This window comes from Muscardinus avellanarius (genome assembly GCF_963383645.1).
Source record: "Muscardinus avellanarius genome assembly, chromosome: 17".
NCBI lineage: Eukaryota > Metazoa > Chordata > Mammalia > Rodentia > Gliridae > Muscardinus > Muscardinus avellanarius.
In genome coordinates, this window is record NC_137803.1 from 28,859,051 (window position 1) to 29,435,766 (window position 576,716).

At 46.0% G+C, this 576,716-nt stretch overlaps 5 protein-coding genes and 2 pseudogenes across 12 annotated transcripts; 2 read left to right on the forward strand and 5 right to left on the reverse strand.

Moving 5' to 3' along the window:
* Positions 1 to 7,996: 7,996 nt before the first annotated feature.
* ST8SIA5 (ST8 alpha-N-acetyl-neuraminide alpha-2,8-sialyltransferase 5) lies at positions 7,997 to 86,386 on the forward strand (the record flags this gene model as incomplete). 3 transcript variants are annotated; one of them, XM_080714839.1, is made up of 8 exons in its annotated part: positions 7,997 to 8,127; positions 49,086 to 49,193; positions 59,927 to 60,019; positions 73,042 to 73,128; positions 74,115 to 74,259; positions 76,788 to 76,900; positions 83,520 to 83,612; positions 85,918 to 86,386. In XM_080714839.1, the coding sequence occupies 8 exons, from the start codon at positions 7,997 to 7,999 to the stop codon at positions 86,384 to 86,386; spliced, it is 1,239 nt and encodes a 412-aa protein (XP_080570965.1). The 3 variants fall into 3 exon arrangements, with proteins under 3 accessions (XP_080570965.1, XP_080570966.1, XP_080570967.1); XM_080714840.1 differs by lacking the exon at positions 49,086 to 49,193; XM_080714841.1 differs by lacking the exons at positions 49,086 to 49,193; positions 59,927 to 60,019.
* On the reverse strand, positions 19,519 to 20,296 carry LOC308275992 (consortin-like; the record flags this gene model as incomplete). Its single annotated transcript, XM_080714500.1, is given in 3 exon segments — positions 19,519 to 19,883; positions 19,886 to 19,960; positions 19,963 to 20,296. Coding segments are annotated over 3 exon segments (774 nt in total).
* Positions 86,387 to 111,454: 25,068 nt separating the features above from the next.
* Positions 111,455 to 280,439, forward strand: LOXHD1 (lipoxygenase homology PLAT domains 1; the record flags this gene model as incomplete). 3 transcript variants are annotated; one of them, XM_080714787.1, is made up of 41 exons in its annotated part: positions 111,455 to 111,584; positions 118,894 to 119,008; positions 126,423 to 126,503; positions 129,143 to 129,327; positions 156,055 to 156,153; positions 165,726 to 165,874; positions 167,671 to 167,794; positions 171,908 to 172,158; positions 184,402 to 184,537; positions 185,317 to 185,477; positions 186,497 to 186,583; positions 186,991 to 187,126; positions 197,320 to 197,474; positions 200,488 to 200,648; positions 203,870 to 203,946; positions 205,119 to 205,315; positions 207,667 to 207,859; positions 209,412 to 209,572; positions 211,712 to 212,189; positions 212,627 to 212,781; positions 214,786 to 214,919; positions 220,966 to 221,132; positions 221,928 to 222,032; positions 223,836 to 223,964; positions 225,080 to 225,244; positions 227,725 to 227,906; positions 232,108 to 232,224; positions 232,923 to 233,085; positions 237,138 to 237,292; positions 240,646 to 240,855; positions 240,983 to 241,118; positions 243,433 to 243,641; positions 244,874 to 245,059; positions 248,344 to 248,471; positions 251,999 to 252,116; positions 254,185 to 254,359; positions 256,263 to 256,448; positions 271,990 to 272,160; positions 273,186 to 273,318; positions 274,503 to 274,661; positions 279,959 to 280,439. In XM_080714787.1, the coding sequence occupies 41 exons, from the start codon at positions 111,455 to 111,457 to the stop codon at positions 280,437 to 280,439; spliced, it is 6,840 nt and encodes a 2,279-aa protein (XP_080570913.1). The 3 variants fall into 3 exon arrangements, with proteins under 3 accessions (XP_080570913.1, XP_080570914.1, XP_080570915.1); XM_080714788.1 differs by lacking the exon at positions 244,874 to 245,059; XM_080714789.1 differs by lacking the exons at positions 211,712 to 212,189; positions 212,627 to 212,781.
* On the reverse strand, positions 154,481 to 154,959 carry LOC308275993 (protein FAM107B-like; annotated as a pseudogene). The gene has a single exon. The product of its transcript is annotated as a protein FAM107B-like (transcript).
* Positions 280,440 to 298,566: 18,127 nt separating the features above from the next.
* ARK2C (arkadia (RNF111) C-terminal like ring finger ubiquitin ligase 2C) lies at positions 298,567 to 396,279 on the reverse strand (the record flags this gene model as incomplete). The annotated part of the gene is made up of 8 exons (XM_080714488.1): positions 396,014 to 396,279; positions 313,492 to 313,807; positions 311,629 to 311,739; positions 304,472 to 304,601; positions 302,868 to 302,972; positions 302,491 to 302,586; positions 299,126 to 299,232; positions 298,567 to 298,684 (listed from the first exon to the last, which is right to left on the reverse strand). Exons 1-8 carry the CDS (start codon positions 396,072 to 396,074, stop codon positions 298,567 to 298,569), a joined length of 1,044 nt encoding a protein of 347 aa, XP_080570614.1. The 5' UTR covers positions 396,075 to 396,279.
* Positions 396,280 to 416,684: 20,405 nt separating this feature from the next.
* Positions 416,685 to 416,900, reverse strand: LOC308276169 (phosphatidylinositol N-acetylglucosaminyltransferase subunit Y-like; annotated as a pseudogene). Its single transcript has one exon. The product of its transcript is annotated as a phosphatidylinositol N-acetylglucosaminyltransferase subunit Y-like (transcript).
* Positions 416,901 to 482,872: 65,972 nt separating this feature from the next.
* ARK2N (arkadia (RNF111) N-terminal like PKA signaling regulator 2N) lies at positions 482,873 to 531,039 on the reverse strand (the record flags this gene model as incomplete). 2 transcript variants are annotated; one of them, XM_080714314.1, is made up of 4 exons in its annotated part: positions 482,873 to 483,062; positions 492,244 to 492,370; positions 505,839 to 506,021; positions 530,328 to 531,039. In XM_080714314.1, 4 exons carry the CDS (start codon positions 531,037 to 531,039, stop codon positions 482,873 to 482,875), a joined length of 1,212 nt encoding a protein of 403 aa, XP_080570440.1. The 2 variants fall into 2 exon arrangements, with proteins under 2 accessions (XP_080570440.1, XP_080570441.1); XM_080714315.1 differs by lacking the exon at positions 505,839 to 506,021.
* Between the last annotated feature and the right edge of the window lie 45,677 nt (positions 531,040 to 576,716).

Below are 576,716 nucleotides of genomic sequence, written 5' to 3' on the forward strand. Positions count from 1 at the left end.
GGAACGAGACAAGGATGTCCGTTATCACCACTTCTCTTCAATATAGTACTAGAGACTCTAGCCAGAGCAATAAGGCAAGAAAAGGAAATCAAAGGAGTACAAATAGGAAAAGAAGAACTCAAACTTTCACTATTTGCAGATGACATGATACTATATTTTAAAAACCCAACAAATTCAACCAAAAGGCTTATAGAACTGATCAACAAATTCAGCAAAGTATCTGGATACAAAATCAATCTTAAAAAATCAGAAGCTTGCCGGGCATGGTGGCGCACACTTGTAATCCCCGCGCTTGGGAGGCAGAGACAGGAGTATCGCGCAGGTTCGAAGCCAGCCACATGCGCGCGCTGTCTTAGGAGACCCTGTTTCCAAATAAAAAGATGTAAAAATAGGTCTGGGAGTGTAGCCCGGAGGTAGAAGAGCTTCCAGGAACCCCAGTACCACCCCCCCCAAAAAAAATCAGAAGCTTTCCTGTACACCAACCATAAATCCACTGAAAAAGAAATTCAGAAAACGCTTCCACTCAGGATCTCCCACAAAAAAATAAAATACTTAGGAATAAATTTGACCAAGGAGGTAAGAGATCTCTACAAAGAAAATTATAAAACACTGAAAAAAGAAATCGAAGAAAATCTTAGAAGATGGAAGGATCTTTCATGTTCATGGATTGGCAGAATAAATATCATTAAAATGGCCATCCTCCCAAAAGTGATCTACAGATTTAACGCAATGCCCATTAAACTACCAAGATCATTTCTCACAGACATAGAAAATCAGTTCTTAAATTTATTTGGAATAACAAAAAGCCCAGAATAGCCAAGGTAGTTCTCGTTCTCAGTAACAAAAACCATGCTGGAGGAATCACAATACCTGACTTTAAACTATTCTACAAAGCCATTGTAATAAAAACAGCATGGTACTGGCAAAAAAACAGATACATAGACCAATGGAGTAGAATAGAAGACCCAGAAACAAGTCCACACACTTTCAGCCAATTGATTTTTGACAAAGGGGATAAAAATATACACTGGAATAAAGATAGCCTGTTCAACAAATGGTGTTGGCAAAACTGGTTAACCATATGCAGAAAATTGGAAATTAATCCCACTTTCTCACCCTGCACAAAAGTCAACTCAAGATGGATCAAAGACTTGGAAATCAAACCAGAGACTTTGAAGCTCCTTGAAGAGGGCATAGGTCCAACACTGCAACACATAGGCACAGATAAACACTTTCTCAACAAGACCCAAAAGGCACAACAAATTAAAAGGCGAATCAATATGTGGGATTGCATGAAATTAAGGAGCTTTTGTTCAGCAAAGGAAACTGTCAAGAACCTCAATCAAGAACCAACAGAATGGGAGAAGATTTTTGCCACCTACACCTCCGATAGAGAACTAATATCTAGAATATACATAGAACTCAAGAAACTCAACACTAACAAAACAAAGCATCCAATAACAAAGTGGGCAAAAGAACTAAATAGACACTTCATGAAAGAAGAAATTCAAATGGCCAATAAATGCATGAAGAAATGTCCAACATCATTGGCAATCAGAGAGATGCAAATGAAAACTACCCTGAGATTTCACCTAACTCCAACTAGAATGGCAGTCATTCAAAACACAAACAAGAGATGCTGGCAAGGATGTGGAGAAGTGAGAACTCTTAAAACGTTGGTGGGATTGCAAATTGGTGCAACCACTTTGGAAAACAGTACGGAGAATCCTCAGAAGAATGGGAACAAATCTACCATTTGATCCAGCAATACCACTTCTGGGTATCTACCCAAAAGAAAGGAAACCAAACTACCAAACTAATGCATGTGTATCTATGCTCATAGCTGCACAATTCACCATAGCCACAATATGGAACCAGCCAAGATGTCCATCAACAAATGAATAGATTACAAAACTGTGGGATATATACACAATGGAATTTTACTCAGCCATTAAAAAAATCTCAATGACATCATTTTCAGGGACATGGATGGAACTGGAGGACAGTATGCTAAGTGAGATTAGTCAGTCACAAAAAATAAAAAATCAGATGCTTTCCCTAATATGTGACAGCTAAGGAGAAATGGGTCATAGGAGGAACTCTAGATGAAAAAGGAAATCCTATAGAGGAGCAAACAAGACAACCTAAATGAGGGGATGGGAGGGGGAAGAAGGAAATTCTCTAAAACACACAATGTACTTAAACATATCGAAGTCAACCACTAAGCCGAGCAAGGGAAGGAGGGATGGGGAGGGAATGGGGTGGGAATTGGGTAGGGGTTAAATCAGTGATGTGTACATGTATATACTACAAGTTTTTTACCCCAATATGATGTATGAATATAATGCACCAATAAAAAAATAAAAAAGAAAGAATGAATGAATGAAAGAAAGGAAGAAAGAAACACTATAATATTAATGGCTGCAGCCACCCATATGTCCATCAACAGTAAAGGGAATAAAGAATATCATGCCAGCTGGGCGTGGTGGCGCACGCTTGTAATCCCCGCGCTTGGGAGGCGGAGACAGGAGGATCGTGCTGGTTCAAAGTCAGCCACGGTGGCTTAAGAGACCCTGTTTCCAAATAAAAAACCATAAAACAAAAATAGGTCTGGGAGTGTAGCCCGGAGGTAGAAGGGCTTCCAGGAACCCCAGTACCACCACCAAAAAAAAAAAAAAAAAAAAAGAATATCATGTCAAGTCACACAAGGGCATATTATACAGCAATAAGATCCAATGGATTCTAACTTTGTATGAGGTATTAATTTTATATTACTGTGAAACAAATGACCTCAGATTTAGTGGCCTAAATAACACACACTTATGAGCTCCCAGTTGTGTGGGCCTTAAATTTGGTAGCAGTGTAGCTGGGGTTGGCTCTGCTGAGGGATTCCAAAGGCTGAAGTCAAGGTATGGAAGGCCGGAGCTCAGGACCTTCATGGGAACTCATTTATGTTGTTGGTAGAAAGCAGAGTCTTGTTGTGACCGGGGGACTGGAGCCCCTATTTCCTTGCTGACTACCAGCCAGGAGCCAATTGAAGCTCTGAGAGGCTGTCTGTATCCTTTGCCAAGTGGTCTCCTCTATCTTTAAGGCCAATAAGAAGAAGTCCACTTTTCTGAGCCAATGAGTAGCCCAGAACGATCCTATTTTCTATCACCAATTGGGTTAGTGAGTCTAAAGATTTTGCTAGCAGGTTAAGTCCCATTTAGTTTCTATGTCCTCCATGGTCTCTGAAGTGTTTTGAGTGGACCCTGCTTTGTATTTCCTTTGTTATTCCTCCTGCAGTCCAATAAGTGATCCAATTTGGGTTATCACCCCAGTAATAATTAAAACTGGACCTCGCATCTTCCTGTGCCTGTGTAATGAGGAGGCGGTGCCTTGGGGTTCACTGGTCTCATCTGCAGGAGAGACAGCATATCCCACTCCACATGATCTGGTTATCATTTTCTAATCTACACATTAAATAGCATATCTCTAATATGAATGACCCTAGACGGCTTTGTATACGTTTCACAAAGAACATTGTCCTCGGTAAACATTCAAGTCTGAGTTCAAGACTAGCCTTTATCTTTAGGAGCCAGTGAAGAATGCCTCATCAATTTTCTTAATGAAGACTGTGTGTGTGTGTGTGTGTGTGTGTGTGTGTGTGTGTGTGTGTGTATGTGTGTACTAAGGATTGAACCCAGGAGCATTCTATTACACTCACAGTCCTATTTTAATTTTTTTTTTTTTTTAAGTTTGGAACTGGAGTATCACTAAGCTGCCGAGAGCCTCACTAAATTGCTGAAACTGACTTTGAACTTGCAATCTTCCTATCTCAGCCTCCCAAGTTCTGGGATTACAAGTGTGTACCACCATGCCCCAGCCCCAGAGTAATGTAATATATATATATATATATATATATATATATATATATATATATATATATATTAGGTACTGTGGATGGAACCCAGGAGCATTCTACCTCTGAGCTATACCCCCAGCCCTATTTTTTATTCTTTATTTTGGAACAGGGTCTCACTGAGTTACAAAGGACCTCACTAAGTAGCTGAGTCTGACCTTGAACCTTGATCCTCCTGTCTCAGCCTACCAAATGCTGGAATTACAAGTGTGCGCCACCATGCCCAGCTTTTCAGAGTAGTCTTTTTAGGGAAGTTAAAGAGGTCTCTAATGCTCATTGGTTGATGTAAACTGTTAGAGATGAGGGGTTAAAGCCCTCCGTCAGTGGGCCTCACGCTCAATAGGATACTGTTGTTAATGGGGGTATGTTTTCAGGCTTTTTTTTTTTTTCATTATAAAGACTGGCTAAACATTTACTGCCCTTGCTGGTATGCTGGTGTCCAAAACCTGAGGATCTACTTGAGATAAACTATCCTCAGGATACCCTGAGTCTCTCACTTAATGTCACTAATGCACCCAGGAAAGAGAATGAATCTCCTGGTGCTCAAGAAGGGCTGCACCCAGAGAGGCTGCAAAATCTTTCCCCATAAGAGGAGTGGGGCTTGCTAGGAGAACCAAGAAGTCTTGAGTAATAATTAGTTCCCCAAATCTGCATGCCAGAGGTACTGTAAATCTTTTGATGTCAGGGCTTCTGTCAACACCAATTCACAACACTAGTTTGATTAGAAAGAGATCCAGGAGCATTGAGTGAGGCAGAACATCAAGCCGAATAAGAAGCTGATATTCTTACCTGCCACACCAAGTGTCACCTGAGGCTCTTCACAAGTGATGTCCAAAGCCCAGAGTGGTGGTGCACGTTTGTAATCCCAGCACTTGGGTGGCTGAGACAGGAGGATTGCACAAATTTGAAGCCAGCCTCAGCTACTGACTTAGTGAGGCTCTCAGCAACTTAGTGAGACCCTGTTTCCAAATAAAATATCAATAGGTCTGGGAATGTAGCCTGGAGTTAGAAAGCCCATGGGTTCCATCCCCAGTACCACACACACACACACACACACACACACACACACACACACACACACATGTGATGTCCAATTGATAACAGGGCCTACGTAAAAACTCAGGCACCCTTGGCCTTTGAGAGCAGCCATTGTAGGAGGAAGACTCCCAGACTCCATTGTCCCAGCAGTTCCCTGTTATAGGGGACAGAGTCTGCATAGGGGACAGAGTCTAGGATGAGGCCTCGCTTGAGGCGGTCTTGTCTCCAGTCTCATATTCCCCACAGCTGAAACACTTGCCAGGCCTCTAGGTTCCCCCCTTTAGGTTATATGTGACCCTTGGGTGACCTGAGGATGCAGTGTTACCTACAGCAATAGCACTTAACTGAGCTTATTCTCCAGCCTCTTGTTCTCTCTGGACCTTCATGGTCTCTTGCATTCTGTCTCGGTTGATGAATACCCCAAAGCCAAGTTTAATAGCTGGTTAATGTGCATCTGAGGAACCACAGTGTGATTTGGGAGAATACTTGTCCCCAGCAAAATTAACACAGTGCTAGGATCACTATTAGTAAATTTTCTTTTTTTTTTTTTTTTTTTTGCGGGTCTGGGGATGGAACCCAGGGGCATTCGACCTCCGAGCTACACCCCCTGCCCTATTTTTTATTCTTTATTTTGAAACCGGGTCTCACTGAGTTAGAGAGGGCCTCAGTAAGTAGCTGAGGCTGTCCGCGAACCGTGATCCTCCGGTCTCAGCCTCCCAAATGCTGGGACTACAAGCGTGCGCCACCACGCCTGGCTTACTATTAGTAAATTTTCAGATGGCCTCAGCCATGTTTAGAATAGAGTGGGATTTCCATCCCTCTCGAGTTATTTCTCAGACTTTTTTCATAATTCAGTGATTTCATTTCTGGGAGGGTGGGAGCAGAAAATGTTTCTCTTTCTTGATCTGTGTACTGCTCACGTGGATGGCTTGGCTTGTAAAAGCAATGAGCTTTTACATTTATGGTTCATGTACTCTTTTACTGTAATTGAAAAGCTCTTAGTATAATTTAAGTTTATTACTTTAAAATAGGTCTGTTTTGTTTTTCCAAGGAAGCATGCATCCAAAGACAACTCTCCAAAGATAACTCTCTGAGCGGAGACCTGATGGGATGGGAGATAAACAAGAATAGAAAGGAAAGGAGGGTGCCTTGCCTAGGGTAAATAAGACAGAGCTTTACCAGCTCTACACCTATGCACCAAATAGGTGAAAGTTAGTGCCCTGTCCACTTGGTACCTGTGTGGTCCACAGCAAAGCGGCAGGAGGGGCCCCTTGTTGAACACTTTGAAGATAGCAAGAATAAGGGGAAGGGGCACAATTGAACTCTCATGAGAGTGAGTATACTCCCATCTGTGTGTATGGGAGAAAACGCCCCATCTGAGGATCCAAGGATGTCTTGCTTTGCCCAACCAGTGCCATGGTCCATACAGCTGTAAAATGGGTTAACTGGAGGCTAGAAGATGAAAATCCAGTAATATATGTGAGAACAAGCATCTTTTGGTGTGTAAGACATTAAACAAGTATAAGAATTGTTACAGTGATGGGCCATCCAAATGTCTGGGTTATTCCTTTAAGGACTTAGAAGTCCTCCCGATGACCTGGGTAAATATGCAGACTCTTCGTAAAGCACACCTTGTGAATTTACTCAAATTCCACATTGTTGGTGGAACCCTAATTATGAGAATTTATTTTATTATTTTCAAGGTAAAATAGAAAACGACTAAATGCCAAGGTCTAGGGTATCTGCATCTGGATACTTTTCACCAGAGTTCTTTTTTTCTTGGTGAGGTTCGAGTTTTAAGTTCTGAGTAGAATTCCTGGCTTGACTCAAGAACCTTTTAGGGTGCCTGCAGCGTCCTGGTGAACCGCACAGGCACAGGATGAGGCGAATAGGAGTGGGATTGCGGGCGGGGAGGAGGTTGTGTGTGTGTGTGTGTGTGTGTGTGTGTGTGTGTGTGTGTGTGTTATGGATTTCCGCAAAGGCAGGACATTCGAACTGCATTTCTGTGATTATGTCCCCTGGCATACGCTCTGAAGCTTGGGGACCTAGTGACTTACTACAGCGTTTGGTGACCGTGGTACCCGAAGGCGGCCGGCTGCCCGACCTAAGATTTACTAGCGGGTTCCTCGGATGAGACAAGGTCCCAGTGTCTAGTGACAACAGGGTCTTTGACCAACAGCCGCGAGCTGCAGTTGGGCAGGAGGTAGAGGCCCGAGGCGGGGGCTGGCGGCCTCTGAATTTGGGGGCGCGGATGGGCAGCCAGCCCTGCAGGCTATTAGCATGCTGGCGCCGCTCGCGCCGTCCTTGAAGGGCTGCCCGGCTGACCTTGCTCCGCTTTCTTGGGCGAAATCTCTAGGAATGCGCGGGGACGAGGCGGCGGCGGTGACTCAGTGCCCTGCGCGCCGCATGCAAACGCTCCTCTCCAGCGAGCCCAGCTCCCCACCCTACCCTCTCTGGAACCCCACGACTCAAACCCGGCGTTTTCCGCCGCACCCCTCCCCCTCTCCAGGGCCCGCCAGTCGGTCTTCAGACTCGGGGTGCCTGGTCCCCCGCCTCCCACCCGCATAACCCGAGGCCAGCCTTCGCGCTCCGGGGCTGCGCGCCGGGCGGCGGGCGCGGCGAGCCCCGGCCGAGCCCCGCGCTGCAAGACCGCGATCCGAGCCCGAGCCGGGCCGGAGGGGGCGGCGCGCACCGGGACCGAGCCCGCCGGCTCCCCATTGGCCACACCTCCGCGGGAGGGGCCGCCCCCGGCTCCCGCACCTGCCGTCGCCCCTCCTCGGGGAAATCGGCGGCTGCGGGGCACCGGCGCCCGAGGGGGAGGCAGCCTGGGGAGGCCCGGGGCCGCGGCCGGCCCTGTGCAGTCGCGCTGCGGCGCCCGAGACCTTCGGATGTCCCCTGCTCCCGCTGCGCCAGCCCCAAACTTTGCCCCGCGAAGTCCTCCGCCCTCCGGGGCGCGCGGAGAAGCCGGGGAGGTCGCGCTCCTCCCCAGGCTCCGGAACCCCGCGCGAGATTGCCCGGCCACCCCGCACCCCGCGCCCGCGGCGCCCGGCCGCCAGGATGCGCTACGCAGACCCCTCGGCCAACCGCGATTTGTTGGGGAACCGAACTTTACTGTTCATCTTTATCTGCGCCTTCGCGTTGGTGACCTTGCTGCAGCAGATCCTGTACGGCAGGAACTACATCAGGAGGTAAGGAGGTCCGGGGGACCGGGCGGGACGCGCGGAGCCAGGCGAGCCCCCGGCGGCGCGCTGCGTCCTCAGGGCCGGTGACCGTGGGGTCTGGGCTCGTCCCCAGCACCGCGGCGTTGGGTCATGGCGCTCCCAAGCGCATCTCTGCTGCCAGCGGGAGCAGAGCGCCTGCTCAGCGCCAGCTTGGGGGGTGGGGGCACAACTTTGCTCTGCCGTGGAAAATGGGGAGCAGTTTGGAATTCCAAGCAGCCAAACAGGCAATACATTTATTGGAGTGCCCGGCGTGGCTGCAGGAATCGTCAGGTCGTCAGTTCCCACACCTACAGGTTCACAGCCATTTGACTGGAGTCCTAAGGTGGAGGCTCAAAGCCTGCTAGATTTTTTTTTTTTTTTTTAACTTGGGTAGCCCTGATTTTTTGTACGGCTCTTAGAAAGGTGGGAACATTTTTCTCCCCAGGAGTACAGCGTAGATCAGGGTGGGAGTTGACCATGGGGATAGGGAATTCAACTCAGAGTCTTTCTAAAGTAGATGGTTCTTCCTTAAACTTAGCGGCGAAGGTTAGAGTGGCAGCAGTAAATAGGCTCTCCCTACCCGAACGGTCCACGAGTTAAAGTCCAGGGAGATAAAGGGTAGTAGGAGATATCTCACGAAACTCCTGCACACCCCAGCCTGTCTGCGAAGGAAGATACCATCGAAATACAAACCTTTTTCTGAGGCTAGCTCAGGGGAAAGGCTGTGGGTCACTGCCTGGTTGGGGGCTGGCAGGGGATCTGCTTTAGGGTTCTAGAGTGCTCATACCAGATCCTCTGGTGCCAGAACTCCCTTCCCAACCCCATTCTTTATTACTACCATTATCTCCCTATTTTCACGCCTGCCACCACATTGATAGAAAAGAAAATGTCTCTCCATTTTGAAATTTCCAAATAAATAATAATAATAATAATAATTTTCTTTCCACCTTTGGGGTCTACATCTGTCACTTGGGCTCCCAATCTGGGCTGTGCACCGAGCTGGGCAGTGAGGGTTCCAGCTGGTGTTCTGGCTCTCAGTAGGAAAGCTAAGCAGTCAGGTATCTCCTCTCCTTGTAACTCTTTGTAGGTGAGGAGTTTGAGATTCCCTGAAACAAACCTGTTTCCAGCACCTTTCCAGAAAGGCTCCTTCCCTGGTTGCCAGCAGCTCACGTGCCCTTCAGTGTGGCACTGGTGGCTTTAAAAGACAATTCTAGTGTCCCCTGGAGTGTGGGATCTGATTGGTGTTGCCTCTCTTTTGGTGATAGTTACACCCCCCACCCCGCATCCCCAGAGGGTCCTGTGCAAGGACCCGGGTGTCCCTGAGCCAGCCTACTGCAGCCCTGCAGGTCCTTCAGCTGCTGTCTTAGCACTTGCTCCTCAGCGGGGCGGCTCTGGGTTCCTGCTCCCTGCTGGCACCTCCATAGAGTTGTTGGAGCTTCTAGGATTCCTTCTGCCTGGACAACAGGGGAGAGCCTTGAGTACCAGGGCAGATGTCACCTGAGCTACTGCCTGCTTGTTTTGGCCAAGTGTTTGAGCTACTGCCTGGTTTTGGGTGGATGGGCTGGCTGCCTCGACTGGCCCAGCAAGTGTGCCAGTTGCTTCCCATTCTTTCTCCCTTGGAGACCCCTACAACCCTAAGTCACATAAATACTACCTTGCAGGCCCTTCCAGACACCCAGCTTAAGCCCACCAAGCAAGCAGCACTTGTACATGCCTGATCCAGGAAGGGCGCCCCAGGGACTGTAAAGGAGAGGATATGGTCCTGGTGCTCAGGGGGTTTGAAGTCTATTTGGAGAAACAAAATAGCCTCCAACAAGATAAGAAGTAAGAGTAAAGCTGTCAGAGAGGCACTACTGGGCTGGAAGAGTTGGAAGACTGCCTGGATGAGGCAGAACTTGAGTGGGCCTTGAGGGAAAGGTGAAATTTGGTTTTTGTTTGTTTGTTTTGAGTTTTTACTTTTTTGGTACTGGAGATGGAACACAAGGGCATTCTACCTCAGAGCTACACCCCTAACCCTATTTTTTATTCTTTATTTTCAAACAGGGTCTCACTGGGTTGCAAACGGCCTCACTAAGTAGCTGAGGCTGGCCGTGAACCGTGATCCTCCTGTCTTAGACCCCCAAATGGTGGGATTACAAGTGTGTGCCACCACACCTGGCTTGGAAAGGTAAAATTTGAATAGGGGGTAGGGATATGCACACCTAGACCTGGAGGGAGCAGGAAGAGAGGCACAGAGATGCAGGTGTGGCGCCATCCCCTCTCAGCTGACCTGTCTACAATGCTGCCCTTGGCTCAGTCACAGGCTGCCCCAATCCCCAACCGGCTCGCAGCTCCTGTGACAGCTGAAGGCTCAGCCCTTGCTCACCTGTCTTTGTTTGCTGGGTGCGTCATCACTGCAGTGAGCTGACTTGATGTGATTCCTGGGCTGTCTTCTATCTAGAAATGCACCACCAGTGTTCCTCAAGCAGAGGCCTGGAATCACCTGGAGGGTGATTGAGAATCACCCTGCAGGGACTCTCTGGGGTGTGATCTACCTCCTTAGCTGGTCTACCAGTTGACCCCTAACAAGCTCCCCTTGCTGCTCTAGACCAGTTCTTCTCAAGCAAGCCATTCTGCCCCTCAGCAATATGCAGACACTTTGGTAGTTACCTGGGGGATAGGAGAGTGCTGCTGGCATCCAGTGTGTGTGTGCATGCGCACATGTATGTGTGTGTGTGTGTGTGCAGGCATAACAGTTGGAAGACACACAAGGAGAGATGGATCCAATGGTGTAGGAGGAATATAAAGAAGAGGCAGCCATAACAGTGATCAGTAGCTTTATGAAGTCTTCTGAAGATTAGGAAAGTTAGTTTGGCCAGGCAGGGTGGCACATGTTTATAATCCTAGTACCTGAGAGGCTGAGACATGAGGAACCAGGTTCGAAGCCAGCCTCAGCAGCTTAGTGAGACTTTTGACAATTTAGTGAGATCCTGCTTCCAAATAAAATACAAAATAGGTCTGGGGCTGTAGCCCAGAGGTAGAAGGCCTCTGGGTTCCATCTCAGCACCACAAAAAATAAAAATAAAAATACAAGTAATGTTATTCAGTCTTTAAATAGAAATTCTGATAGTCTACAAGATGAATGAACCTTTAGGACATTATGCTAGATGCCATAAACCAGGCCCCAAATGACAAACACTGTATGATTCCACATATATGAAGTGCCTAAAGTTGCAGATTCTTGGAGATAGAAAATAAAAGGGCGTTTGCCAGGGGCTGGGAGGAAAACGGGACATTATCTTTTAATGGGTAGAGTGTTTTAGTTGGGGAAGATGAAAAAGTCCTGGAGATGGATGGTGGTGATGGTTGCCACCCAACTGTATGCTTAGAAATAATTGAAACGATAAGTTTTATGTCTCTTGCTACGATAAAAGTTAAATGAAGTATCTGGAAACAGTCTACCAAGTGTGATTTTATAACCCATTGGATGTAAATACTTGGAAAAATACTGTTCTGTGGGGCTGGGGTTGTGGCTCAGTGGTAGAGTGCTTGCCTAGCAAGAACCTGGGTGGAATTCCTAGGAAACACACACACACACACACACACACACACACACACACACACACACACAACCACTCACTCACTCCTGGTTGGTGTGATGGGGTTTGGTGGACTTACCCAAGGAAGAAGCAGAGTAGAAAATGACTGGTGTCAGGCGTAGAAGAGAGCTTTGTGGAAGGCCTGGTCAGAGAGCAGCTGCCCAGGTCTGACCGAGTGAGGTGGGTTTCGATTATGCAGTCTTCACCTCACAGACATAGGGTGCCTTCTGTTCTTTTCTATTAGGGATAACGCTGTTATGCACATTTGTGTGCAAGCCTTTGTGTGACATATGCTTTCATCTCTCTTGGGTTATAGCTGTGAGTGGAGTTGCTAGGTCCCCTGACAAGTCTATATTTACCATTCAGAGAATTGCTGGAGTGTTTTCCAAAGTGGCAACGCCAATTTACATTCTCCTCAGCAGCATATGAGGGTTCTGAACGCTGCACATCCTTGACAATACTCATTATGCTCTATCTTTTTGATCGTAACCATTCTAGTGGTTTGGAGGTAGCATCTCATTGTGGTTTTGATTTTGTACTTCCCTGATGACTAATGATACGGAGATTCTTTTTATGTGCTTGTTGGCTGCATGCATCTCTTCTTTGGAAAAAATGTCTGTTCAGATCCCATGCCTATTTTTAAACTGGATCATTTGTCTTTTTATTATTGAGTTGTATGAGTTCTTTATACATTCCAAATTTAAGTCCCTTCTCAGATAAATGATTTTAAAAAACATTTCTCTCATTCTGTGCTAGGGATAGAACCCAGGACATGCTAGGCAAGTGCTCAACCACTGAGCTACACTCCCAGCCTTATCTTCTCACCTTTGAAGGATAACAATTTATTTATTTATTTATTGGCATTGGGGCTTGAATCCAGGGGCATACTACCTTCAAGCTACACTCACAGCCCCCCCCCCTTTAAAATCACAGACTCGCTAAGTTGCAGAGGGTCTTGCTGAATTGCTGAGGCTGACCTCAAATATGCAATCTTCTTGTCTCAGCCTCTCAAGTACTAGGATTACAGACAAGTGCCACCATGACTTCAAACCTGCAATCCTCCTTTCTCAGCCTCCCAAGTCCTGAGATTAGAGCTGTGCATCACTGTGACTGGCTATGGTATTCCATTTTGAGTTAATTTTTGGTATGATGTGACTAATCTTGAATATAAAGAGAATACCAAATAGTCTCACTCTTTGGGATATGTGCTTAGTTTCCTTCCTTCCCTCCCTCCCTCCCTCCTTCGTTCCTTTGTTCCTTCCTTTTTTTGTAATACTAGAGATTGAACTCAGGGACATTCTACCTCCAAACTACATCTCCAGCCCTATTTTATTCTTTATTTTGAAACAGATTCTCACTAATTGCAAGGGCCTCACTAAGTAGCTGAGGCTGGCTGTGAACCTGCGATCCTCCTGTCTCAGTTTCCCAGGTACTGGGATTACAAGCGTGCGCTACCACGCCCGGCTAGTTTAGCTTCATTCCCCCACCCCCACCCCAGAACCGGGGATTGAACTCAGGGGCATTCTACCTCCAAGATACATCCCCAGCCCTATTTTTTTTTTTTTTTTTTTTTTTTTGCGGGTCTGGGGATGGAACCCAGGGGCATTCGACCTCTGAGCTACACCCCCTGCCCTATTTTTTATTCTTTATTTTGAAACAGGGTCTCACTGAGTTGCAGAGGGCCTCACTAAGTAGTAGGCCTCACTAAGTAGTAGCTGAGGCTGTCTGTGAACCGCGATCCTCCGGGTTTCAGCCTCCCAAGTGCTGGGATTACAAGCCTGCACCACCACGCCAGGCTCTATTTTTTATTCTTTATTTTGAAACAGGGTCTCACTAAGTTGCAGAGGGCCTCACTAAGTAGTAGCTGAGGCTGTCCGCGAACCGCGATCCTTCTGTCTCAGCCTCCCGAGTGCTGGGATTACAAGTGTGCGCCACCAGACCAACTTTGCTAGCTTTGTTTTGTTTCATTTCTTCTCCCTCCCTCTCCTCCCTCCCTCACTTCCCTCCCTCCTTGCTTCCTTTTTTCCTTCCATTTTTAGATATCCTCTAACAGGTAAGGAAATTTCTATATACTTGTTAAGAAATTTTGTTTGGATATTAATTTCATATTGCTTTTTCTACAGTTTGTCTCCTTTAATATTTTGATGTGGTAAATTACATTAATTGATGTTCAGTATATAATTTTAGGGATAAACCTAGCTTGGTCATAGTATAGTATTTGTTTTCCATGATGTGAGATTTTGTTGGCTATTAGTTTTAGTTAGGATGTTAAAACTCATGTTCTTGGATGCTGTTGACATGTAATCTCTTTTTTCCATGTTGTCTTTGGTTTTAAAACAAATTTTACAAAATGAGTTGGGGCTGTCCCCTTGTCACCTGTTTTCTGGAATGGTTTGTGCAAGTGTTTGTTTGTTTATGTATTGGAGGTGGAACGTGGGGGCCTTCTACCTCAGGGCTGTAACCTCAGTCCTATTTTATTTCTTATTTGGAAACAGGATTCACTAACTTGCTAAGAGCTTCACTGAATTACTGAGGCTGACTTTAAACCTGCAATCCTCCCTTCTCAGCCTCTCAAGTACTGGGATTACAGACATGCCATCACACCCAGCTTCAAGGTTTTGAATTAATTCATTCTTTAAAATTTTGGTAACATTCGAGCCGGGTGTGGTGGCGCATGTTTGTAATCCCAGTGCTTGAAAGGCTGAGACAGGAGGATTGCACAGGTTCGAAGCCAGCCTCAGCTACTGAGTGAGACCCTGTTTCTAAATAAAATATAAAATAGGTCTGGGAGTATAGCCTGGAGGTAGAAAAGCCCCTGGGTTCCACCCCCAGTACCACCAATAAATATAAATAAATAAATAAATAAATAAATAAATTCTGGTAATACCTGTATAGACAGCCATCTGCACCCTTTTTTTTTTCTTATGGAAAGATGTTAAATTAGTAATCCTTTTTTAGTGATTATACAATTATTTGGATTTTCTATTCATTCAATTTTGGTGTATTGTATTTTTCTAGAAATTAAAAAATATTCAAATTTACTGGACTAAAGTTCATAATAGTCTCTATTACATCTCTGTTATAGCTATGGTTTTTGCTCCCTTTAAAAACTTCCTCACAAGCTGGGCTCACACTTGTAATCCCAGTACTTGGGAGACTGAGAAAGGAGGATTGCAGGTTCATGGCCAGCCTCCGCTACTTAGTGAGGCATTCTGCAACTTACTGAGATGGGACCCTGTTTCAAAATAAAGAATAAAAAAATAGGGTTGGGGTATAGTTTGGAGGTAAATGCCCCTGGGTTCCATTCCTAGTACCACAGGTGGGGGGGGGGACCTTCCTCACATTGTTTAGTTCTTTCCTTTTTTACATGTTTAATTATCTTTGGTAAATGACCAGATTTGGGCTTTGTTGGTTTTCTCTTAGATATTTGTTTTTTATTTTATTAATTCTTATGCTTTGGTTTTATTCTGTCATGCTTTGTCTAACTCCAATGTTGGATGCTTATCTCTTTAATATTTAATCTTTCTTATTTTCCAATGTAAACTTTTAATATAATAAAATGTGTTCTTCAGTTATATTCCTTTAATTTTGGAATGATGATAATGACTCAGAATCATATTTCATTTTCTATGTCACTTGCTACTATAAGTGCTTTATATATACATATATATATATATATATTTTTTTTTTGGTGGTACTGGGGTTCCTGGAAACACTTCTTTCTCCAGGCTACACTCCCAGACCTATTTTTATATTTTTATTTGGAAACAGGGTCTCTTAGCCAACAAGGCTGGCTTGGAACCAGCGCGATCCTCCTGTCTCCACCTCCCAAGCTCGGGGATTACAAGAGTGGGCCACCATGCCCAGCCAAGTGCTCTATATATTAACATACTAAATTCTTATAACAAATAATAGATACTGTGATCATGCTCATTTTGTAGATAGGGAAACTGAAATACAGTGATGTTAAATAATTTTAGTTAGCATTTTATAAATAATTTAAGGTTATTTAGTTATTAATTATCAGAGATATATTCATTATCTATAATTCCAAGCTTATCATAATAATTTCTATCATTTTTTGTACTTCTGTGGATTAAATCTAGAGGCATTTTATGTCTGAACTACACCCCCATTTCTTTTTGTTTTTTTGTTTGGAAATAGGGTCTCACTAAGTTGCTGACAGTCTCACTATGTTCCCGAGGATGTCCTCAACAAGTGTTCTTCCTGTCTCAGCTCCCAAGTACTAGAATTATGGTATGCACCACCATATTCAGCTCATGATTTATTTTTTACCTATAAATTTAGAAATGTTTGAAGATTTCCAGGTATTTTCTTTTTTTTTAACTTCTCTTTTGGTTTTATTAACTCAAAAGTATTACAGTAAGAAAACATGGTATTTATGATTCTGATTCTCTCTTTTTAACATTTTGATGTCTTTTGTTTTATGCCTATGGAAACCAGCATATGATTAGAGTTTTTTTTAATCTAGTTTGACAATCTTGTCATTTACCTGGGAAGTTAGTATATTTATATTTATTGTGATTACTGGATTTATTTCTGCTACCATATTTTGTGTTTTTTGCATAGCCTGCTTTTTCTCCCTTCTTGCCTTCTGGATCATTTGTGTTTTCTTGGCTTCAGGAGGAAGTTTCTAGCGTGACCCTCCACCTTAGGTACATCCTGTGGCCCATCCGAAAGAAGCATCCATCTTTGGGAGTGTGTCACTGGGGCAGTTTCTGGCTTTAGAACTCATCTACTACTTCTCCCCTTGTTAGATTTTACATCCATTTAAGCAGACATTTTATACATGTTTTAATCATTATCTTAGGAGAATGCTGCAGACACAGGCCAAAGATTTGAGTGCAGAATATTTATTAATAAGTCCTCTTGGGATCAATACCTGAGAAAGGGAGAGGAAAGAATACCATTGGGCCCGGGGAAAAATTGAACTATACCCCATTTTAAGTAAGAAAAAACAAAGGCACAAAGAAAAGAACCTTAGGAACTTGTTAAGATGACAAAGTCAATAATGCTAGACCCCAAGATCTGGGACCAGGCTGTTAACCATGATGCTGCCCTGAACATCCTACAAGCTGTTTTCCTGTTGCTTTAGATTTGCTTTTACTTTTTTTTTTTGTACTGGAAATGGAGCCCAGGGGCATTCTACCTCTGAGCTACACCCCCAGCCATATTTTTTATTCTTTATTTTGAAACAGGGTCTCACTGAGTTGCAAAGGACCTCACTAAGTAGCTGAGGCTGGCGGTGAACTGTGATCCTCCTGTCTCAGCCTCCTGAATGCTGGGATTACAAGCGTGTGCCACCATGCCTGGTTTACCTCTGCTTTTTTTTTTTTTTAATTGTTGGTGTAGATTTTAAATGACAAGCTCAATTCAATACCCTCAAATACAGTTCTTAAGGAATATTAGTTACAACAGTAGTACTTTCCATTGAGAGCAGAAATGACATTTCGGCAAAACTGGATGAACTTTTTATGCATGAGGTAACAATCCACTGGTGGAATTACTTCAGATCATGCAATAAATGACTATGACATTTTTGAAAGTTGCCCTAATTTTTCTAGTCTTTCATGCCTGTTTTAAGTCAAGATACCACCAAGCTGAGCTCAGCTCACCGTTGGTGAGTACTGGTGAGGATACCATGGATTCTGAGACACAGCTAGGCCCCCAGTTAGCAAGTATCATCTCAATTCTTTTAACCTTGTGTGAAGGTTCCCAGGAATCTCGGGTTTCAGAAAAAGTGGCCTAGATGGCTTATAGGCAAATACAACACCAGAGACTATACAGGACTCTGATCAGGACCTAAAGAGGTGAATAGAAGAGACATTTTAAACTCCCTTGACATAAAATTGGCAAAAATAAGGATTACCAAATTCTGGCAATGGGAAATTACGAGGGTAAAACAGAAGAAGTTTGTAGGTGACGAGACTCCTTGCAGGAGACTCTGTGAATGGCTTCTATAGAACCAATAAAAATAGTTCTGTGGGCACGTTACACATTTTACATAGAATTTGATTACAAATGCTTCAAATTTATAACATTAAAATAATCTAATAAAATCAGCATTAATTATAAGGAATCTAAATTTCAGTATTTTGTATACTTCTAAATAAATATCTTTGATTTAAAACCACTGAAAACATTATAGTTTATGATGACATGATAGAGATAAGTTAAACAGTATTCTATGCGAAAACAAAACATCAGTTTAAAAACAAGCCCATAGTACTTGGGAGGCCAAGACAGAGGATCGCAGGTTTGAGACCAGCCTCAGCAACTTAGTGAGGCCCCCCGCCAAAAAAAATCAAGCCGCGAACACACTGAACTGAAATGATAGAAAATCACAACACCAAGTAAATAATTAAATATCTAGCATTGGAATAACCAAATGCATGCTTAGCAACAGACGTTCAACTTATAAAAAGCCCTTTAAAATCCATGTAATCTGAATAAATAAGCAGAAACACAAAGGGAGGTACTGTACCAGCCAGTAACAACTAGAAAGACATTTCTCCCTTTTTCTTTCGAATGATTCCAAGAGAAAAAAGGAAATAATAATCACTTTCTAAAAAACTATAATTCATGTGTTTTTTTAACGTTGCCTAGAATATAAAAGTCAAAGCAAAGCTTCCTAAATGTTAGACCACTGTACCTTAGATAAAGGCCACCTGACAGATTTAAATGAAAATCAGACATTTGCCTAGTCAGGGTATGATTGAGGTTTTACCTCATGATCTTGATTTGGGATCTGAATCAAGCTCATGATATGATTGCACATTCAAGACACCTGAACGCATGATCTGTTGATACTGAGTTATAGATGGAGACCTGACTTCACTGATAAAGCGCTGGTTTACTTTAGATGACCACAACTGAAACCTCTGTCCGTGCTCTGGTCTTAGATCCTCAGAACACAGCGGCGCAGTGCGTGTTTGCAGAACCGCGTGGGTCCCAGCGCTCACTGTTTCGGGAAGCACCGAGCTGAGGGACCAATGCCCGAGGCTCGTGCGGAGCTCAGGTTCTGTCTTCAGGGCTGTGACTAATTTTTGGCTAGTCAATCAAGTAAATCGCCACAGATCTGTCAGAGTTTCTCATTCCAGGGCCAAAATTTCTATAATTCATCTATTCTATAGCTAAGCCTTCTTCAAATATCTGTGCCTGCACATCATAGTCAAGTAAAAAGAATAAAGATAATCTTTGTTACTCTATGTTGGATATTTGCTTGTGAGAAATGCTTGAAACGTGTGTGCACAAATGGGCCCACAGCCCACACGCACAAAACCATTTAAAGTGAAAAAAAGAATCTGGAAACAATGTGAAAAGCCTACATTACCTAGCTGTCAAGGTTAACTAAAAAGTGACATTGAAGCCGTAAGGCAATTCTTTTTGATTATGCATTAACTTATTGTACGATGGCTGGAAGCAATGCGAGGGACCGACAGAAGTGAACCAGAAGTGTCCCTTAACCAATTCGCTTGACGAGCTAAAAACAGCATGTTCCAAGACTGCCCTGCACACTCCGCTAGTGAACCTGATCACACAGGACGCGCAAGGACATGCAGTCCTCCTCACAGACCGCTCCACAGCCGTGGCGCTCAGCTCAGTATCTGCTCGCGATGAGTTCAAAGACTGCTCCTCTGGGCCGCCACATAAAGCTGCTGTTTCTGAAGTGTGTAGGTCCTTGCTGGGGCTGGGGGATGTTTCAGAACTCCTGAAATGAAGCTGTTTGGAGTCTACATGGTGCACTCTCATTGCTAGCGCTTGTCCCCCTTGAGTGGTGCTAGGAGAGGTAGATCCAGTGCTTAAGCTCAGCCATTGCCTGCAGTAACTTGGTATAATAGAAGTCCACGTTGTCTGCAAAGTCTGTACACACAGGTGACTCCATGTCACCAAAAGTGCAGTATAACGCAGTTCCTCCAACACTAAGGAAAACCATTGCTATGCACAGCAAGAGCAGTAAAATACAGGAGCCACCGCCACCGTCATCTTGGTCCAAGCTATCCTCCATCTCTTGGAATCTCACTCTTCGCTTCGATGGTTTCTGCTGCATTCGGGCAGGATGAGGTCCTACAGAGTCGTTCCTCTTCTTTAATATGGAGACCAACCCTTCAGCAGGAACAACCTCTGCAATCTCTATCCTTTTGCAAGATCATCAAGAGAAAGACAGCTATCATCAGAAGGCAGACTCTCCTGTAGACTGTAGGATGCTTCTTCAGGAGAAGGTCCTGCAGGAGATCAGAGTCGTCGTCTTGGTTATCTTCATAGGAAAGACAATCTTCAGTCTCTTTCACACACCCTTCCAAAAGACTGTTTAGATAGTCTTCTGCCTCCTTACTGACCTGGTCTTCCTCGTCTCCCTTCTCCTCTGAGGCCATAGACACTTCTGGAAGCAGTGTTCCTACGTCAGATATTTTCTTTTCACCAAGTCCGCTCTCTGATTCAGTCTGTCCCTGTGATGCTTTCCCATCACTGTCTGTGAGATCAGGTTGCTGTGGCTGAGTTAGTTCACTGTTCTGCAGCTCTGAGGGCAGCGCCTTAGGAGCATCCTCAAGTGGCATACCTTTGCTTTTAATAATATCCAAAACACCAAGAAATGACTTCCTTGCTCATGCTTCAATAAAAGCATTTGCCATTTTGTTATTTATTTATTTATTTATTTATTTATTTATTTATTTATTTATTTTTGGTACTGGGGTTCCTGGAAGCCCTTCTACCTCTGGGCTACACTCCCAGACCAATCCTTACTTTTTTTTTTATTTGGAAACAGGGTCTCCTAAGCCAGCGTGCGCGGCTGGCTTCGAACCTGTGCGATCCTCCTGTCTCTGCCTCCCAAGCGCGGGGATTACAAGCGTGCGCCACCACGCCCGGCCATTTTGTTATTTAAAAAAAAAAAAGAGAGAGTGCAGAGTAGGTCAGCCACTATGGAGATCAGTATGGAGATTCCTTAGAAGACTGGGAATAGATCCACCATTTGATCCGGCTATACCACTCCTGGGTATCTTTCCAAAGGGGTTGAAATCAGAGAACTATGTTAACATATGCATACCCATGTTTATAGCAGCACAGTTTGTAACAGCCAAAATATGGAACCAACCTAGATCTCCATCAACAGATGAATGGATTGCAAAATTATGGCAAATACACACAATGGAATTCTACTCAGCTATAAAGAAGAATAAAATAATAGCGTTTGCAAGAAGATGGAAGGAACTAGAGAACATTCTGTTAAGAGAGAAACATTATGTCAAGCACAAAAAGAGAAGGGACATATGTTTTCTCTAATATGCCCAAGCTAGGGAGTATTAGGTATACCAGAGGGACTCCAGATGATGGAGGGGAAATCTCAGCAAAGCTTGAACAGAAGGATAGGAGAGGAAGAAAGCTGAGGTTGTTCAATGGAGGGGCTACATACAAATATGTGTAAGAGCATAAATACAACATGGTTAACCTGGACACTCTCTATTGGGAAGGAGAAGGGAAATGGAGGGGGGAGGGCATGAAGCACAATCTAAATGTACACCACTTTCAATATGTTCCACGTATAAAAAATAAAAATTAAATAAATAAATAAAAAAGAAAGAAATTGTAGTGTAGTCCTAGAGAAAGCCTCAGCACACCCCATACATAGGCAGCCCTTTAGACTTGCCCAAAGTTGGGTGAAAAGACCCCACGTTGGTCAGTTCCTGGATGAGAGCGGTCCCTGGAAGAGTGTGCGTGTAACCTTGGGAAAGGTGATTCTCTTCACCTGCGGCAACTCCAGGAGAGGGCTGAAGCTGAAGTCTGTCAGCTGGTGGGGAAGAGGTCCTCACTCCTGGAGGGGAGGGGGAGGCGCAGCGCAGCACCTGCCGCAGCAGGGGGTTCTCATTCCGCCATTCTGTCCGAAATTGGCAATCCTTGTTCCCACTCCCCACTCCAAACAAGAACCTCACCCCTAGTGGTCAGTCTGCCTGGAGCCAACCCTGAACTGGAGAGTCTCTTCTGTCAGCCCAGGGTCTTTCCCACACAGGACATCTGTCCTAACTGTGTTTTGCCCATGCCGTGTCTGTCTCTGCTGTTCCTTCCTGGCTGCCTTTCAGTCCCAATTCTGCCTCTCTCTCCAGTCCCAGGCCCCAGGGTTCTCTTTGCTGAATTCCTAGCCCTCGCCATGTCTATACTTAGCACCTTCTGACCAGGGCATTCTCTGTGGTTGCACAGTGGACAAGAGCGGAGCCTGGGCCGTTTCATCCCATCTTACCTCGAGAGGACTCTCCTGGAGTTTGTTTTCCCCCAGCCCTCTGCCTGCACCTTGAGGGCAAAGATCTGGGCTGCCTGCATGTAGCTGGTGCAGACCTGAGACTTGAGGATGTGAAACTGGGTCGAGGAAAAGGACAGTCTGACTTTTTGTGCTGCTTTCATGTGTGGATTTGGAGGCGCTCATCACTGAGCCGGTTCTCCCCACCTGGGGGACAGAGCCTGCCTGCCGTTCCACTGCCCTGAGAAACAGGTACAGCCCCAGGAGGTGGGGACATGGGGCTGGGGGTGGGGTGTAGAGGATCTATCCACCCAAATGTAGCTCTTGAGGGGGAGGGTGCCCTAGAAAGGATGCTGAGCTGCTGCAGCCCGGGTGTGAGCGATGCAGCCAGCAGAACATTACAGTTTCATTGGTCATGGCTAGTTGCTGCTGAGCACCTGCTGGAGGGCCTGGAAGAGAGTGAAGCTGAAAAGGGACTCAGGGAGCAAAATTTAAGGAAACTCCACTTGTAGGTGTCAAACAACAAGAGCCTTGTTGTTAAAAAGCCTCCTTAAATGTGGCTCCCTGAGTTCTCCTAGGCTCCATCTAGTCCTACCCTGCCCTGTTCTATCCCAGCCCTGCACCATGGGAGGGGTGACAGTTTCCTGTCCCTTCCTCAATGTCCTTGGGGACACAGTGATACCCTGTTGCTCCACAATCCATCTCTTCTTTACCCATCTCTCTCTAGTCATGTGTGTGTGTGTGTGTGTGTGTGTGTGTGTGTAACTGGGGCTTGAATCTAGGGGGATTCTGCCTCTGAGCTACATCTTCAGCCGTATTTTTATTTTATTTTTTTGTGAGGTACTGGGAATGGAATCCAGGGGCATTCTACCTCTGAGCTACACCCCCAGCCCTACTTTTTATTCTTTATTTTGAAACAGAGTCTCACTGAATTGCAAAAGGCCTCACTAAGTAGCTGAGGCTGTCTGCGAACTGCGATTCTCCTGTTGGGATTACAAGCGTGCACTACCACTCCTGGCATTTCTTTTTTTTTATGGTACTGAGGGTGAACCCAGAGGCTTTCTACCTCCGGGCTATACTCCCAGACCTATCTTATATTTTTATTTGGAAAACAGGGTCTCACTAAGTTGCTGAGAGCCTCACTAAGTAGCTGAGGCTGGCTTCGAACCTGTGCGATCCTCCTGTCTCAGCCTCCCAAGCGTGGGGATTACAAGTGTACACCACCATGCCCAGCTTTCCTGGCTTATTTTTTAACTTTGAAACAGGGTTTCACTAAGTTGTGGAGTGCCTTGCTTGGTTGCTGAGGCTGTCTTCAAACTTGTGACCCCCCTGTCTCTTCCTCCCCATTACTAGGATTACAGGTGTGTGCCACAATATATATACATATACTATATATATACTAGACTGCTGACTCTAGTCTTTTTGACACCTGTTCTTTCCAGGAAAATATTACCTCTTAGGGGACTTAGCTTCTTTTATCCGTGCCCCTTCACGTCTCATCTAATAACTTCCCAATTTATCTCTTACTTCTACCTGTTATTCTAGGACCCCCCATAGGTGAAGGGTTCATTAAGTAATAATATTAGGGTTCATGAGCCAGCTCTAACCTAAGCAGATAATCCTAAATGAGGATTATTTCATTTAATCTTTACTTTAGGCTTATTAAATATAGTCCTCCTCATTAAATACTCATGTGGAGAGGAAAAGTAAAGGTTATACAGTTGTAAGAGATATAAAAGATGTTGTATTCATCCTGAATTCTTGGGGCCTACTACGGTGCCTTGTGGTCGCTGTTGAATGAATAGATACAAACAGAAGGAATCGCAAAGCTTTTCCCCAACAGCTGACCAATGTTCATCACACACTAACTCGGCTTTAGAGTGAGAGACGGAGATCATTACTCGAGAGTGGTTAGAACTGGGGGCGGTGGTGCACACCTGTAATCCCAGTACTTGTGAGGCTGAGACAGGAGGACCACGGGTTCGAGGTCAGCTTCAGCAATCTAATGAGACCCTGCTTTCAAATAAAATAGGCCTGCAGATGGAGCTTGGAGGTAGAATGCCTCTGGGTTCAATATATAAAAAAAAAAATTAAGGAACTTATAGAACACTTAAAGAGAAAAAGTGAAAAACTGTCAGACAGTATAAACGAGCTCATATTCATGCAGCATGGACTATAAAGCACGTAGGTTTCAGCCGGGGGAGTTGATGGTGGAGACTGGTGGGTTTCAGAGACTGAATCGGAGGAGAATCTGGGGGACAGGTTGGGATGTTGAGGCTGGGAGAGCAGGTGATGGAAGCGATCGAAGGTTTTAGAGATTCTTTTTATACCTGGTACTTGGTGTGGCTCTTGGCCCTTCTGGCCTCAGCTTAGTCTCACAGTGTGAGTGGGTGGGCACGATGGCTGCTCTCTCTCAGCTCTGATGCTGTGTGCCACGGCTGGCCTTTGGGCTGCCTGCCCCTTGCCAGCTCTTTCTGGGAAGGACCCGCTGGTTCCTCAGAGCCCCAGGGCTGCAGAGAGATGGACGTGAGGCAGCCGAGCCAGGAGATGTGTGAGGGATGCCATTTATGAAGGCGGCTGGGGATTCATTGAGAGAAGAAGATGCATTCATGTCCACTGCAGCCTGAAATTGCACCCAATTTGTGCTGCCCATGCCTCTGGGCAAAGGAAGCCCAAGCATCCTCTCTCTTTCCCCTCCAGCTTATCCTTGTTCCCCAGGTCACCACTGCTGTTTCCTGGAAATAAATTACAACCCCTCAGAAGCAGGCTTAAAGAAGTCAAGAATTCCCAGTGCTGTCTCGAGCCCTCTTTGTCTCTCTCTCTCTGGACCCCTTCTTCTCCTTCCTGACACTGTAACCCACAGAGGGTCCTGCAGAACCACACAGCTTCAGAATCCAGGATGCCTGGCTCCACAGAACCCAGGCAGGAGCTCAAAGAGGCCACCGCCCTGTAGCCTTGTCACTGGCTCTGGTGTCAGCCCCTGCTCTGCCAGTCTCTTCTTTCCTCCTTGAGGCTGAGGGTCGGGGCTCCCACTCTGTAGCATCTTCTCTCTTGTCCTAGGTGAAAGGTGAACCTGAGAAATAAACCCCCAGCCCTACTCTTCTTGTGCGGGGCGGGAGGGGATTGCCTTCTGGAGAATCCTGGATGACTCACTGCTCAGCCATCAGAGAGGAGCCTGGTAGTTATGCCATTAGTCCCCTTGGCAACATTTCCACCCTGATGTTGCAAAGAGGATCTTATTCCGCTCCCCTGGAGTCCTGGGAGCAGGGCGACAGAGGCCCAGGCCTCAGGCCCGGCCCTCACAGGCTCTCAGGTTAGGAGGCACCAAATTCTTTGCTCCCCAGAAAATGAAATTGGCCCACCTACCCCAGAGAGGGCTTGGAGGGAGCACGGGAAGGTGGCATTGCTTCCATGAACTCGGGCTGCATCTCTACCACTTGCTTCCCAGCACAGTGCCAGCCCCATCCCCATGCCGCAGGCCTTTGCAGGCATCATTCCTCCCCAGCATCCTTCCTGAGTCCCTGACCACCTCCCTCTGACCTGTTCCCACGTTTCCTATTCAGAGAGGCTTCCCCGCTGCCCTGTGTGGACCAGCCTCCCCCACCCAAGCTCCTACCCCCCACCGTTCTCTTTCCCCACAGTCCATTTCCCCTTCTGGCACATTACATATTTTATCACCTAGGAGATTCTTATCACCGTATCTGTCTCCCTATAGTAGAAATTAAGTACCATTGGAGCAGAGCCTTTGTTGGTTTGCTCACTGATGTACCTTGGCACTCAGCCTGGCGAGGCTGCTGGATAATTATAGAACAATATAATACAATAAATATGATATGTACTATATAAAAATAGAATGAATGGATAAAAGACAGGTGCCCTCCATCAGCTGTGAGGTACGATGCCAGTGGTTTGCTGGTTGATAAAAGGGTGAGCCGAGCAGGGTGGCGCAGCTTGTGATCTCAGTACTTGGGATGTCGAGACAGGAGGATCTCAGGTTCACAGCCAGCCTTAGCTTCTTAGTGAGGCCCTTTGCAACTTAGTGAGACCCTGTTTCAAAATAAAAAATAAAATATAAATAGGGATGGGGTGTAACTTGGAAGTAGAATGCCCCTGGGTTCAATCTCCAGTACTACAAAAAAAAAATAATAATAATAAATAATAATAACAACAACAACAATAACAACAACAACAATAATAATAATAGGGTGGCCATGCATTTTATTTTACAAGCTTAGCTTAGTGTGAAAAAGTGACTCACTTAGAAATTTTCATTTAAACCAGACGTGGTGGCTCACACTTGTAATCCCAGTACTTGGGAAGCTGAGACAGGAGCATTGAGCAGGTTCGAAGCCAGCCTCAGCTACATAGGCTCTCAGCAACTTAGTGAGACCCTGTTTCCTAAAGAAACATAAAAATAGGCCTGGGAGTATAGCCCGGAGGTAGAAAGCCCCTGGCTTCCATCCTCAGTACCATACACACACACATACACACATACACACACATATATATATATATATATATATATATATATATATATATATATAAATGTATAATTTGCATTTAAGTAAAAAATATGAGCCAGGCGTGGTGGTGCATGTTTGCAATCCCAGCATTTGGGAGGCTAAGACAGGCATATTGGGATTTGTGGCCAGCCTTAGCTACTTAGTGAGGCCCTTTGCAACTCAGTGAGACCCTGTTTCAAAAATAAAGAATAAAATATAGGGCTGGGGGTGTAGCTTGGAGGTAGAATACCCCTGAGTTCCATCCCCAGTACAAAAATAAATAAAGAAAAGAAAAAAGCTTATCTGCCAGCTGGTGGGAGGTGCCTTTCCTCCACCAAGGTCAAGTGAAGACCCGGGAGGTTCTGGTGACTTCCTGGCCACTCTGCCTCCACTGATTGGCCCTCTGTTTTCTGGCAGCTCCTGAGGGGCCTGTGGAGAAAGGACCCCAAACCATGGGCTTCCTGGTCTCCCCTGGGCCGTGGGCCACTGCACCCCTCCCCAGACCCGGAAGCTCTGCCCCCTTCCCTCCAGACCTGTCTAGCACAATTTCTTCAGAGAGCTTCTAAGCCTTCCAGCCCCCACAACCCAGATGGCCCTAAAGTGAGGAGATAAAAAAAGGCAAACTGTCTTCCTGCCGTGGGGGAGGGAAAATATAGATGAATAATGTAATAGATTATCCTCCCACGAAGTACCGATGTTTGTGAATGCTTTTCCTCTTTTATTATTTTTTCAAATGGAGCCTACTCATGGTTGTCTTCGTGATAATAGCGGGCTCAGTCATTCGCATCCCATTACATGTTTTGAAAGGAGGAGGGAGGGCGGATGCAGGCAGGGCCTCCAGGGCCGGTACCTGTGGCAATGGTGAGCAGGTTTGTTGTGTATGAGGCCAAAACTCTGAGGGTTGAAGGACCTGGCACCCCAAGACAGGAAGACTCCAGGGCATGCTGTGTGCAGCTGACTCCTGGGACAGGGTCCAGAACTTGGGCGGCTGGAGGACTGAACACAGAGGACTCCTGGGCTCCACGCCTGCCTGGCCACCGGCTGGCTGGGAGCTGACTTTCCACTCTGCCTCCGTTCCTCAGCTCGGAGGGATGACATGCATTCCTTCACAGGACTGGAGTCGGGATCCAGCAAGATGATGTCAGTCGGGGTTGTCAACAGGCGGTCCCCAGGCTCTGGCATGATCTGTACAGTTTCACGTTAGAATTATTTGGCAGCTTTTTTGTGTGTGTGTTGGTCTGGGGATGGAACCCAGGGGCATTCGACCTCCAAGCTACACCACCTGTCCTATTTTTTATTCTTTATTTTGAAACAGGGTCTCACTAAGTTGCAGAGGGTCTCATTAAGTAGCTGAGGCTGTCTGCAAACTGCGATCCTCCTGTCTCAGCCTCCCGAATGCTGGGATTACAAGCATGTGCCACCACACCAGACTTGGCAGCACTTAAAAATCAGAAAAATTAAAAGTCTGGTTTTCCACCATCCCTTGGAAAAGTGGCAGCAATACCACCAGCCCATCCTCCCTCACCCCCCACTGTTGATTTGGATGCCAGTGGAAATGAAGGTCTGTGTATGAACATAAAATATGAATACACTGTTGTAGTTTTTATGGGATGTTTTAGCCAGGGTGTGTGAGCCTCTGAACGGTCCAAGGAGAGCCGGATGATGGCTTGTCCAGGGAAAGTCGAGACTTTAAGGGACTTTCTCTAACTTCAGAAAATGAGAGTGGCTCTCTAATGGCCAGGACAGCATCCTTCCAGATGGTAACACACCTGTTATGGGGTGGCCCATGGCTTGAGACTGAATGAACTTCAGGAAAAGAAGTGTTTGGCTTCGTTCTTGGTCGAGACTTGGGCTGGAAAAGGCTTTCAGAATGGTTGTGCATTAGTCAGATTTTCATGTCTGTGACCAAAATACCTGACAGGAGCAACTTAGAAGGGAAAGGTTTATTATTTATTTATTTATTTATTTATTTATTTATTTATTTGGTAGTACTGGGGGTGGAACCCAGAGGCTTTCTACCTCCAGGCTATATTCCCAGACCTATTTTATATTTTATTTGGAAACAGGGTCTCACTAAGTTGCTGATCGAACCTGTGTGATCCTCCTGTCTCCGCCTCCCAAGCGCGGGAATTACAAGCGTGCGCCACCACGCCCGGCGAAGGGAAAGGTTTATTTGGTTCACAGTTTCAGAGGTTCAGTCCAGGTGGGCTGGTCACAAGGTAGAAATGTCATGGTAGCAGGGCATGGAAAAGCAGCTGGAAGGCAGAGAGGGAGAGGAAGGGACCAGGGACGTAGGTTCCCAATGACCCACCTCCTCTAGTCACACCCGGCTCACCTACCCTAACCACCCAGTGAATCCATTCAAATGATCACTCCATCAACGGCTTTGTCCACTGATGAGATAGAGCTCTAATTCAAATATTTCACCTCTGAACAGTTAGTTCTCCATTGCCAGTGCAGGAGCTCTTCTGGGTGTCATCCCACATCTAAACCATAAGAGGTGCTCTAGCCACATCTGGCTGTGGGTCTTGGGACCCCTGCCCTTTACCTGGCCAGGGCTCTCCTGATGCAGCCAGGGAGCGAAGGGGTATCAGCGGGGTGCTGCTCACAACAGGAGCTAGGGTGGCAGCAGTTAGGAAAGGCTTGAAACTTCTGGAGCAGCTCGGCCTGTAACATCTCGGTATGAAAAACACTACCCTTGCTCCCCCCCCACTTTTTGTTTTTGTGCTAATGTTAGCTGTCATCATCATTCCCATCCTCCTATTTGGACAACACCAACAGAGTTACCAGAAGGTTTTTTTTCTTTTTTGTAAAGAAAGAAAATATTTTTTATTATCAAAGAAACATTAAGTCAGAATGTAATGTTCTTGACAGGCAATCTACTAAGAGATTTAAAAGCAAAGAAATATTACCCTTCTGCTGGGCGTGGTGGCACATGCTTGTAATCCCAGTATTTGGGAGGGTGAGACAGGAGGATCACAGGTTCAACAACAGTCTCAGCAAGTACTGAGACTCTCATCAACCTAGTGAGACCCTGTTTCAAAATAAAAATAGAAAATAGGGCTTGGAGTATAGCTCTGAGGTAAAATGCCCTTGGGTTCAACTCCCAAATACCACACACACACAAAAGAAAGGAATTTCACCCTTTTATGAAGCCACACAGATACAATCTATTATGTACATCTTCTCAAACAGCTAGTCCTCAGGTAGTTGACAGCATTGTGTGTCACGCGTAGTCCATCCTCACTTTACCTGGTGTTATAGTTTGGTTCTGGACTGTCTCCAAAGACCCATGTGTGGAAAAGTCCCCAGCCTGTGGTGCTATTAGGAGGTGATGACACCTGTAGGAGGTGGAGCCTAGTGGAAGGAAGTTAGGTACTTAGTGGCATGTCCTTGAAGCGTGCGCACGCACTCTCTCTCTCTCTCTCTCTCTCTCCCCTCCCTCCCTCCCTCCCCCTCCCTCCCTCCCTCTTCCCCCCCCTTTCTCTTTTTCTCTCTGTCTTTGTTTCCTGACCACCAGGAGGAGGTGAACCATTCTCCCCTGCTATGCATTTCTGCCATGGTAGACTGTGCCACCACAGGCCCAAAGAAACAAGGCCAAGTGATTATGAATCAGGAACCAAAATAAACCTTTTCCCTCACCAAATTTAACACCCCAGGTATATAATCCCAGTGAAGGAAAGCTAGCTAGCGCACCTGGTGATCGGGGTGACCATTGGGTTGGCTCGGTAGCTTTGTCTAGAGTAGGACAGACTTCCACATCTCTCAGGAGGTAATTTTGCAACTCGGAGCAGGGTGACCGCTAAAGTTAGGCTCCCTCCCTCCAGGAGACTGGGAGAGGGGTTGCTAGCTTCCTTGATTTTTACATTTCAAATAGATGGCTTCTAGGTCTTTGAGGAAGGGATCCTTCTATCATAAGCTGACAAAGGCCTATCTAGTTTTGAAGGGATTTGTATCCATTTCAAAGAGAAGAGAAAGTACTTACAAGTTACCTAAAGTAATGCTCCTAAGGAAAAAGGAGTAGACTTTCATATCTATTATTATGATTTGATAACCCCAATAATTTATTGAGGACTTGGGGTAGGCCTTCAAACAATTTATGAAGCTGGCTAGGGTTATACTATTTTATTATGATTACCATTATTGTATTGTTTTGAGTTTATTACCTTTTTACTTTTTATGTGATTATAAAAATAATACATGCCCATTGTAAACCTTTTAGAGCAGAAAAGCATTAAAGAAGTAGATGATATATTAACTTTTTGGCAGGTTTCCTTTCAGGCTTTCCTCTAAGCATTAAAAAAAATAGGCAAGATAATAGCGAATTTGCACATCGATTCTTTATTTTTTCCTCTTAAAATTCCCAGTTTCCCTATGTCATTTAAAACCCCTTCATACATATGATACCATGGCCACGTGACCACCCATTGATGAGAAGCGCCACGGTCAACAGCCTTTCCCCAGGGGAGGGTATTTGTGAAGTTCTCTCATTAATAAAGACTCCAAACAACACTGTAACTGGTTTAGACTTCTTTGTGACTTTGGTCATTTTCTGAGAATAAACTCCTAGAAGGGTTATCATCAGGACCAAAAGTAAAAGCACTGTTGCCAGGCGTGGTGGTGCACTGTTACCGGGGAGGTGGAGACAGGAGGATCGCTCAGGTTCGAAGCCAGCCTCGCTGGCTTAAGAGACCCTGTTTCCAAATAAAAATATAAAATAGGTCTAGTAGTGTAGCCCAGAGGTAGAAGGGTTTCCAGGAACCCCAGTACCACCAAAAAAAAAGTGATTATCAATAACCAGCCCTGGTATTCATATATATATATATATATATGCGCATATATATGTGTGTGTTTATATGTAAATGTATATGTAAAATATCTAAATATAAGTGTATATTCATATTTTATATATTTAATTTAATAAGTTTATAATATTTTATTGCTTTCATTTGCATTTTTTTGGTTACTAGCAAGCTTAAACTCACACCAAAATGTACTGGTCTTTATTTTTGCAAAAGGTGATGAGATTAAAAAAAATTAAAAAAGAGCCAGGCATTGTGGCACATGCTTGTAATCCCAGCATTTGGGAGGCTGAGACAGGAGGATCTGGGTTTGCAGACTGCCTCAGCTACTTAGTGAAGCCCTCTGCAACCCATTGAGACCCTGTTTCAAAATAAAGAATAAAAAATGGGGCTGGGGGTGTAGTTCAGAGGTGGAATGCCCATCACTAGTACTGCAAAAAAAAAAAAAGGGTATACAAATGAAAAGTAACACTCCTCACCTTGTCTACCAACCACCCCATCATCTTTTCTGGAAGTAAAAATTAAGGTAAACTGGTTTTAAATTCAATTATAATATAAATTATTAAATTTATATCACCAGATACAAGATTTTTTTTGTACTTATTTGGCTGCTATGGTGGTCAGCTTATATCTTAGGTCAAGGGTTATATTTGTCCTTTTGTGTTACTATAATGATATACCTGAGGCTGCTAACTTTATAAAAAAAAGAGGTATATCTAGCTCAGTTCTGAGGCTCAAGCATCTGCATTTACCTGATTTGGTGATTATCTTGCTGGCAGGTGCTAAGGCAGCTTAGGGCGCCACATGGTGAGACAGAGAACACACATATATTTCATCTGGTTCTCTCTCTCTCTCTCTCTCTCTCTCTCTCTCTCTCTCTCTCTCTCTCTTCTCTCTCTCTCTATCTCATACTGGGGATTTTATCTCTAATATATACCTTTATACCTTTAGCCCTTCTTATTCTTTGAAACAGGGTCTTGCTAAGTTGCTGAGGCTGGCCTCAAACCTGCAGTCCTCCTATCTTAGCCTTCCAAGCACTGGGATCATAAGCATTCACCACCATGCCTGGCTCTCTTTTCTTATAAAATTCCCAGGATTCAATTAGGGAGCTCTTTCCTGATGACTTTTACCTAATCCTAATCACCTCCCAAAGGCCCCACCTCTAAATACCATAGCTGGCTTTTCATCCTCTTAACCCATTAAACCCCAGATTTAAACTGAATGTGTCAATAAAGTTGACACTGGTGCATTGGCATAGGTTGGAAATAATAATCTAGAGCTTACATTTTATATATCATTAATATTATTATAGTATAATTATTGCATTATAATTATATTCTTATTGTTCTTGTTAAATAATTATAATGTAGCTGTATTATATACTATATTTGAGTTTTTATATATGATCCACATCTGGAACAATGGGACAAAAATGGGTTACTCTCTCGCAATGGAGATTAAATCAACATGTGAACCCTTGGGAGACACTCATACCATATCCGGATGTAGCAAAGATTATTCCTCACCTTTGACAGGCAAGAAAGCTGAGGCTTCATGGAGTTAGAAGCCAGGAGCCACTCTGGTCTGGGCTCCCTGTCCAGGCATCTCTTGGGGCGAGGCCCAGGCCAGGGTGGTCACCAGGGCTCTGAAGACATCCACCACCTGTGCAGCCAGCGATATATTTTGTCAATTTGATAGGTTAAAAAAAGATTACACTATCTTTTTTTTTTTCTCAGACTGGGAATTGAACCCAAGGGCATTCTACCTCTGAGTGACACCCCCAGCCCTATTTTTTTTTTTATTCTTTATTTTGAAACAGGGTCTCACTGAGTTGCAAAGGGCCTCACTAAGTAGATGAGGATGGCTTTGAACCTGCGTAATCCTCCTGTCTCGACCTCCCAAATGCTGGGATTATAAGTGTGCTCCACCACTCCCAGTTTAAGATTACATTATTTTTATTTGCATGTTTTTGGTTACTAGCAAGATTAAACATTGGAGGAATATGGCAGCCACAGGTGTGTGAGTAGACAAGAGGGTCTGGAAAGGCTTTCCTGTCCAGAAACTTCTCCCTCATCAAGCTGGTGCTGCTGCCTGACATCCCTCCTCCTAGGCTCCTCCCTTAGAGCCAGCATTGTCTGAGGTGAGCACTGTGGTACCCCGCAGAGTGCCCCCTGGCCTCCTCCAGCTCTCAGCCCTTCACACACCCTGCGCCCCAGGGACCACACCTTGCACAGGTAGTTGTTGTCAATTGACAGCCACAAACACACTGTCAGGGTTTTTTTTCCGTGTGTGTGTGTGGTACTGGGGATGGAACCCAGGGGCATTCTACCACTGAGCTGCACCCCCAGCCCTGTTTTGTATTCTTTATTTTGAAACAGGTTGTCCCTGAGTTGCAAAGGACCTCACCAAGTAACTGAGGCTGTCCTTAAAACACGATCCTCCTGTCTCAGCCTCCTGAATGCTGGGATTACAAGTGTGCACCACCACACCTGGCTCAAGAAGACCGTTTAGAATTGTTGGGGGGGAGGGTCAAGTGGAGACTGCCATTCTAATAAGTAATAATTCAGTTGGTCAGATAATTTAGGGACAGGAGATAGCTCATGTGGCCCTTCAGGTCATGTCCGTCCTTGCCTGGAGCTCCTCACTAACACTGCTGGGATCATCTAGTGTAAGCCTGTGTCCTGGGGAGGGAATGTGTCTGGGGAGGGTGCTGCGGCCATGGCCCTTCCCCCACCCCAGGAGGGTTGGCTTGAGAAGTGGTCTGCTGCACCTGCCCAGCTGGGCCTCCTCTTCCCTCATTCTCTTCCCCTTGCCTGGTACCAGGAGCAGTGCTCAGGCCAGCAAGGTAGGGAAAGCATAAGGACCAGCTGGGAAGCATCTGACCTGAGGGATGTAGTTATGACAGTGGCTTCCTTCTCACATGCTCTCCGGAGCCCCCAGGGACCTGAAGCAGGAAGCCCTTGGACATGGCTCCTGAGGTCAGGAATCAGTTTTATTTTTCTTAAGGCACCTGGCTAGCCTTTTGGTGACTTGGGTTGCACACTCAGCAGGGTGCACAGGAGGCTAAGCTCCATTGGCAAATGTGCTGTCTCCTCAGGGAACCCAAATGTCTACAGTGCTCCATACCTTGCGCCCCAAAGATTCTGCCTTTATTTGGCTCAGCCTCCTGGCAATGCCAGCATCTGAGTGGACGCTTGCTGACACTTGGCCAGGCCCACCATATGCTAAGCAGGTGCTCTGCCATTAATCTACGTTCCCAGCCTCTCTCCATATGCAAAGGCAGATTGTGCTGGTGCCCACATGCAGGGAATGGGGAGATGTGGGTGTCCCACGCCCCTCCCCCAGTTCTCCATAGAATTGTCCCCGCCAGCCTCCTCCAGAGCCATATTAAAAATCTGTGACTTTCCTTTGCAACCCAGTGAGACCTTGTTTCAAAATAAAGAATAAAATAGGGCTAGGGTTGTAGCTCGGAGGTAGAATGCCCCTGGGTTCCATCCCCAGTATCGAAAAAAAAAAGAAAAAAAGAAATCTGTGACTTTGCATTTTCATTCTGGTGGGAAAGGAGCTCAGAGATTATTTGGTCCCGCTTCATTTTACAATATTCTCTACATAATGGCAGCGGTAGCAGCTATAACAATATTAAAAAATATCGGATAATGGAAAAGCCCTTTTGTGGTACTCCGGATTGAGCCCCGGTCTCACACTTGCTAGGCAAGTGCTTCACCACTGAGCTACATCCTTGGCCCGTTTGTAAATTTCTATTTTGAGGCAGAGTTTCACTAAGTTGGCCAGGCTGGCCTCGAACTTGCGACCCTCTTACCGCAGCCTTCCAAAGAGCTGGAATGACAGGCAGTTGCCACAATTGGTCTTTTGATGCTGTTGTTTTGAAAGAGCGTGAGGTTCACTGATGGGGTTGAAGGAGTGAATGAAGAAGCACAGGCCTTGGGATTGGACTCTAGCTTGAACACCTGCCCTGCTTCCTCCAATAGCTGGGCAGGTTATGAGTCTAATCTCCCTGAGCCTTGGTGTCCTCATCTGTGAAATGGGGGCCCTAATAATTGCTCCAAGCTTTGGGGAAAATTGTAAATTACACATAAACCTGTCACAGTACCTAACCATAAATAAATAAATAAATATACCCATTCTAGATGTACATATATACATATGCATGCATATACATATATATATGTTTGTATATGTATATGAATATGTATATATATAGTGGTACCCAGGGGCCTTCTACCTTCCAGCTACAACCCAGACATATATATATTGTGGTACTGGGGATGGAACCCAGGGGTTTTCTACCCCCGGGCTATACTCCCAGAGACCTATTTTATATTTTATTTGGAAACAGGGTCTCACTAAATTGCTGAGAGCCTCACTAAGTAGCTGAGGCTGGCTTTGAACCTGTGGCATCCTCCTGTCTCAGCCTCCCAAGTGCTGGCATTACAAGCGTGCACCACTACGCCTGGCTCCTCACTGAGTTGTTGAGGCTGGCTTCAAACCTGCAATCCTCCTATCTCAGCCTCCCAAGAACTAGGATTACAAGCGTGAGCCACCACTCCTAACTACCATATATTTTTTTAAATCCAGTGTCGTAAATTGAAAAAAAAAAAAAAACTAAAGTTTCCTAATCTTTGGAGGACAATATTATTATTTTTATTTTTTATTTTTAATTTTTTGTGGTACTGGGGATTAAATCCAGGGGTATTCTACCTCTGAGCCACACACCCCCAGCCCTATTTTTTATTCTTTATTTTGAAAAAGAGTCTCATTGAGTTGCAAAGAGCCTCACTAAGTAGCTGAGGTTGTCTGCGAACCACAATCCTCCTGTCTCAGCCTCCTGAATGCTGAGATTACAAGAATGGGCCACCATGCCTGGCTCCTATTTTTTTTTTTCTTTATTTTGAAACAGAGTCTCACTACATTGTGCAGGGCCTCACTAAGTAGTTGAGGCTGGCCACGAACCACAACCCTCCTGTCTCAGCCTCCCAAATGCTGGGATTACAAGTGTATGCCACCACGCCCGGCTAGAGGACATAATTCCATCCTAACAGGCAATTCCTCCTGTTTTTAAATTATTTCTCCAAGATGAGGTTTTGCTTTTTGCCCCGAAATTCTCTGTAGTTGCCTCTGGAAAGCCTCAGCTGGCCAGAGGATTCGTTGCTTTGAGATCAGGGATTCCATATCTGAAGGTTATGCAAGGGGACCTGGTTGAGCCTGGTTGTCATCAACACCCACAACAGAGAAGAGCTGAGTCTCAATGAACCCATTCCAGATTTCATAATCAGGAAATCCAGACCAAAGCTATTTTAATTTCAACAGGCACATCACTTCTGAGAAAGTATGGGCGTTAGGTGGCATCATAATTTTTTCTGTGTTTGAGGCCTCGGAATATATGAAAACAGTCTTGAATAAATCAGTTTACATAATTCTTTACATGCTGTGTTTCCTGAGGCTGATGACAGTGTTAGGTGTTAGCTGAATCTGCAAGGTCCAAAGATGCTACACAGCTGACTGCGTCTAGAAAGCTGCCCTTGGCAACTCCAGAGCCTTCTTAGTGATGACTAGTTTAGCACAAATACCTCATTTTATTTTTATTTTTTTTATTTTTTTTATTGGTGCATTATATTCATACAACTTATTGGGGTAAAAAACTTGTGTGTATAAACATGTACTCATCGCTGATTTAACCCCTACCCAATACCACCCCATTCCCTCCCCGTCCCTCCCTTCCTTGCTTGGCTTAGTGATTGACTTCGATATGTTTAAGTACATTGTGTGCTTTAGAGATTTTTCTCTTCCCCCTCCTTTCTCTTCCTTTAGGTTATCTTGTTTGCTCCTCTTTTCTCCCTAACTCTCACATATTAGGGAAAGCATCTGATTTCTTATTTTTTGTGACTGACTAATCTCACTTAGCATAATGTCCTCCAGTTCCATCCATTTCCCTGGAAATGACGTAATTGAGTTTTTTTTTATGGCTGAGTAAAATTCCATTGTGTACATATCCCACAGTTTTGTAATCCATTCATTTGTTGATGGATATCTTGGCTGGTTCCATAGTTTGGCTATGGTGAATTGTACAGCTATGAACATAGATACACATGCATTAGTTGGTAGTTTGGTTTCTTTTCTTTTGGGTAGATACCCAACAGTGGTATTGCTGGATCAAATGGTAGGTGTGTTCCCATTCTTCTGAGGATTCTCCATACTGTTTTCCAAAGTGGTTGCACTAATTTGCAATCCCACCAACAATGTCTTAGAGTTCCCACTTCTCCACATCCTCGCCAGCATCTGTTGTTGTCTGTGTTTTGAATGATTGCCATTCTAGTTGGAGTTAGGTGAAATCTCAGGGTAGTTTTGATTTGCATCTCTCTGATTGCCAGTGATGGTGAGCATTTTTTCATGCATTTATTGGCCATTTGAATTTCTTCTTTTGTGAAGTGTCTATTTAGTTCATTTGCCCATTTTGTTATTGGATGTTTTGTTTTCTTAGTGTTGAGTTTCTTGAGTTCTCTGTATATTCTAGATATTAGTCCTCTATCAGAGGGGTAGGTGGCAAAAATCTTCTCCCATTCTGTTGGCTCCCGATTGAGGTTCTTGATAGTTTCCTTTGCTGAACAGAAGCTCTTCAGTTTCATGCAATCCCATGTATTGATTCTCCTTTTAATTTGTTGTGCCTTTGGGGTCTTATTGAGGAAATGTTTGTCTGTGCCTATGTGTTGTAGTGTTGGACCTATGCCCTCTTCAAGGAGCTTCAAAGTCTCTGGTTTAATTTCCAAGTCTTTGATCCATCGTGAGTTGACTTTTGTACAGGGTGAAAAAGTGGGATTAACATCCAATTTTCTGCATATGGTTAACCAGTTTTGCCAACACCATTTGTTGAAGAGGCTATCTTTTTTCCAGTGTATGTTTTTGGCCCCTTTGTCAAAAATCAATTGGCTAAAAGTGTGTGGGCTTGTTTCTGGGTCTTCTATTCTGCTCCATTGGTCTATATATCTGTTCTTTTGCCAGTACCATGCTGTTTTTATTACAATGGCTTTGTAGTATAGTTTAAAGTCAGGTATTGTGATTCCTCCTGCGTGGTTTTTGTTACTGAGAACTACCTTGGCTATTCTGGGCTTTTTGTTATTCCAGATAAATTTAAGGACTGATTTTTCTATGTCTGTGAGGAATGATCTTGGTAGTTTAATGGGCATTGCATTAAATCTATACATCACTTTTGGGAGGATGGCCATTTTAATGATATTTATTCTGCCAATCCATGAACATGGAAGATCTTTCCATCTTCTAAGATATTCTTCGATTTCTTTTTTCAGTGTTTTATAATTTTCTTTGTAGAGATCTTTTACCTCCTTGGTCAAATTTATTCCTAGGTATTTTATTTTTTTTGTGGGAGATCCTGAGTGGAAGTGTTTTCTGAATTTCTTTTTCAGTGGATTTATGGTTGGTGTACAGGAAAGCTTCTGATTTTTTAAGATTGATTTTGTATCCAGATACTTTGCTGAATTTGTTGATCAGTTCTATAAGCCTTTTGGTTGAGTTTGTTGGGTTTTCTAAATATAGTATCATGTCATCAGCAAATAGTGAAAGCTTAAGTTCTTCTTTTCCTATTTGTACTCCTTTGATTTCCTTTTCTTGCCTTATTGCTCTGGCTAGAGTCTCTAGTACTATATTGAAGAGAAGTGGTGATAGTGGACATCCTTGTCTCGTTCCAGTTTTTAGGGGGAATTCTTGAAGTTTTTCCCCATTTAATTTGATGCTGGCAGTGGGCTTGTTGTAGATTGCCTTAATAATGTTGAGATATGTTCCTTCTATTCCAATTCTCTGCAGTGTTTTTATCATAAATGGATGTTGAATTTTATCAAATGCTTTTTCAGCATCTATTGAGATGATCATGTGGTTTTTGTCTTTGATTCTGTTTATATGATGAATTACATGGATTGATTTTCGTATATTGAACCAGCCTTGCATCCCTGGGATGAACCCTACCTGGTCATGGTGTATGATTTTCTTGATGTGGTTTTGAATGCGTGTTGCTAGTATTTTGTTTAATAGTTTTGCATCCAGGTTCATCAGAGACATAGGCCTGTAGTTTTCCTTCCTTGAACTGTCTTTATTCGGTTTGGGTATTAGTGTGATGTTGGCTTCATTGAATGTATTTGGGAGAGTCCGTGTTTTTTCTATTTCATGAAATAGTTTGAGGAGTGTTGGGGTTAGCTCTTCTATAAAGGTTTTATAAAATTCACTTGGGAAACCATCTGGTCCTGGGCTTTTCTTTGATGGTAAGCTCTTTATTGCTATTTCAATCTCTTTGATTGTTATTGGTTGGTTTAAGTGTTCTATATCTTCTTGACTCATTTTAGGAAGGTTGTATTTATCTAGGAAGTTGTCGATTTCCTCCAGATTTTCCATTTTGTTGGAGTATAGTTTTTCAAAGTAGTTTCTGATTATCCTCTGGATTTCTACACTGTCAGTAGTAATGTCTCCTTTTTCATCCCTTATCCTCATAATTTGGGTTGATTCTCTCTTTTTTTTAGTTAGGTTGGCCAGTGGTTTATCAATCTTGTTAATCTTTTCAAGAATCCAGCTTTTGGTTTTGTTGATTTTCTGTATTGTTTTTTTATTCTCTATTTCATTAATTTCTGCTCTAATTTTAATAATTTCCCGCTTCTGCTGGCTTTGGGGTTCAATTGTTCCTGCTTTTCAAGGGCTTTGAGGTGTGTCATAAGGCTATTTATTTGAAGATTTTCTGTTTTTCTTATGTGAGCACTCAGTGCTATAAATTTTCCTCTTAATACTGCCTTCAAAGTGTCCCAGAGGTTTTGATATGTTGTTTCTTTATTTTCATTCACTTCTAGAAATTTCTTGATTTCACCTCTTACATCTTCTATGACCCATTCTTCATTCAGAAGTGTGGTGTTCAGCCTCCACATGTTTATGTTGTTTCTTTGGGTCTTCTTATAGTTGATTTCTAGTTTCATTCCATTATGGTCTGAAATGACACAGGGAAGTATGTAACATTTTTTAAATTTGCTAGTGCTCATTTTGTGTCCCAGGATGTGATCTATTTTGGAGAAGGTTCCGTGAGCAGCTGAGAAAAATGTGAACTCTGCTGTAGTTGGGTGAAATATTCTATATGTGTCCAACAGGTCCATTTGGTTAATGGTGTTCTTTAGTTCTGAGACATCTTTACTGACCCTTTGTCTGGAAGATCGGTCTAGTATTGTGAGAGGTGTGTTGAAGTCTCCCAGTATTATTGTGTTGGGATTTATGTGTGACTTCATGTCACAAAGAGTTTGATTTATGAAAGTAGCTGCCCCTATGTTTGGGGCATAGATGTTGATTATTGTTATTTCCTCTTGCTGGACTATTCCTTTTACCAGTAAAATGTGACCTTCTTTGTCTCTTCTAATAAGTTTGGGTTTGAAGTCTAACTTGTCTGATATCATAGTTGCTACTCCTGCTTGTCTTCGAGTACCATTAGCATGGATAACCTTGCTCCAGCCCTTTACCTTGAGTTTCTTCCTATCTTTACTTGTAAGGTGTGTTTCTTGTAAGCAGCAGATGGATGGATTCTGGCTTTTAATCCATTTTGCCACTTTATGTCTTTTTATTGAAGAGTTGAGGCCGTTTACATTCAGTATGATTATAGAGAGATAATTTTTAATTCCCAACATGTTAAGATCTTATTTCTGTTTGAGATACTGTTTATTCTTCTTTGCTTAGTTGTCTGCTGGATGGGAATTCTTGTTTCTTTGGTTCTGGCGTGTATTACCCATTTCCTCTTTGCAGTTAATCTCCTTGAGTACTTTCTCTAGCGCTGGTTTTGAAGACATAAATTCCTTCAGTTGCTGTTTGTCATGGAAGCTTCTTATTTCCCCATCTAATTTGATGGATAGTTTTGCTGGGTAGGAAATTTTTGGCTGGAAGTTGTTTTCTTTCAGAGTTTGAAATAAGTTACTCCATGCCCTTCTGGCTTTCATAACTTGGTTTGGGAAGTCTGGAGTGATTCTAATTGGTTTGCCTCTGTATGTCACGTGGCCTTTTGTTTTTGTTGCCTTTAAGATTCTCTCCTTGGCTTCCACATTAGTCATTTTGACAATTATGTGGCGTGGGGATCCTCTTCTTTGATCCTGTCTAAAGGGAGTTCTATAAGTTTCCTGGACCTGTGTATCAACCTCTTGCTCTATGTTTGGAAAATTTTCTGCTATTACTTCCTTGAAGAGATTGTTGATCCCTTTGGTTTCACCTTCTTTTCCCTCCTCTATTCCAATTATTCTTAGGTTAGCTCTCTTGAAATGGGCCCATATTTCTTCAATGTCAGATTCCTGCTGTCGGGTTTTTTTTTCTAAATTAGAAACTATGCGTTCATTTTTGGAATGGTCATCTTCAAGAAGCGAGATTCTATTCTCCATGTGGTCTAATCTGTTGTTTATACTTTGAATTGAAGCCTTCACTTCATTAATTGCATCCTTTATCTCTTTTTGACTCTCTCTAAATTCTTTTCGAAAGTCTTCTATTATTTCTAGAGTTATTTTCCTAATTTGATCTTCTAGAGATCTTTGGATTTCTGTGTTATCAGATTCTGATGTTGTGGGGTTGTGGGCATTCACTGCTCCATTGTTATTTCTCTTTCCCATGATTTTGGAAGTTTGTGCCTTCTCTGGGTTCTTCCCTGAGTCACTACGAGTTCACTTAAGATGTTCTGGATCTCGAGTCTGTGGTATCTCAGTCACCACTACTCCTTTACTGAGTTGTATCACAAAGTCTCAGACCCAGGGAGTCAATTGAGGCTGCTTAGACCGTGGGGGGTGCCAAGTTGGGTGTTCTCTAGCGGGCAGTTGTGACTATGGTATGATATCTCTGCCACTGCCACTCCCCCACTGGGCTGCACTGCTAAAATCTCCGACCCAGGGAGACTATCTGCGCAAGTCCCTGGGAGTGCAGTACTGGGATTTCTCCCCTTGGGGCCACAATTTGACTCACGTTTGTTGAGTGCGCTGATGTAGCTGTAGTGAACTCGGTGGATTCGCTGCTGCCGCCACTGGCAATATGGCACCACTGCCACGCCCTCGGCCGTGATGTGGCCTATTTCTTCTCTGGTTTTGAGCTCCGCTGAGTCCCTGCCAGGTGTGCTGTGCCCGGCCCTTGGGAGCTTTAGACGCTCCTTGCACCGGAGAAACTGCTGACTGCTGCCCGGCTGTTCAGCAGCGGCTTACCTTGGCTCGCTGTCCACCCCTCCTCTCAGGCGTCTGGTGGCTGGTTGTGTGGGTTGGTCTAGGGCCGTCTGGTGAATTCGCCGCTGCCGCCAGCAGTAAGATGCTGCTTCTGCATCCTAGGCCGGGAGGCCAGAGTACCTCCTCTCTGGATTTGAGCTCTGTTTTGAGTCTCCCTCCTCTCTGCAGCCTGGTGCTGCTAGGGGAGATGTAAGCCGCGCCGCTCCGGCCGCTCTGCGCTGTGGCTCAGGCTGCTCCGCACCACGGGTCTGGCCGCTCTGGCCTCTCTGGCTGCTCTGCACCGCGGATCCGGCTGCTCTGCACTGCGGGTCTGGCCACTCCGGCCGCTCCGGCGGTTCCGCGAATCGGTTCTGGCTGCTCCGGCTGCTCTGGCCGCTCCTCTCCAGCTGGTCTGGCCGCTCCTCTCTGGCTGGTCTGGCCGCTCCACTCGGCTGCTCCGGCTGCCCCGCTTCGCGCCGCGGCTCTGATTTCTCTGCGCTGCGGCTCTGGCCGCTGCGGCTCCTCCGGCCGCTCCGCGCCGCGGCGGGCGCGGCCCTTCGGGCTGGTTTTTTTCTGGTGTCTTGTTTTTCCAGCCCTTTTTCTCTGTCCCTTGTATTTACCGTTTTTATTTCTTTGCTGGTGGTGTTTTCTGGCTCTGAAAGGCGCTGGTTTTGTGGTAATAGAGTTCGATTGTTAGTGGGACTTGTAAGTGCCGCTTTCCTCGGTCGCCATCTTACCGGAAGTCCCAAATACCTCATTTTAAAAAAGGTATTTTAGTGCTGTGTTGGTGGTGCATGTTTGCAATCCCAGTACTTGGGAGGCTGAGATAGGAGGATCGCAAGTTCTCAGCCAGTCTCAGCAACTTAGTGAAGTGCTCTGCAACTTAGTAAGACCCTGTTTCAAAATAAAAAAAAATAAAATAGGGCTGAGGGTGTAGCTTGAATAATGCCCCTGGGTTCAATCCCCAGTACCACCAAAAAAAAAAAAAAAAAAGTCAACTTTTAGGTCATCACAGAAAAATAAAGTAGAATAGTATAACAAACATACATGTAGTCGTGACTGAAAATTAAATATCAGTGTTAATAATGCTAATATTCTGCCATATTTATTTCAAATATTTTCCTTCTAAAGCAAATTAGGCCGGGCATGGTGATGTACGCTTGTAATCCTAGTACCCGAGAGGCTGAGACAGGAGGATGGCAGGTTAGCGGCCAGCCTCAACTACTTAGTGAGGCCCTCTGCAACTTAGTGAGACCCTATTTCAAAAAAAGAATAAAAACTAGGGCTGGGGGTGTAGCTTGACGGTAGATTGCCCCGGGTTCCATCACCAGTACCGCAAAAAAAAAAAAAAAAAAAAAAAAAAAAAAAAAAGTAAATTAGACCAAAAAAATTGAAACAAAACAGAGCACCCCTTTAGCACTGGTTTTTGGCCTATGTTGTTTGCTAATGAGTGTGTCTGTGTGTGTATGCCTGTGTGTGTTTAGCTTTTTGCTAATACTTTCACATATGCTGATTGGTTCACATGTGTGTCAGTTATTTTCGTGTGCGTTAACATTTCCATGGGTGCTAGTGTAAGCACTCCAACTTTATGGTAAACATCTTGAAAACAAAAGTTTTCTCTCCTTTGCTATTTGTCCCATTAACTAGCAGACTTTCTGGTACATTGTAGATACTCGATAAATGCTTTTGAGTAAATGAGGAGTGGATAAGACTTCTCTTTTCTAGCCAGGTGATGCACAATTGTAATCCTTGATACTGCGGAGGCTGAGGTAGCAGGATCACAAGTTCGAGGCCAGCTTGGACAACTTAGTGAGGGCCTGTGTCAAAACAAAATTTTTTTAAGGGTTGAGGGTAGGACTTAGTGGTTGAGAACTTGCCTGCAAACAAACAAAACCCACACTTCTCTTTTTGTTGTTATCCTCATTTATACTTCCATACACCTTCCCTGTTGGGGTTTAATTGGCTAATAGTAGACAATTCTCACACTTAGCTCAAGAGTAGAATTTAAGTTAATATATTGATTTAACCTGGCGTGGTGGTGCACGCTTGTAATTCCAGTACCTGGGAGGCTGAGGCAGGAGGATTGTGGTTCACGGACAGCCTCAGCTACTTAGTGAGGCCTTTTGCAACTCAGTGAGATTCTGTTTCAAAACAAAGAATAAAAATAGGGCTGGGAGTGTAGCTCAAGGTAGAACGCTCCTGGGTTCCATCCTAGTACCACAAAAAATTAATTAATATATTTGTTTTATTATTATTAATTTTTTTTGCGGTACTCAATATGGAACCCAGGGACATTCTACCTCTGAGCTATACCTTCAGTCCTGTTTTTTAATCTTTGTTCTGAAACAGGGTCTCACTAAGTTGTGGAGGGCCTCACTAAGTAGCTGAAGCTGGCTGCTAACCCATTATCCTCCTGTCTCAGCCTCCCAAGTACTGGGATTACAAGTGTGCACTACCATACCCGGCATAACCAGATTATTTCTAAGGAGAGTGTTGAGATTCACAGCAGACTCTTGGACTAAGAACTGATTTGAAAAATGTTAGCTGGGCATGGTGATGCATGTCTATAATCCCAGTACTTTGGAGGTTAAGACAGGAGGATCACAGGTTTGGGAACAGCCTTAGCACAAGTAGTGAGACTCACATCAACCTAGAGAGATCCTGTTTCAAAATAGAAATAAAATGAGGCTGGAGGTGTAACTCGGAGGTAGAATGCCCTGGGTTCAATTCCTACTACCATAAACACACACAAAGAAAAATGCTAGTAAGTAATCTAGTTTGCAAAAATCTCAGGTGGAAATGTTATTATTTTCTTGGCCCATTGATAGCCTAGTAAAGGTTTTTAGAAGTAAAAGTGTTTTAAATCAGACAACTCTACTTTTAAGTCTTCGCCTGGCCACTTGGTAGCCTTGTGGTCTTGGGTAAGTTACTAAACCTCTTTGAGCTGCACATTTCATTATCTGTAGAAACAAGGAGGCTTCTTGTGCAGACTGTTGGAGGAGTTGATATTGTCACTTTTGTTTTGTTGATGATTATTAGTGGTAGTATGGGGGATTGAACCCAGAGCCTCATGTGTGCTAGGCAAGTGCGCTACCACTCAGCTACATCCCAATCTGTTGTAGGAATTGAGATCCGTTATATAAAGGCCCAGTTCATAGTAAGTGCTGAACAAATGACTCTCTTCCAAATAAGCCAAACCTAGATGCTCCCAAAGAAATGTCTTGCTGATCTCTTAAATAATAAATTGTAATCCCAGTACTTGGGAGGCTGAGACAGGAGTATCGAAGGTTCATGGCCAGCATCAGCTACTTAGTGAGGCCTTTATCAATTCAGTGAGACCCTGTTTCAAAAATTAAAAAAAAAAAATAAATGGGAAGGTGTGGTGGCGCACACTTGTAATCCCAGAGCTTTGGGAGGCTGAGACAGGAGGATCGCACAGGTTCGAAGCCAGCCCCGGCTACTTATATGAGGCTCTCAGCAATTTAGTTAGACCCTGTTTCCAAATAAAGTAAAAATAGGTCTGGGAATATAATCTGGAGGTAGAAATGCCCCTGGGTTCCACCCCCAGTACCACCAAAAAAATTAAATTAAAAAATAATGAAACTTATCCATTGATTTTTTTTTTTTTTTTTTTTTTTTTGCGCGTCGGGGGTGGAACCCAGGGGCATTCGACCTCCGAGCTACACCCCCTGCCCTATTTTTTATTCTTTATTTTGAAACCGGGTCTCACTGAGTTGCAGAGGGCCTCACTAAGTAGCTGAGGCTGTCCGCGAACCGCGATCCTCCAGGTCTCAGCCTCCCGAATGCTGGGATTACAAGCGTGCGCCACCACGCCCGGTGAAACTTATCCATTGAAACGAACGAATGGAGTATCACTGTTTTCCAGATGCACTGGGAAATGGGTGGGCATTCTATTTGGCTTTGGGCTCTAGCCTATGCATTGTGCTTATTTCTCTCCCAGGCTGATCTCCCTTCTGCCATGAAAAAGATGGAAAGGGAACCAGCAGCCAGTCAGCAGTGCATCAATTGAACTCCTCCTGTATGCAGTTCTCCACTAGCAGGGCCCCAAGGAGCCCCTCAGCTGCTGTCCGGCTGGGAAACTGAGGCAGCATGCAGTGGGGGGTGGTGAGCTAGAGTTCCAGGGGAGATGGCAGGCATCTGAGCGCTCAGCTCAGTTCTGTGACTTTTGGTCAAGAGCTTTGGAGACATCTGAGAGTTCCTTTGCTTGACAGATGAGAGCAGAGGCTGCGAGGGGCGCAGAGACTTGACTAAGGGCATCCACTCATTAGTGGAGATGGGATGGATCAGCCCAGCGACCGCCTGCCGCCCAGTCCTTAGCCAAGAGGCTAGCTATGGTTTCGGGTCTTATTAAAAGTTGTTTTCTGTTCTTTTCATCTGTCTCTTTCCCCCTGCGCTCCTTTGTTTTCTGTTTGTTCTGGTCTTTGACTTTCAAGGTCAGGCTTTCTTCACCTGCCAGTGGAGTCTAATAGCCCGTTCATGTTTAAGAGCCAGCCCGTCCCTAAAAAGTACTCCACACCTTTGTGCATTGTGCACAACACTAGTTTCCAACCAGGGTGATCTTGCCCACTGGGACATTTAGCAATGTCTGGAGACATTTTTTAATATAATTTTTATTGGTGCATTGTAATCATACATCGTGATGAAGCTCAGGGTGGTAGAGGCACGCATGCGCACACACTCACTCAGCCTCCTCCGGTCCCCACCCGACCCCACTCCCTCCTCACCTTCCCATGCAGGACACTGTGACTGGCGCTGATAAGGCTGCTATGCAAATCATGTCCATTGAGGCGTTTCCCCCTCCAGGTCTTCCTCCCTCTCCCGCCTCCCTCAGTTAGGTCCCCTCCTTCACTCCACTGAGGTTTCCTCCTTTGTCTGAGGTCCTTCTTGTGTCCCAATTTCTTCCTCGCTTCTCCATATGAAGGACAACATCTGACCTTTCACTTTTTTTTTTTTTTTTTTTTTTTGCAGTACTGGGGATGGAAGCCAGGGGCATTCTACCTCTGAGAGACACCTCCAGCCCTATTTTTTATTCTTTATTTTGAAACAGGGTCTCACTGAGTTGCAAAGAGCCTCACTAAGTAGCAGCTGGGGCTGTCCGCGAACCCAGATCCTCCTGTCTCAGCCTCCTGAATGCTAGGATTACAAGCGGGCGCCACCATGTCTGGTTTGACTTTTCACTTTTTGTGACTGGCTAATCTCACTTAGCATAACATTCTCTGGAAACATTTTTGATCCTTGCAGCGAGAAGGTTTCGGGGGGCAAGGTGGGGGTAGTGCTGCTGGCATCTGGTAGCAGAGACCAGGGATGTCCATAACATCCTGCGATACACAGGACAGGCCCGCAACAAAGAGCTCTCTAGCCCACAGTGTTCACAGTGCCCAGGGAGGCCTGTCCTGGGGCCCTCAGGGTGCGCCAACCCTTTTCCTCTTTGCTGTTTCCTTTGAGCCTCGGTTTCCCTTCTGAGAATGCATCTCTGGCCAAACCAGAGAGGCAGAATAGATGGTCTCAGCACTGTGTCCCAGTTAGTGGACTTTCAGGTCCTCCAGCTATTTTCAGTGCAGAGTCTCTCCGGGTCAACGCCCCTTGGGAGCAAAGGTGCTGTGTCTGTGGGGTGGGCAGGTGGAGCGTCCAGACTGCTCGGGCCTGAGACGGCATCTGCGGTGTGTGTTGCAGGGGAGGGTCGTCTAACGGCTCTTTGCATAGACTTTACCCAGCCCTCCCTCTTTAGCTCCATCCTGCCATGGCCCCTGGTCCCTCAGGTGTGGGTAGGTCTCCCCTTGGCAGAGAGTCAGGGTTCCACACTCTCCGCCCAAGTTGGTCACCCATCTGCCTGTCATCTTCCCAAATGTGGTTGCAAGCCATCTCTTCCCATCCATGTTCAGGGTGCTTGATTATGGCTTTGCTGTCATTTTTTCTGCGGTACTAGGGATGGAACCCAGAGGCATTCTACTTTCGAGCTACACCCCCAGCCTTATTTTTTATTCTTTGTTTTTGAAACAGGGTCTCACTGAGTGGCAAAGGGCCTCACTAAGTAGCTGAGGCTGTCTGTGAACCACGATCCTCCTGTCTCAGCCTCCCAAATGCTGGGATTACAAGTGTGCACCACCACACCTAGCTTAGCTGTCATTTTTTGCAGTTTGGAGGAGAGGTGCAAATAAACATGTGTTAAGTCCATCGTCTTAAGCTAGGAGTGATGTCCTGCTGCTCTGGAAAGCTGGCAATTTCATGAAAATCTCTGAAGTCTCTCTGGCCTCTGGGCTCTTCTGGTTTAAGTCTCTAGAGAGAGAGGAATTAAAGGACTGCACCGTGGAGAGGTAGATGAGCCCTCTGGACTTCATCTTGCTAAGCACCCGTTTCTTTGTGTGTAAAATGTGTGATCTCAGCATTGCCGGAAAGAAGATGCAGGGGACGGAGGTGGGAGCAGAAGCCGTGCAGGGCTGTGGCTGCCATCATTGTCCTCGTGTGGAGCCGTTACCGTCACCACCATCAAGGACAGAATGTGGCTCCCTGGTGGACAGGCTTAACCCAACAAATGAGCATGTGTACCAACTACCTCGTTTTCTTGCCAGAGGCCTCCAGTATGGTTGGCAGAGTGGTGACCAGCTGGCAAATTGGACGGGGCTCTTTAATGTCACCGACAACCTGACAGTGCAGAACAGCAGTAACTCCAGTTCCAGGTACAGACCATGGGGAATGGCCAGGGCGGGGGGAGCCCACCCTGTGGGGACTTGCCATCCCTGCCCCCTCGCCCACCCCGCAGCTGCCCTCAGGGGAGGAGCGGCAGGGTCCAGTGGCTCACAGCTCTCTGCACTTTGGGGTCCTGCCTGTCTCCTTTAACTTGAGGGGTGGGTGGATGTGGGATAGAATCCAACCCCCATAAAGCAGGGGTCACTGGCCCCTTCTGGGGTGGGAGGATGGGTGGGGCTCAAGCTTCCATTTGAGGATAAGAGCAAAAGCTGTGTGCCAGCAGGAGAGATTCCGGATGTCAGCTGGCAGGTATGTGGTAGCACTAGGGCGTGGGTGCTGGGCCAGGGCACCCTGCTCCTCTGGTGTCTCCTGTTCAGACACCAGTGAGGCACCTTGGTGGGCAGCGCCACTTCCATCCTGAGGCATTGAGTTGTGAGTTCACAACCTCGCACTCTGTTTTCTCTTGATCGGTTGTAGTGTTTGGAGCTCATATCAACAACTAAGAGCACTCTGCATACTCGGGTGGGGGTTCAGTAATCATTAACTGATGCAAATGGACCCTTCTCAGGTGGGCACTCCCCTTGTAGGGAGGGATTGTGGGGAGTTTTTGTGACAAAGCAGGGTGTCGTCTGCTTAGGAGCTGGGTGTAGCTGGAATCTGCTGGGCTAAGGGTTCGGGTGGGGGTTAAGCTGCTTGATTCTTTATTGTATTTTTGCAGTGGGTTGATCTCAGGGACGTTCCACCTCTGAGCTACACCCCCAGCCCTATTTTATTTTTTATTTTGAAACAGGGTCTCACTAAGTTGCGGAGGTCCTCACTAAAGTAGCTGGGCCTGGCTGCAAACCTGCTATCCTCCTGCCTCAGCCTCCCAAGTACTGGGATTGCAAGCATGCACTACCATTTCTGGCTTGCTTGGTTCTTAATTTTTATTTTTTTTTAATTTCTAAGTATGGGTAACTCTCAGATCTGTTTCCCTGGGGAAATGTCTTGAGTTTCCCTTACTGTTAATGTTGACGCCTAAAGATGAAATTGACCCTGCAGAGGAGGCACCCTGTGTTTTCAGGTGTGTTTTTGTCCAATGTTTTGAGAAAGCCAAGAGGTGGCTGCAGCAGCAGAATCCAGGAGGGACAGCTGCTCCCATAGTCAGGGCTCCAGTGGCTGGTGCTGGCTTCTTGGGGCCACAGCTCTTCCTGGCTATGGGCAGCGGGAGCCCTGGCCAGCTGCATGGCCCCTGGGTGTCATGGGAGTGTGAGTGGTCCATAGTGGACTTTCAGATCTTGAGCTGCACAGGTAGCAGGTGGTCTGTGTAGTGAGCAGGTGTCCTCCTGAAGAGACGGCTACTTCAGAGGCCTGAAATGAGCGGGAAGGACAGGCCGCTGGGAGGCTGTCTGGACAGATGTCCCCAGTCAGCAGCTGAACCATTGCATGCTGAATCTCCTCCTCAGTCCTTCCTTTCAGTCTTCCCTTCCCATTCCACTGGTTCCTCTCTCCATTCCCCCTTGTCCTTTCTCGGCTCATCTTTCCTTCTCCTCCCTTGATCTTTGTTTTCTCTTCCTGTCTTCCTGTCTGGGTGACTCAGTCCTGCCTCCCCTCTCCTGTATTCACTTGGCAGAGACACAGCTGGCCTCTGTCAATTTGGTTTTGAAATTCGGGTGCCCTTTAGCCAATGTCATGACCAGCTGAGCTGACTTCCTTTTGAAGAGCTGCCATTTGACCAAGAATTCCCTTAGTCACAGAATAAATGTCTTGAGGATCACACATCCCCAAATTCTCTAGATTAATTTCAGTTTCAAATCTGAGTCTCTAGTTGATCCGCAAAGTACTCACATATATATATATATATATATATATATATATATATATACCTGCTGTGTGTATAGTTCTCACGTGTGGGGAATAATGGTTAATGTCTCTAGAACGGAGCCTGATGTGGGAGACTTTTTAACTTGGTAACCGAGCAGCTTGTGCCTTCTTTAAAATGGGTCGGACAGCTCCTAGCAGCAGATTTGCAGGGCCCCGGGGGAGGAACTAATGAGGACGCCATGTACATCATCCTGATTAACATCTCTGCGTCTGGAGTGGGGAATGCTGCTCGCGGTATTATTCATCTGTTGAATAATTCAGCGCACGCCACATTTCGCTATCTGTAGTTGTGTAGTATGTCAAATGTGGCGCATCCTGTTATCATTTTTCATTAACAGGGTTGGAAGGGAAGTCAGGAGGTGCCAAATATACCCAGAGGCAGAGGATAGAGGGGGCAGGAAAGCAAACGATACGGTCAAGCAGGAGCCCCCGGGAGAAAGAGCCCGTGTAAATGGTAAGCCTGGAAACTCTACACAGGACCACCAAGAAAGGCAGGCTGGGTAGTGCTCATAAAGACGGTAGTCAGATCTCATTGGACACAAGCAAAGTGTGTGAATCATAAAGTATACATTGAAGTTCAAATGTAGTTCTCCAATAAGCATCCTCAGAGGAATTGCTTTAGTGAGCAGATTAGGAATATATGTGATATGTGTGTGTGTGTGTGTGTGTGTGTGTGTGTGTATTTTTATTTATTTATTTCCAGGAACCCCAGTACTACTATATATATATATTGATGGTAGTACTGGGGTTCCTGGAAACCCTTCTACCTCTGGGCTACACTTCTAGACCTATTTTTATATTTTTATTTGGAAACAGGGTCTCTCAAGCCAGCAAGGCTGGCTTCGAACCTGCACGATCCTCCTGTCTCAGCCTCCCAAGCGTGGGGATTACAAGTGTGCACCACCACGCCCGGCAGATTAGGAATAATTTTTTTTTTTTTTTTTTTTTTTTTTGCGGGTCTGAGGATGGAACCCAGGGGCATTTGACCTCTGAGCTACACCCCCTGCCCTATTTTTTATTCTTTATTTTGAAACTGGGTCTCACTGAGTTGCAAAGGGCCTCACTAAGTACCTGAAGCTGTCCGCGAACTGTGATCCTCTGGTCTCAGCCTCCCAAATACTGGGATTACAAGCGTGCGCCACCACGCCCGGCAGATTAGGAATACTTTTTAATCATCAAATGTTTCTATTTAAGTAGGTGCTTTGAATAAGCAAGTAGGTCTTTAAAGATAGTTCTTGTGTTCAAAGTATAAGTTTGTGTTTCTTTCTCCTCAGCTAGGCAGTGGTTACGCTTCATCATTGATTGCTAAGCACCTCGTATGGTATGGCACCTGCCCCATAGTTCAATCAGTGTTAATAAAGAGCCTGCCGTGGTGGCACACACTTGTTATCCCAGTACTTGGGAGGCTGAGACAGGAGGATTGCAGGTTCACGGACAATCTCAGCAATTTAGTGAGGCCCTCGGCAACTTAGCGAGACAATGTTTCAAAATCTAGAATAAAATAGAGTTGGGGGTGTACCTCAGAGATAGAATGCCTCTGGGTTCAATCCCTGCCCCACGCACACAAAGTTAACTGAACACAAGAATGAATTAGGCAGAAAAGTAGTAAAGGCTATTTATTGGTAAGAAAGCAGTCTTCAATTTCAGTGTACCCAAATCTTCCCTTAGAGATTTATTCCTTTGGATTCAGCCCTGTTGTCTCCTGGCACTGTCTGAAAAGTCATTCCCAGGAAGGGGAGGTGCTTTGGGCATAAAGTCCTGCCCACCTGTCCGCATGTACCTCTGCCCTGCCTCTCTCTCCAGCCCCAACCTGAGTGCTTGACCTCTAACTTCTGGAAGATATGCCTTCCCTAAGGGTGGTTTCTATCATTACACACAGACGATGCTCCAGCAAGCGTGATACATCCTCCGAGTACATCCCTAGGGGCTCTCATGTGAGGGGGCCAGGCCACGCCACCTGTGCACACCTTCAGGGTCCCCTGCCCTTGGGCCCAGGCACAAGCCACAGCCAGCCCCATATATATATATGGAGAGAGAGAGAGAGAGAGAGAGAGAGAGAGAGAGAGAGAGAGAGAGGTCCAGGTGAGATAGGAAGACTGACTCCCATCTCCATGCAGGGCTGGAGACGGGGGCTACGAAGGAAGTAAACACAGCAAGATTTGGCAGGAGATGGAGAGGAAGCTACTAGGAGGCAGATCCTGGCTTGGGTGCTGGCAGGGGGTGGGGTCAAAGCCCACCAGGTGCAGTAGAGACACTGACCCGTGCTAGTGTAGACATGCTGCTGAGCTGAATTTTACAGAGGGACCTGCCAGGGCTCCCTGGTCTGGCCCAGGCAGTAAGATCACCACGTAGGTGACCTTGCAGGGAATGAATGTGCTGATCCTGGAGCTGCTGCCCCGATGGAGAAGTGAGTCTCAGTGCCTGGCTTTGCCCTGCCCCACGTCCCCACCATGTGCAGAGAATGACAGTCTAGGCTCGGCGGGAGGTCCACACCAGAAGCAGAGTCACCACAGCATTTCCTGGGCTTGCACTTGGTATATTAGGCTCCTAGCTTTTAGACCTGACAGCTCTGGTGATTCCTGGGGACAGTGAGGAAGCTGGCCCAGAGAGAACAGCTGATACCTGAGGCTGCTGAGCAGAGTCCACACTAGATCCAACTAGGGTCTCAGCCATGGCTGTCCACTGCCCAGGCAGTGTCTCCTCCTGGCTGCTGTGGCCGAGGTGGTTAACCCAGGAGCCCTCTGGCCCCTCTCTAGCCTGTCTGGGAGGACACTGCAGTCATGGGATTGTCAGCCTGTAGTTTCCCCTCTGCATTCCCATGCCTTTGTGGATGGGTAGTATGCTAGCTCCAGACGGCAGCTGTTCCAGCTCTAGAAATAGCACGGAGCTCACTGAAGGGCTGTCACCCTTGGGAGGGGGAGGGGGCTGCGTACCAAGAATACCCCAAAAGAACTGTGGCTGTCAGGCAGGGAGAGTGGTATGCTTATGTGATTAAAACCCTGGTTCCAGCTTCTCTCAAGCCCGAAGTTTCTTCCCAGCACCACCATTCACTAACTGGTCAATCTCAGGCAAGCTGCCTTACCTCTTGCAGTCCAAATTGCAGGTATAAAATGCCTGTCTTATAGGGATGTTGGGAGGATTCAATGAGAGAATATTAAAGGGCTGGGATCAAGCTGCCTCGCACAGTTGTGCAGGATGGGCATTGACAAGACACTTGGCAAGGAGTCAAGTGGGGCTGGAATCTAGCTCATTTTCACTTGAACAACCATGTACCTGGCTTGTGGCTTAAATAGAGAAAAGGAAGTTTTTTCTTATCCCCACAAAGGTGTCATATGGGCTAGCGGCATTTCTACCAGAGTGGAATAAATCAATCTGAGGCTCCCCAAGACTCTGCCCCAGACTTGAAAGGAGCCAGGAATTTGGACTGCTGAGCCGGGCAGCTTTCCTGCTCTTCCCAGGAGTGGTACAAGGCCTACCCCATGTGCTCTTGCTTGACACAGACACCTCCCGGGCCCCTGTGAGCTTGACTACCATAGAGCTGGGGGGTGGGGCATTTGTAGCAAACTGGATGTGTGGGCCTCATCCTGTGCCACTGGCTCTGGAGGAAGAGGACATGGCCCTGGAGGAACTCTGGAGGGGGACCAGTCCAGCAGAGGAGCCTCCTAGGGCAGGCGGGTGGGGAAGGGCTGGCAGGAATGACAGCCAGACTCTGTAGGCCAGACCCTGAGCGTGCCGAGTGAGACCCCCTCCATCTGCAAAGCAGGACCACCAGGGACGCCTCTGTCGACCTTCTGCACTTGGCTTCTCACTTAATGGAGGCTGACAGCTGCCAACCAGCCATCCAGTGCTGCCCAGCTCTGCCCGCTAGTCCCTGAGGGTACAGAGACAGGGGCAGGACAGAAGCAGTCTGGTGCCAGTATTGTATTAGGCAGCTGGAAGGCAAATGGCTTGTGAGAGGAGCTGGGATCTTGATATGTCTGATGGGTTGGGACTGTTTATATCTACATGATACCCAAATGTGGTCCAGGCTTCACTCCTCTTTGAGCTGGGTAGAGATATCTGTCCAGAACTGAAAGAAGAAGGGGAAGGGAGGGGGATTGGGGAAGGGCTAAATGAGTGACATGCGCATGTATGCCTGCCTGCCTGCCTGCCTTCCTTCCTTCCTTCCTGCCTGCCTGCCTGCCTGCCTGCCTGCCTGCCTGCCTGCCTGCACTTGGGTTGGAACCTAGGGATATTCTACCTCTGAGCTACACCCCAAGCCCTATTTTTTATTCTATATTTTTGAAACAGGGTTTCACTGAGTTGCAAAGGGCCTCACTACAGAGCAGAGGCTGTCAGTGAACTGTGATCCTCCCCTGGGGTTACAAGTGTATACCAGCATGGCTCAGTGAGTAGTTTTGAAGACTTGGCTGAGGTACCACACACATGAGGTGTTTTTAGGAGATCTGGGGTTTGTGTTAACCAGGTAGGGTACGATGCAGGCAGATATGGAAAGAGATGGCCACAAGGGAAGGGGTTTTTATGCTCACAGATCCCTACAGGCAGGATGTGCAGGGTCGCATGGGGAGCCCCAGAGCTCACCTGAAAGTAGAGGAAGCCTGAGGTGCATGTGGGCAGGAACTGGTGAGGCAGAGTTGGCAGGCTTGGGATTGGCTCATTTGAATAATTTTGTGGGACTTGGGTGGAGCATCTGTCCCTAGTTGCCTAGTACCTGACCCTGGGGTGATTAGGACAGAGGAGGAGGAGGTGGTCTGGGGTCTCTGCATCTTTTGGTTTGCATATAAAAGGTGAGTTTAAAGCCTAGTGTATTACTGCATCTAGGAACTGGCAGCCCCTCCCAGGTGGGCTCCAGTAATCAAAACATCAGAAACGTACAGTTAATAACTGGAGTCTGCAGCAGAGACGGGTGACCAAGGACATCCCTAGGCCCAAGCAGAACTTGGCACGGGGCTTTATCTGCAGGGTGACAGGGGCGGGGGTGCTAATCTCAGCAGAAGAGGCGTCACCAGAGCAGATGCTTCCTGAGTTATTCATCCTTGACTCAGCTCTGCCGGCAATCAGCTCAGTGACTAGAAACCAGCCTCTGACTCCCTGGGCCTCCCTGTGCATCCACTGGCATCACCTGTCCTGTAGTGGCAGGAGAAGGCGACGGGAGCGAGCATTTCTTGGCACTTCCTGTACACTAGTGCTTTCCCGAAACGCTCACCAGTATCTTCTTTCTCTCTACTCCATCACTCCTGTACTGCCCTGGTTCTGCTGACTGTACAAATGAGGAAACTAGGGCTCAGAGAAGTCACAGGCCTAACGTGGCTGTCTTAGTTTGATTCCAGGCTGTCTTAGTTTGATTCCAGGCTGTGGCTGTCTTAATGGCCATCATTCGGTCTGCTATAACAAAATACTAGAGGCTGGGTACCTTATAAACAAGAAAAATTTATTTCTTATCGTTCCAGAGGTTGAAAGTCCAAGATTCAGGTGGGGGCCTCCTTCCTGGTTCATAGGACAATAACTTCTTTCTGGGTGCTCTCCTAGGGAAGGAGCAAAGGGTCTTTTTAAATATATATATAAGGGCACTAACTCCATTCATGAGAGCTCTGCCTCCATGATGCCCCAAAGGGCTCACCTCCTAATACCATCACCTTGGGGCACAAACATTCAAACCGGAGCAACAGCTAATAAGGGCTGGAAGCCTAGTTCTAAAAACCTTTCCACCCAACAGCCACCAAACACATGGCTCAAGACCATCTGGAGTCTTTCTGCCGCCCAGTTTGGTGTGTGAGTGGTGTTGGGGAATTCGAGAGAAAGGTGATGAGTGCAGACTGGATGAGGCAAGGCAGGGTGGCTTTGTAGGAAATTAGTTGGTCACAGGGAAGGCAGTGCCCTAGTTCAAACAGATTATGCTAAGGAGGAGAAAAAGGAGCCTTGGAGAGGGGATGTGATTTACCCAAAGTCACACAGCTGAGATGTGTCTGCAAGTCTCCCAGCTCCCTGGGGACTCTAGGATGCGTCTCCTAATTACCTCCGGCATCATTTGTACCTAGAGCTTTTCTTAGAGCAGCCTGGGATGGTGACTTGATTCAACCCCATGGATTCCGAAGGTTTAGTGACAGGAGCTCCAGTTGCACAGGAGGATGTTTGTGATAAGACACCAGACCTCACTTACCGCCGTGTGACTGGAAAACTCCATGAGACAGAGCCAAGGTCATGGACTTGATCTGTGGCCCCAGGTTGACCCCTTGTTCTTAGTTGCAGATAACAGATATCAGCTAGTTAAAGGAGAAAGGGATTTATTAAGGGTGGAGCTAGCTCAGAATCTTCAGGAAAACCGAAGAAATTGCTGAGCTCCCAGGAATGCCTCCCCAAACTGCCTTTTGAAATGGGGTCATCTGTGAAAGCTGCCCCTGATATAATCACAAGGTGCTGCCACTACTGCAGTTTCCAACAGCCATGCCACCTGGGCTGCATCCTGCACCAGCAAAACTGTGCCTCACACCTAGCCATCCTTCTCAAGTGACAGTTCTGAATGGGTCTCATGCAGAAGCTTCTGATTGGTTGAACCAAAATTACATACAAAGCCCTAACTGCAAAGGGGTCTGGGAAATGTAGTCTTTTACTTTAGTAACAAAGGTGGAGAGATAACAGGGACACAGTTACAAACTGTTAACAATTTTTAAGGGTCAGGAATATATAAACAGACTATTGTAATGCAATATCATTTGCTCTAGTCCCGTGTACAGAGGGAGCAGAGAAGCTTTCTCAAAAGTGTGGGGACTTGAGCTCCATACAAAAGAATTAATATGAGTTTGCCAGGTAAGAAAGACAGAGAAAGGAGTTCCAAAACACAAGGGAAATAGAGAGAGTCAGGCATGATGGTGCACATCTGTAATCCCAGGACTTGGGAAGCTGAGACATGAGGATTGCAAGTTTGAGGCCAGCCTCAGAAACTTAGCAAGACCCCGTTTTAAAATATAAATTAAAAAAATAAATATAAAAAAGGGCTGGGGGTATAGCTCAGAGGTAGAAGGTCTCTGGGTTCAATTTTTAGTACCAAAAAACAAAAGTGGGGAGTGTAATTGCCTAGGTTTCGGCACCAAATGAAACATTGAAAATGAGGCTAGGGAGTCGTGAAGGAGGTAAAATACCAGCCAGATTATCAATATCTGCTGCTTTATTCGGACCTGGCACCCTCAGGGAGTCAGCAGGCCATGGGGGAAGAGACCAACGAGCCACGCGTTTGGAGAATCACGCGTAGCCCCAATCGGCCGGCTGAGTCACTTGGCGGAGCAGAGGCACCGATGTTTTATGGGCATGCCAATTCTCTCAGACATCTGTAGTCTCGCGACCTCTAGAGTCTGTCTTGCGATGTCTGGAGTCTTGTGACACCTGGAGTCTCTTGATATCTCCACTTCTGGCTTCCAGGGTTCCGCCTCCTGTCCCCGCGGAGGGGTCATGTGGGAGGAAGGGAGGGGAGACCCAACCTATCAGCAATACAGAGGAAATGGTGAGTTTGATATTTGGGGACTCCTCAATTTCTAGATCTTATCTCTGCCAATTTTTTTTTTTTCCGGCACTAGAGATGGAACTCAGGGACGTTCTACCTTCGAGCTACAGCCCCAGCGCCATTTTTTGTTCTTTATTTTGAAACAGGGTCTCACTGAGTTGCAAAGGGCCTCACTAAGTAGCTGAGGCTGTCCACGAACTGCAGTCCTCCTGTCTCAGCCTCCCAAATGCTGGAATTACAAGCGTGCGCCACCGTGCCTGGCTTCTGCTAAATTTTTTTATGATAGTAGAATAAGGAACCAATTTAGTTAATAAATAAAACTCAATTTGTATAAAGTGTTCTGAGTTGGGGATGGTGTAATCCAGTACTTGGGAGGATGAGACAGGAGGATTGCACATTTAGGGACAGCCTCAGCAATATGGTGAGACTCACAGCAACCTAGCTAGATCCTCCCTGTTTTAAAATAAAATAAAAGGCCGGGCGTGGTGGCGCACGCGTGTAATCCCCGCGCTTGGGAGGCGGAGACAGGAGGATCGTGCAGGTTCGAAGCCAGCCTTGCTGGCGTAAGAGACCCTGTTTCAAAAATATAAAATAGGTCTGGGAGTGTAGCCCGGAGGAAGAAGGGCTTCCAGGAACCCCAGTACCACCAAAAAAAAAAAAAATAATAATAATAATAAATAAAAAAAATTAAAAAAAGAAAATAAAGAAAAATATTAAAAAATTGTCAAAAGGGGCTAGGAATGTAGCTCAGAGGTAGAATGCCCCTGGGTTCAATCCCCAGTAAACACACACACACACACACACACACACACACACACACACATACACACACACACACGTGTGCACACACACACACCACACACGTTTTCATAGTTTAAAATATTATTTAAATATGTAATCATATTACTTAAAATTAGCTATTAGATTATACTAAAATTATTAAGAATCCTTATCAATATAACTTTAAAGTATTGAATGTGAAATTTTATTTAAATTACAATTTTTTTCCAGTATCATTGGGGCTGAATCTAAAACAGCCAATATATGGGGTGAAATGTTTCAAGGATCTCCGGAGTTGTGTGCACACATTTATACGTGTTAGTTTGTTGTGTGAAGTGATTGCTGGCATATGTGGGGCCGTGCTGGGGTGTACACAAAGGGTGCCTGTATTTCTGGTCCTTGGTATCCTGGCATTCCCACTAAGTGATCACCTGCCTGGAGCCTCCCACCAGGCCTTTGCTGCCGTGGGGCTGGCTTGCTGTGTTCCACTGAGACAGACCCCCTACCCCTACAGGACCCTTGGTAGGCTCCGGAAAACCTGGCCTGCCTCTCAGTGTAATCTCTGTTCCTGTTGGTTCTCAGGTACTTTGAATTTTACGAGGGGCCTTTAGAATATAACTCCACGAGATGCTGGGAGCTGAGGCAGGAGATACTGGAAGTGAAGGTGCTGTCCATGTGAGTGGCGGGCCAGGTGGGGGTGGGGCGCATGTGGAGGTGGGGCAGGGCTGGGGCAGCTGGGGACAAGGACAAGGGAACAGGGTCAACTCATGCAACAAAAAGTAGGTCTTCTTCCTCGCGGCTATTGGCATTTGCAAAGTCCTGGGAGCTGCCTTCTGACAAAAGGCCAGATTGGCAAAGTCACCTCTGACGGCTGGGGTGTTGAGTCCCCGGCTCAGTTTCCAGTCTCCCTGATTATCATCGCTGGGCTCCTCTCGTGTAGACCTGGAAGAGGGCGCAGGAGTGACTCACCTGAAACTCAGCACTTGGCACCACAGGGGCCAAGCCTCGCCCTCTTGCATCACCTTTAACATTTTTAATTTCATTAAAGGTTTTAATATTTTAGTTATTTACATGATCCAACACTCAGAGGGTACAGAGAGTATTCAGTGAAATGTCCCCTTCTCAGCCATCAAGTTCTCCTCCCCAGGGGCCCAGTGTGTCCTTCCACAGCGCGCTGGGCGTGAACCAGCGGTTGCATACTTCGTTCTTTAATTAATTAATTAATTAATTGTGGTACTGGGGATGGAATCCAGAAGTATTCTACCTCCGAGCTACGCCCCCAGCCCTATTTTTTAAATTCTTTGTTTTGAAACAGGATCTCACTGAGTTGTGAAAGGCCTCAGTAAGTACCTGAGGCTGGCCGCGAACCGCGATCCTCCCGTCTCAGCCTCCCAAATGCTGGGATTATAAGTGTGTGCACCCATGCCTGTGCTTACTTGGTTCTTTAAATACAGTTTTTACACGAGTGATAAAAGAAGTGTGCTCCCCTGGCCCTCTCGGCAGTATCACCTCTGGTTCTCTTACATCCATGGTAAAAAAAAAAGAAAAAAAGAGAAAAAAAAAAGCACCTCTGATGGCGAGCATGCTAGTGTGCATGTGTCTGAGTTTCCAGCAGACCCGGTTAGAGTACTTTGTATTATATTATTCATGACATAATCTATATTTATTTAGAAAGTCACATCTGGATGTGGGGAGGGGAATATAGTTTAATCAGAAGCAGGCTATGTAGGGTTCTCATCTGGATGCAAGCCCCCATGACAGGACCCCAGGAACCTCTGCCCTTGGCCCACAGGCAGCAGCCCCATGTGCTGCGGGTCCAGCTGGCGTGGGTTGTACAGAGGGCCCGGGGCTTGGGGCCAGGCGTGGGTTCCTGAGCTGATCGTACACCTTACTAGCTCTGACCTGTTAGACCAATGGACGGTTGCTGTTGACAAGCTGAAATACTGAGTGTGGAAGTGGAGGGCCCAGCTGTCTGCACGCACTGTGACAGGAGCTTGCAAACACTGATGCCCGATTCTCTTTCCTTCCTGGAATCCAGCAGCAGCAGTGAGCTGGGCTGGCACACATAGTCTTGGCCAGCTGGATTTCTGTCACTATAACAAATACCTCAGAAAATCAACGTATAAAGAGAAAAGGGTTACTCTGGCTTATAGTTTTGGAGGCTTCAGTCTGTGGTCAGGTGGCCCTGTCACTTCTGGACCGGTGGGGGGCAGCACAGCAGGCGGGGAGCGTGAAGCAGAGTAAAGTTGCTCACCTCCTGGCTGAGATGCAAAATGAGAAAGAGGAGGAAATCAGGATCCCCTTCAAAGACCCCCAACGACCTGGAGACCTCCCGCTAAGCTCTGTCTCTAAAGGCTCCACAACCCACCAGGCATGGTGGCACATGTCTGTAACATAATCCCAGTAGTTGGGAGGCTGCGACAGGAGGCTCACAGGTTTGAGAACAGCCTCAGCAAGTAGTGAGACTCTCATCAACCTAGTGAGACCCTGTTTCAAAACAAAATAAATAAGATAAATTGGGCTGGGAGTGTAGTTTAGAGGAAGACTGCCCCTTGGTTTAACCCCAAGTACCTCCTCCCAAAAACACACACACAAATAAAGGTTCCAAAACCACCCAATAGTACCATTCAAAGGAACAAGCCTTCGAACATGGGCCCTTGGAGGGTATTTAAGATTCACACCACAGCAGACTCCATAAGTAGGAACCGCTAGAAAGTCCAGGAGAGCTGTGATGGTCGTGGCCCTGCACTAACCAGTGGGCTGTGTGCCCTCCCAGAGGTGAGCAGCCAAGGCAGCCCACCCCCAAGGCTGCACTCAGCTCTGGGCCAAGCACAGACCATGCGGTCCCAGCACTCATGGGGCTCACAGCCCAGCGGGGGAAACAGACAGAAGTAACAAGTAACTACCCTAAGCAGACAAGGGGTGGCGGGGAATCTGACCGGGTGGTGGGGAATCTGACGCTGAAGGGGGCTCCAGGCAAGGCTTCCTTGTGGCAGGCTGACGGGAGGATCCTGGATGGGACATTTGCACAAGGTCCGGAGCCAGGAGGAGCCTGCTGTGTCCTGGATCTGGAGGACCAGGGCAGCTTGAGTGCCAGGGCCAGAGGAGGGAGGGCCTTCTGCACCGACTGCCTGGGCTTGTCTTTATCTGAGGGCCATGGGAGCCCATGCCAGGGCTTCAGTAGGGCATAGGAGGGTGCTTTTGGGGGGCTTGAACCAGAGGTATTCTACCTGTAAGCTACACCCCATACCTATTTTATTTTGACACAGGGTCTTGCTAAGCTGCTGAGACTGGCCTCTAACCTGCAGTCCTCCTGTCTCAGCATCCCAAAGTACTGGGATTACAGGCCTGGACCACCACGCGCGGTGGGAGTGTGCTTTGATTGGCATTTTGGAACACTGAGGAGGATTAGTGACAGACACCCCCCAGGCCTTGGTCAGGAGCCAATTCAGAAGCTCAGGAGCAGAGAGCCTCTCTTTTCTCAGAATTAAAATATTCCAGGCCCTTGCATGTTTGAGGAAATCTAGAGCTTACTTTGGAGTTTACAAAGGGAAGAGTTAATTTTTAAAATGATAAAATGTACAGTTTCTTCATGGTTACTTTGAGGTCTGGACAGAAAGAGCTGAGAAACCCCATAAACAGGTCATCCCTTCCTGCACTCTCCCCACCTGCTCTGTTTTCTGTGTATTTGGGTTGGTGCTTGCATCAGGCTCCTACGGCCGTGTGAAGAGTCCCACACGAGGGGCTTAGACACAGACCCTGACTTCTCGCAGCGCTGGGAGCTGCAGTCAGAGAGGGCAAGTTGTGTGCGGGCTGGTTCCTTCCAGGGCCCTCTCCTTGGCTGGCTGATGGCCACCTCTCCCGGGTCCTCACGTGGCTGCCCTTGGACTGTGTCTTGTGTCCTGATCTTGTCTTAGAAGGACACCAATCCTATTGCATTAGGGCCCACCACAGTGACTTTATTCTACCTTAATGACCTCTTTCTAGACCCTTTCTCCAAATATAGTCCCACTGTGGGGTGCGGGTGGTTGTAACCACAACATATGAATTTAGACGGGATATAATGCAGCCCCTAACAGCCCCCATCACAGCTGACATCTGGGGACCAGATGAGAAACTATCCAGGCCTTTTGCTTTGAGCCTGAACACACCATTATGGGCTGGTGTCCGTCATGGTCATGGCTGTCCCTGGTCAAGGCTCCAGTTGAGGATGCTTGGGCCTCCTCAGATTTGGAATTAGTTCTCATCTCTGCCTTTGGGGCACCCCCTCTGCCTCCCCCGGGGCTGGGTTCCTGGCCTGTCTTCCAGGACAGCTGTCCTCTCTGTATTTCTAAGCTCCAAAGTCTGAGAGGAGGTGAGACCCAGGTCATTTATGGGCATCAGCGTGGGAGCCTGGGGGTGTCAGGGTACAGCACACCAGTATCTCCTTTCCTGAGTCCCCAAGCTGAGGGTCAGTGGTCCTCCAGCGATGAAATCAGAGCACCTCAGAGGCTGACCTCTGATCTGAGCGGTTCTGACATCATTTGGGACCCGGGGGCTTCACTGTGCTGCAGTTCAGCACTGTGACCGGACACGTGGGACCAGCCCTGAGTCATCAGGAGAAGGTCAGATCCCCATCTGTGGAGGCGGCCGGATGGATCCGCTCATGTCCCTTCGGGCGCACAGAATGTCAGCTGGCGTTCTGTCTGAAGAGACAGGGAGGTGTGTGATTCATCTGGGTATAATTTTGATCCAAAATTGCTCAAATCAAAGTTAAAAATCAGTCAGCCAGAAAATTCCCGCATGGAAAATGCTGCACTCCCTGACAACATCAGATACACGAGGAATTGTTCTATGATGGTTGCTTAGAAAAATGAATTGTTGCTAGTTCTTGTTAAAATTATTGATGTTGACTTTAGTAATTCTGGAACCTCTTTATTTTAAAATAAAAATCTTCAGTTGCTGCCCGTGCTTATACCCAGATAGGGATCATGCCTGAGAACTCCCATGTTGGCTTTTCCCATCTTTCTGGGTGTGGGGACTGTGGATCTGAGCCCAGGAATGAGACCAGGAGAAAAATCTGAAAGCCACAGCTACTGGGCAGTCACCCACCCTGGGCTGGGAGCCTCCTTTCTGCCCCTGGGTCTCCTCCAAGCTGAGATCCAGGGCAGCATTGATAAGTCCAAGTCCTCCGCCAGGCGGGGGCTCCTGGAGGGTGGGACTGGGCTTAGGAATCCCTGAGTCTGGCCCTGTGTGGACTCAGGACACACTTGTGAAATTAATGAGTGGATGTGGAAGTGAGTGAGACCTGGGTGCAAACATAGGTGGCCACGGAAGAAAAGTAGAACAAGGAAGGGCCATGTGATTATTGTCTCTTGCACATGAAAGTCACGTTTCTTATAATAATAATAAGCCATAGTCCCTGCCCCACTGAATGGACTTCTCAATTCTCAGCTGCCCCCTCTGGCGATTACCTCCACAGTTCTCTGTAAAGCACGCGTGCTGCTCTTCCCCGGCGATCACTGCTGTGCTGTGCTGGGTGAGGACTGTGCCCCCTCACTCCAGGCCCAGCCCCTCCCCGCATTTCCCAGGTTGGAGGCTGCTATGGTTTGTCACCCAATGGTTCTCTGGTCGGAGGCTTGGTTTTCAGTAGGGCTGTATTGAGGCAGTGAAACTTATAAACGCTAGGACTTAGTGGGGGTCATTGGGAGCTTCACCCTCAGAAGAGAATAATGCCGGTCTCTGGAGTGAGCTGATTCCCACGAGAACAGGCTGTTAAAAAGAGCCTGGAAAGCTCCCAAAATCAATATCAAAGACCTGGGTGGGGAAGGGAAGGGAGGGAGGGGGCAGGACCTTGGGGAGGGCACCAAAAACTAGGCACATACATCTGTCTGACACTCTATACTCTAACATGGTATAAAATCTACAATGCACTGGATAAAAGTAAGTAATAAAAGAGCCTCAACTCCAAATCTCTCCAGCTTCTGGTCTTGCCGTGTGATCTCTTCTGATGTGACCCATTTTCCTTTCTGAGTTTCTGCCATGTTAGGATTTAGGCAAAGGGGCTCTTGCTCAAGGCTGAACCAAGGGGGACATCTAATTTTGAACTTTCAGCCTCCCAAACTCTGAGCTAAATAAAGATTTTTTTTTTCTTTCTAAGAACCCAGTCTCTGGTATTTTGTTATAACAACAGAAAACAGACTACTACAAAGAGTATCGATAGTTTTTTTCTTAGTTCTTCTATATCTTATTAGAAGAACTAAATAAGAACTTCTACCTAAGTAATCTGTTTCTTCTCCTATGAAATACAGCCAGTGCCTCTAGATCCTGCACTGTGTAAGATGGGGCTTTTAAAACTACCCCCACTTTTAGTTCCCCTTTTAGCCTATGGCATCAGACATCCCTGAGCATATGTCTGAAATGTCAAGAATAATAGAATTTTATTTGTTCTTTTTTTTTTTTGGTACAAGGGATTAAACTCAAGCTACACCCCCAGCCCTTTTTATTTTATTTATTTATTATTTATTTATTTATTTATTTATTTATTTATTTTGTGGTACTGGGGGTGGAACCCAGGGGCTTCCTACCTCCGGGCTTTACTCCCAGACCTATTTTATATTTTATTTAGAAACAGGGTCTCACTAAGTTGCCAAGAGCCCCACTAAGTAGCTGAGGCTGGCTTTAAACCTGTGCGATCCTCCTGGGTCAGCCTCCCAAGCGTGGGGATTACAAGAGTGGCCACCATGCCCGGCTATTTTATATTTTGAAAAGGGATCTCACTAGGTTGCTGACAATCTCACTAAGTTGCTGAAGCTGTCCTTGAACCTGTGATCCTCCTTTCTCAGCCTCCCAAGTACTGGGGTTACAGGTGTGTGTCATCATATCTGGATAGCATTTTACTTGTAATCATAACAAACCTTAATTGGGCTTTCTTTAGAAGTTGACTTTTAGAAGTTGACAGTGCAGATAATATTCACTGAAGGTCTGGCAGGAATCTGATTCCATCTGATTCCATTTTTTTCCTTGTACTTTTTTTTTCATCTTTCTTTTATCCTCTTTACTTCTATTGTGCCCCCTTTTTTTTTTTTTGGTGCTGGGAATTGAACAAAGGGACACTTTACCACTGAACTACATCCTCACCTCTATTTATATATTTATTTTATTTGGAGACAGAGTCTTCCTTAAACTGCCCATTCTGGCCTGGATTGTGCCGGGCTCCTCCCAAACAGCTGTGATTACAGGTGTGGACCAGTTGATGCCCTATTTTCGCCCTGTCTCTTCATAAAATCAGGCATTGCTTCCCTCCATTAGGTCTCCCATCATCTTTGGTTTCAGTTTGGACAGGCTGCTTTCTTGGCGGGTCACACAGAAGTTGTCCACGCACTTCCCTCCGATGCCTTTTTAGGTTGGATTCAACTTTGCTTTTCTTATTTACTTCCACCCACTCTCAAGTAAATTCCCAAGGAGCAGTGGGTAGGAGGGAAAGTTCTGAATCCTCCTGTGTCTAATTGATAAATTCTGTCTTTGTTCTTGATTGTTGGTTTGGTGGATTGTTGGATTGCTGATTTAGCAGATGGGATTTTAGCTGAGAATCACTTTCCCTCAGAATGTTGAAGACCTTATCCACCATTTTCTTCCTCCTTTTTTATTTATATTTATTTATTTATTTATGGTAGTACAAAACCCCGGGGCAGTCTACATCCAAGCTACACTCCCAGCCCTATTTTTTATTCTTTATTTTGAAACAGGTTCTAAGTTATGGAAGGTCTTACTAAGTAGCTGAGGCTGGCCATAAACCTAAGATCCTCCTTTCTCAGCCTCCCAAGTACTGGGATTACAAGCGTGCACCACCATGCTGGCTTATTCATATTTTTTTTTTTTTTTTTTTTTGGTGATACTGGGGATGAAACCCAGGGGCCTTCTACCTCAGGGCTACACTTCCAGACCTATTTTATATTTTATTTGGAAACAGTCTCTTAAGCCAGCTGAGGCTGGCTTTTAACCTGCATGATCCTCCTGTCTCAGCCTCCCAAGCGCGGAGATTACAAGCATGCGCCACTGCGCCCGGCTCATTCATATCTTTTAATGTCAACATTTTTCTCTGTCCTTTGCTTTTACGTTCTGGTAAAAATTTTTTACTTCATCTTTCAACTCTGCTAAGAAACTCTTCCTACCCCCACTCTGCCGGAGCTTTTTCTCTTTTCTGAGAGCAATCTATTCTTATTTTTAAGGATAACATGTTTTGGAAATCTCTGAGGACACGTAGAATCTTGTTGAGTCCTCTTATTCCTTCACAAGTCTTCTCTGTGGTCCTCCTCTCTGACCTTGGTTTGTCTCCTTCAGGTTAACCAGGCGGCCCTAGGTTGTCTATTCATATTTAAATTTACAAACAGTAGGTGCTCTGAAGTTGTTCAAGATGCTGCTGAGCTTTTTGCTGCTAGGATGCCCAGTTCTTTTAACTGGGAATGACAGTGTTTTTAAGAGGAACGGACAGTCCAGTTTATCCCTCTTCCTCTTCTGCTGGACATTAAATATTTGGCTGCCATGGGGGGCCGAGCGGACTTAATGGTTCTTGCAGACTCACAGCTGATTCCCATTCTCAGAGACACACCCCTCCCATGCTCCACTTCTCTCTCTCTCTTCTCTTCTCTCTCTCTCTCTCTCTCTCTCTCTCTCTCTCTCTCTCTCTCTCTCTCTCTCTTTTTGTGGTGGTACTGAGGGCAGAACCCAGGGGCTTTCTACCTCCAGGCTATACTCCCAGACCTATTTTATACTTTATTTGGAAACAGAGTCTCACTATGTTTACTAAGAACCTCAGTAAGTAGCTGAGGCTGGCTTTGAACCTGTGCGATCCTCCTGTCTCAGCCTCCCAAGTGCAGGAATTACAAGCGTGCACCACCACACCCGACTGCCACCCCTCTTTTAAGATTTCCCCCTTGGCCATATCTGTTTTTGTGTTACTTCTCCTCTTTAACACTGGTGTCCATCTTTCTTCGAAGGAGGCATCCCTCCCTGTTTTTCTGTTCATCCTGTAGTTTTATCCCTTATAAGTCCTATCCTGTAGTTTTATCCCTTATAAGTCCTCTTCTGGAGTGTTAGCGGTGTCTTAGGAGAAAGGAGAGAAGAGTCTAAGGTCAACTCTCCATCTTTGTGTGTGTGTGTGGTACTGGGGATTGAACTCAGGGGCATTCTACCTCTGAGCTACACCCCCAGCTTCATTTTTTTACTCTTTTATTTGAAACAGGATCTCACCAAGTTGCAGAGGGCCTCACAAGTAGCTGAGGCCAGCTGAAAACCTTCAATCCTCCTTGTCTCAGCCTCCCAAGTACTGGGATTACAAGCATGCACCACCACACCCGGCTTTCAACCCTCCATCTTTAAAGTAAAAGTGATGCCTGTATTTTTTAAAAATTTTTATTGGTGCATTGTAGTCAGACATCTTAATTAATTAAGTACAAGATGGTGAAGGCATACATGCTCACATCACCCAGTTAGCCCTTACCCAATTCCTGCCCCATCCCCTCTCCCTCCTTTTCATGTTTGGCTTAGTTATTGGTATGTTTGGCTTAGTTATTTGATATGTTTGTTAATGTACATGATGAACATTAGAGAATTTCCCTCTTCCCCCCTGATGTCTGTATTTGTAATGCCATCTACAAAATATTTTTACACCTAAGATTCCATTTGATCTCTTTGACAACCTTGGCGATCAGCAGGGCAGAGGCTATGATATCCATTGTACAGATAAAGCAGCCACGTCTCAGTGAGATTAAGTGACTTGCCCAGGTCATGTTGTAAGTTGGGACTGGAGCCAGGATTCCAGGCTCGCTGTCTAGGGTGGGCCGAGGGCATTGGAGGCACAGAGAATAGGGCCCTGTGCTGTTGACAACTGAGCTCTAGGCCCTGTGCCTGGGGCATTGGTGGGCCGTGTTTATAGGATGCTTTCTTTGTGTTTGTAGGAGTTCTTGGATGCAGCAGCCCTGTAGGGACCTGTGGGCTGCAGAAAGGTGGGGGATGGGGAACACTGGTGAACCAGGGTTTGGTTATGGAATGGTACCTCTCTTCCAAAGTCCTGTGAGCTGCAGACTGGGGAGAGCTGCGGCAGAGGGTCGGAGACCGCCAGAATGAAGGCTTGCCTTCCATCAGGATGAGAGGAGGGTCTTTAACTGCTAAGCAGGTTCCTGCCCAGACCCTTTGTATTCACTCTTTTCTCTGCCTGGAATGCACTTCCCCCATATATTTCCGTGGCTCGTGCCTATATCATTTTCGGTCTCTGTATAGTTTTTCTCCTCAGGAAAGCCTTCCCTGTCAACCACTCCAACTAGTCACTTCCCTGTCACTTTGCCCTACTTCATTTTTGTCATAGCACTTAGCACTTCCAGACCAGTCATTCTACATGTTTCCTCCCCTCTCACTACCACACACATTGGTATATAAGCCATATGCAGACAGGGAGTTGTTTGGTCTCTACTCTATTTTCAGTCCCTCTCACATCAAAGCATCCAGGAGCTAGTCAAGAGACTCGATTTGAACTTAGAGTTACCAATGGCTCATGAGTCCATTGAGATCCTCCACAGATACTCCCTAGGCATTTGCTCTGTGTCTTAGCACTGGTGTAACAGCGGTAAACTGAGGCATGCGCGCTGTCCCCATGGTATTTACTGTGTAGTGAGAAAGATGAGTGAATAAGGACGGATTCTGGGTTTTGCAAAAGTAGGGAGTAGAGCAGGAGGTGAATGACCCAGTCAAGGCAGTTAGGTTTAGCATTAATGATGATTTACATCACAGGACTCTATCTGTGTGTTGGGCGTCAGGCCTAGTCCTCTACTGTATCATCTTACTTAATAATTATAGAATCTGTGAGGACAAAAGATCATTATTATGTCCGTTTTATAGATGAGAAAGCTGAGGCTCAGAGAAGTTAACAAGCCACCTGATGTCCCCTAGTTAGAAGGTGTCTGAACTGTGTCTTAGACCTAGTTCTGAAATCTAGGTACGTAGTCACTGTCCTCTATGATTTTTTCTGCAGTCACCCCTCCTTAGCAGCCACATTTCCTCTCTTTAGGTGAGGCTTGCCCTGTTTGGGACACAGGAACATACCTCTGCAGAACGAACCTGGTGTTCTTATTTTTCTTTCGTCTTCCTTCTCTTCCCCCTCCTCCTTCTCTTCTTTTTCTTCTTCTATTTACTTTTTCTTAACCATAATTAAATGGGTATTTACCTTTTTTTAGAATCACAGATTCCCCTTTGGGGAGATGATGAAGCCTTTGAATTCTTCCTCAAATATGCCCTTTAGTGGATCCAGGGTAAGAAGCACAGTTACAGCAGTTTCTTAGGAACATTCAGCTCTTGGGCCACTGCCCCGTTCATGATCAAACCAGAACAGGTGTCTTTAAGGCGCTCCTGTCTGCATAAAAGCCCAGGACCAGCCAGCTTCCTAAAGCCTATAACCGGTGAGCCTGGAAAGCTATGCCCTGTTGGCCCCGATCACAGACTGTGCGTGATCAGGAGACGTCATGGGCTTCCCTGAAGAGATGCACAGTCTGCCTTGCATTTCCACTGTTTCTGTGGAATTCCAGTCTTATGAAGTACTCTGTGGAAAAGGGATCCCATGATTCAGTAACTTTGGGGAATGCTGTATCTGGTATCCCATTCTTGGAAAATCACAATATTTGTATGTTAAAGGACCTGGGAAGTCTTGCAATAAAGAAAAGCAATGAACTTTAACTCAGCTTTCCCAGATGTATTTGACCATAGCATCCCCCTCCTTTTAAAAATCAGGTTAAACCATACTCAATTGCCATTTTTGTGTTTTGTGTGGCATCTTTATTGTATTAGAATGCCATGGAACACAAGCTGGGCGTGGTGGCGCACGCTTGTAATCCCCGCGCTTGGGAGGCAGAGACAGGAGGATCGCGCAGGTTCGAAGCCAGCCGCGCGCGCTGGCTTAGGAGACCCTGTTTCCAAATAAAAATGTAAAAATAGGTCTGGGAGTGTAGCCCGGAGGTAGAGGGCTTCCAGGAACCCCAGTACCACCAAAAAAGAAAAAAAAAAAGAATTCCATGGAACACACTTTGGGAAACACAAATATTATTGTGCAGATCTTCTTTTCTCCTCTGCTCCCCCACTGCACCCCCCATTTGCAAAGGGCTAATTGTATAAGGAAATTAATTTGCGTGCCCACCGAATGATGATAGTAAAAATAATCCCTTAGACAGCAGGGGTTAGGATAGTTTCACTTTACAGATGAGGAGACCGAGGATCCGAAATGACTGTAGTGACCCAGCCTGGGCATGAGCCAAGAAACAGCCAAGGATGGGGGGAGGGGGTGGCAGGCGCTGAGTATATATAAAGGCCTTAGAATGTGGTGTGGCCTTGACGTTAGGCATTGTCTGGAGAGGAGAGGAGAAGCAGGTGAGGGGGAAGGTGGCCGTGACGGAGTTACTGCAGATGAGGCTCTCAGAGGCCACTTAGTATTTCTGAGCATCTGTAACTGTGATTTGGCGCATTCATTTACCTCCCAGGATTTATCAAGCGTTGGTATTTTGCTAGGCACTGCTCTGGAAGCTGGAGATTCAGTACCGAAATGGAATGCATAATTACAAATATGCAAATGTAATTTTATAATTTAAGGACTAGTGTTTTTTTCTGCAGGATTCAGTCAAAGGGAGAATCCTAGGTGATTTAGACTTTCTCCTTCCTCAGAGTACCTGGGGACATCACAGAGCTGAGATGTTTCAAATCAACTGGCAGAAAGCCTGGCAGATGGCTTTTTTTTTTTTTTTTTTTTTTTGGTGGTACTGGGGTTCCTGGAAGCTCTTCTACCTCCGGGCTACACTCCCGCGGTATTTTATACTTTTTATTTGGAAACAGGGTCTCTTAAGCCAGCGCGGCTGGCTTTGAACCTGCGCGATCCTCCCGTCTCCGCCTCCCAAGTGCAGGGATTACAAGTGTGCACCACCACAACCGGCTCAGATGGTTTTTCAGAGAAAAGTGGCACAGCCTCAGTTTCCCATCCCTCCCCACATGTCGCTGGGCAATCGTGACCTGCCCTGAGGCACGAGGAGAAAGAGGGCATGCCATGGTCCCTAGCCTACTGTGTGCTGCGCACAGTGTGGGGGCTTGGCAGGTGTCTTGCTAGGAAAGCTATGTCACTCCTTTGTAGACCCTTGTCCCATGCAGGCCCAGCACAAAAAAGAATGGCTTGTGTAGTGAGACACGCAGACGTGGAGTGAGTGACTGGCGTGGGTGATGAGGTTTCTACTCCCAGATCCCTAGAAGCAGGAGGCATGCCACACAGGGCCACACAGGGGTTCCAGGGCTGGCCCGGGGTGAAGCATGAGGAGAAAGGGTGGCAGGCTCTTTAGCATGCTTTTCGTAGGACTGGCTAGTTGGAAAATTGCTGGCAGCCCTGAGGCTTCGGGACTGCCAGTAGGTATCTACCACTTTGTACTGGGATGATTAGGGCAGGGGGACAGTGGCTGTCTGAAAAGGAGGTGGCTGAGGTGGCTGCGTCTGCACCTGAGAGAAGTGCTTGCTTCTTCAGGCCCAGGCACCAGAGCATGAAGAATACAATAAGAAAATACAAACGCAAAGCTCCAGTCCAAGATTTGGCAGATGCGGGGGGTTGGGGGGGGCTCAGGAAGGGGCACTTGAGGAGATGATGACACTGGTCCCACCTGGCCCTCTGATCTGCTGTCTGTTCTCTGTTTCCAAAGGGTGAAGCAGTCAGAGTTGTTCGACAGGTGGAAGAGCCTCCAGATGTGCAAATGGGCGATGAACATCTCTGAAGCCAACCAGTTCAAGTACCTAGCGTTCATTTTCCTCCCCTCTTCTGGTGTGAGTCGCTTAGGGCCACCTCTTCAGATGGCCATTGTCCTGCAGGCAGCCTCCTGCCCCAGAGCTGGCCTTGACAGCCTCAGGAATCTGGGTGGTGGTGAGGTTCTGATTGCACCCAAAGTGAGGTGAGCGCTGGCTAGCTGCCATCCTCCCCACTCTGTTGTGAAGTCCTAATAGCAGCTCTACAGGTCAGTGCTGTCCCACCCAGCACACAGTTGGGATCAACGGAGGCCCCCAGAGGGGAGGTCTTTGCTCAAGGTCTCCCCACAGCCCTCCGGGACCTGCCTTATGCCTGGTAGCCAGTCGTAGGGTTCTGACAGCCCAGGCCAGCTGCCTGAGCCCCGCTGCAGATGACTTTCTCATTGTTCTCTAACTGCAATTAACAGATTACAAACTCCCAAAGCCGGCATGGTGGCTTGGGAGGCTGAGACAGGAGGATCACACGGATTCGAAGTCAGCCTCAGCTACTTAGTGAGGCTCTCAGCAACTTAGACCCTGTTTCCAAATAAACTATAAAATAGGTCTGGGAGTGTAGCCTCTAGGTAGAAAAGCCCCTGAGTTCCACCCCTAGTACCACACACACGAAAAGAAACTCCCAGAGAGGCAGGCGCTGTATATTAAAAGCTCTGCTGTCCAAGTCCCTGCCATCAGCAACTGTAATTCAAGCCCGAGGCACAGCATGTGGCTCTCAATCTGTGCTCCAGCCTTTGGGACCAGTGTAGCCATTGGGACCTGGGGCAGCGGGGGCTTCATGGCTGGACATCTGGCCTGGGCCCTGGAGAGGCAGCGTCAGGAGAGGCCGTAAGGCCCCCGTGCCAGGAGCATGGCTGGAGGGGAGGGGGAGGGGCAGCGAGGGCAGGAGTCAGGGCAGGCGCGCCTCAGCGACGCGACCCTGTGTTCTCCACGGGGCTGAGCTCTGCCTGTTGTCACTACCTGTCTTCCTGACCCGCAGGTCCACTCTGACCCGGTGCTGCAACGCCCCCGCCTTCCTCTTCACCACCCAGAAGAACACTCCCCTGGGCACGAAGCTCAAGTACGAGGTGGACAGCAGCGGCATCTACAACATCAACCAGGAGCTCTTCCACATGTTTCCTAAGGTGCCACCCTGCACAGGGCAGTCTGGGTGGAGTGAGGGACCTGCCCAGTCCTGGCTCTCTGTGGCAACACCCCTGTGGCTCTGCAGGACTCAGGCTTTGCCCTCTGCACCCAGGTTCCCTGGTCCTGCTGGTCTTAGGCCCATTAGACCTGGGTTTTGTTGGGGGCTCTGCCTGGGCACAATGGATGCCAACTAGCCATCATTTGTGTCCACTTGGGTGAGAAAGGGGCTAAAATCCTGGATATTCTGCTGCTTGCAGAGTACATCCTGCAGATCCCTGGGAGAGGGCCGCACATTTGTCCTTCCCTGAGGCAGGCACAGAGAGAATATCTAGGGAGGATTCCTACATATTCCGAAAGCACCGTCCACTTGAATCTTGGCAGTGGGAGATATGGCTCCTGTCAGATAACCTTGGGGGGGGGTGTAAATTTGTCTTTCAGACCCTTAGTCTCCTTGTGGGGTTTGTACTAGGAATAGGTTTGGCTGCTCATAAAAGAGCAGCCATATACAATATCAGACATAAACAGGAGAGACGTTTGTTTCTTTCGCTTCATGGAAGGAAGTCTGGAGGTGGTCTGATCAGGCCCAGTGCAGTGGTTCCCTGGCCCTGGGGCCAGAGGGACCCACATATGTAGCCTGTTCAGGTCACTAAGGCTCACTTGGGCTGACTATAGGCACAGACCCCAGCTCCAGTCTATCAGAGAAAGGGCCTCGGAGGCTGCTCTTGTCAGCAGGTGGGTGGGGGCTCTGAAGACAAGCAGATTGAATGAAGCTGGTTCATGAACCCCTTTTAGAGAGCTCAGGCCAGAGGAGGGCTGTGCTGAGTAGAGGCATTGCAGGTCTTTCTGGATACATCCAGAGGGTCTGAGCTGCCTTGCATCTCAGGAGTGCTAAGGAAACAAAGCCCAGAGTGTCCCTGTGTTCTGTCACGGGTACCAGAGTGTACCGCTGAGATTTGGGGACTCTGGGGGCTGGGGGAGGAGCTGAAGGCAAAATGACGGCACTGAGCCACCTTTACAAGGTGGTTTCTAACACGCCCTGGAACATGAAGCAGTGACAGGTGAACCCAGAGCCTATGCATACTGGTCAAGCACTCTACCTCTCACAGGTCACACGGGTCTGACACGACTGGAGGAGAGCCAGGGTTGTAGACTGCTGAGGCCCAGGGAGCCAAGCAGGGGTCACCAAACGTTCTCCGGCAAGAGCCAGAGTAAATGATTTGGGCGTGGTAGGCCATCTCATCTCACTTCTGTCCTCCCTGCCTGAAAGCAGTCATTAGCATGAATAAAGAAAGGAAGGCGAGCCGGGGCGTGGTGGAGCACACTTGGAATCCCAGCATCTGGGAGGCTGAGACCAGAGGATCGCAGTTCATGGACAGCCTCAGCTACTACTTAGTGAGGCCCTTGGCAACTCAGTGAGACTCTGTTTCAAAAATAAAAGAATAAAAAATAGGGCTGGGGGTGTAGCTCGGTGGCAGAATGCCCCTGGGTTCCATCCCCAGTACCAAAGGAAAAAACAAAAAACAAGAAACAAAAACGAGGGTAGCTGCATCAAGCATGCATCGGAATCTGAATTTTATATAATTGCCACATGTCACGTGTCTTTGGTTTGTTTCCAATCACTTAAAAATATAGGGGCTAAGGGTGGAGCTCAGTGGTAGAGTGCTTGACCAGTATGCATAGGCTCTGGGTTCCATCCCCAGCACTGCAAAAAAATTTTTAAAAAGAATAAAAAGAATTTAAAAGTCCCCCGTAGCTTGCAGGCCACACAAAAATGGGTGGTGGGCCAGGAGTGGCCCACAAGCCACCACTTGCTATTCCCTCGATAATTGAGCACATGACATAGGGCATCTCCCAAACATCCCTTCAGGTTAGACCTGCCCAGGCATTGTAAAACTTCGGCTTCCCAGCCTCCTGTCCTCACCCTGGAGATTCCAGTTCTATGGCTCTTAGACGGACCCTAGAAACTGACCATTTCAGATAGTTCTTGACTTACGGAAGTTTAGGGGAACACCCATACAAAATAATAAGCCTTTGATGATTTTTTCCAAAGATGGCTTCTGTTTCTTTCCTTCCTCTGGTAAAAGTCAGTGATATTTCCCCCGCTGGCTGTGAGATGCCTGTGCTTTCCCTGTCCTGGCTCAGGGGCCTGTCCCTCCAGGGCCATGAATTGGACAGTCTCCCTCCCACGTAATGCAGCATCTCTAGATTGAGCCTGATTCCCGATGATCTCACTGCAGAGCCATTCTCCGGGCACCCCTCCTGGCGGCTGGCCGGCTGGGTGTTCCAGGAGGCGAGATGCCTGTGGGTTCCTTGGTGTCAGAGATGGGAGAGCCCTTGGGGGCACCAAACAGTTACAGATCTCTCGAGCGCCCTTCTCATTTGCAAAGTGGAAACCCACTTATCTCCTTCCACCTTCCCAATAATAAAGCACAAAAGCTCACAGAGGCAGACACGGCCGCACAGGGGAGAGCCCCGGGTGCAGGCGGGGGTGGCATCCGCTCTGACAGCTGCGCCTGTGCTTCCCCAGGACATGCCCTACAACCGGTCGCAGTTTAAGAAGTGCGCAGTGGTGGGCAATGGGGGCATCCTAAAGAACAGCGGCTGCGGGAGGGAGATCAACAGTGCCGACTTTGTCTTCCGGTAAGAGAACATCGGTCTGTACCTGCTGCCTCCTCCGCCTCACGCCTGTCCTCCGAGCCAGCCCTCTAGGTGTGGCCCCAACCCCTAGCACCCCTGGCTCTGGGGTGGCCCTTCCTCTCTCCAGCCCCGTTCCTTTGGGTATGCTGTTGAACTCTCGGGTCCTCAGGGCCCACATCAGCAGAAGCGGAGGAACGCGGAGAGCAAACGTCACGGCAGATGTGGAGGTCCTGAGGACTCGCGGGCCTGCAGGTGTGGCGGCGAAGTCCGCTGGGCGGCCACCTCCCTGCATGCGTCCTCCCCTTCCACCGTGCTGGGCGGAGGCTGGGCAGCCTTGGGGCTTCACTCTGGCGTTTAGCTAGAGAGGGCCCTTGGGTTTCTTCTTATGTACGGCTCTGCCATATCTCTCTGGGGGTCCCGGCCTCCCTCTTTAGCCTGGATAAAGAAGAAAGGTTGACAGTGAGCTTTAAGCAGAAGAGCCCTGGCTTGAGCCGGCAGTGGGCGCTCAGGGGTCACAGATCCGCCATCACCGGGCCACTGAGTTGGTGGTAGGGTGGGGAGGGGAGAGGAGGTTTGGTGTGACCAGAGCTCTTAAAATAAAAAGCAGTTCCCGCATATTTTGGTTTCCTGGCAGTGCAGCCCCAGCCTTCTGTCCCTGTAAGAAGGTAGCCAAGGACACCCTGAGCCAGGCTTGGAAGTAGCATCGCCACTGTGGGTGGGTGGGTGGCGTGTGTGACAGACACCTCCCTCTGCTGTCCTGAGCCTGCTGGCATGCTCCCTGTGGCTTGTGATGAGCCCAGGATTGAGGCTAAGTCCTCCAACAGTGCAGCCCTCCCTGAATCCAGAGCCTGGCCACACCCCTGCAGAGGGAGGCAGGAATGGTCTCCTCTTCTTTGGTACTGAGGATTGAACCAAGAGGTTCAATTTTTACCTCCAAGCTATGACCCTAGCCTGATTTTTTATTTATTTATTTTTATTTTTTATTTTTTGGTGGTACTGGAGTTCCTGGAAGCCCTTCTACCTCTGGGCTACACTCCCAGACCTACTTTTTTATATTTTTATTTGGAAACAGGGTCTCTTAAGCCAGCGCGGCTGTCTTTGAACCTGCGTGATCCTCCTGTCTCTGCCTCCCAAGCGCGGGGATTACAAGCGTGCACCACCACGCCTGGCGTTATTTATTATTTATTTATTTATTTATTTATTTATTTATTTATTTATTTATTTATTGGTGGTACTGGGGTTCCTGGAAGCCCTTCTACCTCTGGGCTACACTCCCAGACCTATTTTTATATTTTTATTTAGAAACAGGGTCTCCTAAGCCAGCGCGCGCGGCTGGCTTCGAACCTGCGCGATCCTCCTGTCTCCGCCTCCCAAGCGCGGGGATTACAAGCGTGCGCCACCATGCCCGGCGTTATTTATTTTTTATTTAGAAACAGGATCTCACCAGGTTTCTGAGTCTTGATACATTGCCGAGGCTGGCTTTGAACCCGCCATCCTCCTGTCTCAGCCTCCCAAGTGTCGCGTCCCTCGACCAGCGATTAAGACACGACACGAAGCTCTTCTTGCAAGCCGTTTATTCAGGATACTCGTAATGGCGGAATGGCGAAGATCTGCCTCGCGCAGGGCATTATAAACATTAACTCACCCAATCACTTCTTGCCACATCTCACTCACTCACTGGCTCACGCTCGTCAGGTCACCACCACGTCATGTGTTACGCAACCCTAGCCTCCAAATATGGAGTTGCTTCCTGCACAGCCATGTGCCTAATCAAGCTCAGAGGCAGGAAGCCGGCGCCATCTTTCAATGGCGGCTCACCACAATTCCCCCTTTTTGTTTTTATAGGCAACAGGTAAGAGCAGAGGTTTGACCCCTATTAATCACTGGCACCTTTTTCTAGGGACGGGTACTTGGGTGCCTAACCCGTGTGCAGTCAAGCGTACTCTTCCTGAGGACCAAACTTGTGCCCTCAGCTGCAGTGCTTTGCCTTGCAACCTGAGCCACTATGCCTTAGCTGCCGCGAGCCAGGCTTGGGGTGATTGTCCTGCCTCGATAGCCACACAGGCCTGTATAAACATGGCTGTATTATGATTAAAACTTTGGCGAAGACGAGCAATGCACCAGACACAAAACAACACAGCCACAACCAATAATCCCATCAAGGCCTCCAATTTAGCCCATTCCTTTAGATGATTCATGGCACGAGTTATCCAAGATGACAGTCCTTCAGCCAAACTGATGTCCACACGAGTCGAGTTGACGGTGACCACGGCAGTGCGTAATCTCTCTAGTTGGGTTTCAAATTCTCCCGTCCAGTTGCCTAAAAGATAAATTGACAACTCCTGAGACAGGTTAGCGGCTTTTGTAAAGTTTTTGTATTGAACGCTGGTAACACAGAGACCAGGATATTTTCATTCACATCCAAGCTGAGCAAGCTGCTATAATACCTCAACTTGTTCTTAATTTTGGTTAGATTACCAGCAGATTCCCCTGAGCTCCTAAGGGATTTCCATGCTCTAATAGCACAAAAATTTATTTGATTATAAACTTCCAAAGGAAGTCGGGTTTGGTTTTGGGCATGTAGCCCTTGTCCTAAAATCATATCTTGATCCCATTGAGGATTTCCAGCAAGAGCATTAGCAGCAGCCTGATCAGAGGCATATTCTATGTTAAAGGCCTTCCATTTCAAAAATTGTCCAGGGGTGAGGCACGCTCGTGTTAATCCATTTTAGTCCCCTGGCGTTATGCAGTTTTTAGCCAGAGCTTCCACTTGGGCTAATGTAAAGGAAGCTGTGACCCCATACATGCGAACTGATTCTGCTAATGCCTTAATGACCTTAAAATCAAGGGGTTCATAAAAACAAGCACCCTGTGTATCTTGAAAAATAGGAAAGGCCAACGGGAGCTCAGTTCTAACACGTGACCAAACTTGAGGGCAAAAGGAATTATGAGATCCCTGAGTGGAGGATGGTAAGGATGGCGGTGGCCCAGGAGGAGGATCTTGTAAACCTGAGGGCATAGGAAAGTCCGGATCTAATTTAGGCAAACGAGATTTTTTCGAGGCTGAATGAATTGACACACAGGCCATTTGTTTCTTTAACGAACCCTTTTCTTCATCAGAAGAATCAGAAGAGGAGTCTGGCCCTTTAAATTCAGACAAATTCGGATAGAGTGAGGAACAGACAGGTTCCTTTGCTTCACTAACTGCCCGTTCTGACTTATGCTTTTCAGATTTCTGTTCTTTGAGTAACTCGAGGGCGGTTTGCCCTTCCTTAATAGCATCATCATATTTTTGATCTTTTAAACAACCTTTGACCAATTTCCAAATAGGTAGAACACAGGGATTAAGGCTTCCCTGTTGCTTGGCATATTCAAGATCTCGACCAAGCTTTTCCCAACTAGGAACTGTCAGGTTACCTGAGACAGCAAACCATGGAGCAGCTCTGTCACAATCATTTAAAAATTTCTCTAAAGTAGACTCTCTAAATTCTAAACTTCTAGAATAAAGTAGCTCCTGGAGAGCCAAAAAAATTGGATGAGACTGCGAAGCCCCCATCCCAAAACTAAGCTCAAAATGAAATTCAAAAATGGTCCGCTTTGATCGCGGCTCTACCTTCGCGTTTCCGCGTCTGCTTTGACCGCAATTCCACTTTCACTTTTTCGCGTCTGCTTGACCGCAACTCGACTTTCACTTTTTCGCGTCTGCTTTAACCGCAACTCCACTTTCACTTTCCCGCGTCTGCTTGACCACGGCTCTACTTTTCACTTTCCCGCGTCTGCTTGACCGCGGCTCTACTTCCACTTTCCCGCGTCTGCTTTGATCGCAGCTCTACTGTCACTTTCCCGTCTGCTTTGATCGCAGCTCTACTGTCACTTTCCCGTCTGCTTTGATCGCAGCTCTACTGGATTTGCTCTCCCCTTATCCACAGGTGAGAGTGGTTACCCGCATTTTTCGCGGACCCCCCAACTTACCAGGGGACTTACCGGTGCACCTTCCCTGACGACAGCAAGTTCTGAGCTTCACGCACGGGAGCTGTTTTTTCCCCGTACGGGCCACCAGTTGTCGCGTCCCTCGACCAGCGATTAAGACACGACACGAAGCTCTTCTTGCAAGCCGTTTATTCAGGATACTCGTAATGGCGGAATGGCGAAGATCTGCCTCGCGCAGGGCATTATAAACATTAACTCACCCAATCACTTCTTGCCACATCTCACTCACTCACTGGCTCACGCTCGTCAGGTCACCACCACGTCATGTGTTACGCAACCCTAGCCTCCAAATATGGAGTTGCTTCCTGCACAGCCATGTGCCTAATCAAGCTCAGAGGCAGGAAGCCGGCGCCATCTTTCAATGGCGGCTCACCACACCCAAGTACTGGGATATTACAAGTGTGCACCACCGTGCCAGGCTGGATGGCTCTTCTCTTGAAAGATGACTTTCAGGGAGCTGTCCAGGTCTCTGGAGCCTACGTGAACCTCAGTCCAGGAAAGTCAATCTCTCCTTGCACCATGGCTTCCCATTTACAAAGTGAGGTTGATGAGAAGCTTCCTCGGAGTTTGGGGTTGAATGAGATAATGCTGCCGCTGCCAAGCTCTTAACGCTTCTGCATTGGACATACCATTAGTGCCCAATAAATGTCAGCTGCTATTTGCAGGCCTCAGCCCCTCTGCCAGGAATGTCCCACTCCATCTCCTTCCATCCAGCTTTGCTAATTCCACTTGGTTTCCACACTTAGCTCGAGGAGGATCCTTCGCCTCCCGCCGGCCCTGCACTCCTCTCTGGGCTCCCCTGGAACCTGGAGCCACCTCCCAGGTGCCATCTGCCACCCAGACCTGTGACTAGGATCCACTGGGTTGTTTTGCTCATGGGGCCTGGAAACACAGTCCTTTGGTGACAGCGACTGCTACATTAGCCAGAGTGTAGAGTAAAGGGGTGCAGGAGTGGGAGGATGGGGTCACAGGATGCTCAGGACACAGGACTGGGTGGCAGAAGTTAAATCTGGGGCTCCGAGGCCAGGCAGCCTGCATCTGAATTAGGGGCTGTGTCGCCTTGGGTGAGTGACTTAACCCTTCCACCTGTTTCCTGGAGTGTAAGGTGAGGCCACCTGAGCTCCCACCCCCAAAGAATATGAGGATTAGATAGAGGTGTAAGACCTTCAAGCAATGTGGGGCACGCCCTCGCATTTTACAGATGAAGAGTGATTTGGGGGGAAAGGAGGTGATATCCCATGCCAGATTATGTGACTAGGCCACATTCTTTGTCCCCCTCCACCACCTGCCTCCTCCTGGGTTCTCTCTCGCCCCGCTGCCTCAGGTCTGTTGTAGCACGCCGTTGTTTCCTGTAGTTTTGGAGACACGGGATCCTTTCCTCGCCATCCCTGTCTCAGTCCTAGCCGTTTATGAGTGGCAAAGCCTGCCCAGGGCGCCCAAGACACACCCATCTCTGCCATGTTACAGAGGTGCCCCTAACGGATGGTACTGTATTGGCAAAGCGCCCCTCCTTGGGGTCAGACAGGCCTGTGCCCTACCTGCTCCACCCCTTCATATCCTCAGCTCCCTGGACCTCTCCAAATGTGTAGCTTCTTATTTGCAACACAAAGAACCTGATCTCTGCTCCCTAAGACTATCCATGTCTCATATAATCCCGTGAGAGTTCCTGGCATATCATAGGTGCTCGGTAAATGGTAGCTGACTGCACCCCCAACCCCACCTTTAAAGGGAACATTAAACCTGCCTCCCACAGTGGTCTAATAGGGGAGGCATGGTTGTGTTATAAGATACAGTCCCAGGCCTGTTCTAAAGGGTGCCTCTGAGACCCTCGGCTTCTCCTGGATGAAGGACAGAGCCTTCACATGGCTCACAGTCCTTTCTTCCATCTCTGCCTTCAGCTCCCACCATGCCCCTTTTCCTTGTTCTGTGCTGCAGTCATTCCTGGGCGCCTCCTGTTTTCTTGCACCACAGGGCCTTTGCACAAGACCGCTGCCTGAAATGCTCACGACCTCCAAATTTACCCAGTCAACATCCCTTCCTTTTCAAAGTTTATTATTTATTTTTCATTATATAGTATTTGATGTGGAGAATATTTGTATCACAGCATAAGTATGAAGCAAAACAATAAAATGAGTATCTGTAAACCAACCAGTTAATTTAAGAAGCTGAACATTTGTATCCAGACATTCTATCAACTTCCCCCATTCTACCTACCTGTTTTTCCCCAAAGATAAGTGCAACCCTGAATTTTGTGCAACCCAGGCCACATCTTACAGGCCTGGCGGCCAGAAGTCTCGGTGGCTGCAGTGAAGAGGTGGGCAGGGCTGCCATATTCCCGAGGCTCCGTTTCCTCTTCAGCCCCTAGGAGCTGCCTGCGCTCCTCAGCCCGTGGCCCCCCACGCCAGCTGCACGGCGTCTTCTAGGATCTTTCTCTGGTTCTGCTGCCACATATCCTCTCTCCTTCACTGACACGTCACTTTCTCTTATAAAGACCCTGGTGATTGCAGCAGGACCCCTGGCTAACCCAGGGTGACCCGTCCATCTCAGGATCACCATCCCTTCCCTCCCTTCGCCCCCCCAGTGCCACCTGTACAGCGACTGACCTCCTGCCTCCACTGCCTTGTCTCTGCAGGTGCAACCTGCCCCCCATCTCAGAGAAATATGCCACGGATGTGGGGGTGAAGACGGACGTGGTCACCGTGAACCCCAGCATCATCATAGACAAGTGAGTGGCCCTCCTCCTAGACTGGCTGTGCTGTTGTGGCAGCCACACGCAGACCCTGGGCCCGGGGAAGTGGCCAGTCCACATTGAGATGTATTGACTGTCCACAGGAAATGTACCCTAGGTTTCAGACTTAATACCAACAAAGGGATGTGGCATATTACCTTGATGTTTTTATATTACATGTTGAAATGATGGTGTTTTCAATATAGTAGGTTAAATATAAACATTTCTCCCATTTTTTTCTACTTTTCAAAACATGCTTACTAAGCCAGGCGTGGTGGTGCATGCTTGTAATCCCAGGATTTGGGAGACTGAGACAAGAGGATCGTGCATGTTCGAAGCCAGCCTCAGCTACTTAGTGAGGAAGGCTCTCAGCAATGTAGTGAGACTCTGTTTCCAAATAAATATAAAACAGGTCTGTGAGTTTAGCCCTGAGGTAGAAAGCCCCTGGGTTCCATCCCCAGTACCAAAACAAAACATACACACACACACACACACACACACACACACACACAGTTACTAGAGTGTGTGTGTGTGTGTGTGTGTGTGTGTGTGTGTGTGTGTATTTGGTACTTGGGATTGAACCCAAAGGCATTCTACCTCTGAGCTACACGCCCAGTCCTATTTTATTTTTTATTTTGAAACAGGGTTTTGCTAAGTTGCTGAGGCTGGATTTGACCTACAACCCTCCTACCTCAGCCTCCCAAGTATTGAGATTCCAGGCATGTGCCACCACACCCAGCTTACTAGAACATTGCAAGTGGGGCCTGCACTGTATTTCAAGGTCAGGAGCCTTCTCATGTGTGGCTGGGGCAGCAGCGCCCCACCTGGTGTGTCCAGGCAACACTGGAGGAGCCTCCTTCGGAGATCTCGGCACCACACCTGGCTGTCCTCTGCCTGGTGGGCCTCAGGGGAGAGGGTCAGCGTGCTGGGACCCCAAGGCGAAGTCCTGCCATCCAGGTCACATGAAGGGCACGAGGAAGGACAGTGGCGAGGAGAGGAGGCGGAAGAGTTGGTGAACTGCATCAGATGCCAAGAAAGCCAGCAATGTCTTGGTGTAAAGGAGAATCCAGCAGGCAGGGCGAGGCCGCAGAGGGAAGGCTGTTGAGTGTAGAGAGGGAGCTGCCTGAGCTAGGTGGAGGAGGGCCAGTGGTTGAGCCAGGTCAGGGCCAGTCATCCGCGAGCTTGGGGAGGATGTGAGTTCCAGGGAAAGCCCCACTTCCCGCTGCACCCATTGGGCCACCCTCAGCCTTTGGGTTGAGTGTGCCCTCCTGCTCCTTGCAGCCTGGTACTAGATGTTCACCCTTTTGCTTTGCAGTATCTCCTGCATCTGTCCCTGAGCAAGGCTGTACCTTTACTTTCTGAGGTGCATGAGGATGCACAGGCGGCCTTCTGAGCTCCGGTCTCTGTCCTCTGCAATGCCCCTGGGTGCAGGAGTGCAGAAAAAGCAAGGGGTGGTAGGGTAACAAATAGAGGGTGGCCAGAGCCGGTGGTGGTGCATGCCTGAAAACCCAGTACTTGGGAGGCTGAGACAGGTGGATCACAGGTTCGAGGACAGCTTCAGCAACTTAGTGAGACTCCTGTTTCAAATAAAAAATAAAATAAGCCAAGCATGGTGGCGCACGCTTGTAATCCTGGGAGGCTGAGACCAGAGGATTGTGGTTCGCGGACAGCCTCAGCTACTTAGTGAGGCCCTCTGCAACTCAGTGAGATCCAGTTTCAAAATAAAGAATAAAAAATAGGGCAAGAGGTGTGACTCGGAGGTCGAATGCCCTTGGGTTCCATCCCCAGACCCTCAAAAATCAATAAATAAAAATTAAAATAAACTAGCTGGGCATGGTGGCACACACTTGTAATCCCAGCATTTGGGAGGCCGAGACCAGAGGATTGCAGTTTGGGTCAGCCTCAGCTACTTCGTGAGGCCCTCTGCAACTCATTGAGACCCTGTTTCAAAATAAAGAATAAAAAATAGGGCAGGGGCCAGGTGTGGTGGTGCATCCTTATAATCCCAGCATTCAGGAGGCTGAGACAGGAGGATCATGGTTCTTAGACAGCCTCAGCTATCCTTAGTGAGGCCCTTTGCAACTTAGTGAGACCCTGTTTCAAAATAAAGAATAAAAAATAGCTCTGTGCCCGAATGCCCCTGGTTTCCATCCCCAACCCACAATAAATAAATGAATAAATAAATAAATAAAATGGACTGAGGCTACAGATTGGAGGTAGAGCACCCCTGGGTTAAATCCCCAGTATATTTATTTTAAAAAAAGATGGCTGGCCCCTCTCACACTCCCTCACCCTCACACAGGTTCCACAAGCTGGAGAAGTGGCGGCGACCCTTCCAGCGCGTGCTGCAGGTGTACGAGAATGCGTCGGTGCTGCTGCCTGCCTTCTACAACCGGCGCAACACCGACGTGTCCATCCGGGTCAAGTACGTGCTGGATGACTTCGAGTCACCGCAGGCCGTCTATTACTTCCACCCGCAGTACCTGATCAACGTGTCGCGCTACTGGCTCAGCCTGGGGGTGCGCGCCAAGCGCATCAGCACCGGCCTCATCCTGGTCACCGCGGCCCTGGAGCTCTGCGAGGAGGTGCACCTGTTCGGCTTCTGGGCCTTCCCCATGAACCCCTCAGGCCTCACCATCACCCACCACTACTACGACAACATCAAGCCCCACCCCGGCTTCCATGCCATGCCCTCTGAGATCTTCAATTTCCTGCATCTGCACAGCCGGGGTGTTCTCCGCGTGCACACGGGCACCTGCAGCTGCTGCTGACCGCTGCGTCAGGCTGCCCGGCCGATGGAATCTTCTCTCCTCCTCTCCTTCTCTCCTCCTCTCCCTGGGAGCCCTGGCTGGGCAGTGCAGGCTGTCGCTCCCTCAGTAGTTCAGCTTTGTGCTTGGGTTCTGGGCAGGGAGGCTCGGCTTCCTGGGCTCCCCCCTTGTACCTCCACTGGCCAACCGGGGACCCTGCTGCTGGGCCATCCCTCAAATCAGGGCCTGGGGATTGCGAGTGAATAAAGCACATTTCCATGCGTTTTAGCTTCTGAGAGAGCACAATCTGTAGTGGCCTTGTTACAGCTAACGGCGACCGTAGGGAGGAAGGACTAGAGGGAGGAGACAGGACACGAGCACAACCAAGATCTAATTCAGACCTTTGGGTTCCTGACTTTATTCCCAGGACTCAGCCATGAATTTCTATCTAGAATCTCAGAGCCTCGAGACCAGCCTTGCGGCCAGACCTTTCCAGGGAACCGTGGCTGAGCATCCAGGGCATATCAACCCAGGCACACCCCTGTGCAGCTAAGCCAGGCCTGGGTCAGCATCTTTGCTGATACACCAGCAGCCAAGAAGAGCCACGCCCTTTCTAGCACGTCCCGGGACGCACACAGTCTTGGTGCCTCTAAGTTCCATCCAGACCTTTTTGACAAGAAGGAAGAAATAAACCAGACCAACCATTTGCACTAAGGTTTCCAAGCCAATGTTCTCGACTCAATAAGTGCTTAGCGATTTGCTTCCTCGTCTGTCTCCCTATTTTCAGCTCCATGTTAAGCAGGAGTTATTTATAAAGATCGGTTCCTCTTTCTGTTCCTGAATGCTGCAGAATCCTGCTATACCATGTCCCCGAATGGGAGCTGTCAGCTGGAAAGCGCTGCCTGTCGGGTGAGCTTAGTGTACGGAAGCTAGGTGGGGCCTCTGACGCCAGCATCCCGGGGGTTCCGCTGTGAGGATGGACCCTACAGCGCACACCTGGCCTCTCCACACGCAGGGGCCTGCAGGGCCCGAGCTGTGGCATTCAGCCTGCCTAGGCCGAGAGGGCTGGCGTGTTGGTTCTCCTTCAGATTCCTCCCTCTGCGTCTCTTTGTGTGTTTCCACCAGGAATGGGACTCTGCCTAATACTTAGACTGCTGCCTTAGACCTTAGCTTTTGAAATTATAGAGTCTTAGTGCTAGGAAGCTCCAGCCAGCCTTTCCTCCCTCCCTTTCTTCTTCCTTTCTTTTCCTTCTTCCTTCCTTCCCTTCCCTATTCTATTCTCTCCCCTTCTCTATTCTCTCCCTCTCTCCCCTCCACTTCCCTCCTCTTTCCTCCTCTCTCTTCCGTCCTTCTCTTCTTCCCTCAAACCTTTCTGGAGAGCTTGCTCTGGACTGTGGTTGGCCTTGGAAAGACAGGTGACAAAGGCCCCATCCCTGTCTTCTGGGTGGAGGCAGATTGCACGCCATCGGGAACTGAGAATACAGCAGGACCGGGACTTACCACCTGATCACTTACAAACAAAGCCACAGGCCGTCCCTAGAGAAGCAGAAGACGGTGCCCTCTGGCCTCTGAGCTCTGATGCAGGCTCCTTTTCCAGCCAGCTTCCTGGTCTGGGCTCCTGTGTGTGTGGTAGAGTTGGCAGGAGGGTCCACGCCGGGCTGCATGTTGACTTTCAGCTGCCCTGATCTTGGGTCCCAACTGGGAGAAGCTGGGGTGGCCCCAACCCTCAGTCTGCTGGAGCAGCTGGTGAGACGCAGATGGCCAAACACTTCGTGCGCTGAGAATGACTGTTGCACGGGACAGGGGTGGCCATTGCTTGCTTGGGCTCTGCTGTCTCTCCCAGGGAAGAAACTTCTGGGAAAGGTCCCAGTTCATGGAGATTTCTATACCCCATTTATGGTTAATGGAATCCAGTTCTTGGAAACATGGCATGTCAGCACTGGAAGGCTCCTAAAGACTACTTACCCCATTAAGGAAACAGGCCCAGAACTAGGCTGCGTGCCTGCTAAGTACAGAGCCTTCCCGGGGGCCCTCTGGGTAGTGAGCAAGTAACAGGGGGCCAGTGGTTGAGGACAGGAGCCTTGGTGACTTAGACACCAGGGTCCTGGTAGCCGTAGGTGTTGGGGGTGGAATCTGCTCCAGCCAGGCCCTCGGAGGGGCTGGGGATGAAGCATCAGGACCCGTCCCAAGGGGAGCTGTGGCACTGCCTGTAGATCTTTTTAAAAAAGTCCCTCCTCTCAGGATCTAGGATAAAATATCTCTGGTAGGATCTCTATAATCTCCATTTTTTATTCATTTGTATGGATCTAAGCCATAAATGTTTATATTATTAAAATAGCTAAGGTTTACCATGCCAGGCCCTACGCTAAGCGCTCACCTCGCATTATCTCCTGTATCATCATAAGATCCCCTGAGGTAAGGAGGCTCCCATAATACAAGTGGGAGGCTGAGGCTCAGAGTGATTCGGTGACTTGCCCACAGGCAAGTGAAGGCCCTGCACCAGGTCTGTGGGACCCCAAAGCCTGTGCCCCACAACTCAGTCTTAGCTCCCCGGCCAGGCTTCCCATGGCTAGAGCAAGAGGGATTGGCCCCGCGGGAGGTGGTGGGCCTCCTCCACAGACACAGGCCCTGGGAGGCTGTCCTGGGTCCAGAAGGCAGCCTCTGCCTGAGAATGCCTATCCCGCCTTCCCCACACCCGTGCTGACCCACTCGCAGTGGCCCTAAAGGGAAACTGAGGCCATCTCCAATTTTTTCAGGTGAGGAGAGATGCCTAGAAATTGTCCTTGTTAGGTGACAACATGTATGACTTGCCCAGGACCACGTGGCCAGCTAGAGGGATCACCTGGTGTCCTGACTTTCTGACCACATTCTCTCTCCTGCAGTCAGTATTGGTAGGGAAAGACATTTCTTTTTCCCAAAGGCTCTGAGAGACCTGGGCATTGGCTCTGGAAGCCCTCTGCCACATTCCCTTGCAGCCCTGTCACTGCCCCTCTGTGTGGTACAGGCTACCAGTTAAATATTTAAGGGAAATCAATTTCCCACAAACAGAACAACCATCGCATCCTTTTTTGTGCTAAACCAACTGCTCCAGGCTGGAGAGGCAGCAAAATCAGTATGTGATTCAGTGCTTAGCCTAGCAGAAAGGAAGGTGGCTCAAGGTCAGCTAGGCCTCTGGGACCAATTGAGTGATGCTGCTGCGGCGCCGGCGGCAGCTCTGCCTGCTCATCTGGTGCTAAGCAGAGAGGCTGGTCGAGAGCAGAGAGGCTCAGCAAGGCCGCTGGCACAGCTGGCTACGAGAAGAGGCAGGAAAGAGGCCCTTTGAGTACCGGGGGAGAGCAGGGTGCTGGCCTCACCAGCCAGACACCACCTATTCATTGAGCATTCATTTTGTGCCAGGGAACAACTGAGGTGCAAAACGCAGTCCCTGCTCTCCTGACACTTAAAATTTGGGGGGTGTACACACATTGAATAGCACATCTCACACACACACACACACACACACACACACACACACACACACACACACACAGCGTAAATGATGAAGTCCAAGCACGAATACATGTTACCAAAATTTTTTTTTTTAAATGATGAAGTCCAGGCTCAGGTACAGTTACCTGGGGAACGGGGAGGCAAAAGTCATTTCTAATTCCTGTAGGTCGGCAGCAGAAGGATTAGAATTGCCAGCCAGGCATGGTGGCGCGTGCTTGTAATCTCCGTACTTGGGAGGCTGAGACAGGAAGGATTACAGGCTTCGAGGCTAGCCTCGGCTACTTAGTGAGTCCCTCTGCAACTTAGTGAGACCCTGTTTCCAAATAAGAATAAAATATAGGGCTAGGGGTGTAGCTCAGAGGTAGACTACCCCTGGATTTAATATTCAATACTAGGGGAAAAAAGTTGGAATTGCCAAAGCAGGGGCCACTTCTCAGCTCTCCTCCTGGACAGCTGCGTGACATTTGACAAGGTTGGCTCCCAGGTCTTGAAGCTCTAGCCTCCTCCATTTCCCACATGTGCCTCCTGCCTTGCTAAGTGTTCCTCCTCAGGCTCCTCTGTGACTCATCACCTGTGAAGCTTCCTCAGGGTTCTCTGCTCTTACTGGGAGTGTCCTGCAGAAATTCCATCCACTCATGGCCTCAGCATCTCCTCACCTGCAAGCCAGTCCTCCCTACGAGCCTCAGAAGCAACCTGCTGGGGCTTCCTGAGCACCTTCTGCACCTGCGCAGCATCTCAGACCCCAGCCTGTCCTGGACTGGTATAGTTAAAAGAACAATCTGGACTCAGAGTCTCCTCCTACTTTTTGGTAGCTGCAAGACCTTGTGGCGCTCCCAAAGCCCCCGAGGTTCTGATTCATCACCTGACAACTGAGGACAGGATCCCCACCTCACCAGCTATTATGAGAATTAAGTGAAATAGTGCAAGGCTCAGTACTGTGCCCAGCACAAGCTAGACCCTCAGTAGGCAACGGTTCCCTCTGCCCACAACCTGGTTTGCCCTCACCTCTTTCTTTCTTCGATCTTTATGTTTATTTGTTCACCAAATCTTGTGGGTTCTAACTCATAAATACCTCTTGAGTTCATTCCCTCTCTGCATCCCCTCTGCCACTGCCCTCTCAGGTCCTTCTGACTGGTCTTTGTGCCTTCCAGAGATTGCCATTTGCAAACACCCTTTGTGGGGCCATCGCCTGCCCGTGCCAAGCTGGCTCCCTCGCCTTCCCAGAGACCCTCCCGCCTGCCTTCTCCCCATACTCCTCCAGGGGCTGTGTCTTTGAGCAAGCAGCCAGCCCCAACACCTGCCTCCCTCTTTTTTCTTTGATGTTGTCAGGTTAGGGCTCCTGCTGCATCCTCTCCATAGCCTGGGCCAGGAACTTTTCTCTGTGCTTCTGCTGTGACCAGCGCTGCCTTCTCTTTGGGTGCACTCGCAGGACACAGCCTAAGTGTCCTTGTGTCGTTGGTGGAGGGTCTGTCTTTTCCAGAATGGGAGATCTGGGATCTGGTTCATCTTTGTATTCCTGGTGTGGGCACAGCACAGATGTTCAGCACATGTTCACTACAATAATGAGGTCTGGTTAATTAGGGGCTCAGCAGTTTGGGAGACCCCATTAGTAAACAGAGTAATACTATGGGGGGAACTGTCCACTGAGCAGAGTCCTCTATTAGTTGTTTTTTTTTTTTTCCTTAGAGCATTCTAGGTAAGCACAGACCCCCCCCCACACACACACACACACTCACCTGTCATTTTGGAACTTGAGGTGCATGGACCATCTGTGTCATGGGGCCTGTTGGCTCTGTCACCCAGTCTCGGCTTCCTGTTACTTTCTCCCATTATAATCTTCTTGCTTGTTGACCAATTTCTCTATCTGAAACAAAAGAAAGATGTTTTCTGTTTTTCTTCCTTTCCCTTTCTTCCCTTCTTCTAAACCCTACAAATATGTCAGGATCTTGTGTTTCTGCTGATGTAGTACAAGGTGGGTTGCAGTATATCAGAGATTTATCAATAGTGTCTTAAGAACTAGAGGAAAATATTTTTTTATTTTTTTTGTCTAGGAAGCATATGAGCTGGACTTTGTACATGTCTACTGCCGGGAGGCCAGAGGCTGGGGCTGCCTCCACGGGGGCAGCAGGGGTTGTTGTTTCTCTGAGTTCAAGACACACTCCAGCCTGGTCTTTCTACAGCAAGAACACCCATCCAAAAGGAGGCTGTTTTGTGGCTCGTGGGTCAGGTGACATCCCTGGCTGCACCCTGAGTACACACCTGCTGGTGGTTCAATGGCTGTCACCAGAAGATTGACGATGTCTGATTTGAAATCCAGACCTGGGTGGAAAAAACAACGCAAACAAGAATTCGGCATACGCCCTAACTTCTGCATTTTCTATAAATATAAAATATAACCTGCTATTAACCTAGAAACAAAAATCAAATGCCTGCCAATCTATAGCTTTACCAAATCTGCTTCACCTTTATACTAACAAAGATTTCTTTTTCTTTTTAATTTTTTTGTGGCAAAATGCATATGACATAAAGCTTACCATCTTAATCATTTTTAAGGGGACAGTTCAGTAGTGCTAAGGACATTCACATTGTGGTATAACTAATCTCCAGGACTCTTCTCATTTTGCAAAATTTAATCTTAAAACCCATTAAATGGCCATGTACTTCTCTCCCCTCACCAACCTGGCAACCAGCACTCTGCTTTTTGTCACTATGCATTTGACTGCTCTGGTTCCATGGAAGTGAAGTCATACAATGTTTGTCTTCTGGGAACTGGTTTATTTCATTTAGCATAATCTATCAAAGACTTCCAGAGTATAAAGAACCCCAAAGGCCGGGCGTGGTGGCGCACACTTGTAATCCCAGCATTCGGGAGGCTGAGACAGAAGGATCAAGGTTCAACAACAGCCTCAGCTACTTAGTGAGGCCTTTTGCAACTCAGTGAGACCCTGTTTCAAAATAAAGAATAAAAACTAGGCTTGGGGATGTAGCTCAGAGGTAGAATGCCCCTGGGTTTTATCCCTAGTGCCACACACACACACACACACACACACACACACACACACACACACACATACACACACACACACACACACATACCCTAAGGTACAAGCTGCTCTCAAATGACATTGGTTGTTTTCAGAGTCCCTCTAGAGGAATTCTGATTTGTGTTTTTGTTTCACACAGTTGTCCTGGGCCCTTGGTTGGCCTCTGGCTCCCAGAGATCTGGGCTTCTTTGTTGGGGACAAGCCCAGACCTCATCTTGCTTTGCCAGCAGGGCTCAGCAGTCTTGGTCAGCTGTGTCCAGAGTGCTGTCCTTGCCAATCTACTGGAATTCTTTAGATATTTTCTCCAGTATAATCTCTTTTGTGAAGCCTTCCCCTTACTGCCTTCATTTCAGACAGAAAAATGCACTACTATGACGTACCTTTTGGCCACAAAAGGCAGAAATCAGTGACTGTCTCCTGGTCAGGAGATGTTTCCTTTGGCATTGAAGTCACTCATGTCCCTCACCAGGTGATCTGCTCACCTTTGGGACACAAGTACTATCTTCTCCAGGATTGTGGTTCTCAACACTGAACTTTAGAATTAAAGCAACCCCAGCGGGGCGTGGTGGCGCATACTTGTAATCCCAGCATTTGGGAGGCTGAGACAGGAAGATCTTGGTTCAAGGACAGCCTCAGCTACTACTTAGTGAGGCCCTTTGCAACTCAGTGAGACCCTGTTTCAAAATAAAGAATAAAAAATAGGGCTGGGGGTGTTGCTCAGAGGTTTAATGGCCCTGGGTTCCATCCCCAGACCCACAAAAAGAAAAAAGAATTAAAGCAATCCCCACGCCAGGTCCTTACCTTCCCAGGTAATTTGATTCAGTTTGTCTAGGGATTGTGCCCAGTGTCCTCTCCTTAAAAGATCTCCCAGAGTGGTTCTGTTTCACAGTGGTTGAACACCCTTGCCCTAGAGCAGAGGGCCTGTGTGTGGCTGCACATTGGAGTCATCTGCAGAGCTTTAAGAAGTACTCAGGAAACCCCAATCTTGGAGATATGGAGATCCAGCTGATCTGAGATGTGACCTGGGATCTCAGGCTCTTTCAAACTCTCCAGGTGTGTCTGATCTGTAGCCAAGGCTGGGGACTGCTATTCCAGGGATGCAATTCTCAGCTCCGAGTACCCCTTGGGGAGCTCATCAGCTCTGTGCCCCTCCAGAGTCTGTGGGTGTGTAAGGCAGCCTTTCTAACACATTTCCAAGACAAGCAGATGCTGCCCAGAAGACCACCTTCCCGGAATCACTGCCCCAGACGATCTTTCTCCTATGTCACTCTGTTTTGCTGCATTCTGTTTTCTCTTTTGGGGGTGGCCCCCTTCCCTAAGGTCTGATTCAAGCCAGAGACTTCTTAAAGGTACCAAGTGGCTTTTCTTCTTCTGAATCTTTTAGACATTTCAGTAAACATCATGAGGTATTTTAAAAGCAAAATACCAGCTTTTTTTTTTTCCTCCCAGGGTTCAGAGGTGGAGAGTGTGTCTGAATTAGGAATTCATCTGTGCCTAGAATTAGGGTGCATAGGGATGGGTGTCGCTGGAGCTTGGGCCCCAGTCACTGTCATTTGTGGCTGGAGTAGGATCCGGGTGCCATACTGCACCCTCGAGCACAGGGAGGACTCACCTGGCTCATGTGGGTGAGGGCCAGGCCCTCTGACTTGGGCCCAGTGCTCTGTGCACCCACCACACCTGTGCAAAAGAAAGAGGGAAGGTGGCAATGAGCGGATGGGGCACAGCGACAGCCACCGCTGTGACATACTTCATGATGCCCTGCCCAGTCCCCCTGCTTTTGGACAAGGTTTGAGTTGAAACCAGCTAGTTACTCCTCGGTTTCTGCCTCCATCTCCCCCCTGCAGCCAGAGGCGAGTTCCCTACTCTTCCTTCTGAAAATATCCCCAGAAAGGAGATATCAACCTATGTCACTCAGCCCCAAAGTTTACAAGAGCCCTCGAAGATCTTGAAAACTTAATAAAGGAAAAATGGTTATTATTCTGCTGTCCTGCTCATTTCCCTTCCAGGATTACATACCAGCAATGTCCTCAGCCCCCCATCGCCAAGGGCTCAGGTGAAGGAAAACGAACTTGGAGCCCTAGATGCTGCAGAAGCTGCAAAGCTGTGTATCAAAGGCCAGGCAACAAGTCCCTGGTGATATTCACTTTAATTCTGCATTCAATTCTAGTGAGCTTAGTTTTGGTTTCTAATAATAAAGCAAACTAAGAGAATGGTCGCAGGTCTAGGTAGAGCAAGAAGTGGCAATTGTCTAGCCCAGCTAATGGTCACATAGCGAGGGCGCTGCACAGACCACATCCACGCACCTCCGGAGCCATCAAGTGACTGAGGCCACACTGGAGGGATGAGAATGTCCTGAGAAGCCACAGAGCAGCAGAGCCTTTCATCCCAGTCCACTCTGCCACATAGAATGAGAACCTTCAAACGGTGATCAGTGTACTGTCTTTAAAAAGGTATAGCCAGGTACGGTGGCACATCCCTGCAATCCAGGACTTGGGAGGCTGATACAGGAGGTTGGGAGGTTCGAGGCTAGCCTCCGCAACATAGGAGACCCTGTTTCAAAATAAACAGGACTGGGGGTGGGGATGTAGCTCAGAGGCAAAATGTCCCCAGCACAAAAAGTAAAAAAGAAAAAAGAAAAAGAAAAAATAGGAAGGAAGGGAGGGTGGGGGCGGTATCTCGCCCATTTTAGAATTACTTCCATACTCAAACACTCAGAACACACTCAGAAGTCTTGGTGCTTTAGAGATCAACCCTCAGTTATGGGGAAGTCTGTTATCTGATTCAGGACAGCTGTGGGAGCCTCCTCCTCTTGGACTTGCCTTTTCCCTCTGACTTTGGCGATTATCTTCCGCTCTCTCTCCCTCAAGAGGAAAGGACAGGAGCCCCTGCCTCCTTCTCATCGCTAAGGGACGTTGGGTGTGGTTGGTGGCATGGCCAGGAAAACCTTTCTGCACCTCCAGCTCTCTGTGTTGTCCTTTTTTAAGGTACCTGGGAGGGGTCGGGACATCAGCTGGGCCCGGGGCAGGCTTCACAGCAGCTCAGGCCTGGGTTCATTTCTGAGCTAAGGAATGTGACTCTTTTCCCCACCGGTGGACGCTTTTACTTTCTAAACACCTCCACCACCCATTTTCTCACTGGGCTCTGAGACACCCTGAGAGAAGGAGAGGGCAGATAGTAGCAACTCTCTTGACTGAGGCCCAGAAAGATGGCGGAAGCATGCCCCAGGTCACTGGGGGTTGGTGGCAGACATCCCATGTTGGGTACCCACATTTCCCCAATGTAGGAGGGACTCAGGGGCCACTTTAGCCGGCTGGGCTACTTCCTGCTTCCTGCTGGGGTTGTGATCTGGAGTGAGTGCAGTTCAGGCCTGGTTCCCCTCCCCTTGCTGGAAAGCCTGCCGGCATCTGTGCAGAGGGGCTGTTGGGTATTCATTCCTGCCTAGAGCTCCGCCCAGGGCACCGGAACCCACGGCACTAGGCAGCTGCACCTGTGGGGAGAGAGAGCCACAATGTACTTGGTCATCAGGCCATAGGCCTGAGCCAACAGGGAGTGACAGCGGTCTCCTGTTGCTGTGGCTGTTTGGGAGGAGGCTGGTGCCCCATCCCAGGGAGCCAGTCCTTTCTCCACTGCTCCTGCAAGGCATGGCCCTCGCTGTGGCGAGAGCCCTCCACTCAAGGTAACTGTATGAGGCTGCTGGTCTTCCCCGAAGCTGCCATGCTGCACTGCAGGCATGGTTTAGGAAAGCGGCTGGGGTGGTTCCCCTTCTAGAATGGACTGACACCCCCCCAGAAAGCCATAAAGCTTGTCAACAGTGCTGGATCATCAGAACTCTGAATACAGGAGTATGTGTGTTTATTTTTTAAAATGAACATTTCATCTCAGGAAGCAGAAGTGGGCTGCTCAGAGGTTCATCTGGAGTCACCCTGACACCGCCCCAGGTGGAGTGAGGATGATGTTGGGGTCAGCAGAGGGGCTGCAGGGCCGCTTGCCTGGGCCCTCCTGACATCATCTATACCTGGTAACTCCAGCCCTGCGTGACTTCTAGGGGCTCTGAAGCTGCAGCCAGAGGACTTTGTCCCTGAGGGGCTGGTGGCACCGACTCACCCCTGAGTGGCATCTATCAGGTCCTTGACCCACCCCTCTCTAAGTCCTGCTGTGCTGGACTCCAGGAGCCTCCCGCTCTGCAGAAGGAAAGGGAAGCAGGGGTGGCCTTTGCTGGGGTGCAGGCAACACCCTCTGTGCCAAAAGCCCCTCTCTTGCTCTGTGGGTTTCTGCCCCTGGGCCTGCAGAGCTGCCTGGCCAGGAGCCCCTCTGAGAGGCTGGGGAGGAAGGCCTGCAGCCGCTAGCCTATTTTTATGCAAATATTGTTTTGGAAGCACGGCTCATACCAACTCCTGCAGCATAATTCTAGCTGTGCTTGAGTGATTCTGCAGCTTGCTGGGCTGGGCTCCGGGTCTCAAAACATCATCAGGGCACTTTGTGTCTCTCACTGTGTTTGAAAGGCCCTCAATTTCTATCCAATAAAAACCAGTGAAATGGTTCAACTGGCAAAGAATCTGGTGTGTGTGTGTGTGTGTGTGTGTGTGTGTGTTGCACACACATGTGGATTGGGCTGATGACAGTACAGCCCAATGTGGGGAGATTGCTGGGTGTCCTGGCCGGGAGCTCATGGCCACCCTGAGCACATCTTTGGGCAGTACAGGGGTAGATGATGATCAGGGGGCTGCTGGTATCTGGTAGAAGTAGCATTCTAGCCAGGAGAGGAGGTGGGCTCCAAGTCAAGTGGGGTGCTGAACCCGCTGTGCACAAGGGTACATGGGGACATGGAGAGGAGGGAGGATTCCTGAGGGCCTGAGCAGGTAAGGTTTCAGATGCGCTCACACCTGGACACAGATCCATGGCTGTGCAGACCCCTTCTCTCTAAGCAAAGCAGCTCTTATCAGATCTGGAGTCACATCAAAGGCACCTGAGCATTAACGGCCCTCTTTTAAAAGACAAAATGTAACTCAGTGGACAGCACTTCCCTAGCATGTGCAAGGCACAGCACAAACAAACACCAATAACCAGCAACAAAACCTTCTCTTTTTTGGCTAGTTATTTATTTAAATTTTTTATTTTTATGTGGATCATATTGAAAATGGCATACATTCACAATGCTTGTTGTCCCCCCTTCCCCTTCCCACCCTCCCAACAATGAGTGTCCAGGTTGACCATGCTACATTCAGTTATACACGTATTTGGATCTAAATCCTCCAGTCAATCAACCTCAGCCTTCTTCCTCTCCTACCCTTCCTTTCTAGCTTTGCTGAGGTTTCCCCTCCAAAACCTTTTTTTAACAAAGCCAATCTCCTTTAAATTATGCAAATGTTGTCGACAGTGCCGTATCATCTGAAATATGAAATACATATATATTAGGATTTTATAACTTAAAAAATTCATGTGCAAACCACCTGGTGGGGGTCTGCCTGGCTCCAGAGATGTAAGAACGATGGCTGTGTTTTCCCAAACTTCCTCATGAAAACTCCCAAGAGGCTAGGTGCGGTGGCTTGTAATTCCAGTACTTGGAATGTTGAGACAGGAGGATTACATGTTCACAGCCAGCCCTACTTAGGCCCTTTGGAACTTAGTAAGACCCTGTTTCAAAATAAAGAATAAAAAATAGGACTGAGGATGTAACTCGGAGGTAGAATGCCCCTGGGTTCAATTCCCAGTACCGGGGGAGAAAAAAAACAAAAACAAAAACAAAAAAACACCTACAAACAACACCACCAACAATAACAAAACAACCTACCAAGGAAGGACTGGTGGTTTTCATGTCTCCTCTGCCTCCAGACACCTGTTTGTGCTTTTATCTGTTAGCCATTCTGAGAAGACACAGGACTCTTCGACTCTTCATTTGGTGCCAATGGTCATTCAGGGCTTCCTAAGTGTGGTGAGATGATGGGAGGGAATGGAAACCACTTCCAAATAGGCATCCTCTGCTGGGAGGGTCCAGACACCCGCCAGCCCTCAGCAGGCAGCAGAGGGAGCCTCACAGCTGGGCCTCTGTCCTCTTCCACCTCCTCCTTCCTTGGCTCCCTGCCCTCCTCTCCCTGCTACCTCCCCACAGCAGAACACGTTCCTGCCATTTTCCTCTTGCAGCTGCTGCAAGCATTCTGAGCGCTGGTCTCCTGCCGAGCCTGGGTTTCAGCTTGCCTTCCCCTTTCCACATCTCCAAGATGCTTTCTCAAAGGAAGACCACTTCTCCTCTAAGAGGGATTGTGCTGACAGCTGTAAGATTGAGTTCACGTGCTTCATTATTACAATCATAAAATGTCAAACACGCAAACAAGCAACCAAGGAACCCAAAGATACTGCTTGAAAGTCCTCTGAGACCTGAGCCCTGTCTTCTACTATACTGTAGTAAGAAAGAGGGATGTCAGTCTTCTGTAAGAAGGCGGCACTTCCCGTGTGTGTGTGTGTGTGTGTGTGTGTGTGTGTGTGTGTGTGTGTGTGTGTTGAAGTACTGGGGATTGATCCCAGGGGCATTCTACCTCCGAGCTATACCTCCCACCCTGTTTTTATTCTTTATTTGGAAACAGGGTCTCACTAAGTTGCAGAGGACCTCACTAAGTAGCTGAGGCTGGCTGCCAACCTGCGATCCTCCTGTCTCAGCCTCCAAGTCCTGGGATTATAAGTGTGCAACACCATGCCCAGCTTCGTGTGTGTGTGTGTGTGTGTGTGTGTGTTTGTGGGTCTGGGGATTGAACCCAGGGACATTCTACCTCTGAGCTACACTCTTTGGCCTATTTTATATTCTTTATTTTTAAACAGGGTCTCACTGCGTTGCAAAAGGCTTTACTAAGTAGCTGAGGTTGTCGGTGAACCATGATCCTCTGGTCTCAGCCTCCAGAATGCTGGGATTACAAGCATGTGCCATCACCCCCGGCTTCCTATGTGTTTTTTGAGAGAATTAATGTTTGAATGAGTTGGAGCCCAGAAGTTGATTTTAGCTCACTTATTGATTGAATATTGCTTATCACATTCACACTGTTTCACAATTCATTCAGTAAGTATTTTCTGAGCTCCTGCTTGGGGCCAGGCTCTAGGAGGATTTGGGATCACAAGAGTGAGTACATGCGCATGTGATCACTGTACTCATGGGATGTAGAATCTGCTCAGAGAAATGGAAGTAATCAGAAAGTCTACAGCTACAAGTTTTTCTTTTTTCTTTTCTTTTCTTTTCTTTCTTTCTTTCTTTCTTTTCTTTTTCTTTCTTTTTTTTTTTTTTTTTGGCAGTACTAGGGGTGGAACCCAGGGGCACTCTACCTCCAAGCCACACGCCCAGTCCTATTTTTTATTCTTTATTTTGAAACCGGGTCTCACTTAGTTGCAAAGGGCCTAAGTAGCTGAGGCTGTCCCGAACTGCGATCATCCAGTCTCAGCCTCTGGAATGCTGGGATTACAAGTGTGCGCCACCACGCCCGGTTTACAGCTTTGAGATAAACCCTGCTGTAACAAGCGCAGTAAGTGTCTGGCCAGGTCCATGAACCGGAGATCAAGCACCACGGAGAGCTCCCAGGAGAGGAAGAGCTGGCTCAGCATTGAGGCTTTGTGGAAGCAATTGATTCCAGACCCTTCCCCGGGAGAGCGCTTGGGACTCCCAGGAGCCTGTGTGGCTCCTGCCAGGCAAAGGAGGGGAACTTGGCTGAAGATAAGGCTGGAGAGCTAGACAGACCATGGCGTAAACAAGGTTGATTTTAATTCTCAGAGAATCAGCTAGATCTTTTTCTTTCTTTCCTTCTTTCTTTTTTTGTTTTGGTACTGGAGGATGGAACCCAAGGGCTTTCTACCTCTGGACTACATTCTCAGACCTACTTTTATATTTTATTGGAAACAGGGTCCCACTAATTTGCTGAGAGCCTCACTAAGTAGCTGAGGCTGCTTCAAACCTGTGCGAGCCTCCTGTCTCAGCCTCCTAAGTACTGGGATTACAAGCGTGCGCTACCACGCCCGGCGAGAATCAGCTAGTCCTTGCAGGAGGAAGAGGATATGATCAGAAAGACCTGAAAGGGCTCTCCTGGCTGCAGGGTGGCGTGCGGGATTGCTGGGAACCAGACTGCTGCGGTGTGGGGTGCCTGCAGGGAGCCTGCAGGGAGACCAGTTAGAGGCTTCGGCAGTGACCTGGGGATGGGGTGGTGGGGACAGGGCTGAGAGTTCGCAAGGAGATAAATGGAAGAATAGGGGGAGGGACAGGGTGATGTCAAGGATGATGACTCTTCCTTTCTATTTTTTCTTCCTTTTCCCCCTGAGGATTGAACCCAGGGGCATTCTACCTCCAAGCCATATGCCCAGCCCTTTTTATTTTTTATTTGGAAACAGGGTCTCACTGAATTATTGAGGGTCTCTCTAAATTGCCAAGGCTGGCCTTGAACCTGCAATCCTCTTGTCTCAGCTTCCCAAGGATTACAGATGTGAGCCCCCATGCCTGGCTTCATTAGCTTCATTCTTTATTTTTCTTTTGCAGTACTGGGGGTGGAACCCAGGGACATTCTACCTCTGAGCTACACTCCCAGCCCTAATTTTTATTCTTTATTTGGAAACAGGGTCTCACTAAGTTGCTAAGGGCCACACTAAGTAGCCGAGGCTAGCCATCGAAGCCTGCAATCCTTCCTGTCTCAGCCTCCCAAGTACTGCATGTGCCACCACACCCGATTTTCACACTTTCTTAGTAGAGATAAGACATCACCCTTCCTAAGGGTGGAATTGCTTGCGGAGAAAGGAAATCAGGAAACTAGGGAGCAAGTTGGAATTTTCAGCGGAGGCATCATTCTGCAATGGATGCTGCTTCCAAAAGGGGGCGCAAGCCCCACACACATTTTCAGACAATTTGGGAGAAAATCAGTCACACTATTCTTGGTCTCTTATCACAAAGATATAAAAGGGGGAAAATTTTAAAAAAATAAAAGGGATGCCAGGGAATTGATAGGGTCACTTTTGTTTTAAAAAGAATTTCCTGGAGCCTCACCCCCATGTTAGAGGGGAGGGGTGGGGACCGAGCTGCTGCCTGTCTCCGTTCTTGGTGACAGGGGCCCTCTGGGGACCAGTCAGAGGGCAGCTGTGGATTCCCAGAGCACAGAGCCCCTCTCCCGCCAAGGGTGACAAAGCGACCCGGGCAGCAGAGCTGGGCTGATGGAGGGTCACAGGGATGTGAGTTTCTGGTGAGAAGGTATGTGTGGGGGGTGGGGGAGGTTGGCCAGGGATCATTTTAAAAAGGTATTTTATAGCCAGGTATGCTGGTGCATGCATATAATCCCAGTCCTTGGGGGGCTGAGACAGGAGGATTGCAGGTTTGCAGCCAGCCTCAGCTACTTAATGAGGCCTTTCCTCTGCAACTTAGTGAGACCCTGCTTCAAAATAAAAAGAATAAAATAGGGCTAGGGGTGTAGCTCGGATGTAGAATGCCCCGGGCTCCATCCCCAGTAACACACACACACACACACACACACACACACACACACACACACTATTTTGCTCTAGAGGGTGGCCTGCTAGGGTGAGGCACCTTGGCAGGGAAGAGTGTAGTTTGCTGCTGTAGAGGTGGCATTAGGAACTTCCTGTCCCAAGAAGAGGCATGACCATGTTCAGGGGCCTGGTAAGAGGGGAGCTGGGAATAAACCCACAGGTGTCCCCATGGAAGAGTCTGCTTTAAACATCTCTGAGGCCCTTGGGAATCCCAGCCCTGCAGGAGTGGACAGGAGGGGGTGTGTCAGAGCTGCAGCAACCGCAAGGAGGCCCTCAGGGGAGAAGGTGGCTGCCACCCTCCAAAGACAGCAGCGCCGGCTGGGGAAGAGGAGTGGAGCCCCACTCAGCTGAGGATCCGGTGTGGGCTCCTGCTGGAGACTGTGTTTTTTCACTAACTAGAGGTCATGTTTATCACACGTAGCGCCCGCAAAACTCCTCAACTACCCGATAGTGACCCAGTCATCATGGGTCTCTGCCAGGTTTGATCTAGCATCAAGGGAAGGATTGTCCTGACCATGCCACTAAAGGTGTGTTGACCAAATCCATGAGCCCTGCTTGCTGGGTGTGACAGGTTCAGAAGTCATTTCAGAGCAATGGTTGTGCATATATAAGGGCACACCAGGAGGAGTGTCGAGATGTCGAGACGGTAGCAGAGGAGTGGCCAGTGACCGGGTCTCAGCTGGGGCATCAGAACTCACCAGTCACAGAAGGGACAAAGCACTAATGGATCTGGAAGTGACCACAGTGTGTGTCCTGAGTGTGGTTAACAGGTCGAGGTGCAGGGGCTGAGACAGGGCTAGGGCAGCAGGCAGCCTTAGGTTTGGGAGAGACCTGGTAAACAGGGCCAAAGAATTGGTCATTTGTTTTCTAGGAAATGGGGTAACAAGGGAAGAAATGAGGCATCTACATCAACGTTGGAGAAAATGTTTCTGGCCCTAGTTCTCTGAGGATGCCAGGCTATGGTGAGGAGAGATTTGCTGGACCGCCACTAGGGGACGCAGTCCCCATGAGAGGAGAGGCTGGGGGCCAGGGCAGGGCAGACTCCCCCACACCATGGAAGCCTTTGACACTGGGGTGAATTAGTGTGCTTTCCATCAAGACAGTGAGGCCACTCAGGAAGAGGAGTGGGGCTGGGGAAACGGGGCAGGTGGGAGCCAAAGGGAAGACCAGCAAGGGTTAGGATTTTATTCTAAGGGCATGGGAAGCCATTGGAGCTTATAAACTGAGGGGTGACACAATCTGATTTTAAATTTTTATTTATTTATTTATTTTTGCGGTCCTGGGGCTGGAACCCAGGGGCATTCTACCACTAAGCTACACCCCAGCCCCCTTTTCTTGTGGTACTGGGAATGAAACTAGGGAGCATATAGGGTCTCACTGAGTTGCAAAGGGTCTCACAAAGTAGCAGAGGCTGTCCGTGAACCATAATCCTCCTGTCTCAGCCTCCCAAATACTGGGATTACAAGTGTGCACCACCATGCCCAGTTCTTTTTTTTTTTCCCCTCTCTCTCTTTTTTTTTTTTTTTTTTTTTTTTTTTTTAGTGGTACTGGGGTTCCTGCAAGCCCTTCTACCTCCGGGCTACATTCCCATACCTATTTTTTATATTTTTATTTGGAAACAGGGTCTCTTAAGCCAGCATGGCTGGCTTCAAAACTGCATGATCCTCCTGTCTCCGCCTCCCCAGCGCAGGGATTACAAGTGTGTGCCACCACGCCCGTCTCTGATTGCTTTTAAATAAAATCCCTCTGGCTTCTCTGAACAGCGTTGGCTGGAGGGGGCAGACCATCTGCATCCCTAATACTCCAGGTAGCCGGATCCCGCCACACTGGATGTCCAAGGCAATTGTGGGAGCTCACCTTCCACGGAATCAGAAAAACCACCAACCTCACACCACTGCATCACCCCCCTGCTTCCAGAATAGGAGATGGTTCATGTTTGAGGTGCCAGACAGGCTGGTTACCTTGAGGGAAAAACAAGGCCCATGTGGTGGGCAGGGAGCCGGAGGTGGAAGCCGAGCTGGCGGCCCCTGCATGTGGGTTCTTTGCATTTATACAGGCTCTGTATGTATACTGCCTTCCCACTCCACGCTTGCAGTCTACACCTTCACTTACCGTCTTGAGATCCACAATCCTTCCATCTTGAGATCCACAATCCTTCCCTGCCGGGTGGTGGAGGTGCACAGGGCTTGCTTGAGAAGAGCTGCATGGGAGGAAGACAATTGGGATAGGTTGAATTATTAGCCTGATCCTTCACCCTCGCTGTGCGCACACCTGTGTGACTCTGCAGGCCCCCCTACTTCCACTTCACTTCCTCTGCCCTCAACCCTGGCCTTGGCCATTGTGTGGCTTTTAGCGGTGGAAGGATGTTAGCGGATGGGATGCTGGAAGGATGCTAGCAGATGGGATGCGAGGCCACCTCCAAGGTGCTCGTGTTGTCAGGGTCTTCGCATTTCCACTGCAGCCACGAGAAGCACTTTTCCTGGGGGCGGCTGCTCCTTCAGCCAGGCCCAGTGTGAAGGTCTGCAGAGTGAAGCTGCCCCTGCAAAGGCCAGCCAGTCCTGCAGCTTGTTGCAGAGCTGCCAGCTGAGCCCTGCAGAGATGAGTCACTGAGCCCAGCCCCGGCCAGTGAGAACGAAGGCTTACGCTGCTGAGATGTGTGTGGCTGCTTGCTACATCGCATTAACTGGCTGATAGGAAACACAGACAGAAGCTCTTTCCTGGGTGAGGATGTTGGGGGTCAGAGATGCTTTCCCCTAGTGGGGGATCTGGAGGGCTCCAAAAAGCAGGACAGGAACGAAGCTGCCCCCAGCTTGGGAAGGTTTGAGGGTTGACTGATGCTCATCTGTCTCCTCCATCTAGTCAAGATGTGCGAGTGAACTGAGCCTAGCAGAAGGAAGGCAGTGGGCATGTTCAGAAAATAGGGATTTCAAGCCGGGTGTGGTGGCGCACTCTTGTAATTCCAGTGCTTGGGAGGCTGAGACAGGAGGATTGCACAGGTTTGAAGCCAGCCTCAGCTACTTAGTGAGGTCCTGTGCAACTCAGTGAGATTCTGTTTCAAAATAAAGAATAAGCCGGGCGTGTGGCGCACGCTTGTAATCCCCGCGCTTGGGAGGCAGAGACAGGAGGATCGCATAGGTTTGAAGCCAGCTTTGTTGGCTTAAGAGACCCTGTTTCCAAATAAAAATATAAAATAGGTCTGGGAGTGGAGCCTGGAGGTAGAAGGGTTTCCAGGAACCCCAGTACCACCAAAAAAAAAAAAAAAAAAAGAATAAAAAATAGTGCTGTGAGTATAGCTCGGAGGTTGGAATGACCCTGGGTTCCATCCACAGTATTACAGAAAAAAAAAAAAAAAAGAAAAGAAGATAAATAAAGGAAAGAACATAAAAGAAAAGAAGAGAAAACAGGAATTTCTTTCTTTAGTGTATCCACGGTATGGCTTTCATAAAGAGGAGGTTGAGTTAGGTTATCAAGGGCCTGTACTATTAGTTCAAGGAACTAGAATTCTGATAATGTCTTGGACATTTATTACCCTTTTGACAACCTACCATCTGAATGCCTTCCTAAAACTGGAGAGTTCAGCTCCCAGTGTAGGAGTTGGAAATACTGACTACTCTCTTTCCCAGCCTCCTTTCCCAGCCTCCTTTCCAGCAAGGGGGTGGGCTCATGACAGAGGCTCAGTCAACCGAGGCCCAAGCCTCAGGCTGCTGTGCAAAAGGCAGCAGGATCCATTCTGGCAAGGTCGGTGGCAGCGTGCTGGAGCTTGGGGCGCCAGTGGCTCTTCCAGGCTCAGCTTTGGCGGCTGTGGGGTCCTCACCGGACTAGCGCAAGCATCATCAGCAGGGTGCAGCCTCTACGCATGGTGCTCCTAGACCTCGAGCAACTTCTGAGGTCTTCCTCAACTTTTAAGTTAATCTTTAAGAAAATTAAACAAGCCAGGGTTGTTTTCTTTTGCTTGCAGTCCAGAATCCTGGCTGATAAAGTTCATTTGGGCTGGAGTGCAAGCGAAGGGGTCTGAGCTGAAGGGTGACATGACCAAAGGCATTCAGCAGACTACTTGAAGGAGGAGAAGCCTGGGGCAGCGAGATCATTCTACATGACTTTTGTGTCTGTCTGTGCATATGCAAATGGTCAGTGGGATAAACAGAACTGTTATCAGAGGTTTGGATCCTAGTAATCACCCTGTTGGCCGTGTGTGTGTGTGTGTGTGTGTGTGTGTGTGTGTGCGTGCGCGCGCAATACTGGGGATAGAACCCAGAAGCATTCTACCTCCAAGCCATACCCCCTGCCATATTTTTTAGTCTTTATTTTGAAACTGGGTCTTACTGCGTTGCAAAGGGCCTCACTAAGTAGCTGAGGCTGTCCACGAACCACAATTCTCCGGTCTCAGCCTCCTGAATGCTGGGATTACAAGCGTGAGCCACCATGCCCAGTTTGCCCTTTGTGTTTTTATCAATACACAAAACTTTTGGCAATCCCAGAGTCAGTTTAAGCCCTGAGGACTCCTAATTGTGGTGCCCAGTTCAGGATGCTGTGCTCAGCCTAGGCAGGAGGATGTGGCTGGCATGGAGATCTCCTCCAGCCTCTCCTCAAATCTAGACATCAGCCCTGCCTGGGAAGAGATATGGGTCTGCAAAGCATGCCCCAAGCATCCTGTCACAGCCAGCCAGTGCCCGGGGTGGGGGTATGGCCAATGGTGGGGCCCAGCTGAGCTGTCCTGTGAACGTGGAAAGTCAGCAGACAGGATGGACACGTGAGAGAGACAGGCGGAGCCCATGTCTTGTCCCTGGGGCCACCAAATGCCTCCTCGTGCTTCCTGGTCATCCATCTCTTCCCCACGCCAACCCCTGGCAACCCCTGGCCTATTTTCTGATCCTTTCTGAGAATGTCACATATATGCAGTCCTACAGCAAATTTTTTTTTCTGCCTTGTTTCTTTCATTAGCAAAATTCTTTCAATATCCATCCATGTGTAGTATGTGCCTCTACCTCTTTTATAGCTGCAAAGTATTTCTCTGTATAGATTTCCCTTGGTTTATTTACTCCCTGGCCAGTTAATGGGCATCTGATTTGTTTACAGTTTAAGGCTATTAGGAATAAAGCTTCTATGATTATTCACATACAAATCCTGTGTGAACCCACGTTGTCACATATCTTATGTAAATGCCTAGGAGTGGAGTTTCTGGGTTGCACAAAGAATGTTTATTTAACCATTTAAGAGAGTGATGCTGCCGGGCGTAGTGGCGCACACTTGTAATCCCAGTGCTTGGGAGGCTGAGACAGGAGGATCACACAGACTCAAAGCCAGCCTCAGCTACTGAGTGAGATCCTGTTTTCAAATAAAGTATAAAATAGGGCTGAGGGTATAGCTCGGAGGTAGAATGCCCCTGGGTTCCATCGAGAGAGAGAGAGAGAGAGAGAGAGAGAGAGAGAGAGAGAGAGAGAGAGAGAGAGAGAGAGAGATATGCTCATTCCTTAGGAGGTTGGACCATTTTACACTCCCACCACAGTGTGAGATTCTAGCTCCTCTACATCTCTATGAATACCTGGTTCTTTCTTTCTTTTGTTCTTTCTTTCTTTTGTTCTTTCTTTCTTTCTCTTCTTTTCTTTCTTCCTTTCTTTTTTAGTACCGGGGATTAAAATCCAGCCATCCCCTCAGCCCTATTCTGTTCTTTTTTATTTTTATTTTTTGTAGTACTGGGGATTGAACCCAGGGGCATTCTACCTCTGAGCTATACCCCCAGCCCTATTTTTTTTATTCTCTAGTTGGAAACAGGGTTTTGCTAGGTTGGTGAGAGTCTCACTACTTGCTGAGACTGTCCTCAAACCTGCAAAATCTTCCTATCTCAGCCTTCCAAGTACTAGAATTACAAGCATGTGCCACCATGCCCAGTTTAATTTTTTGAAAAATAAAAGTTCCACCAGACAGGGTGTGGTGACGCACGCTTGTAATCCCAGCATTCCAGAGGCTGAAAGAGGAGGATTGTGGATTGCAGTTCACGGACCTCCTCAGCTAATACTTAGTGAGGCCCTTTGCAACCTCAGTGAGACTCTGTTTCAAAATAAAGAATAAAAGAGCCGGTGTAGTGGAGCATGCTTGTAATCCCCGCGCTTGGGAGGCAGAGACAGGAGGATTGCAGTTTGTGGCTAGCCTCAGCTTCTTAGTGAGGTCGTTTGCAACTCAGTGAGACCCTCTTTCAAAATAAAGAATAAAGCCGGGAGTGGTGGTGCACGCTTGTAATCCCCGAGCTTGGGAGACAGAGTCAGGAGGATCGCGCAGGTTTGAAGCCAGCCACGAGCGCTGGCTTAAGAGACCCTGTTTCTAAATTTAAAAGTATAAAAAATAGGTCTGGGACTGTAGCTTCCAGGAACCCCAATACCACAAAATAAATAAATAAATAAATAAATAAATAAATAAATAAATAAATAAATAAGAAAGAATAATAAAGCCAGGAGTGGTGGCGCACACTTATAATCCCAGCATTTGGGAGGCTGAGACTGGAGGATCACAGTTCGCGGACAGCCTCGGCTACTTAGTGAGGCCCTCTACAACTCAGTGAGACCCTGTTTCAAAATAAAGAATAAAAAATTGGGCAGGGGGTGTAGCTCGGAGGTCAAATGCCTCTGGGTTCTATCCCCAAACCTTCAAAAAAAAAAAAAAAAATAGGGCTGGGTTGTACCTCAGAGGTAGAATGCCCCTGGGTTCCATCCCCAGTACTGCAAAAGTTCCAATAAACATTTTTATCTGAATATGAACTCATTAGAAATGAAAATATCATTATTCTTCTCCAAACAGATCCTCAAGTAAAGTGATTTTTTTTTCCCTTAGTAATTTCCTAGTAATCCTAGCAAAAGGATTTTTCCTAGTCAAGGTCTCCGAGGTCAAATCACAAGTTGCCAGCAGAGGGCGCACGTCATCCACCATTAAACTCCAGTCCTCTCCTCCATTGGCTCCGCTCCCGGGCGGTCCTCAGCAGAGTAGGGGAGGATGCTCTCCTCAGTTAGGCTGTTTGGGGTTAGAGCTGCCTTCCCTGGTGGCATCCGGATGGCTCCAAACTGCAGGACAGGAACAAAGTTGTTCTCGGTTTGGGAAGAATTGAGGGCTTACTGCTGCTCGGCTGTCCCTTTCATCTATTCCTGAGTGAGCCCGCTCCTTCCCTCTGAATTTCACCTTACAGCTGCTCCTTTGGCTTATAGTGTAGCTGGCCCTCACCCCATGGCGGAGGCTCCACCCTCCTGACCCAATCACTCCCCAAAGGCCCCACCTCCTCGCATCCTCACCTCGATACAGGAATTTTTGTATGTTAATATTCAACACACACATCTGGGAGAGAAGCAGCCAGTGTGTTGCAGGCACCCAGGACATTTGTGAACCTCCATGTGATGCAGAGGCTTCTGATGACTGAAGTGCTTTCTCCAAGTGCTGACTGACACCAGGGGACATCAGTCCCCTACACAGGTGGCCAGGAGGTAGGACAGATGAGCTTGGTTCTGCCCCACAACCTCACACAGCAAAGACAGGAATGAGTTTCAGGAGAACTGAAATTTTCTAGCATGAGCAACATGGGAATCTTATATGGGAATCTTTCAACTTGGTTTGTGAGGAATTGTAATAAACTCTCAGGTGCCTTAATAAAATTGTAATAGGATAATAAGCAAAGAAGAAGAGTCTGGAGTCTAGCCAGGTGTGGTGGCACATGCTTAAAATGCCAGTACTTGGGAGGCTGAGACAGGAGGATGAAGGCCAGCCTCAGCAACTTAGTGAGACCCTCAGGAACTCAGTGAGACTCCATTTCAAAAGAAGAAAATAGCCTGGCATGGTGGTGCGCTTGTAATCCCCGCGCTTGGGAGGCTGAGACAGGAGGAGCGCACGGGTTCGAAGGCAGCCTCAGCTATTTAGTGAGGCTCTCAGCAACTTAGTGAGACCCTGTTTCCAAATGAAATATAAAATAAGTCTGGGAGTATAGCCCGGAGGTAGAAAGCCTCTGGGTTCCACCCCCAGTACCACACACACACACAAAAAAGCTAGGATATAGCTCTGGGTTCAATCACAAGTATCTCTCTCTCTCTCTCTCTCTCTCTCACACACACACACACACACACACACACACACACACACACACACACACACAGTCTAGTGATGGTAGGAGACCTTTCCCTGCTGATGAAGTGATGTTCGAATAGGCCTCTGAAAGTGCAGGGAGTGATATGGGTAAACTGAGAGCTCTTGGCAAGGCAGATGCCGGTGAATCTGGCTTAGCCTGGCCGGCATTCCTGGGGTCCCTTGAGGATAAGTGGGCCTCCCCCGGGTCCCTGGCTCTGGCCTCGCAGCCCACGAATCATGTCTACATAACTGCTGCATGGGTCCTCTGGGTGCTGGTGAGGCGCCGGCTCTCCCCTGGAAGGGGCACTTCCTGAAGCCAGCAGTCTGGAGTTGCTGGACTCAGGAGGGCACGAGAAGGATCCAGTAAGAACTCTGCCCGCAGAGTAAGATGATCAGAAGTCATGAATAATGAAGAGAAATGGAGCCCTCTGAGCCCAGGGAGCTTGGCCGGCTCTGGGGCTCTGCCCTCCTTAGGAGAGCCTCTGGGTCGATGTTCAGAGCTGGGGGGGGGGGCATCACCTGGGCAGGGGGGGGGGCTTGCCCCTGAAGTGGCCTGGAGGAGTCCCAGGAGGCTCCTGCTGTGAGGCCAGGTGGGAACAGCTGTCTCTCGAAGCTCCCTGTCACCTGAGTCTCCCAGAGGGGGAGGGATAGGAGGAAGGAGGACTGCCTGCTTCACCCTCATGCATAAGTGATGAAGCCCAAGGAGAGCCCCAGGGCAGGTGCAGAGCCGGAGAGGGGGCTGGAAGGAGGAACAGGGCCAGGAAGGGCAAAAAAAAGGTACTGAGGTCTTCTCAAGGGCCAGAGAGGAGGAAGGAGGAGGAGCAGGGCTTTGGGGTAGGGGACCTGGGCTAGATCTGAAGCCACAGGAGGGGCCGTGAGCTCCCCAGCTCAGGGAGCGAGAGGCCCAGACAGACACACGTGAGCCCGTGGGTACCAGCCAGGGGCAGCCGGCACGATGATGCCCCAGAAGAAGAAGAGGAGGAAGAAAGACATCGACTTCCTGGGCCTGTATGAGGAGGAGCTGCTGAACTACGCATCTGAGGATGACGAGGGCGAGCTGGAACACGAGTACTACAAGGCCAGAGGTGCGTCCCTCGGGGGGCTGCTCCGGTGCACGAACCTGCCCTCAGTCTCGGCAGTGGTTTTGGGGTTCCTATGTCACAACCCGCTTGGAGGGAGCTGGGTGGGCACCGTGTGAGGGTCCTCATGGTACAGGAGGTCAGGCAACGTGCCTGTAGGCAGAGATCTGGTGAGCCAGAATAGACTAGGACCGCAGAGCCCCACACTCTCCAGCTGCTGGACATCCCAGGAGCAGCACTTCATCCTGGCCCCTTAGATGTGGCTTGCATCAGGCAGACTGCCCTGAATGGCCTGGGGCCTTGTTCTATGCTGCTGCCCACCACATTTAAGGGGGAGGAGTGCTTTGATTTTATTCAGTTCTTAGTGGTTCTGCTGTTGCATGCAAATCTGAGGCACTGGGCTTGCAGCCTCCGCCGTCCTGAATTTTACGATGGCGAGGTGCTGCTTATTTGTCCTGATCCTTGTCACCCAGCGCAGACCCAGCTCAGAGGGGTGGTCACAGCTGTGGTACTTCAGGAGGGGCTCAGGAAGGCCCCTTCCCAGGTGCAGCGTCCTGGGCATCTCCTGGGGGTGTAGAAGACGGAAGGGGCTAGAGCAAGAGAGGGTGGCCACCTCCTGCCACGCGTGTCCTGAGCTCTGTCCAGCTAGTGTGGGAGGAGCTCCGAAGGCCGGTAGCCTTCCAGAGAGTGCAGGCATTCTCAGCTCCCACGGGGATTCTCCCCAGCGCACATGGCTGCTGGCAAGAACATTCTAGCATTTAGATAGCGCCCCTGTTCACTCTGTTCAGGGGTCTGTGCCTCAGTATGAAAATAATGGTCTCTTTCTTACTTATTTGGAAACTCTCTCCCATCCATTCTTGCATTTGACCCTTATGATCCCTGAGAACAGTCACGACAGGTGTGACTCGTCCCTTTTAACAGATGGAGGGCCGAGGTGCTGCAAGGTCACAAGGGGGATAGAGGACAAGAACTGCAAATACCCTTTCCTAACACCGTCCCTCATCTCATCTTCCAGTGCTGCCAAATGAAATTATGCACCATGTACAGGGAACTGTGCTAAGCACTTTAATCATATTAACCAATTTCGGGTGTATTATTAAGGTCAGGATCCCGAGGCATAAACAGGTGAGGTAACTTGCTCAGGATCACACGTTTGTAAGTAGCAGAGTCAGGATTTGAGTCTTGCTTGACTGGCTGCTCCTTCGTCCTGTGCTGCCCAGTCTCAACTGTGGTAAACTAGCCAGGGAAGATCAAGTGGGGGGCAGGTGCTGAGACCCAGTGCTCTCTGGTCTGCTGTGGGGCCCTGGTTGGAAATGTGGTCTATGCTGATCATAACTACATGCTGCGCTCCAGCTGCATGGGGCTGTCCCCTTCTTACTTTTTTAATATTTACTTTTTATTATTCAAAAGTCAAATGTGTTATTTTTAGATCATCCATCCTTAATTTTGATTTAATGTACTGTCATTCCTCAAGATGTGAAATTTCAGACTCTCTTTGCAATACTAACTTCACGCCCCCTCTTACTTCTAAAAGGTCTGGTCTCCCACCTTTGAGCTCTGGGGTCTAGTAGTTCATGAAAAGTCTTGGTGAGTGTGAGGAGGAGGAATATGAGCAGGGGAAGGCCCAGGTGCTCCTTCTTCAGGGCCTCCTTCTGGCTACACTAGAGTTCATTGGCAGCCAGAGGGAGGAGAGCACCTCTCACAAAGCTCTGAGCGCTGCCTGAGCCTGGCGCCTGTGTCTGCCTTCTGACGGAGATGGATCCTGATGGGAAGACAGTGACTTATACCAGAACCCTAAAATTGAAGGGGTCTCAGAAGCCATTCTGCATAGGGTTCTACCCCCAGGGTATCTCCTCTCCCGCATCCCAGGCAGGGGTCAACCAGCATCACTTGGGATACATGTCAAGGCAGCCACAGTAGGAGGCTATTAATGGATAGTGATGATGATTATGATGACAATAGTGGTGATCATGGTGGCGGTGTGATGACAGTGGTAGTGATTATGATGGTGGTTGTAATGATAATAGTGGAGAAGATTGTGGTGGTAGTGATGATGATGGTGGTGATGATGGTGATGGTAGCGATGATGATGGTAATGATGGTGGTGGTGATGATGGTGGTGGTGGTGATAATTGCGGTGATTATGATGGTAGTGGTAATGAAAATGATGGTGATGATTGTGGTAGTGATGATGATGGTAGTGATGATGTGATGATGATGCTGATGGTGATGGTGGTAGTGATGATGCTGATGGTGATGATGATGGTAGTGACAATGGTGATGATGATGGTGGTGGTGGTGATGGTGATGGTGGTGGGGGTGATGGTGATGGTGATGATGCTGGTGATGATGGTGTAGTGATGATGGTAGTAGTGGTGATGATGGTGGTGGTGGTAATGGTCATGGTGATGGTGGTGACAGTGGTAGTGATGATGGTGGTGGTAATAACTGTAGTGGTGGTGATAATGTGATAGATAGTGACAATGGCGACTGTTTATGGGATTTGTATCTTCTCATTCAACTGTGAGAGTGTCCATAAGATGAATTCCCAGAAATGGAAGTGTTAGGTCAATGAGCATGCATATTTAAAACTTTGATTTACTCCTTACCACAATCTTTCCAGGAAAAAAATTATTCACATTTCAGAGAAAGGAGTCTTAGTAAGAAATTCAGTTGAAATCACATAGCCAATAATGATAGAAGTGGGATTGGGATCCTGGTTAGCTTAGTTCCATTGTCCTTATTAGTATCATTGATTATTTCATTCATTCGTTTATTCAGTCCAGGCAACCGTTTGTTGAGGGATCTGTGTGGAGCACCTCCCCAAGACAGGCTTTATGCTAGGAGCAACATTATATTGCCTTTGGCAGTTCTATATGCAGACCAGGGGACTTTATTAGTTGGGGTCCTTCCTTCTGGAATCAAATAGAATTTTGTTTTCCACATGATTTTTTGATTTTCACACGCTGATTCTTCAGCTATCTGAATTGATTTTTTAGATTAAAATTTAAAATGAAGGAATAATATAGATGCAGCACAAACTCATAAAGGTACAGAGTGATGGATTTACACCTGGACACGATTGTGTAATCACTGTTCAGATCAGAATGTGGAGCATTTCCAGCCCTCACCAAACTCCTCCACACTCCTTCCCAGGGCCAACATCCCTTCTGAACCTATCATGGTAGATTAGCCCTCTCTGTTCTTGAACTTCATATGAACGGAATCATACAGTGTATTCTTTAATGCGTCTGTCTTCTCTTTGACTCAGCATTACATGTGAGGGATTTATCCTTGTTCTGATGCATTTCTATTGGTGAGCACTATTGCATCTTATAAACACGTCAATCATCATCTATTTAAAAACCCTTTCATTGAAGGACATTTGGGTTATTTCCATTTTTTTGACTATTATGAGTAAAGCTGCTAAAAACCTTGTACACATCTTTGATGGACTCAGGCACACATTTTTTTCCCTTGGATTTATAATTGGCAGTATAACATCTGGGACATGGGGTGAACATGTTTGTCCACCAGCGCTTGTATCAGTGTATGTATCCACCCTCATCTGTGACTGACAGTAGCCCTACCTTCTTGCTGATACTTGATAATGTCAGCCTTCTTAATTTTAGCCATTCTGGTGGGTGTATGGTGGTATTTTACTGTATTTTCAATTTGAATTTCTCTGGTAAATAATGGTGCTGAGCACTCTTCCCTATTTTTTTATTTTTTGTGGTACTGAGAATGGAACCCAGGGGCATTCTACCTTCAAGCTACATCCCAGCTCATTTTTAAAATTCTTTATTTTTAAACAGGATCTCAGAAGGCTGGATGTGAATGGCAATCCTCCTGTCTCAGCTTCCCAAGTACTGGGATTACAAGCATGTGTCACCACACCCGGCTACTTTTTCCTGTTTTTATTGACCATTTGGATATTCTCTTTGGTGACATGTCTGTTTAAGCCTTTTGTACATTTTTAACTCTACTAAAGTCTAATGTACTTACAAGAAAGTGCATCTATTTTAAATGTTCTCTTTGGTTAGTGCTACACCCAGATAACCACCAGCAAGTCGATAAATAGAACATACACCTTAAGGACTCAGAGTTTCTTTGTGTGTCTTCCCAGTCAGTTCCCTGTTCCCAAACACAAGCAGCCTCTCTTCTGCTTTCTGTTACAATAAATTAGATTCATATTTTACAGACTTTCCTATAAATGGCATTATATGTTTATTTGGCATTTTGTGTCTGGCTTTTGCTCAGTCAGCATATGTGCTTGAGATGCATTCACACTGTGTGTGTTGGTAGTTCACTCATTTTTATTGCCGGGTGGTGTTCTGTTATATGGATATAGCATGGCTTATTTACCCATTCGCCTGTTGATGGGCTTTTAGGTTCTTTCTAGTTTGTGTCTATCAGAAATAAAGCTACTATGACTATTTTGTTCAAAGAACTTTTTGTGGACAGGTTTTCATTTCTCTTGGCTCAATACCTAAAAGATATTTTGGATCTTATAATAAATGCGTGTTTATCTTTTTACAAGGGTTACCTATTTAAAAATTATGTAGTCTGTCTTTTTCTTATTTATTTGTGTAAATACTTTATATCTCCTGGGTATGAGTTCTAATATTGGCTATATGCATTCCAAATATTATCTCTTAAGCTGTGGCTTGATTTTTCATTCTCCTGATGGTCTTCATTAAAATTAAGTCCAAGCCGGGCATGGTGGTGCACTCTTGTAATCCCAACATTTGGGAGGCAAAGACCAGAGGTTGGCAGTTCGCGGACAGCCTCAGCTACTTAGTGAGGCCCTTTGCAACTCAGTGAGACCCTGTTTCAAAATAAAAAGACTAAAAACTAGGGCTGGGGGTGTAGCTCGGAGGTACAATGCCCCTGGGTTTCATCCCTGGTACTGAAAAAAAAATTAAGTCCAATTGGTCAATTTATTTCTGGCTAGTGTCCTATTGAATAAAGTAAGTGTATACCTCTGAATTAGCAGTTGGTATAATTTCCTCATCCTTTTTCTGTACCCCAAACTTTCCTTTTCTCCAAATCTAGCATCATCCCCAGACATCTATACCATCTCTCATGAAATGTGGCTCAAGAATTTTCATCAGGCTGGCTATTATTCTGTAAACACTTTGTTTGGAAAAGCTCTCATGTGTAGCAAACCATGTAAGCAGCTTCAGGCCCCAGAGCCGTAGCCAGCAGGGTCCTGGAGGGGAGAGCTGGAGGGTCATTTGCTTATCAGGATCCCCTGTGGTGTAGACTATGAAGGATCAAGGCTCTGGGTATCATAAGGAGCCACACACACGTGTACCACTTCCTCTCCCCCCTCACAGTGCCTTGATGGGGCTTCAGATCCAGAGAGAGCAAAAGTTCCATTCGTCCCCAAATGCTGCTGCTGTTGCTCATCACAGGCCTGAAAGGACCACATTAGAGTTCGTGGTGCTCCTGAAAGGCTTCTGGAGCAGACACGCATCATCTTGTGCCTGTTAGTTGAGTTAACATCCTGTCTGCCAAAGGAACAAGCTGCTAGCTCCTGGAGCTGAGATGGGCTTCTCTGCATAAACAGTAGCTTAAAACAAAGAGGGGCTATTTACTGAGTATCTTATATCCCTCTGTCTACGCTCTCTTTAATTCCCAGAACAGCTCTGCAAACCAGGTGTTATTATCCAGCATTACAGGGGCTTGGCATTTGTCCAGGGTCATCCTGCCCCTAGGGAGGAGCCAGTGGCTACCCCAGATCTCTGTAGCATAGAAGTGCAGCAGCCTACACGGGCTGGTGGCCCACCACGGTATAAGTGGCACCTGTAACACACCTGCTACAGGCTTGGTGCACAACAGATACTCAAAAAAGTGTTTGTAGCCCTCACCCCCCACCCCCCAGCATTGTCATTTGCACCTGGGACAAATCACCTCTGTAGAATGAACTCTAAATTGATAGGTTTGAATAATGAATGTTCCCCCCCCCCCCGCCAAATCCTCTTAATTAGCTGAGCTTCCTCAAGAAAGCTCAAATATACTCAGCAACTGGCTGGTGACCTGCTCTAAAAACACTGGAAGTAGGAATGATAATAAATTGGCTTAATCATCAAATGCAATAATATACCGGAAGTCCCTAGCTTAGGGCTAGGCACACAGAAAGCAATCAGTCAATATTACATGTGACTACAATTGCTAAGCATTGGTGTTAATACATTCCCACCATGTGGTGGACACCTGCCAGGTGCCCTCAATATTTCAAACACCTTGCTGGTTCCCCTATCGTGAATTCCACCCTCCCAATGCAAGGTCGTTTTCTTTTGCTTGGTCTCCCTGGCAGCACACATGGGCTGGTTGGTTGTCCCAGTGCAAGGCTGATTCAGAAGTGGACCTCTTTGTAAAATGGGCTGGGGACCTGTCTTTTAATTTGGAGACAGGAGTAGCCGGGTGGAGAGGGGATTCGGCTGTTTCTAGTTCTTGGCAGATGTGGCAGGGCTCTAGGGTGGCTGGCAGCAGCAACCCTCCCTAATCAGGTCTGTGCTGTGATTCTGGGAGTTGATTTTGGAAGTGGATTTAGGGCACGTGCCACCTGCCTTGCCAACACTTCTGCTAACTGTCTAATATCCCTAACCACACTGCTCGTTAACCTGGTTGTATCGGGTCCCGCTGCAGCAGAATTCAGATGGACTCTTGCTTCCTCCCTGCAGCTAGCAGGCAGGGCTCTTATGATACTGATGCGCTGGTAAGAAGTGTAGACAGCAAACAGAATGAGCTTCAAAGGGACGAAGAGAGGGAACTCAGTGTTGCTGCCAAAGAGAGACCCTGGCAAAGCTCTGTACACCCAACCTTGGGTGGCTTCTCCTGAGGCAGAGGGGGCAATGCCCGGGTGGTTGTGGGAGGTGAGGGCTGGCTGTGGCTGCCTTGTGTAGAAGGCAGAGGGAGTTAGGAGCCAGTTGCAGTCTCTAAAGAAGGCCACACCTTGGAGGGTTTCAGTGTGCTGTGCTGAGAGGATCACAGATTGAGCATTGGGAGAGACCTTGGACTGATCTCTAGCACTGACACTGAGCAGGGTGTACTGGACTTATCCATCTCAACTTTTTGATTTCTCATCTTCAAAAGGAGTTTTGCGGTATGTTGAGGTTTGAATCTTGCATCCGAAGCTGATGTGGGTCTGATCCTGGCTTAGAGGCTTGCAAGAGCCTAGCAAGTTTCCCAAGGTCCTTTGTGCTTGGGCATCCCTGCAGGGCTGCCAGGGGCTCTGTTTCTCCAAGCCTGGACAGGATTCTGGGTTCTCTTCTGAGCCTGTGATCTGTCTTCTTCCTTCCTCCTCCAGTGTATGAGGTGGTCACAGCCACAGGGGATGTTCGTGGTGCAGGGACAGATGCCAACGTCTTCATCACCATTTTTGGAGAACATGGGCTCTCTCCCAAGCTCCACCTCACCAGCAAGTGAGTACCACTTTGACCCTGGGGGAGGGGGAGAGGTGTTTCTGGGGTGTTAGTCTTGGTTGATGATGTTCTGGAACCCAAGGATAGCCTTCTGTTTGGGGAGAAGGCTTATTAAGTGTTGAGGGGCATCTAACAAAAGACCGGATATCAGCCATGGATTCCCCAGTAATCTCCTGTCAACCTTTCTCAGCCCTCTCTGGATTTTGTGAACACTAATGTCTAATTTGTACCTCCCCAAAATTCACAGTCTGTCCCTTAAGGTGAGAAAATAAATACTCAAGATCAAGAAACCTGGTCTGGCTTTCCACCAGTTCCATGTAATTTGGTCAAAGCTCACTGTATACAAGGCCTTGGCTTCTGCATATATCATCACAGGGTTGTAGGGAAGATGGCGCCTGTGAGGGAACCATGAGTTTAAAATGCTCTGCACCAGGGTCTCACTGGGACCCGCATCGTAGTAAACCTGCCCGCCAGCTATGCACACCAGCATATGGATCCTGTGTGTGCTTTAGTGTGCATGTCTCTGTGCATGCACTGTGTACCTTGTGTCTGCCACTTTATCATAGCCGTCTCCCGCTCCCCACTCAGGGCCAGGAGTGCTTTAGTCTCCCCGTCTCCCTGCACACGTACACACAGAGAGGCACACACAACCCCCGCCCCCAGCACGTTAGCAGAATCATGAATTTCAGAGATGGCTAGGAGCCTTAGGAATAATCTGGTCCATTAGTTTCCAGTCCATGCTGAGTGGACAGGGACTTGGCCAGCCGACTCTAGGCCCACAGTGCCATCTTTCAGAGCACCTCTGCTTGTGGACCTTACCCACTGAGTTTCTGGGCAGGGTCCGACTTGAAAGTTCCACAGCCAAGAAGCACTTGAAACCATTGATCTATTCTAACCCACTTGTGGGGAAAACGAGGTCTAGAGGGGACAGAGAGAAGCTCAGAGCCATGGAGATTTTTGATGGGGAAGCTGGTCCTGGACCTACTGGACATTATACTTGACCACACAGGTCTGTGGCCCTTTGGAGTGCAGGAGACACCCCTCAGAGCCCACTGGGGGTTTAGGTGTGGCCACTGGAGTTTATGGCCTGGCACCTCCAGGAGTGGCAGAGGAAGCTTTGTAAAGTGGGAATGGGGCGTCCCCTGGCCAGGAGACTCTGGCTCTGCCTTGTGGGTTGACCAGGCCCCAGGCCTGTGCTTGCCCCGAGGTGGGCTGTGACATGGACACGGCCGCGCAGACACAGGCGTAACGTGCTGTTTTGTCCATTTCTGCAGAACAGGGTACCCGCCTCCTTGTACTGCTCACACTGCCTGTGACTCGCTTGTGGAAGTCTTTCCCTCCAGTGATGTGGGCACGGTAAAGGGAATACATGAAATACCCATCCTTTTTGCCATGCGTCCTCCCAGTGTGCACTGCGGGAGGGAGGAGCCACTAGTGCAGGAGCGTTGATGGGGATGGGGTGCTGGCCTTTTTTAAATATAAAGACCCCTTTGTCCTTGCTGTCCTTCCTCCTTCCATGCATCCAGCATCCTCAGATTCCTCCTCTCCATCTTTTTTACTTGCCAAAACATCCTCTCAGGAAGGCCCCAGTGTGAAGGGTCGTCATCTTTCCTGTCTCAGGGGTCAGCATGTCAGCCCTCCATCTCATGGGGAAAGGGTAAAAAGGAATAAAGTTTGAAAGAGCGGGCAGGGCCAAGAGAGCAGCTGGCTTCTCCAGGCTCCAGAGTCAACAGTTCCAGTGACCGGGAGGCCGCTGTTGGGGCCCTGCCTAGATCTGCGTCAGGCTCAGGTGAGGGAGCAAGAGCCCGGGTCTGGCCAGGACCCAATCCAGCTGGTCAGGAGGGCTCGATGGCAGCGCTGTGGGCATAGGTGAGGTATCAGCGGTGGTGCTGGGGAGGTGGAGAGGGTGCACGGGGAGGTGGCTGTGGCCGCAGGATGAGAGCCAAGGGCAGGTTGGCTTGGTCTGCTAGCAGGCCTGCTTGGCCTTTGTGCAGTTAGAACTCAGCAAATGCCTGAATGAGACTCCACAGGGAGGGGTGCAACGTGGACCCCCAGACTTAAAAAGGATCATTTGGACTGAGAGGAAGAGTGTGTGAGAATCCAGGGGCAGCAGGGGCACCTGCAACTGGACCTGCAAGGCCACTGTGGGGGCAGAGGGGAGGCAGGTGGGGAAGGTGGGAGGCCTTGCTTGAAAGCTGATGCCCAGCTTACAGTGGCAGCCAAGATCATCTGACCTGAGTGTCAATGAGGAAGGAAGAGGCCAGAGTCCGATTGCACCAAGAACTGAGAAAGGCTACAAAAAAATTGCATAGATTCAGTTCCTGTCATCTGAGACCCTTTCAATTCAAGATGGAAACTGGGAGGCGAGCAGGGGAGCAGTGCTTTCTGAGGGGTTCCAGGGTGCCTGCAACCCGAAACAGATGGCAGACAAAGTATCCTTGCTCTGAGACACAGGTGCAGTTAGGTGAGGCCATCACCATGCCCACCTTGAGCTTGGGGTCTCACAGTCTCCTCCAATCTCATCATCAGTGATTCCCTCCTCTCCACACTCAAACCATCACTAGTTCAGCATGTCACCTGGAACCCAGCATCTTGCCCCCCCACCCCCCCACACACCATTTTTTTTCTTTTGTGGTACTGGGGATGGAACCTAGGGGAATTCTACCTCCAAGCTACACCACCCCCAGCCCTATTTTTTTAGTCTTTTTTTTTTCTTGCAATACTGGGAATGGAACCCCGGGACATTCTACCTCTGAGCTACACCCCCAGCCCTATTTTTTATTCTTTATTTTGAAACAAAGTCTGACTAAGTAGCTGAGGCTGGCCTTGAACCTGCGATCCTTCTGTCTCAGCCTCCCAAGTACTGGGATTACAAACGTGCACCACTACGCCCGACTATTCTTTTATTTTGAAACAGAGTCTCACTGAGTTGTGAAGGGCCTCACTAAGTAGCTGAGGCTGTCCGCTCTGCGAACCACAATCTTCCTGTCTCAGCCTCCCAAATGCTGGGATTACAAGTGTGCTCCACCATGCCTGGCTACATTTTTTTTTTTTTTTTTTTTTTTTTTTTTGGTGGTACTGGGGTTCCTGAAAGCCCTTCTACTTCCAGGTTACACTCCCAGACCTATTTTATATTTTTTATTTGGAAACAGGGTCTCTTAAGCCAGCATGACTGGCTTCGAACCTGCGCAATCCTCCTGTCTCCGCCTTCCAGGCGCGGAGATTACAAGTGTGCGCCACCACGCCCGGCTTACAATTTTTTTTTTTATAAGAGACTTCTTTGGTAGCCCAGGTAGAGTTCATGTCACACTTACATAAATAACTTAAAATGAAACACTAGACCTAGTGTTAAAATTCAACCAGAACCTTTCTTGGAATTTCTCCTGACCCCTTGCTCCATGGCCTTGAGCCACTTCTCCCTCTCCCTCTCCCTCTCCCTCTCCCTCTCTCTTCCCTCTTTCTCTCTCTGCCTTGCCCTTGACTCCTGTTCATTCCTGTATATCTAGCCCTCACCTTCCACTCCTAAAAGGCTCAGCAGGACCCCCCTCCCCAATACAAAATAATCCCCACCCCAAGAACATTGACATCTGGTGTTAGAATGAAGATTCTTTCCACTTTTGTGGTCTGGTGTCTAAATTCCTTGGTACACACTAGACTCTTTAGGAAAGAAATGTGATACATTCTCTTAGCTTCCCCAGTATGTGAACTTCCACCCTGACCCCATCCCAGCGAAGTGCCAACAGCAATGGTTCCCAGAGGAAGCCCCATCTTCTGGAATCCCTGTTCCCTTCCTGTTACACAGAACCACTCCTAACACTGGGTCACGTGTGTTCAGGGTATGGCAAAAGGATGGGATCTCATGTATCTTCTGGAACACAGTTCTCCTGCTGAGAACTCACCATCTGAGAGTGTCAGAGAATGCCTGGCATTTTAGTCTGTCGGCTCTGGTTGGCAGCTAAAATGCCTGATGCAGCCTGCACGGGCTCTCAGGGCGGGTCCTGCCTCATGGCAGCACAGGCCGGGGCCAGCGCCGCAATTAGCTGTTATCTGAGGATGGACCAGAAGCCACGGCGGGACCCACCTCCCACGGGGAATGTGAAGAGCCTCTATTCCTAGCTTTTTCTTTGCCCGGAGACCTGTGCTTGGCAGTATCTGCTCTACCCCCCGGTCTGTTTTCTAAAACCCACAGGGATTCGGATGTACCACAAGTGGACATTTTGGAATCTGACCTGGAGTGGTAGGGTCTGGGGCTTGTTTGGCCCTAAGTAAAAGGCAGGTGGAGCTAACCTCTGCAGCCCTTTCTCTTAGAGAAGAGAGACAGACAGACAGACAGACAGACACACCCGGCACATAGAAGGAGAAGTTGGTCTCCATTTTGAGAGCACCGGGAAATCTTCCTTCTTAGCTGATGCTACCCCGAGATGGCAAGGCGGACGGGCTCCATCTGCCTCGGCTCCTGCCCGTCCTGGCAGATCTTTCTTCCCCCGTCTCCCTGCTTCCACATCATTTCCCCCCCCCAAGAGAGTGTGATGCCATGGGCTTGGTTATTTACCAGACACATTGGAACTTTCCATGGGTACAGGGCTCCCCTTGGTTGAAGATGGCTCTCGGAGCTTCCCTTCCAGAGGGGCCCTAGAAAACCAGCTGCTTTCCTTCTAAGTCACACCTCATCTGTGGCTAAAAATGGGAACGCCTGCCCTTCTCTTCCTCTACTCAGGGGTGGCAGCTGCTCCCCAAATTCCATGCACCCTGAGAAGAGGAAGCTTGGCAACCTTCAAACCTTCCCAAGAACTTATCCCTGGCAACCCGTGGCAAAAGTAGGGGTGGGGGAGAGGGAGGGGAGGCGCCCCCAAACCAAAATGTACTTTATTTCATAATTACAAAAACAATATGTGCTCCTTTTGGAAATTTTGAAATAATACAGACAAGAACAAATAACAAACACTTTGTCCTAGTCTGAGCACCTAGACTTGACATTTTTGTATAAATCCTTCTACTCTTCACTGTTTTTAAATGGAGATGGTGTCCTGTTTGTATCGTTCTGTTCATATGTCCATTTTAATCTGATTTTCTTTTAAGCTTACATCAGAAACCTGTTTCTGTTTCATTAAATATTTTTATAATAGAATTTTTAATGGCTGCAAAATATACCATGATATAGTTTCTGGAGGTATCCTTAGGGTCTTTATTTGATGAAGAAACTCTCGTCCATTTATTCTATAACCAAGTTTCCTTGCCTTAAAGAGAAAATACCATGTATTCATTTCTTTGTTTCTCATTCACACAATCCTAGTGAACAAATCTTGACATCCATGTACTTTCCATGTTATTTAATAGCTGCTGTGTCTTTAGACCAAAACCTACGTGTGTTGTTGTTTTCCCTTGGAAGCAGGATTTTCATATCAGCCAGACCCTCACCAGTGCTGGTTTGGTTTAGTTTCTCTTAAGTGTTGGATCCGGGAAGTATATTTTCCTAGGAAGGAGATCATCTGGTTCTTCATGGAGAAGAACCATTTTCCTTGCTCTTCCTCAAGCGCTAACAGACGACATTCGTTCGTATTTCTGATGCCAGTGATGGAGTAAAGATCACGCCCAATGTTGCTTTGGCTTTTCTCCTCCTCCAGGGGTGGGACCCACCTGAGCTCAGGCGCAGGCTGCAAAGCCCAGAGTCTCCTTCGCACTCCAGCAAACCCAGAGGGCTCGGCCACTCTGCTCCTCCCTTCTCTGTGTCCAGGCTGCTCCTCTGGAGCCTGTTGGCCCAACAAGGCTGCTCAAGACTCTCCTGAGCTCTACTGTGCTTTAGGAGAGCCTAGGCCCTGTCCCATGCAACTTCATCCCAAGGAAACTTACCCTTGGGTAGATTATTTGCCAAAGTGGGTCTGTTTGCAGAATCCCAGCTTCTGGATTCTATAGAATCTGAAGAGCCTTCTGTTGCTGAGTTTGAGCCTTGTTGCCTTGGGAAGAAGGCCTTTCACGTTCCCCTTTATTTTGAAACACACTCTAATAAAAAGGATGTTACTAAATTTCTGTTGCTGCAACATATACCCTAGAAAAACAAGCATAAAGAGAAGAAAGGTTTGCATTGGCGCACGGTTTTAGAGATTTCAGTCCCAGGTTGGTTGGCACCACTGCTTTTGGGTCTGTGGCAAGGCAGTGCACCCTAGCAGGAATGAATGGTGAAGGAAGCTTCTCACCTACTGACAGCTGGGAAGCAAAGAGAGAGACAGGAAGAGACTGGGTCCTAGCAACCCTTTCAAGGACATGGCCCCAGTGATCTAACTCCCTCCCACAAGGCTCCACCTCTTTTTTTCCCTTTGCACTGCTAGGGCTTGAACCTAGAGTCTTGGGCATGGTAGGTGGGTGCTATATTCCCAGCTTTAGGCCTTACAGGTTGCATCACCTCCTAATAGTACCATGGGCTGGGATCTGAGCCTCTAACACATAGGCTTTGGGGAAGCACTCTAGATCCAAATCATAGCATAGCACAGGTCTTCTACAGTTTTCTCCTGAGCTGTCTGCTCCTTCTGAAAGCCCCAGCCAGAAGCACAGAGGGAGATTCATGCTCTTAGGCCCAAAGGGTTCAACTTCAGGGCAGGAAGAGCTACTAGCAGCCCGAGGCTCCAACGGCGGCAGTCCTGGCCCACACAGAGGACAGAGCAGATGGCAACAGGACTGGAGATTCTGAGGCACAGCGGCCGCAGCCCTCCTGTGTCTGAGCGGGTTGATTCAAGATGCTCCGGAGTTTGGCAGTCCTGTGCACTGCACTGCTGAAGGCACAGGTGGATTCTCCTCTGTTCGTACTGTTTGTAGGATGCCAGCTATGCGCTTCCCTCACTACCCCCGCTTCCCCCGCTGCTGGTTTGGGGTAGAACTCCCTTTCTTATTGGAATGGCAGGACCACAGGCATTCCCCAAGGCCTGCATCTGCTTGGGGCTGCCATTGCAACTCTTTCTAGCAGGAGCAGGGCAAGTAAGGGGGAGCGGCGAAGCCGCCCACAGAGCCAAGGACACCCACACATCTATCGCCTTCCTCCCTTCTCCAGCCTCCCAGCCCAGAACAACCAGCAGGCCTGGTGTCATGACTGTGGAGAGCCATGTACTGGTCCCAGTCCTGCTACCAACCAATTGTTGGTGGGGCTGTAAGATGGGGCTAATATTGCCCACTGTGCTTGCCTCAATAACTCATGGCAAAGTTCAAATGAAAACCTAGTGTGAGAGCAGGGAATGATACCAATAGACCTGGCCCTCCTCCTCTCCCACCTTGTCGGGAAGGAATCCCAGAATGGGATCTGGTTGCATGCCTTTCTTCCTGGGAGCGGATGAGGGAGGAAGAAGAAGATGCCAGCCCTTGGCTCCCCTCCTGGGCCTGTGAGCCAAGCTTGGATCTACACTGACTGTGCACATGTTCATTGCAGGAGCGAATCTGCCTTTGAGAAAGCCAACGTTGATGTGTTCCGGGTGAGAACCAACAATGTGGGCCTCATCTATAAAATCAGGTGAGGAGCTGGCCCTTGACCAGGGTGGGGGTGGAGGTAAAGGCAAATAGATTCAAAATTGACTACACTATTGATACTTTTGGGGATTGGTTACTCTCCAGGGATTACCAAAGGCCCAAATCTTTCCCTCCTATCCCATATTACAGTGCCCTAAAATCTTCCATTAGAGATTAATTTTTGTTGTTGTTAAGACAATTTGAGAAAAAATTTCACAAACTTGACATATATGCTCCAAGATCCACCATGGCACAATGCTTAAGAGCAAGACTCTGGAGTCCAGATCGTCTGGATTCAAGTCTGCTAGTTTATTAGCTCTAGGATTTGGGGAAATTTGCCTTTCCAAGCCTCAGTTTCCTCCTCTGTAATAATGGTGCCTTGTCTACAATGATCCTGGGCCTCAAAGAGTTGGTGATTAGAACTGTAACTGGCCAGCAGTAAGTGCTCAGTGAGGATCGTGTTGCAAGATGCCTTTGGCCAGGGAGCTCCCTGATCCCGTTCTCTCCGGAGAGTTTTCAAGAGTTGCATGAGGAAGGCTGACTCGATCAGCCAGGATACTGATGAAGAACTTTCAATCCCCCCCATCAAGTTGTCTCCTGTGTGTTGAGTCATGTAATATACTGAGCCATGGTCACCTGGCTAAGACCTGTGTGGATAAAGCCTTGCTGTGATGGGCCAAGGTGGGATGTTCCATGTACAGTGGGGTGGACCCCCTGGGTCCCTGCCAACCATCTCAAGTTCATGCTCATTTGTCCGAATGTTGAGGTCATCTGTGGTCTGATCTCAGAGCCTGGGCAGGGGTCAGATGTGACCTTGGTTTAGTCTTAATTTTCCTTCCTCCTCTAGAAAGTTGGGGAGCATGACCTGTCTTTGCTGGGGCATCGAGGGGCACACAAGGGCCCTGGGCACTGGCTGTATGGAGGGAAGGAATTACAAACAGAGAAAGGGATCATACAGGAAAGGTTTGGGAGGAGGTTTTGATGTGCAGGGAAAGGCAACAACACAACTAGCCGAGGTCTTCCTAGGTGCCAGGTTCTATTCCAACAGAAGCATGCATCTATGAAAAGGAAGGGCCCCAATCCATCAAGTTGTCTCCTGTGTGTTGAGTCATGTAATATACTGAGCCATGGTCACCTGGCTAAGACCTGTGTGGATAAAGCCTTGCTGTGATGGGCCAAGGTGGGATGTTCCGTGTACAGTGGGGTGGTACAGGGCCACATTCTGGGGAAGAAACTAAACACTGGGGAGCAGGGGTGGGAAAAAGATCTAGAGGGCACATTTGAAGATTCTGGATGTCTGCTGCCCCAAACAGCAGCTTCTGGACACGTGTGGCCACTGCACACGTGAAATGTGGCTAATTCAAATCAAGGTGCGTGACATATATAAAAGACAGCCAGATTTTTGAAGAATTAGTACAAGAAAAAGAATACAAAATATACCATTGGTAATTTTTTACATGGTTGTATATTGAAATTATAAGTGGAATTACATGCAATATATTATTAAAATGAATTCTACCAGCTGGGCACAGTTTGCACTTGTAATTCTAGAAACTCGGGAGGCTGAGGCAGGAAGATTGCAAGTTTGAGGCCAGACTGGGCAATTTAACAATTCAGCAAGACCCGGTTTCCAAATAAAAAAGGGTGGAAGCTGGGTGTGGCGGTGCATGTTTGTAATCTCAGCATCTGGGAGGCTGAGACAAGATTGTGGTTCACAGACAGCCTCAGCTACTTAGAGAGGTCCTTTGCAACTCAGTGAAACCCTATTTCAAAAATAAAGAATAAAAAATAGGGTTGAGGGTGTTGCTCAGAGGTAGAATGCCCCTGGGTTCCATCCCTAGTATGCAGAAAAAGGGGGAGGTAGATATGTAGCTCAGTGGTAAAGCACCCCTGGGTTCAATTCTCAGTACTGGAAAAAAAAGATGAATTCTGCCAATTTCTTTGTATCTTTCAGAATACCATAAAAATCTAAAATTACATCTATAGCTTACATTATATTTCCATGGGACAACCTGGTCTAGATGGCTCTGAAGATCCCCTGGGTGGTAGGACTAATAAAGTGTCTGCTAGTTGTGGGTGTCTGAGAGTCAGAAAGAGTGATTCAACCATCTCAGAACAATGGGAGGGGGAAACTGAGCCCCAGGGACAAGCCATGTCCTGCAAGTTAGATGGTCTACCTGGCTTCTGCTTTCTGTCATTCTCTGCCACCCATCCCCTTAGCAAGGCCTTGAACTGTCTTTTCCAACCTTGACTTCATTAAGCTTCAGGGAATGGTGTGTGCACACAGTCTGGTCAGTGGGAAGAGCAGATGATGCTTCCAGGGACCAAGGTCAGGAGGCGGCACTGACCAGACACGATGTGGAGGGGTGGGTCCAGACGGTCCCACTGTAAGCCTTGAGAATCCTGGATTTTTCCATGGGGAAAAGAGTCCTTGTAGGTAGTGTAGCAATGGACAGTATTAGCATGCACAATAATATCGACCTTGCAAAGTATTTCCCTCACATAGACAAGGAATCTATTGTAAAGGAGCAACAGCAACAAAACAATTGGCCCTGATTTGGAGTCATCATTGGGCATTCCAGTGTGGAGGGGGCATCCTCCCGGTTCGGCCAGTGAAGGTGTGGGTATTGGCTTCTGCCCCAGGATCGAACACGACAACACAGGCTTGAACGCCAGCTGGTACCTGGACCGTGTCATTGTGACCGACATGAAGAGGCCTCACCTCCGTTACTACTTCAACTGCAACAACTGGCTGAGCAAGGTGGAGGGTGACCGTCAGTGGTGCCGTGACCTGTTGGCCAGCTTCAACCCTATGGACATGCCCAGAGGTAGGTGGCCAGGCGGGCCAGCTGCCATCCCTACTGATCTGAGCTGGGCTCACTTGGGCCTCTGTCTTGCTCTGGTAGCCCCACCTCCTCTTGACACCTCTCCAGGGTCCTCCTGTTGTCTGGGGTCCAGTGCTGCCCTATTTCTTTTGAAGACTATGTGTTCAGGGGATTTATTGAAGTAGGAGGCACGAGGGGATCTGGTGGCGTGGTAGAGGGACAGGCTCCATCCCGAGGGCAATGTGTTTTCAGTGGTTCTGGCTGATGGGTGTCTACCGAGAGCCACCTGTAGAGATCAAGGCAGTCGCCCCCATATTTCTATTCTCATCCTTATTATGCCCAAGAAATGTTAATTTACAACCAGGGCCTGGCAGATGGGAATCAAAACTTGTAGCTTCCAGGTTCATCATGTTCATCATGCTGCCCCCTGGCTCCTCCCAATTTTATGAGTAGAACAACTAATTTAAGTGACATCTCTGGCCAAGGTCGTAAATTTAGTCATCTTAGTTCTGCAGAAATAAGGGAAAACAGGAGAACAAAGCGTATCAATCCACACACTGCATCTCATGTTCGTTTCTCCCTCACTCCTTTGGCCTCTCACATCCCGACCTCACCTTACCTCGTCACTGCACATATTTGCCTTTTCAAAATGGAGGGCATTAGGCTGGGCGTGGTGGTGCTTGTAATCCCACTACTTGGGAGGCTGAGACTGGAGGATGGCAGGTTTGCTGCCAGCCTCAGATACTCAGTGAGGTCTCTGCAACTTAGTGAGACCCTGTTTCAAAATAAGAAAAATAAAACACAGGGCTGGGAGTAGAATGCCCCGGAGTTCAATCTGCAGTACTGAAAAAAATAAAAAAGGAGGGCATTGCATACAGGTACCATCATCACAAGATGCTGTTGTCATAGGTTCATGGGCCATCAGAGGTGAAAGGGACTTCGGTCCAGGAAAGAGAAGTGACTTCACTACAGTCACTCAACAGAACAGTAGAAGGTTAACATGGTCATTGGATTCTGTCTTCCAGCCTGCACCTGTGTGGTTTCCAAGTTTCACTGACTCTTCAACCAGCAGAAATAAACATGCCCTCTGTTCAATGGGCCTCTGCCCTCAATTTCTCTCTCTGACTTTCTACCTCCTAGCCAACCTTGAACACTTGACTTGTTCCTTTGTAATTCCTATCATAATAATTTGCCACTTCATTAATTCAAGTTTTAAAAAATATGTTGTTGCTGTATTCTTTTATTACAAAAGCCAAATTTGACCATTGCAGAAAACTTAGAAAATAGATATATGTAAACATTAAAAAAGAATACCTGTAATCCCATCTGTTTTTTTACTTGGAAAAACACGGAATGACATTTTGTGTGAGGAGGGGTACTAGGGATCAGGCCTAGGGGCATTCTAGGTGTCTGTTCATACACCCCCAGCCCTTTTTATTTTGAATCAGGATCTTGCTAATTACTGCATGCTGGCCTTGAACCTGCCTCAGCCTCCGAGTACTGGGATTATAGGTGTGTGCCTCTGCACACAGCTGTGGATGACATTTTTGTTCATTCAGTTCTAGTCTTTTCTTTCTTTGTGTGGTGCTGGGGATTGAACCCAAGCGCATTTTACCTCTGAGCGATACCCCCAGACCTATTTTATATTTTATTTGGAAACAGGATCTCACTGAGTTTCAAGTACCTGAGGCTGTCCATGAACTGTGATCCTCCTGGCTCAGCCTCCCAAATGCTGGGATTACAAGCGTGCACCACCACGCCCGGCTCTCTCATTTCTAGTTTTTTCTCTGCATAATTTTAAATAATGAGCTGCTATGATATCCTCTGTTTTACATCATGTTTATTTATATGGCACTAAGTATTACTCAACATTCCTACTTACAGTGACTGTGTAGTGTTCTGGAGTATGACAACGCTCTCATTCACTCGTTGAATCTCTTATCAGTGTCTGTTTAAATTGCATTGGCCCCTGAATTTTTTTTTTTTTTTCTGTGACAGAAAATGTTATTAAAAAACAATCATCTAAACCTTTGTACAGATTCATGATTCTTTTCTTAAGATAAATTGCAAAATGGAATTTCTAAGTCAAATAGAGTGCATTTGGTTAAGGCTTCTTTTTTGGGGGGGAGGGGGCTGGGGATTGAACCCAGGAGCATTTTACCTCCAAGTTACACTCCCAGCCCCTTTTATTTTTATTTTTTAATTTTGAAACAGGGTCTCAATGAGTTCCTGAGGGTCTCACTACATTGCTGAGGCTGGCCTTGAACCTGCGTCCTCCTGTCTTAGCCTCCCAAGTACTGGGATTGCAGGTGTGTACCCGGTTAAACCTTTTGATGGGCATTTCCCAATGGCCCTGAAAGTATCTGTGCACAATCCCACCAACTGTACAAGAATATCCATGTCCATGACCCTCGCCAATATTTAGTAGTGTGGTGTAATTTTCTAGTTGCTAGGAAAAGGGATATTTCAGTGTTCTCTTTTTGCTTCTCTCTTTGTTGAGGCTGAATATTTTTCATAGTTTATTGGCTGTTGGTTTTTTCTGTTTTACTGTCTTTTGTTAAATGTTATTGTATGTATTCACGGTTTACAACATGATGTTATGAGATACATTCTAGGTAGTAAAAGGTTACTATAGGATAATGTGTGTGTGTGTGTGTGTGTGTCTGTGTGTGTGTGTTTTGTCTGTTCATACCTTTTGCCCGAGTTTTCTTTTTTTTTCTTTTTTATATATATGTATTTTTTAATTTTTTTTAATTTTTTATTGGTGCACTGTATTCATACATCATAATGGTATAAAGAAAATACTTTTGTAGACATACATGCACACATCGCCCAGTTAGCGCCTACCTGATCCCCCCCCCCCACCCGTTCCCTCCCCATCCCTCCTTCCCATGCTTGGCTTAGTGGTTGACATCTAGTTTTATAGCAATTTATCCAATATTAACGATGATAATCTCACAAAACAGTTTCATTTGTCTGATACCAAAAGATAACAGTTCAATATTTCTTTTTGCTTTCTTTCTTACCAGAGAATATTTTTTTCTTTTCTTTTTTTTTTTAGGTGAAGCTATCATGCATTTATTTATTTATTTTTCAGAAAAAATCTATCCTGATATGGAATATGGACTCTAGATACCCAAAACAATCTCGAACAAGAACAAAGCTAGAAGATGTATATTTTCTGATTTCAAACCATATAAAGCTACAATAATTGAAACAGTGTAGTACTGTTCTAAAGGCAGATATATAAACCATTGGAGTTAAATAAAAGCCTAGATATAAATTCTTCCATATATTGTCAAGTTATTTTTGACAAGGTCTCCACGAACATTTGGTGGAGGAAATACTAGTCTTTTAACTAAATATTGTTGAAAAATAATAACTACATGAAAAAGAATAAAATTGGACCCTTACCTAATACATATACAAATATTAACTCAAAATAGATTAAAGACCTAAATATAAATCTTAAGACTATAAACTTTTAGGAGAAAATCTGGGTCATAAAACCTCACAACATTGAAATTGGCAGTGATTTCTTGGATATGATTTCAATGGCACAGGCAACAAAAGGGTAAATAAACTCCCTAAAAAATAAAAAAAATATTGTATATCCAAAGACAATGTAAACAGAGTTAAAAGTTACTGATAGAATGGGATAAAATATTTCCAAATGCTATATCTGAACGTATATTAATATTCCAACTAGAAATCCTAAAAATTAGCAACAATAAAAGCAAACAATACAATTTAGAGATAGGTAAAAGACTAACCTAAATAATGAATCTCCACAGATAACCAATCTTAGTTGTCTGTTGGATGGAAAATCTTGTTTCTCTGGTTCTGGTGTGTGTTACCTATTTCTTCTTTGTAGTTAATCTCTTTGAGTATTTTCTCTAGCACTGGTTTTGAAGACATAAATTCCTTCAGTTTCTGTTTGTCGTGGAAGCTTCTTATTTCCCCATCTAATTTGATAGAAAGTTTTGCTGGGTAGGAAATTTTTGGCTGGAAGTTGTTTTCTTTCAGAGTTTGGAATATGTTACTCCAAGCCCTTCTGGCTCTCATGACTTGGTTTGGGAAGTTTGGAGTGATTCTAATTGGTTTGCCTCTGAATGTCACTTGGCCCTTTGTTTTTGTTGCCTTTAAGATTCTCTGCTTGGCTTCCACATTGGTCATTTTGACAATTATGTGGCGTGGGGATCCTCTTCTCTGATCCTCTCTAACGGAAGTTTTATAAGTTTCCTGGACCTGTGTATCGACCTCTTGCTCTATGTTTGGAAAATTTTCTGCTATTATTTCCTTGAAAAGATTGTTAATCCCTTTGGTTTCACCTTCTTTTCCCTCCTCTATTCCAATTATTCTTAGGTTAGCTCTCTTAAAATGGACCCATATTTCTTCAATGTCAGATTCCTGCTGTCGGATTTTTTTTTCTAAATTAGAAACTATGCGTTCATTTTTTGAATGATCATCTTCTAGGAGCGAGATTCTATTCTCCATGTGGTCTAATCGGTTGTTTGTACTTTGAATTGAGGCCTTTACTTCATTAATTGCATCCTTTATCTCTTTTTGGCTCTCTCTGAGTTCTTTTCGAAGCACCTCTATTATTTCTACAGTTATTTTCCTGATTTGATCTTCTAGAAATCTCTGATTTTCTGTTTTATCGGGTTCTGATGTTGTGGGGTTGTGGGCATTCATTGCTCCATTGTTATTCCTCTTTCCCATGATTTCGGAAGTTTGTGCCTTCTCTGGGTTCTTCCCTAGGTCACTACGACTTACTTCACTTAAGGTGCTGTGGATCTCAAGTCTATGATATCTCAGTTCCCACTACTCCTTTACTGGGTTGTATTGCAGAGTCTCAGACCCTGGGAGTCAATCGAGGCTGCTTTAGACCATGGGGTGTGCCAGGTTGGGCGTTCTCCTATGGTGTAATATCTCTGCCACCACCACTCCCCCACTTGGTCAAGTCCATGGGAGTACAGTACTGGGATTTCTCCTCTAGGGGCCCCAATTTGACTCACTGTTGAGTGCGCAGATGGAGCTGTCATGTACTCGGTGAATTCGCTGCTGCTGCTGCTGCTGGTAGCAATATGGCGCCGCTGCTGCGCCCTCGGCCGTGAGGCTGGCGTATTTCTTTTCTGTTTTTGAACTCCACTCTGAGTCCCTGCAGGATGCGCTGAGCCCAGCCCCTGGGAGCTTTAGATGCTTCCTCTGCCGAGAAATCTGCCGAATTCCTCCCGGCTTTTCCGCAGCGGCTCACCTCGGCTCGCTGTCCGCCGCTCCTCTCTGGAGCTTGGTGGGCTGTTAAGTGCGTTGGTCTGGTGCCATCCGGTGAACTCGCTGCTACCACCAGCAGTAAGGCGCTGCTGCCGCGTTCTCGGGCGTGAGGCCGGCGTATCTCCTCTCTGGTTTCTGAGCCCCGTTATGAGTTCCCTATCTCTCTGGAGCCTGGTGCTGCAAGGCAAAATGGCGCCCGCTGCTTCACACCGTGGCTCCGGCTGCAGCACTGCGGTCTGGTTTCTGGTGTCTTGTTTCTCCAGCCCTCTTTTTCTCTGTCCCTTAAAATTACATTTTTTGTTTCTCTGCTGATGGTGTGTTCTGGCTATGAAAGGCGCTGATTTTGTGGTAATAGAGATTGGTTGTTAGCGGAGCTTGTAAGCCCCATTTTGCTCCGTTGCCATCTTCCCGGAAGTCCTGCCCGAGTTTTCTATTGGGATGAATTTCATTGATTCTCCTGTAGACCTTAAGCACATTTAATTCTTGATCGAGTCTCTTTACCAGGACCAGTCCTTAGGAAGTTGCCCAGCGTGCTATCTTCCTCTTTTTTGTTCTCTTTTCTCCCCTTTCTTGGCTTTTCCCACTTTTAACTCCTCATCTTACCTTCTGCTTTGGTTGCACCAAACTCCAGGGTGTCACTCTCAGGAGAAGAGCTTCAGAAAAGTCCCCATTGAGAAAGAATTGATGCATTCCTGAGGTCCTCCAGCTTTCTACAAGTCACCCAGGGTGACGTTTCTTGCCCTTTAGGAGAGAGACCCCTGCTGACCTCGTCTCTGAACACTGCCTGGGCCCTGTCCCTTTAATGAGCTGGGCGACATCATGCTTTACTATTTTCATGTTGTTTCAAAAAAGTGAAAAAAGAAGGGGTATCTTTAAATATAGAAATGACTGCACTGACAAACAAAAGGTTAAGTTTCTTTGCTTTTCACCTGGAATTATACCAACTTGGTACTTGGCTGCCACTGGAGATCTTTGATGATAAAAATAGAGAAGATAATTAGTTCTTCATCAATGCAATTTGATAGGTGGAACATTTCAAAACATGCAATGTGGGCAATAATAGGAGGAGGGAGGAAAGGGAAAATTTTCAGTGTCTACACCACCATCAGCACCACCCAGGGGAGGGAGGATTGTTGGGGAGCCTTGTTTTCTTATTCCAATGCCCATTTTCAAAGTTCTTACTGATAACCAATTGGAATATATATTGTTTTTATTCCTGGTCTTCAGAGAAAGCAGGTGTTCTAGGACAGCTGACTGATCCTCTGGAGATGATCTGCAGGTCACCGTGGACATGGAGAAGACAGGGCCTTGACCAGATTTCTAGGAGATTCCTCTAATAGAGGTCTCACACTTCATGCTTCAAGATAGGCATGAAGGGAGCTCATCCTACTGTGGGGGAGATGTGGATGTGGGGCACCAGTGCTGCCGCTCTGGATAAGAAGAGCCCCTTCTGTGTGGCTCAGTGCTGCCATTTACTGGAGATGGCTGTTCCTTGTCAGACTCTCATTAAATGCATTTCCTGGGAAAGTACCCAACATATCCCTAACAGTCTCAGAGAAATGGATTTATTATGGGTGGCCTCTTCCTTAGTGGAACCCATAGGGCAGAAGGTAGACCCCAGGAAAATCAAAGACAGGAGATCTCCAAGGAAGAAGGTAGAAGTTGACCAACCTCACAGACCCTGGGTCAAGTTCAGTTCCTTAGTTCTTCTCAGTTGGTCACTAAAATTCCTGCAATTGGCACTTTACGAGAACCTGGCTGCAGAACGCACCAAAACAGCTCTGCCTTTTGGTTTCCTCTGTGTCTGACCTCCAGGTGCTGGGGATTCAAAGTGGAGCCAAGGAGGAGGATTGTGAGGCCCTCGGTCTACCTGGGGGTTCCCAAACCCCAGCCACTCACATGCTACCTTCAAGATTCTTGCTTATTCAAGTGCCACTTGCATTATTCATGACTTTTATTCACTCTTTACAACTTACATTTACTTGTAACCTTATTTTCTTTTGAAAGGAAAAGCTGTATTACTATCATAAAAACTGGTTATTGTTTGCTATAAATATCAGGTACACACCTACATACCAACGTGAGTATCATTAGATGACCCTCATCTACTACTGTGGACACGGAGGAGACAGGGCCTTGACCAGATTTCTAGGAGATTCCTCTAACAGGGATCTCACATTTCATGTTTCAAGACAGGCATGATTCCACCTATCATGGGTGGGATACAAACTGTGTCGTAGAGGGCACCACCTGCCCTGACCAGAAAGGAAACAAAATCAGCACCCGAGAAGGAGCCGGGGTGGTGATCAATTATATTTGGGCTTTCCTCTTCATAAGCCCTTGCTTCACGTTATCCTTAAGATACCTCTGGGAATGGGAGTGGGGTGAGAAAGGGGCTGGCAGGTGTTAATTACGGAGACAAGTAAACTGAGGCTCAGGGAGTAGTGACATGTCCAAGGTCAAATGGCCAATCACTAGTGGAGATGAGACTAGACTAAGACCACCTTCTTCTAAGGTGAATTTGCTTTCTGCCTGCCTGTTGGGCAGAGCAAGACCAAGGGCAATGAGTCTGACTCTATCAGAGCCCAAGAGTTGGGAGAGATCGTGGAATGCAGCTGGGCCAATCTCCTTCTGTCTTCCACAGCATCCCCACCAACTGCTTCTTCGGTCGTGGTTTGCATCCAGTCCTTCTTGAGTGGTGGGCAGTTCCCAGAGCAAGCCAGGTCACTACTAAGCAGTATCAGCTGTTGCAAAGATCTCTTTGAAGTTCAAACCCCTAGGGTCTCTCTGAGGCTTCCGCTTGTCTTGCTCCAGTCCTCGCTTGACGTAGCTCAGTGTGTGTCCACCTGTCAGCCCTTCAGCTGCTGGAAGCCCAGCCCTGTCCTCTCAGAAGCGCATCCCCAGGATCTTTGGCTTCAGCTTCTGTCACCTTTGTTCAAGAAGGTTCTTCCCAAACTAGAATTCTGTGCTGCAGAAGGAGGCTTATCAGAACATAGTGAGAGGTCGCCCTGACTCCTTCTTCCTGCTTTTTTTTTTTATTGTGGCAAAACATGCATTAAAATGTTTACTATCTTAATCATTTTTACATCTCAGTTCATTGACATGAAGCACATTCATGGCATTTTGCAACCATCCCTACCATCTATCTCCAGGACTTTTTATGTTCCCACACTGAGACTCTGTTCCCATTAAACACTAACTTCCCCATTTCCCCCTCCCTGAGCCGTGGGTAAATTCTGTTCTACTTTCTGTTGTTATGAATGTGACTACCCTAGGGACCTTGTATCAGGGGAGTCCTACAGTATTTGTCTTTTTGTACTTGGCATATTTCACTTATCACAATGTCTTCAAGGTTCAACCATGCTGTAGTACATGCCCTAATTTAATTTAGTTTTTGCTTAAAGCTAAATCATACTTCATTGTATGTATATACCACATTTTGTTTATTCATTCATCTGCCAATGGACATTTGGGTTATTCCTACCTTTGTGCCATTGCAAATAAAGTTGCTGTGAACCCAGTTGTATAGATACCTGCACAAGTTGCTGCTTTTCATCCTTTTAGGTATATATCCAGGAGTGGAATTGTTAGTTCATATGACATTTCTATGTTTGACGTTTGAGAAATCATAATACTGCTCTCTACAGCGGTTGTACAGAATTTTATATCCCCACCCGCAATGTACGAGAGTTCCAACCTCTCCACGTCACCACTAACACTAACACTTGCTACTTATTGATCTGATAATACATTCCAATGAGTGTGAAGTGGTATCTCTCTGTAGTTTTCAGTTGTGTTTTCCTAATGATTCATAATGTTGATCATCTCTTCATGTGTTTCTCGATCATTTGTATGTTCTTTGGAGAAATGGTCCATTCAAATTCTTTGCCCATTTTTTCCCTTCTAAATCAAGTTGTAGTTGATTTGTAGGAGCTCTTCCTTTCTCTAGATATTAACCTATTATAAACCTCTGAGATATAAATACTTCCCCATGTCATGGGTTGCCTTTTTACTCTGCTGATCATTTGACTATACACCTAAGAGTTTATTTCCATTGTATCCCACTGGTCATCATGTCTGCTCTTGTGCCAGTGCCACTGCTGTCGCTTTGTAGTTAGGTTTGAGATCAGAAGGTGTGATACCTGCAACTTAGATCTTTTTCAAGATTGTTTTAGCTACTCAGGCTCCCTTGATACCTCAATTATTTTAATACATTCAAAATGGTCATTAACTGTTTTAACAGTGACAATATATCAGCACTGACTTTGTAGTCAAAGGGATCCCGTTCACCTAAAAGAAAAGTAAGCTGCCCGCTCCACCACAGCTTCTCAGTTCTTGCCCAGGACTTCCAGGACCTGGAGTCTCCTGCCTCCTGCCCATGAGAATTGGCAAGAGTAAGGTCACAGTCTAGACTGGCTCTCTCCCAGCATCTTGATGGAATGGTCCAGGCAAACATCACCCATGATTAAGCGTTTCAGACAAATGGAGAGCCTGCATGGGGACTCAGCAGACGCCTTTATGATTGTCTCCCACTTAGAGTGGGCGTCAGGGGTCCTGGCATCTTCTGAAGCCTGTGGAAAGTTGGCAGCCGCTATCCCAGCATAGCTGCATTTATTATCCCTGGCAACACAGTCTTGGCGATTGAATCACTCCAGAAGTGCCGTGAATTTTCCCTTCTGCCATCTGCCTCTTGGCATACCTTCCATTGTCATGGATGCCCAACTCCCTTCCTTCCTTCCTGGAGTGGCTCATCCTTTTGACAACCCAGAATCCAGAGGGGCTGAGCAGCTGTGTTGACATGTACACACTGATAGCAGCCCCTGGTGGGAAGCTAAGTTTGGAGATGAAGCATCAGCCTGAGCGGCTGCCAGAGCAAACCACTGTGGCTACTGGGGCAGGGTCTAGCCCTCAGGTGTTCTGGGATGGATAAAGTCTGAGAAACACCATATTTCAGGGACTATTAGTCACTTGGGCTTTAACTACTTAATATGTGTCTATCTGTTTCTCTCACCAAGCCCAGGCTGCTCCAGGAGGCACTGGGGTCTGCTCCTGTCACCTGCTGCCATGGCCCCTGGGTCTTAGGGGCTTGTATGAGCATTGGTTAGAAATAGGCTTGTGTGCATTGGGGGCATCACGTGTGGACACACACACATGCAGAACAGCAGCAGAGATCGTAGAAAGAGCTCTCCTAGAACGGGGGTTCCTAGTCTTACCTTTTAGCAATTGTGTGGCATTAGGCAAGTCAGTCCTTCTGTCTAGCTCTGTTTTCTTATCTTACTGGAAGATTGGACTAGGTATCCCCTGAGGTCCCTGGTAGCGCTGGCTATCTCTGACACTCTGCTAGCTAAGAACCACCTCTTTCTTCTCCTCTTTCTCTTTCTCTCTCTCTCTCTCTCTCTCTCTCTCTCTCTCTCTCTCTCTCTCTCTCTCTCTCTCTCTCTTGCCTGCCCTGGGTTTTTCACCTGTTCACTCAATACCTGTACTTTGATGTTGTCACTTCTGGTGTGACATTCAGGGACACAGTATCCAGGTGCAATTGATAATGTTGCATAGTTTCACTGGCTGAAGATGCAAGGCTACCCAGCCCTCTCTGACCCCAGGGATGCTCAGGACATATCCTGAGGCTGTGGTGGATTGAAACATGAGTTTCAGGGGTATCTGAGTTGGACAAGGCCTGCCAAGATGATGTAATCTCTCTAGGATGATTTGGGATGACTCAGTGTTGAGTCTTAAAGGAGTCTGGGCTGGGGTGTCTGTACCTATTTGGGAGACACAAGCAAGAGCTTTGTAGAGAAGACCCTGCCTGGCCTTCTCACTGCCAATATGATGTCACTTCCTGCCTTCTGGCCAAGCAGTTGCCCACATGGCAGTGCCAACCCACAAACCCTCCCACCTTGAAGATTATTGAGATGATAGTGTGGTTTACACTAACACCAAGCCCACACCACATTGCTTTGGGAAAGCTTTGCCAGTTGGCCATGATGCAGGCCTTTGAAGCCAAGAGCTGTGTTCCAGCTGGCCTGGGGGCTGTTCACACCCTACGGCCATAAGAATCCAGGCACAATGGCTCATAAATGTTTTAGACTCCAGCCTCATCAGCAATAGTGGGAGAAGCCTCTGAAACTCTGAGGTCCAGTCTTAAGATTGAGACTGTCTCTATCCTGGTTTCTAGCTGGGATCTGTTCCTTAGACTTTGTTAGGGACAAGCCTTCTCTGAGAAGACATTGAATAAGCTTTGGTGAATTAATAATAAGAATGTAATAATAATAACTGGCTTCAGCCAAGTCTTGTCATATGCTTCAAAGAGACCAAGGGCTGGTCATTGTTAGGGTAAATAATGCCCACAAGAAGAAGCAAGACCTTGGGCAGGTATCCCAGGAGCATTCACGTGGTGGGAGTGGGTGGGTGATGTTTTCATGTGGATTGCCAGGTTGGGCAAGTGAATTGCTCCCCCCCCACTGTCCAATGGAACATCCAGTTCAGGGGGCTAAAAGTGGTCCAGAGCTTGGAGACAGGTAGAAATGGGATTGTGCTTGTTATCAGCATCAGCACTGTCTACTCTTGGCTATTTCCCCAGGTAACTGGGTTATAATTTCACTAAACCCATGCTGTGCTACCCAGTGATTATCACACAGCTGCAGTTGGTTTTGGCTAGACCTTTCTGGGCACGGTGCCCAGGGTGCATAGGAGGAGAGGACGTGGTAAGCAAGGGATTGTGATTAATATATTAAGGGCATGTGCAAATTGTACTGATCTGTAGTGGATTATGGACCCTCCAGAGGTCTGTGTGACACAAAAGTGAATGCAAAATGAAATCATCCTGGGGGTTTGATGCAAAACAAAACAAAACAAAAACCACCACAAGGGCCAAAGAACCTAGTAGCCCAGACGTACTCCCAGATTCTATTGGATAATGCCATTGCATAATTAAACCACTAATATTAACATTTAGCCCTCTGGGTCAGAAAGTACATGGGTGTAAGATATCTGCTGTGTTCCTACTCTGGCTTTGCTACCCAAAAGCATGAGACCCAAGGCATGTCTCAGCTCCTCCACACCCTGTTTCTTCCTCTATGCAATGCCTGGATGAGGTGGCCTCTTGGGGTCTCTTGGGGATTAGTAGAGAATGGATGGGCCCAGCCCTTCACCACCAGTGCAAAAGGCGATTGGCTTTGGTGCCCTCCCTTCTGCTGCGGCATTCCCCCTGATTTCATCCCTCCGTAGTCCCCATCTTCTGTGTAGCCCCCTTCCTTGGATGTGGTCTTGGACCCCAATTCTCTCTGACCAAAACCTGGCCCTGCCACTCATACAAGCATAAGCAAATGCCCTAAGCTCTGTGACTCCATTCATTTCTTCACCTGGATAATGGGGGTAACATTAATGCCCACCCCAGAGTGCTAACTGGGTAAATGAACACGAAGGTGTCAGCACAGCGGCAGCATAGAGCAGGCACTCAGTAAATGATGTGGTTTCAGGTTGCTGTTTCCACGGCTAAGCGCCTGCTGTTCCTTTCCTCTTCCCCCACAGCCAGGCTGGTTCTGATTGTGAGATGCACAGACTCTGGGTCTGGCCTCTCAGAAAGAACTTTGGAGCACTCGGTTTAAGATCCTGGCAGGAGACACTGGGAATAGGTTTCCGACTGCCCGAGCTGCAGGGACCTTTCTCTTCCCATCTCTCCCCTCCGGCCCTGACACTTCGCCCATCACTGGCTTGTACCGTTGTCCAAGGCTCTCTTTTCTATGGGTCCTGCTCGGGAGTCACTGTACCTTGGCACTCAGTGGCCCCAGGCCCATAGACACAGGCCCGGCCAGCCCGCCGCATTCTCCTCCTCTGAACTTCACAGCAGCTTCCCGCCCACCCCATCTGCTCCCACCTAGCACTGCAGAAAATCGTCTCCGGAAAGAGTGGGAAGAGGGAACCGCTCGGAACCAGGCCCCAGTGAGGCAGATCAGAGAATTTTAGGACTGGGAAGGATGCGTCTACTCCTCTTCTGTTTTGTAAGGTGAAGACAGGAGGCCCAGTGGAGCCAAGTAACCTGCTCTTGGTCACACTGCAGGATGGCAGGGATGCTTGCTTATGTGCCTCCATCTTTATGGCTCCAAAGTGCATCTATTCAGCGATTCAGTGAATGAATTATTTTGGAACCATCTGTGCGCCAGAGACTGTGCTCAGGGTGAACATGTACAGTCCTTCTCTCTAGGAGCTTAGCACCTAGATGGGGGAGTCAGGCTGGAAAATGATAACAGTGAAGGGGGGATGGCACAGACCAATAGAAGCCTAGTGGAGGGATTTGGGAGGGCTTCATGGAGGAGGTGATGCTCAAGCTGACCCACGAGGTCAGCAACAGAATGGGGGTCCTTGGGAGAGGACAGGTTCTGTTGGTACAGGGTCTCATTCATGCTCCAATTCAAAGTTTCATTGCGATCTCCGCCCCCACCTCAGGACCACTTCCAGCCATCGTCTCCTTCACCCCAACAGCAAGACTCTTTGGAGAATGCATGCAACTGTGTATTGGCTCTAAACTTGGTTATTCTGGGTTTTAAGTAGACATTCAAAAGAATTTTTTCTACTCCCATTGATGGACATAGCACTTTCTCTGTGCCACATTTTGTACCCATGAAAACCTGAACTTAAGATGGGAATGCTGCCTTGGCTCTGATCCAGCTGTGGGTGCCCGTTCCAGGCTGGTGGTTTCCTGATGGGTCCCTCCCCTGAGTTCCAGATGTTGGCGGGAGTGAGCCCAGTGAGAGTTGAGAAAGGGTCCTTCTGCCCGGGGCTGGAAGTCCACCTGCTGGCCCTTGCTTCTATGTCCTGTCTTCATTCACCCATCCCCAGTCCTCCTTCCTACACCCTCCTAGTCACTCTGAGCAGCTCAGGAGCTTTTGGTCCCAAAGCCAGCTTGAGAATATGATAGGTTGGCAGGCCTTCTCAGAGGTTTCTTCCAAACTATGGAGGGCATATTCAAGCTTTGGCTTGAGGGTGACTTTAATTTTTAGTTTGCAGTCACAGGAAGAAAAATATGGCCACTGAAAAATTTCAAAAGTATTGTGCAAGTTGTTCAAATAGGAAAAAGAAAGAGGAATGCCATCTTTTATAATCTCGTTACCCAAAGATGATAGTAGGCTGTTTTTACTCAGAGCTTATTCAACTAGTTATCTATCATCTATCTACCTAGTTAATCTTCTTACATATCTGTTATTTATAATAATATCCATTTAGTTTTTAGAGCAACCCATGAGTAAGGTTTTATTATTCTTATTATTACCCTCATTTCAGAGATAAAGTTACTCACGGAGATAAATTAGTTTGTGTGTAAGGGTGGAGCCAAGATTAAACCCAGACACTAGAATTCAGTCACTGTGTTAGATTTCTTTGGAGATGTTCCTATTAACATGTTGGTGAACTTCCTTCCTGGTTTTTTTTTTTTTGTGTGTGTGTGTGTACTTGAATGTATTAAATATTATGTTGCTTAAAAATGATATCGTATTACACTGTATTTTGTAACCATGTTTTTCACTTACTACTGTGATACAGCACTGAATGATATTCTAACCAGTATTTTTTTATTGATTGACTGATACTAGGGACTGAACTCAGAGACATTCTGCCTCCAAACTAGCCCTTATTAAAATTTTTTGCTTTGAAACAGGATCTCACTAGTTTGGTAAAAATATCACTAAGTTGCTGAGCCTGTGTCCTCGAACCTGTGATCCTCCTGTCTCAGCTTCCCAAATACTAGTATTACAAGTGTGTGCCATCACATCTGGCTCTAAATTAATTAATTAATAAACTTTTTGTGATACTGAGGATTAAAGCCAGGAGCATTCTACTTCTGAGCAACACCCCCAGACCTATTATTACTATTAATTATCTGAAACAGGGTCTCACAAAGTTGCAGAGGGCCTCACTAATTGGCTGAGATTGGCTGTCAACTTGTGATTCTCCTGTCTCAGCCTCCCAAACACTGGGATTACAAGCATGCACCACCTCACCTGGCTGAAACCATTATTTTAAATGGATGCATCTTGATGCATGGATAGAATATCAGTCCATGCAAACAATCTCCCATTTTATTTTATTTTATTTTGGTGGTACTGGGGTTCCTGGAAGCCTTCTACCTCCAGGCTACACTCCCAGGCCTATTTTTTATACTTTTTTAAAATTTGGAAACAGGGTCTCTTAAGCCAGCGCGGCTGGCTTCGAACCTGCGCGATCCTCCTGTCTCCACCTCCCAAGCACGGGGATTACAAGTGTGAGCCACCATGCCTGACTCCAGTCTCCCATTTTAGATATTTTTAGGTTTCCAGTTTTTTTGTTTGTTATTATTACCAGTATAAGGCATCCTTATAGGCTATCTGTGAGCATAATTACTGTCTCACTATAAAGGGATCACTATGAACAGGGATTGCACTGTTGGCTCAAGGATTTGCACAATGCTGGGACCTTGATGGTTCCTCTGGACACATGTGAGCAGTGCTGGGTTTCCACTTCTCCAGGGAGACCACCTCCAGGAGTGTCGCACAGCCTGGGAAGAAACTGAAGCGGGTTCCTGGGTGTGCAGGTGGATGGGAAGGGTCTTCTTGGAGCAGCTGGCATGGGGGCAAAGGAAGACGTGCAACTGAGGGGCTTGTGGAAAGAGCTCCACAGGGCTGGGCAGCGAGCTGCATGAGGTGAGCAAACTGGGCAGAGAGGACTAGAAGTTTCTCTACTTTCTACCCTACATCAGCACCTGGGGGCACCAGGCTCACGTTGAATCCTTTCCTTCCTTCCTTCCTTCCTTCCTTCCTTCCTTCCTTCCTTCCTTCCTTTCTTTTCTTTCTTTTTTCTTTTTTTTTCAGTACTGGGGATAAACCCAGGGGCATTCTACTTCCAAGCTACACCCAGCCTAATTTTTTATTCTTTATTTTGAAACAGGTTCTCACTAAGTTGCAGAGGACCTCGCTGATTATCTAAGGCTGGCCGCAACCTGCAATCCTCCTGTCTCAGCCTCCCAAGTATTAGAATTACAAGCATGCACCACCATGCCTGGCACATTGAACCATTTTTTAGGAAGACATACCAGCTGTTTACTGTATAAAGTATATTTATATGGGGGTGGTGAAAGCGATGAGTGCTTTTCCTCAGTTATGGTCCATGCACACTATTAATGGCTAAGTAATGTTTAAATGTCATTGTCAACCAGGCTCAGCTGAGGTCTTGGGCTCAGGTGTGTCTTGAGGGTCCTCAGTGTGTGTCCTCAGGTCCTTGGTGAGCCTGGGAGGCTCTCATTAGTTTGATACGGGGGTGTGTCTACAAGGGCCACCAAGTCAGGGTTATTGAAGGAAAAACAAAGGTACATCCTAGTTCTGTTTGCTAGACAGAGAGAGAGAGAGAGAAAAGAGGCCAGGGGAGGGCACTGTGAGGGAGAAAGTGGAGGGGCCTGGGCCCTTGTCCAGCATCTTGGGACCAGGAGTAGGGAGTGTATCCCAGACCCCATGGGGAGCTCAGAAGAGTTCAAGCAGGAGGTGATGGGAGGCAGGCTGGACCTCCTGGAGTTGGGAGGGCCTGGGGCAACCAGCAGGGAGGAAGAAGAGATATTTTAGGGACAGCTTAGAGAGAAGGAGCACTGGAGTCCCTGGGCTTGGGAGAGAATTCCTTGGTCAGTGGCAGTGACCCAGCACTGCCCTGTCTGCTCACCCAGCCCCCCCCCCCCCAACACCTTTGCAGGCTGGAGCAGTGGCAGCCCCCCCTGGCTGGGAGAGAACATTCTCCCTCATCCCCCACCCCAGGGCAGACCCGCTGAGTTGTTCTCCCTCTCTGTCTTCTCTTCCTCCTACGCACCGCCTGTGAAGTCTCACTTCCAGCACCTCGGTGGGGCTCAGGGAGCGGAAGTGGGGGGTGTCAGGGTGTGAGCCATTGCAGATCCTCTTGCAGGCGGGGTAAAATGGAGCCCGATCAGCCTCCTCCCAACTGCCTCCCTAGCCCTCAAGGGCCCAAACGACTCGGGCCACATCGTATTTACATGGGATCTGGGGATGGGGGAAAGGAAGAGAAAGAAACATCACCCACCCATCGGTTCATTCATGAGTCTCTGCTTCCTTAAAAAAGTCCAGACATGTGAGCAGCTCCAGGCTCAAGTGGTGCCTGGTGTGGGGTGGTCCCTCCCCAGTGCCACGGAGGCCCAGCAATGGACATATGCATGACTGTGGCTGCCCAGGCTCAGCTGTGCAGGCAGCACCCTGACTGGGGCCCGGCCCCCTCAGCCTTGGGCCTCCCCCACTACGGGCAGCTCTGGGGGGTGGGGGTGCTCCGTCACTGCATGAGCTAACTGTTCTAGACAGAGCGCAGGGAGGCTGTGGGGGCGGCTGGCGCACCAGGCGCCGGCAGCCAGCTGGGGCCTGCCAATGCCTGCCTTTTCTGGAAGCCCACGCAGGCAGCTTCCGCCGGCCTTCAGGGACAGACTTCCTGTTCCAAGGGAGAGGCCTTGTGCCTCTGCCACCACCGGGCTGCAGAGGACGGGCGGGGCAAGAGCATCTCCCGAGCAGAGCAGGACAAGGACAGCGCTCTGCTGCGGCCTCGAGCAAGGCACCCATCTTTAGGCTGCAGCTGGTTCCACCAGCACAGGGCCCAAGCTCTGTTCTGTTTGGCTTTGGAAGGCCCTGAGTGATTAGCTTAATCCCTGCTCTGAATCCCTCATTGTCTATAATCTGGAGCAAGATTCAAATTAGTTTGGCCTTTCTGAACTCATACCGATCTTTAGTGGAAGGAGGCTTCTTCCTGAAAGGCAGGGTTGCCGGGCTCAGATGTAAAGGTCGGGCCCTGCGCAAGGGCAACTATATAAGGAGAAACAAGAGCAGGTCTCGGTTTGGGTATTTATTATGATTGTCCAACAGATGGCAGTAAAATGTCTTGAGGAAGGGACTTTTCTTTTTCTTTTTCTAATTTGCACAAAGGTCCTGTACAGGTTAGTGGTAGGCCTGCTGAAAGGCCAGAGAGAAATCAGTTCTACAGAAAATTTTAAAACAGATAGTACATTCTATGGGTAAATCACAGGCCCGCCCGCTCTCTAGCTGGCTTGGGCAACAACTCCCATCATCCATCCCTCGGCTGTTTCTCTCAGACTTGCTTGCTCTTCCCTGGAAAAGAAATGAACTCCTTGCTGGCCCTCCTCCAACTTCACCTTTGCTGGTCTTCTCCTCTCTGCTCCTTGCTCCGTCTCAGCCAGGCCATGAGCTAAAGGCACGATGCCCTGGGCCAAGCCCCCTTATTCTTTAGACTCCAGACATAGTCAAGCCGCACAGCATTTTGGGGGCAGGATAGGTTGGTTCTGTCCCAGGCACTGGACAGACTCTACCCTATCTGAGAAAGGGGGCCAGTTCCCTAGTCTCCAGATCACTGAGCTGCTTAGCTAGTGGTTAGTGTGTGCAGTCACTATCCTGCAGCCAGTAGCTGATGCCTTGTGCCAGGCAATTCTGTCCCCATCCTCGGGCGCAGAGAGCAGTTTCTTGCAGTTCCTATTTAAAAAAGTGCAGAACAGTGCCCAAGAGTGCACAGCTTTGGGCAGCAGGGCCGACTATGGCCCACAGGCCAAACCCAGCCTACCACCTGAGTTTTCATGGACTGTGAGCTGCAAATAGGTTTTACGTTAAAAAAAAAAAGTTGAGAGTCATGCGTGGTGGTGCACGCTTGTAATCCCCGCGCTTGAGAGGCTGAGACAGGAGGATCACACAGGTTCGAAGCCAGCCTCAGCTACTTAGTGAGGCTCTCAGCAACTTAATGAGACCCTGTTTTCAAATAAATTATCAAAATAGGGCTGGGGGTGGTGTAGCCCAGAGGTAGAAAACCCTGGATTCTATCCCCCAGTACCACAAAAATAAAAAAGTTGAACTCAAAAGAAGAACAAAAATTTTGAGATTCAAGTCAGTGTCAACAAATAAAGTTTTATTGGGAAGCAATTGCATCCACCCACTTATTGTTTATAGTGGCTCCCCTGCTAAAGCAGAGGCCAGTCTTAGCATCAGAGACCAAATGGCCCAGAAAGCCTAAAATATTCCCTATCTGGCATTTCATAGAGAAAGTTTGCTGACTCCTGGCATAGTGCAAGGGAGGCCATGGGATATCCTGGGAAGAGCCCCAGACTCAAAGACAGGAGGCCTGGCTAACTTTGACCCCCCCCCCCCTTACTCTTGTGTTCTTCATAGCTGTGTGTCCCTGCAAGCCACCTCACCCTCTCAGCTTTGGTGTTTTTACTGTAAACCACAGTGTCAGCAGTACCTGCCCTGCTACTTCACATGGCCACTGTATGGATCAAATAACGTAAAGGACATGCGAGTGCTTTGGGAGCTGCACAGGCCTGTATGAGTGTTGAGTGTTGGCCCCACAGGGCTGGTTGACATGTCACTTTCATAGAGAAAAGTGGCCTTTCCTCCCTGCCCCCCTCAAGGAGTCCTTGTGCACCCTTTTCTTCTCATTTTTGTCCCGTTTCCCTGCTCCCTCCTGGCCTCTATGCAGGGTTTTTGTGGGCCCTCCCCTCCCTCCCCTCCCCTCTGGCCAGCTTTACTTTATCAGGGCAAAAGCCTCATTTCATATCTGGGCACATGTTAACTCATAGCCGGCCTTGATCTTAACAAGACCCTTCGCAACTCAGTGAGACCCTAATTAAAACAAACAAACACCAGATCCAAGGGGTGAATTCAACACACCAAAATCCACTTGTGACCAGAACTACATGTTGGCACCAGGTGGAATTGCAGGAACTGGGGGCTCTCGTGCAGCCTTCCAGGAGGAAGCCGTGATGCGCGGCTCCGAGTTTGCCAACAGCGAAAAAGTGAAGCCCTGCTTTTATTCAGGTTTTTCTTTTTTGATCTATGTGTTGAAATCACCAGTTAGGGCTGGCACCAGGCTCCAGGGCTTTTTTAGAATGTAGTAACTCATAGCCGGCCTTGATCTTAACAAGACCCTTCGCAACTCAGTGAGACCCTAATTAAAACAAACAAACAAAACGCCGGGCATGGTGGTGTATGCTTGTAATCCCCACGCTTGGGAGGCGGAGACAGGAGGATCGCACTGGTTCGAAGCCAGCCCCGCTGGCTTAAGAGACCCTGTTTCCAAAAATAAAAAAGTATAAAATAGGTTTGGGAGTGTAGCCCGGAGGTAGAAGGGCTTCCAGGAACCCCAGTACCACCAAAAAAAAAAAAAAAAAAAAGACTGAAAGTAGCAACTCAGATAGTATGGGGTTTTGCTTTGAAGAGGAAATGTGAGAAAAGGTGGAAAAGTCATACATTAATCCTCATCGTCCATTTTGGGGGCTTTGAAAGAATGGCTTTGTGAGATGGAACCTGTCCACCCCTGCTGTAGCTCTGCATGCTCCGCCATGCTCCTCCTCAGCATGGTTGGGAGTTATCTAATGTGCAGGATTCTGCTATCTACCCAGCCAGCCCCCTGGGGACACCTGGCCCCGTCTTGTCATAGGAAGTTCCACAGAGGCTGGAAGACAGTCCACCCCTTTCCTTCCCACGTGGTGCATACCTGACTTCCAGATTGCTGGGTTCCGAGCCCTTGTCCACCCCAGCTGGAGAGGCCTGGATGCTCTTCCTACCCCCTTTGTTGAATAGCTCTAGCTACTAAAAGTCTTTCTTTTGGTGAGCTAAAATCTCCCTCTTTATAATCTAACCCATGAATGCCAATTTCTCCTTCTGGAATGATTCAGAACATTGGCTGCTCTCTCCACACATGCTTCCTAGGACCTGTCATCCTTCTTCCTGCTTTGCTGTGTCTGGTCCCCTGATGTCCTGTTGCCGTTTTGATTGACCACTGCTCAAAAATGGCCTTTAGAGCCCTCCCCCGGGGGCCTCTGCTGTCCGTCATCGCCAGCCATGGTCTCCGGGTTTCTTGACACCAAGAGGGGTCTTGTTGCCTGTGTGTGAAGTAAGCTTTGCCCTGGAGCTGGGAAAGGGCATGGACCAAAAGCTGTGTGTCCAGAGGCTCTTCCTGCTGGGGAGGAAAGATGCAAGCCCCAGGGGAGGCCTGTGGAACTTGGAAGGTGATGAGAGTGGAGTCAGCTGCCATGGCCAGAGCCTTCCTGGTCTTCACAAACCACATCACTTGCAGCTGGGAAGTGTGCAAATCTGCCTTTTAAAACATGCTCTCCAGACAACCTGAGTGTGGCCCAAGTCCCAAGCTTGGGTGTTCCCTTGATCTGGCCTCGTCTAAAGGCTTTCATTCCAGTCACTAACTAAAGGATTCTTCATGGCTAAGCTAGAGGGGTGGGACTTACTGAGCCTTCAGTTAAGGACAAGGACTGGAGGATTCTTCTCTCTCATTGGTGGGTTTTGCAGTGAGGCCTGAGGAGAGAAAGATAAGACATTGCTTTGGGCTCTGTGTTCTCACTGAACAAGACCAGCTTCCAGTGGCTGCTAATGGGGTGTCCTCTGCAAGTGGGCTCCAGGATCTGTACCACATTGTCTCCCGAGGCTGGCCTTGTCCTGAAGGCAGGACTAGAAGTGGGGAGTAGAAAAGGTAGATATTCCCACTAACCCCCAACCTCAGTTTTTCAGATTTTTTTTTTTTTTTTTTTTTTTTTTTGGCATTGAACAACTTCCCTGGGATTTGGAGTTTTAGGACATTTGATTTAATTTTCTTATTCTCAGATGACATGGCAGAGCTGAAGAATACAGAAGATAACTGCCCTGGGGGCTGGGGGATGGGGATAAGTGAATATGACATCTGATACAAAGGATTCTTCTGTACAAAAATAGAAAGCCACATACAAAGGAGGAAAGGAAGGAAGGGTTATCTCGGCTCTTGGAAGCGTTGGCACCAAGGAAAATCTGGAAGAGTCTCCTTCCCCTAGTCATATACACCAATCCCGGTATGCTCCCTCCCTAAGGCAGTATTCAGATGGCGAGGCCTGGGAAAGGCTTGCTCTGTTGCCAAGTTCAGAGTGCGCTTCAGCCTACCCAGAGGCCATGGCTGAAGAGGAGGTGCTCAGGGGTCACAGAGAATTAATTTATGTTTAATGAATGGAGCAGAGACACAGAAAGCAGATATAGGTTTTTATTTTATTTTTATTTTTTCATGGTCCTACCATGTGGTGATTTTTATTAAGAATAACTTTGGTTCTAAGAATTCCGCCCTTGATTCTGTAATCCTTTCCATTAAAAACAAGCACACAAGCACAAATACAAAAATATTACATTATAGCCGGGCGTGGTGGCGCAAGCTTGTAATCCCAGCGTTTGGGAAGCTGAGACCAGAAGATCACGGTTCGCGGACAGCCTCAGCTACTTAGTGAGGCTCTCCGCAACTCAGTGAAACCCTGTTTCAAAATAAAGAATAAAATATAGGGGCTGGGGCTGTATTTCGGAGGTCAGATGCCTCTGGGTTCCATCCCCAGACCTGCAAAAAAAAAATTAAATTGTGAAAACAAATCCATTAAGGCTCCCTTTCTATATATATTATGTACACTCAAACATGGCAAGATTTTTCAGAGTAAAAGAATAAGTCAACTGTTACAACTTAGAAAGCAAGACTACTTTACTACTAGGAGACCATAAAACACTGAAAATTATTTTAAGAAAATCACAAAATGGAAAAATGGAGCCATTTATGTCAAAAAGTGGCTGAAAGCACAAAACTGCTCAGATGTTCATGAGCCCTTGGGGTTCAGACTGTAAAGAGTCAGGTGCAGAAGAGACTGGCCACCTTTATAAACTTGGGCTTGTAGCCCAGCTGATCAGACAACTTCAAGGAGCTTTAACTACATGTCCACTACACTAGTAGCATTACCTATCACTTTAGGCTATTTACATGTCTTCTTTTGGCCAGAGCTTGAGGTATAACTACAAATAATTCTTCAGATCTCAGTTCGATTAGGAAGAAAATGCTTTTTAAATTGTTTCTCAGTGATGAATGAATCCCAGGGAAGTTCTAAGAACAGAATTGGTCCTTCTAAAGGAGCCTGATCTGACCCTTGAGAATTGTGTCAAGTGGAGAACTGCTTCAAGAAGACAGATCTCCAGAACTAACATCCATTCAGATGAAAAGATATAAGCCAGTCCCTCATTTTCACTTTACATGTCACACCATTAGTCCATATACAGGAAGAAAAGAACTGTAATCAATGTACAATCAGATATGCTCTTCCAGGATGATCAGTTACCCCCATTCTTCTCTAAAAAGGAAGAATGATGAATGGAGAGTCTCCGTTCCAATCTTCAAGAAGCAAGCTATTATAGAGCAACATTTTATCTTAAGCAGGTCAAAGTTTATTTAAATAAGACTTGCTAACGAGACAATCCATTTAAGGTATAATCAACTAATATGTTTCTCTAACTAGCTGTATATTGTCATCCATTTCCTTTATCTTGTTCACATAAGCATTGAATAAGAACCTGTCAACCACTAAAACTAAAGCTTTCCCACAGGAAGCTAATGCTACTGTGCTATCTAAGGACCCCAAAGCTCTGGACCCAGTTTCCTATGAGTTGTAAAAGTATGAGAAGTCTTCAATGTAGAAATTACTGGCTGAATCATCTCTATGAAGAACAAACTAAATACAAAAGATTCTTCCATACCAGCACTATAAAATTAATTCTGCACAATACTTTTGCTGTTATTTGTAACTTGGATATCTCTTGGAACAGCACGAAAGCTAGCATGAGGAGACTGCGCCCCCTCTCCCTGCACCCCAGCCTCTCCTGAGAGAGGTGATACATAGTCATCAATATCATCCTTACCAACAGCACCACGCCGAGAGTGGTGAATTAGTCTTTCTTTATGAGAAAGAAAAAAAGGTAAAGAAATACGCAATCATTAATCAAAACTTTTCAAAGCTTGAGTTCTGAAGATAGTTAAAATGTACAAACACTATAAAATTTTCCTTTAAGACTCATCTGTACTTTGTTTCACATTAAAATACCCGAAGAAGACTCATCAGGCAGCTCCTGAGGGCCTGCAATGCTCTCAGGAGAAATTGAAAGATGTTGGACCTTCTTGTTTTGATACTGAAGCTGGGCTATCCAGACCAATCCCATTCTCCAAAGGAACAAGGAATTATTTAAACTAAAAGGACTAGCTCAGCAAAAAATTTAAAAATAAAACTGAACCAAAAGCCTACTGGTTAACAAAGCAATAAATGAATTAACATGATATACCTTCTTGGAAGTTCAGTGCTGGTGTTTACATAGAGACAAAAAAACCCACATCCCCCCAAAATAGATCAATATGGATTTTTACATGCTTTTAAACCTTATTTCTCTATTTCTGAATTTTAGTGCTAAGGTGACTGCTGTGCTCACCATGGACATTAACATTCTCTGCTGTTAATTCTAACATGGGTGAAAGTATGAATTGAATGAGAAAATTCTGGACCCTCAAAATAAAATTTACAAATATTGGATGTAACAGATTACATGAACTTCTATGCAGTCTATGTATCTATTAGGTAGCCAAAAGAATTTAACACATTTTATTTTAGTTTTTAAAAGAAAAAAAAAATCTCTGCTCCATCAAACTTGAATTGGAAGAAAAACTGAGTAGTGCAACTCTCAAGAATTTATTCCGGTGTCCTCTTCCTTTTTCTTTTTGCTTCTTTGGGTTTTTTGGTGGTTTTTTTTTTTTTTTTTTTTTTTTTTTTTTTGTCTTAGTCTATGAACACAGGTCCATTATTCCAACTTAGGTGCTGGTCAGACTCCTTCATTTGGCGAATGGGAACTATAGGTGTCACAGATAATTGATCCACCCAGACTGTAGGTAAATCAAACCAACTCCTTTTTCTAGTCAAGCTGTCAGCTGGCTGGAATCTCTCCTGGGGCTCTGTCCCCGAGAGAAGCGCAGAGGAGGCACCTAGACACAGCTCTTGGGGCGATGGCGAGGACTCGCCCAGTCTCTGGGCAGCCTGGGCCTAGCACTCCTGGGCTTTGGCCACCTCTTGCCCTGTTCTCCTGAGATTGCTTTCACCTTCACAACTCTGGGGCATCTTCTTGCTCCTCTCGTAATTTCTGCTTTTTGAGTACAAGCTGCTCCAGCTTCTGCTGCCGTTTCAAAAGTTCTTTTTCCAAGTCAGATTTGTGTGTGTGTGTGTGTGTGTGTGTGTGTGTGTGTGTGTGTGTGCTTCTTCTTCCTTCTGTTTGATTACTTGGTCTTGTTTTCTCTTTTCCATCACTTCCTGCAATTCTAGCTTGTTCTGAGGGGCAAGACCCCCTTTTTGATTCATGAGGAGCTGTCTGTGCAGGTCCTGATGGTTCCCAGATGTTTTGACAGGATCGATTAGTTTCTGGGGCCTGATTAGTTCAGGATTGTCATCTTCTATATAGTTTGGCTCCGCCATGACGTATTTGGAATCAGAAATAAGTCCTTAGGATTAGGGTCCTCAAGAGGGCCATCTTGACGCTCACAAAGGCACACTCTGGGCTCTCTGCTTGCTCCAGGATCCCCTCAGTGCCGGTGCCCAGCGCCTGACTGCTCCAGCCAGTCCAGCCAAGCACCGCCCAGATATAGGTCTTCAAAAGAGGAAATCCCAGAGCATGTGTGTGCTGGTCACTGCTGGTGCCTCTAATCTTTGTGAAGTACCCTGAATTGTTAACTTAGGAAGAAAAGAATCCTTCTCTCTGTCTCTAAGCTATCAGCCAAAAGCTGTTGCCAGGATTGACCTTGGTCAGCTAAGAATTGATTGTTAGCCCAGTTGAATACTGACTGATAAAATCCCCAAACCTGTGCTTAAAAAGTTTAAACTGATGTGGTCAGTATGCGCCAATCCCCTTGCACCAGACCAACCTTGCTCAGATGTAGCTAGTTCCTCTACCCCTACCCTAACCACCATAAAAGCTTTGTCTCTACTGCTGAAGGGGCTCTCAGTACTGATCCATAGGGTTGGTAAAGTCTGACAGTCCGAGCTTAAGCCCGAATAAAGGCTCTTTGCTTTTGCATATGGTGTCAGTCTCCTGGTGGTCTTTGGGGACTCCTTGAATTGGGCGTAACACTTTGCATTGTTTATGGCCTTTGCAAACTACATGAAAATCTGATTTTATCTTCAGAATCCAATCCCACCAATGAATTTCCATAATGTAGAACAGCATGTAAAATGGGTTGAAGAAGACAAAAGAGATGCAGGGAATCCAGTTAGAGGCAATATTTCTATTTAAATAGTTTAAGGGAAATATACTAGTAGGTTGTTGAGGATGGCATCTTGGGTCTGGGCTGACTCACATATCCCAAGGCAGTATGTTAGTTGTCGATGAAAGCAGAAGGTTTCCACTACTTCTGACTTATGCATTGCATACAATTTAGTAGTGACCATTTGGGACCAGAGTTGAATGTCTCTTCTTCCTCTGCCATTGATAGTAATGATGACTACTGGTGCACTGCTGGGGAGAAGAGTGAGTGTTGCAGTCGCTACTTTGGGACTTTTGTTCTTCTCTCCTCAGTATCCTAATGAGCTAAGGGTTTTTTTTTTTTTTTTCCTGTTCTTATTCGCAGGTAACAAATATGAAGTGAAGGTGTATACTGGTGATGTAATTGGTGCAGGGACAGATGCTGATGTCTTCATCAATATCTTTGGAGAGTATGGAGACACAGGTAACTGGTTTGAATTCTTTCCTCACAAGCTATGCCTAGTATTGCGTTGTAGATGAGCTACTTCCCACAATCCTGGCAGAGAAAGACAGCTTGAGCCCAGTGTGGGATGCTCTACTGAACATCTCTCTTCCTGTGATGTGGCTTGCCATGGCCTGTCCTGGACAGCAGGATGTCCATCTTATGTTGTACAGTCGAGGTATTTCAGGATAAAGGATGCTTGGGTAAGAGTGAGGTGGATAAAATCATTTTGTGTCCTATGAGGCATTCAGGATAAAAAACGCTTGGTTGGAGGGGGTTGATTAAAGTCATCCTGTATCCTAGATTATGAATAAACCCCAAACCCAAATGCTGCACCCCCAGAGGACACATTCTCACTAATCTCGAAGAGCTCCGTGCCCGTCTGAGCTACTACTCCTTGTGTTGTGGCTGGGTATGGTCTAATTCAATGCAGTGAGTTGGGACATACCAAAATGGGGCCAGGGGATAGAACTAGCTTCACAGCTGAGCCAGGTGCTGAACACAGACAGCCGTGGGTGCTGGGAGGAAGTTCAGGTCAGCAGAACAGAGACAGGCGATTCTCTTCTGCTTCTGCCAATTTAGCAGGATAGCATAGGACTCAGAAAAGCTACAGAGATGTGTGAAATTGGGATATAATATATTAAAGAATTCAAAATGTATTGCTGAGATTTTAAGGAATAAAAAAGAACTCCCCAGGTGCCAGAAATGAAGAGGAAACTAAAAACCAAAGTATTAACCATGAATTGATGTTTTGGCTCTTAGAAGGAGGAAGCTTTCATGATCAGCAATCTAGAGGATGGGTTTTTATGCCTATTTGGGGTCAGAAAATAAGACCTTAGCCCTGCATGAGACAAGAGATTTGAAATTAGAACTGTGCATAAAGCCAGGAGCCCTGAAGTTTCATAGGAACATCTTCAGTGAAAAAATAGACCAAGAAAAAATTTATTTGCTAGTACAGTAAACTTATATCTGTAAGACCTCCAAAAAAAATTTAAATGCTGAGAATTTGATGCCTTAGGTCCAAGCTGCATTTGGGCTTGAGGTCTGATTTTACACTAAAAGTATATATTGGTGAGCTCTTTTCCCCAAGTACAGAATATTAGTTCCATGACAGTAATAAACATTCTTGAGTACTTGGCAGAAACGTGTGTTACACTGCACGAGATTCCCACATATAATATATTGGAGATGACTCATTTTCCCAAACTAAAAAACATCAAGGTCACAATCCATTGTAACTAAGAAACAATCAACACACAAATGATAAGATTAAGTCCTTAGGAATTTTGGATAATTGAGTAATCCAGGAAAGTTTATAACTTAAATTGTTTAAGCCTATTAAGGACATGAAAGAGATAATTGAAGAAAATAAGAAACCATGAAAAACATAGCACATTTTGGGAAAGAATCAAACAAATATAGGAAATGAAAATATAGTCACTAAACACTTATTGAGTGAGTTAGGCAATTCAATTAGAAGCAGCTGGATAGAGAGTTAATGAACTGTAAGATAGAAATGAGCAAAATACTCATGTGTGCACATGGAGAAAAGAAGTTGGAAAATAGAGATTTTTCTATTCTCTATTAATAGAATAGAAAAATAATAGAGATAGTTTCTATTAATAAAACATTAATAGAAAATTAATAAAATTAATATTTTACTAATATAAATATATTAATATTTTAGTAATAGAATAGAAAAATAGGTTGGAAAATAGAGAAGTCATGGAAATGGAGAAAATAATAAGAAGGGTTGATAGATATTGAACAATATCTATTGAGAAATAGAGGATATGAGCTGGGTGTGGTGGCGTACGCTTGTAATCCCAGCATTCGGGAGGCTGAGACTGGAGGACTGTGATTCGCGGACAGCCTCAGCTACTTAGTGAGGCCCTGCACAACTTAGTGAGACCCTGTTTCAAAATAAAGAATAAAAAATAGGGCTGGGAATGTAGCTTGGAGGTAGAATGCCCCTGGGTTCCATCCCCAGACCCGTAAAAAAAAAAAAAAGAAAGAAAAAGAAAGAGAGAAAGAAAGAAAGAAGAAAGAAAGAAGAAAGAAGAAAGAAAGAAAGAAAGAAAGAAAGAAGAAAGAAAGAAGGAAGGAAAGAGGATATGAAGAACAGATAAGGAAATAGACAAAAAGAGATAACACCTGAAACTTTTCCAGAATGGAGCAAAGATAAGCATTTTCAATTAAACAAAATGAGGCATAGAGCAGGACACATAAACACAAATCTACAGTTAGATACCTTGTGTTGAGACTAAAGGCAAAGAGAAAGTTCTTAAAAGGGCGCAGATGTGATATATTATCTTCTGTAAAGACGACAATTAGATTGATAGCAAATTCCTATTAGCAACCTATACAGGTCATGAATGCATATAATAGCATCAATGTTCTAAGCAAGAATATATGCCAACCTATAATTCTATACCATCTAGGTTATCATTCCAGAGTGAGGGCAAAATTAGTGAATTCTCCATGCCAACAAAGATATAGAACTTGCCACTCTTAGATCTATGCTTTAAAAAAACGACTAGAGGATATATTTTGAGAAAATGAAGTGGGGCATGGTGGCACATGCTTGTGCTCCCAGTATTTGGAAGACTGAGACTGGAGGATAATAGATTCAAGTCTCAGCAGTTTAGCAAGTCCTTCCAAAACTTAGTGAGACCAAATTTCAAAATAAAAAATAGAATAAGACTGGGGGTGCATCTCAGAGGTAGAATGCCTGCCTTTGGATTCAATCCCCAGTACCACAAAAGAAAAAAATGGAAATTGTACACCAAACAAAAGAGTAAGATATAAAAAACAAAGGTGGGCAAAAAAAAAATGATAACAACATAAAAATATAAGTATGCATTGACTATACAAAACATAGTAACAGTGACTAATATAAATGCCGGAACAATGTAGACCCAAAACATAAAATCAATAATATTTGAGAAGGAAAGCGGATGATGAGAGTTAAAACATAATTAGGTCTTTAGCTGTTGCCCATATCCCCACCCCCAGATGAGTAAATGATTAACTACAGACTTTAGCAAGTAAGCTATGAATATTGAAACTGTAAAAGTGACCATAAAAATAAAAATGTGTAATCCATAAATTAATAGAGTTAATAAAAGTGTTTTGAGAATCAATCCAATAGAAAGAAATGGAAGAGAAGCAAAATAAAAACAAAATTAAGACATATGTATCCATAATCATGAATAACAGAATAAACTTATTAGCTAAAATACATACTCTTCTATTAGATGAAAAGAAGATAAATTGAGCTTAAATATATGATACAGGAGATTTGAGAATAAATAGAAGGGAATAAAGTATAGCTGAAAAATATCACAAACAGGAAAATAATGGAGATAGCTATTTATATCTGTCATATTAAACTTTAAGGTAAACTACTTTGTGAGAAATTAAGATATGTTAGCCAATGACAAAAGACATAATGACAAAATAATACAATAATTCTGAACCTGTATAAATTTAATAACATATTTCCAAAATATGTTAAGCAATAATTAATAAAATCCCTGGAGTAACTTGACAAATACACAAACATGTGAGAGATTTTAACACAGCTCTCTCAACAATTGATAGATCAAATGCATAAAAATTTAGTATAAGTAGAAAAGGTTTTAACTACAAAAATAATAAGTTTGATCTACTGAAGATATATGGCTTACTGCGTCCAACTGGTAGAAAATACATATTCTTTTCAAGCATGTAATGAACACATACAAAACCACAAACCAAGTCTTAACAAACTCAAATGAGTCACTAACACAGAGAGAAGATCCTTTGACCATAAGATGATAAAATTAGAAGAAACTCCAAACTCTATACCTATTTAGAAATTTAAAAACACATTTCTAAGTAATCAATCATCAAGGAAGAAATTATGATGTGGATACTCTGATAGAACATATATCATTAGAAACATCTGGATCAAAACTTATTGGGGGAAAGAAACTAAGAAAGACAGTAGCAACAGTAGGATGAAAGCCTCTGGTTCCCACCACACTCTAAGTCGTCCCAGAGGACATTTCTGCAGATTTGGGGAACAGTGACTCTCGGGCTCTGGAGTCTTTATGCTGCATTAGACTTTTTCCTGGGCCTGGGGTCCAGCAAGAACAGAACATGGTGAAACTATCATATATTTATATATTTATTTTTCAGAAAAAAATCTATCCTAATATGGAATATGGACTCTAGATACCCAAAACGATCTCGAAAAAGAACAAAGCTAGAAGATGTATATTTTCCGATTTCAAACCATATAAAGCTACAATAATTGACACAGTGTAGTACTGTTCTAAAGGCAGATATATAAACTATTGGAGCTAAATAAAAGCCTAGAGCTAAATTCTTCCATATATTGTCAAGTTATATTTGACAAGGTTTCCACGAACATTTGGTGGAGGAAATAATAATCTTTTAACTAAATATTGTTGAAATGTTATCTTTAAGTTATCAAAAGCTTGGTATCAGACAAATGAAACTGTTATGTGAGATTATCATTTTTAATTTAGGATAAATTGCTATAATACTAGACGTCAACCACTAAGCCAGGCATGGGAAGGAGGGATGGGGAGGGAATGGGGTGGGGATCAGGTGGGGGTTGACTGGCGATGTGTGCATGTAAGTCTACAAAAGTTTTTTTTGTATCCCACTATGATGTATGAATACAGTGCACCAATAAAAAATTTAAAAAAAAAACAGAACATGGGAGATTCTTGGTCTCCAACCCCCCTCTTTGATAAGTCAACACTCACTGCTTGGGGAAGAACAGGCTCTCCCCTGCATGGTAAAGAGGCTAGAGTCTAAACCTTGTGTTTGTCATTCTCTGATGTAGCCTGATCTTTCATCTCAGCATACTAAAAGGATTGATTTTTTTTCCTCAAGAACTTGCAGTAGCTAGTTCCCCAAAAGATTTGTAATCATTAAAGAAATTAGATAGCAATTAGAAGCCAGGCATGTTGGTGCATGTTGTAATCCCAGTACTTAGAAGGCTGAGACAGGAGGATTACAGGTTTGAGGCCAGGATCAGCAATTTAGCAGGGCCTCCAGCAATTTAATGAGATCATGTTTCAAATTAAAAAAAAAAGAGGCCTGAGAATATGACTCAAAGGTAGGATGACCCTGGTTTCCTCTCCAGTACCATAAAAAAAAAAGGAAGGAAGGAATGAAAGAAGGAAAATCAGAGTAGCAATTAAAATTCACCTAAGACATCAAGTCTATAAAACTGTTAGGCAAAATCTACCAAGTATTTAAGAAATGGCTAATTTCCTTCTTATACAGATTGTTTCAAAGAACAGGAAAAGAGGTATGTGCGCTAGTTCATTTTATGAGTTTTGAAACCCAAATCAGGTAGGTATATTAAGCAACAGAAACGTATAAATTAGTCTCATTTATTCACAAAGATACAAAGGTCCTATATAAAAACAAGTGCACTAAATTTACAAATAATTATGTAGATAAACAATTTCTACTCTATATGGCTTTTCTAAAAATTCAAGGCTAATTTAACATTAGTCAACCAGTCCATTTAATTTGGCACAGTAACAGATTAAAGAGAAAAAAATAGAATTATCTCAAATGATCTGGCTAATCACTACTTCTATTCATCACAGTGATGAAGGCACTAAGGCCAGAAAAAAGGGTCAAGAAAAAAATCCTAAAAACTCTATAATTGCTAAAAATAAAGAAATAGCCAGGCATGATGGCACACACATATAATACACACCAATACTTGGGATGCCAAGACAGGAAGAGTTGCAGGTTTGAAGCCAGCCTCAGCAACTTAGCAAAATAAAAAATAAAATAAGACTTAGAGTATAGTTTGAAGGTACAGTGCCCCTGGGTTCAATCCCTAGTACCACCGCACCCCCTAAAAAATAAATAAAATTTTATATACAAAATCCAGAAGAATTTATAGACTATTAGAACCAATAAAAGAAAGTTTAATAAAGGTGCTAGATGTAAGATTAATATACAAAATTAAGAAAATAACAAGCAATTCAAACATTTAGTTAAAAGTATATTATTCATATTAACTTTTTTTTTTTTTTTTTTGGTGGTACTGAGGGTGGAACCCAGAGGCTTTCTACCTCCGGGCTATACTCCCAGACCTATTTTATATTTTATTTGGAAACAGGGTCTCACTAAGTTGCTGAGAGCCTCACTAAGTAGCTGAGGCTGGCTTCAAACCCGTGCGCTCCTCCTGTCTCAGCCTCCCAAGCGCGGGGATTACAAGTGTGCACCACCACGCCCCGCTTATATTAACAATTATATGGCACCTAAGAATGTCAATAAAATAAAGCTGTCTAGAAAAAACATTAATTTTTATTGTAAAATATACAAGAACACAAAAAGAAATGGAGAAATATGTTCATGGATTTGGAAAAACTCAAAGTTGTTAAGATGTCAAATATTCCCAAGTTGTTATATAAATGTGATCCAGTTTCAGGCAAATTCCCAATAAGAGCTTAAGCTACTAATTTTTTTGTTTGTCTCTGAGGGTTGAACTCAGGGGCATTCTACCTCTAAGCTACTCCCTCAGCCCTTTCCTCTTTTTATTATTTATTTTGAGACAGAGTCTTGCAATGTTGCTAAGGCTGGCCTTGAACTTCCTGTCTTAGCTTCTCAAGTGTTAGGATTACAGGAGTGCACCACCATGCTTGCCTTAGGCCACTGTTAAAATTCATATAGAACCATAAAAGGCTGAATATCACCCACATAATTTTTTTTTTGGTGTTACTGGGGTTCCTGGAAACCTTTCTACCTCGGGGCTACACTCCCAGACCTATTTTTATACTTTTTTATTTTGAAACAGGGTCTTTTAAGCCAGTGTGGCTGGCTTCGAACCTGCGTGATCCTCCTGTCTCTGCCTCCCAAGCGCGGGGATTACAAGCGTGCGCCACCATGCCCGGCTTCACCCACATAATTTTGAATAATGAAAATAATACGAACAATATTAATGCTATAGGAATATTTACCCTGCCAGATATTAAGACACTGTAGAACTCTAACAACTAAAACAGTGTGATATTGATACAAAGATAAATAAAATAGACCAGTGGAACAGAATAAAGGGTCCAGAAATGTACATCGAGATGGTATTATAAATCAGAGGGAAAGATGAGATGTTTAATTACTGGTGTTTGAACAATTGTCTAACCATTTGAGAAAAGATAAAATTAGATCCTTACCTTTCACTATGCGCAAAAATAGCTTCCAGATGGGTTAAGGACTTCAGTGTGAAAATGCAAATAGCATTTTTAGAAGCAAAACTAGAAACAATTTTAGAAGAATCAAGAGACTGTCTTTTTTATCTTAATTTGGGAATAAGGGTTCTTAAGCAATTTACCAAAAGCACAAACATCAAAGGAAAATATTGATAAGGTTCATTCAAACAAGGAAAATATTTGCATGATAGAAAAACATCATGGACAGAGAAAACCCAGTGGAAAAATAAAATCAATGATACAAACAGAAAAATTACAAAAAGCAAGGCTAAATGGCATATATATTGAGCATAAAATATATGCTCAATCTATTCAAGTAAGGAGGGACTTGAAAATTAAAACCACAGTGAGATACCATTCTATACACATTGTATAAACATTTAAAATATATATTAAGCCGGGCATGGTGGTGACTGGTAGAAATTAGTAACAGATTCATTTTGGAGGGCAGTTTTGCTTACCTAACAAACTGCAGATGAGCACACCCCAGGGCCCAGAAGCTGTGCTAGTAGGTGTCTGCTCAGAGCAGTTCTTAAGAATGTGTAGCAGGAGAAAGGCACGGAGAAGTGGATTCCAGTGCTATTTGCAACAGCAAAAAGTTAGAAACAATCTAAAAGTCCATCAGTAGAAGGATGCATAGATAGTAGCACCTTCTTCTCTTAATGACTATTATAGGGCAGTTGGTTGAACCTAAAGCTACAAGCAGAGCACTGACTCAATGAAAGCAAACTTCCCAGAGTATGTGGTGATGCTCACAGGAGCAATTAGCAACAACCTCAGCAGCAGCAGCAGCAGCAGCAGCAGCACCACCACCACCACCACCATCACTACCACCACCACTACCACCACCGCCGCCGCCACCACCATCAGTGTGCCGCCCAGGCTCCACGGCCTGTTCCAGGTGCTCTGTGTGTACCAGTGCAGCTGATCCCAGAGACCCTGTGAGCCAGGCGCTGTCATCATCAGTGCCTGTCACACAGATGAGGAACTTGAGATAGTGAGATGTGCACTCTGATAGCATGTATGTAGAATTCTGAAACATACAAAGGTAGCATATTTCCCTTATGGATACATATATGTGCAAGCAGAGTTCTTGGAAGTGGTACAGACCAGGTTGAGAGCATTTTGTGTTTTGGGAAGAGAGTGGAGGGGAGTGATGAACAGTGAGGCCTTCGATATATCTGTTTTTTTTTTTTTAAATTGGAGTAAACTAGACAAAATGTTAAAATCTCTTAACCGCCTACTTCTAGTTGGTGGGCACGTGAATGTCCTATTTTCTATATATCTGAACATTACAATGTAAACTTTAGAAAAAAAATTGAAGAATTAAATTTTAGAAAAGAAAGAACACAGGGTGATTTAAACAAAAAGTTGGCACTTATATAGGGTTGTAAGGGATAATCTGTATGTACTGACATAATCATAGAAACCTGATCATGGAAGATCATAAAACAGGAACCCAGGTTGGAACGGGAGTCCTACCTTCATCCTTATTACCCTTGTCCCTTTTGACAAGACATTTAATTTTTCTAAGTCTCAGTTTCTTCATTTGAAAACAGAGTAATAGTACCTCTTTCTTGGATTGTGGCGAGGAATAAGTGGTGGTGGTGGTGGTGGTGGTGGTGGGGAAATCCAGCTAAACAACCAGCAGTGTTTGCAGTGTTTGGTAATAGCTATTGACTAAAAGCTGACTTTAAAAAGTCAGCTTTCTTTTTTTTTTTTCTTTTTTCTCGGTACTGGGCATTCTACCTCCAAGTGTCACCTCCAGCCCTATTCTTATATTCTTTATTTTGAAACAGGGTCCTCACTGAGTTGCATTATGGCCTCACTAAGTAGTACCTGAGGCTGTCCTCAAACTGCAATCCGCCTGTCTAGCCTCCCAAATGCTGGGATTACAAGTGTGCGCCACCACGCCGGGCTAAGAAGTCAGCTTTAAGGAAGTCTGCAGTTGATATCAGGGTCCCAACCACAACCCTTGTATCAACTACCATTGTCACTGCTCCAGTTTATTACAACAGAAAGGCAGGGTCTCAGGTCTAGGGATGAGGGTACAAATAGGTTTTCTGGGATGGGGACTTCTGACTAAGGCAGAAACTGGAAGCCCAATTATGGGACCAGCCACACAGGAGGCGAGCCTCTGCCTTCTCCCAGGCTGGAGGGATGCAAGAAGCCCTCAGATCTCATCGGGGAGCCGCCCTTGACTTTGCAAGAGCTCTTTCTGTAGGCGGGCCATTAAGGCTTGGAGTTAGTTCTTTCTTCTTCTCTTCTGGTCTTTTTGTGACTTTCTTGCATCTGTTTGTACAGGAGAGCGTAGGCTGGAAAATGAAAAGGACAACTTTGAAAAGGGAGCTGAAGACAAGTTCATGCTGGATGCCCCAGATTTGGGGCAGCTCATGAAGATCAATGTGGGCCATAACAACAAGGGGGCGTCTGCAGGTTGGTTCCTGTCCAAGGTGGGTTCTGCTGCTTGTCTGGGGGTTTCTGGTTCTACAGAAAGTTACATCTCAGCCTGACTTCCCTCTCTAAGTCTGTCTGCCTCTGCTGTGCTACCCAAACCCACTGGCCAAGCACACAGACCTCCAGGTGGGCTCCAAGACCACCCTTGTTAGCATTTCCTGCAAAGCCCTGTTCTCTTATCTCATCCAGCAAGGGCCTAATCACCGTCAAGCCTCCACCTCAAAGATCTTCTAGGGCTGAGGGAGGGGACCCCTTGGACTTCCAATTACCCTGCACATGTGTATTTCCCCTCACAGACCCCTGCAGAACAGGCCCCTGCCCAATCGGGCTATGTAAAACTGGTGGGCGTTTCTCCAGAATCAAGGAAGGCGAGCTGCTAACTGCATCTAACGTTCGATACCCATCTAAACATGTCGACTCCAAATCCAACTCCACACATCCACTCAGCTGTTCTCATGGGGCAAAAAGTGAAGGCTCCATGGCCTGGGATCACTTGGGAACCTCTGGACACCATCTGGGAAGATGAGGTACAGCCTCATCTGGTTCTTCCCTCTTCTCCAGGGGCATTTCCCCCCTTCATTATCATTCCCATTTTAATTTTGAAATTTTCCTTCAAATTTTTATTGGTACATTATGACTATACATGATAGTGGGATGGGTTGTTACATATTTTTACATGCACATGACACCCTTTGGACAATTCCATTCCCCAGCACCTCCCTCCCCCTGCCTTCTTCCCTCTGGGGGCATTTTATTCTTCTTGGTTTTCATATTGGGATGGCTTGCCTTGGGGTGCTGGTATATCTATGCCACCACAAAATATGGCTGGCTCCATCATTAGGGTTAGACCTTCTTCTCTGGCATCAGTTTTACCTTCAGAGGGCTCCGCTCATGGCCCCTGCTTTCCCTCTCAGCTCTCAGAAGGTCAGCCCTGCCAGTGGGCTTTTTGGCAAATGGAGAATATTCCTTGAGGAGAGAGTGGCTCTTGCTGTTTATTTGGTCATTCTCTCTCTCTCTCTCTCTCTCTCTCTCTCTCTCTCTCTCTCTCTCTCTCTCTCTCGCTCTTTCATGCACACATGCACGCATGCACGCACACTCACACGCACCAGGTGTGTGCTTCCACCATTTATCTTGAGGGTGCTTCTATCTCTCCAGCCTTATTTTACAGCTGGGTCGTCTCAGTACCTTTCCGGGAGAGCCCTTCAGCTCTGAATCTGTTCTTAGAGACACAGGATGCTGGGTTCCCAGCCCCAGCGCCTGGCTCACATGGGGGTCCCTGTGGCACGCATCATCCACGGCCAGTTTCACTCATCTCAGTCGGTGTCAGTGGCTCACTTTTGACCAGATCACCAGGTCCTAGGATTCTCTGATTTGGGGCTTTCAATTACCCCTTGTGTAGATTCTGCTTCTCATCGATATAGTCAGAAGCCTGACCTTCTGCAGGCAAAGAAAGTGGCCACTGCATCCCAGGTTACAAATCCGTGCTTCCGGTTCTTGCATCTCAGTCCTGCAGGGCACATCCTATCCTGTTTCTGGCTTCAGTTTTTGAAAATGCCTCACAGCGATAGAGGAAGCAGTGGCATGGGAACTCAGATAGGGGGTGGTGGCCGGTCATCCCTCTGTGGCTTTGTGAGGTTTTCCTGGCAACAGCTGTGTCCTGAGATTAGCTTTCCCTTGGGTGCAAGACGAGGGCATATTCCTAGGGCACACCCCAGTGACTGTAGGAGGTTAGATTGCCAGGTGCACCTTTAGAAACACTTGATCACATTCTTTTCTTTTTTTTCCTTCCCAGATTGTCATTGAAGATATTGGGAACAAAAGGAAATATGACTTCCCCCTTAACCGCTGGCTGGCCTTGGATGAAGATGATGGCAAAATCCAAAGGGATATCTTAGTGGGTGGAGCCGAGACCACAGGTAGAGCTGGGCAGCGAAGGCCCTGTTGGCTGACATTTCACTTTCTGCCCAAGGGTCCATGTTTGTATCTGTGGGTCTGGAGGCCTGGGAGCAAGTAGGAGGTGGGAGGGTCTGCAGAAGCATCCCTTCTGCTCCTGGAAATGTCTGCCCCTCCTGGCTGCAGCCTGGAGCTCTGTTGGTGCCAAAGAGCTGGAGCAATGTCCCTGAGCACACCACCTGCCCAGGGCAGAGGAACTTACTCATAGAATGAAAACAGAATGTGAATGTGTGATACGTGGATGTTGAAGAGTCAAATACATTGATATTCTCTCTCCCTCTCTCTCTCCCCCGTCTCAATACTGGGAATCAAACCCATGCCAGACAAATGATATACTACTGAGCTACATCCCCAGCTCTTTTTTCCCCTCCAGAGAAAAGCTTATATTGTTGCTCCTCCTTTTAATTTTTTATTTATTTATTTTTTGCAATACTGGGGCTGGAACCCGGGGCATTCTACCTCTGAATCCTGTTTTTCATTCTTTATTTTTAAACAGGGTCTCACCAAGTTGCAGAGGGCTTCATTAAGTAGTTGAGAATAGCTGTGAACCTGACATCCTCCTGTCTCAGCCTCCCAAGTACTGGGATTACAAGTGTGTGCCACCATGCTTGGCTCCCCTTTTTAATTTTTATTGATGTGTTAGAATCATACATAACAGTGGGATCTTTTAATACGTATTTTTACATGCACATAGCATAATTTGGTCAGTTTTGTTCCCCAGAACCCTCCTTTTTCATTTTCTCCTTTCTCTTCCTGGTCTCCTTCATCTGCTCTACTGGTCTCCCTTTATTTTCCTAATATACCTTCTTTCTTTCTCTCTAGATTCCACATATGAGAGAAAATATCTGACCCTTGACTTTCTAAATCTGGCTTATTTTACTTAATATAATGCTCTTCGGTTCCATCTGTTTTTTTGAAAATGACATATATTTGTTCTTTCTCATGGCTGAATAAAACTCCAATGTGTATATATACCACATTTTCTTTATCCACACATCTGTGGACAGATACCTAGGCATCCCAACTCTGTGTATGTGTGTGTGTGCGTGCGTGTGTGTGTGTGTGGATGTGTGTGTGTGTGTTTGTGTGTGTGTGTTGTACTAAGGACTGAACCCAGGGGCATTCTACCTCCAGTCGATACCCACAGGCTATTTTTATTTTTTATTTTGTTTTATTTATTTATTTATTTATTTGGTGGTACTGGGGTTCCTGAGAGCCCTTCTACCTCCGGGCTACACTCCCAGACCTATTTTATTTTTGGAAACAGGGTCTCTTAAGCCAGCATGGCTGGCTTCAAACCTGTGTAATCCTACTGTCTCCGCCTCCCAAGCATGGGGATTACAGGCGTGCGCCACCCCGCTCGGCTTTATTTTTTATTTTGAAATAGACTTTCACTGAGTTTCTGAGGGTCTTACTAAGTTGCTAAGGCTGGCCTTGAACCTGTGATCCTCCTCTCTCTGCCTCCTGCATACTAAGATTACAGGTGTGTGACACCACTCCAGGCTATCTCAAGCCCTTTTAAAATTTTATTTTGCTGGGCCTGGTGGCTCACACTTGTAATTCCTGTGCTTGGGAGGCAGAGACTGGAGGATCACACAGGTTTGAAGCCAGCCACGCTGGCTTAAGAGACCCTGTTTCCAAAAAATAAAATAGGTCTGGGAGTGTAGCCTGGAGGTAGAAGGGCTCCCAGGAACCCCAGTACCACAAAAAAAATTTACTTTGAGTCAAGGTCTCACTAAGGTACTCAGGCTGGCCTCGAACTTGCCATCCTGCTACCTCAGCCCCCCAGGTAGCTAGGATTACAGACCTAGTCGCTTTACTCATAACTCCTCTTGATATCAAGCACTTTCTATAGAGAAGGCCCTCTGTGGGGCACCTGACACATCTACTTTCCACCAACTCTCATGACCACCCTATAATGCAGGAATTGTATTCTCCTCATTTCACAGATGAGAAAACTGAGGCACAAATAAGTTAAGAAACCTGTCCAGGGTCACACTGCTGGCACACAGCAGGTCCAGTATTTGGTCCACGCCTCAAGTCCTCCCTGCACCTTCCAGCATGGCTGAGATGGTCATGGGTGCTCCAGAAAAATCAATGTTGTGGCACACATCTGAGAATGCGCTTTGCTGCAAAGACTTGCAGGGCTCACCTCTGCACAGAGAGAAAGCCAAATTCTACAGTGGAATACACACACTGCCCCACAGTTTTTTGTGTTTTTGTTGTTGTTGTTGTTGTTGTTGTTGTTGTTGTTGTTGTTGTTGTTGTTGTTTGGTGGTCCTGGGGTTCCTGAGAGCCCTTCTACCTTCGGGCTACACTCCCAGACCTATTTTTACATTTTTATTTGGAAACGGTCTCCTAAGCCAGCGTGCGCAGCTGGCTTCGAACCTGCACGATCCTCCTGTCTCTGCCTCCTAAGCGTGGGGATTACAAGCGTGCGCCATCACGCCCGGCCCCAGTCCTATTTTTTATTCTGAGTTGCAGAGGGCTCACTAAGTAGCTGAGGCTGTCTGTGAACCGTGGTCCTCCGGTCTCAGCCTCCCGAATGCTGGGATTCCAAGCTTAGGAGGCCAGTATTCGGGCCCTCTGCTCTCTCCCAGTGTGTCCACACCCTTCCCTCTCCTCTCTCTGCCACTGGCTGGCCTTCCTCTTCCTCTTCCTCTGTTCCCTGTAGCTGCTCTCACCTCAGCCTGCAGTGTCATTTCTTTTTTTCCTGTCTCTTCAGTTCCTGCTTCCAGTCACTTCCTCTGACCCCCAGCACCACCCTCCAACCCCCCTAGACTAGGTCCTTTTTCTCTTCTTTCACTGTGTGCGTCTGGGCAGGCTTTGGTTCCTGTTGCTTCTCTGCCCCGGCACCTTCTGCCCTCAGCACTGTGGCGCTTTGGCCTGGCCTGCTCCCTGTGAAGTGTCACAAGTTATTGCAACGAATGTTTACAATTTACCTGGAAAAAAAAAAGCACTAGACAGGTTCCCTGCAATCCCATCGACTGTGTGACCATTACTTGTCTCCCACTGATGGAGGAAGAGGAGAAAGTATAGCAGCTCAGAACCCAGGGAATTGCTCACAACTGAGGCCGTGGAAGTGTGTCTGGTATGAGAAGGTCATCAGTCCCTGTGCCTTGGAGAAATAAATCTATTTTTAGAACGATGATTTTTACTTTTTTATTTTTGTGTATTCCTGAAGGTCTGGTATGTAGTAAGCACTCAATAAATCCTGAACAAATGAAGGTGTATGAAAGAAGAATGCACCCAGGCAGTTGTGTGGTCTATCTTCTAGAGAATGTTGAGATTTTTATTTCTCTAGAGTCATGGGAGGAGAGCGTGGGGGGTAGTGAGGAGTGAGGGGTGGATGGAGGAATCAGCAAGCCTAGAAGGCCAGTTGCCTTAGACCCCAGGCCAGAATGAATGGACCCAGGCCAGACCTGAGTGGGTCTTCTTGTCTGTTTGCCTTTGATGTTTTCTGTACTCTGCCCCAGTTAGGAGTTTAATGCTCCCTTTCTGGCTCTTCTCTAGAATTCTGTTTCCTTACCATACCTTCTGACTAACTCAAACCCAAGGTGGCCCAACCTCCAGTGTCCCCTCTTTCCCTCAGGTCTCCTGAGCCCACCAGCTAGGTGGGGAAGGAGGACATTAGTGCTCTCTACCAAAAGTTATGTTTAGCTAAAGGAATCAGCCCAGGATATAAATCTCCATTAATGGAGTTGACTATTATAATTAAATTAGAGATAATAGAATCCATCTGGCAACTATTAATAATATACATGTGGTAATTAACATTAATAAGTGCTATTCTTAGCCAGCCCAAGTTCCTCCTTCTCGGTTGGTTTCCTGTAATCAGCACTGGCAGTTTCCTGCAATAAAAGACATAGTTGTTCTCAAACGTACATATACTGACATGAAAAGGTGAATTGAAGTTGGGAGGGATGCTGGATATGGTCTGAGGGAGGAGGCCCTGGGGGAGAATGAGGATGTGTGGACAAAGGGGCTTTGGGGAGCCCTGTGGCCAAGGGGAAAGAGGGAGGGATATTATCATGCAGCTTACATTGACCCCTCTCCTCCTCCTCTCCCTACACCAGCTATCACCTATATAGTCACTGTCTTCACTGGAGATATGCGGGGAGCTGGGACCAAGTCCAAAATCTACTTGGTGATGTATGGGGCCAGAGGGAATAAGAACAGTGGCAAGATCTTCCTGGAGGGCGGTGTGTTTGACCGAGGCCGAACAGACATCTTCCACATTGAGTTGGCTGTCCTTCTCAGCCCCCTGAGCCGGGTGTCCATTGGGCATGGCAACGTGGGTGTCAACAGAGGCTGGTACTGTGAGAAGGTAAGAGGATGCCTTGGTGAGAGCCTTCCCTGACCCAGCCCTCTCTTCTTTAACTTGTGAGTGCAGACTCTAGCCTGAGTCCTCTTTCCTCCTTCCATTGGACCAGTTAAAGAGCACATGGGCAATCCATTGGGCATTTTGGGTGGTAACATGTCTATGCATCCTGTCTTGGTGATCAGGAATGAGGGCTGTTCTCCAAACACAGTACAAGTTATTAGAGGTGTTCTATTGGTTACAGACCATCCTGATTCCTGCCATGAAATTCTTGTACTCGTGCCTTTGTGCATATGTATGGTAAAAAACAAACAAAATCTTTGTTTTTTAGGGGTCTCATTTACTACCGTACACTTGGGGATTAAATTTTAATGTAAGTTTTGAATCCCAGTGCTTGGGAGGCTGAGATAAGAGGATCACACAGGTTCGAAGCCAGCCTCAGCTACTTAGCGAGGCTCTCAGCAACTTAGTGAGACCCTGTTTCCAAATAAAATATAAAATAGGTCTGGGAGTAGATGTAGAAAAGCCCCTGGGTTCCACCCCAAGTACCACAAAAAAATTTTTAATGTAAATTTTGGTGAGGACATCTCAACCATAGCATCCCCTTATAGTGATTTTTACTATATATGTTTACCATACCTATGCACAAAGTGTACATGTGAACCATAACATATGTACAAAAATATAGGTCATTCTATTCAGGATAGAAATTCTAGGTCACAGGACAAGTGAGTCTTCAGCTTTACAGGATACTTATTTCCAAAATATTCCAGACTGTTTTCCAATGTTTACCCATTTCACAATGCCATTTTACTCTCCTGTCAGCCACATGTAAAGGACACTTTTTTCTCTACATCCTTGTTAACATTGCTGTCCCCTGAAATTTTAATCTTCACTTGAAGGTTGTAAAATTATCTTATTATGGATTTAATTTTGATTTTCATCATTACTATTGCAGTTGAACACATTTTTTATTTCTTTATTGGACATTTTTGTTTTCTTTTATGTAAGATGCCTTTTTTGCTAATTTTTTATTGTTCAATATATGTTTGGATTTAATTTTAGGAGTTCTTTACTTAGTCTGGTTATTAATACTTTGCTGGAACTATATATTCAAGTATCTTCTTATAGTTTGCTTATAGTTTTCTTGGAGGAAGAGTTACCCTTTCTTCCTTCTTCCCTCCCTCCCTCCTTCCATACCTCCCTCTCTCCCTCCCTCTCTTCCTTTCTTCCTTGGTACCCTGAGGTGTTCCATCTCTGAGCTACACACCCAGTTTTATTTTATTTTGAGACAAAGTCTCACTAAGTTGCCACCTGCTGCTGGCCTCAAAACTGCAATTTTCTCCTGTCTCAGCCTCCCACAAACTAGGATTACAGGCATGCACCACTGCACCCTGGCTGAGAAAGAACTGTATTTTTTATGTTTGTAAAAATTAATATATATTTTATTTTTTATACAAATTTTTATTGAAAATAAGTGGTATACATTTAAACTGTACTTGGTGCCCTCTACCCCCTGGCCCTGTTTTCCCTCCCCTCCTCCCACCAATGATTGTCCAGGGTAACCATGCCATATTCATACTTTTACACATATTCAGATGTAGACCCTCATTAATCAAGTTCAGCCTTCCTCCTCTCCTATCTTTCCATTCAAACTTTGCTGAGATTTCCCCTCCATTAACTGGAGTCCCACTGGTATCCCCTATGTTTTCTAGTTTGGGCATATTAGAGGAAACTACAGACCAATATCCTTAATGAACATAGATGCAAAAATTCTAAACAAAATACTAGCCATAAGCATTCAAAACCATATCAAGAAAATAATACACCATGACCAAGTTGGTTTCACCCCAGAAAAAAAAGGCTGGTTCAACATACGCAAATCAATACACGTTATTCACCACATAAATAGAACCAAGAACAAAAACCACATCATCATAGCAATAGATGCTCAAAAAGCATTCAACAAAATCCAACACCCATTCACGTTAAAAACACTGCAGAAAACTGGAATAGAAGGAACATACTTCAACATCATTAAGGCAATATACTGTAAACCCAAAGCCAACATTGTATTGAATGAGGAAATACTATAAGAATTTTCTCTAAAATCAGGAACTAGACAAGGATGCCCACTATCACCACTCCTTTTCAATACAGTCCTTGAGGCTCTTGCCACAGCAATAAGACAAGAGAAGGAAATCAAAGGAATTCACATAGGAAGAGAACTTTAATTTTAAATTAATCTAGTTTATCTTTATGTGTGACAAGAAATCCATTTATCTTAAAGCAATGAAAATATTCTATTTTCTCTTTTAAAAATTATAAAGTTTGTGTATTCCCAGGTACATCTTTAATCTACTAGGAATTGATCTTTAGTCCCCAGTACCAAGAAAACAAAGAAATAAATAAAAATAAAACTCGAATAAAGTTTAGAATCACCTGAAACATTTGTTAAAAATAGACTTTTGGTCTATAACACAGATGTACTTAATCAGAATTCCAGGGAATTTGGATATTTTTAACAAGAGCTTTCAATATTCTTATTATTAAGAAAGTTTGGGAAACACTGATTTAATATACAAAATTGTAATTTTCTTCTGCTGTTCTGAAAAAGAGAATTTTTCTGTGCTTTCTAGTCTGTTTCATTTGTTGATTTAGTTATTTCTGCACTAAAATTATGCTATCTTCATTTATACCTTTATATTAAGTCTGAGTTTATGCTAGGACAAATTGACTCACCTTGTTCTTCTTCCTCAAGAATGTGTTGACTAATAGTGGCTGTTTACTATTCAATAGAAATTTTAGATTTGGCATAGTAGCACAGGCTGTAATCTTAGTACTTGGGAGGCTGAGACAAGAGGATCATGGGTTTAAAGCCAGCCTTAGCAACTTGGCAAGATCCTGTTTCCAAGTAAAAAAAAAAGTTAAAAGGTCTGGGAGTATATCTTGAAAGTAGAATGCCCCTGGCTTCCATCTCCAGTACAAAAAGAAAGAAAGAAAAAAAGAAGAAATAAATTTAGAATTTTTTATAAAATCCATGAAAAACTGTGCTGAACAGAGTTCAGTGAAATCTATAGATTCATTTGGAAGAACAGATATCTTTATTATATTGACTTACTCTATCTATGGACATAGTATACCTAAAGTTTATGTCTTCTTTAATGTTTTAAAATATGGTTTAATAAATTAAGAGACCTACAATATTTGTTGCTGTTATACATAGTATCTCTCCTCTCTCTCTTTCTCTGGTGCTGGGATTAAAACCAGAAGAATCCTACTTGATTTAAAAATTAAATCAGTAAAAAGGACTGAGCTATACTTCAGTTCTTTTTGTTTTTTTTATCAGGAAACAGGGTCTCACTAATTTGCTGTGAGCCTTGCTAAGTTGCTGAGGCTGGCTTTGAACTTGAGGTCCTTCTTTCTCAGCCTCCCAAATACTGGAATTACAGGCATATGACACCACACCCAGCTTACATGGTATATCTCTTAAAATTATACTTTAAGACTTCCGGGAAGATGGCGACAGAGAAAAGCGGGGCTTACGAGTCCCGCTAACAACCAATCTCTATTACCACAAAATCAGCGCCTTTCATAGCCAGAAAACACCACCCGCAGAGAAACAAAAATGTAATTACAAGGGACAGAGAAAAAGAGGGCTGAAAAAATGAGACACCAGAAAGAAACCAGACTTCAGTGCTGTGGCTGGAGCCTCGGTGCGGAGCAGCGGGCACCATCTTTCCTTGCAGCACCAGGCCCCAGAGAGGAGGAAGACTCAGAACGGAGCTCAGAGCCACAGAGGAGATACGCCTGCCTCACACATGAGGACGCGGCAGCAGCGCCTTACTGCCGGCGGCAGCGGCAAATTCACTGGATGGATCCAGATGAACGCACTCAACAGCCCACCAGGCTCCAGAGAGGAGTGGTGGACAGTGAGCTGAGGTGAGCCGCTGCAGAACAGCTGGGTGGGATTCGGCAGATTTTCGGTGCAGGGAGCATCTAAAGCTCCCAGGGGCTGGGCTCAGCATATTCTCCAGGGACTCAGAGCGGAGCGTAAAGCCAGAGAAGAAATACGCCAGCCTCACGGCCGAGGGCGTAGCAGCGGCGCCATATTGCCACCGGCGGCAGCAGCAGCGAATTCACTGAGTCCAATACAGCTCCATCAACGCACTCAACAACAGTGAGTCACTCCCAGGGACTTGACCCAGTGGGGAATGGCGGTGGCAGAGATATCACACCATAGGAGAACGCCCAACCTGGCAGCCCCCATGGTCTAAAGCAGCCTCGATTGACTCTCTGGGTCTGAGACTGCGATACAACCCAGTAAAGGAGTAGTGGGGACTGGGATACCACAGACTCAAGATCCAGAGCACCTTAAGTGAAGTCGTAGTGACCCAAAAGAAGAACCCAGAGAAGGCACAAACTTCTGAAATCATGGGAAAGAGGAATAACAATGGAGCAATGAATGCCCACAACCCCACAACATCAGAACCTGATAAAACAGAAATTCAGAGATTTCTAGAAGATCAAGTCAGGAAAATAACTGTAGAAATAATAGAGGTGTTTCAAAAAGAATTCAGAGAGATCCAAAAAGAGATAAAGGATGCAATTAATGAAGTAAAGGCCTCAATTCAAAGTACAAACAACCGATTAGACCACATGGAGAATAGAATCTCGCTCATAGAAGATGAGCACTCCAAAAATGAACGCATAGCTTCTAATTTAGAAAAAAATATCCAACAGCAGGAATCTGGCATTGAAGAAATATGGGCCCATTTTAAGAGAGCTAACCTAAGAATAATTGGAATAGAGGAGGGAAAAGAAGGTGAAACCAAAGGGATCAACAATCTCTTCAAGGAAGTAATAGCAGAAAATTTTCCAAACATAGAGTAAGAGGTCGATACACAGGTAACTTATAGAACTCCCTTTAGACAGGATCAGAGAAGAGGATCCCCATGCCACATAATTGTCAAAATGACCAATGTGGAAGCCAAGCAGAGAATCTTAAAGGCAACAAAAACAAAGGGCCAAGTGACATTCAGAGGCAAACCAATTAGAATCACTCCAGACTTCCCAAACCAAGTTATGAGAGCCAGAAGGGCTTGGAGTAACATATTCCAAACTCTGAAAGAAAACAACTTCCAGCCAAAAATTTCCTACCCAGCAAAACTTTCTATCAAGTTAGATGGGGAAATAAGAAGCTTCCATGACAAACAGAAATGGAAGGAATTTATGTCTTCAAAACCAGCGCTAAAGAAAATACTCAAAGAGATTAACTACAAAGAAGAAATAGGTAACACACACCAGAACTAGAGAAACAAGATTTTCCATCCAACAGACAACTAAGATTGGTTATCTGTGGAGATTCATTATTTATGTTAGTCTTTTACCTATCTCTAAATTGTATTGTTTGCTTTTATTGTTGCTAATCTTTAGGATTTCTAGTTGGAATATTAATATACGTTCAGATATAGCATTTGGAAATATTTTATCCCATTCTATCAGTAACTTTTAACTCTGTTTACATTGTCTTTGGATATACAATATTTTTTTTATTTTTTAGGGAGTTTGTATACTCTTCTGTTGCCTGTGCCATTGAAATCATATCCAAGAAATCACTGCCAATTTCAGTGTTGTGAGGTTTTATGACCCAGATTTTCTTCTAAAAGTTTATAGTCTTAAGAATTATATTTAGGTCTTTTATCTATTTTGAGTTAATATTTGTATATGGGGTTAGGTAAGGGTCCAGTTTTATTATTTTTCATGTAATTATTATTTTTCAACAATATTTAGTTAAAAGATTATTATTTCCTCCACCAAATGTTCATGGAAACCTTGTCAAAAATAACTTGACAATATATGGAAGAATTTAGCTCTAGGCTTTTATTTAACTCCAATGGTTTATTTATCTGCCTTTATAACAGTACTTCACTGTTTCAATTATTGTAGCTTTATATGGTTTGAAATCAGAAAATATATATCTTCTAGCTTTGTTCTTTTTCGAGATCATTTTGGGTATCTAGATTCCATATTTCAATTAGAATAGATTTTTTCTGAAAAATAAATAAATAAACATATGATAGTTTCACCTAAAAAAAAAAAGAAAAAAATATTCTCTGGTAAGAAAGAAAGCAAAAAGAAATATTGAAATGTTATCTTTAAGTCATCAAAAGCTTGGTATCAGACAAATGAAACTGTTATGTGAGATTATCATTTTTAATTTTGGATAAATTGCTATAATACTAGATGTCAACCACTAAGCCAAGCATGGGAAGGAGGGATAGGGAGGGAACGGGGGGGGGGGATTGGGTAGGGGCTAACTGGGCGATGTGTTCATGTATGTCTACAAAAGTTGTTTTTTTTTATTCCACTATGATGTATGAATACAGTGCACCAATAAAAAAATAAAAAATTATACTTTAAACCATTTGTTGCTGAGGTATAAATAAAGGTATTTTCAATATTTTGAGTTTACTTATAGCCATCTTGCTAAACTCTGCTGTTAATTTTAATAATTTCTTTATAGGTTCTTTGGAGGTTTTTTCTGTAGGCTGTCATACTGTTTTTGAATGATGACAACTTGGTGGGTTTTTTCCAAAGCTTTTTTTTTTTACTTTTTAGTTGTTTGATGACATATCCTAAGGCCTATAGCAAAATGCTGAATAGAAAGGTTAATAAAGGCCAGATGTGGTGGCCCATACTTGTAATCCCAGAATTTCTGAGGCAGACAGGAGAATCGCAGTTCATGAACAGCTTCAGCTACTTAGTGAGGAAGGCCTTTTGCAACTCAGTGAGACATTGTGTTTAAAAAAAAATCAAGAATAAACATATAGACCTGGGGGTGTAGCTCAGAGATAGTATGTCCCCAGTACCGCAAATAAAGAGGATATACATATATATATTTATTTTTTTGCTGATGTTTGTGTGTGTTATTGGGATTCTAATCAAGGCCTCATGAAGGCTACCATTGTGTTCTGCCATTGAGATACACCCCTAGCCCTTGTTTCTAATTTTAAAGGAATGGTTTCTAATATTTTATTTAGATAATCAGGGTTGTTGAGAGATTTTAATAGCTCTATACATCAGTTAAATAAATTCCCTCCTCTTTCTATATTGTTAAAGTTCTTATTATGAATCAGTATTAAATTTTATTTAATTTTTCTGGGTTTAGTGAGATAGTCATTTATCTTTCTCCTTTATTTGTTACTTTGTTTCAGAGTATGACTACATTTTCTAATGGTTAACAAACACTGCATTTCTTCTATAGGCTAAACAGTGATAATGAATTGCAATTTTATGTTTTTAGAATTGACTTGGTGGCATTTAATACAGAATTTTTCTATGTATGTTTATATAAGTGTCATTGACCTTTGATTTTTTCTTATGTAGTCCTTAACTGGTTTAAATCCTTAAAATAGTTCTTTCATTTTAAAAGTCAGCTTTGCTTGAAGTATAATTTAAATACTTTAATTTAGAAAGTAGTCTGTATGATGTCATGTGATTGTGTGTATGTGTGTAATGTGCATGTGGTTCTGCAGATTGAGTCCAGGGACATTCTACCTCCAAGAAACACCTCAACCCTATTTTATTTTATTTTTTATTTGGAAATAGATCCCTTCGCCCAAGTTGTAGAGAGCCTCTCAAAGTTTCTGAGGCTGACTTTGAAACTGTGATCCTCTGGTCTCAGCCTCCCAAGTACTGGGGTTACAGGCATGCACCACCATGCCCAGCCATGTATGGTATCATTTATTTTATTTTAATTTATCATATTTGTGCATTATAATCATACATTATGATGAAGTTCAGAAAGATAGAGGCATACATGCACAGAGCGTTCAGTGAGCCCTCCTTCAGCTTCCACCCCAGTCTCTCACCCTCCCCACTCATGACATTGTGTTTGGCATTTATAAATTTGTGTATGTACAATACATACAATGAGATGTGCCATTTTTTAAAAAAAATTGTTGATATTTACTTTATAATCCATGTTCAATTTGTTCATATGCTACACTAGTTGAATTTAAGATTTTTATTTATTAAATTGAATTTACTTTTATTTGAAACTTCCATTTACTTACCAGCATTTTCTCCTTTGATCTTTTAATTACTAAGAAAGATATGTTGAAATATCCTGTTTCAGTGGCAGACTATCCCAATTTCTTCTTATAAAATTGATATTTTTTTCTGGCATAAGTTGAGGCTATGTTATTAAGCATAGAATCATTATAACCTTCTACTGAATTCAATCGTATCATTATCTGGTCTGATACTATCTTTTTTTTTTTTTTTTGTGCTATTGGGATTGAAACCCAGGGGCATTCTACCTCTGAGCTACACTCCCAGTACTATTTTTTATTCTTTATTTTGAAACAGGGTCTCACTGAGTTGCAAAGGGCCTCACTAAGTAGCTGAGGCTGTCTGGAAACCATCATCCTCCTTTCTCAGCCTCCCAAATGCTGTGATTACAAGCATGTGCTACCATGCCCAGCTCTATCTTTAAATTGGCAAATATAGTCCACTTATTGTATTTACACACACATACACACATTTATTCTACATTTACTTTTTTTTATTTTGTCTTTCTTTTAAAATATTTTTTGTGGTTTTTTATTATTCCTCATTTTCTTTTTTCCCCTTGTCTTAGTTTGTTTTATGTTGCTACCACAGGCTGGGCAACTTACAAAGAAGGAAGGTTTATTTACTTCATGGTTTGGAAGTTCAAGAGCATGGCATCAGCATCTGCCTAGCATCTGGAGAAGACCTTCTTGCTGTGTCATGACACAGTGGGGATCATCGTGTGGAGAGACAGAGGGCTCTAACTCACCTCTTTCTACTTCTTTTTTTAAAGCCACAGGGCCTCATCCTTAGACTTGATTTAACCTTAATTGCCTCCTAAAAGTCCCATTTCCAAACATAATAGTTGCATTAAGCTTCTGCCTTTTAACTTACAATTGGGGATTAAATTTCAACATAAGTTTTGGTAGCAAGCAACCCCTCCTTTTTTTTTTTTTTACCATATATGTTTAATGTGGAACACTAACTTTAATTGATGCCTCTACTATCTCTTTGGAAAATATAAGGGCCTTGGGAATAGCTAATGGTAAACAACCCTGTATATAAGTTTTGTTCTATTTTTGCCTAGTGTTTTATCTTTATATTAAATTATTCTTGAATTCACACTCTTTTTCGGGCCTAGGGATGGAACCCAGGGGCATTCAACCTTCGAGCTATACCCCCAGCCCTATTTTTTTTTTTTTTTTATTATTCTTTATTTTGAAACAGGGTCTCACTACGTTGTGGAGGGCCTCACTAAGTAGCTGAGGCTGTCCGTGAAACGCAGTCCTCCGGTCTCTGCCTCCCAAATGCAGGGATTACAAGTGTGCACCACCACGCCCAGCTAAATTCATACATTTGATATAGCATTGTTTCATAGAGACATTGTTGGTTTAGATCTACCTATGTGCTTGCCAGTCTTCTTGCCATTTCTTGCATTTCAGACCTTATTTCTGGTATCAATTTCCTCCTTCCTAAAGTTTATCTTTAGAAGTTTCGTTGGTTGGCAAACTGTTTTTGCTCATTTGAAAAATGTTTTTATTTCATCCTTGAAAGATGATTTTAGGATATAGAGTTCTAGAGTAAGCCCTTCCCATATTTCCTGGTTTCTATTAGCGTAATATCTACTATCTGTCTTTTCTCTTTTGATGCTCTCAAGATCTTCTCTTTGTCTTTGATATTCTGATGCTCCTCTTCAATGTGTCTAGATGTGTATATATACTACTTGTCCTGTAACCAGGCCCATGGTAACTAATTATTGGGGGAGATTATTATTAATTTTTTTCTGGAGCAAAGGCAGAGAAGGTACTCTTCTCTTTGCAGATTTTTCCCGACTTACCTTTTGTCTGAGGTAGCTTCTTATAAAGTGTTTCTGCTTACTCATGTGTTTTCTTTTTCTTTTTCTTTTTCTTTTTTTTGCGGGTCTGGGGATGAAACCCAGGGGCATTTGACCTCCGAGCTACACCCCCTGCCCTATTTTTTATTCTTTATTTTGAAACCGGGTCTCACTGAGTTGCAGAGGGCCTCACTGAGTAGCTGAGGCTGTCCACGAACCACGGTCCTCCAGTCTCAGCCTCCCGAATGCTGGGATGACAAGCGTGTGCCACCACGCCCAGTATGTGTTTTCTTTCATATCTTCCATTTTATAAACCCCAAGGCCCAGCTGTCTGCTTCCTCACTTGGCTGGTAATTTGTTGGAATCCAGTTGCCTGGGATTGTATTTTGCTTCAGGGAAGCAAAAATTTTAGCACTCATATTTGCCCATTCTCTGGGTAACTGCTTAGTCTGAGTTTTACTGGCTCTATGGCTTCTCTGTAAATCCCTGGCAGCTCAGCAATATATATGCATATAAAGTTATATATTTTCTGTTTGTACCTAGTGTATGGATATGTTGCACTGATGAGGGCTTTTCAGACTACCTACTCTTTTAGCTACCCAGTCCAGAAGCAGAATTTATAATGAATATTTTTAAGCACTTAACTCTACTTCTTTTTGCTCTTTTTAAGTATTTTATATGATTATCACTACTACAAAAGGTAAGAAGACACACCAGACTTTCAGAATTTTGCTATCCTGTTGAAAAGACAAAACTAACCAATACACATATAACAAAGAGAGAACATTTAGAGAATAAAGTGGGAGGTATAAATATAGTATTTCTCAGCAGAAAGAAATGCTTCTAAATAAATTGTTGATAATTAGACCTTTCTATGCCCTCAGACTGCCCTACATGGGTACCCTTTAACTTTTCCTAAGTATAGGTACATTTCTGAATATAAGGTCATATAGAATCTTCAGCATAAAAGATGGAGTGAAATATGGATTCCAGTGGGGCTCAGTCATGAATAGGAATTCTGAGATTTTTACTAATGGATAAAACGACCCAAACTGATAAATAGGGCCAGAAGCATTTAATTATTTATTTAGGTACTGGGTATGGAACCTAGGGGCATTCTACCTCTGAGCTACACTCACAGCACTATTTTATTTTTTTATTTGAAAGCAGGGCCTCACTAAGTTGCTGAGGCTGGCCTTGAACCTGTGATCCTTTTGTCTCAGCCTCCCATGTATTATGATTATGAGCATGAACCACTACACCTGGCCAGAGCATTTATATTTCTGTTTCTGCTTCAAATTGTACAAAGTTGGTTATTTTATTCTCTGTTTGGGACCTCAGTTTTGCCATCTGTTAAATAAATGTGGGGGGGATTATATCAATTACCTTAACAATACATTTGTAAAATGGTTAAGAGAGCAGCTGCTTGTGGTCCTGGTAATCATTTGTCTCTAGGGAGAAGTGTTTCTCTGGGAGAATGAGGGGTACACACTCATCTACCCCAAGCTCCCTCCTCTTGGTGGTTCTTCTAAGATTCATCTTGATGTTCAGATAATGAGTATCAGGTAAGTTATCAGAGATACCTGGGGACGTGTAAGGGTAAACAATTCAAGTTAAGGAAGTCATAGTCATTTGTAGTCACTACAAACAATCAACAAATACCCATTGATGAACAAATACCCACCAAGACTGTCTAGTCAAACTGCTTGACCCATGGGAGAGTCATATCAGTTTTTAAGTCAAAAAGAAGATAAAGATTGGAATCTAGTCATGTGAATAGGCAGTTTCTTTGCTGAAAAGAGATTCTACAGAATGGCAGAAATGTTTCTTTGAACATCCATAATGTGAGCTGCTGGGCTGGTAGACATTTGCATTCTAAACCCATGACTTCAGAGTATGGGTAGTGATGGAGAAGGTATAGGACTGAGGGTTGAATGAGTATCAAGCCTAGAAGAGGAGAGTTGGTTTTGTATCAAATTCCAGATATAAATTAGCTATCATGTTATTTACCTTCTTCCAACAAGATAATGATTGGTCAATTAATGTGGTAATCTAGTTCATTTTGGCTCATATTAATTGAGATTTTACAATGATCATAAAGAAGTAGGGTGTTCAGTGAGGGTGTTGTATGTAAGGGAAAAAAGGCTTGAGATCTGAGATCAGAGGATGGATGGCACCTACTCTAGAAGATTGTTTTTTTTTTTTTTTTTTAATGTAATGAGACAGGTAGCAGATGTGCCCTTCTTTGAGGGCCCTAACACAAACGCCCCTTCTTGTGGGGCTGAGGAGGTTGCTGAGCATTTTGGGTGGGTCCTACCAGGGGACCCAAAGCAGGATGCACGTGTGGTCTGCCCTCCCAGGTGGTGATTCTGTGCCCCTTCACTGGCATCCAGCAGACTTTCCCCTGCAGCAACTGGATGGATGAGAAGAAAGTGGATGGGCTGATCGAGAGGCAGCTCTACGAGATGGTATCTCTCAGGAAGAAGCGACTGAAAAGTAGGTGCCAGGGACCCAGAACCTGGGGGCTTCTCAGGCCAGCAATGGGCAGGATGTTGGACCACTGGCAAAAGATTTGAAGGGGACCACTCCTACTTCCCAGTTCTCCTCTGGAAAGAGAGGAAAAGGGCCCTTCAGAAAACTCAGTTCTCCAGGGGATAGGCCTTACACAGTCACACAGCTGGCACCATGGATGACCCCAGAGTATACAAAATGGAGAACTGCTGTGATGGGCTGGGAGTTAAACCGAGGCATTCACTACAGTGCGCTCTGAATATATCAGACACAGAAGGAGTGAATCAGCTCTTCCCTCCATTTAAAACAAAATAATAGGCTTTAGCCATTAAAAAGAACATTAAAGCCAAGCATGGTGGTGCACTCTATAATCCCAGTACTTGGGCTGAGACAGGAGGATCACAGGTTTGAGGCCAGGCTCAGCAACTTAGCTAAAGACCTTGCAATTTAGCGAGAGCCTATTTCAAAATAAAAAATAAAATAGGGCTGGGGGTGTAGCTCAGAGGTAGAATGCCCCTGGGTTCAACTTCCAGTACCACACGTGCACACGCACAAAAAGAATATTAAGACACCTTATTTTTAATAGCAAGGAATCCTTAACTTTCTAAATTTAGCACTTGCTATAATGGGTTTCTGAAAATGGGGCACACTTGAGTATCAGCTACTCTTCAGTAATGATTGCTTTTGATTATCTCCTCTTCCCCACTGGTAACATAAAAATCTCTTCACTAGACATTTATGTTGAATCTTGACCTGTCTCCTAGAATTTCCTTGGTCCCTGTGGGTCTGGACCACTGACCTGAAGAAAGCTGGTACCAACTCTCCCATCTTCATCCAGATATACGGGAAGAAGGGGCGGACAGATGAGATTCTCCTGAATCCCAACAACAAGTGGTTCAAACCGGGCATAATCGAGAAGTTTAGGGTAGGAGAGAAATGTGATGTGTGGGAGGGAGAAAGAAGGAAGGGATGTGGGAGTTTTGGGGGGGATTCTGGTTTTTGAAGCCAGGTTTGGAACCAAGTTTGAAGGCAGAGAGGTACAAAGAGACTTTAGATCCCCGTATGGGGTGACAAATTTGATTATATTTATAGACATATATTAAAAGATATACAATTTAGATCTGGTGCTTCATCTGAACCAGTCCAGAGCCAAGCTCGGGGAAGAAGCAAGTATGGAATGGTTTGGGGGCATCCAGGAGGTGAGTGACTTGGGAAATTGTATACCAGAGCCCTCGAGCTCAGTTAGTGTTAGACTAGCCAATCTGGGTTGACTTAGAGTCAGGTCCAAATTTAAGGGAAAGCATGAAATTTAGAACATTTGAAAGGAAATATGGCTTTAAAACTTTCCTGTATGTACATAACTAGAGCAAGGCTCCCCCCCCCCTTGAAATGCTGCTCTGACCTTTAGGTAGGAATAATCTGCGATGTGCTGCTCTCCTCTCAGAGCACCCCACTGGTGCCTCTATTCCACCAGCCAGCTCATTGCTCTTTATGTATTTGTCTTCTCTGCCAGACTTGAGCCCCTAGGGAAAGGGCATGGCTTCTGATTGATCTCTTTGTCTGTTTCAGTGCCCAGTGGAGTCCTGGGGCTGTGGGCTTGTACTAATTTGCAGGACTGTCATATAGATTTCATTCCTGGAAGTTTAATGCTTGGAAAAATTTCTTTAGGCCTCATCCCACTGGGGGTCAGTTATTTTTGTTCAGCTTCAGTGGCCCAGACTGAACCCTAATTCCACATGGCTACCTTTCCCCCATGTGCTGCTGGTTACCAGGATCATGAGAGGATCAAGTTTCCAAGGGTGGCTTGAAACAAATCCATCTCTGTACAAAGATACAGCCTAGAGCAGAGATACAGCAAAGGCAGCCTCCTGGCTGTGGTCAGCTATGAGGATAAGTGCATTTCTTTAATTATGTCTACTCAAACCCTTTTCCTTCTCATTATAGCTTGAGCTCCCAGATCTCGGCAGATTTTATAAGATTCGGGCATGGCATGATAGGAAGAATCCTGGTTCTGGATGGCATTTAGAGAAGGTGAGAGGCATCTCCTTGGGGGTTGGGAGAGGAACCAGAACTGTCCCTTTTTATGATGGTCACACATACATTTACCTCTGTGTTTATTGGGAATGAGAGTGGAGAAGAGTAGACATATGTCCTAGGTACTTCCTATGCAGAGAGATGGGGAGAGACCTTCCAGAGTAGATTGAGAAAATTCTCAATATTCGCGGGCAGCTGGCATATCTGCCCTGGTCACCTGGATGCTAGGCAAGAGGCGGACTCTAAGGGACCAGGGAGAGAGATATTAATTTGTCCCTCTGTCTTCCACAAGGGCCATCTCCTGAAGATGGCCTTGGTCTCTGAGATGAGACAGCAGAAGGGGGGCTCCAGAGCATGGATGAAAATCTCAGGCACACCCACCTTCTCTCGGGACTTCATTTTAGATGACCCTGATGAACACTCTGAATAAGGACAAGTATAACTTCAATTGCAATCGCTGGCTGGATGCCAATGAGGATGACAATGAGATCGTGAGGGAAATGACGGCAGAGGGGCCAACAGTGCGGAGGATAATGGGCAGTAAGTACTGACCAGCTCCTCTTCTGAGGGAGGCAACGCCTAATTGGTGTGCCAGAGGGAAGGGGTGCTGACTCAGGATCCAATGATCTTGCCTGCTGTGCCTTTTCAGGGCCTAAGTGGACTTTGAACATCCCAGCTCAAGACTATCTAGAATGAGCCATCTGTTTGGCATGATGCTAGAACTCCACCATGATGGATGTGTTGGGGGGAAAGGAGAGATTTACGGGTCTTCAGCTTGGCCATGACAGGGTGTGAAAAATCCACACCAAGCACTTGTTTTCCAGAGCCTCCTTGACATGAAAGGAAATATCTTTTTGTTCCTCTCAAATTATGAAATTTTGAAAATGCTTTCCCAATAGGGAGGCTGGATCTGGTTTCTTGTACACTTAGCCTGCCACCTAATGTGTCATCTATCTATTTTAAGCTGGTAGGAGAGGGACTAAGCTTTTAATTGGGAGTCCAGCATCCATGATCAAAGAGCCAGAGGAAGATCATTTTCCCTCTAGGTTATAGCAGCAGAGTGTGGGCAAGTATGCAGCACATATTCTAGCCTTTCCCCTTGGCAGACATTACTAAATGGCTCCACATTCTCTCTCATTGACTCTGAAATGAACTTTGCTGTTCTCCACATGGCACCACCACAGACATTACCAATTGATCAGAATTGGCACATAATATAACCTATTTGCCATTCTTGTGGCAGTTCTTAATTTTTAAATAGTAAAATACTCTTGCAAAGTCACAAAAGTTAAGAATATGTGGAAAATGATGATGTTACCTCTGGTTCTAGTAGCTCTGCTAAACATTTCAATAATGTCAACTCACAGATACTTAGGAGTACTCTGCACTTGCACGCCAGTAAAAGCTCTCTACATATTTGTTTAAATGATTTGAGTTAAATACTATAGAAAATATCTCAAATGAGATCATCCAGTCTATTAGTCTAATGAGGCAATGCTTATAATTAGCACCATGCTGTATCTATTTTATGGTTATTCATTCTTAATTAAACACATGACTATAGAATATTTGTGTTCAAAGACTCTCACAGTAGTCTGATGACAAAATGATGGAGTTCTGCAGTTCCAGCAGTTGTTGGAGACAGCGTTAGATGTAGAACAGGTCTTTCACTCCGGCTTCAGTGACTACCTCAAGACACCATCTCTGCTTTGTCACATTCAATATCTGCTCTTGAAACAAGCTTACCATCTCTCTGTAAATATGACAATACCATATGACCTCACCAGATGACCTCACCACCACCAACTGGGACTTTATATAATGTGTAGTCCACCAGGACAGAAATATACCTGTTCTTACCTAATCTTTCCATTCTTTGTACCAGAATTGAGCTTTCTGGTAAAAAGGACTGAGGAGAGCATCTTGGGAGCCAACTGCTCTTTGAGCCCTTCCAACCATTCTCATAATGTTAGCTCTTCAGTCTCTACTTCTAAAGTTGGCTGATTTCATTCCTGAGCCTTTCTGTGGGGTTGCTTTTTCAAAGTTTTGCAACCAACAGCTCTGATCAACCCTCTCTGATCTGCTAAGTCAAGTACTCTCAACCTTCGGAGTGTATTGTTACCTGGGGGCTTGTTAAAACACTGATTTCTGGAACCCACTGTAGAGTTTCTGATCCAGTAGGTCTGCAGTGGGACCCCAAAAATGTGCTTGTCTAACAAATTTCTAGGTCATGGCGATGTCCCCCGCCCTTGGGGAACCACACTTTGAGAACCACCATGCTAAGGCAGGTATCACTTTTCTGGCTGCTATCTGGCTTCCATAATTGTGTTCCTGTTTCTATATTGTCCCCTCCTCCTAGCCTTCTTAGTGAAAACTTTTTTTATTCAGAATACACACACACACACACACACACACACACACACACACACACACTACTAGGGATGGTACTAGGGACATTTTACCCTCGAGCTATACCCCAGCCCTATTTTTTATTCTTTATTTTGAACAGGGTCTCATTGAATTCCAAAGGGCCTCACTAAGTAGTAGCTGAGGCTGTCCTTGAACCACAATCCTCCTGTCTCATCCTCCCAAATGCTGGGATTACAAGCGTGTGCCACAGTGCCCGGCTCAGTTATATATTTAAAATAACCTGTGGATTGCCATTTAATGGGGTTTTTCAAAGAGAAATCTGCCAATTTTTTACTTAGAATGCCCAGAATGCTCTTTACATACTTTTCCTTGTCACCTTGACCAAAGCACAACTTTCTTCCTGAAACCCTGTTTTCCCTGCTCATAAACTGGGCCCGGTAGTGGGGGGCATTCTCCTGACTCTCTCTGCACTTCCAGACTCTGGTGTGGGCCTTCTGTGAGAGTCAAGCCATCTGACAAAGTCACCACCACTCCCAGAACAGGTGGCTCCTAGTCACTGTAACCTCTTTCACAGAGGGTAGTGTTCAGTATACCCCTTGGTAATCCCCCAGACTCCCATGGTAGATAGTGTATTATCTTGCTAAGACTGCCACAACAAGCTCTTATATCATGCATTGGGTGGCTTAAACAACAGACATTTATTTTTGCATAGTCCTGGGAGCTAAGCTAGAACCCAAGATTAATGTGTCAACAGGGTTGGTTTTTGTGCAGCCTCTCTCTTCCTTCTGAAGATGCTCATACATGTGTCCTAATCTTCTCTTCTTAGAAGGCCAAATGTCACAGTGGGCTAGGGCCTACCCATGTGATCTCATCTTACTTTAACTCCTCCTTAAAGACCCTGTCTCATAGTGAGAGTGACACGCATGCCCACAGCACTTGGTGGGCTTTCCCCTGCTCCCTTCCCACTCTCCCTCCTCCCTTCCACATACAGGGTATTGAGGTGGACATTAGCATCCTCACGTAGGTACATAATGTCGATGGAAGTGATTCTTTATAATTCTCCCTCCTCCCTCCTTCCCCTAGATCATCTCCTTTGCTCCACTAACATTTCTCCTCCATTATCTGAAGTCTTTCTGGTATCACTATGACTTACATTACAATGTGAGATTCTAATGCACCAATAAACAGTATAAATTAATTGATTAATTGCTTAAAGCTTTAAAAAAAAAAGACCCTGTCTCCAAATACAGCCACATTTTAATGTACTGGGTTTAGGATCTCAATATATGAATTTGGCTTGGGGCGGGGTCACAATTCAACCCATAACATAATATCTTTCAAGGCATAGTCAAGGACCTCCAGAAGTTGGTTGGAGAATTTAATAAATACAGATTCTTAGCCAGGCGTGGTGGTGCACACTTGTAATCCCAGCATTTGGGAGGCTGAGACAGGAGGATCATGGTTTGTGGACAGCCTCAGCTACTTAGTGAGGCCCTTTGCAACTCAGTGAGACCCTGTTTTAAAATAAAGAATAAAAAATAGGGCTGGGGATGTAGCTTGGAGGTAGAATGCCCCTGGATTCCATTCATAGTACTGCAAGAAAAAAAAAAAAAAAAAAGAATACAGATTCCTGGGTCCAAACCCAGCTATGCTGATTAGATTCTGGGACTATGCCTGACCATGTATATTTTATCAAGCATGCCAAATAAAATTTTTTTTTCTTTGCAAATTTATTTTGAGTGGCACTGGGGATGGAACCCAGGGGCCTTCTACCTAGAGCTACACTCCCAGACCTTTTTTATATTTTTGTTTGGAAACAGGGTCTCACTAAGTTGCTGAGAGCCTCGCTAAGTAGCTAAGGCTGGCTTCGAACCTGCGTGATCCTCTGTCTCAGCCTCCCAATGCAAATTGAAACTTTAGAGCTTTTGCCTGCGTCTTTCAATGTCTGTGTGAGAACTCCACATCTGCACTCCGACACACAGCCACACTGCTGCCTCTGCCCTCGTCCCACCTACCCACCTCACTTGGGATCATCCCACAAAGCTGCTCCTGCCGTGAAGCCTCACCCTCCAATTCCCCTCGACCCCACCCAGCCCTGTCTGGGCCCTGGTCCACTGCTGCACCCTTGGGGCCCTTCCAGCTCCTTCCTCCCTCTATTGGTCTGTTGGGGCTATCTCACGGCTGTGCAAGTGGAGAGTGGATTTGAGGAGCAGACTTACAGTCACCCAGGGTTGAACAGATCAGAGAGAGACGATAAATTCAAGGTTTTTGTTTGTTTTGTGTTGGTGGTGCAGGGGATTGAACCCAGACCCAGGGACATGTGTGGTGTGTGTGTGTGTGTGTGTGTGTGTGTGTGTGTGTGTGTGTTACTGGGGATGGAACCCAGGGACATTCTACCTCCAAGCTACACCTGCAGCTGATTTTTTCTTCTTTATTTTGAAACAGACTCTCACTGAGTAGTTGAGGACCTCACTAAGTAGCTGAGGCTGTCCATGAACAGTGATCTGCCTATCTCAGTCTCCCAAATGCTGGGATTACAAGTGTGCACTACCACGCCCGGCTTCCCAGGGACATTTTACACCCAGGTTATATGTGTGTGTATGTATATGTGTGTGTGTATATATATATAGTGGTGGTACTGAGGTTCTTGGAAACCCTTCTACTACTTCCGGGCTACACTCCCAGACCCATTTTTATACTTTTTTTTATTTGGAAACAGGGTCTCTTAAGCCAGTGCGGCTGGCTTCGAACCTGTGTGATCCTCCTTTCTCCGTCTCCCAAGTGCAGGGACTACGAGCGTGCGCCACCACGCCCGGCTACCCAGGTCCTATTTTATTTTTTATTTAGAAATAGGGTCTCACTAAGTTGCTGAGAGCCTTGCTGAGTCGTTGAGGCTGGCCTTGAAACTTTGGTCTTCAGTTTTCAATATTCCATGTCCTGGGATTACAGGCATGCACCACCATGCCTGGCTTCTTGTAACATTTGAGCAAATGTACAGTGTGGGGGCTCTCATTTGCTTTTGTTTTTTGTGATTCTACTCAAGAGCTATTTCAATGAAATGAAAAAAAATCTGGTAATTAGAATTGGTTGAGGGGCTGTGGCCTGTGAAGGCAATTTGATACTTTCCAGGGGTCCTTGGCAGTTCTTTGGAATCCCTATCACATCAAATATCTTTTTCCCAACTGTTGTTTCCGGTCCACACATATTTATCTTGTGCTTGGAACACACCTATGTCCTCACTCAGATCTCCTTTTCTTGTCTGCGTGCTTCTTTGTAACACTAGGCAGAGCTGATGTCAACGTCCCGCCTCCCCATTTGGTACCAGCTTGCGATGAACACCATGCAAGGCTTCCTGGGAGTCCCTTAAGTGGAGAGTCTTGGACTCATGTGCAACGAGTAAATACCAATTTAAAATCAATTCTCTGAGTTTGAAATTGTGTGTCCCCAGTTTACTTACAAATAACGGCCAGCCAAATAAGCAATTAATGCCAGGTCTGGGAGCTCAGAGGCTTTGGGGAGTGATCGTACTGATTAACACAGACCATAGACACAGACAAAACACGTAGCAGCTCACAGTTTATTTCAACCTTGTCTTTTTCTCAGGAGCTATGGGGGATAGTAAAACAAGTGCGATCAGCATCTTGCTCTGTGATTACACAGTGCTGATGGGTGGGCAAGAGTTCACTGGGCTGGAGTGCCGAACATCATCTCCTCTCGTTAATCAGACTGAGCTGTAATTTTTAAATTAAAGTACAAGAGGCTTCAGTATTTATCCATCTGTTTAAAGTCATTCACTGCTGATGTTAGCAATACAAATATTTTTAATTGTCTACAGACTTCTTGCTGGGAAGAGCTTGCAATCTCACTGGCTTTGGGGCTTAGAGGGACCCCAGAGCACAAGGACCTGTGAGGACCCCCAACAGACAGGAACTTAGAGGTCCTGAACACAGGGACTGGCAAAGGGATTTCTAAATTTTCTCTTCATTTTACTTGTGGAGATTATCTAATCATTGCAGCATGAAAAAGTAAGACTTCATCAAAATTTAGAATGAGGACCATGTGCTATAATTCCAGTACTTGGGAAGCTGAGATAGGAGGATCACAGGTTTGTGGACTGCATCAGCAACTTAGCAAAGTACTCAGCAACTTAGTGAGGCCCCATTTCAAAGTAAAAAATAAAATAGGGCTGGGCATGTGACTCAGATGTAGAATGTCCCTGGGTTCAATCCCCAGTAAAACACACACGTAATCAGAACAAGGTGAGACTGCTGTTTGTGCCTTCACTTACCTTTTGTGCCTTGTGGTTCCACCTTTTGGTTCTCACTCCAGCCAGTGCTGTTCATTTCTCTTACTGGTCACACACCGTATCAGTGTGAGTGTAGTGCAAGGAGTCAACTCTACTTTTACGAAAGCTAAAGATTTAGATCGGGTAGCATTTGATATTTAAAAGAATTGATCAGAGAAGGCCATGATGGTTTGGTTTGGGTGCTATGACTCCAGGAGGAGACGATGTTGAGGGCAGGAGACTTTGCTTCAACTCGAACTCATGGTTTAAGTAGCCCCCATGCCAGCACTACTTGAGGCAAGCCAGGGATTCTGCTTTTGCAGCAGACACTATGTGGTCACGCACCCACATTCTTAATGGTCATGTTTATTTTCCAAATGTCTTTATATATCCAAATAGAAATGAGTATATTGATGAAAAGATCATTTGAACATTGAATTAAACTTCCTGGTGAGCCGGGTGTGGTGGTGCACACTTGTAATCCCAGTACTTGGGAGGCTAAAACAGGAGGATCACAGGGTAGTATCCACAGCCTCAGCTATTTAGTAAGGCCCTCTGCAACTTAGTGAGACCCTATTAAAAAAAAATAGGGCTGGGTGTGTAGCTCAGAGATAGAATGCCCTGTGTTCAATCCTAAGTTCAGGAAAAAAAATCCTTGTGGCTTTTCTCATTTCTGATATATTTTATCTTCATTTGATATGAACCACCAACAAATAGTGTCCATTTTTAAAAGTAACAGCTTTATTGAGACATAATTCATGCACCAGAAAATTCTCTAATTTAAAGCATACAAGTCAACAGTTTTTAGTATAGTGATAAAATTGTACATACATCACCACTATTGAATCCCAGAACATTTCAATCTCCCCGAAAAGAAATCCCATGCCCATTTGCAGTCATACCCATTTCCCCACCTCACTCGTGAGTATCTAACCTACCTTCTGTCTTTACAGAGTTGCCTATTCTGGATATTTCATATGCACAAAATTATACAATGGGAACTTTTGACTTCTCCCCATAGGCATGTTTTCAAGGTTCATCCCCAGTGTAGCATGTATCAGTACTTCATTTCTTTTTATTGCCAAATGATATTTTATTGTATGGACTTAACATATTCAACTGTTGATGCATACCTAGGTTATTTCCACTTGGGGGAAATAAGAAGAACAAAATCATGTCATTCGCAAGAAGATGGAAAGACCTGAAGAACATAATGTTAAGTGGGGAAAAGTATGCCCTCCTTTCACATGAATTTCTAAGAAGGCAGTATACAGTTTATTTGCTTAGTATAGTGCCTAACTCGTAGTAGTTCTCAATAAATAAATGAGACATGGAGTACTTTTATTATGATTAAAGATGCTATGAACATTCACATACACGTTTTTGTGTAGAGATGTTTTCTTGGCTATATACCTAAGAGTGAAGTGGTTAGGTTATAGGGTCACTCTGTGGTTGCCATTTAAACATAACATTTACATATATGTATATATAATATACTTTTTTTGGTTAACTGAAATTATACACATATTGAGATTTGGTGTGAAGGAACATACATGCGCACAGCACCTGGTGTGTTTCCCTCTGGATCCCACCTGCTCTCCCCCCCTCCACTTCATAATACTGAAATTGGTATTGGTGACTTTCCATGTGTACAGAGGATTGTCTGAACTGTTTCCTTCATCAAGTCTCCCTCCCCCTCTCCACCTTCCTCTCTGGACGCCCTTCCACTGTTCTACTGGCGTCTCTTCTCATTAATCTGAAGCATCTTTTGATTTCCCAGTTTCTCTCTGGCTTCCACATATCAGAGAAAACATGACTCTTCACTTTCTGGGCCTGGATAATTCCACTTAGCATAATATCCTCTGGTTCCATTCATTTTCTTGCAAATGACATAATTTTGTTCTTTTCTGCTGAGTAAAATTCCATTGTGTGTATATAACACGGTTTTGTAACCCATTCATCTGTTGACAGACACCTAGGCTGGTTCCATAGTTTTGCTGTTGTGAATTATGCTGCTATAAACATCGACATGCAAGGAACTATGAAACTACCTTTTCTCACTCATAATGCATGAGAGGTCCAACTTTTCCATATCTTTACCAATACAATCCTCTATCAGTATTATTTTTTTTTGGAGGGAGGGACTGTTTGGGCTATTTGGGTCCCTTGCAATGCTATTTGAATTTTAGAATCAGATAGTTTCTACATTCTGTGGAATTCTGAGAGGAACTGCATTGAATTTACAGGTTAGTGGGAAGCATATTGTCATCTTAATGTTGGGTCTTATAATCTGTAAATATAGGGAATTTCTATGCCCACTTATTTAGAGCCTTAATTTCTTTCAACAATATGTTGTAGCTTTCAGATTGCAATCTATTCACTCATTTTGTTAAATATATTCTAAATATTTTATTCTTTTCAGTGCTATTATAAGTGTAAATATTTTCCTAGTTTCATTTTCAAATTGTTTATTTCAAGAAAATAGAAATATGACTGATTCTGGTATATTGATTTTGTGTTCTAAAACTTTGCTGAACTCATTTATCATTTCCAGTAGTTTTTTTTTTTAGTGAATTCCTTATGGTTTTCTAAACATATGATTGTGTCATTCATGAATAGAGATAATTTTACTTCTTCATTTACAATCTGGATTCCATTATAACTTTACTTGCCTTATTGCCTTATCTAAAACCTCCAGTATCGGGGGAGTGGTGAGTTGGCCCAGGCCACCCTCCCCCCTCATGCCATTTTGGCATGGGGCTGTAACTATTTTCTGTATTTCTATCTTTTTAATAAACTTCTTTAAATCTTCAAAATAAAATAAAATAAAACCTCCAGTATCATGATGAATAGAAGTAGGCAGAGATGATACCGTCATCTTGTTTCTGATCCTAGGAGCAGAGCATCTGGTCCTTCATCAGTAAGTCTGATGTTACCTGTGGGTACTTCACAGGTGACTTTTATGAGTTGGAGTTCTGTTTTTGTTTTGTTGATGGATTTTATCATGAATGGGTATGAGATATCGTCAAAGGCTTTTTCTGCAGCTATTGAGATAATCAACTTTATAGCTCAAACATTAGTTCCCTGACCCAATCTCTTCTGCATATCCAAAATATCTTCATTTAATCACTTTGTGCCTCCTCAGTCTGAGACATCACTCTATTATATACTATTTTTATAGCTACAACTTGAAAATTTTTTCTGGTCATAATTTGGTTATGATTTTACTGTTGCCTCTTCTTTTCTACTCATTTATTCTCAACTATGATATAAGCTTTATGGAAACAGGTGTTTGCTTTGATCACTGCTGAATCCTTGGACTTGTGGCGTAGCGCACCCCAGCCTTCGGTAAACAAATATTGAGCTAAATTAATATATGAATATATAAGTGAAATAAATTTTACTTTTTAGCTAATTTTAAGTGAGGAAGATTGTGATGCACAGGGATACAGGTACACTCTCTCCACAGCATGTTTTCAACAGAGGAAGAAGTGATGGCCCTTCCCACAGTGACGGCATCTTGTGCCTTTCTCTTTATCACTTGCTGGCATGTCCTTGGTGCTAGGGAGTTCTAACGAGAAGGGACGCCTCCATCATGGCTTATAAAGAAAAGTTACCTTCCCACAGAGAACAGGAAACACGAATTAAAGGGCAACCAAAGGCAAAAGGGTTTGCTGAGTTGGATGGAATCAAGGGCCAAAATGTTTGAATTAGACCAGTGGTCCCTGAACACTGACCAGTTCTAGCAGAGTCTCCAGAGGAAGCGCACAATTCAGTTTTGAGAGTCTTCTCTCTAGACACTGAGATTCAGGAAATCTGAAGTGGGCCTTGGGTATCTGAATTCTTATAAGTTTCCCATGGATTCTGATAATTGGTCAGGGTTGGGAACCTCTGGTCTGTCTAGGCCAAGGGTCTTGGGAATGCACCAGCTTTTGACCAGCTCAAGGCAGTGGGACTTGGATGGTTGCAGGTAAAGATAAACCTAAGCCCAGGTGAGAGGTGGAAGAGAGGGGTAGGCAGAGCTTAGAGATGGGAGCAGGAATTTTCCACCAATGGAATTCCTCTCTTTGCTGTCTAGTGGCCCGGTACCGTGTGACTGTGTGCACAGGGGAACTCGAAGGTGCACAGACTGATGCCAACGTCTATCTCTGCCTTTATGGTGATGTGGGGGACACAGGGGAGAGGCTGCTCTACAACTGCAGGAATAACACCGACCTATTTGAGAAGGGCAATGTAAGTTGCAGTGATGTGCCGCCCCTCCCCACCTTAACTCCATTCTCCCTCTTTTTACCTTTATCTTCTTTGCTGGGTTTTCAATTTGTTTAGTTTAATTAATTAACTAATTAATTTGGTACTTGGTATTAAACCCACAGGCACTCTGCCTCGGAGATACACCCCAAACTATTTATTTATTTATTTATTTTTATTTTTATTTTTATTTTTATTTTTATTTTTATTTTTTGTGGTACTGGGGTTCCTGGAAGCCCTTCTACCTCCGGGCTACACTCCCAGACCTATTTTTACATTTCTATTTGGAAACAGGGTCTCCTAAGCCAGCGTGCGTGGCTGGCTTCGAACCTGTGCGATCCTCCTGTCTCTGCCTCCCAAGCGCGGGGATTACAAGCATGCGCCACCACGCCCGGCCATATTTATTTAATTTAAAACAAGGTCTGCTAGGATGCTCAGAGTCTCATTATGCTGCTAAGGCTGTCCTCCAACCTGCAATCCTCTTGTCTCAGCCTCCCAAGTACTGGCATTATAGGTGTATGCTACCATGTCTGGCTTCCCTGCTGTTTTAAAGTAGAACTGATGGCTGGTGTTGGGGCCTCAGCCACCAGATAGCCTTTCTCTAGATGAGGGAAATAGGGAACTGGGGGGGGGGGTCCTGGTAGGAGCTATGGGAGGGGCATAGAGGTCCTGGTTCAGGTCCCTGAGCTTTTGTCTCACTTGGACTCACTAACATGCATGGCATTCACAAGGCTATATGGCTTGGAGCTAGAGAGCCATCCTACAGGGGTCACACTCCCCTCCCCACCCCTGACCTTTGAGAAGCTGAGAGGTAGGAGCAACACCATTTTTACCTCTGAGTGCGTGGAGGGGAAGGATGCTGGGCTTCTGAAGTGTGCACTAGAAGACCCAGGCTGGAGGAAAGCTGGATGTCTGAGGGCCAGGGTGGGAACTTGACGTTCTCCCCTAGGCAGGACCACTGGGGGCATCTCGTTCACATCCTTTTGGAAGGAGAAAACAAAGATACTAAACGCAAGGGTGGGAAAATTAGGTTTCTGTTTCTAGCCTCATTACAAATATGCTTAGGTGTTCCCCTGTGACTCCAGCAATCAAGTGGGTTGACTGAGGTCTCGTGGAGTAATAAAGAGGTCTGGAAAGTCTGGGACAAAGCAGCCTCGGGACAATCACTCCATCCCCCTGAGTCTCAGTTTCCTCATGCCCCAAGTAGGGGAAAGGATACCTGCCTGTGGCGGGCTATTGGTGAGAATTAACATGTCTGCTGTACTGCCTCTGGGGTCAGACTTGGCTCATAGCTCACAGGAGACGCTTAGTGAAGAGTCATTGTTGCAGTGAAATGGGGCTCAAGTGAGCTCACAGAGGAGGTTTCACAGGCGACTTCATTCTGCCTCCTTCCTCTGCCACTCCTTCTTTGCTGAGTGTGTTAGTCGGCTTTCCATTACTACAACAAAATGCCACACAAAAATCAACTTAAAAGAGAAAGATTTATTTTGGCTGATGGATCAAGACCATGATCACTTGGTCCTTAGAGCCCTGAGGCCAGGCAGAACATTGTGGTGGGGAGCACGTGGTGGAGCAAAGCTGCTCACCTTGTGGCAACTGAGAAGCAAAGAGAGAATAAGGAGGGTTCATGGACAAAATATACCCCTCAGATGCACACTCCCAGTGACCTGTCTGTTCCAACTAGGTTCTGCCTCCTAACGTTTCCATCACCTCCCAATAGCACCACCAGATGAGGACTGAGCTTTCAACATGTAAGGCTCTGGGGATATTCTAGATCCAAACTATCATGGTGAGGGCAGGGTGAGCCCTGATGTGCATGGAGACTCTCTGAGGCCAACCCAAGCTGGCCCAGTCCTCAGGTCATGGACATTTGAAGACTGTGGGTAAAGGTCCCCTGGGCAGGATATTGAGGGCCGAGCTCAGGTGCATTTGGGAAGAGGAGACAGGGCTGCCTTTACTTCATGTTTTACTTTTATATTTTCTCTTTCCCACCCACCCATGCACACTTCTCTCCAGCCTTTCCTACTTTTCCTCCCATGTCTTCTGGCATCTTTGTCCATCACTCCTGTCCTTAGTGTTGCTATCTCTGGAGGCTCCCAGATATGCTTGTAGACTTGGAAGCACTCCAGCCCCTACCACATTTTTTGCTGTTTCAGTGGCAGGCGAAATGCAAAGTTGGCGATAATACTTGATCCCTCCAATCAATTTTGATCATTTCCCTCTTCAGAAAGGAGCCAGGATCCCTCTATAGCAAGGAGCCAGAGGAGATTAGTCAAGGAATGGTTAGTGAGTCATAACAGCTTAACATATCTGTATTACCCAGGAAAGCTGTCTTTTAAAAGGAGATTATGCAGCCAGGCATGGTGGCACATGCTTGTAATCCCAGTACTTGGAGGCTGAGACAGGAGGATTGCAGGTTTGAAGCCGACCTTGGCAACTTAGTGAGACCTGGTTTCCAAAAGAAAAGTAAAATAGGGCTGGGGCTGTAGTTGGGAGGTAGACTGCCCCTAGGTTCTTAAAAAAAAAAAAAAGCCAGTGTGGTGGCACATACTTGTAATCCCAGTACTTAGGAGACTGAGACAGGAGGATTGTGGTTCACAGCCAGCCTCCACTACTTACTGAGGACCTCCACAATTTAGTGAGACCCCGTTTCAAAATAAAGAATAAAATAGGGCTGAGGGTATAGCTCAGAGGTAGAATGCCCCTAGGTTTAATCCCCAGTACCACACAACACACAAAAAGGAGATTATAGGGAATGGCCATTATTTGATTTAAAAAAAATGCTCCAAACTTTGTTGAAAATTTGATGCTGAATGATACTTCAGAAGAAAACACTGGGAGCCTGGTTCATTCTATAGGTAGCCAGGTCCGACCTGTGAAAGACTAGCCGCCCAATCTGTCAGCCCTGCCTCTTGTGATTTCTGGGTGTGTCTCCCTTTGGTGTTTGGGTCCTGATGGCCACCGTCCAGCTGACCTTGCTGTCTTTCCCTTCCTGAAGGCTGATGAGTTCACCATCGAGTCCGTCACCATGAGGAAGGTGAAGCGGGTGCGGATCAGACACGATGGCAAAGGCTCAGGCAGCGGCTGGTACCTGGATCGGGTGCTGGTGAGAGAGGAAGGGCAGCCCGAGAGTGACAATGTGGAGTTCCCGTGCCTCAGGTATATGGGTCCCACCTGCTTTCATTCTCTCCAGCATAGGCTGTGGTTTCTGAGTTTGAGGAAGACCCAGCCCTACTACCAGGACCACTGAGTAAAATAGTGCCTTAATGCCACTAAGATGCAAGAAGAGGTGGCCTGACTGGTGGCACTTAGACCTGAGCCTCACTTCCCACTTCGCCTCCTGATAGTGCTCAGGTGTACTTCTAGTTGGCTCTATTTAAGGACCAAAATGTTTAGCCTGACGTGGTGACGCACACTTGTAATCCCAGCATTTGGGGGGCTGAGACCAGAAGATCACGGTTCGAGGACGGCCTCGGCTACTTAGCAAGGCCCTTCGCAACTCAGTGAGACCCTGTTTCAAAAATCAAAAGACTATGGCTGGGCGTGGTGGCGCACGCTTGTAATCCCCTCCTTGGGAGGCAGAGACAGGAGGATCGCGCAGGTTCGAAGCCAGCCTTACTGGCTTAAGAGACCCTGTTTCCAAGTAAGAATATAAAAATAGGTCTTGGAGTGTAGCCCAGAGGTAGAAGGGTTTCCAGAAACCCCAGTACCACCAAAATAAATAAATAAATAAATAAACAAACAAACTAACTAACTAACTAACTAACTAAAAACTAGGGCTGGAGGTGTAGCTTGGAGTTACAATGCCCCTTGGTTCCATTCCCAGTACCACAGAAACAAAAACAAAAAAGGAAATAACTGAAATGTCGATGTTTTCTCCTGGTATATCTTGACAATTTGAGTTTAAATGGGTGTTGCCTCAGAGAATTAGTTGCATGACTAAGCTTTTGAATGAAAGGTGTATTCTAATTTGACTAGCCTACTGACCACATCTCTAAGCTATCTTACTTTGTGTACATTTCATTTCCTCCACTTGTGAATGAAGTAAAATTTCTTTGCTCTTTTTCTGGGGGAAGCATTTGAATTCCTTGCATGGCTGGCTTGGTTTCCCATTGACTTCAAAAGTCCCTAATCCTAATCCATTTTAGAACAAGGAACATCACTCAGGTTTTGATTGAATCCAGGTGATTTTGCCTTCACCTAGAGCCCTGCTGGGGCAGCGTACATGACTTGATTAACCTAGGTCCTGAGCCTGCACACCACTTCTTTCCTGAGCCTTCTCTGTCAGGATCAAGAAGCATTTTAGCTAGGACAGGTGTGAGTGTGTGAGTGTGTGTGAGTGTGTGTGTGTGTGCGTGTGTGCGCGCACGCATATGTGAGCACACTCACGTGCACAGTGCTGTGAGCCCAGATAAAGTAATGAAGCAACATCTCGCTGTGAAACTGGGCTGGAGCATTTGAGGCTGAAAGGAAACATCTTTTTTTGGAAATATCTATTAATACCTGCATTTAGGTGGAAACAAAATGACGAGTTACGGCTTCCTTTTCCACCATGAGGTACTGGGAATGGTGAGCGGAGAGAAGAGAGGGCAGACCAGGAATTTTTTTTTTTTTTTTTTTGTGGTACTGGGGGTGGAACCCAGGGGCTTTCTACCTCCGGGCTATACTCCCAGACCTATTTTATATTTTATTTGGAAACAGGGTATCGCTAAGTTACTGAGAGCCTCACTAAGTAGCTGAGGCTGGCTTCGAACCTGTTTGATCCTCCTGTCTCAGCCTCCCAACTGCAGGGATTACAAACGTGCGCCATCACACCCAGCTAGACCAGGACTTTTTGACCCTGGGGGCCTCTGGCTTTCCACCCCTCACGCCCTGTACATGCATGGTCAGGGCATATCACAGCCTTCTCTGTAGGCTCTGTGACTTTGGGAGTTGCCAGCATGGCCTCAGAAGGACAAACAGAAGGGGAGGTCCTGATGGGTCAACTTAGGGGGCTCCAGCTAGCAGACCCCTGTTCCTAAATCCCCTTTATTAGTGCTCAGGATTCCATCACGTATCTTTACATCTTGGAGTCTCAGATTTCCTTTGGTGCTCTAGATCCACAGCACCAGAGCCCACGGAAGTGCTATATGTGAGCAGGGGGTTAGCATTTTAGAGTTAGCTAATAGCCAAATGGCAGCAAAGGCCATGGGAATGGGAGAGCGTGCAATTGGGAAGAGAAGGTATGAAAAGAGGGGATGGGGAAGACCATGTTTTGGCCTCTGTTGGTCCTAGGATGGCGTGTCCTTTGAGCAGAAACATCTATAGTTTCTAGAGGCCCACGGCCCAGGGGAGGAGGGCTGCAGGGAAGCCATGTGTTGACTTATTTCACAGGCTTTGTGGCCTGGGAATTGCTTCCTTCTCTGGGGTGTCATAGGAATGAGCTAAAAAGACAAGCCCCAAGACATAAAGTGGGGAGATTCTCCTGAGGCCTGCCTTGCCTATTCTGAGGTGCCATTAGCCCCACATCACCAACCAGCCTGAGTATGGGGCTTAGACAACTCCTGCTTGCACGATGGTTTCATCTCTCAGCTTGGGTCTCTCTGCTCAGTGCGAGTGGCCTTTCTAAATGGATAGTCCAGTGTCTTTCCTCCAGGGATGACCAGCAGAGAGCTGGGCCATATCACAATGACGTATGGCTATGTCACAACTACCAAGCCTCAGCACCCAGGGCACAGACCCTGGAGGTGAATCTCACTCATGCTTGAGGACTCAGATCTAAGCCCCTCGACACGAGCCCTCTCCTTCCTCTCAGTCCCTACAATGCTTACTTTGATCCAATGTCATCACATTCTTGGGCTTCAGTGCCGCATTTAGCTTCTTAATCTCAACACTCTGGGCTGTGTCTTCTTTATCTCTGTGTCCTTTCTGCCTTCTCCCATTCTAGAGCCCTTGGCACAGTGCCATGCACACAGTAGGCTCTTAGAAAGAAGAGCAGTTGTTTTTGATGGCTTCTTACTGTGACCGCCGAGGCCCTGCATCCTGTGGTCCCCACCAGCCTCACAGTTCAGCTCTCTGCCCCTCATTCGCCACATTCCATCCATGAAGTCCTTTGGCTAGCTCCTGGATTCCCATCTGGACATGTCCCCTCTGGGATGCTCCTCCTTCTTCTCCTGGTCAACTCCTTGCCATTCTTCCAGTCTCATCCAGCTGTCACCTGCTCCTGGGAGACCTTCCCAGGTCCAGGCGGGGTGCTTACTATTGTTAGGAGCTCCTGTAGACCTGCTTTCATTTGCTTGATTCAAAGCTCTGGCCCCCTGGAGACTCGGCATGAAGTGTGTGATGGTTTGGGGGCTGATTTCCCCTCTCAGAAAGTTAACATAATCTCGTTTGCCCACCAGGTGGCTGGACAAGGATAAGGATGATGGGCAGCTGGTCCGAGAGTTGCTGCCCAGTGACAGCAATGCCACACTGAAGAGTGAGTTGTCCTGATGACCAGGTAGTGGGGGTGCCCTTCCTCAACTAGTGAGCCTTTGAGAAAACACGTGCTCTTCATTTCATTGAGGGAGGGTCTGGAAATTTCTTCTGCGGTTGTGCTTGTATATGCAGTTCTATGTGGCCGTGAATGTAAGGCCCTGAACACTTATGAGTCACAGGGTAACAAGAACAATAACACCAGTAATTGGTGCCAATCTCAGAGGGCATCTACCATTTTCTTTTCTTTTTTTCTTTTTCTTTCTTTTTTTTTTTTTTTTTTTTTTTTTTTTTTTTGCAGGTCTGGGGATGGATCCCAGGGGCATTTGACCTCTGAGTTACACCCCCTGCCCTATTTTTTATTCTTTTTATTTTGAAACCGGGTCTCACTGAGTTGCAGAGGGCCTCACTAAGTAGCTGAGGCTGTCCGCGAACCCTGATCCTCCAGGTCTCAGCCTCCCGAATGCTGGGATTACAAGCGTGCGCCACCACGCCCGGCTTACCATTTTCTTGAGAGCAGAAACACATTTAGAAGGGGCTAAAAAATAAGAACTTTTTTTGGTGCTGGAAATTGAACCCGGGGGCATTCTACCTCTGAGCTACGCTCTCATCCCTTTTTAATTTTTAATTTTGGAACAGGGTGTCACTAAGTTGCTGAGGGTCTTACCAAATGTGGCCTCAAACCTGCAATCCTCTTGTCTCAGCCTCCCAAATACTAAAATAACCTGCATGCACCAGCTAAATAAGGAATTTTTAAATTTCTTCAAGTGCTGTAGCTTGACCATGAGCTTTAGGTAGAATTTAAGAGAAACTTAACTCTGAAGCCCAACAATATGAACACCTCACATTTGTTGTTTCTCTCCCTTTGTCACATGGGGTAGCCTAAGTCTGGTGTAGCCAGATGTTCGTACCTGACCTTTCCTAAGGTCAAATCACGGGGTCAGACCTAGTGTCCAGAGTCTGGGCTCAGAATTGTAGGACTTAAGAGCTAGGAAGGACCTCGGGAGAGGAGGTGACCCATGCCTGTGGTTAGGAGACACCCAGACCCTGAACGCCTGGGCCTTTAGTAAGGGATGGAGCTGGGACAGGTACCCAGGGCATCTGTCTTGTCCTTGCTCTTCCCACTGACCTGCATTAACACTGCCCACATTTCTCCCGCTGCCTCGGCCGGTTCAGACTTCCGCTATCACATTAGCATAAAGACTGGGGATGTTTCTGGAGCCAGCACGGATTCGAAGGTCTACATCAAACTCTACGGGGAAAAATCTGACACCATCAAGCAAGTTCTTCTTGTCTCTGACAACAACCTCAAAGACTATTTTGAACGTGGCCGGGTGGACGAGTTCACCCTTGAGACCTTGAACATTGGAACTGTGAGTGTCCTTCCCAATTCCGTTCTCACTCATTCTCTTGCAGATATCCACATATGTGTCCGCATGCATGTGCACAAACACAGACACATTCATGCACCAATAGGTGAGCCCATTCTGAAGAAAACAGCTGCCCACTTGGAGATTATTAGTGAGCAATGTTGTTTTCCAGCTATAACCTAGAGCAGCTAAAGATGTATGGACAGTGACCAAGCACCCTGGAGCCTCTCTGCAGATGGGACATGTATTTTCAGTAGCTTTACTTCCAGCATTTTACCTACATGGCCAGAACCAGTGTACCTGGATCACAGACACTGGGGAAGGGGACACTGGGTACAGAGAAGAAAAAGAGAGAAGGAAGGACTAAAAGGATTGGGGGAAACACTTCCCACTCCAGACTCGAATGTGCATCCCAATTGTGTTTTAGCGCATACTTCTGGACCTGAGAGAAGCTGCCTTGGAGAATGGACCCAAGGGTCTCCCATCTCTCAGGAGAGGTGACTGTGCCTATAAGCTATGCACCAGAGAGTGCTTAAGCTATGTGAGCTTAGCTGGTTTCAGGGGACCAGGCACTTGGCTGTGAGGTGTTTCCATTACCAGCTGCAAAGAGCCGTGTTTGGAAGAGCCAGAATAGGGCTTTCATAGACAGCTTTCTAAATCTGGTCTTTGGGCACCAGTCATGGCTTGTGTCACCCCTCCAATTATCACAGAAAGAATCTCAGGGCTGGAAGGGTTTTTGAAGGTCGCCTGATCATTCCATTTGATGTTAAAATGTCCACAAAACATAAAAGCAATCTGAATGTTGAAAAGTCAAGTAGTCATAAAGATGAGGGTAGAACCCTCTACACTCCTATCCCTGCGGCCTCCTGGCAAAGGTGTTAGCATGTCAGATAACAACACAAGTGGCTCTGGAGTGTTATTGGAAAGAGAAAATGCTTCTCAGGTTCAAGAGTAAGAGGAGGGAGTAAGAGGAAGAATTGGGCACAAGCATAGAGCCCCAAGAGGTCGCCTACATATTCTGACACCTAAAGAATGGGAATTTCAAAGAAGAAACTCAGAAATGTGTATGATAGAGTATTGTTTAAACCAAATTAAATCAGATCAATAATAGCTATCAGAGGGCAACGGCAGACATATTGAGTATTTGATTTTTCATGTGACCACAAACTTCACTTTTTTTTTTTTTTTTTTTGTACTGGTGATTAAACCCAGGAGCATTCCAGCTCAAAGATACATCCCCAGTCATTTTTAAAATTCTTTTATTTGAAATAGTGTCTTGCTAAATTAATGAGGCTGGCCTCCAATCTACGACCCTCCTGTATCAGCCTTTCAAGTACTGGGATTAAAGGGCATGCATGCACAATTTTTTGTGTGTATGATACTGGGAATGGGACCCAGGAGCATTTTACCTCTGAATTACACCCCCAGCCCTATTTTTTATTCTTTTTTTGTACAAATGTGTTTTATTGTTTTCAAAATATTTGCATATAATAAGTCCTAGCTTACAAGTCTAGTTTTTAGTGGTGACATCTCTAATCATTCAGGGTCTTGTTTTTTGCCCCACTGTGTCTTGAGTACTGCTGTTAGAGAAAAGCACATCCGGCATAAAGTGTAAACCAGTGTCTCGGCACACTGGAAGAACTTGAAGAGCAAACATGAGTTTTCTTATTTCTTCTAAGTAATCTTTAGTAAAACAAAAGGTGATCTTTGGCATAGATTAGTACTTTAAAGTCATTAATATTGAATTTATCAGGTAAGCAACTATACAGATATACTGAGGGCCTTGAAAATAATCTTTATGAGTTAAAAGAAAATAGAGGAAGACTGAGAACAGGACTGACTTAAGCGTTACACATTTGATATTGGGATCCAACACACATTTGGGGGTGGGAAGAAAGGATTCACTCTTCTCATTCTGGGTTTGGAAAGAAATACTGCTTTGTATACTGGGCAACGTGTAGACAGCCGTGATTTTTTTATTCTTTATTTTGAAACAGGGTCTCCCTAAGTTACGAAGGGCCTCACTAAGTAGCTGAGGCTGAACTTGAACCTGCAATTCTCCTCTCTCAGCCTCCCAAGTACTGAGATTATATACATGTATATTTTTAAGCATCCACTGGAGCTTTCAAAGTTCAACCAACATCTGTTCCCCCCTTGCTTCTCACAGCTAGAGGAGGGGATGCAGGCTGGAGGCAGGAGAGGTGATGCGCTGGCCCCCCAGTCAGGGACCTACCCTCTTCTGGGGAACTGGAGACCCCAATTGAGGGGAGATGTTACATGCAGGAGATGGGCACCGGGGCTTGGAAGTTTCTGGGCACTGCTTCTTCTGCGTCCTTACTGGGGTTCCCTTCCAGATCAGCCGGCTGGTGATTGGGCACGACAGCACGGGCATGCACGCAGGCTGGTTCCTGGGCAGTGTCCAGATCCGCGTGCCCCGCCAAGGCAAGCAGTACACCTTCCCCGCCAACCGCTGGCTGGACAAGAACCAAGCTGACGGGCGCCTGGAGGTGGAGCTTTACCCCAGCGAGGTCGTGGAGATCCAGAAATGTAGGAAGAGGCCCAGCAGGGCCGTCAGCATTGCTTCTTCTGTGTGGTGGGGCTGGGGAAGGAGGGACCGTGGGGTAACTGGGTCCTGTCTCCAAGTAGTGTAGAAAGAGGGGGCCAGTGCAGAGATAATGGGGCCTTCCAATTGCCTCTGGTACTGTGATTCTGGGAGGCAGTAGGGCTCGTTTTATGGGTGAAGAAACTGGGGATGGAACTTTTTTTCTGGGATAAAGGCAGCCAGTGATATTATTCAGAAATGTACATTCTCAACCCTGTGGAGAGGATTTTGAGGCATAGTCCATGTCCCCTGGGAAGACTGGCTCGGGAGAGAGAAGTTTTCATTCATTTATTCCACAAGTGTCTACCAAGGTTTCTCTGTGCTAGGTCTGCTTGGGGCTTTGTGGAGACAGCCATGAGCAAGATAGACAAAACTCTTGCCCCCTTAGGCTTTACATCTCACCATGAGACAAAAATTAGGAAGGATAAGGCCAAGTCAGAGCTGGGGAGAGAATGAGCAGGGTGTGGGGTCAGCAGGGGTGTAGGCGGCAGAGCTTCTTGGACAGGGGTGGCTTTTCATAACGTGTGAGGTTATGCAGAGGGTGGAGGAGACAATGGGACACAGTGGGCAAGAGAATGTCCCCTCTCTCACCTCTGCATGCTCACATCCACTCTACCCACGGCTCATATCCTTAGGAGGCTTGGAGAAGGAACGCCATCCAGAGCCGTCTCCCCCTTAAAGGACTCTTTGTATCTTCTCACGTGTGCATTTCACCTCTCCAGCCTACCCAAAGCTCCTCAAAAGCTATATCACGCACACATGCTTTGCAATGGTACCCGACATTGTGAGGACTGGTTCCTCCTCTCTTTTACAAATGAACACTTGAATCCTAACAGAGTGGTCCAGGTACTAGTCAGAAAGATAAAGAGAAAAGGCAGGGCTGGGGATGTAGCTCAGAAGTAGTGTGCAAGGGCCTAGCTTCAATGTCCACTACTGCAAAAAAAAAGCAGTATTTTCTTTCCTCATCTCCTTTCCTCATCTCCTTTATTATTTAGAGTAGCAGCTTTCATTACTTTGGCTTATTCTTCTGAAATTTAGCTCCAAACATTTTAATAATATGCTTATTCATTTTTAATTTTTCTATTATAAATAATCGGACATTATCTATTCATGTTCTATTATGGAAGCGGATTTAGCTCTTTTAACACACACACACACACACACACACACACACACACACATGCCCCACACCAGCTGGTATCTTAAGTCCTCACTCCTGGTGCCATGGGCATCCGTGGTGATGGATGACTGGACAGTAGAGTCCTGTGCTTAGGGCTGCCATTTCCACCACTTACCCAATTCCTCGAAGCCTTGGTTTGTCCAATTGCACAGTAGGGATGATTGTACTTCCTCGTGGTGCTAGGGAGCAGGTCATAGAAGATGATGCTGGGAAGCACCAGGCGGCACAGGGGACAGGCTCAGAAAATGTTTGCTGTGTCCCTCTCATTGTTGCCATTATTACTGAATATCCCATTTCTGCCACATTCACCCACCCAGTGGTCCACTACGAGGTTGACGTTTGGACAGGGGACGTGGGTGGTGCGGGCACCACAGCCCGAGTCTACATGCAGATCTATGGTGAGGACGGCAAAACTGAAGTGCTCTTCCTCTCCAGCCGCTCCAAAGTTTTTGAGCGGGCATCCAAGGACACGTTCCAGGTATGTGGGGGCGAGAAGGTGCCAGGAGAGGTCCCAGGCACCAGGAGGAGTCGTGGGTGTTATTTTTTCACTCAATACCCGCTCAAAAACGGGCTGCCTCCCTCCAGCTGGGTGAACACAGATAGGTCTGGAATTCTCCTGGGTTCCTGGAGGGTTCCTAGGAGCAGCTGAGCAGGGTGTAGAGGTTTGAACTGGGAGTAAGAAAACCTGGATTCTCAGCCAAGTTCACCCTGGGTGAACAGAAACCTCCTCTCTCTGGACCTAGTTTTGGGGATGTGATGAAGGAACCGGGCTAGATCGAGGGTTCTCTCCTTCCTCTCTTCCCTTTGCAAATCTTTATGTAGAAAAAAAAAAAAAAGATGCGAATATGAGCATGCTACCAGAAGCACAGGATGCAAGGGAAGTGCCCCTCGAGAGACACATGGATATATTATATTGGACCCAGGAGTGAGTGAGTGTGTGTGTGTGTGTGTGTGTGTGTGTGTGTGTGTGTGTCTTCATATATGTGCAAACAGGAATATATTTATGTGTGTTCAGGTGCTTTATGTGTGTTCAGGTGCCACAGGCATCTTGGCCTTCAGTGAAGCATCCTTTCCCACTGCCCAGAGAAGGTTGTGATTGAGCTAGGACCAGGCCAGGGTCACAGGTGTCTGGAACGATAGAGCCAGAGGGGCCTCATTGAGTCAGATGCCCTTATCCACTTCTGAGGAGGCCAAGGCCCAAATCTTTGACCTTTCTAAGATTCAGCTTCCTCAATAGTTAAAACACAGCTTTGCAAGGACTGCCTGCCTGTCTTCATAGACGTTGTAACGATCAAAAGGGTAAATGTCAGGTAATGCTGCCAGGAAACTGGCCAGTTATGGAGATGTGTCTAAAAAGTGCATCTTCTGGGGCCACCTGGTTGGGTGTGGCTAGAAGGACAGGTCTCCTTATGGGGGTGGCTGCAGGGGTGCCAGGACTTTAGAAATGCTAGAGAGAGGAGCTAATGTGTTGAAGAAATGACTTATGAGGCCGGGCACCCATCTTCTAAGTAGCTGAGAAGGTTAAATTCACTCTCCCTGGGTTCTGGGCTCCATGTTGGCTGGTATTTTTCTCACAATGATTGTTTGGCCCCATTGAGGGCTCATGTACAGGAGGTCAGAGGACCTGTATTCTCCTCTAGGTCTAGAATCAAAGGGATCCTGAGTAACTGTGAGACAAGCCCTGGGCCTCAGTTTCCCCTGGCACTCAAGTAGGTTAACTGATGGGAGAGGATTTAATGCTCAGATAAAATGCTCAGATAAAGGGGCTCAGATAAAGGGGTTTATCAGCATCAGGGTGCCTAAGAGGAGCCCGACAGCAGGGACCCCATGTGCGCCTCCCTCTGCAGGGACCTCAGCTGCAGGCCCTTCCGAAGAGCCTGTGCTCAGAACAGAGAAACAGTGCTACCCAAGGCTCAGGCCTCCATCTACACGGAGCCCATGTTTACTGGGCGGGCCCCTGCTCTGAAGGAGCCCACAGGCCCTGAGGAGGAAGAGGGCATCCAGCCCAGGCCAGGACCAGAGCCAAGTGGGGCCCTGCAGCTCTCGGGAAGGGCCAGGATGGCAAACTGAGGCTGTGTGCTCGGGAGGGGCCTGGGGCCTCTGGAACACGGGTGAGATTTTAATTTTTGAAAAAAAAATTTTTTTACTCTTTTTTTTACTCATTATATATCTTTACTATTGAAAAAATTGGAAAGAGAACACAGAAAGGCACAACTTTTTTTTTAAAGTAATAATAAAGCACAGGAATCTGAATGCATAGGTTTTAGTTAGGGGTAAAGAAGGAATAGAGTCAGGCCAAGTGAGGGAACTGAGTGGTGTGTGTGTGTGTGTGTGTGTGTGTGTGTACATGCAATGATGTTTGTGTGTGTTTGAGAGAAAATAGAAAAAGGGAGACCAGGTTGACCACCAGAGGGGTTAGAAGGAACTAAGTTTGGGGGTCGCTGGGGCCAGGCCAGAGCAACCAGGCCGGCTGTGTTCTGAGAGAGAGAAGCTTCAGAGCGTGGAGGCCCCGGGGCCTCTGCCAGGCAGCCCAGCACCCGGGCTTGTACCTGGCTCCCTGGGGGCGGCGGGGAGGACACCAGCAGCTGCCCCAGCCACTGCCCTGCACTTTGCACAGCTGGAGGCCGCAGACGTGGGCGAGATCTACAAGATCCGGCTGGGGCACACAGGCGAGGGCTTCGGGCCCAGCTGGTTTGTGGACACGGTGTGGCTGCGGCACCTCGTGGTGCGGGAGGTGGAGCTCACACCCGAGCAGGAGGCCCGAAAGAAGAAGGAGAAGGACAAGCTGCGGCAGCTGCTCAAAAAGGAGCGGCTGAAGGCCAAGCTGCAGAGGAAGAAGAAGAAGAAGAAGAGAAGAAGCAGCGACGAGGAGGAGGAAGGCGAGGAGGAGGAATCCTCGTCCGAGGAGTCCTCATCGGAAGAGGAGGAAGAGGAGGAGGAATCCGAGGAGGAGGAGTCTGAGGAGGAGTTCGGGCCAGGGATGCAGGAGGTGATTGAGCAGTACAAGTTCGAAGCCCACCGCTGGCTGGCCCGGGGCAAGGAGGACAATGAGCTTGTGGTGGAGCTGGTGCCAGCCGGCCGGCCGGGGCCTGAGCGTAAGCCTGTGGGGCCAGAGTCCCCTGAAGGGACCAGGGAGGGGCAGGGTGACTCGAGCTCCTTCACATGAGGCCAAAGGGGTGGGGACCCATTCTGGTTCCAAAATAGCTCTCCTGACCTGCATCTGAAGCCACCCTGGACAGTTCTGTCTGGGGCTGAGCTTTGCTCTTGCTCCAGACTCTCAGGAGAAATCAGTGGCTCTGGGAGGAGCTCCAACACGACTTGATATTATGAAATGTGGGAGACATAGGAAGGAGGGTTGCTGAGGCTAAATGTTGCTCTTGGTTTCGGGAGGAGGGGCAGGTTCAGTACTAGGTTGGTACAAGCATATCTGTAGATCTGCCCCGCTCAGGATCTGCTTGGATCTGAGAGGCAGGGCTTCAGATCCACCTCACGGCCCTGGTATCCTCAATGTCACACCTTTCTGTATCTCCAGCCAACACTTACGAGGTCCAGGTGATCACAGGGAATGTGCCCAAGGCTGGCACTGATGCCAACGTCTTCCTGACCATCTACGGTGAGAAGTATGGGGACACTGGTGAGCGGCCGCTGAAGAATTCGGACAAGTCCAACAAGTTTGAGCAGGGGCAGGTAGAGTTGAGGGCTCTCTGATCCCTGGGGGTTGGTTGGGACTCAGATATGGGATGCGGAAGCCTTTGATGATTTACTTGACGCCTCAGCCCTGCACAGTATCCACTGTGTGACTAGCGGGGTGCTTTCTTTAATCCAACCAGGCTTGGTGGCAGTGCCTCTTCTTTAAGCACCAGTGATTGGTGGTGGGGGGATGAGAAAAGAACAGGCAGATGCTGGTGCATGGAGCCCAAGGTTAGCTGACCCTCAGGAATTGCCAGAGGATAGAATCTGGAGGGTGTTCAAGTGCTAAGTGGGCTAGCGCCTAGATGAAGGCATGGTGAGAAGGAGCGACTTAAACTGAGCAGATGAGTATGGTGTAGACATATAAAGATGACAGTGAAAGATGTTTGCAGAATCCAGGACTGCATGAGCAAAGATGTGGAGGTGGAAGGCTGAGCTGTGGTTGGTGCGGCACAGCGGTGGTTAAGCTTGGGTGAGCCCAGTGAGTATATGGGAGTGGGTGGGACCCGTGAGGGGTTTGAAAGACAGGCTGCCAAGGCTAAACTGTCTCCCAAGGCAATGAAAATCCATGAAAGAAACACACACACCACACACACTCTTTCAGGTGTAAAGGGAAAAGCATGAAAAATAGAGCTGTCATTTCTGTCCTTTGCGATTTTACAAAATCCCCTGGCCCCTATCTCATCTTCCCACTCCTGCTTTCATCATCAAACCATGTTCTTTCATCAATGCAGAGGAAGAAAAATAATAAACCAAGTTCATTAAAATTTTCCATGCTCATCACTTGATTTATTTCAGGTGTACTGGGTGTTTTCTTTCAACGCTCCCTCTCATGGCATGAGGATCAGAGTTTATTTCTGCATTTCAGTGCTCCCCTTGAAAAATCATAGCTACTATATACACGGATCAAAGAAAAATTGCTATAAAAGACAAAATTGGTACAATTGATAAAGTTTGAATATGGAGTACATATTAGATTATAATGATCACATGTTGCGTAACATTTCGGTCAATGATAAATGGCGTTTATGCCAGGGATGATGTAAGATTATATCACCTAATGACATCACAGTCGTCTTAATTTGTGTAAATATACTCTGCAATGTTCACATAATGACGAAAAGCAAATACTTCTCAAAAAATGTCACCATCATTAAGTGACACGTGACTGATTGAGGTTAAGTGTCCTGAGTTTGATCATTGCACTGTGACTGTATGAGAATGTCCTCGTTCTTAGGAAACCCACGCTGAAATTTTTAGAGGTGAAGGATCAACATAACTGTCACTTACTTTCAATTGGTTCAGAAAAAAATGTATAGAGAGAAATAGCAAGCAAGGGGAGAAGAGAGAGAGAGAGAGAAATACAGAGAATGTTGCACTTAAGTACAGAATCTAAATGAAGGTGTGCATACTTCCATTTTACTATTTCTGCAAGTTTGATGAAGATCTGAATGCTTAAAAAAGTAATAAAAAATTGTATAGTTCAGAAGACTCCATTCTCTTATGGGGTCCCTGTGTCGTCTGATGTCTACAATGCTTATGGCGGTCCACATACACATGTACGGTTCACGTTCCATCTTCCCACCTAAATGGTGAGCAACTCCAAGTCTTCTGTTTCTGCCAATTTGCACAGGACTGGATAATAGAAGTGGCTTAGTAAAAATTGGAGGCTATGTGCACACATAAGCATGGAATCTCTATGTTCAACCAGCCAACCTGTCTTCTCTGTGCTTCTCTCTCACGACCACTTTCATTTTCCCCCTACTTCCTCCACCTTCCAGGATACAGTGAGCGTATGAAGATGCCCTGGCAGGGGCTGGTTTTAAAAACAATAGGCATAGCAAACACCAGACTAGAGTCAGGTTTTCCATTGCCCATCCCTAGATGCTTTGGGTCTTATGGTCCACCTCTAGATGTTCCAGTCCCCAGAGGGGTACAGCTGATGGTAACTTGGGGACAAAATGGGACTCACCCTTCTAATGCTTCTCTGACCCTTCCTAGACAGACACCTTTACCATCTACGCCATTGACCTGGGGGCTCTGACCAAGATTCGGATTCGCCATGACAACACAGGCAACAGACCAGGCTGGTTCCTGGACAGAATAGACATCACCGACGTGAACAATGAAACCACGTGAGCAGGGCTGGAGAGGAGGAAGGAGAGGCCATCCTTGTCCCTAAGTCCCAAAAAATGATGGAGGGAGGGCTGGGTGAGACTGAGGTGAGGTGGGCTGGCTCTGATGTGTCATTGCTCTGGGGGTAGGTTTGGCACATGCCCCAGGCTGGGTGGCATTGCCTGCTCCCTTCCCTCTCAGTGGGCAACCACTGGAGCTTCTTGCTCTGTCAGATGGCAGTCTGGTAGAACATCCACGCCAGTCACTCTTACGCATCAATTCTGAAAGGACAGATTTCAATCCCTATTAGACTTCTACTTATCGAGGCTTAGTCTCAGCCAGGAAACTCTCCATAGAGAAGGCAATTGCTGGCACCTGGCTTTAATGTTCTAGGCCAAGGATCAGCAACTCTTTTCTGAAAAGGCAGCATAGAAAATTATTCCAGCTTTGTAGGCCCTGTGGTCTCTGCAGTGATAGCTCTGTTGGCAGACCACAAAAGCAGCTGCGGGTGGTGCCTAAATGGGCAGGTGTGGCTGTGTTCCAATAAAACTTTATCTGTGGACACTGAAATTTGAATCTGAATGTAATATTCACATGTTACAACATACTATTCTTCTTCTGCCTCTTCACTCCAACCATTTTTTTTTTTTTTTTTTTTGTGGTACTGGGGTTCCTGGAAGCCCTTCTACCTCCGGGCTACACTCCCAGACCTATTTTTACATTTTCATTTTGGAAACAGGGTCTCCTAAGCCAGCGCGCGCGGCTGGCTTCGAACCTGCGCGATCCTCCTGTCTCTGCCTCCCAAGCGCGGGGATTACAAGCGTGCGCCACCACGCCCGGCTTCACTCCAACCATTTTAAAATGGGAAATCAGTGCTTAGCTCTTGGGAAGTACATCCAGAGGCGGTAAGCTAGATTTGGCCCCTGCTGGAGACCCACAGCCACCACCCGAGCTGGGGTGGGTGAAGGAGTTCCAGGCAGGCGAAGGCCCACCCCAGAGCCAACTGGTGCCAGAGCAGGACCTAAAATTCAGGACCTGAACATCAGTGTGGAATCTGGTGTTTATAGACCATATTGCCTCTTGGGTGAGGCAATTCAGGGGCAAGACAGATAAAAGAAAGCCTTTCTGTGTGAAGTGGAGTGGAGTAGGGCTGAGGAAAGCCTACAAACTCCCGAGTGGCTTTGTCAGTACCTGAAATTTAGTGGGCACCCAACAAATAAGTAATTTCCTTGGCCTCTAGCTGTCTCTTAGAGTATGCTTTCTTGTTGGGCTTCCTCTGTTCAAGATAGGGGATGATAAGGCCCCCAAATCTCCCACCCCACCCTGTCCTGCCATCCCAAGGGGACACAGAACATAGCTTATAGATGGCCCAGTGTTAGGGTTTTCCATGAGGTCATTGTGGTTTCACCTAGGGACTGTAAGATGACTCTATGACTGGGAACCAGGGTGTTGGCCTTTGTGGAAAACTCACCCTGGACAAATCTCTTCATCTCTGGCTGCATTTCCTCTTCTGATAAATGGGCTTAGTTGGGCCACGCCGGCTTACTGCTCAAGATGTTCTGAAAGTCTAAGGCATGTCTGTTGGGAAGGGATAAAGTGCTGCGGAAACATAAGGCTAGAGACAAAATGAGTATCTGCGGCTTTCCCTTGCAGCTCCACCGGGGTTATCCTGTTCCATTTATTTGACATTTCTGGTCCAGCCCAACAATTTAAAAATTATTGTAGCTTTGTAATCTCTTTTAATATCTGTCATTACTTGTCCTTTTTCATCGTTCTTTAAAAATATTAGCTATTCTTACCTTTTTCAAATCAAGATATTAAGTGATTTGCAAAAAAAAAATCCTGTTGAAATTTTGATTGCTCTTTGTGGAGAATATGTGTGGAGAACTGCTCATTTAGATTATTATTAAGTGCTCCCCCCAGGTCCATTTCCCCACTTATTCAACTGTTCCCTGTTCCTTTATGTATCATGTACTGTTTTGTAATTGTCTAAACTGCTACACATTCTTGTTAAGTTTATGCTCAGGTATATTATATACACACATACATACATACACACATACATACATATTGGTACTGGGTATTGCACACAGGGGCATTGAACCTCAGAGCTATACCCCCAGCCCTATTTTATTTTTATTTTGAAACTGGGTCTTGCTAGGTTGATGAGAGTTTCACTACTTGCAGAAGCTGGTCATGAACCCATGATTCTCCTGTCTCAGCCTCCCAAATACTGGGATTACAAACCGGCTCCATGTATACAATATTTTATCACTCTTTTTTTTTTAATTCTACCTCTGAGCTACACCCCCCAGCCCTATTTTTAATTCTTTATTTTGAAATAGAGCCTTATTACGTTGCAGAGGGTCTCACTAAGATGAGGCTGGCCATGAATCTGCAATCCTCTTGTCTCAGCCTCCCAAGTACTGGGATTACAAGCGTGCACCCCCACGCCTGGCTTGGTTTTTTGTTTTGTTTTGTTTTAATCACTCTTATAAGTGAAATCTTCCCGTTACTTTTCTTTCCTTTGCCTATTATTTCCCTTTTCTTTGCTTCCTCTACCCTTCCTCCCCATCCCTTTCTGTGGGTGTCACTAGCCTGCACTTCTTTAATAATAACCCTCTCTCATAAGGGCTCCATGACAAGACTTCTACGATCTCCAGGCCAAGAGCAATCTGGAGCAAAGCCTGCTTTGGGAGGTAGATATGAAATCACAAAAGTCCAGAGGGAACAGAACCCCCTCTCTTGGTGAGACATGGCCTTCTCTGGACATGCATAGGGCCTTCTCCAGGCTCTCCCCAGCTTTCACAACTCAGGAGAGGACTTTGCAGCTGAAAGGATTCGAGGACACTGCCATGATCCCTCACCTGCCCAGGACCAAGATGGCAGCCTCCAGGCACACTGGAAATCCTCAGCCCCTCTCTCCTCACACACACCCCCACTCAGTCCATTGGCAGAAGTCATTGGCCCTTTGTTCAGGAGAACTTAAGTCCAATCCCATCTCCTCTGCTCTCTTTCATCTGGTCAAAGCCTCCTGACTGGTTCACCTAGGCCTGCCGAGTGCCTGCAGCAGCCCAGCGACCAGGATCCCATTACTCTGCAGAGCCTTGCTCCAGAGGGAGAGTCAAGGCACTTCTCGTGGTCTTTAGGGTCTGCCCATGTGCCTGCCTGCCTCTCCATCCTGGTCCCAGACCCTCTCCTACCTTGCTCATGGGACCCACCAGACTTGGTCCCACCCTGAGGTCTCTGTATCTGCTGTCCCCTCTCCTGAGCCTCCAGGGCTCACTCACTCACTTTCATACTTTTTGTTTTTGTAGTATTGGGATTTGAACCCAGGGGCATTCTACCTCTAAGCCACACCCCAGCCCTATTTTATTTTTCATTTTGAAACAGGGCCTAGCTCAGCTATTGAGGTTCTGCTAAATTTCTAAGATGGGCCTCGAAACTGTGTTCCTTCTACCTCAGCGTCCCAAATACGGGGATCACAGGTGTGCACCACGGCTCCTGGTCTCACTCTCATAGTGTTGAAGGCAGATGTCTGCCGGTGTTATCTCCTCGGTGGGGCTTGGCATGCTCCCTCCCCGCTCCCTCTTTCTCTGTTCACTTTTCTTTGTGTCCCTTGTCATCTGCCCTGCAGAGAACTGGTGTGTTGAGTCCTGGCTCCTCTCCCCACAGTAGGATCTGTGACTCCATCTGTGTTCTCTACACAGGACCTAGAACAGTGCCTGGCAGAGGAAGGGCACAAACCAAAGCTCTTGAGTTCCTGACCCTGTTCTTCCCATGACCACATCTCCAGTTCACTTACACTTGATGTTGGTCCCGCCTTTAGCTTACACACAGAAGTGGGAAGGTCCATGTGAAACTATTTACGTTTTACAATACTCAACATTATAATCTCTGCATTCAACTTTTACTTTCAAGTGCTATTTTTTAGTGCTTACAGTTTCTCATTTGATGCTCAGTTTAAACCCTCCCGCTCTCTCAGACCCTGGCTTTTTCCTTCCCTTGCCCTTGTCTCAACAGCATGGTTTCTGACTCAGAACTCCCATATGCCTCTCTCCTTTTGTTCCATAAAAGGCTCAGCCGGCTCCCTCCCTTGGGCCCAGATCTCTGTTGGAATGAGATTTATTCCTGTGGAAGGATGGACAGGGGTCAGCAGGAAAGATCTCCTCTGTGCTTGCTGAGCCTGGAGGAAGGAGGCTGAAGGCCCAGCTCAATCCCAGGACTTGCTCTGGCTGTTTGTCTGTCCTGGGAGCAGCTCTGAGAGAGAATGTGCTCTTGGCACCACAGCTGTGGGTCTGCGAGGGTCTTCAAGGCCTGCCGGGGTGTCTTGGGGACATGGGAGCTCCTGCTCCGTGGAAGCTGCACGCGCCCACTCGCGGTACACGTGGAAGGCTGTGCCTCTCTGTCTTTCTTTCTTTTCTCTCTCCCCAGTTAACCTCCAGGGCTCTTTCTTTGTGTGTCTCTCCCTCTGTCCTTGTCCCCAGCTGACTCCCCACTCTCATTGTCCCTGCTTCTGCTCAGCTCCACCCCTTCCTTTGTCTCCGTCTCTCTCCCTTAATTGGCCACGATTTAAAACTATACCATTTTATTCATCCATTATTTATTTGAATAAAGTTTTAACTTTCCCATTCATACACTTAAAAGCTGAGAAGTGACACAGTATGGATTTTACATAAAGACTCTTAATTTTTTAAAGTCACTTTTCTTATTTGTGGAACTGGGGATAAAACCCCAGCCTTCTGCAGGTACTCTACCACTGAGCTACATCTCCAGCCCTGGAACATAAATTAATGGTGACTTAACTTCTATTACCCTAGGCTGAGCTCCTCCTGATCTTTCAACCCACGTCCATGGATATAGGACTGCCCCTCCCCACCACCGAGCCTGAGGTCATGATCTCTGCTCTGTCTGGCCCTGCTCCTGTAGCATGTTAGCACAGAGCTATAGAGGACCGCAGGAGAACATGGGGCCCAGGCAGAGGTGAGGCCCTTGGAGTACGCTGCACCCCAAGATATGCTCTTATGCATCACATCAGGGCAAGGGGAGGAAGAGGCATAAACGGGTGCAGTGCCCCAACTTAAAAATGGGCTAGGATCTCTAACCTTTTGAATTGTTCTGAAGCTTAGGAACCAGAGAGAAACTACTTAGCCCAGAGCTTCCAGAGAGCCCAGGAGAAAGGGAAGGAAAAGAGTAATAACAGCAACAACTAAAACAGTAGCAAATTCTTACTAAGAGCTTACCATTTAGCCATATAAGTATGTCCCAAATATAAGATAGGATATACACAAAAACATTCGTTGCTTCTCTAAAATCACAAATGTAACGCGGAGCTCTGTAGTTCTGTTGGCTAAATCTGACAACACTAGCACAGAGAAGCCGAGAGATTTGCTCAGGGCCACCCAGCAATTAGTAGAAGAGCCAGGATTTAGACAGGACTTGAGTGCAGGGTTGTTTCTCTGCTGCTTCTCTCGTCCTGGTCTCTTACCTTCCTTCTGTCCAGGCCCCTCTCCAGTGCTGGGCCCTGTCTCCCCATGGGAGAGTTTGACTGGGACCTCCCTTCCCTAGGGGCCTCACTGACACTAGGCCATCTCCTTCTCCACATCCTGAAGCGCAGTTGGTTCATCCCATGAGAATCCATTCACTCAGCAGGTGTGTGGAGCACCTGCTGTGTACCTCACTCTGCCAAAGTAGCTCTGGCTGACAGGTTAATTCCAGAAAGTGTTGGAACAGCCCCTATACTCCAGCTTCTTCCATCCAGTATAGCTCTGATGGAGAGTCTGCTATATTCCAGGTATGTTGTCAGTCATCTTTAATAGGGCATCTGGAGATAATTCCCCATGTTTGTTCTCTACCCCAGGCAAGAGGCTTATGGGGCAATTCTCAGGCTGAAGGATAATGATTAGAGGACAGATTGGGAGGAACATGGGCTGATGGGAGAGCAATGCTGTGGAGGGCAGATCAGAGGAAGCTTGGGCCCCATGAAGTACCCTCATTCTCAGCCCGTCAGCATTCCTGCGTGAGGTCCTTCCAAGGGACATTCCCAACCTCCCCCACCCCCCACAGGTACTACTTTCCGTGCCAACGCTGGCTAGCTGTGGAGGAAGATGACGGCCAGCTGTCCAGGGAGCTGCTGCCAGTGGACGAATCCTATGTGCTGCCCAGCGAGGATGAGGAGGGTGGGGGACAAAGCGACAATAACCCCCTCGACAACCTGGCCCTGGAGCAAAAAGGTTTCCTAGACTAATGCTGATTTCTTCCCCCCTGCATCCTTCCTCCTTGCCTCTTCCCCACCCTCAGTTTCCATCTTCCCTCCCTTCCCAAAGGATCTGAGAATCTCCCTCTCTGACAATCTGGCTGTACTTCTCCTCATTCCTCCATGGCAAGAAAGCAGAGGTCAGTGGGAGGCATGTTCCCTGGCATCTAGCATAGGGCTCAGTGTAAAGTATGTGGCTTACAGGTACATGGAGTTATGGTAAGGAACGGGTGGCTGTAGCCAGTTCTGATGCATCTTTTGTCCTTCCATCTGGGCACATGATAGGCTCCCAAGGTGTTTGTGTCCAGGAAAACAATGAACAGTAGCCTTCAAGGATCCTATGATGCTGTGCTCCCCTCCTTGAAACTCTCAACTCCTCCCAGCCCGGAGTAGTCAGACCAGGGCTCCTGACTGCTGAGTCTCAGACTCTCACAGCCATCAGGCATCTCCTCAGGCTGTCTTATCAATGCTATTGATTGAAAATTTCCTTTGTGACATCATCTCCATCCACGGGAAGTTTCCAGACTAAGGGGGACTGCAAAACAACACATACTGCAAGTCAAGTGATTCATGCAACAGCCAAATGATCATAGGAAAGAGCCTAGTACTAATCACAGGGCTCACAGCACAGGGTTGGGAGAGTAGGGGAAGAATTGGAGTGATGGAGCCAGAGGGCTGAATGAGCAGCCCCCTAGAGGTGGCTGTCCTCACCTCCCTTCATGGGATCCTGGAGCAGTCTATAGCTCACTTCTCTACACTCTTCTCCTGGCAGATAAATCAACCACATTCTCAGTGACCATAAAGACTGGGGACAAGAAGAATGCAGGCACAGATGCCAATGTCTTCATCACGCTCTTTGGCACGCAAGACAATACCGGTAAGAAAGCCATACAGGGGCAGCACTCACCAAACTTCTCCTCAGAGAGACTGATGGAAGCTAGAAATCTTAGTCAAGTCTCTGCCTCCTGACAGATCTCAGACACCCAGCCCCATCCAAGAAAGGCAATTATCTTTTTTTCTTAAAATTTCTCCTCTGTATCAACATTCTCTTCCTGTTCTAATGACAAAGGTAGCCCTTGCCCTAACTTCTTCCCAATACAAGCAGGTAAAAAGGCTTTTCCTCCATGCCTCCATGCATGGATGCAGTTGGCACTCCATGGTATTTTTAGTGTGAGATGCCCAGGGAGTCTGAGAGTCATTCTGGAGCCTCTGCACAGGAACTCACAGTTGGTGGCCAGTGTTGGAACCGTGATCCACTCACAGCTACCCAGCCATTCTATCTGAGTTCAGAGGAGAGTGTCTTCAAGTAGTCATCAGGCATTAGCTTAAAACTCTATGGGTCCAGTGCTCTTGCCAAGTAATACTGAAGAGCAAAAAGGCCTTATCCCAGACCATGGGATGCTTATATTCTAATGCTATGATGTGATAGTAGAGAGCAGAGTTTCAGAGCTTGACAGATTGGTTCAAATTTTCATTCTATCATTTATTAGTTGTGTGACCTCAAGTAAGTTGCTTAATCTCTCTGTGCTTAGTTTTCCCATTAGTAAAATGGAGACAAAACTACATGTATCTCATAGAATTATAGGTTTAATGATACTGAACATGTAAAATATTCAGGTCAAAGTGGCACTTGGTAAACATTAATTATTCACTAGGTTATATAAAGCAAATGATGCATGATGAAAGAGTTAGGTCATAACTTCTGAATGTATGTGGCTGTGGTGGTTTCTGAGCCATGGTCAAAAGAATGGATGGACCCTAACAAGTGCTGTTATTTGCCTACAGCTTCCTAGCCACATTCTTGAGCACTCAACAATTATCATTTACTAAGTCCTTACAACAACACTTGCAGGGAAGGCACAGGACCACCTCTTTTTGACATTTGGGGAAACCAAGTCTTAGACATTAAGCAATTTCCCCAAGACCATCCAGGTGGTAAGAGGCAGCACCAGGCTCTGTTTCTGTCTGTCTCTTAGCACACTTAGCCAGTCTGCTACGAGAGTATGACTATCAGAAGGCTTTCTACATAACACAGGATGAGAGCTGGGACATGGAGGGGTGGGACACTTAAAGGCAGCACAGCCCAAGCTGAGGCAGGAGGGAACAGAGGTGATCCCAAGACCACCTAAAATTCCAGACTGACATATGGCCAGAATCCTAGGATGGTTCCATATGTGAGATGGCTGTTGGGAGGCATTTGATGCCATCTCTCCTTCTGCCACCCAGATGAGAGACGCCAAAGAATTCCCACAGGTCCCATTCCCACAGGGGACCCTGTCTGCTCAGTGAGCACGGGGAAGGTGGCCTCTTCACTGGTTCCCTCCACATGTGGAGAAGTGTGAGGAGTACAGGAGAACAAATGTTAACTTAGATACACACTTCCTCTTCTAGATGACCTTGGATAAGGTCTTTCTTTAGCTAAACTGGAAATAAAAATACATATTCAAAAGGGTATTATAAATCTCAATAAGAGAACACACACACATACACACACACACACACACACACACACACACAGCTGAATGTTCAAAGGTGCCCAGTGCGTGAACACTGCACAATCTAGATTTGATAGAAGTTCAGAAAGCTGGTCACATTGAGGAGAGTTGAAAAAGGCATGGGTGAGACCAGGTTGGAAGAGTGTCAGGGCCAGCCAGTCATGTTGGGATCATCTGGTTGGCAGGAATGACCCTCTTGAAGTCCTCCAAGACCAACACTGACAAGTTTGAGAGAGACAGCATTGAAATCTTCACAGTGGAGACACTGGATCTCGGAGACCTGTGGAAAGTCAGGATCGGCCATGACAACACAGGTCTGGCTTTCTTCCTCTCCACTCTTTGCTAGAGCTGTCAGCACCATGGACAGGTCCCAGTGGGCACGGGGAAAGAATCTGGGGATTTGGATGCCATTTGCCTCCCATAATGACAGCTTCACAGTCTCTAGCCCAGTGGAGTCCTGGTTGCACACAGATTCTGGTCTAATTGCTGTGGGTTGGGACTTGATCACTGGTGACTTTCAAAACCCATACCCATTCTCCAGCCTCAGTAATGTTAATGTGCAGCCAGATTTGAACATTTCTGATCTAAATCAGGGGTTTTCTAACTTGATCGTGCATCAGAATCACCTGGGGCAGGTTGGGGATTTTTAAAACACATATTTCTGGCTCTACCCCTACCAAAGTCTTTGATTCAGCAGGTCTGAGGTGATGCTTGAGCATGTGCCTATCTCCCAAGTCCCTGGGTGATGCAGGAGCTGCTGGTCTGGGGACTCCACTTTGAGAACCACTTATCTAGCAGCCCTTTGTGGAATCCACTGATACTGCAGTCAAACAAAGGATGACCCCACATTTGCGCTCTCTCTGAGTAAAACAGGACTCTTTCTGGGTACTCAAACCACCTCTTCTAAGCCTAAAGAAGGGACCTTTGTCCTTGAGCCCAGAACTGCCAGGGTAGTAGAGACAAGATTCTATACCTAGTTTCTGTTTTCTTCTTTAAGTTTGAGTACTTTCTTTCCCAGGGATGACCACTGCCCCTTCACTCATTTTCCTCCCCTTCTCCATCGCTAACTGAGCAAAGAGCTGTGTCACCCTGCCACTGGGTGCAATGATAAAGTCCCTGTGGTCACAGGCTCTCTTTGGCACACCTGGGATCTCTGTTTGGAGCCCCTGCACCCTGAACAGCATCCTGGCATCCCTCCTTTTGGACCGCCCTGGCCTCCTGCCACTTACTAGTTTCCTTCACTATTGCTAATTTCACTGGCAGCCTGGAGCATGATCGACTTTGCTGTGTGCACAGAAGGCTGATGCAGGAGTGGCAGAGCTCTAGGTGTTAGCCACTCAGTAGGAAAGGATGTTTGGAGCCCCTACAGTGACCCACAGGAGCCATGTCTGCACATATGTATGGCAGGTTCTTTCTCCTCTCTCTCTAGGCAAGGCTCCAGGCTGGTTTGTTGACTGGGTAGAGGTGGATGCCCCATCTCTTGGAAAGCGCATGACATTTCCCTGTGGCCGCTGGCTGGCCAAGAATGAAGACGATGGGACCATTGTCAGGGACCTCTTCCACGCGGAGCTTCAGACGAGGCTGTACACGCCATGTAGGAATCACGCACGGCCAGGCTTGTCCCCTTCCAGAATCCCGTCACCTGCCACCCCACCTTGACCCAGTTCCTCCTCCAGAGTTGACTCTGGACTGGGCCCACTTTGGAAATGTGGCTCTCTTGTTCATCCTCCCAATTTTCAAGTTTGGGGTGGGTGTGGGAGGGAAAAGGGGGAAGCTGTGGGCATAGCTTTTGACCCAGGGAAAGAAAATACAGGACTTATTCCAAATTCCATCACAACTTAGCTAGCGACAACACACGGAGCCTAACATCTGTAGTGCTCAGTCTTCACATTTGCAAAGTAGAGATACAGTGTGGTGTGGCTGTAACATTAAAAAGGAATGGACCTATGAGGAATCATGGCCAACCTCATCATCAGTGCTTACTCCAGGCATTAACGTGCCAAAGAATCCCCACCCTAAGGTGGGGCATGGGGAGAACTCAAAAAAGAGTTAAAAGTCATTCCTTTTACTAGTTAAGGAGAAGGAAGGGGAGCGCTTTGGTGAAGCTTTAACACTTCTCTCCACTGTCGTCATCCAAATGTATGTATGAAATGTTTATACATGTGTAAATGTGTGTTACATACTGGGAATCAAAGTGAAATCAACCAAACTGTAAAAATCTGTCTGAATTTAGTGAAATCTGAATCAAGCCCAGAATACACAATTTTTTTCCTAGTTAAGAGATGAGACCCACAACCCACCCCAAATAACTCACAAACAGGATGAATCAGTGATATACTTTCCCTCCCTCCTTCTAAAGCCATTAAAGTGGAAGTGAAACATTTTCTGGTCTCAAGCTTGAAATAGAGGTATTTCTCTCTAGTAAAGTCCCTGGCCATGTGTGTACAAGGTAAACCTGAGTCCAGCCCCTGCCCCAGGAACCACTTGGCACACACACACACACACACACACACACACACGGTTGACAGGAGGATTGGGTGGGATACACAAGGTTAAAAGCACTGACTCTCTTTATGCTCCAGGGCAGGCCTTGCTCTCAACAAAAGTTTATGTCACTCAACATTTAGAAGTTTGTATGTCCTGATGCTGAACATGGCCATCCTTCAGTATCGTCAGGGATCAATTCCAGAATCCCCACAGATACCAACATACATGGATGCTCAAGTCCTTTCTATGAAATGGCATAACATTTGCATATAACCTATGCACATCCTCCTGCATAATTTAAATAATCTCTAGATGACCTATAATACCCAAGACAGTGAGAATCAATGCAAATAGTTGGTGTCATGTGTTTTTAAGGGAACTACAACAAGGGAAAAGGGTCAGTACCTATTTAATACAGATACAACCTTATTTTTAATTTATTTTAGGGTTCTAGGGATTGGAACCAGGGACATTCTACCTTTGAGCTACACTCCCAGCTTTATATTACTTATTATTTTGAAAAAGAGTTCCACTGAGTTGTGGAGGGCCTTGCTAAGTTGTTGAGGCTGGCCATGAATCTGCAGTCTTCCAAGTACTGGGATTACAAGCATGAGCTAGCATGCCTGATTTATTTTTAAATATTTCTGATACATGATTGGTTTAATCCACAGATGCAGAACCTACAGAAATGAAGAGCTGATTAAATTCAGTTCCAGTCTGATGTTAAACTAAGCCATGTGCCCCTTGACTTACTCTTACATTTGCCAAAAGAAAGAGAGTGTCAGGGAGGAAGAGAGGAAGGGAAGGAGGGATTGAAGGAAGGAGGAAGACAGAACAAGAGAGAGAGAAGAAAAAGAAGGGGAGGAGAAAGAGAAAAAGGAAGGAAGGAAGGAAGGAAGGAAGGAAGGAAGGAAGGAAGGAAGGAAGGGAAGAAGGAAGAAAGGAAGGAAGGAAGGAAGGGAAGAAGGAAGGCAGGAAGGCAGACAGATCCTGGTCATCCCTTACCTCCTCCCGTCCTCTCCTCTACAGGAGACCTCTGCAAAGTGAGAGGCCAGGTGAAGGGGTAGAAGGACAGTACAACTTGGAGCAAGTGAGGGGTAGGGGAGGAAAAAAGGAGAAAAGATTCTCATCACCACGACTTGGCTGAGCTAATTGTTGAGTTGCCCCTAGAATCAATGCTCCTGGTTACAGTGCCCAGCTAAGCACCATGTTGAGAGTATTTTACAGGTACTCTAAACTGAAGCTTGTAAGTAATTTGCCCAGGTCACACTGACAGGGTAGAGCCAGGATTCAAGCCTGAGCTTGTCCAATTTGACTAGAAGTGCCTTGACCTGTCTGCTGCCCTAGCCCGGTGATGTATGAGGTTTGGAGAACCTCATCTGAGTATCAGGCCTTTTGTGGGTGCTGGGCATGACAGGACCCCACCTGTGATTGCTTGGTGACCACATGTGAGTCCAGGTCAATGGGCATCAGCTCCCCAGTGCAAGGGTCCAGTGGCTGGTGCTGGTGAAGAACTTGCCTCACCTGCATTTGTGTTCTGTTCTCCCTTCCTTTCTGGCCTTGTCTTCTGGCTGCCACCCGCCTCAGTTGTCCCCTATGAGATCACTCTCTACACCAGCGATGTCTTTGCTGCCGGAACAGATGCCAACATCTTCATTGTCATCTATGGCTGTGATGCCGTGTGCACTACACAGAAGTTTCTCTGCACCAACAAGAGGGAGCAGAAGCTATTCTTTGAGAGGAAATCTGCCTCCCGCTTCATTGTGGAGGTACATGGGCTCAGTAGGCCATGGCCGAGGGACTGAGCCAGGGAGCAGGGGAGCAGCCCTCATGGAGGGCAGTGTATACTTTTCCTCTAGATGGGCTGCCAGTGGGGGAAGATGGCCCAGCCTCTCTGGGCCTCAGAACCTCCAACCAACCAGAACAATGGTGAAGATTGCGAGGCCCCTCCAAGACTGGTGTTGGGATCAGAGGCAATGATGAGAGGCCAGAGTTGGGGAACAGAGAGGCATGATGCCAGTGGGGCGTCTCCAGTGCTTCCACCATTAGACACAGGCCCACAGTGGAGCAAGGTGCTCATGTTTTGGGCTAGTTGGGATGTGTAGGGATGTCACCACTGCTCAGCTTTCACACAGCCACTGAACAGTCCAAAACAGAATAACCTCCTGAGCTCCCAGCAGGGGTTTTGTTGTTGTATGTTTGCTATGGAGGTAGGACCCAGCACCCTGGAATCCCATACCCCTCCGTGCCATAAGCCCCTTATGGTAACTGCTCCAGGGACCCTGTAGTGCCCTTGGCTGAGTGGGATACACAAGAACATTAGAGGGCTGGGATTCTGCTATGTAGACACCACACCAAGCTAGTGAGAGCCTGGTGACTGCCACCATCATTGACCCTGTGAGCCAGAAGGCACTTACCTTAAGGGTTTGTCCATGTTTACTCATGGAACCCTCACAACTCCGCTGTACCCATCCCTTCTATAAGTGGGGGAAACCGAGGCACAGCAAGGCAGTGGCCTACCTAAAGCCAGGTGGCTAGGATGGAGTGGAAGCAGGACTAAGCCTGGGAGAACACATTCTGGACCGGCTTAGCCACTGAAATGGACTAGCAAGGGGAGTGAATTTGCTTTAGGTGTTTGGGAAGGAAAAGGCTCTCTGGAAGAGGTGGCTCTGAGCTGGTCCTGAAAGTGGCACATGCAAAGGTCAAGGACAAAAGGTGTCCCTTGAGAGGGGACTGGATGGCCAGTGGCCCAGAAGTAGAGATAAGTGCAGCATGTGCTTTGAGATTTGTCCAGAGAGCACAGGAGGAGCATGATGAGTTGGGTAGAGGGCAGGGATGGAGCAGAACTTTGAGAAGAGCTTGGACTCTCCAGGTAGTGGCATCTGTAGAGACAAGTCTCTTATTTTTCTGGTGTAGCAAACAAAGTCCACAGCTCTTTCTCATCCTCGGCCAGTTGCCGTCCCAGCTGTATAAGTTAGTTTTTTGTTGCCATGACCAAAACACCCAACAAGACAAGACCAACTTAAAGGAGGAAAAGCTAATCTGGATCATAGTTTCAGAGGTTTGGTCCATGGTTGACCAGCTCCAAGGCAGAAACATCATGATGGAAGCATGTGGCAGAGGAAAAATGCTCACTTCATGGGCCCCGGAGCAGAGAGAAGGAGACAGGAAGGGGGACAAGGACAAATAAAGTCCCCAAGGCCACAACCCCAGAGACACCCCTCCTCCAGCATGCCCACCTCTAAACCTTGCTACACTGAGGACCAGGCTTTCAACACGTGAGCTTTTGGAGGGACATTCCAGATCCAAACCATAACACTGGGGGGACCCTGCCCCCCTCCCACCTTCTCTTGGAGCCATCAGCACATGTGGGGAGGTCAGTCACCTTTGCTGAGTCTTTTAATAAAGAAAGTTCAAGCTTGATTCATTTTTTCACACAAAGCTAACATCCCTCAACCCAAGAAATGGTGTGTTGAGTCATCCAAGCCTGACACCGTCAACACCTGAGGCTGTGTTATACCCCAGCAGGACTTCCGAAGACTTTTCTCAATGAAGTCCCCACTAATATACAGCTATAATCAGTGATTTGTTGCTATTTTTTTTTCTTTTCAAATCTATCTGGGTCTCAAGGGAGTATGAGAACTTGCAGATGTATGGAAAGGCTTTGTCTTCTAGCCTGTCTATACTGTCTGCATCCCTCTCGATCTCTTTTCTGGATGGCGAGCACTGACTTGAGCTCAACTACTAATCCTGGGGCAGGCCACTGCCTCTCTGTGCCCCATCCAGGGACAAGGGGGCTAGCTGGGAAAAGAACATTAAGAACGAATACTGCTTGAGTCCTTCTTATGTGCCAGCCCTGTTCTGAAATTTTGATATAGATCAATTTATTTACTCTTCATGAAATTTTCAAGAGGATGACAGAATAATCCTCCCATTCTACAGATGAGGAATTAGATCACAGGAAAGTTAAGAAACTAACTCAATGTGTCATAAATCAACAGGTGTGAGCTCTGTCCTCAACAGTGTAGCTCCAGAGCTTTTCTGCTTAGTTCTTTCACATCTCAGGAGAATGCTAGAGTCCTTTCTGATGCTGAGCACCTCTGAGGCTCGTGGACAGCAGCCCCCTAAATGCCTCCTAAGGGGTCCTGGCTAGATGACCACCCTGGTACACCAGGAGGATTATAGTCATAGAAGTAGTATTGAAGCCAAAGGCCCACACATCTCAAATCTCAAGCTAACAGGATAGGGCAGGAGGAAAGATGTCTGTGAACAGAAGGAGAGCTGGGTGACCCTTGGCTTCCTGGTCCTGAGAGGCATCCGGTCCTCAAGTGAAGATCCTGTGAGCCAAGGACTTCACCCATATCCCCCCTGCTGCTCCCTTTGGGAAGTATAATGCCTTGCTAAAAAAGGTCTGGAAGTACTGACCTGTGACTCAGTGACTCAGAGCTGTCAGGGCTTCTCTGATACAGAGTGGATGGCAGGCAATAATGTTGTGAGCTGTAGGTCACAGAAACTGCTGCATCCTTATCAATCCATGGAGCTTGCAGCAGTGTGGCGCTCTACCAGACACTTAGAACTAGAGAAGGGCTGACCACAGCTGTGATTTTAGATCTAGAAGGGACCTCAAGGGGCTTCCAACCCTCACATATTTCTTATCCTGTTATTGTCCGAGATATTCTTATGATGAGGGAGGGTGCGGATCTGTATGTGCAGCATCATTTCAGAGGAGAAGGTGACATATGAGAACCCTGGGGTGCTTGAGAGGGGGCTGGTGGGTGGCAGGGGCATCCTGGCAGGGAGCCTTCAGATGGATGCTGGATCAGCACATGGCTTTAGCCTCGGTCTCTACCTTGCTGCTTCCTTAGAGGACCTCTGAGGGATCAGGGCATCCATCTGTCCTGATGGAGCCCCTCCCCTGCAACCTGAGCCTGTGGGCCCCAGGCAGGAGAGATCAGCCCCCCAACACACACACACACACACACACACACACACACACACACACACACACCAGCGCAGGGGCTCATTGTGACACACACACACCAGCTTTGTTGCCCAGTGGGGCTTGGCTTGCAGAGACATTATCATGGTTAAAGTTCACCACCACACTATGAGGGGTCCATTGACTTGATCATATCCATTTTGAAGCTAACAATCTTTCATCCTTTTAACCTGGGCTTGTTGAGCTCTTGGGTCACAGGCATTGTTCTAGAATTTGGGGATACAAAAAACCCAAAATGACTGTGAGTGGTAGGGAAAAAAACAGGTCTGATAAAGTGGCGGGGAGACAGCAGGTGTTCCACAAATGTATTCAAATATGACTGTGGGACATGCTCTGAGAGAGAGCTACACCAAGCTATGAGAGCATCCATCACAAAGAGACAACTTTTTTGGGGGAAGTCCTGGCTTTTTCCAGGAAGAGAGAGGAAGTGATCCTGAATACTGAGATTGGTCAGCCCCTGGGTTACCATAGAAGATGAGAGGGGAGTGACAGGAACTTGTACAAAGCCCCTGTGGGAGAAGAATGTCGAGTTTGCAGGACTGGGATTTGTGGGGGCGTAGAAAAGGAATGGCAGAACGGGAGAGCCTATTGGGTGTCAGAGGGCAGCCAGGCAGGACAGGAGGATGGCAGAACCAGGACTCCTCCTCGGAGACCCAGTTCAGGACTCAAACAAGGAATAAGCTGCTACAACAGACTGTCATAGAAGACAGGACTGGGTTCCACCTTGAAGAGTGAGACTATAAATTGATTTCTGGACTCAAGGCTGACTTTAAGTGGGGAGCAGGGAAGTGAAAGGAGAGAGTGGGATGTGCAGAGGAGGGGGGCTGATCTGGCTGAACAATGGATATGTATGGGGAGAAAGTGAAGTGACCCCTAGAAGCTCAAAGGGACTCAAGGGTGGATCCTGTAGGGAGGCAGAACATAACTGAGGCCTTTCTGCTAACATCAGGTACCTTTTCTTCTTTCCAAAGTTAGAAGATGTGGGAGAAATCATTGAAAAAATTCGGATTGGCCATGATAACACGGGCATCAATCCTGGGTGGCACTGCTCCCACGTGGACATCCGCAGGCTCCTCCCAGATAAAGACGTGAGTGTTGATGGTCTGTCCTGCTCTTCCTTTTGCCCTGCTCCAGAAGAGATCCAAGGCAGATTCCCTTTAACTTTATTAGGTTGAGATAAAAAAAATCCTCAGAAAATTCCACCCAGTTTACTCAGTGCAAGAACCAGCTCACATCCAAGGCAGGCCCTTCTAGAACCTGGTTTAGTGGTAAGGAGCAGAGTCTGTGCACCCCTATCTCTGCTCCCCACACCCAAGCCCACAGTATTAATGAATGACCAGGATATCCTTCCTGCTACTCAAGGTCGACTTGTAGAAGAAAATCCACCCTGAACAACTTGGGAAACATTATCAAGTCACAAAATGTGGGAGAGAGCTCTCAGTCACTGCTGTGGACTTGGAGCTTGGCTTTGTAGCAATATGAAAGTTTAGAACCTCCCTCCCTTTATCCACTGAACCCGAGATTTGGGGGTAGGTTTCAGATGTCTATTTTAAGTGACCCTGACAACCCCAGCCCTCAAGAGCCAATTGCTGATGAGTCTGTAAAAGTTTTTAAGTCAGACTAGATCTTATGGGTCAGGTGAGAAGGCTCCTCTGTGGTTTTTGCACCATCTCTGAGGCCCTATGACCTTGTCCTGGGTCCCATCAAGTACTAGCATGCTGATGAACCACTGAAGTTGGCAGTTTCCACACTATGAGCTAATCTTCCTCTTTCCTCCTCACCCCAGGGTACAGAGACCTTGACTTTCCCTTGTGATCGATGGCTCGCCACCTCAGAGGATGACAAGAAAACCATCCGGGAACTGGTCCCTTATGACATCTTCACTGAGAAATACATGAAAGATGGGTCTTTAAGGCAAGTCTACAAGGAAGTGGAGGAGCCTCTGGACAGTAAGTGTAGGGGACAACCTATCACCGGGGCAGCTCTAGGGCTGGGCCTCCCTGCTGAGCACCCTGCCCTGCACCAAGTTGAGCCTTCTCGTACAGGAAAGTCTATGTTATCTCTGTACTGTGTGGAGCATAATTGAGGCTTACAGAGCTTATACAACCTGCCCAAGTTCACATGGTTAGTCAATGGCAGAGATAGTCTTCAAAGTCTTGCCACCTGGACAGAGTCATACCTCTGCTTCAACCAGGGATTAAATTGTCTATGCCAAGTCTCATGCTTTCACCAGCCGTTCAGCTCTCAGTAAGCTTTAGCTATCACCAAAAAAAATCAATTTGATTTGGAGTTTTACTCCAAAGGTTGTGTTCAAATTCCTTCCTAGTTCAACGTTGTGATAACAGGGTTATCCTGTTCCTGAATTCTCCTGGTCCTTGTTTTCTCTGTACTCTGTATATTTGGCTACTGATCTGTGTGGCTTGGTCTTCTACTGCTCTTGCTGGATGTAGCAGTTTCAATTAAGTATAAATTAAGTAAGAAACATCCAGGATTTAGGATGCAGGCTAGTAGTAAAGCATCTGAGGCTAACATATGAGGCTCGGAGTCCAATCCTCAGCATCAGCAAAAGGAGAAGGAAAGGGAAGATCATCCTGGATAGATTCATGTCGGGAGCTCTTGTGTATTTGTGCTCAGTGGCTGGGTGCCGGGGCAGAGTGTCCAAGGTCATAGGTTTATTTTCTGTATGAGCCAGCCGCTTTGACCATTCTTCATGGATGTGATTTTTCTCTGTAGGACTTGCACCACCTGACCACTCAGTTCCTGTGCCTCCTTCTTTGCTTTTAGTGACACCGTCATTTTCTGGTTATCTTCCTATCTCTCAAAATAATTCACTGACTACTGGTTTCCTTTCTTGGGCTGGGAGGTATTCTTCAAGGCTGACTCCTCAGCTGTCATCTTTACCTTAAAAGAAAAATATGTATATATATGAAACTGGCATGGTGGCACATGCTTGTAATCCCTGCGCTTGGGAGGCTGAGACAGGAGGATCGCACAGGAGGTTCACGCCTCAGCTACTTAGCAAGGCTCGAAACTTACTGAGACCCTGTTTCTAAATAAAGTATAAAATAGGTCTGGCAGTATAGCCCAGAGGTAGAAAAGCCCCTGGGTTCCACCCACAGTACCACTATATATTATACACATATAATATATATATTATATGTGTGTGTGTGTGCGTGCACACATCATACACATTCTTCCTGCACCACCTGGACAGTCACACCTCTATTTCGACCAGTGATTAAGTTATCCATGCCAAACCCCCCATGTTTTCACCAGCCATTCAGCTCTCAATAAGCTTTAGCTATCACCAAAAAATCAACTTTATTTGCAAACATCAGACTCTTTACCACTGATAACATACAAAATACTCTGTGTGATGCTGCCTTCTTGGAAAAACTGGAGTAAAACCCAAGATTCTGGTAAAAAAAAAAAAAAAAGATTCCCATATCCCATATGGAGCCAGCTTGCCCACCACGCTGATAAGACAAGTGACAAACAAAAGAAAAAAGACCAACTTTGTTTTCTTCTTCTTTCTGTAGAAATAAAATAGCTATAGTCCCTGCATTCCTTTAATCTAAGTTGCCACACACTTATAAATAAAGACAAGCGTTGCCCAGGAACTTGCCTCTTCCTACCCATATTTCTTCCTCCAAATGTTCTCTGCTACTAAAAAGGGGGAGTGATCCTCTTTTCTACCTGAACCCCAGAAGATGCCCTGGACAGCTGTCCCAGTGGCACACTTGGGCTGTTCTGTATGAGTCACATGCCACAGATCCCACTTGGAGCTTGGTGATGTTTCTAAGGGAACATCTTTCTACTGAGGAGCTGTGGCCTGGGTGGGATGGGGAGGGAGGAGGATCCAGAAATAGCTGGATCCTGCACAATCGCATTGCTCAGCACCCAGAAGCTGAATCAGTTTTCCTAATTCCCAAAGGACGAGAGAAAGCAGTGGGGGTGGTGTGGGGGGAGTAGGAAGGCTGTTTAGTCACGGCCCCTGGGGACGCTGGGATGAAGGCTCCCAGGAAAGGTTTCCTAACAGGCCCACCCACCAGCCATGATTCCATATGTGGAACAGGCGTGAATGCTGCCAGGAGATGGAAGGGAGGAAGCTAAGGGGGAGGACAGTTAACTGTTGTGTCTAAACTATGACAAAACTCCCAATATTACCTCATGTCGACATTAGCCTGGCAGACTTGGGTAATGTTGGCTTTTTTAAGCAACAAGAGAAGATCTCATTTACTGATGCAGCTTGTGGGATGCTGACTGGGTGCTGCACTGAGCTGAGCTGGGGACAGAGGAGCATGATTAGCCCCTGGTTTCTGCCTCTGATATCAAGTCTCATGATGCCCCAAGGGGCTTTAGAGAGCAGGGGGCTGGAGGGGTGCAGTGGAGACAGGGAAGGTGGGTTGACAGGTTTGGAAAGGGGGGGGTGCAGGAGGGGCAGAGTTCAGTTTGGAAGTATGAGAGGTGATGCTGGGATCTAAAGTACAGAAGGCAGCTGGGCTGGACACAAAGGCTCAGGGACTCCAGGAGGACATGCCAGGCTGTGCAGGAGGAGAGACAGGGGTTGTGGGTGGTACTAAGATTGCTTGGCACCCACAGGGTGAGCAGAAGATGAGGAGCCTGAGATGCTGCTCAAGAAGGAGCATCCAGAGGGGCAGGAAGAGGGCAGAACACTCTGGAATCTGAGGGAAATGGAGGGAATAAAAGGAACTGCATTGAGAGAGTGAATGTATCCATAACTGTGGGTGTGAGCAACCTAGGCACCTTACTTATTACATTTGAATTGGAGGCAGCTTTGAGCCCACTTGCAAAAGCTGGTGAGAAAACTCATCCCAGTTCCTGCAGGAAGGGCAATTCCTTCCCCAGGGTCCTGTAAGAATCCTGAGGTTCACGGGAGAAGCTCAACCCTTAGTTTAGGGCATGTACAGCTCCTTTCTGTGTCCCCTGCTACACTGCACCACTGTTGCTGTGGCCACCCAGGTGTTATTTCTCTGGGTGGTCAGAAATACCACTACATGAGCCTTGGCTGTGTCCAGTGACTCTCTCTTCTATCCTTGAGGCCCTTGTCAAGCTCCAAGTCTCTGCAGAAGCCTGGCAGACATCTCCCTCCTGGCTCTTTGTGTGTAGAGGAGGGGCTCCCTGTCTCCTAGGACGAGGGAAATTAACCTCCCTTCCAGTTTGGCCATTTTTACCATTTACCTTAAAGCCTCAACTTTCTTGCTGCTCCTTTGGGGAGAATCCAGCTACGTCCCCTCACATTGGCCTGAAGCTCAGTGCCCCCTTGGATGGAGGAGTGGGGGGGGCACAAGTCATTCTGAGCATTCCTACAGACATTACAGACATACAGTAGACTTGCCTTTTCCCACTGGGTGGGAGGTTGAGATAGGAGCTATTTTATTCTTCCTTGATGAGTCCCCAGCAGCAAAATAAAACAAGATGTCATCAGTTTCTATTTTTCTTAAAGACTTTGCATAATTGTCAGCCCGGCATGCATTGAGCCCTTCCAGTGGACCTGGGAGGACAAAGATGAGTGTCAGTCCTTGGAGAGGAGTTTGCCAGGAGCACTGGGAGCGGGCAAGGAGCACCAGTGAGTTGGAGAATGAATGAAAATGAGGAAGTGGACACAGAGGGGTGACTATCCTTTCAAAAATATTATATTTTCCATAATCTGGCTAGAAGGACATGGTATTAATGCCAGTCTAATGGGAAGGCATATCATTGTCCCAGCAGGAAGATTTAGTGACCACCTAGAGACACACTTGAGGGTATTTCCTGGGGCTTTCTCCCTTGACACTGTAGGTGGCTGGTTCAAGGGACACTTGGAAAAGTTTATATTCCTTGGTTCTCTGAGAGCCCCGAGTCTGAATGGGGGAGGGAACCCCACTGGAGAATTCACATGGAGTGTAGTTCAACATGTGTCCCAGACTTCAGCACCTCCTACAGATGTGGACAACACTAAAAGGCTGTCACCTTTTCTCCCCTCTGTCTGTCTGTCCAGTCGTGTTGTACTCAGTGCAGATCTTTACTGGGAACGTTCCCGGGGCAGGGACGGATGCCAAGGTCTACATCACCATCTATGGAGATCTGGGGGACACCGGGGAGCGTTACCTTGGCAAGTCAGAGAACCGCACCAACAAGTTTGAGAGAGGAACGGTATGCGGGGCACAGGGCATTTACCCCATTTTCCTTCTCCTCCTCAGTTCCAGCAATCTGAGTGCTAACTCTTCTTGGTTCCTGGGGTGTCTGGGAACTTTTGGGGGTGTCACATGTCCTCCTGTGGGCATTTGCTTTCCTTTCCCTACAAATGCAGCGCATCTCCCTCTCAGCCAGTGCATCTGCCCTGGGTCCTGCATGTGGGGCTGGGTGGGGCAGAGGTGGTGACTGAGCTCCAAGCTGTTGCTACAGACACAGCACGGCTTATCTGCAGAAAACCCACCCACCGTGGCGGCTCACACCTGCAGAGCTGAAGGCTGCAGAATGGCAGGGGCTGGGCCAGCCTCCAGGGGCTTGACTCAGGGGTCTGGAGGCGTGGTTCTGCAAGCTACTCCTTGTTTGACCCAACTTCTCTCCGGCCTCAGTTTCCTTATCAGTAATGTGAGGGATCAAGTGTGAATTGGTTAAACTGTGTCATGCAGAGCTCTGGGCAGCACCAAGGGCCTTGGAAACCATGAGGACAGTGGCAGGAGGGAAGACGGCCCCCCATTACTACCCAGGTAGAACTGCCTTGACCTGGCCCATCTATTGGGGTGCTACAGATGCCCTCTATTAAGCAAAGGGGGTCTGTAGCTATTAAAAGGGTTAGAAAGCCACATGACCTGGCTGTCTAAGGCCCTTTCAGCTCTGACATATTGTGATTTTTTTTTAAAAAAGAAGTCCATCCAGTGGAACCTTGTGGGCTAGGTATTGCAAACTTCCCTTCCCCCCACCTCAAATCCTCTTCCTGTGCCCTTTCTGTCTTATTCCCTTCGCTTGATCCAAAGGCCATTTTTCTTCCCTTCTCCATTCATCTACATCTCCCCTGACCCCTCCCTCACCCCAGGTCAGGAGATCAGATTTGGGGGATCAGTTCCTAATCCTTCCCAGGACCATGTGCCTGGGGGTTTGATGCATCAACCAATGGCTGTTTGTCAAAGTTGTCCTTAAGCCTGACTTGTGGCCAGACATGACCCTGAGTGTTGAACCCCTTGCTGCTGAGAGGGAGGATTAGCCCTGGAGCAAGAAAAGTGTCTCTGTTTAAGTGTCACCTAGTGGGTCTGCAGTGGTTGGTGATCCCATGAGTTAGGCCTCATGGAAGGAGCCCCAGCCCGGCTACCAGGTCCCAGGGTTAGGCCCTTAGTGTTCCCACTAATTTGCCCCATGATCCAAATATAAGCCATATATATATATATATATATATATATATATATTTTTTTTTTTTTTTTCAGTTTACTGCTTCTGAAGCAAGAATAGTAATGTGATTGCTAAGGAGACCTCTGCACTGAGGAACAGGACAAGTATAAAAGCACTCTGAATGATTAAAATACATATAATTAAAGACACACACACACACACACACACACACACACACACACACACCCTGTGAGAGATAAAATTGTTCACCCCCTGTATACAGTAACTAAGAGGAGACCTATTCTCTCCGTTTTGGAAAAATCAAATGTCAAAGAGGTCACACGAGTCACATGATTCCTCTGAGGTCCCTGACTCTGCACCAGGGATGTGATTACTGAGGTGCTCAGACACTGGGGTCAGCTGTCCCGAGTTCAGATCCTTGTTCTAGAACTACACTTTCCTAGTTGGGCAATCTTGGGCAAGTTACTTAACATCTGTGTGCCTCAGTTCTTAGGAGTTAATTTTAAGTCATTGTGAAAGTCAGTGGAATTGAAACGTGAAGTACCAGAACTGCGCCAGGCAGACAGCTGGCTCTTCACGCTGGGCATTGCCAGGCTTGGGAGAGCTCACCTGTCCCTTGCCTGCACTGATGCCTGGTGCCAATGCCTGGGAAATGCATCGGTAAAACAGCAAGGTGCCGCATTCAGCTGACAGATCAGTTTCTGTCCACGGTTGTGTTTACAGAGCCTGGTCGAGAGCAGGCTCTCGGTGAATGTGTCCAGTGAATACACAAATAGAAATGATGAAGATGATGTGACCCTGCTCCTCTGTGTCAGATTCTGTGTTTTGTCCTCTCTCAGCAGATAATGTATCCTAAGAAGCTTCGCCTGATCTCTATCTCCTCCTTTCTCTGGCTTTGATACCACAGCCGGAAAGCTGGGGCTACTCTGAATCAGTCACTACTTACGTGACCTGTGGTTCCCTGCTGAGCACCTAAAAGCTCCCATCTCCCTAATCATTTGCTCTGGCACCCACTCATCATCTTTGGCATGCCTTTTCCTACCAGCACCTCCTCCCTTCCCACATCCACTCCACTGCCGGGTGTAGCAGATTCTCCCCTCAAAATATCCTCGGCCAAGTCTTCTCCCTCCACTCAGCCTGGCCCCTCTGCTCCGGGCTCCAAAAGCCAATCATCTGTCTTCCTCAATCAGCCCACCAACACTGATGGAGCCACTCCCACACTTCAGCCCTTCAGGGCTCTGCACGGATCCCAGACACCACTGGAATCCTTCAGGGGTTTGCAGGCCTATTTGCAGGCCTACCTGGCGTATCCTGCCTAGAATATCCCTGACAGAACCCTGGGCCCATTTTTCAGAATGTCACATTTCCTCCTGTCTCTAAACCTTTCTGAATGCTTTCTCTGAATACATGTACATGCACCCATAAAAAATGGGTAATGCTGCTCTGTGGTTTCACTTTTTTACATCATACTAAATAAGTACTTCTCTGAGTTGCCTTTGGGATTCAGTGGGATGCCTTAGAAATCTTACTACGTCCAGATATTTGAACATAGATGGAGCTGGCTCTTCTTTGTAACCATGACACCCACCCATTCCACAGGACAGGCTGTGTCAGAGTTATTTAGCTGTTTCCCAGGTAGCAGACCCCCAAATGACTTCCAACTTCCCACTGTAAACTGGTCCTGCAGTAAGCATCGTTGTGCACATAAAAAAGTCTTCCTCAAGACAGATGCAAAGAAGAGGAACTGTTGTGTCACAGGCTGTGCTCATTTTTTCTCTCCTCAAAAGATCCCAGTCAATTGCCAGTGTCTCAACTCAACAGGGCTGGGCCAAGCACCTCTCATCTGTCAAAGCCATGGCCTTTAGCCCCACCCCAACAAACACGCAGCTCATCAGCGCTCATCTTCCAAACACCACCGGCTCATCCCAATGGAAATTAGAGAGAGGGCAGTTTTCTCCAAGGAGTGACCCACAGGAGTAGACTGTAGAATGGGGCCATTATGGCCCTACTGAGGCCTTAAACTTGGACACTAGACACGTATCTAGGAATATCTATTTAACTTAACAACCAAGGAAGGTGGAAGGCCCTGGAAGGATGGGGTTGGAGTGGGTTGAAGCGGGGTGCTCTCCCCAGATACTCACACCTGGGCTCCCCAGGCCGACACCTTCATCATCGAAGCTGCTGACTTGGGGGTCATCTACAAGATCAAGCTGCGCCATGACAACACCAAGTGGTGTGCAGACTGGTACGTGGAGAAGGTAGAGATCTGGAATGACACGAACGAGGACGAGTTTCTGTTCCTGTGTGGGCGTTGGCTGTCCCTGAAGAAGGAGGACGGGCGGCTGGAGAGGCTCTTCTATGAGAAGGTACAATGAGAGGGGTTCAGGGCCTTGGCTCAGCTGCAGCCTGTCAGCATCTTTGTACCTGGGAAGGGTCCATGGGGCAGAAGGTGCTGGAACTGTGATCAGGCTGGAGCCATACTTTTCTGGATAGGAGTACACTGGGGACCGCAGCAGCAACTGTAGCAGCCCGGCTGACTTCTGGGAGATCGCCCTGAGCTCCAAGATGGCCGATGTGGACATTGCCACCGTGACGGGGCCCATGGTCGACTACGTTCAGGAGGGTCCAGGTAAGCTGAGCGGGGAGCTCTTTTGAGGAGGAGCAGGTACATGGAAATGTTTTCAAGCTATTCTTTTTAGGGGATGCTGAGGATTGAACCCAGAGGCATTCCACCTCCAAGCTATTTCCTCAGCTTTTTTATTTTGAAACAAGGTCCTGCTGAGTTGCTGAGGCTGGCTTCAAATCTGCAATCCTCCTGTCTCAGTCTCCCAAGTACTGTTTTTTAACATATTCTTGGACAGGCCATCCTTTAGCCTCATGGTCATTGATGATTTAGGGCTAGTGCTTTGTCATTTACACAGGATTTATACATATTACCTATTTCCATCCCCAACAACCCTGTGAGGTGAGAGGCAGAGATAAACCCCCTTTACAGATGCAAAGGCAGCAGCTAAGAGGTGTTATGATGGCGATATTCTTGGGCTATTGGTCCCCTATATTGTTGCAAACTCTGGTTTTGCCCAGACTCTCAGAACATAGATTCAGCCCAGAGTGCTGGGGCAACCAGACAGACAGAAATCAGCAACAGGGGGAATCCTTAGCATGTGCGCGGCGTTACACACAAAGTGCTCAGCCACGCCGAGCACTGCATAGTGAGTGGCAGGGCTGTGATAGAAAGTTCCAATCTGAGCCGAGCGTGGTGGTGCATGCTTGTAATCCCCACGCTTGGGAGGCTGAGACAGGAGGATTACACAGGTTCAAAGCCAGCCTCAGCTACTTAGTGAGGCTCTCAGCAACTTAGTGAGACCTTGTTTCCAAATAAAAGTATAAAATATGTCTGGGAGTATAGCCCAGAGGTAGAAAAGCCCCTGGGTTTACCCCCACCCTGTACCACACACACACACAAAAGTTCCAGTCTGGTTGTTTGGAGACTCATTTCTGGTTCTGACAATAAAACCAGCTTTGGACAAGTCAGCCTCTTGGCTTAGTTTTTTTTCTCCTCCACTGAACAATACTATATTTTGCCAATTAGATTTTTGAGATAAGGTGGTTCTGCATTTGTCTACTGAGCACTTAAATCCACTGCCTTTCTGTCTAGTTTCCCTTAAGACCAAGAATGTGACAATGACAATATCACCCTCCAGGAGACCATGTGGTGGATCTGTGGGCTCAGGCAGAGAAAATTAGTTATTTACCCTCAATTTCTCACTCGGTGAATACATGACAGGACCCCCTAAAAGTGCTTCTCCTTATTTAAGCACTCTGATCGTCCATGCAAAGACTTTTTAAAGATACAACAGTGCCTGGTGCTGGGGCAGAAAACCACATGTGATTTCAGGGCTAGTTTGGAGAGTTTTCAGAGATACAGATTGCATAACCCAAACCCACTGCACCAGGGCAATGTATCCTAACATGTTGAGGAAGACTGGCCCAGAGAAGAATGAGTAGGAATTAGTAACTGCAAATGCCAAAGACCTGGAGATAGTGGCATGAAAAAATTCAGAAGTTTTCTTTTGGTTTGCATAAAAGTTCAAAAGTAGGCCATGTGGGACAGATAATAGCAGCTCTAGTGAGGTCAGGGGCCTAGGTTCCTTCAGCCTGGTCACTCTGGTGATCTCTTAAGTAGCCTCCATCTTGAAGGTGGCCCATTCTAAGGGAACTGTTGGAGTTGTGGCCACCTCATCCATGTTCCAAGCAGAATAAATGAAATAGGCAGAAGGGCCCTTCTTCTAGTAGGGTCAGACCCTTTAAAAAAGATTCTTCTGGAAACTCACTCAACAATCTCTGCTGACATATTATGACCACCTCTAAGGAGAGTGGATACTGAGTAGCTGGAAACCCATTGCATACTACCCTGAGCAGATTTTTATGCTGACTAATCTGGCTTGGTTGGGAAATGGCTGTCTTCCAGGACTTTGGCCAGCCATGTTACATGTATAATACATTTATATCACTCTTCCCCAAATTTCTACTTTCTATGAGACCTGGCTCTTGGTAACCTCATTTTTGCTGACCATGGCAAGCTTTTCAGACCACGGAAGTGAACTTGGTGGGAGGTCATTATTTTTGCCCTCCTCACTGGGTAGTGCTAAGTTCAAGTAAGAAAATTTGGTCACAGGCTCTTTGGAAGCTTGACATTCCAAATGAGTGACAGGGACACTTTGGTCTTCACATTAGGAGTGACCAAGTGCCTCATTCCTTGGACCACAGACACCATAGATAACTCACCAGTGTGGATCGTTTCTTTGCACATGGCTCTGAGCAGGCAGCTGAGGTCAGTGGCTTCCGGAGGTCATTTCCAAGCCTCCAAGCACACGGAGCACTGTGAGGCTGCGCCCCCACCATCTCGTTCAGTGACCTCCTACTCTGTACCTCTTGTGCAGTGATCCCCTATTATGTGTCCGTCACCACCGGGAAACACAAGGATGCGGCCACTGACAGCAGAGCCTTCGTCATCATCATCGGCGAGGACGATGAGCGCAGCAACCGCATCTGGCTGGACTACCCCCAAGGGAAGAGGGGCTTCGGCTGTGGCTCCGTGGAGGAGTTCTACGTCGGAGGCTTGGACGTGGGCATCATCAAGAAAATAGAGGTGCTGGCCCTTGGGGTCCTGTGATGGTGACAGCCCCACAAAAGAAAGGAGCTAATTACTACATGGGGGGCAGGCTGAACAATGACCTGGAGCCCCTTCAAGGTAGCAGAGGGATCTCTCGTCCTCTAATAACAATAAGCTAGGTGACCTGGGTTGAGTCCCCCACCCCATTGGGTCCCCGTTTTCTACCCACCCAAAGGGCACGCCTTATATATTAGTTTTCAATGGCTGTGTGACAAATTCTCACCAATTAAATAACTCAGTACAAGTGAATGATCCCTCATGGGTCGGATGTGACGTCTCTGGATCTACTTCTCAAGGTCTCACTAGCGTGACAGTAGGTTGCAATCAGAGCTGTGTTCTTGCCTGAGGCTCGGAGTCTTCTCCCAAGCCCCTGGCTGTTGGGCAAGTTCATTTTCTTGGGGTTGTTACACTGAGGCCTCCGATTCCCAGAGGCTTCCTGCCATATGGTCGTCTCCAAAAGCTGGTGATGTGCTTGCTCAAGACCCATGGGAAATGAGCACTGCCACTTCAACCCTCTCTGACTTCTCTTCCATCGCTGAGGTCTGGCCCACCCAGAATCTTTTTTTTTTCTTATGGAACTGAGGATTGAACCAGGGCATCACAGAAGCTGCAGCCGGGGATACTGGCTGGATTCACTTTGCTGGGGGCTAGGAGACAGTACTCTTTGGGTCTGCTGCTGTGTGACCCTCTGGACCTTGGTTTCTCATGTACAACATGGAAATAATGCTTCCGTTCATGGCCTGCTTCATAAGTTAGATCTTGGTGATCTTACCTCTGAGCTAGACCTCCAGCTGCTTGATTTTATTTTTTATATTTTTCTAGTCATACATTCTAATGGAGTGCACGATGGTGGAGGCATACATGCACACATCACCCAAATATTTCTTTTAATTTTGAAACAGGGTCTTGCTAAGTTGCTGAAACTGGCCTTGAACCTGTGATCCTCCTGTCTCAGCCTTCCAAGTTCTGGGGTTACAGGCATGTGCCGTCACACCTGGCTCAGAGTCATCTTTCGGTTAACTTGAAGTCATCTTCTTAGAGACCTTAATTAGATCTCAAAAATCTCCCTTCACTGAAGGGCCTTGGCCAGGGAGTGCGGGCCTTGGCCAGGGAGTGCCCAGCACACTAGAAGAAGCATCCAGGGTGGGGACACAGGACAGGGAGGGGGACACTGAGCAGGAAGGACTGCCTGGTGTGTCTCCTCCCAGCTGGGCCATGACGGGGCCTCCCCCGAGAGCTGCTGGCTGGTGGAGGAGCTGTGCTTGGCAGTGCCCACCCAGGGCACCAAGTACACGCTGCGCTGCAACTGCTGGCTTGCCAAGGACCGGGGCGATGGTGTCACCTCTCGTGTCTTCGACCTCCTGGATGCCATGGTGGTGAACATCGGGAAGAAGGTATGGGGTGCAGTGGGTGTGCATTGCAGGTAGTGGGGCAGCAGGGAATGGAGGTGAGGATGAAGGAGATTTGTCACTGGGGCATTGCAGAAGCTGCAGCCGGGGATACTGGCTGGATTCACTTTGCTGGGGGCTAGGAGACAGTACTCTTTGGGTCTGCTGCTGTGTGACCCTCTGGACCTTGGTTTCCCATTTACAACATGGAAATAATGCTTCCCTTCATGGCCTGCTTCATAAGTTAGATCTTGGTGAGAATCAAGGATATCATGAAGAGTCCACGAGGAGCTTTGGAAGGAAACAGCTGTGCATAGACCTTCAGGGTCATTATTCTGCTGGGGTACCCCACCAACGCACTAGCACAGGGACGGGGAAAGATGGCCTTTGAGATACTGTGAGTCTGTGGAGCTCACAAAGCAGCAAGTGTGAGACCCTTCTCCATGGTGATACGGGGGTGTCTCCATGTACAGGGTTCTTGCCTAGTGGATTTTGATGAATGTGGTCCAAGGGTTAATGAAGGGTATAGAAACATGGAAGTTTATTAAAGTCAAGGAAAGATAGAAGACAAAAACAGCTCCCCCTCTCACATGGGGCACGGGAGGAATTCCCAGAAGAGTAACCACTGAAGCTCATTGGAGGTGGGCCTTTTTTTTGTTTTTGTTTTTGTTTTTGTTTTTGCAGTATTGGGGATGGAACCTACACACCCAGCCCTATTTTTAGTCTTTTTATATCTATTCATTTATGTATTCGTTTATTTATTTTTGGTGGTACTGGGGTTCCTGGAAACCCTTCTACCTCTAGGCTATGCTCCCAGACCTATTTTTATACTATTTTATTTGGAAACAGGGTCTCTTAAACCAGCATGGCTAGCTTCGAACCTGTGCAATCCTCCTGTCTCCACCTCCCAAGTGAGGGGATTACAAGCATGGGCCACCACACCCGGCTTAGTTTTTTTTATTTTTAAAGCAAGGTCTCACTGAGTTGCGAAGGGCCTAAGTAGCTGAGGCTGTCAGCAATGATCCTCCAGTGTCAGCCTCCTGAATGCTGGGATTACAAGCGTGTGCCACCATGCCCAGCCCTGGAGGTGGGCTTTTATTATTGAGGTTCCTCATCTGCCTTTTTATGATTGGTCAAAATTGGGTCTTGGGAAACCAAAATTTTTTGCCCGCTTTCTATCATTAATCTGAATTGTTATCTTGTGGGCTGGTGAGCTCTGATCTCCTGGCACCACTGGTCTCTCACCTCCCTGCCCATCTCCCCCCACCCCACAGAAGGTGATAGAGATGACTTAATCCTTCCTGTTCCCAAGTCCTCTGCCCTGGCTGAACAGGAAAAGCCTGGAAGGTGGGAACTCCACACTCCTGTCCTTGTTCTACATTTAACTGACCAGATGACCTGGGACAAGTTGTATAAACTCTGAGACCAGGACCAGGTGGGAAGTAGGATGCTTGGGTGACTGAAGCCCAAGGACACACAGCCCATTGGCGGCCCAGAGCCTCCAGTCCACCTGACCCTGTGGGCTTCTTTTTCTCTTTCATAAGCTGTGGGATCAAGAGAGAACCCCAGACCTTATCACTGTCTCTGAATCCCAAACAACTGGCTGAGCGGCTTAGATCAGAAGCTTCCTGCAAAGTCAAGGACCTGAGCAGGCCTGCCCATCTTAGATGTGGAACTGGCAGGAGGGGCTGGCTTCTGGACTCTGAAACCCTTGGCAGGCAGGAGTGTGGGTGCTGCTTTCCCCTGCAGGAAAACAGAACTCTCCACAGCACAGACAGCCTCCCCCTCCCCAGACATCTCCATCTGTGGCCAGGCTGCTGGTGTGGGTGAGCTCACCATGCATCAGGGCTTCAGCCCTGACCCACTTCCCGGCCCAGGTGTGCCCATGTGTGAGCCTCCCCAGCACACCCCACAGCCCACACCCCACCTGGGGCACTACATCCCCCCAGCTCTAGCCCAGGAAAATCCAGACACACCCCTGCTATTCATGGAACAAAAGCACACATTTGTCACTTTACAAAGAACCACAGGGCTCTTTGGACTGGCCCTCTCCACAGGACACCTGATACCAGACCGGAATTACAGGAGCCCTGCTTCTGTCTCTTTTTGGAAACACACGGATTACATAAAAAAGGATGCGTCCGTGTAAAGAAGAGAAAGATGGATGCAGAGAACACAGGGGTCAGCAGAGCCAGCCCTCAGGGGCCGGTCTCCACGAGGCCACCAATGCACTCATTTTGATCATGTTATTTTTTATGCCTGTCTGGGTAAGAGCAAGAAAGGGTCAGGCTCTGGCTTGTGTCCCCAATAGCTGCTCCTGTCCATCTCAACTGCCCCGGGTGGGTGGTCTAGGGGGTTCTACCAGGTGATGCACTCCCTCTGCAAACCGGCCCTGAGCCTCCCGTGGGCTGGGCTGCACAGGATGTGTCTGGGCTTGCAGCATCATGGTGGTGATTCTAGATGCTGCTAGAAAAGTAACCCGCCAGCCACAAGGGCAGGGGGAGTGATCACTGTGATACATAACCTGGGTTCTCAAGCCAGGTGGTGGTGCACACTTGTAATCCCAGGCTTGGGAGGCTGAGATAGGAGGATCGCCCAGGTTCAAAGCCAGCCTCGGCTACTTAGTGAGGCTTTCAGCATCTTAATGAGACCCTGTTCCCAAATAAAGTACAAAATAGGTCTGGGAGTATAGCCCGGAGGTAGAAAAGCCCTTGGTTTCTACCCCCCCAGTACCACACACACACACACACACACACAAACACACACACAAATAACCTGAGTTCTGAGAGTCAATTCTCTGCGGTGGGCACCAGGCCCCTGCATAGGTGTGGCAGGATGTTGCAGCCTTTTGGGAAGGGAGGGCCAAGGATCTTCAAAGGAAATGCCATCTGGGCTCTGCCCCCTGAACTCTGCAAGGGGTACCTCTGGGGGTTCTGCCCAGGATAAACAGCGAGCAGGTGACAGGTCTGGGATCCAAATGGCTCTGAAGCTATCATACTATCCTCATGAGCTGCCTGCATGGAGAACTTGACAGGGCCCTGTTAACACTGGGCTTTCAGGCTCGTGTCCATGTTACAACGCACCGGCTATCTGAGTGAACTCTAGTGCTGGGCTGGGCGCAGTGGGGGCCTAAGAGTGACAGAGTCTGGCTCCTGCTCTCCAGTCACCCACGGCTGATGGGGGGAGGACTCTTCTGGGAGCCGGAGAGCCTGTCTTCCTTTCCTGGTGAGACTAGGACAGGTGGGCTTGGGGCGTGGCTGAGGCTCAGGACCACACCCCTCCCATGGCAGGTGCTTTATGAAATGACAGTGTGGACGGGTGACGTGGTCGGCGGGGGCACCGACTCCAACATCTTCATGACCCTGTATGGTATCAACGGGAGCACAGAGGAGGTGCAGCTGGACAAAAAGAAGGCCAGGTACCTGGGGGCCCTGCCCCCACCTCTCCTCCCATCAGCCCTCTGCCCTCCCTGCCTTCACAAGCCTGATTCTGTCGCTCCCTTGGGGCCTACCGCCTTCATTCTGTCCCAATACCTTTCTCTTTCAAGGGCCAGCTCAAATTTACTCCCTCCAGGAAGCCTTCCTGCACCACCTCAGCCCATGGCAACTCCTTCCTTCCTGCTTTCTTTCATTCGGTCACTCCAAGTGCTCACCCTAAGGTCTATAGATGAGTTGATAGTGTCATATCATTGCTAATTTAGAGGAAACTGGGTGAAGGGGTACACAGAACTCTTTTATTTTCAACACAACTTTTCTGTGTCTAAAATGAAATAAAAAGCACTCAATTTTCAAAACTTTAAGCCATTGAACACCTGGCATGGACCAGGCACAGGCTGGGCCCTGGGGAGCTGACCAGGCTGGCTCTGTGCAGGGCGTTGTTCTGAGCCAGGCATTGGCTTGCCTTGTCCTGCCTTGTGAGGACTGTCATGACCACTCTGTTTTACAGGGGAGCCAGCTGAGGCTCAGGGAGGGGAAGTCAGAATGCTCCAGGCTCCATAGCCCAGAAGCTGCCACGCCCAGATGAGTCCCCGTCCCAAGCATTAGGTTCTCTTAAAAGGTGGCTTTTGGTACTAGGTGGCCCTCCTACAGTGTTTAGTGTGAACCTGTCACTGGGCCGCCAGTTTAGACAGTGCAGGGTGTGGGCTGGCTTTCCATGCTCAGCCATTGTGCCTCAAACATCCCTGGTCCTTGGCATCTCAAAATCAGAGGAGAATCCCAGCTGCAGACACTTTCCCCGGACCCTCAGTGCCCCTTCCCCCAGCGGAGGGGCAAGATCCAGGAGGCTTCCTCCTGAGGCCCTCAAGCTCTGGCCTCACACTGCAGGGGCAGGGGACTCAGCCAGTACTCTGGATCCTCACTGGGAGGTGGTGCTGAGGGGATGGTATTGGTGATGATGATAGTAGTGATGGTGAATGATGCTAGTGATGAGGGTGAAGATGGGGATGAAGATAGCGAAGGCCTTTCGTGAAGACCAGGCAGCGATTTCTTACCATGAGCAGAACAGCTCCTAGGAGCTCTGCCCATCCCACACAGCTCCTCTCTGGGGGGCTGCTGAAAATAGTTTTCCCTGCCTCCTATTAGCACTTCTGCCCTCTCATTGTATAGCTCCTATTTCCCTTGGAATTCTTCCTAGACAACTAGCAGCGGCAATGACAATAATAATGGCTAATGTGTATTAAGCTTACCCCAGGCCAGGGCTATTTTAAGTGCTTTTCAATCTATATTAACTCACAATACCCCCCCCCCATAATCTGCACTGTTAACATTTCCACTTTACAATAAAGTGCCCGAGACACAGAGAGATGAAGTAATTTGCCCAGGATCACACAGCTAGTACGTAGTGGAACAGGGACTTGACTCAGGCAATTATGGGAATAAATAAAGATCAAATGAAATCAGAGGTCGTTTATTTCAAGCTTGCTGCAGCCAGCGGGTCTGTCACATTGCTTGATATGGCAGGGACTCAAAGGCTGTTGGAAGGGGGAAGCTTTCTAGCAAAGCATTATTTTTGGCTAGAGGGCGCTAGGGAGAATCAGAGCATCATTCACCAATGGATTAGAGAGCAGGTGTGGGTCTTTGGTTAGTCCTGGTGGGAAATGGGGTGAAATATGGGAACTGGCAGCCACTGGCTGGGTCCTGACCATCTTGAGCACTTGCTGGAGAGCCTGTGGCTCCCTGTGACCGCTGTCACTCTGCCATCATAAATAAACTGGCCATTGTCTCCTGTGTTCAGCCTCTTCTGTTTTCTGCCTCTCTAATTGTGACCCAACACTAAATTTCTGGATTTTCTCTGGCTAACTCTCTTCTATCTCTATTCCGCCTTATTTTGCAGATGTCCAAGGCACATTGCTGGTAGGAGAGAGACTTTTCATCTCTGAGAGCATTCGCATTCCCGAAACGTTGTTTGAAACCCCATAGTCATAAACACAGCAGTGTCATACACGTTTCAAGGCACCTTCTTAGTTAAAGGATCCCCCTGCCCCCCGCCTCGGAACAAGGATGTATTTTGTGAGGAGAGCCATCATTTCTTGATGACTCTGATTTTGAGCTCAGAGCTCTTACCCAGGGCACGTTTTGCCTTTCATATTTCTGTGTTTCACTAATGGCTTGGATTCGATGTGATGCATTTCTTTTCTTTGGTATTGGGGATTGAACCCAGAGTTATTCTATTTCAGCTATACCCTCAGCCCTTTTTTAAAAATTTTGGCCTCAATCCTGAAGTCTTCCTGTCTGGGATTACAGGTGTGCACCCCTTGCCCAGTTGAGTGTCTGCATCTTGACTGGGGAGCTGAGATAGAAAGACCCACTGGGTACACATCCTGGGCACAGCGTGGTGTTGTGTAAGAGGAGATGCTCTCCCTAAGAAAGGCTGTTTGACTGGGACGGAGGCTGAGGAGTGCCCACACAGAGGGCACTGTGAGCTTGCCGCCTGCAGCAGCCGTGTTAGCTGGCACATTCCCCAAGGCCAGAGCTTAGCTCACCCAACAGCAACTCACTCAAAACCCTCCCCGTTCACTTCTCCAACTCTGAAGAACTTTTTACTTCCAGTAATCACAAAATGCACACAAGTTAAGTCATCAGAAGAGAGTAGGCCTCCGTTCTGCGGCTGCCTTCAAGGCATGAAGCACTTAGTTTCCACTTGGCAGTACTTGCAAACTCAGCCCCCACTGGCTGTGGCCTGTTTTTAAAAATATGTCTCGTATCCAAGGAAGCATAACAATTGCCATTCCGAGACATCTCTTCGGGGCCACCTGTGCCGCCCCAGAGGGTCTCACCTGGAATCAGCTACCAGTCCAGCAATCAGTCACCATTGAAGGTCACATTGTACCTGTGGCGCTGTGGGAGGGGCAGGAAGGAATAAAGATAGAGCAGCTCTGAGGCGATGAAGTCATTCGGCAGGAAGATGATGATAGCGACAAAAGCCGCCTTGCCTTCTATTCGCTACCACTTTCCAGGTGTTGCTAGTGTTACCCCGTCTGGGGCTGCTGTGTTGAGTTGTGCAGATTGCACATAGAAAAATGTGAATGATGCCTCCCACAGTTCCACAGCGCCCCACCGCCCCACCATTCACGGTGGCCCTGTCACTCACAGTCTCAATGAAAGCTCTTCAGGTGGAAGACTCTCTCTGTCTTTTAAGGTTGATTTCACATCTATTTGGCCCCAAAAAGTTTTGTTGGATGGCAGAGTTAGTGTCATTCTCCATACACGTGAGGAAACCCAGTCCCAGAAAGGAGCTGGGACAGTTCCATGGTTCTAGGTGTCCAGCAGAAAAAGATTAGAACGCAGAGCTAAGATCTCTGGGCTTGGGACCATCTCTACTAGCCAAACCCACGTAACCCAAGCTTTCAGGAATCCATCTGCAATGCAAGAGACAGAGGCAGGTCTCGAATCTGGTCTCTGGCCATGGCTGGCTTCCCTTCTTCATGCCTCCTCCCCTCCACCCCAGGTTTGAGCGGGAGCAGAATGATACCTTTATCATGGAGATCCTGGACATCGCTCCCTTCACCAAGATGCGCATCCGCATCGACGGCCTGGGCAGCCGGCCCGAGTGGTTCCTGGAAAGGGTAAAACCCCTGGCCCTCACCTTCCAGCCCCTGCCCACCTCTCCTCCCTGTCCTTTTGGGTTATCAGGGGACATTTGTTCATGCACAAAGGTCACTGGAGAGAGCTATTACTAACCCGGCCATGCCATCCAATATGCCCTTTGGCGCGAATTAATCAGAGAATGTAGCTTATTTGTGTCCGCTGAGAGTCCAATCAGCTTGCAGAGAACACAGCATGAGCTGCCAACACATGGAAAGAGCCTGGAGCAAGGGAAGGCCTGGCGTGGGCTTCCTCTGGGGCCTGGTTGGGCGGGTGGGAGCTGAGCGAGGAGCAGCGGGGACAGGCTCGAGGTGTCACTGTGGGAGCTCAGGAGGGCAGGGGAGCCCTCAGTTGGTGGTGCCTTCTCTTTATCTCCTTGCTCTCCCATGGAGGCGGCCGCCAGCGTCCTGGCTGGGACTCCTGTCCTCAGGTTTTCAGCTGGGCTGAGAGTGGCCTTGGGTTGAGTTGCTGAGACCTTCACGACAGCAGCCTGGATTCCTTGGTCCTGTCTCCATAGAGCCCTTCCGGGCTCATGTGCACACACAGCCACAGCCTCAGTTTCCCCCGAGGGAGGAAGGCAGCTGATCCTTCCTAGGACCTTGCTTTCAGTTTCCTTGCCTTCCCCAGCCTCATGGGGCCCTGGCCTCCAGGCTGCCCAGAGGAGAGCTACTAACCCTCTCTGTTCTGGAGGAAAGAGAACGGCTCCCAGAGCCCACGTCCAAGGAGATGAATGTGATGGGAACACAATGTGATATTAGGGTCACTGTGCTTTCCATGCCTTGTGTGGCCCCAATGCTGAGGCTCTTGGTGCCAAGAGGAGCTTGCCTGCAGCCCCCGACCACAGCAAGGACAATGGCTTGGTGACAAAGACGACAGTCCTGGAGGTGCAGCTTCAGTGTCATGCAGGCCCCAGGCTCCTCCACACACCAGTGCAGGTGCCAGGCCCTCCCTCCTGTGCAGTGTGCCCCAGTGTCCTGGGCTGCCATAACAAAGTGCCACCGATGGGAGGGTGTGGATCACCTGTCCCCTCGTGGTTCTGGAGCCTGGATTCCAAGATCAAGGCGGCAGCAGGCCAAGCTGCTCTGGGTCGGCAAGGACCTGCTCCAGGTCTCTCTCCCAGCTTCTTGTAGGTCCTTGGCTGCTGCAGCACCCGCCTGCGCATGAGCTTCCTGTGTGTCCTGACTCTGTGTCTATATTCTGCTTGGTGTAAGGCACAAAAGCCCGGGTCCCATCTCACCTGACTACAACTGTAGTTTCTAAATAAGGTCACAATTGAGCCAGGTGTGGTGGCACATGCTTGTAATTCCAGCGTTTGGGAGGCTGAGACAGGAGGATCGCACAGGTTCGAAGCCAGCCTTAGCTACTTAGTGAGGCTCTCAGCAGCTTAGTGAGACCCTGTTTCCAAATAAAGTATAAAATAGGTCTGGGGAGTATAGCCTGGGAGTAGAAAAGCCCCTAGGTTCCACCCCCAGTACTAAAATAAATAAATAAATAAATAAATAAATAAATAAAGTCACATTTGGTAGGACTGAAGGTTGGGACTTCCACATGCAAATCTGGGGCTGAGGGTGGCACAAGTCACACATCACAGAGACTTCTGTCTGCCTGCCCGAGTCAGTGTTCTCATCCCTTGTCCACTCAAGGCCATCTGTCCTGTGTCCCTGTAGCCTCCTCCTCCCCTATCCAGCCAGAAGCAGATTTTCCTTGAGCTGATAACATGGTGCCTGTGCCGAGGACAGGCTGGCAAATGGTGGCAACTGTGCCCTGGTGTTTGTGTCTGATAGCGACTCGGTCAATCTGTTCTTCTGTCACTTGTTCACGTACTTCCTGAGCACCCTGACAGGCACCGATTCCCAATTCCCAAATCCCATGGCCTCTTAGACCCCATGCAAGCCCACAGGGCAGGTCTTTGCCCTGGAGAGGACCTGGAGTCCCAGTTACAAAACTCTTCGTGGCTCTGGGGCCCTGGGTCCTCGGGGTGCTGGGTGGCACGCTGGCAGGTGGGACTGGTGCTGAGGGAGACTATTCCCACCCGGGGACCCTTCCCAGATCCTCTTGAAGAACATGAACACTGAAGATCTGACCATGTTCTATTATGGAGACTGGCTGTCCCAGCGGAAGGGCAAGAAGACCCTGGTGTGCGAGATATGTGCCGTCATCGATGGGGAGGAAATGATGGAGTGGACTTCCTACACCGTCACAGTGAAGACCAGCGATATCCTGGGTGGGTTGTCCCCCCCAGCTCCCAACACCCCCCCCCCAGCTCCCAACACCTTTCCCATACCCTTTTTGGGCTCAGGACTGAGTTTCCAGTTCAGGGAATTTATCTTCATGTAGTCTTCCAAAAGCTAGTCAACCTGAGTTCTTTCTATGGCCCATTGCTTTCTGCCTGGACAAAGTCTTTCCCTGGTGGCTGAGTTGACCCCTTCCCTGCTCCCTCAGGGAGGTGGAGGAGGATGGGGGTAAGGCCCATGGTTTTGAAAGGTAGAGGAGCTTTCAAAAGAGCCCTCCTCTTCCCATAGCTGCCTGCTGCCCCTCCCCAGAGTGCTGTGCACCTGGGGAACCTCAGTCCCTTCATAGTCACATGCTTGGCCACTGTGTGCCAGCTTAGGCCTGGGTCTTTGGGTAGAGGTGCGACTCTCAGGGCCCCTGAAGATCTGACATTTTGGTGTAACGAACACTGCTGCATGGAGATGCGCTGACAGATGTGAGGCCAGGGCACTGCTGGGGGCCAGGGGTGATGTCATGGGGGCCTCCTGGAGGCGATGCCAAAGTCGAGACAAACAGGAGCCACATAGGCAGATGGGACACTCAGGGCCTTCCCAGAACATCACCAGGATAGAAGCCCAGAGGGCCTTACTGGCCTCCCCTGTGCCATGTCCACTCTCCAGGGGCCAGGGCAAGGAACTTAGCAAGCCCATCCACACTGCCTACAAATGACCAGCAGAGGATGAACTCGTTGGCCACGGTAGCTTCCATTTCCAACACGGAAGGAAGCCAAGAAAAGAAGCTCTTGTGGTAGAATCTCAGGCATAAATGATGGGTCGGTACATTTGGTAAAATTTGTTTTGGGGCACTGCCTTTTTTTTCTTTTCACAATGCATCCTTTTCTTTATTGTTTAAAATGTCAAGCATCCGTGTACTTTTAAGTCCTCTATCTCTAACAATGTTCTCTCAAAAATTAATGTATAAATTTATTGATAACAGCAGTATGTGTCAGAAAAGCTTCACAGGATCACCTCTTTCAGAAACATTTGATTTGTTGTTATTATAGGAATTGGTTCCAGGAGCATTCCCCCTCCACACTATACTCCCAGCCCTTTTTTTTTTTTTTTTTTTTTGGTGGTACTGGGGTTACTGGAAACCCTTCTACCTCCAGGCTACACTCCCAGACCTATTTGATATGTATTTTTTGAAAACAGGGTCTCTTAAGCCAGCGAGGCTGGCTTTGAACCTGTGTGATCCTCCTGTCTCTGCCTCCCAAGTGCAGGGATTACAAGCGTGCGCCACCACACCCGGCTCACTCCCAGCCCTTTTTATTTTTATTTTTTTGTTTTGAAACAAGGTCTTGCTTGGTTACTGAGAGTCTTGTGAAGTTGCTGAGGCTGTCCTCATACCTGCAATCCTCTGGTCTCAGCCTCCCAAGTACTGGGATTAGCATCATGTGCCACCAAGCCTGGTGCATCTGATTTTTTACTGGGGTCAGTACCTCTGTTTGCTTAAGCCAATGATATGAAGCTTTGGTAATGAGGTCAATCAGCAGTAAATTTAAGGAGCACAGAACTTTCCTGCTGCTTTCTGAATCCATGTTGTGCAGAAGGTAGTTTGTATTTTTAACTGTAAAGCCAGTTAAAAGCCCTGCCTTTTAAGTTTGGAGCCATTTCCCTAGAAACAGATGTGTGTTTTTGTACTAAAACATTCACAGTTACACTGACTGCAGTTAGACCAACAATACATGCAAAACACAAAGAAAGGGTGAAACCCAGGACACCAGCTCTTTTTGGCCTCACCTCTGACCTTGTCACCTTCTGTACCTCTGGCTCCTCTTGGGAGTCCAGAAGCAAGGACGGGGCAAGAGGTCTGTATGCCCCAGAGACTGGCACCCAGAGCCGCATCTTGCCCCGCAGGAGCGGGCACTGATGCCAACGTCTTCATCATCATCTTCGGGGAGAACGGGGACAGCGGGACCCTGGCCCTGAAGCAGTCGGCCAACTGGAACAAGTTCGAGCGGAACAACACGGACACGTTCAACTTCTCCGACATGCTGAGCTTGGGCCACCTCTGCAAGCTTAGGATCTGGCACGACAACAAAGGTAGTGGCCACTCAAGTCCGAGGGGCTCAGCTCGCTTCCCTGCCTCCCTGGCCACACCTGCACTCTCCTCGTCCGTCCCTGTCCCCGCGGGGCAGGTGGCTCAGCAGGGAGGATGTGCCACCCTGCTGCCCTCCCCAGTTAGAGCCGCTGTCCCTGGGCCAGTGTCAGAGGCTGGCTTATCTCCTCTGCTCTCTCTTCCTGGGAGACTAGTGACCCTTTGGTTTTTTTTTTTGTTTTTTTTTTGTTTTTTTGTTTTGTTTTGTTTTTTTGTTTTTGTAAAGCCAGAGCATAAATTCTACTTAGTTCAGGCATAGTTGGTTTTGTTGTTGTTTTGGTGTGTTTGTGCATGTATGTGTGTTTGTTTTTGTTAGAGATTGAACTTAGGGACATTCTACCTCTGAGCTATACCCCAGGCCCTATTTCTATTTTTTATTTTGAAACAGGGTCTCCCTAAAGTTTCTGAGAGCCTTGCTATGTTGTTGAGGCTGGCCTTGAACATGTGGGTCTCCTGTCTCAGCCTCCCAAGTACTGGGATTACAGGCATGCACCACCACGCCTGGTTAAAGCATAACAATTTTTTTTTAAAAAGGGTTAAGTTTTAGCTGGGAGAGGTGGTGCACACCTGTAATCCCAGCTACTGTAGAGGCTGAGGTAGGGAGATCACAAGTTTGAGGCTAGCTAGGGCAACTTAGTGAGACCTTGCCTCAAAATGAAAACTAGACAAAGGACTTGGGATGTAGCAGTGGCAAAAGCCCCTGGGTTTAAGCCCTAGTTCCTCCGAAAGTAAGTATAAAAAGGAAGGCAGGCAGACTGGGCTGTGGATATAGTTTCACGGTAAGGAGCTTGCCTAGAATGTGCAAGATTTTGAGTTCAATCCTCAGAACCAAAAGAAAAAGAAAGAAAAAAAGAGAAGAGAAAGAAAGAAAGAGAAAAGAAAAAAGGGCCATCTCATTAAATCACTTTCTATTTTCTATAAAGGATTATACTTGTTTGTTTGTCATAGTAAGACTGAAAGTGGTTAAATTCACTTAAAAACAATGAAATAGGATGTAAGCTAAGTGGGAAATTTATTTTTTTAACTTTAAAGCACATAAGCAGTACTGCGTCACCTCTGTAACTATGATGATATTCATGTTCCCAGAATCTCTTTGATTATCATTTTACTGGCTTTGGGCCTGTCTGTCCTCTCTGGCTTTGGGCTACTCCGCTCTATTGTATTTATTAGTCACGTGGTTTGTTATTAACTCCCCCTCCTCAGTGCAGAATGCTTTCCTAATCTTCCCGTCTCGTCTGGCATTAAACCCTGTCTCTGCCCACATTTTCTCTGTGCCTTCTCAGATTTGCTCAGTCTCCACCTCCATCGCTGCTGTCCTTAAGCTGTGGCTCTCCTTACTCCTTCCTGGTCTCCACTGCAGACCCACCTGTCCATCATGGTCTCTGATGAAACCTGACTCAGCAGCTGGCAACCTCCTTTTTCTACAGGAGCTGTACTATTTAGTTTTAATTGGTTATATGGCTAAAGTAGGCTTCCCTAACACTGGCTAAGCCCAGATTAGGCATAGAAAAAAAAATGGCCATTCTTTGAACCAAGACAATAATGAATACATGAACATCGACAATTTTCTTATTTTCTGAGTATCCCTCCAGTCGTTCCTATGCAGAACATCTAAAGTCTTCCTCATGTGCCTGAAACTCTGCAAGGTATGAAAGATACAGATATTTGATTCTTTAAAAATTGTGTATGCCTGCAATAGATGCATCTTATCATTTTATCATTCCTCTTTTTTGTAACCAAGGACAACTGAGGCCCTTGGAAGTTAAAATATTGTTCTTGGAACCAAACAGTAGGAAAGAGACGCAGTCAGCCCCCCAACCCCAGGTCTTCTGGAGCCCATTCTGGCCTGCCATGCTCTGCCAGCCCATCCTGCCATCCCTGCACCCTCACCCACCAATGTGCCAGAGGCTTAAAGGGAATGAGGGGCGGCCTCCTCCAGCTCTCCTTGCTATCCTCCCCAAGGTGTTTATTATCATGATGCACAGGGGTCCACCCTGTCCAGAGAAATGTGCAGTGGGAGGGGATGCTTCTTCCTCACTTGTCCATTCCAGAGGCATCATGGATCTGTGGAATGTGCCTGCAAAATGTTCTCAAGTACCCACACCAAATCCTCTTTCCCAAGAAGGAAGTGGCACAGAAACCCTTGAGTTGATCTCCCCACCCCTCTTATCCATCATGGTTGTCTTAGGATCCGTCACAGAGTGGCTGGTGGTTGAAAGATGGATGCTCTTCACAATCCTGAAGACCATCTTCACAAGATAGCCACAGTGGATCGGCCATTCAGGATGAGTGTAAAAACACCAAGACATCTGTGTATCTATCTCCACAGGTACAGAAGAGCCTGACAGATTAGATCAGCAGGGAAGGGGTGAGGACAGGAGCACAACAGAAAGCATAGTGAAGACTCAAAAAATGTTATCTCCTGCAACCAGGAGAGAGCTAAGAAATACCAGGCCCTTTGACCCTGTTCTGTCATAGCCTCTACCTCAGAAGCAACCAAATTGGAGAGACTTGGAACCTGAGAAGGAAGAAATAGTATTCCCAGGCAGCCTATGCCATCTTATAGAAAAGAATATTATATAGGCTAGGATGATCTCCCTCTTCCAAGAAGAGAAGACAATTTCAGAACCATTTATAGCATGAATGTTTCATTCCTGGCGGGTAAGGGTGGTATGGAGGACCAGAAAGACTGAGGATGTTTGTGTTAAATAAAGACCACACTTTTGGAGAAATTATTTAACAGTCTTGGGGGGATTGTGGAACTGTCTGGGTTCTTATTCTTCAACTGGTTTCTTTTAACTGTGGACTCTACAGCCTACTCTAGGGTTCCTGGCTTGTGGCTGACCACTCTCAATCTGGCCTGTTATCAACACCAAGATGCTTGGCAAGATGGTCAGCAAAACAGTCCAGATTACTGTGAATTTTACCCCCAGCTGACAGCATAAAAGAAAGAGGGCTTCTACTTGAAGATCAGAGCTCATCTATATCTTCTGCCTGCAAAGGCTGCTTCTCTCCAGCTCCATTCCACCCGATTCTGAGCCCACCTATCTAAGCCTTTTACTACTTGGCTGATTTCTCCTTCAACTCCTTCTCAGTTTTCTCATGAAGAACCTTCCAGAGTCTGCTTGAGCATTCCTGTTTCCATGCCATACCTTTCTCCCAATCTAGGAAAGCAGAAGCTCATATATTTGAGTAGAATGTTCAAAATGTCACACAGAGACATCTCAACACTTAGGAACAATGTTCATTTCCAGTGATGTGTAAGTTTCCCCCTTTTTAATTTTTCTCCTCCTACTTAACATGACCTCTCCTTAGTAAAAAATAAGTAGTTTGAACCCTTTACTTCTGTAGCCCTAATAATCCTCAGTTTTAGCATTGGTCAAACAGGTTTACCAGGTGAGTCAAAGTTTTCATTTGCTCTGCTTATGTTCATAAATGACCTCGTGAGTTACACATAAATTTTAGCGAATAGGCAAATCCACAAAGATGTAACATGTGAAGAAAAAGGATCAGCTGTTCTTGTTAAGCGTTTACTGTTAGCCATGTGATCAGTGCTGAGGATAGAATAATGAACAGCAGACAAGGTCCCTGCTGTCATGAAATGAATTATAACAAAAATACGTTTTTTGGATAAAGTAACTAATTTAGATAATGATGCGCCTCTAAAAATGGAGGTCCCCAGGGTGCGAGACTGAGGACTCAGAAAAGACCTTTCTGAGGGAATATTTAAGCTGCGACCTGAGAAATGAACAGAAAGTCTTGGATGAAGTGTAGTGTTTGCTAAAAATTGAGAAGCACATTAGAGGTGGAGTGAATAGCAAATATAAAACTCTGAAATAGACGAAATTTTGATATGTGCAAGAAACTAATAAAAATGAAGTCAAGATTGACCAAAAATAGGGAGTGGGAGGTAGGAACTAAGAAGTAGACAGGAACCAGTCCATGCATTATAAGCCATATCAAGATCTGAGCCTTTATCCTAACTGTACTGAGAAATCATCAAATTATCTAAGAACAGGAGTCACTCGGGATAGATCATTGTACCGACAGTGGGGAATAAGTTGGGTGGAGAAGAAAATTAATTCTGGAGGATGATTAAGAGATTGGTGGGTGAGGATGGTGTTTTGCAATATGATAGTAGTAGTGGGCGTGGAGAAAAGTGTAGATATATTTGAGAAATATTTAAGGTGCAGATGAGGATGCTGGAGGTCTTTCTTCAAATTAATAAGTTTAATTTGAAGACCGGGGAGACCTAGGTTCATTATGTTCAATAATGGTGGGATCTTATCTCAGCAGGAAAGCTAGTTGGAGGATATTGAACTAAGAGTTGTTAGTGCAGAGACAGTACTGAAACCACAAGAATTAGTAGATCCAGAGAAAGCATGGCTTGAGGAAAACAAGAGTGGCTTAGATCAGATTCCAGAGAATTCCAGAATTTGAGGTTATATGATGAAAGAGAAGGAAGAGGATGGAGAAGAAGAATCATCTCCACAGTTTGAACTTCCAAATTAGGATGTGTTTGGGAGAGAGGCCCTCCCTGGGGAAACTCTGCGATGCTAAGGACTCCTTTGCCAGTCATGAAATCTCAAGATGTGATGTATTGGTCCCTGATTCCAAAGTTTCCTGGACATAAATTTAATAGACAAAACATGAAGCCAAGTTTGTTTTCAAACAGCAAAGCAAGTCAAAATATTTAAAATGCTTATTTCTCCCTAGCAAATTCTCAGAGTCCCCTGATGAGAAATTATGTTGCATGGCCAACCATTTAAGTCACTGTACTGAAGAGAATGAAGGGGAAGATAAACAGTGGTCTGTCATTCATGGATCCATGTTTATCAGATGAAGCACCCTTCATTGCTTCTTGAATACTTCCCAGTCACACACACACACACACACACACACACACACACACACACATGCACACACACAATATGTCAGGGAACTTTTCTCACCTAGCCTCAGCCTCTTTGCTTTCTTCATTTTGTAATGCAGAATTATCTTTTTAGTCCTGATTATTCCAATCTATCCTGACGATGGTGAAGGTAGTACATTTGCATTTGTGCAATAGGGACTCTCTAAGATTAACTATTTCCATTCAAAAAGGTTTGGATTTTTTTCACTCTCTTCTCTTTAGTAGCTCCAAGAACTCTGAGTCCAATCTTTGTTTAAATTATTTTTTTTTGGTGTGTGTGGTACTGGGGGTGGAACCCAGAGGCTTTTTACCTCCGACCTATGCTCCCAGACCTTTTTTATATTTTTTATTTGGAAACAGGGTTTCACTAAGTTGCTGAAGCCTCACTGAGTAGCTGAGGCTGGCTTTGAACCTGTGCGATCCTCCTGTCTCAGCCTCCCAAGTGCAGGGATTACAAGCATGCGCCGCCACGCCCGGCTTTGTTTAAATTTTACCTTGCATGAAATCAGTTACATATTTTAGACAAGCTAATAATTATTCATAAGATCCCCAAGAAAGCTGGGCATGGTGGCACATGCTTGGAATCCCAGCATTTGGGAGGCTGAAACCGGAGGATCGCAGTTCACGGACAGCCTCAGCTGCTTAGTGAGGCCCTCCGCAACTTAGTAAGACCCTGTTTCAAAATAAAGAATAAAAAAATAGGGCAGGGGATGTGGCTCGGAGGTCAAATGCCCCTGGGTTCTATCCCCAGACTCACACACACAAAAAAAAGATCCCCAAGAGATGATGTTTACACCTGCAACTCTCCTCTCCTGATAAATTCAGTGCCTCTTTTGAAATCCAGACTAACTATTGCCTTCTTAATGAAGTTCCCTGTTTACCCAAAATTAAGTTAGTTATCCCCTACCCTGTACTCCCCAATTTTTCTATTCATACCTCTACTTGTAGCACTTATAATGTTGAGTTGTAATTGTCTTGGTAATTACAACTGGCAGGCTTTGAGTCTCTCAAGGGTAGAGATACTCTTTGACTGGCATTTGTATTTCCAGTGCCTTTTGCTTCATAGGTCTTTAATAATTTTGTGAGTGAATGAGTAAATTGATATTGAAGAACAGCTTGTATCAGTTTCTGGATCATAAATGAATGACTCCATAATTTCCTCTTTTCTAGACTTCCTCAAATATTTCTTTCTAGATGTTTGAAATGTTTCCAGATGGAGCACATCATATCTGCCACTCTTAGTAAATCATGTATAATTATCCAAAAGTAGGTTAAACAGTGTGCCCCTGCCCCCATTCTTGCTTGCCCCAAACCTCAGAATGTATTTGGAAATAGGGTCCTGGTAGATAGAATTAGTTAAGAATATTGAGATGCAATTGTCCTAATTTAGGGTGGTCCCTAAACCCAAAGATAACTTATATTCTTATAAGAAGACAAGAGAACATGAAGACAAGTACAAAAGAGATCATGTCTGCCGGGTGTGGTGGTGCACGCTTGTAATCCCCGCGCTTGGGAGGCTGAGACAGGAGGATTGCAAGGGCTCGAAGCCAGCCTCAGCTACTTAGTGAGGCTCTCAGCAACTTAGTGAGACCCTGTTTCCAAATAAAATATAAAAAAGGTCTGGGAGTATAGCCTGGAGGTAGAAAGCCTCTGGGTTCCACCCCCAGTACCACCAAAATAAAAAATAAAGAGATCATGTCTAGAGAGGGATTACAAGGCTCATGAAGGTGGCTGGGAGCCACCAAAGCCAGGAAGAGGCAGGGAAAGATTCCTCTTTGGAGCACTGAAATAGCCAATGGCCCTGCCAACTCTTCGATTTCCAACTTCTGATCTCCAGAACTGTGAAATAATATTTTTGGCTTTGTTTTGTTCTAAGCTACCAGGTTTGTGTTAATTTTATATGGCAGCCCTAGAAAAACAATACACTGTGGAAAAGCCTTCTAGGGAATAGTAAAGACTTACCTAGAGCCTTAATTCTGTTACATCTCTGCAGTAAAGAATCTGCCTCAATATTTGCTGCTGGGTGGGAAGACACTCAAAGGCCCTGGACAAGATGAAACACCCCAAACCAGAGCACAGTCCTGTCAGAGGCCCATGTTAGAGCAGAGTCATAACACTCAAGGTGGGACCAAGTTGTGGTCTGTTTAGCAAACATGTTGCTTCTAACATTTACACCTGGGGTTTCCACAGCCCTGATATCAGTGTAGTGGTAACTGGAGCACAAAAATCAACTAGTTTATGGGCATATAAAGGGTAAAGATGTAGAGCTGATAGACACCACAGACCAGCTTCTGATTCCAGGAGTTATTCCAGCCCCTGGAATAACTTGTCAGGTTAATAACCTGACTCCCAACATGCACCCTGCATAATTATGTCTCCCTGCCTATGGTTAGCAAACCCTTCCATTCTGACCTTCTCATTGAAAGTTCTTCTTCTTGCCTGCCTTACTTGAACCCTCACCCAGAACAGTCAGCATGTATGTGATTACATTCTGTCTCCTTTACTTGACTATCAGCGCCACAAGTCCCATTGTCTTGTTCATTGTTCTTTCCTGATGCCTATCACACTGCCTGTGACATAATAGGGACTTAATATAGTTTAATAGAATGTAATTATACTCCACTTTCAGTCTCTCAATTCCTACTCTGTCTTTTCATGCCTCAATTCAGTTTTCTCCAGAATCAGAATTTCCCTTGCTTAAAAAAAATAAAAGAATCTTGCCCATAAACCTTAGGCCAATAACTAAGTCCTTCAATACCCTCTGTCCATTATCTCAAACACTGCTTGTGAAAACAGCTAGACTTTCTGTTTTCTTGTTGCAGTTTTTACTATGCAAAAAAAAAAAAAAAAACCTGACAGTCCATTAATCAATTCTTTCTATCTGATCCTAGTCAAAATCTGCAAGGAGGCTGTTCAGCACCGCGGACAGCTCCACACAGTTACAACAGGGTAGCTAGTTGCTGTTAACATTATTTAGATGCTAGGCTCCCTCAAACGCTTGACATTCACCCCACAACCACCTTAAATAGTCAAAGAGTACTTGATCACCTTCACCTCATAATGGCTTGAAGAAATCCTGGCTTATTAATGTGGTCCTCTTTCCCTGATGGGCAGAGAATTGGGCCTCCTTCTCTCCAGCCAGATTTAGATTCTGAAAGCAGAATGATACCATTGGCAGGCCTTCAGGCTCAGCAAAAAAAAAAAACAAAAACAAAAAAAAACAAAAAAAACCCCCTCTATATCCTTTCTAAGCCCAAGTTGCTGAAATACTAGGGTCATGAGAGCACCAGAGAAGTCAGGGCCCTATGCCCAACTCTCTCTTTAGAGTAACCTTCCCCTTTAGGGATGAAAATTTAAATATTAATACAAGCAAGAGATCTTTAAGTTCTCTCTGTGTTATATTTTTGTATTTAGTTTAAAGTGCTTTTAAAATACTTGAGATTAAAATACTTTTTTTTCTTTTTTTATGGCACTGAGGATGAAACCCAGGGGCATTCTACCTCCTAACTACACCCCCAGCCCTATGTTTTATTCTTTATTTTGAAACAGGGTCTCACTGCGTTGCAAAGGCACTCACTAAGTAGCTGAGGCTAGCCTCAAAATGCAATCCTCCTGTTTCAGCCTCCTAAATGTTGGGGTCACAAGTGTGTGCCACCACACCTGGCTAGATTAAAATACTTTTAAAGATACTCTTCTTTGTGCATCACAGTCTTATGGTCCCACATCATCGTGTAGCTCAGCGTGGTAGTGACATCTGTGCACACAGCCATTGCTGAGTTTCCCCTGGGCTCCCTCCCCACTCCCCCACTTCATACAGAACACTGAGATTGGCACTGCTATTCTCCCATATGTACATAATGCATGCATAGAAATTTATGAGGAAAAATGTATTTTGAGAGTCTTCCACAAAAAAGATGAGGATTCCTGAATACATACCATGTAAGTGAGGTTACAAACGTTTAGTGCTAAGGTATAACAACTTTCTCTTTCCCTGAATAGATCTTTCTCTTTATTTGTGTAATCAATAGTTGTTTTGATGAAAATTTTAAACACGCACAAGAGTGAATGGACTAGTATAATGAACTTGCATGTGCCTATCACCAAAGTTCAACAATTATCATGATTTATTACATCAGCTCTAACCTTTTTCTTATTGTGACTTCCTTTTGCTTACTAAAGGCTATAAAATAAATCCTAAGCTTCATGTCATTTCACCTCAAACATATTTAGTATATTCTTCTTTTAAAATGAACATCTTTTTTACAAAATCACGTGACCATTGTCATACTTATGGCTTCTGTCATTCAATTTCTACTTCATCATGAATTTCCCCAGTGTGTGTAATATGTAAGTTTCCTCAACACTTCAAATTTTCTATGTACTGTATACTGTAGAAATACTGTTTATCAGTGTAAAGTAGACAGGGATTCCCATTCTTACTCATATTAACATCAAATAGCAGTTGTGAGACTGATTGCTTCATTATAAATTTTTCTTATAACTCTTTATCTAATGGCTTTATCCAGTGATGATCAATTAGAGTTACAAATGGGACTTTATTATTCTGTCATTTACTACCTACTTACTAGCTGGGATTCTCTTTAAAAAATTGTTCCTAAGGCTATTTGATTACCATGAAATATAGTTCAGAGAGGAAAATCAAGATAAATGATTAATTCTTCCCATTACCCAGATAGCTTTTACAATATTGAACAAATTATAACTAGAGTATTTACTTTCTAATTCATCTTGCTCTTCTTTCTTCCTCTGGTTAAATTAAAATTCTTGTGAGATAAAGAATATTTCAACCACAAAATAAATGGATATAACACCGGGCGTGGTGGCATACGCTTGTAATCCCTGCACTTGGGAGGTGGATACAGGAGGATTGTGCAAGTTCGAAGCCAGCTGCGCTGGCTTAAGAGACCCCATTTCCAAATAAAAATATAAAATAGGTCTGGGAGTATAGCCCGGAGGTAAAAGGGCTTCCAGGAACCCCAGTACCACCAAATAAATAAATAAACAAATAAATAAATCTTCTTTTGAATCATGTAAACTCATTGAAATATAGAGAATCTCAGAAATCATGTATTTTAACCCTCACATTGTACAAGTGAAAAAATTGAGGCATGGAGATATTATAACATGCTTTGTTAAGTTAATATACAGAGATGGGAAACCAGACCTGCCATGTCCTAGAGTGTGACCCTGGACAGCCTTTTAGACAATGCACTTGTGAAAATGATTTTTGAAAAACGACAGAACCCTATATTATTCCATAGGTAGGGCTCATGATGGTCCCATATCTCACTTCAAACCACCCATCTATTTTTCTGAAAACGTATTATTCAGAGGAATCTTTAGCTTTCCATGGCTTATTTCTAAAGAAGAAGTTACCTGGTGAAGTGGCTCTTTCTACCTGAGCTGAATCCTTGATGGTTTGCACTGAAATAAAGAGCTAACAGTTCGTTTTTAAATGTGAAAGTAATATATCACTTCTCTGTTTGTTGAATGCTAATTCCATGACCCTATGATATATTTAAGAGTACATAACAGCTGGATGTGGCTGCATATGCCTGTAATCTCAGTACTTGGGAGACTGAGACAGGAGGATCACAGGTTCACAGTTAGCCTCAGCAACTTAGCTAGACCCTGTTTCAAATAAAATAAAATAGAGTTGGGGGTATACCTTCAAAGTAGAATGCCCCTGCATTCAATCCCCAGCAACACACACACACACACACACACACACACACACACACACACACACGGTTTCCACTCCCTCCACTCCCTAAAATCTAACTGGAGAAGACATACATATAAAAATAGTCATAAAAGAATGCACAGTCATGGCCCCAAAAGCAAACATTTCTCAAAATATCTGTGTTCATGACCAAGAGAATAAACATGCAAGGGAATTTCAGAGGGTCTCATGAATGAGGTGAGACTAAGTTGTCCTGAGAACAGGCAGGCATTTGGGGCTGTGGACTAGCTTGAAGTGAGCATGAGAAAGGTAGATGCCAAAGGGATCTCTAGCAGATCCATCTTGCTGGGATAAGGGATTTACATATGGCCTCTTCCTTATTGAATGGAGTTAGGCTGAAGGTCCTAAATATTTACATGTTTACAGTCCTTTATAACATTTAATGTACAAAGCTCCTGAAGAGTGACAGGCAGTAGGTGGCATGCTGAAATCCAGGGGCATCCAGCTGCCGGCCTCTCTCCCATTCAGAGTCTGTTGTCTCCTTCTGCCTGAAAAGAATGGAACCCCACAGTGGTTGAGTTTTTAAACCATTTTCTGAAAGTAAATTTTATCACATTTGAGGTAAAATAATCAATTCTACTAAGACAGGCCCTTCCTCCTAGATGGGACACAGATTCTCTCTCTCTCTCTCTCTCTCTCTCTCTCTCTCTCTCTCTCTCTCTCTCTCTCTCTCTCTCTCTCTCCCACCAGTGCCATTCTACCATCTTTAGACCTAGTACACACTCATGCATCTGACAAACATTTATTAGATAACATGCCAAGCAGTGTGCTTGCTCAGCATTGGCACATGTGGTAGAGATATCAGGCAAGTCTCTTGCTCTAGTGGGACTTACAAAGCAATGAACAATACAACATAGGAGGGAATAAAAACAGAATTATGTTAGATTGCCAAGTGGGTATATGGTGAGTGATAGCAAGTAATCAGAGATGAGGAAACTCCTGAAAATAGGTCCATAAACAAAAGCTTTCCCAAAGACAGGGCATGTGATCTGACTCCTTGGTGACAAGACAGTGCTGGCATTTAGAACCTGGGCACATCACTCCAGATAGAGTAGTCAAGGCAAAGTTCCCCAGGCAAGACAGGGGTTCATACATCAAGGCATAAGAAGAAGTTGAGTGTAGGTGGAATATAGTAAGTGGTTGTGAGTAGTATGGCATGAAATCAGAGGAGCAGAAGGGAATTAGATTGTGTCAATCCACCTCGCTCTTGGTGAGCAATTTGTATTTAACTCACAGTGAAGGGAAGCCACTGGAGGGTTTCATGTGGAGAAATGACAAAAATCTGACTTACCAATTTAAAAGATGACTATGATACACACACAAGGATATTAATAATGTTATCGTGTATGGGAGAAAAGTCTGGAGAATAATTAGTTATCCACCAGCAAGGACAAGGTGGACAGGTGCATACAGTGAACACCAGGCAGCGGTGACAAAGTTCAAGCCAGATGCTGCCATTCTGACATGGGTTGTCTGCAAGTGAAAAGGCAAGGTGGCAAACTGTGACGCACCTGCCAGCTGTCTGTTAAAAACAAAACAGTAGAGTAGAATCCTACAAGAGGAGGCTTTGAAAAGAAGTGGATTCTCTAATAGTCAGTTACAGATGGTTCCCTGTTGGTCCACCAGAGTCAGGCAAGGTGTCCACTGATTATGTTGACCACATAATCAGCCAAACCATAACTGTCCTGTTGTCTCCGTCAAAGCCAGGCACATGACATCAGTCTGCCCGGAACTGCCGGTCTCTCCACTTGCATGTTTGATAGACTCTTAATGGTAAAAACTCAGCATTGGCACCCTGTGAATCACTCCCAACATTTTCAAAGCAGTGGGCCCAGAACCAAGGATTAAGCCCTTTTTTGTATCGGAGAAGTCAGGGTTAGCCGGCTACTTATCATGGAAGGAGTTTGTTTTTTTTATGAATTTGACCTTGATTTTTGTTTGTTTTTGGTGTGAAAATATATTCATTGACCTGAGCACAGTGTCACACACCTGAAATTCCTGTACTTAATAGGCTGAGACAAGAGGATTGCAGGTCCAAGTCCAAGCCTCAGCAACTTAGCAAGACCCTGTTTCAAAATAAAAAAATAAATAAATAAAAAGAGCTGGGGTTTGGCTTGGAGACATAATGCCCCTGGTTTCAATGAGAGGGGGAGAAAGGGAGAGAGGGGGGGAGGGAAGAAGGGAGGGAGGGGGAGAGAGAGAGAGAGAAAGAGAGAGAAAGAGGAAAGAAGAAGAAGAAGAAGAAGAAGAAGAAGAAGAAGAAGAAGAAGAAGAAGAAGAAGAAGAAGAGAGGAGGAGGAGGAGGAGGAAGAGGAGGAGGGGGGGAAGGAGAAGGAGAAGGAGAAGGAGGAGGAGGAGGAGGGGAGAGAGATCAGGGAGGGGAGAGAGGAAAGAGAAATTTATTTTATTTTTTATTTACTAATTACTTTTATTTTTTATTTAATTTATTTTTATTGGTGCATTGTAATCATACATCACATTGGAATACAAGACTTGAGAGGATATACAAGCACACATCATCCAATCAGCCCTCATCCAGTCCCCATCCCATTCCCTCCCCCTAAGTGATCCCATGCTTGTTTGGTGATTAACTTTGATACATTTGTTTATGTACCTCCTGAGTTTTAAAGAGGCTCTGTCCTCCCTTATTCCATACCCTCTGATTGGTCACCATAATTGCTTCACTATAGGGCCCTTTCTATAGCTCGACCTCTTCCTGTTGCCCCTTTCCTCCTAGTTATTGCTGATTAGGGGAAGCATCTGGTTTTTATTTTCTGCGATATTTCTTTGTGCATACCGCGTTGCAAGTACCGATCCCACTCTTGACAGCCCCAGTAGTGGCCTGGCTACCCTCTGGACTGATCCAGACCCCGCTGGCTCAAGCAGCAGCCTAGCCTCACGGGAGGCCCCGATTCTGGCCTCACTGGCCCCCACACCAACCTAACCCCTCGGCTGGCTCAGATCCTGGCCTTGGTGGCCACAGCACCAGCCTAGCTTCAAGGCAGGCTCTGTCCCAGCCTCACTGACCCTGGCACCAGCCTAACCCCTCAACTGACTCCTGGAGAGAGAAATTTAAAAGAGAATTGAGATGGGGTGAGACAGAACATGTAGCATTGGGGTAGAGGATGGGAGAAGGCACATCTTCCAATAGGATCACTGCTGTATCTCCATCTTCTCTTCCTTCCTCTTTACCTGCCTCTTCCTTTCTATGTTCCACTCCAGAAGCCTTTAGGGGAAAGGCTTCAATAGGCCTTATCTGCATCATTTCCAGAGTGGATGTGTTGAGGCTTGCTAAGTACCACCGTCAGTTCCATTATACGCTCAGGAACCATCTCAGAAAGCAGCCCATTTGCAATCTTACAGATGGGGTTTCACCTAATGTGGAAGAGTAAACAAGGTTTATTGAGTTAAAAAATAAGTTTGCTCATAAAATAACTCACTACTGGTTACCTCAACAGAAGTGTTTTAAATTTTAATTTGATTGTTTCGGGCAGTTTCTACTTCAGGATAGATCTATATTTACAAAAATAAATACCTCTAAAATCTGAAATGATGCCAATATGTATGCCCTTTCCATGAGACTTAACATATGCCCCCTTCAGTCCAGACATGGAAGTGTGTATCCATATCTGTGCATTCCTGTGCTTACAAGACCCTGGAGACCAGAGGTAGGCTCTGTATGCAGTTGTTGCTTTGGGCAATGTCTGATCCTAGAGGAAGGCTGTCCCCACCACCTCAGATGGCATGGGAGGACAAGGGATGGGAGTAGAGGTCCTGTGAGGCTGCCTTGTGGACATACTATGAGCAGCAAAGGTCATCACCACATCCAGCCAGGCCACTGGGACTTCCTCCACGTGAAGCCCTTTACTTTTAGAGTTCTCAAGGACTTGAAGAGTGCAGAGGAGCCAAAGCAGTGCACAGTGTAGCCAACGCACAGCTGTTGTGGCAAATGCACATCGGTCCATGCTTGCCAGCTGTGCTGTGGTGGGAACACTTCCGAGGGAAGCCCTGCCAATTATAGCAGAAGCAGCTTCATGCTCGTGATCAGGCCAAAACTTGTCAAATTTAGCAGCCTATCCCAAAGAAATGACAGCTTCTAAATCTTATGATTGTTGAACAGCTCAGTCAAAGACCCCAAAGACATAGCAAACTCATTCATTCGACATTCACTGAGCAACTACTTGCCTGTAATTCCTGCCCTCAAGTGCGCCTGGTCTGGGGGAAGACACATGTGTAAACTATGACAACCCCAGGTGGTCAGGGTGTGGTGAAGGCAGACACAGGGTCTTCCAGCAGTGTGGAGGATCCCTGATCAGGCTGAGTGGGCAATGGGGACCTGAGGGAAGGCTCCCTGGAGGAGTTGATACCTGAACTAACTCTGGAAGAATAATGGACATGAGCTCCTGAATACTGGAGTTAGGAGGTAACAGAAGATTATTCAGGTTTGGAAACTTCAAAAAGTTCTACATCGTAGGTCAGCGACCTCATTGTGAATTTAATAAAACTATGAGCCCACTCTTTGGTAAAATATCTGTGTATAATTACAGCACAATTTCCTAGGGTCCATAGATTCTTAAATTCCATGCACAAATCCTCTTCAGGTCATGATTCCCCAGTTAAAGGTTTTATCCTCTCGGCTGTAGGAGCCCTCCAAAGCAAGCTCACCCACCTACCATTTTATCAGTAAGGAGGCTGAGGCCCAGAGAGGACAGAGAATGTGTCCAGGGGCACACAGCCTATGGGTCAAGGGAGGGAATTCTGGGAGGGAGAGCATCTTCAGCTCCCAATCCCCACAATGCCTTCTCTACAGGAATATTTCCTGGCTGGCACCTGAGCTATGTTGACGTGAAGGATAACTCCCGTGACGAGACCTTCCGCTTCCAGTGTGACTGCTGGCTCTCCAAGAGCGAAGGCGACGGGCAGACGGTTCGAGATTTTGCATGTGCCAACAATGAGATACGTGAGGAGCTGGAAGAGACCAGTATGTGGGGACACTGTGGGAACCAGTCTGGTTATGAGCCTGGTCTGCCTCTGAGCTAAAGGAGGGCTGGCTGGAGAGGAGGTCGGGAAAGACATGGCAATGAGCAGAGTTGGGTACAGCTGCAGGGTCAGATGCCCTGAGAGGGAAATGCTTTGGGGAAGTTGCCCCTGGTGCTTGAACAGAGCCCCATATGTGTGAAGGCTTTTCACACCTGTGTTTCCATCAGGTCCTAGAAACCCCATGGTAGGGTGCAAATTCACACTTCTATGCCATGGATAAGAAAAAATGAAAACACAAAAAGGTTAAGGCCCATTGCACTGTCCCAGGATGTCTCGTCTTTATTGTGCCTGGCTGGTACTCTAGGCTGATCTATTGTCCCCTCTCCTGTGGTCCTGTGGGCCTCTGTTCTCAGCCTTCATCCCTAGCTGGTGTTAGTAGTCCTAGAAGCTGCCTCCCCCCACCCTGTTCGAACATCTGCCTCTGCAAGTGATTCCAACGTGCAACCAGAGAAATGGAGACTGGATGAGTGAATGTGGATGCTGACAGGATAAATGGAGCATCAGGGCGAGGAGGTTGGGATGAGGCTTGGCAGAGTGACCGCTGAGGCAGGGGGAAGTGGGGCTGTGTGCTAGAGCAAGTCCAAGGCTCTCCTGATGTTCTTTGCTCCATGATCTCCATAGCTGGGCTTGCTTCTCCTTTCTCTTTTTAGCATAGATCTCCTTGCTGCCTCTTAGGGACTCATCCAGCCAGGCCCCAGTGCTTCTCAAGAATTCATCCCACATCTTACTTCATTCCAGTGGCTCCCATATTTGCCCAGCCAAGAGGTCTTTCCTATAAATAAGATGGGAACTATCATTGCCGCCCCAGAATCAAGCAGTTCTAATTACCTGGCTGTGGTAATGCTACCTGCCTCCCACCTCCAATCACAGCCTAAGATCAGATGAATGACCATGAGGGAGTGGACTGTGCTTCCAGTGTGGGTGTCTGCTTCCCTCTGCTGACCTTTCCCACCTCCTCCATTACAGCCTACGAGATCGTCATAGAAACGGGCAACGGGGGTGAAACCAGGGAGAACGTCTGGCTCATCCTGGAGGGCAGGAAGAACCGATCCAAAGAGTTTCTTGTGGAGAATTCTTCCAGACAGCGGGCCTTTCGGAAGTAGGGAGGGGTGCTCACAGGGGAAGGGGTGTGTAAGAGTGGGACCTCAACCATCTCCCCCCTTGGGAGGAGCCATGTGTCTACAGATTGTCCTAACCAGTAGGTACTTTTTGAGAAGCTCCTGGGTGCCGGTCCTGTGCTGCCCACCTCAAACTACCTAGGCCATGGAGACACTGAACTTACATGTTTACCACCTCCAGCTGCTCAGCTGCCTGTTGCACCTGCCCTCCATCCAGAACTGCTTGCACAGTGTCCATTGCCCCTGAACTCCAGAATTCCCTTCTCTTGGTCTGCTCAGGCTGCTACAACAGAATACATTGAGAGGTGGCTTGCAAGCAACAGTAACTTATTTCTCATAGTTCTGAGGGCTGGAAGTCCAAGATGAAGGCACCGATGAGGACCTGACTTCTGATTCAGAGATGGCCATCCTTTCGCTGTATCCTCACACAGCAAAAGGGGCAAGTGAGCTCTCCAGGCTCTCTTTTATAAAGGCACTAATCCCATTTATAGACGCTCTACCCTATGATCTCTCATCAGTCCCTCAACGATCTCCAAAGATCCTACCTCCAAATTCCATCATTCTGGGAGTCAGTCTTCAACATATAAACTTTCAGGGAAGGAGACACAAACATTCAGTGTAAATAAACATCTTTTTAAAATTCCCCCACCATCACAATGAAATCTGATCTCTTTAGACTGGCACACCTATCTCTTTAGACAGACCACCACAGATTGCTCACACTGCTACCTCTCCGTTACTCTTTTCTTTTCTGAACCCAAACTCTACCCAAGCTGGCAGGCATTTCTTCTCAAACAGCTGCATCTCCACACCCCACTCTTCCAAGCCCATGACTTCGCAAAGACCGGTCTGCATCAGGGTCTCTTCCCTTCTCCTTCTGCTCTTTGATTATCCCACCCTCCTCAGGTCAACAGCCAGGGCCTCGCTGTCCTCCCAAGTCCAGCCTGCTTAACATTATGATTCATTGGTGCTGGGACCAGGCACCTGATAGGGCTTTTAAATTTTTGTTGTCTTATTCCAAAACTAGGCTGAATCCCTCAAGGAATCAGGGCTGACATCAGGTCTTGCCTGCCATGCTGCCCTGGAATGCAGTAGGCATTCAACAAATGCCTGCCTTCTTCAGTGGGCAAGAGCATCTCATTGGCCATACTTTTGCTTCCTTCAGGGGTACCACAGACACATTTGAGTTTGACAGTGTCTACCTGGGGGACATCGCTTCCATCTGTGTGGGCCACCTGGCCAGGGAGGACCGGTTCATCCCCAAGAGAGAGCTGGTCTGGCATGTCAAGACCATCACCATCACCGAGATGGAGTACAACAATGTGTATGTACAGTGCCGGCCATGGAGCATGGGCCAGGGACTGAGGCTGGATGTAAGCAAAAGGGCAGGGTGTGGGGAAGTATCCCCTTCAAAGTCAAGGTCACCCCATTCAGGAGGCCTATAAGGCAGAACGGGAAGCAGCAGATGTCTTGTCTGAAGCTATGTGAACCATGTGTCTCCTGCCAGAGGCAGTGGACTAGATGACCTTGGGCACGTCCAGCCTTTGAACATTCATCTAAGGGAGGATTCCTTAAAAGAATGCTGAGAAAGGGAAAGGAGGCCAGGCAGCAAAGCCTTTCCATCCCTCCCTCTATAATGACACAGAAATACTGCTTAGAAGCCTGCTGCTTAGGCAGCCACAGTGAGAGTGTCCCTGTGGGCAACACAGGGACCAGTGACCAGTGGGACATCTAACACTTCTCCTGCCTCCAGGCAGCCCTGACCAGGGACTCAGCATTTCTTCCATCAGGGCCTTCTGGAGAATTTCTGGCATTTCTGGAGGATTGAGACCCTTAGTTACCTTGGCAACATAAACACAGCTATCAATTTGTCTAATTAAAACCACCTGGTGACCATGCTAGAAGCCAGAATGAGCCCTGGGCTCTAGGTCCAGGAAACCATCTAGAAGAAGCCAGGTATGGGTGGGCAGGGAAAGTCAAGGACAAGACTTGGGAAGAGTGAGTTGTTTCTGAGGGTGCAGCCCACAAGGCCAGCCTGCTGCTGCCTGCTGGGCATCCCACCAAATGCCCCTGCTGCCCCCTCCTAGGGCTAGTCCTGCTCATTCTATACACGGGAACCTTTTCTGTGCCTGGGAAGGTGGCCACTGCCTGTACAGAAGCAGCAGCTGGGAGCAGTCCTGCCAGACCCAGGCAGATCCCTGTCTGTAGAGTCTGGCCGTCAGGAGCATCTCAGAGAAGATCAATTCGTGACCTGCAGGCTCCCTGCAGTTAGCTCTCCTGGACTGAACATCAGGAAAGTGTTCTGACTTCCACGCTTCTGTCTTAGCTTGGGCTATCATAACAAAATAGTAAGGGTTGGTGGCATGAACAATAGACATCTATTGCTCACAGTTCTGGACACTGACAGCCCAAGACTAGAGTGGCAGCATGGTCGGGGTCTGGGGAGGACTTTCGTCTTGACTTGGAGATGGCTGCCGTCTCACTGTGGTCTCACATGGCCCAGAGCCAGCTCCAGTGCCTCTTTCTCTTTTATAAAGGGTGATAATCTTATCATAAAGGCACCCTCATAACCTCACCTAATCTTCATTATCTCTTGAAAGCCCCATCTCCAAATACCATCATGTTGGGATTTCCAGCTCCAAAACATATATTTGAAGAAATATACAATGCAGTGCACAGTAACTTCATTCTTGGCCTGCTATGTTATTTGTTGCTCTTTTAAAAACTCCATTCTGAGCTGGGCAGTGTGGTGGCACACGGTTGTAATCCCAGCATTTGGGAGGCTGAGACAGGAGGATTGTGGTTCCCGGCCAGCCTCAGCTACTTAGTGAGTTGCGTTTCAAAATAAAGAATAAAAAAAAAAAAAATAGGGCTGGGGTGTGGCTTCGAGGTCAGATGCCCCTGGGTTCCTCCTCAGACCTACCAAAAATTAAAATTTTTTTTAAATTTAAAAATAAAACAAAAAATCTATTCTGAGCTGGGCCTGGTGGTGCACACTTGTAATCCCAGCATTTGGGAGGCTGAGACAGGAGGATTGTGGTTCCCAGCCAGCCTCAGCTATATAGTGAAGTCCTTTGCAACTCAGTGAGACACTGTTTCAAAATGAAGAATAAACAGCTGGGTGTGGTGGTGCACACTTGTAATCCCTGTTTGTAATCCCCGTGCTTGGGAGGTGGAGACAGGAGGATAGCTCAGGGTCAGTGAGACCCTGTTTCCAAATAAAAATATAAAATAGGTCTGAGAGTGTAGCCCAGAGAACCCCAGTACCACCAGAAGAAGAAGAAGAAGAAGAAGAAGAAGAAGAAGAAGAAGAAGAAGAAGAAGAAGAAGGAGGAGGAGGAGGAGGAGGAGGAGGAGGAGGAGGAGGAGGAAGAGGAGGAGGAGGAGGAGGAGGAGGAGGAGATGATTTTGGGGACTGGGTGGGGGCTGGCTGGGTGATGTGTGCATTTATGTCTACACAATTTTTTACCCCATTATGATGTATAAATACAATGCACCAATAAAACATTTAATCTAAAAAAAATGAAGAATAAAAAAATAGGACTGGGGTGTAGCTCAGAAGTAGAATGCCCCTGGGTTACATCTCCTGTACCACAGAAAACAAAAACAAACAAACAAACAAAAAACCATTCTGAATATAATAAATCTTGTGAGGCATGGCTGCGCTACCCAATCCTGGTGAAAAGCCAGGGAGACCAATCCTGACAGTTAATTCACCCAGCCAGTGAGGGCCGGGTCAAAGTCCAGTGCTGCCTCCCAACACAGGGGACATGGCTGTTGATGCAGCTCCTCTGCAAACCCCTAGAATAAACCAAATTAAATAATTAAAATTATGTAGCCACAACTCCAGGTACATTTAAGCTGAATATGTTGAGAGAGAGAGAGAGAGAGAGAGAGAGAGAGAGAGAGAGAGAGAGAGAGAAAAGAAGAAGAAGAAGAAGAAGAAGAAGAAGAAGAAGAAGAAGAAGAAGAAGAAGAGAAAAGAAAGAACGAAAGAACGAAAGAACGAAAGAAAGAAAGAAAGAAAGAAAGAGAGAGAGAGAAACACATGTGCTATTAACCTCAGCACCTCCTGGTCCCTTCTGTTCTCAGGAGGAAGGGGAGAGGAAGGCCCAGCCCCCAGCTGGAGCTAAATAGTAGGATTTTGTGTTCACTGGGGAGAAGCAGCCTTTCAGAGGGAAGCATCTTTTCCTGCACAGTGGCAGAATGTGGCCTGTTGGCATGTCACTAGACTAGAGGAGGGTCTGTGGGGAGGGGGTTCTTCCAGGAGTTTAAGAGGTGAAGGGAAGCTGGGTTCCTGGATACAAGAGTTGTCGCCAGACAGCTGTGGGGTCTCAAGCAAGTATGGGTGCTTTTTGGGAGGAGAGCTGGATGCTCCCTCAAGGACGCACAGCAGGGTGCCAGCCTGAGGCCTCTCAGAAATTCTAGCCCTTCTGCCTGCCCATGTTGGCCTCAAGCTGTGTTGTCTGAGGGATGAGAATTCTCTCCTCCCAGAAATATCACCTTTATCTAGCAGGGCAACTTTGCAGGTGGGCTTAATCACGGGGGCTATTTACATGGCACCATTCTAGAACGCATTTACATTCTACCACGTGAAAACCACTCAGCACTAGGCACGTGTCCACAGTTTCTTTCTAACTGCCACATTAGCCACGTTTGAATTTCCATGAATTACGGATGAATTTAACCTCAGTCTCTTAAAAAGCACCATAACCTGAGATTTCCATCTTCCAACCTTTCTCAGTTCCGCCCCTGGTTGTGCAGGGTGCTCTTTACCTTTCTCACCAGTTCTCACTCATCACCAATATCCACCTGATTTCCATGGAAGAACGCACAGGAAGAGGCTTGCTTATTTTTTAAGCCCTAAATACCTTTATTGTTTAATCCTTATAGCATATCTAATACATGACCATTAAAATAAAAAAATACAGAAAACTAGGTTAAAAAAAAAAAAAAAGTAAAATGTCCCTGAAACCCTACCCATCGGAGACGGCCACCGTGAACATTTTGCTGACTCTGTTCTCTGGCGTTTTTCTGAAACCTCACATATGTGACATGCACGGAAAGATGATCACATTCTACGTGGTTTTAAATATAGATCATTATTTTCTGCTCACCTCTGCTCTGGCCTTTAGTCTTATAGGCTACCTATTCCCATTTCCAGCCGGAGCCTTGACTCCACAAAGACCTTAAATCCATTCTGGAGATCTTCTAATTATGTCTATTAGAAAACATTTCCTTATAGCTTCACCAAGGGAATATTTTTTAGCCATTCGAAATAATGAATTAAATACACCAGATGACTTGGAGCAATTCCCAGGAAGTATTGTTGAGTGAGAAAAGCAATATGCAGGGAAACATGTCTTATATGAAGCTGTTTAGTAAAGGGAACACTGACATTCCATATGCCTATGTGCTGCATGTGGGCCTGGGAAGAGTTGGGGGGAGCGGAGGGGAATTTGGCAGGCTGTACCCTCAATTGTTACATGGGTTATTTGAGGTAAAGGTGGGGTGCTGACGTGAAAAGTAGGGAGAAAAGCGATTGAGCCAAGCATAAAGGAACAGAAAAAATAGTACATTTGGAAAAGCATGTATATGATCATATCACTTGTGCATTTGCATAGAATTATGTATATCAGCAGTCATATGCATAAAGAAAGACGTTTAAAAATGTCTTTAAAAGACTTTAAAAACAAAAAATGCAAGTAGATTTCCCTCTAAGAAATTTTGGTATGTAATAACAATCCAAATGTATTGGTGGGAGAAAGATCTCAACATAGAATGAAGATTTTCTGTGAAGCACCTTTCAATGGCTTGCTCTTTAGGGCCAGACAGCCCCCGGCTCTGGGTCATCTGGAACAGTCATTTTCTTCTCCAAGCCTTCGTTGCCCCTTTTATGAATGGGAGGATGATGCTCAGGGTTGTTTGTGGGAGTTAATAAGATGTAAGAATGCAGAGAACCAAGTTCTTATTGCTGTAAGAATTTTCATCTAAGGACTGGGAGTGTAGCTGAGTGGTAGAGTGTGTGCTTAGCATATTCAAGGCCCTGGATTCAATCCCCAGCACCAAAAAAAATTTGTTTTTCATCTAAACAAGGGTTTGATTCTTCCCTTCTACTGCTACATTTCTGAAGTCATGGCCAGCGCCATGACTCTCTATTTCCAAACCTGCTAAAATATTAGCAACTTAGCGTGGGAAGAAACTGTAATGATTCTTCATTTAAAACCTTGGGAGCAAAAAGTAGGAAGACCAGTTAGTTGGTCCTTAATATTCTTCAGATAGGAAATGGTGGCTTGGACCAGAGCAGGGCAGACAGTGAGATGCTGGGTAGTTTTTCAAGTGGACGCATTACAGGTATACATTAAAGATATGCTCAACAGATTTTGATTATGGATTGGATGTGAAATGTAAAGGACAAGAAAAAAATAGAAAAATCACAGAGCAGCTAGAAGGATGAGATATTACTCCACTGTAAAATTTGAGATGAACCCTTTACTCCTATTTTGGCACAGACATTTCCAACCTTGGGCTGAATCCTGGGAAGAAATTATTTCTGAATGGGGAAGGATGCAGGGCTGGCTTGTGTCCTCTGAGTCCCTCTCTCTCCTACCTCTCTGCCAGGTACTTCTTTAACTGTGACTGCCTCATCCCCCTCAAGAGGAAGAGGAAGTACTTCAGGGTATTCGAGGTCACCAAGACGACAGAAAGCTTTGCAAGCAAGATCCAGAGCTTAGTGACTGTCAAGTATGAGGTCATTGTGACGACGGGCTATGAGCCGGGGGCGGGCACTGATGCCAATGTCTTTGTGACCATCTTTGGGGCCAATGGGGACACGGGCAAGAGGGAGCTAAAGAGGAAAATGCGTAACCTCTTTGAGCGGGGCAGCACGGACCGCTTCTTCCTGGAGACCCTGGAGCTGGGTGAGCTGCGCAAGGTTCGGCTAGAGCATGACGGCAGTGGCTACTACTCGGGTTGGCTGGTGGATAGGGTGGAGGTCACCAACACCAGCACCGGGGTGGCCACCATCTTCACCTGCGGCAGGTGGCTAGACAAGTCTCGGGGGGATGGACTCACCTGGAGAGACCTCTTTCCTTCTGTCTGAGACATTCACTTGGACGCATCTTCTTGCCCCGATTCTGATGTTCAGCAGCCTTACCTAAGATTCCACCTCCAGGAGCAGGACTAGTACTCAGAAGGCCTCTGAGAACTTCATAAAGTCACTTTGTGTGAGTGGCTACTTGTGAAGCCCTTCTCCCAGAGTCTTGGACCTACAGGAATCATAATCAACATGAATCATAATCCATGGCTGCACAAAAATGCCTTTTTGAATCTCTTTTCCTATGAGAACAGTGGTGACCAGGATAGGACTTGCCAGAGGGCGTGGATGGGAAATTGGGGCTTCACCCAGGAGACAGAAGTGGGAAGGAGAGGCCATCAAGATGGTGTATTTTAAGCAAAAACTAATTAACACTTTTTCCCAAAAAAAGCTGGGCTAATTAAATTATTACAAACCACACCCCACAAAGAACTTGTCTTAGCATCTGCTTGCTAAGAAATGTATGCTTTTACCAGTTCCAATAAATCCAGGGGAAATTGCAGAAAAACATTTGGAAGTGTCTGGGGGGGGGGGATTAAAGAGCTTGTGAAAAGTAACCAGGGTCGGCTGTGGCTAGCCCAGTTCTTGGCAACAAAGGTGGGACAGATGTAGGGTGAAGGGGGACAGCCCTCAAAACAACTGGAAGAGCCAGTTAGGATGTGTCACCTGTGGGCAATAGTTGGACAGAAAAGGGTATTGGGAGCAAAGGGAAGACATGGTCTCTGCCCTCAAGGAGGACATGACCTTGATGGGGAGGCAACAGAACCACACACCTGTGCTCATACCCATGCACAAGCAGACACTCACACATGCCTCCCTGTGTATGCATACATGCACACATGTACACACACTCTCCTTGACTGACGTTCACAGAGAGGGGAAACACAGAGGTGGGGTCATGTGTGTGAGCACGTAGGGAGTTTGTATGTATGTGATGTGTATGTGCAGTGTGTAACGTGTGTTTGAAAGGTATGGATGCTCATGAGTCAGTCCCATCTCTTCCCCTTCCCTGCCTTATCCTGCACCTCCTGCAGGGGCTGAGGTTAAGGAACAAGACAGCTTCCTATTTGAGGGGAGCCATTGTGGTTGGTGTCTTCTTTTCTGGACTTGGTAGAGTGTGACTTGGCTGAGCTCAGCCTCTACTTTAGATTTTCCTGCAGAGAGCTGGGCAGCAGGAAGGGGTGTTGAGCCTGGAAGCCTTCCTCCAGGAGGGGGCCACCTGTGTCACCTGTGCCCTCAACTCCAGACAGGTCTACACTTTCAATGAGGCTTCATGACTTTGGAGCAAATTCAGAGAGCTCTGAGATCTTCTGGGAGAGGTTTAGCACAAGGCACTGTGGGCAATCTGTCTGGGTCTATCCTTGCTCTGCCTTTTAGAATTGTGAGATTATGTGCATGTTATTTCATCTCTCTGGGCTTCAGTTTCCTCATCTGCAAAAGGGAGAGGATGCTAATAGTACCTACTTTATAGGTTATAATAAGAACTAAATGATTTAATACATGTGTGCTATTAATGACATGTCTACACCGAATCGTGAGGGTTCCTATCCTGTGGAATAAGCAGGCTTCACAGGGTATTTAGAGAGGGAAAGCAATTATTAAACAGCTCTACTTCTATCTCTCTTTAGATCTGGTTCTTCCTCTGGTCTGGATGGAAATTCAGACTGCCTTGCCACTCCGCTGGACTCTCATAGGTAATAGAAAGCCCAACAACCGCTGGAAGGCCTAAAGCCTGTCTCCAGTCTGTAATGAATGTTCAGTCCCAATAGAAAGGGCAAAGCGTCAGACTTAAAAGGAGCCTCCTCCCAGCTCCCAGATCAGCCCAGCCTTGCAGCACAGAGTGTGAGTATGCATTTGTGTGCGTGTGTGTGTGTGTGTGTGTGAGAGAGAGAGGGGGGGGGATGGGTATGTATGTGCTTGTGTATGTGCAATGTGTGAACATGTGTTTGAAAGGTATGCATGCTCATGAGTCAGTCCCATCTTTTCCCCTCCCCTGTCTTATCCTGCACCTCCTCATCCTGCCCTTTGCCTCTAGTTTCTCACTTCTCCAGGGCAGGGGCAAAGGTTAAGGGACAAGGCAGCTTCCTATTTGGGGGAAGCCATTGTGGTTGTGTCTTCCCTTCTGGACTTGGTAGGCATTGGGCTTTCTTTCCCAAGCACTTGTATGCATTCATCCTTCCAGGATATCTTGATCTAAGACTCCCTCAGGAGGCCCCTTGCACCCTTTGCTCTGACAAAACCTGGGCATTCAAGCCTCTCATCTCTCTCTGCCTTCGGCTACCAGCCCATCTCTCACCCCGGCAATTTCTCCAAAGGGATGGGACACTGTGTTTCAACTGAGGCAGACACATGCCCCTGAGGCGACCCAATAATCCTGATAAAGCCCCAGTCACCAGCCTGGGGTTAAAAAGCATCCCCTTCCAAGAGGAAGGGGATGCTTTTGGCTCCCCAAAAGCTCTCTGAATGTCCTCATCTCCATTGCCCCCCTCTCAGCCTCTACATCCACCATCACAACCTGGATGAAGTTGTTCAGCTCAGAGTCCAAACCAGTTTTTGCCGCATTTTTCTGGCAAGTGCTGCATGGTGACCTCACACAGAATGTGGCATCTGTCATCTCCTTGATTCAGCCAAACTAGTGCAGGAGGATCCTCGTGTTCTCATCCTGCTACCGAAGTGTTCCATAAGCATTGACTTTGTATTCCTGGGACAGAGTGGCCCTGATTTAGTCACGTTCCCCATGGGTTTAGTCAATTTATTACCATCTCTTCCCTTCCCGTTCCTTTCAGCTCCATTGTCCTCAGAGGGCTTGTCAGGATTTGATGACACTGTTACTGAAAGCCCCATTAAAAAAAAAAAAAAAAAAAAAAAAAAAAAACAAAAAACTATTAGCCGGGCATGGTGGCGCACACTTTGTAATCCCCGCGCTTGGGAGGAGGAGACAGGAGGATCACGCAGGTTCAAAGCCAGCCGCGCTGGCTTAAGAGACCCTGTTTCCAAATAAAAATATAAAATAGATCTGGGAGTGTAGCCCGGAAGTAGAAGGGTTTCCAGGAACCCCAGTACCACCAAAAAAAAAAAAAAAATATTAACACCAATGGTTCATTCAGGTGTGCTCTGTTATCCACAAAGCCTCTCCCACCTCCTACTCCCCCATCTAGTTTCTCAAGTTCCTGGGACCTGGGCCACCTCTGTCTTGGGCAATTTCCCACAGCTTCAAGCACAGCATGCTACCTTCCAGCAATGCCACACACATCCCTTCTGTCATGCCTCTGCTAGGAACGTCCCCTCTGCTTGGGGTCTCTATGCCTCCATCTCACTAGGTCCTGTGCTTCACATTCTTTATGTCTCAGATAAAAGTCTCTGCTCACCTCCAGGAAAAGCTTCCATTATCCTTCCCCTAAGACAGACCTAGGAGCCCACCCTGTTCCCATATCTATGAGAGTATGTTAGGATTGTATGCCTCCTCATGTATCCCTCCAACTTCACTAAGAAAGGTTAGATCTAATTCATCTTTGTGATTCCTGCACTTATCGCAGGGTACAGTGTACTGGACATATGTGTTGAGTGAATGAAGGATGGATGGATGGATGGCTGTGTTGGTGGGTGGATGGATAGATGGATCTATTCCAGGGCTTAGAATATATCCTCTTATGAGATTCATCAAGGTCTTGGGAAGCTTATTCTTATCATTTATGATCAGGATACTTTAAAGCAAACTCTTCTTGATCATACAACTATTCACCAAGAGCCCCTTCCTAGCCAGTCTGGGTCATTCTCCAGAGGCCTGTTTCCCAAGCTTCTAGTAATGGATTTCCCAAGTTCAAGATCCCTAGATTTCAAACTCTCTTGAGGCATACACATTATGTGATGATAGTTACCCTAAATTCAGCCCTGGGATATATGGACAAGAAGATTATTCAAGGCTTCCCCCATCGAGTCCTTTGCCTCAGAGAGCTCCTATATTCATTGGGATTGGGTAATGGCAACACCAGGAGTCTTGGTTCAGTATAAGACATATACTACAAGTCACTCCTGGCCTTTCATGCATTCAATGAATATTTATTGAACATCTACAATGTGTCAGGCAAAGCTAGAAATGTAGTAGCCAGCAAAAGAATTTAAAAAAATCCTAGCCTCGTGGAATTTACATTCTAATTGGAGAAGAGATATGTAAACAAATAAATAAATCTAAGTAAATAAATAAGCACTATGGCATGTCAGATAGAATGCATAATGAAGAAAGATGAAGTAGAGAAGAGAGGTAAAGGTGAAGGAGAGGGGGCTGCAACTTTGAATGAGGTGGTAGCCAGTTGACAGTGAGTAAATCCTTAAAGGAGAATAGAGGACGTCATGTTAAGATTTGAGAGGAAAGCATCCAAGCAAAGAAAACAGCATGGGTCAACCTGGAATGTTGGAGAACTTCCGAGAAGCCCAGGGTGGCAGAAACAGCATGAGCTAGCTGAGCGTGGTGGTGCACGCTTATAACTTCAGAACTTGGGAGGCTAAAACAGGAAGAACCTGGTTTGAGGCCAGCCTCAGCTACTTAGTCAGGCACTCTGCAACTTAGTGAGACCCTGTTTCAAAATAAAGAATAAAAAATGGGGCTGGGGTATAGTTTGGAGGTAGAATGCCTCTGGGTTCAATCCTCAGCACCACAAAACAAAAAGAGAAAGAGAGAAAGAAAGAAAAGGAAGGAAGGAAGGAAGGAAGGAAGGAAGGAAGGAAGGAAGGAAGGAAGGAAGGAGAAAAGAAAAGAAAAGGAACAGCATGAGTTAGAGGGACCCAACAGGAGAAAAGGTCAGTGGTGGTAAGCCCCATAGGACCTCGTAGGTACTTGAAAGTCCCCACCATGTGCTCTGAAAGAGATGTGCCCAGATAAAAGCATCATCTAAGTCACCTCTTAACTGGATCACTCAGGCTGCTGTGTTGAGAAGAGACTAGAAGGCAGCAGCAGAGATACCTGACGGGAGGTACTGCAGTAGTCTGAGAGGCGAGGATGGCTTGGACCAAGATGGTGGTGGTGAAAGTAACTCAGAGTGATCAGATTCTGGGTCTCTTTTGAAGGCACAGCCACTGGATTTACTGAGGGATTGAATGTGAGAGCAAGAGAGGAGTTGGTACCATTGAAAAGGTTCTTATCTATGCACCTGGAAGAGTGGAGTTTCCATTCCTTGAGATGGAGAAGAGTGTGAAGGAGGCAGCAGTTCAGGTTTTGCTGGACGTTTTGCTTGGTGTGAGGGGAGAGCAAGAGCTTATGGTGAATTGCTCTGAGACATCTGGGTATAGGAATGGCAAGCAGTTGAACGCAAGCCCCATATTCCAGGGAGAGATGGAGCATCTTTGATGACACAGTGTAATGAGGAGACAATCAAGCATTCTGAGCTTCCTTACATCCCTGGTATAATTCCAGGAGTCAAGAACTATGTCACAGACAGCTGGGCCCTGGGGGAGCAGCATGGGATAAGAGTTGAGAGTCTAGAGTCTAGGTTCAAATCCCCACTCTCACTTTCTGACTGAGTGACCCTGGACAAGACGTAGAACCATCCTGTGCCTCTCTGCCCCATAAAACTTGGAGACGATTCCAGTTATAAATTGTTATAAAGAAAAGTGGGGCAGTTCGTATAACCAGCCCAGCATGGTGACTGCCTGGTGCCGGGAAGGGCTTAGGAAGTGCTAACTGCTATCATCCTCAGTTTCAGCCCTGCCACTCACCAGGTCGGAGACTAGACACTCCTTATTCCTCTCTTGCTCTGTCACACTATGGGTCCTAGAGTCTGAAGCTGAACCTTTCTCCTTTCAGAGAGATTGCAGTCTCTGAGAGCCACCCCAGCACAGTGGGGGGAGAGGCTGCCAGGTGGTTGCCAAGACAACTCCAGCCTCAGAAAGAATCAGGTGAAACGAGGCTTCCAGAGCTAAATTATAAAGGTCAAGACAGGCTCCAACATCCTCTTCTCTTCCCTTTCCTTGGTATTCCCATCCAGTTACCCCCCCCCAAACACACACGCACCTTGACCTTGACCTTTCTGATGCCTCCAGTGCTCCCAAAGCTCTGGGTTCTGGCCTGTGCAGCCCACCCTTAGCAGAAGGCTCCCAGATCAGTGAGCTGACTCTTTCTAGTAACAGGTGAGGTTGGATGCATCCTTCCTCGCTTCTCTTCTGGAAAGTCCTGTGTGAATGCTTTAACAATGATGGGACACCACAAGAATATCCTCAGTCATGACTCTGAGAACTTGTGCTTCCAGCTCAGTCTGGGCTGCTAGGTTTTGATCACAAACTAGGATTTCAGTGTATATAGAAGAGTGCTTCCCCCAGTTCTTCTGGGTCACTCACAGTGGAAGTCAACCCCCCGCAGCTGAGTGTTTGGACTCTGGCCTTCTTAGTCCCCAAGGCATCTCCTCAGTCCCTACAGAGAGGGGGGCACCATGGAAAAGGGCTTCTCAAGCCTGCTGAGGGCATCGTGAATGTTCACTAATGCCTGATGCTCTGTGGTGCCTCCTGCCCCTGATAAAGACACATGTGGTGCCTTTGCAGGTGTCCAGAAAAGCTTCCCAGCGCAGAAAAGGAGGATGCTGGGGTCACAGGGTGCAGAGTAAGACTCATGCCAACAGCCATTGTGCAGTTCCCACCTTCCCTGAGCTCGCCGTCCCCAGTCCAGGGTCTCCCCTTAAGCTCTCCAGAGTACAGTGGCTTCCTCAGCAGTGGGGTCCTGGAGGGCGTGAGTACATGGGTAGTCACCTGGTGCAGGTGGGAAGGGATCCAGGGTCTAACTGCTCATAGACCCATGATGCCCCTATTGCAGCTCCTCCTGCTTTGAGGATTGCTAATGTTTCTCATTCTAATGACACTTGAGCCCTAAGGGTATCACTTTTTTTTCTCTGCTAATTGGTTTTCTCTCATTTATACCCTTTCATCTTACAATATTTTGTTGATATCTCTCATCTCCTGTGCCTGGTGGATTTAAGTATTTCTTATTCTTTTATAGTCTTTTAAGTGAAGCTTCCAGATCAAATGGGTTTAATCTTCAAATTTAAATGGGAGTTATCTCCAGTTTTTATTTTCTACATTCTGGCTTTAGATAACAAATAAATATGAACACAGGTTAGGCATTTCCCTAATCCTAAAAAATTAAAATCCAAGATTTCCAAGTCTAAAAAAGCTTCAAAATCTGAAACTTTTCAAGCATCAATATGATACCATGAGTGGAAAATTTCATGCTTGGCTTCATTTTATGGGTTGTAGTCAGAAGACAGGCACACTAAAAATACTATATGGAATTACCTTCAGACTATGTGTGCAAGGTGTATGTGAAGCATAAATGAATTTTGCATATAGACCTGGGTCACATCCCTGAGATATTTCATATATCTCTCGTATATTCATGTGCAAATATTCTAATACCTGAAAAAAACAAGCATGCTCTGTGTGTGTGTGTGTGTGTGTGTGTGTGTGTGTGTGTGTGTCTCACTATTATTCCCACGTAATAGTGTTTTAAATTTTGGATTTTTATGTACTTAATGTATTTTGTATACGTGTATATATATGTATAAAATAACTTATGTATTCCCATAAGCTATCTCAAACTCTTAGAGACACATATTTAGAAACATATAAAAAAACACACCTCCAGCACAGCTCCAATTTCTAATAAAGCAGATAACACTGATTTAGGCAAGGAAATTTGAGTCTGATAACAGTTTCAGGTACTGGTGAGAGACCAGAGCTAATCTCCCCCCACTGGAGCCTCCCAAAGCCAGAAGATGCCCAGCTCTACTGATGGAAGTAAAGTAGACCAAGAGTCCACTCTTTATAGGTGCTAGGAGGTTCCAGGCTAGCCCAGCCTTCTTGCTGTATAGGAACAGGAACTGAGGACCAGAGAGGGCTTCTAACTCACCAAGAGTGGCATAGGGACACAACTGGGAGGGCACCAGGCTGTCTGACGCCCTCCACACTATGGAGGGTCGCAGATGGGAGGCTTCTTCATTGGGCAGCAAGGGAGGAGGTGGGAGAGTAAGATCATGGTGGCAGAAAGGAAGCGGAAGAGGAAGGAGTGTTGCAGAACTCGTCATCTATCAGGTTCCATTTACACCAATCTAGACGATGAGCCTTCTTTGGGCTGGGCACTGCCTTCTCTAGAGGGTGCCAGGACACTGTTTAAGGCCCTACAGTCCTCCTTTCCATACTGTGGCTCTGTGGGAAGGAGAGGCAGAACTACCTACAGGGTCCTCTGGAACAGAGTAGGAAAAGGCCGATTCTCTGTTGCATTCTGTTCTCACCCAGTTGCTGTGCCTAGACCTGGCTGCTGTCCTGACCCTGTCCTCTATCCTGAGAAAGGACTAAGGGACACTCATGAGAAGTCCCTAGGGACAGACCTCTCTCCAAGTCTCACCCACCTGCCACTGGTCTGGGCTTGGTTTTTCAATAAGTCCCCCTCCCTTTGGCAGGGCAGAAAGAAGGACTAGGACTAGAGTCAGGCAAGGAAGAGCTCGGGGTGCGAAATTTAAGGAGGTGCCCAACCTTAGGTTCATGTAAGTGCCCGGCTGACACCTGAGAGCAAGGACCTCCTTAAATGTTGCCAGGGAACACTTTGTTGGTCTCACCACAGTCCTGGCCCCAGCAGAAAGACATTCTTTTACCTGTAGCCCCCACAGAGCTCCATACCCCAATCCTAATCCCGAGGGTGAGACCCAACAGCCAACTCTGGTGAGAGTAAAGAAGGCTCTTTTCCTGGTAGCTCCACCAACCTGTCACATCCCTAAAGCCCCTGCTGCCAACATGACCTTTGGGTCTCCACCAGTGCTGCTCTGTGGTGGGAAGGAGTGCTGGAATGCCACCTCTCCTCAGGTCAAGCCCTCACCCGGGCTCAGGGTAAAGGAAACAGAGAAAAAAAATGGGTCTCTTCCTCCTCGGCACCTCCTTCCATTTCCTGCAGATATTGCAAGAGCATCCTTGCGCCAAGTCCCCTGCGTATCGACAGCTCACACTCCTGGAAAGTTCTTCCATATAAGGACAGCTGATCGAGTGACAGGCTCCATCTTCCCTCACCTGATTTAGAGACACATCTGTATTAAAGACTATTGGAGAGAACCTTAATTGTATTGCTTTCGAGTAACCACTAACAAAGTATTTCCAAAGAAATGTACCTGGAGGTTTACTTTCGAGAAAAGATAAGGCTCCTTTGCAATTAGCACGAGCTATTTACATACAACTGTTGCACCAAGTCTAAAAACACTCCACTCTTTAAATAAGTTAAACAAAATCTTCCCATCCTATTTTCTCTGGCCTTTGGATAAACAATTCTTGTCCTCCAAGATTTTGGACAAGAGTTAACTCAGCTCAACCCAGACACACCCTCTCTGAATTCTGATTATGTGGGCTCCAAATGGAAGAGATGAGACAGTAAGTACTCTAGGCACCCTGCTTCTTGAGGTATCCATCCTGAACTGGCACCCCATTAGGGCAAACGGCATCAGCCATTTATACACACTCCCAAATACTCTTTGGGTCCCTCCCCACCCCTGAAAGTAGCCCAGCCTTCCCTCTGGGGTGGCCTGCAGGGTAAATAGAAACAGTAAAGGAACAATCAGACACAAAAGGGGGCAGGGCCTGTACACAGAGACCTGTGAATTGTAGGGCTGGACCTAGTCTGCCATCCACATTAGCAAACCAGTATTATGGGTTGGATCTGGAAGATCCTTAGACGTCTCACATGTTCAAGGAAGATTGGGGGAGTGAGTGAATTCTGAGGGCTCTGACGTCGTCATCGGTGGATTAATACACTGATGGCTGAGCGGACTGCTGGCAGGTGGGGCCTGGCTGTGGAAGCAGGTCACATAGAAAGGTTTATCTTCTCTGAGGAGTCTCCCTCTCTTCCTGGCTGCCCTGAGCCAAGCAGCTTTCCTCTGCCACATCCTTCCACCATGATGGAGCCACAGGACCAGGGACTGAAACCTCCAAAGTCCTGAGCCAAAATAAACCTTTCCTCCCCCAGCTGTTTGTCAGGCGTTTTGGTCGCAGTGACTAAACGCTGACTCACACCAGGGAAGGGTGGTGTTGTGCCCACGTTCACATGCTGGCTGTTGGCAGGTAGGGCAGGGTCTAAGAAACTTGTCAGAAGCCTGTAATCTCAACTGCTTGGGAACCTGAGGCAGGAAGATTGCAAGTTCAAGGCCAGTCTGGACAACTTGGTGACATTCTGTCTCAGAATGAAAAATAAAAGGGTTGGGGGGTAGCTCTGTGCTAGAGCACTTGCATAGTACAGTAAAATAAAATCCTGGTTCATGGATCAAAGAAACATAGGCAGGAATGTATGGACAGATATACACGGTATTGTGGTCCATTTCACTAAATATGAACTAGGAATTTAAATAGTTCATTAACATAAGGTAAATTATGAATTTTTTTGTGGTACTAGGAATTGAACCCAGGGGCATTCTACCTCTGAGGTGTACCCGCAGCCCTATTTTAGTTTTGTTGCTTTTTTTTTTTGAAACAGCATATTGCTAAGTTACTGAGGGCCTCACTAAATTGTTGAGGCTGGCTTTGACCCTGTGATCCTTCTCTCCCAACCTAACTAGCACTGCGATATAGGCACTCAGCTTAATTATAGATTTTAATAATAACGCATTTAATTTTTTAATTTTTTTGTGGTTCTGGGGATAGAACCCAGGGGCATTCTGCCTGCAAACTACACCCCCAGCCCCATTTTTTATTCTTTATTTTGAAACAGGGTCTCACTGAGTTGCAAAGGGCCTCACTTAAGTAGCTGAGGCTAGTCTCAAATTGTGATCCTCCTGTCTCAGCCTCCCAAATGCTGAGATTTACAAGCATGTGCCACCATGCCTGGCTCCTAATAATAACACATTTTAAGAGCAAATACATCACACAAATACAAGAAGCTAATAGGGAAAATTGGGTATAGTAAGGGAAGGGCAGATGAAAATTCTCTAAGCTCTTGGTTCATTGTCACCATAAACCTAAAATAACTTTAAAATATAATGTCTATTACTTTATTTTTAAAGCTTCATTGATATGGGTTCTGTTTACACCTTATGAAAGAAAGCAATTTTTTAGTTCACTGAGCCCACACTTTTCTGAGAACAGACTCGAGCCCATACATAGTATGTGAGCTTGGGCTTGTAGAAGGAAAGAGAAATCCACACCAACTGTTGAAATCAGATTTCTTCTTTCCTTTGGAGAAAGCAGGGAGTCCTTTAGTTCAAACAGCAAAAGGTTATACAGCAGACGGGGGTGGTGGCACATGCTTGTAATCCCAGCATTTGGGAGGCTGAGACAGGAGGATTTCGGTTTCCAGACAGCCTCAGCTACTTAGTAAGGCCCTTTGCAACTCAGTGAGACCCTGTTTCAAAATAAGGAATAAAAAAATAGGACTGAGGGTATAGCTCAGAGGTAGAATGCCCCTGGGTCCCGTTCTCAGTACTGGAAAAAAAAAAAAAAAAAGTTATACAGCTGAAAGTTGATAAGAAAAAAAAATGGTAAACTTCCCCTTGAATATCCCAAACTAAAGTTTAGGAAACAGATCCATAGATTCTTTGAGAGACACAGAGAAATGGAGTCTTTCCATCTCTGGGACAAAATACCTAAGATGATCAACTCATAAGAAGGAAAGGTTTATTTCGGCCCATGTTTGGGTGGCCTGTTGCTTTGGACCTGTGTTGAGGCCGAGTATTTGAGTGGGAGCCGGTAGTGGAGGAAGCTGCCCACCTCTGTGGCTAAGAAGCAAAAAGAGAGGGGAAAGTGCTGGAGTCCCTGGTCCCCTTTGAAGGCACGCCCCCATGGGCGACTTCTAGCCTGGAGGCCCCGCCTCTTAAATGTTCCACCACCTCCCAGTGTCAAGCTGGGGACTAACCCTTTGGCTATGGGTCCAGGCATTCCAGATCCAAACTGTAGTAGAACAACAAACTGTAGGTGAGCAACAAGGAGGAGGAAGAGGAGATGGCAGAGGGAAGGGGCGAGGGGAAGGGAAATCAGGGGGAAGTCAGAGAAGGGAAATGGGTGAAAAATAAAGAAGACCCAGCAAATTGGTGGGACCCAGACAACTGGCGCTGCCTTTTAACTTGGACAGTGACGGTCGGTCAGAGTGTCCCCTCAGACCTTGGAATCTTGGAATGCATAGAAATAAACACCCCGCACAAGTGAGGTGTAGTTAGCAATGCAGTTCATTTTTATTAGTTATAAATAAAGTACAAAAAATCCACCAAAAGTGAATCTAAGCATTTACACAAGTCCTAATGTCTCCGCCTTTTCATTGATGCACTATTGCTTTAATATTCATAATAAATATTCTTCTAGCTTTCTGCTATAAAATAGTCTATGTAGCAAAATGTTGCACAGCACAACAGAACAGAACAGCAGGAGGATTACAAAAAAGGACAATCGACACTGAGGATAATCCTTTCACTCACCAGGGGCAACCAAATCACCCCCTGGAGGGCCTGGTGCAGCCAGAGCCACTGTCCAGGGCCAGGGGAGGGGCTGGGGGCAGGGATGGGGCAGGAGGCTCCAGGTTGGGGCCAGGGTCAGCCAGGGCATGGGCCAGGTCCCACTTGGACCTGGAGAGCGTCTGCCAGGCCCTGTGGTGGGGGGAAGGGTCATGCTCTATCCAGCAAGGCAGGTGACTCCACAAGCCATCTCCGTAGAAAGCAAGGCTCCAGGGCGGAGGCGGAGGGGAAGCTGAGCAGCAGCAGGCAGGAAGCCCAGGAAGCTCTGGGAAGGGCCTCCATCAGAGATGGGCTTAGAAACAGTGCCCCGCCTGGCCGCTGGGGCTGCAATGGCCAGGCAGCCAGGCAACTCCAGGTCTCTACTTCCTCCCCCAGGTCAGCACCGTCCATCCCATGGTGCCCCATGTGGAGGGAGGAAACCCTGCCCAGCAAAGGCAGTGATGTCAAGAGCCAGTGGAGGAGGAGCTGGACAGGAAGGGAAGGCAGGTAGGAGGGGGAGGCCACATGCAGGGTCCCAGCCCACCCAGGCTCCTCCTGGGCTTGTACCTCCTCTCTCCTTTGTGCTGAAAGGCACCTGGACTCCCACCTGGACTATTGATGCCAAGGCTTTCCCAAGGCCTCCCTCTCTCACTCCTCTATGGGGCAGTGAGACTGGAAACCTGCCCCCCCATCCTCCTCCTGCCCAGTCCCCATGGCCAAGGCAGGGGGACAGGGGAGATGCTGGAGAGAAAAGACCACAATCCAAGCGCTGGGTCCCAAGCTGTTGCCAGCAGTGATGTCCCAGCCCCAGGAGCTCCAGGAGATGTCAAGATGGGGGTGCCAATCCCAAGCACCAGAGTTCAGGCCTTCTATTCTACCTATCCCATCCCATTCCTAATAAGGCCTGGATTTCAGCTCCTCCTCTGAATGACCACTCACACCTGTGAAAGGCCATTCCCCATGTGTAGGATGCATCTGTTTAATCGACATCTCTGCCACCGGTAGGATGTTGCATTTAAAAGGGCAAAAAATTCCTGTGGCCATCCGCTCTGAGCAAACCTGCTGGACAAACCCTCAGTCCGCTTTTTCCATCCTTATCCTTTTCTTTCCTCTCCTTCTTCCCATTCTTTCTCCTTTCTGTTCATATCTCATAAGAGGGCAAAAAAGGCCCAGCATGGCGCTTTCCTCTCTGATCTGTTTTGTGCTCCATCGGAATCAGAGGGACCCTGAAGGTCCCCCTCTCCCCACACCCTGGCCCAGCACAGAAAGCTAACTCAGGGTGACCCAGGCCTTGCTCCCGGTCACAGGGAGGTCTCCAGTGCTAGTTCTAGTTAAGTCACACTTTGTGGTTTCAGACGCCCCTGCTGGCACTATCCAAGGACTCCAGCTCGGGAGCCTTAGAGACCCGGAGCCCAGGAGGACACAGTGACCTCTTGTGCCTCGAGCCCTTCTTCGGGGGACAGAGGCTGGTGGGCTGAGGTTGTCAGAAAGAGGAGGAAGAAGAAAAAACAGGTTCATGGGGCAGGGCGGGGTGCCAGGGTAGCAAGTGAAAGGATTACCCCAGTCTGCTGACGAGTGCAAATTATATTTATATATGTGCTAAATACAGTCACTATATTGGAGTTTTTCACTAAATCACAGCATACAGAATCAAAGGTTTGCATTTCGTATGGAATGTATCCAAAGAGGCCAGCACCACAGTAGGACAGCTTGCAATCACACGCCCTGATAGTTTGGACGAAATAAAGTTCGCGGAATTTTATTTAAATTTTTTTTTTGAATTCGTAGTTGTCATCGTACCAATGCATGCAAAGCATTCCACTCCCAGAAACAACGCCAAAATGAGGTAATAGGAGGAATAAAAAAAATTAGTATCCTTTCTAAATAAATAAATTATAATTAAAAATGCAAAACAACTATAAAAATAATTAAATAAGAACCCACGATATCTACAAGTTAGTCATAAATTATGATTGTTAAATATAAGGCATTTAAACTCACAAAACCCTGTAAACTAGCAACGTGCCATGTTTTTTGTTTTTTTGTGTTTTTTTTTTTTCATTTTTCTTTTTCTATCAGCTGAAATCGCTCTAGCATTTGCTCTACGCGCGCGCAGGAGATGAAACACGAGGGGACCTGACAGACGTCGCTACAGCCCCACACGGGGAGTGTTTGTCCCGCCAGCGGGCGGGGGGCTTGGGGGATTTCTTCAGGGAAAAAAAATTGGTGCTTTATCTTCACTGTTGAAAAAACTGTGCTTGTTCGTTAGGCGTAAAGAGTTAAGAATACTTGCACGGAGGCTGGGAGCCTTTTGCAGAAGAGAGCTTGAGTCCTGCCATAGGTGGTGGGCGAGGGTGACAGGGGCCGGGGGTCCATGGCCCCTGCCCACCCTCTGCCTGCGCCCAGTGGGCTGGTGGCGTTGGGTTGATTGATTGGCGTCCTCAGTGGAGCGCTGCAGCCCAGGCTGCAGTCAGGAGGCCCAGCTTGAACCCTGGGGCCGCTCTCGCCCCAGAAGGCACTCATGCGTCTCAGTCAGGAAAGGGTCTGAGTCCCTTGAGTTGAACAGGAGGACGACGGCTGTCTCACTCCTGGAGATGGTGGCTGTGAGATGCTGAGGCCTAACCCTGCCTTTTCTTCACTCTTCTCGGTCTCCCTGACCTGTCACGGGCCTGCAGGGAGCAGAAGCATGCACCCGGCTCTGCTCTCCTCCCTCGATGGGCTGCTGAGGAAACAGGAGTCGGGAGGGCTCTGCAAGCCTGTCCCCTCCTGTCCCTATCTGTAGGGTGCAAGGATTCCAGAGAGATAGGGAGGGGAGGGGGCTTCACGATCTCCTCCCTCCCCAGCCCAGCCCCTAATATTAGCCCAGAGCACTTGGAGAGCTGGCACATAATGGGGTAGAGGGGACCAGGTCCCACTCTCTAGCTCAACCCATGTGCCCTCAGCCTCTGGAACAGATGTTCATGTCCACAGAAGTTTGTTTTGATAGTCTGGTCGGCACACAGCTCTATGACTTGAAAGATGGGTTGATGTTAGGGAGGATCACAAAATGTGAGTGTTGGGAGAAATTTAGCAAGCAGTCGATCCAACCTCCTGTGTCATCATCAAGGAAACTGAGGCCCAGGGAGGCAAGCGGGGGAAGGGCTCTGGTCTCAGCCAGTCTGTCAGAGAGGAGCCAGGACTAGAACTCAGGAGACCAGTTCTGCTTCCAGCCCAGCTCCCTACTGACTGCCTTGCCCTGGCAGAACCAGGAGCAGAAGACTGACCTCATAAGAGAAGAGCAACTCGCTTAGACCACCCACTGGAGAGGAGGCGAGAAAATATCCAACTTCCGGTGGCTCTTGGTAAGCAGCTTCCTGACATCCTGACTCACGCCCTCTCCGCTGGTATCCAGGCTTTGTCCCAGGGACACAGTTCACATGCTGCAATCTCTGCATTCGATAGCTAATGGCCCACCGCCGCTCACACTGAATCTTAGACTAGTCATCATTTTTTTCACGCTATTGGATGCGTCCTCAGTTCCACAGGAAACTCCTCCAGGCAGGGATGTGTCCTTTAGCAACCAGCTCTCCCAGCACCTGCACCAGTAGGCACTCAGTAGAGATTGTATGGGACAGCAGAAGACTGATACCGGGAGAGACCATCTGGTTAAGGTCCCAGAGGAACCTTCCTAGGGGAGCCACTCCTTCCGCTCCACAGGAGTCCAGAGCAGCCTTTGCTCCAAGATGGCGCCAGTTGTGTTGGGTTCTACCTCAAGCTAAAAATTGACCTTCTTGTTGTTTCTACCCATTGGTCCCAGTTTTACACCTGGCAGCAGCAATACAAACTCAAATTATCTTTAAGCACATAGATTTCTTTGTTTCTATGACAAGTGTCCCATCCCCTAGTCTCATCCGTATGAGGGCATTGAGATCGGGCTAGGGGCCGAGGGGAGGGGAGGCTTCAAGAGCAGTGCAAACGAGGGAGGCGGAGCAGGGTGAGGGGCAAAGGAAGTTTGAAGAACTCTAGCCAGCTTGGTGTTTTCCACATATGCATGAAGCGAAGTGGGTCTGGGTTGGAATTTGCTGGATTTTTCTCATCTCCAGTCTTCTATCCTCTCATCTCTCTGCTCCTTTGGGGGCGGGGGATCAGAGCTATTGTGGAGTGGGGCAGAAAGACAGACCATGTGGTGTTACTGGCAACTTCCACATCTGTCTCTCGGCACCCCATCCCTAAACCCCAAGAGGTTCCCAGGAGAGAGCGGAGAGCACAGAATGTGCTGAACAGAGAACTCAATCCTCACGGCATCTAGGCGAGGTAGAGGGAGTGGAAAGGGGGATACGCTGTTGTTTCTCCCCACTAGAAGGAGAAGGAATCTGAGGCACAGAGAAAGAAAGGGACTCGCCCAAGGTTATCGAAGAGGCAGAGAAGGAGCCAGAGGCTAGGGACACGGGGCCTCCCAAACCCAGCCATGCAATCTCAGAGCCAGGGCTGTGTCTCCAGCGGAACTGATCAGGACAAGAGATATCGCAGAGGAGACTCAAGTTCCTCCTCAAATCCACAGGGCTGGACTTTAGCCAGAGAGCACTCAGGCCCAGGACAAGTGTCCAGCGCCTATGCTGTCTGATCTGCATCATCTGGTTAATTTTTTGCATAGGGAGGCAGTGGCTACATTGTCTCTTTGGGACTGGACAAGATCCCAGCCTAAAGAAAGGGGTTGGCTAGAGCAGGTATCTCCCGGCCCTGGGGAATGCAGGGGCAGCTGTAGCTGGAGGCGGAGTCCTCCCTGGTTCAGTGTGGCTAAGTGGTTCAGCCAGGGAGGGCTAAGGGAAGAGTCTAGGACTGGGAGGCCCCCACCAAGATAAGCCTCCCCCTTCCCCTTTGGGCTCTATCTTCCTTGCCTCAGAAACCCCAATAAGACCCCCCCATCTGCTCTTCTTCCAGTCTTCCCTTTCCACACTCTATGCACTGTAAACATGAGAAAAACAAAAGCCAAAGAAAAAAACAAAACAACAACAGACCGAAAACCCCCCCTCCCACTTCCCCGACCTGGGTGAAAATAATAATAATCTTCCATTTTCACCGTAAACAGGATTTGGCTTTCTTCACCTTTGATTTCCTTTTTCATTTTCTCTCGTAAAGACGGGAAGATCGGGGCTGTCGTTGGTTGGTTGAGTCAGGCACCAAAACAAGAAACTCAATGAGAAGTATTTGGTGCAAGTTCGGTTAATAGCAACATGTCCACCACAAGATGACTACAGCACCACACACGACATTTTTCTTAAGCTAACATGCTCCGGCCGCCATCCACAGAAATAGCTAGAGACCCCTACATGGTTTCTACGTGGTCGAGAGGTATATATACAATCCTTCGAAGGACAGGATTGAGGGGCCGGTTGATCAGCTAACGCCCTCGGGCTCATGCCTGGGTTCTCAGCAGCGTGGCCCCCCTCCCGCCCCTGCTCTGGGCACGGCCAGCCCCCTCTCTCCCTCCTGCACAGCGAGGCGGGTGGGGCAGTCGCCATTCTGGATGGGCGGGTCCTCCCCCACCCGCTTCTTTCCCTCTGACACTGATACCACCGACTCCTCTTTCCACGAAATGTGCTTGCAGGCTTCTCCTCTACTGTCAAATGGCTCAGAAGGCAAAGTTTGGCTGCAAGGGCTATGGCCGTGGGGGGACCTGGTGAAGGAAATGGGGCGTCCACTGGCTAACTCCTCCCTCAGCTGTCAGCTCCCAGTTGTGTCTCAATGTCCACTCGGCAGATGGGGCATTTCTTGCTCATGGCGAGCCACTGGTCCACACACAGTTGGTGGAAGAGATGCATACAGGGTAGGCGTCTGCAAGAGAGGAGAGGAGTCAGGTGAGCAGAATGGAGGGAGCAGGGGAGCTGTGGTAGGATACCAGGAAACACACACCCAGGACCGCTGGGCGGGGGTGCCACTGAGAGGATGGGGAGTCCTACCCTGGAACGAGGCTGGGCTGAGATGGGACGCCATGGTAGGAAATAAACCTCAAGGCCCTTGACCCCCAAGAAGCCTTTCAGATGGAGCCAAGCCATGGCTTTCGCGTAGACTCATCCAGGCCAAATGTCACACTGTTTTTGTATACTTTTTCCCTATGAATCCTTCAACATTCCACACAGCCACGAAGCACAGCACAGCATGCTCGGCACACCCACACTCACTCGTGAGCAAGCACCATCATCTCAAGCTGAGTAGTGACAGGTCCCCAATGCCCCCGGGAAGAAGGGACAGAGGGTGGAAGAGGTGGCCTCCTACCTCACATCTTCTCCATCTTCCAGCATAGACAGACAAATTGTGCATTTCTCATCTGTGTCCGACTCCTCGCCCTCGTCCTTCTTGCCCTTGCTGTCCTGGGGTCTTCTCTATGAGAAGCAGGGAGAGGAGCGTTGGTTACCTAGCACTCACCTGGCGGCCACTGTTTTTCACCCACAGCCTCTGCTGCCCTTGCAGCTTCTTTACCCCACCCCAGGGGGAGGCTGATCTCTTTTTAAGTTCGCTTCTGTAACCTCTTCCCTCTTGCTACAGGAGAGAGAGGGTTAAATCCAAGTGGAGATGAAGCCAAATTGATTTCCTTTGCTGTCCCAGACACTATCAAGGAGCCCAGAGTTGGGAAAGAGAGCAGCTCCTAATGAGCTGATTCCTTGCAAAGACCAAGGTGCGTTCAGGTTTCCCCCACACCGCCCAGCCTCCTCACAGCCTGTCCAACCTGGACCCTTGCCTCCAGATTCTCCCTCTACTTTCAGGTCGCGCATGATTCATTTACTCATTCACACATTCATTCTTTCACACTCTTTCACTCACTGAATGCCCATTCATCTGGACTCTCATTACTAGATGGAGACAAATTTCCCACCCAGCATCAGCTCCTATGATCAGTAGCACACTCTAATGAGCTATTTCGTAATGGCTGGATCTCCTCTTATCCAGGTTAAGGCGCTTGCTTCAACACAGGTTAAGACACATCACGCAGCATGGTCTGCACACTTGTTGACTTTAACATTCACGTTTTAGTTCTATGCTATTCGAAAATAGTTAACCACTCTAGAGAAAGTGTCAAGTTCTCAGGTAACATGGAAAATGGCCTACCCCTTTTCACATACAAGTCTAGATGCCAGGTCTCTCTACTCCTCCAGTCCATGATACTAGGCTCTGGAGTTTCTTGGTCTGATTTAGTTTGGGGGGAACACTCTGCCCACATTAGGACACATGAGGAAATCTGTTCCTTCTGTTTCATTCTTGCTGTGCTGTGTACACCCACTGCAAATTAGGCCAGGCTTCTGCAGTGTGTCTCCTTATCCAGAATTCAGGAAATCAGAATTACAATCATTGTCTTGTACATTTGTCATGGATTTTGTTTTGGTGGTGGTGGTGGTGGAGGAGTGGCACTGGAAATGGATGGAACCCAGGAACATTCTACCTTCAAACTACAGCCCCAACCTTATTTTTTTATTTTTAAACAGGGTCTCACTAAGTTGCTGAGGGCCTTGCTAAGTTGCTGAGGCTGGCTTCAAACCTGAGATCCTCCTGTCTCTGCCTCCCAAGTACTGGTCTTACAGGCATGTTGGATTATAGGCATGACACTATACCCAGCTGTCATTTCTTGTTTTTAATTCTAATTTTTATAATACTCTTATTCCCTTGATTCTACTGTTTTTACCTGAGCCCTTTATCTCTGCCCATTTTCCCTTTCCATCATTAGTGTTGGTTCCTTTCACTCTTTCCTTGTGACCTGTTGAAATGATGGCAGGTGGATGTGTGGCCCCGGCAGGACTGAATACCCCAATTAGGAACACCTTAGAAGCTCTGGTCCCCCAAACCTGCCACTCATTCCCCTCCACACTCTTCTCCAAAAGTTCACCATTTTGTCTCTAGAGAAGGATCATTTCCCCCATGCAAATGATACCCTTAGTTTCTGAAATACTGCCATGCCCCCATTAGCATGTTATCCGGTATCTGACACATAGTCAGTGCTTAATAAATGTGGCTGAAATCATTCACGAACAAATCCATTGCCTCTATGAGAAGATGCAGGTGCCAAGATTCCAGAACTTTGACACTGACACCATGAGCACATGGGCAAGCTTAGGAGACAGCGTGCCTCACCCTGAGGTACCAGCAGCTCACATTCCCGGCCCTCTGCTGAGCTGTCCACATGTGTCCTCCCATTGAATCATATGGTAGCTACTAATACAGTCATTCTCATTTCACACTGAAAAGGGAAGGAGGTGGGCTGGAAAATCCAAGCAAGTTGTCCAAAGTCATGCGGCTCTAAGTCGTAGAACTGAAATTCAAAGCTGGATATCTGATGTGATGATGGCCTTCTGCTAGGTTTCTTAATTTTTATCAAGCTTTTAATTTCTTCTGGACTGGGGGGAGGGAGGGAGTAGTTGTAATTAATCATTTATTTGTTTTGATAATAGGCTTTATTTTATAGAGCAGTTTTAGTTTACATAAAAATTAAATAAAAAGTACAATATATGACCATATACCTTACCTCCACTCCAAACACACAGTTTCCCCTGATATTAACATTTTACACTGTATGGTACACTTGTTACAGTTGATAAACCGATACTGACAGAGGATTGTTAGCTGAGGCCTTCTAGTTTACTGTAGGGTTCACTCTTTGTGGTACAAATGTGTAATGTCTTGTATCCACCATTACAGTATTATTTAAAAGAGTTTCACTGCTCCAGAGCCCCCTGTATTCCATCTACTCATTTTCCCTTTTGTTCCCACTACCAATCACTGATCTTTTTCTGTGTTTATAGTTTTTCCTTTTTGGAATGTCATGTAGTTGAAGTGTACAGTGTGCAGTCTTTGGAGGCTGACTTCCTTCATTTAGTGATGTGCAGCTAAAGTTTTTCCACATCCTTTCCTGGCTCATTTCTCCTTATTGTGTAACAATATTATATTGTATAGATATACCAGAGCTTAGTTTTAACCTTATCCTTATTTCTGGGCAGTAATAATCCTGGAGACTATACTTCCATGGACTTTGTGGCTTTAAAAGCTCTCCAAGGAATCCTAATGCCCAGCCAGGTTTGGAAATCCCTATTTCTTTTTTTTTTTTTTTTGGTGGTACTGGGGGTGGAACCCAGGGGCTTTTCTACCTCTGGGCTATACTCCCAGACCTATTTTATACTTTATTTGGAAACAGGGTCTCACTAGGTTGCTGAGAGCCTCACTAAGTAGCTGAGGCTGTCTTCAAACCTGTGCGATCCTCCTGTCTCAGCCTCCCAAGTGCTGGGATTACAAGAGTGTGCCACCACGCCCGGCTGGAAACCTTCATCTGCCTCATTGAGATGCAAACATTTGTGTGCCTGTTCATTTACACGTCTACATACACATCCACTCAAGTCCACATGCATGTACACACACACACACACACACACACACACACACACACACATACACACACACACAGCCCCCATCTTCCCTCCTGACCACACCTGGCACAAACAAGTGATAGAACCCTGAGGAGATATCACAGCTTCAGAGCATCTAACCTCTGGAATTTGGATTGTGACTCTCTGGACACCCAGGCAAGAATCAAGCAGACACTTGACAAACCCCTTGCTCCCCCTGATTTTGCAAGGCCAGCCTGCCGGCAGCCCCACCTTCTTATACTTGTGAGGGAAGGTGAACCTCTCGATGGTGTTCTGCACAGCTCCCCGAGTCACATTCCCCAACCTGTCCTCAAGCTGCAGCAGCTCCTGCAAAGAGGAACACATGAGCATGTGTATTCAGCACATGTAAATGCACATATATGCACATGACAATGTTGAAGGATGTCAAAAGATGTCAGCAGGAAGTATACACATAACCTTCAAGAGCTTGTCTGACGCTGAAAGATGGTAATATCTGTACGTACTCTTGTTTTCAACCCCGTGGCTTCCCACCACCAGGCCCTACCTACTAGCAGGACTAGGGAGAGGAAACGAGGGATGCAATGGTATCTCCACCGACTCAGCTGTTACCAGACAGAGCGACATACCTCATAGCTCTCCCGCACAGCGGAAGTGTGTCTGCTGGGATTCAGTCCCTGGAGAGCAAGGAAGTGAAGCTGGGGGTAAGGGTAGTTTCGGATTTCATGGACGACCTGGCAGGAAGAAAATGGCTTAGACAGAGCAAAGATTCAGGCTCCTCCAGGGGCTCAACATGCAGCTACTCCCATAACCATGGGCAGGAGGCAGCTGCTTCCCTGCTGAAGTCTCTCTCTCACCTCACCAAGAACCACGCCGTTGCCAGACCAGCCATTCTTATGTTCTCAAGCTTGTGCCAGACCAGTCTGTCTGTTGGTCTGTCTGTCCTTCCTTCCTTCTTTCTCTCTCTCTCTCTCTCTCTCTCTCTCTCTCTTTTCTTTCTCTTTCTGTCTCTTTCTCTCTCTTACTTTCTCACTTCTTTCCTTCCTCTCTCCTTCCCTCCCTCCCTTTCTCTTTCTCTCCCTTTCTTTTTTTCTTTTTTGTGCTGGGATTGAACCTGGCGCATTCTACCTCTGAGCTATACCCCCACTCTACTCAATTTTTATTTGGAAACAGATCTCACTATGTTGCAGAGAGCCTTATTAAGTTGCTGAGGCTGGCTGCAAACCTTTGATCCTCCTGTCTCAGACTCCTAAGTACTAGGACTATAAGCATGGGTGCCTCCACGGTGGCCGGCTCCAGCCCTTCTTATGTTCTCAAGAGCTGGTGTTTCATGTACAAGGCATGGAATCTCAGAGCTAACAAGGACTTTGGAAACTGCTGATCCAAGCCTGTTGTTATCCAAATAAGGCAACTGGGGAGCTCAGAGGCCAAGTGACAGAGACAAGGGTGGGGAGAGGAGAATTATGCTTTAGAGCAGAACACAAATCGGTCTGTAAATGAATTCCAGTCTTTTGCTGCTTTAGTGGAATGTTTTCACTTTCATTTCATGCAACTTGCAACCCCGAACCCAGCCTGATCCTCCGTAGTGCTCAGTACCCTGCAGTTGCAAAGTGGCCTGTCCTGGAGAGGAAGGCCAGGACTCCCTTGGTTATCTTTCTTGACATACCCACCAGCCCTGTGCGATGGGCAGGGCAGACATCTACATTTCCATTTCGCAGAGAAGTAAAACCAAAGCTTGGGGAGGCAGGGCCACAAGAAATTAAATGAGATCACAAGAGCTGGGCGTGGTGGCTCATGCCTATAATCCCAGTACTTGGGAGGCTGAGATAGGAGGGCCGCAGGACAGCCTCAGCAAGTAGTGAGATTCTCATCAACCTAGTGAGACTTTGTTTCCAAATAAGAAATGAAGTCTGGCTGGAGGTATAACGCTAAGGTGGAATGCCTGTAGGTTCCATCCTCAGTACCACAAAAGGAAAAAAAAATGAGATCACACAAGAAATAGAGGCTGTCTGTGTGATCTTAGCCCCACGCCTTTCTCCGCATGCAACAGCCCGCCACGCTGCTGCTCTCCACACTCCTTTGCCCTTCAGCAGCACCCTCCTGGCTCAGCAGCTTCCTTTGCATCCCCTGGACATGGGGAACCAGGGCACAGGGGCCGGGACACTGGGGAGACTGCCCCCCCACCCCCCCTTTGGCAGCGAGGGAGCTCACTTCCTGGCGGTCCTTCACTCACCATCTGCGTGGAGGAGGAGTTTCTGGGAAAGTGGTGCATTCGAGGAGTCGCTAGGTAATGCTGATAGTGCTGAGGGACGGGCCGCACCTGGAACTGAGCAGGACTCAAGCCGGCATCCACGCTGAGATCCCTGTGGGGACACGACTAGGTAAGTGGGGTGGCCCTGAAGGCAACTCAGACTCGGAGCACAGGGAGCAGAGGCAGGGCCCACACTGCCTGCACTGCTGGGCGCCTCCTACCACCAGCTCCCATACTCCAGAGGCAAGAAGCTGAGACCCCAAGGGTCTTCCAGGCCTGAGGGGGCTGGAGCAGCCCGGCCTGTGAGCCTTCTAGAAAAGCAGGCCAAATCTCTTTCCCTACACAAAGTCCTTCCCCAAGATAAATGCTGAAAGCGTCCCATCTGAGCAGGTTTGGAGGTACGAAGCAAAGGAAGGAAGGCGTCCAAGGGAGGAGGGGGCAGCGGCCATAATTTTACCACTTTGAAAAAAATAACAAAAGAGAGACCCCCTAGAGCTAGAAAAGCTATCCTAGCCCACTGCCTCCCACTCCTGAAAGTGTAGGAAAAGTCACTTCATGTAAGTATAATTAATTAACCACACTCAAGAGGAACCAACGGCTAATCTGAAATACGCATTATTTCAGGTCTATGGAGGAAACCCACAAGGTGTTACTGAAATTTCATGTCATAACTTAAAGCAAGAACACTATCAGAACACACTGGGTCAGGAACTCAGGAACCACCCAAGAAACACTCCCATTGGCCAGAGTTAGGATAACTTGCACGCCAGTAAGTATAACTACAAAAGAGATGGCAACACATTATTAAATGAGCTTAAGTCCATGAGCCTGGATTGATACTGAAGAAAACTGGTCTTCCTTGAATGATGCTCAGGAACCAACTCTTTATTTAATAAACTAGTAAATAAAAGGAAGAAGCAAACATTTATTGTGCCTTTCCTTTATTAATTGTACTTCAGGGTAAACGAATAGTTGATGAGGGGAAATTCCTCTTAATAAAGGTTTTCCAGCTAATAGCTTAATAAGGAATGATTGAATTATCTGTCACCATTTCCCCCACCTACTAAAGAAATAAAAGATATAGGCAAAGATCCTCAATTGCTGGTGACCCACAAGAAGAGACAACCAGGCAAGTGCTTCCTGATAGAAAGATGCTCCGCCCCCAAAGTATTTTTGCTAAGACATAGGAGACAATCCCGAATCTGCTAAAGCCTTGATCTAAATTCACTATCCTGCCGGGCGTGGTGGCGCAAGCTTGTAATCCCTGCGCTTGGGAGGCGGAGACAGGAGGATCGTGCAGGTTCGAAGCCAGCCGTGCTGGCGTAAGAGACCCTGTTTCAAAAATATAAAATAGGTCTGGGAGTGTAGCCCGGAGGAAGAAGGGCTTCCAGGAACCCCAGTACCACCAAAAAAATAAAAAATAAAAAAATAAAAAAATAAATTCACTATCCAATGTATAGAGAATACAGGGAATTGAGGAATATCTTTCTATATTTTTTAAATTGATGCCTCTTATTATACTTAATTGTGGGATTTACTGTTACACATTTGTACATAGACAAAACATAATTTGGTCAATCTTATTCCACTGTGGAACATGTTATATGACACTACCAGAGTGAACTGCGAAATCTAGACAAGGGGGCACTAGGCATAGATTCTCACAGTCAGTGCTACCAGGTGTGGAGGGGAATGGACTGATCTAGGGGGCAGTAATAGACCTGGGTACAACTGAAGGACACCAAATAAAAATAGGGGAGGGGATAGTGGAAGTTCCCAGCGCACAAAGTACTTTTTTCTTGAAAAGGGGCAGGAAATCAATAAATTTGGGAATCTGTGCCTCCAGGAAGAACAGCCTAGTTTGTTCAGTGAAAATATTAAGTATCTGTATATTTGTAGATAAGGAAAAAAAAAAAGAGCCAGTAAAGGAATTTCTGTTTCCAGCCATGTGTTGGGATAGCAGGACTCAGATTTACCCTTCCACTGTAAACCACTAGGCTGGAGAGCATCTATGAAACCTGTCTTCAGACACTTTATACTAAGCAGTGCACAACTATAATCACTGGAAGAAGAAAAACAAGTGAATCCTACACCTCCCCTGGCTCCTCACATGAAGGGGTGGTCAGGGCAGGAGTGGGAAGGGTCCCTCAGCAGAGCAGAGTGGTCTTGACGACTTGAGGACTCAGAGATCTTATTGCAGGGAGGCTGGGGTCTCTGCGTTGTTTGGAGAAGAGGAAGCTGCACTGAATGAGAGCTGCAGGAACCTGTGCAGGATCCCCTCGAGTCTCTGCTGAATACTAAGATAACACACACAGGAAATGAACTTCTACCACGGAGAGCATAGAGCGCCCAAGGAATAGTGAATGGTTCTCAGATGTTAGATGGAGCTGGAAAGCACTCAAATTCCAACAAGTCAGCAGAGTCCTTGCTGATCACTCAGGGCATTCAGTAGGGACCCCAGAAGAGCCCTTTGGAGTCTGCTTCTCAGCTTCATTACAAAAGGTCTAGAGGACTTTCTGATCTAGGGCTATTCTGTCGTATTAAGACTTAACAAGCTTCCAAAGAATCAAACTGAACTGCAAGTTCTGCTTACCAGAACAAAGCCCAACACTCTTCAAATGAATAAAACAAATCCAGTAACACAACAACATATAATTCATCATGTCCATCATTCAGTGAGAAATTACTAGACATGCTAAGAGTGAGGATAATATGCCCCCTAATCAGGTGAAAATTAGACAATAGAAATGCTCCAAAATACAGAACTGACAGAGATGGTGGAATTAGCAAAGATGCTAAAAGAGTTCTTATAATCATGTTCAAGTATGTGGGTGAAAATTTAAACATAAGGAGGAGAAAAGCAGAAGATGGAAAAAATGACCTTAATGGATTATCCAGAGATGAAAACGCAATGTCTAAAATGGAGAACTCACCGGGTTGGATTAACAGCAGGTTAGATGCTATAGAACCAAAGACATTAAAGACATGACTCTAAGACCATTCTAAAATGAAACATGTAGACAAAAAAGACTAAAGTATTAACAGTCCCAGAGACAATATTAAGTGGTCAGTCAAATATGTAATTAAACACTCAAAGAGAATGGAGGTAAAGAACGGAAAAGATATTTTAGGGGGAAAAATGGCTGAAAATTTTTTGAATTTGCTGGGCGTGGTGGTTCATGCTTGTAATCCCAGGATTTAGGAGATTCAGACAGGAGGGTCACAGTTCAAAGACAGCCTCAACTATTTAGTGAGGCCCTTTGCAACTCAGAGAGACCCTGTTTCAAAAAAATAAAGAATAAAAAATAGGGCTGAGGGTGTTGCTTGGAGGTAGAATGCCCCTGGGTTTCATCCACACACACACACACAAATTAATTTAATCTTAAAAAAAAGGTAGGCATCTAGATTCAAAAAGATCAACAAACTTGAAGCAGAATAATACAAAAAAAATTACCTCAAGGCACATAAGAATCATGTCAACAATGAAAAATTTTAAAACCAGAACTGGGCAAGGTGGTGAACACCTCTATTCCCAGCTACTTGGAAAGCTGAGGCAGGGAGCCTAGGAGTTTGAGATCCATTGAAGCAATATAGTAAGACTATGTCTCTAAATAAATAAAGATAGAAGATAAACCATCCCAAGAAAAGAAGCCCCATTAGGTACAGAAAAACATGGATAACAATTATCAGAGACTTCCCATTTAAAACAAAGCAAGCCAAAAGACAATGGAATGGCATCTTTAACCTTCTGAAAGAGCAAGAAAAAGAAAATAACTGTCAACTCAGAAGTCTGTACCCAGCAAAAACACCCATCAAAATGAAGGTGAAGTAAGACGTTGAGAGCCCGTGTTGCCAGCAGATTCATTGTAAGACATATTAAAGGAAGATCTCCAGACAGAAGGAAAATAATGCCAAATAGGAATTTCAATTTATATAAAGAAAGAAAGGGTGTCAGAGATGACAATGACGTGGGAGACATAAAGGATTCTTTTTATTATCCATTTAAGTTTTTTCTTTGAAATTTGATTATTTAAAGTAGAAATTGGCAAACTTTTTCTATAAAGGATAGAGGAATATTTTGGGCTTCAGGGGCTACATATTCTCAGCCACAGTCGCTCTGATGTCCCTTGTAGTTTAAAAGCCACCATAAACCCTATGTACAAAATAAGTATGGTTGTGTTCCAATAACATTTTGTTTACAAAAACAGAAGTCAGGATAGGGACTTGTCCCAAGAGACATCAGTCCCTAGAGTAGCAGCATCCCTCATCATCTGTGGTCACTAGCCTGTGAGCACCTGAGGGGTTTTTTTTTTTTTTTGGGGGGGGGGTAGAGGGGTGTCCTAGAAATAGCCCATAGGCCTAAAGCCACAGGGTTAACCCAGACTGTGTTTTGGAGATTTCTTGTGGAGCCTATATCCATGCATACTTTATTTTATTTGTGTCTAAACATTAAGCTCAGTATTATTTTCCACTGTGAATTTTCTTGAAACGTGCTATGATGGCTTGGTTGCTATGAAGACCCTTAAGTGCTTCTCAGGGAGCTGGCCCTGAAAGTGCCAGCACCATCTGCTGACTGCAGATTCGGGGAGCCCTGGAGACTTGGCTGAGCCAGGGCTGCCTGTAGGGAAGGGACCCTTCATTTGCCTCCTGCCTACAGGTCCTAGGTGTCTGGAGACCTCTGCCTGGGCAGGGCAAGGGCTTGGAGAAAGCGGGCTGGGGTTCACTGGGGCTCAGCGCTGGAACTGAGTCAGACAAGGTCATGAAAAGAACAGAGAGACACTGGGCTGTCAAAGTCAGGGTCAGGTTACTGAACAAGGGGCAGAGAAGGGGAGCATTTGGGACTCATCCTCCAAGACCTGTGTTGCTCCCACCTTCTCTCAGGCTAGGATTCCCAAGTGGAGAAATTGCCTGGGGAGGGTTAATTTATTCCAAAGTACTGGGGAAAAGGTCAGGGCAGCCTCAAGCTAAGGAGAGAGGAAGGTCGGTTGCTGAATTCCCAGATGACCTAGGGAGAAACCAATGGTTTCTGATGGTTCTCTAAAGGAAGGGGGGATGAGGCTGCTGCCCAGCACTCCTCTCCCTCCCAGGGGCTCTTAGCATGGATGAGAGTAGCCCCTCCTCCAAGCCTTTTCTGTTATCCAATTACCAGGCTCCCATCTCCTAGCAGAAGAGGCCTTTCTGAAAAGGAGTGTTGGGATGCAGTTAGCATGACCGCCATTATAAAACACCTCTGTCATCACTAGGTCGGCCCTGGCTGGAGCAGAACTCCTTACAAGGGAGAAAAATTGTCACCTTCTGCACTGGAAATAGCTTCCTACTTGGGAAATGGAGACAGAACAGGCAGAACAGGCCAGAGTGGACCCAGGTAGGACTCAGACAGGACCAGCCCCAGGGACCTCATTCTTTATGTTTCCCGGGGCAGCAGGGTCCAGGAATGCAAAGTGGTTAGGATGAAAAGGAAGGGGAAGTTTGGCTCAATAAAGAACACAAGACAAGGCTAACACCGCACTATTCTTCCGACACCTTCCCTTCCCAGGACCCTTCCCGCCTAGGGCACCGGTCCAGTTCCACATGCCTCGTTGGAGCGTGTGTTTGTGTGTGCGTGTGCGTGCATGCATGTGCATGTGTGTATGTGTTCAAACCACTCAGCCATATGCAAGGGCTCTCAGTGCTCCGTGTGTGTTGAAGAGAATCAAATTGAACTGACTCGACTGCTAAGGGACAGGATTTAATCCAAACTGCAATTAAATCTTCCTAATTTGAATCTGCTAATTAGAAAAAGGCTGGGCTGAGGTTGGCAGCAGTGAAATCTACCTTTTAAGGGATTGTTCAATTTAATAAAAAGTGTACCTAGGAATAAACAGAGAGCTGGAGATGATGGAAGATGCTAGAACCCCTCTTTACTGCACCTAGAAGAACCTTTAATATTCAACCAGCCGGAACTGCCCTTTGGAATCACTACTAGGTGCCGGTGGAAGGGGGTCCCAAAGCCAGTTGCCCAAGCAAATGGCTAGAAAATTATAACATGGCACATCAGACTTTTTAAAATAAAAATACTTTTTAAGAGATTTTTTCATTGAGGGATGTTTTTCGTTCTAATATATATATATATATATATATATATATATATATACCTAAAAATTACAAGAACAGGATAAAGAATTCCTTGATACCCTTTCTCCAGATATCCCAAATGTTATTATTTTACTACTTTACTGCATTTTTATTTTTTCACTCTGTCTTTGTCTATGTATACATATATATGCATAATTAAATATATGTGCATATATATGTATACATATTTATACACATATTTATATACATTTATACACCTCTAGGGAGAGAGTTTTTCTGGACTATTTAGAAATATATTGCAGGTCTGATGCCTTTCACCTCTAAATACTAGTGAACTATACATCTTTGCAAAGTATTTGAGGATTCTGATCCAATCCTAGTTAAGATCAGCCCCCTCCAGAACTAGAACCAGAGACCTGGGTGAGGCTCGGGACCCCAAACCAAGCAAGCCTGCATTCAGAACAACAAAGACCTCTGTGCCACATACAGGAGATGGTGAAGATTCCACAGGGCCCCCAACCTGCAAAACAACAAAAGCTCTCCCTCTCTCCCTAGCTTCTCTCCCCAGATGCCAGTCTTGGCCTCCAGCCTGGTTCTCTGTCTCTCCCCTTCAGGACCCGTCCCCCATTCTGCACCTCCTCTCTGGCATTCCCTGCCACTTCTACAGAGCCCTCGACACCAATCCCTCCAGGAAGCCTTCCCTGACCACCCTAGCTCCTTAGGGTGCTTAAGGTGCTCTCCTTCCTGCCTTTTCCCCAGAGATCACTAGTTCACAGCTTCACTGAACTTGGGAACTGTTTTGTATCCCTATCTCCCTCCTCCCTCGCAGAACCATGGACACTGAGCCCCCGGCTGGGCACAGGATGGCACCCAGCTCCATCTGAGCTAATTGCTGGAACCAGGCCCAGGTAAAACCATCTGGCCATGAGAGTGGCTGGGAACAGGCACAAAGGCTGGGGGCTGAGGACTGGGCTCCCCGCATCACTCAAAGCAAAGCAAAAGAGAAACTCCATGAATCTGGCTGACCCTCCTCCCTCCCTCCCCCAGGGACCCCAGACACTCACCAGTCAGTGCCCTCAGCCAGATACCTGGGCTGAGGCGTCTGCAGTTGGTGGCCGAAGTCAAAGCTGGGGTGGAGGCGGTGGGGGTGGACGGACACGCGCTCCTGACTCCGCCTGCGCCAGAAAACAAGGAGGGCCCATGGCATCAGGGGTCTCTTGGGCCAGCCCCAGCTGCCAGGAGCCCTGACTGACCCTCACCAACCTTAGGGTATCCCACACCTGCAAGCCTACAGAGCTCACAGACCAAGGAGCAGCCGGCTGCACCCTCTCCTCAGACTCCCAGGAAGCCTCCCAGAGGAGCAAGGATTGGTAACTCCAACATTCCAGCTGTGTCCATGGTGCCCAGTGAGCTGAGGTCTCTCCCTAGAGGTATATGCAGCAGGCCACTTGGCCCCACCCAAGCTGTCACATCCTCTGCCCTTCTGCGGCTCTCGTTCTGTGCCTGGTGGGCCATCTTTAAGACATAGAGAAGCCTCTACTGCAAGTCCTCTACCCTCTCCTTGTGCCCCTCTGCTGCCCCATACTCCTCTGCATTCTTCTCCACACTCTTCCTAGCATTCATGGCCCAGGTCAAAGCCTGCCTCCCCCAGGAAGACCTCCCCAAACACCCCAGGTGGTGATGTCTCTCCTCTGACCTCCTACAACATACGCCTGCTGTCCCAGGGACCCCAAGCCCTACAGCCACTCAGGACCTTAGAGATCTTGCAACCAGCCATTCTCAAAATACTCAGAGCACTGGGGAAGACCTGAAACCCTTTCAGGTGAGGTCAAAACTATTTTGAGGCAAATGGCATCATGGTCATTTGCCATCTCTCCTCATTCTACCCCAGGTGAGCAGAAGCTGCAACATGGGATTCTGCATGATTTAGGGTAGAAGCAGACACGAGGCACAGGCGTCTTCCATGGAGCTAGGCATTAGAGAAAGTTACAAATATGGGGAAACAGTGCACTCTTTTCACTAAATTTATGTAAACATCAATTTTCATAGAAATGATTCATTGATTTAACATAAGGCGTTTGTTATTGTTCTTTTAAAATCAACTGATCACCGGGCGTGGTGGCACACGCTTGTAATCCCTGCGCTTGGGAGGCTGAGACAGGAGGATCGCACAGGTTCGAAGCCAGCCTCAGCTACTTAGTGAGGCTCTCAGCAACTTAGTGAGACCCTGTTTTCAAATAAAGTATAAAAAAGGTCTGGGAATAAAACTCGGAGGTAGAAAAGCCCCTGAGTTCCACACCCAGTACCACACACAAAAAAATAAAAATCAACTAATAAATATTTTTTAAATGTATAATGTGGTAAATGTCAATGTCCTAACCCACACACACAGAAGTTCTTTGTAGTCATTAATTTTAAAGAATGTAAAAAGTTCTGAGGTCAACACTTTTTGGAAAACAATGAGCTAGTCCAATTCATTTCTTGACAGTTGCAGCACAGGAAGATGTAGTGACTTGCCCGGGTCCCCAAGGCTGCTTTAGAGCCACTTGATTAGTACTATCTAATTTTACTCTCCATCTGTTTCATGAAATAAAGCTAGACTCTCCAACTAGACCTTGACCTCTTTGAGGGCAGAGCTGGAACCAGCCATGTCCTTTGGTATTCTTTATGGTTCTTGGGTATTGGAATTAGGCTGTTGGGGACCTGAGAGGTTCACTAGTAAAGTCTCCCACACTATGCAATGGTCCACTGTGAGCATCATGGACCACCAGTTACCCAGCCCCCGGCCTTGTACCTGGGTGACGTCACGGGACACAGGGCAGCACTCACTGCCTAAAACGAATGCCATTAACTGAGTCCAAACCTTCCTCCTGCACATCCCACTTAGTGACTCCCCACCCGGGCCCCTTCCCTAGCCCACAGCCCACCTGGGGTGCGAGACAAGCCTGCGGTGCTGGGCTTCCAGGAGCTGCTGCTGCAGGAGGTATTGCTGGTGCAGGGCCTGAGGTAGGAAGGAGGGACCTGTGACGTCCTGGAACTGCAGGGTGGGCAGCGGGGTCAGCGACTGGTGCAGCGCGCTGCTGTGCTGGTGGGCCGGGGCCATGTGGGCGCTGAGGCCCGGCTGCGACTGCACGGGGTGGGCCAGCGGGAAGTCGGGGGCGAGCTGCTGCGGCTGCGGAGGGCCCAGGTGGAAGTGGCGGCAGGAGGTAGCGTGAGGATGCTGAGACCTTTGAAAGGGGGCACCTGAGGAGGCAAAGACAGAGAAGTCTCCATGAGGACCGGCTCTGGGATGCCCCCACATGACCCCTGTCCCCATCCATCGGTGGGGCCAGCCTGGAGCTGGGGAAGCTCAAGACCTTCATTAGAACACAGCAATTCTATCACTTTTCTATGCAATGTTCTTTTAGTGCTGCCAAGAAAGATTCCGGGTGTGTGTTGGAAAGGGGGAGAGTATGCTTTAATGAATAGATAAGCATCCTATTGATAATTAACGCACTTGAAAAAGGGTTTTTAAGATCCCTAAAGGCATTTTGGTTTTCCTGAATTAGACTCCTCCCCTGCGATCTCGTCGACTGTACCTTTTTCAATAGATGCCGCATTGAAAAAAAAAAAAAATTTTAGGGCAACTTAGCTAAGCTCCAAATTTTACTGAAGCCTTGGCTAACCAAGACCCAAACAAGAAGTTCTAATTTCCAGAAAGAAAGGAACCAGAAGTTGCTATGTGTGCAGTTTCAAAAGAAGATTATCACACAAAATAATGGCTTTAGGTAATTATTAATTTATTATAAAATAAATTATTTAAAAGCAAACATATCCAGGTATGAGCTGGTCCTAAGCTACATTTAATTTAGGCTCTAATACTTTTCTAAAAAAAATTAAACTTGATGATAGTAAAGACTTACAAAGGCCCCCTAGGCAAAAGTCCAGATATGGGCATTGGAGAGGACCTTTAATGCAGCAAGGAAGTCCTGGTACTGCAGGAAGATTTACAGAGAACTTACTGCTGAGCATAGCAGATTCAGCACACGTCTGCTCCCAACTCCACTAAAATGAGAGCAAAGAATAAGGAGGAGATAAGTAGACGAGGACAGGGAGAACAGGACGGTGACATCAGCAAGGAGATGTCAACAGATTTTTTGGAAGATGGAAAACAGATGGAGAAATTAGCAGAGATGAGAAATCAGGAACCAAGCACCTACCAAAGAGGTGGTCAACAAGAAGCAGATGGATCTTGCCACGTGAGGCTGAGGTCAGGAAATGGAGGCACTGGTTACTTTGGAAGGTAGAAGAAACAGAGCCAAGAAGAAGGAGGCTGGTGACAGGTATGTATGTGTAAGGGACAGTCGTGCACAGAGCTCTTTTTATTTCCCATGCAGGGCAGTGACCACCTCTCCCAGAGAGGTCCCAATGAGGACACTGAGCAACAGAGGCCAGGGGCACAGAACCATGCAAAACAGGATTAGGTGAAACTCTGTATATGGAGCTTTGGAGCCCCCTAATCCTTTCTATCACAAGGTGTATGTCCCTTCTCTACACGCTCCACAGATGCCCTGGGCTAGAAACTGGGGGATACTTTTCTAGAAAATCACTGGTCCAAGGAGCATGGCTTTGTAGACCTCTAATCGCAGTACTTGGAAGGCTAAGACAGGAATATTGCAGATTCAAGGCTAACACACAGGTAGTGAGACTCTGTTTCAAAATAAAAAAGGGCAGGGGGTAGCTCGGTGGTAGAGACCCACTGAGTTCAACCCCTACTATCATCAAATCAAAGAAGATGAAGAGGAAGACGATGTGATGAATGAGAAGAAAAGTATTGGTCCCAGAAAGAACCCTACAGATGCTTCCGATCAGGAACACCCGAATAAAATGGCTGGGCTCCCTCCCAACTGTCTACTCTGTAATGAGGCCCATTAATTGAAAAATCCATTATCACACAGCACTTCTGGATAGCTTTCAGTGACCTACTCTTTGATATGATCAGACAGCTAGAGAGTGACCAGTCTCCAGAAAAAATTATAAAATGAAAAGAAAAAGAACATACCAAATTTATAAAGAGAAGAAAACGAGCCCAAAGGAGCAGATAATACAAAGCCTGGGGGAGGGGGGACCTTCAGAACACTGTAATTAATATCCTCAGAGAATTAGGATGTTTGATCCATGAAGCAACAGGAAGCTCTTTTAAAAGGAGCAATAAAAAAAAAAGAAAATTCTTGGAAATTAAAAATATATGAGGTGAAATATAAAGTTTAACAGTGGGGTTGGAGATTAAAGTTGGGGGCATTTCCCAGGAAACGGAAGATGACAGGCTGAGGTCAGTCAGAAGACTCTGGCATTTTACCATAAGAGAAGAAGAATGGAGGAGATGCTAGGGAGGAAATCATGAAAATAGCTATAAAAAATATTTCCCAGAACTGAAGGTCTGTGTTTCTAGATAGAAAAGGCTTTCTGAGTGCCCAGCACATGAGGAAGGGCAAGGACCCCACGCCAAGGCATCACACTGTGAAATGCCCAAACAAAGGAGGCAGAGACATGACTCTAGCACCTTCCAAAGAGAATCATAAGTCTGGATAGCATAAGATTTTTTTCAAGAGCAACACTAGCAGCTTAAAAACGATAGAGCGACTTACTGAGTGGGGGAGGGGAGGGAGTGATATTCAGTCTAGAATTCTATGCCTAGCCAAACCATCAATCAAGGATGGGAATAATGTCATTTCAAACACTCAAGGTCTCAAAAAGAGTAACTTTCTGATCACCCTTTCTCAAATAGGTACTGACACAAACCAAGAAACAGGAGCAATGAAATTGGAAGGGGTCTGCACCCCAAAGAATAGGGCCTCCCATCGCACACGGCTGTACAGGGGCTCCACGTGGTGCTGGGTGTTCCAAGATCATATCTGGAGGGGAGAGAAATGGAAATAAAGCATCACTGGTAAATATGGCCTCATAAAAATAGTATTTGAAAGAACTGTGCACATTGATAGAGAATTTGGGAAGAAATTATTATTATTATTATTATTATTATTATTAATTATTATTATTATTATTAATTATTATTATTATTACGGGTCTGGGGATGGAATCCAGGATTATTTGACCTCCGAGCTACACCCCCAGCCCTATTTTTTATTCTTTATTTTGAAACAGGGTCTCACTAAGTTTCAGAGAGCCTCACTAGGTAGCTGAGGCTGTCCACGAACCGTGATCCTCCTGTCTCAGCCTCCTGCATGCTGGGATTACAAGCATGTGCCACCACACCAAGTTGGAAAGAAATTTAAAGAAAAAAGCAAAGCAATTTAAAAATAGTTAACGAGTCAATAGGTGTCTCTAGGAAAAGAAAAAGTTGTGTAAGAAAGTGCAATCTTTATGCACTATTTGGCTCATCAGTAAACTATTCATATATTAACAATAAAAAATAATAAGTAATATGAAAACAGAAAAGGACATTTCCTCCATAATATTAAGAATACAGACAATGTTGGAAACTGAAAAAAATAGCAGTCTAATTGTTAGACATTTATCAGTAATTTATGAATTTCAGGAAGTAAATACCTGAAGAAGAATTGGAAGGGTTGAGTTTGACTCTGGTGCAGACGGCAGAGTAGACAATAGTTTTTCTTACTAAACATGTCTTATATTGTTCTACTCAAGGTTGCATATGATATACGTCAGCAATAGATCTTTTTTAAACTGCGTATTTGCAAAAGAGAAATGAAAAACAAATGATTTCTACCTGCCTCCAAGTAAGCCAGAAAAGAATTGTCTAGAATCTGAATTCCCACAAACATTTCAGATAAGTAGGGCCCCCTGCCTTTTGAATTCTGGCTCAGATGAATCCAGAACTGTGGCCTAAGGAGCAGGCACTGGGTCCCCCTGCTCCTCACTTCACCATCTACGGTCACTCTTGACAATAAAAGCAGAAGAGGGTCAATATAAAGAGCAAGAAGCAGAAAGAACTGTGGAAGGACAAAGGAGTGGAAGACAGATGTGACTACAGAGGAAAGAAACAATGAACCCAGGAGACGGGAATGACTAAACAAGCCCTGCCCAATAGAATTATGATGGGAGCAACATAGGTGTTTAAAAATTTTCAAGTAGTCACCTTTTAAAAAAAGTTAAGAGAGGTGAAATTAATTTCAATAATGTTATATAACTCAATAGGTCCAAAAATGTTCTTTTAACATGTGTTCAATAGAAAAATGATTGAGATATTTTACATTCTTTCTCTCCCTACTAAATCTTTAAAGTCTGGTGTGTGTTCTTACAGCGCATCTGTTTGGGCTAGCCACATTCCAAAGTGCCCAATAGTCTTCGTGGTTGGTGGCTTCCATATGAGACAGCACAGCTCTCAAGAGGAAAGCCAGCCCCATACACAGGGCAAAACATCTTAGCCAAGTTTCCCAACTGCTCTGCCCTGTGAGCAGCCTCCTCACAGCTTCCTGGTGAAATAAAACCCCTTTGCCTGATATTAAGACTCCATCCTTCTATAGACGCCACCAAGCCCTGGCCCAGGCCCCCACACCAGACCATCCTCCTTGCACAATCACACTGTGGGCCTTTGCTGGCATCTCACAAGCACCTTCCCCATCTTTAAAGGTCTGCACTACCTCCCGGCTCCCCCACAAATGCCTCCTTCCCCACCACCCCCAGGGAACCCTCCCCTCCCAGCCCCATAGAATGCCCTGCCTCTGCCACGCACTGGGCACCTGGAGCTGTCTCTTCATGCTGGCCGCCCCCATCAGCTGAGCTCCATGCCTTCGCTGTTTCTGCATCCCCACACACTGCTTGGCACGGATACTCAGGAAATACCTGGGTGTCTGTCTGCTTGTTAAAGGGAGCAAGAAGAGAGCAGTGCCTCAAAGAGACCAGGATACTGAGGCTGGCTGAAGATAAACTGGTGTGGAATTGAGTGGGAAAGAGAGGAGCAAGTCGGCCTAGGTGAACCCTTTGGTTTTCACACTGTGGCACGACAGTCCCATGTCAGAGGTCTGGCCAGAGTCCTCCAGGTCTGGCCTTGTTAGAGCATCTCCTGCTGCCAGTAGCAGCAGCTGCCTCCCTCCTGTCTGGGATGCCTGCTCTGCACTGGAGGCCTGCAGGTGCTTATGGAGGCCCAGAGGCAGAGGGTCGAGTCTGCCAGCTCATAGAGGTTTCTGCTCCACTGCAGCCTGAGCCCGCCAATTGACACATGGAGAAGTCCCCTCTCCAGGATGGACAGCAAGATAAAGGTGAACAAAGTTTTTCTCTGTCCCATAATATTTTAGGCAATGCAATGTGTGTGTGTGTGTGTGTGTGTGTGTGTGTGTGTGTGTGTGTGTGTGTTAGAGAGAGACAGACAGAGAGAAAGAGAGAGAGAGAGAGAGAGAGAGAGAGAGAGAGACTGAGAAAGAGAGAGTAAGAGATGCTAGGGATTGAACCAAGGTATGCTCTACTACTGAGTTTCACCCCCAGCCCTTTTTATTTTTTATTTTGAAGCAGGATCTCTCTATGTTACCGAGTCTGGCCTTGAACTTGCCATTCTCCTGCCAACTACTGGGATTACAGGCATGCTCTACTCCAACTGGTTTCTTTCAGGCAATTTCTACCTGCAAAAATCCTTTGTCTCCTGTTCTGGGACTCTGCACCCCTCCACTGTCATCTCCACTCCCCAGTGTGGTTCTCAGCTTCACTGTCTTGCTCGGAAGGGTACTAAAGTCAGAAGACCATCCTGGGACTGTCCTCAGCCCTATATCACATAGGCTCTATGACAGTAACAGGTAACAGCTGCTCTGTTTTGGAAACGCAGAGGAGTAACTCTCAGAGGCATAACTGGATCCATGACAAGCCAATGACCAGTGAGGTCTGAACACGGATGTCCCCAAGTGCCCCCTATTAGTAGAACAACCTGCAGTTCTTCCCATTAGAGTCACTTCTTCAGGTTAAAAAATTATCTCCAGATGTCCATGATTACACTATGCATTTATCATATTTCCCCGGGGCCAAAATGCCATCAATTGAAAGATCCATCTTGAGCTAAATAACATCTTCAGAGAGTAGAGAGAAAGAAGAGTCTTCCAGAAACAAACAGTAATGACAAAAGCACTACATTAACTAAACACATCAATTGTAAGACACAAATTAGTTTCAGAAGGAAAAATGTCTTAGGATTCTGGAGATTGATGCTGATGATTATCACCTCTCGAGACTTGCCCAGGGCGCTGGACCTGAGCAAGGCAAGTGCAGGATGGAGGGCGAAGGCCCAGGTCTGGCCCTGCACAGCTGAGACCAGGGAAACCCACAGGTGTGCAGCTCACCTGACGCCCACCTGGCACACAGGGGGCAGGTGCTCCACAAATGCTGCCAAGCTGGTTGCTGCTTCGTCGTGCCTGTGGGCAAGGAGCCCAAAGAGGCTGACAGCTGGAGAGTGGGCAGAGCAGAGGGCAGAAGAAACACTCCCCCCAAGGGGGAGGGAAAAGAAAGCGAGATGCAGAGGATGCATCTCTGTGGGAAAGGTGGGTGGACGTAACCGTGACCAGGTCCCAAGTCTAAAAGACTCCTTGGTGTGCTGGGACACCCATCTGGAAAGAGATCGGAGAGCTGAACCTAGGTGTCTCCTGATGGCTGAGTTGAGGAGACGTGGGCAGAACATGGGGCTCCAGGAAGCACGACAGAGGTACCAGTGGGGTGCCATGGTCTGAACGTCTGTCCCCCCATCAAATCCACGTCGAGTTCCCATCTCCCAATGTGGTTCGTAGTAAGAGTGGGGCATTTGGGAGGTAATTAACTCTCATGAAAGGTGTTAATGTTCTCATAACAGACCCAGATTGCTGGCTGGCCCATTCCACCATGTGAGAACACTGGTGGAAGACACCATCTGTGAGGAAGAAGGTCCTCGCCAGACACCTCACCTGCTGGCGCCATCTTGGAATTCCAGCCTCCGGAACTATGAACAACAGATGCCCATTGTTCTGAGACCCAACTTATGGTATTTTGTTCTTAGGAGGAGGATGGTGCAGAACTGGGCCAGGACACCCAAAGGATGCCCTGGGTGCTGTCTGGGGCCTCCTCCGGGCTGAGGATGAGGTCAGTGGAGTTGGGCAAAGTGGGGACACAGGAGCAGAGAGGAGCCAGGCTAGGCCCTCAGGGCGCCAGAGATGGTGGAGGAGGCAGCGGTGAAGAGACCAGAGAGGCTTCTCCTGAGAAGGTCCACTTCTGAATGAATGCATGCACAAACACACACACACACACACACACACACACACACACACACACACACACAGCAGCAGCAGCAGCATTTATTCGACTCTGTTGGAAAGTGGCTCTTCACCTTCAAGATCAGGGCTGAGAGGTCCTTTAACCCCTCAGGTGCAGAGAGGGCGGAAGGAGGACAGAACAGGTGGTACTGAAGACACAGGGCACCTAGCACCTTGCCCAGCCCATCCTGATGCCCAGGGGGCTGGCTTGGTAATAATCATCTTTTGGTTGTGGGTGACTCCAGCACAGGCCTGCTCACACATCCCACACTCCTCTAGGGGGCAGGACATGGGACCAGACATGCAGGGCCTTCAGGGAAGTCCAGACATGCAGGACCTTCAGAGAAGCCAGCAGCCGTCCCCTCCTCCCAGGCCAGTTCTCAGGGTATCTGGCTTCCCTCAGCTCACTGAGCTGCGTCACTCCCTCTCAGCGCAGAGACAGAGTAAGGAGGTTGTGCTGGAGGCAGGAACCGTAGCAGGGTCAGAGGGAGGAGGGCCGAGGAGACCCCTCCCTAGAGGCAGCCAGGTGGTCAAGGAGAACAGGCCGCAGCCACAGGGAGGGGAGCAATGGCTTCAGCTCAAGGGCTGAGGATTTGTTCCTTTTTGAAAAGCCCACAAGCAGCCAAGAAAACCAGTCTTTGTCTTCCCACAAGAGGTGGTGAGGAAGGCTTCACCCAGAGAAGACTGCCAAGGCAGGAGAGGTCTCTGGCATCAGGCTCTGTCTGAGAGGACAGGGTGCCTCCCCTGGCAGTCACAGCGGACACTTCTGGGCCTGAGTTTCCTCCACACAGCAATGCCTAGTCCTGTGCACCTGCGGGCAGGGCCCTCAATGTCTTCTGACCAAGTCTCTCTCATCTGAGCATGCGGAAGCCATGCTGAAAGCACAGGAAGACACTGATGGACTGAAAGCTAGGGCCACCCCAGGGTCCCACAGCCAGTAGACCAGAAATGGTTTGGGATCTAAGAGTGGAGATACCGAGAAATGGCTGTGGGATGAGACTGCATAGTTACAGCCCCATCCACCTCGACCAACAGCCCCAGGCCCCCTCTGTGGCCTGAGGCCAAGGAGGAGACTGAGAGCATCCAAGGTAGGGCCTCTCTAACAAGAGAGCAACTTACAGGTGCTCTGGAAATACCTACATAGATGGCTTCAGGCCTTGCTTCACACAGGGACCCCTCCATTAAAAGGACAGTAGAGGCGGGCATGGTGGCTCAGGCCTGTAATCCCAGTACTTGGGAGGCTGAGACAGGAAGATCAAAGGTTCGAGGCTAATCTCAGCAATATAGCAAGACTCTTAGCAATCTAGCCAGATCCTGTTTCAAAAGAAAAATAAAAAATAAAAAGGGCCGGGAGTATAGGTCTGAGGCAGAATGCCCCTAGGCTCAATCCTTATTACCAAATATAAAAAATAAAAAAGATGGCAGAAACTGCTGGGATATTATTGGAACCAATTTGAGGCATCTTGTGTTAAGAGGGCCTTTGATGAACTGGACTCTGATGGTGGAGAATGGGGTTTGGGGGGACTTTGAATCATCTGGTGTGAGGAAGTATTGGTAGAATCTGGGTGAGAGCAGGGAGGAGGTCCTTGGTCAGATCACAGCCACAGTGGACAGGATAAAACTCTTCTGGTAGGCAGATTTGAATCCACATAAGGAAGAATTTCTGAGACGGTGCTTTGTCTCCCGGAACTCCTCATTGCTGATGCCTACACAGAGGCCCAGCAGAGGGGCACAAATGCCCTTCTAGGCCCCCTACGAGGCCATGCAAACTCTCTGCAGCATCTACTGCCAATTTCCTCCTTTTGCACATGGTGGACTGGGTCACCATTAATATTGCCACCTGCTCTGCCACCATCTGTGAGGACCACAGTGCTGGGGGAAGCGAGGAAGGAGCTGGCGGCCCAGGGTCCTCAGGGTCCAAGCCTGGAAAACAGGGTCCAAGGAGGAAAACACAGCCCTGAGGCCGATGTCAAAGACAGGCTTCACAGTCTCCTGGACCAATGTCCAAGGAGCCTCCTCTGTACTCCATGGGGCACAGCTCAGAATTCGGTTTCCTAAGTCTCTTGGGCACATGATGAATTCTGCAGCCCAGGGGACATTCACACTCCAGGGGACTAGTGAAGGCATCCTTTGTGATTCATTCAGGAGGAGATGCTTGGGGAGGTACCACAGGAAAGGGGGGAAAGGGCAAACTGTGGGGAGTTGTGTATGGCAGGCCTGGGAATCCAGGATATATTTCCTGAGCTAATACTTGACTATAAACCAGACAAATCAGAGATGGAGAAAATGGAAGTGGACCATCTTCCCAGAATCCAACTTCCTAGCCCATTCTTCTGGTTTCTTCGCCTCCTCCAGTTAGTTCAGTTTAACCTCTTTTGTTCTAATCTGATCAGTCCCAAGAGGCCCATTTTGTGGCTCGTCCCGTGGGCTCCCAGCTGTCTGCCTTCCTCCCTCTCCACACTTGGTTCCCTGTCCAATGGAGGACACCGGGCCTAGGCAGGAAGCGATATGCCCAAAGGAGAACTTGACAGCCCAGAGCAGCTTTGTGATGCTTCCCCAGGGCCAGTCTTTGATCTCTGATGAAAAACTCAGCTTCTTCCAAGGAATAGAATTCTGGCTCTCAAAACACTGAAGGGAGGGGACTTTGCATCCTAAGAAAGCTTACTTGCCCATGGTTTTGAGATAATTAAACAGCAAACTTCCAGCCAGGAGCAAGGGCTGGTGTGTGGCTCCAGTGGTCCGATGGACCAGGAATATGGGAAGGGAGCGCTGCAGTGTGGTTGGTCAGAGACAGGATGCACTCAGAAGAGAACACCTGCGGGTGATGGGACAGTCTCCCTTCCATCCCAGACGATGCTCTTTCCCCATCTCAAGCCAACCAGGCTTCTGCAAATGTTCCTGCCACTGACAGAACAGGGATTTTGTGAAAGGCTTCTGTGGTCAGAAGGTGGTGCGTTCCATGAGAACAGGACCTGGGTCTACCTCATTCACGTCTATCCCTGCTGCCTGGCACAGACACCAACACACAGTATGGATGGGTGGGTCGTAATGAATGCCTGAGCACATGGGAAGCATCGTCTTGCTAAAACCCTCAGTAGGGTGCAAGCTGCTGCCTCCCAGCATCTGGGTCCTGAGTGTTTTTGTGTGGGAGCAGAGGAGCGAAGGTAGCTAAAACAGCTACACACAAATCCACTGCGGATGAGCACAGGGGCCAACTGCAAGTCCAACATGAAGTGGGAGAGTCCAGCCCAGTCAATTAACCCAGAAGAAGCAATGTCAGTACCAGAACAGAAGCCCTCCTGCTGCCACTCCCGGCTGAGAACAGAAGGCCTGCACCATGGCACACTGGTCAGCTGTAAACCTTGTGCATATCCTTAGGCCAAGAGTTCAGAGATTCTCCAATATTGTATTTTTTTTATGGTACTAAGAATGGAACCCAGGGGGTATTCGACCTCCAGACTACACCCCCAGCCCTATTTTTATTCTTTATTTTGAAATAGGGTCTCACTAAGTTGCAGAGGGCCTCACAAGGAAGCTGAAGCTGTCTGTGAACCCAGACCCTCCCGTCTCAGCCTCCCGAATGCTGATTACAAATGTGCCCCACCACGCCTGGACAAATATTGTATACTTAAATAAGACAAAAACACTTTTTAAAGCACTTCCACTGGGGAAGAGCTAAATGAGTGATGTGTGCGTGTATGCCTCTACCATCTTGTACTCAATTAAAATGTGTGACTATAATGCACCAATAAAAAAAATTTAGCACCCCCCCCCTTCGCAAGCCCCCACAACTTTCTGCATGCCCCTGGGTTTCATCCCCAGTACTGCAAACAAATTAATTAATTAAATAGAGCTGGGGGTGAAGCTTAGAAGTAGAATGTCCCTGGTTTCAATCCCTAGTACCACAAAAACAGAGAGAGAGAGAGAAAACAAAAGAAAGGACAGAGAGCCCTGTTCCTCAGCTTCACTGCTGGAGAATTCTGACATGTCCCCTGCTCTGCCCGAGTCTGGTCTCCAGGGCTACTCACACAGAAGAAGTATGGGGACAGGAAAGGGTGGAGAAGAGGAGTTTGGACCATGGCTTATCTCAGCAGCAGACCCATTTTAAGGAGATCTTGGGATGCGTTCTAATGGTGGTATTTCAGACTCTGGAGGCTCCTGGCTCCCCAGGACACTGAAATTGGCTCATATCAGTGGTGGGATCTCTACTTGCTTTCTGAGGGATTCAGCATTAGTTGCATCAGATCCCCAACTGCTCCTGGGTACCCTGTCTAGCCCTCCAGGTGTGTGTGTGTGTGTGTGTGTGTGTGTGTGTGTGTGTGTGTGAGAGAGAGAGAGAGAGAGAGAGAGAGAGAGAGAGAAAGAGAGAGAGAGAGACAGAAGTGAGAGAGAACACAGATGGAAATATATGGGGAGAAGAATTGTAAAAAAAAAAAAAAAAAAAAAAAAAGAACAGGCAGAAAAGGGAGAGAAGAGAGAGGAGGGAAGGGGAGGATTCTCAGAAAGGCGTAGCCAGGTGCGACACAGCCAAGGTCACCTAGAGAGACCTGTGGCTCCAGTGACTGTCCCTGCCTTACCCCACCCTGTCAGCCGCAGGCAGGCCTGGTCCAGCTGTGCTCTCAGCCCCTCTGTTCATCGCCTAGACTTCTGATCACATTTCAGGCCAGCATCTCTCAGGCCAGGTCACCCCAGCTGGAGTGAGAGGCCTCTGAGGGCAGGACCCTGCCTGCTCCCATAGAGGACACCTGGAGAGACCTCAGGAGAGTGGGTGGAGCACAGGGCTCCCTATCTCTGGGCTCAACTTCCTGATCTGCTAAATAAGCATGCAGGTCTCAGCTGCCCACATGGCAGAGTGGACGTAGCAAAGCACCACCTGTGAAAGTGCCCGTGGCATGGGCACCTGTCTCACCCCTGCCTGGGGCCCAGGCTGGCTGCAGACAAGCCGCCCAGAGCCCCCCTCTCTTGATCTGAGAGCACCTGCTCCTCCCCTGGCCTTGCTCTCCCAGCCAAGCCCCTGCGCAATTTGTTGTGAAATGGGCAGGCCGGGGAGAGGAGCCAAGGTACCAGCGACAGGCCACCTGTTTCAGGCTGCATCCTCACACTGGGATCCGGGTCTTGAGATTTCAGTGTGTGTGTGTGTGTGTGTGTGTGTGTGTGTGTGTGTGTGTCTGTGTGTGTCTGTGTATTCCATTTACATCAGCTGCCAAGCAGGAGCCAGGGATATAGGTCCTCAGGGCATGATGGTGGGAAGCAGAGATCCAGGGGAGGTAGGAAGGAATATATATAGTTCCCAAGAACACACTCCCAGGGGCCCACCTCCAGTCCCTCCCTGCTGTCAGAGGCCACACCCCCAGGGGCCCACCTCCAGTCACGCCCCACCTTCAGGGGCCACCTCTAGCCATGCCCCACCATCAGAGGCCACGCCCCCAGGGGCCCACCTCCAGCCCCACCCCGCTGTCAGAGACCACACCCTCAGGCGCCCATTTCCAGCCACGCCCCACCATTAGAGGCCACACCCCCAGGGGGCCCACCTCCAGCCACGCCCCGCCAACAGAGGCCACACTCCCAGCAGCCACCTCCAGCAGGCCCCACCATCAGAGGCCATACCCCCAGGGGCCCACCTCCAACCATGCTCTGCTGTCAAAGCCCACACCCCCCAGGGGCCACCTCCAGCCACACTCCACTGTCAGAGGCCACACTCCAAGGGGCCACCTCTAGCCACGCCCCACCATCAGAGACCACACCCCCAGGTACCCACCTCCAGCCACGCCCCACTATCAGAAGCCACACCCCCAGAGGTTCAACCCGCCCCAGCATGGCTACCTTTGGGGCATGAGGTCTGAGGGATATTTTACTTCCAAACCAGAACACCACCCAAAGGCAATCTGTCAACAGAGGCACCCTGGCTGGCGTCCTACTTCCAGGGTGAACCCAGTGACGGCAGAGAGAGCAAGGGTGTAGGAATAAAGTTCCCAGTGGAGCCGAAACCAACTCTTCTACTTCCGGAGCACAGATGTACAAAACGAGGCTGCACGATAAATCCCTAATGTTTGGAGCAGAGGAGCTCATGAGGCGTTCATGGAGAGGGGATGGAAAACCACAGAGGTGCAGAAGCAGGCGAGGAGGCTGAGCGAGAAAGACTACGCCGATCCCTTCTCGGTTCTGCCCCAGCGGCGGGGGATTGAGCCCAGCCAGGAAGAGAAGCGGCTCTTTCTGGGCCTCAACCTATCTTGCTGCGTAACTGCATTTGATTCATAACTTGACTGTTCACTCATCAAATATTTACTGCATGCCCACTATGGCCCAGGTGTACACAGTTCAGGTGCCGGGATGCAGCTACGAATAAACAGTCAAAACCCTGGCCCTGGCGGAATGGTGGTCTAGCTCTGCACTGCCCAGGGAGGTGCCATGTGTGCAACCTGCCTGGTCAAAGTTGCTGAGTGCTGCCAGTGCTGAGTGTCACCAGACTGCAGCGAGTTAGTATACACTAATAGTTTTGGTTTTTGTTTGTTTGTTTTTTTTGTTTTTTTTTTTCCTGTGGTACGGGGACTCAAACCCAGGAACATCCTACCTCTGAGCTACATTTTTAGCCCTTTTTTAAATTTCTACTTTAAAACAGGGTCTTGTTAAGTTGATGAGGCTGGCCTCAAACCTTCAATCATCCTATTTCAGCTTTCCAAGTACTGGGATTATAGGCATGCACCACCGCACGTAAACAAAGTAATGTTTTTTAAAAACTCAAAATTAGATTTTTGATGAATTAAGTAATGTATATTATTAAAATACATTTCACAAGTTTCTCTAATTTTTTGGGGGGGGGGCACTGGGGATTGAACTCGGGGGCATTCTACATTCTCCCACTGAGCTACACTCCCAGTCTTATTTTTATTTTGAAACAGAGTCTCCCTAGATTGATAAGTCTCAACCTTTGACTTGCTGAGGCTGTCCTTGAACCTGTGATCCTCCTGCCTCAGCCTCCTAAGTACTGAGATTATAAGCATCTGCCACCACACCTGGCTTCTCTTTACTTTTTTAATGTGTCTGATAGAAAAAATTTAATTACATGTATTTTACTTAATACTTTTATCAGACTACACTGGTCTGGACAATAAGTAGATATATATTATAAAATGTGTTGTTTATTGATGATGATGATGGTGGTGGCGATGATAGAGCTTTGGAGAATACTAATGCAGGAAAGGCCAGGAATCGTTCCACTGCAAATCAGATGGCCAGGAAAGCCTTCACTCAAGGTAATTTTTACATAAAGAGCTAAAGGAGGTGAAGAACCAAGCAGGAAGATATCTAGGCAAAGTGGTTTCCAAAGCAGACGGACTTCACATCCAAAAGGCCCTGTGGTCAGAGCAAGCCTGGCATTCTGAAGACAAGAGGATTGTGTGTTAGGAGTTCAGGTAAGACAGAATTTGGCAATAGGGAGACAGATCCCACAGGAACTTGTGGTCAATGTAGCTGTTGACCCTTCCTCTGAGTGAAACTGGGAACAGAAAAGTGATAGGATCTGACTCTCTGGCTGCTGAGTTTAGAATAGGCTGCAAAGCACAAAGAAAAAAAGCAGCAATCAGGCAAGAGATAAAAGCTTCTTCCACCAGGGTGGTAATGCTGGGGAGAGAGAAGGAATGGTCACATCCAAGATGTCTTTCATTTCAGTGGTGGAGGTGACCAGTTTTGCTTGTGGATTGGTGGTGAAGCATAAATTAAAGAAGATAAAGAGGTCTCCATATCCTTTGTCTTGAGCAACTAGAAAAATTGGGGTAGTTGATAGTTTGCAGAAATGGCAGCCCACCTCCACAACCCCCGTTGTGCACACCCAGCGCACCCTCCCATCAAGAGCCGGGTCTAAGCCGGGCGTGGTGGCGCACGCTTGTAATCCCAGCATTCGGAGGCTGAGACCAGAGGATCGCGGTTCGCGGACAGCCTCAGCTACTTAGTGAGGCCCTCTGCAATTCAGTGAGACCCAGTTTCACAATAAAGAATAAAAAATAGGGCAAGGACTGTAGCTCGGAGGTCGAATACCCCCTGGGTTCCATCCCCAGACCCGCACCCCCCCCCAAAAAAAAGCCGGGGTCTAGGCCTCCCCTGGCCCCAACCTGGGTGTGGCCATGAGATTGACTTTGACTTTGGCCAACAGAATGTACCACAAGTGCCACCCTGCTGGCCCTGAGCCGAGGTGTCCAGAAGCCTCCCAGGCCCCACTGTCTCCCAGGCCCCTGCTCCACCAGAAGCACAAGCCAGGCTGACCTGGCAGAGGATGAGAGAGACCACCTGAAGAAGAGAGACTGACCACAGACATACAAGTGAGTCCAGATGAGACCCAAGGGCTTCTCGGCTGAGCCTAACCCAAGGGACCAGCCCACAGAATTGGGAGCGGAGTAAGTGATGGTTGTTTCAGAGCCACGTTTTGGAGTGGCCATCACATAGAAAGAGCTAGCTGCTATGGCTAATGCTGCCGTTTAGGGAGGTGGAGGCTCAGTTTTGTGTTACAGTCTAATTTGTTTGAATGTTAAGTCTAAATGCTTAGAGAGCAAAATCCTTGTCTTTGCTCCCGGTGACACCCAGAACACCCTCAGGACAGGGCTGGATGTAACTCAGTGAATGCTGGATGGACAGATGGTAAGTAGATGGATAGACAGATGGAAGGAAGGAAGGAAAACTGGATTCATGGATGGATGGATGATGGATGGATGGATGATGGACGGGTGGAGGGTGGATGGATTGGTGAATGGCTTATTCATTATTCATTGGTTCCCTAATTGGGAATCAGGTCCCCGTGTCACCCTTCTGACAAGGACGACTGAGCTCCATGTGCCCCTCTCCCGTCCACTGCTCCCTCAAGAGTGTGTGGGTGAGTAATGCTTTACTTCATAGGTGTTTCATCAGTGGTCGTAGCCGAGAATTGAATCCCACAGATCCATGTGTTTCCTTGAGAACTGAAGCCGTGATTTTTAGCTTCAGTTTTGACCTCCCACACCCAGCCCTCTCCCAGATGTGCTGGCGAATAGACAAATCAATTGTTTGGAGTTTTTCTTCCTCTCTACCCCCACTGGCATGGTAATTAGCAGTGGAAATGCCAGCAGCAAAGTCGAAAGGTGCCGGTGCCCAGAGGCTGGTGCAGCACCGGCTGTCCGAACCCTTCCATCCAGAGCTGGTTTCCATTTCCAAGACTCCGGCACTGTTTCCTGCCTCCCTGCTCATTCGTCCTCCCACCTAGTGCTCCAGCTTCCTTATGAGCTCTGCTCAGTCCCTCCACGATGCCCCGAGTAAGGGCAGTGGACCGCTCCACCTCTTAACACAGCGTTTCCAACTCCACCCCACAACTATTTCATGCACTGAGCTATGGAGATTATCCTCATTTTAGAGATGAAGAAACTGAGCTCCAGAAGGTTAGAAAGATTTGTCTAATAGTGTGTGGCCCAGGTTGGGGACTTTGAAGATTGTTTTTCTGATTTTGAGCCTGTCTTTCATCAAAATGTGTTCTCAATAGAGGGTCAGGCACACACTGGGGTGGGCGCTCCCAAAGCCAGTCTCTGGTAAGGTCATGGTGGCATGTTTTAACAGGCATCAGTCAAACTGGCCCAGGTCACCCACTCACCAGGAAGGGCCTCTCCCAGGCCTTGGCACAGATGCTGCCCGCAAGGCTGATTCGGCTTCTGCTCCCTTCCCTGCCCGTCTTCTGGATGTGGGTTCCAGATGCCACTCAAGGTTAGTGGGGTGCCCATAAACAGACAATAAAGGGCCAGCAGGCCTTGGATGAGGCCCTGATTCTCCATGTTCTTCTGGAGCCCTGGGGTCATGCTTACTATCTGCAATGTTGAGGCACAAAATGAAGCCATTTACTGGGCGCAACATGGTCCTCAGTGTGGCCTTTCATTCAGCTCATCCTAACGCCCTCTCCCCTCATCCCTACTGGGAAGCGCCAGAGGTCAGGATTCCACTGGCTATGTTCGCCCTTCTGGGTGTGTGCATGTGTGTGAGGTGTGAGTATGTGTGTGCATGTTTGAGATATATGTATATGTACGCATGTGAGCATGTAAATGTGTATTCATGTGCTAGTGTGTGGTGTATGTATGAAATATGTGTATGCATGCATAGATGCATGTGTATACATGTAAATGTGTATGTATGTGCATGTGTACATGTGTGTATGTGTGTGCACTTAGAGGACAGCTGTGATCTGAGTATCTACCTGCCCCATGACCTGCTGGGATTAGCCAGGCCTGCCTGCTAGCAGTGTTGACAGAATCCTACTTTGCCAGGCCACTTATTTTTTATTAAATAATTGCTCTGTGCCAACACAGTAGAGGAGGAGGGAAGTATTTCCCCTCAAGGAAGCAGTAGGATCCATCTGCCTAGGAAGTCAGGCAAGCTGCTTTCAAGTCCAGTCTTACTGCTGTGTGAGCTCAGGCAGGCAGTTCAGCCTCTCTGGGCCTCAGCTCCCTGAGTACAAAACCCACATAAAGGATGTTGCCATATCTACCTCTGGGACTCCTTGGATTCAGATGATGTGTGCTGGGGCACAGCGCTCTAAGAACTGTAAAGTGACTCACAGAAATGAGGCTTGGTGTTAGAGATGCCACCACACACATTCGTAAGAGAAGAACCTGAGAATGCTTCACTATTTTAAACTAAGTTGTGTCGTTTGGATTACAGTGTGTGTGGCGAAAGCAAGGATGCAGGGGATTTCTAGAAGGATCCATTAGATCTGATGGCAGTGGGTCCTCAAAGAGAAGACGTTGGCAGCTGGGTCTGTCTATCCATATATCTACCCATGCATCTTTTTTTGTTTTGTTTTGTTTTTGTTTTCTGGTGGTACTGGGGGTGGAATCCAGAGGCTTTCTACCTCCAAGCTATACTCCCAGACCTATTTTTATATCTTATTTGGAAACAGGGTCTCACTAAGTTGCTGAGAACCTCACTAAGTAGCTGAGGCTGGCTTCGAACCTGCGCTATCCTCCTGTCTCAGCCTCCCAAGCGCAGGGATTACATCTTTTTGTACTATATAAATTTTATACTATGTGCATATATTAGGTAGTATTGCATATTTTTTTCTTTTTATTTGAGGAGGCTACTGATTGAACCCAGGGGCATTCTACCTCTGAGCTACACCCCCAGACCTATTTTATTTTTTACTTTTGAAACAGAGTTTCACTGACTTGTTGAGGGCCTCAGTTGCTGAGGCTGGTCTAGAACCTGCGATCCTCCTGTCTCAGCCTCCCAAGTACTGGGATTACAGGTGTGCGCCACCACACCTAGCTATTCTGGAGTTTTTAAAATACAGTGAGAGCCGGGCGTGGTGACGCACGCTTGTAATCCCCGCGCTTGGGAGGCAGAGACAGGAGGATCGCGCAGGTTCGAAGCCAGCCATGCGCGGTGGCTTAGGAGACCCTGTTTCCAAATATAAAATGTAAAAATAGGTCTGGGAATGTAGCCCGGAGGTAGAAGGGCTTCCAGGAACCCCAGTACCACCAAAAAAATAATAATAAATACATAAATAAATAAAATACAGTGAGAAGTTTTTAAAGTCTATGAATTTTTAGAAAGCAAATGGAAAAGGTGGTCCTCTCTGCCCTTACCCACCCCCGGCCCCACTGCCCAGGGCTCCCACAACTGTCTCCCACTCCTCTCCCCAAATTTCAGCTCCCCTTCTTTCTCACCCTAGTTAAGAGATGAATGAACTGAGACTAAAAGAAAGTAAACACTGCACGCCACATATCCAGGCCTCAGGGCCAATAAAACAGACCGAGGTGGATTTGGGGATCTGCTCTAAAGGCCTCAAAGATTCCAAAGCCAGGCAGTGCCTGGCCACTCAGAGCTGACGAGGAAGCAGAAGAGCAGGGCTCGGCAGGCATGACAGGGTAGAGCGGATGGATTACGGGGAGTGACTTCTCAGGGCCCCTGGGAAGATACCACTTGGTCCACTCCAGATAAGGCTGGCTTGCTTGGGGCTCTTTATAAGACTTGAGAACCAGTCCCCTTGGACATGGCCGGGCAACCGGCTTATGTCTTGGCAGAGTTTGCAGCTTATAATGATTTAGCCAAGCAATTCTGAAAACTGAGTTCAAGGTCTATTACCCAAAGCCACAGGCCTGAGCAGAGCCGGGCTCCTGCATTGAGGCTGAAGACTCCCAGAATACACCCAGCTTCCCACAGGGGGGTCTGTGTTAAGGTCAAAGCACCCTTCATTCTTGGCACCCTAAGACCTCAGGAAACTTGAAGGGCATGGTCAGAGAGATGGGAGGCCTGCCCATGACCCTGGCGTAGGCCCGCTTGGGCCTCTATCACCTACCAGCTGCTGCGCGGGGAGCATGGAGGTAGCCGCACTGTGCTGGCTCCTCCACTCTGTGATGGTGCCTGCATGAGGTGGCCTGTCCTTCTCCAACAGAGGGAAGGGGGGACAGTGATGAGCCCCAGAAATCACCCTTCCTGTCTGGCCTGAACCCCTGGGAAGGGAACAAGCCAGAAACTGGGGTGAAAGCGGGGCAAGGAAGAACAAATGAGAAGAAACAGACTAACCAGGCAGCTTCAGCAGCAGCCTGGCAGAGCATCGGCCTCCCCAGCCCTCTCCACCTCCTGGGCAGCGTGCCTCCTGGGCAGCATGCGGGGTGGGCCTCAGCTCCCAGCAGGAAGTGTGACAGGAAGGTGGCTGCTCTCTGCTCTGTCTTCAGAGCCTGACAGGCTGCGGTGAGCTGCTACCAGGAGCCAAAGACAGAGGCAGACAGACAGGGACATGCTTGCCTGCAGGCTTAGGGGTGAGCCTCTGGGACTGCCAGGCAACCAAGCTCTATAGGCTTGCCTCCGGCCAGCTGGGCAGCAAGCCAAAATCAGAATACGTCCCCTAACCCTGTGGCCCTGGGAGTCCACCTTCCCCCAAACCCAGACATGTGGTCTTGACAGCATTTGCGGGCAGTTGCCCAAGTCCAGATCTGATTCTGAAGGATGGGGTGGGAGGACTTCCGCTGGGGGGCAGAGGGGCTGTGTTTGATTCCCAAGGCTCCAAGATGAGCCTTCTCTCCTGCTGAGCTGAGCTCTGCACTCGGGGAGAGAGGGCGTTTAAAAATAGCCCCAGCTGACTTGAATACCTCTGCTCCCTGCCTGCTGCAAGTCAGATCCAATTACTCTGCTGACAGGAGGCTTTTAGCCCAGGGAGCCTAGATCATCGATGCCACCCCAGGGAGCCAGGCAACATGGTGCCCAGCCCCGCCTGCTCCCACTCGGCACCCAAGGGTCCAGGAGAGAGAGCCCAAGGGGTGTAAAGACACGGCCCAGCTCTGGGCCCTAATTCCTGCGGCTCCAGCTCCTTAACCGAATCTAGTTTCCTTGGTTCCCCTTTTTGTCTGCATTCAGTGAACTCCCCCAAATATGACCCATGCCTGCGGTACCGCCATAAAAGCCCAACACTCTTGGAATGTGAAGACTTTTTCAAGGTCCCTCGCTAAGATCCAAATGCCCCTCCTTTAGATTTTAAAGGATGTGGTAGGAGAACTTCCACTAGGGTGCAGGGGTCCCATGGCGGGGAGAGGGGGTTACTCAAAACTAACCAGGCCAGACAGTGCCAATTCCACGAAGCAGAACCTCAGCTGGCTTGGTCACTGCTAGCACAGAGTGGGAACTAACCAAATGTGCGTTCAAGTGAATCCATCATTAGTAAAGGAGCCTTGGCAAGAAAATGCAGATGGTTCCGTGCAACCCCTTCTCAACTACAAGGGTGAAAAACAGACTCAAGAAGCATGGGAGCTGTTCATGGGGGTCACGTGACACCGTCTTGTGAACCAAGGCCAAGTGCAGAGGCCCCTGGGTAATCTGCCTCGTTCTCCAGGTGATGTTACTGTAGGGTAGTTATCTCTCGGCAAACTCATCCAACTGAAGCCATTTGCCTGCAGCCCTAGGGAGCCAGCAAGTGACCAGAGCTAGAGTTCCCTCCGTGAGGTTCGCCCGTGTCTCCACGGAGCTGTCTTCTCCTTTCTACTGGGGCTCCCTCCCTTCATTAAACTCCCAAAGCTCTCAGGTGTTCAGGGAATGGAAACTACAAGGGCTGTTGCTAGGCTGCTGAGTCCATCAGACACGGGTTACCTGTCTTGTGACATTTGTCACTTTCCATCCATGACTTGTCACAGGAGCCTTGTCTCAGCACTTCCCCCAACGGGGAAGCAAGATCTTGGTCACCTGTCACCCTTGCACAGCCAGCGCCTGGTGCCCAGGAGATGAATAAATGGGGAGACTATGAATGTTACCCAAGCACAGGGAAAGAACCAGGGACTGCTGGTTCCTTCTGGTCACGTTCCTGAGCATGGACATTTGTGGAAATGATGCATAGACAGAGTTTATAATGCACCAAACACACCAGTGTCAAGGACAGGAGGGACGTGCCCCCCCCACCTGTGGGTCTGTTCACTTTCTCTGTGATGGGTTTCCATGTCTTTGTCGCTATTGTCCTCATCATAGTGGCTGCTCCCCATGACACGTCCTGGTCAAGACAGTTCATCCCAGTGCTCTCCTTTCCTCCCCTTAAGCCCTAAGTGGAAAAGAAACTTGCAGACTATCCTTTCTTTTGTCTTTCTTTCTGGTCCTAGGGTTTGAACTCAGGGCCTCACACATACTAGGCAAGTGCTCTACCACTGAGCCACATCCCCAGGCCTGATGATGTTTGCTTTTGAGGACCAACATTCTTTTCCTGGATCGTCAAGGCCTATCATTATAACAATGGCTGACACATATATTGCACTCCCTGTGTACTGGGCACTGTTCTGTGCTTCAAATATATTAAATCATTTAATCCTCAGAACTCCAGGGTGTGGTTACAGTTATTGTTCCTGCTTGACCAATGAGGAGATAGAGGTGCGGAGAAGTCAGGTAACTTGTTCGTGGGCCAACTTTAAATAGAAAGTGGCCCTGTGGACAGTTAGGCAATGAATAGATATCTGCGACTTGAAACAAAAGACACAGCTCGCAGAAAGGCCAATGCTGTGGCTCATAAGACAGGTAAATGGCAGCAGCAAACCATGCCCTGCATCCCAGACTATCTAAGCACAGGCTCTGTTGACACCGGGTCATTCACAGTCATCTGTTCCAAACTAAGACCAGAGACAAACTGATCATTCTTTGTGCACTGGAATGTTCTAGAGATATAACATGCAGCAATCCCCTGGCCTGCACACTCTGGCTGAGTCTATATAGGCTCTAACTATCTCTGGCCCCTGAGCTCTATCTGTCCCCCTCCTTTAGCACCTCCCTGAGCTGCCCCACAGGTCCCCATGGTGCGTGCTGTCCCTCACTGCACAGCCTAAGACACCTACCCTTGTCTGACTGCAGGTGCGTTTCTGCAGCCTTGGTCCTCGGTCTTGGGTTGGAGAGACCTGGGATGGGAACCTGGGAATGTGGCTGTGTGTGCTGAGTGCTTAACCTCCATGGATAATCTCCTGCTCCCACTGCCGTCTAGGTGCAGTACCAAGCTGATGCCAAGCAGATCGGTCTGGCTCTGGCTGGAGGGGAGGTGGGCCAAGAGATGGCGGGCAAGGGCAGCTCTGCACCTTCTCAGTAGTCCATCACTTCCTTAAAGCAGATCCAGCATGCCGCCTGCTCACACTCCCAAGTAGCAGCCCCAGCCGCAACACTTCACTCAGCTATGTCCCAGCCTCCAGATGTGCTGGAACTTTCCCACCTCCAAATGCCTCCCCCAGCTCCCTCCCTAATCTGAAACGCTCTCCCTCCTCTGTCCCTCTGGCCCCAACCAACTCAGGCTTCAAAGCTAAGCCTCATGCCACCTCCCCCAAGAAGACTTCCCTGACGACCTCTCTGGGTCTCTGTCACCCTAAATCCCTGAAGATGCCATCAATCTCTGTGCTTCTGAATAGACCAGGCCCCCATGCAGCCTTGGTGATGATGCAAGACCTGTGATGTCACCCAACTTTTTAGACAGGTGGATCTTATCACCCCCACTGGATTGTAAGCTGTCTACAACAAGAGTTACCTGATAAGCCTCAAGGCTCTGAGTCCTGTGCCAGCCCCAGCAAGTGCTTTCCTGATCTTCATTTTAAAAATCCAGCTATGAATAACAGCTGTGACTCATTTTTTTCCCATGCAAGAGGCTGCTGGAGCCTCGGGTCTGGAAATGTCCTCTGCATTAAAAGGGATTAGCCTTCAACTTCAAAACAACAACAACAACAACAACAACAAAGCACTAGAGAAGACTTTATCTGTGCAGGGAGAAAACCTAGGAAAACAAACACTAACAGGCTAAGCCGGTCCCGATGGTTGGTCATTCAGAAATCGTAATTTTTCAAATTTATTGTTTCATAATTTTATAATGGGGCACAAATAAAGCCATATGACAATAAGTATGATTAATATTACATGTCCCAGAGAGAGAGAGAGAGAGAGAGAGAGAGAGAGAGAGAGAGAGAGAGCGCACAAGAGCAAGCAAGCAAGAGCTAATCCCCATGCCTGCCAGCCGCAACCACACAGGGTGGGAGGAAACTGGAAAAGTGGTGCCCCACAAGATTGGGGGGTCGGAAGCTGGACTTCTGGACCTGAGCCGACCCCCACTCCATGAGGTGAAGACTTCAGGGGCCTGAAAGGGAGGCAGGAGCCTGGGCCACTGATCTCAGGACTTTCAGCAGATCTCAAACATAGGAATGCAAGGCAAATCGCATACACATTTGTATCTACCGTGCAAAGGAAACGCACCTTTGCACAGTAGGTGACATTTATAGTACTCATGTCCCCCAGAGGTGGTAGAGGCCGGCAAAAGTAAAGTTCAAGAAGGCTTTCGACAACTCTTCAGTAAGAGCTTTGTAATCGTCATTCCTAAAGGGAAGCAAGTCTGTTGGGGGACATGATGAGGGTGATGTTGAGAAAGACAGGATACTTTGCCTCCTCTGTGTGCGTCCCCACCAAGGTCAGGATTCTGGGCTGGAGGAGACAGACCTGGCGCTGCCGACACCTGCTCTCACTGTCTCCTCCCAGCCGTCAGCTCACCGTGGGACAGGCAGAGAGCAGAAAGGCCCCACGTTCACACCTCGGGCCACATTCAGTCACTCTGGGCTTCTGCTCTGGACAGAGGCAGCGAGTGTTCCTGTCCCCAGCTTGCTGCTCCCTGGCAGGGAGACCGTGGGTAAGTCAGACCCACTCTGAGAAATGAGCCAGATAGGGGGCTTTCTTGGGACTCCCATAGTGCTCACATTTGCCCCACTACCAGGCTACCCAGTCTGTGGCTCCTGGAGGCCTGCATTAGGAAGACTAGAGGACTCCAAGTCCTTCAGAGGTTCCACTGGGGCTGGCCTGCAGCAGCCAGGGCCCACAGAGTCAAAGCAGTGAGGGCCGGGGCTGTGCCCAGTGCAGCCACTGGCTGTGCTGTGCCGTAGATCCTGGGCATCAGTGCCCTGGTAATAGCCTGCTGTGAATAGATTCTCAGGGAGGCAGAAAAGGGATGGCTTTTCTGCAAATGCTAATAAGGACAGTGTGTGACAAGTAAGGATGTATATGTGTGTGCATGCCAGAGTCTGGATGGGTCCAAGGAGACTAGTGAGATTATGTGAGTGTGTGTGGACACGTGTGGATCTGGGGGGGGGGGGAGTGAAATAAACACATATACAAGGCCAGCCTATCATGTTCCTGCACATGTGTGAGGGGAGTGTTGCATGGTTGTGTAAAGTTGTACACACATGTATGAATGTGTATGAGAAGACTGTGTAGGCTTGCAAAGGTGTGCATACATGTATGGCCATGTTGAAGGGGTATGTAAGGGTGCATGCACATGTATAGATACATATGTGCGTGTATATGAGGTAAATGTTGCATGAGCATGTGAAGGTGTGCATACATGTGTGTGAGTGTATCTGGGGGAGTGTACATGGGTGAATTAAAAGTATAAGTACCTCAGCAAAGCTAGAACGGAAGGGTAGGAGAGGAAGAAGGCCGAGGTTGATTAATGGAGGAGCTACATTCAATATGTGTAAAAGTATGAATGTAGCATGGTCAACCTGGACACTTGTTGGGAGGGGGAGGGGAAATGGGGGGGAGGGCACCAAGCACAGTCTGAATGTATGCCATTTTCAATATGATCCACATAAAAATAAAAAATAAAATAAAAGATAAATAAAGTTGGAAACAACCCAAATTCTACCAACTAATTAAATAATATGTGGCATATTTATACATAAAAGTATGAGTACATGTGCATGGGTATGTATGGACATCTAAGGGCATACACACATGTATGGTCACATATGTGAGTGTGTGTCTGAGGGCAGTAGGCAGTGTGTGTGGATACACTGTAAGGGTGTATTGTGTGTGCACATATAAGACAAAAGCTGGCTCTCGGTGGGAGGTGGCAAAGGGGTTTCTGGGGAGGGTTGTCAGGGCTGTGAATGCCCACACACCATAGCAGGAGCCCCAGCAGCTCTCACCATCTCCAGACCTTCAGATGCTCTGTGGCTGGGCGTCCCACATACACGGTCGACCTGGCCCACCCAAAGTACATTTCTTTCCCCTCCTCCTCCCTGTCTCCTCTTGTGGGGTATGGAGCTCATCATACTCAGTGGCCCAGGTCAGGACAGGATCCTGACACCCTGCCTAGCACCTTCACTGTGGCCCTCTTTCATTCTTTCTCTCCAACCCTTTACCCATTTTTGTTGTTCCCACTTCCGCCTGCAGCCAGGACCACTGCCTCAAGCACTCCATCCCACCAGCTCCCTGTGTGGACGACTCTCGCTGAACCCACTGTCACACACCTGGCACGCTGCAGACAAGCCACCTTCAAAGTGCCAGCCCTGTTGGTTGCCGAGCTTCCCTGGCTCCCAGCAGCTGTGTGGACAGCCTCTCTGATCACAAATACCCCACAGGTCCTGCTATTTCTGGAAAGCTCTTAGAGCTGAACAATCACTGTTCAATGTCTGGGCTAGAGGTCCTGCTATGGGGTACTCAACCAATCCCTCGACCGTTCTGTGTCCAGAGAGCAACCCCCTAGTTTGCCTCATGGTACACAACAGATGTCTTCAAAAATAACAAGCTGTCATTTTAGGAATCAGGTCCTACCTTAAAAGAATTATATAATGAGCCTTGCCATAAAAGGGGGCAGGGTTGCCGCATAACAGTTGCTTAACACTCAACTCAGCCCTGTGATACAGTGGAAAGAAAGGCAGCTTTGGAGCCCAACAGAGCTGAGTGGGAATTCCTCGTCCATCACCCAGCCACCCCAGCTGGGGAACCATCCCCATTTCATCTAATTTCCCTACACTTTCTCGGCTCCAATTTTTCCAACTCTAAAATGAGATGATGGCCGGGCGTGGTGGTGCACACTTGTAATCCCCGCACTTGGGAGGCAGAGACAGGAGGAGTGCGCAGTTCAAAGCCAGCCTCACTGGCTTAAGAGACCCTGTTCCCAAATAAAATATAAAAAAATAGGTCTGAGAGTGTAGCCCGGAGAAGGGTTCCATCCCCAGTACCACCAAAAAAATAAAAAGAAAAAATAAGAAAAAACAAAATGAGATTACTAATTGCTACTTCACTGACTTTTAGGAGACTGAAATGATGTGACAGATTCGGAATGCATTGCCCACCTGACGAAAAACAAGTGCTTCACATCTGTTAGTGTGTTTCCGTCACCCTCCCTCCTGTCCTTGACCTACATCCATCAAAATTAGTAGAAACTCATTAGATTAAGTCAAAAGGATTAAGAGAGCCATTTTGCACATTAGCTGTGCCCACATCTTCCAGCAATGTTCAACTCTAGTGTGGCTGCAGCTGTAACCCCAGAAACAGTGAGCACATTTTGAGGGATCAAGAATTGCAGCAGAAGGGGTTTTAGACTGTAAATTTCACTTACATTTTTCTACAAGGAAAAAAAAAAAATCCAGGCCTTCCCGTGGGAATATAAAACACCTTGACAAATGTGTAATGGATTTTAAAATGAGTTGTGATCACTTAAAGAGGAAAAGAGGAACGGGGGCGCCGATGATCACTCGGGGCCATTGGAACTCTCTAAACCATGAGTCTTTGTGATGGGGTCACCGAGGTGGGTAGATGAAGAACACCAGAGCGTAATGGATCCGACTTTCACCAGGCATCCGGCACATTGTGTAAGGAAGCATTCAATAGAGATTCATTGAAACAAATGAATTGGAAAATTGAAGACGACAGTTATGAAATGTTTGTGGATAGAAATGAGATATATAGTCCAGGTAATAGATACTACGCTCAGGTCAGGTGGCCCAGTGAGTGTTGCTTGATGTCAGGCTGGAGAGAGGGAGAGAAGGAGAGAGGCAGAAGGGAGGAAGGAATAGGGAGAACAGAGGGAGAAGAATAGAAACCAAGGACTAAACAACTGTAACATCGTCAGTGAAACTCACGGTGCAGAGACCAGAAGAGGTGCTGTCTACACCCTGAAACACACAACCCCAGAGGGGGCTATGTATGGTCAAGAGGGCTGAGTTGGGGAATCCCAAAATGGAGTGAGGCTGCTCTGGTCACACGTCCTCTGACCTGGGTGTGGTCCGGGCAGAGATGGGCCCTGAGTAGCAGAGTGATCATGAGAAAGCGACTCTTCTCCAGAAGAGAGTGAAGCAATGGCTGAGGTCCTTGGGTGCCCTCCTGCTCTTGGATCCCTGGTAGAACTTAAATACATGGAATCTTCATTCTTAATTGAACGACACTGAGAGGTTTGAAAAATTCCACATAAAGAATGTTCTTGATGGGCAATAGTTTGAGAAATGAGGGCTGGTGAAGTGTGTCTGATGTCCTCCCACCTGGGCTAGATTTTGGTCTGCTGACTCACTGAGTGTTTGAAGACAGGTCTCAGTGCCTCTTGTGTTCTGAACCGTCCTGGTTTTTCAAGGTGGTCTCTGCACCATGAGTTCCATTGATGATGTTACAATTGTGTTAGTTCATGGCTCCTATTCCCTTTCCTTTCTCCCTTCTCCCCCTCTCCTTCCCTCCCTCTATCCAGGCCATACCATACTCTCCTTCCTTCCCTCCCTCAGCTCTGGGGGACAACCGTTGCCTCAAGCATCTTCCATGTTCCATGTTCAATTCCCCACCCCTTACACCTGCCTGATCAAAACCCAGCACACCCTTGGTATTGAGGGTAGGTTGTAAATGCCACCATAGACCTAACTCTGAGTCCCTGGCCACAATTTCATTCTAACAGAAGACCAAGGGGACAATGGACTGGTGGAGGAGCAGGACTTGGTTGTTAGAATCATAGCAACAGCTGCCGGGCGTGGTGGCGCACGCTTGTAATCCCCGCGCTTGGGAGGCAGGAGGATCGCGCAGGTTCGAAGCCAGCTGCGCGCTGGCTTAGGAGACCCTGTTTCCAAACAAAAATGTAAAAGTAGGTCTGGGAGTGTAGCCCGGAGGTAGAAGGGCTTCCAGGAACCCCAGTACCACCAAAAAAAAAAAAAAAAGAATCATAGCAACAGAGCTGCTGAAAGCAGAAACCACTGAGGAAGACCCTGTCAGGTGTGGCCACGGACAATGGTATATGATAATGCGCTCTGGAAAGGCCAGCCATAGTGCAAGGATGGACTGTGAAATTAGAGAAGTGAGAAGCAAGAGAAACAGCCAGAGGGAGAACATGGACAGGCAGGTTGAGAAAGGAGGGCAGCATTTGGATGTTCCCAAAACAAGAAACCCAAAATCTGAGTGTGTGCCCAGGGTCTGCTAGGAAGGAAGCGTGGCCTGGGATGAGTCAGTCCCCTCTGCCTCTCGGGTTCCTCACCTAAAGTCTGAAATTCCTTCTACTGGGTTCTTGTACAATTCCAAGGGCCCTGGTGGCCCTCACTGCAGGAAGAGGAAGAGGCCAATACTGGCCTCCAGGACTAATCCAAACAGCCCTGGACACTGCAGGTAGACCCTTGTAATCATCAATTTCCCCTTCTCCTCCTATCAAAGCCCACCCATCCTTGTACCAATGCCCGGGACTCTGCTCACCACTGTCAGCAACGTGATTGCATCAGACCAAACTGGCGCTTCCCAGGAAGTCGCAAGTCTCCACCAAGGTCTTGAGGACACATTCCCAGGAAGCTCCGTAGTCAGTGGGGTATATTTAAAGGGCATCTTGAACCCTTGGGCTTCAGTCCATTCACAGCTGACCATGAGCACTGCCCTAGAGAGAATGAGCCCATTCCCTCTCCCCAGTTCCACCCCGACTGATGGTGTGACCCTGACCTAGTCCTCTTGGAAGACTCACCTGTGCTCGTCCAAACAATCGGCACAGCTAGGCCAACCCATGGGATAGTGGTGAGTTCTGAGGAACACCCTACAGTTGAAGGGATTTTGTCAATTCTGAGACATGATGTAGTTCCTCGTGACCTCCTGAGGATCTTCTAACTGCAGATTCCTGGGTCCTGTGATAAGCTTGTCACCTTGGGGTCTCTGGTGGCTGTACCCAAGAGCCTGCCCTTTTGTTGTTGGTGGTGGTAGTAATGCCAGGGATTGAACCCAGGGGGGCATTCTACTTCCGAGATATAACCCCAAGCCCTTTTTATTTTTTATTTTGAAACAAAGTCTTGCTAAGTAACTGCAGTTCTCACTAAGTTGCTGAAGCTTGCTTCAAACCTGCAAGCCTCCTGTCAATCTCCCAAATACTAGATTACAGGAGTGTGCCACCATGCCCTTACCTGAGATATGTTTTTGTTTGTTTACTTTTCTGTGATGCTGAAGATTAAACTCAGAGCCAAGTCCTGGGATTCCAGGTATGCACAGAGCACCTGGCAGGAGTCTTTCCTTTAATAGGAGCTCCTGGGGGCTCCTTGGCACAGTGAGGTTTCAAGTCACTGCCCTACACATGTATCCTAGACGGTGAGTACCTGTTGGTGGCATGTCTCACTTGAGATGGAGATCAGAGGATGAAAGACAAAAGCCAGAGTGATGACAGACAGTAACCACCGCCCACGAGGAGCTCTGAGAGGAAGAGGGAGGAGCTTTAGTGTTTGAGACATTTGGCCTCTCTGGCTGAAGGTGCCAGTTCCCTTGCTGTCAGCAGCTGTAAGTCCACTGATCTTCAAAGAGCCCCTGAGGACTGAACAGTGGGCTCTCAGCTCAACAGCAGGTGATGCGAGCCAGAACCCTTCCCCTAAGCCAAGACCTACCAACTCAGTGTCAGCCCCACTCCAACCACTAAGCCCTTAAGCCCTTCCGCCTCACTCCTCCGTGTGCCTCCATCCTCAAGTCCTGGCCACACCATCTCATGCTCTGTGGGAAACCACCAGGACTTCTGACCAGGGATCTCGCCTGCATCGGGCCTCGGAGCAGGTCCCAGAGGCTGGGGACTGGTTTCTCCTGCTGGACCATCCACAGCTTCTGACAGAGGCCCGGGGTTCCCGAAGCAACATTTGACACCCGCACCTGCTCTCCTGATCTTTGTTCTTCCTGTCTTTCTATGTGCCTCCTTCTCCCTACCCTGCCCCTCACCACACACTCACACAAGCGCACACGGCACCCACTGTCACCGGTGAGAAGTTCCAAAAACATCAGTCCCACATGTCCTGATCTATAAGGAACCCCACTTCGCCACCCACTCCCAGTCCTCACTCCAGATCCCCGAAAGGCTTCCGGAGGAATAAGAGACAGGAATGGCATCTAATGAGGCCCTTCCCTCCTCCCGCAAGCTGGAAGACCGAGCACCTCCCGCAGGGCCCTTTGGCCAACGCCAAGCCTGGCCCAGGGGAGAGGAACCTCACTGACTCGTGGCAGAAGACAGCTTCCTGTTTCTAAGAATCTGGGGCTTTGAAAGGCTGGGGCACTAGGACTGCCCTTACACAGACAGTATTGTGGTGAATCTCAGCATGGGCTCAGATTTCCTCCCAGAGCTCCCAGGCTTTCAAAGGGAAAGGGGCGCCAGCAGGCTGCTACAGACACTCGCTGGATTTGGCTGGACTGAGCTAGTTGGAAAATCAGCAGAAAATCCTCCCAGGCTAATTCATGCCAAGATCTTGGGAAGTTTTGAGTCTTGGCCTCTGCCACACCCCTCCTTGGATAGCTCAGTTTGGTACCTTCTAGGTGCAGTGTGCAAGGTCAGCGATGAAGTCTTTCCCTGTCATCCACCAGACCTGTTCATGGTCCTGACAGCTAAGCCTCTGCCCGTCTTGGGTTAAGTAGAGCTGAGCTCAGTAGATGGTGGGCACTTAACAAAGACCCAGAAAATCAGGTTACTCTGAAGTGAGTGAATCTAATTGCCTTGGCACTTAGCCACTCTCAGCTGAAATGCTGCTGTGTACACATGCTAGATCTTAGCATAGGGAGAACAAGGTCTGTACCCCATGGAGCTACAGTCCCAATTGGTGATGGGGAACCTGCGCTGTGTCCAGGCAGCTAGAATTTCTCTGCAGAAGCCTGAGCCTGCCAGCATTTCCTTTCCCTCTCTCACTGATGGGCCCTGGGCCGCCAGTGGCTAAGCCAGAAGGCCAGATGAGCACTTTGAGGGAACAAATACAAACATGACCTCGGTGACCCGCCCCTCTACCGCCACTTCCTTGCCGATGTGACTCAGCAGGGTCTATTCCCACCCTTCAATTCCTGCTGGCTTTGCAACTTGCTTTGGCCAGTAGAGTAAGGCCTAAGCGACTGTCCTAGCCCTGAGCCTCTGGAATGCCTGACGCATTCCTCCTGTCTCTCTGTCCCTGGGATTCTTGCCTCTGCCATGGGAGCAAGGCTGAGCTAACAACTGGACCTCAAGAGGCCACATGGAATAAAGCCAAGCCAGCCCAGCTGTCCCAGCCAATGCCATAGAGTGAGCCCTGCTGAGCCTAAACGAGGCCCAAAGGACCACTGGGCTTCCCTGTTGGGTGGTGAGGAATGACAAATGACTGTGGTTCTTAGCCGCTGGGCACTGGGGGGTGGGTTATTACACAGAATTATTGTAGCAATGGATAACAATTCAAGCCTCAAAGCAAGCCAGGCAACTACTGCAGAAGAGAAGCAGGTCTACCACTCAACTTCTTTCATCCCCACCTGGCCCCAGAAGGCACCCGAGGGAAGAGAATCCACAAGTTGGGACTCTTTCACTGAATACCACCAATTAGCTCATGTCTCTCTAATCCAATCTTGGGCATATCCCAGGTGCACAGCAGCTGACGTCCTCGGCTCCTTGGAGCTTCCGAGAGTGAATGAGCTCTTATCCCCTGCATCAGGAATCACGGTTAAAAGCAAGGATCTGGAGTCAGGCAGTCTCTGGTTTGAGTCCTGGCTCTGCCACTTATTAACTGCAGAGGTGACTTATGGTGCTCAGCCCTGTCAACTTCATCAGTAAAGCAGGGATATTAAAATTGGTTCCTCAAAGGGAATCAGCTATAAAAATTATATGTGTTGTTAGATGCACAGTCATGATGTAATCATGTATTGAAAATAGGGGTCATTTAGTCCCCAGGGACATTTGGCAGGACAATCTGAGCATGTTTGGGTATCCAAAACTGTGGCAGGGGTGCTACCAATATGGAGTGAGGAGAAACCAGGGATACTGTTAAGCATCATAACACACCAGACAGCCCCCAAACAAAGACTTGTCCAGCCATAAAGTCCTCAGTGACAGAGGAAAGAAACCCAGCTGCTGGTCCAATCCCCGGCACATGGCCAATAGAAGTGATGTTGGCCACACAGGGCCATCACCTGGAGGTGAGGGCTCAGCTGCCCTGCACCCTTCCTGCACCCTTCTTGGAAGGCTCAGAAAAAAACTGGTAGCAACACGAAGCTGAAAATACCCGACTTACCCTCCATCTTTTAATCCATCCCTATAGCTCCCTCAAATGGGAGTCCAGCTAGATGGGATTGGTTTTAGGGGTAAGGATGAGTTCCAGCAGAGGGGTGAGCTGTGTGACCTTTCTGAGTTTCCAGCAGCCAGGATTCTCTGGCCCAAGGCAGCCATCGGCACGAGCTAAGTGAGGTTTCTCATAGAATTTATACACAATACTGTCGGAGCGAAGCCCCACACGTAAGAATGTTCACGTTTATTGAATGCTCCAGGTTCACAGAGTTACCCTGCATCCTCCACCAGGACATCTGTTTTCAAAGAACTAGCCTGTAATAAAATACATTGGAACCTTCCTTTGTCGACTCAGAAAGCCTTTGGCTCTTCAGAAACACCCTAGGGGCCATCGTTAGAATGCACCGCTGCCCTGGCACAGAGACGGGGACGTGGAGGAAAGCTTCAGATTTCCAGCTCGTTTGGGCTTTGGGGAGGTGTGTGGAGGGATCTATTAGAGCCAATTTAGAGGTAACCCCGCCAGGGTCATTAGTGTCTTATGAATATGCTTCACACCAGTCGCAACTGCGTTCCATTTGATCAATTGGTCCTCGGCAGAAACTTCCTCTCCCGTAGCTACGTGAGCAGCGCTGAGTTCAGAGTGAAATGAGATGAGAGTGAGCCCCCCCCCCGCCCAGCCTGGCTGGGGGAGTGGAGGATGGAGACGCAGGACCCTGAGCAGCAGGTGTCTCTGAGGACCACTAGGGCATCAGGCAACAGACCGCAGGGTCGGGGTGGGAGAGGTGTGGCCAGAACAAGTCCAGCACAGTTGAATTTCAGGGACAGGGGACAGCTGGAAGGGGGCATCATCTCAGCCTTGGGCAGGGGACCTGAGTGGAGTTGCTGAGGCTGCTCAACTCCAGACTCCCAGGCAGGGACCCTGTATGCCTTTGTCCCCCAAACTTACACTGCTGTGCCAGGGCAGGCATGTTGTCACATCGAGTCTTCCCCCATTTGTCTCATCATCCCTAGTCACTTGCATCTAAGTGAGAGAAGGGTCCGGAAGAAAAAAATGAGCACAGTGTGCACCTTCCCAGGAAGCCAGCCGGAAGGTGGGCTCACCCGAGGTGGGCTGCCTGCTTCTCACGGTGCTGGGGGCCAGCCCAGTGGAGCCTCCTGGATCCCCACCTCTAGCCTGGTACGTCGCTAGCTTCACACCTGCTACAAGTGACATGGGTTAAGGGGCCATTTAGCCCTGAGCTCTTAGGTGGCTGAACCCTGCCTGTCAGACTCCAGAGCACTGCTCTACCACAGGGGCTCTCATCACCTGCCAGTTTCCCCCAAACATGAGTCCACATCTTTGCCTCTTACAGGGCCATCTCCTCACCAGCCCCTGCGTAGCAGCCCATGTCCTTGAGTATTGGGGGTAGATGGCATTGGGGGATGCTGGAATTGAACCCAGGGGCACTCTACCTCCAAGCTGCAAACCTAACCCTGTTTTTTTTTTTTTTTTTTTAATTTTAAAACAGGGCCTCACTAAGTTGCTGGGGCTGGCCTCAAACCGGCAATCCTCCTGCCTCTGCTTCCCAAGTATGGAGAGTACAGATATACACCACCATGCCTGGTGGGCATGGAAGGTTGGAGACACCCGGAGGACAGAGCAAGGTTTCAGAGGCATTCAGAGTGGGTGATAACAGGTTTAAGACCTCACACTTTAATAAGTCAAACAGCCTAAAGACCAGCTGTAGTCCTGCCTAGATAGGAGGGGAGGGGGCCTGGTCCAGGCAGGAAGCCAAGACAGGAAGAGAAGGGTGCCTCCCAACACATTTCTAAGGCTCCAAGGAGAAGAAGACAGGTGTGAACTTCAGGTCTGCCTCCACCCCAGGCCCCGGAGCTTCTGCTTAGGCAGGCTGCCTCCTGCATGGCTCCTGGCAGGTCGGTGGGGCCTGGCCAACTGTCCCCTCTCACCTCGAACTGTTCTCCACCAGCCGAGTGAGTACACTACCTTGAAATTCTCCTGGAATACACCCAGGTGTCAGGATGAAACTAGTGGATTCAAGTTCACAGCACTCTAATATGGGTGGAAAGTGGCCTTCCTGGGTGCTACTCTTAAATACAGACCCACAGTTTAAGCAAATCTGACTGCCATTCGGTGGCTGAATGTGAGTGAGTACCTGGCGCCTCTGGGTCTCTGGCCAAGGGAGGGAGGAGCTGCCTAAGGCTGCCCTCCCAGCTCCTACATGCAGGTTCCCAAGGCTGGATGCAGAGGGGAGCAGGGTCAGGAATCCCTCTTTCGCCTCCAGATTGTGTTCAGCTCACTCAGTTCAGCTCTACAAAGGCATATTGCCTCCTGACTCAGGCATGAGAGTCCCTGCTCCTTGCTCCTCCCACAGGCTCAGTCTGGGGCCTGGTGGGGCAAGGGACTGTGTCACACTCAGGCCTGAGGCTGGTCCCGCACCCACCAACCTTGATGGCCTTTCCCAGTGGATGGACCCATCACTCATGCAAGTGTTTCTTTGAAGCAGCTGCTCCTGAGTCCATGTCTACTGCCCAGCAGGTCTGGACCACAGGCCACAGGGAACCTTCAAGGGCTCTCACGAGCTGACAAGCAATAAAATACTGTGAGTCCATTTCCACCAAATACAGGGAGCAAGGGACTGCAGGAGGGCCCTGGAGCTGGGTGGATGCACAGAACCCACCCAAGCAGCAAGGAGCCCCAAGCTGAATCCCATCGAATGTTTCACAAGGAAGATGAGGTATAGAAATAGGCTGGAGCAATCCAGGCACCGTTGGGGAAGAGGCAGATTTATGGTGAAGACCAGGCAAGGTGAGAGGGAATGGCATGGGGACACATAAGTAAGCAGGAGTGAATGCAGGTGTGTGTGTGTGTGTGTGTGTGTGTGTGTGTGTGTGTGTGTAAGCCAGCTTTGCAAAGTGGGGCATTGACAAATCACAAGTTCCTCACATGTCTCAGCACAGGAAAATGACTGGGTGATCACTGGTCTGTGTTGTGCTATTATTTATTTATTTATTTATTTATTTATTTATTTATTTTGTGGTACTGGGAATTGAACCCAGGGGCATTCTACTTCTGAACTATACCCCCCAATTCTATTTTTTATTCTTTATTTTGAAACAGGGTCTCACTAAGTTGCAGAGGGCCTCACTAAGTATCTGAGGCTGGCTGCAAACCTGCAATCCTCCTATCTCAGCCTCCCAAATACTGGAATTACAAGTATGCACCACCATGCCCGGCTCTGAAAACTTATTTTAATGTGCACAGACCAAGCACAGTGGTTCAGGCTAAAGGTAAGGCAGAAGGCCAGCTGCTTAACCAGCCCTGCTCCCCCAGGCCTGCCCTGAGGAGGTGGTCCCCAAGCGCCTAGGCCTCCCCTGAGCTCATGGAGCAGCGGGAGAGCGGGCCCCACACATGAGGAATGAAGACAGTATCAACCAGTATCAACCACACCAGCATGATCAACAGAGGGTGTGCAGCGAGCCTGTGCTCAGCCCAGCATCTCCTCTAAGTCTCAGGACGACTAGAAAGGGCCATAACCCCATCCCAAATGGCAGGTGTAGAGCAGCGGGAGCCGAGGTTGAGGGACTGGCTCCAGGCTGCGTGTAAGGGAAAGCGCTGGGTCTGGAACCCCGGGCCCCTTCCCGAGGCACAGTGATATCGCGCATGTGAAGCGGAACCCCAGAAGAAGTGCCCTGTGAAGCACACATGGCAAAGAGTGGATGAAGAAGTGGAGACTCCCGCAGATGGAGGGATGACACCCACTGTTTTGTCCTCCGCCCTGGGGAGCAGGAACTCTCAGCCACAGCCAGCCAGCTGGCAGAAGCCAAACAGAACCCAAGTCCAACCTTTTGGACTTTCAGAACATTTTGAAATGTGAAGAATTCCATGTCATTTATTGTTTTTAAGAAAATCTGCAGCCAGATGGCAGGGTGCAGGTCAATAAATATCTCCTTTGGCAGAATAATCATTTTCATTTACTAAGTGCTTCCTAAGTGATTTATATGCATTGTTTTGTTTGATTCTAACACACACACACACACACACACACACACACACACCCCACAAGACATTAATATTTCAATTTGCAGATGAGGGGGATTAAGTACCAATATCAAGCCTCCCCAACCCCTGCTCGGGGGTAGTAGAAGGGGAATTATGAGCCATCATCTTTCCATATTTTCTTAGCCTTATTGTCCATACACCATAAGTGCTCATAAATGGGGGCTGATGGACTAACTCTCCTACAGGAAAAAGGAAAGAAAAGAAAAAAAGAAACTGGCCTATGCTCATTCCTCAGAAAAGAGTCCATGTTTTGTTCCACAGAAATTGGGGCTCCGTGAGCTGTAAATTTGAGTTCTACTGACAATACATAGACCATCTAAGCCGGAGCCTTTTCAGGATGAAGGCAGCCACATCGCCGGAGTGCACAGCAGTGGGGACCCATCTCCGCTCCATGTCATTTGCTCTGAGTCCAGGGATGGCTGATGGAGTCCATGGGGCTCCCCGTGAAACACCCGCCCTGGTTTCACCCCCCCCCCCATGACTCTTCCCTGCATTAACACCAACAAGCAATAAGAGGCAGGGTCAGGTCTGGAGATGGTGGCAAAGGGCAGAAGAAATGGCCATTTAGAGTCAGGGGAAGGAGCAGACACTCCAGGTGAGGATCATGGAGTGGGAAGCAGCCCAGGTCCTGCTCGGGTGTCACCAGCCAGGTTTACTGCACCTGGGGGGTCCCAGGGGAGCCAGTGGGGGTAGATCCAGGTAGGCAGAGGGCAAGAATGACCCAGGGGGAGAAGTGGGGAGCAGAACGGTTCCTGGTTAAAAATGGCCACCTTATTTCTTAAAGAAGGCTGCTCTGGCTCAAATAAAATCTAAGGGGGGGGCCCGAGAAAGCCCCCGGAGGGGTTCAAGTCCCTGAAGTCTGGAAATCTATGTGCGGAAGGGTGGATGGGAGCCACCCCCAGAGTCGCCCTTGACAACAGCCAAGGCTGGAAGACTGTCCCCACCCCCACCACCTGTGGGCCTTTGGCTGGATGACTCCCTCCCACCCCTGCAAAACGTTTCTGTGCCCACACAACAGAAGAGTTGAATTTGATGACTGACGCACTGCTTTGTTTTCTAAAGCATATTATGTGTCTGTCCCATGGGAATTTATCCAGCGCATTTAGAACTTAGAGTGAGTGATGTTTCATTTATCAACATCGTTGGGAAAGATTCGCGTAAGTGAATTTTCCCTGTAACACAAACTTACTCATTTCATCTCCATCATTTAGTGTGAAAACCTTTCCTCAAGGCTCACAGGCTTACTTTCCTGGCTCCTTAAGCAGCGTCCAAACACAAAGAACTCTTTCCTGTTTCTGTGGGGTCCTTATTATCTAGCGGTGAGTTATATTACAAGGTGAGGATGTACCTGTTTCTCTCAGTATCGGGCCTGGGGTCCCTAAGCCTGCCCCTCCCCATTTCAATTGGGTTCTCCCAATCTGTTATGGACCTTGAGCTAAGAGGGTAGAACTCTCTGTTCTGGTAGAACTCTTTGTAAACTAAGAGTTAGTAAACTACTAAAGAAATTCAATAAACTGTCCCAGAGTTAAATACCTAAGCTTCATGACAACTATTTCAATGTCCCCTGCCTTTTTTAAATCTATTTTTAACCTCTCCATTCCAAGAATCGTCTTTCCTTTTGGGAGGGACAGTGCTGAGAATTGAACTCAGAGGCTTTCTACCTCTGAGCTACACCCCCAGCCCTTTTTAGTTTTGAAACAAGGTCTCACTAAGTTGCTGAGGTTGGCCTCAAACCTGTGATCCTCCTGTCTCAGCCCCCCAAGTCCTGGATGACCGTTGTGTAACACCACACTGGGCTTAGATCTGGCTTTGTTTGTTCATTCATTGTTTTTTGTGGTGCTGAGGTTTGAACCCTGGGCTTTATGCATACTGAGCATGTGTTCTGCCCCCGTGTTACACCCTGGCTCTTGAATCTGGTTTCATCACCGCTAAGTGGGGTGTTACATTTTTCACTCACATCCATCTCTTCATGGACACATCTCTCGGAGTTTTCTAGGTTTATGCCTCATTCAGGGAAATGGAACTTTCTTTGGTTAATCCTAAGACCATCCTGTAAGAGTCCCCCTTCCTCATTAACTGGGATTTGATGAGCAGGTCCATGACCCCCACCACCACTCCCCATTGGAAAAGCCTGAACTTCAAGAGTAGAAAGAAGCCGGGCGTGGTGGTGCACGCTTATAATCCCCCCGCTTGGGAGGCAGAGACAGGAGGATCACACAGCTTCGAAGCCAGCCTTGCTGGCTTAAGAGACCCTGTTTCCAAATAAAATATAAAATAGGTCTGGGAGTATAGCCCAGAGGTAGAAGGATTTTATCCCCAGTACCACCAAAAAAAAAAAAAAAAAAAAAAAGAGTAGAAAGAAGCCATAAAGATTCATTACACCCCAGATCCTGGCTGAGGACAGCTTTACTTAGCACCACTCCTATGTGCACCCTGAACTCTAGACCAGGACAAGGCAGACCCTAGAAACACAGTGGGGGCATCTTGCCTCCCAGCCTTCTGCTCAGCCTACAGTTTCCATACATCCTGGGATTCTATAGGATGGAGCACCTTCTATGCCTCTAAGGGTCCAAAGACCAAATGCATATAGGAAGCACTGGTTTTAAAGAATTAAGCAGGGCTGGGCGTGGTGGCACACGCTTGTAATCCCCGCGCTTGGGAGGCAGAGACAGGAAGATCGCACAGGTTCGAAGCCAGCCTTGCTGGCTTAAGAGACCCTCTTTCCAAATAGAATATAAAATAGATCTGGGCCGGGTGTGGTGGCTCACTCTTGTAATTCCAGCATTCGGGAGGCTGAGACTAGAGATTCACAGTTTGAGGACAGCCTCAGTTACTTGGTGAGGCCCTCTACAACTCAGTGAGACCCTGTTTCAAAAGTAAAGAATAAAAAAATAGGGCTGGGGGTGTATCTCGGAGGTAGAATGTCCCTGGGTTCCATGGTTCAATTCCCAGTAAAACACACACACACATACACACACACACACACACACACACACACACACACACACACACACATTATATATATATATATATATATATATATATATATATATATATATATATATATATATATATAGGTTTCCTTCCTGCCAACATCTTCCAGGCCTTTAATATGTCATGTGCTTGGTAAATCTTTAAGAGAGAGGTGTCAATTCAGTAGAATAGAGGAAGGGGACCAGGGAAGGGAGGAGAGAGGGGGGATGTACTGGGCAGTGAAATTGACTAAATAATGTTATATGCATGTACAAATATGTAACAACACATTCTTATTATGTATCCCTATTATGTATAATCATAATGCATTGATTTAAGAAAAGAAAGAGGTGTGACTATCTGCAGGATTTCTCAGACTTCCCTCTCCAGAGAACCCAAGCCCTCTCTGAAAATACTGTCTTACTGTATAGCTACCTCCTCTCACTTCCCAGCTCTATTCCAAAGAGCCATGTGACCTTGAGGAAGCCACTTTCAGCCTCTCAGCTTCACATTCTTCACATGTCAAACGAGGGAGTTAATCCAGATCTGGAACGGCAAAGAGATTTGCATGGAACCCATGTGCCAACTTGAATCTTGGAAATCCCAGCCTGCAGGCTGAGTTAGAAGAATCCCGATGCTGCCTGTAGGCTTGGGGGGAAGGCTGCCGTGCTTGATTAGACATGTCTGCCCCAGTCCCAAAAGCAGGCCTGGCAGCCTGCTCCCCACACTGGCCATCTCTGTAACTAGATAACCCCTAAGGCTTATCTTCTGCTTCAAGAGTCTGCTTTGGGCGCACCGGGTCCCTGACCTGACCCTGGGCTCTCAGGAGCCCTCAGTCCAGGGACTGGAAGCCTCTCCCCTCTTGGCATTTACTTCTGCAACCGCAGCTGTCAAGGGATACTGCTCATTGGCCTTTGCAGCCTCCATGGGCCCGCTTGCTTGACTCTGGGCCTCTTCCAGTTTGGGGATGTTTTTCTTGCTTCCCACCCTTGGTATCTATATTCAGGTGTGCGAAGAAGCACAGGGATTTCCACATTTTGCACAGTCTCAAGTAGAATTTGGCATCAAGGTTTGGACAACTTTCTTTCCCACAGGTTGGAATACTGCAAGTCCCACACACATTCATTGTCCCCGTAGCCAAGTGCCATTTTTCTACTAGACTCAACCCCCCAAAGCCTCCACTGTCCCAAGGAAAAGCTGCCTTCCTGACATGGGAACATTGCCTTCCCATGCAACACCAGCGGCTCCGCTGGTGTTGCATGGGAATCACAGAGTGGGAACCTAGTTTTGTTGTGGTTTTTTTGGTGGTACTGGGGTTCCTGGAAGCCCTTCTACTTCCGGGCTACACTCCCAGACCTATTTTATTTTTTTATTTGGAAACAGGGTCTCTTAAGCCAGCGGGCTGGCTTCGAACCTGCGCGATCCTCCTGTCTCTGCCTCCCAGGCGCGGGGATTACAAGCGTGCGCCACCACGCCCGGCTGGAACCTTGTTTTAATGTGGAGCCCAACACTTCAGGCCCACTCACTGAGTTGAACTTGCTAGAGGTGGGGCCTGTTTATCTTTCACACTTGCTTCAGTTGGATACTGAAGTTTGAGAATCACAGGACATCAAGAAACTTGTCTCCTGAGGTGGCCAGAGCAGGGCTCCGTGCTGACCGGTACATCAAGATGTCACTATTGAGAGACCATCAGGAATCTCCATTTCCCTCACCTGGCCCATCAGCCCCAGTCTCCTGGCTCCCCATCCCGCCTGCTGTCCCTGGACCTGTCTTGAATGACAGACAAGATGTGTTTGTAAAGAGCCTAGTCCACGTCAGCAGCCAGAAGTGACCTCAAACATCTGTCCTTTCTTCCCTTGGCTAGTACATAGCTGCTTCCCCACCCAAGTCCTGCACAGCATGCCAAAGGTTCTAGAAATCAAAAGGTGGAGAGCTCCCCAAAATGACCCCAATCTAGCCCGCTGTGGACAGAAGGAAAGAGGCAGCAGTGGAAAACAGAACATTCCTCTGAGTGTTTCTTGTTCAGGTTCCCACTGCTTATATTTAGGCATAAAAAGAAAATATCTCCCAGAGGGGCAGAGAAAAGGTCCTAAACTTCACTGCTGTTGCCAGATGGTAGGTATAAAGTTGGCATATAATAATTATCTGTGGATGGATGGATGGATGGATGGATGGATGGATGGATGTGAAGTCCAAACAAAAGGTAACTTAGGAAGGGACCTGAATTCTAGTCCTGGTTCCTTTTCTTATTGCCTCCAATGAAAACCGTCATTAATGTCTCTGAGCCTCTGCTTCCTGTGAAACACTGATGGGTGTGCCTGCCCCCACTATCTCGCAGAGGGAATTGCTGTCTCCAATGGAATGACTACATAGATTATGGCACTTGGCAAATGATCAGATCATACAGATGTCAGAGGCGGCAGTGATGCTAACGCCGTTGGATAAAAGGGTGGCCAGCGTGTCAGAGCTCATAGATCCTCCCGTGTGAGTGGGAAGCCTTGCATGTCACCCACCTTGGCAGCCAAAAAAGAGGAAAACACCGGCGGAGTGGGCACCTGGTGCATCCCCCTCACCCACGGGAACATCCCCCCAAGCTGATGGGCCTAGCCATTTGCTGCAGAGGCCTCATGAAGCTGTGGGTGGGCCCCAAGGCCTCCTTTCTGGCAAAGTGACTAAGAAAAAGGCCCAGATGGCCTGCAAGCTACTCCCTGCTGCAGACAAGGAGCTCACAGAGCCCGAGCATGGGGGATGGCAGACACCGCCATGAGGTCGTCTGGCCCCATCCCTCATTTTATGGAGACATTACAGTCTTGGCACAGATTAATAAATGCAACTCTAGCCCCAGACACCTCACCAGGCTCCACTGAAACACTTATCACTTACAGACAAGGGGGGGGGGGGGCGTATCTTTTCCAAGAGGAAGGCAAACACTGATTTATTAATTAATTACCTCGAGGGGGTCCTGTCAAACTGCAGGCGGGGAGCAAGAGTCTGAGGAAGCACGGAGAAGCTCTGAGAGGGGGTGGGGCACTCTGCTCTCACTCCAAGGGTGAGAGCTGACACTTCTAGTTCAGGGCTGCTGCGGGTGTGTGCTGAGATTTTTTTCTCTGTGTATTTGAAAATGAGCGTGTTCCTGCCACCTCCCATCCACAGAAAGGAACGGAATTGAGGAATTTGGCGGGGGGGCTCCAGAGAGTAGTTCTGTGTCCCCCAGAGTCAACAGAACCAGGGGAAAAGCTCTCAGTTCAGATTAAATGCCTTCTTTTTCTTTAGAAACCCTGCACATGTGTGATCTCTCTCTCTCTCTCTCTCTCTCTCTCTCTCTCTCTCTCTCTCTCTCTCTCTCTCTCTCCTACAGAGCCTTGGGAAGACTGGGCACCTATGGGAACCCTAAAGGAGGCCTTGGCCATCCCCAGGCTCAGACCTATTATGAAGTGTCCAGGGGTAGAATTCTGGATGGAGGAGAGCCGCCGGCCCAGTAGCTGGGGCAGAGCTGGGAATGGGGCTGGGGCAGCAGCTTTGGGCATAAGAGCCTGCTGTACTGGCCCTGTCTTGACCATCTTTGTCTTAAGCTCTCTCTCTGTCTGGAATCCAGTCCCTGGCTGTTTTTCCTACCACCAATATATCTCCAAAACTTGGAAATAAGGCATAAAAGAGAACTGTGTGTCCTTTCTGTCATGTCGCACATGGTCTAACAGAGCTGCCTAAGAGTCGTCTGTCTTCCAAGCCACGTTACTTTGCCTGACTTACTACCAACTCTATAACGTTAAGTGCTCTTGGCAGAGACCTGAGCCAGTGCCCATGATTAGTATCAGATGGAGAATAAAACAGTGGCAGTGATGGTTTTATTGCCCTCCTGGACATTAACCAGGTTTGTATCTAATTTAGCAATCTTACCCCAGCATTCTTTTTCCAATTACTGTGTATACATGTATATATATTTTTTCTTATATTCCATTTTCACCTAGGAGTCTCATCCTGCTGGTTCCCTCATTTGCCAATGTATCTCTATATATTTGTAAGATAATTAAGTTTTAACCCTGAAATTTTGACTTTGATGCTAATTTGGACAGACCTTCTGTCTTCGGCCCCCAATTCCCACTGTTTCCTGAAGATGGGTGCCATTTGACAGCATCCCCCTTGGGCAGCCATCATCTAGCCCAGGTCCACCGTACACAGCCAGTTCAATCTGGCTGGGGCAGGGCCCTCAGCTTGATCCTGGCCTCGAGAGGAAGGGAAAGATGAGGTAAGGAGGTGACTCCCATGATCCAGCCACATGGGCCTGGCCATGGTGGAGGTCCCAGACCTGCATGTGGGAGGGAGTATCTCAGGCTCCACCCTGGTTCTGCCTCCTCCCCGCTCAGAGGAAGGGTTCCTATCAGCACAGGAATTCACAGCCTCTCTGTCTTTCCATGCACACAGAGGAAATCACATCTGCGCAGCCTTGTGGGGCTCAGATGGACATCAGAGGAGAGAGAGGATAGATGGCAGATAGTTGAAAAGGCAAGAAACTTAAGATGTGCAGGGGCCAACCAAATCTGGAGCGGTCTTTGGAATAGGCAGGTTTATCTTCAGTCACAGGCAAAATAAACAGTGGAAAATAAGAGACTGGCATTTAATGAATGTGTTCATTTATAAAATACATTTATAAAGGAAGGAGGAGGAAAAGGAAAAATAGAAGACAGGCTCATCTCTAAAAACCACAGGTTTGCAGATCCAGCCCCAACGAGAGCTCAGCAGGAAAAGCCTGTGTTCCCGACACCAACCCAGGGTGGGTAGCACCACATTTCCTCCCCAGCTGCTGCCCTGAGCCACCTCTGCCTCCACAGGGCCTGCCCTTCTCAGGATGAGAGGAAGACAGCCATGCAAGAGAGGTCTCTGCCACCAGGGACCAAGCTGCCCAGATGCCAGAACTGGCCATACTGAAACACTCATAGGCCCCTTCTCCCCTCCCCACAGGCCAGCTCGTGTTAAAAAGCCACGGTGAGTGGCTTAGTCATCGATGGGGACGTTGAGGCCAGGGTTTGGGGAGTCTCATGGTGGGAGGCCTTGGCTGGAGCCTCATCTCTTCTCTCTCAAATCAGCTCCATCTGAGATGACAGGATTCAGGGCCAGTGGCAAGAGCCTGGGCGAGGCCCTGGGCCAGGAGAGCCACACACACTGCGACTGCAGATGGAGCTCAGTCACGGGTACACTTGCAGGACCTGGAAGCAGCTCGCAAAGGGACCCTGAAACTCATCCTAGGCCTCAAACTCCTCCTCCCTGCTGTGGTCCCAAAGCCACATGCTCCTTTAGAGTGGGAAGGCTCACTAGCTCCTGGGGGGAGGCTCAACCATGACTACCACCGGAGAGGCCCTCCCTTCTCCATTAGGAGGGAGGGGCCCTGGGCAGGGAGAAGAATTCCAAAAGTGGCTTGAACCTGGCCCTGTGGGACTGGTGAGAAGGGAAGGGCAGTGCAGAGGCTCATGGGACCCACAGGACCGTGCAATGAACATCAGGCGCTGAGCAAAGGAGACCTTTCCATTTCATCGTTTCTGATGAAATGGAAAGGAGGTGGCCAGAGCCGATACACAGATTGGCCAGTGGGAGCAGCATGGAATGGAGTCAGAATGGGTGGGCAGAGCAGGGGGTATCACAGGAGAGTGGGGGGCTACAAGGAGCCACAGCAGGGCCTTTCCCCAGGTCCCACAAGAGACTTGGACAGGCAGAAAAGGCCTGCCTTCCTTTTGTCAGAAAAAGCCCAAGTCCCCCCAGACCTCCGCTCAGGTTAGAGGGGCCTGGGGGTCTGGCTGTAGCCCTGAGGCCTGAGGAGGACACGCAGGACAGGAAGCTGAAAGGGGACCAAGGGCGGCAGGGGGCTCGGGCTCCTCACTCGCGGCCCCTCTCTCCAGCTCCTCTTCTGGAGACAGAAGCCCCAAAACTCCCAGGAAGCATCTCCAGGAAGCTTGGGGTCTGCAGTCCTCCGCCCCCTCCATTCAGCAGAGCCCCTCTGCTCCTGTGCGCCCTATTTACTGTAAGCCGTCCATGTAAGGCTTTGTTTGGGGTTGGGAAGCTTTTATTAAAAGTTTCAAAAGTAAAGAAATAAAGCAAAAGGGTGAGCCACCTGGCTGGGGAGGGAAGTTCTGACAGCTGCTAGTGTGAATGAACCTGAGGACATTATGCTGAATGAAATAAGCCAGACAGAGAGGACAAACGCGGCAGGACTCCACGCACACGAGGGGCCCAGGAGTCAAATCCTCCAGGCACAAAGTAGAATAGAGGTTTCTGGGAGCCCGGGGGGAGGAGTGGGAGGTAGTGTTTAATGGGGACAAGGTTTTAGTTTGGGAGGATGGAGTCCTGGGGGCAGATAGTGATGGTGATTGTACAACACTGGGACTGTGCTTAATGCCCCTGATCTGTGCCCTTCACGATGGCTAAAATGGTGACGGGTATGTTTTATATATTTACCCCAATCGAAAATTAATTAATTAAAACTATTTCAATAGAATAAAAGTCACCTGGCTGATCCCCGAGTCTCCCAGTGACCCCTGCAAGCTGCCGGCCTGGTCAATGTTTGTGCTTGTAAGAAGGGCTCCTTAGGAGACCCGTGGTGGGGAGGGGAGGTGGGGACGGATGACAAGAATGGGCCTGGCTGGCTGCGCTCACGCCGCCGAGGGAAGAAAAGAACACCAGGAGTAATTAGAAACACGAGGCCCCGCGCTTACCATGGGAACCGCGGCCCGGGCGCCACGCAGCTCTTTGTGGGAGCTGAGGTCCATCTGCTCTTGGGAAAGCGGGCAGCTGCCAGGGGGCTGGGGCACCGGGCAGGGTGAGCGCTCAGCGAGCCCCAGTCCACTGCCTGGGCACCAGCCACTCAGAGCTCGGCAGACAACAACTCCCCGGGTCGCCCGTGTGTCAGCTGTCCTGGAGAGGTCCTGACAGCCCGTGGTGCGCTGTCCTGGAGCCCCGGGAACACTGGGTCCTCATTCTGTGTCAGCAGAAGTGACTAAACCCGCAGTGGCCAGATTCTGTGCTCCTTCCCATCACCACAACACCGTCAACTGGGACATCCCCGTGACAGATGCCATCATGGGGCCGCTCTCTAGGATGCCCAGCTAGACCAGTCCTCTGTCCCCAAACACTGAGGGGCGCTGGGGCTCAGGGGGCCTTGGGAGAGACCACTACTCACTGGACCACTCTGGGCCTCCCTGTGCCCCTGTACCTGGAGGGTTAGGGTTTAATGGGGACAAAGTTTTAGTTTGGGGAGATGAAAAGTGTTCCGGGGACGGACTGTGACAGCACCTGCGCAATACTGTGACTGTGCTTAACGCCCTCAACTGTGAGCCTTAGGGATGGCTAAAGTGGCAAACCCCTTCTTGTTATCTTAGCAAGCCCTGAGCTCTCCAGAGACAGGCACTGCTGTCACCCTCTCCTCTGGCGGAGCATGTGTCGTGGTGTAGAGCTCAAGGTCCTGGAGGCCCCCGGAGGCCGGTGGCAGGGAGGACATCCTCACAGAGCCACATGAACAGGACAGGGAGCTCTTCCCAGCGTGGTGTGTGGGACGAGAAGGACGAGGTGGCCTCAGTCTGCGCGTCACCTTTGGGATGCTTAGCGCCCCCTCTGCAGATCCTTCTGTGCACACACGTTCCTCCAGTTTCGGGGCTGGGGAGGGGGGTCCCTTCTGTTGCCATCACCAATGAAGGTGGTACCGTTAGGGGGCTATGGGAAAAGAGGGGAGACGTGGAGGGGTGCAGCGGTGGGAAGGCTCCTTTCTCCTGTGCTGTTGGCGACTTCCTGGACACCACACAGTCCTTACATAATAGCACTGCAGTGTGGTCACAGTAAGGGAAACGCACAGCTTTGGGCCTCTCGAAATGTACAGTGTTTAACAGAAAGAATAAAGCAGCTCAGCCTGAGGCAGCAGAAGATTTGGGTTTCTGCAGCCCCAGAGGAAGGTTCGGCTCCCTCTTCCTGCTGTCCTCTTCCAAGTCCCAACAAGGAACCCGCAACCTCTCTAAGCCAGCCTCTCCCAAGGCCCCATCTGGCCTTGGGATCCAGACCCCTGCCTGTTGCCATGGTAACATAGGCTTGGTTCTGCAAAGAGTGTCCCTCTCTTCTAGTCCTGTACCAAGCTAGAACGAGGGTGAGCTGGAAGAAAGCCCAGCAAGGTGGCTCTAAGCAGGGGCAAGGGAGGCCACAGGGCCACGTTTCCAGGCTGCCTTGTGCTAGGTCCCCACCCGGGCCTCTGAGGTGTGATGGTGGGTTTATTGCTCCCAGCTCAGTGATGGTGGAACCGAGGCAGCAAGGAATGGAGCGGCTGGCCTGAGGACGCTGGAAAGCAGGTAGTGGCCTTAGCAAACTTAATACCCATGTCTCAGACAGGCTCTCCCGTGAAAGCCATGCCCCCTCTGGAGGCCCTGTGTGAGGATCCCGAGAGCCTCTGAATGGGGGCATCACTGCAGCATGCCACAGTTCAGCTTACAAGGAACTGCCAGACAACCCCAGCCACCAGCACTGCCATCAGGGGCACCGTTATATGGACACCAGTCCCTTGATTCTACCCTAGGGGAATAATGTTCATCCTCAGGACTCCTCCTCCTGACATGGCCCCTCCAGGACTCTACACTCAACTTTCAGAAAGGACGCACGGCCAGGACCAGCTCGTTATGAGTCAGTATTCACTGAACAGCTCTTGGTGAGATAGATTGGAGTAGACAAGGGGCAAATGGATGACCCCGCCTGTCTTGGAAAGGCTGTGTGAACAGTCTGCAGTGTAGTAAAAAGGACCCTGGACTCAGGCACCCGCCCCTTCTCTACCTGCCACTTCTCACTGTTGGACTCTGGCTTCTTCAGTTCTCAGTTTCCTCATCTATATCACTGGGAAAGAGAACCAAAGTCAAGCAAGGAGACAGATGAACACCAGTGCTTCTTGGAGGCACCTGCCCCACAGAAGTTTATCATCAATACTAGCAGCTATCATCCATCTGCTGGGTCCCAGCTGCTGGATGGGGGCTTTACACCCATTGCATCATCTAGTCTTCATAAAGACCCTGTTGATGCAAAAACCCTCTTTCTGCTGGAAACTGTTATGAAATGTCTAATCTCCTTTAACCTCTCCCCTAACCAGAGAACACTGCTGAGCCTCACCTGTGTGCCTGAGCATTCAGTAAGGACCTGAGCCACCCCCTCGGGGTGCCAGAGCTCTGTCCCTGGCCCGGCCTGTGCTTTGGGTCCAGTCCCTTTGACTGGACCCTGCATTTCTCCCCGCAGTGGACCATCTTGTTGGCCAGGTTCATTCCTGTCTTCCCTGACCTCCTTCTCCCTCGGAATGCACCCCTTTCTTGTACCAAATTCTCGCTGGTCCCTTAAAGCCCAGTACCCAATGGGATCTTGCCTCCCACTGCTCTCTGACAGGTGTGAGCCTCTGTCACATCACAACTGTCCCTGGGGTCATTGCCACCTCAAGGGTGGCTCCAGGGAATGAAGGCAGAGATGGCATCTTATCCCACTCCTGGGTCCTCTTAGCACCAGCACCAGGCAGGGTCTGGAAGGCCCTCACTCACACCCGGGTTGTCCAAGATCAGAAATGGGGAAGGATGGCAGATACGGATGACTAGCCAGGCACACTCTTGGATCCTGAGTATGAGCAGGATTTTTTCCCCTACAGCCAAAAATGGAAAAACTTCCTATGCATCAAGAGGCATGACTGGAGAGGAGCATCTCCCCAGACTCTCTCCTCCACCCACCTCAGCTCAGAGAACCAGGGCTCTGTAGAGAACTGGTTGAATGCCCGCTGATTTCCTCCATCCAAATTAGTTGCCTTCTATTATTGGGCAAGATGATTAGCCCTTCAAAGCCTCGGTTTTCTTATCTGTGAAATGGGGACAATGGTGTCTTCCGCCTTCCCCTTGAGGGATGTTGTTAGGACAGCATGTGAAGCCCTTAGCATGAGGCTGGCCTAGGACAGGAGTTGCAAATGCCAATTATTCTTTTTTTTCTTCTTCTTCTTTTTTTCAAAGCCAGAGAGGAATGGACCTAGGTTGGTAGATGATGCTGGAAGGAGATGATCTGGAGGAAGAGGAGCAGCTCCTTCCCTTGGGGTGGTCCCAGCAGCACCCAGCCCCTCTGGCCCCAAAGGCCCTGTCACAATCATCTCTAAGTCCAAGGTGTGTGTGTGTGTGTGTGTGTGTGTGTGTGTGTGTGTGTGTGTATGTATGTGTGTGTGTAGGGCCAGCCCTCCCAGGAAGGCTTTCTTGGTGTTAATTTGTAGTAGATGGGCCAAGGGGACCTGGGCCAATACCTGATTTCAAGATCTGGGGAGATAAAGCAAACACTCCCCCCACACACACGTACCCCAGCCCTTGATGAGCTGCACATGTGATATTTCACTTTGTCCATTGGAAACTGAAGCACTGGAAGAAAAGCTAAGGTGAACAAGTGAGAGCAAACGGGGAATTGCCCCCACCTCCAGCAAGGAGCTGTCATCGCACCAGAGTGGAATGGTGTGCTAGGGAGTGGGGAAGGGGACCCCTGCCCTGCACGCTAAAGCAACCTCTCTCCAATGAGCAGCCCTATTCATGCTCACCCCAGCCCCACCGCCTCACACTGCTCTCTCAGGTGGGTACACACACACACACACACACACACACACACACACACACACACACCAGCCTTCTTCCACACTCCCCTCTTCTCAGCCTCATCGCCCTACTCTTCCAGCAAGGTACCCTTGCCTTAGCTCAGCCTGCGGGGATGCCACCATCTTGTATCACCCTCCAGTTGGGTCCCAGATGTCTATAAACAATCACCAAATGCTCCTAGATACAATGACACTTTTCTTCTTTTCCACAGAAAAGGGTGGGCGCAGATGGACTTTCAGGTCACAACAGCCTGGATTCAAATCTTAGCCAGCCACTCAGCTGTGTGAACTTGAACAGATAGCTTGACTTCTCTGGAGAATGGGGTTTGTTTGTTTGTTTGTTTGTTTGTTTGTTACTAGAGGCTGAACACAGGGCCACTCTACCACTGAGTTATACCCCTGACCCTTTTTACTTTTTATTTGGAAACAGGGTCTCTCAAAGCTGCTGATGCTGTCTTCGAACCTACGATCCTCCTGTCTCAGTCTCCCATGTGCTGGGATGACAGGCATGTGCCACTGCACCTGGCATGGGTTCTTAGCCTCGGTATAATAACACTAAAGTACAGGATTAAATGATACCTGACAATCTAAGTAAGCACCACTGCAAGAAATCTGGTACATAGAAATGATGATAGTAAACATTCACTGTATGTCATGCACTATTCTAAACCCCACACTCATTAACTCCTCTAAGTTCTCCCAGGAAGTCTATATAGTAGACGTAAACATGAGGGCATGGAGGTTCAGACTGGATAGCAGAGCTAGGTTTGGGTCCAGGCATTCTCACTCCAGACCATAATCCCGACTATCATACAAGACTCTCAATGCACTCAGCCTCCCTTCTTCATTCATACCAGGTTTCTTGGCCTCCTGGGCATCTGAGCAAGACTCAGCTGCATGAACTTGTCCTACAGAGAACACAACTGACTTGCCCAGGATGAGGTCCAGCGGGCTTCTCCTTGATGGCCAATGGAGCCAGAGAGAAAGCCTGGGTCAGGCTTTGACCAAGATGACTTGGGTACCCTTTGCTCCCCAGGATATCCAGGTGAACTCATGGGCTTCTTCCTGCTCTTATAGTCCATCACCAGGACTTGTCCTGAAAATCTTGGGTTCCCATCCAATAACACTGGGAGTTCCGGGTGGCGATGTAGGCAGGGGGTGAGGGCAGGAAAGGAGGCAGATGGGGGAAGAGTTTAATGCTTTACCTAACATCTTTCATTCTCTGTTTAGGCTCCCACACTCAAAGTCAATCTTGGCCAGCAGATGTAGGTAGGCAGGCCCAACCCACATCTCTAGGGATGAACCTACTTAGTGAATTTCCAATGAACACAGCCTGGGAAGGATGTCTCTGCTCAAGCACAAGTTCTCATGAGGTCCACGGGAGCAGATGAGGTCAGGAGCAGTGGTTCCTATTAGTGTGCATTGGAACTACCCATTTAGATTCTCAAGTGCAATCCCAGAGAGTCTAATTCAGTAGCTCTGGGGATAGCCCAGGGCTCTATGTGTTTAACAAGCTCACTGGCCTCAGGTAGATGTTCTCAGTCTTAACCGGGCATCAGACCTTGTAGAAAGTGGTTAAAAGTACAGATATGTGTGGCCACCCTCAGATCAAATGCAATGAATATCAAGAAGTAGAGCCCCACAATCTGAATGGATTAAAGCTTTGCGTAGATTCTGACCCTCAAAAAGGCTTGGACACCATGCCTCTAACCCAGTGTTCAGAGGGCTGAGATCTGGTCTTATCTCTAGCACAAGGGCACAGGTTGTAGGTGGGGAACTAAGACGAGTTTGATAGAGCATTTTGCCATGGTGTTATATGACTATACAACCACAACCTGCTCCACACCAGAAGTTTTATGCAATGTGGGTTTTAAAACCAGGGTTAAGATTAACCTTTTTATCAAAACTATCAGATTACAAGGGCACTAGATAATGGGTCCAATAGATCCATCTATCATTCAATAGTCAAGTTGACCCAGCCTCGGGGAATGTCAGGGGAAGACTTTCACACAGACAGACAGAACCAGTGCCATCCATTTCTGTTCTGTGCAGAAAACCACTTCCCTTCCACATCGCTCTTATGGACAAGTCATTTCCTAACACCCATTTGGAGCATTAGTAACTTAATCCTCCAGTTTGAGCTCAGATCCCAGAATCTCCTGAAAATTTCTGTGTTGTTTGCTGTGTGTGTGTGTGTGTGTGTGTGTGTGTGTGTGTGTGTGTGTTACTGGGGGTTGAACCTGGGAGCGTTTTACCTCTAAGCTACACTTCCAGTCCTATTTTTATTATGAAACAAGGTCTCCTAGGTTGATGAAAATCTCACTACTTGCTGAAGCTGTCCTTGAACCTGCAATCCTCCAGTCTGCACCTCCCAAGTACTAGGATTACAGGTGTGCAAATTGTTGGGTTTTAAGGCACATGGAAACCTCAGAGGTCATCTGGTCTACCTGACATCAGGAGAGGCAGATTTGAGAGCTGGAAATGGGAGAGAAAGCAGGACTAAATCCATTGAATGAGAAGCTAAATATCTCATAAGGCCCTTGGAAAACTCCCTAAACTGCAAGCGTAAGAAGAGATCCCCCAGCAGATGGGCCGCCTGGTAGGAGCACTCAGCCTGTGTCTTCCTGTTGTGTTTGCTTTATACAGTGCATAGCGTTGTTTTGCTTAGTGATTTATTTCCTTTTTCTTGGAAATTAAGTATATGATGAATTTCCTCTTGGTGTGACTCCCAGAAGCCCAACCAGAGGACTGGGCCTTAAGCCAGTGCTAGAAAACACATTCTTCCCAGCAGGACATAGAAGGCCCTTTGCTACATTAGGTCCTCACTCTCTGAGGTGGCTTTGTTTGCTGTTGCTTCCCAAACACCGGGCCCAGCACCCAACTATGCTGGACAGCGTGCACTACGTAAATAAGTGCATGAGCAACTGAACAAATGAACTCAATCTCAGGCAAGGAAGAGACAGAAAGGTCTCAAGGCAGAGTTATGCCTAAGTCCTTCGGGAGGAAATGCCTTTCTCCCTAGTTAGAAAATTCCCAGAAATCCTACTGCTCCTCTCTGCCACGATCCCCATGTTTAAAGCCACCGTGCTATGAGGAGTTCTGGGGTTCCCCATCCCACACTGCTGGGCTCTCCCATTTACTAAGAAAAGAAGGAACCGAGTGAGCAGCTCCCCTCAGCCCTCACCAATCTCTGGGGCTCTTCATAAACGATCCTTGGCTTCTGGGGGGGCATTTGGGAAGAACAGGAAGTACTCCGCTAGGGATGCACTGGGGCCAAGGGAGATGTGGCAGTGTCCTTCCTTTCCACTGAAGTCCCCCTGATCTTGTAGATGTATGGCTGTATCGCTGTATCACAGAGTTCTTTCTTAATTAGACCTCAACTTGTCCCAATCCCTCACTGTTGGTTCACAGACATGACCTCTCCTTCACAAATGATTGTAACTTCCCTCGGGGCATTCCCCCTCCCCATGGTCAGGCCTCTCCTACAGTTGCTCTGATCATTGCCCACACCCCACACGCCCAGCAAATCAAGCCACAGAACTGGAGCCAAGTGAGGAGGTGGAAACCCAGAAGTAAATGGAGAGGAGCCTCTCTGGACACCTTTTTTTTTTTTTTTTTTGCGGTACTGGAACCCAGGGCATTCTACTTCCGAGTTACACCCCCAGCCCTATTTTTTATTTTTTATTTTGAAGCAGGGTCTCACTGAGTTGCAAAGGGCCTCACTAAGTAGCCGAGGCCGCCCACAAACCGTGATCCTCTTGTCTCAGCCTCCCACATGCTGGGATTACAGGCATGTGCCACCACACCTGGCTTGGCCACCTCTTAAGAAAATTAAATTCACTTATATACCCATCCTAATAATCTAGGCATCGGCAAGCTGATGGTAGGGGCGGCCTGAAGCCACACGCCCAGGCAGTCACCATACCTTTGTGTGGCAGGCATCATAAAGAATCCTCTGGGGAACCCCACAGAAGGAGCCTCTCTCCAGTTCTCCAGCATGTGACCTGTCTACAAGCTCTTGACTGGAACTTTTGCTAGACCACATTCAAAAATGTTTTGTTTAATTCTGTAAACTGTGGTGGACTTTTGACCCAAACCGACTTCTACCTTGTAGCGTGGATGGTGGGTGTGAGAAGATCCCAGAATCCTAGTCCTTAGAAAAGGGGTTCTGGAACCCACCATTTTGTACAATTAATATGCAATAATAAGCCAGGTGTGGTGGTGCATGCCTGTATTCCCAGTACTTGGGAGGCTGAGACAGGAAGATCTCAGAGCGAGGCTTTCAGCAATTTAGTGAGACTTTGTTTCAAAATAAAGAATGAAAAGGGCTGAGGGTGTAGCTCAAGGCCTAGAATTGTTCTTGGGTTCAATTCCCAGTACAAAATGAAGGAAGAAAGTAAGAAAGAGAGAGAGAGAAGAAAGAAAGAAAGAAAGAAAGAAAGAAAGAAAGAAAGAAAGAAAGAAAGAAAGAAAGAAAGAAAGAGAGAGAGAGAGAAAAGGAGAGAGAGGAAGGAAGGAAGGAAGGAAGGGAGGGAGGGAAATCTTGTAATCTTGTCAAGCACTTTGAACTCATCTACCTAAGTGCTATTTAAGTTGGCATGGATATCACAGGCTGAGCCCATTTCTTCACTAAAGCAGGCTCCCAAAGTTTCCCTGGCCAAGACTGGAATCCCCTAGATCCTGAAATAACATAGCTTTGAGGCTCTCCTTAGTCCATACACAAGGGTCTTCTTGTCTGGGCAACATGCATTTGGAGTGCTTCTAAGATGCCCTGGGGGATTCTAAGAACAGAAAGCCCTGGAGTCACGAGGAGAATGTCCGGGAAGGAATGCCAGGCTTTGCCAATGAGTGGATTGAACCCCTTGGGGCCCAGGTGCTCCACACAGGCTCCACCCCCAGCACATGCCCTAAATCAAGCCTCTTGTGTAGTCGGCCATTCCTCTAGGGGGCGCTCTGAGGACTCGCCCAGCTGGCTGTGAGGCTACAAACTCCAGCCTCAGAAGTTCAGGGAGAAAGCAGCTTTCTAGCAAAATCCTAAAGAGAACGCTGGCCTCCCCAAGAACCCATCCCAAGGGCCTGCCAGCCCAGCTCAAGGCCTGCTGGAGAGAAGGCTGACTTTGGAGGGGGAAGCTAGTGCCCTGCTTGACACCTCCCACCTGCCTCTGAGCCAGGAGCCTGGGGTGCCCTAGAACACCCCCTCAAGCGCCAGAGGAGTCCCTTTATCAGGCCGACCACAGCGATCTCAGGCTCCATTTTGCTTGCAATCTAGAAATGCCTTTGAATCCTTCAGGGACATAAATGAGCTATTATCTTCAATGCTGCTCTATTTCTTAATTTCTTGAAGTGGGGAAACGGGGCATGAAGTATGAAGTAGATAATAGGATCATGGAAATTTGAGCTAAATGGGATCTTCGAGAGCAGATCACCCAACCCCCTCATTTGCTAGCGCAGAAATCTAAGGCTGGAAAGGGTCTGGGATTCTGTGACCCAGGAGCAAGACAGCGGGGGTGACCGCGGCCTCCAGCAGCTCCGGCTCACACCTGGAGGAGGAGGTGGGCAAGGCACCTGGGCCAGCACACTGTGGGGTCCAGAGTAGGACTGGCTCTTGTGCAGAAGGTCCGGCTGTTTTACCCTCTTTTCAGACTCATGTGTATTTAATGACAATCCTGGAGATAATGTTAACAGGTCTCAAGAAGACCAAACTGAAGTATGCACAACCATCACTGAAAGGGTCTGAAAGAAACTGAAAGACATCTGGGGCGTCTGGGTGACAGGAAGGAGGAGGAAGCTTTGTTTACCACTGTGTGAACCCTCCTGCTTCTCCTTTGGGATATTGTATTTTGTGCCTATAATTCCCAGTTAAAATCTTAATATGCATAGATAATGTATGTACATGCATGCATTTGCACATATACAATGATAGACCTATCATTATAAATATATATAGTTAGCAAGCATAGTGTTGCACACCTGTAATCCCAGTACTTGGAAGGCTAAGACAGGAGAATTGCAAGTTTGAGGCCAGCCTCAGCAACTTAGCGAGACCCCGTTTAAAAATAAAAATACCTCTGCAACTCAGTGAGACCCGGTTTCAAAATAAAGAATAAAAAAAGTAGGTCAGGGGGTGTAGCTCAGAGGTCGAATGCCCCTGGGTTTTATCCCCAGATCCACAAAAAAATAAAAAAAGAAAGAAAAAATAATAAAAATACGAAGGGCTGGGGTTGTAACCTAGAGGTAAAATGCCCTTGGGGGGGGGGGTTAATCTCCAAATCCAAAATAAAATAAGTGCATATGTAATTAATATTTTTTCCTCATGTTCAGCAGAGCACAGCTATAGGGACTGGGCTGAAATTTCACAAAGGCAGACTTTGGGAGTCGACCTTTGCCTTTCATGGTCTCCTTGGGAGCTGGGGTGAAGTCCAGCTCAGAGCAGCCCAGTTCTCTAAGGGCACGAGGAAGATGGTACTTAACCCAACTAACCTCCAGTGGTAGGGCACGAGGGTCAGGAAGAGGCGCTCTTACCCCATCTGTGGCCAGCTGGTGGCGAGACCTTGGTTGAGCGGCTCTCCTCTTCCAGCCCATGTCCCAACCTGCCTCTTCTGCTGCTCATGGAGAGGGTGGTGGAGGCTTAAACATTTTCTTGTAGCAGAGACCTCCTTTCAAAAGTGATGTTTCCTGCCCCTTCCTCCTCCACATCTCTGCAGTCCTAGGGATCCCTGAGAGCCACCAGAGCACCCTAAGGCTGGACAGCTTGGGCTCCCCTCCATCATGGCCCTGGTAACTAATTCCATACCCACCTGGTACATGGGCCGAAGAGAATCAGAGGGCAGGCAGGCCTGTGGGGAGCCCCTGGCAAAGGCAGTTCTGGGCTGGTGGGGCTCTCCATGGTACCCTGTCTCCTGCTCTGACAGCTTTCCTAATGCCAGAGTCTTTTTCTTGGTGTTTCCTCATGCTTTGGGTTTCCCCTCAATATACTCCTTTTCCTTTTTCCATTGTAAGAGAATTTCTCATTCTTCAACGGCCTATGATATCTGGAATAAGATGCTTTCCCTTGCAGCTAAGTGTGATCACATGGCTAAAGTCTGGGTGTTAGTATTTAAATGGAAATGATGCCCATAATTTCTAGGCTGAGACTTAATTTCAAAAGGCTTTCGTATTCCTTCCTCCCTTGAGTTTGCTGGAAAGAAGATGAACAGCTGGAGCTTTAGCAACCATTTCAGCCATGAGTGACTCTGGAGATGGAAGTAAATCTTTGGAAGATCAGTAAGTAGACGTAGGTAGAAGGAGCCTCAGTTCCTGACCTAGTGAAACATCACCCCAGCCCTAGATCACTACCTCCAGATTTCTTCCTAAACAGGTGAGAGAAATAAACGTGTGTGTGTGTGTGTGTGTGTGTGTGTGTGTGTGTGTGTTCCGAGACCTAGACTGCTATTTCCAACCATGGGCAAGACAAGCCACACTCCAGCCTACACGATGCTTCTCCCTCTGCTGAGAACTCTTCTCCAACCTGTGGCCTGGATAATGCTCTTCATCAGCCAAGATCCCTCTTCTGTGCCGCCTCCTCGGGAAGGCTTTACCTGACCCCCCAAAGTAGTCAAAACCCTGCTATGCCCTCCTACAGCTGCCCGTCCATCCCCTTTGTAGTATATTGAAGACTCCTTAAGGAAGATCCCTCTCTCTGAGCAGACGGACCCTAACCCCCACAGGAAGGAAGCATGGCTTTATCTACCCTCAACCCTGGACCCTGCATAGCGATTCAGTTGCTGGGCAGGAGTTCAGTGTATTGCACTTACTTAACTAGCATCTCACCACTGTTCCCTGTTCCTTTCCTATAGGGTCTGGGACATGGGTAGCCACTTTACAGGGAGGCCAACTGAGGTTCAGCCAGGAGAAGTGGCTTGACCAGGCTCAGCGCCAGGACTTGACCCCAGTCCACCTGACCCACAGTGGTACAGATGAAGGGGCGGGGAGGACTGTGCAGGAATAAGATTTGGGGGGAGGGTGGCTGATGGAGTCTTTCATATCTCAGTGTGGTCTTTAAAGCAAAAGCAGATTTCTTGTAAGCCTGTTGTGAACAGGACCTTCCCTAGACACCAGGAATCTGCCCTGTTTCTCCCTGGAAATGTGAGAAGGGAAGGGATGGGCAGAGATGCTGGGCAGTGTAAGGACAAGAAGAAGAGGAGGGGGTGGTCCTAGATGTTTGGAGCAGGTCATCAAGGGCCAGGGGCTTGGGGAAAATGTGCTGGCTCTCCCAGGTGACAGTCAGTCCTCTTCCTCCTCAGGCATCATACCAGAATATCGGAGCTGGTGGGAGCGGAAGAGGTCACACACACACACACACACACACACACACACACACACACACACCATGGCGGACCTGTAAGATCTGCTGCAGGCCTCATAACTGCTATGGCCCGGGGTCACTGGTCTGGGAGCCTGCCCTATGTATGTACTTAGTCTCTCCTGCTTGCACTGGTTCATGCGCACACTGTGAGCCCTACCAAGCCACAGAGGCCTCCGCTCCTGGAGCCTGCAGCCCCTCCAGGATCCTGGCTGCCCAGCTCCCTGAGCCTGCGAGATTCATCCTTGTCCTGGTTGAGTCGAGTCGCCAAAAAAAGATATACTGAATTCCTAACCCAGGACTAGTGACTGTGACCTTGTTCAGAAATAGGGTCTTGGGCCAGGTGTGGTGGCGCAAGCTTGTAATCCATCCCCGTGCTTGGGAGGTGGAGACAGGAGGATCGCGCTGGTTCGGAGCCAGCCTTGCTGGCTTAAGAGACCCTGTTTCCAAATAAAAAGTATAAAATAGGTCTGGGAGTGTAGCCTGGAGGTAGAAGGTCTTCCCGGAAGCCCAGTACCACCAAAAAAAAAAAAAAAAAAGAAATAGGGTCTTGGTTGGCCAGCACGGCTATGTGTATACATTAACGTTTCACTGTGATATCACTATCATGCACAGGGAGGGGTGGGAGGGGCAGCGTGGGGAGGGAAACACGCCGAGTGACTTGTCTGCATGTGTGAATGTGTCACTTTGAATCTCATTATGATGTATAATCTCAATGCATTAATAAAAAAGAAACAAATGGAGTCAGGCGTGGTGGCGCACGCTTGTAATCCCAGCATTGGGGAGGCTGAGACAAGAGGATCCCGGTTCACGGCCAGCCTCAGCTACTTAGTGAGGCCCTTTGAAACACAGTGAGACCCTGCTTCAAAATAAAGAATAAAAATTAGGGCTAGAGGTATAGCTTGGAGGTATAATGCCCCTAGGTTCCATCCTCAGTACCACAAAAAATAAAAGAAAAAAAGAAAAAAGAAAAGAAGAAAAAGAAAGAAAGAAGTGGGGTTTTTGCTAGGCACAGTGGTGTATGACTGTAATCCCAGCTCCTTGGGAAGCTGAGGCAGGAAAATCATCAGTTTGAGGATAGCCAGTGCGACTTACCTAGACCCTGTCTCAAAATAAAAAATAAAAAGGGCCGGGGGCGTAACTCAGTGGTAGAATGCCCCTGGGCTCAATGCTCAGTCCTGCAAAAAAGGAAAAGAAAAAGAAAAGAAAAAAGAAAAGGAAATAGTCTTTGCAGATATCATCAAGTTGAGGTGTCATACATATGAATGTCATTATGAAGCCATGTGAAGACATGAGACATGCAGAGAAAACACCATGTGATGAGAGAGAGACAGAGAGAGACATGTCCACAACCCTGAGAATGTCAGCCGGAAGACGAAGGAGGCCAGTAACAAGTCTTCCCGGGCAACTTCGGAGGGAGTTGGTCCTGCCAACACCTGAGTCCTTATTTCTGGCTCCCAGAATGGGAGAGAACACATTTATTTTCAGCCTTACGGTTTGTGGGTTTTGTTGCAGAGGCCACAGAACACCTGTGCAGTCCTTCTCATGGACAAGGTCTGTCTCCCTGACTTGGCAGTGACTCCCAAACTTCCAAGTGGGTCTTACTGTCCCCTCTGCACCCCAGCAGAGCTCTCCCTCGGTGAGATGTGAGTGGGGAGGGACTGTAGCTTAGGCAAAGGTCTTAGGGCCCCCAAGGCTCCTCACAAATTGGGTTTTCCTTGCCCACTGCGTCCACAGCCACATGTTCATCTGGGTCATCTGTTGACTCTGTCACGTCTGTGAGGGCAGGGGTCACATGGACTCTGCTCACCACAGCGCACACCAGTCCAGCACAGCCGGGCACCTCGCTGGTGAGAAGTAAAGCTGTTTGCGCTCTCTGAGCAGGGGCCTAGGGCCATGGGGGGCAGGAGAGAAACTTCCTACTCAGCAATGCATCTTCCATATTGTCTGTTTTTCCTATGTGTGTTTCTATCTTCTTTAGTGACAAAAATGATTTCTTCATACGTAAAACTCACAAATATATAAAAATGCAGACTCCTGACTCAGAAAGGTGGGCTGGGCTGGGGCCTGGGGATGTGTACTTCTGTGAGCTGCCAGTTAACCCTAATGCCAGCCATGAGTGCTGGCCCAGAAGGCTGCCTCCTCCCAAGGTCCCTCGGGCTCTGGAGACACCTCTGTAACCTCCAGGGGCTCCGTTTTCCCTAAGTGTAAAACCCTGTTACCTGCACCACGAATGAATGGGACTGAGGTCTAGTCTAGGGGCAGAGGGACCACGCTGTAGAAGAACGTAAGATGAAGCCGTGCAGAGGGTCCCTGGGAGAGGGTGCAGAGGCCTGGCACCCTCCCAGGTCTGTGTCTTAGACTTGACTCTCAGAAGCCATGAGAGTGGGAAAACTCCTCACCGTGTGGTCCAAGTGAGCACAATCATCCCTCCCTATTCTCCAATCACAGATTGATTCCACAATCCCCCTGGATTCCAAATCTGAGGATGCTCCAGCCCCAGGTATAAAATGATGTAGCATTTGCATATAACCTATGCATATCCTCCCGTGTACTGTGTACTTTAAATTATCTCTAGATGACTTACGATACCTAACATAATTTTAATGCTGTGTAAATAGTTATGCTGCATTATTTAGGGAATAATGATAAGAAAAATGTCTGTACACATTCAATACAGATACAATTATTTTTCAAATTTTTTCCACGAGAGTTTGTTTTAAGCCATGATGTGGAACTTGCAGATACAGAGGGCCGAGTGTCCTGTCCTCGCAACACGCCATGCTCCCACTGTATGCTGGGCTGCCTCTCTCACTGCCTGAAACTTCAGGGCTCTGGGAAACACCACGATCCGCACAAGGCTCTTCCTGAGTGTCAAGCATAAAATAAGCACTACCTTCCCCTGGGCCATTTTACACCTTGGCACGTGTTGTCTCCGACATGCTACCTGCAGACCTGTCTACTTGTTTGCATCTGCCTTCCCTGCTAGAATGTAAGTTCCATGAAGTTGGGGCATCATTCGATGCTGTGTCCTTAACACCTAGAATATGCCTGAAACAGGGTAGGCTGGCCACTTAACCAGCATTTGGAGAGTGAGTGAATGGAGGAATGAGTGATTGGATAGTAAGGCACTTGGTTTTTTCAGTTTCTGCACAGTTCCGGACACAGAGGAGGGCCTTAATTAATATTTATATTACTTTAATATGTGTATTAAAGTGATAAATAAAGGAGAGAATACAGGGGGAATTTGGGCCAGGGGACTGCACTAAGCCAAGTTCACCCTGCCAAGGACTAGACTGGTCCCTGGCCCAACAGTCCCATGACCTGGGCATGCATCACCACCACACAGCTCTGCTGCATCTTCACCATCATCATCTCCATCATCGTCATCATCATCATCATCATCATCATCATCCACCACGGTGGTCCTGTAGCCAGTGTGATGGGACCACACTGAGTAGTTGTGAAGTGTCCTGCAGGCAGGGCCATGAAACACTTTGGATCATGTGTGCAAAACTGGGTTTAGGTGTTAAGGGGGCAGATGAGCAATGAGAGATGGAGAGACGGAAAGGAAGCCAGAGACCGGAGCCCTGCTAGGGGGCCAGGCAGGCACTGAATGCAGGGGAAAGAGGCCCCGAGAAGGGACATCTTGGGGTATCTGGAGGCCATGGCTACTAGAAAAGCAAGAGAAGGCAGGATCTGCATTGTTGATGGTCATCTGAGTGTCCAGTGGATTGGTGGTTCTCATAGGGGCTCAGGAAGGGATCTTAGACAGCTGTCTTGGGGGAAAGGAAGGAGAATATTAACTCTGGGGCACCCTGTCCTTTCCAACTCTTTTATACAGCAAGTGTCTTTTGTGATCCTTGCCAGGGATTGGAGAGTGAAGCAAAGAGGAACCTCATCATTGAACCCATGAGGAGCCCAAGGTCCTGAGAGGAGAACCAGGCTCACCCTCATTAGAGGAACTGTAGGACGCTGCCTCCCAATTCACTGACTTCTGGTCCACTCCCACACGTTCATCTCCCCCAGTCCCTGGGTCATGTCAAAGATGTCAGAAACAAGATGATGAAGCATGTGTATGGTGAGAAAGAAACCTACATCTTATAAATCACAAACTTGCACTGGTATTTGCCTTTAAGAAGTCCATAGATTTATTCACAGCCCCCAGTGTTTGGTGTATGGAGCATATTAAAAAAAAAAAAAAAAGAATGCCAAGTGTTGCACCATCACTTTATGAACTACTAAAAGATTTTTAGGAGGCAATTAAACTAGGACATGACATCGTTTATAAGGCACATTCCAGCTTCCAATATGTGACATATGGCAGTGTGTGCATTTTAGAATTATACTGATGCTGCAGCTGGTGGGAATGGTATGTTCCTTATAAACCCTAAAAAGTATCAGTCAGGGACCCTAGAAATATTCTAACCAACTCTCAAGTCTCTGGAAAAGGTTTTCCAGTTGGGCTTCTAATACAGAAGAGAATTCCACCCTGTCAATAGTATGCTTGGGTTTGGGCACCTACATCCCCTGACCATGGTCCTCCCAGCCAGTGGTTGGGGTCTGAGAAGCATCTTCTATAAGCCTGAACATCTGGATGGTCTCTGAGAGTTTATGAACCTACTCCAGTTAATCTCCCTAACCTCGGGAGCTGTGTTAGATTTTGCCCATGCTTATCCTGTAATGTGCATCAGGGAGCCACAGAGCTGGCCTCCAAGGCCCCAGTCCTTTACCCCTCAAAGCTTCTGCCCCATAACAGTCCCCTTTGAGAGGCTGTCTCCCTCCACTGCTGGTGCCTCTGCTAATGTGCATGGCCCTCGTCAGCCTGCCCTGAGCCCGGTAATGGCTGTATGGGAAGACACAGAATAACTTGTAGTTGCAAGCAGAAGGAAGAGAAGCAAGGCTCAGGTGACTTTGCAGTTTCTACCCTCCTGGGGCAGGAGACAGTGGATACTGAGCTATGAGGACCTGGATCTGCACTTCTGCTGAGCAATCTTCACCAAGTCCCTTTCTCTCTCTGTAAAATGAAATGGGCCGAGTATCTCTGAGGTGTCCCTTTCCAAGCTAAGAATCCTAAGAGCTAGGACTTAGTGGGCAGGGAAAGAGAACTGCCTAGGGCCCCTGCAATACCAGCCCCAGCCCCAGGTACTAAGATTTCTTTATGGGTTGTCTGCTTCTGGAGATTTCTTTTGGAGAGCCATCTCCCTTCCCTTAAGAGAAGGAAGACCAAGGCAGGAGCATGGGGTGGTGAGCACAGTCCTGCCTAAGAAGCCAGCGTCTGCCTGCCTGGTCCACCTGCCAGTAGTTGTGTCTACATGCTTATCACTCCACTCTCTGACTCTCAGAGCCCTCCCCCATGTTTCCATCTGTTGACGGTGGCATGGATTCAGCAATATTTAGGTAACCTCTCTTACCAAAGGCAGTGGGGTAGGGAACAAGCTAGCATTCATTGAGTGCTTACAGCTTGCCAGACACCTGTGCTAAAAGTCTCATGGACCCCATCTCATTCTCACAATAACCTCAGAAGGTCACAGACCCTCCTCTCACTCAGAGCCAGAGTGGAGACACTGTACCACTTGCTTCCTATGGACTTTCAGTGAATCTCCGCAACACGCTAAGAGAGAGGCCACGATCACATTCCCATTTCTTAGATGAGAAAACAGAGATAGCAAGAGGTTAAGTATGTCCTAGAACATGCGGCTTTTATTTACTGTCCACCACACCCTAGGCTGGGCACTTCAAGGTCATCATCTCATTCTTTGCTCTAACATTCTACTACAGTCTGTGGACACGATGGAAGACACAAGCTAGCCACAGGATGAGAGGAATGTAATGAACTGGGTGAACACATCCAGTCAACACAGGTTAGTATTTTGACTCCAGCTTGGAGGATGCTTCTTATTTCTTGCCTCGGGGCTGTTTTGCCCATTTGGGAAAAGCACAGAGGGCATGTGAGTCCCATCCATGCAGCCACTAAACCATGGGGGTTGAACACAGATCCTTCCTTAACCAGGGTCGATGTAAGGTCTGATGTGTGGTCTCAAGAGCCAACTGAAACAGGTGACTAGTTGCCATTCAACATCTGTTCTCTCCTTCTATGTTAATAGAACCCCCAAACTCAACTATGCAAATAGCATTCTAGAATAAAGACTACACTTCCCAGGCTCCTTTGTAGCTATGTATGGTCATATGACCTGATTCTGGCCAATGGGGTATATGTGGGGTACTACAGGCAGCATCGTGTTGTGCCTTCCTGCCCTCTCCCATCTTCCTCCATCCTGCTGCTTAGGAAGTGGACCTGACGAGCTATTTTGAACCATACATCCTAAGGAGGGTGGACCAAGAAGAGAGTACTTGAGTTCATGACACCAAGCACTGCCTGCCATGCCTGCCGAGAACCACTGGCTCAGGGCTGTTCTGAGTTAATGTCCTTTTAACAACTTTTAAGATTCTGCTATTGGAGCCAAACTTACATCCCACTCAATGAACTTACTCCACTAGGCTTCTGTTTCCATAAACAGATGTTACCAGATTCAGTTCTGGTCCATATTAAGCTCCATAACAGGGTGTTGTGTGTCCAAAATATTTTATGCAAATATGGCTATGTTAATACGGAAGTATAGGTTCTAGGCAAGGAAAGGAATCTGATGGGATCCTCACTAACTTCCTTCCTACTGGTCTTTCAAGGGGAATCTCCTAGAGGGGACCCAAGGCACCTGAGGAGAGGGAACTGGGGATGCTTAGCCTGGAGGGTTCTGATATCTCCAGCAGAGCCCTGTAAAGGCTGTGAGAATCAAACTGTGGATGTAGCTCAGTGGCAGAGCACTTGGCTAGCATTGTCCAGGCCCTGGGTTCCATCTTTAACAACACACACACACACACACACACACACACACACACACACACACACGCTTCAAGAGCCAATGACGGGGTAAGAAGACCAAGGCCTAGAAGGCAGAGAACATACAGCTGCCTTCCCAGGGATCAGGAAAGGCATGAAATTAAGAAAATATAGGAAGGTAGGCCATAGGCTGCTGGCCCCCACTGAGGCAGACAGGCCCTCCAGCCCATAGACACCTTCCCCCACTGAGCTGTGGCAACAGGGCCTATCAGGCCACGAGGAGAAAAAGATTCCATTGCAGCTTGAAGGCCACTCATGCCAGATGCCCTGGGAAAACAGCCCCATCCCTAGGAGGAAGACTACTAGGTGCCTGGAGCAGAAGGCTCCCTTTAATGCCTCCCATTCTTGGGAAACCTCCATCCGGCCCACACAGACAGTTGTACTATCCAGGGAGGGATGTGATATCCACCTGCAATGGATTCTTGGCCAGCCCTGCCCCTGGGATGGAGAGAAGACTGCTTCAGGTCAGGAAAGGAATGAGCTTAGGTTTAAATGTTGGCCTTGGTTTCCAGGCTCTGTCATAGAGAGCCCCCTTGTGCAATGCTTCAGTTATTTTTCAATTGGGTCTAATAAGTTACCCAAAGGTGAACACCAGAGGACAAAGCAATGATGTCTTCAATGACCCCAGAGTAAAATTCAGCCCTTCCTCTTGTCCTCTTATTTATTTATTTATTGTATGATTTATTTCTGGAACTGAGGATTGAACCCAAGGGCATTCTACCTCTGAGCCATACTCCCAACCCTATTTTTTATTCTTTATTTTGAAACAGGGTCTCACTAAGTTGAAGAGGGTCTCGCTAAGTAGCTGAGGCCAGCCTTGAACCTGTGATCCTCCTTTCTCAGCCTCCCCAAACCGGAATTACAAGTGTGTACCACCACACCTGGCACCTCTTGTCCCTTTTGCTGAGACATCCAGGGAAGAAAACCTTTGCCTGGAGCTGGGAAAGCTCGAGGGGAACTCTTCTACCTGTCTCCCACCCCTGCCCAGCCCTCCAAAGGCCAGGCTTCCCTGAGACAAGAAGAAGGGGGCAGGACTCCCTGAGAACACTCCATTCACAGGGAGTCTCCCTCCCAGCCCCTGGAGAGAAAGGAGTGTCCTGTCAGCCTGGGGGAATCTGCATTTTAACAAGGTTCCAGATGATTCATATGTAATATGGACTCAAGAGTGTGAAGCTCCCTGCCAGGTGACCTCCCAGGCTCTCTCTTGGGCACCCCTACTACCCCCTGGCTCTGCCCACCTGCCAGCAGCAGGGCCCGAAGCCTGGGGAGCCCTGGCCCTCTGGAGTCCCCACGCTGCTGGTGTCTGCCAGGATTTATGGCTGTGACTTGTACACACACTCCCAGGCCGAGGGACCCAGTGTGCTGTTCACAAATTAAGCTCAGCCTCTTCTCCTCCCAGGTAGTGGGTCCATCTGATGATAGAAGAGCTTATAAACAGCTATCGTCAAATTAATCTCGTTGTGGGAGAAATAACAGCGGCCGTAAATAAGACTGAGTGCGCCTGGCTCGCCAGCTGCTTAGGATACTTTATAAAACCAAGCAGCAACATTAATATCATATGGCCTCTTTCAGACCCCAGCCACCTGCTGAAGGAGGTGAGCAGTAGCTAGGAGCCTGCCGGCTAGTGAGGACCTCAGCTGGAGGCCAGGGCCACACAGGGGCAGCAGGAGGAACGCCGAGGGATCAGGGCTGCTGGCCACTTTCTGGCTCTGCTGTGGCCACGTCCTTCTCTGCCGAAACTCTCCCATCCTGCTGCTGGGTATTTTGGAGTTGGGGGTCACCAGGCACTATCACACCTTTGTAAAAATTTTTTCGTGGTACTAGGGGAGTTCTACCACTTAGGCATACCCTTAGCCCTTTTTCGTTTTTGTTTTGAAACAGGATCTCCCTAAGTTGCCTAAGCTGGCCTCAAACCTGTCATCCCCATCTCAGCCTCTCAAGTACTGGAATTACAGGCATGACCCACCAGGCCCAGCTTGATCACTCCTCCTGTGTCCCCTCCTCTCACTCCCCATCCGCCCTTCCTGGAAGTCCTCCCAGGCCACCCCGCATCTCTGAGGGACCTTGACATCTGCTTTACCCTTCATAATTCAGAACACATTAGTCAGCTGTGTTCCCACACTGGCCACAGGCCCGCCAGAGCTCAAGGCCCAGGGAGGCAGCTGCGCCTGAGGACGGTGGCAGGCCAGCACGTGGGCCCAGGCTCTGTGGCTCCTAGCCTGTACCTCGGGACGCCATCCTGGTCAATGGCCTACCTCTTTGGTGGAATATCCACTGTGTAAACTCAGTGATAGGGGGGTGGGGCTTCACAGGGACATCAGGGAAGAAGAGAGCCCCATCTGAGACATCCCATTCTGTATTTCCAAGGACGGTGTATCATGGGATGTATGTGTGCACATGTGTGCAAGCAACAAGTGTTGTGAGTGTGCGGAGGCCTCGTGAATGGGCCTAGTGCTCTTACAAAAGGGTCCCTCTCCTCTTCCACCCTCTGAGTCACAGTTACAAGGACCACCGCGTAGGAAGCAGCCCTCACCAGACACCACACCTGCTGGCGCCTCCATCCTGGGTTTCCCAGCCTCCAGAACAGGGAGAAGTACATTTCTATTGTTTATAAGCCACCAACCACTGGCATTTTGTTGTAGCAACTTGAATGCACTAAGACAGAAAGAAGGACGGAAGGAAGAAGATGATGCGGGGACTTGAGACAGGCAGTTGCCAAGACATGAGCCCCCTCTGCACCTTCTCCCCATGTCCCTTCCCCCTCAGTGTAAGGGAGCAGCTCTCGGCCAGTCTTGAGCTAGGTGACCCAGTTCCCAAGCTCACACTTCCCAAACTGTGCTCCAGGCCCCAAGTTCAAGGGATATTTCTGGAAGTTACATGTGTGCGCGCACACACATACAGAGAGTTCTGCAGTCACGTAACGTAGTTCTGGGAAATCTTACTGATGCAAAACCAAATGGCTTTCTCTATTGCTGGCCTGAGTGGGGCTTTCTATGCACATTTAATGGGCAGTAGGACTCATCGAGACAGGAGTGTAATCTGTAGCATTTCCAAAGTGTTGAAATAGGCAACCCTTTTGCATAAGCAAGGGGCCCCAGTGTTTGATTGGACAGTGTGGGAAAAGTTGCCCCAAACCCTGCTTCAAGGTCAACGACACCCCTACGTCCTCCATGAGGTCTCCCAGGCAGCCAACCCTTCCACGGCAGAGCATGGAGGCCTCTCCCCTCTCCTTGGTCTGGGGGCTCTGGCCCATTTTCTAGGGCTTCAAGGGCAGTGTCCAAGACTCCCAGCCATCCCTCTGCTCATGACACGCTGGGTGGACAAGTGGACGGTGTGGGCTTTATTCCAATCGGCTGCCAGCCATGCTGAGCAAGAGGGCTGACAAAGCCCCCGCAGCTCACAGGACCTTCCCTGCAGCTCCTCTGCAGCACTTTCATTACAGCCTGCCCTCTGCCCTGTTGCCTGTGCCTGCAGCCTGCTCCCTGCCCCCTTCTTCTCAGCCCAGATCATCCTTTAAGACCCGTTCAGGCATCAGAAATCTGGACCTCTGGCATCACCCGCCCCAGGATGCCTGCCCCCAGGCTGAGAGAGAGCCCAGCACACAGGTCAGGACCAAATCTGAGACTGTGCACAGGTCCGTTTCCCATGAGACTTGGTTTCTTGAGAGCAGGTAAGGTGCTTGGGAAAGTGCCTGGCACCCAGGGAGCACCGCGTGAACATCTGCTGCTGTCCTTGTGTAGTTGTTCTCCTCCTGCCCCCAGGGCCTGGCACAGGGCCCGATCCAGTGCAGACACCTGTGCTAGGAACGCATCTGCTCCAGAGCTGAACAGACCTGCGGTCACACCTGAGCCTCCTTCTAACCCTGTTGAGGGTTCCTCGATTGCTCCCATTACCCAGCCAAGAACCTTTAGGCTCAGGGCAGCTCTTCCGCCACCCTTTGTTCCCCTGACTACATCCAAAGTGCCTCCTAGGTGCAGGCAGGGGCTCTGCTCATGGCAACTCCTAGCAGAGCACACAGCTGCAGAGCACGTGGCGGGGCATTACATCCACAGGTCACTTCATCCTGGCTCAGCCTGGAGGATAAGAATAAGCATGCCATCCTCGGAGCACAGAACCAGCACCTTGGAAGGGCCACCCATTCAGAGCAAGACCCCACTCCTCGGGCAGCCTCACCCCGCCCTGCCTGGCTTTCTTCCATGCAGGTTGGCCCCGCGTGGGTGTCCTGTTGGGGTATCAGGCAGTTCACTTAAGCAGCTTGTCAGGCAGAGGGACAGGAGAGGAGCCAGAGGAGGACAGTGGAAATGGCCGGGCCAGGGGCAATGGCAGAGAGGGGCTGGAATGAAAATGAAATGAGAGGACCTGATGCTTCCGAAAAGAAAAATAAAACACAGACGGGGATAACAGCCATAGGACTCGGAAATTCCCCTCTTGGATGGGAGCTGGGCCTCTGGGAGGGGCCAGGGCTGGCTGGCCTGAAGTGTGGCAGAGCCGCAGACCTCCCTCCCGGGGACGGGGGGCTGGGGACAGCTCCAGGCCTGCCTCCTCCAGCACCCCAGCCTTCTGTTGGCTTCACTGACCTCTTCCCCCGTTCCCTGTGCAGACAGCGCCCAGCTAGCCATGTCTGCAGTCTGTGCGCTCCCTGCCCACTCCAGCAGTGTTCAGAGGCCTCCCCAGCAAGGCTTTGGCCGGCTGCTGTCATTTCCCCAAAGTGGATTCTCAATAACTGCTCGGGAAAATGGCCCTTTCTGTCTGCCTGGGGCCCCTGAGGCCCCTTGGACTGTTCCTGGCCTGAAGGAACAGGTTCGTGTGTTTGCAGAGTGAGAGTGAGGCGCACAGGTGGAAGCTGGGAAATGACCTCTCTTGCTAAGTCCTTCCCAGGATCCTGTGTGCTTCACATTTTATATGCATCAGACCTCTCATCCTCTCTTTCCTGTGACACTGGTATTCATGTCAATTACCCCCATCTTTGCAGAAGAGAATGATGTGCAGAGAAGTCTAAAATCAGCCAGCTACTAAGTGGCAAAGCCTTTTTTTTTTTTTTTTTTTTTTTTTTTTGGTGGTACTGGGGGTGGAAACCAGAGGCTTTCTACCTCCGGGCAATACTCCCAGACCTATTTTATATTTTATTTGGAAAGAGAGTCTCACTAAGTTGCTGAGAGCCTCACTAAGTAGCTGAGGCTGGCTTCGAACCTGTGCGATCCTCCTGTCTCAGCCTCCCAAGTGCGGGGATTACAAGTGTGCACCGCGCCCGGGAAAGCCCCTTATCTTGAAAGGCCCCTGACAAGCCCCAGAAGCTGGGGCATAGTCTAGGCCAAATTTGTCACCAGAGTTCTACATTTCACTCAAAAGTTCATGTCTAACCATAGCTGCGGGCAGCAGGGCTCCTTGTTTAGCAGAGCCAAATGGAGAGGAGGGGACCAGGCTGTTTACCCTGACAGCGACGCTTGCCCTGCCCAGGCTCTGCGGTGTTGAGCACACTGGGTCTCCCAGGGGTCCGATGCCCAGGGGCCGGGCAGGGGGCCCTGCAGGAGCTGGGCACAGACGTGGGAGGGATGAGTGCCCTCACTGGCAGGGCAGCAACCACTGAACCACCATCGCTTCTGTGCCTTCTCTCCTCCACCTCTCCCAGGGACCCTTGGGCTTGCCAGGACTCTTCAGGATAAACTGCCAGACCAGGCCAGGGCACGGGCTCCCCTCCCACCTTCTCTGTCTCACTCCAGGGCCTGCCCTGTGCTCCTGGGAGAGGACGGGGTTTCTCGGGTTCCTGAGGCCCAGCCTTCACTCCACCACCTCTAGCTGCCTGCCCCTTGGGCTCTGTGGAACATGACAACCCCGTGTCCCCAGCACCCTGTCCTTGGCCAGGGAAAGGAGTGCCCAGCTTCCCTCCTGACCAGGCACTACTTCCCCACCCTGGCATCCAAAGCCAGAGGCTCTAGTGGATGCTGACTGGCCCAGGACTGCGCTCTGCCCAGCTCCCTCAGGAGGCTTGGGGTACACTCTGGACCTGGGGTAACCAGCGATGCAGCAAGCCTTGAGAAAGAGTAGACTCCAGGGCCCAGCCTCCTGTCTCCCTCTTCCCTTCCTCACAATCAGAATTTTCGGCGGACCCACACCTCACTGGCACCAGGGACCGTAGGGGCAGCACCAGTGACCCTTCCCACCTGCTCTGCCATGGGGGTCCCATATCCCCAGCCCAGGCTGGGAGTGCACACATCAACCCAGCAACTCCCACAGAACATAAGGGCAGAGGTAAAAGCTCTAAAGGTGGGTGGTCCTGGGGTCAAAAGCCCAGAGTGGGCCATGAGCTCTCAAGGAGGGTCAGCACGGGATGGGGGGGGCTTGGCAGCTGGGGAAGGAGGGCTGGTGCTAAGCTGACATGGAGCAGGCCGCCCCCTCCCCCCGCCCTCAGCCGAGGGGAGCAGCAGCTGCGGAAGCTTCCTGCTTGCTGGAAACAGGTGCAGGCGGAGTTCTTGCTTCCTCCAGCCTCCCAGGCAGCCAGGTGCTGACTCAGCGCAGCCACTTCCTCTCCTGGGGGGCCGTTGTCTCTGAGAGCAGGGGATACTCATTAACATAGTAAGGCTCTTTGTAACTCAGTGAGACCCTGTTTCAAAAATTAAAGAATAAAAAAATAGGGCTGGGGGTGTGGCTCAGAGATAGATGCCCCTGGGTTCCATCACCAGTACCCCCACCCCCCAAAAAAAATTTGGCATATCCAACCCTCAGCGGGGGTGCTGTCCCCAGTAACAGGGGACTTCTGGAGGGCTCCCTGCCCCCAGGGCATGCTGAAGGCAGCTTCCTGCTCTTGGGCCAGAGAGAGCCCCATCCGCAGAAGCAGCTCTAGCCCTACCCCCAGGGTCTGCAGCCCTGGAGTCTATGCTCAGCCCTGGATCAGCCAGCAGCCAGGCAGCAGCCATGACTGTGCCCACCCCACCCAGGGCACAGTGTAACCTGGCCAGCAGAAGGGCACACATGCAGCAAGCACTAAGGGGCGTGTGCCTGCTGTCCCGATGAAAGGCAAAAAGGCAAGGGAAATGGAAGTTCTTTAGAGCAGGAAGGGGCAATTAGGCCAATTATCTCCCTTGGCAGCTGGAAAGTGAAGTCGCAGAACAGTCGCACTCAAGCTCAGCCAACATCACAGGGGTGGTTACTGACAGAGCCAGGCCACTGCTACTGTGCACAATGCCAGGCACTATCGTGGCCCTGGCCCTTGGCTGGCTTCTCCGTCTCTTTCAGATGCATGACTTCACGCAACAAGACCCGGAGTGCACACCACCATTTGATGGACAGGTAACTGAGAACTAGCGGGAGGGACTGACTTTCTCCCGGTGGGAAATTTGTGGCAGAGCAACGACAAGGACCAGGTAGGTCATAGAACAGTCACCTGGGGTCAGCCAGCCAGCCCGCAGAGGACACTGGGAAGGTGCAAGCAGCGCTCAGACCCTGAGCTGGGACGGCAGTTTATCCCAATCTTACTCCCGCCGCTAGCCCCCTCTAACCCAGAAGGGCTGATGGTGAGCAGAGAGGCCTGGGACCTGTCAGGCCCACCCACGAACCCTCCTCCCCTTGTGGTTCAGCACAGCTGAAGGCAGGCAGGGGTGGGGGCACACAGAGGCCCTGTGACCCGGGCTTTTTTTTTTTGCAGTACTGAGGATTGGACACAGGGGTATTCTACCTCTGAGCTACATCCCCAGCCTATTTTTATTCTTTATTTTTGAAACAGGGTCTCACTAAGTTGTGGAAGGCCCTATTAATTAGCTGAGGCTGGCCTTGAACCTGCGACCCTCCCATCTCAGCCTCCCAAGTACTGGGATTACAAGCATGTACCACCACACCCGATAACCTGGGACAATCTGAGTGCATTAGAAGCCATCAGCCCTGTTAAGCCATCATTTAATTGGAATACTATGGAGCCATTAAAAGTGATATTTGTGACATATTAGATAAGAATGGAGGAGATGAAGCTGTATATATGCCATGTTTATAACTCTACAAAACAAAACCAAAGGTGTTAACAAGAATGTGGGAGGCATTTCACTCATGTGATCACAAGGGGGTGGCGGACTCTGAGAGACTTTTTTCTTTTCCTATGGTTTCTTTCTAAACTTTCCAAAATGGGCTTCAAGATGATCTAAGTAAGGATGCAAAATGTGCCCACGATGTGGGAGGCAGAGGCTTGAGAAGCAAACACCTATTATTTCTGCGGAAATCAGGGCACCCTTGGGTGCCCCTGGAGAGCCGGCCAGGCCTCCTTTAAGGCAGTGCCCGAAAGCTATAGGACTCACACCCCTAGCCAAGCCCCTTGAGTATTTCCTACCCAGGGTGTTTTCTGGTCCCCTCTCCCCTCTCGGAGTCCCCTGTGGGCCATGCTGGGCTCAGTGTTACAGACTTACACTCCTCTTAGCTTGCTAGGCCATGAGCTAGGAAGACCCCTCCCAGGGTGGCCGAGGAGTCTAGCGTCCATCTTGGGCTCCCAGAGGACACGTAGACACTGCTTCCTATGGCTTGCCTTGGTCTTGACAGGTCCCCCACAGCCTGTGAGCCAGGGGTTGAGATCCAGCATCAGTCCCCTGGCTCAGCCATTTGCTAGCTGGAGACAGGGCTTTCTCTACTCTTGGCCTCAGATTTCCTGTCTGGTCCCCCAGTTACTTCCTCACTGTGTGCCAGGGAGAAAATGAGGTAATGAAGAGAAAGCGTTTTGAACTGGGAAACTCTCCTATCTGCAGATAGGACCAACCCTGAGCCCAGAGTCCTGACCTCTTTCAACCCTATCCCCTCCCCCTTCCCACACCACAGCCTTGGACCCCCACTCCAATACCCAATGGGCTCCCTCCAGCTCCTTCACGGATAGGGGTAACTTTTGCAAACTCATGCTGGCAAAAATCCTGGCACCTGCCCACCCTGGGATCTCCCTTCTCAGGAAAGACAAAATCCAATAAAACATGTGCAGAATGAGCTATCAGGGCAGCGAGGTACAGCCGCTCGTGGTGTGAAGACTTGAGCCACTGAAGACAAACGGGAAGGATCCAGAAAGGGAACGCCAGGCCTGAAGACAGTGTCATGAGGGCCTGCCGGGTAAATGTGAAGTGTTTTTACTACTAAAACTCATTTCCCACCCCAACTAGAAATCTGTGTTTAAAAGTACTTGAAGCCTCCATTCCCAGACACTGCCACGGCTCCTTCCCTCTGCCAAATCCTATGTTTATCTATCTACTCTCTCCTCTCTAAATCTGACCACTCCTCCATCTCCCCTTTTTGTCCTCATGTCTCTCAGGCACCCCAAAGACTTCTAGCCCCTTGGTGCCCTCAGCTGGACTTGATCCTGCTTACTCTTCCCTCTGGCAAAGCCCTTCTTCCCACTCCCCTGGCCCAAGGTCTGGGCCTCCTCCACCCCTAGAAGCCTCCCACGGCCTCCTCCTGGACTCGGCCCCTTAGTCTCACCCTCTGTCATCAGCCACCAGAATGAGTTATCTAAACACCACTCTCCCCGAAGAGCCCCTAGGGGCCACAGGAGCAAGTTCAAACTCATCCAAAGGCCTCGGAAACTGGCTTCCCATCTCCTCTAGCTTTTCCTCCACATCTACAGACCTGGTGCCAGGTGGCTCCTGGAGATGTGCTCTAGAAAGAGTCAGTCAAAGCAGGACAATGACTCTGCTGTCCTGTGGCCAGGTAGGGCACATCAGCCTCTATACACGCATGTATGCATGCATGCACACCTGCCTCCTCATGGGCACACTCTGTTCTTGACACATCAGCTGAGCCACTGGCTTGGCCCAAATCACTTGTCTCCCCATCCTACCCAGAGCTCTCCCTTCCTCCTCCTTCCTGTGTACAAAACACCCTTTGAGGCATGCTGCACCCACCCGTTTGCCCAAGTCAGGTCATCTCTGGCTTTATTTCACCCTCGGGCCAGTGCAGGTGTGAAGGGGAGGGGCAGCCATTCTTGGCAGGACACCTGCTGCATGCCAGGTACTTTCAAATAGTTTAAACACACCCTGTCAGGTAGGTCACATAATGGTCACTGTTTGTTCAGATGATGCTCAGCACAGTGGCTTCTGTTCACCATTCCAGGTCAAGACAGGCCCTGGACTCAATCCCTGGCCTGGCCCCAGACTCTCTCACCAGCCAGGACACCCTGCTATGCATGTGGTAACTCAAGTTCACAACGCCTGGTTTCCTCTCTCAGCCTCTCTAGGCCCCAGGAAGTCCTCCTTGCTTCTGATCCCTCTTTGCACCCTGGTTGGCCCAAGCAGGTTTTAATGAACACTTATTAACTCAATGAACAAGTGAGTGAGAGGGTGAATGAATAAATGGCTGAATACATGAGAAACAGGCATTGCGAGTGGTTCCACCGTGGGGTCATGTTGGTTTCTTGTTTTTTAACCATCCTAAAAATCTAAGTATCTCTAAGGTAAGACCTTCCCCTGGTTCTCTTGGAAATATATTGGTTCATCTGGGGCTAAACCATATCAGAAACTAATAATAATTTGCATTCACACTAGGTTAGGCCAGAAATTTGTGTGTGTGTGGTACTGGGGGTAGAACCCAGGGGCTTTCCTACCTCCGTGCTATACTCTCAGGCCTATTTTTATACTTTATTTGGAAACAGGGTCTCTCTGAGTTGCTGAGAGCCTCACTCAGTAGCTGAGGCTGGCTTCGAACCTGTGCGAGCCTCCTGTCTCAGTCTCCCAAGCGCTGGGATTACAAGCGTGCGCCACCACGCCCGGCTCAAGCCAGGAACTTTTAAAAAAGCTATTCATATCCAGTAAGAAATGAAGGCAAAAAATGTGTTGCATATTAGTGCAGCTGGGGCAGGGGAGAATGGAGAGCCACACCCCCCATTAGATCTCAGATCAGAGTCAAGGGTCCCTCCATGAACCTGGCCAGCCCGAGCTGTTGCTTCCCCAGCCTAGGAAACCACAAGATGCTCATTTAAAGATGGAAAGGAGGTGCGTAGAAAAGGGTGGGGCAGAGAGTGGGAAAGTGCAGAGTGGCCCAGTCTGTCGCCTTTCTGTGATGGCTCAGTCATAGTCTATGGACAGACTTCTGCCCTCTCTTTGAATGTTTACTAGTATTTGTTGGTTTGTGGGAAGTTATTATTTAAGAAAACTGATTAATTAAGTGTCCTTATCTGATGCTAGTCAATAGAGAAGTTCTTGAATTCAGAAAGAAGAGAGCTATAAACCAGAGTTGTACTCCATCTTATTACAGAGTTGGTAGAACAGGAGCCACTTAACTGGTGGCTTCTCCAAAATCCTGGAGTAAAACGTTATGAGAGTAGATCTGTGCCAAAAGGTTGAGGGAATAAATATAACATACAGAGGCTTCATGGTTGAATCATCCAATCAGTGGGGATCTATCTCCCTACGATGTGAAGTGTTTAGTTCTGACAATCTGAGTGAACTATAGCGTGCACCTGATAAATTGCTAAAGCATAATTTCCCATTAACCCATCCGCTTTCTGTATCATTACGAGGTTATTAAACTATCCTTAAAATGTACTGTCACACTTAACACTAATTTAGGAAAATTAAATCTTAGAGTTGGTTAGTACTGATGTCATCTTTAGGAAAAAATTAAGGCTGTCACCTGATTTAGGATAGTTTTATTTGGATAGAGGTTGGGTTGGGGATGGTTTATTTTGCTTTCTCTCATGAGGAATAAAATTAAGAGTCTCATGTAAAGAAAAAATATTTTAAAGAAGATGAAGAAAATCTGGGCATGGAGGCAAACGCCTGTAATCCTGTTACTTGGGAGGCTGAGACAGGAGGATCGCAGACTTGAAGCCAGTGCTGCACCATAATTTGGCAAGAGCCTATATCAAAATAAAAATAAAATAGAACTGGGATTGTAACTCAGAGGTAGAACATGCCTGAATTCAATCCCCAGCACCACAAAAGAAAAATAAAGAGAGAAGAAGGAGAAACAGAACCTTCAACAGACTGGCTTCGTAGACCTGTGCACCTCCTCCTGCACACACTACAGCACCAGCCCCTTCCAGGAACATCCATGTGTGTCGGGGTGTCACAGTAAATCAGCTCAGCTTTCCCACCGGGCTGGGAAGAGCAGAACAAAGGGCCAGAGCAGAGAGGGCAGCCATGGGGGAGGGGGTGTGCTAAGCCACAAAGGCAAGGAAGCACAGTGGTCGGCAGGGAGAGCCTGGTCGCCTGCCTGCCTGCCTGCCTGCCTGCCAGGGGATAAGAAGTAAGCCCAGGAGGCAGCCCAGGGGAGTGAGGAAGACGCACATCTGCCAAAAGAAAAACAGCTTCAAAATGATGACCCTCTGAAGGAACCATGAATTTCTTTAATCAACTGATTTCCTCGGGTGTCTAAAAAGCTTCATTTAGCAAGCCTTGTTCTGGGCTGAAACTGAATAGGTGTAATTGACAAATGCTTGAATTTTGGTTCCAGGCTGGGGGAAAAAATATCCACGGGCTTTTCTAATGCAATTATGGCAGGGGGAGGGGGGATATATTTTTTTAAGGGTTCTTCTTCCCATTCAATTTGGAGATAGGTCTTGACTTCTCTCTTGACCTCCCCCACCCCCACCCCAACACACAGACACTCAGACAATGGCCAAGATCTGGCTTGCTTTCTCCTAGGAGAGGCCCTAGGGCCACAGACGAAGCAGCTGTCAGGCAAGCAGGCTGTAATCAGCTTTAACTGGCTCTCAGCCTGCAGAGGGCACAGACCCTCTTATTCCTACAGTACCAGATCGGGCTGAGCTGGGCTGGGGTGGTCTCTGTTTCAAATATCTTCCTTACCCAAGATCTCAATGCCCAGCTGCCCGTGTAAATCCTGAGAATTTAAATACACACATAGAAGATGGCCCTTTAAAATCCCAAATCATGGTTTCAACTACATGTCACATGTCACCCCAGCATGATTTATAAGGACAGTAAATCAATGAGACAGGAAACAGAAAAGTTAAAACACAACTCAAAATGGGTTTTTCAGGTGAGTCTGAAATGCTCCAAGATTGCTAGTTAAGAACAGTATCCCTTTTCTCAACCTCCGTGTCATTAACCCTTCCCTTTCCAGCATCAAAAACCCAGTGCCAGTGTAACTTGGAAATTAACATGAAATGAGGAGGCTGTCGCATATACAGGTGGCCAAAGATAGGGGCTTTCTCTAGCAGTTGAGCTGTTTTAGGGTAACAGGACCTCTCCCATTGCCCCACTTCTATTGTTAAAAGATATGGACTAGATGAGATTAAAGTCACCATATCTGTACCACAAAAAAAAATTAAAAAAAGAAAATAAAAAGAAAAGGCATTCACTCGAATCTTACAATGGGAGGTGGGGGTGGTGGGTGGGTGAGGGTGGGGATAGAAAAGCAAGGGGGGGGAATCTAAACAGCAGGATACGACAATAAATGGGAAAACAGCAAGAGAAAAAGCACACTAGGTTAATATAGGAAAACTAGTTCTTTATTGAGAGATTGTATATTAGTATTAGTGGATTCTGTGTGTAACAATGTCGTCATGCACACGATACAAAAAAAAAGGCTGAGCCCACCATGCTTCGGAAGGGCAACAGAACAAAAGCAGCGTACAATGAGCAGATGGCCCGGGCTACACGACCACAGTACGTTTCAGCAGGGTAACATCTCTAACCGAGCGCTGTACATTGTCAACTGGGGGATGTAAAAAAATACAGATCATGCTTTAGTTTTAGTACAAGAAAAGGTGAAAAAGATACACAACCAAAAGGATATTTGATACAGAAAAAATTACCCACAAAATAAGAACAGGAAGTAATTCAGCACAGCAGAACACGCTACCCCTGTTTAATGGAAAACCATTTTGCTGAGATTTTTTTTTTTCTTTCTTTTTCTCTTTCTTTTCAGATTGCCGAATGGCAGTCTGGGGAGGCTACTTGGGACTTTATTTTGGAAGGGCCCTTGAAGTGGGGGCCTTATTCTTTAATGATTGCTGTTGTTTTGTTTCAGTTTTCAAGCAGGTCTGGCTAGCCAGGCAGCAGAAGGGAGCCGGCTGTTAAAGGGGCAGCTCTAAGGGCCAGGGCAGATGTCCAAAGACGCTCTTGACATTGTACAATTGGACAATTAAGACCCTATGGGCCATGGCTCCCCCTATGCCAGGGACCTGCACCAAATTTTCAGAGGCTGGAATAGCAGCAACTGTCAATTCATCAGAGATTTTCTTTAATATATACATATTTAACAAATTTTGCCTCCAACTGAATGTAATGCCTGGGTGCTGCCAGGAAGCCAGCCGAAGGTCACCCAGACAACTGGAAAATGGGGTGCTGCCGCCTCTATGCCAAGGCAAAAGGAATCCACTTAACAGGGATTTACAGTGCAATGTACTCGGCTAAACAGGATGAAGATACAAAAATGGTTATTTCTCTACATCTATTCTGAAATGGCCTACATCCTACACTACTACAATGGAAACTAAAAAGAACAGATTCAAGCTGGCAGACTATCTAATAGTTTTACAAGAAGATTGTGGTTTAGGACCTTGTTGAGTTAAGCATTAGTATCCTCTATCGGAAGGTCATGGATTCTTAGCACTTTGTGCTAAATTTTACCCACAGCCCGACTCACCCCTCGGCCCTTAAATTTCCTGTGGGCGTGTTTGCCTTGAAAGTAAACTTTGACTGAAGGGCGGAATTTGTTATTTGGGATTTTTTTTGTTGGGGGGGGGGGCGTGATTTTAAAAATAAAATTTAAAGACAGCTGAACAATTTGAATTTCAAAACATGGAGCCGGCATCCTGCACTGGTATTTAGAGATTGGTGGTATTAATAAGGATGATAATGATTTAATCAGGATAATTATACTTTCAGGCTCAACATCCTTCTTAATCATTTTTTAATTTCTGCCTAGCGTGATGTTCCACACCCGTTTTAAGAGGAAATGCCAAGCAGTAACAGATAATCGTGCTTTGGGGGAGGGCCTGGCATTTGGAGGCCCTCCCATGCAGCAGCCTCGCTTCTTCTTCCCACGCACCCCCACCTAGACTGGCCTGAGATAGGGGATACTGCCGCTTAAATAGCAATGCCTTCCTCAGATGGAGACAGGAAATGGTTAAGAGGGAGTCACAATACAGCTAAATGCGGAGGCAGAAGGGTCACAGCGCACACAGCAGCGAGTTGACCATTCACTGAGCTACACAATGAAGAAAAAAAAAGATTTGATAAATGCAGAATGTCATCGTTCTATCATCACACACAAAAAACTGCGGTTCCAACAGGCCTAAGGGGGCCAACCTTGCCTTGTGGGCTCTGGGGGAAGGCGTGGGGTTGGGGACAGCTGGGCTGGAGGGAGGAGGGCCGGGCGGGCCGCTGGCGGCTGGGGCGCTAGGGAGCCCAGGCTCCGCGACCCGCCCCCCGCCCTGGCTCGGCGCAGGAGCCGGGTCGCCTGAGCGAAGACATCATTCTGTGCGTGCGGGAGGGGGTGGGGAGGAGGCCTGGGCCAGCAGGGATTTAAGCAGACGTGGAGTGGGAGAGAAGAAACATTTCCAAGAAGAGAAATGTGAGTCCAGAGGCAGATACAAAAAGAAAAAAAAAAAAAAAATGAAATGCATCTCGGATTTGCTTTCGGGAGGTGGGAATATTTGACTAAAAGAAAATGGAAGAAATGCGGGGTGGGGTGGAGAAAGGGGGAACCAAGCTATTGCTGTAGCAGAATGTAAAGGAAAGGGGATGTGGGGAAAGGGGACCGTGTGAACACACCCCATGTATCGCAATTAAAAACAAAGCCCACGCCGGCCTGCTGCTTGGTCAACCGCTGCCCAGGGCAAAGGCCTGGCGCGGGGGCGGCTTCCCACCTCACCCTCACACACAGCGCGGCACCCTAGGGCCACACACCCCGCTCGAGCCGGGCCCAGGGGTGCGCAGGAGCGCACATCTCCAAGGCGCGCGCACACACATGCACGCACGCACACACACACACACACATACACACACGCGCGCCTTGAACCCGTAAATGCAACTGTCATACAAAGACAATTGGGAGGGAGGATGTAAGTAGGGCCAGCGCACCAGGGCAACAAGACATAAAGGGTTAAAGAGAAGGAAAGGATGGGACAGGAGATCGTGCAAGTGCTCACGAGAGGGTGGGGGCTGGGGTATGGAATGGGGCAGATACCCAGATTCCAGCCATCGGTATTAATGGCCAAAAGATGAAGAAATACAAAACACAGACAACAGAAAATACACATATACCTCAAAAAAAAAAGCAAATCACAGAAAACCAAGCATGCATATTCATATTCATATTCATTCTCCCTCTCTCTCTCTCTCTCTCTCTCTCTCTCACACACACACACACACACACACACTCATGTATCTCTCACCTTTCGCTCTTTCGATCACACAGGGCTAAGTATTAGGAAAAGGGGCTGTGATTTGGGGGAACCACGTCCGCCGCAAAGAATTAAAAATGGGGCTGGGGAGGGAGGGACCCAAATTCGCCAAAGCCTAACTTCACTACAAAAGCTCCCACGAGGGCGGCCACCCCCACACTCGGGGGTCTCCCCAAAAGGGGGTGGGGAGCAGCCGCCGCCCTGACCCCCGGCCGCCCGCGGCGCCCGCCCCCGCCCCGGTCCTGCGGCGATCCGCGCTGCGAAGCAGACCCCCGAAAGGAAAAAGCGATACCTCTGTTTCGCACAGAGCCAAACACTGGAAGCACGAGATAGCCGACGTGGACCAGGACCATCCTGGCTCCTCGCGCGGCGGCGGCGGCGGCGGCTGCGCGCGGGCCCTTTGTGGCGCGGCTCCGGGGCGCGGGCGCGGGCGGCGGCGGGGCTGCGGGAGCCGCCGGGGCGGGAGGCGGAGCGCGGGGCGCGGGCGGCGGCGGGGCGGCGGCTGGCGGGGAGACAGATGGCCCATGGAAAGGCTCCCTTCCCGGCCCCTCTCGACATTCAAAGGCGCTGGGGCCGCAGCTGCCGCCACACAAAGGCGCGCGCAGCCAATGGGAGCGGAGCGCAGCGCGGCGCGGCCTCGCCGGAACCGCGGGGGACAGCGGCGACCGCGGGCGCGCGGGGGCGGGGCCGGGGAGCGCGCGGCCAATCGGCGCGGCCGCTGCGGGGCGGGGGCGGGGCCAGCCCCGCGGGACGCGTGGAGCCCGGCGCGGGTTCCTGGCCAGCCGGGCCGGAGCGCGCGCGCGCGCGCGGCGCCCCTGCACAAGCGCACGCACACACACACATACACATGTGCACACGGAACGTGCACACGTGGAAAGGGGCGACGTGCTCGCAGACAGGCGGAGGTGCGTTCGTTAGTGCGGAGAGACAGGCAGGAGCGCACAAAGTGCACACGACCCGGAGGTCCCTGCGCACCGCGCGCGGGTCACTCGGGGACGTGCGCATGGTGGCTGGCGCACGTGCAGAGCCTGACTGCGGGCACAGTGAAGCTGGAAAGAAATCAAGCCGCCGCAACCGGGACCCAGGCACTGCCGCACAGACGCGCACATCCCCTGAACAAATGCCTTGTTAAGTAGGATGCGTGCCGGGAATGCGTTCCCAAAGACACACAGAGGGGACGCCCAATGCCGGCACAGGTAAGACGGTCACGCCCCAGGCTCCCTGCCTGGCGCACCGCATTCGTGTTCTTGGAGAGCACAAAGTAATTTACAGAATTGGAAAAACCCCACATTTACTGAGATGTGTGCACGTTTCATTCTAGTCCAGAAACCCAGAGCCGCTTGTCCACTATTCGCCTTCTCCGACACAGCACACCCGCCATGTGCACAGACACACCCACTTCCACAGTCAGCAGGCAGATGTATGACATAAGGACTCCTGCAGATTCACACGTGGAGGCACTGCTACCCTGTCAGGTGTGGCCTGGGGCGGGCCAGCCAGGTGCTCACAAAACAGAAGCAAAGAGCCCTGCTCTCAAGTGGATGGCTAAGACCAGTTCATGCTGTCAGCCAGCCTACTATAAAACCCTCAGTGCAACCCTCAGACCATGCTCACTGTCCACGCAAACCAGAGGCCAGGGAATGCCTGGGGGCCCATCCACAGGCAGAAAGATGGTACGTTTCCTACACTAGGGCTTCTTCTCAAAACCCAGTGGCTCCTTTATTGAATATGTATGGTAAAAACAAATGGTAAAACCAGGAGTGGTGGTGCACACTTGTAATCCCAGTACTGGGGAGGCTGAGACAGAAGGATCCAGGTACTCCCCCAACCTCAACTACATAGTGAGGACCTCTGCAACTTAATGAGACTCTTTCAAAATAAAGAATAATTAAAAAAAAAAAATGGGCTGGGGATGTAGCTCAACTGTAGAATGCCCTGGGTTCAATCCCCAGTACATATATGTATGGCAAACTCATAGTATGTGGAGCTAGGAGGAATCTAATCCAACCCAGCCTGACCCATCTCAGACATAAAGAGGGGAACTATTCCTTTATCACATGCTGTGGTCCAGATCAACTTGAGACCCCCAACCCTTGCAGCCTACAGGGGGCCTCGGCAATGTCAAAAAGCAGATACCACAGAGCCCTGTGAGAGGGGAGGTGGGTGCCACATAGGGCTGGGGAGGGTGTCCCTTAGAGGGTCTTCCAGCCCAGTGGTGGGAGGTGAAGCCCAGTCAGTGTTGACTCCAAGACTCTAAGACTTCTGAGACTTGAGGAATGAAGAATGGGAGAGAGAAGGTCAGGCAAAGGAGAAGATGAGGGAAAGTCATAGCCTGGCTTGGCCCGGATCAGAGGCAAAGGCAGGACAGAGCTCTTTCTCTCACACACAGCTTTATGAATCCATCAACCTCAACCCTCTTCCTGCTGTGAACTCCCCTGGCTGCCCCCAAAGAGCTTAGAGATGAAGACAGTCCAAGAGAAATCTACCAATAGCCTCAGCCTCGCCTGAGACAATCACCTCAACCCATTTCTGCCCCAGCTCCTTCCTTTTCTCATTTTCTGTTCATTGGGGCTTTCTCTTTTATATGTTCTTTCCATCCCTTGCCAAAATTAGTACCTAGTACTTTTTACGGGCATGGCGTGAGACTCAAGAAGTACACAAAATCAAGGGTGAAGGCACTAGTACTATATTCACTATCTGCACTTTCTGATCCAAAACAGAGAAACCCTCTAGAGACAGCATTATTACCTGGGTCCCTGCCATACACTGATTCCTCGCTCTCTTCTGTCTCCACTCTAGCCACCTACAGAAAGGTTTCCGTAGATCAGCATGTTTGTGGGGTCCAGAAGCTTCTGTTTTGAGAACAACTTCCTTAGAGTCCATCATCAGATCCAAACCATTTATTTCATTAATCAATAAGTGAAGACAAATCCACATATCAGTCACATTGACATCAAAAATTTCCAAGACTAGCTGGGCATGGTGGCGCATGCTTGTAATCCCAGCGTTCAGGAGGCTGAGACAGGGGGATCGCGGTTCACCACCAGCCTCAGCTACTTAGTGAGGCCCCTTGCAACTCAATGAGACCCGGTTTCAAAATAAAGAATAAAAAATAGGGCTGGGAGTGTAGCTCAGAGGTAGAATGTCCCTGGGTTCCATCCCCAGACCCGCAACAACAACAACAAAAATTTCCTAGATGACACAATTCTTCTCCACTTGTGTTGGCACCGAGTGGAGACAGTTTTCAAGACCTGTGCAAAACAGCTGTACTTCAGTGGGTAAACCCACTGTGACTGGTGGCACAACACACCTGGCTGAGATCCTAGGCACAGCCTGCTGCAGAAAGAGGCACAGCCTCAGCACTGACAGGTCACTGGAGTTCAGGTCACAAACACAAGGAAGAGGAGCTGCCTGTGACCCACAATGATAGTGAGGCAGGCAGAAATCGAAGTGAGCTTGGAAAACCAAGAAATCCTTTGAATGAGGCTATGGATATGGCTCAGTGATAGAGCATGCGGGAGGGAGGAAGGAAAGGAAGGAAGGAAGGAAGGAAGGAAGGAAGGAAGGAAGGAAGGAAGGAAGGAAGGGAGGAGCTATCTACATAAACAACCTTATATTTGCAGTTGCTTAAAGATGACATTAAACAATCATCTAGAAGGTTCTTACTTCTATTGGGAGGGATGTGGAAAGAAGGAAGGAACAAAGAAAAGAAATCCTTAGGATGGATCAGAGTGAGATGCAGACCCTAAAACATGAATCCATTTGGAACTGAGGCTGAGAAAACGAGGAAGCATTGGTTCAAGGAAGCAACTGTGCACAAAGACACAGAGTAAAAGTAGAAGGTGAAAGAGAGAGGAGGGAAAAAAGAAAGGAAGGAAGGAAGAAGGAGAGGAAGAGGACAGAAAAAAAAAAAGAAAAGAGGGAAGCTGCAGCCGCTTGGGATGGTGAGCCATGAGAGAGAGCTCATGACCTTGAGATGAACAGGGAAGCTGGGACATGGAATAGACAGGAGCAGGAAGGAAGTGAATATTTTCTCGTGTGTCTAAAGCACAGGCACAGAGCGGGGCCCTGTGGGTGAAGAAGTACAAGGGATATAAACCAAGTGCAGCACTTGAGACTTCACACAGGTAAGGACCAACAGGAAACCAAGCAGGTCTCCGGGGCCCCCTTCTCTACTGCCATAGGAAAATTCTCTGAGCATCTGGCTGCCCAGGTGAAATGCTACAGATCCTGGATACCCTGACAGTGAGTGAGTCCACACAATTAAGTCACCAACAGAGAGGCACTAGAACATGACATCTTATCAACACCTTGACGTATTCTTTCCAGAAAGTGACACCTAAGCCTACCAAACCTCCAGATCTAGATACCAATCAACAGGTAGCACAGGACCCAGAGAAATGTATTAAAAGAGGCCTTTTAGAGCCAGGTTTAATAGCAAACACTTATAACCCCAGTACTTGAGAGGCTGAGACAGAAAGAGTGCAGGTTTGGGCCAGTCTCAGCAACTTAGTGAAGCCATCTACAACTTAGTAAGACTCTGTTTCAAACTAAAAAATAAAATAGGGCTGGGGAGGGCCTGGCTCGCTCCCGAGAAGGACCAAAGCCGGGTTGGGGGCGGGCGGCCCTGCCCGCTCCCTGGAAGGCCCGGTTCCGGGCGGGAGATGGAGCTGCGGGTACCGAGGAACTCAGCCCTGCTGTGCTGCACTGGGCCATGATGCCCTTAGAACAGCAGATCCTGCTCTGTGCAGTGAGGCTGTGGGACTCTGCTCTTAGAAGGGAGAAAAAATTCATTGCTACCAAGTTCCTGATCCCACAACCTCTTCAAACCCCACATACTGTCTTCTCTTATTCAAAAAAGAAAAGAAAAAACATTGGCAAGGGGTCAAGATGGCCGCGGCAGCATCCAGGATTCTGGAGATGCAAACTAAAGATATCCAACTGACCTGGAACTTTTGGAAAAATTCCCCGTGAAGGGGGACTGCTTCTTCCTTACATGCTTAAGAATCCTGGACATAAGCCGGGCATGGTGGCACACGTTTGTAATCCCCGCGCTTGGGAGGCTGAGACAGGAGGATCACACAGGTTCGAAGCCAGCCTCAGCTACTTAGTGAGGCTTTCAGCAATTTAGTGAGGCCCTGTTTCCAAATAAAATATAAAAAAAGGTCAAAAAAAAAAAAAAAGAAGAATCCTGGACATCATCTGTAAGGAGGGAGCTTAGTGCAGACCTAGGAGGAAGGCGGTGTTGGCAGCGGTGGCTGCAGTGGCAGTGGAGGCTTGCATTTGGGAGAGGCAGACATCTGATCCAACCCACTCTGATCTTCTGAAGAAATTGCCCTAAAGGTGGGATGCTACTATCGTGCAAGCTCAGGAATACTGGACAACATGCAGTATGGGAAAAGAGTTTGGGAAAGAATTGAGATGGTGGAGGCAGCAGCAATGGCAGTGGCCAGTACTTAGGAGAGGCAGAGATCTGATGCAACACACCTAGATCTTTTGAAGAAATAACCCCAGAGGTAGAACTCTACCACCGTGCATGCTTGGAAACTTGGGATAACATGCTGTGTGAAGAGGGTGCTCAAATGGAAGCCCGCTGAGGGGTGAGGCCGATGCCGGGGACAGCGAGGCTGGGATCGGAGCCTGCCATGAGGCAAGGCCAGTGCAGGGGCCTCCGAGGCTGGGATCAGAGCCTGCCGAGGGATTAGGCTGGTGCCATGACCAGCGAGGCTGGGATTGGAGCCTGCTGAGGGGTGAGGCCAGTGCCGGGGCCAGCCTGGTCAGGATTGGGGCCCGCCGTGAGGCAAGGCTGGTGCTGGGGCCTCCGAGGCCAGGATTGGAGCCTGCCCAGGGGTGAGGCTGATGCCGGGGCCTCCAAGGCTGGGATTGGAGCCTGCCATGAAGCAAGGCTGTATCTGGGGCCTCCGAGGCCAGGACTGGAGCCTGCCGAGGGGTGAGGCCGGTGTCGGGGCCACCAAGGCCAGGATCAGAGTCTGCTGAAGGGTGAGGCCAGTGCCAAGGCCATCTTGGTTGGGATTGGTGCCTGCTGTGAGGCAATGATGTTTCTGGAGCCTCCGAGGCTGGGACCAGAGCCTGCCAAGGGGTGAGGCCAGTGCCAGGGCCAGCAAGGCCAGGATCGGAGCCTGCCATGAGGCAAGGCCAGTGCTGGGACCTCTGAGTCCAGGATCGGAGCCTGCAGAGGGGTTAAGCCAGAGCCAGAACCAGCAAGGCCGGGATCAGAGCCTGCCGTGAGGCAAGGCTGGTGCTGGGGCCTCTGAGGCCAGTGCCAGGGCCAGTGAGGCCGGGATTGGAGCCTGCCATGAGGCAAGGCCAGTGCTGGGGCCTCTGAGGCTGGTGCCAGGGCCAGCAAGGCTAGGATCGGAGCCTTCCATGAGACAAGGCCGGTGCTGGGGCCTCCGAGGCTGGGATTGAAGCCTGAAGAGGGATTAGGCCAGAGCCGGAACCAGCGAGGCTGGATCAGAGCCCACTGTGAGGCAAGGCTAGTGCTGGGGCTTCCAAGGCCGGGATCAGAGCCCGCCAAGGGCTTAGGCCAGAGCCGGGGCCAGCAAGACTGGGATCAGAGCCTGCCGTGATGCAAGGCCAGTGCTGGGGCCTCTGAGACTGGGATCAGAGCCTACCGAGCGATTAGGCCAGTGCCGGGGCCAGCTAGGCTGGGATCGAAGCCTGCCATGAGGTAAGGCTTGTGCTGGGGCCTCTGAGGCTGCGATTGGAGCCTGCTGAGGGGTGAGGCTGGTGCTGGGGCCAGGGAGGCCAGGATTGGGGCCTGCCATGAGGCAAGGCCAGTGCTGGAGCCAGCGAGGTTGGCATCAGAGTCTGCCAGGTGGCCAGGCCAGTGCCGAGGCTGTCAAGAGTGGGATTGGAATTTGTAATGCAGCATACACAGAGAAATATCACAGAAAATAAAAAACCAGATGCTTTCCCTAATATGCAAAAACTAGGAAGAAATAGGTAATAGGAGGATATCTAGTTGAAGAAAGGACCCTATAGAGGAGCAATTAAGGTGACCAATCAGAGGGGATGGGATGGGGGAGGATGGAATCTCTTTAAAATTCATGATGTACATAAACAAATGTATCAAAGTTAATCACCAATCAAGCATGGAATCGAGGGAGGGGGAGAGAATGGGATGGGGATTGGATAAAGACTGATTGGATGATGTGTGCTTGCATATCCTCACAAGTCTTGCATTCCATTGTGATGTATGACTACAATGAACCAATTTAAAAAATATATATATGTATATATACATGTATATATATATGTATATATATATATATATATATATGTATATATATATCTGGGGATATATCTCATAGGTAGAATGCCCCTAGGTACAATCCCCAAAATCACCAAAAAAGGAGAGAGAGAGAGAGACCTTTTGGATGAAATCAGCAAAATTCAGATATTTGAAATGCTATAGGACAAACCAACCATTATTTTCTTCAAGAAATAAGCTCTCAGGTAAAATAAGGAGATGGAAGAGGAATGTGTAGAGTCATAGAGATCCATCACTCCAAATGTTGGATTTGAGTGAAATGGGATTCAGAAATAAGCTGAAGAGAACCTTGTCGAGCCACTGACTACACACCATCATTAAATGCATTCTCATGGGGGACTTCCCGCTCGGGACCCCCTCCCCTTTTGGGGAGCTGTTCTCTCTCTCTCGCAGGACATGTTGGCCCTGAGAGAAGGCAGAGTGCATCTGAGGGCACGTGGCTCGGGCGACTCTGGAGTAGTGACCTGAAGGCCTCTGCTGGACATCATGGCTGACCGGGCCTCTAGGGGTGACCTGTACCTCTTTTCTGGCAGATCGCGTGGACTCTGGGAGAAAAGTAGTTTGCAACTGATGGGCACTTGGCTTGGGCAACACTCGGGTAGTGACCCTGAAGGCAGCTACTGGACCCCGGAGTTCCGACCGCCCCTATGGGGTGTTTGGCCACTTTTCTCTATTCCCTTCTGGCAGATCACGTGGACCCCGGAAGAAAGCAGCCTGCACCTGAAGGCAATTCGGCTTGGGCTACTCTCAAGTATTGTCCTGAAGGCAGCTGCTGGACCCAGAGTTCCAGCCCCTTTGGGGGTGTTCAGCCACCCTTGCCCCATTCCCTGCTGCTTCCAATGAACCTTTTACTCCCCTTCCTGAGGTCTGCGGGTGTCATTCTTCGCTCTCCGTAGACAAGAACTCGCCGGGGTTTTCTCTCAAGAAACCCCCGTTTCATTTTGGAGGTCCCACCGAGATGTCATCTATGAGATATCATCTACGGAGGGGTGAGTAATCGCGTGGATGTCTCGGTTTCCTAGTGTTTCTGTAGGATGTTTTCTGTAGCTGTCCAAAGTTCAGTAATATTCCATCTGAGCAGAGATTAACTAGTTGTGCCTTTACTCGATCCTAGTGGAGATGCCTTGTACTTTTGGAAGGAAATGTAGCTCACAGATAATATCAGAAATCCCTCTCCAGAGAAATAGAAAAAGGGAAAGATCGGTAACTTAAAATGTGCTTTAACATCGGGCTTACTTTAGAAGGAACAAAGTTTGAAGCTGGGGATGCAAAATGTAGCAGACTCTTGCCAGGATTCCCTCCAGAGCCCTCTCCTCATCTAACAAAGGTTCCGGGTTTATTCAGCTAGGGTGGAACCAGGCTTATTCAGCTAAAACTTCTCTTGGGAATTTAGGGCCCACAGGCAGGCACTAGGGGTACATGCACAGCGGCATGTGCCGACGGTTGTCAGGGTGCTGGGCACAGCTTGCTGACATTCGGCCATTAGACCCGGGCGTCTAATGGTGGCGACGGATACCAGTTCCAGCCACGCCGGTAGAGCATGGATAGAACCCGGTAGGCTAAAGCATCATCGTTTATGGCCATGCATGAAACGATATGCGAGCCCAGAGGACGCTCTGGGAATGTTGCGATGGTGGGAGAAATTATGGGACGCCATTATTTTTTCCCCTGTCTTTCTGATGGGAAATTGCCCATGTCCAAAGCTCACCAGCACCCCCAGTAGATTGCGTACGGAACAACTGGGGATCCTTATCCCCAGACATTGAGGAAGAAGCGTTTGGCCTTCTTCTCCAGTCGTGCCTGGCCTCTATCAGGTGGGAGATGATAGAAGCTGCCCCCCCCTCGAGGAAAGTACAAATTGTGATATCATTTTATGAGTAGATGCCTTTTGCAGGCAGGAGGGTAAATGGGCTAAACTGCCTTATGTACAACTATTCCTGGCTTTAAGGGAAGATTAACAGCATGTAAATACATTGGTTGGAACAACTCAAATGCCAGTAGCAACTCCAGAAAAGAAGAAAGATATAGCCAATGTTCCTTCAGCACCTTACTCAGGGTCTCTAGATCAAAGAAGGCCTATACCCCATAATATTGTATGCTCAGGGCGCGCACAGGCATCCTTTACCCCCTCCAAGCTGTACCTGCTGGGGATAAACTTGGAGGAACTATTTGGGTACAGGTCCCCTTTTTCCCTTCAAGATATGAGACAGATTAAGGCAGATCTAGGAGAATTTTCAGGTGGTCCAGATAAATATATTGGGAAGTTTCAGAAACTTAATCAGACCTTTGATTTTTCCTGGAGAGATGTGAGATTAATAATGGATCAAACCCTCACAACTAGTGAGAGAAGGGCAATTTTAGATGCTGCTCAAAATTGTTAAAGGTTTAAATTTATTAAAAATTGTTTATGTTTAACTTAAATAGAAATTTCAAATACAGAGATATAGTCCTACAAGATATCTAGGCTTTAAACTAAAATTCCTTTGTGTAATTGGTAATTAATATTGGACTAATACAGCTTGTTTTTATCTTTAGCCTAAACTGTTATAACAATTTATATGATAGATTTTCTAAGTGCAGGGTTTGTGTTTTAACACTTGGTGTTAACTAGACTAAGGGTTGGATTTGTCTAACCAAGGTCAATGTTTAAAACAAAATTATAACTCTAGCCTGACGGCTCAGAGGCAAAGAAAAAGATTTTTGTTTGGCCTACATCTGAAGGTTTATTCTTGATACTGGTTCGATCCTGGAGGCTTGGTCTCCAGCAGCTTTTGTTCTTAAAGGACAACTTTGTTAAATGTTTATTAAGTGAGTAAAACAAAACTAAGAAAACACCTTAGTTCAGTTCATGTGGCTTAAATTGCTAACAGTTTAAGTTTGTTAATTTCAAAATTGTCACTAAAAGATTAACATGCTTTGGGTTTCTTCAGGATAAAACAACTACCATCATATTGTCTTCCTGGTAATAAATGTTTAAATTAAAATGTCATTCTAAAGATTTGTTTTGTTAAATGAATGGTTTAATCCACTGGCTAATTATTAGAAAGGATAAATTAGTGGGCGGATGTAAGTAAGCAGATTGTGTCTATACCTGGGACATATAGAGATATTTATCTAAAAACTAAATATGTTGTATATCTAGAGTCATCTAAATGTGCTAAAAGATTTCAGAAATCAAAAGTTAAAGGTTAAAGGTATAAGTTTTATTTGTATAGTTTTATTTGTATGTGAACTGACCAATAAGATTTTTGTTTTTTTGTTGTTTTTTTTCTTTTTTTTTTTTATTGGTGCACTGTATTCATACATCATAGTAGGATACATACTTTTGTAGACATACATGCACACTTTTCCCAGTCAGCCCCCACCCAATCCCCACCCCATTCTCTCCCTATCCCTCCCTCCCATGCTTGGCTTAGTAGTTGACATCTAGTATTATGACAGTTTATCTAAAATTAAAAATGATAATCTCACATAACAGTTTCATTTGTCTGATACCAAGTTTTTGATGACTTAAAGAAAACATTTCAATATTTCTTTTTGCTTTCTTTCTTACCAGAGAATATTTTTTTCTATTTTTTAGGTGAAACTATCATATATTTATATATTTATTTTTCTGAAAAAAATCTATCCTAATATGGAATATGGAGTCTAGGTACCCAAAACGATCTTGAAAAAGAACAAAGCTAGAAGATATATATTTTCTGATTTCAAACCATATAAAGCTACAATAATTGAAACAGTGTAGTACTATTCTAAAGGCAGATATATAAACCATTGGAGTTAAATAAAAGCCTAGAGCTAAATTCTTCCCTATATTGTCAAGTTATTTTTGACAAGGTTTCCATGAACATTTGGTGGTGGAAATGATAATCTTTTAACTAAATATTGTTAAAAAATAATAATTACATGGAAAAGAATAAAATTGGACCCTTACCTAATCCCATATACAAGTACTAACTCAAAATAGATAATAGACCTAAATACAAATCTTAAGACTATAAACTTTTAGGAGAAAATCTGGGTCATAAAACCTCACAACATTGAAATTGGCAGTGATTTCTTGGTTATGATTTCAATGACACAGGCAACAGAGGAGTATACAGACTCCCTAAAAAATAAAAAATAAAAAAATTGTATATCCAAAGACAATGTAAACAGAGTTAACAGTTACTAATAGAATGGGATAAAATATTTCCAATTGCTATATCTGAAGGTATATTAATATTTCAACTAGAAATCTTAAAAATTAACAACAATAAGGGCAAACAATACCATTTAGAGATAAGTAAAAGACTAACATAAATAATGAATCTCCACAGATAACCAATCTTAATTGTCTGTTGGATGGAAACTCTTGTTTCTCTGGTTCTGGTGTGTGTTACCTATTTCTTCTTTGTAGTTAATCTCTTTGAGTATTTTCTCTAGTGCTGGTTTTGAAGACATAAATTCCTTCAGTTTCTGTTTGTCATGGAAGCTTCTTATTTCTCCATCTAATTTGATAGAAAGTTTTGCTGGGTAGGAAATTTTTGGCTGGAAGTTGTTTTCTTTCAGAGTTTGGAATATGTTACTCCAAGCCCTTCTGGCTCTCATAACTTGGTTTGGGAAGTCTGGAGTGATTCTAATTGGTTTGCCTCTGAATGTCACTTGGCCCTTTGCTTTTGTTGCCTTTAAGATTCTCTGCTTGGCTTCCACATTGGTCATTTTGACAATTATGTGGCGTGGGGATCCTCTTCTCCGATCCTGTCTAAAGGGAGTTCTATAAGTTTCCTGGACCTTTGTATCAACCTCTTGCTCTATGTTTGGAAAATTTTCTGCTATTACTTCCTTGAAGAGATTGTTGATCCCTTTGGTTTCACTTTCTTTTCCCTCCTCTATTCCAATTATTCTTAGGTTAGCTCTCTTAAAATGGGCCAATATTTCTTCAATATCAGATTCCTGCTGTCGGATATTTTTTTCTAGATTAGAAACTATGAGTTCATTTTTGGATTGCTCATCTTCTAAGAGCGAGATTCTGTTCTCCATGTGTTCTAGTCGGTTGTTTGTGCTTTGAATTGAGGCCTTTACTTCATTAATTGCATCCTTTATCTCTTTTTGGCTCTCTCTGAGTTCTTTTCGAAGCACCTCTATTATTTCTACAGTTATTTTCCTGATTTGATCTTCTAGAAATCTCTGATTTTCTGTTTTATCGGGTTCTGATGTTGTGGGGTTGTGGGCATTAATTGCTCCAGTATTATTCCTCTTTCCCATGATTTCGGAAGTTTGTGCCTTCTCTGGGTTCTTCCCTTGGGTCACTATGACTTCCCTTAAGGTGTTCTGAATCTCGAGTCAGTAGTATCTCGGACCCCACTACTCCTTTACTGGGTTGTATCACAGAGTCTCTGACCCAGAGAGTCGATAGAGGCTGCTTTAGACTGTGGGGGTTGCCAGGTTGCACGTTCTCCTATGGTGTGATATCTCTGCCACCACCCCTCCCCCACTGGGTCAAGTCCCAGGGAGTACAGTACTGGGATTTCTCCTCTGTGGCCCGCAATTTGACTCACTGTTCTTGAGTACGCAGATGTGGCTGTACTGGCCTCGCTGAATTCGCTGCTGCTGCCGCCGGTGGCAATATGGCGCCGCTGCTACACCCTCGGCTATGGGGCTGGCATTTTTCTTCTTGATTTTGATTTCTACTCTGAATCCCTGCAGCGTGTGCTGAGCTCGGCCACTGGGAGCTTTAGATGCTCTCTGCGCGGAGAAATCCCGCCTGGCTGTTCTGCAGTGGCTCACCTCGGCTTGCTGTAGCCGTCCCGTGAATTCGCCGGTGCCGCCGGCAGTATGGCGCTGCTGCCGCGTCTGCCACGTCCTCGGGCGCAAGGCTGGTTATCTCCTCTGTGGCTCTGTTCTCAGTCCGCTTTCTCTCTGGAGCCTGATGATTTTTTGTTTCACTGGTGATGGTGTTTTCTGGCTATGAAAGGCGCTGATTTTGTGGTAATGGAAATTTGTTGTTAGCGGGGCTCTTAAGCCTCACTTTTCTCGGTCGCCATCTTCCCGGAAGTCAGATTTTTGTCTTTAATTCAGAGATTTTAGCCTTAAGACCTGGTTTACATCTGTTTGTCCTGATTAAATAAATGTCTTGTTTTATAAGAAAATACAGTCGATGGTCAGGTAACACATTTATTTTCATTGTTAATGTTCTCTAAAATTATAAAATTGTTAATGTTGTCATCTAAAAGATAAAATTATCTGATTTTTGTCAATACTGTTAGCTCACATAGACTTATAGTTACCAATGTAGTCCAGTATAAAATTGGATCAATGGACTACCAGAGCAAGGCCAGAGTAAAAATGGGTCAATGTGCAGAAAACCTTTATAGATATATAGACCTGGCTATTATGTTTGATCTAACAAAAATGAGATACATATCTTATCTCTGGAATAAATGGTCCCATTAATCAGCTTTTAAGTTTGACCTTTGGGATGTCTCAACAACAGAAATAAGGAGACAAGTGCAGACACAGGGACAAGCTCATTTAATAGCCCTGCATTTGGGCAATAAGTCTTTGCCCCCTCAGAGATACCAATGGCTTCTTTTACAGAGAGGGAAGGAGCTAAAGGCCTTATACCTGCCGGCATGGCAAACGTGCCTGGATGTTGTGTCGAGGACTGCCCTGAGAGGAGTCCCATCTGCATCTGGGCAATGCCACCTCTAAAAAGCAAGCATGCTACCCTCACCTTCGAAGGAAAGTGAGGTCAGTCTGCTTCTGGAACGTGGCTACCCTCAAAGCTGAGGACTAAGGATGCCCAAGGCTCAGCAAGGCCCCTCTGATGATGCCTCTGACCAGCTTGGAAAAAGCCTGGGTAGCTCTTGAGGCGACAGGCAAAATATTGGGTTTTTTTAATACAAGACTTAGTCCTCTGCTTGCTTTGTCTCTTCTGTTTTGTATCTGGGGTTGACAGCACCCCAAGGCCAAAGAAATTTGTAATGTCTTACAAATTCTCTCTTACCCAGAGACCAAGGGGGATCTAGAACAATAGACCCAGCACTCAGTCACCAGTATCTCCCACCCTACATCAAAAAAAAAAAATAAGTCTTCATGGGAAATACAATGCTTTAAAGTGTTCTTAAATACATAAGGTTTAAAGTGACTCCTAAGTCTTTTAAATGATTTTTAATTGCTGATATATAAGCAACATTAAATGCTATGCTTCTTTTGGGTTTGCTTATATATATAACAACAAAAGTCAGATGTAGAAAATGCATATGTTGATGAATACAGAAAAAGAAAAGTTTGTGAGACTAAGAAAGCATATTGTAAGGTTTATCCTGGTTGTCCCAAAAGGGAAATAAAGGACCAGATAAAAGTCAGAGGGTTCAAGCTAGTTATAAAGTATTAATGGAATATTTGTTTGATTGTAAGTTTTACAAGAAGGCTAAAGTAAGTTGCAGAAGGTGTGTGATAGGTTGCAAAAAATGTCTGTAAAATGTTTGTTTGCATATGTGATAAAGATGGATTATTAACAAGATGGAGGTTTCTAATAAACCTACTGTTTGTATATTCCCAAAAGAAGAGTTCAGCAACAGAGTATACTATGATACAGTTTTAAGGTATGTGGTCAAATAAGATATCCATTGTCTTTGATATTACTTCTTTGGCAAAATTAAAAATTGTTGCTGGTTTAGGAGCAGGAATTGCCCTAAACGCAGCCTCAGTGGCTAATTTAACTACCTCAGTGACTCCAGTGGCCAGTGACACTAGACTAAATTGAGACTCATTGGTACACATGGTTTTAGATCACAGACTGGCTCTTGATTATTTGCTAGCTGACCAAGGAGGAGTTTATGCTACATGTATATAAACTCCTCAGGAACAGTAAAAACTAGAACTGAGGACATTCTAAGACAACCTCAGTGGCTACAAAAACGAGATACCAAAATTTCTGTCACCCAAATGTGAAAACAGATCCAAAATAGGTTTCCATCCATTACCTCATGGTTGTTGCCCTTTCTGGGCCCTTTAATCATGTTAATTGTCATTCTCATCTTTGGTGCATGTCTTCTTAAGATGCTAACCAGTTCATCTCTTCTCATTTAGAAAAATTCAAGCTACAAATGGTCCTTCAAATGGAGCCTCACATGAATTTCCAAGCCCCAGTCTACCATGGCCGTCTAGATTGCCCACCTCCGATGGGGTCCTAACTGCCGCTGCCCCACGATGCCCCCTTACAGCAGGAAGTCGCTAAGAGTGGTCATCGCCCCATTTCCCTAATGGCAGTTAGGGTTTCCTACTCGGAAGGGGGGATTGAGGAGATAGAAAGGAAATAGGCAGATCGGGAAAAGGCCTTGGTAGAAAAAAGCTAATTTCCTGAGTTTCCTGAGGGGCGACAAATGCCTGAAATCCCAAAGGCTCAGAGATAAGAAGACCAGAGCTTCACAAAGCCATCCTGAGTTTCCTAATCAACAAACCCACCGAGCAAGTCTGGCATTCCTGAAAGGAGACCCTTCAAAGAATTGCAAATGTCCTATGCAAATTCTCCTTGGAATCTCAAAGTCACCCTAACCACAAACGGACTTGCAAACGGTCAGGCATTGGCCAGTCAGATGGCAAAAGCGGGAAGCTCAGGACCCCCTCCCCTTTTGGGGAGCTGTTCTCTCTCGCAGGTCGTGTTGGCCCTGAGAGAAGGCAGAGTGCATCTGAGGGCACATGGCTCAGGCGACTCTGGAGTAGTGACCTGAAGGCCTCTGCTGGACATCATGGCTGACCGGGCCCCTAGGGGTGACCTGTACCTCTTTTCTGGCAGATCGCGTGGACTCTGGGAGAAAAGTAGTTTGCAACTGATGGTCACTTGGCTTGGGCAACACTCGGGTAGTGACCCTGAAGGCAGCTACTGGACCCCGGAGTTCCGACCGCCCCTATGGGGTGTTTGGCCACTTTTCTCTATTCCCTTCTGGCAGATCGCGTGGACTCCGGAAGAAAGCAGCCTGCACCTGAAGGCAATTCGGCTTGGGCTACTCTCAAGTATTGTCCTGAAGGCAGCTGCTGGACCCAGAGTTCCAGCCCCTTTGGGGGTGTTCAGTCACCCTTGCTCCATTCCCTGCTACTTCCAATAAACCTTTTACTCCCCTTCAAAAAAATAAAATAAAATAAAAGCATCCTCATTCTTTTTTCCATGCTTGAATACCTCAAGACAATCCAGATTGTTCATCCAGATCACACAGCAAAATCCTGTGGCTTCAGCTGAACTCGTCTCTGCCTTCAAGGACCCAAGTGGTGTCCATTAAGACTGAGTTAACAAAGCAGCCCAGGAGGAGCCTGCCGTGCATGGCCACAAGGATTTGCATGGCAACAAACAGACCTTCAGGCTCTGTGAGTTTGTAAATCACCCCTGCAAAGGTGGGAATGGGGGCTACAGTTGGACACAGCAGAAACCTGAATTAACAGAAAGCACCTAAGGACATTTGGGCAGGACACTAGAAAAGGGGACTGGGAACCCTGGAGACCTGCTTTGTTTCTTGTTAGCCCATACCTGTGTGAAGTCTGAAGTGTTTCACCTGGTTTGTATCCCTTGCACTTCTTTGCCCACAGGGTTCTGCTCAGTGCCTGTGCTTTGGGTAGAAGGACCTAGAGGAAGTAGTTAGCAATGCCTTTGCAGAGTCTCCAGCAATCACTACAGGACCTTCAGCCGTGTTATCTGTGGGGTGAAAAAACTCAGCCAACTGAGTTGCAGGCTCAGAAAGCTATAAACTCATGCCTGCTGTGTTTGGGCACTACAAGCACCAACTCAGGAGAACACAGGGCTCACATAATCACAGCTGCCCAAAGCATTAGCAGTGTTCCTGGGGCTAAATAACTAACCCACTCAAGCCCCAGGCTCAAAACAATACAATCTGTACCTGCCAGACTTTGGGCCCTCAGAGCAGGCAGTCTAAGGGCCAGTAGGGGTTCATGATATCACAGCTACAGGCTGGGAACTCAACACTCTCTCTACCAGCAACTTATGCCTGGCATGCATGCATACCAGTGATCGACAGTACTCCACATGATTGTAACCAGCAGATCAGTGGTGGTGTCCCTGTACCATCAAAGCACAGAGAGCTGGACCAAAGCTCAGAACATAACAATCTCTGGCTCTGCTGAGCTTAGACTCAGTGGCCACAGGGGCATGAGGTCAACACTTTGCAGTTTCACAGGTTCACAATAAGCAGAGCAGTAGTGGTGTCTGTGGAACATTAGATTCCAACCAGCATACTTCAGGCTCTGAACAGAACATTCTAGTCTCTGAACCTACAAAGTTTGGCCCTGAAGACCACAGCAGCCTGCAACCAATCAAGGATTCCTATTTTCCTGCACTAAGAACTATATTTTATTTAAAAGGTTCTGGGGAACAAACTCAAAATTTTGATTATATGAGACAGATATATAGAAGAGAAGCAAATATATACCTCCAGCATGGACTTTATTATAAAGGGATAACAGATAAATACAGGATTCACATGCAAAGATGAAGAAGATTCCAAGACAACAGAAATACAAACCTGAGAACTCTGAAAACAAGAGAATAAAGAACAGTGAATAAATAATAAACTTCCACAACTCAATAAAAAGGGAGATCACCAATACTGAGATGATACAGGAAATTCCAGAAGGAGAATTTTGAATTTTTATCTTCAGTATGATCAAAGACTTCAGAAATGAAATCAGAGAAAGTCTATAGAAAGTGAGTAAATATACTAATAGAGAAATTAAGGCTATAAGAACAAAAAAAGACTTTGAGCAAAATGAAGGAGTCAATAAATTAATTAAAGACCTTAATAGAAACTACCTCGGGCAGGCTAGACCACACAGAAAATAGAGTATCACTGTTCGAAGACAGCTCATTCAAAACTGAAAACAAAAAGCCAAGCATGGTGGCACATCCTTGTAATCCCAGTACATGGAAGGCTGAGACAAGAGGCTCACAGTTTCATGGCCAGCCTCAGCTACTTAGTGAGGGTCCCCAAAACTTAGTGAGGCCCTGTTTCAAAATAAAGAATAAAAAAGTAAGGCTGGGAGTGTAGCTTGAAGGTAGAATGCTCCTACGTTCAACCCTCAGTACTGAAAAAAATTACCAAAAAAACTAAAAACACAGTCAACAATAAAGAGATGACATTACAACATGGCTTGAACATCCAAGAAATATATGATAATAGGAAATGGCACAACTTATGCATAATAGTCATTGAAGAAGGTCTAGAAGCACAAACCAAGGGTGCCAGAAACTGCTTTAGAGAAATAATATCAGAGAATTTCCCAAACATAGAAAAACTTGGACATTCATATATAGGAGACATAGGATCATGCAGGTTCAAAGCCAGCCTCGCTGGCTTAAGAGACTTTGTTTCCAAAGAAAAAGTATAAAAATAGATCTGAGAGTGTAGCCCAGAGGTATGAGGGTTTCCAGGAACCCCAGTACCACAACCACCAAAAAAAAAAAAAAAAAAAAAAAGGCACATACTGGCCAATATGGATTAAGGAACATAATCTAACTATATACTGCTTGCAAGAAATTTATCTTACAGGCAAAGATATACACAGGCTAAAGGTTAAGGAATAGAAAATGATATACCATGCAAATGGAGATAGAAAACAAGCAGGGGTAGCAACATTCATATCCAACAAAGCAGGCTTTAAGCTAAGACATATCAGAAGCGACAAAGTGGGTCAAAAAAAATTTTTTTTGTGGTACTGGGGAACAATTCAACAGGAAGATGTAATGGTAGTAAACATTTATGCCCCAAATGTGGGTGCACCCGTTTTTATAAAACAAACTCTTCAGGACATCAGGTCTCAAACAGATCCAAATACAATAATATTGGGAAACTTTAACAAACCACTCACAACCACTAGATTGATCTTTCAGGCAAAATATGAGTAAAGACTCTTCAAACCTAAAGAATACTATAAACTAGATGGATTTGATAGACATATACCGAATCTGCAACCAACAACAGCTGAATACACCTTCAAACAGTTGTTCATGGAATCTTCTGCAAAACAGACCCCATTCTGAGCCACAAATCAAGTACCAGCAAATTTTTTTAAATGCAATATAATTCCCTACATGATTTGAGATCATAATGGAATGAGAGTAGAAACCAACAACAGAAAAACCAAAAGGAATTACATAAATACATGAACACTAAATGATACACTTTTAAATGAGGACTGATCAGTGAAGAAATAAGGGAATTTTTTTTTAATTTTTAGAAGCAAATGAAATCAGAAACATGACATACCAAAATCTATGAGACACTTTAAGATGAAAATTTATAACACAGAGTGCCCACATAAAAAAGTCAAAAATAACAAATAAATAACATTAAGGCAAACTTTAAGGACTTAGAAAAAACAGGAACAGTCTAATCCCAAAGCCAGTAAAAGGCAGGGAATAATTAAAATTAGAGCAGCAAGCAATGAAATAGAGAACAACAACAAAAAAAGTATCAACAAAACAAAAGGCTGGTTCTTTGAAATTATTAACCCTTAGCCAACCTAATCAAAAGAAAGAGAATCAACCCAAATTATTGAAATCAGAAATGAAAAAGGAGACAGTGATCACAGTCAGTGGAAAACTCCAGAGCATCTTCAGAAATTATCTTGAAAATGTGTACTCCATCCAATAAACTGGAAAACATGAAAGAAATTGACAGATTTCTAGACACATACAACCTACCTAAATTTAACCAACCAATAGCAAGAAAAGAGAGAACACAATAAAAAGCCTTCCATCAAAGAAAAGCCCATGTTCAGATGGATTCCCAGTTGAATCCTACAAAACCTTTACAGAAGAACTAAACCAAATACATCACAAATTATTCCGTGAATCATAAGAGGTAGAATTCGTCCAAACTCTTCTGAGGTCAGTATCACCTTAACAACAAAAAAAAAAATCTCTCAAGAAAAGAAAATTAAGGACCAATTTCACTGATGAACATAGATGCAAAAATTCTAAGCAAAATATTCAAAACCACACCAAAAAAACTGCACACCATGGACAAGTTGGTTCCATCCCAAGAATGCAAGTCTGGTTCAACAGGTACAAATCAATACATGCTATTCACCACATAAATAGAACTAAGGGCAAAATTATTTACATGATCGTTTCTTTTTTTTTTTTAAGTGGGAAACTGTTAACACTTTATTATTAATGTAAGCATCTGATGCCAAAGAAATGAAGGTAATTTTACAAACTTAGAATTTTTTTAAGTACATAAAATTCCCATTGTTTTATATCATACTAGTTCAATTTTTCTACAACTACTCTACAATAGCTCCTTTGGTGTTGATTCACCCCTAACTTGCTGTTTTACTATTGAACCTGATGCTAAACAAAACTTTAAATGGCTAAATTTTTAGATTAATGGAATAATAATCAGATGATGATTAGGGGTATTAATCTCCATCAGATATGTTGTTGAAGTTTGTTCTGATACAGCAGTTACAAGTCAGAATCTTCAAAAAAAAAAAACAAGGGAAGAACTTAATACAATCGAAGTTTCTGCAGCTTAAGCTTCCCATAGTCCCAAGCCCAAGAGAAGGTAAAGCAACTTTCTTGCAAACTAAATGGGTCTCCAGTATTTACACCTAGTTGAGCTTTCAGAGATAGATGCATATGTGTTCTCAGGAATTTAACTATCCTGTGGTTGCATTAATTATGCCTGAAGAGTTTAATACCCAACCAAGCCCACAGGTGGAAGAACACATAGACTGCTATGGTAATTGGTAAGAGCAGACTGTAAAAGCAAAGGCTGGCTGTGCTAGTGCAGCCCTGTGGGAGGTTTTCTTCCCCAGAGGCAGACTAGAACAGGCCTGCTAAGGAGATCAGTGGAATAAGAACAGTCACTGTAGGCAGAGACAGAAACATTCTTCTTCCCCAATTATTACCCGCCACGCTCTTTTAAAAGGTATACAGTATTAAGAAAATTTAGTTTGTTTTAATTATGAGCTAGTGATGCTCAGAGTCTTCTCTCTTATTTTGCTGTGTTGTCCTAGCTGCCTGTGGTATCGTATTAGGAATCCCATCAATGATCGGATAGGCTATTCCCAACGCTTCATTAATCAATTCACTTGTTGAAGCTTCATATCTGAGCGGTTTCTTGGACAGCGGGCACACGAGGAACTCCAGCAGCGCCTGGTCAAAGGCGCGGGGCGGCTCCTCCACCCTGCAGCTTGGGTCCACCACGCCCGCCACCCCGCAGCCCGCAGGCACCTTCGGGCAACGGCAGCCGGCAGCACAGAGGCGAGTCTGCAGCGCGCCAGGCTCAGCATGGTCTCCTACATGATCATTTCAATAGGTGCTGAAAAAGCATTTGACAAAATCCAACATCTATTTATGTTAAAAGTAAAAGACTGCAAAAACTCAGATTAGAAAGAATTTACCTCAACATCATTAAGGCAATATACAGTAAACCCAAAGCCAAACTTATATTGAGTGGAGAAAAATTTTGGAAATTCCCTTTATTATTTTTTTGTGGTACTTGGGATGGAACCCAGAAGCATTCTACCTCCAATCTATACCACCAGCTCTATTTTTCATTCTTCTATTTTGATTGTTTGTTTGTTTGTTTGTTTGTTTGGTGGTACTGGGTTCCTGGAAGCCATTCTACCTCAGGGCTACACTCCCAGACCTATTTTATTTTTGGAAACAGGGTCTCTTAAGGCAGCGCGGCTGGCTCCGAACCAGCGTGATCCTCCTGTCTCCGCCTCCCAAGCGTGGGGATTACAAGCGTGCGCCACCATGCCCGGCCTCATTCTTCTATTTTGAAACAAGGTTTCACTAAGTTGCAGAAGGCCTCACTAAGTAGCTAAGGCTAGCCTCAAACCACAATCCTCCTGTCTCAGCCTCCCAAGTACTAGGATTACAAGCATGCACCACCACACACAGTGGTGATTCCCTTTAAAATCAGAAACAAGAGCAGGGCATGGTGGCACATGCTTGTAATACCAGCATTTGAGAGGCTGAGACAGGAGGATCACAGTTCACAGACAGCCTCAGCTACTACTACGTAGTGAGGCCCTGTGCAACTCAGTAAAACCCTGTTTCAAAATAAAGAATAAAATAATAGGGCTGGGGGTGTATGTAGTTCAGAGGTAGAATGCCCCGGTACCTCAAAAAAAAAAAAAAAAAAAATCAGGAACAAGACAAGTTGCCCACTATCACCACTTCTTTTCAGTATGGTCTTTGAGACTCTTACCAGAAGAATAAGACAAAAGACAGATAACAAAGAAATTCAAATGGGAAAAAGAAGATCTAAAATTACTTCTATTTGCAGATGACATGATCCTCTATTTAGAAGATCCCCAACAAAATAACTCAATCGAAAGAATACTAAAGCTAATTAACAAATTCAGAAAAGTAGCAGGATACAAAACCAATCTAAAAAAAATTAGTAACTTTTTAATATGCTAACCATGAATCCACTAAAAAAGAAATCCAGAAAATATCATTCACAATAACCTCAAAACCAATAAAATAACTAGAAATAAACCTAAGCAAGAAAGTCAAAGTCCTCTACAGTGTAAATTATAAAACACTAAATAAATAATTGAAGATCTTAGAAGATAGAAAGATCTCCCTTGCTCTTGGATAAGGCAGAATAAATTTTATAAAAATAGCCATTCTACAGAGTCAATGCAATTTCTATCAAAACACTGCTGTTATTCTTCACAGGCCTAGAAAAACCAGTCATGAATTTCATATGGAGAAACAAAAGACCCAGAATAGCCAAAGCAATTCTCAACAATAAGAACCATGCAGGAAGCATCACAATTTCTGACTTCAAATTATACTACAGAGCTATAGTAATAAAAAAAAAAAAACAGCATGGTACTGAAACAAAAACAGACACATTGGCCAGTGGAACAGAATAGAAGGTACAGAGACAAATGCACATACTTATAGCCAATTGATTTTCAACAAAGATGCCAAATATATACGTTAGAGAAAAGACAGCCTTTTCAACAAATGGCGTTTGGAAAACTGGCTATACAGTCGTAGAAAAATGGAATTTAATCCTTAATCTCTCACCCTACACAGGAGTCAACTCAAGATAGATCAAAGACTTAGAAATCAGACCAGAGACTTTGAAGCTACTAGAAGATGGCATGGGTTCAACACTTCAACATACAGGCACAGGTAGAAACTTTCTCAACAAGACCTCCAATAGCTCAGGAAATTAAAACAAGAATTAATAAATGGGATGGCATTAAACTAAAATTTTTCTGCTCATCAAAGGAAACCATCAAGAGTCTACAGAAAAAGCCTACAGAATGAGAGATCTTTGCCAGTTATCCCTCTAATAGAAAACTAATATCTAGAATATACAAAGAATTTGAATGACCACAATAAAAAAAAATCCAAATAAGAAATGGGCAATTGAACTCAATAGATGCTTCACAAAAGAAGCAATACAAATGGCCAATAAATACATGAAAATTATGTGAACATCATTAGCAATCAGGGAGGTGCAAGTCAAAACTATACCAAAATGCCATCTAACCCCAATCAAAATGGCAATCATCAAAAAGTCAAACAACAATAAATGCTGGTGAGGATGTGGGGAAATTGGAACTCTTCTATACTGTTAGTGAGATTGCAAATTAGTTTCAGCCACTATAGAGATCAGTGTGAAGATTCCACAGAAAACTTGGAATGTGTCCATCATATGATTCAGCTGTACTACTTGTGGATAACTCTCCAAAAGGGTTGAAATCAGAGACCTACAGAAATATATGCATATGCATGTTCATAGCAGCACAATTTACAATAGCCAAACTATGGAACCAACCTAGGTGTCTGTCAACAGATAATGAATTACAAAACTATGGGATAGCCACATAATGGAATTCTACTCCACAATAAAGAAGAACAAAATTGTTTCATTTGCAGGAAAACGGAAGGACCTAGAGAACATTATGTTAAGTGAGATTAGCCAGTCACAGAAAGTGAAAGTTCATAGTTTTCTCTAATATGCAGAAGCTAGGGAGAAATTGGGATATTGGAAGGACTCCAGATAATGCAGGTGTGGTGGTGCACGCTTGTAATCCCCGCGCTTGGGAGGCTGAGACAGGAGGATCGCACAGGTACAAAGCCAGCCTCAGCTACTTAGTGAGTCCCTATTTCCAAATAAAATATAAAATATAAAATAGGTCTAGGAGTATAGCCCGGAGGTAGAAACCCTCTGGGTTCCACCTCCAGTACCACCAAAAAAAAAAAAAAGAAAAGAAAAGAAACCTCAGTGAAGCCAGGGAGGTGGTCTAGGGGAAGAGAAGGGGGAAGAGTGAGGACCAATGAAGAAATTACTACCAATGTCTTTATGTACATAGGTAAGAATATCAATGTCAATCTCAGTACCCTTTATGGGGAAATAGGAAATGAAGAGGAGCCAGGGGAAAGCCCACCAGTACTGTGTGCACGTATGTCACTATCAACATGATTTACATTAGTGAAACTATATTGCACCAATTAAAGTATATTAAAAATAATCCTATGTCCATAAATGAAGATATTACTACCAATCTAACATGTGCAAGGAGGGAGGAAGGGGACATGGGAGGGATGCCAAAGGAAATACACCAAGTGCTATGCGTATCACTTTGACCTCACTGTGATGTACAATTACAGTGCACCAATAAAAGTTTTAAAATAATTAAATGAAAGAAATGTGATAAGGAACTTATGGGCCAGTTAGGATGAGAGGATGAAAGCCCCCTTTGACTCCACCCCACAGATGTTAGTAACATGTCCTGTGGTGTCTTAGAGAACAGAGGGTCTTGTTGTTCTTATGTGAGTAATGTGCTACCATTCTTTTGACACCAATCATTTCAAGCTGAAAGATAAAGAAATTTAATGCCTTGAGTGTAAACATGATGAGGTCTTTAAAAGCCAAAAGTTATTCTATTTTTTGACTCAAAATGAAAAAACCACTGAAGCATCCTACAAATTTTAATTTCTAAATAAGTAAGCATCAGCCTCTATAACCCACCAAAGCAAAAAAGTTTCTAGAGTTCTTATTTTTCTTATTAAAGTGAAAAGGTCCAGGAAGCCCCAAACTGAGATGGCCACACCCAGCCATGACGTGGCCTTGTGACACAAGGCCCCCTGTGAGGGAGTCTCCAGGATCGGTATTTCAGGCCCTCACCACTGCTGAGTTTTGTCTGTTAGGGTCACCACCTATGGACAAAAAACACCTTGGTGCTGACCTGTCAGGCTTCAAGAGAGTGCCTTTGGTGGATCGGTGGCTTTGGATCTGATTGGTTGGTTGGCGATTTGGGCTGTGTGGTTTTGTGTGTGGGCTTTTGTGCTTGGGTTTGTTATCTTGTTATACTTTTGTGTGTTGTGTTGCGGTGAAATGTGTTTGGCGTGTGAGGGGAGAAGTAATTCCCCCACCACAACCGCACAAACAGAAAAACAGAAGAAAAAAAAACCCGCAGGTTCTTGTTCTGAGCTAAGTATAAATCCACATTAGCCCGAACTCTTGCTGAAGATTTAAAGAAGTTTATTAAAAAGATAGAAATACAGGAGATAGTTATAGCCCTGTACACAAGAGTGGCACAAGGGGGCAATTCGAATGAACATACCAAAGAACTCCAGTTTACTGAGTGTTTTTATCCAGACCAATTCTGCGGCAGGTCCTTTGATCTGTAGACATGCTGCCCTATCTCTAGCCCAGTTTCTCTGCTGTTTCCAGCTGGATTTGGGGCGGGAGGGGGGAGAAGTCCTGTCTTCCTGACACAGACCTCTCCACCTTTGTTCTATCCCAAGATGTGTTAAATTGCTTCTCTGGGATCTGGGATTTTCTCCCATCCCTTAGGCCATTTGTCTGTCTTTAGAAATGTAAAGAAACCCCTTCCCTGGCTTCTTTCCTTCTCTTTAGAAATGTAAATTACAAGTCCCTTCTCCCTACCAGTCCAGGCTTTCTTTAGTATAAACGATATATTTTCAAAATTGGAAATCTTTCCCAATACTGACACATTAATACATTTCATGTTGGTTTGATATTGTTGGGTTTGTTTGGGGTTTTGTTTTGGTTTTGGTTTTGGTTTTGGTTTTGGTGGTACTGAGGATGGAACCCTTCTACCTCTGGGCTACCCTCCCAGACCTATTTTATATTTTATTTGGAAACAGGGTCTCTTAAGCCAGCAAAATTGGCTTTGAACCTGCGCGATCCTCCTGTCTCTGCCTCCTAAGCGCGGGGATTACAAGCGTGCGCCACCACGCCTGGCTGGGTTTGGTTTATTGAAGATGTCCTCATGGACAATTATGTATCCCTGAGGGACATTGGTAAGGAAAGTTTTGCTCAGGTCAAACTGGCCTGCCATATCTTCAACAGGACCCAGATGGTTGTGAAGGTCTTGCTGTGTTCGGGGACAACCCCTTTATTCAATCCAAAATTGCTATCATGAGGACAGTGCAGCAGTTGAATATTGTCCAGCTGTTTGAAGTCATAGACACATCTGACTTTGTCTACCTGGTGATGGAGCACTTGAGCAGGGGAGACTGCTGCTGTACCACATCAGAGTCAGGTATCCTGGAGGAGGAAGAGGCCTGGAGGGTGTTCTGGCAGGTTATGAGTACAAAGTACTACTTCCACAAGAAAGGCATCCTGCACAGGCCCCTGAAGCTGCCTAACATCCTCCTGGACTCGGAAAGGAACAGAAAAGCCATTGACTTCGGGCAGAGCTGCCGCTTTAAGGCTAGGCACAAGCTGACCACCGTCTATGGCACTCCTGCTACTACGCCCCAGAGGTCTACCAAGACCAAGGATACAGCCCCGAGGTAGACCTCTGGAGCCAGGCAGGTCACCTTCTACTTTTTGTTCATAGGTTGCATCCTGTTCACTAGCACCACCTGGAAACGGCTGGAGGAAAAGTCACCGCAGGCAAGGTACTCAGTGCCCCCTCACATCACTGCCCAGGCATGAATCACCCTCAACAGCTTTTTTACTATTAACCCAGACATGAGAGCCCCCACTGATGAAATCCTGAAGTACACATGGCTGAGACAGGGTAAGGAGCATGCATCTCCTCCTAGGGACCCAAATGCCAGAACCCTGAATCCTGAGGGCCATGCATTGCCTGGGTTACTTCCCACACCAGATATGGCTGTCAGCATCAGGCAGGATGTTTAACAACACAATGGCTACATACCTGTTTATGCGCCTTCCAGGATGGGCCCGAGGTTTTCGTGTATCACACCACCTCCATCCTCAGCAGATCCTTCTGCCTTCCTTCTGCCACCCAAGAGGAGAGCCAGGCAGCCCGACCTTCCTGCCTTCCAGTTCCTGTCCTCTAAGGAGGACGCAAAGTTGAGGCAGAAGAGCAGAAGAGGCAGCCTGCCTGCCATTCCCCTGAGCTGCCAGCCTAAGAGGCCCCCCTCTCCCGGCACAGCCCCAGCATGGCCCTGAGGCTTCCCCAGGCCAGCATGATGAGCCCGCCTCAGGGCCCAGGACAACAGGAAGGGCTGGAGGTGGGTCACCAGGAGGATTGTTACCCCCATCACCCGCACCTGTTGCTGCTGTGTGCTGGCCCCTGGAGCCAAGAGAAAGGCTCCAGAGAGGGGGACAGAGATGCCCTGGAGTACTGAGCAACAGAATTGCTCCAGAGAGATCAGACAGATGAAATGGATGAAACCAGCTCCCCAGATCCTGACTGAAAGTGGACTCAGCTGCAGGACGATGTGCTCCAACTGCCAACTGCCTCGGGCTTCTCCACATAGATCCCAGTCAAGAGGCCTCTGCCTGGGAGATATCAGACATGTTTTTCCCCAGGAAACTCACTCTCCTTTTCCCTGGGATTATTCTTAATAAATTGTTATGAATTTTATAATAAAAAACAAATAAGCTATAAGATCACTGGGGAAGTAGGACACAATAGTGCATGCTTATAATCCTTGTGCTTGGGAGGCTGAGACAGGAGGATCACAGATTCATGGCCAACCTCAGCAACTTTATGAGGCCCTTTTTCAAAATTAAAAAAATAAAATAAAATAGGGCTGGGGGTGTATCTGAGAGGCAGAAGGTCCTCTAGGTTCACTCTCTAGAACCCCACCCCACGCACAGACACACAAAATCACTGGGAAGGCAAACACTAAATTGATGTTACTGATACTAAGAAATTGTTTAGTTTTAGATGGGACGATGGTAAGTGCTTATTGGTACAGACGAGTTGGTAATTGTGGAAACTTGCTGAAGAATACGTGATGATTCATTATATAGTGCTTTCTACTTTTGTTTATATTTGAGATTTTTCAAAAATAAAAGTAAAAAAAAAAAAGACAGCTAGCACACATCTCTGTGCTCTACAGGCACAAGAAAAGAGCCTTTCTCTGGGTGAGCAAGTAAGAAAACGGAGCTCTTTTGTGCATTTGACACACCCTGGGCCAGGAGCTCTGGCTGAATCTCAGTTCCTGCTCACCCCCTTGGGTTGCTACCACCCTGCTGCATGACCTCCTCATCCTTGGGAACACAAACAGCTCAGTCCAGCCACCCAGGGCTATGGTGGACAGCCTGGCCACTCCAAAACCTTGATATGTGAGAGAAAAAAATCTGTGTAAACTACTGTGACTTTGACTCTGTGTTCACAGCCAAACCTAATCGCCAGTGAAGGTCGAAGTGATTCATACCCTAAAGGAGGCACTGAGAATATTACAGGGATTTAGACAAGGAAAGAACATGTTTAGGCAGGTGGATTGGTTAACTACCGCTACAAAAATATATCACAAATAAATATAAAACCAAGCCGGGCATGGTAGCAAATGCCTGTAATCCCAGTCCTTGGGAGGCGGAGACAAGAGGATCACAAATTCAAGGCCAGCCTCAGAAATTTAGGGAGACCATCAGCAACCTAGCAAGACCCTGTTTTAAAATAAAAAGGGCTGGGAGTTCAATTCCCAGCACCCAGAAAGCAAAATTAAATATAAAACCACAGCGGCACACAACAGCACTTTTTCTCATGCATCGGCGGACTGGATGGCGCCACTTCGCCTCTGAGGCTGCCGTGACTCTTGTTTGTCGTGGTGGCTGGTTTGCAAGTGGCTGGGGTGGTCTGTTCTTCAATCTTCCTTTAGAAGAAGAAGGAACACGTCTTCCTTAGCAGTGGCAGAGGGACATCTTCAAAGCCTCCTAAAGCATACCAGAGGGATGCTTACACAGAGACCAGGTGAGGTAAGGGGCCAGCAAATGGCCTTACCTGATAGGAATAGTGTGTGTGCACACGTACATTCAACATGTGGGTGTGTTCTGCAAGGGAATCAAGTGTTTATTTTGTAGGCAACAGGAAGCATGGAGTGAAGGGTCAAGAAGAGTCATCTACTGCACAGGCACAGAACGAACGGGGTCACGGGTAGATTCTAGGGGCTGTTGCCATCAGGTGGGATTGAAAAATGGGCGTAGAAATAACACAGCGAAGGAGGCGTGCCTTCTCTCTATCATTTGTACTAAGAGGAAGATGGATGAAGCTGGAGCTGGAGGGGCCGTGTAGAGCAACACAGTGGCAAGCGTGTGATAGAGATGGGGAAGGAGCAAGTCTGAGAGGTCCCGGATACGGGATAATTTCATGAAGCCACACTGACCTCAGACAGCCGCCCTGTGGTTTCTATAAAACAGGAAAGAATGTCTGTCTCTTTAAAGCTCTTGCTATTTTGCAGCTTTCTCATGTTTTTCCACCTGCAGGACCACTGACTCCTCCCCACATGAGACACATTTTCACTGTGATGCAAGACTCTGTTCAGGTTTATAGAAATGGGCTGAGCTGGGCGTGGTGGTGCATTGCTTGTGATCCCAGTACTCGGGAGGCTGACACAGGAGGACTGCACAGGTTCGAGGCCAGCCTCAGCTACTTAGTGAGGCTCTCAGCAACTTAATGAGACCCTTTTTCCAAATAAAATGTAAAGCCCCTGGATTCCATCCCCAGTACCACAAAAGAAGAAGAAGAAGAAGAAGAAGAAGAAGAAGAAGGAGGAGGAGGAGGAGGAGGAGGAGGAGGAGGAGGAGGAGGAGGAGGAGGAGGAAAGAAAGAGGAGAAGAAGAAGAAGAAGAAGAAGAAGAAGAAGGAGAAGGAGAAGGAGAAGGAGAAGGAGAAGGAGAAGGAGAAGGAGAAGGAGAAGGAGAGAAGAAGAAGAAGAAGAAGAAAGGAGGAGGAGGAGGAGGAGGAGAGGGAGAGAGGGAAAGGAAGGAAGGAAGGAAGGAAGGAAGGAAGGAAGGAAAGAAAAGAAATGGGTTGATGCTTCTATAAACCACATACGGAGGCCTCCAGGAAGCAGACAGCAAGGGGAAGTGCCCCAAGTGTATTCTGTGAATGTTAAGGGCATATTGAACAAATTAGGGTGTCAGATGAAATGACTTAGGCTTTTCCTGCAGATAAGGGAGACAGTATGACCTTATCTTCATTCCTTAGTTCCCTCCGGGCATCTTCCTCCTTGGCAGACGGGGGTGATGAGGACTGGAAGTGTGGAGAGATGGAAGGTGCCGGCAATCCCCGATGCACCATCCTCTGCGCAGTCTCTCACACTGCCACGTGCACAAGAAGCAGACGGAGACTATACTTAGTAGATCCCACTGTGGGAGGCTGAGATCCTTGAGGAGGATCACAGGTTCGAGGCCAGCCTCAGCAACTTAGTGAGACCCTCAGCAACTTAGTGAGACCCTGTTTAGAAAAAAAACTTTTTTTTAAATTTTTTTGTGGTACTGGAGTAGGAACCCAGGGGCATTCTACCTCTGAGCTACACCCCCTGCCCTATTTTTTTTATTCTTTATTTTGAAACAAGGTCTCACTAAGTTGCGGAGGGAGGGCCTCACTAAGTAGCTGAGGCTGTGGCAAACCATGATCCTCCTGTCTCAGCCTCCCAAATGCTGGGATTACAAGTGTGCGCCACTACATCTGGCTTAGTCTTTTTATTTTTTTGAAACAGGGTTTCATTGAGTTATGAAGGGCCTCATTAAGTGGCTGAGGCCATCCACAAACCGCAATCCTCTGGTCTCCGCCTCCCGAATACTGGGATTATAAGCGTGCACCAACACGCTCAGCCTGAAAAAAACTTAAAAAAAAAATAAAGTAAAATAGGGCTGAGGTGGAACTGAGTGGTAGAATGGCCCTGGATTCAATCCCCAGCCCACATACACACACACACACAAGGGAGACCCCATGTCCCAGCCTGAGATTCTGACTCAGGACACCCCAGGTTAAGGACCATGAATCTGTTTTATGTATTTATTTATATTTAGTGGTACTGGGGGTGGAACCAAGGGACTTTTTTTTTTTTTTTTTTTTTTTACCTCCAGTCTATACTTCCAGACCTATTTTATACTTTATTTGGAAACAGGGTCTCACAAAGTTGCTAAGAGCCTCACTAAGTAGCTGAGGCTGGCTTTGAACCCGTGCGATCCTCCTGTCTTAGCCTCCCAAGCACGGGGATTACAAGCGTGTGCCACGCCCGGCTCCATGAATCTGTTTTAACAAGCACCATCTCCCCCAAGGGAAATGCAGGTAGTCATGGGCCCCTCTTTGTTTTCCCTTTCTCTCACCACTGTGTGTGTGTGTGTGTGTGTGTGTGTGTGTGTGTGTGTGTGTGTGTGTGTGTTATTGAGGATTAAACTCAGGAGCATTCCACCTCTGAGCTGCAACCCCTGCCCTGAGAGCCTCACTAAGTTGCTGAGGGTGGCCTCAAACCTGCTAGCCTCCTATCTCAGCCTCCCAAGTACTGGGACTACAGGCATGCACCACCATGCCCAGCAGAAGGCCCTCTTTGAAAAGCAGCTTTGGAGCTGAGAACTCTATGGTGGGCTGCGCCTGCTGGGCTCCCCGCAAAATGCCCAGCACCAGCAGGTCTCTGGCACGGGGGGCCACTCACATCCACCTATGGGCAGCAAGAAAACACCTGCCTTATAGAGTAGGGCTGACCTGAAGAACACGTCTACCTCTGGCTCTACCACCCCGGAGCCTGCCAGGAAGAACAAATGAAATTTCGAATCCAACAGGAATTAAAGATTTTCTTAAAAAAAAAAAAAATCAGGCTCTCGGGCCAGCATTTTGATCCTGTCCTGGCACAACCAACTTTCTGACTTGGCTGCCTGGGTCTGACTGGCATGCTGTGATCTCTTTCGGCGAGTCACCCCTTGAGCAGGTGTGGTGGTATGCACCTGGAGGCCCAGCTACTCGGAGGCGGAGGCAGGATGACGGCCTGAGCCCAGGAGCTTTAGATCAGCCTGGGCATATAGCCCCATCTCAAAAACACAGTCTTCCTTTTGGTGATGGGCACCTTACAGGTTGCAAGAAGAGGTGACGTTTAATCGTGAGACCTGTGCTGGGGACATAAGCAGAGCTTTGCAACAGTGTGGTTCTTTCCAGAGTCCTGAAGCCCTCCTACTGGGTGCTCGGCATCTCTCCTGGCTGTCAGTTCATGGAAGGAAACTGAGGCTCTCAGAGGCGAGGGCATGCCATCGGGTCAGGGATGCTGTGCGCGCCTTCAGTGCACACCCAGGCAGCCTCCTAGCAGTAGCTGCTCCACCATACGATGCCTGCTGTCGGTCCCAACCCCAGACGGCAAGGCCGGCCCTAGCACACCACGAGTATGACCTCACCTCGCAGTAGAACTTGAGGGGATCCCCACACAGTCCCTTCAACATCTGCCCCCAATCCAGCACAGTACCTTCAAATGCCAGCCTTACCCACTCCTGTGGGTCCCAGCACTATTTCAGGTTTAAAATGTGGCCTTGGGCCTGGTGCGGTGGCACACGCTGGTAATCCCAGAATTTGGGAGGCTGAGACAAGAGGATCACAGGTTGGAAGCCAGCCTCAGCTACTTAGTGAAGCTTTCGCAAGTTAGTGAGACCCTGTTTCAAAATAAAGAATTAAAAAAAAAATAGGGCTGGAGGTGTATGTAGCTCAGAGGTAGAATGCCTCTGAGTTCCACCCCCAGTACCACAAAAATAAATGAATGAACAGGCGTGGTGGTGCACACCTGTGATCCCAGCATTCTGGAGGATTGAGGCTTGAGGGCAGCCTCAGCTACTTAGCAAGGCCCTTCACAACTCAGTGAGACCCTGTTTTGAACAATTTTTAAAAAGACTAAAAAATAGGGCTGAGGGTGTATGTAGCTCAGAGGTACAATGCCCCTGGGTTCCATTCCCAGTACCGCAAAAAATAAAATAAAAATGAATGAATGAGTAAATAAATAAAACGCTGTCTTGGGAAAAGCAGCAAGTGCTAAGGCATCCGCGCAGCCCCCACTGGCCGTCGACCTTCTAGAAGCTGAGTCCTCCTGCTGGGGAGCTCAGCTCAGCCTGGCCGCACATTCGCTACGGTGTGAAGAGTCCTCCAAGTGTCCTGCCTTTCAGAGAAACCCGAGCCTGTGCTCCTCCAGGGAGTCACAGGGCCTGGGGTCAGATGCCCTGACTCTAAAGATAGAGTTTCAGGTTCAGGCCAAGCAGAGGATCTGAGAAGCCTCCAGAGTCCCAGGGAAGACTGTTGCTGGCTCCTAAGGCTGGGCTGGACCTCTGGGGAAGGGAAGGAAGGCTCGGGGTACAGGTGTGGCCCTGTGGGGCGAGGGGAGGTGGGAAGAGGGCAGAGGCCAGCCAGACCTTTAGAATGTCATCCTGCAAGGCAGACGTGGTCCAGGCTCCATCCGCCACAGTGTGTCCGGGTCACAGAGCTAGGTATGAACTGATGGCTGATTACCAGTAATAAGTGCCACAAAGCAAAGCCAGATGGGAGATTCAGATTTAATGGAGAAGGAAATGAACTGACATGCGGTGAGAGAGTGGCTTCGTGGGGGGCCTCGATCAGAGACTGTCAGAGCCAGCCCAGCCCCTGGCTCGGGAAGAGAATCCTTCCTCAGGGACCCTCACCCACAGTGCTCTCTCTCTCTGCCTTCACAAGAAGGCTACAGTGAGCAGGCACTCCCTACTTCCTGGGGCTGCCTTTCTGGGTCCCATCGCCCCATCTGAAGATGCAGGGATTCAACCTAGTGGTGTTCTACCTCTGAACTACACCCCTGGCCCTGTTTTTGTGTTTTGGTTTTTTTGTTTTGTTTTGTTTTTTGAAACAAGGTCTCATGAATTTGCCGAGGCTGACCTCGAACCTGTGATCATCCTATCTCAGCCTCCTAAGTACTCGGGTTATAGACACAGGGGCTGTAAGTTTGCCTGTGTCCTTCAGTTCTGTCATCCACCCATGACTGGAGGCCAGGACTGTGCGCGTGACATTTTTGTTTCTCTGCAGTGCCTGGTGGGAAGTGCTACATATGCAGCACCTGGGCTAAATTGAAACTTACTTTTTTGTTTTGTTTTATTGATAATGGTAAAACATATATGATACAGTATTTACTCTTTTAATGATTTCAAATGTATCCATTAACAATGTGAATGTTGCATAAACATCATTCTTTCTAGAATTTTTATTACTTCAGATAGAATCTCTCTCTCGCTCTTCCTTTGAACCCATGGAATTCTACCTCTGAGCTATACCTCCTCAGCCCTGTTTTATTTTTATTTAGGAATGGGATCTCACTAAGTTGCTGAGAGCTGCACTAAGTTGCTGAGGCTGGCTTTGAACCTGCTTAGCACAGTGCTTGGTGCTACCAGGTACCCATTAATCACTCCTTTTTTACCTCCCTATATCCCTTACCAATCACTAGCCTAATTTCTCTATATATAAATTTGCCAATTGGAGGTACCTCATATAAGTAGAATCATAAAATAATTTTCCTTATGTGTATGATTTATCTTACTTGCATTATTTCTTCAATGTTCATCCATGTTGTAGCATGTGTCAGGACATTCCTTTTCATGTATATACCACATCCATGGACATTTGTGTGGTATCTACCTTTTTTTTTTTTTTTTTTTCCAGTACTGGGCAGGGCATTCTACCTCCAAGCTACAACCCCAGCCCAATTTTTCATACTTTATTTTGAAACCGCATTTTACTGTGTTGCAAAGGGCCTCACTAAATAGCTGAGGCTGTTCACAAACCATGATCCTCCTGTCTCAGCCTCCCAAACACTGGGATTACAAGCATGCACCACTACGTTTGGCCATTTCTACCTTGTCAATAATGCTGTCGTGAACATGGGTGTGCGAATATCTGTTTGAGTCCCTGTATCCAGTCTTTTCAGATATATATTTGGGAGAGGAATTTCTGGATCATATGGTAATTCTACATTTAACTTTTTGAGAACCCTCCAAACTGTTTTCCTGAGCCTTGCTTCTAAATGCCAGTAAAAGATCACTTCCACTTCCTCTGTGAAGCTTCCAGTGTCCAGCTCTCTCCTCATCTCCTAAATCTAAACCAAACTGGCCCTCTTCTGTGCTCAAAGAATGAATACAGCCCCGTCACATTGGCCTCTGACCATCCAGGTGTCCAGCTACAAATGCCCCGAGGGCAGAGGAAGTCCTACTCCACTCTCACGCTCCCAGAGCCCACATGGTGGTTCACAGTGGGCCCCATAAAAGATGAACGAATCCCCATTTGTCTGACTGACTGACTGGGTGATCAGTTGATCACTCTCACTGCTCAGCTGTCTGACCAACTGGCTGGACAAACATGGCATTTCTCTCTTCTCACTCTTCCTCTTATCTGGAAAGGGAGTTACTCATGACCGGTCTACTTGTGAAGGAATTAAATGTGGGTCAGAGATCCATTGCGTACTAGCCATGTTGCCAACGAAAAGCGTTTGAAGCTCCTGGAACCTCAGTTTCTCCATTCGTACAGTGAGTTAGGACTACTACCTCCCACATAAGGCTGATGTCCAGACTAAATGGTGAGTGCTTAGCACAGTGCTTGGTGCTACCAGTGTCCTGTACATGTAATGACCATAATAGCTCTGGGAGACCTCCTGTGCAACCTCTTTCTGGTGGCTGCCTCCCACATCTTCCTGGGGACTTTTATTTAAAGCCCAGTGCCTATATCAGTGATTTATGCATAGTAGACCCTCAATAAATATTGAATGAATAAATTGCTAGTTGGTCTTCAACTCCAGTGAGGCATAGCTTTTTCCCCATGCACTAGAAGAATTGAAGACCAGAAACATGGTCTGGGAGTGTTCTTACTCAGGCCACTTTCAACCATAAGGAATAGGAAAACCTTAGTAAAGGTGGCTTAAACCACGAGTTCATGTACTGTTGGCTTGCTATGTCTCACTGTGATTAGATGTGATATCAGGATGAGTTCAGAGGTCAACAATGTAATCAAGGTCCAAGGGTCTTTCATCTCTGTCCCCAGAGAACATGTCTTCCAGCTGCACCAATTTGACAATGAGCCCTGGGAGTCTGCCGCGGTCAGGGGGGGATGAAGCCAGCAGGGACCTCAGCAATGATCTGCTCACTTGTACAGGAATTAGAGCCAGGGAGAGAGAAGGCCATGATGACAGCATGGACACGCAGGCCTCAATTCGCTCCCTTTCAGGTTCATTAAAGCTAATAAAAAGATCTTTCAAAAAGACATGAACGCACAAGGACAAGAGACAGAAGAGGAGATTGCAGGGACAAGGTGGAGGCTGGGGAACAAATGGAAAGTGGTAACTGGAAACAGGCAGGTCTGAAGAAGCCGAATTCTAGACCAGAGGGAGAAACAATCTGATTCCACGACAGAATTCTGGAGGACTGAGGAGCTGACCTCGATGGGACCTTTGGAATGGGGAGGATGGGGGGCTGATGAAAATCAGGAGGTCAGAGAAGAGCCAGGGCTCCCAGGGCCCCTCCCTCACTTTACAGTGCTGGCTGTCTGCCCCCCGCCCCATCGGGCAGTCTGGAGGTCTGTCCATTGAAGATGGCGGCAGAGAGTCTCTGGTCATCGGGCAGTCTGGAGGTCTGTCCATTGAAGATGGCGGCAGAGAGTCTCTGGTCAGAGGATTGACTACCTGCAACTCCAGCCAAGTTCTTCTTCCCAGCAGAACCTCCAAAACACCAGCACTGAACCTGCAGACAGATCAGAAGAACACTCCCTGGGCATTCGCCATCCAGAGGGAAATGCCAAGGACACCGACCCAGAGGACTTCTCAACAAACAGCCCTCGAGGTGACCCTCGAGGTGCAGGTGCCTCGCTGACCCACCCGGAGTTCAAACCAGCATCTGTTTCCTTCTCGCCTTCCACCACCCTAAATATAAGTAGACAGCCAAGGTTTATCAGACTTCCTTGAAGAGTCTCTGCTGAGGAAGAAGGAGACCAGAAGCCTTGGAGGCAGCAGATACCATGCAAGATGAAGCAAAACCTTAAAGATCATTAGCATCCCGAGAGAGAGAAGAGAAGAGGGGGCATACCAAGAACAGAATGATTTGTTGTTGTTGTTTGTTTACTTTTGGTTTGTTTTTGGGTTTTGGTGCTGGGTTAGAACTCAGGGATGTTCTTCTATCTCCAAGGTATATCCCCAGCCCTTTTTTATTTTTATTTTTTGAAACAGGGTCTTATTAAGTTACTGAATGTCTAGCTAAATTGCTAAGACTGGTCTCAGACCGGAGGTCCTCATCACAGTCTCCCAAGTACTGGGATTACAGGTGTGTGCCACCACGCCCAGCTCAGAATGTTATTTTTAAAAGAACAGTTAGAAGTCAGGCAAGGTGGGCACCTGTAATCCCAGTACTGGGAGCCTGAGACAGGAGAATCACAGGTTTGAGGCTAGAACGTAGTAACTTAGCAAGACTTCATTTCAAAATAAAATAGGGCTGAGGATGTAGCTTAAAGGTAGAACACCACAGGGTTCAATCCCCAGTACTATATTAAAAAAAAAAAAACACTTGGTGTGGAGGCATACACTTGTAATCCCAGTACTTGGAAGGCTGAGGAAGATCTCAGGTTAGTGGCCAACCTTACCTACTTAGTGAGGCTCTCTGCAACTTAGTGTGACCCTGTTTCCATGTAAAAAATTAAAAATAGAGCTGGGTGTGTAGCTTGGAGGCAGAATGCCCCTGGCTTCCCCAGTACCACAAATAATAATAATAATAATAATAATAATAATAATAATAATAATTGGGTTGGAGTATAGCTCAGAGGTAGAATACCCTTTTGTTCAATCCCCAGTACCACAAAATAAATAAATGCATAAATATATACATAAATAAATACATAAATAACATTTAAATATAACAAAAAAAGAGTTTCTGGAAATTAAAGACATGGGAGCAGACACATGAAGCTCAGAACAGTGGAAGGGTTGGAAGATCAACCTGTGGAATTTCCTAGAAAGTAGGACAGAGAGACAAAGATTTGAAAAGCCCAGGAGCTCCAACACTGGGTGGAGAGAGACAGGAGAGAGAAAGAGGAGAGAGAGAGAGAGGAGAGAGAGAGTGAGAGAGTGAGAGAGAGAGAGAGAGAGAGAGAGAGAGAGAAGAGGAGAGAGAGAGAGAGAAAGGAGAGAGAGAGAGAGAGAGAGGAGAGAGGAGAGAGGAGAGAGAGAGAGAGAGAGAGAGAGAGAGAGAGAGAGAGAGAGAGAGAGAGAGGAATGTAAAATTGTTTTTAATCCAAACTGGGTGTGGTGGCGCAGGCTTGTAATCCCAGCATTCGGGAGGCTGAGACAGGAGGATCTCAGGTTTCCGGCCAGCCTCAGCTACTTAGTGAGGCCCTTTGCAACTCAGTGAGACCCTGTTTCAAAATAAAGAATAAAAAACAGGGCTGGGGGTGTCACTCAGAGGTAGAATGCCCCTGGGTTCCATCCCCACTACCACCAAAATAAAATTATTTTCAATCCAGAAGAACTCAAGTTACAGAACGTCATAAAGGTGGGTCCTCCAGCTCTCACCTGTGGCTCTCATCCGCACCAGGATATAAAGAGAATCGCACAGCATCGCGTGGTAAGGAATGGTGTTTCCTAGAGGAAGAGCAAGCAGGGCCTGCGTCTGTAAGGAGGCACAGAAGGCAGGCCCCACTGTGGCTCGGCACATGCTGCCCCTCCCGAGAGCTGCCTCCAGCTGTTCCCTCCAAGTGGTTTAGTGTGGATCCTGGCTTGGGTCCCCAGAAGCAGACATTGGTTCAAATGCTCAAAGGTAAGTATTTATTTGAGAAGGGATTCCAGAGAGAAATGGTAGAAGAGAGAAGAAGAGAGACAGAAAAGTGAAGGAAGCTGATGGAGCTGTCGGGTATGATAGATTGTTTAGTGGTCACTTAATTCTGGGCCTGCCAGGTGAGAAGGCTGCTCTGCCTCCTGGAGGGTAAGAGGCCGTGTGCAAAGAACCGAGGTGCCAGCCAGCTGCCAGATGTGTGAGCAAGATGGTCTTGGACCGTCTGTCCTGGCCAACCTGCAGCTGAATACAGGTGCGTGAGCGAGCCTGTGCAAGACCGGCCCTGGAACCCCTAGCCGACCCGCAGAACTAGAATAATTAAAAAAATAATTAATTCTTAGCTGGGCATGGTGATGCACGCTTGTGATTCCAGCATTCGGGAGGCTGAGACCGGAGAATCGCGGTTCACAAACAGCCTCAGCTACTTAGTGAGGCCCTTTGCAACTCAGTGAGACCCTGTTTCAAAATAAAGAATAAAAATTGGGGCAGGGTGTGTAGCTTGGAGGTTGAATGCCCCTGGCTTCCATCCCCAGACCCACACACAAAACATTAATTCTTGCTTTATGGCTGCAACATTTCAGGATGGTTTGTGCCATAGCAATAGGTTACTGTTCTATCAAGCCTATTATCACCATGGACAACTGGAGCTCAATCCTGCTGGAGAACTCTGCGGGACAGTGTAGTAGATGCCTCAGAGACATCTCAAAAGAGAGACGGAGGATCAGGGTATTTATTCACTGACTCCCCAGCCACCCGTGGTCAGAAGTTGTTTTCATGGGCGTCGACTCTTTTGCATCTCTGGTTTGCCCTCTACACGGGCCAGAGAGCTGTCCATTGTCATAAGCTGGCAGGTGGCAATGAACGCAAAAGGACCTGGCCACAGCACTGAAAGAACCTGCTACGCGGGGTCACCCAGGGCTCTTGTACAAACTTCTTTTCTGTTTAATCCACTGGAGTCAGTGCCTGCCACTGGCTTCTGGGCCTCTGAATGGTGAACATGCTTCTCCATCCCCATCCTCCTGGCTATAACCCAGCCTGGCCATTCCCTCTCCCACAGTCTAGATTCCAGAGGCAGCCAAGTGGATTGGCTCCGCACACCTCCATCGCCCTGGGCAGAGCCCTTCTGGCCAGCTGGTCACCACATGGCCTGCTCCTGGGCTGCTGAAATCGCTGGCCTGCTTGGGCCAGTCAAGGCTCCATGGCTGTCCTGAGTGGGCCATTGGATGTGTTCAGGCATCATGACTTGTTTACCCCAACAAGGTGAGGTAAGGCATTGAGTCTGGATTCCCGCCCCCCGCCACACCTCACCAGGGGACATTGCCCACTGTTCCCAATTCAGAACCTCTGGGGCATGGAACCCCCTACCCACAATGGGGGTGGGAGGCAGGTTAGGAGTTTCTGGTCCCCACAAGTACTTCCCTATATTCCAGCTTCCCTGAGGAGCCCCGCCCCACCCCTGACTCCACTTACAAGTGAGAAGCATGCCTGTTCTCAAACTGGAACTTGAAATGCATTTTCCCCCATAAACCACCCTATAAATGGCGACCGACCGAGTACTGTTAACATCGCACTGCTAATGATAATCTTCAGGAACATGATGAGTTAAGTAGAAATTTGTGGACTGGCCTGAAAAATCAACCACCATTTATAACTTGGTTTCTATGGGGAAATGAATTCTGAGCTCCAAAAAGCGGCTCACATAGAGATTTCTGGAACACAGCCTGGTCGCCACGTTGGGAACTGTAGGTGGTTTCTCAGTATACTCAATTAATGTGGTCACTGGAGCTAGCTAATGGGGGGCTCACGCTTCAGGCTCAGACGGCTCGGAAGAAAGCTGTGAGACCCTCTGGGAAACCTTGTGGAGGACCCCCTTCCTTCTAGAAGCTGGAAGTGAGGCAGGGCTGAGGGGGCACCAAAGGAAGGTAACGTTCTCGGCAGTTTCTGCTTATAAGCTTCTAAAGTCAAGGTGCTTACTGTCTCACGAACAGAGGTTTGGTTTTATGGGGCAGCTGTCACTATTCGGCAATTCTATTGAGCTGAATTCAGCACCATTACAATTTCTACTCACCCTTCAACCCTTGCTCATGGCTCAGCGTCTCAGGGAAGCCTTCCCTAAGCCCCTGTATTGGCTAAAGTAATGCTAGCTGCTGTAACAAATAAGCCACACATGCTTCAAAAATCACCCCTCCTTTACAAATAACGGTGTTCACGCTGTAAGCAGGCAGCATTCCCACCTGGTAAATTGGGGTTTTTAGCTCTTGCCAATTTGCCAGCCTTCCCAGGCAGGTGGCTAGCAGAACAGGAAGGAGGCTACATCCATCCGTTTCTCAGTCTTAGAAGGGATCTGTCATTTCTCCTCCGCGTCTTTGGCAAAAACATGGGCACATGGGCAAAGGGTAATGAGCTGGGTGTGGTGGTGCACGCCTGTAATCCCAGTACTTGGGAAGCTGAGATAGAAGGATCGCAGGTTCAAGGTCAGCCTCATCAATTTAGGGAGACTCTCCACAACTTAGAGAGACCCTTTTTCAAAATATAAAGGGCTGGGGGTATAACTCAGAGGTTGAATGCCCCTGGGTTCAATCCCTAGTGTCAAAAAGGAAAAAAAAAGTAGAGGAGGGTGGGGACTGGGCTGGCAGCTGGTAAAAAGTGAGGCTCTGAAGAGATATCAAAGCATGAGTGATACTGAGAATCAAGGCTCAAACCCATTTTTCATGTCAGGGGTTGTGCCCCTGCCACTGGCCCACAGCCCCTGAGCTGTCGGTTTCTGGCTATGTAAAGGCAGCAGCTCCCTGCTGGCACTGCTGCCCCATCCTATGCCCATCCTGGCGTCCAGCAGCTCCCAGCTCCTCCTTTCCCTAGCCTACCACTCCCTTAACCTCAGGGAGCCTGCAGGACCTCACCCTCCAGGCCAGTCCCAGCTCGGGGCAGAGGGGGCCCTGGAGCCAGTTGAAGTTTGGCCTAGGGAGGGGAAGAGAGGGACCAGGGAGAGGGACGGGTGTGTTTAGGGGGCACAGAGGCCCCGGCTGGTTGTCTGCAGGAGAGCCCCAAAGGCAAACGACAGCCGGAGGTGAGTGGGAGCCATCTCTGCTGAGAAGGAATGCAGGTAAGAATCCAAACAGGGCGAGGACGAGGGGGGCTGGGGATGGGGCTTGGACGTCATCTCTCTCCCCTCCCCAAGTGAGTCTCCTGCCTGGAAGACCCTGGGGTGGCCCTCCACCTGCCTTTGGCACCTCCAAGCAGGGCCCATGTTGAGGAAGAGGCCTGGCCCACCCACTTAGAGCTGTGCACCAGGGCCTTTCCAGCAGCAAGGGGCTCCTGAGGAACTGCAGACTTTAGTCCAGAAATGCAATGAGATGATGGGGAGTGGGAGGAGGAAGAAAGGATGCGGAGAGTCCCCAGGGATGAGGCAAATAATCCCTAAAGTTCCACCTAAGCCTGTGATGCCCCTTCCCTGAAATCCCAGGGGAGAGGAAGCCTAATCAAGCCTGAGTGTGAATATGTTTATTAGATGCTCTTAAAAATAGTGAAAGGGAAGCCAGGCGTGGAGGTTCATGCCTATAATCCCAGTACTTGGGAGGCTGACACAGGAGGACAGCCTCAGCAGTGTAGTGAGATTCTCAGCAACCTAGTGAGACTGTGTTTCAACACAAGAAATAAAAAGGGCTGCGGGGAGCTGGGTGTGGTGGCGCGCGCTTGTAATCCCAGCCTTAGGGAGGCTGAGACAGGAGGGTCCAGGTTGGGGGCCAGCCTCAGCTACTTAGTGAGGCCCTTTGTAATTCAGTGAGACCCTGTTTCATAATAAAGACTAAAAAATAGGGCTGGGGGTGTAGATCAGAGGTAGAATGCCCCTGGGTTCCATCTCCAGTACTGCAAAAATAAAAGGGGGGGGTTGGGAGTGGAGCTCAAAGGTAGAATGGCCTGGGTTCAATCCCTGGCACCACGAAAATAAACAAACAAACAACAACAAGAACAAAATAGTGAAAGAGGAGGTTACAGGCATCTGCCTCCACCTTCTCATGCTCCCCACCCCCTCAACGCCTGACCAGTCCGCTCCTTCCTCACAGCCAGGGTGCAGGGGGCTCAGCGCCCAGAGGTTCCTGCAGGTTTCTCCACCCTCACTAGGCTGAAACCCACGAGGTAGGAGCTGTCAGGTGGCTTCTGTGCAATGCGATTCCAGACAGAGTCCCCGGGCGGGATGGGGCACTGGAGGAAGTGTCCTTAAAGCCTCTCCTGCCCAGAGTATTCATTTCCCAGGAATAAACAAATTGCCACAAACTTAGCACTTAAAACAAAAACCTTTCTCTCATGGTTCTGGAAGCCAGAGTCTAAAATCAAGATGGTAACAAGTTGTGCTCCCTCCAAAAGACCTAGGAGAGGACCTTCCAGCCTCTTCCAACTTCTCCTGGATTCCAGCAGTCCTGGCTTGGGCCCCTGTCACTCCAAACCATGTGGTCCCATGACCCCTTGTGCCCCTAGCGTTCTATCTTCTATCTCTGCAAAGACACTAGTCGTGGTATCCAGGGTCCCTCTGAGTAATCCAGAATGCTATTAGACTTAATCACATCTGCAAAGACCTTTTTTCTAAATAAGGTCATATTTGCAGACTCTAATAATAATAATAATTATTATTATTATTATTATTATTATTATTATTATTATTATTACTGGAGTACTGCAAGTAATAGGGCCTAGCAGATGCTAAGCAAGTGGCCTACCGCTGGGCTACATCCCCAGCCTTTAAGGATTATTTTTTGACAAGGCCTCATTTACCTCACCAACCCCCCCTGGGCACCTCACCATTTCTCTGCCTTCGTTTCTAATGGCTTCTCTAAGGGCAGATGTCCTTTTCTCCCACTTTGCTGGGGAGAGGGTTGGTTTACCCCTATTATCTCAGTGTAATTAATAGTTTAATAGCATCCTTTTCTCTTTCTTTCTTCCTTTCCTTTCTTTTCTTTCTTTCTTTCTTTCTTTCTTTCTTTCTTTCTTTCTTTCTTTCTCTTTTTTTTTTTTATTGTGGCACTGGAGATTGAACCCAGAGACATTCTACCACCAAGCTACACCCCCTATCCCATTTCATTTTTATTTTTAAACAGGGTCTCACTAAGTTGCAGAGGGCCTCAATAAATTGCTGAGGTTGGCCTCAAACCTGCAATCCTCCTGTCTCAGCCTCCCAAGTACTAAGATGACAAGTGTGGGGCCACCCCCAGCTGTATCCTTTTCATTCTCAAATTTGCTGATAATAGCCAGACATGGTCAGTTGGTCAGTCGTGCACATCTGTAATCCCAGTACTTGGAAGACCAAAGTATCTCAGGTTCAAGGCCAGCCTCAGAAACTTAGGGAGATCCTATTTAAAAATCAAAATAAAATAGGGCTGGGTGTGTAGCCTGGAAGTAGAATGCCTCTGGGTTCAACCTCTAGTACCCAAAACAAAAACAAAACAAAAAAGTGTTGAAAATAAGCATGAGACAAGAGAGCTGCAAGTTCAAGGCCGGCACATGGTAACTTAGTGAGACCTTATTTCAAAAAAAAAAAAAAAAAAATAGGGCCAGGGATTGAGCTCAGAGGTAGAATACTTCTGGATTCAATCCCTAGTACCAACACACACACACACACACACACACACACACACACACACACACACACAGTGTTGGATATAAATTCTGTGGTGACTTCACGCAAGGGTCAGTCACCTCTTGGGGAATCTCGTTCCATCCTCCCTTCCCCAGACCGTGACCAAGGCAGGCCCTGCTCCAGTTTGCAACTGTGGACACGGAGACTCTCAAGACGCTATGGCCATGCAGATGGTGGCACCACTTGAGTCTGAGAGGAAGGGCGTCTGAGTCCAAATCCCACCTCGGTGCACTGTATTAACAGATGTGTAGAAGTGTGCAGGACATCTAAAAGAAAGACCCTCTAAACGGGCATAGTGGTGCACACCTGTAATTGCAGTACTTGGGAGGCTGAGACAGGAGGGTAGCTGGTCTGAGACCAGCCTCCGCAATTTAGCAAAATCCTGTTTCAAAGTGAAAATAAATAAATAAATAAATAAATAAATAAATAAATAAATAAATAGGGCTGGAAGACTCAGGTGAAGAATGCCTCTGACTTTAATCTCTAGTACAAAGAAAGAAAGAAGCTGGGCGTGGTGGTGCATGCCTATAATCCCAGTACTTGGGAGGCTGAGACAGGAGGATCACAGGTTTGAGGCCAGCCTTAGAAACTTTAGCAAGATTCTCAGCAACTTAGTGAGGCCCTGTTTCAAGGCAAAAATAAAAGAAGGCTGTGACTTGGAGGTCGGATGCCCCTGAGTTCAATCTCTAGTACCACGAAGAGGGGGAGGGTAAACTGTGGGGAGGGCTCAGGAACGCAGGGATTTTCTCTCCAAGGTGCAAGGCCGTTCTATGGTCAGGAGAGGTGATGGGTGAGGACCAAAGGTGAGCAGACTTGGCTTCAAACTATCCTAAAACAATTATCAGCAACATGACCGTGGGCTAGTAATATCAATGAGCTCGGTTTTTCTATTGGATTACGGTATCCAATGGGAAAGCTGAGCTCATGTTTTCGTAGTGTTGTGAGGATCAAATGGGGTAATAGAAGAAGAGACTCGGTAATGGCCACTGCACGGCAAGGTCGGGGATGCCGCTCGGTACTAGAGGCCTTTTTCTTTTTTTTTCCCAGGGCTTCACACATGCTAGTCAAGCACTCTACCCCCGAGTCAAATCCCCAGCCCTACATAAGGGCTTTTGTTATTGTTTTTTAACTTTTTGTTTTGCAATGACTTCAATTTTACTTAGAAAAGTCACAGGAATACTTGAGGATATATTTCCTAAGAATGTTCGTTTATATAACCGCAGTGTAGCTATCAAATCTGGAAAATTAAAACATTATAGCCATTACTTATAGTTATCATGTTGATATAATTCTTCTTTTCTAATCTAAAATCCATATTCCAGTTTTATCAACAGTGGTAGTTTTATACCACTACCAAAAAAAAAAAAAAAAAAAGCCAAAAAAGAAATCAAGACTTAGTCTGGCTCTAAGACTAAGGGTACAAGGTCCCAGGTACTGTGCTCAAAAAATTACGTGGGTTGTTATGTTCTTTTCTTTTCATTGTGGTTATTTTATTCACTTGAAATATAATTGCATTCATTCATTTCCATTTAAACTCAATTTTAGAGTTTTCCATATTCTTGTTGATTTTAATATATAGAATATTAACATAATTCCCAAAGTGAAATCGACATTAAGAGATATTGTCAGAAGCCGGGCGTGGTGATGCACGCCTGTAATCTCAGTATTTGGGAGGCTGAGACAGGAAGATCATAGGTTTGAGACCAGCCTCAGCAGCTTAATGGGACTTTCAGTAACCTAGAGAGACCCTGTTTCAAAACAAAAATAAAATAAAATAGGACCTTGGGGGTAAAATGCCCCTGGGTTCAATCCCTAGTTCCAAAAAAAAAGTATTGTGAAGCGCCACCTGTCGTCACCCTCCCTTCTCTGCCCCACCCTCACCCCTGTAGAGGACACTCTCACTAGTTGCTGGCTTATCCTTCCTGTGCTTCTGTTTGGGGGGGGGGGCAAAGATACAGGCATGCCTTCTTCTTTTCCTTATTTCTTACATAAAAGATAGTATACTGTGTATTCTCGTTGCATTCTGTTTCTGTTGTTGTCTTTTTGTTTTTGCTGAATAACACAGCCTGAAAATCACTTCTCCTCTGACCTGCCATCACTTGCTTGTTCCTTCTTACAGCTGCGTGCGTCCCAGGTTGTGGGTGTCCCCTGACTCACCCAACCAGTCTCTATACTTTGACATTTAGGTAGATTCAGTGTTTTGCAATTACAAATAATGCTGCTTCAAACCAGGTGCGCCCATTTCTTTATCTGTTGTTGCGGTGTGTCTTCAGGGTAAGTTCCTCGAAGTGGGGTTACTGACTTGAAAGGTTTTCTTAAGTATCAGCAGATTCTCCTCCAGCAACTACAATCTGATGAGTGAGAAATAGTATCACAGTGTTTTGTTTTGTTATGTTTTTGTCATACTAAGGATGAACCTGAGGGCCCAGCCTTTTTTATTCTTATTTCAAGACGGAGTCTCACTGAGTTGCCCAGGCTGGTCTTGAATGGGGAATCCTCCTGCCTCTGCCTCCTGGGTTGCTAGGATTACAGGCATGCACCACTGCACCTGGTTTCAATGTACTTTTGTGTGTGTGTGTGTGTGTGTGTGGTATTGAGAAGTGAACTGAGGGGCATTCCACCTCTGAACTATACCCCCAGCCCTATTTTTTATTTTTATTAATTAATTAATTTATTTATTTACTGCAGTACTGGGGATGGAACCCAGGTGCATTCTACCTTCCAGCTACACCCCCAGCCCTATTTGTTTTTATTCTTTATTTTGGTGGTACTCGGGGTGGAACCCAGAGGCTTTCTACCTCTGGGCTATATGCCCAGACCTTTTTTATATTTTATTTGGAAACAGGGTCTGGCTAAGTTGCCGAAAGCTTCACTAAGTAGCTGAGGCTGGCTTCGAACCAGTGCGATCCTTCTGTGTTAGCCTTCCAAGCGCGGGGATTACAAGCGTGCGCCACCACACCTGGCTGTTTTTATTCTTTATTTTGAAACAGGGTCTCACTGAGTTGCAAAGGGTCTCACTAAGTAGCTGAGGCTGGCCGTGAATGGCAATCCTCCTGTCTCAGCCTCCCGAATGCTGAGATTACAAGCATGCGCCACCACGCCCGGCTCTATTCCTTATTTTGAAACTGGTTCTCAAAAAGTTACAGAGGGCCTCACTTAAGTAGCTGAGGTTAAGCCGGGCATGGTGGCTCACGCTTGTAATCCCAGCACTTGGGAGGCTAAGACAGGAGGATCACACAGGTTCAAAACCAGCCTCAGCTACTAAGTGAGGCTCTCAGCAACTTAGTGAGACCCTGTTTCCAAATAAAGTATAAAAATAGGTTTGGGAGTATAGCCTGGAGGTAGAAAAGCCCCTGGTTTCCATCCCCAGTACCAAAAAAAAAAAAAAAAAAAAAAAAAAATTAAACCTGTGATCCTCTTGTCTCCACCTCCCAAGTACTGGGATTACAAGTGTGCACCACCATGCCCGGCTCTGTGTACTTTTAATTAGCTTTTTTTTTTTTTTTTTTTTTAGACTAGAGATTGAACCCAGCGGCATTCTCCCTCTAACCTACACCCCTTAGCCTTTTTTGTTTTTGTTTTTTTTTTTTCCATTTTGAAACAAGGTCTCTCTAGGTTGCTGAGGCTAGTCTCAAATCTGTGATCTTCCTGTCTCAGTCTCCCAATCCTGGGATTACAGGTGTGAATACCATACCTGGCTAACATTTCTTTTAATTTGAACATCTTTTTCCTTTGTTTAAGGGCCATTTTATGTCGTTTCTGTCTTTGAATTGTTTGTTCATATTTTGCACATTTTTGTATAGTATTTCAAAGTTTTCTCCAGTTTTTAAGTATTCTTTTTTTTCATTTTTAAAATTTTTTTATTGGTGCATTATATTCATACATCATATTGGGGTAAAAAAACTTATGTGGACATACATGTACATATCACCCATTTAGCCCCTACCCACTAAGTCAATTTTTGATAGTCTAATTTTGATATAGCTTTATGTATTTCTTTTTTTTCCTTATATATTAGGGATATCCCATGTTATCATCATTATATATTGTATACCTCCTCTGTGCTGGGTACCAGGGATCCTATGACTTAAGTAAATCATAGTTTTGTTTTGTTTTGCAGTACTGGGGATGGAACCCAGGGGCATTCTGCCTCCGAGCTGCACCCCCAGCCCTATTTTTTATTCTTTATTTTTTTGAAACAGGGTCTCGCTGAGTTGTGAAGGGCCTCACTAAGTAGCCGAGGCTGTCCATGAACCGCGATCCTCTGGTCTCCGCCTTCTGGATGCTGGGATTACAAGGGTGCACCACCACGCCCGGCCAAATCCTAGTTCTGAAGGACAGATAAGTGATGACACAGCCCAAGGCAGCCAGTCTGAAGCTCACTGGCAGCGCCTCTGGACGGCACTGACCTGAGGATGCTGTGACCTGTGCGCACTCTCAAGCTCCTTTTTTTCCTGTTTTCTTCCTCCCTCTCCTCTCCTTCCTCCCTCCCTCCCTTCCTTCCAAGGGAAAAAGAGTCTGTGTGTAAAAAATTACTAACCAATACAACTTCCCATTTTTAAACAATTGTATAGACTTTGTGCTTTTTATATGAAATATATATTAAATAAATCTAAATTTTATTTCTAGCAAAAACTCTCAGGGGTGGTTTGTAAGAACTTCCTTCCTTCCTTCCTTCCTTCCTTCCTTCCTTCCTTCTTCCTTCTTCTCTTCCACCCTTTCCACCCTTTCTTCCTCTTTTCAGTCTCTTCTTTTGGCCCTGCTCCCTCCTCCCCTCCCCTCCTCCATACCACCTGTTTAACAGGTTTCTAGTTTTTTACACGTGTACACTCTTGTTTGCAGTGCATATACTTTTAATTAATGTAAATGGGTTGTGCTGCCGATCTCCCTCTGGCTTTTTTCTCGGCCTGTTTTAAGCTCCTCCATTTGGCCGCACACACATCAATCTGTTCCTTCTGACTGCCACGTGTGGAGAGGAAGGAACACCGGCTTTGGCATGAGACAGATCCGAGGATAGCACAGGGAGGCTGGCATCCAGGACGAGCTGCGTGAGCGCGCAGGGGCTGAGTTGTCTCCTGAAAGGGCGGAGCCAGGTCCTAAAACTTTGGCCCCCTCCCTGCCCAGCAGGGCCCAGCCCCTCGGCCAGGTTCATGGGATGGCAGCTGTGGGTTGGAGGAGCCCATGCCGAAGCTGATCCCACAGCCTGGCTGGGACGATCCAGAGGCGTTGATCTTGTCGTAGTATGGAACACGGTAGACACTGGGCACATCCAGTGGGCATTTCAGGGGACCAGAGGGAGAAGAGGCAGAGACAGAATGGTAAATGAGGTGGAGATGTTCCTATCAGCTGACCTGGGCTCTGGGAAACTGCTTCCAAAGCGCCCCTGGGTATCCCTGATCCCTGAGCCAGGGAAGAGGGAGTGTTGGGGTTAGATCTTCGCTTTTGTCCCCACCTCCTAATCTTCCATGATGAAGGGACAGGAAACCTCCAGGGAAGGCTGCAGACCCCAGACTTGGGCAGGGAGGGTCTGGCACTGTGTTTACACCAAGCATTGGGGGTAGGGGACCCACAGACCTGGAGCTGAGAACGTGGCTAGGAAGACTCCTCCTCATCCCCACTCCCCTCCTGCCCGCATCAACTGCGGAACAGAGTTCTGAGCTCAAGTGCTGACCAGCCTCACAGGTCCAGGGCTGGGAGGGCGGTGGCTTGTGGGAACAGGGCTGGTACAGGTGGACCACAGAGGCGCTGGTGGTTGAGGAGACGCTGTGACACAGTCCTCTCTGATTTGCTGTATGGTCAGGCTCCCACAGCCCCAGCAGCCCACAGAGGTGCTCCCGCTGCCACGTGGCGCACGGAGCAGAGGACGCCAAGGGCCCGGGGTCTCTCCATCCTGAGGACTTGGGCGAGAGCATCTGAAGGGCGGCTCTGTTGCCAACTCAAAACCATTTCATTGCTCGGTCTTAAATGCTAATGATGTGGTCCTCAGCGCTTTAATGAAAATGAGTTTATTAAACCTCTCGCCCCTGAATGGAGGGCACTTTCCATTCAGTGAGTGCCTGGACACCTTAGGGACCAGGGCTGCCAACAAAGCAGAAAGATGAGGGCTGGGGAGCTCATGAGAACGGCCTCTGGGCCTGGCGCCAGCCCGCAGACCCTCCCCAGCCGCCTTCTCTGGTTCCAGGCTTCCCACCTGTTCACACTGAAAAGGAAAGACTGTCTGCAGTGGAGACGGCCCCCAGAAGAGGCAGGGTGCCCTGACACCAGAGGCTCTTCAATTTTCCAAACTGGTCTCCCCAGCTCCAAACAAAGGAAGGTGGTCCCAGCCCCAGACTGAAAGGAGATCTGGCTGGGCTGAATTTCAAGATGAGCCTTGGGCAGTTCACCCCCTCCGAGTGGAGGAGGGAGAAGAACTACCACTGACACCGGCCGAGAAAATTCCTTCCCCTTCACTCCAGTCTGATGTCAATGTAGGAAATCACAGCGCTGGTGAACACTCTTGAGTGGTATGGGTTAGACTCTGTGCTCAGTGCATTATCTCATTTGAGGTGAGGGCTTTAATTATTTTCATTTTAGATAAGCAGGATTGAGTGACTTGTTCAGGGTCAAATAGCTCGTGAGGGGTGGGCCAGCAGCTCACCTTAGTCGGGCAGTCTGGTCCAGTCCCAGCTCCCTGCGCCTCCAGGGGCAGGTGGCTCATTCATCTCTGAGCAGATCTGGGTCCCTGTCTGTGCTCTCCAGTATTCCCATGAGTCTCTTGAGTTGTGGTTCTTGGCCTACCATGGGGTAGGTATCACATTTCCCCAGGAAACTTTCCAAAATGCACCTGTCTTCTCCTACCACTGCCTGTGTATTAGCAATGGTTGGGGCAAGGTGCACAGCTCATATATGGCTGAACCCCCCCCCCCAAATGATTCTGATGCTGTCCCCACCCACCCCCAGGCCTGTACCGCTCCGGCCCAGGGAGAATCCCAGAGGACCAGAGAGTCTGCCGTTTCTATTTCAAAACCACATGGAAGCGAGGCATTGTGGTGCACACCTGTAATCCCAGTACTTGGGAGGTGGAGACAGGAGGATTGCAGGTTTGAGGACTCTTATAGTGAGGCTGTTACGGTGGCCCTGTTGGGCTCCCAAACTGTAACAGTGAGACGTAGCCACGGGTTCTTTTTCTGAGCTATTTGTAGAAAAGAATAGCCTGAACTCTGTAAGCTTAAGCGATTTTATTGTTACAAAGATAGAAAGATAGGACAGAAAGCAGTACACCATAGAGGGTGCCATAGTGGGGTGACTTGAAAAGAAGTCACCGAAGTCTTTTGGATACAGTTTTATAGATACGTGGCCCTTCATCTTGCTCTACCAATTAATCTTCTCACCCAACCGGATCTGCCCCTTCTCGGGGCAGATCTTTTGATGTGGGGATTCCTTCCTGTAGGCCTGCCCTGTCTCTGGTACAGACCCCAAGCCTTTTGTTCCACCCCAAAATGTGTTAATTGATTATCTGAGTCTGGGATCTCTTGAAGGCTTAAGGCATCCCCCTACATCTTTGGGGAATTTTGCTTATCTTTAAAATGTAAGCCGGGCCCGGTTGGTATAGGTTCAAAGCCAGCCGCTGGCTTAAGAGACCCTGTTTCCACATAAAAATGTATAAAATAGGTCTGGGAGTGTAGCCTGGAGGTAGAAGGGCTTCCAGGAACCCCAGTACCATAAATAAATAAATAAATAAATAAATAAATAAATAAATAAATAACAATAAATAAATAAATAAATAATATGTACAAGACCCCAGGCTCCCTCTGTGTTCTTGCTAATTACCCTTGGTGCCTGGATCTCTGCAGGGCCCCTCCCCTGTCTGAGTTGAAAGGACAAAGTTTGACCACACCAGAGACCACCTTATAGCCAAGAGATTTATTAGGGGGGCTAGTATGGACGAGGGGAGTGAAGGAAAAAGAGGGAGAGCGCGTGCTGGAGTCCGGCTATATAGGGGCTTGGGGTTACATACGTGGTGCTAATAGGCTAGGGAAATGCCCTTGACCTAATTGGCTGGGTTCCCATAAGAGGGGGTCGTGCAGCCAGGTAATTGGCTTGAGGTCGGTGGGGGATATCCCCTTTACTGATTGGCCAATGGGTACCAGAAGGGGGCAGGTCCCAGGTAAGTGACCAGGTGCATACCAGGGGGATGGTAGCTTAATCGGTCAGCCCAGGGTCTATTTCCGGGAAACTCAACTCATGGGGGTGGGGGGCTCCTGAGGTAAAAACTTAATTCTTCTAACATGAGTTACTGCCTGCACTCAAGCTTCTGGCTCTATAATACCAAGGTTATTTTCAAAAACATTTTGAAGCCATTTCCCAATACGGGTACAAGGCCAGCCTCAGCAAGTAGTGAGTCTCTCAGCAAACAAGTGAGATCCTGTTTCAAAGGAAAAAGAAAGTGCTGGGGAGTAGAAGGCCCTGGGTTCAATCTTGTAATCCCAGCATTCGGGAGGCTGAGATCAGAGGATCACAGTTCAAAGGCAGCCTCAGCTACTTAGTGAGGCCCTCTGCAACTCAGTGAGACCCCGTTTCAAAATAAAGAATAAAAAATAGGGCAGGGGGTAGGTGGAGCTCGGAGGTCAAATGCCCCTGGGTTTCATCCCCAGATCCACACACAAAAATCCACACACACACACACACACACACACACACACACACAATCTCACATGAAAGGGTGTCGATGTGATGACCACACATTCAAAATGCCAAGGGCCATGAAGCATGGGATTTAACTTCTGGCCCCATTGCTGAGCCCCAAGCCACTGCACCTCACCAAGCCCAGCCTGCAACACAGACTGTAGATTGGAAAATCACTGCAAAGAGTGAATAGTGTACTAGTATTGGGAAGAGGCTTCAAAATGTATTAATGTACCAGTATTGGGAAAGATTTTCAATTTTCAAAATGTATCTTTGGTAGTAAAAAAAAAAAAAAAAAAAAGCCAGGAGCTACAAGGAAAGCGCTGCAGATTTCCAGGCACCACAAGTACTTAGCAAGAGAATAGAAGAAGCCCAAGAGCCTAGGGCCTTTTTACATTTCTAAGAGAATGGGACTTCCTCAAAGGACATGGGGGAATCCCAGACTCCAGGTAAACAACTTAACACATTTTGGAGTGTGACAAAAGGTTGGGGTCTGTGCTGGAGACAGAGCAGGTCATCTGCACATCAAAAGACCTGCCACAGAGATCTAGTCAGGTCAGAAGACTGATTATAAAAATACTCTGTGTCCAGGAATCTTTGGTGACTTCATTCTGGGTCATCCTACTATGTCACTTTGTGGCATAGTGCTTTACTCTAAGCTCTATCTTTCCCTCTTTCTAATGAGGCCATAACAGTTACAACCTGTATTTCTCTCTTTGTAATAATAAACTCATTTAAATCTTAAGCAAGAGTTCAAACTAGTGTATATCATCCTATGTCCAGAACAAGGACCCACGGGAGCCTAACAGAAGTCCCCAGTGACAGTTTCCCCAAACCATAACAGCCCAAACCATAACAAATAGAGTTTCTCCCTAATGGTTGTGGAGGCCATGAGCTTTGCCTCTGCAGGCGTGCGGGATGATCGCACTGGTAGCCAGCTCATCTCTAATTTTCCCTGGAAGAGGATCTGATGGAAGGAAGGTCAGAGCTCCAACCCTTACTGGGAAGAAGGACACAGAGGTCCAAGCATGACCGAGTCACAGATCTGCAGGGCAGGGATGGAGGGGCTTGACAGTTATACGGTGTCTATGTGAGTATAGGCTAAGAAAAATAATACAAAATATCAAATACAAAATGAATATAAAAGTGAAATTTTATTTAAAATGAGGAAAGATTATAGCAAATTATACATGTTAAAAAGCTGAGTGGTGGCGCACGCTTGTAATCCCCGCACTTGGGAGGTGGAGACAGGAGGATAACGCTGGTTCAAAGCCAGCCTTGCTGGCTTAAGAGACCCTGTTTCCAAATAAAAATATAAAATAGGTCTGGGAGTGTAACCCTGAGAAGGGTTTCCAGGAGCCCCAGTACCACACACACACCAAAAAAAAAAAAAAAAAAAGCTGAGAAATACCATAAATATCTTTTTTTTTTTGCAGTACTGGGATAGAACCCAGGGGCATTCACCTCCAAGTTATATTCCCAGCCCTATTTTTTATTCTTATTTTGAAACAGGGTCTCACTAAGTTTCAGAGGGCCTCACTAAGTAGCTGAGGCTGGCCTCCAAGCTGCAATCTTCCTGTCTCAGTCTTTTAAGTACTGGGATTACAGTGTGTACCACCATGCCCAATTTCACAAAAACTTTTTTTCTCTTTTTCTTTTTTTTTTTCTTTTCTTTTTGTGGTATTGGGGATGGAACCCAGGAACATTTGACCTCCGAGCTACACCCCCAGCCTTATATTTTATTCTTTATTTTGAAACAGGGTCTCACTGAGTTGCAAAGGGCCTCACTAAGTAGCTGAGGCTGTCCAGGAACCCAGATCTTCCTGTTTCAGCCTCCCGAATGCTGAAATTACAGGCATGTGCCACCATGCCTGGCCTCACAAAAATACATTTAAAAACTCATTTTTATTAACCAACAGCCAACCATTCCATTTATACTTTTCTTCCATTTTCCCCCTCTATATACTTTGATTTCCTCATGTAACAATTTTGTAATTTTTTCTATAGAGGAAACAGAAAGCTACTTTACTCTTTCTTCTATCATGGTTGATCCAATTTGGTTTTTATTATGGTTAGTTTAGAAAATGCTCACATTCACAAATTACAATTGGTATTATCATGCAAATGTTTAGGATTGTTGCTCAATTTGGGAAAACCTCTATCAGATTCTTTTGTATCTGAGCTGTAAAATAAGGGCATTATTGTTTTATTGTTCAAAACAACCAGAAATCCAAGTGTGTGTGTGTATGTGTGTGTGTGTGTGTGTGTGTGTGTGTGTGTGTATGTATTTAAAAAAAACTGATAGATTCTATTTCATGTGATTTCTACTTTAAAAATAACAAGCATGGCCAGGCGTGGTGGCACACGCTTGTAATCCCAGAATTTGGGAGGCTGAGACCGGAGGCTAGCAGTTCGCTGACAGCCTCAGCTACTTAGTGAAGCCCTTTGCAACTCAGTGAGACCCTGTTTCAAAATAAAGAATAAAAAATAGGGCAGGGGGTGTAGCTCAGAGGTAGAATTCCCCTGGGTTCCACCCCCAGTACCGCAAAATATAAAAAACAAAATAGCAAAACAAAAAAAGGACTGGAGTGAGTCTCAGAGGTAGAATACCCTTGGGTTCAACCTCCACTGTCCCTCTCCTCACCCCCCCCCAGAAAAAAAAAAAAACATGAAAAAATAACAAGCATAGGAGCGCTGGAGGTGCAGCTCAGTGGTAGTGTGTGCTTAGTATACACAAGGGCCTGCATTCTGTCTCTAGTACTAATAACTAACCAATTAAAGAATAGATTTAAAGTATGGTATGCACTATAGGATTGAACTTCTGCTTTGACTAGTGACTGATAAGAAGCAAAGTCCCTGATTTTATGTATTTTGTGACCAAAGAATGTTCCCTAAATTGCCTGTGGCGCCACCTTTCCTCTCCACTCTGACTGTGGTGTCCACAGTCGGCCTCCGCGGACACCTTCAGTGCCTCACAGCCTCCCTGGCCCTGAGCAGCGCCACCCTGAGCCAGGAACAGCCCCTGAGGCTGTTTCCATACTGGGACCACTAGCAACAGGCTAACTACGTGGACATGCCTGCAAGCCACATAAATAATCCCCTCTTAGCCCTAACTAAATGCTCCTCCAACAGAACCTCCCCTTAGCCAGACCCCCAAATACTCAGAGCCACTCCAGCACCATCTGTCACGAGAAGGATGACAGAGTGCCCCTGGAAAAGACAGCGGACTTAGACATTACATTTAAAATTATCTTACTTTTGTAGATTTTGCAAAAGGATGTGTTCTCATGAACACGGCGCTGGGGCCTCTCCCTGTGCACCACTCCAAGTGGGGCCCTGAGACATTAAAGCCACCTCTGACCCACATTTGATCCAGCGAACACCTCACCATCGCATCGTCCGACACAAAATACCATCTGGGGCAGCTTGGAGGAGGATTAAAAAATTAATTTCTAGGCTTCCCTTTCAGATGTGTAGACGTGCGCACGTGTGTGTGTGCGCGTGTGTGTGTATGTGTGTGTGCGCGTGTGCGTGTGTGTGCACACGTGTTCATTCATCCACACTGGGTATGGAACCCAGAGCCTCTTGCATGCTAAGCCCAGGTTCTACCACTGAGCTACACATCCAGCCCCTAGACATTTCATACTTAGTGTGTTTATGGAGGGATCATAGCAGAGTAGAAAATTCAAAGAATTAGGCTTGGGGAATCCTAGGTCCAGCCCACTCTGCCATGGGGCTTGCCCAGGTCCCAGCTCCCAGTTTCCAGGTGCACACGGGCACTAATGACACCTCTTTTGAGAGAGCAGTGGTGGTAGCGCGCTGTGAGCTGCAGAATACCAGATGGGCGCAAATGGGACAGGTGGGGAGAGGTCGCTCTGAAGAGCATGCTCCCGGCAGCTATTGGCCCCGAGCTGGCCTTGGAGACCTTGGGCAGAAGGCACCGGGCACAGCTGGGGTCTGGCGGCTGTCTCAGGGTACAGGGGACCTGAGAGAAAGGTTCTGAACACCCCCGCAGGAGGGATCCTGGATTCCCCAAGGAAAGCACCACTGCAGGTCAGCCAGCAGGGCCCCCCCCCGGAGCCAGGTGCGGCCTGTTCTGGTAGAATGACTTTTAAAGGGCCAGTTGATCATAAGAAATAAAAAAAGGCTCTAACCGGGCTGTCTGCAGGTTGGACAGCTGGGGAGGATGCTGGAGCATAGTCAGCGGCTCGGCAGCAGCCAGGGGTGCTGTCGTGTGGGAGCCCCACTTAGACTTACGGAGCCCCCTGGGGGCCACCCGGCCAGCAGGAGAGCGCTCCCCCTCTCTTTCCTCTTCATCCCCGAGATCAACACCCCCACCTTCTCTGGACTGGGTCTGGACTGGGTGCTCTCCCCAGCAATCTGCAGTTCCATCACTTGTTGTTACCGGGTGAGGCTCTGCAGGTAAACCTCTGGGCGGTCCCAGCTGACTCCATCTGCTAATGTCTAGCTAGGTACCTAATTTTTTTGGGGGGTGTGGGGGGGTCTGGGGATGGAACCCAGGGGCATTCGACCTCCAAGCAACATCCCCTGCCCTATTTTTTTACTTTTTATTTTGAAACAGGGTCTCACCAAGTTGCGGAGGGCCTCGCTAAGTAGCCGAGGCTGGCCACAGACCTGCAATCCTCCTGTCCCAGCCTGCCGAATGCTGGCATTAGCCCCCACACCTGGCTTAGCTGCCTCATATTTGGACAAGTACTTACCAAGACCTGGTACTCACCGGGTGCTATACTTTGTTGTAGAGATAGAGCTCTGTGCAGCTAAAGCTCAGAGGCTGTGGGGGGACAGATGGGTAAACTGGTACGGTGGACCGGACAGCGCTCTAGGAGGACGGGAAACTATCAGGCTAGCAGTGGGGGAGGGGTACTGACCTTATGTTAGGGCTGGATTCCAGGTAATGGGGCTGTGCTTTTAGATGCCAATTCGACCGTCACCTTCTCCCTGGTGCTTTGCTTGACTCTACGGGCGGCACTAGTTGCACTTTTACCTAGATTTGCCATACTTCCCGTTGTAGCAGTGTTACAGGCTTTCGTTGCTGTCAGTGGTGTGTCTCCTCAGGCAAATTGTCCTGTCCTGGATTCCTTTGGGGCGGTAACCACGTCTCATCTTCGTGGCTTTGACGCTGAGCAGTAAGTTTGGCGTCTGGTCAGCATCTGGAGGATGTTTATTGCAACCAAGTGTGGATTGGGTAAATAATTGTTCGCTATTTGAGGTCCAGTTCAGAGCCCTTCTTGTCCCCCTAGCAACACTCTCCTTTCCTGCCTAATGTTTGCTGAGTGCCTACGTGCACCCTGCCCCACACAGAGTACCGGAAAGAACCCTCTGTTCAACTGTGAAGCCAGCAAAGACCTTCTTTCGATATAACGGAAATTTCTGTTCTCATCCCTCCTATTCCTGAGACTCCGGAGCTCTGTGTCTCCAGATCCTCTTGGGCACTGTCTACTGTGTCCTGCACTCTGTTCCCAGGAAGCCTAATTGCGCCGGACACACAGCACAGTGTCTGTTTACTAATCAACAAACCCAGGATCCAGCACAGAGCAAGTGGACACTCCTACTGAATGAAAGGAGATGAGACCCTTCAAAGGACTTGCAAATACCCTATGCAAATCCTGAGAGCTGCTTCCTAGAATTCCCAAAAGGCACCATAACCAAAAGCAGACTTGCAAGCAGTCAGGCCTTGCCTGACCAGATGACAAATTGGGGCTTTCCCGCTTGGGACCCCCTCCCTTTTGGGGAGCTATTCTCTTTCTCACAGGGTGTGTTGGCCCTGAGAGAAGCCAAAGTGCATCTGAGGGCACATGGCTTGGGCAACTCTCAAGTAGTGACCTGAAAGCCTCTGCTGGACATCATGGCTGACCAGGCCCCTAGGGGTGACCTGCATCTCTTTTCTGGCAGATCGCATGGGCTCTGGGAGAAAGTAGTTTGCAACTGATGGGCACTTGGCTCGAGCGACTCCGACCGCCCCTTTGGGGTGTTCGGCCACTTTTCTCTATTCCCTTCTGGCAGATCGCATGGACTCTGGAAGAAAGCAGCCTGCACCTGAAGGCAATTCGGCTTGGGCTACTCTCAAGTATTGTCCTGAAGGCAGCTGCTGGACCCCGAGTTCCAGCCCCTTTGGGGGTGTTCAGCCACCCTTGCCCCATTCCCTGCTGCTTCCAATAAACCTTTTACTCCCCTTCCTGAGGTCTGCCAGGTGTCATAGACAAGAACTCTGCCGGGTTTCCTCTCAAGAAACCCCCATTTCACAATGAGATAAAGCCCCACCGTCAACTTTTCATTCCTCTTCTCGTCCTATTTTCTCAATGAATATACACTGCAGTGCATGCTCCTAATGAAATGGAGGGCAGGGCTTTGCACATGCTGCTTCTCTTCGGGATGACAGAACAGCCCTCTCCTCTTCCGTGACTCCCCCTGGAAATGCAGAGATCCTAGAGCTGAAGGAGCCAGAGGACGGCAGGGAATCGTCGGGAACATTTCAAGAGAGCCGGGAAGAACCAACTTCTGCTTCAATTCTCCAGCCAGTGGGCAAATCCCTCCCACTGGCCTGCAAAATTGCTTCCTGGAAGGCTCCCAGGCTTCTTTGGTTTTATTCCTGTGAGCTGGAATTGGCCCCTCTGAGCCTCCGAGTCTAGTTCTCCCCTCTTCACCAGTACAGGATAGACGACAGAGTCTGCCTGCCAACTTCTCAAAGACCAACAGCAGGGCTCCCTGAATTCCCAGCATCTAGGTTCAAGAATCCTGAATCCCTAGCATGAGTGTGTGTGTGTGTGTGTGTGTGTGTGTGTGTGTGTGTGTGTGACTGGGGATTGAATCCAGGGGCATTCTACCTTTAAGCTGCACCCCCAGCCCTATTTTTTTAATGCTTTATTTTGAAACAGGGTCTTACTAAGTTGCAGAGGGCCTCACTAAATAGCTGAGGCTGGCTGTGAACCTGCGATCCTCCTGTTCAGTCTCCCAAGTACTGGGACAACAGTGCGCCACCACGCCCAGTTCCCCAGCATCTTAAACATCACCCTGGATTCTCTCCTACCATTCTTCTTGGTTGTGCTATTAAACTGTGCTGCTCAGATAGAATTACAAGTGTCGTTTAGATATTTCTTTATGATTTTTTTTTTGGTAGTGTCTTGTGGTACTGGGGATTGAACATAGAGGCATTTTACCTCCAAGCTACACCCAGCCCTATTTTATTTTATTTTTTTTTATTTTGGAACAGGGTATCACTAAATTGCGGAGGCTAGCCTTGAACCTGGGAGCCTCCTGTCTCAGCCTCTCAAGTACTGGGATTATAAGCATGACTCACCACACCCAGCTTATTTCCTTACGATCTTCTGTATTTTCCAGATTTTCTACCATGAACTTATATCATTTCATGATTAAAATAATTTAATGTATAATGTTACTTCTCTTTTGCATTGATATTATATTTTGCTCTCAAATTCCTAAATGCTTAAGTATAAACAACACACAGTAGTCATTTCTTATCTTCAGTGTCAGTTACCTACGGCCAACCTCAGTCTGAAAATATTAAACAGAAAACTCTCAAAATAAACTGTTACGGTTTGGGGAAACTGTCCCCGGGGACTCCTGTTAGGGTCCCGGACACAATTTCCCTCAAACCACAATAAGATAAAAAGATAAAAAAAAGGCAGGTTCTTATCCTGAGCTAAGGATAAGTATACAATAGCCTGGACTCTTGCTGAAGATTTAAAGAAGTTTATTAAAAAGATAGAAATACAGGGGGGGTGGTTCGAGCGAATGCACCAAAGATGCTACATGTGAAGACCATTCTTATAGTCAGCCCGACCGGATCTGGGCAGGTCCTTTGATATGTAGATGTGCTGCCCTATTTCTAACTCAGGTATCCTGCTCATCTCCACCCCAGCCAGCTCCACCCCCTCTGAGGCAGGGGGGGACAGCCCTGTCTCAGGCACAGACCCCCACACCTTTTGTTACACACCCAAAATGTGTTAAGTTGCTTATCCAGTATCTGGGATTTAGAAATGTAAAAAGGCCCTTTTCCCTGAAGCCCCTGGCTTTCTTTACTACCAAAGATATGTATTTTTTTAAATTGGAAATCTTTCCCCAGTACTGGTACATTAATATATTTTTGAAACCTCTTCCCAATACTGGTACATAAACAATGTATAAGTTTTAAATTTTCACTACAGTATGTTAACAATTATTCTATTTTATTATGAGATACTGTTGTCAATCTCTTACTGTGCTTTTTATTTATTTATTTATTTATTTATTTATTTATTTATTTATTTACTTTTAGCACTAGGAATTGAACAAACCCAGGGGCATCCTACCTCTGAGCTATACACCCAGATCTTTTTATTATTTTTTAAAATTAATTAATTATTTATTTATTTTGCGGGTCTGAGGATGAAACCCAGGGGCATTTGACCTACAAGTTACACCCCCTGCCCTATTTTTTAATTCTTTATTTTGAAACAGAGTCTCACTAAGTTGCAGAGGGCCTCACTAAGTAGCTGAGGCTGTCCCCGAACCACGATCCTCTGATCTCTGCCTCCCGAATACTGGGATTACAGGTGTGTACCACCACGCCCGGCTCTTTATTATTATTTTTTAAATTTTGAAACAGGGTCTCACTACATTACCATGTCCTGGTCTCAAACCTGAAATCCTCCTGTCTCCGCCTTCCAAGTACCAGAATTACCAGCATGCTGCGGTGCCTGACTTATAAACTAAACTTTATCATGGGCTGGGAGTGTATCTCAGTGGCAGCGCATTACTTAGCATGTACAAAACCTTAGGTTCAAAGAGAACCTAAAGTATGTAGGGACGAGTACGAACACAGTATATATAGGGTTGGTCTTCTCTGCTGATTCAGGCTTCCATTGGAGTGCTAGGACATTTCTCCTGTGGATGAGGGGGACCTGTTGTGCCATCCCTCCCCACTCTGCCTTTTCAGTGGCTGGACTAGGGCCCTGTCCCCTCCACACCTCACCAATGGCGCAGGCCTGCTCATGGCCGTCTCTCTTGGCCACACGGACAGCACCGGAAGCTTCGTTGAGAGCTTCGCCAAGAGAGCTTTTGCTTTTCCTATCAGGCTCACAATAAATATGCTGAGTGAATGAAAAGTGAAAAAAAGAAAAACCCTTTGGTAATGAGAGTCACTGGGAGGTTGGTTTGACATGATTTAATGAATTAATTCTGGAACGAGTGTGGTTCTTTGTAAAGTGCTCCCGGACCATCTGTTTAATAATTCTGGAATGCTGTTGAGTGACATTAAGCTTACATGCCAAGGACTGTATTCTCCTCATTTTGAAAATCAGGACATTTTGCTCCCTCTGGCTGGTTAGTGCTTCTTGTCTTCTCTAACCCATCCTGCAAGTTCCATCTCCTCTTCGGGCCATTCAGAATCAGCAGTAGATTCATCCGTCCTTTCTAGAACCCCCATAGTCAAGCGTAACCGGAAGGAAATGTCGACAGGAGCGCTACCGCGCAGGGAGAGCTTGCTCCACGCCAGGCACCGAGCCACAGCTTTATCCTGCACTGCTTACTCGTCACTATATCAGACTTGTTGAATACCATCTGCTCTGATCACCTCTATTTAGCAGATGAGGAAAAAGATTCAGAGTTTGGGCTCTGGCCGGCATGGCTCACCAGCTATTAGCCAGTGACCAGTGACTGGGTTAGGATTCCAAACCAGCTTCAGCTGGACCCAAAGTTCTTACTTCCTTGCCCGAGGCATTGTTCCTGGGCAGCACCTACCGCAGGCCAGGGCAAACAGTATGGGAGCTCTGTGGTCTTCCTGTGCACTGGCTGTGGTCCTGCCTCTTGCTAACATCCTCCACCATCACAGGAGGCACAGGAAGGTTCCCACAGAGGACCCAGCCTGGCTGTCTATCGGGAGAGAGGATGGGGAGGGAGGCACCCAACCCCCTGAGACCAGCAGGACCACACTGAAGTTCTCACCTTCTGTGCTCTCCCATCAAGCCCCTAGGGGAAGAGGCCCCAGCTGACAATTCTGATAATCTAATTCTCACCTACGCCTTCCTGGCTGGTAATTGAATTCTGTTTCCTCCCAGCCCAATCAGGGGGCCTCACCCTCATCTGCTTGAAGAAACATGACCCAGAGGCCCTTTTCAGCTCCCAGGGGCTTATCTTTCAGTTGCCTGGGAGGATGGGGGGGGCACACAGGGACAGACACACAGGGACAGACACACAATTGGGTGGCACCTGTGACTGGTTAGGAGGGCGACAGGAGGCAGGGCTTGTGAGGGTCTGAGGGTGGGGGAGACTGACAGCAGGACTTACTAGACAAGAGGGAAGGGGAGGCAGGGCCTGGAGTTGGGAGCATGCAGACTCATTCCAGTCGAAGAAGTGGCCCTGCTTGAATGGACCTTCATTCAAGCAGGTCCATGTTACTCCTCTCTGGGTCCATGCAGTACTGTGACCCTCCTGGTGAACTCACTCTCCAAAATACTCATTTCTCAAGAGGTATGGGATGGGGTCAAAGGTCCATGTCACCATGCCCAGGACCCAGCCTGGGTGCACAGGCACCGCCCTGCTCAGGCCAGTTGGCTTCTCCAGTTTCAGCTCCTCTTTTTCCATACCCACCTCCTCCAGGACACGCTGTCCCCAAGCCTGGCTGAGACAGGGCTGTGAGTTCTCCTCAGTTATTGTCTCCCCCAAAGAAAGATTTTATTCCAGGGACACAGGTTGAGCAGAATGGGTTTTATTGAGTGAGTTCACCAGAAGGGTCACAGAACTGCCTGGACCCAGAGAGGAGTAAAAAGGAGAGGTCCAGTCTGCCCCTGGTGAGTTTCTTTCTTTCTTTCTTTTTCTTTGGTGTGGTACTGAGGGTGGAACTCGGGGCCTTTTTCTACTTCCAGGCTATACTCCCTATTTTATATTTTATTTGGAAATAGGGTCTCACTAAGATGCTGAGAGCCTTACTAAGGAGTTGAGGCTGGCTTCGAACCTGTGCGATCCTCCTGTCTCGGCCTCCCAAGCGCTGGGATTACAAGCGTGCGCCACCACATCTCGCTGGTGAGTTTCTATACTGCCCAGAAATCCCACTCCTCCTCATGCATAGGAATTTGAGGCGGTTACTTTTGGGTTTTGCACTGTGGCTTAGTGTGACTGTGCACTAACTACATCCTATGGGGAATCTGGCTGCACTGTGATAGGCTGGAAGTCTCTGACCACAGCTGGGCGGGGCAATCCCTGTCCCATTTTTCCCTGTCCTGCTGTCCTGCTCATTCCTAGCTACAGAACACCCGTGAGCCATTGCCTCAGCAGTTCCCAGTCACCTTTCACCTGTCCCTGGCCGGGGATCTCTCCCTGGGACATTCTCCACTCATCCCCGCGTGGCTCCCAGTGCCTGACACTCCGCAGTGACTTCACAGTGCCCCAGGCCCAGAGCCCTCTGTGGCTTTGTCCCCCACCTCTCCAGGGCCAGCTCTTGCTGCGCCAAGCTCCCCAAATGTCCTGGCTGAGTCCTGGGCCTTTAGCTTAATTTAAGTTTGTAACACTGTCCCCAACAGTATTTCTTACATGTACTTAATCATTTACCCTCTGTGAATGAGAATCAGAGGGGTTGAGAGACTTGTCAGTCATCACACAGCCAGTAAAGACAGAGCACGATTCCCACCCACGGCTTGTCTCCATAGCTCAGCCTTTTGGTTTTCTTCTTAATTAGGACCTATTCATTAATTAATTGATTGATTTGATTAAGTGTGTGTCACTGGGGATAAAACCCAGGAGCCTTCTACCTCTGGGCTGTACCCCCAGACCTATTTTATTTTTCTTGGAAACAGGGTCTCACTAAGTTGCTGAGAGCCTCACTAAGTTGTTGAGGTGTGCTTTGACCTGCCATCCTCCTGTCTCAGCCTCCCAAGTACTGGGATTACAAGTGTGAGCCATCACGCCCAGCTTAAATTTTTATTTTTTTATACTGGGGATTTTTTTATACTAGGGACATTCTTCCTCCAAGCTACACCCTCAGCTCTTTTATTTTGAAAGAGGGTCTCTCTAAGTTGCAAAGGCTATCCTCACACCTGTAATCTTCCTGTTTCAGCCTCCCAGGTACTGGGATTACAGGTGCGCACCAGCATGCCGCGCAGAACATGTTTATCATAAAGCGTGTTAGGTTTCATTATGGCATCTTCATACATACATTTAGTATATTCGATCATATCATCCCTATTGCCCCCACCTCCTTTGCTCTTCTCTATTAGTCTTTTCTCTACTTCACGTCAGCTCCCTACCCCGTCACCCGATTGCACATATGAGAGAAAATGTGTTATCTGTCTCCCTTAGTCTGGCTTATTTTACTTAACATGATAGTCTCCATTTCCATTCATTTTCCTGAAAATGCCATGATTTTGTTCTTTATGGCTAAACAAAACTTTATTGAGTATACACCATTCACTCATCTGTTAACAGACCTCTTGGCTGGTTCCATAACTTGGTATTGTGAATCGTGCCACAGTAAACATGGCATCTCTATTACAGGATGCTTACTTTCCTTCAGGTCTATACTGAGAAATAATATGCCTGGATTGTATTGTGGTTATATTTTTAGGGTGTGTACTGAACCTCCGAGCTACATTTCTAGCCCCATTTTATTTTTATTTGGAAACAAGTTCTTGTTAAATTGTTGAGAGCCTCACTAAATTGCTGAAGCTGGTCAAACCTGCGATCCTCCCATCTCAGCCTCCCAAATACTAGGACTACAGGTATGTACCTGGCTCTTTTTAGTTGTTTTTTGTTTGTTTGTTTGTTTTTGGTACTGGGGATGGAACCCAGGGGCTTCTACCCCTGGGCTACACCCCCAGCCCTATTTTTTTTTTATTATTCTTTATTTTGAAACAGGGTCTCATTGAGTTGCAAAGGGCCTCACTAGTAGTAGCTGAGGCTGTCTTTGAACCATGATCCTTCTGTCTCAGTCTCCCACCATACCTGGCTCTTTTTAGTTTTTTTTTTTTAGGAAACTTCATAGCAATTCCCATAGTGATTGGACTAATTTACATTTCCACCAACAGCGGTGTATAACCGTTCCTTTCTTCCCCATACAGCATTTATGCATGTATTCATTTACTTATATTACTAATGATTATATTACTAATGATTGCCATTCTGACTGTGGCTAGATGGAATCTCACTGTAGTTTTGATTTGCAGCTCCATGATGGCTAACAGTGTTGAGCATTTTTTATATAATTATTGGCCATCTGTATGTCTTCTGAGAAGAGTCTGTTTATTTCAATTGCCCATTTACTGATTTTTTTTGGGGGGGGGACATCTTTATTCTGGATCTTAATCCTCTGTGTGAAGAACAGCTCAGAGCCCAGCTTCTTGACCACTATATTATAGGTTCTATGAAACTCCACCAGCAGCCCCTCCACAGCCCCTCCTGCACTTCCGGTGTCTGCCCCTGACATTCCTCTGGGAGGCTTGCTCTGACAGCCAGAGCAAGCCAGGTCAGGGTCAGAGTCAGAGCAGCACTCCTACTTTGCTACACATTGGCATCGCTGACGAATCTTTAAAAAAAAAACACAAAAAACTAATGCCTGCTGGGCACAGTGGCACACACCTGTAATCCCAGTACTTGAGAGGCTGAGACAGAAGAATTGTAGTTTCAGGGTCAGCCTCAGCAACTTAGGGACACTCTCAGCAACCTAGTGAGTTCCTGTTTCAAAAAACAAAAAGGAGGGTGGCTGGTGTGCCAGTATGGGGAATAACCTAGGAAGATTTGGGAAAGCTCTGATTATTAATATATTTCAAAAGAAAATAATTGGTATATTTCAAAATAGTTGTGTCAAAATGGTGGTAGACATGGATAAAGATTTGGTTTCTGCCTAAAACAGGCAGCTATTCCAATGTAAATCAACCTAGCTCAAAGTAATTAACAAGTCAATAGAGGAGAGCGAGGGCTTCCTCTTTCTAAAGACAGATCTACTAGATGAGCTAGGGAGGATGGGGCAGGGTTTGACCTTGCCCTTCATGAAAGGAGACACCTCACCACACCTCGCTAGGGGAGGTACCTTATAGGGACGTTCATGTCAGAGTCACGCAAACAAGATGGAGGTCATGGGTATAAAAGGCCAAGTCCACGTGTAAGCCCTTGGGTGTACTCATTCGAGTCATCCCCTCATGCTATCTTGGCATGGGGCTGTATTTCTATTTTCTGTATTTCTATCTTTCTAATAAACTCCTTTAAATCCTCAGCAGCTGTCCAAGCGATGAATACTTATTCTTAGCTTAGGACAAGAATCCACGGTTTTTCTGTTCGTCTGTTTGTGTGGTGGTGGTGGGGGAATTACTTCTCCCCACACACACACACCACGCACATTTCACCCGCGACAGCTGGGGTGTAGCTTGGAGGTAGAGGTAGAACGCTCCGGGTTTAATCCCTAGTACCCTGCTCCCAAATACTAATGCCTGCCTTCCGTTCCTGGGGATTGTGATTATTACTGGGTGCGCCCTAGACAACAGCCCCTAAAAGATTCTAAACTGCAGCAAAGTCAGTTTGGATTGGAGCAGGCCCCAGAATCACTGGTGATCTATGAACAAAGAGATTGCTGGGCCACCCCTAGAGATGGGCTTAAGGCTCATGATGTTAAGGCATCTCTAGCGAGTTCTCAGGTGGGGCTACTGCTGCGTTGATCCAGAAAGCACGTACCGAGAGCCACTGAGCTAAGATGTCATCCAGGTGCCCGTGGTCCCAGAGTGCCCAGTGCTCATCCATCCAAGTCCTTATCACATCTATTGTAATTGGTGCGTGTCTTGGCCCAGAGCTCTCTGCTTAGTTATCTTTGGTAACAGGTGTCGACACAGGTCAGACCAATGAATCCATGAGTCACCCTGGCCTCCTGCTCTGCGGCATCATTGTTTGGGAGTGAAAAGGAGCTGTCATCATAATCAGCTTCGGCTTGCCCTGAGGGCCTCTGGGACCGGGCACTAGCCTCACATCTCCTATCCAGGTTCCCCCATCCTCACCAGTGCCCTAGGAGGCAAGTGCTATCACTACATTTCATAGACAAGAAAATGGGGCACAGAGGAGTGGGGTTGAACAGATGGAGAAAGGGGCAAGGCCAGACTCCACTTTTTTTTTTTTTTTGGTAGTGGGAATTGAGCCACATGCTAGCCTTTTTTTTTTTTTTTTTTTTGGCAGTACTGGGGTTGGAACCCAGGAACATATTCTCTCCGAGCTATGCCCCAGCCCTATTTTTTTTCTTTTTTTGGTGTGTGTGGTACTGGGGATGGAATTCAGGGGCTTTTCTACCTCCAGGCTATACTCCCAGGCCTATTTTATACTTTATTTGGAAATAGGGTCTCACTAAGTTGCTGAGAGCCTCATTAAGTAGCTGAGGCTGGCTTTGAGCCCGTGCAATCCTCCTGTCTCAGTCTCCTAAATGCTGGGATTACAAGCATGTGCCACCACGCCCAGCTTTATTCTTTATTTTGAAACATGGTCTCACTGAGTTGCAAAGGGCCTCACTAAGTAGCTGGGGCTGTCTGCAAATCCGAATTCTCCTGTCTCGGCCTCCCAAGTACTGGATTACAAGTGTGCATCACCATGCCCAGCTTTATTTATTTATTTTAGTTTATTATTATGTGTGTGGGACTGAGGATTGAACCCAAAGGCATTCTACCTCTGAGCTACACCCCAGCCCTATTATTTATTTATTTTTTTATACTGAAACACAGTCTCCCTAAATTGCTGAGGCTGGTCTAGAGCCTGCAAGTCTCCTCTCTCAGCCTCCCAAGTACTGGGATTATAGGCATGAGCTACCACACCTGACTCAGACTCCACTTTTAGCCACCGTACTTGGAGGCCCTTTTCCAGGAAACCCCAAAGTCACTCCTACTACCTACCTACCCGGTGAGTGAGCAGCATTTTTTTTAAATGATCAAGCCTCGGAAAGACCCAAGTGGACACAGATCAGAGGCATTCATATAGCAAGAGTAAGTACTGCTTAGCCAAATGTACGTGAGCTTAGCCAGGCACAGGGGCACACGCGGGTGATCCCAGCACTTGGAGGCTGAGACAGAGGATCACAAGTTTGAAGTCAGTCTCAGAAACTTAGTGGGACCCTCAGCAACTGTGCGAGAACCTGTTTCAAAATAAAAAGAGCTGGGGTGTAGCTTGGAGTTAAAATACCCCTGGGTTCAATCCCCAGTACCCCCTCCTCAAATATATCTGACACACACACACACGAGCTTTAAACTTATGCTGTGCCATGACTTAGAATGTATGGTTTATCATGGATCATGGTCAAAAAAGTTTGCAAAGCACTAGATTAGAGAAAAAGCCTCAACCAAATTCCCACACAAGTGGGAGTGCTGCAGCTTGGTGGGAGCTAGGGAAGAGCTAGGTCGGCCTCTGCTGGGCGCTGCTGGCATTACAGAGAGGCAGCTGCGGGTGAGAGTAGGGATTTGTTTTCTCACGGCAGAATATCAAAAGATAAACAAAAAAGCTGGGTGTGGTGGCGCACGCTTGTAATCCCAGCATTTGGGAGGCTGAGGCAGAAGGATCATGGTTCAAGGATAGCCTCAGCTACTACTTAGTGAGGCCCTCTGCAACTCAGTTAAGACTCTGTTCCAAAATGAAGAATAAAAAATAGGGCTGTGGGTATAGCTCAGAGGTAGAATGCCCCTGGGTTCAATCTCTAGTACCGCAAAAATAAATAAATAAATAAATAAATAAATAAATAAAACTTTAAAACAAAATGTTAATTTATTTTGATATTTAAAATAAATACTGCCCTGGCCATTCATCCCACAGTCTTCACTGTGGCCTGTGTGTAATCGCTTTGTCTATAACTATTTCCTCTTCCCAGGTAGAGCTGAAGTTCCTCAGGGGCACTATGGATTTTTCTGTTTCGGACTGGCTGCCCTGCACTGGAGAAGGTAGTTGTCCAATCCTTGAGCTAATTGTTGAGCTAATCACAGAGAATCACTTAGCTAATGATTCTGAACACCCAGGCAGGAAATTCGAAGGCCCCTGTCTTTTTCATGTATCTAAAGCAAAGAAAGAGAATGTGATGTCTGGAACATACTAAGTAGCTACTATGAGGCAGGTGATCAGATAACCTACTTTTAAATCTTCTCTCTGCCTCCCTGTGACCACGGGGCTGAGGCCACAGGCTGGTTGGTAGAGGAACAACTTCCAGATGCAGCCTTCTGCCTTCTAGGCCAGCCCTCTGGAGACAGGTTGGGCAGACGTGGGACCCTTCGCCCAGGTGGGTGACTTACTAGCCTCTGACTTTTCTGTGCCTTCGCCCTATCCCTACACTCCATCCTGGGCGGAGTACACACGTGACAAGACCAGACAGTGGCCTTGAGAGATTGGAGCCTTCCCAATTTAGTGAGTAGCTGCAGGGGGTTTTGATATAACTCTTGTACACCAGGTGTGGTGATGCATGCCAGTAATCCCAGTATTTTGGAGGCTGAGACAGGAGGATCACAGGAGAGAACTCTGGATCTCCACAGGGCATGGTGAGCCGCAGAGCAGGGCCGGTGCAGTGAACACATCAGGGGAAACCTGAGCTGCGGGAAGTGCTGGCCTCTGCAACTCTTCAGAAGATAAAAAGGACAAACTTCCTAGGGAACCCTTTTGGGAGGGCAGAGCAATACACATCTCAGCATAACGAACAACAAGGTGTAATCAAATGTTAAGCGGCTACTAAAAGGCCTCCTGGTGGCACACACCTATAATCCCAGTACTTGGGAGGTTGAGACAGGAGGATCACAGAGTTGAAGACCAGCCCTGGCAACTTAGTGAATCTCTCAGCAACTAGCGAGGCCATTTAAAGGTCTGCTGGTACAGCTCAGAAGTAAAATGCTCCTGGGTTCAATCCCAAGTACCAAAAACAGTAATAACAGATTTCTTGCCCTATTATGTCTCCCTTCATGTCCTGCAGACTGTCTCCTGGAAGTGCAAAGAACAGAAAAACTCATAGTTAATGCCCTCTACAGTCTACACTCTCTCCCCATAACCACAGATACAACTATACCCACCCGTCTCCTTCCAGGGGGGAAATTCTCCTACTCTGTCCAAGTCAGCTCACCTGTGCTCTGCGTCTTGAACCCCACGTCCTTGGCCTTTCTCCATCTATCATCCCCTTCTTGTGTCCCTTAATCCTAAGATGTTTGTCTTTCCAATATCTTTCCAAACTCTTCAACTCCTCTGGCACACCTCCTTTCCTTCAACCTGAACTGTCCTCCGGTCCTGTCCTCTCCCACTCCATGCTGGCCACTGCCCCACACTGCCCATGGCATTGCTTTGGCAAAGGTCTGTCTTGCTGGACTCAAAGCACAGTTATGGTCCTTACTTGCCTGGATCCCTCTGCAGTGTGTGGTCCTGCTAGCCCCGTGGAACCCTGGCTTTCACAGTGCTGCTCTTGTACTGGGGATGGATCGCAGGGGAGTTCTACCTCTGAGCTACACCCCCAGACCTTTTTATTTTGAACAAGGTCTTACTAAATTGCTGAGGCTGGCTGGGCGTTGGTGGTGCATACTTGTAATCCCAGTACTTGGGAGGCTGAGACAGGAGGATCTCAGGTTTGCAGACAGTCTGTTACTTAGTGAGGCCCTCCACAACTTTTGAGGCACTGTTTCAAAAATAAAATGCTAAGCTGGTTGTGGTGGCCCACGCTTGTAATCCCCTCACTGCACAGGCTTGAAAACAGCCTCAGCTACTGGGTGAGACTCTCAGAAACTTAGTGAGACCCTGTTTCCAAATAAAAAATATAAAATAGGTCTGGGAGTATAGCCCAGAGGTGGAAAAGCCCCTGTGGGTTCCACCCCCAGTACCACCAAAAATAAATAAATAAATAAATAAATAAATAAATAAAATGCTAAAAATGGGGGGTTAGAGGGGTTAGCTCAGAGGTAGAGTGCCCCTGGGTTCAATCCCCAGTACTCCCCCCCCAAAAAAAAAAGTTGCTGAGGCTGGCTTTGAACCTGTGATCCTCCTGTCTCAGCTTCCTGTTCCTTTGCAATCTCCTTAGAGCGGCATTTCTCAACCTTAGCATGATCAACATTTTTTTTTCTTTTTGGTACTGGGGACCAAACTCAAGGACTTTTTCTACTTTCAAGCTATACCACCCCCACCCAATTTTATTTATTACAAAATAGGGTCTTGCTAAGTTGCTAAGGGTCTTGCTAGATTGCTGAGGCTGGAGAGGAGTGCGATGGCCTAGAACCTGCGATCCTCCTGTCAGCCTCCCAAGCACTGGGATTACAGGCATGTGCCACCACACCCAGCTGTGTGATTACATTTTTGCTTAAACAGCTCAGTTATGGAGATCGGACTTGTGCATTACGTGTTAAAGGACTTTGGTGGCATACCTGACCGCCACTCACTAGACACCAGTAGCAGCACCCATTCCCCTCTTGTGACAACCAACGATGGCTTTAGGCATTGGCAAATGCCTGGAGTGGTAAAGCGATAAGTGGTCCCAGGTTGAGAAGCACTGTCTTTGAAGGGTGCTTCTCTTCTGCTGGCCTCTTACAGAGTTTTCCACTACATACTATCACATCATCCACCTGCCAAAGTCCACGGTGTCTCCTTAGCATGTGAAGCTGAGTAAATGCCACCTCTTCCTCCACCTTTGTTTGAATTGACCTGGAAGCCGAGCCTGAGGACGCAGGACTTAGGTGGTTTAACTGGGAGGCGGTCTTGGGAAATGAGTGAGGAATTGAGGAGAGTGTGGGAGTGAGGGAGAGGAGGCCCATCATCTTTGTCACCGGCATGCACAATGTGGGCTCCACTCCCCTGGGATCTCCTGGGAAGAAGCATACACAGCGCCTCCCAGGACTGTCTAACCCAAAGAGACTGGGACGTTTCTCCTCTGCTAGAACACGTGAGGGTAGGACATATACCTTCGGGCTCCCGTCCTCCACTGTAGAGGGCTGTCCCAGGACCATCAACTCCCATCATTTCTGGGCTGCACTTGAGCCACACAAACAGGCTCCTGTGGCTTTGGAGAAGGCCCTGGCCTAGAGATCAGAACGATACTCAAAACACTTGGAGTGATGTCAGCCTGGTCCAAGTTCACACAGAACCATCTACCACCACCGCACCGGGATCAGAGGGTAAGTGTACTAGTATTGGGAATGGCCTAGGAAGATTTGAGAAAGCTATGATTATTAATATATTACAAAAATTGGGTGAGGGGCAAATCTGAAAGGACTTGGTTTCTGCCTAGAAGCAGGCAATTATTCTGATGTAAATTAACCTAGCTAAAGGTAATTAGCAAGTCTATAGGAAAGGGGAACTAGGGCTTCCACATCATTCTAAAGACAGGTTTACATAATAATTGGATGATCTAGCTAGGATGGGAGGAGGGGTCAACCTTCCTGAAAGGAGACACCTTGCCACACCTTGCTGGGGGAGGAACCTTACAGGGATGTTTACTCCCTCAGAGGTACATAAACAAGATGGAGGTCATGGGTATAAAGTCTGGTCCACGTGTTATATCTTTGGTGGGGCATTCATTTGAACCCCTCCCCCATGCCCCCATGCCATTCTGACATGGAGCTATAACTATCTTCTGTATTTCTATCTTTTTAATCAACTTCTTTAAATCTTCAGCAAGAGTCCGAGCTAATGTGTATTTATCCTTAGCCCAGGATAAGAACCCATCGTTTTCCTGCTTTGGGTTTTTTTTGTGTGTGTGTTTTGAGGGAAATTGTGTCCGGAACCCTAACATGGGTCCTTGGGGACAGTTTCCCCAAAACCATATCATCTCAAACCTTAACAGTTAAGGAAGGGGGTGTGACGCAGGGCACCTGAGATGGCCCACTCCTTGAACTCCCCTGATCCAATCATGCCCACTCGAAGTTCCTGTGTGGCTGAGCTTCCAGAGTGGTGGGCAGTGATGACCTATTAAAAACACACAGGGAAGTCGGAGACACGAGTGCAGCCCCACTCACTGTTGCAGCAGGTCCGGAAGCTGAAATTGCTGGTCATTTTCTTCCTTTGCCATCAATTTCAGATTTTCCTCATTACCAGCCAGCACTTCAGCTGACCCAGGTTACTTGTCTGGTGGGTTGACCTGGACCTTCCTCCCTGAGGGGTCAGAGCCCTCTGCTGACTTGTTTTTCCACAGCTGTTGCAAACACCCATTCTCTGATGAAGACTCAAGAGACACGCTGAATACCCATATGTATTCTTAAGCAAATTTCCCGAGTTCCATTCATTCTTTTTTTTTTTTTTTTTTAGGTCTGGGGATGGAACCCAAGGGCATTCTACCTCCGAAGTTACACCCCCCCCCATCCCTAGTTTTTATTCTTTATTTTGAAACAGGGTCTCACTAAATTGCGGAGGGCCTAAGTAGCTGAGGCTGTCCGCAAACCGCAATCCTCCCGTCTCCTCCCAAATGCTGGGATTACAAGTGTGCTGCGCCACCATGCCTGGCTTCCAGTCATTCTTTCAACCTTATTCAAGTGGATCACTGAGACTAATGGTGAGAGGGACCAATCACACATCCATACTTGATTCCTGAGCCTGTGTATTCTGGCGGGGGGGGGGGGGGCGGTACCATGTATCAGCTATATTCAGATGACCGTTCCCAACCTCAGTGTATCATGCTTGAGTTGGTACCTTCGCTCAGTTTTCAGTAATCCAACTCTTCACTCCAGTAGGTCCACTGCTTCTGCCCATTTAGTGAATACTCAGCCAGTGGACCCCGTGGTCATGTGTACACCATCACACCTTCTTGGCCATAAAATAGGCCTCTTCCCCTGAGGTGGTTGTGAGGCAACAGATGTAGACACATCACATACTGAAGAGGCACTGACTGCCCTAGTAATTGTACTGGTGAGCCCAGAAAAGAAGACTGGCTGCCTTTCCAAGGTGAAAGGGGCCTATGCAAACAATATGCCCCCACTGGCTGATCCAGGGTTTGGAGCCTGTCTCTTGCTGACAGATCAGTCAATAGTGATAACATCCTGATCCGCGGGCCCCTTCAAACCTGCCTCCACTGGGCAAGTCCCTTGTCTACCTGGCTGTTCAGCGCCTCTTCTGTGGTAGGGTGCTCACTGGTAGTACTTGTGCTCCTACCCATAGGATAATCCAGTGCCTTTTCCCTTCATAGCTCCTTGTTACCCTTCTCTCTGTCTTTCAGGCTGCTGAGTGACCAACCAAGCCATGTGTTGCCCAAGATTCCTTATGTTTCCCCTCCCCCACACTGAGGATTGAACCTGAAGCATTCCACCTTCAAACACCTCCAGCCCTACTTTATTTTTATTTGGAAACAGGATCTCGCAAAGTTGCTCAGAGCCTTGCTAAGTTGCTGAGGCTGGCCTTGAACCAGTGATCTTCCTGTCTTAGCCCCCAAGTACTAGGACTTGGGGTGTGTGCCATCATCACACCCAGCTCCTTATGTCTCTTTATGGAATACACACCTCTTTTCCCTCTATGCCAGGCTCATGAACAGGTGTACCAGAGCAGGCTTTGAGGTCTGCCCACTAGGAGGTTTTCCCCTAATTGCTGTCTCAGGGCTAACATCAACAGAGCAGGATTACTCTTCCTGCATCAGCTGGTCACCCCTAGCACGATCCAAAGGCTTGTCATTGATTTTACAGGGCAAGGGCCTTGGAAGCCAAGAAAGAGACAAGTGCAAGCAATTTGTTTGTGCAGCTTATTTGTGCCCCCAGTCAAGTTCCTGCCAACCTCAGATGACCTCTTCCACCTCTGAATGGATTGCTGTTGGGTCTCCCCTTAATGTATGACCTGACTAGTACAAAACCCAGTCCATCCTGAGCAACTCTGATGCCTTGGTCCACTGATGTTCCACAGTCAGATGCTTGTGACGATCAAGGCCCAAGAGCTTGCTTGCAGTTGCTTTTCAGAAGTGAACAGTTCTTCACAGCAGAAAGCATAGCTTGCTCCAACTCCTTAGGTCCCGACTGCATGCTGCAATCCCATCATACAGTCCCCGCAGCATGACAGCCTGCACTGGAGCCTTGCTTGTGTTGCAGAGCCTCTTCCACCTCCAGCTTATTCCCCACCTCTGCCCTTTCTCCCAACTCCTCTGTTGAGCTATGCTCTCTTACCTCCATGCCTTGCCTGAGCTTCTTACCTGAATGACATCCACCCACACCCTCCAAGCTCTCCTTACCAGAAACCATCGTTCCTACCCATCCTTCAACCTTGGCTGAGGTAGTCTCAGCCTTCTGCAGGAGCTTGTCCATCACTTGCTCATTTCATCTCACCAGCTGGCTTCGAGAGACTTCTTTTTGTTCCCACGACATCTTGCACTGAGCTCTGACCTTAGCACTGATTAAGCTTCGTGACAATGGTTTGTTATACCAGATAGAGACAGCTACTTGAAGATGAGGACTGGCCCCAGGGTCTGGCCGAATGCCTGGCACACTGTAACTTCTTAAATGCTGAATGAACCAGTGAAATCTGCACAGTACACAGGGAGCCCACAGCCAACATCAGACCTGCAGGCAAGTTTTGTTTAGCCACACAATTCCTGGCTAAGCTAGACCAAATAGGATTTAACCAGCTTGCAAGACTAATGACACAGACTTGGCTATGTTCCTTTGGTTGACTATTTAGCGAGCCAAAAATCTACCCAGGAAATTTATCAGACCATGGATATAAGATATCACACCCTGGACACACTCTGTCCCTTATAGGAGTGGCTTGCCTGCAGCTCAGTCTCAGCAGTCTGTACAGAATGAAGGCTGGTGCACCAGGCAACCCGGGCTCACTGCTTTACACCATGCCAGGAGGGCTCAGGGGTGGGTAAAGGGAGGTGGCCTATCAGTGACAAGTATACCCAATTATTTGATACTGCACCAAGTCTATTCAAGCTGTGTATTCAGCCTGACCATGGTCACATATAAATATTTATAAGACAGAAATTACACATTCACATGTTTTAAAATCCAGACTTGAATTTTCTTTGGGGAAAAAACCTTAGATCTGGCAATATTAAACTGTACTGGCTTATGACAAGGGCTGCAACTTGGCCCTTTGGCCAAACTATCTCCTCCTCATTGTCATTTATTCACTTATTTATTTAGGTACTGGGGTTTGAACTCAGGGGTATTCTACCTCTGAGCTACACTCCTAACCCTATTTTTTTTTATCTTAAAACAGGGTCTCACTGAATTGCTGATGGCTTCACTAAGTTGCTGAGGTTGGCTGTGAACCTGCGATCCTCCTGTCTCAACCTTCCAAGTACTGGGATTACAAGTGTGTCCCACTATGCTGGCTAACATTCCTCATTTATGCTCTTCCACCTGACCCGAGTTACTTCCATCACCAGCTTTGCTTCTGGCCATTTGGAGTCTGCAAACGTGTATGCGTGTGCATGTTAGTGGGAATTGAACCCAGAGGTGTTCTACCTCTGAGATACACCTCCAGCCCCTTTTTATGTTTTAGTCTGAAACAGGATAGTATATGGCACTTATTCTTGCCAAGGTATTAATAGATTAAAGCATCATAACTTCAATCCCAAAGGTTGTTGCGGTGTGTGATTTTTTTTTTTTCGGTACTGGGGACTGAATTCAGGGGCATTTCACCTCCAAGCTACACCCTCAATCCCATTTTTTATTCTTTTATTTGAAACACTGTCTCACTAAGTTACAGAGGGTCTCACAATTAGCTGAGGTTGGCTACAAACCTGTGATCCTCCCATCTCAGCCTCCCAAATACTAGGACTATAAGCATGCATCACCATGCCCAGCTTCTCTTTCTTTTGAGTAGTGTGGACTGGATCCAGGGGTGTTCTACGTCCAAGCTATACCCCAGCTTGTTTAAAAACTTGAAACAGGGTCTCACTAAAGTGCTGAGGATGGAATCTAGCCTGTGGTCCTTCAGTTTCAGTCTCTCAAGTACTGGGATTACAGGTGTGTGCCACATCACCTGGCTGTTTTTGTATTCCTAGTTAACACATTTTAAAGAATGACTGAATTATTGAATTCAGGACCATCCTACCTCTGAGCTATACCCCCAGCCTTGTCTACTCTAAAGCAGGGTTTAAGTTGCTGAGGCTAGTGTCAAATGTGCTATTCTGCTGTCTCAGCCTCCCAGGTACCAGGATTAGAGGTATGCACCACCATGCCCAGCACATGTGAAGTTTGTGATTAAAGGTCACACATATTTCTCTCCCATTCTGGGGGCTCTCTTCAACATTTTTTTTTTTTTGGTGGTACTGGGGATGGAACCCAGGGGCATCCTACCTCTGAGCTACACCCATAGCCCTACTTTTTTATTCTTTATTTTGAAAAAGGGTGTCACTGAGTTGCAGGAGGCCTCATTAAGTAGCTGAGGCTGTCTGCAAACCGTGATCCTCATGTCTCAGCCTCCCCAATGCTGAGATTACAAGCGTGCGCCACCACGCCCAGCTGTTTTCAACTTCTTGATGCAGTCCTCTAAAGTACAAAAACTTAATTTTGATAAAATCCAATTTATCAAAGTTGATTTTTGTTATTGTACATGCTTTTGGTGACATATCTAAGAAGAGCTACTGTCATCTAAAGGAAATCAGCTTCAGATCTTATTTCTAACATACTGGGAATGTCATAAAACAGCTTTAATTCCACTTGAAACAAAAACTGATTTTATTATAAAATGTTTAAGATATAGAAATGGTATAAAGAACAATATATATGTGCTCCATTGCCCAACTTAAGTTTTAGCAATAAAGGTGAAGACTCGAAGTTTCCTCTGAGCCCCCTCCCCCAGAGGCAATCATTACCCTGAATTTGGTGTTTATTACTCTTCCGCTTGCATTTCGTTATAGTCTTACTCCAGGTGTATGTCTTTGTTAGTATGTAGTATTATTTTGTCTTCTTGACTTTCATATAAATGGCATCATGTAGTACATATTCTGCAACTTGCTTTTTTCCAGTCCATACTGGTGAGATTAATCTGTGTTGATAAAACTGAAATATTGCTTTAGTTCATTAATTTTCCACAGTGGCTTAAGACTGTATAAATACCTTAATACCTTAACATAAGCATTTAAAAAATATGTGTTTAATAAAACTATGTGTTCATAAAGCCATGTCTTTCTAAATCTTTTTTTTTTTTTTTCCCCAGAACTGGGCTCTGAGCCCAGGGACATTCTATCTCTGAGCTACACCCCAATCCTATTTTATTTTGAAATAGGGTTCACTAAGTTGTTGAGGCTGGCCTCAAACCTGCAACCCTCCTGTCTCCAGTCTCTCAAGTACTGAGATTACAGGCATAGAGGCATATACCACCATGCCCAGCTTTTCCACAACTCATTTACTACATAATAAAAACGTAAAAAAAGGTTTACAGTTAAAACTACATTTTGCACCTTGGTGCTATGCATACACACATATCTTTTTGTGTAGATGTATATCAGTATATAACAAACAGCTTCATTTAATAATACTGTCTCCATTTTTTTTTCTGTTCTATTTCCTTAAAGAAATAAATAAAAGAGGGATTAAAGATAGACACTAAATTGATTCCATGACTTCCCCATACAGACTGCAACCACAGGTTAAATACTGCCCAAAGGAATTATCCTAAGTGTGGAACTGCTGGATCATGGGGCATACACATACTCAGCTTAACTCGACAATTCTAGTTTTCCCAATTGTTGAAGTAAATTATGCTCCCCTAAGTTGACAAGCAAGTTGCCACTGTTCTATCTTCTTGTTGGATTTAAATGCATTTGCGCCTATGTGAAATGCCACCTATAATGTAAGTTTGCAGCTCCATAATTAACAGTGAGCTCAAGCAATTTTCCGGTTCATGGGCCATCTGCATTTTCCTATTCCATAAACTATGAGACAGGAAATCTGTCTATGGAAAAGTTTCCACGGCCATTCCTGAGTCTGAGCTAGGACATGCACTCAGCTGTACAGTTCTAATCTAAGCTATGTTTAAATGTGTGACCACTTGCCAAGAGAAAAGGAAACCAATCAAACACTACCCACTCAGAAAGACTTTCAGTTCTTCTTAGGCCAGAATAAGGTAGAAGCAGTAGCAAAAAGAATGGAGGAAAACCAGGCAGAGAAATGAGGTTCTGTTTTTAAGTAAAAAGTCCTCATTTGAATCATATTTTAAAAATCTGCTCTTGCAAAGGGGTACATTGTTACTCTTCTCAGTTTTCCAATCTGTAAAATAAGGATAACAATCTGTACCATTTTTTTACCCCATGTGGGAATTTTGAAATAAACCTTTAAAACTTTGAAAATAAAGAGTTCATAGAAATTCAAGGTTGTGTGGGTGTTAGTCATCCAATGCCTTCCAAAAGCTTAGGCGAGAGAAGGGAACTGTAGTCCTTTGAACAGCTTTTTGGAGTGAGCAGCTCTCTTGAGCTCCTGCCTGAAAAACCTGATGGCTCTGCAGAACAATGAATTATCCTCTAAAATAACACAACCCGACCTTTCAATCTCAGAAGAAAAAAAAAAAAAAAAAAACCACTAAGAGTCTTCACTTTACAGGTGTGGAAACCAAGCCCTTTAGCAAATGGCCTTTCTGGGGTTTCCTGCTCCCTGGGTCAGGCCTTTTATAGTTCACTCCCCCTCCCCCTAGATCGACCCTTTGTTGTAGTGTTTAGATACATTCTAAAGTCAAATTTGCTTGCTTAACAATCAGCCACAAGAGTGAGGACTCAACAGTCCACAACACTGTAGCTTCCCGCTCCCAGGACAGAACAGCCATGAAAGGAAACAGACCTGACTCTTTTTTATCAAAGAATAAAGGATAAACGTGGTACCACACCCCCCCCCCTCACGAAAAAGTAAAAAGGTGCTGGGCATAGCAGCACATGCCTGCAATCCCAGTACTTGGGAAGCTGAGATAGGGCAGTCTCAGCAACCTAATGAGACCGTTTCAAAACAGAAAGTAAAAAGGGCTGAGGGTGTAGCTCAGAGGTAGAATGCTCCTGGGTTCAATCCCCAGTGCTGCACACACAAAGATTCCCGAAGTCAGTGAGACAAAATTTACAGTCAAGGGGTATTCTCAACCAGCAGGCCAGAATCCAGAAGCAGATTCTCCGGGTAGCTACTTCCACATCTCCACGCTGAGGTCTGACTCACAGCCAGCAGACTCCCATCCTTGATACCTCCACCTTTCCAAATGGGATGGGGGAATGAAAAGGTCTGATGGAAGAAACCATAAATCCTTATCATGCAGAGGGATCCCTAACTAAAGAAAGCCCTGTCCACCAAGAATGGAGGCCACCTGCAGAGCACTGCAACGGCAGCTCTGAACCACAGATGCTAAGTTGATCTAGGCGAGGAGGAGTTCTCTCTTTGGTATCTCCAGGGTCTCTGGGACACTCAGGTTCAACGTTTGCATCCTTTCCTAAGCTCACTACACCTTCCACTACTTCCTACTGCCTTCTTTTGCTCCAGGCAGTCGTACAGCCAATTCTCACAGCAGTCTAAGAACTTCTCCAATTCTACGCATCAGTACTCTCAAACCTGTAGCTGGGGAAGTAAAGAAAATCAAAGCTACTAAAGGCCTCCGAGGGCACTCCTTCAAAGAGCAGTGATACAGTTAAAATGATAAGAATTTCACCTTCCATTGGCTGCAAAATGAAGAGATGGTATATATTTGGTAAAGATCGATCTGTAATTTTTCTGTTTAAAGTTACAAAAAGCTGGCATCTACTGTGAAAAGCAAGCCAAAAAGGGAAGGACAGGCTCAAAGCCAGCAAAGACTTCAGGGCTTCTCAAGTGCCAGCCACAGACTTTACTTGCTTGTACCTGTTCTTCAAAGGCAATGTTCAAGGGTGAAAGGTTCAAAAGTGAGATCCAAGATAAATAATTTTCTTCTAGAGTCAGAGAAGAATGTCTCATAGGCACTATTATGTCCAGATCTTGGAAACTAGGAAGTATAAAAAAAAAAAAGTACTTCAAGAAAACCACTTGTTAACAATGTACTACTTTTTATTTTTATTTATTTTTTGGTGGTACTGGGGGTGGAACCCAGGGGCTTTTCTACCTCTGGGCTATACTCCCAGACCTATTTTATACTTTATTTGGAAACAGGGTCCAACTAAGTTGCTGAGAGCCTCAGTAAGTAGCCGAGGCTGGTTTCACACTGGTGCTATCCTCCTGTCTCAGCCTCCCAAGCATGGGGATCTACAAGCGTGCACTAGCACGCCTGGCTAACAGTATATTCTTAATTGCTAAAAGATTTCTTTCCTGAACAAGCAGAACTAAAAATTCCTCAGGAAAATCAAGAGTTTCGAGAGTTGGATGTTTTAATTAGGTAAGTCTCACTCTCTTAGATTTCCTATCACCTTCATGTGAAGTTACAGAGGTCATGAAATAGGTTAGGTAGTTCCTAACATTTGGATAACCAAATAAAAAGCTGAAAGGGGAAAAGTTTAGGAGGAGGTGGTTCTTGAAACAGCCTACACTCACCTCAGTGTTCAATCATGTGCAAAGTGCGTGCAGTCACAGCATCTTACCCTGATGGGTGAGTCTCTGGGAAGTGACCGTTAGTGAGTGTGGCTCTTACGAGCAGAGGTGCCCAACACTACAACACCTTGGCCCCTCTGAAACCTCACTGGTCTTAACAAACAAGGAGGTAGAAACTACAGGAAAGCTACTGTAGAGCTATTTTTATCTCGATCTGATACATACCATAGACTACTTGGCAAAACATCTTGAGAGTAGGATACATCTATCACTTGGGGGGGAAAAAAATCAGACATCTTGTAATAATCTATTATTAACAAAACATAATCCCCTTTCAGATCCAAAAGGTAACTTGTGAGCTGCTCCAGGCATCACTAATGAACTGAAGCAGATAGGGAAAAAAAAAATCCTCAGAAAATATCATTGTTTAAATACACTCTATTTTATTTTGTCTTAAAATAGTTTAACCTTTATGCTACAGACTTATTTCAAAAAACAGAAAATCTTATCTTGCACCAAAAAATATATATATAACACTCTGTTTTATTATTTTTCTCCAAAGACCATTAAATACTAAATGGAAACAAAAACTAAATAATGAATGTAAAGAACCAAATTTCATTTTAAAAACTAGAGTTGCACATTTGAAAACATTACGTCTACGCAATGATTTGTCGTCACTGCATCAAGTCCACGCTCACACCCCAGCAACAGCAGATCTGTTAACCGCCAAGTGCATTGGTTCCTAGCCATACAATGGCTGACATTTCATGTTCACGGTAAGAGGAGCAAAAGGTTCAATGACCTTTGTACTCTAAAAAACAAAACAACAACAAAAATAGTTCCTAGTTATCCAGTGATTTTTTTTTAAAGATTACTACGCTTTAAAATCTGTTAAAAGAATAAGAAGTAGTGTTTTAAATAAAATGAAAAAATACAACAGCATTGGACTAAATACGTGATTATTTTAAACAAACAGTGCACAATCTGAGGAAGTTTGGTTAGGGTGCAATTATTTTTATATATACATGGAAGTCACATCATACACACATTGGAGAACAGGGATTAGGGGCTCGGCTCTTTGCCTTAAAAAAAAAAAAACAAAAAAAAAAAACTAAAATACAAAATTGTGCCAGACTTTTCCAAAAGCCTTGTGACACCATATAAAAGGCAGGCAACACATTTACTTTAAGTTAGCTAGGATGCTAATCTAGTTTAAAAAAAAAAAAAGCAAAGATGAACAAACGACTCAAATATCAAATTGGATGGTTCATGTTCACAACTGGTAACAACAAAAATAGTTTACGGGATGCTCAACTGTAAATAATGGGGTCCTTTTTGTCTGGCTGCTACCATCAAAATCAAAAGATAATTACTGATGAGCAGCAACTATAAACTACAGGACAGTAGTGATGATGCAACAGCTAGATTACTGCTCTGTTTTATCAAACTGGAGGGGTGGTGAAATTAACCAAGTTGGCATAAACCAATCTGTGACCCAGCTGTACCTCTTCAACAGAGATATTACCTTGAACAATGTACTATGAAGCATAAGAACTATTTAGCCTACCAAATGCAAAACTCTGGTTAAAACAATCCCTTTAAATGAAATTTCAAAAGTCATGGAGTTGTATACCACGGAATTTTATCATTAATACCTTGCCTGAAACCACATATCCAATCTTCTGGATGTAGCAATGAATGAAGAATTAAAATCTACTCTTGTTAGTGGCTAGGTAGAAAAGCCTCTAGGAGCCTAGTACATGGGACAACTAATGTCTCTAACACCCCTTCCCTTTCCCTTTTGCATCTTAGCACTAAACCTCTGTTCTGGTCCATCAAGTGAGGGAGCCAGGGGGCTGGAGACGGAACAAGTGAGGGGAAAATGCAATGTAATGTAAAAGCAAAAGGCCAGAAAAGGGTTTCGCTGCAATTCCACTCTGTCCCCAGATAGCACACCAAAAAAATTCTCTCTTTAGAGGATGACTACTAGGGACAAAATAAAATATATCATGGGGAACAATTGGACAAAACACTTTAGTAACATTAAAATAAGCAACACAAAACACACTCTTTAAAATGGGGCTGTGACCTGATATTGGAGGAAAAATAAGCTGCAAAAACTTCAAGTCATATATATACTCCACTCTATTCTCTTCCCAATGACTTTCCTGGAAAACACAGACCAGAAATTATTTCTGCTTTGTCTAATATTTTAATTCAAGTAAAAAAAAAAGTCAATATGTAACAGTAAAATTCAATAAATTAACCCTAAAGTAAGATGTGAAAGTCCAAGGACACACCAGTAGTGAATCTTCAGAAAGTTCTGTTCTGCTCTGGCCTCTGGGTCTTTGGTTTTGGTCTAGGATTATGGCCATGTGAGAGAATGATAAATATATGAGGTGCTAGAACTGGAGGCCTGTGATCGTAAAAGCCTGATCAATTAAAAGTAGATTGAAGGAAAAAATGAAAAGCTGGTGAAGAACAGAGGCCAGATACATGAGATGCCATCACAGGACACATGCTCACATGCACACCTGTGGAGGAACGGGCCTACAGAAAATCTAAGGAACGGGCCTACAGAAAATCCATACAGGAAGCAGGGCGAAGGAAGAAACTGTCTTTACATTAAAAACTAAGAAGAAAAGGCCAGGCAGGCGGAGCAGGCAGACTGATGCACATGCGTGCCAGCTGGGCCGCCACAGCACCCGCCCTACACAGTGCTTGATGCAGGGCAGGCACTTGGTAAATGTATGTTCACTGAATGGAAACTCAAAGTGGTAGTTCTCATGCCCCACTGATTAGGAAAAGCTACCACAGCATGTGGGGAAGGAGGCAAAGGGCCTTAACGATGTCAGACTATACAGAAACAAAAACGAAGACAAAAGGAAAGGGAAACGGTGAAAAACAAAAGGTGAAGTCTTCTGAGACAACATTACTTCACACCTCCCTGTACACAATATGTAGTGTTCTAACTCTAGGTATTGCTTTTAAAATAATTCACTAGTAACTATGTTATAGGAAAAAGGTAGTAACTACTGCCTTAAACTCCAATGCTGGCATTTCCTCAATTCCCTGAAGTTTCTACTACCCTCTGCTATTCCTTTTAGATACTATAAGACTTACAGTGCCATCAATGTGCTTTGCACTGACTTATCGTATATTTTGATTATTTTTATATTTTTTCAGAAGGTAGAGAGAAATATCCTAATACAGCATAAGGTCCAGTTCAGTTCAGGTGTGAACAGTTGTTGCCCTTAATGGAGAGACCAGCTTTGAAAGAAGGCACTTTCCTCCCAGATTTGCAAGTGCCTGTAGACTTAAAAGCCATATTCTTCCTTTTCTATATTCTCTCATTATTTGAATAAATCAAGGACAAAAGTTAAGGGAAAGAGATTTCCCCACTGATCTCTCAATGATATCTTCTGATGCCCAGAAAACCTCATGGTAGGTCTCTATCTGGGATGCCTCTACTCTACAGGAGACATTTTCCAAAGAGTTATGAATTATTGCAACAAGGAGACCAACTAAGTCACCTTAGAAGTACTTGGAAATACAAAGGGGCATGTCGTTTACTTGTACTGTGAGAAGTCAACTAGGAGTGAAGTCAGGAAAGAAGGCAGAAGAGTTAAGCTAAAAGAAAAAATTATTTTGATACTTCTGTCTTCTATATTTAAGGACAGGTTTTTAAATGCACATGCCCTACCAGGTGCCAACAAGGACCTGACTGATATGTGTGTGAATGCCCTAAGGTAGGAGTGACAATGAGGTGGGCATATAGTGGTCAAATCTAGGTATTCATTTCATTATAAAGAAAAATAAATACAAGATTCAAAAACTGAAATCCATTTTACTTGGGAATTTAAATATTCTAAAAGGAAGGCAACGTTCCTAAGATTAAAAGTCACCAAGTAAAATGAAGTTGTTTAAGAAAATTCATCAGTCTCAAATTCCTACAGAGGGAAGAAGAAATTATTTTGTCTGTGATAAGTTATTTTCCTAAGTGACATCTTTTAATAAAAAAAAAAAAAAAAAAAAGGAGAGGGGTCCATGAGTTTCAATTCTACAAATGCCACAAACAGCTTCTGAAGCGGAAGCTATGACAATGAACCTCTGTGTCACAAAAAGGAGGAGGAAGTGGAAGGGAACAGTGCAGAGGAAACACAGTGACACAGTATTACAGTAGGTATTTACGTCTGCTATCCTCATCCAAGGTAAGATCAACAACTTCTGCCGGTGAAGCCCAAGTCTGCTGGGGAGTCACAGTAGTCCATGACTGTGTTTGCCGGTTGCTAACATACTGTGTGCCAGAGCCATGCTTCCATGAAGAAACACTCTGAATCACACCTCCTCGAGGATGAACACACCTGCAATTGAGATGACAAAAAAAGGGTTAATTCCACCCCCAGAAAAAACAGAATATGACTTCAGTTGTACTGATCAATACTGTTACTAAGCCTATTGTGCAGGTTCATGAAATCCACAATCAATACCCTTCCTCCTTTCCTCCCTCCATGGTTGTCTGTCTCCCCCCTTCCCTACTTCCTTTCATTCCTTGGTTTAACCTTAAAAAGGCCAAGGGCCTTGTCTCAGAAATTTCTGAGCTGTGTACAGATTAGTCATTAACAATGGGTAAGATGATGTTTCTCTGGGTTCATTTAAATCTCTTGAGATCAGCCAGGCGTGGTGGCATAGGCTTGTAATCCCAGCATTCAGGAGGCTGAGACCGGAGGATCGCGGTTCGCAGACAGCCTCAGCTTCTTAGTGAGGCCCTCTGTAACTCAGTAAGACCTGGTTTCAAAATAAAGAATAAAAAATAGGGCAGGGGGTGTGTAGCTTGGAGGGCAAATGCCCCTGGGTTCCATCCCCAGACCCTCCAAAAAAAAAAACAAAAAGTAAAATAAATAAATAAATAAATCTCTGAGATCAAAAGCCAGGCATGGTGACGCATGCTTATAATCCCAGCATTTGGGAGGCTGAGACAGGAGGATCTCGGTTTGCAGACAGCATCAGCTACTTAGGCCCTCCGCAGCTTAGTGAGACCCTGTTTCAAAATAAAGAATAAAAAATAGGGCAGGGCATGTAGCTCAGAGGTCAAATGCCCCTGGGTTCCATTCCCAGACAGACCCGCAAAAAAAAAAAAAAAAAAAAAAAAAAATCTCTGAGATCTTTACAACAGGGCTATATATAAAATTTACAATAAAATTAAGACACCCAAACAATATTGGTTGGAACAAATAAAACACTTAAGAAAAAAAGATGACAGTTGCTCTTCAATTTGGGTAATAATACCTTTAAGTCAGTGACAGTAAATTAACGTTTTACAAATTCAACTTCTAAATGTCTGTAAATATTAGGGCATGCACAAGAGATCAATTTCTCTCCTCCTGCAGGGCACCAACAGAAACTTGGTCCACTCACCAGAAATGCTTATGCTTTGGTTTAGTAAAAGGAACAAGGCTAAAGTACTCACTTCAGATTCCCTAAAAGGATCTATCAGAAGGCCAGAAGTGCCTTACTGATAAATCCAAACTATTTCAGAAACACTGACAGCTTGAATTCCACATTCCAGTTGATAGAACTGAGAGCCTCCTGGCCAAACACTAAGTTCTGACTCAGATGAGAGGAAGGTAGACAGTTCAAGCTGCCGCTGTCACTTACGTCCTCGCATCTAAGTTACTCACTTGTACCCCGGTGGCTCATGGGAGAAGTATCAAGTGGATGAGCTTTGTCACATAAACTACCGGAGTGGTTCTTGAGCAGTTGCTGTAGCAATGTGTACACAGTGAGTTATCCAGGTCACTTGAGAATTATAGCTTTGATTTAATACTACCAGTATGAGCAGGTTCAGAAGAACAACTCACAAAGAGTCAGTTGCAAACTGCCCCAAGGACCCATGAGCTCCTGGAAAGATGCCCTGCTCCTTCAAAAGCTAGCTTGAAAACCACTTAGCAAGTGAGACGCCAAAAAACAAATCCCTTGGGGCCAGAATCCAGATGTTACAGTGCCACAGGCCCACCATCTGTTCAGAAATGGGCTAAGTAGCTTCTAATCCAGAGGCTACTGCATTTACAAAGATTAGCTAGTGAAAAGCATTAAAAATAAGGGACATAAAGCCCGATGTCTAATCCCAAACTGTCCAAATCACTAAGTAAATTCAGATTAAGTGACCAGGTAGTCATGGTACAATGTCAGCCAAAGGAATCTGTTTGACTTTTTTTTTTTCTTCCCCTTGTGGTATTGGGGATGAAATCCAGGGGTCTTCTACCTCTGGGCTATACTCCCAGCTATATTTTACTTTTTTATTTGAAAACAGGGTCTTGCGGAGGCTAGCTTCAAACTTGCAATCCTCCTGTCTCAGCCTCCCAAGTACTGGGGTTACAGGCATATGTCACGATGACCAGGTTCATTTTGAAATTTAAAGAAATGTTTTTGATGACTGATGACCTATAAAATACCAAATTTACTAAGCAGTTTCACATATATTACCTCTTTTGGTGTTGCAACAGACCTATGAAGTAGCTATGGAAGTTATCATCCATATTCTATAGAGAGGGAAACTAAAGCTTAAGCAAATTATCTGATTTGCCCAGATGGCTTTGCTTAAAATCTTTAAGCCAAGGAACTTCAAGGTAGGTCTGATTTCAGGCCCAGTGTTTTCCACATCATACTGCTGGCTTCCAACTTAATAGTCCTCCTGTCTCAGCCTCCTAAATATACTGGGATTATAGACGTGCAACACCATGCCTGGCTCACACTAACAATGTTCTATTACGAACTTTTTCAACAGTCTCAAAGTTCATCTACACAAAAACTAATAGAAATAAAGCGAAATAGAAATTTAGAATTGAAAGAATAAGTGGCCACAAAGAGAGATCAGTATCACCTTTGGCAGAATTCCTAGAAACATCTCTGAAGCCAAAGTTCCAATTGTCCCTCTGCACTATCCCCCAAGCCATCATGTGTATAGTATCAGGAAGTAGTTTTAGAAGAGATCAACTCGGTTGATTGGTTAGTACTAGGATTGAACCCAGGGGCATTCTACCGCTGAGCTATACCCCTATCTCTATTTTATTATTTACTTTGAAGCAGTCTCACTAAGCTATGGAAGGCCTCGCTAAATTGCTGACCATGAACCTGAGATCCTCTGGTCTCACCCTCCCAAGTACTGGGATTACAAGCATGTACCACCACACCTGGCTTAATCTGTTCGTTTTATAGACAGAAAAACTAAGGCTAAAGACAACTACTGTCCAGGGTGTTAAGTAAATTAAACAGGACCAGAACAAAAGTTACATCTCCATTCAGGGGTTTATTTTCCACTAAATAACTATGCCTTCCTCACTACAGCTGAAGTACTAGAATACATATGATTGAGAGGAATGCTGCCTGGTCCCAGAAAGCATTTGATAAACAGCAAAGCAGATTCAAGAAATCATCTGGTATAGGAAGAGAACTAAAGCTGGGAGTGGTGGCGCACGCTTGTAATCCCTGTGTTTGGGAGGCTGAGACAGGAGGATCGCACAGGTTCGAAGCCAGTCTCAGCTACTTAGTGAGGCTCTCAGCAACTTAGTGAGACCCTGTTTCCAAATAAAATATAAAATAGGGCTGGGAGTATAGCCCGGAGGTAGAAAGCCTCTGGGTTCCACCCCCAGTACCATCAAAAAATAAAATAAAATAAATTAAAAAATAAAAATAAAATAGGAAGAGAACTAGAAGCCAGAGGTTTTAACATCCTATTACAACTGAGGAATGGAGGGAGGGAGAGAAGAATGAGGAGATGAAGCCATTTGTTCAACTATCAAAACAGAACACTTTAATAGTCACAAGTGGTTGCAGTCACCAGAAACCAACTTAGGCTACTGAAACAAAAATGGGAATTTATTAGGACACTGAATACCTTAAAGAACCTAAGGAGGATGGAATAAGTCTAAATCTTCTCTGCTTCTCTTCACAAATTTACATTCTTTGGACAATGTGACAATTACTGTCCCTCTAAAGTTTTCCTAATTCTAGTTAGTTGTACCTGGTAGTCAACTTTTGCCATAGTTATATTATTATTCCAAGGAAAATAACATTGAAAATTAATCATTTTTAGTCTTATTTACAGAGCCTGAAGGTGACCACTTAGAGAATATTCCTACTTAATTTTTCCTAAGTGAAAATTAAATGAATCCTGTGACTTAAGGGAAAATGCTTATCTCCTTCCCTAGCTTAAGAGTTAGCGTTAACAACTCATTCTATGAAGCAATCAGTCTTAAATAAACTTAATGTATCAATTTGTTTGCTGAGGAATGAGCCAACATTAACACCAATGACTACAGAATTAATAAACTAAGAGTCCAATTATTTACAAAACCTCAGAACAAATAGCAAAGAAATGATTCCCACACAGTTTCATAAAAGATCTATGTTTATATATACTAATCTTTCCAGGAGAACTACCAATGAGGCTAGTCGATGTAAAGGAAAAAGGCAAAGAACAAAGAAAAATATTATCATAAGAGTCATAAATTTCTTGCAAAACTAAGTGGGCACAAAAAAACTAGAGATGTTGACATAGTCTCCATCTTTCTAGCAAGAAATATCTTCTGATACTGGACTGTCCAAAAATTAAGATCTGGAAGTAATAATGAATTTAGGTAATGCCAAGTACTCGCCACAGCAATACAAGGCAGCCATAAAAGATGCATTCAACCATTAGTTCAGAAAGCATGCTTTCTCATCTACGAGTAGAAGAAACACAGAAGCTAATGGAACACATCAAAATTCAAAGTAAAATAATAGAAAAAGATATCAGCATGCAAGAAAACGACTTTATCAAAATGGGGAGCACATCACAACTAGAATGATCTTGTACAAAGGTCCAAAAGGTTTCCAACATGGAGTATGGCACCCAACACAAGCCAGAGCAGCACAATCCCAGAACAGCTTGAGGATCAATTCTAAGGCTTTGAAACTCTGAGAATACCCATAACAATGTAAAACAGCAAAAGGAAATAAGGGCAGGCCAACTAAGATCCAAAGAAAACTTCTATGCATGCAAATCAAACTAGAAAAAAAAATGTGGATCAAAACCTAAAACCTTTTTCCAAGCGATAGCCCTGCCAGAAGCACATCAATACTTCATAACTGCAACCCTAGACCTGTAAAAGAAATAAATTCCAGATAAGATACAGGTAGCTGAAAGGGCACTTCTAAAGCAACCAACAAGAAAGCCTCTTCCCTATCTGCTTCCCAGAGTTTTAATCTCAATGTCTGAAAGATTCTCAGGCTACTTCTAAAGAAACTGCTGAAAAAAATTCAGACAGAGCAGAGTTGATAAAATTCTGCTCAGTTCTAGATCCAGAGACCAACATAAATGATCACCTCAAAATGACATAGGATTTAGTTAAAAATACTCTAACACAATTTGTGAACTCTATATTCGACTGTATGACCAGCTAACCACCAATAAGGTTTCAAAATATATTTGTTTCCTAGAAGCTATGACTTCCCCAAGATTCAAACCAATAGATCTGAATAAAATACAGCTTTATGCTTCAGAGCCTGTAAGAAAACCCTTGAAAGTCATGTTATAGCATGTTATCTAAAATGTACCAAAGTTACCTGACATAGTTCAAGAGTGGAACAAACATGTCTATAGGATAAAATAATAAGCTAAATAAAAGACCTACCAAGTTCAGAAAAGGCGTACATAGTGTGTGTGTGTGTGTGTGTGTGTGTGTGTGTGTGTGTGTGTGTTTTAATTTTTTTTTTTTTTTTTGCGGTACTGGGAATTGAACCTATGGGCATTCAACTTCTGAGCTACATACCCAGTCCTATTTTTTATTTTTATTTTGAAACAGGGTCTCACTAAGTTGCAGGAGGCCTCACTAAGTAGCTGAGGCTGGCCATGAACCTGCAATTCTCCTATCTCAGCCTCCCAAATACCGGAATTACAAATGTGTGTCACCACGTCGGGCTAAGTCTAAGAATTTAAATGTCCAAGTTTTCATAAAAATGTAATGATAATTTTACTCCAGATACCAAACTATTGGTTATAAAAAAGCTAAATTTCAATGTGGGGAAAAAATTGAGCAAAGAAGCTAAGAAGACAGGTGACTATAGTACTTCTAGATATAAGAAAATAATACCAAAGACAGACCTGGTAAAAGTTAATAGAGAACTGGTCAAGTGGTATATCTTAGCACATAGATTAAACAGCATTGTTTATTCTTTCCTGGTTTCATAGAACAAATGAATACAATATGTTAACATTTGAAATATTAACTTAAAAGAAAGTTGGCGAATAGAAAATATGCTCCTGAAACAACTAAATATAATTTACCTATATTAGCCCATCAAAGAGTATTATAGTAGGGAGCATCAAATATTAAAAAACTGTAATACCTCAGAAAGACTGACATGGGGCTAAAAAGGATAATGTCTTCTATGTCATAAGGAACAATATATGAAATAAACTAAAGGAAAACATTCTGAAGTAAGGAAGAAATCAGGAATTCTATATTCCTCCTCCAAAGGATGTCAGTTTGAAGAGAATAGATAAAAAAAAAAAAAAGGAAAAAGTTTTTTATTAGGTCAAGAGTGAGGGGAGGAGAAAGAGATAAAGAGAAAACTTAGGAGAAAGAATATTCTGTAGGGCATGATGGTACACGCTTGTAATCCCAGTACATGGGAGGTTGAGACAGAAGGATCATAGGTTTGCAGCCAGCCTCAGCTACTTAGTGAGGCCCTCCGCAACTTTATTGAGACCCTCTTTCAAAAATAAATAATAAAAATAGGGCTGGAGGTGTAGCTCAAAGGTAGAATGCCCTGGGTTCAATTCCTAGAACACACACACACACACACACACACACACACACACACACACACACACACACACTGAATATTCTGCTGGGTGTAGTGGCACATGCTTGTAAACCAAGTATTTAGGAGGTTGAGACAGAAGGATCACAGGCTCATGGCCAGCCTCAGCTACTTAATGAGCCCATCTGCAACTTAGTGAGACCTTGTCTCAAAATAAAGGATAAAAAATAGGCTGGAGGTATAGCTCAGAGGTAGAATGCCCCTAAGTTCAATCCTCAGTACCACAAAAACAAAACAAAACAAAATACTGGATACCTGAGATAACCCATGTATTTTAGGCTGGCTCATTAGAAAAATATAAGTTTACAAACCAGCTACCTTATATGCTCAAGTGTCTTTTCTTTTTCCATAGCATTGAGAAGTTTTGTGCAGAAGGCTTCCCACTGTTGTTGTAGAAAAAGGTACCCTCAGCCGGGCATGGTGACGCACGCTTGTAATCCCAGCATCCGGGAGGCTGAGACCGGAGGATCGCGGTTCATGGATAGCCTCAGCTACTTAGTGAGGCCCTCTACAACTCAGTGAGACCCTGTTTCAAAATAAATAATTTTTAAAAATTGGGCAGGGGATGTAGCTTGGAGGTCAAATGCCTCTGGGGTTCCATCCCCACCAAAAAAAAAAAAAAAAAAAAAGAAAAAGGTACCCTCAATTTATATGTACACATCTAAGCTCACCTGTTATATAAGCAATAGAAGAAATGCTGATAAGTGTTGTATTAACTAACAATAGAGTAAAATCAAATCAAAGAAGAAGGTACAAAATACTGTGTTATATGCCAGGAAATCACAACTTGATCCTTGTGGAAAGGAGAAAAATGCTGTTTACTATATAGAATACAACATCTTGAATTCTAAATTATTATTTTATATGTATATGTATGTATCAAATATCCAAAAGAATGCCTGGGAGAAGTCTATAGACAATCTTATGAACTGAACCTTAAATTGAGAGTCAGCAAATGTTTTCTGCAAAGAGTCAGACAGTAAATATCATAGGTTTGGGTGGGGGCGGGGGCGGGGTGTCATACACTTGAAACTACTCTGCCACTGAAGTACTAAATCAGCCATGAATAATATACAAAATGAAAAAATGAATTAGCATGGCTCTATTAGTTTTAATTAAGGACAAGCTAAAACTTGAATTTCTTAACAGTTTTGCATGTCATACAATATCATTTTCCTCTATTACTTGTGTGTGGAGGGTACTGAGGACTGAGTCCAGGGACATTCTAACTCCAAGCTATATCCCCAAAGCTTTTTATTTTTTGTTTTGAAACAGGGCTTATGCTGCTGAGGCTGTCCTTGAACCTGCAATTCTCCTGTCAGCTTCCTAAGTACTGGGATAACAGGCATGTGCCATTAATGGGCTCATTTTTTTCCCTACTATTTGAAACTTTAAAAACCATCCTAAGCTGGGGATGGTGGCGCACATTTATAATCCCAGTGCCTGGAAGGCTGAGACAGGAGGATCGCATAGGTTTGAAGCCAGCCTCATCTACTTAGTGAGGCTCTAAGCATTTAGTGAGACCCTGTTTCCAAATAAAGTATAAAATAGGTCTGAGAGTATAGCCTGGAGGTAGAAAAGCCCCTGGGTTCCACCCTCAGTACCACAAATGAGTGAGTGAGTGAGTGAGTGAGTGAGTGAGTGAGTGAGTGAGTGAGTGAGTGAGTAAATACAAACCATCCTTAGCACACAGTCTATACAAAAACAGATTACAGGCCAGATCTGGCCTGGGGCCAGTTTGTCGACCCCTACCATAAAGAATGCCAAACTTCATAAAATCATTCATAATACAATAAACTAATTTGACATCTTAGGAATTGTTTTTTAAGCCAGCAAAAGTATGATGTTAGATGCATGCTTTCCAGTTTTTTGTTCCCAACATACTTCAAGATAAAATTAAGGTCAAGAAAACAGGAATGAGAGAGCAAGAAAGGCCAGTGGCACTTCTGCCTTGACAGAAAACTGTCAGCTGGGCACAGCGGCACATGCCTGCAATCCTAGAAGTTACTTGGGAGGCTGAGTCAGGAGAATCACAGGTTCAAGGGCAGCCTCAGCAACTTAGTGAGAATGTTTCAAAATAAGTAATAAAAGGCCAAAGGGGTGTAGACTGGAGGCAGAATACCCCAGGGTTTGATTCCTAGTGCCAATAAATAAGTAAATAAAAGAAAAACTTGTCAAGCTATTTAAATATTTGCTTAAAAGCCAGGTGTGGTGGCACACGCTTGTAATCCCAGCATTAGGGAGGCTGAAACAGGAGGATCGCAGTTTGGGGACAGCCTCAGCTACTTAGTGATGCCCTTTGCAACTCAATGAGACCATGTTTCAACATAAAAAAAAAAAAAAAACAGAGCTGGGGGTATAGCTCAGAGGTAGAATTCCCCTGGGTTCCATCCCCAGGACCACAAAACAAACAAACAAATAAATAAAAATATTTGCTTAAAATAATAGAACCCCCCCCCCAGCTCTGGTTCACATATATGTAAGACTGAGATTTTCTTGATATGAGACAATATGTAACACATTCTGAGGCTCTCATCTATCTAAAAAACAAATGTGTCTCTTAAGTCCAACCTTACATACTAACAATACCACAAGGTCTATCATTTTCTTATCACTTGTTTCCCAGTTAAAATAAAATGCACTACATAAACTGGCAGAATACTCGGACTGGTAGCCTACCGTGCATGCTCCTGAACGCCCACGATCTCCACTTCGCTGTCTGAAGAGGCAATGTTGATTTCTTCATTGAGTGGTGCATTGCTAGCGGGTGTTTTGTCACTTACTAGGAATCCTGGATCCAGGTGACCTGAGAGAGAAGGGGAGAAAAAAGGTACTACAGTTTAATTTCTTTTTCCTTCTCTTTTTATTTTATAGTACTGGGGATTGAACTCAGGGGCATTCTATCTCTGAGCTATACCCAGCCCTATTTTTTATTCTTTTTCATTTTGAAACAGGGTCTCACTAAGTTGCAAAGGGCCTCACTAAGTAGCTGAGGCTGGCACAAACCTGTGATGGTCCTGTCTCAACCCCAAATACTGGGATTACGAGCATGTGCCACCATGCCAAGGCTTAACTTCTTAAAAACAGCAGAAACAACTCATCAACAGATTTCTACTAGCTTTAATCAGAAACAGAATGACCCTGTGAGAGCTTTTGCCACAGAAAAACGGTTAGCCATGTCAAATAAGCCAGGGCAATGCTCTGCCATTTTTAATGGCTTTTTAAAAAATAGAATACATGCTCACAGAATATATTCAAATGGCATTAAGAGGACACAAAGTTGTAAGTCAAGTCTCTTATTCTATATACTATTCCTTAGGAGAAAAAAAAAGTTAAACTGCTATCTATTTTCATAATCCTTCTTATATTCACTGCTAGCCTGCTTTGAAGTGACTTAGGACCTAACTACCTAGAGGGTATAGGATAGTTCTCTACTACTCCTTATCTTTTTTTTTTTTTTTTTTTGGTGGTACTGGGGATGGAACCTAGGGGCATTCTACCTCCGAGCTACATCCCCAGCCCTATTTTTTATTCTTTATTTTGAAACGGTCTTACTAAATTGCAGAGGGCCTTACTAAGTAGCTGAGGCTGTCCACAAACCTGTGATCCTCCTGTCTCAGCCTCCTGAATGCTGGGATTACAAGCATACACAACCACACCTAGCTACTCCTTATCATTTTAATAGAACAAACCAGGCATGGTGGCGCACGCTTGTAATCCCAGCATTCAGGAGGCTGAGACCAGAGGATCGCAATTCACGGACAGCCTCAGCTACTTAGTGAGGCCTTCCATAACTTAATGAGACCCTGTTTCAAAATAAAGAATAAAAAACACAGGGCAGGGTGTGTAGCAAGGAAGTCAAATGTCCTTGGGTTCCATCCCCAGACCCGCAAAACAAACAAACAAACAAACAAACAAACAAACAAACAAACAGAACAAAATGCTAAACCAGAAAAGTACAAAGGTATAAATGGAATAAAAGTATTAACACCATATTTAAATGCTTTCTGAAAGACAACATTTTCTCTCTCTTTTTTTCTTTCGGTATTAGGGATTGAGCCCAGGGGTAATCTATCTCCAAGCTACACCCCCAGCCTGATTTATCCTTTATTTTGAAACAGGTTCTCACTAAGTTGTAGAGGGCCTCACTAAGTAGCTCAGGCTGTCCACGAACCGCGATCCTCCTGTCTCAGCCTCCTGAATGCTGGGATTACAAGTGTGCACCGCCACACCTGACTGCATTTTTTTCTCTTTAAAGAAACACGGAGCCGGGCACGGTGGTGCATGCTTGTAATCCTAGCATTCAGGAGGCTGATACCGGAGGATCGTGGTTCGCGGACAGCCTCAGCTACTTAGTGAGGCCCTCTGCAACTTAGTGAGATCCAGTTTCAAAATAAAATAATAAAAAATAGGGCAGGGGGTGTAGCTTGGAGGTCAAATGTCCCTGGGTTCCATCCCCAAACCCACAAAAATAAATAAATAAATAAATAAAGAATAAAGAAACAAGGATTTGACAAAATCTAACCCCAAACTCCATCTAAAACGGAAGGCTAGTGGTAGATCACAAATTTGGCTCTGAGCAACTTAAACATAACTGTACAGTGCTGGCAGTTCTCATTAAACACACATCACACACTATAAAAGCACAGCAGTTTGTAGCACTGAGGAATGTAACCGATTTTCACACGGGTGTCCAAAGTTCTTCATTATGTGACACAATAAAACACACTCTCGGCTGGGCGTGGTGGCGCACGCTTGTAATCCCAGCATTCAGGAGGCTGAGACCAGAGGATCGCGGTTCACGGACAGCCTCAGCTACTTAGTAAGGCCCTCCACAGCTTAGTGAGGCTTGAAAATAAAGAATAAAAAATAGGGCAGGGGTGTAGCTCGGAGGTCAAATGCCCCTGGGTTCCACCCGCAGAATTTCAAAAAAGAGAAAGAAAGAAAAACCTCTAACATCACAGAACAAGTAACAAATAAGATTTATATACTTCTCTCAATAAAGAATAATAGCACAGAATCAAAGTACATGCCTTTAAAAACAATTCTAGCAAGAACTAAAATAACTCAGCTTGTATGCCTAGTTCTTGAGCTTCTATCGTAAAAGGACAAATTTTAAATGCCTAGAAATGAACAGAATATGAAGAGTTGCAAATTTTTGCTTAAAAGTAATTTATATTTAAATACACTATGATCTGATACAAAATTATGTCTCCTCACTAGGGAAATTCATGACACCTCATATAAACTAAACCAATGTAAAGAAAATAAAAATTTACACACACAACTCTCTTTTCCCCTCTCTTAGCTCTCTTCAATGCTTTAAGGTCGTTGAGAAATCTTGTACTTTCAAACCTCTGTTGACTTTCAAAGTAACCCATTGGAAAGGTATAGTCTTGAAGCAAACTTTACAATTTTACATCCTCTAAGAGGCTTTAAATAAGCAAAACATTATGACTTCCAAAGACATTTACTATAGCGCTAGGCAGAAACTTGAGAAAATGTACACAAAAATACAAAGTTTCACATACAACACTATAAAAATGTATAGATGCTAGGTAAAACTGTGAAAAGTAATCAAGTTTGAATGAGATTGTGAGTCGTTTTCACAATTCTTTCATGTTTTCTTCCCTTTTTCCTTCAATTGTTGGCCAAGATGCATGGATGAGAAAACAGAACACAATGGCTCCTAGATACAGATAGTGGGAGTTCATGCCAGTCTGCACTGGTCTATCATCTAGACAGGACTGAATGTGGTGGCACAGGCAGTGGGCACGCACCTTTGAATCCCATAAGCACACAAAAGGTACATTCACCAGAAAACACTCAGTTCTGTTTGATCTCCTAGGATGGCTGTTTAAGTGGAATATGGTTAAGCCTAGACGATTACTCTGACTGCCAATTCCTTGCTGTGGCCAAGTCTTCTACCCAGTTTCTACCTGGATGTTGTAATTACAGCTATCACTGTGCAGTGTTCATTTGTACTGCTAGGCAGAACTATAAGTTTGACAGCTGTTTTTCAAGCTTTCAACTTGCCCACTTCAGTAACTTAAGCAGCTTCTACTGTTTATTTACCTCATGTTTATTCCTACTAAAAATATTTGTTCATGGCATGTTGTGCACTATGCTAGATGCTACAAATACTACAGGAAACTAGGAGGGCATTTAAAAAACAAAAAGCAGACCATTGCACTATGGCTTGAAAACTAAAGAGATGCCTGGAACACACAGAAAGAGCACATTCTCCAGGCTGGAGAATGATCAGAGAAGTGGAGCTCAAGAGAAGAGTAAGCACAGGTGAGGGAGGAGCACTAGGAATGCCTGCGTGTCTGAGGGCGCAGAAGTCTGGTGAGATTCGGGGTAACGGCACCAGAGGAGTAATGAGAAGTGAGGCCAGCAATATCAGCAGAGCCAGATCACGGTGAGGAGTCTGGGCTTCACCTCTGAGAAGTGGGAAGCCACTGAAATATCTAAACAAAGAGAACGAGTGGCATAATCTGTTTCTGAATTTTAAAGGCTCCTTTTGGAGGGAGAAAATGAAACCAACAAGCCGGGTTCGGTGGTGCACTCTTATAACCCCAGTTGGAAGGCTGAGACAAAAGGATTGTAGGTTTGCTACCAGCCTCAGCTACTTAGTGAGACCGTTTTTCAAAATAAAGAATAAAAAATAGGGCTGGGGTGTAGCCCGAAGGTCAAATACCCCTGGGTTCAAGTCTCAGTACTGCAAATAATAATAATAATTAATAATAATAATAACAATAACAATAATAATAATAATAGAAAGAAACTAACAGCAGGACAGGAAATCAGAGGCAAGGGAACCAGTCAAATTGCTGTACTCTCCTGGATGGGAAATGACAGTGGTTGAGCTGGAAAAGGCATGAAGTATATATGTTTGGAGGGTTAGTGATGCTGGGAATCAGGCAAATCAAAGAATACAGAAAGTAAAAAAGGAAGTGTAGTTTTTTTTAAATTTAGGCCAACTGGGTAGTGTTACAGCTGCCAGTCAGTGCACTACTGAAAGCTGGGGGTGGCTACTAGATGTACTTTAAGATGTCATACAGGCCTCGAGGCACTATTCCAAAGCTCATTCAGAGGCCTTAGAGAGGAAACTGACTTGGTAAACCCTCAGCAATGGTGGCAAGGAATACTGCATTCAGAGGAGAAAGGCCATGACAGAACCCTAGGGTGCACCACTGAATAAGAGACCGGCATAGGAAAGGGAACCCACAAAGAAAGAACCCCAGAAGATGTGACGGCATGAACACCAAAGAACATTTTTAGAAAGATGTGCTTAAAGACCAACTGAAAAGTCAGGTAAGAAGAGAAACTAAGTAGAATCCACTGGAATCGGCAACAAGCACCACTGGCAAGCCTCAGACAGGGCCAAAGCCAATGTAGCAAAAAAAAAAAAAAAAAAAAAACTAAAGAAAAATGGGAGGGAGGGCCAAGCATGGTGGCACACATTTGTAATCCCAGATTTTGGGAGGTGGAGACCGGAGGACAGCGGTTCAGACAGCCTCAGCTACTTGACAAGGTCCTTTGTAACTCAGTGAGACCCTGTTTCAAAAATAAAAAGGCTAAAAACTAGGGCTGGGGATGTAGCTCGGAGTTACAATGCTCCTGGGTTCCATCCCCAGTACCGCAAAAAGAGAGAGAGAGGGAGGGGGGGGGAGACAGACAGACAGACAGACAGACAGACAGATAGACAGACAGAGACAGGAAGACAAATTCTAAGAAGTCTGGCTATAGAAGAAAGGAGAAAGAGCCGGGCATGGTGGCACACACTTGTAATCCCAGCATTCTGGAGACTGAGACAGTTGGATCAGGGTTCATGGTTAGCCTCAGCTACTTAGTGAGGCCCCTCTGCAACTCAGTGAGACCCTGTTTCAAGATAAAGAATAAAAAATAGGGCTGGGCTCAGAGGTAGAATGTCTCTGGGTTCCATTTCCGTAACAAAAAAAAAAAAAAAAGGAAAGAAAGAGAAAAAAGAAAGGTAGAAAGGTAGGTAGGTAATGAGCAAAAAATATGGGCCTGAGAGAGGGAGGTATGTGTATATGTATAATTTTTAAAGAGGGGGAGACATGGTCATATTTGGAAGAGAAAGGCAGAGAACAGGTTGAGAGGGCAGAAAACTGAGGTGACTGTGAAGGATGTGGCAGGACCATCTGCAGAGCCTCGATGTGGGAAGGGGACCAGAGAGGGAGCAAGAAAAGCAAAACAGCCTTTCTGAAAAGAGAACACTCTTAACAGAAAGGAGGGAGTTGCTGGGCTGGACTGAGAGCCAGGATAAAGCGCAGATTAGGATAACAAGGTGACCCTTCACCTTGTGATTTTCTAAGAGCGCACCCAGCTATCAGATTTTTCCAGGTGGTTACACATAGAAAGTCAACTCTACAAGCAGCTAGGACACTAACCACCAGTATCCTTACACTACTGCACCCTTTTCTTTTAATGCAACCCGCTTTAGCAGGCCACACTTAGGGATCCCTGACATCATCTGGCCTTCCCACGCCATTCCTCCCCAGCACCTCAGAGGAACCCAACAGCAGAACAAGACCTAAAGCATACACAAAAATAAAAGCAAACTACAATAAAAATAAAAAAGGGGGAAGGGCACCAAGTACTGTGTGGATGTATGCCATTGTCAATATGACCCACGTTATGTGAAACTATAGTGTACCAATAAAAAATAGCCAGGCATGGTGGCACACACTTGTAATCCCAGCATTCAGGAGGCAGAGACTGGAGGATTGTGGTTCACGGACAGCCTCAGACACTTAGCGAGGCCCTTTGCAACTCGGTGAGACCATATCAAGAAAAATAAAATGACTAAAAAACAGGACTAGGGGTGTAGTTCAGAGGTAGAATACCCCTGGATTCCACCCCCAGTACTGCAATAAATAAATAAATAAATAAATAAATAAATAAATAAATACATGTAAAACAAAGGTGCTATGAGGTGTTGTTCACACTGTATGTAGCAATACTTATTTTAATTTAAAGACAAGAACAAGGCCTGTAGAGAAAAAACTGTAAATACCATAATTACCATGTATTAAAAAGAAAATATAGTATCATAGTAGCTAAAGGAGATAAAGTAGGGTTGTTTACATGTTGTAATATCACCACAAAGCCACCTCACTGCATTGAAACAGTACAGATGCAAGAGAATGCATTGGGTGGTGTGTGTCTGATCCTGGTTTCTTGTCTCCCCCAAATGATGTCCCCTCTAGTTACTGTATTTATCTGGGCTTTGTAGGACTTTACTGAGTCTCTGAGTTGGTGATTGGAAGGTGGCCTAGTTTGTGTAAATAAAATGTGTTGGTCTTTTACCATGTTCTTTTGGAGTTTTATTGGTTACAAATTTATTTTTGTATTGATAAAAAATAGCCAAAGCATCTTTGACAGAAGATTCTGCACCAAGCAAAAGGACAAGAAACGTGAGTGTGGAGCCTCTTCCTGAAGTGAGGCTCTTGAACCATCTTTCCTTTTGTGTTCCCCTTCCTATTCCCTATTTTGAACCAGATCTTCTGTCCTAAAAACATGGCTCCTGTCCTACTCCTTCAAAAGAAAACCTACATGTCCACACACATATTTAATTCTTAGAATGTCTCTATAACTCTCCAGTCAATACCAGGTCCCGATGCCATCCAAGCTGAACACCACACTCCTGTGTTCGGATGGATCAAACCTACTTAGTCTGTAATCCTAAAGTAGGGAAAAGCAACTGGAGGCCTTCCATGTAGAAAGTAGAGTCAGGAGACCAGGAAAGAGAATACGAATATATGCTCAAGTCACTCAGGAACTTTTATGCGGAAGGGAAAGACTTTTGTCAAAGTGGACACAGGTTGTTTAATAGGATATAGACAAATGTACTCCATGTTTATTGCTAGAAACCAAAACTTTGTGTGAAATCTTGAATTTACAGGGAGGAAATGTGGGAAAGTGTGTACCTGTCTATTCTTTCCCTGATCCCATTCCCTCATCCCTGAACTGCAGGAAAATTCAGGGCTCTGGTGACACCATCACAGGGTGTTAATCTGATGGCTTGATTTTGCTGTACCTAGGTACTTACTCTCTCTCTTCATTCATTCATTCATGGTGGTACTGGGGTGGAATCCAGAGGCTTTTCTACCTCCAGGCTATATTCCCAGACCTATTTTATACTTTATTTGGAAACAGGGTCTCACTAAGTTGCTGAAAGCCTAAGTAGCTGAGGCTGGCTTTGAACTTGTGCAATCTTCCTATCTCAGTGTACCAAGTGCTGGGATTATAAGTGTGCACCACTATGCCTGGCTAGTGTCTTTATTTTTTGAAACAGGGTTTCACTGAGTTGCAAAGGGCCTCACTAAATAACTGAGCTTGTCCACGAACCAAGATCCTCTGGTCTCAAGCTCCCGAATGCTGGGATTACAGGTGTGTGCCACCATGCTCAGCTCCCTCTCCTATTTTCTAATCATTTTTTAACACACATGCTAACTCTTCCCTTCCCTTCTTCTCTCCCTGGGAAAATACAATAAGTAAAGACTTACTGGTACAAAGAAAGAAAGAAAGAAAGAAAGAAAGAAAGAGAGAGAGAGAGAGAGAGAGAGAGAGAGGGGGGAGGGGGAGGGAGGGAGGGAAGAAGGAAGGAAGGAAGAAAGAAAGAAAAGAAAGTGCTTATATTTAGCTTGTGGCAGCTGGCTGTCTCTGTGTAGGTCTTTGCTTGTGCATATCTTTGGGAAGATAAGTTCTTTCACTCTATGAGAAAACTATTAAATTGTGTCCTCCCACTACAGCCATAAAGTTTTAAAGTTAAAAAAAAAAAGCACAGGTAAAGTAGTAACTAAATTACTATAGCAAACAATTTCTTTTGCCTTCAAAAGAAATAATGTAGCTATGTTTTGAACAGCAAAACTGCTACTGGGTAGGAACCCTTAGGCCTGACTTTACAACACACCAAAGCACAGCACAGTAGACAGCCGTGGCAGTATCTTAAATCACTACTCCTTTAGCTTTAAAAACATGTGAATTACTTCTCTGCACTTAGTTCTTTCAACAAAAATACTACATACAACCTAACTGTATCACTGAAATTGAGTCGAGGGTCCAAAGGAGGCAAAATCCAGTGAAAGAGTATGATACCAAGCCCCTTTTATTAACGGTCTGTCGCTCCTGGTAGAGGTCTGCAGACCCATAGGGCGTGGAGGGACTAGTGGTCTGCAGTCACGCCAGAGGAAGTGAGGGTATTTATGTAGCCAGGGTCTGGGGGTGGGGCTAGCAAGGAAGGAGAATGCTAGTCCTCTCATGACATCTGGAGTCTGCCTCATGACATCTGGAATCTCATGCATCTGGAGTCTTCCCCATCTCCGCTTCTGGCTTCCGGGGTTCCACCTTCTGTCCCAGCTGCAAGGTCCCATGAAGAGAGGGGCAGAGATGGAGAGGGAAGGGACCCAACCTATCACTAACATGGACGAAGGGGAGATCAGAAACCTAAACTCTTCCAATCCAATAGGAAGCACATAATAAGAAGGACATGACCATACCATCTTCTTCACATGATTCATCACTGTCTTTGATTTGCTAGCAACATAAACATGACCAAGCTGGTCAGAGTATAAAAAGCCCTACATTAAGACCAGGAAACTCAAGATTTGTTTCTCTGCATTGCTGCTTCCCTTCTTTTATGGACAGATCAGGAATACCATACCTATTTAAGAGATGGGAAATATGCTCTTAGCCTACTTTCTTGACCAGAAGGCTGGGGGATGGGGGGGGAGGAGTCGGAAATGAGATTGTTAGAATTTATGATCCCTCCCCAGCTAGGCAGAGGGGAAGGTAAACCTAAATAAAATCAGTTTGCTACAATTAAAAACTTTTCTTAGCAAAACTACCTCAGACTTCTACTTTTAAGCCCCTTACTATATATTCACATTTATAGTAAGCAATTTAGGCAACTAATAAAAACAAAGCCATTTTTGGATATACAGATACAACTTCCTAAACAAGCTGGATGCAAAAGTTATCTGGGAGATGGTTATCATTAAAAGATTTCCAGACCCTATTTCAGACTTCCTGATGGAATCTTCAGGGAGAAACCAAAAATGCTGAATTTTCATTAACAGCCCGGGTAATTTCTATACTTAGGCAAAGTTGAAATAGTATAGCAAGAGCAACTCGTTTCAGGGCAGGATAGTAAACTAGAAACCCACTAATTGATTCATTAATCCCTTTCTTATTCAGTCAACTTCAGCATATTATCATTAACCTATTGTTGGTTAGCATTCCCAAGGGCTTAAAATGCTCCTGTGTGTGGTGCCCGGTAACAAATACTTATTTCACTGAATGGTAACAATAATCCTTTGGAACAGATACTAGTTTTAGCCCCTGTTACAGGCAGAGAAAACAAAGGTTTTACATAATTTGCCTGAGGTCACACAGTTTCTGAGTGGTCACTGGTCTGACCAACCTGTACTATACACTTCTAGCATCAAGTAAGAAAAAGTAAACAGATGACAAAGGTTGATAAAGAAATCCTAAGTCTTTTAAAATCCATTTGTAACTCAACTTTTTTGTCTAAGTTAAACTAAATAGTAACGGTTATTTTGCATATAAGAACACATTTGAGAACATCATTCAATTGCTTTGAAAAAGAAGCTATTTCCAAATTACTGTAAGTATTTTATTATTATTTTAATTATTACTTCCAAAGATAGAAGTGGTGGCTGGCACATGTTTGTAATCCCAGTACTTGGGAGGCTGAGACAGGAGGATCACAGGTTTATGGCCTGCCTCAGCTACTTCCTGAGGCCTTCTGCAACTCAGTGAGACCCTGTTTCAAACTAAAGAATAAAAAATAGGGCTGGGGTGTAGCTCAGAGTCCCTGGGTTACAACTCCAGTAACACACACACACACACACACACACACACACACACACACACACACACACTACTTCCATGACCTTAACTGGAGTGGAGCTATGGACCTGGCTGACATGCTGCTACTGAGAAAAGTGAGCCCCTGGACAGTCTATTCAACTTGAGGGGGTGGGGGAGCAGGGAGATTCCAGATTAACCATTAGAATATTTATCTTGCCAAACCTCCCAAACAAGACAAGTCTTGAAACCATAAATAGGCAATCAATCAAGTATTAACTTTTTAAACATTGTTTTGACTCTGTAAGTATAGTTAGTTTCTCAAGATAGATTCCCAATATGAATAACATAATATTTTAATTTTTTGTTCATATACCTTCATTGTGAGACTTAGGGCGAAAATGACTTTGAAAGACTAAATAAATGGCTCCATTAGGGCACGGTGGTGCACATTTGTAATCCTTGTACTTGGAAGGCTGAGACAGGAGGACCACATAAGTTCGAAGCCAGCCTCAGCTACTTAGTGTGGCTCTCAGCAACGTAGTGAGATCCTGTTTCCAAATAAAATATAAACAGGTGTGGGAGTGTATTCTGGAGGTAGAAAACCCCACCCCAGAGCTCCATTCTCAATACTACAAAAAAAAAAAAAAAAAAAAAAAAAAGTCACAGGGATCTATTGGGCAGTGGTAACTAATATCCTAAACAAAAACTCAAACAAAGTTAATGGCCCAATACAGACATGTGTACTTTCTACATAGTATATCCTGAAGAGGTTATCATTCACATATATCAAGGGACCCATACAAAAAATACTAACAACAGCACGATTAAAATAGCACTGATATGTCCAAGAAGAGTGTGAGTAAATTATAATATATTCATATAGCACAATTCTAAATAGTGAAAAAAATCAATGAACTAGACCACATTTAACAAGCTTAGAGCTCACAAAATGTTGGGGAAAAGTAAAGTTGCAAATGATTTTCTGCAATATAATACAAATTAGTTTTTTTTTTTTTAATTTTATTTTTTTGGTGGTACTGGGGTTCCTGGAAGCCCTTCTACCTCCGGGCTACACTCCCAGACCTATTTTTTTACATTTTTATTTGGAAACAGGGTCTCCTAAGCCAGCGCGCGCAGCTGGCTTCGAACCTACATGATCCTCCTGTCTCTGCCTCCCAAGCGCGGGGATTACAAGCGTGCGCCACCACACCCAGCACAAATTAGCTTTTAAAAAATGCCTATGTATAGATATATAGCAAATGAGACAAAAAATATATAAAGAAATACACAAAAACAAAACATTAAAAAAACCAAATTTAGGATACCATTGGGTGAGGAGGAAAAAAAGAAAGGGCACAGAGTTGAAGCCACTAGTGTTTACCTTCTTGCATATTTTTGCCATACTGTATTTGTTAAAAAGAAAAATGGCAGGAGCCCAGGTGTCATGTGTGCGGTGCCTGGTAACAAATACTTATTTGTATAGTGGGCCCTCTGTAGCCACAGGTTCCATATCCACAGACTGCACCAACAACGAATGGAAAATACTGGATAGAAAATTGTGTCTTTACTGAACATCCACAGACTGTTTTTATTGTTATTCCTTTAAATATGATATAAACTACTTTAAAAGTATTAGGTATTATAAGTAATCTAGAGATAATTTAGTTATAGAGAGGATATTCTAATACTATACAATTTCATATAAGAGACTTTATATATTTGAATTTTTCTATTCATGGAGGTTCTAGAACCAATCGCCACTTCCAATACTAAGAGACAATTATACTTGTATCTGGGGATGTGAATGCTCCTCCTGATGCTGGTAACTTTTAATGATACTTTAAGACCTCAATCCTTGTACTTCTCGATTGAATCAAATGAAATTGCTGTTATATATATAAAAAAAGTCAAATTAATAATTCTATATGGCTCAGCCTACTATTGAGAATTCTGTATATAAAGTACAAAATGTTGGGAATCAAATCATTCATTTTTTTCTGCAAGTGTTTACTCTAAAGTGGTCTATTATAAAAGACTAAGGGAAATGGGAAATAAAGCTGAAATGGAATAGATTATTTGATAGTCAGTAGATAAAAAACAAACACAACCATCTAGTATACAGAACAAATTAGACAGCTTAGAAACATATTATACAAAATGTGGTCAAACTACTGTCCTTTGATATTAAGTGTTACTACTGCTTTTCAAAGTACCTATGAATACTATTAACAAATCCTTTAGAGACCATTCTTGGGCATTCAAGTACTTTTACATATAAAAACCAAAGTCCAGAGGAAAATGACTAATCCAAGACCAAACAGGCAAGTTAGCAATCAAACCCCAAACTAAATCCAGGTCCTATTTCAAAATTAGCTAAAATAATCAAAGGGTCAACAGGTAAGTGGGATTTTGTTGTTGTTGTTCTAATCAATGATTAAGAGAAGAAGGGTTTAGGATAATCAGTGGCATTTTGTTTCAATACAGAAAATTCTAAACTATACTCATTTTTGTAATGTAAAACTCATTTTGTAATGTAAAAATATTTTAGGCGTTGATTAAACTACCAGATTAATACATAAAACTGATACATATAATCCTTCAAAAACACTAAAGAAAATATACACTATCTAAGCAGTCTGTTTTCTCATTCCCTCTCCCTTTCATCTTAAGTTCTAGTACTTTTTAAAAAGGGTTTAAATTAGAAAGAATATTTAAGGAAGATATTGAAGGAACTTAGAAACTCAGTAAGTTTCTAAAGGTCAAAGCAGTGGGGGTTTTTTTTAGTGAATAAATCACTCTTAAGAACATTCTGAGAACCAAGATAAATAATGCAAGACAAGGAAATATATTTTTTCCTAAGATAACAGAGGCAGAAATTCAAAGAAAAGGTTAGAAAGGACAGAGAAAATTTACTAAAGAAGAATTGGCAGAAACACTCCCCACCCAGTGGCAGTCCCAACGGGGAGTTTCAAAGCTCCCATCGAAGCTTCAAGGCTGCTAATCAGAGTTAAGTGAGAGTAAGAACTGGCCAAAGAATGAGAGTATCTGGATTATTTTATGGAGGCTGACCTCAAACTTATGATCCTCCTGTCTTAGCTTCCCAAGTACTGAGATCACAGGTGTGTACCACCATGCCAGCTGCTGTTGGGCAATTTTTTAACGCCTTCTGAAACCTACTGATGCTCATGGTTAATGTGTTAGGTACTCTTATTTTTGCTTCCTTCTGATTATAAAATATGAATAATATGCTGCCAAATCTTTTTAGTTATAAATGGCAGCCTGGACAGTCACAATCATTTAATTCCTGGTGACTCTAGTATGGCCACTCTCAGCAGCAGGGCCCACTATCAGGAGAAACACCTGCCAGGACACATGCACATTGCAGCAGTAGAGAGGGGGTGGGGGAGACCAACCTGCCTCTGCATTCAGCTCCTCTAGAAGCCCGCTGGTTCTCCAGGTAGCTCTTGTGTCCTGGCCACCTACAGAATTAGTGTGCTCTTGAACTACTGCAGCCGCCAATAAATTGTCCACATTTACCACTTCTGGGTCAGAGCTGGTGTCAGACATATCATAATGAGCTACAACTGGAGGTCCATCTAGGGAGAAAAGAAAATGTATACTTGTATCTAACTTGTGGGGTGAAAAACACTTCTGAAGCTAAATAATAACACACTAAATGTCAGTTGCCTTTACCTTATTATTCTATCTAACTAGAAAAGCTGTATCTTTTAGGTCTGATATCTTGTACATGATGTTAAAGTGGAAAAGATAACCCAAGCTCACAAAGATGAGGGACACATTTTGGAAGGAGAAAAGGGAGTGTTACTGTGAAGAACAGAAGACAAGACTATACTGCACAATGTTACACTTGAATTCCTGTCAAACTCCTAAAGAGTTACAGGTTAAGGAAAGGGGATGACTCCACAAACAAAATGAAACTAAAATTTAAAGAAAAAAAAAAAAAAACTAATGTCAACAGCTAAACCCAATTTATGATTTTTAAGAGAATGAACCTAGTTCTTTCTCCTGGTAGTTAATACTGAAAAGTACCTAGTAGATCCAGAGAAAGAAAATCAAATACATATAACTTACTAAAGAAATAAAGTTAACACTAGAGCTCTACTTAACTTACTATTTCCAGTAAAGCCCTTTTATAATAACAGGGATGTTAATACATTCTACAATATTTTACAAAAGAAAATGCCCACACAATCCATTTTCAGGATTTTGCTTTGGACATCTTGTGAGGGATATTTATATTTTCTTTTTCTTGAGAAAATCAAACAACTTATACTCCAAGTACATGATATGGAATCTCAAGAGAGATTCGAAGGCATTAAAGTTCTTACTGGAAAAATAAGAGATCCCTCCCACCCCAAATCACCCTAACTGACTGAAAAAGACAGCTGAGTTCCAAAGTAATTACACTGCAGCAGTCATGCTAATGTAACTCAATATTCAACCTTGGAGCATAGATACATGCTTTAAAATGCTAATGCTACCCTTCTAAGATGACAGCAAGAGCAAAAATAGTTTCCATTCAAGAAATCATTCTATCACCCCCATTTTAGAAGCTAAAATAAAGGAATACTGTTTTCTTCTCAATGGCTACTTATGATGTACAAGCAAACCATTTATTTCCAAAAATATTTAAAAATATCCAACAAATGAATATTAAACACAACTCTTATGAAAAAATTCTTGACTGTAAATACATATGCCAATGAGTCATAAAAATATAACACAATGAAAGATTACTGTTTGAAAACATACATCCATTGTGTAAACTGTCAATAAACAAAAACACAAAACACACTTGGGGATTTACCTCTTAAAACTAAGCTCCTAAACCACAGGTTTTTACAGCAACATTTTCAAAATAAAAAATGACCAAACATAAAAGCAAATGAATTGTTAGGTGCCACTGTATAAAGAAGAGACATGTCACAATATGAAATTCTGACGATTATGACTTTAGTTGACTACTCAAAAATACTTTCTAAATTCCCTAAGTAGGGTAAATCAAGTTCATCAAAGCCCATTAAGTTTAACAAAGTGACTTTGGTATCAGTTGGTAATAAATTTTAGTTCAAATAGAAAAAAAACCTGTCTCATGTTTGAGGTTTTTTCTTTTCCAAAAAGAAAAGAAAGCTGTATCATTCTAGGAAGTTTTCGTCAGAGTTCAAAATGATTATTATGAAATTAAGATACTGTGTGATGTCCAAATACTTAGGTGCTGAAGATATGAGGGCCAAGTACAATATTGACTATTTGACCATACATTCTATTTTGAAAGGATCTGTGGGTTTTGTCCAGGTGTCTGCAACAAGTTATTTAATGATTTTAAATCTTTTATCACTAATACTATTTAGACCCTCTTGCCCTCACATTCCCCACCTCCACCCCCAAATTGAGGCAACAGGTCAACAGTCAAGTCAAAATTGTACTATTCCTACATGTATAATCATGCAAAAAAGTATAAGTGTATATATACATGCAGAGTGACATCACCTACCCATGGAAATAACTTGTCTCAAAGTCTTCATCAGTAGGAAATACAAGCATAAACTTGTTATCTGGCTTCATTCTTGTATCTTCCATATTTCCAAACAGCACACCTTATAACTTAGCTTAAATTTAGTATTTATCATAAACAGAGACAGCAAAATTTTCATATTTTCATTACACTTAACAATTATGACCACTGCCATTTTATATTTCCAGTATTTTCAAACAATGACAAGTCAATACTGCATAAACTTCAATAAAGGAAAGCAATGGTTGCCTTTACAATTTTCTTTCAAATAGAACCACAATTAAGGATCCTGTGTTCCAGGGTCATTTTACACCTATAATTAGCAAACCAAAGTTAAAGGGATATGTTTGAAGTACTTGGCATCAGGGTTTGTACTCTGAACCAATACATGAATATTAGCTAACTTATGGGGTCAATTTGTATTTGTGTGTGGTTTTGTTTCTTCTTCTTCTTTTTTTTTTTGGGGGGGGGGAGATACAGGGTCTCACTGTGTTGCCCAGGCCAGGCTAGAATTTGCAATCCTCCAGCTTCAGCTTCCCAAATAATTAGGATTACGGTTTGCACCCATTTTTTATCTATTTACTTTTTGGTACTCATGATTGAGTCCAGGGGCACACTACCCCTAATCTACACCTCCAGCCCTTATTTTTTATTTTGAATCAAGGTCGAAGTTGTTGAAGCTTGCCTTGTCCCTACAATTCTCCTGGCTCATCTGCCGCAAGATCTGGGATCACAGGCCTGAACCACTGGACTCGGACTGTGATATTCCTTTAAAACATGATTCTTGATACACAGAATTATGAAACAGGCAAGATTATTTTCGTGATTTTATCTGCTTTTTTAAAAGAAGTATTTCTTGAAGGAAGTAAATTAGACCACTAAAGAAGAACACTGACAGGATGAGATAGGTTAATTCATTACAGAATTCAACAGGGATACTATCTTTGATCTCACCTGATTATTCCTCTATACTGCTAATGCAATTGTGCTGCAACTAAAAGATTAGTTTTACTTTTAAGAACATCAAAACAGTTACTTCAAGCAAAGTTATACATGGAAGGAAACATCTGGCACTTAAGAGTCAGTCATTAATGTAAACATATTCCATGCTTACAACATTTAAGGTTACCCAAACTGCACATTCTCCCATCTGCTATACCTGATGTTTATCTGTGTGTGTGTGTGTGTGTGTGTGTGTGTGTGTGTGTGTGTGTGTGTGTGTGTTTTTGCTGGGGATGAACCCAGAGGCATTCTATCTACCTCCATACCTCCAATCTACATCCCAGCCCTACTCTATTTTTTTGTTTGAAAACAAGTTCTCACTAAGTTGTGGAGGGTCTCGCAAGTCGCTGAGGCTGGGTGCAAACTTGCCATTCTCCTGTTATAGGTGTGTACCAATGCGCCCAGCTTGTCACAATCTTACAACATAAATTTATAATACATAGCCAGGCGTGGTGGCGCATGCTTGTAATCCCTGCGCTTGGGAGGCAGAGACAGGAGGATCACGCAGGTTCGAACGAAGCCAGCCTTGCTGGCTTAAGAGACCTGTTTCCAAATAAATATATAAAAATAGGTCTGGGAGTGTAGCCCGGAGGTAGAAGGGTTTCCAGGAGCCCCAGTACCATACACACACAAAAATTATAGTAATGGATTTATTACTGTTCCTACTATCATTAAAAGTTTCTCTCTCTAAAGGTAAATGTAACACATTTAGTTAATAACTATTCAACCTGTGGTTAATCCATGTGCTTTCTCCCTTTGATTGAAATCTTTGTTTTTGCTATTTGTTACAATTACAAAGCAAGCGCAAAAAAAAAAAAAAAAAAAAAAAAAGGTAAGCAACCCATCAATTACTTTTTACTTTAAGAACTACAACTAATACACTTTATGCTAAAGGTGTATACCCTACTCATCTCTTGGCCTATAGAAATAGGTTCTAACTTTTAGAATACCAAAATACATGTGCATGTTGTTGCATGGCCCTAACAGAGATGTACTGTGTGTGTGTGTGTGTGTGTGTGTGTGTGTGTGTGTGTGTGTGTGTGTGTGGTGGTACTGGGGTTCCTGGAAGCCCTTCTACCTCCGGGCTACACTCCCAAACGCATTTTATATTTTTTTATTTGGAAACAGGGTCTCTTAAGCCAGCGCAAGCGGCTGGCTTTGAACCTGTGCGATCCTCCTGTCTCCGCCTCCCAAGCGCGGGGATTACAAGCGTGCTCCGCCACGCCTGACAAGATGTACTCTTTTATGACCTAAAACCTACTGCATTATTGCCACCAAATGTTAAATGAATGTTTCCTGATTTCTAATATTTTCTAATGGAAAAAATATGAATCACAAAAATAAAGTAGAAAACCTAACTCTTCCTTTACCAAGTTTATCCAGCTGCTATCCAGTTGCATTACATTCTATGTTCATGTACTGAAATGAATATTTGTATTTGCAAAGGACAAAAAGTATTTTAGAATATTTTAAAATATATATGCTCTATTTTCAGTACTACCAGTCAAAAGCAACATAAAATATATACAAAACAAACTTGACAACTACAAGAACAGCATTTTAAAGCAATACAAGGCAATCATACAATTTATCAGTTACTGTACAGACAAGAAATCTGAGTCCAGATTTGGTGGAATGGAAACAGCCTAGAGTTGTTCTCACTGTGGAAGAAAAGAGTACACAGGAGACTGGAAGCAGCACAGGAAGTACAGATTTTTGGCAGCTGGCACATAGGGTAAAGCCCTGTCTACACTGTCTTAGCTCTCTGACAGTGGTCAATTATTTCACTCCTCAATTTCTTAACAGGTTATGCTGAGGGCAAAAGAAAATGTAACACAACACAACAGTTAATTAAATACTGGTTCACTGCCCAGCCTTTCTATTAGTATAAGGCCCACTGGCCCACTTTATTACTTGTTACATTACAGGTACAGTCTGCTGTACCCAACCTACATGTAAGCTTTGAGAAAACATCACTGCCTCCGCTGGTACCTTGTGCTGATCAAACATAAACTCAACTTGGTAAGTATATTCTTTACAGGGTTAAATTAAATGAGGTCATCACAAATGTGGTTTTTATAATTTTACTTGAAGAAAAATGTTAAAGCAGGTAAAGTGGCACATGCCTTTAATCCCCACATTTGTGAGGCTGAGACAGGAGGATCACAGATTCAAAGCCAGCCTTAGCAATTTAGCAAGACCCTTAGCCACTTAGTAAAACCCCTGTTTAAAAAAAAAAAATTAAAAAGTAGAAGGTATAGCTTACAGAAAGAATGTCTCTGAGTAGGAAAGGAGGGAAGAAATGATAGGTGACATGTATTCATATAAAAGCATCTCAAAACCAAAAAAAAAAAGCCAGGGTGGTGGTGCTTATCTGTAATCCTAGCTATGTATGAGGCTGAAGCAGGAAGGCTTTAAGTTTGAGGTCAGCCTTGGCTACTTAGCTAAATCCTGTCTCAAAAAGAGTTAGGGAGCCGGGCGTGGGGGGTCACACTTGTAATCCCCATCTTGGGAGGCGGAGACAGGAGGATCGTGCAGGTTCGAAGCCAGCCGCACTGGCTTAAGAGACCCTGTTTCCAAATAAAAATATATTTAAAAAAACAGGTGTCTGGGAGTGTAGCCCGGAGGTAGAAGGGTTTCCAGGAACCCCAGTACCACCAAAAAGAACTGTAAGGGATATAGATCAGTGGCAGAGTACCTTCCTAGCATGCTCAAGGCCCTGGGTTCAATACTTAGTACTACACATACAAATAAAGATCATTTTTAACCACATTTAGCCTCCTCTTTGTCTACAGGACACTTCCACTAACACAAGTGTAGCTGGTGTCTCATTAGAGAATCTAATAAAGTCTACAATGGGAATTCCTCTTGTATCACAGACACCTAGAAAACTCAAGCTCCTCCTCCCTTTGCTAAGTCTTAGGCCCAAAGAAAGGTGGGCAGCCCTCTACTACACGATTTGTTCCTTTGACCCCACTTCTATGGCTGAATAGGCAACAAAGCCCAGAGAAAATTCCTTCTTCTCTGCTATTCCTCTCTCTCTAATCCTTCCACTAGAAAAGGGAAAAAAAAAATCTGTCTTGCTGCTGCTAAAGAACCCTGTGTAGGCTTTCTCGCCATTGTCCACACAACATCAAGAGAAAGAAGAAAGGAGAGACATACTCAGCCTCAATCTAGATAATAAATCATAAAATGTCAATCTGAATGAAAGGTGCTGAAAACTCACCCGGTCGAAAGACCTAAGAAGGGGAAAGAGTGTGCATGCCTGTGGGCAAGGTGGCAAGATGTGGCAAGACAGACAGAGGGAAGGAGGCCATCCTCTACAGATGCCAAATGGAATGTGCATTTATTTAGAAAGAAACACAAGTTGCACTATATTCTATATTCACGTACTAAAATGAACATTTGCACTTGCAAATGACAAAAAATACTTTAAAAATACTTATCCTCTATTTTCTGTACTACCAATCAAAACCATAAAATATATACAAAACAATTTGATTAAACAGAAAACAGTTACTGTCAAAACATCTCTTAGAAAAAGAATTATATTAGCCAGGCAGAGTGGCGTATGCCTGTAATCCCAGTACTTATTAGGAGGATTTGATTATTATTTTCCCCAAATTACATTTACAGAAGACAAAAATCTATATAGAAAATGTCACCTCCAGAAAAATAACCTTAAATACCAAAAAAGTGCATGCATATTTCCTGCAGAATAGTAGCATAAAGCTAGTTTAATAAAAAGAAAAATGTCTAAGAAGAAAGAGGTAAGTTAAATGAAATGCAAGAAGATGCACTGAATTTTTATGTTTAGGAGTTAAGTGATTTTTAAAATAAAATCGAGCCAGGCATGGTGGCGCAGCTTGTAATTCCAGTACTTGGAAGGCTGAGACAGGAGGATCACAAGTTCAAGGACAGCCTTAGCAAGTAGTGAGACTCTCATCAACCTAGTGAGACTCTGTTTCAAAATAAAAAAAAAATTTTCTATTAATTTTAATAGAGCTGGGGATGTAGCTCAGAGGTAGAATGCCCCTGGGTTCAATCACCAGTACCACAAATAAATAAGCAAATAAATAAATAATAAAATAAAATCCAGATGTGATGGCACACGACTGTAATCCCAGTACTGGGCGGCTGAGACAGGAGGATCTCGGGTTTGATAACAGCCTCAGCACGTAGTGTGACTCTCATCAAACTAGCAAGACTCTATTTCAAAAATAAAAATAAAATAGGGGTAAGGGTGAAGCTTGGAGGTAAAATGACCCTGGATTCAATCCCCAGTATCACAATAAATAAATTTAAATTAAGTCAATGTTATTTTGTACTTTCCCATCATACTCATTTCAACTATTAAAAATTTAAAATTTACATTTTCTAGTATGGAAATAAAGTTTTAAGGATTACATTTGTCCTTACTGGCAATGACAGGTCATTTTGTTAACCTAAATAGCTAGTTGTGTTATCATTGAAGAGTTAATTTGCTACTTTGAAAAGATCAAGGAAGAATTAAATGAAAAGATTTAAGATTCTCAGAGTAGTTTAATTTGAGTAAAATGACAAGTTAGGCATGGTGGCATACAGCTGTAATCCCAGTACTTGAGAAGCTGAGACAGGAGGATCGAAGGTTCAAGGACAGCCTCAGCAACTTAGTGAAACCCTGCTTCAAAATAAAAATAATAAAATAGGGCTGGGGGTGTAGCTCAGAGGTAGAACATCCATGGGTACAATCCCCAGTGAAAGAAAATAACAGGGGGAAGGAAAGGAAAGGAAAGGAAAGGAAAGGAAAGGAAAGGAAAGGAAAGGAAAGGAAAGGAAAGGAAAGGAAAGGAAAGGGACAGACAGTAACACATCACCACTAGCTACAGAGCTAGGAATGCTCTCAATCTAGTGAGGTTATTAAAAGGATAAGTAGTAGTATGTCTGGATATTTAAGGGAACCTAGAAATACAAAAACAGGGCATTTGAGGAGGTTATCATCCACAACCTGTTGCTTTGAGGACGAGGATCTACAGAGAACATAAACTAAAGTATCTGCACTACATACACCTAGGAAAAGCACAAAAATTTAGATATTAGATATTAGATAAACCATATCCCCATGTCAAGGAATTCTTCCATTTTGGCCTTTTGATTACTCCCTGAAGGAGCCATATTCTAATTTTTACCACTTTCCAAATATGCCTCAATTTTTGATAGGGTATACAGTTTAAAGGAAAAGAATCTTACTTGACTTTTATGTTTGACGGTGGTATTTTATTTCCTTTTTCAATATATCAATTATAAAACTGAAAATCATCCTAAAATATCATGTAAAATCTATTATTCATTGCTCTAACAACTAGTATTAGTTTGTACTATTCTACAAACTAATGACATTTATTACAGAAAAGCATTTTTCTTGACTCCAGAATACCTAATGTGAATTAACTGATATCATTAATACAACAACAATGTCCTCAAAGAGTAACAAGAAACATTTCTTTTTCAACATTTTTATTTATCTAGGTTAGTTATACTTCAAGTGTACAGATGGGTAAGTTATAAAGAAAATGTAATAAAATAAATAGTAATTTGATAATATTCGTCCAAAATTTTAAAAGTTAATATGAATAAGACTTCATTACCAAAGAATTCCCTTTAGGAGATCATCCTGTCATTTTTAATGACATCTTCTATTTTACATTGTGGCGAATTAATATAATATGAAAATATCTACTCAACACTTTTAAACTATTACTTTAGTGCCAACTCCCACTAACTTTCCTACACTCCAGAGGAAATAAGAATAGACATCAAGAAAAAAAATGACAAGTAAAGACAAAGTTTTTCATGTTATTTATAATTCATAGTCATATAACTTTAAGACTAAATTAAACTAAAATGACAAAATTTTTATCTGTACAATACTAAAGGTGTATGTGCCATTTTTGAAAGGGATTTTAAGAATTTCTTTGAGAATAACTTACAGAATAAACTTACATAACGAATGTGTAAGTGTAATAAATTTTCTGGAACTGTTTTGATACTGTATATTCTGACATGTGGCACTCCACAAAATCTTTTTCATCAGGCCCTCACTTTACTATCAATGTTAAAAAAGAGATGAGCCAGGCGTAGTGGCACATACTTGTAATCCCGGTGCTTGGGAGGCTGAGACAGAGGAGGATTGCAGGTCAAGGATAGCCTCAGCAAATAGTGAGACTCTCATCAACCTGGTAAGACCCTGTTTCAAAATTTAAAAAATAAAATAAAATAGGGCTGGGGGTGTAGCTCAGAGGTAGAATTCCCCTGGGTTAAATCCCCCGTGCCACATAAAAGAGAGTAGGAAATCTCTCTTTTTTTAAAAATAAGCTCAATAAAATAAACAAATAATATTACTTTAAAAGGTCATCTTTTACCAAAGGTAACTTGATCATAATTTACTATTCTAGATCAATGATAGCTTAAAGCCTGCTCACAGTCTTTCCTATACCTTTAATGTAGCTATACCATTAAATAAAATCAACGGCACATTGAAAATAAAAACTGTAAGGCTTAGTGGCACCAGCATGTAATCCTAGTTACTGGGGCAGCTGAGGCAGGAGGATAGCACATTCAAGACCCTGCCTCAAGATAAAAGAATGAAAAGGGCTGGAGAAGTAGCTCAGTGGTAAAGACTCCTGGATTTAACCTCCATATTGCTAGAAAAAAAATAATATCAATTTAGGATGTTGTGTTTATTCAACAAAAGGATTAACCATATCATTTCTTTCTTTAAATGATTTTGTATATAGCCTTTATGTAATAAATCTTGTGTAAACTGAAATAGCTGTACCCAGAGACCCTTATTGTTAAATCTACAAAAGAGTGGAAAATGACAAAATCAATAAGCCAAATAGATTAGTTTTTCTATAGTCTTTTATTCAGTCTGCTAGCAAAAAAAAAAAAAAAAATCAAAATCTTTGGTTTTTTTAAATAAATAATTTTCTGCAGTTAATTGCCATAACTAGGTTTATACGTGGGTAATGTTATTTCCTCAAATACTTTCAGGAAGCAAGGATTGGGTATTATATAAATGACCTGAATCCTTTAGAATCACTGTAGACTAGCCAGGTGTGGTCATGCACTCCTGTAATACCAGTACTTAGGGGGCTGAGAAAGGAGGATCACAGGTTTGAAACCAGCCTCAGCAACCTAGCAAGATTCCATTTCAATATAAAAAATAAAAAGTACTGAGGGGGTAGTCCAGAGGTAGAAAGCCCTCTGGTTCAATCCCATGTATGTATGTACATATATACATATATATACATATCACTGTAGACTATAGCAAAGTTCTCTGCTTTCAGCTATTTGTCAAATACAACATTATTGAAATTCAGAATTATTTCAGAATTCTACTGATAGATATGCATGTGCCCCCACACATATTATATACATTCCTGAAATTAGGCTCATTTCTCTGAAATGGGAACAAGAACAAAGAAAGATAAGCTTTTCGTTTTTAAAACTTCATGAAAAATATTAAATCCATTTCATAGCCAAGTGTGGTGGCACGTGCTTGTAAACCCAGTACTTGGAAGACTGAGACAGGAGGATTGCAGGTTCACAGCTAGCCTCGGCTACTTAATGAGGGCCTCTACAACTTAGTGAGACCCTGTTTCAAAACAAAGAATAAAAAATAGGGCTAGGGGTTAGCTCCAAGGTAGAATGCCTCTGGGTTCAATCTCCAGTACTGCTAAATTAATAAGTTATATTCAAGTAGTAATGCATGTTGGGGGGAGTGCCTATCTATAATCCCAGTACTTGGGAGGCTGAGACTGAAGATTGCAGTATAAACAACATAGAAAGCACACTGCTGAGAGATTATCAGAAAAGATTACCAGAGAGATTATCATTTACCTTTAGTGAGGGGATAATATCCTCTAAATGTCACCAACTAAAGAGAAATACTACAAGAAAATATCAATAAATTACAACAGCCAGTAACAGCCACGACTAAATGTTTCCAAACATTCCCCCAACAATAATAATTTTTAGTGGTATCGTACATCCAAGCTACAACCCCAGCCCTATTTTTTTAGACTTTTTTATTTTTGAAACAGAGTCTCACTGAGTTCCGAAGGGCCTTGTTAAGTAGCTGAGGCTGTCTGTGAACCACAATCCTCCAGTCTCAGCCTCCGGAATGCTGGGATTATAGGCGTGTGCCACCACACCCAACTTAACAATAATTTTTAATTGAGTATGCTTTGAGACTGAGGCTTAGTCTTTTTAACTCTGGATCCATGAAAAAAAAAAAGCTACAAGTGAAAATAATCTTAGATAAATTCTATACAAATGCATTAGAGATGAAACAGTTCAAATAAAATATTTTATTCTTAAATAAAAAGTATTTCAGCCATTTCTAGATTAGTGTTATAGGTTGAAAGATGTTTCCTACCAACATTAACCTTATAAACTACAAATCATTAGCCTTATAAACTACAAATAAATCCAAACAGGATACAGTGTTTATCCTTCTTAAATTTCTGAAAAACTAAAAAATTTCAAAGAAATGAAGATAGGACCACCACAAGGCACTTAAGTAGCTACATCAAAATATCATTACATAATGCAAAAATTATTCTAATACCGATACCTGTAATCTTAGAAATACAGACACATTGCCACAGTGAAGGGAAATTCAACAACCCACAACAGTACTTCTTTAAATGTCCATAATACAAAAACAAAGTACTTTGAAGGGAAAAATCTTAAACTCTGCAATGTGGAAAAGGTTTTATCATGTTAAAGCAACATATTATTTTTCAAAGCAACAATCCTTTAAAACAGTAACACTATTTTCAAGGCACTGTACAAAAAGAAAATCAGGACCCAAAATTTTTATGTATGCTTCTACTACAAAATTCTTGTCAACATTAAACTTTTCAAACCTTAGCATGTCAGAATTTACTTTAAGATAAATTGTAATACTCTGATATATTCTATGAACTAAATAAATGCACTATGGTGTTCCCTCTTTCCATGAAAATTTGTCTCTACATCTTTATCCAAATTTTTGTAGAAAAGGAATCCCAAAATTATTAGTATTAAAACACCTTTCCCAATATTCAAAATGCTATTCTTACCTGGAATATCAACTATTAAATGTTTTATAATTCCACTCCAGTGTAATACTTTTCATTTTTATCTTAAAGAAAAAATATCTACTGGGCCCTTACACAATTATCCAGTAACAACAAAAATTAGAATATATCCATTTATTAGCAAAATTCTGTCTGTATGTTATTCTTAAAAGATGAATTAACCTTTTCTATTTTAAAAATTAAGGACATGCTTAATATTTTATCATGAAACAAAAACAAAACCTGTTAAGTGCTTAACATACATGCATTATACTAACATGCTGGAATTAAAGTAATTTTTAAGTCTAACAATCTGTGTCTAGGAAAATTTGTGATCCAAGGGGGAAGGTAAAGACAGAATAAGCTTCTCCTGAGAACATGCCAAGTTCAGTGTTATAGATTAGTTAAAACTCAGTCATCCACAGCCAGTATGCTCTTCCTGTTGATATAAAACTTACAACACAAAGACATCTAGATGAGCTGACAAGTGCACAGGTGTGGCACTATCATTTCAGAGAAAAACCCATCAGTTGTAACAATTTTATGATGAGAAATCTTGGTGTTAAAATCTTGTGTCTACTGGTCAAACGTGAAGTTCAAGAAATCTGAGTATTATATAAGTATAGATCACTAGGCTACTTCATCAATTTATATATGTCTTCTAAAATGAGAACTGAGCACATTAATAACCCTTCCAAAATTCTCGTACAGCAGGTTTGGAAAGAAAAAAAACTAATTCACACATAGTTATTTTTCAATTTAAAACTAACAAAAGAAAAAACCTGACTCAATCTATTACTATTAGTCAGCTATAAATATCTGTATATAGAAGTGAATGAAAAAGTGGTGACAGGTAGGGATTTGGCTTGGTGGTAGTTTAGCATGCACCAGACCCTGGGTTCTATACCTAGAAGTTTAAAAAAAAAAAAAAGATGACAGTTTTCCTGAGCACAGTTACTGACAAATATTAAGATAAATTAAAGGACTTAATTTTTTTCTAAAGTTGCAACTTCATCAAATAATAAAAGTAACTTTTTTCATATTGATGTTATTAAATTATAAATGTGAAGGGAAAGGCTGAGTTCTCTTGTAAGTAAATCTAGTCAAAACATTTTTTTAAAAGCAGCATTAACAAAGTTACATTTTCTTACTGAAGATTTTCATCCTAATTTAGCTGTTTCTCACAACATTTCTACAAATCCTAAAAAGATAAAAGGCCAGTATTTCCCAGTCATAGGCCATAAACAAACATCTACCATAAGACTTTTAATCCTGTGATATTTTTTTCCTTTGACATACTGCATGGGCCTTTAACACAGCTAAGGGCCATTTATTATTAGTCCAAGGATTGAAAACAAAATGAAACTAGTAAATAAGCTTTAGTTACTAGCAATTTAAAAACCCAGTCAAAGCCGGGTGTGGTGGCGCACGCTTGTAATCCCCGCGCTTGGGAGACGGAGACAGGAGGATCGCGCAGGTTCGAAGCCTGCCGAGCTGGCATAAGAGACCCTGTTTCAAAAATATAAAATAGGTCTGGGAGTGTAGCCCGGAGGTAGAAGGGCTTCCAGGAACCCCAGTACTACCAAAAAACAAAACAAAACAAAACCCAGTCAATACATCTCCTCGATGGCACAACCATTTTATCTTTATCCTCTAGAGGTACCCTCTACACATCAAGGCACCAGACAATTCCACCAGATGCCTGCCTGGTTATTACCTTGGGCACCATGGTCTAAAAATAGTTAAGTGAAAAACTGCAGAAATGAATAATCGTATGTAGTCTGAAATCTCCTGGCATCCAGGTTGGACATGAATCATCACTTTATCCAACGAATACATTATATATACAACATGCCCGTTAGTAGCCACACTGGTTTATCAGAGAGAGAGTATTTAATATCATAGTGCTTTTATTCAAGGAACCCTTACATAGCAAGCCAACTCATCAATGCCTATATCAATCACTTCAACTCATCTCATTGTGTAGGATTTTATCACCTCATGTCATCACAAAAAGAAGGAAGAGTACAGTATATTTTGATAGGCAGGTGTCAGAGCACACACCTGAGAGGATGGCATAGAAGGATCACAGGTTTGGGGCCAGCCTCAGCCCCTATTTCAAATAAAATATAAAATATGGGGCTGGGAATGTAACTGCACAGCGATAGAACACCCCTGGGTTCAATTTCCAGTACTACAAAAATAAAATAAAAGGAAATAAAAAGATTTTTGAGAAACTACATTCATATCATTTTTATAATATATTGTTAGAATTCTTCTATTTTTATTATTGTTAGCTTACTCTACTAATTTGTAAATTAAACATTAAAAAACATAGTATATTTAAAGGCTTGTTACTATCTGCAGCTTCAGGCATCCACTAGAGGTGTTGGAGTCTATCCTCTGTCAATAAGGGAAGATTACTGTACTGTTTTTCTCATGCATGAAATCAAACTGCAGTCTCATCTGCTTTTCCTACAATACCTTGCATAATAGACAGAGTTAATATTTGTTCAAAAGAGTAATGCATTCTTCATGTATATAAGTGCTATTTAATATTATAGCTCAATATAAGACTATCAACCAATCAATTCATAAATAACATATGGAACACTGATATAAAAATGTTCATGTGGTACATTCATTCATGATGTTCGTAGTGGAATTACATACTTTGAATAAAAAAAATCAACAGTGTTTGTATAAAAATAAGTACTAATAGTTATTAACTATTTACCTATTTGGGTTGGGTAATTTCCCAATTTTAAATTTTACTTATAGTTTTGGCATGACAAAAGCATAAAAGAGAGATGTTCTCAGATTATTATATAAACATGATTCTATGTTCTAACCAACAGAATAAAACTCAGGCTATAATTTACCAAAATCTGCTGCTTTGGGGCTGGGGATATAGTTCAGTGGTGTATGTACTTGGTCATACAGTGGGGATGTACTTGTTCAATATACATGTGGCCCTGGGTTTGATTTTCCTGACACTACCACCAAAAAAAAAAAAAAAAAAAAAAGAAAGAAAGAAAAAGAAAAAAAAAAGCAAGCAAAAGGCAACTTTCTGTTTAGAACACCTTTTCTTTTTCTTTTTTTTCTTTTTTTTAAAGAAACTATTAGCTGGACAGTGTTGTAGGCCTATAATCCCAACTAGCTGGGAGGCTAAGACAGGAGGATCTTGCATTTAAGAGCACCCTAGGCAACATAACAAGACCCTGCCCCCCCCAAAAAATAGTAGTACTGTTTACTACTTTAGTTTTTTAAACATTATCAAAATAAAACTTAAAATAGGCACAGCATATTCTTTCTTACAATATCCAAAAAGCAGATATTAACAATTTTCTGATAGACTCAGGTTGTTCTGAAATATTCCCATTTTCAGCAATATTAACTGAAAAATTGTCATCTCTGGGAATTCTAATGTATTGTCAACATTCTAACAAGTCATATAAGAACTAATAGAGGATTGCTGTGGCAGTACTTGAGAATCAGGCGTCTGTAGCTAAGCACCTAATTGGGTAATAGGGGAAATTCTTTGGCCAACTAGTTGTACTTTAGGTCCCCTGGGTTCGAGTAGCTGATCCTTCTCTTCACCAGTGTAAGAGTAAGTTAGTTTTTCATCCAATAAGCAGAATTTCTCCTCTGCCTTTGCATCTTGGAAAAACAGCTCATAGACTCTTCTAGGACACTGCTCATGTAGTTCCTCTCATATACAGTGCACTATAAAGTAATCCTGGAATTTCCCTGGGTACTCCACACTCCTTCTGATGCCCCAGCATGACTGAAGTCAACTTTAAAGACATTGAAGCCATTTGATAAAACATTATTAGTTCAGAAAAGTATATTTTTATTAAAAAATGATTACTCAGGAAAATGGCATAAATGTTGTTAAGAAAAACCTGATAGAGCCGGGCATGGTGGCACACGCTTGTAATCCCTGCGCTTGGGAGGCAGAGACAGGAGGATTGCGCAGGTTCGAATGAAGCCAGCCATGCTGGCTTAAGAGACCCTGTTTCCAAATAAAAAATAAAAAAAGTATAAAATAGTTCTGGGAGTGTAGCCCGGAGGTAGAAGGGTTTCCAGGAACCCCAGTACCACCCCCCCAAAAAAGAAGAAAAAGCCTGACAGATACAGCATTGATAATCAGTGGTTAAATTCATTAACCAAACAAAAGTGATCAGTTTCAAGAAGTAATGAAATGATTAATATGACATAGTCATTTTTTATTGCTTCAATATATCTGCTTGGGAGCATGTATTCTGTTACTATGGTACTAACTTAATCTGAGCAGTAGTTTCCAGTCCTTGCTGACCATAAAAGCCTGGAATGATTCAACTATACAAAAACCCAGGATGGATCCAAAGAACCTGAGGTTTGTTTTGTCTTAAGCTCACCAGTGATTTTCATGTATGACCTTGGTTAAGAACCACTGTATCCTTGAATATTTTAAATGTTTTGACTTTAAAATTCTGAAAGTTTGTTTTAGCAGCTGACCTGTAATAAGTACACAGAAATTCTCAGTTGATTTATTCTCAGCAAAAGATTTGTTCTGAGTTTTTTTTTAAACTCATGTATCACCACATAAAGAATATACAAAGTGTGTACAGTGGCACATGCCTGCAAGCTTCGTACTTGAGAGGCTTGAGACAAAAGGATTGCAGCTTCAAGGTCAGCCTCAGTAACTCAGCAAGTTCCTCAGCAACTCAGCGGCAAGGCCATGTTTTAAAACAAAAATAAACAGTTGGGGATATAGCTCAGAAGTAGAATGCCCTGGGTTTAATCCCCAGTACCAAAAAGAGAAAAGAAAAAAATAGTATACAAAATTCATGTATAACACCAGGTCACTTTATAGAAACCCTGATCTGTGCAAGATATTCAAAGGTAATGTATGTCAGCCAATAAGTAAGTAAATAAGGAAACAAATAAAGAGGCTTGTGGGATATAATACAAATCATATCTTCCCCTGTAGAGAGCACATTAATGACTGAATTGCCTTGCACTAAAAAAACCTGTTTATGTATGATGCAGCACATTCCAAATATGTGAACATGTATACAGCTCTTAATATGAAGTAGAAAAATGCTTTTGCAGAATCCTAATTTAGGATATGATTCTACACATATATTACTTATCTTTAAACTAGGCTAGACCGTCTTTGGTTTGGGTTTCTAACAAAATATTAAACTTCATTCTAAGAGACCCACTATAAAGGTACTTTCAGCTAGGCTTAGTGGCTCAGGTCTGTAATACCAGTACTTGGGAGATAAAAACAGTAGGATCACAGGTTCAAAGCCAGCCTCACAACTTAGGGAAGCCACCAGAAACTTAGTGAGGCCCTGTTTCAAAATGAACAACATAATGGAACTGGGTATATAGCTTAGAGATAGAATGCTCCTGAGTTCAATCTCTAGCAGCAAAACAAACAAATAAATAGATAAATAAATAAATAAATAAAACAAAATGAAATGAAACAGCTTTTCTACCCCATTTCCAATTTTTATCTTCTTTTTGCTGCTTTATTATTTACTGCCATATATCTCTATCAGTCAGTCACATATGATAAAGTTGTGTCCTCAAGAGGAGTGGCAAATAAGTCTCATAAGCAAAGAGACTACCGTGTCCCCAACCTCTTATACTAGGTGTACAAATACGTGCCAAATAAATGATTGATGGAGTCAACCAGTGTTGGCCTTTATACTATCAAGAAGTCTTAAAAAGAGCAGCCCTATAAAATGCTAAATTGTTTTTATCCCAGGGTACTTCTGAAAACATCAGTAACAAGACCACTTTACTAAGATGCAAAAGAATGCCTCATTATCATAGAATAGCTATAGACAATAAGAAATTTTACATCTGTTGTGCCATCCATTTTCTATGCCTAAAATGCTAGGCACAAATTTTTAGTACAAGCAATAAAAACTCAGTCTTTTTACTAACTTTCACTCTAACTTTAGTGTATTATTTTTCCTCTGACTACTTCTTCCCTAGTGCTAGCCAGCCGAGTGGCACACATCTGTAATCCCAGGGCTTGGGAGGCTGAAGATTCAAGGACAGCCTCAGCAACTAACTTAGTACAACTAACTTAGATTCTCAGCAACCAAGACCCTGTTTCAAAACAAAAAATAAAAAGGGTTGGGGATATAGCTCAAAGGTAGAATGCCCTGAGTTCAATTCCCAGTACCAAAAAAAAAAAAAAAAAAAAAACTCAGAAGGACAGACACATATTAGTATATTAGCTTAGGGAAAATGAAACTAAATACAATCAACAAACTTTCCTTTAACCTCATTATATGTGCTGGGTAAACTTAAAATGTATAGTAAAGAAAATAGGTGGCAATCTTGATCTGTCTCAATGAAAATACAAATAGGTATTTACAAGTTAAATTAAAAAATTGGTATGAGAATACGTATATTGGGGGCATAAAAGTAAGTTGTGACCTCATGAAGATAATTACTAGCAATAAATTAGCAAGATAGAGAGTTATTTGTTTTAATGATACTAGGGATTAAAACCAGGGGCATTCTACCTCTGAGCTGGACCTCCAGCCCTACTTTATTTTTTACTTTGAAACAAGGTTTCACTAAATTGCTGAGGCTGGCCTATAATCTGCAATCCTCCTGTCTACCAAGTACTGAGATTATAATTGTGCATCACCACACCTGGCTAAATAAGACATTTGAGGCCTTAAAATAGGGACTAAATTATACATTTGTCAAAAACTGTAGAACTCAGAACAACATGATAAACTCAAACAGGAAACGAGGGAGTCTGGGTTAATCGCTGTAACAAACGTAGATTCTAGCACAGGATGGCAATAGTGAGGGAGAGACTGAGTGGAAGCAGAAGTAAATAGAAGCTTTGTTCAATTTTGCTATAAACCTGGAACTACTCTAAAAACTAAGTCTTAAAAAAAAAACCACCCAGGGACTATATTCTCATCTTTAACACACATAGGTCCTTTTATTAACACTAAGATATATCGTAAGAAAAAGACATAAAAGGCAATGCTTATGCTTTAAAATATACATAGTTATATAGGCACTCATTTTTAAAATTAAGAAAAGCAAGCTGAAGAATATCTTGGTGCTTTAATAGAATTGCCAAAGGATACCCACCAGCAAGACTTCAAAGCTTATAAATTTAACATCTATATGTTGTAATATACATAAAACCACATTTTAAAAATGCATGCTTTTAAAAGAATACACTTATATGGAATGAGGTGTTCATGCTTATTAATATAGGACTGTGCATAGATTTTAACTAATATGGTTTCAAAAACCTAGAGGCTCTATTATTTAGAACCTGATACCCATTAGTAGCAGACTACCAGTTTCAAAGTGATTTTTGGCCATGAGAGACTTCTTTTTTTGAAGGGGCTGGGGGGGCAGGCCTTGAACCCCTGTACTCAAGGGATGCTTATGTTTTAGTTTTCCCAAGTAGCTGAGTGGACAAATGAGCTCTAAAAATCCAGCGTACCTATACCTTAGCGGAGTAGTTCTCTGTTAACTGGCTATTCGCTGTCATCATTTGGGGAGCTTTAAAAACATTGACGACTAGGATCTGGTCCCAGAGATTCTGATTTAATTGGACTGGAGGGGGCCTGAGCATCAGAAGTTTTAAATGCCCACCCTCTCTGGTAAATCTAATCCAGGTTAAAACCTGGATGAGCAACATACTCAAATGTTAAAACATGGTTTTCATTTACTAAGCTTGAAAACAGAACATTTTTTAGTTGACTACTGTATCTCAGTATTTGATAAACAATGTTATTTACAACCAGATTACAAAAAGCCTATAATAGCCGGGCGTGGTGGCGTACGCTTGGGAGGCTGAGACAGGAGGATCGCACAGGTTCAAAGCCAGCCTCAGCTACTTAGTGAGGCTCTCAGCAATTTAGTGAGACCCTGTTTCAAAATAAAAAAATGTAAAATAGGTCTGGGAGTATGGCCCAGAGGTAGAAAGTCCCTGGGTTCCACCCCCAGTACCACCAAAAAAAAAAAAAAAAAAAAAAAAAAAAGGCCTATAATAGGGGAATGGGCTTTTAGCCACTGAGAAAAATCACTTCCTATTCAATGTAGGAAAAAAAGTCAATGTGCTTAATGGAATTCCTATGTGAGCTTGGGAGTCTCATCACTTACTATGATTCTCCACTGCCTAAATTAATACTTTCCCAAACAATCAAATCCCCAATTAAGAACTCTCATAAATTAATAAGAAAGAAAACATGTGCCAAGAGGAAAATGTGAAAAAAACAGACTGTTTACCAAAAGAATACAAATGGCCAGACATGATTTTTCAACTTTGCAATTGATCAAAGAAATGCAAATTACTTTAAGATACAGTTCTTCCACCATAATAGTAAGATTTTCTAAAAATACTAAATAGCAAGAATATAATGCATAAATGTTCGTTTTGATGGAATAAACTTAATATAGTTTGAAAAAGCAGTGTGATAGTATACTCAAGCATCCTAAGTATTCATATCCTTACTCATGACAGCAAAACATAAAAGCAGTCCAAATAACCAACATTAAGGAAGTTATTTTTATAGTTACACGCTAAATTTTTCAAAATCCAAATATTGTAGAGAATACTTAATACTTTGATTAAAGCTCAAAATGTAACATTAAGAGGAAAAGAAAACAGAAGCATACATTATGACAAATATTGTTATATGTTATGGAAAGCAACATATTCAAATGTTAAAAGTGGAACTACGGGTGACTTTAATCTTCTACTTGACATTTTTCTATTTCCAAAAATTTCTAAAAAGGATTACTTTAAAAATATGGGTTTTTTTTTTTAAACAATTCCAACTAAGAGTTAATTGACCAAGTATAATAATCTCTACTACAGAAAAAAACTGTGAGGTAAGATGATAGCTAATCATAATACATTTCAGTGCATAAGTATGTATAATAATAATAATGGGTGCTGAGATCCTGGTCTCAGAGAACTGGAAAGGACTTCAGGGGTCTGACCTGGTCACACACTTTGAGAATTCAGATGATAAAATGGTCCTAATAGCCTCCCCAACATACTTCAAAACAGGCAACCAGCTGAGACAACTGACTCTTAACATGGTTGGTACTATTTTTGGAATCTCGGCTTGAATAGGAATTTTTATATGGTAGACATTAGACCATACAAAACCAAGCCATTCCAGTGAAGAAGCAGCTACCCTGCGGTTCACTCTATGCTAAGTATTTATGAAAAGCAAAAGTTAGTGAAAAAACTTTTTCCTGCTGCCCAGGTACAATGAAAAATGCGCCCAAAGAATTAATTTGTTGAAGAGAATGAAGTCTAATGCCTGTCACTCATATCAACTAAAATCAAAATCTCTCCCAATGCCCAACTCTAGAGCTAGTCTGAAGAATAATTTTTATAGAGAAATTGGCATCCCTTTGAAAAATAATGTTCTAATTAAAAAACTGCAAAGGAAAAAAATAACACACTAAAAAAAATCTATAAAGATAAACAAGACACTTAAGAATACTCAAGATAACTACCACATAGTACTTTTACATTAATTCACTATAAAATACTACAAATTTACTAAAAAATACTCTTACTTTTGCTCACTCCCCGAAATGAAAAGTACTGCCAGAATTATCTTGATATCTCCAAGACAGATTCTTAAAACATTCATATATTTCAAAAACTTCAAGATGAAAATGGTATAGTGCTTATATTAAGCTGTCAGTTAACTGATATTTAAAAAGAAATAAACTTAGTAAACAACTATTGCCCAGATGTCAAAATAAATTATTAAGCATGATCATGCACTACATTAGTCTGCATCATTATATGCACTGTTTAAAAGAAAATGTACTAATTATTAACTTATTTGGCATGAGTACATTCAGGATGATTCCTTCCACTCCTAAGCTGCTGCCAATATCTTATAAATAAAACATTTTCTGAATTACTAAATTGATTGTATCTTAATGAAACAGTATAGTTAAGAATCTTGGTATAATAAGAATCTCAGTGGTTTTGACTCTTTCCCACTTGGTTTCCACTCTGTAAACAGCTGGATGCAAATTTCAACATCCAAAATATTCTCTTAGGCACATCCAATTTAAGTTCCCCTGAATGTCCGCGTTACTCACTCAAGTCAGTTCATACTGCAAGCTTCCAAAACCGCTTTTGTTATAAGGTTGAATGTGTCTCCCCTCCTGCCCAGTCACAATGATTCAGGAAACTCATGTACACATAATGGTTACATTAAAAATATACATCACAAAGTTTCACATAACCACAGAAACAGCTGGCCTGAAATCCTAATATTTATAGCATCTTTGCTGCTTTGCATAGTAACAGAAAAGCTCACTCCTACCTGTCTTAAGTGAATGACACCGTCTCCACTACTTACAGTGCGCAGCATAAGCAGTCATGCATGGTGGCCTGTGCCCTACACTGCCATTTGATTCTCCATCATCACCATAGAAAACTCTACCTACTCTCAAAAGCCAGAAACTTACAAGTGGTATAAAAAAATAGAAACTAAATGATAAATTCAGATTAATTTACTTTGGCGTTTAATTAGTTTATAATTCAGAATAGATAAGACTGACCACTGGTATTTTAGAAGTTTTAAACAATGGTCAAGGTAGTCAAATACGACTAAAACATATCTAATCTAATAGGTAAGCCAAAAAGGAAGATTACCCAGGAAGACATTTCTTACGTCACCTCTACAACAGGGTTCTACTTTCTAAGTGAGTTTTATTCACCCATCTTCTCCCTTTCCATAAAAAAAAAGTCAAGTGTTGGAATAGTTACATAAAAACTATTTTGTAAGTAGAATTAAGTACTGTTCAAGAGAACCATCATGACCTAGATTAATAGATCAGAACAGGATATAAGAAAGCATGAATAATTTTACAGGTAGTAATAAGACTTCCTTAGAAATATTATTAAGTGTGAAACTGAAATATACCTACTAACCTGCCCTAGAACCCTGAAGTCTGCTTCTCTCATGAACCTCATTTAAATTCCTTTCCCAGTAGTCCAGTGCAAGTAACTACCAAAGGAATTCAGTAGATATTAAAACAGTAAAAAGCATTTCTAAAGACTGTTTAAAACTCATATTTAAATACACTATATGGATGAGACTTATACTATTCTAAGTTGAACACCTATAAAGTGCTTTTAAAACCAATTATTCTTGTTGAGTTTATATAAATTTGGTTAGACTGAATTAACCAATATGATTTTTCTTGAAATATACTTTGTAGATCAGCAATATGCTGTCTTCATGTGTAGAAACAGAAAAGAGAAAATGAGGGGACAATCACCTATAAAACTTTAGAAAACCAAAATTTCCCTCTTTAATACAGCAATCAACAATGCTGTCATGATCTATTAAATACTAGATAGCTTGTAAAATGTCATAATTGTAGAAGAGTCCCTTCAACAATGAGAATTTACCACTTAAGAACCATTCAGATATCATCTTTCTTCTACTATGAAATTTCAAGAATGCCTTTTAAGTACATAGTATCAGATGTGATAATACAGGAAAAGCAGATATGCCAAACATGTAAATAAATTATAGACCTGTATACCACAGGCAGCTGGAACAAGCAAATTTCCAACAAGCTTTTTAAAGCTTGAGGGATTAAGGGGAAATTTTGGGGAAAAAAATATTTTCAATGTGAGCAACAACTTAGGACTGAAAATGTGCAACAAGAATAATTAGGTTACTATTCACTGAACGGGGGGGGGGGGGACACACACACACACAGATCTACTGTTTTAGGAGGAACAGTTATTAGAAAACTTGAACAAAAGATAGAATGTGTTATTTCAGACACCATAAGTTCAAGTGCAGTGGCTATATAATAAAGCAAGGTGCCTATTCCTGAGGAGAACATACTTAGTAACAATGCTGAACAGTGAGTATTAAATCTAAGCAGTGCTAAAAAGGCAATGATGGGACTTCTCGTAATATGTTACAGAGAGAAAGATTTGTGAGAAATTCCATTACTTGAAAATAATCCTGTCCCTATCATTAACAACTTGAATAATTTTTTTTTGCTGATGTGCTAAAGTGCACTGGAAACCTCACAACAGGTTTTTGTTTTTTTTTTTTAATTGGCCATGTCTTGATAATAGACTGCAGTCTTCAAATTTACACAGAGCTGCAGGTCTCCTGGATTTTTTCAAGTGTCACTCATCTAACTGAGCCTGATAGCTGAGAAAGGCCATCAGTTGTTTTACAGTCAGTTTAAAAAACATCCTCTACCTGGTATCTCTGCAGTGATTGTCTTGCTGCTCCCTGAAACCTCCTCCTCATCATCTGACGAGCTCGTACTTGAGTCACAAGTCAGGTCACTATCACTGGTACTACTGTCCTGCAGCAGGTTGTACTTCTTCCTCGCAGCAGCCTCCCGTTTCTGCCTCAGTAGTCTGATCCTCTCCTTGTGCTTTTGGCTCCGATGACCTTTAACTTTGGCGACTCGGCCATTCTGTTTATCACTGGATTGCCGGTTTTTCTTGGCAGCCATAGTAGATGTTTCACTTTCAGAACGGGACCGCCTAGACTTGCGCCCAACTATGGCACCAGACACTCCAGAAGGGTCTCCTTCCACTGCTGTTTCTGCTTGGGAAGGTTCATTCTCTTCTGCAGAAGACAACGTATCTGAATCAGCCAGGTGTCCGCTAGAGGAAGGGGAAAGCATGCAATGGTTAGAGGAGTCACTCTCATAAACTCGGCCAGATGTCGCCTTGTCACTCTCTGTGGATGCTAACTGAGACTCAGAAGAGTCCCTTCTCAGTTCCATCAACAAGCAAGGCATTGAAGAAAGAACTGCAGAATCTGCTACACCATCTTTCTGAACTTGAGATTCCAGTTCTACAGATTCATCTTCCTTGGCTGTCTCTTGTTCAGATGTTTTTGGTGGGACTTCGGACTCAATGAGTTCTTCAACTTTTCCCACTGCCTCCTCCATCTTCATTTCAGAATTTCAAGTTAAATCATTGAGTAGAGTCTAAGAAACGATATCAAAGAAGCAACAGGAAAACAACCTGCAGAAAAACACACAAAAATCAATAAATTTAATCAACACAACACGCCTACTTTTCTAAGTGGGTGGCAAAAGTTACCACTGCATACAGACCTTGAAAACATTATATATTCATTGTCTGCTTGCCTGATCAACAGTCAAATTCAAAGGACTTAATACCAGCAAAATCCTAGCAGATTCAGCTACTAAAAATGGCACAATATTAATCCTCTATTACCAAACTTGCAAGGCCAGCAAGTAGCCAAATGAGGATTTTCAAGTTTAGAACTTTAAAGCCAGGCATGCTGGTGTGCATCTGTAATCCTAGTACTTGGGAGGCTGAGACAGGAGGATTGCAGACTGTAAGGCAGCCTCAGCAATTTAGTGATGCTGTCAGCAACTTAGCAAGACCATTTCTGAATTAAATAAACTAGGGCTGGGGTTGTAGTTCGGAGGTAGAATGCCCCAGGTTCCATTCCCGGCAGCACATGTGCATGTTCATGCACTAACACACACACCACACACACACACTCTCTCTCTCTCACTCACTCACTCACACTCTCTCTCCCTCTCTCTCATACTGAGGAAATCAATCTTAAAACTTTGATATAGTTAATATGTATATTTGACTTTAATATAAATAAAAAAGAATACTTAAAAATAGTCTGGAAAACACAAAGTAAAATGGAATGATTACATTTACACTCAAATCCTCAAAGAATTGGAGAAATTATCAAATTACATTAACATTTTACAAGGAAAAAAAGCCTTCAACTGCACGAATCTGGCAATCGAGCAACTTAGAGGGCTTGCAACACGCATGTCTGCTTTCCACAAGAATGCAGTAGGATCTGCTCAAGAGCAATGCTATGGGAAATGACATTCTTTCTGTTTCCTCAGTCTTTCCTAGTTTCTACATCATTCTCATCATGATTCTAGTCTTTAAACAAATATTGTTTCATAAATAATGGCCACTAAATAGTTTAACTACTTTGTGAAACTAGAAAACTACTCTCTAAATGACTTTAAGGGGTTGAACAGAAAACATCCAATACATATTTATATCTAATACACAAAATTTAGAACTTAACATCTGCACCACCACTGTGAGCAATTCAACTCTAATCAGTAATGAAGAATCATTCCACAATCCCACAGAGGGAAAGGAGGAAATGGAGGGAGGGAAGATCTTCAACCATAAAGGTTTGTGAACTACAAAATGCAAGCGTCATTACCTGGTGGTTTTTAAGACGATGCTAAGAATGTGCAGAAGTCAGCATTTCTCCTTATTATTGTGATACTATAGAAGGCAACTACCATGATGTCACATAGGTCACAAACAAACACAAATATTAACCTCAGTGATGTGCTAGTCAGATGTATTATGGCACCTTCATCACTTGACTCCATCAAGCTACTTAATGGTTCGATCCATGGTAGACAGAACTAGAAAATTATGTGAAAAATCCTTTTACTGATCTAACCTGCCAGCCCACTTTTGGCTTATTATAAACATGAATATTCTATATGCCTGTTTTTGTTTTTCTTAGCCTGTTCTCAACTGCTGAAACAAGCATTCTGATAGTTTCCTTAATACATTTATGAAAACCAGGATATTCATAAAATATATCCATGGTAGCCTATGTGTATCATTGCTGATTTTTGACCTAAATGAAAATAAGCACAAATGTTTTTTCTAACACTGTTCCAAAAGGAATGTAACACTTCTAAAAGCCAACAGAGGGAGTAAAAGTTAAACTGAAAGTGTCATAAATGAAGTATGTTTGCAATACAAACATGAAATCAAACATTTGTAGATATAAAATACCCACCAGATATGAAGAATAAGCCCAAGATTTTCTAACATAAAAATGAAGTCAAGCATGGTGACACACACCTGTAACTCCAATTTCTTGGGAGGCTGAGGCAGGACTGCGAAATCCACGAGGCCCGCCTCAGCACCTTAGTGAGACCCTGTCTCAAAAAAAAAAAAAAAGGACTAGAAATGCAGCTCAGTGGCAGAGCCCACCCTGGGTTCAGACTCCAGTACCATCAAAAGAGAAAGAAAGAGACTGAGGGGGGGGGGAGATTGATTGATTGATTGATTTCAAACCAGGTGTGATTGGTACAATTAAAAAGCTGAAGCAAAAGGATCCCAGTTCAAGACCAGCCTGAGCAACTTAAGAGAAACCATGTTTCAAAAATAAAAAAGGCTGGGGATATAGCTCAATGGTAGAGCATTTGCTTAACAAACATGAGGCCCTGAGTTCAATTCCCAGCACCAAAAAAAAAAAAAAAAGAAAGAAAGAAAAAAAGAGTTGATTCTTCTGTTGAAAACCAATTTATATATTCTGAAATAAAGACGTTCTTTTGGTGGATCTGAGGATGGAACCCAGAGGCATTCTACCTCCGAGCTACACCCTCTGCCCTATTTTTTTTTATTATTATTATTCTTTATTTGAAACAGGGTCTAAGTTGCAGAGGGTCTAAGTAGCTGAGGCTGGCAGCGAACCGCAATCCTCCTGTCTCAGCCTCCCAAATGCTGGGATTACAAGCGTGCATCACCACGTCCAGAAAGAGTTTTTTTTAAAACAGTTGAAATATCTGAGAAATATAACCAAACAAAATACCAACCATAAAGCAAAAACATCAATAGTCTCAAATTTTTTAAAGGTAGCATTGGATCTTTTCAAAGTGCCACAATACAACATTAGGCTGAAAAATATACAAAGGTGCTCCATCCTTCCAATTAAGCTAAGGCTCGGTTGGTGTGAGGCCCTCGCTTTATCCAGAGAATAACACCAAGCACCACACAACGGCCTCAATCCCAGAGATCATCTGCATCTCCTTTGCTCTTACCATGCAGGACAAGGTAACCTGCATGAAAGATAAGATCCACACCCTCACTAAAGCAGCTGGGGTAAATGCGAACCTCGCTGGCTTGTTTACAATGGCTTGTTTACAGTGGCCCTGGCCAGTGCCAATATTGGGAGCCTCCTCTGTAATGCAGGAGGCAGTACACCTGTTCTCACTGCTGGAATCACACCAGCAAGAGGTTCTGTCTTCTCCACCATGGCTGTCCCAGCTGAGAAGAAAGTGGAAGCAAAGAAAGAACAGGAGTCTCAGGATAGCATAGGATTTGGTCTTTCTGACTAAACTTCTTTTGTAATATGTTCAATAAATAACTAAACTTTGAAAAATAAATACATTTATTAAAATGACCAGAACTTTTTGTTTCTTCAGGAAATAAGCTGTATGGGTAAATCAAATGAATATGGACTGCTTTTCCTCATAAGAAAAATTACACTATCATTGAGACAGGAGGATCACAATGAGTTTGAGGACACCTTCAGCAACGTAGTAAGACTTTGAGCAATGTAGTGAGACCCTGTTTCAAAACAAAAAAAAAATTTAAGAAGGTCTAGGAGTGTAGCTCGGAGGTAGAATGACCCTGGGTTCAATCCCCAGTACCACACAAACAAAATGAAAACAAAATAATTACAGTATCAATTATTTTCAATATGGCACATCCAACAATTATCTGTTTAAGTTCCTTATACTTAAGCACCAATTGAGACCATTTCAGCTAAGTAACCAGTATTGCGATCTTATCATCACAGCCACTTAAATATGCCCAATCCATCATAAAGACTACTATAAATAGGACACCAGATACCAAAAAGAATCAGAAAGGTCTTTTTTTTTTATTATTTCTTATTTTGAAACAGGATCTCACTAAATTGCTGAGGCTGACCTAGAACCTGTGATCCTCCTGTCTGAGCCTCCCAAGTACTGGGATTACAAGCATGTGCTACCACGCTCTGCTGAGAAAGCTCTTTATATAGTGATATGGAGCAATTCTCATGAACAAAAAAGGTACATTATACTATATGTATAAATAAAGGTAATTAAATGAAGCACAGAATCTCTGAGAAGATAGTTAAGAAAATGGTAATGCCACTGCTTTAGTAAGACAAGAGAATGAATGAAGGAGCAGAAATAGAAGGCTTAGTATTGTATGCGTTTTGTACCTCTTGGATTCTGTATCCCCTGATAGGAAGAAGTTCCCCAGACACAGAAAAAAAAAAAAAAAAAAAAAAAGATGTCATGCAAAAAGTTTAATTTTCCCAAACAACCATATTATTTACTGTATCAATTAGTTTTGGTCAGGGGAGGAAAAGTGGATTTCTTTTGGTATGAGTAGTCAAGTAGCTGGCAATAGAAAATAATAAAATGGTCAAACAGAAATTGCAACATAAATGGGATAAAAGGCTCTCAACCTTCTGGGTTAACGTTCACAGTGAATTACTAAATACACATCTTTATTAGAAGAGCATTTTTGCCTGTGCTATCCTTCCTTATAAAGGCAGAAACTGCATACAGGACTAAGTCTTCAATTTCTGTTCCCTCATTCATTCTCTTTTCTTACTAAAGCAGCTGGCATTACTATTTTCTTAACTATTCTTTCAGAGATTCTGTGCTTCTATAAACAAACTCATTTAATTACCTTTATTTATACATATAGTATAATATCCCTTCATATATGGATATTAGAGCTCATTTATTTCCCCATAACCTAACATTATTGATCCTTCCTTGGCTCCTATCAACCTCTTATACACCAGACCACTCATTCACTCATTCCTTTTTCTTTTGGGGGGGCTGGGGAAGGGCACTAGGGATTGATTCGGGTACACTCTATCTCTGAGCTACACTCCAGCTCTTTTTATTTTTTGTTTTGAAACAGGGTCTCACTAGGTTGCTGAGAATTTCATTACATTGCTGAGGCGTTCCTTGAGCCTGAGATTCTCCTGTCTCAGTCTTGCAAGTACCAGGATTATAAGTATGCACCACCATACCTGGCTTTAGTCATTCATTTCTAGACTTTACCCACCTACTACCTCAACCTCACATCTCCCTCTACAAGTATAATTCTAACTTTTTCACAGGATATATCAACCTTTGTGTCAGAACATAAAAGATCTGAAAATGATTACTAGGATAATCATCATTCTAACTACATCCAAAGGGTTTAATATGAGTTACCTGGTAGAGCATGCAACTCCAGATAAGCTTCTTCTGTACTATGGTATGGCACAGCTACTAATGAACAAAATGATAAGGAATCTATTTCATTGCTAGAGAGATTTTTACAGCCTCCATCACAAAGGCTATGGCCCCAGAGCAGCACTCATTAAATTCTCTTGCTAGAGTAGGTCTAGATAATAGAATATCTCATGACTGTTTTCTAGCCAAACAAGGTAGAGTCTGTGCTATTGCTATACTATATGCTATAGTTAAATTCCTCTAGGGAAGTTGAGGTCCAATTATTCAAAGTAAGAGAACAAGTAACATAGATCTCACTTAATCCTCCATGGTCTTTATTTATTTATTTTTATTTATTTATTTTGCAGAAATATGGATTGAACTCAGGGCCCCATGCATGCTAGGTAAGTGTTCTACCACTGAACTTTGTACCTGTTCCCTATCAAATTTCTAAAGTATTACAATTACTAGCAGAGTATTGCTAGCCCAGTACTTTACAATAGTAGCCAAGACTGCAAAACAGACAAAATTAAACTTGACAATGAAATCAGGCAGAGTAGCCTGAAATCTTCTTCTGGAGTCCCTATTGCTCCGATGTGGCAGTAAAGAGTGTTAATATCATCTCCTAATTTCTAGTCATTTCCCTCCCTGGGAATTCAGACCAACCAAGACAGGTCTGTCCTATTCCCCAGAACAATCAAATCTAATTTCAGAATAAATTATTAGCAATACTTTTGGAGAATGTATCTTCATCCAAGAGTTGTAAATGTGGCAGTTATCATTATCAAAATAGTCAGTTGTGAGAAGCCAAAAAAGGAAGAACTCTCATGCACGCATGCATTCATGGGAACAATGCAAGGAATTCCTCAATACCAGTGTTCCTGATATGCTGTTACAACAGGATACTTGCCTAACACTACCGTCTCCACAAATGAGCTAATCTTGCAACAAGCCTCCACAACCAAGGTTCTTTGTTTCAAAACAGCTTCTATGGGCTTCCTATTTTTTCCCCTTTGTCTTTAAAAGCTTCCTATTTTTCCATCTCCTTTGGTCCACTACATCCTACATATTCCAGATTGCAATTCCCTGCTACTCCCAAATAAACTCTCTGCTTTGAAGAATCTGTCTCTGTAAGGTTCATTTGAGCTGACTAATCCGAAATAGTTTTCTAGTCTAGTATCCTTCATCTCCACTGTCACCATAATCATATGTCACTAGGCATAATCTATATGCTTATTGGTGCTGGACATCTTTCACGGGGTGGGAGAGTAACTGGGGATTGAACCCTGGACACTCTGAGTGCACCCACAGCCCTATTTTATTTATTTTGAGACAAGGTCTCATTAAGTTGTTGAGAGTCTCACTACATTGCTGAGGCTGTCCTCAAACCTGTGATCCTCTTGTCTCAGCTTCCCGTACTGGGATTACAGGCATGTGTCACCAAGCCCAGCTAATACTTTAAGATAGGGCCTCACTAAATTGCCCAAGCTGGTCTGGAACTTGTGATCCTCCTGCCTCAGCCTCCCAAGTCGCTGAATTATAGGCATACATCTCAGTGCTAGCCAGTTATTTCTCAATGACAGTATTAACTATCATATTCTATCCCTTTTATCTTAGTCTTACCTGCTAACTTATTTCCATACAGTAGGCAGAACAATACTTTTATGAGACAAATTAACATTTTTTGTATAAGAAAGATGAAGAAAGGAAGAGAGATGACCAAAAGTAAGAGAAGTTAAAGGCAACTTAAGTTTTTTCTTTGTGTTCCTGGAGATCAAACCCTGGACTGAGTGTATGCTAGATAATCTCTCTAGTACTGAGTCACATCCCCAGCCCAGCATCTTGGATTGTTTTGTTGTTGTTTTATTTGCATTACTGTGGATGGAACCCAGGGTACCTCTACCACTGCGTTGCCTACATGTGTAGCCCACCACTCCACCATTCTTGGTGATACTGGTGACTCAACTTGAAGACATTCTACCTCTGAGCTATACCTCTGGTCTTTTACTTTGAAACAGGGTCTTGCTAAGTTGCTAAGGCTAGGCTCGAAATCACTAAGAACCAAGAATAGTAACAGGCAAAATGACATTAAGCAAGACAAAAATCATGGTCTATAAAGGGCCAGTGATCAATAGAAGAGAGTGATAACAGAGGTACATGGATAGCATGAAATGATTCACAGTAGGATTTAAAGAGCAAAAGAAAAACGGTCAGAAACTTGATAATGAAGAAAGCCAGGCACAACTGCCCACACCAGTAATCTCAGTACTTGGGAGGCTAAAACAGGAAGATTGCTGGTTCAAGGCCAGAGTGAGGTAACTTAGCCAGACCCTATTTCGAAATAAAAAATAAACCTGGGCATGGTGGTGCACACCTGTAATCCCAGTACTTGGGGAGGCTGGGACGGGAGTGTCATAGCCTCAGCAACTCATAGAGATTCTCAGCAACACAGTAAGGCCCTGTTTCTAAATAAACAAAGAAATAAAAGGGGGAGTGCATGGTAGCTAAGTAGTAGAATTCCCCCCACGGGGGGTGAGGGGGAGGTCATGAAATGAGAACAAGAAAACCACCTCTTCCTCCTCCTCCAGGCTGGAAAAGGTAAGGACTGAGGAGAAAAATCAACTACCACCTGCAAGTTGTGAAGCAGTGTCCTCGGGGGAATGCCTGGTCACTGCTGGTGTAAGAAGGTGAAGGAAAGTTCAGAACTGCTTGAGAATATACAGTGCTGGTGATTTTGCTGATGATGAACCATGAACTACACTGAGGAAAGTGGACGGGCACTGGAGAAGGAAAGCGGGAAACAGAATAGGAAACAATGGTGCTTTCTCTGGAGATCAGCATGCAGCAAACAAGGTGTCTTAGCAGTGTGGTGCTTCTTGTGATGACAACCATAAAACAAACTTATCCTTGCATATGTATTATATGCAGATATTTTCTTATTATATATATATATTGTTAAAAAGTAGTGCTCTTCATGACTCAGTAAATTGTTCCACAATCAATAGGTAGCAACCTGACACTTGAAAGACACTAAGGAAACTTATACACAAGTAAAAGAACTTTCACAGCAGCTTTGTTGTATAGTAGACAAAAACATCTACTAACAATAAATGGAAAACTTGTGGGGCACAATTAAGATGAAGAAACATATAACAATGGAAACAAAGGACAATTACATCAAAATGGAATATTTTAAATACAACAGCAAGCAAACTGGTAAGTGTCCGAGTATATAAAATTCAAAAACATGCAAACTAAAATGACCCATCATGAATGGTTATATATATTTATTTATTTTTATTTATTTATTTATTTATTTATTTATTTATTTATTTATTTATTTGTGGTACTGGGGTTCCTGGAAGCCCTTCTACCTCCGGGCTACACTCCCAGACCTATTTTTACATTTTTATTTGGAAACAGGGTCTCCTAAGCCAGCGCGCGCAACTGGCTTCGAACCTGCGCGATCCTCCTGTCTCTGCCTCCCAAGCGCGGGGATTACAAGTGTGCGCCACCGTGAGCCACCACGCCTGGCAATGAATGGTTATTTAGATGTATACTAAAACTCTTTTTTTGTGTGTGTGTGGTACTGGGGTTCCTGGAAGCCCTTCCACCTCCGGGCTACACTCCCAGACCTATTTTTTACATATTTATTTGGAAACAGGGTCTCCTAAACCAGCGTGCGCAGCTGGCTTTGAACCTGCACGATCCTCTTGTCTGCCTCCCAAGCACGGGGATTACAAGCGTGCACCACCACGCCCGGCTATACTAAAACTCTTAAACCATTACTTCCCAAGTTCTCAATTCTGTAAATATTTCAATAAAACCTAAGTTGGGAATCACAATCTAGAGTTTATATGTACTTTCATAGATATGGATATATCCAAACATTAATTATTCACCTATTACTTGTTTCAAAGAATGAAACTCTAAAAATAGAATATAGCGCACACTTGTGATCCCAGTACTTGGAAGGCTCACACAGAAGGATAGAGGTTTTTGGACCTTAGAGGCCTCAGCAACTTAGTGAGCCCATCTACAACTTAGACCCTGTTTTCAAAATAAAAGAATAAAATAGGACTGGAGGTGTAGTTCCAAGGTAAACTGCCCCTGGGTTCTATCCCCAGTACCATAATATATATATATTATATATATATAATATATATATATTATATATATATATAATATATATATATATAGTATTCCCAAAATACTATTATAAAGCAAGACAACACCAATGAAAATAACCAGGCATAGTGGCGCATGCTTGGAATCCCAGCATTCAGGAGGCTGAGACAGGAGGATCGCAGTTTGCGGTCAGCCTCAGCTACTTAGTGAGGCCATCCGTAATTGAGTGAGACCCTGTTTCAAAATAAAGAATAAAAACTAGAACTGCGGAATGGCTTGGAGGTAGAAAGCCCCTGGGTTCCATCTCCAGTACCAGATAAAAAAAATAGAAATAAAAATAAATAAATAAATGCTCTGGAAATCCAGTAAGCTTTACTAAAAATAATAGGAAATAACCTCTAGGAAAGTCAAGCTTAAATTAAAAACAGGGAAGAGAAAAACAAAAAACTGAGCAGAGAGGGCAGCTTGGTGGCACATGCCCGTACTATCAGTTCTTGGGAAGCTAAGAGGAGAATCAAAGGGCTGAGGCCACCATGTTTTTAACTTAGCAAAACTCTATTTCAAACTTAAAAAAATAAAAATAAGCCGGGCATTGTGGCGCACACTTGTAATCCCAGCATTCGGGAGGCTTAGACCAGAGGATCGCGGTTTGCAGACAGCCTCAACTACTTAGTGAAGCCCTTTGCAACTTAGTGAGAACCTGTTTTTAAAAAAATAAAGAATAAAAAATAGGACAGAGGGAGGGTATAGCTTGGAGGTCAAATGCCTCCATCTCCAGACCCGGAAAAAAAATTTTTTTTAATTTTATTTTTTTTCGGATCCGGGGATAGAACCCAGAGGCATTTGACCTCCAAGCTACACCCCCTGCCCTATATTTTATTCTTTATTTTGAAACCAGGTCTCACTGAGTTGCAGAGGGCCTCACTAAGTAGCCGAGACTGTCCGCGAACCGCGATCCTCCGGTCTCAGCCTCCCAAATGCTGGGATTACAAGCGTGAGCCACCACGCCCGGCTAAAAAAAAAATAATTTTTTTTTTTTTTTTTTTTTTTTGCAGGTCTGGGGATGGAATCCAGGGGCACTGAACCTCCGAGCTACACCCCCTGCCCTATTTTTTATTCTTTATTTTGAAACCGGGTCTCACTGAGTTGCAGCGGGCCTCACTAAGTAGCTGAGGCTGTCTGCGAACCGCAATCCTCCAGTCTCAGCCACCCAAATGCTGGGATTACAAGCGTGCGCCACCACGCCCGGCAAAATAAAAAATTTTAAAAAATAAAAAAAGGAACTGGAAGTATAGCTCAGAGATACAACACCCCTGGGTTCAATACCCAGTACCACAAAAAATAAGAATAAAAAAGACAATGCAAAATTTTGCCTCAGGACTTTTTCACGCTTTTTCCTAAGAGAAAAAAATGTATCTTCTATTTTAATTTTTTTATTTATATATGTTTCTGGTCCTAGAAACTGAACCCAGGAGCATTCTGCCTCTTCTTATTTATTTTTTTTTTTTTTAATTTGAAATAGGGTCTAAGTTGCTGAGGGTTTCACTAAATTGCTGAGGTTGGACTCAAACTACTCAAACTAGCCTGTAACTTCTACTTTTTTTTCCTTTTTTTTTTTTTGGTGGTACTGGGGGTGGAACCCAGGGGCTCTTTTACCTCCGGGCTATACTCCCAGACCTATTTTATATTTATTTGGAAACACGGTCTCAAGTTGCTGAGAGCCTCAGTCAGTAGCTGAGGCTGGCTTCGAACCTGTGTGATCCTCCTGTCTCAGTCTCCCAAGAGCTGGGATACAAGCATGAGCCACCAAGCCCAGCTGTATCTACTTATTTTGTTGTTGTTGGTTTTTGTTTGTTTGTTGGTTGGTTGGTGGTACTGGGGTTCCTGGAAACCCTTCTACCTCCGGGTTACACTCCCAGACCTATTTTGTCTCTTAAGCCAGGAAGGTTGGCTTCGAACCTTCACAATCCTCCTGTCTCCACCTCCCAAGCACGGGGATTGCAAGCGTGTGCCACCATGCCCAGCTTGTATCTTCTATTTTAAACCAGGTTAGTTTCTACTGAAGCAGCTGACATGGCACACTATTTTCCTCTTTCATAACATTTATAAAACTATAATTAATGAGCTAGGTGTGGCGGCACATGCCTGTAATCCCAGTACTTGGGAGGCTCCGACAAGAGGATAGCAGATGCAAGGCCGGCCTCACAACTTAGGGAGGGAGGGAGGGAGGGAGGGAGGGAGGGAGGGAGGGAGGGAGGGAGGGAGTGTGTGTGTGTGTGTGTGTGTGTGTGTGTGTGTGTGTGTGTGTCTGGGATTTGAACCCTGAGGCATTCTACCTCCACGCTACACTGCTAGACCAATTTAATTTTTATTGGGAAGCAGGATCTCACTAAGTTGTGGAGGGCCTTATTAAATAGCTGAGACTGTCCTCAAACCCTCAATCCTCCTGTCTCAGGCTCTCAAGGACTGAGGTGTATTATACGTGTGTGCCACCATGCCCAGCAAGACCCTATTTCAAAATAAAAATTTTGTGTAGCTGGAAGATAGAATGCCCCTGGGTTTATTCCCAGTAAAAGGAAGTAAATAGGTAAGAGAAGGAGTCTCTCTTGCAACTGTCTATACCAGCACCACCTTGTGCCCTCTGATACTCTTTAATCCTTCGGAGCTCTACCTAAATGTCCCTAGGGTAAATGGCATTTATGTCATCAACTAACACAAAGCATATAAATTAACTTAGGAAGAGTATGTATCTATCTTAATAACGCAGGAGCTGGCCCCAGAAGGCCAATGTCATCTGCCATGTTCTGGAGAAGACATATCCATGACTGATGAAGACCCTGTACTATACCTCACTGTACCTCCTTTACCTCCATAAAAGCAAACCAGTTCCTTCCCACCAACTCCTGTCTCCCAAAGTGTCAGGCAGCCTAAACATGTGACTGTGGTAAGAATATCACCCACTAGTCTATAAGTTCATATCCTCTGTCAAACAGCTCCCAACACCAAGCCCCATGCCTTGCACAAAAGAAGCAACTGTTTTTCAAGTAAATGAATACACGCTCAAATCTTCAATGACATGCCATGCCACGGAAAAGCTTAACACTTTACTATATGCTCCCTAGATATATACACTGTGTGTGTGTGTGTGTGTGTGTGTGTGTGAGAGAGAGAGAGAGAGAGAGAGAGAGAGAGAGAGAGAGAGAGAGAGAAAGAGAGGTGTGTGTGTGTGTGTTAGTGAGTGAGTGAGGTTACTAGGGATTGAACCCACAGTGATTCTACCTCCGAGCTACCCACAGTCCTTTTTATTTTCAAACAAGGTCTAGCTAGGTTGGCAAGCATCTTGCTAAGTGTTGAGACTGGTCTCATATCTGCTATCCTCTTGTCTCAGCCTCCTAAGTATTATTAGGATTACAGGCATCTACCAACACACCCAGCTCACACCGTGTATTTTTGGTTGGACAGCTCTCTTATACCTAAACAAAGATGTGTTTTAAGTATTCCCAACACTTAATAGAGTAAAAGTCTCTTGTGTTTATGCTTACTGTCTGATGAGTCGATTATCCATAAATACAGCCCAATACTATATAAAGACATATTTGAGAAAAAATTTAAGAGACAAGGCTTCATGACGTATTAGGCAAGTTTTTTCAAAGAGAAAAAATGAGATTGACCATGACTCCTTGGGTGATTACAAGTACACTACAGGAAGGGTAAAAAGTCAATTGTAAAATAGGAATTTGAGGATACAGAAAAAGAAAGATATACTAAGTCTGAAAAAGAAAAGAGCCATGAACCGTTGGGATGCAAAACAAGCTACTCCAGGCAGCCCAGCCTGCGCCCTTGGCCCACATTCCTGCCTACAAAGAAGAACACGATGAAAAGCGATGCGCACGCACTGGGAAACTGCCTTGAACTGTCCAATCTGACTCCACCTCTTGTTCAGCCCCTATCTGCTGCCCCTCTCTCTAAGTATTACACACACACACACACACACACAAGATGGGGTTTCTGTATTGAACTCTCTAGATTACTTGCATTCTCCCTTAAATAGGTATTGCTTGCTTTACTACAAAAGCATCTTATTTTCAAAAACGGCTACATTTTCCCTTTGAACATGTCTATGCTTTCCTAGATAAATCTCTGCCTATGCCTCTAACTGATGTGTCCTTAAATCATTTCAGAAACCCTACAGTTGGGCCAGGTGGCACATGCCTAAGACTGCAGGTTCTAGGAAAACCAAAAGCAACTTAGCGAGACCATTTCAAAATAAAAAATAAAAAGGGCTGAGTATGTAACTCAGTGGAAGAGCACTCCTGAGTTCAATCCCAGTACCAAACACTGAAAAAAAGAATTTGGCCCACTCTCTATGAATTCTCCAGACCTCCTGCAGTGATACAAGGATACACACCTCAAAGAAAAGAAATACATGGAATGTGCCAGGACCTGAGCTGAATCCCCAGCACAGAAAGAAAGACAGACAGAAAGACAGAAAGGCAGAAAGGCAGACAGACAGACAGACAGAAAGGAAAAAAGAAAGAATGAATAGAGATACAGATTCGGACATCACCAATATGAAGATAGGTGGTAGCATTGGTATACATCCACAGAAAAAGCATAAAGTGAACTGAGAAGAGGTTTTTTCCCAGATATTAACATTAAAAAAATGTGAATCAGTAGTTGTTTTCATGTATAAAGTGGCAGGCAAAGAATTATCTTTAGAGGAAATAAAGGGCAAAGATATCCATAAAACACAAGCCTTCTTTCTCTAAATGCTCTTCTTTGATGGCTAGTAACTCCCTCTAGATTTAGAATTGTGAGAAAGGATATAATTAATAGTCTTACTCAAGAACAACCACTAGAGGAACACTTCAAAAGGTTTAGATATAACACGGATAAAATCAGTAAGCACTCCACATAAGAAAGGCTTGCATTTTACCTCTTTTCTTCCTATTCTTGTTGCACATGAGTGGCTTTCAGTTTGTGCTACCATGAACAATTAATCTGTGATACTTTGTACTTGTCTTCTTGTGTACATTTCTATATATTTCTGTTCCATATACCTATATCAAAGAATTAATTAAGGTTATAAAATGTGCTATGTTCAACTGTAATAGAAAGTTTTATTTGTTCCTTTATTTATTATTTTTGTGGTACTGGGTTTGGAACCCAAAGATATTCTGCCACTGAAACACATCCTCAGACCTTTTATTTTATTTTGACACAGGGTCTCACTAAATTGCTGGGGCTGGCCTGAAAGTTGTGATTCTCCTGCCTCAGCCTTAGAATTACAGGCCTGTTGCCGGGCGTGGTGGCGCACGCTTGTAATCCCCGTGCTTGGGAGGCAGAGACAGGAGGATCGCGCAGGTTCGAAGCCAGCCGCGCACGCTGGCTTAGGAGACCGTTTCCAAAATGAAAATGTAAAAAATAGGTCTGGGAGTATAGCCCGGAGGTAGAAGGGCATCCAGGAACCCCAGAACCACCAAAAAAAAAAAAAAAAAAAAAAAAAAAGAATTACAGGCCTGTCCCCATGAGCCCACTAGTAAAAAGCTTTCTAAAATAGTTATAATGTTGCCCTTTCGGGGACCAGGGGTATAGCTGAGTGCTTGTGGAGCAGGCTCTATATCCCCAGCACTGCAATCCCTCCCCAAAAGGCCTTCCAATCACAAATGTCTGGGTTATTCCCCACATTTCACGAATGCCACTCATTTCAGAATGAATGCTGTTCGTTTTTGTTTTAATCATTTCATACTGCCAAAAACTGGAAACAACCATGATACCCCGTGGGTAAATGGATAAACTGGTAGTACATTCAAACAATGTAATACTATTCAGTGATAAGAAGAAATGAACTATCAAATCATGAAAAGACATGACAGAAACTTAAATTCACATTATAAAGTAAAATATCAGAGGACTGAACCCAGGGAGCATCTACTACTGATCTACAACCCCAAGCCCTTCTAATTTTTTCATTTTGAGACAGGGCTTCACTAAATTGCCCACACTGGCCTAGAACTTGCAACCCTCCTGCCTCTGCCTCCCCAGGAACTGAGATTACAGGTGTCTCCACCATGCCCAACTAAAAGAAATCAATTTAACAATCTACATACTGTGTAATTCTAACGACATGACATTCTAGATATGGCACAACTATAGACAAAAAAAAATCAGTGGTTATAGGGAGCTGGAAGAGAGGAAAGAAGAGATAAAACCTACTTTTTGGCCAGTGAAACTATTCTGTATGATACTATAACAGTGTATACCTATCTTAGCTTTTCCAAGACCCTAGGATGTTCCAAGAGCTAACCCTAATAAACTATGAACTCTGGGTGACAAACATGTGCCAGTGTAGGCTCATCAACTGTAACAAATTAGCACTCTGGTAGAATATGGTGATACTTGGCTTTAGGCACTTATCCAAACCCACAAAACTGTTTATTTAGTGTTAGTCAACACAGAATCTGTGTTAGTCAACCCAAATTGAACGAATCCTAATAAAAACTATGGATTGTAATAATGTAACAATATTTGCTCATGAATTATAACAAAAGTATCAAATTTATGTTAACCCTCTGCAACTCAGTGAGACCCGGTTTCAAAATAAAGAATAAAAAATAGGACAGGTGGTATAGCTCAGAGGTCAAATGCCCCTGGGTTCCATCCCCAGACCTGCAAAAAAAAAAAAAAAAAAAAAAAAAAGATATTAACAAAAGGGCAAACTGGGTGTGGGGGGAGGTAATACAGGAATCTTTATACTTTTCCTACAACCTGGAGAGGCAGCATGGAGAGGAGAGCCACAGGACCCCTGGGCAAAAATGCAGAAGAAATGTGTTTGTTAGGGCTGCTGCGGGACAAATGCCCTCATGAGAGGAAACCCTGGCTGAAAACAAAGCTCAAAAGCAGTGCACAGACACAGCCACTGCACACAGAGGGAAACATGCCACCCAGACAAGAGCAAACGAGCCTCTGGATCCAAATGGGCCAGAGAGCAGTTGCACACTGCATTTATCACAGTTAAGTGAACCTAGTGAACCTTAATTTTGCTTTAAAAAACTGCAGAAGGTACACATACACACAAAGACACATGTATCATATAGCCATCTTCTACAAAAATCCCCCCCACAACTGGAGATTAATCCTAGGGGTGCTATACCACTGAGCTATATCCCATCCTCTTTGATTTTTGAGACAGGGTCTGACGAGGTTATCCAGGCTGGCCTCAAACTTGGGATCCTCCTGCCTCTGCCTTCAGAATAACTGGGATTACAGGAGAACACCACCATGTATGGCCAAAAATATCTTCATAAAGATCTAGGGTCCTAACATAGAGAAAACCACTGCAGATAGTTCAACTTTCTGGATAATCATTATAAAAGCAATCTGTATTACTCTGGCCTTTAATATGAACACTGAAAACTAGTGCCTCCAAACTGCACTACAGAGTATGACACTGGTGCTGCTGGGAAATGTTAGACAAGCATAAATATCTTATCATGATCAAGCCAACACCCTCAACATTCTCAGAATTTTCAAGATATACTTAAAATAACAAAAAGATAAAGGCAATTTCATTTTTAAAACCCACTAAAAGACGGGTTCAGTGGCACATACCTATAAACCCAGTTCCTCTGGAGGGTAAGGCTAGGAGATCACAAGTTAAGAGACTAGCCAGGCAGTGCAGCACACACCCTATATCAAAATAGTTTCTTTCTTTCTTTCTTTCTTTCTTTTTTTTTTTTTTTTTTTTTTTTTTTTTTTGCGGGTCTGGGGATGAAGCCCAGAGGCATTTGACCTCCGAGCTACACCCTCTGCCCTGTTTGTTTGTTTTTTTTTTTTTAATTTATTCTTTATTTTGAGAGAGTCTTACTCAGTTGCAGAGGCCCTCACTAAGTAGCTGAGGCTGTCCATGAACCTCAATCCTCTGATCTCAGCATCCCAAATGCTGGGATTACAAGGTTGCACACCATGCCCAGCTCTCCTTTTTCTTTTTTTTTAAACTGGGGATTGAACACCATGGTATTCCACCTCAGAGCTACACCCTCAGCCCTATTTAATTTGAAACTAGAAGGTGGCCTTGAACCTGGGGTCTCAGCCTCCCAAATACTAGACTTATAAGTTTGTACCATCACACCAGGCTAATATAATATTTTTAAAGGGTTGGTGATATAACTCAGTGACATAGCACTACTAGACTAGCCTGCCTAGGACCCTGGACTCAATTCTGAGTACTGAGGAGAGGAATAGGAAAGAGAGACAGGGATGATGGTTATTATTACATTAATACATTTTAAATGATGAATATCTGACTGAAAATATTTAGGGTTTTTTTAAAAAGCTACAGGACCCGGTGTGGTGATCCACATTTGTAATCCCAGTATTTGGGAGGCTGAGACAGGAGTATCACAGGTTTGAAGCCAGTCTCAGGAACTTAGTGAGACCCTGTTTCAAAATGAATAAAAGAGATCTGGGGTTATAGCCCAGAGGTAGAATGCCCCTGGGTTCCATCCCTAGTACCACAAAAAGAAGAAAAAAAAAAGCTATAGGATTGGGGGTTGTGCTAAGTGGTGGAACATTCACTCAGTGTGCAAAGACCCTGGGTTCAACCTCAGCAAAAGGAAAGGAAAAGTGAGGAAGGAGCTATAATCACACACACACACACACACACACACACACACACACACACACACACACAGTACCCCATGGCAACCCCAGCTACTCAGGAGGTTGAGGCAGGAGGATAACAAGTTCTAGACCAACCGGGGCAATTCAGAGTAGCCCTATTTCAAATTTTTCAAATTTTTCAAAGTGCTGGAGATGTGGCTCAGTGGTAGAGTGACTGCTTAGTATACACAAAGACCTACCTGGGTTCAATCCCCAGTACCGATAAAATAAAAGGAGGGGAGGGAGACTCTAACTGTAAAAGACTACACAGGATAAGTGGCCTACCCACACTGAAATATACCTCTAAACAATTCTATTTGGGTTTTCAGAACATTTTAATTATTTTTAATAATTATTTCTCAAAGTTAACCTAAAATGAATAATTCTCATATCTAAGAAAAGAATATGTAGGCCAATGGCCAAGACACATTTAGATATATTTAGAAAGATATATTTAGATCACTTTCTAAACTTCCGTCCTGCTTTTTAACCTAAGACTGCATCATGCTATACAAGTAGCCTCCTCTTTGGGGAGAGAGGGGACCATTTACTAGAGATTGAACCCAGGGGCCTTCTACCTCTCAGCTACATCCTTAGCTCATTTTATTTTTTATTTTGAAAAAGGGTATCACTATGTTAGCCTCAAACTTATAATCCAATACCACACACACACACACACACACACACACACACACACCCTTGTGATCCTGCTGTCTCTGCCTCTCAATCTCGAGTACTGGGATTACAGGTACGTATCACCGCACCTTGGTCACAGGTCACCTTCTTTAGGCAAATTCTGAAAATCTGGATGTTTACAAAACTAAATAAGGTATACATCTTAATACAGACTCCTTTAAAATAAGTTTTCCTAATGTATTTCATGGTTGATATTTAGAATTTGGTTGCCAACAAATATACAAGAACACATCTTTTGTGTAAATCAGAGCATGCCTACATTTCACAGAAAAGTAAACAAGCTAGTGTGACCCTGTCTCAAAATTTAGAATAAAAAGGGTTGGGGATGAGCCAGGCACAGTGGCACACACCTAAGATTCCAGTACTTGGGTGACCGAGAAAAAGGATCAAAGGCTGAAGGCCAGCCCACAGTAACTTAAGACAATTTAGACCCTGTTTAACATAAGAAAGGTTGGGGTACATCTCAAAGGCAGAACCCTCCAAAGTTCAACCTCTGATACTTCAAATAAATAAAGAGAAAGTAACTGAGCCTGTCCCTTGGCTAGACCTATAACTTCTCAATCTGTTTCTAATTAAAATAAAATCTAAAATTTTAAAAAGCCTATAAGGTATATATTGCTCGAATCTCATTTTCTATTTATTTTATTTATTTATTTATTTTAATACTAGGGATTGAACTCAGGGGCATTTTACCTCCAAGCTACATTTCCAAGCCCTATTTTATTCTTTATTTTGAAACTGTGCCTCACTAAGTTACAGTGGGGTCTCACTAAGTTGCTAAGGCTGGCCAAGAACCTGCAATCATCCTGTCTCTGCCTCCCAAGTACTAGGATTACAAGTGTGCACCACCATAACACGCCCAACTCAAATCTCATTTTCATCATCATTTTCCCCCAGGAGTCAAATTTTCTCTGACTCAGTGGGTTTTATACTTGTAAGTATAAAAGTCATACTAAGTTCCCACTGCCAGGAAAACTCTCCTCTAGCTATTTCTGAGGCTGGTTCTTTATACTTCCAGTTTCAACTCAAATTTATCTTACAAAAGATGTCTGCTATGATAGACATTTAGGCTGCTATAACAAAATACCAAAAACTGGGAGGATTAAACAATAGAAACATTTCTCACAGTTCTGGTGCTGGAGAAATTCAAGATCAAGGCACTGGCAGATTTTGTGTCTGATGAGAATCTGCTTTCTGGATCAGACTGCTCCTTCTCACTGAATTCTCACATGATGGATGGGGCAAGGAATCTCTCCTTGAACTTTATTTCGCGCGCGCGCGTGTGTGTGTGTGTGTTGCTGGGAATTGAACTCGGGCCTTTACCTCTGAGCTACACTCCCAGCCCTATTTTTTTTTTTTTTTAAAACAGGGATCACTTAAGTTGTTGAGGCTCTTGCAAGCCTTCATGATCCTCCTGTCTCAGCCTTCCAAGTACTGAGATTACAAGTGTGCACCACCATGCCCAGCTCTTAGGACTCTTTTACAAGGGAATTAATTCCATTTGTATGTGCAGAGCTCTTAACACCTTAATCAACCCCAGAGGCCACACCTCCTAATACCATCACCTTGAGGGTTAATGTTTCAACTTGTAAATTTGGAGATGAACATTCAGACAGCAAAATGCCATACCTCAACATATTATATGCCATCTGTCACTCATACTCCATTATTCTCCTTTTTAAAAGTGTCAGCAGGAAATGGGCATAGTAGTGTATGCCAGTAATCCCAGTACTTTGGAAGCTGTAAATGGAGGGGACTCAAAGCCAGCCTCAGCAACTTAGTGAGACCACTTTTCATTAATTTTTTTTTTTTTTTAAAAGAGAGATTCAAGCTTGTGCCCCTACGGGGGTGGTAGAACAGGCCTGTTATGTCAGTACTTGAGAAGCTAAGACACAGACTCAGAGGTTAGAGGATAGCCTCAGCAAGTAGTGAGACTCTCACTACTGAGACCCTGTTTCAAAAATAAAAACTGGGCTGAGGGTCTAACTTGGAGGTAAAATGCCCTTTAGTTCAATCCTCAGTAGCACTTTTTTATTTTATAATATTAAAAAAGTTTTATTTAGGCCTGCAGTTGTGGCTCAGGGCTGGAATGCTTGCTTAAGATGTGCAAGTCCCTGGGTTTGACCCCCAGAACTAAAACAGACTCTTGGAGCTATGGCGTGGTAGTGCACACCTCTAATCCTAGAACTTGGGAGACTAAGACAGGTAGGTCTCAGGCCAGCGACAGAGACTTAGTGAAAACCACAGCAACTTACTAAGACTTTATTTTAAAATAAAAAATTAAAAAGCTGGGCATGATGACACACACTTGTAATACCTGTACTTGAGAGGCTGAGACAGGAGGATTGCAGGTTCCCAGCCATCCTCAGCTACTTTGTGAGGCCCTCCACAACTTAGTGAGACCCTGTTTCAAATTAAAGAATAAAAAAGAGGGCTCGGGGTAGAGCTCAGAGATAGCTCCAAGCTACCTCCAGCTCAATCCAGGGATTGAGCTGACCCCAGGGCTCAATCCCCAGGACCTCAAAAAACAAAATAAAAATAAAGGGTAAAGGCCTAAAATATAAAAGATAAAATTTAAAAAAAGGTCTTGGGGTGGAACTCAAAGGAAGAATGTCCTTGGTTCAGTACTCATTATCAAAATAAAAATGATACATTTTTAAATGTTAGTTATTTATGTTACATATATCCCTGTTAATTCCCAGGCCTTTAAAAAATATCTTAAGAACAAACTGCTACAAATAAACAGTTAAGTTATTCTGTACCATTCTTTTCCTACAAATGTAACATTATTATAATGTATCTTTAAAATATGTTTAATAATGATAGAAGGCTTCTTTCTTTCTTTCTTTCTTCCTTCCTTTTTTTTTTTTTTTTTTTTTTTTTTTTTTTTTTTTTTTGGTGGTACTGGGGTTCCTGGAAGCCCTTCTACCTCCGGGCTACACTCCCAGACCTATTTTTACATTTTTTTATTTGGAAACAGGGTCTCCTAAGCCAGCACGCGCGGCTGGCTTCAAATCTGCGTGATCCTCCTGTCTCTGCCTCCCAAGCGGGTGATTACAAGCGTGCGCCACCATGCCCCGGCGATAGAAGGCTTTTGAAATGAATGACCTGGCTGGGCCTGGTGACTCATGCCTGTAATTCCAGTAATTGGGAGACTGAGACTGGAAGATAGCAGGTTCAAGGACAGCCTCAGCAAATAGTGACACTTATCAACCAGGAACCTGTTTCAAAATTAAGAAATAAATAAGGCTGAGAGTATAGCTCAGAGGTAGAATGTTCCTGGGTTTTTCTCAATACCACAAAAATTAAAATAAAGTAAATGACAGGCTATAGGCTATATCCTCAATCAATCAATATCTCTCTCTCTCTCTCTCTCTCTCTCTCTTTCTCTCTCTCTCTTTTTTTTTTTTTTTTTGTGGTGGTGGTACTGTGGCTCCTGGAAACCCTTCTACTTTCAGACTACACTCCCAGACCTATTTTTATACTTTTTTATTTGGAAATAGGGTCTCAACCTATGCGATCCTCCTGTCTCCGCCTCCCCAGCGCAGGGATTACAGGCATGCGCCACCACGCCAGGCGCCCCAATCTCATTTTTAATAGTAGTGATTTCCATAATAGTTGGAACCAGGGCTTTAAAACAAAACCCATAATAATCAATTATGAGTCTTTAAAAATCACTTTTTTAGCTACCTTGTTTTAACCAAACTCTTAACTAAACTCTTGCAAAAATGCCCGTGTTAAAATGATTTGAAGTTTTGCTTAGCTTTTGTTTTTAATTTAATTTTATTTGTGTGTGGGGGTGGTACACTGGGGTTTGAACCCAGAGGAATTCTACCTCATAGCTACACCCCTAGCCATATTTTTTTTTTTTTTGAAACAGGGTCTCACTAGGTTAATGAGAGTCTCACAGTTGCTGAGGCTGTCTTGAAACCTGCAGTCCTTCTGTCTCAGCCTCCCAAGTACATTGAATAGGGAACATGAAGGCTGGAAACTAAGAGACAAACATGAGGACAAAACAAGAATGAAGTAAGGCTTTCAAAAGCATTATGTGCCTACTTCCTGCTGGTTTGGGCAATTCTCACAAAAAGACTTATAAGTTATTTCACAGTAACACTAACAGACAAGCTGGTTATCAGAATATAGTACTGTGAAAATGTAACGGTAGGGAGAAGCACAATACTAGTAATCTTCCAAGAAAACTGATGCCTAAACAAGGCATAGGTGGTACATGCTTCTAATCCCAGTACATGGGAGGCTGAGATAGGAGAATCACAGGTTCAAGGCCTCAGCAAGTAGTGACTCATCAACCTAGCAAGACCCTCTTTCAAAATAAAAATATAAGGAAAGCTGAAGGTGTAGCCAGAGGTAGAATACCCCAGGTTCAATCCCCAGTACCAAATAAAGAAATTGATACCTATTAACTGATTTTGTGTGTGTGTGTGTGGTATTGGGGGTGGAACCCAGTGGCGTCCAGGCTATACTCCCAGACCTATTTTATCTTTTATTTGGAAACAGGGTCTCACTAAGTTGCTGAGAAACCCACTCAGTAACTGAGGCTGGCTTTTTTTTTTTTTTTAAATTGGTGCATTGTAATCATATATCACATTGGAATACAAAACTTGAGAGGACATACAAGCACACATCATCCAATTAGCCCTCATCCAGCCCCCATCCCATTCCCTCCCCCCCCTCGATCCCATGCTTGTTTGGTGATTAACTTTGATACATTTGTTTATGTACCTCCTGCGTTTTAAAGAGGCTCCATCCTCCCCTATTCCATACCCTCTGATTGGTCACCTTAGTTGCTTCACTATAGGGCCTTCTATAGCTAGACCTCTTCCTGTTGCCCCTTTCCTCCTAGTCTTTGCTGATTAGGGGAAGCATCTGATTTTTATTTTCTGTGATATTTCTCTGTGCATGCCGCGTTGCAAGTACCAATCCCATTCTTGATGGCCCCAGTAGTGGCCTGGCTACCCGGTGGACTGATCCAGACCTCGTTGGCTCAAGCAGCGGCCTTGCCTCATGGGAGGCCCTGATTCTGGTCTCGCTGGCCCCGACACCAGCCTAACCCCTCAGCTGGCTCTGATCCCGGCCTTGGAGGCCCCAGCACCGGCCTTGCCTCACGGCAGGCTCCGATACCGGCCATTGGCCCCAGCACCGGCCTAACCCCTCGGCAGGCTCTTATCCTGGCCTCAGAGGCCCCAGCACCGGCCTTGCCTCATGGCAGGCTCCGATGCCGGCCTCGCTGGCCCCAGGACCAGCCTAACCCCTCGGCAGGCTCCGATCCCGGCCTTGGAGACCTCAGTAGTGGCCTTGCCTCATGGAAGGCTCCGATGCTAGCCGCTGGCCCCGGCACCAGCCTAACCCCTCGGCAGGCTCCGATCCTGGCCTCGGAGGCCCCAGGACCGGCCTTGCCTCACGACAGGCTCCGATGCTGGCCTCGCTGGCCCCAGCACTGGTCTAACCCCTCGGCAGGCTCCGATCCCGGCCTCGGAGGCTGAGGCTGGCTTTGAACCTGTGCGATCCTCCTGTCTCAGTCTCCCAAGCACAGGGATTACAAGCGTGAGCCACCACGCCCGGCTTAACTGATTTTTCTGACTGTGACACACAAATAAATTGCTGGCAGAAGTAATTTTTGGGGGGGGGAAATTACTGGGAATTGAATCCAGGGTGCTTTACCTCTAAGTTACATCTCCATCCCTTTTTAAGATAGAGCCTGCCTAAGTTGCCCAGATTGGCCTTGAATTTGCAATTCTCCTGCCCCAACCTCCCCAGAAGCTGGGATTACAGTCAGGCACCACTATGCCCAACAAGATGGTGATTTGTTTTGTTTTGGTACTAAGAGCTGAATCCAGGGTGAATTTACTTCAAGCTATACTCCTAGCCCTATCTTTATTTTATTTTTTTTATTTTTGATGATACTGAGGTTCCTGGAAGCCCTTCTACCTCCAGGCTACACTCCCAGACCTATTTTTACATCTTTTTATTTGGAAACAGGGTCTCCTAAGCCAGCACACATGGCTGGCTTCGAACCTGCGCGATCCTCCTGTCTCTGCCTCCCAAGCGCAGGGATTACAAGCGTGCGCCACCACGCCCGGCACCCTATCTTTAATTTCAAAATATAGTCTTGCTAAGTTCCCAAGGCTGGCCTAGAACCTATGATTCTCATTCAAGCTAAAAGGGAGGGGGAGGGAAGGTGATGGTGGTAGGTGGGTGTGGCCAGGGGCATTCTGCCTCTGATATACCCCCAGCCCCTCCCTTTTTGGGGGGAACAGGGTCTGTCTAAATTGTGGAGGGCCTTGCTAAATTGCTGGGGTCGGCTACAAATCTGCAATCCTCTGCCTCACCCTCCCAAATACTAAGATTCCAGGCATGAGCCACCATGCCCTGCTTAAGAGGGTGAATTTTAAAGCAAAGAAAACCATGCACCTGAAGGGAGGAGGACGTAGAGGGAAACACACCAAGAGATGTTGATTGCACATGTAAATCTATCACTCTGAATCTTATTATAAAGTATAACTACAATGGACAAATAAAAAATTAAAAAACAGTTCTGGGCACAGTGGCACTTAACTATAAAATGCCAGTACCTGGGAGGCTGAGACAGAGAACTGCAAGGTTCTAGGACAGTACATGACTTAGTGATGCCATTTCAAAATAAAAACTGAAAAGGACCGGGGGCACAGTTCAGAGGTAGACCATCCCTCAGTTCAATCCTTAGTACCACAAAAAAAATAAAATAAAATAAAATGCATCTTTGTTTTTTCTCTTTGCACTGGCACTGATCTGTTGTGCTCTTTCCCCAGCTGATACCCAGCTCTCACGTACAGCCAGTACCAGGGATTCAGAAACCTGAAAAGCCCTACCAATCTCCAGGTGCTCAGCAATTCCCTGGCAGACCAAAGCATGTACCATCACAACCAGACACGTCAGTATTTGAAGCAATCTCTGGCCTCGACCTGCCTTGTGTCATGCCCTACCTGTATAATCAAGTCAAGTCTTAAGAAAAGGAAAAGGCCAGCCTGCCAGGAGTGAAGAAAGCTTTGGACAAATTTGGCCCTGCCAATGTGGAAGACAGGAAGTAAAGATGATGATGACATTGATCTATTTAGATCTGGTGAGGAGAGAAGTGAAGAAACAGGAGGCTAAGGGAAGAACACCCTACACAGTATGAGCAAAAAAAAAGCCAAAAATCCTGCACCGTTGCCAACTCTTCCATCTTACTAGATGCGAAACCTCGAGATGGTGAGACAGACATGGCAAAACTAGAGTATGTCAGAAGCATTCAAACAGATAGTTTGGTCTGGTGCTCCTCTAACTCTGGTGGAATAGGAATTTGTGTGTGTGTGTGTGTGTGTGTGTGTGTGTGTGTGTAGGGGGGGAGAAGGAGAGGGGGGAGGGATGGATGATAGATACTGGGAATTGAACAACTGAACCCTGGGGCATTCTGAGCTACACCCCCAGACCGATCTCATTTCTTATTTGGAAGCAAGGTCTCACTAGATTGATGAGAGTCTCACTCTTATCGAGGCTGTCCTCATGCTGAGGCTGTCCTTGAACCTGCGGTCCTCCTGGCTCAACCTCCCAAGTACTGGGATTAAAAACATGTGCCACCATGCCAGGCTGCTATGAATAGGAATTTAAAAACTTCAAATACAGTATGTAATTGAAGAGGATTAAGTTGCAATTTACATGCTACAAGAGTTGATGACTGCCATTAAGGACTAAGTGTAATCCTTGGGTGAGGTTTACAACAAGATCTAAAAGTCACCCTGGATCATGCAAAGAAAAGCTTGAAAGACTGAACACACACACATACAAAGTATAATTAAACTCAAATTGGATTGGGGGGATTTTGTATGTTTTCTTATTTGTTTTGCAGTATTGGTTATTGAACCCAGGGCTTCACAAATGCTAGGCTGGCCTAGGCTAACTGGCCCAGGCTGGCCTCAAACTTGTAATCCTCCTGCCTCAGCTTCCCAAAAAACTGGGATTTCAAGCATGTACCATCATGCTCAGAAAAGCACAAGAAATTAATGTTATATATGGGAGAAGAGAGGAATAAATAGCACATTACAAGAAAAGCAATGAAAAGAAACAAGTTTATGCCAGGCATGGTGGCATACACCTGGAATCCCAGTACTTGGGGTGCTCAGACAGGAGGATTGCAGGTTCCAGGCCAGTCTGTCAGAAATTTAATGAGACCTGTTTCAAAATAAAAAAGTAAAAAGTTCTGATGGAGGTAGACTAAAAAGTTCTGATGGAGGTAGACCACCCCTGGGCTTAATCTCTAGTACCAAGGGGGGGGGGGAAGACCACTAATGAAATAAACTGTTAACCAATACTATTCATTTTACTTAAAAACAATCTATTACATGAAATCAATACTTTCTCAAGGAGTACATTGTCTTTGGTTTTATCTTTCTACATAAAACCTAAAAACTGATATGACTGCTAATAGACTAGTAAAGCTGTTTCCTTTTATTTAGTACTATAAATAAAGTGATTGTGTACTTAAGCATAAAAAAATAAAATCAGGAGCCGGATATGGTGGTGTACACCTGTAATTCCAGTACTTGGGAGACTAAGAAAGGAGAATCAAAGGTTCAAGGCAACTTAGGGAGACTCAGTTTCAAAATGAAAATAAAATAGGGCTGGGAGTGTAGCCCAGAGGTAGAATGCCCCTGGGGTTCAACAAACAAAATCAGATAACATAAAACTAAACATCTTGGGCCATATCATAATACAAGATTTTAAAAATTCTCACTAAAAATCAAAATGAAGGCCCCTACCTCTCAGGTATTCAGTTCTAGAAAGAGATTCCATAACATTGATAAGTATGATGTTTCTGAATCTTCTGAAATAAATAAGGCCCTCTTTTTAAATTTCTCTATATAAACACTAACATACTTCAATTATAATGGTATCTTAAATATGCACCAATACCTCAAAACAATTGTTTCTGAAGGACTTCTTTCAACTATTTGTTAGGATTGGGGGTTAGTTTTTCCACTGAGAAGTTTTAGCATGGATAAAGTAGGCAGTGCAGAAATCAAATATTAGGACAGAAATAAAAACACCTACAACATTAGAATATAGTGGAAACAGCTTTATTCTCCACAGCAACTTCTCCTTCCCTAAACTGTCAAGAGACTAAAGAGGCTATAAACAAAATACAGTACAAAAGACCTGAGCTAGGAATGATGAAAGACATTCAGAGTAAGGGCTTGTGAGTAATTAATAGAGCTAGGCAATGATTACCAACAGCTGCTAACACCAGACAAACCCAAACATTTTGTGCCTCCTAAGGCAAGCACTCAACACCATCTGCAGTTTCCTAACCCTTCCTAAGAAAAGACGAGAGGATAGATTACAGAAACCAAATCTGATCAAGTCTCTAAATGTAAGATGAATTATCAAGAAACCCACGAGCCAACCAGCCATCATGGTGCTTGCCCATAATCACAGACACTCAGGAAGCTTGAAGCAGGGTAAGTGCTTCAAGGCCAGTCTGAGCAACTTAAGGAGACCCTGTTTCAAAATAAAAAGGATAGCCCAGGTGGGTGGTGCAAGCCTATAATCCCAGCACCTGGGAGTCTGAGCCAGGAGGATCACAAGCTCCAGACCAGCCTCAACAATTTAGTGAGACTCTATTTCAAAATAAAAAATAAAATAGGGCTGGGGGATATAGCTCAGAGGTAGAATGCCCCTGGATTCAATCCCCAGTATCACACACACAAAATAAAACACAACAGAATAAAATAAAATACATTTTTAAAGGACTGAGGATATAGCTCTGAAATAGAGAATCTCCAGGTTCAAACCCCAGTACTAAAAAAAAGCCAGAATAAAAACTAAAATGCAGTTGTGCAGTTATAAAATGAGGAAGAAATATAAATACTATGATGTAACACTAGGAATTATTACTAATTATTTTTCAGTGTGGTTAAGTTATATGGTTCTTATTCCTTTAAGAGTTATGTTAAGCTAGGTATGGGGGGGTTGGCTGAGAAACAGGTGCTAAAGGGTCAGAATACAGAAAAAGAATGCTAAAATTAATAAAGCTGAGTGGATTTGTCCACAATATGTTAGATCTGGCCTAGGAACTGAAGTACAAATTGTCAGACCACAACCAAGAGAAGACAGAAGCCAGCCAACCTTTTTTCCACTGATTTAAGTTCTATAAATAGGCCAAGAGTGATAATAGCTGCTCAAATCACTTCATTCTGCAGATACTACCACTTCTGGCATGTACCTGGCCTTGCATCACAGCTGTGAATAAACTAACATGAAGCAAAAAGCCAAGTCACCAGCACAAAAAAAGCAAAGATTTTTAATGAGACCCTCTAAAAAGCATTACTCAGAACCAATGTAAATCAAGAGTAAGATAAGAGGGGTTTTGTTTTTTGTTGTGCTGGGGACTGAACCCAGCAGCATTCTACATCTGAGCTACACTCCAGCTCTATTTAACTTTTATTTTATGAAACAGGGTCTCACTATGTTGTGACAGGCCTCACCAAGTTGATGAGGCTGGCCACAAATTTGTGATCCTCTGTCTCAACCTCCCAGGTACTAGGATTTTAAGTATCCAGCACATGTCCAGCTAGGATAAGAGTTCTAAATTTCTCCAAGATTTCTACTCTGGCCATTTTCTATCTCCCTCAGAAGACAATTCACATAAAGATGGGTCATCACATGCTAGGATCTTAAGTCCCCCAAAAAAATGTTGATCCAGAATCTATCCATTATACACACTTTCAGGCTCATAGCAAATTGTTTAATTGATTACAGAGGAAGAAAGTAGTAGGATATCCTAGATAAAATTTTGACTTAAGAACATGCTTCTCTTGCTTAGCATGTGGAGGCCCTAGTTCAATCATCAGAACTAGAGGGAAAAAATGACTAGGTTAAAACTAAGGCAGACAAGGATACTGCTTAAAATCTTATGACCATAAGGCTTTTGTTCCTAACAGAGAAAGGAAAACAGTCCTGTTTTCCTAGAGTTTAGTCCACACTTAATTCCCTATTCTCAAAAATACTTTTCTCTAATTGTAAGGCACCTCTAGACATCATAAAAGTTTTTCTTACGCCAGAAAACAGTAAAAAATAATTTTGATCCCTTTGGTCAGTATCTTGCTTCTCTAATCTTAATCACAGCAATAAAAATTTAATTTCTAGGCTATGCACAACTCTAGTTTATACACATTCTTAGGAATGGCTGCTATTAGTAAAATTTTTTTTTCAGTACTGGGGATTGAACCAAGGACACTCTACCACTGAGCCACATCTCCAGACCGTGTGTGTGTGTGTGTGTGTGTGTGTGTGTGTGTGTGTGTGTGTGTGTTTACTGTGGATTGAATGCAGGGGTGCTCTACCTCTGAGCTACACCCTCAGCCTTTAAATTTTATTTTAGGACAGGATCTTACTACCTTGCTTTTCTGTTTTATTTTGATTTTGTACTGGAGATTGAGCCCAGGGGCATTTTACCTACAAGCAACACCCTTAGCCCTTTTTATCTTTTGAAACAAAGTCTCTCAGCTGGCTATGGCAGTGCACACCTGTAATCATAGTACTTGAGGGGCTAATACAGAGGATCACAAGTTCAAAACCAGCCCTAGCAGTTTAACAAAACCCTGTTTCAAAAATAAAAAGAACTAAAGATGTGGCTCAGAGGTAGAATGCCCCTAGATTCAATCCCTAGTACAAAAAATAAAACAGGAAGTATCAAGTTGCTCAAACTGATGCTAGCCTCAAACCTGTAATCCTCCTATCTCATCCTCCCAAGTATTTCGAGATTTCAAGTGTGTGTCATCACGACTGGCTCTTTGGCTCTTTCTTAAATTTTTCTTTGAAGCTGGGCATGGTGGCACACAATTGTAATCCCAGTACTTGGAAGATTGAGATAGAAGGATAAAGGGTTTGTGGCCAGTATCAGCTACTTAGTGAGGCCCTCCCCAACTTAGTGAGACACTGTTTCAAAATAAAAGAATTAAAAAAAAGCCAGGTGTGGTAGTGCATACTTGTAATCCCAACACTTGGGAGGCTAAGACAGGAGGATCGTGCAGGTTCAAAGCCAGCCTCAGCTTAGTGAAGCTCTAAGCAGCTTAGTGACAAACTGTTTCCAAATAAAATATAAATTAGGTCTGGGAGTGTAGCCCAGAGATAGAAAGCTCCTGGGTTCCATCTCCAAAACTGCAAAAATAAATAAACAATAAACTTTAAGAAAGGATCTCAATAGGTTAAGGCTGGCCTCAAACCTGCGATCTTCGTGCTTCAGCCTCCCTAATCACTGTAATTATAGGCATGTACCACTGTGCCTAACAATCTGTAAGTAAATTTTAATTAAATTAAGTTTTAATTTTGTTGTACTTTGAATAAGCAATCAGAACTAATTTACTAATATATGGACTTGAATTTCAAGAATGGAATAAAAAGGTATTTTGGAAATGAACTGGACTGGTAGCACAAAACAGGCCATCCAAGTCACTTTCCTCTAGTTATTTTCTCCCCCCCTCCTGCCTTTTTTTTTTTTTTTTTTTTGAAACCCAGAACCTGGGCGGGAGGGGGGGGGGGATTCCTGTAGCTCCCAGAAGCTCAGAAACCTGAGGCAGGAGGATCACAAGTTCAAGACCAGCTTGGGCAACTTAGTGAGACTCTGTCTCAAAAGAAAAAAAGAAAAAAAAGGCTGGAAATGTAGTAAAGTAACCCTGGGTTCAATCCACAGCACCAGAAAAAGACACACACACACACACATACACACACACACACACATACGGAAAGGGAAAGGGAGAGGAGAAAGAGGAAGAGTGAGAGGCAGAAGGAGGCAGAGAGGGAGGGGAGGGGAAGAGATTTCAGGACTCTTGACCACTCAGCTTTATCCCAGTCTTTTTTTTTTCCCAGTCTTTTTTTTTTTTTCTTTTTTCTTTTTTCTCCACAAGACAGTGTTGCTAAATTGCCCAGGCCAGCCTCAAAGTTGCCATTCTCCTACATCAACCTTGTAAATAGCTGGAATTACCAGCTCCTAGTCATTTCAAACTTAGAAACCCATTTAAGGAAAATGCTAGCTGGGTATAGTGGCACAGGTTTATAATCCTAGTACTTAGGAGACTGAGACAAAAGAATTGCAGGTTCAAGGCCAGCCTAGCAACTTATTAAGACCCTGTTTCAAATTTAGTGAGGCCCTCAGCAACTTAATAAGACCCTTTTTTGAAATTTAAAAAATTAAAAAGGGTTGGTGGTATAGCTCAGAGGTAGCATACCCCTAGGTTCAATCCCATGCTATTTTCCAAATACCTTACTTAAAATGACTTTACAAGGGCTGGGGATGTAGCTCAGTGGTAGAGCACTTGCCTAGCATGCTGGAGGCCCTGGGTTCAATCCCCAGTACTGTAGTGGAGGGGCATTCCCTTTTGGGGAGGTGGCAGAGATGAACAAAGTATGTTATTCACATGTATGAATATGCCACAAAAAAATCCATTATTCCATATAATTAAAGTGCAGTAATAGCCAGGAGTGGTAATCCTGATACTTGGGAGGCTGAGATAGAGAACTGTCAATTCAAGGCCAACCTGAGCAACTTAAGGAGACCCTGTCTCAAAATAAAAAATAAAAGCCAGGGGTGGTGGTCCACACTTGTAATCCAGTATTTGAGAGGCCGAGACAGGAGGATCGCAGGTTCGCAGCCAGCCTCAGCTACGAAGTGAGGCCCTCTGCATCTTAGTGCGATCCTATTTCAAAATAAAGAATAAAAAATAGGGTTTGGGGTATACCTTGTAGGTAGAATGCCTCTGGGTTCAATCCCCAGGACCGCAAAAAATAAATAAAATTAAAAGGCTAGGACCTAGCTCAGTGGTAGAGTGCCCCTAGATTCAATCCCTAGTACCACCAAAATAAATTTAAAAAAAAATTTTTTTAAACGTGCAGTAATAGCAGGACGTGGTGGTGGTGCACGTTTGTAATCCCAGTACTTTGGGAGGCTAAGACAGAAGGATCACAGGATTGTGGCCAACCTTAGCAACTTGTGAGGTCTTCCACAACTTAGTGAGACCCTATTTCAAAAATAAAGAATAAAATAGGGCTGGGAGTATAGCTTAGAGGTAGAATGCCCCTGGGCTCAATCTCTAATACTACACACACATTAAAAAAAAGTGTGGTAATAAACCAGGCATGGTAGGGCCGGGATGTAGCTCAGTGGCAAAGCGCCTGCTTTGCAGGTGTGGCACTCTGGGTTCGATCCCCGATTCAAAAATAAGACAAAAAAAAAAAAAAAAGAACCCCTTTAAACCAGGCATAGTAGTGCATGCTGGCAATCCTAATACTTGGGAGGCTAAGACAGGAGAATAAACACCAAGTTGGAGGTGAACTTCAGCAACTTAGTGACATCCTCGACAACTTAGCAAGACGTTATTTCCAAATAAAAAATAAAGCTAGGGTGGCCGGGCGTGGTGGCGCACGCTTGTAATCCCCACGCTTGGGAGGCAGAAACAGGAGGATGGAGCAGGTTCAAAGCCAGCCACGCTGGCTTAAGAGACCCTGTTTCCAAATAAAAATATAAAATAGGTCTGGGAGTGTAGCCTAGAAGTAGAAGGGCTTCCAGGAACCCCAGTACCACCAAATAAATAAATAAATAAATAAATAAATAAATAAATAAATAAATAAATAAAGCTAGGATGATGGTGCCTGTAATTTCAGTACTTGGGAGGCTGAGAAGATCGCAGGTTCAAAGTTAGCCTTAGCAAGTAATGAGACTCTCAGCAACCTAGTGAGACCCTGTTTCAAAATCAAAAAAATAAAAGAGGGCTGGGGTGCAGCTCAGAGGTAGAATATCCCTGGGTTCGATCCCCAAAACCAAAGAAAAAAAAATTTTAAAGTACAATAATAAAAGTAACAACAACAAAAAAAAAAAGACTAGCTCCATACTACAAATGTTTTGTTACATAGCACTTTTCCCCTACAGCATACTTCCTCTTCCCTACATTTTAGAGCAGGAAGGAAACTTAGAAATCAGCTGCTTCCTTAAGCAGATATTGGCACCTAAGTCCTTATCAAATGGGTTTTTCTTTTTCTTTTTCTTTTTTGTCTTTCTTTTTCTGTCTGGTACTGGGGATTGAACCCAGGGGCATTCTATCTCTCAGATACATTCCCAGCCAGCCCTGTTGATTTTTAATATGAAACAGAGTCTCAGCCAGGCATGGTGGAACAAGCTTGTAATTCCAGTCTTTGGGAAGCAGAAACAAGAGTACTGCAGGTTCAAAGCCAGCCTCAGCAATTTAGTGAGGCTCACATGAACTTAGCAAGACCCTGTTTCAATTAAAAAATAGGCCTGAAGTAGAAGGCTCCTGGATTCCATCCCAAGTACTACAAATAAATACATAAATAAGAAGGAAGAAAGGTAGGAAGATAGATTCTCATTCACTAGGTTGACGAGTGTCACTACTTGCTGAAGTTGTCCTCGAACCTGGGATTCTCCTGTCTCAGTATCCCATGTACTGGGATTACAAGTGTGCACCACCACGCCAGACTTGTCAAATAGGCTTTTAACTTTAACCAAGTATAAATTCTTCCCACTTACATATAAAGTAAGGTCTGCTGACAGATTTCCACTTCCAATTAATCTTCATATTGAGAAAATGCTCAGGAAAAATTCAGATCTCAAAATTAAATAAAGCCGAGTTAATAACTTAGGGATTTACATCATCTACCTACTATTAAGTGACAGTCTGGGTAAAGAGGAATGAGGTTCCTTATTCTGAATAAAGGAATAAGAGCAGAAACAAAACTGTAAATTTAAGCCACAAACACTGAATAAGACAACCAACTAAATCTGAATTGTACTGGCTATTCTAAATTATTTTAGGATGAAGGATCAAGCTCAGTAGCAGAGCACTCACCTAGTATGTAAAGGGCCCTGGGTTCAATCTGCAACCGCAAAAAACAAGTAAATACATGAAAGTATTTTAAAATCACTTGCCGGGTGTGGTGGCACACGCCTGTAACCCCAGTACTTGGAAGACTGAGATAGGAAGATCACATATTCGAGACAGCCTCAACAACTTAATGAGGCCTTCACAACCTAGCAAGACCCTGTCTCAAAATGAAAAATAGAATTAACTCAGAGGTACAAGTCCCCTGGGTTCAATACCCAGTATCACCCTCCCCCCCCAAAAAAAAATTGCTTTTACTATTCTATTATTATGTTGGGACAAATTGGTCTAACACAGGAGTGTTTGCACTCTTAATAGTTCAGGAATATAAATAAAATTAAAAACAAACAGGGCACCTTTGGTTTCACCTGCTTCTTCCTTTTACCATAAGATCCTGAAGGCTGAGTGTGAAAACTGACTGGCTGCCGGATGTGGTGGCGCACGCTTGTAATACCCGTACTTGGGAGGCAGAGACAGGAGGATTGCGCAGGTTCGAAGCCAGCCACGCGTGCTGGCTTAGGAGACCGTGTTTCCAAATAAAAATGTAAAAATAGGTCTGGGAGTGTAGCCCAGAGGTAGAAGGGCTTCCAGGAACCCCAGTACCACAAAAAAAGAAAGAGAGGAGAGAGAGGGAGAGAGGGAGAGAGGGAGAGAGGGAAAGAGGGAGAGAGAGAGCGAGCGAGATAGAGAAAACTGACTAGCTAAACATCAACCCCACTTGAGAGAAGCTGCCCACACAGAAGCAGAAAACATGTCTTCTTTCCCTTAAGTTCAATAATAAGAATTCTGAAAGAGTAGGGAAAGCAGGTATAATTAAAGTAAAGGCTAGCTGGGTGCAATGGAGCATGCCTGTGATCCTTTACGTTGTCTCAAAACATTGTCAATTCAGTAAACATAGCACATTATTTTCCTATCTCTAGTAATGTGCAGAAAAACGAAAAGTGTAATAATTTACCAGTTATCAAGCACAAAATTTGGGTCTAGCCAGCCATGGTGGCACACGCTTGTAATCCTAGTACTTGGGAGAATGAGACAGGAGGATCACAGGTTCATGGACAGCCTCAGCAATTTAGAGAGGCTCTCAGCAACCTAGTGAGACCCTGTTTACAAATAAGAAATAAAATCAGTCTGGGAGTGTAGTTCAGAGATAGAATGCTTCTGGGTTGAATTCCCACATAAGTAAGTATGCAAATAAATAACGAAGTAAGCCAGGCGTGGTAGCGCATGCTTGTAATCCCCATGCTTGGGAAGCGGAGACAGGAGGATCGCACAGGTTTGAAGCCAGCCGCGTGCGCTGGCTTAGGAGACCCTGTTTCCAAATAAAAAATAAAAATAAAAATAGGTCTGGGAGTGTAGCCCGGAGGTAGAAGGGTTTCCATGAACCCCAGTACCACCAAATAAAATAAAATAAAATAAAAAAGTAGTTAAGTAAGTAAAATTTGGGTCTCTAATATACATCAGTTCCAAACTTTAAAAAAGAGGAAGCCAGGCGTGGTGGGGCATGCCTGTAATCCCAACATTTGGGAGTCTGAGATCAGAGAATCGCAGTTTGCAGATAGCCTCAGCAATTTAGTGAGGCCCTCAACAACTTAGTGAGGAGCCGGGCGTGGTGGCGCATGCTTGTAATCCCCGAGCTTGGGAAGCGGAGACAGGAGGATCAAGCAGGTTCCAAGCCAGCCACTCTGACTTAAGAGACCCTGTTTCCAAATAAAAATACAAAAATAGGTCTGGGAGTGTAACCTGGAAGTAGAAGGGTTTCCAGGAATCCCAGTACCACCAAAAAAAAAAAACAAAACAAACTTAGTGAGGCCCTCCACAATTTAGTGAGACCCTGTTTCAAAATAAAGAATAAAAAATAGGACAGGGGTGTACCTCAGAGAACAAATGCCCTGGGTTCCACCCTCAGACCCTCAAAAAAAAAAAAAAAAAAAAAAAGAGGGAAAGGGTTGGAGATGTGGTACTATGGTACAGCACTTGGCTAGTATGTACAAGGCAGTAGGTTCCATTCCCAGCACAGCAAAAAAAGAAAAAGGAAAAAAATATCAAAATTGCCTATATGTCAGGTCAATCCATATACATATCAGAATAAAACCATAAACTTGGTGATCCCAGCAAAACAACTTGAACAGTAACTACATGAGCTTAAAGAAATTACTAGTCACACAATAAGAGCTTTAAAATACCAGTATTGATGTAATAAATATTACTTAAAAGCAAAAATATCTTCAAAGGACCTCACTAAGCATGCAGTTCTAGCAGAATTGCACTAAAGTAGAATCTAAAGCTGAATGTATCTTTAGTATATAGGTCTTGAATTAATCATTAATACTATGAAACAAAAAGAATTATGAAATTATTCTCATATAAATGCATGCAAAAAGATTCAGGAAAAAAACTTTTCCCACTAAGAAATCTGATTCAGCTGGTCACTGTGGTACAGGCCTGTAATCCTAGTACTTGAGAGAGAGAGGAGAATCGCCAAGCCCAAGACCAGCAGAAACAACTTAGCAAAACCCTATTTCAAAATAAGAATAAAAACAGCTTGAGCTGGGCGTGGTGTCACAAGCCTGTAACTCCAGCACTTGGGAGGCTGAGCTGGGGAACCACAGGTTCAAGGACAGCCTTTTATTGCAGTCCCTCAGCAACTTAGTGAAATGCTGTTTCAAACTAAAGTAGGGCAGCCAGACATGGTGGCGTGGTGGCGCAGGCCTGTAATCCCAGTACCTGGGAGATTGAGACAGGAGGATCACCCAGGTGCAAAGCCAGCCTCAGCTACTTAGTGAGGCTCTCAGCAATTTAGTGAAACTCTGTTTCCAAACAAAAATATAAAATAGGTCTGGTAGTATAGCCCAGAAGAGGTCGAAGGCCCCTGGATTCCATCTCCAGTACTACAAAAATAAAATAAAATAGAGCTGGACATGTAGCTTGGCAGTAGAATGCCTGTGTCCAGCCAAGCGTGGTGGTGCACGCTTTGAAATCCCAGTGCTTGGGAAGCTGAGACAGGAAGATGGCACAGGTTTGAAGCCAGCCTCAGCTACTAAGGGAGACCGTTTCCAAATAAAGTATATCTTAGGTTTGGGAGTATAACCCAGAGGTAGAAAAGTCCCCGAGTTCCACCCCCCAATGCCAAAAAAAAAAAAAAAAAAGAATGCCTGTGTCCAACCTCCAATTAAAAAAAAAAAAGGCTAGGCTTATAGATCAGTGGTAAAGTTCCCACTATTCTCTCCCCCTTCGGTCTCCAGTTATCTCTCACTCACACACACACACACACACACACACACACCAAAAAAATTTTTATTTAGTCCTTTAGGAATAATTACCTATACGTTTCCTTGTTTTTCGGACTCTACACAACTATTCTGATGTTTACATCTATAATATGCTAATATTATGAACAACACAGTTTGAAATTTTAAGAATAGAGCAAGAGAAGCACTCCAAAGGTACTTGAGTTTAGACCAGAGGTGGTGGTCCATGCCTATAATTCCAGCTACTCAGGAGGCTGAGGCTGAGGCAGGAGGCTTACAAGTTCCTGGCCAGCCTGGGTAACTTAGAGACATCCTGTTTCAAAATAAAAAATGAAAAGAGCTGGAAATGTATTTTAGAGGTAGAGCACCCCCTGTAATCTACAGTACTAGCAGAGGGGGAGGAGAGAAGGAAGGAAGGAAAGTAACCCGACTTAGAAATTTTAAATATTTTATTTCCTATTTAATGGAACTGCATAATGTCACTCAGGTTCTCTTTAAAGTAGCATACAAGTAGCTGGGTGTGGTGGCGTAAACTTGTAATCCCAGCATTCAGGCTTGAGACCAGAGGATCACTGTTTGCTGACAGCCTCAGCTACTTAGTGAGGCCCTCCGCAACTTAGTAAGACCCTGTTTCAAAATAAAGAATAAAAAATAGGAAAGGGGGTGTAGCTCAGAGGTCAAAAGCCCCTGGGTTCCACCCCCAGACCTACACACACACACAAAAAAAAGTGGCATACAAGTCACTGCAGTCAATTCCATCGCAGCTTCCTGAATTCAAGTTGAATTCATTAACTGTACATTTACTGGGCACCTACTGTGCACAAAGCATTCAACTAGGTACTGTACTGGCCGTATTATGTGGCCACAATATTACACTTCCTACTTTAAAAAAAAAAAAAAAAAAGATAGTCAAACGTGGTGGTTCACTTGTAATCCCAGCACTTGAGAGGCTGAGGCAAGAGGATAGCAGGTTTGAAGCCAGCCTCCACAACTTAGTGAGGCCCTCTGCAATTTAGTGAGATCCTGTTTCCAAATAAGAAATAAAACTGCCTGGGGGTTTAACTCAAAGATAGAATGCCTCTGGATTCAATCCCCTGTCTGTCTGTCTGTCTGTCTGTCTGTCTCTCTCTCTCTCTCTCTCTCTCTCTCACACACACACACACACACACACACACGCACGCACGTATCATGGTTCCTCAAGACATCAGGTAATAACTATCAATTGCGGGTCTCTAAAAATGCTTGTTACACCAAAAGGTAAAGCTCTGACTACCAGAGAAATCCAGATTGCCAGGATCAGCAAAAATACATTAGAAAGTTAACAGCCTCAATCCTTTAAACATCCCAAGAGAAAAAAAGGGAATGATTCAAACTGTTGCCATGTGCCCACGATTCTACACAGCAATCGCCTAAGCAAAACTGCCAGATGCATTTGTAATTAAGAAGCCCAACCTTGATAAAGCATCATCAGTGGGATTTTCATCCAACGAGGTGGAAGGATTCAGAATGCAAAAGCTCAGACAAAAAAAAAAAAAAAAAAAAAAAAACAGCACCGATCTAAGCATAAACTGCTCAAGCGGTGAAGGATCTGGGAGGGCCAATACTGCCATTCTTTCCTACCACCTGTGAGGTCTATTTTGTGTGAGGGACAGGGCACTTTAAGAGAATAAATGAATGACACAGGTCCCGACAGGGGCTGCTGCATAAATCCAAACAGCACAATACAGTGACATCAGGGCCAGACGTAATAAAATAATACTGCTGAAGAGAAGGGAAGTAAAAAAAAAAAAAAAATCAGGGAAAGCAAGACTTTAACCGGGAGATCGTCCGTTTAAACCCTCGCCGGCTTTTTAAAAAACTGACAAACTCCCCGGAAGAGGTCCCGCTTTGGAGCCGGCTACATCTCCCTCCCTGGATCCCAGGCGTCTGCGGCCCGACTGTCGTGAAAGCGCCCGGAGGCGGGCGGCTGCGAGCCTAAGAAAGTCCTTCCCCGCTCCTCCAAGGCCAAGGCGGCGCGGCGCGGGCGGCGGGGGCAGGTGTCGCGCAGCCCCCGGCCCGCGGCTCGGCGGAGCTGCCGCCGCCTGCGCTTCCCCGCCCGCCGGGCGCGGAAAAGTTGCGCGAAGACAACTTTGGGCCCGGGAAGCCGCTGCCCCTCCGCCCGCGCTCACCCGGGGCCGCGCAGGACGGCGGCTCGGCGCGCCGGGAGGACGGGAGGGTCACCGCGGCGGCGAGCCCGGCGGCCCGGCGTCCTCGCGGGCCGAGCGAGCCTCCCGCCCGCGCCGGGCCGTGGCGACCCCCGCCCGGGCGCCGCGAGCCCTCCGCCGCCGCGGCCCCCGCTCCTGCGCCCGGCCCGGACCCCGCCGGGGACGCGGCCGGGCCCCGCGGCTCGACCAGCCCCGGGCCGCGGCCCTGCGCCCCTTCCCGCCTCACCTGCGCTCGCGGCTGCGCCGCCCGCTCCGCGCGCCCCGTCGGGGCACGCAAGACCCCGGCCCCGACTCTCCCGGCCGCGGGGACTCGGGACGCGACGGCCGCCGCCGCCGCCGTCTCCTCCTCGGCCCAAGCCCCGGCGGCGAACAGAGGATCGCAGTCGGAGCCCTTACGGCGGCCACGGGAACCTCGCCGCCTCCGCAGCCTCCGCCACCAATTCCCTTCAGTCGTCCGCGCCGCCCCAAGAAAATGTCACCAGAGGCCGTTCCGCTCTGCGCCTCACTTCCGCCCGGAACCACAGAGCCCGCGCCGGCCGGCTAGAGCGGCCGCTGCGGCGGGGGCGCCGGGGAACTGCAGCCCGAGGCCCAGACAGCGCCATCTAGTGGGGGCGTGCCCGGGCTCCTCCCGCAGCCGAGCGCCGCGCCGGCTTCCCGGGCTCCTTCCCTGCGCGCCCTCCTTCTGTTCATCTAGATCCCTTTCAGAAAGGTCTTTCCCGGGAGGTAGAGACGGCAATCAGTGCAAGCCAAGGACGGCGCTTCCCTTTCCAGGCGCTGCCCAGTACTCACCCCCTCCCAAGGGCTGCCCGAATAGAGCTCGCGACGTCCGGTTCCCTGAGTCACACCAGCAGGAAGCCCGCTCCCTTCTCTCCCCAGTTTTCCTCGGAAGCCCTCAGCTCGGCTCGGGCAGACGGAGCTGCGCTTCTCTGGTGCCGTGGCACCAACGTCCTGTTTTAAGTTTTTGTACCGGGAACCTTGCAGGCCTTGCAGAGAGTGCGCCACCTGCTGGAGAGATGCGGGTCCGCCAGGGAGACCCCGCTCCAGCCCTAGCGCGTTCCAGGAGCCCCAAATTCCAGCTCTGCAGTCACTCCTCAGATTTGCAGGTCGCCCTGGCAAGAGTGACGTAACGGTGCTCTCTTGGAGTTTTCCAGGCGCATTCCTAAAATAAGGAGAGGGCGAGGACTCGTGCAGGACTGGGGATGCAAAAAGAGGTGAGGTTGGCTTAGGTCACCTGGAGGGTAGAGGGCTTCCAAAGGAGGAAGAGAAGGTGTTAAGCACAATCTCACAACTCAAGATCTGGGTGGGTTCCATCCTAGTGCAAAAAAAAAAAAAAAAAAAAAAAAAATCTAGGTCCTTTAGTCCATCGTGGTAGGGCATGCCTAAAATCTCAGTATTTGAAAGCATGAGACAGGAGGATTGCAGGTTCGAGGCCAGCCTCAGCAATTTTTCGAGGTTCCTCTACAACCTAGCAAGACTTTGTTTCAAAACAGACAAGGCTTTGTTTTGTTCCACCCTCAGTACCACAAAAATAAAATAAACAAAACAAACTCTGAGTCAGAATGCCCCCGGGTTCAATCCCCACTACCCAAACCAAAAATAGATCTGGCTCCCTACAAGCAGTGCATGATTTCAGATGCTGTGTGTGTGTATGTATGTGTGTGTGTGTGTGTGTGTGTGTGTGTGTGTGTGTGTGTGTGTGCGCGTGCGCGGTGAAAAGGAGTTGTAAAAAAAAGACTAGAGGAAAAAATATCAAAAGTCTTTATCTTTTAAAGAGCTCTGCTGGATCCTGGTGCTATGGCGCATGTCTGTAATTTCAGCTACTTGGGAGGCTGAAGCAGGAGGACCACAAGTTGGAGGCAAGCCTGGACAAAATATATGAAGACCTAGGAATGTAGTTCAGTGGTTGAGCGCCTCTAGGTTCAATCTCCAGTACTGAGTGCGCGCGCGCGCGCGCGCACACACACACACACACACGCAGCCCATGTCTCCCCTTTAGACCAGGCCCCATAGCTTCTCTCCCCACCCCACCCCTGCCCTACAATTCACTTAGGGGTTTTCTTAATATATTTTATTAACATATAATATTTGTACTATGTATGGGGTATTGTGTGACATTTCAAGACATGGAATGTGTAATAATCAGATCAGGGTGATTTGTATATCTGCCACCTCAAACATTTACCATTTCTCTCTTTTGAAAATATCCAAAATCTTCTCTACTCTCTACTAAAGATTCACACACACACACACACACACGCACACACTCCCCAAATTAGGAATTGAATCCAGGGCCTTAGCCCTTTTATTTTTATTTTTATTCTGAGACCAGGGTTTAGCTAAGTTTTCCAGGCCAGCCTAAGAACTTGAGATCTTCCTGCCTCAGGCTCCCTAGGAGCTGGGACTACAGGTGTGCCCACATACTGGCTTCTACGGCCTACTTTGACGTATTCATTTAATTGTTGTCAACCATAGTCATCCTGCTGTGCTATAAAACACAGAAGTTATTCCTCCTGTACTGAGGTGTAGCCCAGGATAGAGCATTTGCCTAGCATGCCTGAGGCCTTGGGTTCCATCCCCAGAACCACAACAACCACAAAAAAATGAATCCATTCATCCTCATAGCAACCATGTGAGTTTGAAGCTATTACTAATCCCAGTTTACACAGGTGAAAACGGAAGCACAGTGTGACCTGCCCCAATTAACAGATCAGTAAGTGGCAGGACTGGACTCCATCACAGAACGCCACAGCCCACTTTTTTTTTGTACTAAGGATGAACCCAGGGTCTTTCTACCTCTGAACCACACCCCCAACCCCCCCTGTTTTTTTTTTAAAAGAGAATCTCCCCAAATTGCTGGTCTTGAACTTTGATTCTCCTATCTCAGCCTCTCAAGTACTATAGGTCCCACAGCCAGCCTTTAAAACAAGAACCATGAACTGCCTGCTTGAGATTAACTGAGAGCACATTTTTAATCCCAGTACTTGGGAGGCTGAGACAGGAGACTCACAGGTTCAAGGCCAGCCTCAGCAACTTAGGAAGACTCTGTTTCAAAATAAAAAATAAAAAGGTCTGTGAGTGTACTCGGAAGTAGGATGCCCCTGAGTTTATTTTCCCAATACCAAAGAAAAGAAAAAAACTACCAAAATCACAGCTGTCAGTCTTGAAATAAGGGAACTAATGTGAGCTAATACTGGTGTGTGTGTGTGTGTGTGTGTGTGTGTGTGTGTGTGTGTGTATGTGTGTGAGAGAGAGAGAGAGACAGACAGACAGACAGACAGACAGACAGACACTGGGGGTTGAACCCAGGGGCATTCTACCTCTGAGTTACACCTCCAGCCCTCTTTTATTATTGACTTTGAAACAGGGTCTCACTAAGTTGTGGGAGGCCTCACACGTAGCTGAAACTGGACACAAACCTGCAATCCTCCTGGCTCAACCTTCCAAGTACTGGGATCACAAGCATGTACCGTCACGCCCTACATATGTTCAGTTTTACAGGGAGTCCCTGATGGTCTCATCAAAGCTGAAGAATTACTGAGGTAGGACCTTGACTGATATGGTACCATCTTGGCTCTCTCTCCTGTTTGATACTAACAAATCCGTTTCTGAGGACTGTGCATATTTCTGAAGGCACTTGATAGCCTAATTACTAATATCCCTTTTATGGTGATCAAACCCAGGGCTTCACACATGCTAGATTCTACCACTGAACTACAGCCCTAGCCCAACTGCCATTTCAATTAAGTAAAACAGTTGGCTTTCTTCTTTCTCTTCTATAGGAGCTAGGAAGACTGGACAGTTGATCCTACTTCTGCCTCATAATTGTCTCCCAGACAATTCGTCGCCTGTGCATCCAGGATCTGTTGGAATTCCAACACCAATCTAGGCATGGTAGCGCACTCCCGTAATCCCCGTACTTGGGAGGCTGAGACAGGATGATCACAGATTCAAGGAAAGCCTCAGCAAGTAGTGAAACTCTCCTCAACCTAGTGAGACCCTGTTTCAAAATAAAGTAGGTCTAGTTCAGTGGTAGAATGACCCTGTGTTCAATCCCCAGTACCGGAAAAGATAAAATAAGGGAGTTGGGGATATAGCTCAGAGGTAGAATGCCCCTGGGTTCAACCCCCGGTATCAAAGAAAGAGAAAAAAAGAAAGAGAGAGAGAGAAAGAAAGGAAGGAAGAAAGCAAGGAAGGAAGGAAGACTCCAACATAAAATCAGCTCAACTCAGGCACCACCACCTCTGCCCTCCATCTTGGCCTCCCGATACCTGTCCGGATTCCTTTGCCCACAGACACTCTTCAACGACATACCTACCCCTTGGCCTGTTTGAAGTATTACTTCGGAACCATAGCAATGGCTCCCTCGACTTCCGTGATAGCTCTAGAGGCTGGAGCCAAGCTTGTCAGAATCCCTCCAGCAGCATGTCAAGCATCCATGCACCTGAGGCACCACCTGGAATAGGGCTGGGCCTGCAGCAGGTGCTTGCTTGCTAGACATGGTGGACCGGGCCCTAGCGGCAGAGTGTAGTCAGCCTGGCGGCTCTGCCAATTGTCTGCTCCTTCCTAACAAAGCACACGTCTACCACTGGGTCTGTAAGATGGATGCTATTATTAGAATCCATCTTTAAATGAGGAAAGTAGGGGGTACAGGAGAGGGACTGCCCACCTCTGGGCTGCAGGCTGGCCCTTCCCATTCTTCTCATTGCTAAGAAGAGGGCCCCTCCCTCAGTAAGCCACCTGCCCCTGGCATAACCAGCATCCACTCCCATCATCAGGCACCTGCCATCCGGCAGTGGAAGCTAGGGAGACGCCATAAGGCCACTCCCAGAGCTGACTTGATTCCCTCTGCCCCACAGCATCATCCCACACAATCAAGCTGCGGCCTCCAAATGGAAGACCACCCGAACACCTTCAAAGGTTGTCAGGTCAGGTGGCCATCAGGACCAGGTGCTCTGGGATCGGACACATCTGAATTTGGACCTGCCTCTGCCTCACTCTGGCACAGTAACCTTCTGGCACCTCACTGAGCCCAGGGCCCTTGCCCCTCACACAAGGATGACCCTCTAACACTCCCTCGCAGGCTTTCCTGGGGGGGCAGGCAGGGCACAATAAGCCCCGTTTGTGAAACTCCCAGCACAATCCCTGGCTCAGAGAGAATGCTCCACAACAGAGCTGTCCTGATGGCAGTGCTCCAGGTCACCCTCCTAGGCACACAGACTCCCAGCGCCCCAGAACAGGGACATTTCCATCTCCACGGGCTCATTTTTCCAGAGCAACAAGTTCACAAGGAACCAGAACCGGAATGGAACAGTGAGGAAGGCTGCCGGGAAAGTGGAGCAGGAGGTGGCCGAGTGGCTGGGAGGGGCCTCTCCCTCCGCTCCTCCAGCTCTCTGGGCTGACGACTGAGGCTCCTTCATCTGTGTACAGGGCTCTGGGACCCTGCTCTGAGTCCCACTTTCCATCAAGCGACCCCCCCCCCCCTGAAGCCTGGTCCATACAGAAAGATGTAAACATTTTTTAAATTAATTTTTTTTTTAAGTGGAAATACAGCCAGGCTTGGTGGTGTGCACTTGTCATCCCAGTACTTGGGAGGCTGAGATAGAAGGATCACAGGTTCATGGCCAGCCTCAGCTACTTAGTGAGGCCCTCTGCACCTTAATAAGACCTTGTTTCAAAATAAAGAACAAAACATAGGGCTGGGGGTATGGCTCCGTGGTAGAATT